At 42.6% G+C, this 576,716-nt stretch overlaps 5 protein-coding genes and 1 long non-coding RNA gene across 31 annotated transcripts in view; 3 read left to right on the top strand and 3 right to left on the bottom strand.

Annotated features, from left to right (window-relative positions):
• Positions 1 to 57,305, top strand: part of Rpgrip1l (RPGRIP1 like) — a 100,457-nt gene extending 43,152 nt beyond the window's left edge. For all 5 annotated transcript variants that reach the window (XM_028871507.2, XM_028871506.2, XM_028871508.2 and 2 more), the window contains 12 exons: positions 112 to 564; positions 6,787 to 6,938; positions 9,632 to 10,010; positions 17,177 to 17,367; positions 17,506 to 17,589; positions 17,941 to 18,057; positions 18,998 to 19,151; positions 21,518 to 21,588; positions 38,543 to 38,726; positions 48,218 to 48,302; positions 52,003 to 52,136; positions 53,956 to 57,305. In XM_028871507.2, coding sequence (XP_028727340.1) covers positions 112 to 564; positions 6,787 to 6,938; positions 9,632 to 10,010; positions 17,177 to 17,367; positions 17,506 to 17,589; positions 17,941 to 18,057; positions 18,998 to 19,151; positions 21,518 to 21,588; positions 38,543 to 38,726; positions 48,218 to 48,302; positions 52,003 to 52,136; positions 53,956 to 54,068 — 2,117 coding nt within the window. In that variant the 3' untranslated portion in view covers positions 54,069 to 57,305. The remainder of the gene's footprint in view (positions 1 to 111; positions 565 to 6,786; positions 6,939 to 9,631; positions 10,011 to 17,176; positions 17,368 to 17,505; positions 17,590 to 17,940; positions 18,058 to 18,997; positions 19,152 to 21,517; positions 21,589 to 38,542; positions 38,727 to 48,217; positions 48,303 to 52,002; positions 52,137 to 53,955) is intronic.
• Positions 57,306 to 134,592: 77,287 nt separating this feature from the next.
• Positions 134,593 to 160,076, top strand: LOC114694543 (AKT interacting protein). 4 transcript variants are annotated; one of them, XM_028871520.1, is made up of 10 exons: positions 134,827 to 134,954; positions 138,352 to 138,459; positions 139,738 to 139,943; positions 142,473 to 142,537; positions 142,621 to 142,721; positions 143,091 to 143,179; positions 143,256 to 143,354; positions 143,447 to 143,554; positions 144,459 to 144,519; positions 144,683 to 145,813. In XM_028871520.1, the coding sequence occupies exons 2-10, from the start codon at positions 138,418 to 138,420 to the stop codon at positions 144,788 to 144,790; spliced, it is 879 nt and encodes a 292-aa protein (XP_028727353.1). In that variant the 5' UTR covers positions 134,827 to 134,954; positions 138,352 to 138,417; the 3' UTR covers positions 144,791 to 145,813. The 4 variants fall into 4 exon arrangements, with proteins under 4 accessions (XP_028727351.1, XP_028727350.1, XP_028727353.1 ...); XM_028871519.1 differs by having other exon boundaries at positions 138,348 to 138,459; XM_028871518.2 differs by lacking the exons at positions 138,352 to 138,459; positions 144,683 to 145,813 and adding an exon at positions 156,016 to 160,076 and having other exon boundaries at positions 134,593 to 134,954.
• On the bottom strand, positions 145,489 to 198,110 carry Rbl2 (RB transcriptional corepressor like 2). 3 transcript variants are annotated; one of them, XM_028871514.2, is made up of 22 exons: positions 197,771 to 198,110; positions 196,954 to 197,084; positions 194,694 to 194,894; positions 191,068 to 191,132; positions 187,063 to 187,191; positions 184,102 to 184,262; positions 183,956 to 184,020; positions 182,827 to 183,013; positions 179,012 to 179,178; positions 174,185 to 174,288; positions 171,795 to 171,898; positions 168,296 to 168,433; positions 166,894 to 167,058; positions 166,345 to 166,456; positions 162,992 to 163,258; positions 162,558 to 162,829; positions 162,294 to 162,470; positions 156,057 to 156,128; positions 154,727 to 154,832; positions 153,570 to 153,772; positions 152,830 to 152,994; positions 145,489 to 147,122 (listed from the first exon to the last, which is right to left on the bottom strand). In XM_028871514.2, exons 1-22 carry the CDS (start codon positions 198,002 to 198,004, stop codon positions 146,952 to 146,954), a joined length of 3,396 nt encoding a protein of 1,131 aa, XP_028727347.1. In that variant the 5' UTR covers positions 198,005 to 198,110; the 3' UTR covers positions 145,489 to 146,951. The 3 variants fall into 3 exon arrangements, with proteins under 3 accessions (XP_028727347.1, XP_037061976.1, XP_028727348.1); XM_037206081.1 differs by lacking the exon at positions 168,296 to 168,433; XM_028871515.2 differs by lacking the exons at positions 191,068 to 191,132; positions 194,694 to 194,894; positions 196,954 to 197,084; positions 197,771 to 198,110 and adding an exon at positions 188,104 to 188,267.
• A 14,627-nt stretch (positions 198,111 to 212,737) lies between these two features.
• On the bottom strand, positions 212,738 to 442,210 carry Chd9 (chromodomain helicase DNA binding protein 9). 17 transcript variants are annotated; one of them, XM_037206078.1, is made up of 41 exons: positions 442,118 to 442,210; positions 422,447 to 422,572; positions 361,569 to 361,701; positions 342,579 to 344,198; positions 316,280 to 316,611; positions 300,937 to 301,048; positions 296,810 to 296,956; positions 296,057 to 296,125; positions 295,923 to 295,978; positions 294,646 to 294,763; positions 290,532 to 290,618; positions 289,541 to 289,678; positions 287,790 to 287,911; positions 283,709 to 283,952; positions 279,115 to 279,291; positions 275,831 to 275,974; positions 275,461 to 275,716; positions 274,460 to 274,670; positions 272,382 to 272,577; positions 268,432 to 268,599; positions 267,646 to 267,825; positions 265,039 to 265,149; positions 263,285 to 263,481; positions 262,681 to 262,880; positions 258,578 to 258,737; positions 257,960 to 258,049; positions 251,459 to 251,562; positions 250,405 to 250,522; positions 249,532 to 249,589; positions 247,595 to 247,637; positions 244,675 to 244,894; positions 240,498 to 240,700; positions 235,463 to 236,359; positions 234,580 to 234,740; positions 232,194 to 232,466; positions 231,201 to 231,369; positions 227,898 to 228,037; positions 227,116 to 227,310; positions 225,997 to 226,125; positions 218,662 to 218,766; positions 212,738 to 216,409 (listed from the first exon to the last, which is right to left on the bottom strand). In XM_037206078.1, exons 4-41 carry the CDS (start codon positions 344,034 to 344,036, stop codon positions 215,540 to 215,542), a joined length of 8,658 nt encoding a protein of 2,885 aa, XP_037061973.1. In that variant the 5' UTR covers positions 344,037 to 344,198; positions 361,569 to 361,701; positions 422,447 to 422,572; positions 442,118 to 442,210; the 3' UTR covers positions 212,738 to 215,539. The 17 variants fall into 17 exon arrangements, with proteins under 17 accessions (XP_037061973.1, XP_028727361.1, XP_028727368.1 ...); XM_028871528.2 differs by having other exon boundaries at positions 234,580 to 234,737; positions 442,118 to 442,209; XM_037206079.1 differs by lacking the exon at positions 442,118 to 442,210 and adding an exon at positions 439,984 to 440,612 and having other exon boundaries at positions 215,306 to 216,409.
• Positions 423,230 to 448,531, bottom strand: LOC119088116. Its single transcript, XM_037206471.1, is given in 5 exon segments — positions 423,230 to 423,908; positions 423,910 to 424,208; positions 442,118 to 442,365; positions 448,134 to 448,219; positions 448,448 to 448,531. Coding segments are annotated over 5 exon segments (1,134 nt in total). The 3' UTR covers positions 423,230 to 423,491.
• Positions 448,532 to 456,944: 8,413 nt separating this feature from the next.
• LOC119087960 lies at positions 456,945 to 458,109 on the top strand. The gene is made up of 2 exons (XR_005091507.1): positions 456,945 to 457,286; positions 457,406 to 458,109. It is a non-coding gene; the product is annotated as an uncharacterized LOC119087960 (long non-coding RNA).
• Positions 458,110 to 576,716: the final 118,607 nt, after the last annotated feature.

Below are 576,716 nucleotides of genomic sequence, written 5' to 3'. Positions count from 1 at the left end.
TGAAGATGGAGACTATCACTGAAAGCCGCAGACATCCGGCCACTTCAGAAGCTAGTTTGCATCTGCATATGTCAGCCTGTTAACATCTCTAAACTGTATCTTCCCTTGCAGCCCAGTTAAAGGATATTGCCTATGGCACTAAGCAGTACAAATTTAAACCAGAAATCATGCCAGACGACTCTGTTGATGAATTTGATGCAACCATTCACCTGGAACGAGGAGAAAACCTATTTGAAATCCACATCAACAAAGTCACCTTTTCTTCTGAAGTCCTGCAGGCATCTGGTGACAAAGAGCCTGTCACTTTCTGTACCTATGCTTTCTATGACTTTGAACTGCAGACAACTCCCATAGTTCGAGGCCTTCATCCAGAATATAACTTCACTTCTCAGTATCTTGTCCATGTAAATGACTTATTTTTGCAGTATATTCAGAAGAACACTGTCACTCTGGAGCTTCACCAAGCCTACAGCACAGATTATGAAACAATTGCAGCATGTCAGTTGAGATTCCATGAGATTCTAGAAAAAAGCGGCCGAATATTTTGCACAGCAAGTTTAGTTGGTAAGTAGCTTAGGATCTTCGGATGTTTGCATCACTAGGTTGGCTTATGTGGTCACTGGCATTCTATATTTGTATCTTTGTTTTTAAAGATTTATTTTATTTTATGTATGGGCATTTTGTGTGCGTGCGTGTGTGTGTGTGTGTGTGTGTGTGTGTGTGTGTGTGTGTGTGTACCACATGCATGCTTGGTGCCATGGATCCCCTGGAACTGGAGTTACAGACAGTTTGAGCTGCCATGTGGGTTCTGGGATTTGAACCTGGGTTCTCTAGAGGAGCACCCAGGGCTCCTAACTACTGAGCTATTTCTCCAGCCCCTATAATTGTATCTTATCTTACACATCAAGGGCATTTTGGGTAGGGACAGTGATCTTTGCTTACAGGTGACTGAACTGTCTTCAATGTCATGAATAATGGTGCAAAATAACTATTAATATTTATGACCATTATAAATAGCCATTAAACTTACAAAGTCAAATGTTTATTTTGATATTGATAATCTTGCTTAATTAAAATGTTCATTGTACTATATTCTTCATATGCTTCTGAAGACATGTCAACACTGAGTTCTAAGAATACTAGTTAGTGGTAAATAAGGCAGACAAAGCCTATGCCTTCAGGGGAAGATAAGCACACACACATATACGTGTGTGTGTGTGTGTGTGTGTATGTGTATATGTGTGTGTGTGTGTCTGTGTGTGTGTGTGTGTGTGTGTGTGTGTGTAGTAAAGGCAGGAGAGTCTGCCCAGCCCACCAGCTGTCAAGCTCAATGTAGCCAGCCTGTGCTATGTGAAAAAGAGAAGCAACTAAAGTGAAAAAAGTTTGGCCGACATCAGACACTTGTCCAGTACAGATTCACCACCAGCGCAAATCACAGGAAAGGTCAGAGTCCAGTTCAACTGAACCCACACACACACATCTGTGCACATAACTGAAATTATCTCCAATTGTCAGAAACCCCAAAGAAGTCAATCTAACACTTCATCTTGTTTGTTCTTCTTTTTTTTTTTTTTTTTAATTTCTTGGCCTGGAGGTGGCGCACGCCTTTAATCTCAGCACTCAGGAAACAGAGACAAGGGATCTCTGTGAGTTTGAGGCCAGCCTGGTCCAGAGAGTAAGTTCCAGGAGAGCCAGGGCTGCACAGAAACAAACTATCTGGAAAAAGAAACAAATGAAAAAAATCTCCCCTTGTACTTCCTATGTTTTTCTTTTTAATACACTTGTAGTGGTAATGTTTTCACTCCATAATATTGAAAAAGTGTGGTTTTCTTTACTTCACTTTGTATATTCATCTAATTTTGCTTACACATAATTTTCACTGCTGGGCAATCTATTTTATTTTCAATTTTTTAAAATTCTTTTTTACCTTTATGTTTCCACTTCCCTCCTCTTCCCAAATATTTTTTAATGAATTTATTGTTTTTAATTTAACTATCGGTTATATCCTTATGAATGGATTTATCCACAATGTCTGTTCACTCCCCCCCCCACTCCCTCCTGCTCGTACTGACACTCTTCTTCCCTACTCATCCTCCTACTTTGCTGTCTCTTCCCACTATGTTTAGTTAGGTTTGCTTGGTTGAGCATGGGGGTGGAGTCATTTACTGGATTGTGAACAGTTTACTAATCTCTACACTACTGAGGAAATGATACCTCTTCCCCTGGTAACCATTAACTAGCAATAGCTCCTCAGGAGGGAAGGGGCCTCATGAGCCAAACCCACTCCCACCCACCCCAACATCCATGAGGAACTGTTGTTCAGGTCTTGTGCAAGGTACCCACAGCTGCTGAGTGTTCACCATTACAGTGGCCATGCCCTATCCACAAGTACTTTATGCGTTCTCCCCATCATGGTCTCTCTGCCCCTTTCCTGCAGTGTCTCATGGGCCTTGAGAGGCCGTTATAGGGTCCAGTTTAAGGCTGAACTCTCAATAATCACCATGCCTAGCACTTTGGCCTATTAGGAATCTGCATTAACTACTGCAGAAGGAGCTTCTCTGCCAAAAGCTGAGAACAGCACTGGTCTGTGGGTATAAACATAGCATATTTAGAAGACAGTTGTCTGCTCATTAGCAAAACAATTAGAGACCCCCACCCAAGACCTATATGACCTCACCAACCATATGCTTTTGACCATGTTTATAGTACCAAGCATATATTCCCTCCCATAGAGCAGTCCCCAAATCCACTCAGAAAGCTGTTGGTTACCCCCAAACCATCATGTTACTGGTTATACCAGTAGACATTTCTTGTCTGGTTGGTTAGTATTATAGCATGTAAGGCCCATGGCTATGTATGACAAGTAATGATTTTCATCTCCTAGCAGCCATAGTGCTTTCTGGCATTATGAAAGCTAGCCACCAGAGGGAAGATTCCGTTTAGTTCCAGGTTTGTTTTCCTGTTACCTGTATCCAAAGTGAGTGGTGACTTCACCACTAGGGCCTTCCCATGGAAGTTCTGGTGGGCAAGAGCAATGACAATTGCCTATGTTGTTTTCAGAGCGTCTGAGGCTTACCTAGACAACAACTCATAGAGATATATTCTGCAACTGGCACTGGAACTTTGGTGTTTAAAAACAAAACACAAGGAAGCATAGCTTCTGGGAGTAGCATTTAGGGCACTTCTATTCAAAGCCTTTTTCATTTTTTTTTTTTTTTGTTACATGTTTTAGTTACCTTATAACGTAGTAGGCTTTTAGATGACTTTCTCATTGACCCCTAATTTTGTTTAGCCCTCTCCCCCCACTGTGATTTTAGTAGAATTTTTACTCTATCTTCCTGGTTTTTATATTAGTCTTATTCTTCTATTTCTCTAATGTTTTCACACTTTCATGTTTGGAGGGGAATCTCTATTGTGTTGACTTTGGTCATTTCTAATCTCGCTACCACCGTGTTCTTCCCAGCCTCTTCTTTTTCCTTTCATTTACCTCCAGTCTCCTTTGTTTACCCTTTCTCTACCTCCCTCCTTTATCTAATTCATTAATTGTTCCTATTTTCACATTTACCCTAAATAGTGTGTAACTTGGGCTGGAGAGATGGCTGAGCAGTTAAAACCACTGATTGCTCTTCCAGAGGACCTGGGTTCAATTCCCAACACACACATAGCAACTCACAACTGTCTGTAACTCCAGGAGCCAACACCCTCACACAGACATACATGAAGGAAAAACACAAATGCACATAAAATTACAATAAATTTTAAAAAATAATTTTAATTTGAAAGCACACTACACAGTAGTTTTCCATCTGCCATGGTCACTGGTGTTGTGTTATTGGACTGTGACTAATTTAAGTGTATCTCTGTACCATGCATGCATAGTTTGGTGGCTGTTATTTGCTTTTTCTCTCAGGTACTAGAGAATAGGCCCTCAAGTGTCAGGATCTCAATAAGGAAATCCTCAAATAAAACTAGGACCAATATCCAAGCAAATAGAAGCACAAATCACAACACAAGAAACATGAAAAAGCAAAAAACATGACTCCTTAGCTGCTGAACTCTAACATACTGAAGTAGTTAAAAGGGCAGGTGAAGGCATCACCAATAAAAATTACCAATGGCCTTAAAGAAGATACACAGACAAGAAAATGAACTCTATTTTGAACCTGGAGAAAGTCAGCAACACTAGGGAAAAGTCAGCAAAATGGATTTTAAAAATCCTGCAAGGAAATTAAGATGGGGGGGGTTGTTAATGTGAAAACTTCAGTGAATCAAATTTTTAAAAACTCAAGTGTCACTAACAGGCTAGACTCAGATAATCAAGAGAGAATTTCAGGGGTAAGGATAAGGACAGGGAAATACTACACTTAAATATGAATAAAGGAAAGTAATAAGCGTGTATGACCACTGTGCCCAAGAACTCTGATACATTCAAGAATCCCCAGGATGGAAGGAGCTTCCTTCATTAGTGCTTACTGCTGCACTGTTCACAACAGACAAGATTTGGAGCCAGCCTCAGAAGCGATAAGGAAACATAGACATACACAATGGAAGCCATTCAGTTGTAAAGGTAAAATCACTGTAATATAGGAAAATTGATGGAGCTGGAGACCACTATGCTAAGAGAAATAAGCCAAATTAGAAAGACAAATCCTGTGGTTTTTCCTGCATGAGAAAACACTTGATGTTTAAGTGTGTACATGTGTATATGTACATGTTTCTATGGCATGAGAGTCGAAGAGGGGATGTGGAGATAGAAGAGGATAATGGAATATATGAGCATGAAAGAAAGCCAAGTGGGGAGCTTGGGGGAGGAGACTAGGGTTGGGGAGAAACAAGGGGAGTCACAATGAAACCCAATTACTTTGTGTGCTCACTAAAACAAAATTAATTCGATAACATTTTAAATCATAATTTGACCTTTTTTTAGCAGGTAGGGCAAGGGTGGTAAGAAAAGTAGCCATATATGTGTTAGCTTCAACCAGTCCATTAGTCCTTCCATCAAGATTCGCTGGGCTGAGGACGTAGCTCAGTTGGCAGAGTGCTTGCACAGCATGCACAAAACCTAGGTCTGATTCCAGGCATATGGTGCAGGTCCATAACCCCAGTACTTGGGAGGTAGAGGTAGGAGGATCAGAAGTTCAAGGCCATAGTGAGTTTGAGGTCAGCTCCAGCTAGACACCCTGTCTGGGGGTCAAGGGGGGTTGCTGATCTGTTGAAGGTGGTTCAATGAGGGAAATAAAGGAAGCAAATTCTCTGGCAAGAACAACTAGGAGAATGGCCATGCAACTCACAGGAGAAGCCCAAATAGGAACAACACAAAGAAGAAAATGCAAGGTTCTGTTAGACGAGACGGACCTGCCTATTAAGCATCTGACTGAGGTATCAGCTAGACAGTTGGGTAAATTGTCTGAAGGCCGGGGATGAAGATGTAGAAATGAGAACCATTAGCTTATAGATACACTTTATTCTGTGGACCCAGATAATACCACATTGAAATGAATCCAGATAAGGAAGAGAAGGTGACAGGTGCCTGAACATTGGGAATCTCCAGAATGTGAGGTTCAGGAAGAGGAAGAAGGAACAGCCAAGAAAACAGTGGCCTGTGTGCAGCAGGAAGACTTGAGTGTGTGGTCCTCCAGAAGCCAGGGGCATGTGAAGGAGGAGAAGGAGGAAGGGCAACTTAGTGTCTAATTGAGTGACTCACTGCTTAGCTGATAGAGTCCTGGCTCAGAAAGAAAGTATTTAAGTGCCTTTTCCCTCCTGTCATCAGCAGCCCTGGTCTCTCCCAAAGACTACAAGTTCATCCAAAGATACTTTATGTATATACAAATAAAGGTATCTGTAGTGATACTCTTCTTTGGGGGTTTTTGAATTAATGGCAGATAGTAAAACTTTTTCAATATTGATGGTAATGGCCCATTTGTAAGAAAAAATTGACTAAATAAGCATAATATACTTAATACTATGATAACATTCAGAAAAAGTTCCAGAACTTTCTTTTTGACAAGTATTTAGAAGCCATGTGTACCATCCCTTGGGAAGAAATATTTTGAAGGCAGCTGCAGTCCTTGCCCTTAAGAAACCTATGTGGTGTACGTACTTCACAGTTGTGAACAGACAAACTGTAGTGGTCAGTGCAGCAATAAGGATATAAGCTCTACACCGGAAGGTTAGGGCTGTCAAGTCTTCCAGAAAGCCACGGAGCAAAGTCATGGTAGAGATAGAGAAGCTGCCTGAGTGGAGCGTACACAGCGAGTACCATACAAGGGCACATTGACAGTGCTGTTATTTGGCATATCAATGACCTCTTCCACATGCTGTGGTCCAGCAAAGAAGTGGAAAGATGCCAAAGATCCCTTAAAAGTTGAATCAAAATATGGAATGTCATATTTATAAGTTTGAGGTCGTATATTGTAAATGTCAGGCTAGATTGAGTCCAACTTGTTTAAAGAAAAGTGCCACAGTATCCAGAAGAATCTGTGGAGTATCTGATTCACTGTTTGGATTTTTCTTTACATGCAAGATTGAAATGATAGCAATTGAAATAGCTCAATCATAGTTTGTCATGGCTCTTTAATATTTAACATGTAGTGAAACTCATACTCCAGATGTAACTTTCCTTCATGTCTGTTATTTGCCAATCAAACATTATTTGTGCAAGTCATATTATTTTACTCTGTATAAAGTTTATGCCTTTAATATATAATACCATTGGTGTATTTTACTTGTATATAGTCTCATTTCTGGGACTATTTTAACTGTGGATCATGCAATGATTATGTGTAGGAACTAAAAGAGACACCCCAGATTTTGGCACAGTAGAATACTGGTTCCGATTAAGAGTTCCCATGGACCAAGCAATCCGACTTTATCGAGAGCGGGCGAAGGCATTAGGATACATAACATCCAATTTTAAGAAGCCAGAGAAAATGCAGTTGGTAAGCTTGTTTGACTGTAAGATGCTTTTATAGCACAGCATCTATGCTATCTCCTTATATCCTATGCTTTAGACTGAAACTGTTTTCTTTTATGGGTATCAAGTGGCTAATTTAACCATTTATTTAAGAATAATCACACTCCCAGGAAGTAGCAAGAATGGTAGAGAGTTGGCCTTTGGATACTTTGCCACTTACTCCCAATTGTAACATCTTACACAGTTAATAGCCTAATCTGGAAAGGTGGAAATCAAGCTGGGAATGGGGGTGCATGACTGGTATCTCAGTTCTTCATGAGACTGAGGCACAAGGATGACAGATTCAAGACCAGCCGGGGCAACTTCACAAGACCCTGAATCAAAACACAAAATTTTTTAAAGGGCTAAGGATGTAGTTTGATGGTAGAGTGCTTGCCTAGCATGTACATTGCTAGGCTCTTGGTTCACTCCCTCATGCTGAAAAGCAAAACCAAGCATGAAATTGACCTGTGTAGTGTTATTAATTGAGCTCCATACCATAATCAGATTTCATCAGTATTTGCTCACAGTCATTTGTGTTCATTCTGTGAAGTTTTTATGCTTGTGGATACTCACTAAACCTCTACCCCAAGACACAGAACTGTTCCCTTGATACAAAGGATTTCCCCTGTGCTTGACACTTTTAGAAAATAGTAGTGTTATCACACATCAAGAGACCTTCATTAATGATTTCTGCTGTTAAAGAAATAACTATTATATTACTCTCTATGCTTCTTTCAAACGGGTTCCTACCATTAGATTTTTGGAATGCAAAGTAGAATACAAAATTAATGCTTTCTTGCTGAATACCAGGAGTTTAAATGCAGCTCTCTATTCCCCTAACTATATTTCGAGTCTTAACAGCCACATTTTCAAATTAGTTCCATGAGCCAATAAATGCACTGATCAAGTGAAATAGAAGTCTGGGGTTGATGACCTCTTTTATATAGCATGAATATCAAAAGAAAACAAAGTATGTGAGTGTCAGGGAGAGAATATGGCAGAAACATCTTGAAGTGTGTGTGCAGTCATAATTGTCTTTCTTCTTTTCCTGGAGTCTATGGTTCTGGGCCCCATAAACCAGTGGCCAGGTTGATGGTAGGTGATCCCATTTCTGATCCAGTAGTCCACCCAATTATGATTAAGGAATATCCCCTTGGCCTCTGTTGAACCAGGCAGATTTTGCTTTCCAAAAGCAAGGAAAAGTAATCTTCAGGCCTCTAACATTTGAAATTTGGAGCTGTTGACAGCAAATTTCCACCATGTTAGGTAGCAAAATGAAATGAGTCTGAAGAGAGAATAAGGAGCCAGTACTCAGAAATCGAGACCAGAAAAAGTAAAATCTGGTGTTTTCCAAAACATATGAGCTTCTAGGGACCAACCATGTTTCTGTTGTGCAGATCCATGAAATATCCCTGTAATGCTATGTGAAATTGTCTTCTTTCTTACTTTCCCTGGATGTATTGCTTCTTTGAATTAACTTAAAGGACCATGACAATGTAAATGTAGATTCTCAAACCAAAGAAGACATGACACCTGCTTCCCGGAGATCACCTTACTATAGCATTCTACACAACACACCTTGAAAAAATCTGGTACAAAGATGAGAATTAGTGTTTTCTTCTATAATGGATTGAGTGGGGGTGGGGAAAGGGGGAGGAGTACTTTAAAAATCATTCCACTGAGCTTTCCTTGGTTGAGCGTGCCCTTGGTTGAGCGCAAGCTCACCTGGGTAAGCAGAGTTATACTCGCTCAGGTTTCCCACTGTACACCAGCAGAGGTCTCCACTGGAGGCACTGAGACCAGCATTTCTTACTCAAGCCAGATTCAGTACTGCAGAAGGGTCCCTCTGGGCAAGACTGGAAGTTCTCCAATGCTGAACTAAACAAGGCCCTAGAATACTGATGTTTTCTTTGTCTCAGATCATCTCCTCTATAAAGGATTTACTACTTACTGCAAGGGATTTCTAATATCTGGTATGCTTACCAGTGTTCCCAAGAGGGACATAGAATAGTTTCCAGTTCTGCCCAGGGCCTTTGCTCATCTCTTGTGGAATGCCCTCCCAATCCAGCGTTTTAGCCTTTCAGGCTTATCTCAAACCACACTTTGGGTGAGCAGATGAGTATCCTTTGGTTAGGACGGTCTTCAGACCCACCACTGACTTGGCTCTTCAGTTATTAAGCAGAATTAAGAACATCACATTGCTGGGCGGTGGTGGCGCACGCCTTTAATCCCAGCACTCGGGAGGCAGAGCCAGGCGGATCTCTGTGAGTTCGAGGCCAGCCTGGGCTACCAAGTGAGTTCCAGGAAAGGCGCAAAGCTACACAGAGAAACCCTGTCTCAAAAAACCAAAAAAAAAAAAAAAAAAAAAAAAAAAAGAACATCACATTAACTTTTTGCCTTGGGTTTATTTGATATTAGGACTAATTTCTACAAATGTCCTTGGTCACCCATCTTTGCTGCCAGTAGCACAGGATTGTGTATTCTCACATGTGCTGGGTTTTTCATTGTATGATTCTGAAGCATGTTAGTTTGGGATAAGAATCTTTTTTGCTGAGAAAAGTAACTTTAACAAAAAAATATGTAGTTTTGTTCATTTACAAAATTTTGTTTGGAGGTTGGCAGCTGACATCTTTTAATTGTATTTTTTTCTACACTATAAATATGTATGTCTTCCAGTTGAGTCAGCAAGCACCCACAACTGCGCAGCTCAGTTCAACAGATCCCACAGATGGCAGCTTAAATGAACTTCACATTACAGTAAGATCTTGCAGCAACCTGCAGTCCCGAGTGAACCACCTACAGCCACACGCATATGTTGTGTACAAGTTTTTTGATTTTCCAGACCATGACACAGCCATCATTCCCAGTAGCAATGATCCGCAGTTTGATGACCACATGTGTTTCCCAGTGCCAATGAATATGGATTTGGATCGATACCTTAAGTCAGAGTCTCTGGGTTTTTATGTGTTTGATGATAGTGATACCCAGGAGAATATTTACATAGGGAAAGTCAATGTGCCTCTGATCTCGCTGGCACATGACAGGTATATCTCAGGTAAGAGTGTGTTCTTGATTCTATGAAACTGTAAAAGCAAACTTAAAGTATACCTTAGTATTATGTCTATGATTTATTAGTAACGAATTTTCCTAACCTTAGGCAATATTTGTACTTCAGGTCTATAATACTGTTTATATCTTTAGTTATTTCCTTGGTTGGAATTACAGCACTTTCAGTGTCTGAGGGATTATAATATACACCATTTAGTCTATTTAAAAATAATAGTAACTTCATTACATTAAGATATAAAAAGTCTAATGTAATTCCTTTCTCTCTTCCCTCCTTTGTGTTGTTACTGCCATGTATATGTACATAGTATGCTGGTAATTTGACGCTTTTATCGGTGTATATTAATTACACAAAACAATGGGTTTTGACATTTTCATACATGTACATAATATGTGATCATATTCACCACTCTTCCCCATTACCGTCTTTCCTCCCTCCCCCACCCCTTTGCCCATATACAGAAAAACAACAATGAAGTGTTCTAATTGCTTTATGTAGTACTTTACTCCTGTAATAAAATTAAGAGAATGAAAACTAATTATAGAGATCTTGATCTTTACCTGTATATTTACTATTTGGGTATTTATTTGTCCTATAGATCAACTTCCTTTCTCACTCTGATTTATGTCCTTACCATTGGGTCATTTCCTTGCTCCATGCAGCTCTGCCTCAGTCCTTTATGATGTATGTTATCTTGTGTGTTATGAACCAAATAATATAATTTTATAATTACTAGTTTATATAATTATCTTTTAAACCAGTTAAGAGGAGAGAAGAAAAGGTAGTTGCCTGGTCCCTTATGATTACATATGCAGTTACCCTTTTGGTCACTATCAGATGTATGGATTTGAGTTACCATCATGTGTCTTTTTCTTTCAACCTGAAGAAAACTTACTTAATATGTGCTGGAAGTCAGGTCTGCTGCTAGCAAGTGGATTCACTCGTTGTTATCTTGGAATATTTTTACTTTTCCTTTGAATTTTTTGAAGGCTAGTCTTGCTAGCTAGTAGTTTGGTTGTTGGGTTTTGGCGTGGTTTTGTTATCCTTCTAGCACATTTAGTACATCAAACCACTGGCTATGGGTAGCCATTGTTTCTAAGAAGCCACCTATTAACCTTATTGTGAGTCATATATGCATGGAGCTGTTTTTAAGGCTGTATTTGAGGTTGGAATAGTTTGTGCCTACATGTGTTTCCTCTGTGTTTCTTCTGCTTGCGGTTTGTTGAGCTTCTTGTGTGTGTAATATAATGTTACGCACCCAATTTGAATAGTCTGTCAGTTCTTCTTTAGGTATCTTCCCCGCCTCCTTCTCCTCTTCTGGTACATAGTTGGTATGTTTAGTGGCACCCATAGGTCTCTCTGACGTGGTTCTTCCTTCCCATTCTTTTCATTTGATAGTTTTACTGTTCCTTCTTTCAGTAGACTGAATTAGTTCCTGTGCCACTCACCTCTCCTGTTGAGCCCACTGTTGGATATATTCCCTTGCATTAGTGTTTTCAGCTCCATAATTTCTATTACTTCTTTTTAGTTTCTTCTTCACCATCCTCCACTTCCACTCCCAATGCTGGCTGGGTCTCCAGAGGCTCACTTCCAACACAATTTTGGATGGATGGATGGATGGATGGATGGATGGATGGATGGATGGATGGATGGATGGACAGGTGATAGATAGATAGATAGATAGATAGATAGATAGATAGATAGATAGATAAGAGAAAGAGAGAGAGACATGGAAGATAGGTGTACTTTACTGTGTCTATTTGATAGGTCATTGTCATATAATTTAATTTTCCTCATAAATTTTTATTGAAAAAATTTCCATATAATATATTCTGATCGTAGTTTCCTCTCTATTGACTCCTCCAAGATCCTCCCACCTCCCTACCCACTCAATTCCATGCCCTTACTTTCCCTCTCTCTTTAGAAAACAAACAGGCAGAAAGAAAGGAAGGAAGAAAGAGAGAAAAAGAAGGAAAGAAAGAACCAAACAAAGACAGACACACAGACAGACAAACAAAACCCATAAAACCATAATAAACAAAAGACCAATAAGACAAAAAAAATGCCAAAACAAAGCAATTTAAGACAAAAAGTCTACAAAAATCACATGGGGTTTGTTTTGTGTTGGCCTGCCCTTAACTGTGATTAATATGCCCAGTGAGACTCCACTGGGGAAATCTAACTTGTCCTTTACAAGCGGGTATCAACTGCATATGACACCTGGGTTAGGAGTGGGAGTGTGTGTCCACTTTCCCCTTTCAGCACTGGGACCACATCCACCTTGAACCTATGTAGGTTGTAGAGAGCTACCAATAACCTTGTCAATAGCCTAGGATATTTGGGGGGTTTCCATGGGGACCTCTTGGCCAACTAGTCAACTAGATATAACCCATTTCTGGAACTAGATGTTTTGCTTGGTGGTGAAAGATGTCTAGTTGGGGCATAGTCTCCACCTTTATTTGGTGACTCCATTTGTATTTCTTTCAAACATGTATATATTTTAGGAAGCTTCTAGAGGAGTAGGTTTCCATATGACCCTTCACATAGCCATTAGGGTTACTTTTCCCTCCCCATATTCCTTTCTCATCCATCCCCCTCCCCATGTAATCCTCCCACTCAAGTCTCCTCCCTGCCTCTCCAGTACTCTACTTCCCTTTCCTTAAGAGATCCTCCCTTCCGCCCAAGTCCCTTACTTATATGTAACCTCTGTGGTTGTACAGGTTATAGCATGCCTACTAAAGGCTTAGAAACTAGTATGCAAATAGAGTTAAAACATACGAAATTTGTTTTGGGGGGTCTGGGTTACCTTACTTGGGATTTTTTTTTAGCTCCATTCATTTACCTACAAATTCCATAATTTTGGTTTCTTTAACAGCTGAGTAGTATTCCATTGTGTAAATATGCCACATTTTCGTTATCCATTTATCATTTGATGGACATCTAGTCTATTCCCAATTTCTGGCTATGATGAATAGAGCAGCAATGAACATGGATGAGCAAGTCTGTCTGTGGTAAGATGTAGAATCCTTTGGGTATGTGCCCAAGAGTGATATACCTAGATTTTGAGGTAGATCTATCCCTAGCCTCTTGAGGAACTGTCACACTGATTTACATTGCAGTTGTACAAGTTTGCACTCTCATGAGCAAGGAATAAGTGTTCCCTTTCCCAACGTCCTTGACAGCATGAGCTGTCATTTGCTTTATTGCTCTTGGTGATTTCCACTGGCATAAGATGGAATCTCAAAGTAGTTTGGATTTGCATTTCCCTGGTGACTGAGGATATTGACATTTCTTTTAAGTGTTTCTTGGCCATTTGTCTCTGATTCTTTGAGAACTCTCCATTTTAGCTATATATCCCATTCTTTAATTGGGTTGTTTTCTTGATGTCCAGGCTTTTTATTTCTTTATATATTTTAGATATAAACCCTCTATCAGATGTGAAATTGGTTTTAAAAATTGCCCTTCTGTAGCCTGCCACTTTATACTAATGATGGTATCCTTTGCCATACAGAAGTTTCTTGGTTTCATGAGGTCATCCCATTTATTAATTTTTTGTTCTTTTTTTTCTTTATTCTTATCTAATACAATACATCTGGACCACAGCTCCCACTCCCTCCCTTTCTCCTAACCCCAACAGTTCCTCTCTCCCCCAGATCCACTGCTCCTCCATTTCCCTTCAGAAAAGAGCAGGCTTCCCAGGGATATCAGCCAAACAAAGGATAACAAGATAGAGTAAGACTAAGCATAAACTGTCTAGCATGGCTGGATGAGGCAACCCAGTAGAAGAAAAAAGGTCCCATGAGTAGGCAAAGAGTCAGAGACACCTCCACACCACTGTTAGGAGTCCCACAAACCCCTGAGCTAAACAACCACAGCATATATGTGGAGGGCCTAGTGTAGACCCATGCAGGCTTCTTGGTTGTGCCTCAGTCTCTGTGATCTTCTATGAGCTCTGCTTAGTTCATTCTGTATCCTCGATCCCTCTAGCTCCTATAATCGCTGCCCCCCTTCTTTGGAGTTCCCTGAGCTCCACCTAATGTCTGGCTCTGGGTCTTTGTATCCGCTCCCATTAGCTGCTGAAAGAAAGCCTCTCTGATGGTGATCGGGCTAAGCACCAATCTAGAGTACAGCAAAATATCAGGAAACATTTCACTGATTTTATTTACTTATTTGTTTATTTGTTTATTATTTGTTTGTTTGTTTTGCAGTCATTTCTGATTCTACCCCAAGTCTCTGAACCATCCAGCTTCCAGATCCTGGCCATCCAAACAGTGTCCAGCATGGGCTGCCTCTCATGGCTTGGGCCTCAAGTTAGACTAGTCATTGGCTGGCCACTCCCACAAGCTCTGAGCCACCATTGCCCCAGCTCATCTTGCAGGCAGGACAGGTTGTGGGTTGTAGGTTTTGAGGCTGGGTTGGTATCCCAGTCCCAGCACTGAGAGCCTAGTCTGGTTACAGAAGATGGCCTGTTCAGGCTCCATATCCTACATTCCTTGGAGTCCTCACTAGGGTCACCCTCCTAGGTTCCAGGAAGTTTCCACTGCACTAGGTTTCCATATCACCCCCTAAATGCCCGCCTATTCCAGTTGTCTCTCCCTGTACTCTCTCCCTCCGCCCTCTCCCTCACCCACTTGTTCCTATCCCCATCCACCCCCAGTCCACCCATAAAATCTATTCTATTTTCCCTTCCCAGAGAGATCCATATGTGTGTACCCAGACCTCTCCTCTTTATCTAACTTCTCTGGGTCTGTGGATTATAATATGATTATACTGTACTCAACAGCTAGTACCCACTTATAAGAGAGTACATATCATGTTTACCTTTCTGGATCTGGGTTGCTTTGCTCAGGATTATTTTTTCTAATTCCATCCATTTGCCTGCAAATTTCATGATGTCATTTTTTTCTAACAGCTGAGTAGTAGTCCATTGTGTATATATACCACATTTTCTTTATCCATTCTTCAGTTGAGGGGCATCTAGTTCTTAGTGCCTGTGCTATCAGTGTTTTGTTCAGAAATCTTTCCCTGTGCCAATGAATTTAAGACTATTCCCCAGTTTCCATTCTGTCAGATTCAGAGTATCTGGTCTTATGTTGAGGACCTTGATCCCTTTGGAGCTGAGTTTTATGTAGAATGATAAATGTGGATTAATTTTCCTTATTCAAAATGCAGACATCCAGTTTGACCAGTACCATTTGCTTAAGATGCTGCCTTTTTCCCAGTATGTTTTTGGTTTGGGGTTTTTGGTTTGTTGTTGTTGTTGTTGTTTTGATTCTTTATCAAAAATCAGCTGTCCACTGGTGTATGGACTTACTATGTCTGGGTCTTCAATTCAATTCCATTGATTGACGTGTCTGTTTTGTGCCAATACAATGCTGTTTTTATTACTCTGGCTCTGCAGTACAACTTGAAATCTGGGATGGTGATACCTCCAGCAGTCCTTTTATCATTCCAGATTGTTTTAGCTATCCTGGGCTTTTGTGTTGTGTGCCTTTCCATATGAAGCTAAAAATTGTTTTTCAATTTCTGTGAAGAATTGTATTGAAATTTTGATGGGGATTGCATTGAATCTATAGATTGCTTTTGGTAGGATGGCCGTTTATACTTTCTAAATCCATGAGTGTGGGAGATCTTTCTGTCTTCTGGTATCTTCTTCAATTTCTTTCTTCTGTATCTTAAAGTTTTCATTACACAAGTTTTTCACTTACTTGGTTAGTGTTACCCCAAGGTATTTTATATTATTTGAGGCTATTGTGAAAGGTGTTATTCCCTGGTTTCTCTCTCAGTCCATTTGCCACTTGTATATAGAAGGATTAGTGATTTTGTGTGTGTGTGTGTGTGTGTGTGTGTGTGTGTGTGTGTGTGTGAGTTAATTTTGTATCCAGCTACTTTGCCGTAGTGTTTATCAGCTGTAGGAGTTCCCAGTAGAATTGTTAGGATCACTTGTGTACACTGTCATACCATCTGCAGAAACTTTGACTTCTTTCCAATTTGTATCCCCTTAATCGCCTTCAGTTATCTTATTGCTATAGCTAGAACTTCAATATACAGTGAATAGGTATGGAGGGAGTGAACAACTTGGTCTTGTTTCTGATATTAGTGGAATTACTTTGAATTTCTGTCCATTTGAGTTGATATTAGCTGTGGGCTTGCTGTAAATTGCCTTTGTTGTGTTGAGGTATGTCCTTTCTCTCCTTGGTACTGGATTTTATTATGTTGGGGTGTGGGACTTTTGTCAAAGGCTTTTTCTGTTTACTATGATATGATCATGGTGGGGAGGTTGTTGTTTTGTTTTGTCTTTCAGTTTGTTTATATGGTGGATTGCATTTATCCATTCAAATATGTTGAACCATCTCTGCATCTCTAGGATGAAGCTTACTTGATCATGGTGGATGATCTTTTTGATGTGTTCTTGGATTTGGTTTGCAAGTATTTTATTGAGAATTTTTGCATGTATGTTCAAAAGGAAAATTTGTCTGTATTTCTTTTTCTTTATTGGTTCTTTATATGGTTTGGGTATCAGGGTAACTGTGGCCTCATAAAACAAATTGGTCAATGTTCCTTCGGTTTATGTTTTATGGAATAATTTGGACAGTATTACCATTGACACTTCTTTTGAAAATCTGGAAAAATTCTGTGCTAACACCATCTGTCCCTGGGCTTGTTTTGGTTGGGAGACTTTGAATTCCTCCTTCTCCTTTACTTCATACTGTATATGGGGGCAGGGAAGGGGAAAGGCTACAGCAAGTGTTCTAGTGCAGAGCTGGAGATGCAGAAGGGGCTTGGATCTGGAGAGAGGAAGGAGAAGGAAGATCTGCAGTTAGCCTGCCGCTCTATCCATGGCCTGTGAGCCAGGCATCCGAGGCTGGGATCATGGGATGAGGCAGGGGAAGGAAGGTTGGAAGGAAAGGTCTACGTGATCATTGGTAATGGGTCAGAAAGGAAGGGAAGACCACAGTAGATGTTCTGCCACAGAGCTAGGGATAAGACTTGGGGATTAGATTTGGAGGATTGTTGGGAGAAGAGAAGATCCACAGTTAGCCTGACTGCTTCCCTAGTTTGAGTGGCCTACAGGTTCCCAGGCCTCTGCTGTAATTTTTAGAATGACAAGGTTTCACTCTGTCATTGGTCAAAGTGATTTTCATAATTTGCAGGGATATTTGAGTTAATGGATAATGAAAAGCATTCTGCAGGAACCATCCAAGTTATATTGAAATGGAAATTCACCTACCTTCCACCAAGTGGATCAATAACTACTGAAGACCTGGGAAAGTTCATATGCAGAGAAGAGCCAGAGGTTGTTCAGAAACTACCTCCAACATCTTCGGGTGTTACATCAGTTGTGGTGAGTAACAGTGGCTTTCAGTTTCAATTATAATGCTTTGAATATAAAGTTAATAGCCAAGTAATTCCACCAAAAACTAGCTGAAGCCTCCTCTAAAATGCAATGATCATTATACTGTGATGTGTCATTTTATCTTAGGCACCAAAACCTAAACCAAGACAACGTTTAACACATGTGGACAAAAAGGTCTCTTTTGTGGATACCATGCCGCACCTGAATCCTGTGAGTAATAAATACTCCAAATACCAGTTCCCTTTCTTGCAGCAAATACTTGACAGTATAGACTGCACTGTACCTTTCCGACATAATAAGAGACAGTAGACCCAGCACATCTTTACTGTGGCACCAGTTTCTGCTCTTAATCGGCCCCTCCATGACCCTATAGTCCTTTCCAGCTTCCAGATGAGTCTTCTGCTCCCATTTATAAAAGAGTCTTCGAAGAAGTTGTATAAATTCTGTCTCCCTTCCCTCATATTGTTTCTTGATCTTACACAGTCAAGCATGTACCTGCCTAAAACTATTCTTATAATGAATACAAAATAACATACATGGTTTTCTTTCCATTAATTCAAGGAGACTTCTCCTCCTCCTCCTCCTCCTCCTTCTAAGGATATAAAGGATAATTCCCCAGAAATGGAACACACACCAGAAACAGAAAAATGTATACCAACTGTTCCATATACTTCCAAGGTATGCCTTTGTATTAAAATTATTTTTGAAAGGTTTATTTTGGGACTTAAAAGGCTATATTTTGTGTGTTAGACATGATTCAGGAAATCATAGCATTTTTCCTAGTTTTGAATATGACTTCCTCATAATAGAAAGATTTTTAAAATGATAACTATAGTAGATAACAGTCGTCCACACAATGGCAGAAAATCTATAAATATGTAAACTAAATTCAATGTAAAAGTCATTTTGAGATTAATACATCCTTCATTATTTTGTTTAGTTTTGTTAAGAGAAGATTTTATGTGTGCCAGGCTGATCTGAAACTCACTGTGTAGCTGTGGATAACCTTGGGTTCCATATCCTCCTGCCTCCACCTCCACGTGATGATATTACAGACATGCACTACCACACTAGGCAAACTTACATCCTTAATTCTTAATGTGTATCTGGATCTTTATTGACCTGTGTGTTTTAATCTGTTTCTACAATCTAAGTGACTGTTTTCTAATGAGTCTTTAATAGCTATGTTGTGTATCTCTATGTGTTGTGTTGTTTGACTGATGGAGGTCATTACAGAGGTAGAGTTGGGGGGTGGGAGTGGTGGAGGAGGAAAAGGAATTGGAGGTGGTGGGGGGAGGAAGAAGAGGAGGAGGTGATGGTGGTGATGGTGGAGGAGGTAATGGTGGTGAAGGAGGAGGTGGTGGTGTGCTTTAGAGACATAAGCTCACTTATAGCTCAGGCTGGCTTAGAACTCACTTCTCCTTATACAGTTTATGCTGGCCTCAAATTCCTTGTGCCAGGGTTCTGGGCATGAGACTCTATGCCCAGCTATCTATCTGTGTACTCAAGTCTCAGATGTACATGTTTTATTATTCCAGTGCTTCAACAAGAATGACATAAAATGTAACCCAAGCAATAATAAATACAGCAATGTGCGTCTCTTCTACATGTTTCACAGGAAAGCAGTGTGACTGAGGTAGAAAAAAACCTAGAGAAAATGCAACAAGGAAAAGAAGATGACATCTCTTTCCTCTCTGAGGGTCAGCTTGCATCACAAAGTGTGGCTTCCTCCGAAGATGAAACAGAAATAACAGAAGACCTGGAGCCAGATGGTGAGCTTGTGTTTAAACTGTTGTTGTCTACCTGGCTCAGCTTTGCTTTCTCTGCGAGGGCATGCGTGTCTTCCTCAACACATCATTCAGCAGTGAAAGCCACCTCATGACGCCCACCTCTTGGCAGAAGTGCTGGGTGAGCAGCGTTCCGTCAGGCTGTCATCTCTTCTCCTCGGTCAGCTTGGGGCTTCCTATAGAATGCAGGTGTCATTGCTGGGCTTGTCACCAGTTTATGTCTTAGACATCTTACATTTCTTTGGGTTTGGTATTATCAATTGGATGATTCTTTAGCTTTGACTTTGTTAGATTAAAATCAAGAATTGTGACATAAAAAAGAGAATATACTGTCTCATTTCATTAATATAAAGTGTAATAAAATTGAACTAATTCTGAATAGACAGGAAGTAGGGAAGTAGCATGTGGAAGCCTGGGTGGGTAGGGAGAAGCAAGGGAGGAAGAGTCAGAGGAAATGGGTGTTGGTTAGGTACACTGCCCTTTTAAAAACATGTATTTATTTTGCATATGCTACACACATATTTGGAAGTCAAAGAACAGCTTTTGGGGGTTGGTTCTCTTCTTCCATGGAGGTTCCAGGTATCAAACTCAGGTCACCAGGCTTGGTGACAGGCACCTTTACCCACTGAGCCATCTTGCCAGCCAACATTTGCTATTTTAATTAGGAAGATAGAGGTAGTTTCACAGAATTAAATGTCAAATAGCAAATTTTGTAGTTTAAATATGTATAGTTTATTATATGTATATTTTTACCTCAATAGAGCTGTCATTTTTAAAATTCTTTAAAAGTGAGGATAACATTGATTTTTTTTACACACTATTTTGTGTAAGCCATTGGAAAATATCTGCTGTAGGATGGCAGGTGTGGGCTCGGCTGTTGTGGAAGCTCTGGTGCCATGTTGGAGCTGAGACTAAGCATCATTCTCCACTTACCACCCCCACAGCCTTTGTGCATCGCTTGCCCAGACACTCTAGCGGGCACCCAGTGCCTCTCAGACTTAATTACTAAGTCATGAAAATTCATATGGCAGCTTAAAAGAACGCGTGGGAGAGGAATGGAAGAAAGATGTTCTTTCTATAATTGATGAGCCAAATGTAGGACTGCAGAGGCTAGTTGGGTCTGGCTGTGGTAGACAGCTTATGTCTCATGCTCAATTGCATGAGTAGAAAAGGGCTGCCTCTCACTGTGTAGCTACAGCTGCATGTGGCCTAGTAACAGTTTCATCAGCTTCCTGCTGAGGTGAAAGAGACAAAGGCTTGTGGACGGTGCCATCAAGTACTGTAGAGAAAGACTTCATCAGAGTATAGGCTCGTTACAGAAGCAGAGTGCCACTGCTGCTGCAGAGTCCTGCAAGATGGCTGCGTGGCATGAGGGGTGACCTCATACCTGGGCACAGATGTGCATATATCATCTTTCAAACACACAGTGACAGAGGAAGGAAGGAAGGAAGAAGTGGACATTTAGGACATTTGACTTCTGTTGGTGGTGTTCACAATGCCATTGATACTTTTTCAACCGTGGTTAACTAGGTTCAGAGTTTTACTAACTTTCTAAGCTGACATACAAAGTAATGGATTTCTCCATTGCATTTCATACCTATGTGTCATTATGCCTCGCTTTCTTTCAGTCTCCTCCTCTGGCCCCACCCCAGCTGCCTCCCTTTCTTCTCCCAGTTAATCCACTTCTTCTTTTCTGTCACATGTGTGGTATTACCACGCCTTTAATTGCTGTGTAAACTGATATGTCCAGAAGATGGGAAGATGGCTAGTCCTCTCACCTGTATTTTGTGACTGTCCTGTAAGTATATATGGAAATTTGTAAAACTGCTTCTAGTAAGCAGAATATAGCAAGTTTGTTTAAATAATCTGAGGAATTATGAAGCATAATAAAGTCCAGAAATGAAGAGAAAAAAGACTGAACTGGAGAGATGGCTTGGTTGGAAAAGGTACTTGCCACCAACCCTGAAAACCTGAGTTTGATTCCCTACACCCACATAAGAGAAGGGGAGAACCGACTTCCACACGTCATACCCTGACCTCCACACTTGTAGTGGCCCATGAACCACACACCCACAAATAGATAACTAAATGTAAAATTGTAAGAGGAAAAAAAGTAATATTTATTACCTTATACATTATTTTCACTAATTTTATAATATAATAATAATTATTTTTAATTCTTTTGTGTTTACCAAAATTAAACATGGGAGTTTTTCAGGTTGTTTTTCCTTTCCTAAAATACACATGCAAAAGGGATAAGCCTGGTTGTCATGTTGTCCTTTTATGTTGTCTTGTGGCATGTGCAGTGAATGTCGGCTAACTGGGTACATGTTGGTTGTGTTTCCTGACAGATGAGGACAGGTCAGCTTCTGACAGCGATGACTGTATCATCTCAGGTTCTGTCTCCGAGGATAACAGACAGGTGAGTCGCTCTGTGCCAGGACACTGTTCTAAACTAAGGCTGGCTGTCATTCTCAGCGTATCAGACTTCAGAAATGGAAATTTAAGGCAAAAAATATTTGTGGAAAAATTTTACTTATCTACCACAGGACAGTTTTACTGATAAAGTTTTTCTCTGTATGTTTATGTATGTGTGCACATGTTTATATGAAGGTACATGTGTATGCATGTGTGTGGAGGCCAGAGATCAACACCAGGGGTCTTGCTCAGTAACTCTGTCTCTTATTTTTTGAGACAGAGTCTCTTCTAAACCTGCCCATCTGGCCAGAGAGTGACCCCAGGACCTCACTGTCTCTATCTCCCTAGTGCTGGGATTATAGACTCACACTGCTGTACCCAGCTTTTGCTCTTTTTATGGGTGTTTCGGGAATCAAACTCAGATTCTCATGCTTGCATGGGAAACACTTAACCAACTGGACCACCGCCTTGGCTCCTGCTTATCCTTGTATTAGGACATGGACTACAACACGTAAGCATTGCTTTTGCACAGAGTACCTGACACGGGCAGCGAGATCCACCTCTTGCTAGTCAGCCGACCTCCCTACTTCCCTTTCAATGCCTGTGCACAAAGATGCAGTAAAGCAGATCCGCATCTCAGAGAGCACATCTGCAAGGCTGTGCTGAAATGGTAAAAGCTTACCTGCAAAGCTTCAGAGAGTGTTCAGATCTACATGTGTCTACTGCCAAACTCTCAAAATGACTTCACTTCTGACAGAAAAACTAAACCTGTTCAGAAAAATGATTAGACATGTCCAGGAATTCTTTGTTTTGTATCACATCACTGAAATATAAGTATATAAAATGAAATATTGAAAAGAAAATTCTATTTCAAAATATACATGGGAGGTTTCCTGCCTTTAAGAGCATATTTTTATCATAGAGGGAAAGATTTTATAAATTCCATGTAAATAGCACCAGGCAGGTCACACATGCCTAAGTTCTCAGTACTAAGAAGAATGAGTCGTGAGAAGTACAAGTTCAAGCCCCGCTAGCTTACACAAGGAGCAGGGCTGGCGGCTGTCCAGTGGGTGGAAGGACTTGTCTCCAGGCCTGAGGACCTGTGTTCACCCCCTGGGTCCCCCGAGGTGGAAGGAGAAAGCAGACTCTGGAGTCATCCTCTCCATGAACAGATCATGTCATGGCACATGTGCACTCACATACATACACACACGATAAATACATATGTAATGGTCTTTTTTTCAGAAGAGAGAGACAAGATGGTGGGTGTGGCTCAGTGGTAGAGCGCTTGCCTAACCTTCAAGACCTTGATGCCCATCACTAGAGTGGAAGCAAGGGAAGCAAGGATGGAGGGACACGGGGAAGGGAGTATAAATACAGCGGAAAGGCTTAGTGCTCTCTCTTGCTCTCTAGGAACTCCCAGGGAGGTTTCTGTTGTTGGTTTTTAGAATTTTGCCTTTACTGAAAAATTCAATACTTCTTTTAACTCCTCTTTTACATAGTCTAAGCTTAATATCTCTGTAAAACAAAACCATGAGCTAACATGTTTGTTACAGTGCCTCCATGAAACAAAGGTATACATCTGTGTCTCTGTGTGTGTGTGTGTGTGTGTGTGTGCATGTGCATGTAGAGATCAAAGGCTGACACTAATGTCTTCCTCCACACTTTCCACCATAGTTCTTAACATGGTCTCTCACTGAACCTGGAGCTCACTGATGGTCTAGACTGTTTGGCAAGTGAACTCCAAGAATCTATCTGCCTGTGTCCATCTCCTCAGTTCTGGGGTTACAGGCACCTGCTGTTGCAATAAGCTTTTCACGTGGCTACTGGGGATCTGAATTCAGATCCTCATGATTACACAGCCCAAGATATCTATTTTTTATGTGCTTGTATTACCATAATTAGTATATAATTACCACTTATATTAATATTCTCTAACCTGTGGTAACCTGGTATGTGGAATGTTCTTTGCTTAAGATTGATAAATCAAGCCAGGCAGTGGTGGTGCACACCTTTAATCCCAGCACTCGGGAGGCAGAGCCAGGAGGATCTCTGTGAGTTCGAGGCCAGCCAGTCTACAAAGCGAGATCCAGGGCAGGCACCAAAACTACACAGAGAAACCCTATCTCAAAAAAAACAAAAAAAAAAAAATGATAAATCAAAGAAGGAATTTTATACACGCTTATCTGAACAGTTTTAATTATGGTACTCAGTTAAATTAAATTTAATATTTTTGCTTAATCAAATGCTAAATTGTTAAATAATTTATCAAACCAACGAATGGAAATTCTGAGCCTCCTATTAGAGCTGGTAATAATATCAATAAGAAAATAAGCTTTCTGTGTGAGGTTCAGTTTTATAGTCATAAGAACTGACAGTAGATAGTGGAAGAATGGATGGATGGATAGAGAGAGAGAGAGAGAGAGAGAGAGAGAGAGAGAGAGAGAGAGAGAGAGAGAGAGAGAGAGAGATTTACTAAAAGAATTGGCTGCTATAATAGAGATCTTCAGTGAGCAAGCTAGTGATGCAGGAGAACAGATTGTGTATTGCCAAGTTGAGTCCAAAGGCCTGAGAAGTAGGACATTTATTGGCAATGCTTTCTAATCTGAAAACCAGCAGGCTCAAGAACCAAGATTCTGCCTCAGGCCAAGTTTGAAGGTGTGTCCCCATTGATATAACCCTGGCACAAGAGTTCCTTCTTTGTCTGTGTGAGTGGTGATTTTTGAGGTAAGGTTTCACTGTGTAGTTCTGGCTCTCCTGTAGACCAGGCTGCCTTGAGCTCATAGAAACCTGCCTGGCTCTGCCTTGTGAGTGCTGAGATTAAAGGTGTGTTCCACCATGCCCAGCAAGGAGCTCCCGCTTATTCAGCCTTTTAGTGCCATTATCCCTTCAACTGACTGGACAGAGCCCATCCACCCTAGGGAGACCAATGTGCTTTTTTGAATCTATCTAGATTTTAAGCTATCCAGAAGCACAGTTGTCAAGTCAGGAATGATTTCACAACCATTATGAATTGACCAAATGTCTGGGTATCACATGGCTTAATCAAGTTGGCAAATAAAATTAGCCATCACACCATTTCACTAAGAACCTTCCATTTATCATGTCTGCATGTGTGATTTTTCTCTCTTTTTATCAGTAGTTTATTCTGTAAGACAGTGATTACTTAAGCTGGCTTTTTGGGCACATAAATGATTTAGTCTTTAAACATAAGAATATAAGAAATGAAATATTGAATCATTGCTGGGTCTGTGAAGACAGTAATACAAGAATATATGTATCTTGTCAGTTTATAAACAATACTCACTCCTCCTGCTGTAAGCTAGGAGTTCACTGCCTACTGTGATAGCAAACACAGTATCCTGCCCCTGCTGTTAGCGAACTCTGTACTGATTGGAGAGATAAGATCAAGAGCTGAGTCAGTCAACACTAGAATTCTTTAGTTAATTCCTGACCCCCTTCTTATTCTCCAAATGAGTAACCTAAGATCTTGAAAGGAAGAGGCTGCCCACAGCCATTTCCCTAGTTAAGGATGTTGAAAGGAAGGATCAATTTGGGGTAATTTTAAAAATAGAAATACTAAAGGATATGTATGCTCTCATCTGGTATACCCAGCTCCTTCCCTTACAATCATTTGGCTAACTTCATCTGCTTCTTTTGCTTATTGCCCAAAGATAGTCACAAAAAAATGCCCATCCCCAGCCGGGCGGTGGGGGCGCACGCCTTTAATCCCAGCACTCGGGAGGCAGAGCCAGGCAGATCTCTGTGAGTTCGAGGCCAGCCTGGGCTACCAAGTGAGATTCAGGAAAGGCGCAAAGCTACACAGAGAAACCCTGTCTCGAAAAACCAAAAAAAAAAAAAAAAATGCCCATCCCCAAGGAAAGAGACCTGATTAGTCATATCTAACCTCTGGACTGGGCCCATGATCCGTATCACCCCGAATCACATGGTAAAGAGAGTCCTGCTACAGCTGTGATATCTCAAAGACAAAAAGAAAATTATATGCACATCTAGTGTAGGAAGGGATGCAAGAATGCACCACCTGCAACCTTTCTGTAAGAAGGAGGCCTTGTTTACAATAACAAGGAGGAACAGAGACTTTGGATGTTGGCCTGAAGTAGACATCAGGGGCAGTGTAGCAGTTAATCTTATTTTCAAAACACTATTCATCATCTTTAATTAACTTTGAATGCAGAGAAAAGGGTTTTCTAAATTTTATTAGGCAGTGTTTGAAAACATTGCTTACTGTCACATTAAGAGGAACTGCTCTTGGCATCTCATGGGCAGAGGTCAAGGCTAAAGTAAACATGCTGCAGTGTTCAAGACCCACAACAAAGAGCTCTCCAACCTAATGGGCCAATACAATTTTAATTTGCTGTCCAAAATACAATTCGTGGAGAAGTATTGAAGCTTCACCCCCAAGGCAGCAGTGTTAAGAGCTGAGGCCTGGAGGAGGTTGGCTGGGTCATGAGGATTCCAAGATCATGAATAGAATTAGCACTCATATGAAAAGGCAGAATGAAAGGGAGCACTCCTGCTCTCCTGCCACAAGAGAACATAATGTTCCTCCTCTCTGGAGGACACAGCATCAAGTCCCGTCAGAGACAGAGCAGACACCAGACCTGCTGGCACCTTGACCCTGAGCTCTTCACCCTTTGGAACTGTACGTATGAGTTCAGTAATTATAAGTTTCCCCGTCTGTAAAATTTGTACAAATGGACTAAGATAGTGACATGCACATTTCCTATTGATTATGAAAGAAAAAAGAAACAAGAAAGAGAAAAAAGAAAAGAAAAGAAAAAAATGGTTTCAGTGACCCCCTACCCAGCAGCCCTTCTGGGGATGAGATTCTAAGCCTAGTTATTACTCTTTAGCTGGTTTATGACTGGCAGACATGGAAGCCGTGTCCTTCTGAGACGGGTCCTATTGGCTCTCCCTTGCCATCCTTCACACTACAAAATAATGAGTTGTGCCACCATTTGTGAGTGACCTCACCACTCATTTGTGTAAGCCCATATTTCTGTCATTTTTTTTCTTTGAACTAGTTATTGCGGATTCAACTGTGTCCCCTGCCTAAAGAGCTATGTTGAAAGTACATCCTAATCACCAGTGCCTGTGGGTGGGAGCTTGTTTGGAAATGGAGTCTTTGCAGATGAATGAGTTGCACCATTGGGAAGCCCTCGGACCTGTACAACAGTGTCCTTAGAGAAAGAGGAAGTCTGGGAACAGAGACAGACATGCACAGAGAAAGAATCCCATGTGGACAGGAAGTCAGGACACTGGAAGCAAAAAAAAAATCGTAGCTTATTAATTCACCAGATGTCTTTAGGAGCTACCTGGTGTAAAAACCTCAGGACAGTGATGTGTAGTCTTTGTAGACAGGTGGACATGTCAGTCAGATTGTCACTGCTTGTAGAAACCCTGCGATAACCATCCTTTGAAGAGTCTCAAAATAAGCCAAACCAATTCAAACTAAACCAAACCAAACCCTAATCAAATCAAACCACTAAACCAAAACCAAACTAAACCAAACCCTATGCTACCCCAAACCAATCTAAACCAAACCAAACCATCACTAAACCCAACCCCAGCTAATCAGACCAACCCTATTAGGCCTCAAAACTCTGAACTCACCCTTTCAGCTGACTGACTTGGTGCTCCTCGAGTGTTCTGCAATTACCTTGCTCCATCCAAAAATTGTTTCGAGCCTCAACATTTCTTGCTCCATGTTTTAAATTCTCATGCTTTTCTCACTGGCCTCTAAATCCTTCCCTGCTTTTCCCTAGCTCCTAATTATCTGTAACACTTGCTAACTCTATGAAGTCATCCTTCATCGTGGCCCCTTAAACAAGACACCTCTTAAAGCATTCTTACCACACCCTGCACACTCCACTCCCCTTGCACTAATCGCCTGTTTTATTAGTCACTACTTCATAACTTTCACATTGGCTCTAGGCTACCCTTCTTGGATCACAATCCCACAATAGAAGCAAGCCAGGCATGGTACGTACTCATGGAATCCCAGCACTCAGGAGAATGAGGGAGCTGCTCTACAGAGAGAGAGACAGACAGACAGAGACAGAGACAGAGACCCTTAAAAGCATTTACAGATAACCTAAACATATGTTCTCACATAGTTAATCATCTCTGAATAGCACATAGTACCCATATAATGAATGCTATCCAAACAGATGTATTTTCTAAGGAATCCTGATGAGGAGGACACAATTCAAAAACTATTTTTGAGTGAGGCTGGTGATGGAAGCCTGGCAGATGGCGGTGAGCCCTTGAAGTACAGGGACTGTTTCTTTTATAGCTGTCTGATTCCAATGGGTGCTATGAAAAGGAGAATCCCAGGCATGCTTAGCACAGAAAACACTTAGTAACCTGTTTGCTGCAGTCCAGGTCTGCCGTGTCCCCCAAAGGCCCACGTGTTACATGCTGGTCTCGGCACTGTTGGTAAGTGGAGTCTCAAAGGAGGAAGTTAAACTTTGAGGTGCCCTCAGAAGGAGGTCCTGAGACAGCAGCACCCTCTTGTCTCATCCCTGGCTGTGAGGTGGGCAGTCCTCCTCTTCCCTGTGCCTGCATGGTGTGCCTTCTGACACAGACCAGAAGCAACAGGGCCAGGCGCTGCAGACCAAACTTGTGACGTGTTAGCCTGGACTAGAGGCCTGTTATGTTGCGGTGGTGTTAGAGTCCTGTTACGTTGCCGAGGCTAATGTCAGACTCCTAGACTCAGAGCAATCCTCCAGCCTCAGCTTCCTGAGTAAGTAGGTCTACAGATAAACACTACTACACCTAAGAATTTTGAAGAATGGAAGAGCAATGGATTCATTCATAAAGCAGACAAGTGATGCTTACTCTAGAGACTGGGAATAAAGCAGTCTAAGAAATGGGCTCCTATTGTTTTTAGACGTATTTTTCTTTTATGTGTATTAATGTTTCGCCTGCGTGTGTGTCTGCACTACACAGAGGCCAGAAAAGGGAGTCCAGTCCCCTGAACTGGAGTTACAGACAGTTGTGAGTTGCCATGTGGTTGCTGAGAATTGAACCTGAGTCCTCAGAAAGAGCAACAAGAAAACCACTGAGCCATCTAGGCTCCTATTCTTAAGGAATCTGTGTTCTTGGGATGTATTTTAAAAGGTAGATTTGGTGTAAAGAATAGTTAGAGGTAAAGTAGTTTAAAAGTTATTAGATAACCCACCCTATATTATCCCTTCTTCACAGACTTTTAGAACTGCTTCATTTTATAATATTGCAGTTAGGACTAGAAATAGTGTCCTAGATAAATCTCACAGATGCCAGTTACACTGTGGACTGGAATCCTCTAGTATCACTGTGTAAGCAGTTTAAGATCACTTAGTTTCTTTTCTGTGTTAACAGATCCTGACAGCTCATAGCTATCTCTTAGAATGTTGATCCTTAAAAGGAATCTAACAGATTTCCCAGGACTTGGACATATTTCTTGGTTCCTTCCCTTTCCTTTGTGTCTGTGATCTATAATTAATCATAGATTACTTCATTTTGTTTCATTTCATTTACAACATTTATGAGCTTCACTTTGTCAGTATGAAATGCCTGTCCCCTCCTTTCCTTTCCAAAGTGGTATAATTAGTGTTAGCATCTTTTTTAACAGGCTACATAAAGTTTAGTGGCGGGATTAAATCAAGTCATTAACATAATGTGCTACCCAATTGGCCCCTATCTCTCTTCGTTTCCCGGACATCAAAGTGGCACAGAGCGCGGGTGTAATTGGGCCTTGCTGGCCTGTCAGATCCCGTCAGCCTGATGACTGCTGCTTTTGCTAAAAAGCTTCTAGGCATGATAATTAATGGGGGTTGGGAATGGAAGTCTGGGAAATGTAAAACTTGGGACATTTCTCTATGAATATTTTATTAATTTGAATAATCATAAGTTAACAGTATCAATTTGATGTATAATACATCGATTAGAAGCCTTGTTTCACAGCCTCAAAATAGACGTCAAAACTGAGAACCTGCACTTGCCATGGCATTGAAAAATTAATCCTTTTGCATCATTGTCAAGTTTATCCCTTAAAGAGTGTGTCCACTTTCCACAACAAAATATATGCCGTCAGCTCATGGGTGTCGTATGGCTATTCTTAGTTGTCAACTTGACTACATCTGGAATTAACTAAAACCCAAGTAGCTGGGTTCACCTGTGAGGGATTTGAAGTAGGAAGACCCACTTTCAATATAGATCTTTTGAGGTAAGAAGGTATACCTTCTATCTGGGCCACACCTTCTGGTGGCCATCTATAGTCTCAGTTGCAGCTACTGGATTCTTGGACCTTCCATTAGTAGAGATCCATTGTTGGACTAGCTGGACCACAGCCTGTAAGACACTCTAATAAATCCCCTTTCTATAGATAGATAGATAGATTCATTCTATTGGTTCTGTTCCTCTAAAGAACCCTGACTAATGCAGGTGTGTTAAAGGTGTTTGCAGGTAAGAACTGCAGATTGCAGGGAGAGAGAGTGGGCTTTAGTGTGCAGGATACCTCAACACCCCCACTCGGTTTCCCTTAATGGCGGTTGTGTAAAAGCAACCTTGGTCATCTGGACTGCCATCCAGTCCACTGGAACGTCATCACTGAACAACACGCTGACATTCCCAGCTGCTGCAGAGATGATATCAGCAAATACATTTTAAAACTTCAAAGATCAAGATGCAAAAAAAAACAATGCCGTAGTTTTAGAATTCACCTATTAAAAAATCATCAAATGACTTAAGGATCTTGCCGGGTGGTGGTGGCGCACTCCTTTAATCCCAGCACTCAGGAGGCAGAGTCAGGCGGATCTCTGTGAGTTCGAGGCCAGCCTGGGCTACCAAGTGAGTTCCAGGAAAGGCACAAAGCTACACAGAGAAACCCTGTCTCGAAAAACAAAAAAAAAAAAAAAAAAAAAACAAAAAAAAACCTGTTTTATGTTTTCTAACCTAATCTTTAGTGTGCTGTGAGCAGCTTAGCTACACTGCTCACCAGTTTATTGTCTGTGTCATCTACAGGGGGAGACTGAGTGGTTTCACAGAGACCATGTAATATGAAGTGCCAAAAGTACTTGCTGTCTGATCCTTACAGAAAAATTGTCAACTCCTAATTTATTGGATGGGATGTGCTTAGTAAATTTCCGTAGGAGACCATAGATTAGACTAAGCATCTGCGCTGGGCAGAGAAGACTAAACTAGTGTAGACCAAATCACAGCAACTGAGTTTTGTTTAGTCCTGAAAGGCCACATAGCCAATTACTCAAACGATCACAGGTAGTCAAACAGTAACCAATTGGCTGATAAGAGAGGTAGGAGCCAGTTAAGTTAGTTAGTTTCTGGGTTTCACATGGGTTCTGGTGACTGGCGTCTGATCATGTGACTGGCTGGTGTTCTCAGAATGTGCTCAGTGTACAGATCAGCTGGCTCTTGTTTGTTCAGGTAAGTTCTACTGTATTTAGTGTCCAAGGAACTTTACCTTTAGAGGATTAAACAGAAGCTGTTATTTGTTTATAATTTATATTCGACCAGTGGCTCTTAATCTGTGGGTCGTGACTCTTGTGGAGGTTGAATGAGCCTTTTACAGGGGTCACATATCAAATATTTACATTACAGTTCATAACCGTAGCAAAATTACAGCTATGAAGTAGCAATGAAAATAATTTTATGGTTTGGGGTCAGCACAATATGAGGAACTGTGTTAAAGGGTCCCAGCATTAGGAACATTGAGAACCACTGTGTTAGACTGTTCCTAATGATGACACAGATTGCCTCTGCAAAAGAAATTAAATTATTTTAAGTTATTTATTACTAATCCTGTACTGAAATTTCACATGACTAAAGAACAGTTTACTGCGGACACTCTGGAATTTCTCTGTAAGTAGCAGAGAAGGATCAGTGAACACAAGATGAACGCATAGTGACCGGGTCAGCCTCAAACCAGCAGTGGCCATATCATCTGACAGTTTGTGAGAGAGGCAAACACTTGAGCCCTACCAAACCAGGGGGATCAGAGGTTTTAAGAAGGGCCCCCAAACCTCTGTTGTAGCATATAATTCTGGGGCACTAGTGGGTTAGGACAACTGTAAGGAAAGCAGTACTCTCCACCCTTGGGTGCCATGAAAATCATCTGGGGGCATTTTGCCGGGACCCAGCCTCTCCCCATGTCAGTGCAACCAGCACAGCACTTGGAGCTCCCCAGGGAGTCTAACAAGCAGCCCTGACTGAGAGCCACTGTGCACACCTGCTCTAGGTGCTGGTCCAGGTGCATCAGCAGATCAGTCACTGGAGCCGGGCGAGGGGCTTTTTAAAACCTCTCCTTCCTTCACACACCACCATAGTAAACCATGTGGATGATAGACATCCTTGTTCGACATGAAAAATCTTACGAGCCATGTATTAGAAGTGGTAATAAGCCTCTCTAATTTGCTGACCCTTACAGACACACTAGTTTTCACGGAGTAGAGGGACATAAGAACATTTTAAAGTAAGCACTCTCAGCTACCCCTAGTATCACTGTAACCCATCGCTGACGTTTTTAGTGTTTAGGTTTGTTCAGTGTGGTGTATGTTAACAGAACTTGTTAGTAAAGAAAGGTTATCCACTAATGAAAACTGGCTTGACTTTGTTCGTTAACAGCATTACCTTGGCACTGAGTTCTGGAGACACACCATCTTCCTATATCTTCTTATTTCTCCCAAATAATTACCATTTTCAAAAAGCAAAACTTTTCAAAGCCCATATGAAGATGAGTTTGGGGAGAAGAGGGAGCGGTCCTAGGAATCGAACCCAGAGCCATGTACTGTGCACCAACACTGAGCAACATCCTTCGCATTTGATTTTATTGAAGCAGCATCTAATTAGGTAGCCCAGACTGGCTGAAGTTCACAGTCTTCCTCTCAGCCTCCCATGATGGGATTAAAGCCTGTACCACCATTCCTCTCAAAAGAGGATATTAGTCCTGCTACACAGAAGCCTTGGGGCTGGTATAAAGTCAGGAGGCCTTCTTTGAATCTTCAGAATGGCTTTTCCCATGCCCAGCCTGAAGGAAGGCAGTAGAAGACTCCTCTAGTCATTTTGCATTCCTTACACAGCCTCTGCCACCATCAGTAGTGAGTGTGATTGTTTGAATCTCTCTTTTGTACTTAGCACCCTAGTTAAAACTAACTCTTCAATGGTACAACGTAGATCATCACCTTTTATTTCTGTTTTGTTTCTACTGCTTTGTTACAAAGAAGCAAGTCCCACATATTAAGTCTCCTACAGACAGACATTGTGGTATTTTGCACACTCAGTATATTAGTTTGTGTTCCTGTTGCTGTGATAAAATATCATGAGCAAAAGCACATTGGAGAGAACGGGGTTTATTTTGCTTATGTTACAGTCCATCATTAAGGGAGGCCAAGGCTCCAGGAGCTTGAAGCAAATCCCACAGAGGAGTGCTGCTTCCATGGCTTGTTTTGCTGCCTTCCATATACAGCCCAGACCCATCCATCTAGGGATAGCACTGTTCACAGTGAGCTGGGACCTCCTGTGTCAGCAATCAAGAAAATGGCCCACAGGCCAGACTGATATAGGCAATAAACCAGATATGTCTAGGTTTGTGTCAACCTGACAAAAAACAGCACACATACAAAAAAAAAAATCATCATTCCATTATCGTATATGTAATATAAGTGAACAAGGGTTAGAATGATTTGACTAAGATAAGTAAATCTCAAAAACATAACATTGGATGACAAAATTAATTATGAAATGACTAATAGTGTATGCTGCCACCAATGGAAAACCTAAGAATAGAAAAGAATGCCATATGCTGGTTATGGACACAACAGACAGAAAATATGACTGTGTGCTTTGGGATGATACGCCAATGTCAGAACAGAGATCCTCTGGAAAGTAGGAAAGACAGGAGAATGTGGCATTTGGGGGATTTACCTTTATTAATATTACTGTTAATATTCATTTCTTTAGCAAAAGGACTGACTTGTACATAGCAAAACATGGCATTTTTGTAAGACAGTGGGTACTTAAAAAGCCAAATTATTTTCTGTACTTTTCTCAGATTGTCATGTTTAATAATTAAAAAATTAAATGTGAAGTCAGCAAGATGGCGTAGTGGATAAAGGTGCCATTGCCAAGCCTGACTACCTGAGTTCAGTCCTCAGGACCCACGAGGTAGAAGAGAATGCCTCCCTCACATTGTCCTCTGGCCACAAACTCACTGTGGCATTTGAGTACTGTCACACACACACACACACACACACACACACACACACACACACACAAATGTAGTTTTAAAAATTAAATACATAGAAAATTGAATACCATCTCATTACAGAAATTGAGACTAAAATTAAACACATCTATAACCTCACCGTTGTTAGATGCAATCTGACTGGCTGAGACAAGTTGTAAAGCATTATCACGAGTCATTCTCACAGAAAGCCGTGATACTGTGTGTAGGGCTGTCAGGCTAGAGCACTTTTCTAAAAACAGTCAAGTGACAGAGTGCCCATTTGGCATATACAAGGTCCTAGGTTCAATCCCTAGCACTGGAGAAAACAGCCAGCCAATCCCACTGTGTCACTGGAGTGTCTAAACTCAGATGAAGAATTGGGAAGGATGCTGTGAGATCAAACATGGAAATTTTCAGCTTGCTAATAACAACCTCAATAGCAATATAGAGAACTGTGGCTGGATGTAAAGTAGCATCAGTCAGGGCAGTAGTGGAACGGAGCCAAAATCATTTTTCTCAGAGTAATACAAGCTGTCATCACGTTTCCAGATCATTCAGTCACATAATGTGTAGTGTCCATCTATACTGACACTAAAAATAAGTCGTGTGCAGTTCTTATTTGAGTCACTTCTGTTACTTCTGCTCACCACGGTCACAATTTATAAATGTTCTTCTGACATGCTGATGTTGACATCCTCTAACTACGGGAGTTGATGGGGCAACTGGTGAGCACGACAGTGATGGAATGCATCAACTTACCTGTACCAAAGGTCCACACCAATAAAGAGGAAACAGCAGCAAAAGCTCGAGCCTGTACCATCTGGCTACTGCATCTTGTGGATGCTAATGATGTGCAGGGCTGTCACATGTCCTTTACTTTTGTTATACTAAACAGACCTTAGAAGGCTTCTACTAAAAGGGACTGCCCCCTTTGTGTGCATGAGAGAGAGAGAGAGAGAGAGAGTAGGTGTGTAGGTGTGTAGGTGTGTATGTTAGAGACAGAATCTCACTTATGTGCCCAGGCTAGCCTCAGACTCATGTTGATCCTCCTGCCTTAGCTCCTAAGTGCTGAGACCATTCCCAGCTTCATCCCCTGTCTTCTCAATCATTACATTATTACTCCTAGTTCTCTTGGTTAAAATGTCTTTATTGTGACAAATTTCAAACATACAGAAGAGTTAAAGTAATACTTTAATCTGCCACCCAGATTCAGTGTATTAATCTTTCAGATAGTCTTCCCCAATTAAAATCTAGAATAATAAGCATTTTTTGCAGTAGTTAAAAAAAAACCCTTTTCCCAAAATGTATCACACAAACATTTTTCAAATGAGAAAGTCCTAGAAATAGCAGCTTCAATAGTTCTGACAATATAAAAGATATTCTGACTATAGAGCATATATTCATTCTCCTGTTTCCCACTAAATGTTTATTGTGAGCCTACTGTGTGCAGATATTGGTAAGGATGTTAAACCACAGACAGGTAAGCTTGTGTCTCCCTACCTGGGCTCACAGTCTATAGAGAAGCAGCTAGGTGAGGACTCCATGCAGCTCCATACAGCGGGTCCAAGAAACAGTGAGAGCTGTGGGAGAAAGCAGCCAGCAGCCACACATAGGTGAGCACAAAGTGTGTGGTCACAGTGACTGGATTTTGTCCTCTGAAAAAGATTATTTCAGACAGAATAAACTACAGAGGCAAAAACAACAATATACCCAGCACACCGTGACTTGAGGGGATGGCTAGAGTATAGGACAATAGAAAGGTTTTCAAGCAAAGTAAAAGGTGATATGGTTGGGACTAAAGGCAAGAGATAAGAGAGGTCAGGCTGCCTCATGTCTTACAAGTGTCTTTCGTCATCATGAGAGTAATCTACCTCCTGGGTGTGCACAATAGTGGTCCCCGCTGTCTGCTGAACTTTCTTACAGTCCGTTTCCTGTTGCCAACAATTATCTGTTATATCAGTCCTGTCCAGTTTCTCCCTCACTCTGTCAGTTTCTACTTTTTAATAACTAAAATTCCATTGTATTAAAAGGATCTAAAAACATTTCTCAAATACTAAATGAGGAAAGGGGCCAGTGGCTGCTGCACACTGTGTGAAAAATCAGATGCTTTCGACAGTTCAGCCAAGCACCGCAGTAGGAAGGGACATGAACAGAAATGCTCATCTATACGGTGTAGTTGAGGCGAGAGATGCAACGGCAAGAAGACTCAGACCTTCCAGCTGTAGATAACAGCAGTCAAAAGACGATGCTGTTGGCTGAGGTAGGAACGCCAGAGCACAGATGGAACAGGGGAGGAGAGAGAAAATGCAGTCACGTGGCTGCCGGCCTCTTCATCTCCAGATCTTCCTACATGAACCAGTTAAACTGTTGACTTGAACATAGCAGAATCAATCAAGTGTTTGAATAAATTACCTAGTACCATTACTGACAATTATAATGCTTGAAAAATGTCTTCTTCAGAGCTTGCTTTCTGAGCATAGATGATTTGCCATTCACCCTTTTAGAACTCTAACAACATCAAATGAACAAAGTCACCATGGCTTGCACTCATAGGACTGAGCAGAAAATTAGATATTGGGTGGGAGAAGCTGCCAAAATAGCAAAACAGGAGCAGAACGAAAAATAGACAAATAGGTTTAAATGTTTCTTGTTTTTTTTTTTTTTTTTTTTTTTTTTTTTTTTTGATAATTCAGTGTATTTTCCTTTTGTTGTTACCTTTGGAGAATTCCTCACAGTCCTGACAACCCAAATTAGCTCTTAAAATCATGCAAGTTTCTGCTTGGGAATCATATAGTTAATATAGCGTTGATAAAATATAAAATAATGTCTTAAATATATTAGGGTCTTGTGCTATTTTAAAATTCATTTGTGTCATCATGCATCGTAAAGAGTTTTGAATTCTTGTCTCCACAAGCTGGAATGAGTGTATGCTTCTTCTTTACAGCTATTTCCTCACCTACCTTTGTGCAGAAGCATAAACATTTTCTAAGGGTCTACTGCTACGTAATTCTCAGCTGCCTCTATTCCCGTTCCCGTTTGCACTGTGCTTTTACTCATGCCTGCATTATAAAATATATGTGTGCACTTCTTATAACCATGGTACATTTTAAGGAAAAAACAGTGTCGTTTAAGATATTTTTTTTACCATGTAGTCTTCGCCAGTCAGAGGGCTTTTCAGAGCTGAGCTTAGACAATAGCACCAACTTCATTTTTTATGCACGTGAACAGAGAGGGCTTGAGGTTATTAGTTGAAACCGAGTAACCTTTCCAGGCTTTCATCTCTTTCTTTTCAAATTTGAATATGAAAAGCATATTCAAGTCAAAGACCATCACTTTAATGACATTTGGCAGTCATTTGATTTATTAGGTTTTAGAAAAAATTTTCCTTTAAATATTTCATCATACTATGCTAATCCTAGTAATATTGCCAGCTGCAGCCTTGTACCTGTATTAGTGGAGACAGAATGGTGTGGAATTTTCTCTGTCATCCTAGTAAAATTTCCATGAATCTACTGAATAATAAAATAACCTTATTGAAATATTCAGATTTCAGTTTTTAGTTAAAGTGTCTTAGAATGCATAATAAAAGAAAATGTCTTTTGAAAGAAGGAGGTAAAATTACTTCATCAAATATTGAGGGGTTTGACAGCAATGGAGTGGTTCTTTGTGGAGGCATACTTTCAATAGGATATTGAAATTTTCTTTAATTTGCTTAATTACATCCTGTAAAATGTCCACATCGTCACTATGGTGGGTTTACATGCTGGTATACACTTAACAGTGAATTTTTACAACCTGGTCACAAAACAAATGTTATTTTCATGTTTTTCTAATTATTACTTTAAATTTATATGATTGACAGTATCGTGGCTTTGATAGTAAAGAATAATTTTTAAATAACAAATTTTAAATTGTGAGAAACAAATTCAACTGAGGAAATATTGTAGTGTGATCAAATATTGAAGTCATAGTTGTCAATTGAAGTCATTCCTCAAAGAACATTTCCAAATCTCATGTTAATGTCTGTGGAGTCTAGGAGAATATCAAACAAATGTCATTTTAATTCTTCATTCAATAAATGTGAAATGGAAAATAAATTGCAAGAAATAATATGTAAACTTAGATATAAGATTTTGTTTCTTTTGTTTGAAAATGTGTTACTTACTGAATGAAATAAATTATGGCAGAAATGTGAAAATGAGCTGTAGCTTCTGCCCCCGTTGCTATAGATTGATATAGCTATATATATTAGCATAATAGTGCGAAAGTGTTCAACAGGCTTTGATCACTACATAATTGAGTGTTCCCAGGTACTGCAGATGAAATAAAGCAGTGATAAACATGTACCTCATTACCTAGTTTGAAACAAGGCCAACTGATACTTGTCATTCTGAAAGCCATCGGAGATGAAGACCTCATAATCTTCACTCCTCATAGACTACCAGTGGGGTATTTATAGCCTCAAATGTAAATCAGGAGACGATTGCCATGACACTGTTAACTTCAAACCCTGGGGCATTAGAATCTCATTCTCTCTGTGTGTCATGAATAATCTATCATGTGGAATGTACAGTAGTGTACACTGCATTCCAGAAAAGAAACCCGAAACCCATTGGCTGCAACGTTTTATTTTAAACTAATAGTGGAATAGAATAAAGGACTTTTTTATTTGATTATTTTGCTTTTGTTGTTTTTGGTTTTACTCTTTAAACAGCCATCAGAGGAAATTCGGATTGAGATAATAGCTCTGAGCCTTAATGATTCTCGAATAACCAGGGATGACACTATCCAACGACTGTTCATTGAGTGTCGGTTCTACAGCCTTCCCGCTGAAGAGACACCTGTGTCACTTCCAAAACCCAAGCATGGGCAGTGGGTCTACTATAACTATACCAATGGTATGTATGATTTATTTGTAATATAGACTTTTATGTGGGTTTTTCTTTCGTGAAGTAAGCTAAGGTAATATGCACAGAGTTATATTTTCTGATGTGCACATGTAGAGAAGTCTTGTCAGACTAGATTAATAAAAGCCAACACTGTAGCATATCAATTCAGAAAAGTACTTTGAAGCCATTGTAAAACTATGAGAAAACACAGACAATTAGAAAGTGGTATCTGGCTGTACCTACTATATTATGGTATCTACAAGAAATGCCACCCACCTAAGTCTACCGTTGAATTTTAATTTAAAAACCTGACATTTTAACGGGGGGCGGGGTGATGTGCTAGGCTTTTGCTTGGTTACAGCATTCAGATTGTATAGTGCCCTGATTATGGGCTGCCTTTTTGGTCAGTGCCTTCCCATCAATGTTTCTGCACTGCCTAATACAGTGATGTATAATCTCTTAACCATTGCAGCAAGCAGATTTCCATTCTAGGGCTTGCTCTACCTACCAGTTAACATATAAGTCTTTTGGACCAACACAGACCCAATAAGCACCTTGAGAATGCTCAGATCAATCATTTCTTAGGAGTTTTTCATATTACATGATCAACAATGTAGAATCAGAGGAAAAACAAAGGTCAGATCAAGCTACCTTCATCAAGAGTCAAAACAACTTAGAACATTCTCTGGAGTCTGTGAAAGCATGAAGATGTGACTGCCTAGCTTTTATTGAAGCAGGCCATCTCATTCAGGTTGGACACTGTCTTAGTTATTTCTCCGTTGCTGTGAAGAGACACCATGATGAAGGCAACTTATAGAAAAAAGAGTTTGTTAGGGGCTTATAGCTTCAGAGGGCAGTCCATGACCATCAGAGTAGGGACAGTGGCAGCACATGGGCATGGCGAAGAGATACATACTGAGACAGCAAACATGAAGCAGACAAGGAGCCAGCTGGACTGCCATGGGCCTTTGAAACCTCAAGCTTCCTCCCAATGGCACACTCCCTCCAACAAGGCCACACTCCTAGTCCTTCCCAAACACCAACTGTGAGCCAAGCATTGAAACCTGAGCATGTGAGGGCCATTCTCATTCAAACCACCACAAGAACCATGATGACAATGATGATGATGATAATGATGATGATGATGATGATTGTTGTTTTGAGGTAGTCTCTCTCTGTATAGCCCTAGCTGTCCTGGGGCTGGCTATATAGGCCAGACTGACTGGCTTTGAACTCTCATAGATCCACCTGCCTCTGCTTCACAAGTGCTGGGATTAAAAACATGACCCACCAAACCAACTACTAAGATTTTTTTTTTTTTGCCAGTCTTAGAAACTGCATTGTAAGAAACACATATAGTCTTGCTGTTGTGGCAGCAGATTTACAGATGATCATGCCTACTCAAAACACTGACCTTTTTAGAAATATGTTCATAGTTTGAGGCAGTAATCTTGAGGACCCAGAGATCTGCTCTAATCTTATCTATATGTGCAATTCTCACTAAGTGTGAACTTGGTCAAGATACGTTGATCCCCTGGTTCCTTCATTTCTTATTTAAAGACAAAGTGATTTTTGAGATCCCTTCCAGCTCAAACTCCACAAGTGATGGCTTGAAAAATTGTCTGAGAAGTAAGTGGTGTGGTCAGGACTCTGGGTGCACTCTTTCACTCATTTGCTGTCAAAGAACATTCCCAAAAGTATTTTCTCAAGTTTCCTCAGGATATTCAATTGCACAGTACCAGAAAAATAAACCATATCAAAATAGTAGTAGTAGTAAAAAGAGATGTTCAGTTAATTTTAATGAGGATACCCCAAGGAAAGAGATAGACTTTGACTTTTATTGTTCTATAAAGGTCACCAGCACAGTGTTCAGCTAGACTGGCAACAGATTCTTCTTGAGAAGTTGCCTGTACACTGAGAAATGTGGCCAGGTAGCAGAGCAGATGTTTCCATTTGCCTAGAAAGCATACCCAATCCTTCTTCAGATCAAACCTATGATACATGCTGACGCCTCCAAGGTTTTGTGTACATGAGTTGTAGAGGTCTGGTTGGGATCTTGCTGCCAGGTCACTTTATTTCTCCCCTTTATTGCAAGGCCTCTACTATCTGATTGGTGATTTAAGAGTTGCTTATGTTTCTAAGGAATTAACCATTTGATTGGGGGGGGGACTCTCTTTTAGAATAAAAATGAATTCAGTAGCAATATTTATTATACTTAAGTTTCTGTTCTTGTCTATTGAGTTTTTACTAATTGACTGTTTGTGAGCATCTTTGTGAATAGGGAAAGAAATACACTCGGCTCTTAAAACTGATGTTGTTTCGTATGAAAAACTGCAGTCCCGGGTCATCAGAAAAATTGAGAAATAGTAACCTTGTTAGCATCTTTTTTTTCATTTAGGTAGGAGAGTAGGAATATTCATTCTTTAATCATTATACCTGTATCACCGTTGCAGAGAGACTTCCTTGAATCATTGGTTAATAAATATTGTAATGTAACTAATTATTGTACTATTTACTATTCACTTGTTACTTAGAGAAAGTTGATATAATACAGCCTTACATCTTCCAAATTTCATTGAAAGTTAATGAAAGTCATTTTATTTCCAAATCAGCTTTTGAAATCCAATGGAAGATTTAGGGCACAATTAAGACATACTCTCTTGTATGAACACTCTACCCACAGAGAGGTTCACTGAACCCAGCTCTGATTTGACTCTTTGTTGTGATCTGAATCACACAAAAGGAACTTGAATGCCAAGGCCTAAATTAGGTACATAAGATGACTGGAATAAACTAGCAATCCCCAGGATTATTCATAATCAAATTCAGTCTTTATGAAGAGGTGTTAATGTCAGCTCCATGTGCATACAAGAATATTTTCTTAGGGCTACTATTACTGAAAAAACTGAAGTTCAATTCACTTGATAGACGTTAGTAGCAAGAATAAAACATTTGCATTTTATTGGGCTTGGAAATATACTCTGAGAATGCTGAGTAAAGAAAATAGTTTTTTGGGGGGAAAGATTAATGGTAGGCCTGAAGAAGGTTGTCTGGGCTGAATAAAGCTTTCTGGGGAATTGACAGTAGAAAGAAGAAAGATTAATGAAATCGGCTGAGGTTTTTATGAGACTTGTGCAGATCTGGACCCCTAGTCTCTGAGGATTGAGCAGTCTATCTTTTGGAACAATTAAAGTTTAATTCAGAAAATGAAAAGGATGTAGAACATCAGATTTTGTTACTAATAGGAAGAGAAATTTGGCAAAGATAAAGATTACAGGGGTGATAATAGTTTAATATAAAAGTTATCAAAGGTTCAAGGTTAACAGCCTCCTCCAGTCAAACACTCTCCATCTCTCTTGCATTTGATATTGATGGAGAATGTGCAGATTTCTTCAGTCTACCAGACCGAGGGATTTTTTACTGTATTTAATCGACACAATAATTATAAATGTTGGAGTGCAGATATAGTCAGTGCTAGGGTACTTGTCTAACAAGCACTCCGGCCCTGAGTTCAAACCCTGAACCCTAGTAAAAATAAAGCTATACTTCTTTACAGGGCACCACATGATGTTTCCTTACATATACACAGCACTCCGTGTTCATCTCAGACTAAGCCTGTCTGCTTTTGCTAATGTTTAGTCCTTTGTGATAAAAGTATTCATAATCCTTTGCTCTTTGAAATAGTCATTCTGTACAGTGTACACCAGAACTTCCTTCTCCTGTCTAATATGACCTGGGACACACTGATCAACCTTTTTTTCCCTCCCATCTTCTCCCCAAGCTTCTGGAATCCATTATTCTGTTCTTAACCTCTCTGTGATCAACTTCTCTAGATTCCACATGTATTAGATACCACAGCTTATTGGACTGGACATAATGCTCTCCAACGTCCCCCAATCCCATTTGTGTTGTCACAACTAACAGAATTTTACCCTTTATGTTACTGAAAGTTATTAAATTGGGTGGTAATTGGAGATTAGCTTGAGTTTAGACTATCATATTTTTTTGCACTTGTTTTTTGGGGTGGGTCAGGATTTCTTTTGGTTTTTGTTTCTTTGTTTTGTTTTTTTATTAAGGAATTTTTTATTCATTTCATATACCAATCACAGATCGCCCTCTCCTCCCTACACCCACCCCTCCTGCCTCCCTCCCCCAACCCACACCCCATTCCTTCCTCCAACAAGGCAAGGTCTCCCATGGGGAGTCTACATAGCCTGGTACATTTAGGAGAGGCAAGTCCAAGCCCCTCCCCTTGCATCAAGGCTGTACGAGGTGTCCCACCATAGGTAGTGGGCTCCAGAAAGCCAGCTCATGCACCAGGGGTGGATCCTAATCCTACTACCAGGGGGCCCCTTAAGCAGATCAAGCTACACAACTGTCTCGCTTATGCAGAGGGCCTAGTCCAGTCCCATAGAGGCTCCACAGCTGTTGGTCTAAAGTTCATGAGTTCCCACTAGTTTGGTTTAGTTGTCTCTGTAGGTTTCCCCATCATGATCTTGATGCCCCTTGCTCATAGAATCCCTTTTTTCTCTCTTTGACTGGACTCCTGGAGCTCGGTCTGATGCTTGTTTATGGGTCTTTGCATCTGCTTCCATCAGTTACTGGATGAGGCTCTATGATGACAGTTAGGGTACTCACTGATCTGATTACTAGGGTAAGCCAGTTCAGGCACCCTCTCCACTACTGCTGGTAGTCTAAGCTGGAGCCATTCTTGTGGATTCTTGGGAACCTCCCCAGCACCTGACCTCTCCCCATCCCCATGACTTCTCTCTCCATCATGAACTATCATATTTTTTAAGTATGTGCTTTTGTGAAGTTTATGTCAAGACTTAGCAAGTGCTAGACAAATGTGACTTCTCATAGAAATGTGAGTTAAACACTATAACTGTTTGAGAGAGTCAATTACTTTTAGTATCTACCATAATTATATTTTAAAGAGTGTATTTAAAATTTAAATTTATTTTTTAAATGTCCATCTATTATTTCAGAATCCCACATGAATCTTGGTGTTCACAGCATCATGGGGCCATGTGCCATAATCATAGGTGGTCAAAGTATCCTTCTTTCCCACAGCATTCAACACAGAGTATTTAGTACTTCTTGATCCCATTTAAAAATTGGGTGAAGGAATGTTGGTCTGAGATGGTTCTTGGTGTATGGTACCCTGACCAGCATCGATAGCAGCAAAAAGAAGGATGTTCGAATGGCAAATTCTTGGGCTATGCCGCAGATGCCGTGAATCAGAAATGAAACTCTGAGGTTCAGCACAGTAATCCACATTTTACCAAGCCATCCAAGTTGCTGGAACGTGTGTTAAATACCAAGAACCACTAAGCTAAACTCAGAAGCCCAATCTAGGCTATGTTTGTTCAAATAGGCACAATTCCAAGTTGGTATTCTTTTATAAAACTAAATTTATTGGTTAGGAACTAGAATTTTATTTTCAAAAATGAATTTTTAAGAGTCAACCAAAATATTTAAGTCAACTTGATGGATCTAATCCGTATTCCTTTATGGAACAATGAGAAGGCAGGTGGGTGGCCCAGCTCAGCTACAGACCTCTCCCCATTGCAGCCTTGGACCAACAACATGCCCAGTTAAAACGCCAGGAGAAGCTTAGCTGCATGGCAGTGACAGAGCCACAGACACTGGAGAGCTCTCGCTGCGCTCCAACAAGGCTCTGGCCTTCTCCGGTCTGCTTCGCCATCTGTAAAACACAGATCAGCCTTGCTCTGAACCGGTTGAGTGTGGTACCTAGTGCAAAAACATCACTCAGTAAATGCACAACCGGGGTGGTGCAGAAACATAGTTGGGGAGTTGTTTTATTGTTGAAGGTTAAACATGGAACCACCGTGTGTCTCAGCAGTTCTACCTCTGTGTAAATAGCAGAAAGAATCAAAATCAAGACACAAGAACATAATGAACCATGTGTTCACTGCTCCTGACAGCTAGAGGAAGAAGCAACCCACAAGTCTATCACAGGATAATTGGGAAAACAAAATGTCTTGTGTGCATAGAGTGGAATATAATTCAGCATTACATATGATACATGCTGCAGCAGAGATGAGCCTTGAAAACATTACTGCTAAGAGAATAAGCCAGAGATAAAAGACATATATGTGATTCCACTTAGAGGAGGTAGATCGAGACAGAAAGGGAATGAAAAGTCACTGATTAGTAGGTAGATTTTCAGCTGGAGATGAGGGAAGGATTCTAGAAAGGAAAAGTAGTGACAGTGTTTGCCGTGTCTACATTCAATGTCAATGAACGTATGCTATAAAGTGGTTAAAATGCTACATTTTAAGTTATATGTATGTTACCACAAAAATTGAAATTCATCAAAACTAATCTAAATTTAATTGAAGGACCTTTTTATTTGAGTTTGAATGATGGAGTTGGAAATTCAGAGGCTTTAATATAAAGAAAATATTTTTATTTATGTATCAAAGACTTTAGAAGTTGTTTGAAAAAAAATTTGTTATTGGTAAGTGTAGCTGGAGTTATCTCCAGTCCCGCCTGGGCCCACAGCCAAATAAACACACAGACGCTTATATTATTTAAACTGTTTGGCCTAATGGCTCAGGCTTCTTGCTATCTAGTTCTTATATCTTAAATTAACCCATTCTATAAATCTATACCTTGCCACATTGCTCGTGGCTTACTGGTATCGTACATCATGCTTCTCATGGTAGCAGCTGGCAGCATCTCCTGCCTCAGCCTTCCAGTTCCCAGAATTCTCCTCTCTCTTTGTCCTGCCTATACTTCCTGCCTGGCTACTGGCCAATCAGCATTTTATTTATCAATCAATCAGAGCACCACATTTACAGCATACAGAAAGACATCCCCAGCAGATAAGGGTAACAGAGTTCATGTCATGATACATGTCAGTCTGAAAAGCTATAGGGATTTGTCACTGTTTCTGCCTTAGGTTTGTTTTTTGTTTTTTTTTTTAACTTACTAAGTATGAGTGAGAAAGAGAGTGTGGGCATACATGTGCACACCCTACCTCAATTTTTCTTCTAAATTACTTTCATTATTCTGGCCCTCAAATGTTATAAACCAATATAACTTACAAGCTTTGAAGTAGAAGAATACACGATAAGCCAGATATTGAATTAGAAGAAAAAAAAATCCTGGTAAGTTTGATATACTGACAGCCTCTAAAACTAAGGTACTAACCCACCATACTAGTAAAATTTATCTACTAAGGTAACTTTCTGCAGTGGTTAGAAAAACACTCAGAATCATTTGTGTTGGTCTCTGCAAATTTCAGTAGCTATAATGAACTCCACACAGTAGGGCCAACTGTAAGGACAGAGGCCTTAGTTCTCCAGAGCTGGGTGACTTGCCTACTATTCCTCCATTGATTTCTACTTCTCCTGAGCCACTAAGTTACCTCTTTACAGGCAGCTTGTCTCCCACTCCATGTGCCTAACTCCCAAGGGCACCTTTGAATTTTGGTTAATATTGTTCAGGGAGTCGATAGCATGATCACTTGGCGCTGAACTGAAACTGTCCTTGGAAACATTGTTGGTGAAATGTGTGTGCCCACTGGAACCTGAGGGAGCACGAGCTCCAGAGTCATCTCAGCACTGTCCCTGAGTGCACTTGCAGTCATACGAGAGCCCTAAACCCAGACTGGCATGTAGAAGAGGAAAGTCTTCTGCTAAAAAAGCAGGGCGCCAGGTGTGCACTGTGTGTACAGTCTGTCCACACTGCCATCCTCCAGGTGTGCACTGTGTGTACAGTCTGTCCACACTGCCATCCTCCAGGTGCACACTGTGTGTACAGTCTGTCCACACTGCCATCCTCCAGGTGCGCACTGTGTGTACAGTCTGTCCACACTGCCATCCTCCAGGTGGTGCTGTGTGTACAGTCTGTCCACACTGCCATCCTCCAGGTGGTGCTGTGTGTACAGTCTGTCCACACTGCCATCCCCCAGGTGGTGCTGTGTGTACAGCCTGTCCACACTGCCATCCTCCAGGTGCGCACTGTGTGTACCTGCCATCCTCCAGGTGCGCACTGTGTGTACAGTCTGTCCACACTGCCATCCTCCAGGTGGTGCTGTGTGTACAGTCTGTCCACACTGCCATCCTCCAGGTGGTGCTGTGTGTACAGTCTGTCCACACTGCCATCCTCCAGGTGCGCACTGTGTGTACAGTCTGTCCACACTGCCATCCTCCAGGTGGTGCTGTGTGTACAGTCTGTCCACACTGCCATCCTCCAGGTGGTGCTGTGTGTACAGTCTGTCCACACTGCCATCCTCCAGGTGGTGCTGTGTGTACAGTCTGTCCACACTGCCATCCCCAGGTGTGCTGTGTGTACAGCCCGTCTACACTGCCATCCTCCAGGTGCACACTGTGTGTACAGCCCGTCCACACTGCCATCCTCCAGGTGCACACTGTGTGTACAGCCCGTCCACACTGCCATCCTCCAGGTGCACACTGTGTGTACAGCCCGTCTACACTGCCATCCTCCAGGTGCACACTGTGTGTACAGCCCGTCCACACTGCCATCCTCCAGGTGCACACTGTGTGTACAGCCCGTCTACACTGCCATCCTCCAGGTGCACACTGTGTGTACAGCCCGTCCACACTGCCATCCTCCAGGTGCGCACTGTGTGTACAGTCTGTCCACACTGCCATCCTCCAGGTGCACACTGTGTGTACAGCCCGTCCACACTGCCATCCTCCAGGTGCGCACTGTGTGTACAGCCCGTCCACACTGCCATCCTCCAGGTGGCACTTTGGACAGTTATTTCATCTGTTTCAACCACATTCCTGAATGCCAAGACCAAAACAGTCTTCACACACCAAAAGCCCCTCTCCTTGCTCCACCATGCACAGCCATGTCAGCCTTGAATTTCTTCACCTGCACACTAGATGCTTCTTTTATTGCATGTGGTGGCAGGAGAGGAGGCTGAATTACTGGGCTGTCAGGAAGGATAAGCATGCTGCCATACAGGATCATTATCACTTGCTTCTCAGGGGAAAGAAAACACTGTTAATCCCTCAAATACAAAGCCGTGAAGACCCCAGTTTTTCTGTCAGGTCTGCCAGAGCCATTAGCAGGCAGTGGTGGTGATGAGGGTCTCGGATGTTGTGTGTATCCTTTCTAACAGTGTGCACATCAGCCTGCCAGGAGCATGACACTGGATCGCATTCAGGTTGGATTCTCATTTCTCAGACACACAGCAAGGTGGCATGGCGTGTGTCTTTAAAAACAGTATTTGTGTGGCCGGGTGGTGGCGGCGGCGTTGGCGGCGCACGCCTTTAATCCCAGCACTCGGGAGGCAGAGGCAGGTGGATCTCTGTGAGTTCGAGGCCAGCCTGGTCTACAAAGCGAGTTCCAGGAAAGGCGCAAAGCTACACAAAGAAACCCTGTCTCGAAAAACCAAAAAAAAAAAAAAAAAAAAACAGTATTTGTGGGGTACAGGGTGATGCCAATGGAGTGGGTCTGAGTGACTTCCTTGTATGGACCTGTTCTTTCTTTTGCTATAGTGATCTACCTGGATAGAGAAAACAACCCAGCGGAGAGAGACATGTTAAAAGCCATACTGCAAAGGCAAGAACTGCCTCACAGAAGGTACTTACAGCAAGTTCACATAAAGCAATCTCTGTGTCCTTTCTTTCTGGAATGTTGCAATTCCTCCTTGCAGTTTTGTTATCAACAAAGAAGTTTGAAAATGAAGACATGTATGGGGGGGGGGCATAGCTCAGTAGTAGAGTACTTGCTTAGAATGAGTGAGGTACTAAGTTTAGTTCCAGGCACCACAGAAAATGAGAAAAGGCCACAGTAACCACAGTAACTCCTACACCCCAACATTGTTCCTTCAAAAATGGCTAACTGTCCCTCACAGACACAGTGTTCCTGTCATTTTCTCGGGAGAGCCAAGTGTGGACCACAGAGGGAAATGCTTACCTAGTGAGTGCTGGGTACTACTCACCTCCCCGTGCTGAAGAAAGGGATGGCCTGCCCCTTCCCACAGGGGACACTAAGGAATGCTCTCTCCTGTTGTTAATACTCAGAGGTGGTTCTCTAGTGTGAGAATTTTCTTTCTCTGGTGAAAGCCCTGATCAATACTGGTGCTAACTTACCAGCCTCGGCTCGGGGGTCACCATTCTTCCTTGGCATGGCAAACGTAGTAGACAACCACAGTGACCGCTCATGGTGCCTTTGCATGCTGTCCCGTCTGCATTTGGAAGTGTACAATTGTCTGAAACAGTGATACATTGAAATAAAACTTGAAAAATCATTAACTCGGTGGTGAAGAGCACTGGCTGTTCTTCCAGAGGGTTTGGATTCGGTTACCTGCACCACCATGTGGTTCATAACCATCTACTCCAGTCCCAGGGGATCTGACACCCTCTTCTGGCCTCCATGGTACTGCATGCACATGGAGCACAGACAGACAGACAGACATTCAGGCAAACACTTGTATATATAAAATGAAAATAAATAAAATACCAAAAAATGTTTTTTTTCCATTATTAATTTTAGGTAGAGTTTCGATTCAAGTTCCCTTTTGGTTTCTTTTTCTTGACCAAAAGTTCTACTGAGAAAAATCTACCAATGAGGAAGATAAACTGTGGTGACAAGTAAATGAATAAATTAATTACATGCTGTGATGATTAGTAATAAAAATTGAATACAGGGTATGGTGGCACTCACCTTTAATCCCAGCACTTGGCAGGCAGAAGCAGGTGGATCTCTGTTCAAGGCCAGTCCAGTCTACATAACAAGTTACAGGCTAGCCAGAGCTACATAGTGAGGACCCTTAAAAAAATAAAGAGGAAAGAAGAAGACTGAACAAGTTAAATGCTAAAAGAGAAGATAAAAATGAAAGCCAATCTGAGAAGGTGACATTTAGCCTGATTTATGAAGGTTGAAGGGATTCAGTCGAGATACAAGAGCCTGGGACATGTGGTTCCAGGCTGAGGGAATGCCGGGCAGGAAGGATAATGCAGAGGCATTCTGGGATAGATGGGAGGGCTAGTGACGCTGGCCCAGAATTAGAGTTGCAGGAAGACACAGCTGGAGAGCACTTGATGTTTGCACCCCCAGATGTGCGTCTGGGCCCTCAGGCAGGCCAGGAGCCCTTATGAGGCATGCACCCAGGCCCCATTCCTTCTGACTGGCCAAAAGTAGGTCAGGAGGTAGGCTTGGCTGCATGAATTTGTGGAGACATGTTAGGTTTAAATTCATCTAGGGAGCTTTCTTCCCTTTTCAGTTTAACTTTCTAGTTCTTTCATTGGTTTTGTTTATTTGTTTTTTAATGCTGAGAATGGAAGCCAAGTTCTTGCCAAGGTCCATGTGAGGCAAGAGTTTTAACGCTGATCTGCGCCCTAGATCTGTGAATTTTATTTGACCTCTCATTTAGCCTCTCTAGAATTTAAAGCCAGAAATATTGCATTTCCACATCCCTAGTCCTTTTTATAGAACTTAGAAGGTTTTTTAATTTTGTCTCAGAATTCATGTACACTCAGTGGAGGTAATAGCCCTCCTTTATAAGATGATGCAGGTCTGAGCTCAGAATCTGAGATTGAAATGCATTGGGTGTCAAGTACCTAAAGTAGCCCGTTACTCTACCCCCTGGAAAGCCGTTCTTCTCTGTGTCCCATCCCGTAGGGTGCTCTCTGCTAGCGCTCTTAGAATGGTGTGTCATGTCACTCACCGTGCAACAGTGGCCTCTGTTTTCATTTCTCCTTTTCACACTATATTCATGCTAGGACAGCTTGGTGGTTGCTGTTCATGCGTGTTTGGCGTGCATGTCTATATATGCATCATGTGTATGCTGTGACTACAGAGGCCAAAAGAGGGCATTGGGTCCCCTGGAACTGAAGCTATAGATATTTGTGAGCAGCCATGTGGGTGCTGGGACTGAATCCCAAGTCCTCTATAAGAGCAGCCAGTGCACCACCTTGGGCTCTATTAACAGTCATTTTGTTTAATTGAGTAGGTAACTTGACAATCTGTTGAAATAGCCTTCCTTCACTTACTCAGCCCGCTGTGTTCTAGGCTCTGGTTACTTGTGTTGTCCCATCTGATCCTCACAGGAGCTCTCCCTGTTCATAGCTCTAATTGTCCTCATTGCACAGAGAAGAAAACTGAAATCAGGGAGACTTGTCTGATTTCTCCAGCATCACACAGCTATCTATGTATGGCAGTAGAATGTAAACTAAGGATGAATATCCTAACCACTCATCTGAATCCCCATATCCTGTACATCATGTAAAATACTTAGACCACTTGACAGTCTGGATCCATGTTCTGTGATTTCTGTGTAAACGGGTGTTAACTTTCATTTTGACTTAAGAGATTTCTATTTTCTAATCTCTTCCAATTCTTTTCCTAGCCAAAAACAGGGCTTGTAAAGGAATGAAATGCTGAATGTTGTCTTCAGCAAGTTGGTTAGAGACATTGTCGTGTTTACCTATCAGCATTTGGAAAGGATTTCATTTGTGTTTTTCAAGGTCTGATTTCTCAGGGGCTTCGATTTTTCTGTTTCTTGTTTTGTTTCTGATTTGGGATAGATATGTTTCACAGAATTTAAAATGGTAAGGTTTATAAGCATCCATGGTTTAAGCTATGCTGCCAAGACATATCAAAAGAGTACTTAACTGTAAATTCCTGTCATTTGGTCAATCCAAGTGTGTTTGGCCTCAGCACAAGCCACTAATTCAAATCAGTTCCATCAGAGCCCTGCAATTATGTGTCTAAAAGTAAAGTAGAACTTGGATGCTGTGGTTGTATGTTAAAAGGTTGCTAAAGCAATACGAATATCTGATACAGCCGTTGGGCAGAGCTTAGCCTTTCTCTGTGGGCATTCAGACCGCTCCCCAGGCGGTGCAACCTCTGCATTTTGTAGGACAACACAGACAGTTGGTAGATTGCTTGCTACCAACCCCAGAGTTGTACAACGGGGGATGGGGAGGAGAAGCATTTGTTTCTATCAAAAATGCTGACTGTGTAACCTACCATGGCCTTTATGAGCTTCATCCCTTTAGTCTTAAAAGAGGTATCAAAATATCAGATTTGGTGTAATGACATGAACATTGGGTCCTTCCCTTTGCTTGGTTATTTTCTTTGATTCTGGAGATAATTACCAGGCTTAAAAAGGAGATTGGTGCTCGTTGGAAAGCTGGGTAAGCTCTGAGCTTCTAATAGTTCAGTTAAGATATCTGCCTAAGGAATTCCCTTTCTACTGGTGTCATTGAAAACATCACCGTTTCACACATAGTTGTGTGTGTGTGTCTGTGACCTTTTCTGTCCTGTGCCTTCTTAGTTTGCGCTTCACCGTGGTCAGTGACCCTCCTGAGGACGAACAGGACCTAGAGTGTGAGGACATCGGCACTGCTCATGTTGACCTCATTGATGTGTTCCAGAAAGGGAGAGACATCACCCAGCAGGACATTGATGGTATGAATGCAAGCATGGCTCTGTCTGCACAGCCACCAGCTGCCAAAGGGTCAGGCTCTGGATTCAGACTTCTTTCTGCTCCCTGGGAGGGTCTGTCACACCTCAGCAGAAGGCTGTGCAGCTCAAGCTAACAATGGCTGTAGCTGGGAGCCTGTCACTGCACCCTCCCCCTCCCCAGCCTTCAATGGCTGATAGAAATGTGTAAATAATTGAGCTTCACAGGAATAACGAACGCATTTCTTAGTGTTGGGGCTAAGACATATAGCCTTAATCTTGTTGTTTGAAACCATGCCAGCCTCTTCTCAAGGCTCCTCTAGTTCAGGGCGGTAGCCAAAGGGTGTGTCCCCTCTGCTAACTCTGGGATTCTAGCAGTTAGGGTGTTCCTCACAAAACTGTATCCTAGATTTTTACCTTGCTAGGTACCAGTCCCAGATGTGCCTCGTTTCTCCTTTTCTTACATCACACAATTATACTTTATAAACCATAACCAAGGAAGGCCCTGGCCACTCACAATCAGTTGAGAAACTCATTGCTTCTGCTTCGAGCTGGCTAAATTAACAGCCCTCTCTAGGATGATGTGCTGGGTTTGTTGATTTACCTGTTGAGGCCACAATCAAATCACTTTGTGAGCACTTCCTAAGACCCAGGATGGCAGCAATGTGGGGCTACTTGCCCCAGCCACATGACAGGTTCTCAGAAGTCCAGATTGAACCAAATGATTGCCCAAATTAAACCAAATAAATATGTGGGAGCATGTTTGGAAGCATCCATAAAGTATGCACGTCTAGCTTGGTGGCAGCTAGTTACATTTTGTTTGACACGGAGCAAAAGATGAGAGAATTCAAATGCTCATATAACCTTAGTAAACTCTCTGGGACCAAGAGTCTAACAGAAATCACCAAAGTCAATCTCTTACAGTCAGCTCTGCCTAGTGACCCACCTTCTCCTGTCACACACTGCTGACACCCAGATGTTAGGTCCATGTTTCAGAAGCCAGTCCAATGACCAGGCACTGTTCCTAGTAGCATTTTAATACCTTGTTCTGTATCATATGCAAGTGAGTGGTCTCCAAGAAAGATAAAAGCTCAGGAGAATAAGCGGGGTAGCAGTGGACCACTGCACATCCAGTGGACCCTTCTCCACCTACATGCCTACCAAGTTTTCTTTGAAGGTTTCCTCACAACAGTTCTTGGAAGTAACACAGACATTACTAGGAGCAGTGGTTGTAGTTCATCTATTCAGGAGGCTGAGGCTAGAAGAACATTTGATCCATCCCATCATTAAAGTTCAAAGAAATAAGAAGAAACCTCAAAACCCATAAGCACTGTCAAACATACAAACTCCAGCATTCTGGCCTTAGATCCCTGGGAAATGTCTCCCCCGCTGATAGGGTCCAGGGACTGACCTGGCATACACCAGGCTGTATTTAGAGAGGCCTCAGGACTTAAGTAGTTTGCCTTTGGGGCATCACTGATAGCTCTCCTAAGGAAATTCCACATTCACTCAAAAAGTGAACCTCAGACCCTCAGAGCCAATTCACAGATGTATTAAGGTTCGTGGGTCCAACAGTTTGCTTTTTCTAATGCTGATTGCATAATACCTTTGCAGTAGTTTGGAGGTCTGAAGTTGGTTATTCACACAGTGTGTTAGAAGAAATTTTGACCATGTGTGAATAGCTATAGCCTTTCACTTGGTAAGCTTCAAGATTACACGTAAAATGTGTGTCTTCACACATGTAGTACTCACACAACTGTGTTCATCTCAAAGCTGTGTGAACTAGCCTAGCATGTCTTTGACCTTGCTGCTGTCTTCTCCTCAGTTGTTGATGCCCGAGCAGATGGAGGGAGCATCGGCAAGCTGAAGGTGACCGTGAAGGCACTCCGTGCCCTACGCTCTGTCTACGAGCAATACAGAGAGGACTTGGAGGCTTGAAAGAAGGCAGCCTACTTCTGAGAACATGCCACATGAAAGCTCCAGGATGAGATTTTGAGTAATCACTCTGCTGTATGTAATCTATAATTCATGGGAGCTGAGGGGGAGTGCCTAGGCTTGAATGTTCAAGTTTTGTTTAGTTTTTGTGTTTGTTTGTTTGTTTTTCTATCCCTTCTTCCCCATGACTGCCACCCCTTAGGACTTGAGTGCTCCTCAGTGGGCTACCTTCTCAATAATTTATATCAACATGATAGAATGAAATATCTATTTACATTTGCAATGCTTTCTTACAAAGAACTGGGAGTAGTTCCCATTTTTATTTTTCATACGGAAAAGCTAAATCTTAGGAAACCGATGAAAAAGAATACTTTTTATGTTATTCCTAATCATCCCACTAAATGGAAAGCCACTGATTAGCCTCATTAAGACTTTTATACTGTGAAGATTTTATTAGAAGCAATATATGAAAATTACTTGGATTAATGTGTTAATCTTCTTCTTTAAAATGCTAATATCCACTTTATGCACATTAAAGCTCAGTATGCATTTTCTTTGATGCATGCAGTTTCTATCAATTAAATATAAAGGAGGACACTTGGCACCAACTTAGTAAATTACTCCCAGTTTTTGTTGTTTTTCATAAACATGGTAGTCATTCCAGGTTCTATGGTACCAGTGTGTTTGTGATGCTGAGATGGGACCCAAGACTGTACTCACTTAAACAGACAGAGACAGAGACAGAGAGAGAGAAGAGAGAGAGAGAGAGAGAGAGATATGGGACCCAAGACTGTACTCACTTAAAGATAGATAGATAGATAGATAGATAGATAGATAGATAGATAGATAGACAGACAGACAGACAGACAGGAAACTCATACTTTACAAACTAAAGTTATTACATAGAAAAAATTAAAGTATGACTCAAATTCTAAAATGTTTAGTTAGACATGAAAGGAGACCCTTTTTATCATTTTTTAAACTTACATCAAGCTTATACAATGCTAGGATGTATCTGGATATGCAGACCCTCAAAAAGCAGCTCCAAAAGTTAATTTCTAGCTTTTACACAGTCTTGCTGAAGGGTTTAATTGATATTTTTAATGGAGCTGTGAATCAGTGCTGCAAAGGAATTGTCTCTGGGGGTCTGAGATATAATGCATTTCATTTTTTAATTTACTTTTTTATTTGTCGTTTTCTTCAAAGGATTTTTATAGGCTGTGGGTTTTCACTGTTTGCAAACAGACTATTCCTTCTTAAGCATATGTAAAGTATTCAGGGAGATAAGTAATTTATTAAAATCTACCTAATTTGCCGTGCTATATTAAATCTCTGCTTCAGTGATCACAGACCATTTCATTTAGAGAATTAGGCATTCCCTCTTTGTGTGATTAGAGCCCTGGAAAATGAGTTCTTTGCTCCTATTTGTGAACATTCAAAGCCTGCTAATGGCAGGAAGATGGGATAGATTATGAGACAATTCATTACAGTTCAACAGGGGGAAAAGCAGCTATAATGCAAAAATGCAAGTCTGAATATCAGTGTATAGTTGAACCATCTGCTCTCACGGCTTCAGTGATGGCTCCTCCTTGGGAGCCTTTGAAATGACATCCATACGATATTAATTTGTTGGCATACTTTGTAGGACCAGTAGAGTATGATCTGACCACAGAATTCTATAAATTCTGTCTGTACCATCGGGCATCTCTGTCCTCAGCCCTGCCATCTCCAAGAGGACTCTTGCTCTCGTCAAACTCTGCAAATCTTCATAATAACTCATTCCTCTGGAACCTTCTAGTGACCACAAACATCTGCAGACAAAACCTCTCCAATCCTAGTAAACAACCACATGTTTTTTGTCACTTTAGCTGGCTCTGAGCTCATCTTTTTGGCCTCCCTTCCTAGCTTTCTTTGGCTTTGTGCAGCTGCAGTGTCATTAAGGCCCATACTATTCCCTGCAGTAATTTAAAACAGTCAGATTATACCCTGGGATTAGCTGAGTGGTTTTTGAGACATTTATTGTGGTATTCTCCCAGGAGGCATGCATTATTGTTTTAAAATGTTATAGCCCAAACTAAATAATGCTTTCTGCAGGGAGGAAAATGGGATGGTGCTGACTTCGTAGCATCCCTACGTAGAAACAAGGAAGTGTTACTCAGAAAACTTGAACAAATGAGTCAGCTCTATAGAGGCTATACCTCAGGTACAGTATAGAATCTGTACCTCAGGTACAGTTAGGGAGGTAGCCAGGCTTCTCCTCCATTTGTGTTTACTAGCTTTCAAATTCTCAGCCTCAGATGTTGCAGATGTTCCCAACACGCCCTTGACATGCATGGTTACTAAAGGGTTCTGAAGGGGAAGTAGGGAGTGCCCTCACGTGGAGTCCGTGGCATCTTTGTCTAATCATGTGTTGGCCAGGCTTCATTGAAAAGTTCACCTCCGTGAGCCAGGCTTGCTGTAAAGGATGGCTAGGGTGTGGGGATGCCAGGCACAGACACAGCCCGGAGGAGAACTTGCAGTTCTTGGTAACTGTACAGTACACTCAGCACTCTGGGAGCTGTAATGCTTTTACTTTGGAAATATGAATAGAGATGTGATGTGGCGTGTGGGAGAGTGTATTGTACATGGTTTTTGCCTACTGTGGTAGAAATGTCAAATTCCCAGCCACTGTCATGAGAAGCAGTTGACAAAAATAAGTTTTATGGTTTACAGTGTGGTTTACGTAGAGAACATTTCTCTTCACTCTCGGTTTCAACATGTTTTCTGAATTATCATGGTTTGTTGCCATTTAACTTAAATTAGTTTTTTTAAGAATAAATAGAGACTATGTTTAATCAAATAAAGAACGGCCACATTGAAATTCTGCTGTTCCTGCCATTCATTTGTTACCACAAAACACAAATAATTTCTATGTGTCAGGAAGAAGTGTGGGCTGAGACATGGTCATGTGATTTGGGAGGCTCTGCATGCACCAATGTTCCCACAACAAAACATAAATTATTTTAGTAATCTGACATCAAGAGCTGGGACAATGAAAACCAGTTCTTACACATGTTCTAACAAGAATCTGATTAGCATTTTTGTGGATATGGAAAATAACTTTTTTTTAACTCAAGCTGGCACTGTCGCTGTGTTTAGAATGATTTCCTTATGTACAAAACAGCAGAATGTGAATCATGTCTGTGAACAAATATGAAAATAAAGTACGATCTTTGTGTAACACAAACAACCAAGGAAGAAGCTTTGCGTTGTAACGTGATCAAGTGATTGACACTGTTGGGATGATAACTCGTCCCAGAGGTAAGAATGCATTCTAGTAAGTGACCCGTGCCCAAAGGCCTCTGAGTACCTTAACAAAGAGAAACCAAAACCATGATTTATTAGAGATTGGGCACCACGCCTAATTAAATCCATGAGTGGGAGCAAACACACTTTTACGTCCCTTTTGTTCCAAACAAAAACAGCCTCTAGGTCAACCAGAAAATATCAAAGCAGTAGAAACAAACATTTTAAAGCTAAAAATGCAGAATTAGAAAACATCCTCTTTCATATTGCAAGGTAGAATTTTTCACTTCCATCTCGAAATGTTACCACCAGTGGATAGCACCTCCCAGTTCAGCTCCTGGAAGCCGAGCCCACACTCTGTATACAGCTCTCTTTTGTCCTGGCCTCTCTCTTTTCTTTTATCTGTCTTTTCTTTAAAACAAAAACCAGAATCTTACTATGTAGCCTTGGCTGGCCTGGGAATTGCTATAGAGAGCAGGCTGGCCTTAAACTCATGGAGAGCTGCCTACCTTCGCCTCCTGAGTGCTGGGATTAAAGGCAAAGGCAGGCATGCACCGTCAAGCCTGGCACCCCTTTGTTTTCCAAATAACATTCAGATATGGCCTGTGCTCTGGAGCAAAGTCTAGCACTTGTCAAGCAGAATGTGGCTTCCCCTCTGAGATAGATGCCTCTTTTTGTCTCTTCATGCTCTCCAGAGAATCACATCCTCATTACTGTAATAGTGCCATTTCCCTGTTCACTAAACACCATTTGTTTTTGTTTGATTTAAAACCTTATTTTTAATTATGTGTGTGTGTGTTTGTCATTATGGGGGTAAGTGTATGTGAGCAGGGGTGTCTGCAGAGGCCAGAAGTTGTGAGATCTGCTGGAGCTGGAGTTAAGGGAAGTTGTGAGCTGTCATGTGGGTGCTGGGAACCAAAGTCAGGTTATCTGGAAGAACAGCCAGTCTTTTAACTACTGAACCTTCTCCCTAGCCTCCATTGTCTTTTTTTAAATTAGTACCTTAATTCTTATCTTTGCGTTATCTGTTCTGCTCATACCCCTGTTCAAGCAGACACCCCCATGTCTGTCTGCCTGATGAATCAGCTGGCAGCTTGGCTGTGGTTTTTTGTTTGTTTGTTTGTTTCCAAGACAGGGTTTCTCTGTGTAGCTTTGCGCCTTTCCTGGAACTCACTTTGTAGATCAGACTGGCCTCGAACTCACAGAGATCTGCCTGCCTCTGCTTCCCAGTTCTGGGATTAAAGGCGTGCACCACCACCCAGCCTTGACCTTAGTTTTCTAGACCATCTCACTGTGCAGCTCACACTGGCCTGGAACTCACTTGATTAGCCCAGCTTTCTTGAATCTTCTAGCCTCCTGCCCCATGTGCCTATTTTGAAAGTGAAGGCACCTCTTTCGCTTCTCCTCTCTTGCTTTGCTTGGCATTCCCCATGCTTTAGGCACCAGCATCCATGGCAGTTCAGGGGCAGCTCCAAATGCTCCATCGAATGTCTCTCTCTTTTGAGATGGCCATGGGGTGGGGCCTGCTACCTGGCCCAATCTGGCATTCCTGGCTTAAACTCAAAGCCTTCCTGCCTCAACTTCCCAAGTAGCTGGATGGCAGTACATGCCAGCATACGTGACACACGTTTGTCTTCATGCACATGACAGGGCACCATGGCCCTTCTGGAACTGGTTTGTGCCTGAGCTTCAGGTCACAGAGGCAGGCACTCGGGCGGCGCATGGGCAGCCCTGGTCAGGAAGCAAAAGAGAAGTTTTATAAACGTCTAAGGAAACGTTTGACAAAAAGCAAGCTGTCTTTGGTACAGATGTGCTTTGGCACAGGTTCACATGTTACCCACAGCAAGGAAATAAGAGAAAACTGGAAGAAAACTTAAGATACTATTCGTACAACCAAGATATTAGGTAGACTTCTCCCAAAGACAAGACAGACATCCTACTGAATCTGTGAACATTAGGGCAGCTTAACTGTTTTCCTATCAGGCTGTGAGTGTTCCCAATGGAAACAATAGACAAAGGCTTTGTACTGTTAGAGGGAACAGTGGGCCACGGATGTGTGCACTCCAGCAGGCATGCACCAAGGAATTAGCCTCAAAGGACTCGCAGCAGCCAGTGGGCTGGAGGATGCTACAGCTGCAGTAATTTTAGACATAGGTTTTAACCCACAGGCAGGGCAGATCAGAGATGTAGAAAAAGTCTAGATTTGTTTAGCATGATCACCAAGCTCAGACACAGATAGAACACACATGGAACATTCAAAGGAAAATCAACAGCACACTCAACCACAAAGGAAATCTGTTTCCCAAGGCCTCAGATCTTCTAGACTACACTACTCTAAGCAAAAGGCAATGAAATTAGAAGCAGATAGCAAAAAAGATAGCTGAGACACAATCCTTTCTAAACGTTCAAATGCATGTATTCATTTTTCAGTTGAAAAAACAGCATTTTTTGGTTTGGAATTCTAAGGGACAAGAAATACCCCTTTCCTGCAACAGTAAAGAGGAAGAAAATCCTACAAATAGGTTTTTATGCATAAGTGAGGGAGATATGTAAATGTCAGCTCAGAACCCCACTTCTGGCCAGGCACGGGTTGCACATAACAGAGTCTGACAGGATTCATGTGTGGGAGAACACGCCAGCAGAGGAGAGGGACCAGCCAACCCGAGGGGCAGAGTGCTGGAGCTGGTGGTGAGGCCTGGTATTTTCGGTTAGAGTCTAGAATGTCCCCTAGAGGCTCATGTCTTGAAAGTGTGGTCATCCAGCCTGGTTGCTATTGGAAGAGGATGGAGCCTGGTAAGAAGAAGTTGGATCCTTGGGGATATGCTCCTGCCAGAGACATGAGGCCCTGGCCCTTCCCACTCTCTGCTTCCTCAACGTCCGATCTGTCTGCCACATACTCTTTATCAGGATGTTCTCCCTGTCACATGCCCAGCTATAGGGCCAAGTGATCACAGGCTGAAAACATGGAGCTATGAGTCAAAATTAATTTTACTTCAAGATATTTTTCCGTAGCAGCAGTAAGCTGACAAACACTTGGCAAAGTCAGATCATTAGCTCTTGGAGAAAAGGAAGCAACGTGGGATAGGCCGGGACAGACTCAGCAGGGAGGAGGCCATTTTGGAAGAGGGAGAGATTCCTTGGAGACATGGAGTGAAATAAAAGAGAAACAACTGGCTCCCCAAGAAACACGGTAAATAAAATCTATCAATAAAAAGTGAACATTTCATAAAGAAACTAAACAGTGCTGTAGCAACAGAAGAGGGCAATGTTGAGCTAAGAAACTGGAGATCACCCAAACCCTTCTCCATCAGTAATTGTCTCAGCCCATCCAAGAAAATCCAAACAGAAAGGGAATCCTGCATCCAACCTCAAGAAGAATACAAAATGGGGGTGAAACGGTCTCAGCAGCTGTCAGCTGAGCATCACTAAGCCGGAGAGGACAAAGGAAGCAGTGACTGCCTGTCATCCCACCTCCCAAAAGTAGTCATCCACATCAGGGCATGTTTGTTTCCTTTATTTTTTAATGAATAAAAATTTTAAAATAGCACAAGTACCACATGCCCATCTGTGCATTAGAAATCAGAATACAGATGGTTAAAGTCTCTTGCTACATACCACCCGTAATCCAGACCTGCTTCCCACAGCCAGTTCACCATTTGTATGTAAACACATACGTTTGCCCACAGAGTATGTATAGAATTGTTTTGCTTTTTATTTACATAAGTGTCAGACTGCAGACATTGTTTATACAGCTTGTGTTTTTCCACATAATTTTCAAAACCATGTTTTTGAAGTCCCCCCCCCCACCTTGTTTCTAACATTTCAGTGCCAAAAATAGAGAGGAGTCTGTGGTTTTAGTGTGAACCCTCTTCAGCAGGATGGTGTTCTACCCGGTGTGAGTAAACCACCTTCTGTTGAAAAAAGTAGATATAATTTGAAAATGTCAAAATGCCATCTGGCTACCTGGGCTGTCATACTACATGGTCCAGCCTGAGGAAAGCCTGGAGGACAAGCCTATAACTGGGGCTGGTCTTCCTCAGAGGCACCTGCTAGTCTGAACATGATGAGAGCCACACAGAACCTTCATAGACTTCTGGGTCTTGAAGGGAGAAAGTTAGTACTGGACTTGAGACCCAAGTAAGTCCTCTACAATTTGAGTTGGGACTCTGAAAAACTAAATCATCAGGACAACAGAGACTAGGAAGCAGACTGTCCAGTCTGAAGCTCTGTTTTCATTCTCCCATCTCTTAATGGAGTAAGGGTTCTCAAATTGCTAGAACCACTGCCTGTCACTGTTAAAAGCAAAACTCTAGAAGTTACCCTCTACATCCTCAAATTATTACTAATAATGATAGAAGGAGAAAACAACCTCTGCAAATTGTCTTCTGGCACACACACACACACACACACACACACACACACAAAAAAAAAAAAAAACACAACACACAACACACACACACCACCACCACACACACACATACACCACACCGCATACCACACCACACCACACACAACATGCATAATCCCCCACACACAAACACAAATAACTACGTTTTACTGTTTTTTTTAATTATTTAATCCTGTATGTCCAGGATTCTTAAACACATAAATATGTTTATGATAATTGTAGAAAAATTGAAATACCAAAGGAAAAAGAAAATCCTAAAAGGAGGTAGAGATAAAAGCCACCTGCTCAGAGGGACAGCACTAAGACTGAAGAGACAACTTCCCAGTTAGTTCACCAGAAGGGATACAAACAGCTGGGAGGGCTTCTTTTGTTCTAGATGATAGAAACCACAGACACGCAAAGGGGCAGGCCCCTTACTGTTGATGGCCCTGAGTTCCAGAGGTTCAAAGGCTGAGCCTCCAAATCCAGAGGCTTATGGTTCTAAGCCCTGCGAACCAGAAGCTTCCAAAGGAAAAGGGTTATTTGTGCTTGGTTCTCAAGTAAGGCTCACTGTATAGGGTTTAAAGTGCTAACAACAGGCAAAGTTTCAGCTCTTTGGTTCTCAGGACCACCAGTTCTCTTCCCTTGGCATTCTGGAACTCCTCTAATGGACCAGCACTGGTGTCCCGTGGAGTCTGAGCTCTCACCTTCAGCTCTCTGCAGTCTCTCTGTTTCTCTACCACCTCTCACCATCCCAATACTTCGAACATCCATAGCTTTTTGTAGATTCTGCCCTCAGTTGCTCCTGGAATTCTGATGGCTCCCTGCAAGAGCTTCAGGGATGGGGCTCTTAGGAGCTCAGTTACCTCAATGTTACAGCTCTGACCATTGCGTACTGGGACCCTCAGCTCCTGGTGCCTCTAATGGACTCTTCAACAACCTCCCTACTTGCTGCTGATGCCAGGCTAAAAGCCCCAGATGTTTGTCTACTATTCTTGCAACTAGTTCAGCCCACCTTCCTAGTCATAAAAACCACAAATAGACAGTAGGCGAAAGACCTATCAGGAGAAGGTTTTATTGGAGCCAACACTGGAAGGGGGGGGGCTTAACCAGTGCACAGAAAAGAAGCCTCCTGACTAGCAGAAGACTGAAAACAGTGTGCTGAGCTAGCTAGCAACAGGTGTGCCATGCTCGTGCTCAGAGTAGGATCCAGCCAGTCACGCCATAGCTTCTAGTTCCACCAGTCATGAGCCCCACATAAGAACCAATCAAAACTTACTGACTAGTGTTCATGGCACCAGAAGGTACTCAGCACACTACCAGAAGAGAAAGGTAACCACTAACCCAGCTACAAACCCTGGGATCTAGAATGGTGACCTGCCTGCATGATACACTGATGCAGTAGTGGTACAGACATTTTGGGAATAACCAACCACTCTAGTTGCATTTAAGGCCCACTCAATTAGATGGAACCCATGCCTGACACTGCTCAGATGGCCAAGACCTGAGACTAGATATGCCCTCAGCCTAGGGAAAAACCAAATACTGTTGCTCTTCTAAAGGAGCATAGCAATAAAATTATGCCTGACACCATTCTCCTGTAACTATAGATTGGTGTCTTAGCCATCATCGGAGTAGCTTCTTCATGCAGTAAAGGGGAGCTAACAAAAAGACCCACAGTTGGACAATGTGCAGAGAGTGAGAGACTTTGGAGCACTCAGTTCTAAATAGGATATTTTCATCAAGCCCCTCCCCTCAGAGCTCAGGTAGCTGTGCTGAAGAGGAGATGGAAAATTGCTTCCAAACAGTCAGCTTTGAAACCCTGAGCAGTTGTCCAAGTAAAACTGCTCAAAATTACAGCAAAAGACAACAGGTCTCCAGCCTTCCAGGCAGGAGAGGAAGCCTTCACAAAGTGAAAATGAGATCAGCATTAGAGTTCTCTAGAGCAAGATGCCAAGTAATGAAGTAATGAAGCTTGTCACAAAGCTCAGGAACATGACAAAGGGTCCAACTCCACCAGTCTCCAATAGAGACGGTCTAGGGAAATGACTTGCATTGCAGTGAAATCCACATGACATAAAAATCAACTATGTAGAAGTGAACAGTTTGGTGGCATTGGTTCATTCACAATGACAACCACCTCTTCCTACTTTGCAAACACCTTTCCATCACTCTACAATGGAATAATCATTTACTCCCCAGTACCCACTTCCAGTTTTGGGCCAACCTGCTTTTTGTTTCTATGAATGTACCTATTCTGGATATTTTACACAAATGGATCTTATATACCTGATTTCTTAAGTGTTTTCAGGGTTCATCCATGTTGTAGCATGTATCAGTACTTTATTATTTTTATGGCTTAGTAATATGCCATTGTGTGAATATGCTAATGTTTTCTGTCCATCAGTTGATAGACATCTGGGTTGTCTCTGCCTTTGGGATACTGATAGTACTACTATGAACATTTGGGTAGAAGAATCCATTTACTTCTTTTCAACTCTTTTGGGGTATATATCTAGAAGTGGAATTGCTGGGCCATGTGATGGTTTTAGGCCTACCTTAGTCTATTTTCCACAGCCTTTGAGCCTTTTTATAGTACATTACCAGCACAGTGTGTAAGAGTTCTGACCTCTCCACCGTGAGTGTGAAGTGGTGTCTCCTGTGGTCATATTTGTGCTTCTCTGCTAACTAATGGTACTGAGCGTCTCTTCATGTGCTTCTTTATAGAACAATTTAAACATGAAAAATGGGGGAGTGTTAGACTAATGACACCCTTTCTGAGAATTTACTGGAAGACAGTCTTCAGCTAAATAACCTTGAGGGACTGGTCATGAGCATTTACTATACAACCAAAGACGTTAAGCAAACCGTAGATGGAGGTAAGAGTAAGAGGAAAATGGCAATTGTTTTGTGTTCTGAAAAAGTAGAAAAAACTTTTTTTTAGTGACAGAAAAAGGAAGAAGAAGAAAGTAGAATATATTTATTAATTTGACCATAGATTATGAATGATCCAGAGGTATCATTTGAAGTAGGGAGAGCACCTGGGTGGGAGAGGGAAGAAAGGAAGAGCATATGAACACCTTCAGTTAGTGGGAAACAGCACCAAACCAAACAGGAAGATATTCTGATCACCAGAAATTATTTTAACAGATGCAGAAGCAGAGACGAGAGAGTGGAAAGTGATCAGTGGAATCTGCCCAGGAAATATATGCAAATGACAGGACCGAGACCAAGCTTTAATTGATAGCAATAATCTTAAATCGTCTCAGCACACTTAAGAAACAAATTTTCAGCTTGACTCACCCTGCAGAATTCAGCTCTTCACTGGGAAGAGGCACTTCTAAAAGACAATGACTGAATCAAAAGGATGGCAGAAATATCAGGCAGATGCTCACGAGGAAGTACTTGATAGAGAGCTCACAGGACAAACTCCAGGGATATTCCTATCCATAGGCGCCTAGCAGATCTCTGATTCTATCTGATTCATAGTAAAGACCACAGCAGCAGCCTTCATGAAGCATAAATACGAGGCTGAGAGGAAAAACACAGGGACACACATTAATTAGAGGGGGTGGTCAGGTCCTGTTCAAGATAGGGCATGTAGGAAGGAACAGGGGAGGGGAAGAGAGGACACTCCATAAACGTTATAATGCATAAGCAGACCTTATAAATACATACTGAACTCTTCAGTCGTATAAAAGAGAAAGTGGTTTTGTTTTGTTTTGTTTTTTAAATACTTGGGAGCATTCATGTTAATTAGCCATATGTGCGGTATCTAGAAAAGTTTAATAAGTTTTACCAAGAACTAATGAAATCAACAATCCTGTCTTACCACAGTTCAATAAAACTGGAAATACATTTTTAAAGGTAAGAGTGTTTTTCCACCTAAACATTTTAAAATTATTGAACAGCTCATGGAAATAAAAGTGACCCAAAATAGCCAAAGCAGTCCTAAGCAGCAAGAGCAAGCTGACCCTGTACTACCTGATCTCAAGTTATACTACAGAGCTATAGTAACAAAAACAGCATGGCACCAGTACAAAAAAGACACATGAACCAATAGAATAGAATAGAGAACAGAAATAAACCCACACAGCTATTGCCACATAATTTTAACAACTTCTTTTTTATAAACAAACTGAGGGAAAGGTAGCATCTTCCACAAATGATGCTGGGAAACTGGATTTCCACAAAAGAAAGAAGACAGATCCCTTTCTATCCCGAGCAAAAGTTAAGGTATAAGAGCAGGAACTGCAAAGGTGCTGAAGAAAACCAGACAAAAACCTTGAAGATATAGGCAAGGACTTTCTATTAACGCCAGTCACGTAGGAAATAATCCTGAGAATTGACAAAAGAATTGTATGAAATTAAAAGGTGAAAGGCTTCTCTGTAGTAGCAAAGGAAGCACTCAGCAGAAAGAAGCAACAGCCTACAGAATAGAAAAAATACTTCTTGATCATATATCTGACAGGGGACTCATATCTAGGACATGTAAAGAATGCCAAGCATTAAAATTTCAAAAGAAGAAATCATCTGATCAGTAAACAGGCAAACAAATTAAACATATAGTTAGTTCTCAGAAATAAAAATAAAAAAGGAAGAAATACAAAAGGCAATAAATATTTAGATGGTCTCAACATTCCTAGTGACCAAGAAAACGCAAATTAAAGCTTAGTTGAGATTTCACACGTCCAGGTTGAAATGGCCATCGTCAAGAAAAGAAAAAAAAAAAGCTACAAAAAATGTGGAGAAAGGAGTCCTCTACAAACCTGGGGGTATGTAAACTGGTTCAGCCATCCCAGAAATGAGTGGAAGAGTCCCTCACAAAACAAGAAATGTAACTATCATATTACCCACTGCATAGACCTCAGGTATAGACCCAGAAGACTCTAAGACAACACACCAGAGAGATAGTTGCATATCCATGTTTATTGCTGCACTGTTCACAACAGCCAAGAAATGGAACTAGCCTAAACACCTCTCCACAGATGACTGAATAAAGAAAATGTGGTAGAGCTAGAGAAACAGCTCATTGGTTAAGAGCACTAACTGCTCTCCCAAAGGATCAAGTGAGGTTTGATTCCCAGCACCCACATGGCAACTCACAACTTTAACTCCAGTTTCAAAGGATCTGAGAGGCACCAGGCAAGTACACAGTACACAGACGTGTGCAGGCTGCCTTACGATGACTGTTGCTGTGATGAAACACCATGACCAAGAGCAACTTGTGGAGGAAGGGGCTCATTTGGTTTACATAGCCTGAGCCACAGTCCATTGAGGGAAACAGAGCAGGAACTCTAACAGGGCAGGAACCTGAAGGCAGGAGATGATGCACAATCACTAATTTAGAAAATGTCCTCCCTACAGGACAATCAGAACCTCAAATGAGCTTCCTTCCTCTCAAATGACTCTAGCTTGTGTCAAGTTGACATAAAACTAGCCAGCACACAGGTACAACGGTGTGTGAGTGGAATGTAACATGTACATTGGAGGACAACTGCTTGGGAGGAGGAAGGAGATCAGCAATTGGGTAATGGAGCCGAGAGTTGGGGAGAGGGAATATGAACAGGGTACATGATACATGTGTGTGAAATGTCATAATGCAACCCATTATTTGTATGCTAACTAGAAGAATAAAAGATGCAGGACATGCAGGACAGTGTTTGCATGCTGCACGTCTTTGTTGTTACTGCCCTCTTCGTTGTTATGCACCGAACCTTCGTTTGCCCTCCTCTAGGGACCCAGTCGCGCCGCTAGTGTGCCAGTTGAACTGGCAAGCCTTTGTAGGTGTTTGACTTTTAATAAAGCAGCATCATTTTATTGGGGATTCTAAAGAAGCCTTCAAAATCAAGAGAATTTCAGTGTGATTTGAGGTCCAGAAAAAGAAGGAAGACCCTGATAGCTGCTGAGTGAAGCAAACCAACCCTAGAATTGTAAGCCCAACGAGATGGTTAATATTGGTGGCCATCTTGACAGGACTGGACTCAGCCTCCAGGACACCTGTGAGGAACTGAGTCAGGTTAGCTTCTGGCCATCGATGTCCGTGAGGGATTGCCTGGATGTGGAAGACCCAGCTAGAATAGGTCACCACTCCATGGTCTGAGGGTCCAGGCTGAATGCAAAGAGAAAAGCAAAGTTGAGCACAAGTGGTCATCACTCTGCTTCCTGACTACACACGCAGTGTGTGTAACAAGGAAGCCCCTGCCACGTGACTTCTCTGACATGATAGATTAGATCCTCAGACTATGAGCCAAAAAAGCCCTTCCACCCCTAAGTTACTTCTTCACCCGGTATTTTTTCACAAGAAAAGTAACAAGCATGCACAGGAAGTACTGTACACACATATATAAAAGATCTGCCATATAATCTCATATATGAATATTGACCCGAAAATCCTAAGTAAAATAGTGGCAAACAAAGCTGAATACCACAGGGGCTGGAAGAATGGCTTAACAGTTAAAAACAGGGAAACAGCGGGCCCTTCCTCAGGCCCAAGTTTGAATGCCAGCACCCATGTTAAGCAGTTCACAGCTACTTGGAACTCCAGCTTCAGGGGGATCTGATGCTTCTGTCCTCTTCAGGCACCTGCACTCATACACACACACACACACACATACACACACACACACTACATATATATGTGTATATAATTACAACAATAAAATAAAATAAACACCATGTTAAAACATAACATTATGCTTAAATGGTGTTTGTTTGAAGATTGTAAATATTGTGATTCAGGTCTAGAAATTTCATACATACCAGGAGCTGGTACACCAAAAGTGACATGCCAAATTTATGGAGAAAAATAGACTACTCAATAACGGTGTTGAGCATACTGAAAAAGCATTAGAAAAATATGAATAGGATCCTTCACATGTTGAAGAAAATAAAGATAGAAACCTTGGAAGAAACAAGCATCTATCTGGAGGAAATGGTCTGAGCAGGACAGCCGTGCAAATGGTATACATGTGACTATGTGAAAAAGTTTCTTTGTGGAAAAATTAATAAAAATAAAATTCAGAAAAGTAGTTGTTAAAAGCAGGAAAAACAGCTTATTTTCCTAATGCATAAAGTGCTCCTAGAGAAAACAATAAAAAGGAAGACCAACCCACAGAAAAATGGGTAAAAGATAATGAAAAACACAGAAAAGCACATTTAAGTGACAAGAAAATACAATGTTATTGACTAAGGTAGGACCAAACATAAAGATTCTTAGCAGAATTAAAATACAAAGCAAAGGGACAAAGACACACAGACTTTAGTCACATAATTGACAAGGTCAGAAATTTTATTGGGGGCTGGAGAGATGGCTCAGTGGTTAAAAGCACTGGCTGCTCTTCCAGAGGACCTGGGTTCTATTCCCAGGACCCACGAGGCAGGTCACAACCATCTGTGACTCCAGTTCCAGGAGACCCATGCCCCTCTTCTGGCCTTCACAAGTACTGCATGCACATGGTACACAGACATACATGAAGGCAAAATATCCATTCACATGAAATAATTTGTTTTGTTTTATAGCACATGGTATTTGAGAGGAGTGGGGAATTATCCTCTTTGGAAGTAGAGTTCCCTTATAGACACTGTGCAGATGAACTTGGAAAAAATACACTTTTTTCTGTGCTGGGAATTGAACCAGGGCCTTATGCATGTTAGGGATGCAGTCTACCACTGCGCTACACCCCAGCCCCTGCCTATCTTTTAATCCACTTCCAAGATATTATCCTACAGGTAACAGATATGAACGCTGTCACAGCAGTGTTTGTGAAAAATCAAAAATGAAAACACTACATATCCAACCGGGCTGTCACTCACAGAAAACACATGTCGGGAAAGAGAATAGTATACAGCTGTGTAAAACAAAGTGGTGCCTTAAACGCACCAATGTGTAATCATGACCAAAGACCCACGCAGGGAAGCTGGCTTCATGCTTAAAAAGGAATTTATTCTCGCATGGTCCTAAAGGCTAGAAGTACTAAAAGTGTCAGCAGGACTGTCACCCCTGGGGTGCTGGAGCAAGAGCTGCCCCTCACCCCTGTACTGGCTCCTGTGCTGTTGGTCCAGCACTCCAGTCTGCCACTGTCCTCATCAGGCTTTCTCCTCTGTGTGTGCTTCCAAGACACACTTTAAGGAGAACCTGAAAGGGAAAGGATAGTGTGGGGCATGTGGAATAAGTATTTAAGAGGGGGTTGAGCTCCGGCTGCAGTGGAAACACGGTATCTCCGGAAACACCAAGATAGGAGCAGCAGGTTCTGGTGGAAGGACCGAGACAGCTGGTGACGGGAGTCCACGAGGACCTGACTCTACGTGCAGCTGTGTGTTATGGTGTGTTGAAACATACCTCACATAAAAGATTCATCCATTCAGAGAGTCCAGTGCGTTGATTTTTAATATAATCCAACTCAGAGTAAAAGCACTTGCCATTCAAGCCTGACAACTTGAGTCCCATCCCTGACCCCTGTGAAGAGCTGGATGCCGTGGCACACAGCTGTGATCCCAGCACTTACCGCAAGGTGGGAGACAGAGACAGGAGGATGGTCTGAAAGCTCACAGGCCATTACACGGCTCAGATGCAGGAACAATAAGAAATATCCTGCCTCGAAATATGTGGAAGGAGAGAGGCAGCGGGCCCACCTCACACACACACACTGTACACACACACACACACACACACACACACACACTACAACTAAACAGAAACCTAAACAAGGATCTACCAAAGAAGACATACAGGGGACAAAGTATGGATTCAAACAAGAGAGACTGTGGTGTGGCTCAGTGGCAGAGCCTGGCATACTCAGGACCTGGGTTCCATCCCATTATCACAAAACAACAAACACACAAAAGTGCCTTTGAGCCAGCGGAGAAACAGGTGGTGAGGATGCCCAGTGGGATGCAGAATGGCACCACCAACCTGGAAGATAGCTTGGCGGCTTCTTGCCAGACTGCACAGTCTTGCCCTGAATTCAGAAACTGAATCATCTGATACCTATCCAAAGAGGCTGAGGACAGGGCCGCACAAAAAGCTGTGAGGTCGTTCACAGCAGCTCAATCAAGACAGTCTTTAGCAGGCAATATAGAAATGATGCCGAGTGGGAGCACTAAAATCACGCACTGTCAAGCCATGAAATGACACGGCAGAGCCTTATGCACCTCGTAGTGAGAAAAAGCCTACTATGTGAAAGGTGGCATACTGTGTGATGCTAGCTGCATGACACTCCATGGAGGGAAAACTCGGAAGGACAGCAAAGGAGAAGTGCTTACAGGAGTTGGAGGGAGTGAACAGCAAGCTGCTCACAGAGGGACCTGAAGGCAGCGAGACTGCAGCAAGTGAAGGGAGCTGAGTGCCAGAGCCCCTGCCTGTAATCCCAGCACTCAGGAGGCTGAGGCAGGAGGATCTCAAGTTTGAGGCCAGTCTGGGCTACCCTGTATCAAAGAAAAAGAAAAGGAAGGAAGGAAGGAAGGGAGGGAGGGAGGAAGGAAGGAAGGAAGGAAGGAAGGAAGGAAGGAAGGAAGGAAGGAAGGAAGGAAGGAGAAAGAAAAGAAAGAAGGAAGGAAGGAAGATAGAGAAAGAAAGAAAGAAAGAAAGAAGGAAGGAAGGAAGGAAAGAAAGAAAGAAAGGATAAAGAAAAGATGGGGAAAGGAAATGAGGAAAAAGACTAGAGTGTGCATATTCATCAGGAGGATAGAAATATATATTCCAAAATAGCAGGACTAGCTACTTGGGATTATGAGTTAATCCTTTATCTTCATCTTCTGATTTTAATGTGAGTGCATAGTATTTGTGGAACAAAGGTTTTTAAACTGAAACAAACAAGTGGCAATGTTATGAGAATTCCTCTCCTGGAGAAATGTAAACAATGTCCACTCCACCCTTATATGGTCCATTCAATGACCAACCAAAGTAAGATTCCACCCTAGAGACCAGTGAGTTTGGGGGCTTATTTATTGAGTATGGGGGAGGGTTTACTGGCAGGAGTGTGGGAGATCCTTCACACAGCCCAGATGACTGCTTCCCCACAGACACACATTAACCTCTTCCAGCCTACGCCAGCACCTCCAAGCCTGGCCAATTAGGGCAGAATTGCATACAGATGGCTAGGAAGAGTGGCTGAAATCTCAGATGAAGATCTGACCATGCCCTCCACCCCTCCGTCTGAGGGAATGTCAGCCGTCAACAGGCCCCTTGTCTTGGGAGCAGGCTGATCTAATGAGGATGGAGGTTGACTGGCTTCCAGGACTGTGCTCTACAGACAACATGAAAAGGTGAGAAGGTCTCCGCAGGCAGAGCCAGGGCTGTGCTGCATCATGGGTGGGACTGAAGGCTATGCTCTGAGGTGGGAGCAATCTGTATAAATGCAGACTGGGCTGTTTCTCACCCCTTTGGCTGCTTTAGCAGGAAAGGCATGCGTGTTACACCAGAAGAGACACTCGCTGGGCATGCAATTTTCTATATTTATGATGGTCGTGTCAACATTTTTGGAACTGTCATGTGACTGCAGACAGAAGGATCGTCTGCACTCTTCTCTCACCTTGAAACCAACCACAGGTCGATTTTATCTGTGGTTAGGGTTCTTGTTGGGGCAGAACCCTCCTAGCCCTCTGCATGAAGTTGAGGTATTGAAAACACATGCAACATGAAGGTTAGTGAGGCAGCCTTGGAGGGAAACAAGCCTGGGATTGTTATTATTATAAACAAGCCTTGATTATTTTGAGTGATTGTGGTGGCTCTTGTACCATATGCAGTGACAGCTAATGAAATTACCCTTTTATGCAGCACTTAAGAGAAAAAGAAGTGTCCAGGTTTTGAGTGATGATCAGTACTGTTTGTCAACTTGACACCTAGGAGGCAGGCCTCTGGGCACGCCTGTAAGGAACTGTCTAGATTAAGGTTAGCCTCTGGGAATATCTGTGAGGGATAATCTTGACTAATGCAGTTGTTGTGAGAGGGGATGGGCAAGATGGAGGATGGGCAAGACCACTCCTGGGCGGAGAGCCTAAGCTGTTAAATGCAGAGGGGAAACAGGGCCTAGAGTGCATGCATGACCCATTGCTCTCCGCTTCTGACTGTGGCTGTGAACAGCTGCTTCAGGCTCGTCCGCCTCGACTCCTCTGCCATGATGGGGTGTAACCCGGAAGGTGCAAACCCCTTCCCTTACATTGCCTTCTGTCCTGGGATTTTTCTCACAGCCACAGAAACGAAACTAAGATAGTCATCCTACAAAACATCGCTTATAAAAATGATCCATTTCCAGCAGCAGCCAACCATCTGATCCAAGACTACGATCCTCTTTTCTTCACAGCTTTGTTTTCTTGAGGGTAGAATGGAGCATACACAGTTCCGAGGTCAGAATGCTTTAAACCAGTCAGCCTCTAGACCGCAGCCCTCTCCAGGATGTTATGTACCTTTCACTCAAGACTGTGACCTAAGCCTCAAATCCTGGTCTAGTTAGGAGTTCGTTGTCTTGAGAAAATGATGGCTTGACATGAGCTTTAATAAGTAGAAAGTAGGAGAAGCTGGTGTTGACTAGGATACTAAACAAAACTCATTTACAGACCAAGCCAGTCCTGTTTAGAGAGGCAATCAGTACTTCCTGCTGAGGCTCCCTTGAAGCCTTGCTCTCCATTTTTCTCACTGGCAGTAAATAGGAACCATTGATTACATGTGTAACAACTTAGTGTTTTTCCTCTAAACTTTTATCCACTGTTCAGCAAGGGATCCCATATTCCTTCCACCTGTCCTGATTGTCACTGATGTTAGTAAAGGAGAAGAAAGAAAACCTTTCCACTTGGGTTTATGCAGAGAGTTAACATCTGATTTTACATGGAACTCTTTAAAAGGAAAACAACAACGAGGCCTGAAGCACTCCTGGCAGAGGGCGGGGAAGCATTTGATGTCCTAGGGTCTGTGCAGAAAGGAATGTTGTTTTTGAAATGTGCAGTGAAGTCCGGGAAAGATCCAAAGAAAGTTCCCATTAAGACCAAATCAAATCAACTCACCACCTCAAATGGACCAGTGGGCCCCTTGGCTCTGTGCCCAGCATCTGCATCCAGAGTCCCTTGAAGCCTGGGTGCATGCAGTGATGTGTGAACATGTGCCTTGTCCCAGGGCTGAGGCTCTAAGGGGACACTTTTTTTTTTTTCCTCATAGTAGTCAAGAGGTCTCAGGAAGTATCCCAGGGGTACCTGGAACTTTCCAACCAACCTCTAAACCTTTAGAGCAATGGCTCTCAACCTTCCTAAAGGTATGACCCTTTAATACAGTTCCTCATGTTGTGGTGAAACCCCCCAACCATAAAATTATTTTATTGCTCCTTCATAGCTGTAATTTTGCTACTGTTATGAATCATAATGTAAATATCTGATATGCAGGATATGTGATCTGCAACCCTCCCCCCCAAAAGGGTTTGTGACCCACAGGTTGAGAACTACTGCTTTAGTGTCTGAACATTCCAGAATAAAATCTAAAAATGTATTCTTATTGGACATACAGGAGACCACGTGTATAAAATGCAGGGAGAGATGCTGTGGATTAGAAATTGTTTAAGTGTACTCTGTAAAGCATGGTCCCTGCTGTGGCAATTGGGAAGCTCGGTTGTTAGGTCATGGAGGGCATGGCCTTGGAAGGAATTAATGTCATTCTCCTGGGAACTTGGTCGGTTCTGAAAGGGTTGTTATAAAAGAGCAAGCCTGTTTTTTTTCCTGGTCGCTCTCAGTTTCCTGTCGCTGTGTGGCCTCTCCTGCCTGATGCCACCCACTCTGGCATCCTCACCAGCACAGGGCTGGTATGGGAAGTGTGCCCTAGAACCTCCAACTGTGTGTCTCTTTCCTTTATGAAGTACTCAGAATCTGATGTTTTATTGTACGTTATAACAGATAAGGGGCTCATACACAGGATCTGAGGGCTGCAGCTTAAATGCCCCTTTAGGGGAGCAGGAAGTGGGGGCCATAGGCAATTTTAGAGGAGGAGGAGTAAATGATCTTCAGGGACAGACAGCCGTCTCTGATAGATGTCTCCTGGGCTCTGAAAGTAGAGTTCAACTTTCAGTCTCTTTGACCTTCTTGGTCAAGGCAGGGTCCAGGGAAGGGCTTCATTGCAATCAGTAGTAACATTGTTCTGGGGGAATTTTCCCTAGCCAGGCAAGGAATGCCTCAGGGAAAGTCTGCCTTTTGCTCCTGGAGAGGAGGAGTATCCAGAGGCAAGGCCCAGGGTGGGTGGGGGGTGGGGTGGGGGGGTGTCTGTGGCGGTTCACATGAGAAATGTTCCCGTAGACTCAGGTGGTTGAACACTTGGTCCCCAATGGGAGGCGCTGTTTGCAGAGGTAGCACAGCCTTGCAGAAGAGCATGCAACGCAGGGTGGGCCTTGCCTCACTTGCAGTTCATCCTCCTCTGCCTTGCATTTGCATTTGAAGATGTGAACCCTCAGCTGCCTCCTCAGGCCACCTACTGCCAGGATGCCACTGTTCTGGATGCTCCCTTTGGAGCCGTAAGCCCCAAATAAACACTTCTTTCTGCTCTGGGTCATGGTCACGGCAGTGGAGAAGAAACGGATACAAGGGTGGCACCATCTTTGGCTCAGCATTCTTCACCCAAAGTGCCACATTTGGGGTCGTGTTTTCTGAGCACAACAGTATGCTGCAGGAGCGTCACCCAGGTGTCTGCCCTTCCCTACGAACCCACTTCAGCATGGGGTTCCTCCTCTGCCACTCCTCTCCTCTCCCCCTTTCTCCCTTTCTTTCTTTTTTTCTTTTTTTTTTTTTGTTAAGTGAGCTTTGCTATGTGGCACAGGCTGGCCTGGAACTCTACTTCTCTCTCTCTCTCTCTCTCTCTCTCTCTCTCTCTCTCTCTCTCTCTCTCTTTCTCTCCCCCCTCTCTCTCAAACTTTTTAATAAAGATATGTTCTATGACACAGCATTATTCAGCTATATTTGAACCTAAGGCAAAAGTCAGTCATGATAATTCTGTCTTTATTTAAATTTTTGTTATTTTATTCCTTGTGGATTTTGTATTAGATTTATGTACTTTTCAAATATTGCATTAGACTATGATCTGTCTTGATTCTCACAAGGGAGTGTCCCACTTGCTGGCTCTTGTCCCAACCCAGCACGGCCATGAGATCTAAGCGCCCATCTTCACCCCACCCTCTCCAGGCTGGTGGAGGGGAGCAGTTGTTTCTGGCCTGTGGTGGGCACGGGCACTACAGCCTCTTCCCCCACTGCCATGCATGTTCTAGCCAGCTCTCCCAGTCGCCACCTTCACAGACCATCCCATGGCATGTGGACTGTGTTTGGTTTAGGTCATGCGGTTAGGGCTCGAGCAGCACCAGGGTGTTTAAGTCAGTTACCACGTTGGTTGGGCGCTTCATGTTCCCTGAGTTGCCAGCTGGGACCTTCCTCAGACCTTGCACAGACCTGAGCACTGTAAGACAGTACAGGGGTTGGAGAGGGGAGCGTCACCCCCATCTCTCTTCCAGGACCTTGAACTTCCTCCCAAGACCTTCCGGATAACTCCAAAAGTCCTCTGAAGACCCTCCAGCCTCTTTTCCTCTAGGACATGGTCTTGGGACAGTGCCTCTAGGACATGTCCCTGGAACATTCCTTAGGCTAGCAGACCCACAGGAAAGAATTGGGTCACTAAGTCAACCAGGTCACCAGCAGCCCATGCTCACTCCCAGTGATTTAACTGAACCACCTGTGCACAGGTCTTGGAGTCACAGTGTAAGGACGATGACATCTCCATCTCTGTGCTCAGCCTCAAGAGCTGGTTCAGGATGCAGCGGAGGGGCTGGCCTTTAGTGGAGTGGACACATGCACAGCCATCAGGCACCTTGTCCTGTGTTATTTGCTTCCAGAACCTTAAGTGCTGTCCAGGAAGAACCTAGTCCAGTCCTCTTCCAGAATGTGCTCCTGCCTCATCCACATACCAAGACTCCTCCCAGGAGGTCCTTAGCTTCCCGTTCAGCAGCACAGACCCATGCCCCTGAGTTTGCCCAGCTGGGGAGGGAAAAGAGCCTTGGTAGAGTTCTCATTCCATTGCCTCCCACCCTGTTTCCCTCTCTGCAGATAGAATGCCAAGCTCATTTCTTGATTAAAAAAAAACAGAAAACATTCTGTAACCCCATGGGGATGGGTGGCGCTCACATCCCCTTCTCTTCTGTCACACTTCTGTAGCCCACATGTGTATCAGCAGTTACCACCGTGAGGGGATAGGATAAGATGCTAAGCACTTAAAAGACAAAGTGGCTTGGTGTACATCCTACAGTTATCAGCCGTTCTTATTCCTTCATGGCCTGTGGGGACTTTGTCTTTTAGGGGAAGAGAGGCAGGCAGAGCAGCTGGTCACCAAAAAAGAAAAAGAAAAGAAAGGAAGGAAGAGAGAGAGAGAAGAAAGAAAGAAGGGAAGAAAGAAAGGAAGGAAGAAGGGAAGAAAGAGAGAGAGAGAGAGAGAGAGAGAGAGAGAGAAAGTGAAGGAAAGAAACGTGGATGCCTGAAGCACCAGTCACTCCTAGTTACCCCAAGCATTAGAAAATGGAGTTCCTTGGAAAATATCTCATTGCTCCTTCAGCTCAGATGAAAATGACCCTGAAGGCCTGGTGAGTGGGCATCAGGTATCTTAAGAACCCCTCCCTGTAATGGATCCCCGCTTCAGATAAACCCTCCCGGCTCCGGCTCACACAAGCCAGGAGCTGGTGTGCTGAAGTGACGGTAATGTAAAGAGACAGGAAGCTGCCTCCTTCAGTGTGTGCATCAAGCTTGGGCTGGAGAGCCTTCTCTGCCAGCAGAGAAGCCGGCCTTGTGGACACTGGGTCACAGAAGTCTTCCCAACTGTAAAGGCAGCTGTAACATGCCAGATGGCCCGCGCCCCTCGGGTTTGCACAGAGGTCTCTCAGCAGGAGGACAAAGTGCACCGCTGTCTGCTTCCAGGTCAGCAAGGAGTTTTTTCCCACCGGAAATGATGGCCAGCTGAAGCCCTTGGGACTGGCTTTGGCTGTGAGATCTGCTCTGCAGTCTTCCCTTCCTGTCCCCCATCTCCACTGCCTTGAGAAGGCCAGAGCCTGCACACGTGCCCCCAGAAGGACTGTCGGGCCCCTCCAGCAACATATTCTCATCACCCAGGCAGCAGCCGGCCCCTGAGATGCAAGCTGACCGAAGCTTCTCAAAGCTCACAAGCCAACTGGCTTCACAACCTCACGGCCCAATGCCAGGAGGACCACGGGGCTGGGGACTTGATGACAGGTGCTTTTACCCCTCATTGCTCTGGCCCAGCTCTTCCCCGTCGGTTGCCCAGAACAGCCCATCTCAGCACAGCAGACATCTAGGCAGGCAGCCCTCCTTCTGGGAAACCTGCTCCAGATTTAGTGGGTGCCGGTGGAGGACGTGTACCAGGAAAACACTGGCTGGTTCTGGGTTCAAATGTGAAGAGATGGAGGAGAGGCTGCCATCCTGAGACCCTTGCTCAAATGGAAGGCAGGACCTCTCTTCCAACCCAAGGTCAAGTTCATTTCCTAACAAAACTCCACAGCACCCTGCAGATGCACTGTGCTTTCTCCCCCTCTCGTGACTTCTGTGACCCAGTGTATCTGATGGTCCCAGTCTGGAGTGTGTACAGCAGCAGCAACAGGGCCAGATCTCAACGGTCTCCAGAGCATCCCCCAGCACAGTGTGCAAGGTCACTCCTCTGTCTTGTCCCTCCCACTTCTGCCCTGTCCCCAGGCTCCAGCCTCGCTCCCCCAGTGCTCAGAACCCCTTTGCCTCTTTTGCCTGAGAAGAGCATGTACTCTGTGGAACACGTTGGCTCTCTCCGTCCAGGGAAGAAGCTTGCCCTGGAAATTTTCCTCCTGCGCTAAGCCTAGTCGCCCACCACATTCTCAGCTCCAGCCCTACTTAGTCCCTTTTTCAGAATCAAGCATGTTTTCTGTGGATGGAATAGTCCCCTCTGGAATCTTAATGAAGGCCAATCATTTCTTCGCCGTTAACACTCTGTACCCAAGTAACTTTCATTTGTGTTTGTGGGGAAAACTTGCTCTACCTAGGAAGGCTTTTCTGCACTAACTCAGGTAGACAAAAGAAAGCAAGCTCATGGTGCTCACTAGTTTTATGTCAACTTGACACAAGCTGGAGTCATTTGGGAAGAGGGACTCTCAATAGAGAAAATGCCTCCATAAGATTTACCTGTATGCAGAGGACCTAATGCAGACCCGTACAGGGTGGTCTGTGTTTGGCGCTTCAGTCTCTGTGAGTCTCTATGAGCCCTGCTTAGTTGATTCTGTGGGCTGTGTTCTCATGGTGTCCTCAACCTCTCTGGCTCATACCATCCTTCCTCTCCCACCATCTTCTGTGTGGTTCTCTTGGTGTTCTTGTGAGACACGCAACAATGGGAGCGGGAGCTGTCTCTGGCTCTTTTGCCTGCTCTTGGGACTCTTCTTCTCCTACTAGGCTGCCTCATCCAGCCTTGATATGTGGGATGGATTGTGCCCAGTCATATTGTATCTTGTTAGGCCATGTTCAGTGGCTATCCCTGGGAGACCTGCTCTTTGTTTTTTTTTTTTTGTTTTTTTTTTTTTTTTTTTTTTTTTTTTTTTTTTTTTTTTTTTTTTTTTAAGGGAAACAGAGGAGGAGTTGATCTGGGGGAGAGGGGAGGTGAGGGGAGGAACTGGGAGGAGTAGAGGGAGGGAAACTGTAATGGAGGTGTAGTATATGAGAGAAGAATAAAAGTTTTTTTTTGTTTTTTTTTTTTTAAATTAGCCTATAGGCAAGTCTATTGTGAATTTTCTTCATTGGTAATCCAGAGGGCCCAGCCCATTCTGGGGGGTGGTGTCCCTGGGTAGTGGTCCTGGGATATAAGAAAGCAGGCTGAGCTAGCAATAAGTAACATTCCTCCTTGGCCTCTGCATCAGCTCCTGCCTCTAGGTTCCTGTGCTGTTTGAGCTGCTACCCTGACTTCCTCAGGGAGGGACTGTGAGAGGGAAGTGTAAGCCAGAGTAAACTCTTCCCTCCCCAAGCTGCTTTTGGTCATAGTGTTTTATCACAGGAATAGAAATACTAATTAAGGACTGGAGAGATGGCTCAGAGGTTAAGAGCACTGGCTGTTCTTCCAGAGGTCCTGAGTTCAATTCCCAGCAACAACATGGTGGCTCACAACCCCATCTGTAATGAGGTCTGGTGCCCTCTTCTGGCCTGAAGGGACACATGCAAGCAGAACACTGTATACATAATAAATAAATAAATTTAAAAAAAAAAACATAGCTAAAAAAGAAAAGAAAAGAAAAAAAAAAAAAGAAATCCTAATTAAACTAAGGCCAGTCCCCACACTGGATGTCTTTCCATCAAGGAAAGTAAAGAGAAGACTAGGTCCTCTTCACCCTGCCCCCTTACACCCCAAGCTTGAAGTGCAGGTTTGGGACCCAAGACTCAGCTCTGCACTCAGCAAAGCCCAGAACTCAGTCAAGGTCAGGAAGCCCAGGCCAGTGCAGGGCAAGGCACTAACCGTGCTCAAACACCCAGTGAGTTCCTGAAGGCCTTTCCTGGTCTGAAGTGATCCCCTGGAAGCCCTTCAGGTGTGGGCAGAAGGGAGCCTTCCCCAGCACCCACTAATGCCCTCCCAAGCCCACCAAACCGTCTCTGTTGTATCAAAACAGAAAAGCCTGGTAATGGGGCCTGGCCTGGCCATCACAGACTTTGACCCAAATGAACAGTAGAAAAGCCCACACCCGATATTAGGTGAGACAGAACGACCAGCAGGGCCAGGCAGGCAGAAATGTGAGGCCAAAAGACCTGTAATGAGCGCATCTTATGCTGAGCAGGGACACTGCACACCCAGAGGAATTCCAGAACTTTCTTTCCATGGTTTGCTGTGTGGGAGCACACTGGTGAAGTCCTGGGAGATCATTCAGAATCATTTTCTCAGTACTTCGTAAGGGATTTGGTGCATGGGGTACAGAAAGGTTGGAGAGAAAATGAAGGATGTCACCACCAGGGCTGGCACTGTGCCCTGCATGGAGCAGCTGGCCACACAGCCTCTCCTTTCCCCCAGCTTCTCTCCAGATATGTGAATTCCACTTTTCCTTTAAAGATCTTTCTCCTTTTCCCATTTTCTCCTCTCTCTCTCTCTCTCTCTCTCTCTCTCTCTCTCTCTCTCTCTGTATTGGAGACTGAACTCAGGACCTTGAAATGTGCTAAACATATACCCTATCACTAAGCCACACCCAACCAAAGTTTTTTTTTGTTTTAACATGTAAAATAATGAGTTTCATTATAACGTTTGTATACACACATGTCATCGTAGTGTGTGCAGTTACATCTAGGCCCAGCATGAAAAGAAACATTTGATAATTGTCTCCATTACCTTCTCTTCCCCTCCTTGTAGACCCTTTCCTCCCTAAGAAAGCAGGGTGTATGTTGCTCCCAGTGTCTGCCGCCCAGACCAGCGCTGCTGGAGCATGGGGGTCCCTAGAACTGTAGCCTGCCTGCATGAGCCAGGCAACCCCCAGCAACCAGAGAAAGCCCTGGATGGAGATACCCAGATACTAGCAGCTTGGGTGGGTATAAGGCCTGCTAACAAGGAGAAGGCTCAACCCAGGGCTGTGAGGTTAGGCGCCCTGCCGTCTCCGCTGCCAAGCCAGACTCGGTGCCCCAGAAACCTTCATTACCTCAGGCTTAAAAAGTCTACAGGACTCTCAGGCCTTTTCTCCCCAGCCTAGAGGAGTCTGCCGAGGTCAAGTAGGAGCTGACGGGGGGGGGGGGGGGGGGGGGGGCTAGTGCCCTAATGCCACCCCCACCCCCCCAATCTCCCCTCCGGCCCTGTAAGCTGCACAGAACACAGAAATGTCCGAGTTTTCTGGTTGTTCACACTCAGAAAGTACAGCCAGAGAAGTGCCAAAGATCTGCCTTTTACAGCCCAGCACCCCCAGCGTGTGCACTGGGATGGCCTTTTGTAATGCTATAGCTCCATCTACAGCCAGGAGCGAGCATCCACGCTGCGGTTCTCTAGGAGCAGCTTAGGGGCGGAGCAGAGGCTCACTGCAATTAACACTAATACAGCGTTTTCCTCTAGCTGCACTGTTTATTCAACGCAGACACAGACTATGCTGGAAGTTATTTATTTTAGACTGTGTCTACAGCAACAGCTGTTCAGAATATACTAGAACCCTTTTAGCCAAAATTGGCTTGGAATCTCTACTTTAAACCACTGTTTGTTATGAATTGAGTTAAATAGCCTTTTACCACTTTATTTTTCTATTGTAACGACGGAACACATACAAGTCTTTAAAATGCCAAGATTGCATGTTCTTTCGTTCACTCAACAAACATTTAATTAGCACCTACTGTGACGCTGGTACCGGGTTGAGTCTGAATCCACCCCAATCATCATCAGAGAGGGCTCCTCTTACTGGGTGAAACATTTCCATATGGATGGAGACAGACAGAAAAAGACTCAAACCATGAGAGAATCCCAAACAGAGACAGTGTAGAGATTGCAGACATGGATCCTTTGGTTCATATACACAAGGGAAGGTGGAAGTCAGCCACCTTGTATATCAGCAAGATGTTCCTCTTCTTCAGTCATTTTTTTTCCCTCAAAAGTCTAGTTAGGCTGGGCATGGTGTCACTCACCTGGAGCGGCTGGGGGAGCGGGAGGCATGGGGCATGGGTTCAAGGCTAGCCTGGGCTCAATAGCAAGTTTGAGGCCAGCCTGTATCCAAAAATAAAATGCTAGTTAGCTTTTTCCCAAATAAGTAACAAGATGAAAAGAAACTTGTGAAAATCCTACCAAAGCTAAATTGTGCCTTTATAATAAACATGGTGTGGCCTTTCACTGGCCTGGGGAGAGAAGTTTCCTCCCGTCTGCCTGCTCCAGGTGAGGTTGAGTGACTATGGAGCATGTGTGAACACACCATCACTTAAGCTGTAGGTGGCCACTGGGCCTTTCACAGTGGCAGGCTTTGTATAGGTATTGCCGACATTCCCAAACAGATCTACAGATCAGATCGAGAGTTTCCAGCCCTCTGTCATACGTCCCTCTGCCAGCAAGGCTCAACCTCTTGGACTTCCACATCCTGTCTGAACCAAAGTCTACCCTCAGGAGCCCTGAGTGCCCAGTCCCAGAGAGGCCTGGCTGGTGGCAAGTGGTGTTCCTTGGGATGGGGAGGGGCATTGGTAACATCACAGCAGAGGCTGGCTGGAGCAGCCCAGACTGGTGATGTCTCTGGGGAGACAGGGGATGCGGCATGCTTTTGACCTGGTAAGCACTGAGTCAGTGGACAGTTAGCTGGGGTTCAGGAAATTACAGAAGACAAGATTGTTTTTAACCTGTCTTCAGCAGCCCCACCTCACCCCCACTTGTGGTAATTAATGTCTTCCCCATTTTGCTTTTCCTTCTCCCATGTCTTCCTCCCACATCCTGCTCCAGGGCAGCTACAGTTGTTCCTCAGTATCTATGGTGACTGGTTCCAAGACCTTAATCCAAGGTCACTCATGTCTCTTACAGAAACCCTGAGGGTTTCCCTAGAACCCCTCTCTAAGCCACCCCTGGACTTCATAGAATACTCAGAACAATGTCAGGGATATGCAAATGCTTTGTTTTACTCTACATTTAGTGGATAATTACAAGGGGAAAAACACAGTAAATATTCACTTCAGACACAATTTAATTCAAATTCATCTCTGGTTGGTTGAATCTGAAGGTGCAGAGGCTTTGGATGTGCAGGGCAGGTTCCTCTGGTCTTTGAAAGGACCCAGGCTGTTCTCAGTTTGAGGCGAGATCTCAGGGACCTGGGATGAACTTTCTTTGGAATGGAAGCCTTTTCCATGTTGCCTCCTTCAGTCACTGGGTTCCTGTGAGTTGAAAAAAAACATCTCAAGGTTTAGTGAAAGGCAGATCTTACAAGGATGGGACCACAGCAAAACCAAAACCAAAACAACAAAGACCAGGAAGGTCTCAGCAGAGACTCCCAGGAAACTGAAACCAAACATCCTTCATGAGTAGAAACTGAGGCAGGGCTGTCCCAGGCCAAGGCTAGAGTAAGAAAACACAAGGCTCTCGATTACTGATCCAGGAATTCCTTCAAAGAAGGTGATTTGCCCTTAGACACGCACATCAGGTCCTGGGCAGGACCAGGAGAGTTATCAGGAGGCTGGAATCTTAGAAGAAACTACCTGCTGTCTGGTTTTCTCCGGCACACTGGACCAGGGAGACCCAACCTCATTCTTCTCTCCCATTCATGCTGCTGCTGGTAAACACCACTTAGGCGGAAGATGAATGGTCGCCCTCAAACACTCCATCCCAGCCCTAGCCGTAATGCAGGGAGGTGGCACAGTTCCAGGCCTGTCATGGTGACATCCTTAGTTCCCCCACAATGTGAACGTGACATGTTGAGTATGTACGTGACTACATTGGGGTTCAACTCTTCTATCTGAGCCTCATCTCCCATGGGTTCCTGGGTGCCTGGGCTGTAGGAAAGGGGCGCAAAGGATCTGAGTGAGCAAGGGTACTGTTCTTCAGGACACCCTTCCTCTATCCTTTGTGCTCCTGGAGGATGGAGCTATCAGGATCTCATCGCTCTGATTCTCCCACCCCAGTGGAAAAACTGAAACTGTCTTAAGACAGGGTGGGAGGGAAAGCCCAAGGTGGAGCCTAATTGCACCACGTGGGCCATTGAGCACAAACAGCAAGGCTCTAACAAGGCTGGAGGTGAATATCTCTTCGGCACACCTCTAAACCGGCTGACCACTTATTTTTTAATGTGTAGGGGTGTTTACCTGCATGTATGTTTATGTACCATGTGAGTGTCTGGTGCCCTCTGAGGCTGGAAGAGGTCCTCAGATCCCCTGGAGTAACAGATGGTGAGCCACCATATGGGTGCTGGGAATTGAACCTAGGTCCTCTGGAAGAGCAGACAGGAGAGGCAACTGCTCAGCCATCTCTCCAGCTTGAACTTGAGGCTATTTGCTTATTATGGGGGGAACTTTTTTAATTCTTAAAAGATTTATTTTTTATGTGTATAAGTACTTTTCTAGAAAAGAGCATTAGACCCCCTGGAACTGGAGTTACAGATGGTTGTGAGTTGTCATGTGGGCTCTGGGACTGGAACCCGTGCCCTGTGTAAGAACAGCCAGTGCTCTTAACCATGGAGCCATCTCTCCAGCCCATAATAGAATCTGAGACTGGTGTTTCAGTAGATCCCAGGTCCTCTATGACTACTGACTGTTTTCCTGGGCCTTGATTACCCCAGCTAGAAATGAAGGTGAGGAATTGCTCCTGACCTCCCACAGCTGTCCTGGCCTCTCTCCGATGGGTTTTCCAGGTTTATTCAATGCCAAGCCTCACCTGGAAACATGGCCACATATAGAACACATGTTAGGCTCCCTGAGACAAGAACTGTAGGAGGGGCCTAAGCATCCTTGTGCTGAGGTTCCCAGCTGATCCTTGATCCAGTGATCTGAAAGATGTGGAAAATGTTGAGTTAATTATGGAGAAGACACTAAATAGCACACTCTCAGGAATGCCGATTATCATTATGACAGCCACTTGGCAAATAAAAACACAGAATGTTTATTTAAATTTGAGCTTCAGACAAACAAGGAATTATTTAAGTCTATGCTGTGTGATTTGGAGGACATACTTATATTAAAAATCGCCTTCTACCTAGCCAGCCTGGCAGATGCTCTGAGCCTCGTGTTATGGCCAAGCAAGACCATCTCCCTGTGTTGCTTAGACTGGTCTCAAACTTCTGGGCTCATATGATGCTCCCTTCCAAGACCCTCGGGTAGCTAAAACCACACCTGGTGTCAAATGTCTAATTTTGGAGGAAAACACACAGCAGTACCAGCCTCTTGGCTCAGCACTTTCGTGCTCATGGTTCCCCAGGGTCTCGTGACACTTAGGATAGCCTCCAACTCAGTATGTAGCCAAGGATGACCTTGAATTCTTGGCCCACCTGTGTCCATCTTCCAAGTGCACAGAATAGCCATGCACCACCATGCCCAAGGTACCCTACTTGTGTGGTTAACTCTCACCTGTCTGCCTGGAAGAGCAAGCCCCAGCCTGCACTCTTCCTCCCCGTCACAGAAATAAAACTTAAAAAAAAAAGCTACTGTTACTGAAAAAAAGACAAAGAAGACGTATTCCTTGGGATACCGAAGTTTAAAACACACCTCGGCTTTTCAATGAGGCCGTGAGGCGGATTTGAGCATCAGTGCCATTGACTTCCCGGTGTGTTTATTACTGTCCAAATGATTTCTTTCTAAGCCATATGCATTTTTTCCATGACAAAAGTTTTCCAAGCTCCTCAGCCCTTCAGTGTGTACAGCTGTGTGTGAGTGACGACACCTGACACCAGGCTGAGGGGCCTCCCGACACAGACAGGGATGGACCAGTCTCTGCTGCTGAGTTGGGAAATAGCAAGAATTTGGAAATCTCATAGTCAATTATAAAGCAGACCTCCCTTGAGGTGAGAGAGAGAAAATTCAGAGACGAATATGAAATTCCATAGCACTGTATGGTCTCAGAATGAAATGTTTTCTAAATCAAATTAAGCTACATGGTGGAAATCGAGGCGAAAGTCCTTAAGGTGACTTTTAAATGAAAATGAAGTGTCGGTTAGTAAGTTACAGGGCTACGGTGGTACCGTGTGGCAGGCTGGTATCTCATTAATTTCAAACATAGATTTTTATGTGAGCCTATTTGATTATAATTTGATTATCTGACCCTGTAATTAAAGTTTATTGCCAATTTGGAGGCATACATGTAAAATGAGCTGGTTTTCTTCAAAGCAATATACAACCTTTTGGACTCATTGACTTCTGCTTTTGCATTTAAATGGAAAAGTCAGTTCTAACGTGACAAACAGGCTGGGGTTTTGATCATTAATCCTGCTAAAGCAATATTCATAAATTCAATTCTGAATCAGTTGGAATACTTTTCTTTTATTAGTTTCTATGTTATTAAATGAGATTGTTTCTGACTAATATATTTCTGGACTCAAACTGTAGCTCCAAGCTGTTATTCAAATCAAATAACATGCCCCTTACTTGTGCCTCGCACTAATAAATGCCAACTTGTGATACATTTGCAAGAAGCTGTCAGCAATATTAAAGGAGGCAATAATGCCGAGGAGGTCTCAAAGTGAGCTGATGTTTCTAAAGACTGATCTTCCTCGTTTTTCTTCACATACACATAGATATGCAAACCTTTTGTCTTAAGGTTAAAAAAACATGCTTTGGGTCACAGAATTATTGCCAGCACTTTCTTGGCCAAGAGATTGGCTTAGAAAACTCTGAACTTGAAGACCCTGAGCATGAGAAGTGGGAAGTGGACTTCAGGGTAGTTATCTTCAGGAAACCAATTGGAGAAGAGGTGGGGGTTTCTTCTAATACACAAGAGCAAAAAAGAGGCTGCATCATTTCTGAAATTAGAAAACATCTTTACAAGTCACCACTGGGTCCCAGCGCAGAGCGGGATCTCAGACCCTCTTTCTCCATTCTATTTTACAGTAAGGGAACTGAGCTTGATCCATCAGCAAACAGGGCAAATCCCAATGGAACCCACTCTTGATCATCCTGTCAATTTCCAGTGCTTTCTTTACCAATCAGCCTTATAATTACTTTTAGAAACTGCACAGGGGCAGAATTCAGATGGCCAGCGCTGCCCTTCAGTCTTTTGGAGCACCAAAAGATGATAGCCTGAACCCCAGAGCAGCAGTCACTCATTACTGTTCATACCGGTCCTTTCTCCCATTAATAAGACCCTACTACAAAGTTCAAGAGGCAAACAGCCTAGACTTGCTGATCTTTAAAACACAACATCCTTCCTGGATAATTATAATGGCAATGAGGTTAACACTGCTCTGGAAATTTTCCTGAGCACCCATAGTTGGACCTCATAAAAGATCTTCCAGACACTTTCTGTAGCTCCAGATCCTTCCAGGCTTCCTTCTTGTCTCACCATCACTATGGGCAGGAATTGTCTCTCTTGCCCCAGACAGAAAAGATTTCAGAGTCTTTGGTAAAATTCAAGTCTCCATATTGTCAGAAGCCTTGGAGTCCATCACCTGCTCTCTAGACCAGGCCACCCACAAATAATGCCACCTGGAGCTCAGCCACCCAGCCTGCACACAGCAAGGGCCTGGCCTGCCCTCACCTTGGATCCATGACTTGGGTGACTGAGTCATCCAGAGAAGCAGTTCATCCCAGGGGCTGTCTGTTGTTCTCACCGTGAAGTGGGCACATTGCCAAGCACTCCTCCTGATCCCCTAGTACTCTGCTGGGCCATTTGCAGCAGGAACAGGGAGACACTAAGGCCTGGAGAGCTGGTTTCTGAGAAGCAGGCTTCCTCTATCCCCTTCGCCTTGCTGGCAGCTGTGCCCCAAGGCTGTAGGTGGCACAGCTCAGGCAGGAGGTGGCTGGTGCCAGCTCTTTGGGTTTTTGTCATCAGAAGTGGGTCGCCTGTCCTGCATGGTTCCTGCTGGCAGGCAGTGTTGCCCCCTCTGCGATGGCTAGTGTTCAGGCTACGATGATGTCCGGTAGGGAAGAGACCCCAGCCTCCGGCTGACCATGCTCCAGGATGTGGCCTCTGGGGCAGGTGCCTCGGCAGCAGGTTGTCGTGGGTGTTGCTGGAGGACAGCTCTAAAGTGAGGGCTTCGCATGGCACGGAGCAGAGGTAACTAGATGTGATGGTTAATCTTGGTCGTCAACTTGACACACTTAGGAAGAGAGAACTTCATTTGAAAAATTTCCTCCATCAGATTGGCCTGTGGGAGCATCCGGGGACATTTTCTTGATTGATAATTGATGGAAGAGAGGCCCACCCCACTGTGGGCTTTGCCACCCCTGGGGCAAGTAAGCATGGATTGTGTAAGAAAGCTAGCTGTGTGGAAGCTGAGTTAGTCAATGAAGAACTTCCCCCAGGGTCCTGCCTCTGCTTCTGCTTGAGTTCCTGCCCTTACTTCCCTCAGATAAACTGTTACCTAAGGGTGTGAGACACAATAAACCCTTTCTTCCCCAAGTTGCCATTGGTCCTGGTGTTTATAGCATCAACCAAAAGCAAACCAGAACACCAGACTCGTGGGTCTCACCCCCAGTTGCTCACTGCATGCACTGGCAGCTCCTGCAGACCGTTGCCTGCAGGCTATTTCAGACGGGCAAGGGAGAAACTCTTTCCCCAGCTGTGGTGAAAAAGAGGCCTGAGTGTGGAAGACTTTGCTGCCTACCAAACACACAGGCCCTGCATTTGGCTGTGTGTTTACAGTGTGAGCACTTCCTGTGACTCTATACCCTGTCTTTGTGTAAAGCTGTGAGTCATGTACCACAAACTCCACCATCTAATGTAGAGCATTCAGAAGCAGTGAGGCCACCCTCTCTGATCCCTGAACATTTCATCGCTACCAAAATACACCCTGCCTTCTGAGCGGTGATCAGAGTCGAGGTGGACCGTGACTGTGGGCATGGGTGCTGATGAAAAGTGGTACCATAGTGATTATGTGCACTCTGTGGCCATGAGTGGTGATGAACAGTGGTACCATAGTGATTATGTGCACTCTGTGGGCATGGGTGGTGATAAACAGTGGTACCATAGTAACTATATGCACTTTGTGGGCATGGGTGGTGATAAACAGTGGTACCACAGTGACTATATGCACTCTGTGGTCATGGGTGGTGATAAACAGTGGTACCACAGTGATTATGTGCACTCTGTGGTCATGATGGTGATAAACAGTGGTACCACAGTGATTATTGTGCACTCTGTAGGCATAGGTGGTGATAAACAGTGGTATCATGGTGATTATTGTCACTTACTACCAGCCAGCTGCTGTGCTAAGTGAGTGCATGGGGGCACACATTTATGAAATGTGCATACATATTCTGTGCAATCAACTCCACAACCCAAATAGGTGGATGATATTGTTACATGCTTGGGATCGTGTTCCAGATGGTGTGTTTTTCCTCTCCACTGTCTATTAGATCTGGCTGTGTGAATTTAGGGGAAATCTCTCTGCAAGTGACATGCCCACTCTACCTACTTTTTTTGTTTGTCTGTTTGTTTGGAGGCAGAGTTTCTTTGTGTAGTCTTGGCTGTTCTAGAACCAGCCCTGTAGACCAGGCTGGCCTCGAACTCACAGAGATCTATCTGCTTCTGTCTCCTGAGTGCTGGGATTAAAGGAACATGCCCTCACTGCCCAGTTTACCTAATTCCCTTTTAACAATTCCTTAAATATTTTTAAGACAAGGTCTCACTATGTAGCCTTAACAGGCCTAGAACTCACTATGTAGCCAGGCTGGCATCAAACTCACAGAGATCCACCTGCCTCTGACCTTGTGTGCTGGGATTAAAAGTGTGCACCACCGTGCTCAGCCATATTAATATTTTATTATAATAAAATATGCATAACTTATCACCATTTTTATCATTTGAAGTGTGCACTTTGGTGACATTGAGGACAATTACAGTGTCATACATCCACACCATTACCCATTTCAGCATCCTAAATGAAAACTTGGGGGCTGGAGAGGTGATCGGTGATTGAGAATAGATACCGTTCATACCAAGGACCTGAAGAATTACTTCCATACTCACATTGGGTGGCTCACAACTGCCTGTAACTCCAGCTCTAGGGGAATTCGAAGGCTATGACCCTCACTGGTGCACACTCACATACATAAACTCACACACACACATATACACACTCAATCACACTCACACTCTCATACACACTCTCAGACATACACATACACACACTTATGGACACACATACACACTTACACTCACGCTCACATACTTATATACACATACTCACAGACACACACATACATATACACACATACATACACACATTCACCTATACACACATTCACAGACACACACAATCACATATACACACTGACACATACACACTCACACACACACACACAATTAAAAAATAAGAAGAAATTCTGCACTCCTCAAACACTGAGTCTCTTCCTCCCTCCTCCAGCCCTTGATTTGGATCTAATTTGTCCCCTAAAGATTTGTGTGATGGAAATTTGACCGCAGGGTGACAAGTGTTGAGAGGTGGTGTGGCACCTCCTGGTGGCACTGCCCTTGGGAAGGCTTGTACAGCCCCAGCCTCTCCGGCCTCCTGGTCCACTCTGTGCCCTCTTACCCCCTTCCTCTGAGAGCTGCCAGCCATGAGTGCCTGCCAAGAGAAGCCCTCGTCGGAGTCAGGGCTGCATGGCACTTTGTAACATCCAGCCTTCTTATGAGGCATTTCATTTCAGGGATGAGAAGCAGGCTGATACAGTGACTCATTAAGCTTCCTTTAAGAAGTTCTTATTCTCGTTACCTCCTCCTCCTCCTCCTCCTCCTCGGTGGAACCATCCAGGAGCCACCCTTTTGTACTTAGCCAGCTTCGCTTAGCAGGACATTTTCAAGGTTCACCCATCGTGTAGTTTGTATGAGAACGCCATTCTCTTTATGGCATGCATACGCCATGCTTTGGGGTTCTTCCCACCACCCATGTCCCCACTGTGTCTGTAACCTGTGGCATGCCATCAGCAGTACACTTTCCCTGCGTCCCTGTCAACATTATTTTGTGATCACAGCTGTTCCTATGCCTAACTTGTGTTCAAAGTTCATAAAATGGAGATGATCTGTGTGTTTGTGTCGGGGGTGGTGAGGTGTTATCAGTGCTGAGATTACAGACCCATGCTACTATGTACAACCAAGTTTCTCTTTATTTGGGAGTTCTGCATCCCAGTGCTCACCATTATCCCTGTCTGTCAGAATCCCTGGGGAAATTTTGTTTTTTAAGATTTATTTATTTGTACTTTATGTGTATGGATGTTTTGCCTGTGTGTATTTCTGTGCACCATGTGCGCTCAGTGTCCATGGAGGCCAGAAGAGGGCTATGACCCCTGGAACTGGAGTTACAGATTGAGCCGCCACGTGAACTCTGGCCATCTGTGAAATCAACCAGTGCTCTTAACTGCTGAGTTATTTCTCTAGCCCCTGCCAGGGGAAACTGTTAAAACTGTGGAGGCTGGCAACGCCAGAACTTCTGCTGTAAAAAGTCTAGGTGGGCTCAGATGGGGACTCTGAAGCCACCCCACCATGGTTCTTACATGCAGCCAGGGCCACAAGCACTGCTCTGTGCAAACATCATCAGGATGTGTCACCCGCCACCTGCTCCCCAGGCTTAAGCCCAGCTGATTCACAAAGCTGTTTAGTTTTTTTTGTAACAACTTTGCTAATTCAACCCCCCATGTAATTTACCCACTAAGTACACCAGTCAACAGAAGACCCTATTGTTGAAGACATCACACACCTTAGAGTTGCAGGCCATATAGAAATTAATCTGGAACTGACTGGAAACTTCCTCCCTGCTTGCTGGTGGAAGGAGTTATGCAGAACCACTAGGGCAGAAAAATCGGTAGTGTTTTCTTGGGAGCCAGACCGGCCCAAGACTGTCTCAGAAGCACTGATGAAATGATACAGAGAACTTCAGTTTTCTATCTTTGCTCAGGAGTGGACTTGGCAAGGCCAGTGTGAGGCTGGAGCCAGTGTCTCAAAGGAGTCAAGGCTGTGGTTTCTGGGGACCCGACTCTTCCCCCGGGCTGTGGTTGTCAGTCCTACAGCAGCAGTGTCTGAGGTATCCTGTGTTCCCTTTGTCAACACTGTCTGACTTAGCTCTCTGCTGACTTTGGCCATTTCCCCCCCACCCCTGCTAATAATATATAGAATACTGTACTTCTTAATAAACTTGCTTGGCGCAAGTCATCAGCTTATGCAAGACCTCCTGGTCCCAGTTAGAGCTTTTGTCTCTTTATTCCCAATGCTCAGTCTTCCCACTCAACACCTCCCCATTGGGGACCCTTGTTCTGTGACTTTGGGTCAGTATTACCCACGTTTGGACCCTGCATGCTATAATACCCATTTTCCAGGCAAGGTATGCTCACTGGTATGAATCGTGGCCTGACTGTTAAAAGGGTAGCCAACAACTTTCTGGTTGGCTTTGAGGCCTGCTCCACTGGAGGGAGTTCATGCGTGGCACTGTGAGTTTGGCAAAAGCCGGTGACTGAGCAGTCGCAGGCTTCTGGGGGGGAAACGGATATTGTTGTTTCACTAGATTCCCATGTTGTCAAATTGCATATGTAAGCATATACCCACAGACTAGTGACCACAGCCTCGGTCAAAGGGACTAATTTTTACAATGAAGAGCAGTCAATGCAGAGCCTCAAAGCTGGTGGAGGAGCTGAAAATAAGTGACTATTGAGTGCTCAGCCTACATGGGACATCTATATCAACTCCTCCCCTCAAGGCTCGGGGAATATTGTGGAAGAAGGGAAAGGAAGCATGTAAGGGCTGAAGGATGGGACAAGTGCTATGATTTGCTGTCCTCTGGACATGCCATGGCCCTGCACTCATGTGGCTGTCTGTATAAGACCTGCATATATCAAGCCAATCAACATTCCACTTTTGGGGGGAGGAGCTCTTAAGGCCCCATTCCTAGCTGAGGAGTTATTGGTGGTTGATGGCTGCTGGGCAACTTTTTTTTTTAAGGCTGTGGCCCCTTGTAGGTTGTCCCTGATCCAGTGATTCATTCCACACATATGTACATGTAGGCAACACCAACTGAACTCAGTGAGTTATTTTAAAAAAGAGTTCATGGGACAAGGATGTATTGAGAAGGATCTAGGGGAAGGAGATGATAATGGTTAGATATGATCAAGATACATTGTATACGTGTGTGAAATTAATAAGGCTGGAGAGATGGCTCCGGCCACGGCCTCAGAGGGAGAGTTGTTAAGAACATGTACTCCTCTGTCAGAGGACCTGAGTTCAGTTCCCAGTACCCACCACCTAAGGGGTAACACCCTCCTCTAGCCTTGGTGGTCATTTGTATTCATGTGCACATACCTACATACACACAATATTCAAATAAACATTTGAATATGTTTGCTTACATTTGAATGTGTTTATATATTTAAATATATATATGTATATGTCAGTGGCTTTTAATATATTCAGAGTTTTCGAACCATCATCACAATCAGTGTTAAAACACTTCCCTGGAAGGAGAGAAACAACTCCCACAAGTTGTCTCTGACCTCCCCTTAGGTGCCATAGTATGCTTTCCTCCATGCGCCCCCCAACCACATACAAAATAAATAAATGTGCTTTTTGATATTTTTTAAATTTTGAAATTAATATATACATCATTTTCCCTCTTCTTTTTCCTCCCTCCAGCCCTTCCCATTGTTGATGTGTGTGTGTGTGTGTGCGCGCGCGCGTGCGCGTGCATGCATGTGCGTGAGTGCGCGTGTATGAATTTTGTATGTAAGTATGTATTCATCATCTCTAAAGGAGATCCTCTGGCCACCACCCCCAATCCCATCCTCCCCAGACAGACAGCCGCACCTTGGACCAACACCGAAGGCCAGCTGGCCAAGCAGTCAATTCTCTCTGCTCTTGACCCTGAGGCTTAACAGGGCTAAACCCTCTGAGAGGAGGTCAGAGGAGACACCTGGTAGGAATGCAGAGACGATCAACCAAGGTCCACTGGTTACTCACTGGGAGCTCAGTGCAGGGAGCAAAAGAATAGATTCATAGATAAATACAAAACAAGCCAAAGTCAATGTGTCTGAGTGGGGATGGTTTATCAGCGACTGATGGGAAGTATTATTAGGAGGCACACAGACCAGGCATTGCGCCAAAGCAAGGGGGAAATACTTAAAGAAGTACTGTCCCAAGTTCAAGTCTGCCAGCCTGAGCCACTACCATGCTGTTGTGTTTATCATTCTTTTCCAGTTGGCCAGTGTTGCCGAGCACTCCCCCTCCCCCCATTTACTATTGTAATATAAAGTTTACTTCTTAAAATACGCACTTAACTTTTAAGTTTTAAAACCTGAGTTTACTTGAAAACGGCAATTCCTTCAACAGTAGAGTCGATCTGCCAGATGTTTCCCTAAGGACCTAGAAAGTAGCCATGGTGGGTTTCTGGGGCTGAGGATGGACCCAGCTTATCACACAGGAAACCACTTGCTATAAAACCACAGGCTGATGGCTAAGCATCTACAGTGTGGGGACATTAGCCATCAGGTCCCAGACACATTCTTTACTGGTAGGGGAGACTAAGGCCCTGAAATCCGGGATCCTCACCTTGTCCCCGAGGGAGCAGCCCCAGGCTCTGTGGCTGTGGACTCTGCAAGGCAGGCATTCTGGTCCCAGCGGCAGCCTGTGTGTCAGAGGGTGTTCCCCTCTTCCCAGCTGTCTCAATAAGCTAGCACATTTTGCTTCCAGTAATGTGAATAATGAGTACTGTGAATCCCTGGGCTCTGTCACTGCGGCTTCAGAAAGCTCCAAGGACGAGTCTCATTTGTGAGGAATCACAGAACTTTCCCGAAAGTAAGACAGCATCCTGCAGCTTCTACACGCTTTCCTTCCAGATGCTGGGTGGGAGTTTGCTTCCCAGCCCCTGCTGGCTTTAGACATCATTTTGGTGTGCAAGAATAGGCGACTGACAGAAACCTCACCTTTTCTTTTCCCTCTTCAGGTGCTGGGCATTGAACCCATGGCTTTGCATATGCCAAGCGACTGCCCCCCACCCACTGAGACACGCCCCTGCATCCAAAGTCTGTCTTTTGTCATTTAGCATAAAGTGTGTGGAATCCACCCACATGGCTGCAGAGCACCAGCTCTTTCTGTTGTTGGCTGGGGTGCCCTGCAATGCCAGGGGCGTGATTGTTTGCTGCTCTCCAGCTTGAAAATACTTCTGCTTTTTCTCTTCTAAAAGTTGTGTTAACTTCAAGTTTAACATGATGTTGATATTTCCTTCCGGTCCTTGAGGCCTGGTGTGAACTGGCCCCACTCATGCCTCTACCAGGATGCTCCCCTCTGCTGCTCGTCATTACGTCTGGGCATAGGCTGAGCAGCCCTCAGGGACCTCCTGATACCCATTTAAAGGCCCCTCCTCTTGGGCGCTCACTGGCCCCTTATCCTGTATTTCCCTTGTGACTCACTCTGCAATGTCTTGTTCACTTTTTTGTGTCTCCTTTCCAGGATGTACATCCTTGATAAAACTGTAGCAGTTAGCCGGGTGGTGGTGGCACACGCCTTTAATCCCAGCACTCGGGAGGCAAAGGCAGGCGGATCTTTGTGAACTGTAGCAGTTACATCGGTACTTAACGGGTATTTCTCTGATGGGATGAGTGAGTGCATGAATAAGATCTGGAAAGGGGCTTGGGGATGGGTATCTCCTTGGTCTCCAGGGCTGGGTTACAAGGTTTGACTCCATAGACAATGGGAAACAGAGCTTTCAAAGGTTCCTGGGGAAAATGGTCTATTATCTAAAATAAAGTTTTAGTTTCAGCAGGCCATAAAAGCAAGGATTAGTGGACACATATCTCATAGACATTGAGTATCTGACACTATGAGCCAGGGATGTGTCAGTTAGCATTTCAAATAGGTTAGACTGATTTTAACCCTTAAGATGTTATAGAACTTAGAGGCCTATTACCTCCAAATATCCAGCTTTATTTCTCCTTTAGACCAGTAGTCAGAATTAAATAAGGGTGGTAATGTCATTATGTATATTCTTGAATTGATGGGTTGTAACAAGTCTTTCTCCGTCCTGCCAGCCAGCTCCCAAAGACTTAGCTTAGGCTTGTCTCACTAGCTCTTGTAACTTAAATTCGCCTGCTTTTATTAATCTACGTTTTACTATGTGGCTTTTTACCTTTCTTACATTCTGCATGTCTGACTCCCTCCATGTCTCACTGGCGTCTCCCCTGCACCTCAGTTGTCTCCTCCTACTTCCTCTCTCTGCCTGGAAGTCCCCCTATACCTCCTGCCTAGCTATTGACTGTTCAGCTCTTTATTAAACCAATCACAGCAATATATCTTCGCATAGTGTACAAATATTCCACAACAATGGATAGAAAATATATTGGTACATGTATATTTCACTTTTACTAACAGTAACAGGATATATGTAAAGACATGATAAAGAACACACAATACATGTTGTATTGCATGATGAACTCTACATTCATTCTGATTTGTTTTGCTTTGATAAGACAGGGCCTGGCTATGTAGCCCAGGCTGTCCTCAAACTTACTTACCCACCTCCATGCCTCCAGAGCACTGGGATTAAGGTCTGCACCATCATGCTTGATTCTGTGAATTCATATTAATTGGTGGGCCCCTAAAATACTCATCCAGAACAATAACAAAAGTGGTGAAAATATTAATGGTTGACAGAGAAGCTTGGAGGCACTCAGTTTGTCTCTCAGTTTTCAGCCTGTTGGCAAATTCATAAAGGAATGCACAAATGGTATTTTGGATTTTTACTGATGTGACGAGTTGAGGCCCCAGTCTCAGAGACCGTCCCCAAAACCACTATAGAGACATTCAAGAGGTCCGCATTCATTCATTCTCAGCAACTTTGTCCAGTGCCTACCAAGTGGCCTTGGTTCTTTGAGATGTGGCAAGGGAGACAGACTCTCAGTCTTCCTACAGCTTAGTCTAAAGGAGGTAGATGGCAGACAACATCCTGGGGATGGCCCCAACCTTGTCCTGACAACAGGAACCTACCGATCATTTGCTCTAGTTATCTTCACAGCCTTGTGAACCTGTGTATTAAAGCATGGGTGGTGCTTGTAGGCATCGACACAGAGGATGGGACCCTACCTAGTGTGACTCTAAGTTGTTCCCAGGGGCTGTCACACACACTACAGGAGAGGCAGAGAGTTTCAGTACATCAGGTGTGGACAACAAAACACTCCCGAGAGCCTGCAGTAGAAGTCATTAGAAAAAAAAAAAAAAACATTAATTACCTTTTCTTTGCCTTTTAGAATATGATCTCTCCCTCATTAGCAGGAGGTGTTAGACTTCCTGGGGAGTGCGAAAGGGTCACAGTCGCTTACAGAAGAAACACAAGAGAAGAAATTATGCTCAGTTTGTGACGTTCAGAATTGGATTTTGCATGGCAAGCCAGGCTTCTCAGTATGGATATCTATCTATTCATCCATCCATCTATCTATTTCTCTCTCTCCCTCCCTTCCTCCCTCCCTCCCTCGCTCCTTCCCCCTTCATCAGATAAAGCACACAGCCTAGAGGCCTCGTTCTTTGGACATCTCCCACTGTGGAGAAGATGCTCTAGTGCCCTCCGGCATGTGGTATGCCACTCTGTGCTAGCCACGATCCTAGCTACTCCAGAGGCCGGGGCAGAAGGACATCAAGTCTTAGCCTGTTAGGGATACAGTGTGAGGCTGAAGCCAACCTGGGTGATTTAATGAGAACCTTGTGCAAAATACAAGTGAAAAGAGGGCTGAGGATATAGCTCGTGGGAAGGAATATTTGCTCCGGATGCTCAAAGTCCAACCCATGGTACATTAGTGGGGTGGGTGGGGCAAAAAAAATTTTAGAAAACAATTTCCTGTTTTTAAAATTTTATTTTGTGGGGTTGGGGTTACCCTCAAACAAGTGTGTGTGTGTGTGTGTGTGTGTGTACATGTGTGTGCACTGCACAGTCAAATGCTTTCCTCTATTGCTCTCTCTCTCTCTGTTTGTTTGTTTTGTTTTGTTTTTGAGACAGGGCCTCTCAACTCACCTGAAAACTCACTAATCTGGTTAGATTGGGCAGACAGCAGGCCCCCAATCTCCGTCTTTACTCCCCAGGGCTGGGATTACAGGCATAAAGCATCACACTTGGATCTCTACACAGGTGCCGAGACCAAGCTCAGGTCTTCATGTGTTCATGACAAGCCCTCCTAAGCCATCTCTGCAGGCCCTCTGTTTTATTTCTTATTGATGCAAGTCATGACCCATTGACTTCCTTACCTCCCCCAGGCCAGCCTCAGAGTTTGGGAAACACGTGGCCGTGTGGCAGTGAAGGCAGGTGAGGAGGCAGCTGGATGTGTCTCCTGGACCCTGGACTCTTAGTTGGCCCAGAGAAGGAACACTGTAACAGAAAGCAGTGTGTGAGGGCAGAGGAAAAGGCATTTCTGCTCAGCATCCCCTCAGAACGCAGATGGAAGTCCCTGGGTTAGTCCTCCTAAATTAGGCCACCATGAGGAGCGCTGTGGTTGTCCACTTGACAAGGGTGAGGCTGAGCCAGTCAGGGTGTGACCAGGTCTCAAGCCCACTGGGTAGATTGCCATAAAGGACCAGAGACACCGTTGCTGAGCAGAGGGAATACAGAAGCCAGAGCCGAGTTCCTCCCGCAATGGGCAGACAATATCCGAGATGCTTTGCAATGGTAATATTCAGCGGGACTTTGTCTAGCTCCCCTGTCCCCTTATTTTGTACCATATTGAAGTTCATGAAGACATATTGGTTCCAGACAAAATAGGCCACGTTCCCACGCCCTGTAGCGTAAGGGTGGGACTGCAGGGACACAGAGCCTCAGTGGAAGTCAGCCTTCTTTACCTGGCCCGTCACCCACGGGCCAGTGGGATGCTTTATAGTGTTTGCCAATTTCCCGTGGTGTAAATTCCTCTCACCGTGGTCAACTTTAAGCTACCAGCGAGTTCAGCAAAAGCAGAAAGACCAACGCTGAGACACCCACGGGCTGCGAGGTGACTGGGACCCACTGGGCTCTTGGCCCACCCTGCCTTTGCAGCCTAGACTTGTCGTTCCCTTGGGTGACCACGGACCACATAAACTTTCTAGCACTTAAAAGTTCCTTTCTCCAGAAGCGGGTGTTACCGCCTGCAGAAACGTCTCTCTGGCTCAGAGGAAAGCCCTTAAGAGGGGTGACCAGCCATCATCCCCAGTTCCCATTTTCTTCTCCAAGCTCTTCCAGGGCCATTTTCAGGTCCCACCCACCTACCTACCCAGGATACTTTTGAGCCAGCCCGCCTGACAGAATCAGAGCAAACCACCCCCTTGGGGGAAGCTCCAGAGGTCACCCCAGCTGGCCCCCTGCCTCCAGGCAGGTCTCTCCCTAAATCGTCCTAGACAGAGCCTTGCCTGGGCTGGGCCATTTGCTTGGAGCGCCCCGGTAGCCCGGTAAAGTTTTGTGCTGACGCCGTCTGGGAGGCACCGACGGCAGCAGCGAGCTCCACCTGCTCAGAAGGGAATCATTAGTGGAACGCAGGCATGCGAGGGCCCGAAGGCCTGTGGCAATTAATCACCTCGCCTCACCAGGCAGCCTGGGCTGTCTCACTGCAGCCAATCTCAAGGTAGCCCTTTAATTGTCCCTGGAGAGAGGGCAGGTGGGTGAGGGCTAGCTCAGCTGGTCTTAGCCAGCAATCCTCCCAAATAAAAAAAAAAATAAAATAATAAAATAAAAATAAAATAAATTTTTTTTAGATATTCAAATATTTCTCCCTTACTTCCCAGAGTCTGTTATTGGTATAAAGGTTGAAGCTCAGGCAGCTTAACTGTTATGTGGGATGACCTTTAGTTTTAATATTAATATATTATCGTAAAGTCTGTGTGAATCATGAATGCAATTTTGGTATTCATATAAAATGCCACACGCTGAAGCCAATGCAACTTTTCTCCCCTCCCGTCCTCCGGTGGGCCGCAAACGGGGTGAATTAATATGCGTTCTACTCCTCTCCCCTTTATTTGCCGAGCGAGGGTGGCCAGGCAACTTTATCAAGAGTAACATTATCAAGAGCTTTTCTGCAGGCTTCTTTATCATATTCACATCCGCGTCTGCTCGACACTTGTCAGTGTCAATCAAATCGCAATAATACGCAGATGATTTGCTCATTTGGTTTAATAAAATCTTTCTGCTTATTTGCGCTGCCTCCATTACACCACGTAATTGCCGAGCCGCGGAGGTGAAAGGCAGCCGGTTGCCTGGGGGATAAGAGGAGACGATTGCTATATGAAGGATTTGTTTCTTTCCTCTGACTCTCCCCAGTCACTCATATCCCTAAAATTAATATTGTATTTGAATCCAGCCCTGCTATTCTTATGCAGGCTAACATTGTTATTACTTATTATTTGGATGTGAAGTCATTTATTTTTAGTTTTATGTCCAAGCTGTCAAGCTAAATTTCATTGTGAACTGCCACATACAATTTTTAACTGCCATTTAAAACGAGATTCAAACTCTAAATTATGGAGTGAGCTTGTTCAAAGGGCCGGCCTGACAGGAAGTGCAGCGAGGAAGTCTCGATGGCCCTGGAAATCAAAGGGGCTCGGTGATTATTTTTTCAGGGACGCACGAGGCTTTAGCACTTTATCACTTCCTTAACTGTGCTTGGACGCCCGAGTGGGCGTTCAGAGGCGAGAGGTGTGCAGGTGGCCGAGGACCCCGAGGCTGCACTCAGAGCCCACTCAGCGCCCGTACTTGATTTTGCTTGATGCTCGGAAAGAGTTGAAAGTCTGGGAGGCTGATGGGGTCTCGTGCGCCCAGCCAGGGTAACTTCACAGAGGGATTTCGGTGGGCCACAGCTGGGAGCCCTAGGATGACGACGTGCAGAGCTGCTGTGGGCCCCTCTCAGGAGTCAGGAACCCGGCAGAGTATGGCTGGAGAGACCGCACAGTTGTTCACGGACAATTTGGTATTTCCAAAGATTTACTCTTCTTGGAACATAAACAGGTATCTGGAAGCAGGGCTTGTCGCCTGAGACGGTACCCTGCCTGCCTCACGAGAGCCTAGGCATGCGAACAAAGGAGCCCCAAGACCGCTCTGCTCAAGAATAGCTCGGTGGCACAAACTTACCATCCATGGCCATCTCACGGGTCCAGCCCAAAGTGGTGCAAAGGGCAAGGGTGTCACCAGCCATGGCTGTAAGGACGCCACAAGCAGCTTTGCAACCATATTCTTCCCACTAGGTCACCCCTGGTAGCTTTCTTTGCTCTCCCAAAAGGTCCAGGGTTCAAAGGAGCCAGGGTCAGACCAACTCCAAGGAGCATCCCTGTCAGCCACAGTCTGACATAACACTAGACCACTGGGTCCTACCCTTCCTAATGCTGCGACCCTTTAATTCAGTTCCCCATGTTGTGGTGACACCCCATTATTTTTGTTGCTGCTTCATAATTGTAATTTTTGCTTCTGTGAGTCCCAGCTCAGCCAGGGCTACATAGTGAGAGCCTGTCTAAAAGAGTACAGAAGCTACTGTACCTGGAATCTGGAAGGAGGAAGAGACTGTCTAAAATACTGGTTCTCAACCTGTGGGTCTTGACCCCTATGGGAGGGGGGTTTGAACAACCCTTTCCCAAAGGTCACCTAAGACCATCAGAAAACACAAATATTTACATTACGATTCGTGACAGAAGCAACAACTTATAGCTATGAAGCAGCAACAAAAATAATTTTATGGTTATGGGTCACCACAACATGAGGAACTATATTAAAGGGTTGCAGCATCAGGAAGGTTAGGAACCAGTAGTCTAGTGTTATGGGATGTATATAGGAAACACTGGGAGTTCCAGCAAACAAATCCAAGTTAGGTTTTAGCAAGATTCTGTTGACTGTGTTTGCAGAGCATACTGGTCTTGAACTCACAGAGCTCTGTGGGCCTCTGCCTCCCCAGTGATGGCATTAAAGGCAGGTACTACTCTTGCTTGCGTACTCAGAGACAGGACCTTTATGCTTGCTCTGCCCTCTGCCAGGAAACTCCTTTTTCCAGATTGCTATGAGACTCACCTCCTGACTCTCTTCAGACAGCACATGCAGAGGTCTTGGGACGCTCTGTCTGTACCCCAAGTCTTCGTTTGCTCTGCTCCCCTCCATCTCCACTCCCCTTGCCTCCTTTCTGGAAGTCCATCTCAGCTGTGGAGCAAAGCACACGTTCACTCACCTGCCTTGTATGTCACCTGCCTCCGGGACTGGAACGCCCTCTCCGTGAAGCCAGGAAGGCTTGTCTGTTGTCCACAGCGGGTCCTTGGATCTGTAACAACGCACACACTGGTTTAGAAGCTTATCATGCTTTAGTTCTTAACTGCCCTCCCAAGGCCCATATCTTGAAGACTTGGTCCCTAAGGGTGATGCTGTGGGGAGGTGGTGGCAATCTTAAGAAGTGAGGCCTAGTAAAATGAATAAAAACAATTCTTAAATTAAAAAAAAAAAGAAATCCATAAAGAATCAATAAAAGTTAAAGGAATGGGAAAAAAAGAAGAAGAAAAAGAAATGGGGCCTAGTTGGAAGAGGTAAGTCACTAGGAACATGATATTGAAGAGTGTCTTGTCCCTGGACCCTTTCTCTGTCTCCTGCTGCTGTGGGGTTAGCGTCTCTGTTCCAACACACACTCCTTCCACAATGCTCTGCCTCACTTTGGTCCAGGAACAATGGAACCAGGGACCATGGACTGAAAACTATGAGCAAAAATCACTTCTCCTTCCCGTAGGTTGACTTTCTAAAGTACTTCTGTGACAGAAGGCTGATTATCGCAAGGTCATAGCCACGATCCATGTGAGCAAGAAGAAAAGGGAAGATGAGGAGCAGGCTGGGTGGTGAGCGAGCTTGCATTCTGGATGTAGGTAGGGCTGACAATTAAATGTGGGGTGTGAGAGGTTAGACCTGCCCAGCTGGTAGAGTGGCATCTCCATGTACTATTCAGGGAGCCATAGAGATAACTGGTTCTGCTTGTTCTGAGATGACAACATCCAAGGGAAGATGTTGAATGGGCACTTGGTTATAAAAGTCAAGTTCTCGGGGGAGGCTTCAACTGAATACCCCAGCTGGAGCCCATCAGTGTACATACTGGCTAAGAACACCAAGCATGTTAACACGGACTAAAAAGAGGTCCCAGAATGAGCCTTCTACTCACCAAAACACACACAGGGCCTCTATCAGCTCTAAACCCACCCTGCCGACTGTCATGGAAAATCCACTTGTTTTCCACCATTTGTCTTCTCCCTGCCCCTCCCAGGAGATAGCCTTGGAGTCTGATCCCCAATAAACCTTTCTTTCTACCCATGGAGTGGTCCCAAAGTTTGGTGGTTCACTGCGCCCTCACTTAACAGTTCCCAGGGTTCTGTAACTCAGGTTGTCAGGCTTACCCCTCAGCTTTCCCCTCTGAGCAGGGTGTGTGTCTCTCAGCGTGTTTCTTAAGAGGGTTAAACTAAGGAGGGAAGACCCACCCTGAATGTGAGAGGCACCATCCCCCAGGCTGGGGGCCCAAAATGAAAGGGGAAAGGGGAAGTCGACATTTTCTCTCCCCTTGCTTCCTGTCCAGCAAGAGGTGGGTTTCTCCACCATGCTTCCTGCCATGATGGGCTGAACATTCCACAGCTAGGAGCCAGCGTGAATAATCCCTCCTTTTTGTTGCTCGGTCAGATATCTTGATGACAGATACATAAAATTAACATAGCCATTACATGACAATAATGGCATGCTCTTATGCAAGCTTAGATGCCTTTTGACATTGCAATATAAAATTATCATCTACAAGTGCGGTGGCTTTATTTATAGCCAACTCGATATGCACGTGGCCCGCAGACCGCAGGTGAGCCACACCAGACCACAGGTGAGCCACACCAGGAGAGCAGTCGCTCAGGTGTTCCCTGATGTAATCAAGGGGTGTGGTGAGTGAACTGGGAGGCTGCTGCTGACAACATGGTGGTGCTAGGTGTTTTACAGTGGACTTTTTGGGAAAAGTATAAACAGGTATACAGTCAGGTATGATGGCATACATCTGTAATGCCAGCACTCAAGACTGAAGCAAGATGATTGTGAGTTCAAGGCCAGCCTGGTCCATATAGTAAGTTCCAGGACAGCCTGGATTATACAGAGAGGCCCTGTCTTTTAAAAAGTAAGCAGCTGGGCAGTGGTGGCGCAAGCCTTTAATCCCAGCACTCTGGAGGCAGAGCCAGGAGGATCTCTGTGAGTTCGAGGCCAGCCTGGTCTCCAAAGTGAGTTCCAGGAAAGGCGCAAAGCTACACAGAGAAACCTTGTCTCGAAAAACCAAAAAAAAAAAAAAAAAAAAAAAAAAAAAAAAAAAAAAAAAAAAAAAAAAAAAGTAAGCAAATAAAAACAACAGCTGGGCATGGTGGGTGTGCACGCCTTTAATCCCAGCACTTGGAGGCAGAGGCAGGCAGATCTCTGTGAGTTCAAAGTCAGCCTGGTCTACATAGCAGTTTTCAGGGAGCCAGAGCTATAGAGTGAGACCTTTTCTTTCTGCTTCCTGACCACCAGAGGAGCAGTGTTCCTCCTCCATGCATGTGATAACGTTACTCTGCCTCACTACATGAGTCCACAAGCCACAGAGCTGAGCAACCATGAGTGAAGTCACGAGCCAAAGGAAACCTTTCTTCTCATTAAGCTGCTTGTTTCAGGCACCTTGTCATAGCGGTGACACAGCTTGACAGCCTCATTTGTACCCTTGCCTTCTCGGGCTTCGGGGGGAGGACAACGTTACTCTGTCTTTACTGAGCAGTTAGAATAGCATCATGTGAGTCCCAGCAACTCAAGAAACTGAGGCAGGGGGATCACTTGAGCCCCAGGGTTAGAACTCAGCCTGGGCAGCCCAGTCAGACCACAGGTCTGGAATAGAACATTCTGGACTTGTTTATGTTATATTCCTTCCCTGCCTACCTGTCTGCCTGCTGTGGATTAAACCTGGGACCTTATAAATTCTAAACTATAGCCCCACCCTGATGTGGACCCTCTTGGGTTCTTGAAACTCCGAGGTGTCTGTACCACTTTACCAGAGGGTTGACCCTGCCCCTTCCTCCCATGTCCTTCCCACAGCCTGCCTGCCTTTTTTGCAAAGGGGCCTAACACAGCCTTAAGTCTTACTTTTCTTTTAACAATGAACTTGGTCTGGAACTTTTTAGGGTTAATGTATTCCCTTTAACGTCTTGCATTGTTGCGTGGAGAACATCTAGAACACAGTAGGAAACCCCGTCTCCACACACTGCTGGCATTTCCCACTCACTGCCTGCCCGCTGCATGCCGACTCTGTCACCATGTGGGTAACTGTGTCCACTTCATTTTTGCTCCTTTAGTGACCTGCTCGTTGCCTCTGTGCCTGGAACACCATGCGTGGGAACGGAGGCGCTGGCTCTGTGTCGTTTCCATTCTCTGATGTCTTGCCAGCCTTAAAGTGTTGAGATGATTTTGGTCTTTGTTGGTCAACAAACAAGTGAGTTTTCACTTGGAGAAATGTCGCTTTTAACGCCTTTTGTTCTGGCCTGGCCCCATCCCACAGCTCAGTTACTAAGGTAACTATCCTCAGTGAGGAGCCACCGGAAGCTGTAGATCAGAAATTGTTTGTTAGAGTGGCCAGCATCGATTTCTGCAAGCCACCTGACAACAGCAGATCGCACGTGACCTTCTCAAATCTTCTCGCACAAATTGATTTTTTCAGAATGTTTCTAATACAGGTTTGTCTACCTGGCTAATCCATTTATCCTCAGATCCACCTGTGAAGTCTAGAAAATTCTGGAGTGATATTTAAGTGATCTCCTCCACCGTTAGCCCTTTCCTTTGCACACACACGTGTACACACTCCCTACTCAGCAGACAGCTTCCTTTAGGTATAACTAATTACCAGTGCATGGTCCAAACCTCCCTCTCCTTCTACAGATTCAGAGAACTTTCTTTGAAGTCCTTTCTAACTTGAGATGTTGTTTGTCTATGAAGGGACCTACCCAGGTAGCCCACAATGGCCTCAAAATCACAATCCTCCTGCCTCAGCTTCTCAAGAGCTGAGATTTTAGGTCTAAAACACCATATCTGGTTCTAATTCGGCATCTTTAGAACCAAAGATGATTGAGTATAAGGGATAAAGGAATCCAGACACTCCCAGTTCACTCCCCACAGTGAGAAACCGGAGCTCTTCCTACGAATGGGGTGACTCACTCGTGGCTCACAAGTGGCAATCACGGCAGAACAGCACTGTGACCCCATTTCTCAACTGGGTCTCCCCTTCCTTCACCTATGATTGTTTTCTCACATGTTTCTCAAGAGCAGAAAGAGCTTAACTCACAGAAACAGAGACCTCTCCCTGGGATCTCCCGCAAGCCGGTCCACTGACAGTCTCAGCAATGGCTGCCGGGACAATGGGTTGGCTAGCGAGACATCGAATGAGGAAAAAACGTCTTTTCCAACTATTTAAATCACATATGGAGGATGCAAGCAGCTGTGTGAAGAAACTGAAGTAGAACGCCACTCTCCTAGACCACTCCAATCATGGGTGTGTGAAGTAACTACTAGAAACCGAGAACGTGGCCTCCATGGCTCCCACAGTGCACAGTCAGCCTGAGGGTCTAGGTGGATCCGTGATCAGATACAGCCAATCTGTGTCTAGCCTCCCAGCCCTTCTTTGGGTCTAAGCTACCAAGTTAGCAACCCATGGACCTGGCCCACCCAGGAAGTTGACCGGTCCAGCTCCTTCAGAAATGGCTGCTGATTGCCTGCTTGTGCCAGGAGCCAAAAGACGTCATCTCTCACGGTCTCACTTCCAACAGGTTGTCCCTGCGAGCGGGTGTCTGAGGCCTCTTCCACTACTGGGTGACTTTCCTGGGGGAGTGATTTGCAGGAGGGCGGGGACAAGCAGAGGGATGCGCAGCACTGGAGACTTTTCACTGTCCCCGGTCTGTCACAGAGGAGCTTATTGTTGCGGAGGCTGCTGTGTGCTGACATTCATCTTCTTCAGCTCCTTTTAGCGAGTTGCAGGTGGCTTTCCCAGGGAGACAGAGCTGAGAGCTGTGACCTATGCAGGCAGAAAAGCACCCTGCGGTCTGGGGCCTCCCCAAGGCTCCTCGAAGTTTTTACAAAGCCACCACAGCCTCCCATTAAGACCCTGTTAATTGAGAAGTTCCCCTGAATCAGGTCTAGGTGGCAGAGCCGCGACAGGCTGGATGCACAGAAGGCCACAGCTGATTGACAGGCCCTTTTATTCTTCAGCGCACTGTTCTCTCATTTTTTTGTAAGTTGTGTTTTAAATGCCAACAGTGGCGCTTTGCCCATGGGTTTGTTTTCATAGTGCAAATTAACAGTCAAATCTGGCCCTGCTCCTGAATGACAGAGAGAGAGGTCACAAATGCCTTTGGGGGGGGGGGGGGAGGTAGGGGCGGGTCACACAGTCAAACCAAGAGAATTATGGGGCAGAGAGCTTTGAAGACTAACAGATGCCTCTCTTCCCTGACATGTCCTTCCCACCTGGGCAAGACCAACACACCAAATTAAAAGTGTGGCCCGTGTAGCCCAACCTGGGCCCATCCCTGGAGGGGCAGCTGTGGTAACTGCTCTCCTCTCTCTCTCTGTCTATGTCTCTCGCTCTATGACTCAGACCACAAACAAGGTTCTAAAGAAGGCAAATGCTGTGCCCACCCCTCCCCTGCATTGAAAGGGCGATGAGTTGGTAAAGGAATGAGTGATACTATTTTCCCTTTTCTGGTCACAGCTGTGTGTCAGCCCAGAATTTATGCTTACACCACATTGAACGTTTTCTTACTTCATCCAGAGCTAAGAGATTGGTCGATTGGCTGACTGACTGGTTGGTTGGTTTATATTTTATTTGTGTAGGTATTTCACCTGCATGTATGTCTGCACCATTTACATACCTTGTACCCCCCGAATCTAGAACAGGGCATCAGATCCCCCGGAAGTGGAGTTGCAGAGCACTGTGAGCCACCACGTGGGTGCTGAGAACTGAACCCAGGCCTGCAAGGGCAGCAAGGGCTCTTAATCACTGAGCCATCTCTCCAGCCCCCTAGTTTTTTGTTTTCCTTTTTATTGTTTGTTCTTTGGCTTGCTTGTTTTTAGTTTGTTGAGACAAAGCCTAACTTTGTAGCCCAAGGTGGCCCTGAACCTAATCCTCCTGCCTCAGCTTCCTGAGTGCTGGGACTGAAGATAAGACTCACATGCCCAGCTGGCCTGTGTTAGTTAAGAGGTGGTGTTCTTACATGGCCTGGCTCACTCCTGGCTGGATTCACACATTCACATTACAGGGGGCTCCTGTGGGCAGGTGTGCCTTTGCCTGCCACTTGGATATCAGCAGAGACCATGAGGAGAATCAGCATGGATGTTAGGGCCCAGCTGTGGCGACCAAGTTTTACTCTCTGAGAGGTGACCGTCTTGACTGTCATTGTATCATTTTGGGGTTTTGTAGCATCAGCCTTGGTTACTTAGTTACTTTTCTGTTGCTGTGAGAATGCACCATGACCGTGGCAACTCATAAAAAGGAAGTGTTTGATTTGAAGCTTATGGTTTCAGAGGGTTAGAGTCCAGGGTGGCAGAGTAAAAGCACAGTGCAGGAACATGTGCAGAGCTCACATCTTGATCTGCAGGTTGAAGACACAGGGAGACACAATGGGGATGGTTCAAGTCTTTTGAAACCTCAAATGCCCGCCCCCAGTGACCCACTTCCTCCAACAAGGCCACACCTCCTAAGCCTTCCCAAACAGTTCCACCAACTGGGGACCAAGAATTCAAACATATGAGCCTATGGGGGCCATTCTCATTCAAATCACCATAGGCTGTATGTGTGCCACCCTATCCTCACTTTGTTATGGGCAGTGGGGGATAATGGGAGCCCCTTGCATGGGGTACAGCCTTTAGATTCTCCTTCCCAGAACTGGTACTGCCAGCCTGAAGATGGTCCAGTCTGTTGAATGGAGGCCCTTTACTTTACATGGGAGAGATTGTGGCAGGTGGAGGGGGCTTTTCTGCTGCATTCTGCTGCAGAGGGTTTTGGAACCTTGGCTCCTTGGCAGCGGTGGAGCGGGGTAGGGGTGGGAGCAGTAAGGAGGGGACATCGTAAGGAGGGGGGGCAGCAATGGGTGGAGCCCCCTAGGACCACCAGGGACACAGGCATTTAGCCCTACAGTAATGAGTGTGTAGGCCTAGACAGAGACGAATGTTGCTGCCCCTGGGCCACCACGGCGGTAGCTGAGGTGTCTGCCACTGCCGTTGCTGACATCACTGTGACTGTCCTCTCCACCACTCTGCTGTGCTCTGGCTGCTGTCACTGCTTCTCTGCTGTCTCTCTTGCCAGCCCCATCTCTGCCCTACCAAGGCCACCAGCAGCCCTGTAGTTCTACCTCGACTGCCGTCTTGGCTCGCGACTCCCATGGCACCACCTCTGCGGCCATCGAGGTCACTAGCCAGTCCCAGAATTTCTGCACCTGTCAAAGATGCCAACTCTAGCTCTGCTGCTTCGGTAGCTCTCCAGCCAGATGTTCTGCTGTTACTCCAGCATCTGCACCACCACCCCTGCTTCTGTCCGTTTACCAGATCCCCCCAGCCCACTACTGATGGCCATCAAAAGTAGAGAAGAAAGGCCCACTTGAGAGGATCAGTCTGTTGGGTGGAGTGTCACAACACCAGGAGTCAGCACAGAAGAGTGCCACACTGCAGATGGTCCCCGGCATACAAGAGTTGAAGTTAAAAACCCTCAGCTGCTGCTTCTCTGGCTTGGCCACCAGATCATTCTGTCTCGGTTGCCTTTCGCCTGTTACTTCACATCACCAGCTCAGCCTAGTCTACTGCTGATGGCTAGCAAGAGAAGACAATGCAGGGCTGGAGAGATGGCTCTCTGGTTAGAGGGCTTGCTGCTCTTCTGGAGGACCTGGGTTCAGTTCCCAGCACTCACATGTGGTTTACCACTGTCTATAACTCCAGTTCCAGGAGATCTGATGCCTTCTTCTGGCCTCTGCTGGTACTGCATGGGCATTGGTTGGGTTTTTTATTTATTTTATTTTTTATTTTACATCTTGATGCAGCCTCCCTTCCCTCCTACCCTCCCACTCCCTGTCTTCTGCCCCCTCAATCCACCGCTCCTCCATATTCACTCAGAAAGGGGCATGTAGGCAGAGTTTTCCTGTGCCAGCAGCTACTCTTGAATAATTACTCAAAGTCTTAATATTAATTGTAAATGCTTGGCTGATAGCTCAGGCTTATTACTAACAAGCTCTTACAACTACATTCTGCCACATGGCTCATGGCTTTACTTGTCCTTCAGCATGTCCTGCTCCCTCTGTGGCTCCTGGCAACTCCAGACTCCACCCTTCTTCTGCCCAGCATTCTCCTAGTCTGGCTCTCCTGCCTAACCTTATTCTGTGCAGCTATTGGTCCTATTGGTCAGTCAGCTTCTTTATTAAACCAATCACAGTGACATATATTCATGCAGTGTAAAGGAATATTCCACAGCAGGAGCAGGCCTTCCATGGGCATCAGCAAAGCATGGCATACCATGCTGCCATAAGACTAAGCACCTCCCCCTGCATTCAGGCTGGGCAAGGCAATCCAGCATGAGGAATAGGTTCCTAAGAGCCAGCAGCCAAAAAACCAGGGACAGCCTCTGCTTCCACTACCAGGAGTTCCACAAATCCACCAAGCTACACAATTGTCACATATATGCAGAGGGTGTAGGTCAGTCCCACGCAAGCTCCCTGGTTGTCAGTTCAAACTCTGTGAGTTCCCATGAGCCAGGCTAGCTATTTCTGTGGGTTTTTCTACAATGTCCCTGATCCACCTGGCTCCTACAATCCCTCCTCCCTTGTGGAGGCCCACAAAGGTTTCCTAGTGAGATCTGAGCTTGCTTTACCCAGCAGAGCTGCATTAGAGGATCGCTTGATCGTGTGCATGGTTTCTAGGTGATTGGAAGGGTCTACACTTGGCTGAGCTAGAGGGAGGTCTTTTGCTCCACCCCTTGGCATTCCTATAAATAGCCCTTTACAAGAGACAGGAGGGGCTGGTGGATAAGGATCCAGGCCCTCCCAAGGCTATCCTGTGTTTCTGTTTCTCTTCCCTCTGTCTTTCTAAGTCTCTTATCCCTCTCTCCTCAAGAGTACCCTGGAGTAAAATGTAGGAGCCCGCCTCCCAGCTGGCCTCCCACACTCCCTCTCCTCAGCAGGACTACCTGAGCTCAGACCAATGTTTGGCCCTGGGTCTCTGAATCTGCTTCTATCAATCACTGGATGAAGGCTCTTCAATGACAACTGGGGTAGTCACCAATCCAATCACAGGGGATGGCCAGTTCAGACTACTTATCCACTGCTGCCAGGAGTCCTAGCTGGGGCCATCCTTGTAGATTTGTATAGGTTTTCTTTGCATCAGGTTTCACCTGACCCTGTAAGCACCCCCCCTTCCAGTCATCTCTCTCTCAGCACTCTCCCCTATCGTGCCCACCCCCCAAGCCAACCCCTCAAGTTCCCATGCCCACCCACCCCCAGTCTACCCAGGAGATCTCCTCTATTTCCCTTTCCCAAGGATATCTATGTGTCCCCGCTTGGGTCCTCCTTGTTACCTGGCCTCTCTGGGTCTGTGGATTGTAGGTTGGTTGTCCTTTACTTTACAGTTAATATCCACATATAAGTGGGTACATACCATGTTTGTCTTTCTAGGTCTGGGTTACCTCATCAGGATGATTTTTTTCTAGTTCTGTCCATTTACCTTCAAATTTCCTGATGTCCTTGTTTTTAACAGCTGGGTAATACTCCATTGTGTAAATGTAGCACATTTTCTTTTTCCATTTGTTAGTTGAGGGGCATCTAGGTTGTTTCCAGGTTCTGGCTATTACAAATAAAGCTGTTATGAACATAGTTGAGTGTCCTTGTGGTGTGATTGAGTATCCTTTGGATATATGCCCAAGGACAATATAGCTAGGTCTTGAGGTAGATTGATTGCCAATTTTCTGAGAAACTGCCATATTGATTTCCAAAGTGGCTATACACGTTTGCACTCTGACCAGCAATGGAGGAGTGTTCCCCTTGCTCCACATCCTCTCCAGCATCCTCTCCACAAAAAACTTGTGGTTTTTGATTTTAGCCATTCTGACAGATATAAGATGGAATCTCAGAGTCATTTTGAATTGCATTTCCCTGATGTCTAAGAATGATGAACAATTCTTTAAATGTTTCTCTGCCATTTGAGATTCTTCTATTGAGAATCCTTTGTTTAGGTCTGTATCTCATTTTTCAAATTGGATTATTTGTTTTTGATGTCTAGTTTCTTAGAGATCAGCTCTCTGTCAGATGTGGGGTTAGTGAAGATTTTTTCCCATTCTGTAGGCTGTCGTTTTGTCCTATTGACAGTGTTCTTTGCCTTACAGAAGCTTTTTCGGTTTCAGGAGGTCCCATTTATTAAGCATTGATCTCAGTGTCTGTGCTATTGCTGTCCCCTCCAGGAAGTGATCTCCTGCGCCAGTGTGCTCAAGGCTATTCCCACTTTCTCTTCTATCAGGTTCAGTGTAACAGGATTTATGTTGAGGTCTTTGATCCACGTGGACTTGAGTTTTGTGCAAGTGTTTTGTTCAGTTTCCATGAGATTATAGGCTTTCTGTAGTTTGTGTTGTTGAACTCCAATTTTAATCCATGGTGATCTGATAAGATACAGGGGGTTATTCCAATTTTTTTGTGTCTGTTAAGACTTGCTTTGTAACTGAGAATGTCGTCGGTTTTGGAGAAGGTTCCATGAGGTGCTGAGAAGAAAGGATATTGTTTGGTGTTTGGATGAAACATTTTGTAGATATCTGTTAGGTCCATTATTTTTCTGTTTAGTTTCTGTCTGAATAACCTTTCCATTGGTGGGATGTTGGAATCTCCCACAATTAATGTGTGAGGTTCAATACGTGATTTTAGCTTTAGTAATATTTCTTTTACAAATGTGGGTACCCTTGTATTTGGGGCATAGATGTTCAGAATTGAGACATCATCTTGGTGAATTTTTCCTTTGATGAAATATGAAATGTCCTTCTCCATCCCTTTTGATTAATTTTGGTTTGAAATCTATTTTGTTAGCTATTAGGATAGTTACATCAGCTTGCTTCTTCAGTCTGTTTGATTGGAAAATCTTTTTCCAACCCTTTACTCTGAGGTAATGCCTGTCTTTGATGTTGAGGTGTGTTTCTTGTATGCAGCCGCAGGATGGATCCTGTTTTCAGATGCATCCTGTTACCCTGTGTTGTTACAGTTCCACTGCAATGTGGGTCACTCATCAGTTCTGGCTTGTGTGGCCTGGGCCTGCTTGGGGGAAGTCTTCTGGGTTGGGAGGAGGGCTCAGCTGTGGGGCTGGGAACTAGCTTGGGCAGCATGGCCTTGGGGAATCCGGCAGGCACATTGTACAAAGCCGAACATACAGGCAAAAAATCCAGAAACATGAAATGAAAATAAATGAATAAAAACTTCTAAAAGAAGGCAGTACAAAAACAAAACACTGCCAGGTGGTGGCAGCACATGCTTTAATCCCAGCACTTGGGAGGCAGAGACAGGCAGATCTCTGTGAGTTCAAGGCCAGCCTGGTCTACAGAGTGAGTTCCAGGATAGCCAGGAATACATAGAGAAACCCTGTCTCAAAAAAAAAAAGGAAGGAAGGAAGGAAGGAAGGAAGGAAGAAGGAAGGAGGAAGGAAGGAAGGAAGGAAGGAAAGAAGAAAAAAGAAAAGAGGAAAAAAGAAAAAGATGAATTTTGATTTTGTATCTCTTCTAGGGCATCTTAGTTTGTTTTTCTCTTGTGATCAAACACTGAACAAAACCAACTAGGGGAGGCAAGGGATTATTTTAGCTCACACTCCCATGTCACAGTCCATCCTCCAGGGAAGCCAAGGCAGAAGCTGAAGCAGACCCTGGAGGAACACTGCTTGCTTCCCTGGCTGGCTCAACTACCTTTTTGTTTGTTGGTTGGTTGGTTGGTTGGTTTTTCAAGACAGGGTTTCTCTGTGTAGCTTTGGAGCCTTTCCTGGATCTCACTTTGTAGCCCAGGCTGGCCTTGAACTCACAGAGATTCGCCTGCCTCTGCCTCCTGAGTGCTGGGATTAAAGGTGTGTGCCATCATTGCCCAGCTCAACTACCTTTCTTATACTACCCAGGCCTGCCTGCCCATGGATGCCATGATGGTCTGGACCTTCTCATATCAATTGGCAGTCAAGAAAATGCTCACAGACATGCTCATGGGCCCACTTGATGGTTGTGTCAACCTGACGGAAGCTATGGCACAGGGCTAGTGATAGGTAGTCCAGTCTGCCCTCTCACTGCTGGGTGGTGGCAGCTGCTGCAGTGGGCTGTGTTGCCAGATGGATGTTCAATAAGTTATATGTAAGGAATTCATTGTGTACTTCTACTTCCAACTTACAGTGGGTTGACCAGGATAAGCATGTATTAGTGTTTTGTTGCTATGACAAAATACTTGACATTAATAACTTGGAGTTATTTCAGCTCATGAGCTCAGAGGTGTCAGTCCACAGTCACTTACGACCTGCAGGGACACAGAACATAACAAAAGGATCAGATCTGCTCATTTCATGGCAGCCAGGAATCAAAGAGTGAGAAGGAAGGACCATATTGGGGATGTCCCCAGTAACCTACTCCCTCCAATTGGGCCCCCTTTCTAATAGCCCATTTGCTAATGAACTCATCAATGAGTTAATCCACGGTGAATTTAGCACCCCCACAAACCAGTCACCTTTCAATAGTGCTACCAGTTGGGAACCAAGGCTTCAACTCTGAAGGCTATAGTCATCATAAGTCATAGGGTATGACAATCCTTGAGCCAATGAGGGGTTGGGAAGAAGGTGGATGGAATATACAACTGATTGGTCAGTTCTTGTTTGTGTAGGACCAGAGCTGAGAGTGGGATGGAATCCATGAGCATGGTGGTACCTGTAATCTAGTACTCTGGGGGTGGAGGCAGGAAGACAGAAGCATAAGGTCATCCTCAACTACATAGCGAGTTTTAAGAGAGCCTGAGCTACATGATGTCCCTGTCTCAAATGAAGAGCAGAGCTGGAGAGATGTATCAGGGCCAAGAGCATTGATTACTCTCACAGAGGACCTGGGTTCAATTTCCAGCACTCATATGGTGGCTCACAACATCTGAACTCCAATGCTGAGATATCTGGCGCTCTCTTTTGGCCTCCAAGGGCACAGCATGCATGCATATGGTGCACAGACACACATGCAGGCAAACACCCGTATGCCTAGCGTCAATCAATCAAACAAAAAGCCGCAAGCTAGGCAGCATGGCTCTCCAGGGGAGGCCAGAGGGGTGTGATCTGGAGGAGGAGGAGCAGGAGCAGATGAGAGGGGAAATAAAAAGAAATGATTCGCTTTCTGCTTCCACTTATAGTCAGCTGCCTCCTTCCTTGAGCCGTTTTTCCTTTTACACACAGATGAATCCCAGCAACTGAGATGATACATAGTTCAACCTGTGTGTGTCAGCTATGACCGCTGGTGGTGTTGCAGCCACCAAGACAGTGACCATTATGGGTCCTCTGACTCTTGAGTACAGTCAGAATTATCATACACAAAGCTAACTCCACCGACCCTGTGGGCCGGTGGTATTGTCATTCTGAGACCCTCCAACATGTTTGCCCTACACTGTGTACAGAGTGTGCGGAGAAACATCTGCATTTCAAACCAGCTTTTCCTGGCGAGAAGGCTACCCAGGGGGTACCCTACCCAGTGGGTACCCTTCTTCCTACAGAAAGCAAACCACAAGGCTGGTCCACTGTAGGGAATGAGTGAAGTCCCGAGTGAACGTGTATTTTTAACATAGGCATAGCAGTGTCGAGGACGTCAGATCCATGGGAGTGACAATCCTTCCCTGGTAAGGCTTAGAGGGAGGGCAAAACCTCTGGTCTGAATGTCAATGTTGATGGTGTGAGCAGAGAATGCCCGTCTAGCTCTCTCCCTCAGATGTTTACAGCCTGCGGACTGCTCCCCTGCAGAGACGGCCCCTACTGAGATCATGGAAGCATGCCTCCATGTTCAGTTGTATAGAGTAAACGTGCTGAGCTTCCAGGGTGCTGCTGCCTCTCCATCCGTCGCCCAGTCCACCCCAGCCCAGCTTTCCTATGTCTGTGGTCTGTCCTTTCTTCATTCTCTCGCTGCCCCAGTGAGGTCAATCCCCGGAGCCATGCAAAGCCGCGGCAGACCACAGCGGCCAAGGAAATCACTGTTTCTGATCTCCCAAAGGCAGCCGTTGGCTACCAAGTATAAACAGGGGGTGTGACTCCCTTAGTTAGGGTTGCTGTTGCTGCAATTAAGCACCATGACCCAAATTGGGGAGGGAAGGGTTTATTTGGCTTCCATTTCCACAGCACTGTTCATTTTTGAAGGAAGTCAGGAAAGGAACTCAAACAGGGCAGGAACCTGGAGGCAGGAGCTGCTGCGGAGACCACTGAGGAGCACTTGCTGGCTTGCTCCTTATGGCCAACACAGCCCGCTTTCTTATAGAACCCTGTCTCAAAAACAAACAAACAAACAAACAAAAAAACAAACAAGAAAATGCTCTACAGCCTCATCTTATGGAGGCAGGTGAGGTTCCCTCCTCTCAGGTGACTCGTGCCAAGCTGACATAAAACTAGCCATCACAATGACTTTGCTGACTTCCTCTCACATGGGTGTCCTCCTATGGGAACAGCCTGATGCCACTTAGTACTCAGGTATTTTTTTCTAACAAGGACATCAGTCAATACAGACTAGGCCTACCCTCTTGACCCTGATGTAACCTTAACTGCCCGTATAAAGCCTTGTCTCCAGACATAGTCATACTCTGAGGAACCAGGGACTAGGCTTCACATGTGAACTTGGAGGGCAGGGTCAGAGTTCAACCAAAAATGTGTACCTTGCTCCATGATTGTTATGTGTTCCTTGAATGAATGTTAAAACTAGATAGGGCAGGTCTGAGGAGGCTGAGGCAGGAGGATTGCAAGTTACAGGCCAGTCAGAGCTGGAACTGAGACCCTGTCTCAGAAAGTCAAAACAGATAAGCAAAAAAAAAAAAAAAAAAAAAAAAAAAAAGCCAAACTAGACAGGTCCCCACTGCTTCCTCTGGAAGCGGTTTCTGTACTGGGTGATAACAGAGAACAACATTATATATAGACAGAAGCGCAGTAGAGATTGAAGAAGTGTCCAAAACAAAGGGAAAGGCCAACATTCAAACCCGAATCCTTTGCCTTTTCATGCTTTGTGGATGAGGAAGATAGACCATAAACTACTCCGTGTGCTCCAGGATGATAAATGCTGCAGAGAGAAATAAAGCGCGTATTGGAGAGGGGCCGGGACGGCTCTTCTTAGTCAAGGGATCAGGAAATCTGAACGTGCTTTGGGACAGAGGGGATGGTACGTACACAGGCCTGGGGCAGGAGTATGTCTGGCACGAAGCAGTAACAGCAGAGGCTATGGGCTGGAAGAAAGATGTGCTAGAGGATGAGCTGAGATGGAGCAATGGACACATGGCAGGTGAGGGAGGGATGGATTTCCGGGACCTCATAGGTCTTTGGTCCACTTGGGATAGGAAATCACTGGCTGTTTTGAGTGGTGACCAAGGTATGTGGATGGGATCATTCTGCCTGCCTCATTGAGGACTGAGAAAAGCTAGGCAGCTACAGATAGAATCCAGGGAGAAGGCAGAGGTCAGATGCCTTGGTGGCAGAAGTCAGTGACTGGGACTTTTCCTGAGTTGACTCTTGTTCCTCCCAGAATTCATTTCTGTCTGGCCTTGTACTTTGGCATTTCTGGTCAGGAAGCACATACCATCTTATCAGGCCACATTTACGGAAGGGCGGGTCCTGGCTCAGTTGGCTCAGGGTTAAATGACTATGGTCCTTCCAGAAGGTTGCAGAAGCTAATTGGGGCCTTGTGCCGCATCCTGCCCTGTGATTTACGGTAGAAAGGCCCAGTAACTCTGGCAGCCATCCTGAAGCTGTGGGTGGAAGGTGGCCTGGGGGTGAGGACTCTTCTTAGGCCCTCATGGGAGCTGAGCTATGACAGCTGTCCGTATCTGGGCTGATCAGCTCTATTTAGCCAGTGATTAAAGCAGCCATTTGTCCTAAGAAGCTGGGTCACATGACCCACATGCCTATCGCATGGTAGTCAGAGCCACCATGCCAGCTTACAAACCTCTTCCTCACTCTGGTAGACAGGGCCAGGGCCAGCGTCACCCTAGGTGACACCAGTACACTCCCACAAAGTTCAGTGTGGGAGCCAGAGAAGAGGGTAGTCACCTCGCCCCCTTTATTCCTCCCACCCACATCTCTCCAGGGTAGAACCCTGTTCTGCTATGGGTGACCCATCATTAACACTACTCCGTCCCTTTGATTAGTGGCTTGGGGCCCCGGTGTGTGTTGACTAGTGAACTCTGTTGTTATTTGTATCTAAGGGAATGAAAATTGTTAGTCATCTGCTTTTGGTGATTAAAGAAAAAAAGTGGGGATGGGAAGGTGGATTGGAGGGAGCTAAAAAGCCATGAACCTCCTTAGGCAGTTGTGGGGACTGAGTTTTGAGATAGGCTGTTTAGAGTGGCTTAGGAGACAGGCTTGGTAAAGAAGTCCCTCGAATCCACCTTGTACCTCTGGTCCTGGAACAAACACCCCATAGAGGAGCTGCCCTGCTTAGGACTTTTTTTTTTTTTCCCCGACAGGGTTTCTCTGTATAGCTTTGGAACTCCTGGAACTCACTCTGTAGACCAGGCTGGCCTCGAACTCAGAGATCCATCTGGCTCTGTCTCCCGAGTGCCGGGATTAAAGGTGTGCACCACCACCACCCAGCCTGCTTAGGACCCTTAAACACCTTGCTCTTAACGAAAATTCAAAGCATGAATTTTCAGGAACTCTATGTTTTATTTATTTATTTTACTTAATTTTTATTCCATGTGCATTGGTGTTTTGTTGGCATGTGGTGTCAGATCCCCTGGAATTAGAGTTACAGACAGGTGTGAGCCACTATGTAAGTGCTGGGAATTGAACCCAGGTCTTCTGAAACAGCAGCCAGTGCTCTTAACCACTGAACTAGCTATCCAGCCCTTCGGGATTTTTTTTTAAAGCATTTTTTGTTTTGTTTTTTGAGACAGGCTCTCGCCCAATAATTCAGGCTTGCCTTCAGCTTGTAATTCTTTTACCTCGACCTCCCCAAGTGCTGAGATGTTTCCGCTGCCATTCTCTGCACACAGATTTAAGATTTTCTATGAGAAATACTGAATACATTGATTTTTGCTTCTCTGCTTGCATTCTTCCCGACGCCCACCAGAGGGCACTCGACTATTCAGGAAAGCGGCTGTCAGCAGCTCTTTGTCTATGGAGACTCACCCAGGGTTTTTTGCAGACCCAGTTAGACAAGTAGGGGAAGCATTACCTGTTACTATCAGCTGGAAGGGGAGGGGCTGTATAAACAGCTGCGGCCATCGCTGGGAAAACACAGATTACATTCCGAGGGCCTCTCTCCCAGAGCAAAGAGCCAGAGTCTGGTGGTACCGGCATGTCAAGAAATATCCATCTCCTTTTTCTGAACACACTGTCACATCAGAGAGATAAACAACAGCAACGGGCATTCTTTAGACAGTTCACAGTGTGCCAATTATCAGGGACCAGCGGGATCAGCTCAGTTACATACGGGGGCGTGTGGTAAATGTTTGAGTTCAGAATGCGTGACCCCGCCCCTTGCGTGCTGGGGTTTCCTGTTCACAGATGTTAATACTGCAACTCGTGACAACTGTTTTTAAACTGGATGCAACTTGACTGGCGTCAAGTACCGAGCAGTGGCGGTGGGAACAAGTCTGATTTGTGGGCTCACTGATATTTGCAAGAACAAACTAATTGGAAGTAAATCAGCCATTAGAGTGGGGGTAGAAATACCCACAGTTTCCAATGGGAGGCTTCAAATTTACTAATCTGTACAGTCCTGGGTAGTGAAGTAACTTCTGTTAGCACAGAGTGTGCCCAAGAGGCAGATCTGTTCAAAGAAAGTGTTAGGGACTGATGAAGGTAGGTGGCTGTTCTAGAACACAGAGTAAAGTGAGATAACAGTTAATCAATGGCCCAATCTTGGCTGGATCCTGATTTAGAAAACTAGACTATTCCAAGCCTATTTGGGATCAATAACGAAATACTATACAGTCAGCTCTCGGGAGAGGGACTGCGGCCTGGAAACTAGGTCAGGTGGTAAAGTGCTGGCTGAGCAAGCCTGAGGACCAGAGTTCAATTCCCAGCCCCCACAAAACTGCTGGGCACAGTGGGGTATGCCTAGAGTTCCAGCTCTGGGGAAGTGGAAGCAGGAGGATGCCTGTGGCTTGTGGATGACCAGCCGCAGCCCAATCAGTAAGCTCCAGGTCCTGGTGGAAGGCCCTGTCTCAAAAACAAAGTAGACAACTCCTGAGGAATGATAACTGGGGTTGATGCCCACGTGTGTACATGCATGTCCACACACATACTCAAGAATAGAACTTCCTCACAGTTTGGAGACTGAGAAGTTTAAGTTCCCGAGTGTGGGGTGTCTACTTGTTCATTCATAGCCAGCTGCCTTCTCCTTGCGTCTTTACGTAGTAAATTGACTGGGTAGAGAACATTTCAAGCTAGCAAAGCGTTCAAACTGTGGCATAGTTGTTCGCTCTTCTTAGCCCAGTTTACAGAGAGAAAGAGGGAGATGGGAGGGAGAAAGTGGGGGGCTTTAATAAGGCTGCCTAGAGTTCTCAACCTCCCTAACACTGCGACCCTTTAATATAGTTCCCCATGTTGTGGGGGCCCCAACCATAAGATTATTTTTTTGCTACTTCATAAGTGTAATTTTGTTACTGTTATGAATTGTAATGTACGTATCTGATATTTACAGGCTATCTGATATGCGACCCCTGTGGAACGGTCATTCGATCCCCCTAAGGGGTTGTGACCCACAGGTTGGGAACTTCTGGCCTAGAGAAATGTTTGCCCTGTTCAGCCACATAGGTGGTGCTCAGAGGCTGCTGTAATCTAGTCCCAAGTGAGCTGTGTAACACCTTGAGCTGGCAGGAGATTTGAGGCAGTGGCCACATGGTGCTCTTTGGCAGGTATGCAGGATGAAGAATTACAGGGTCCTGAAAGCTTGCTTTTGAGGTGAAACAATGTGTATCGGGGTCAGTGTGAATGCATGGAGCTCTTGAGTGGGCCATGCCTGAAACTGTGACATCTAGATTGCCATGGAGACCCCGGGATACCAGAGATGCAGGGATGTGGGACACCTGCCAAAGGCGATTCAGGCATTTATGGACAACTCAAGAAAGAGTCAACCTGTGCTGCAGGTAGCAGCGTTGGGAAGGACAGGGCAACCAAAGACATTCAAGCCAGATAATCCCATCGCGAGACTCAGATGCCAGGTGTGGAGTTGTAGGGTAGAACGTCTGCCCTGCTCAGCATTTTGTCTTTGTTGAGTTCTGGTCTTGAGTCTGCTCTCCTCCTGCACTTCCTATTTGGAACAGCAGTGGTTACCCTGCACTATTATATATTGGAATGTGTGACTTGGGTTTTTTTTTATTTTAATTTTTTAAATTTAATTTTTATTGTTTTTATAATTTTTTAAAACAGGGCTCGCAGTTAAAAAGCAACTGTGTGTGTCAGAAGACACTAGAGTTTTGAACACTATTTGAAGATGTCTTAAAAGCATTTCGCATTATGAAATGCCCATGACCCAAAGGGGACCAGAGTACGTTTGGATATAGAATGTCCCTGAGTGGCTCATGGGTTTGAACTCCGGGCCCTCGGCTGGCAAGATCTCTAGAAGATGGGGTCTAGGAAGTGGGTTCCTGGGAGACGGCACTAAGGGCTATGGCCTGGTTCAACTTCGGTCCAAGCTGCTTCCTGACCCACCAAGATGTGAGCGAGCAACCTCACGCCTCTGCCTCTGTGGACAGAGGCGGGCCCTGCGGCCATACTTTCCATACTGTGATGGATTACATCCCCTTCAAACTGTGAACCAAGTTAAAGCCCTCTTTCCTTGAGCTCTTTCTTTTGAGTAATGAGAAGAGCAAAAAATTGAGGCACTAACCTCATGACCAGCTCACCTCCCTAAGTCCCCATCCCTATACCCATTATATGGATGATTAAAATTTCAATGAGGGATATAAATATTCACCCCATACCAATAACTATAAGCACTAATTCCTTGGCATATAACAATAAAAATTTGTCTGCTCTTCAACTGTCCAGATGTGCTGAACAAATGTTGTCAGGTGTGGCTGTGGGGAATGCCCTTGTTGTCAGGTGATCCACACCGGAAGAGTGTCTAGAGCTGAGGCTCATGATGACTATAGTGTATTTTTAAATAACCAAGAGGAAAAATATCAGATGAGAAATAAGTCCTATTTTTGGTAGGACTCAAGATTTCCCCACTAAAATGTCGCTGTTGTGTCATCCCCATTAGTTGGTGACTTTCAAAATCAGGTGATGACCCTAATGCAAGAAATAGAAGTTTCTGGACTATGCTGGGAACAGTCCTTCTCACGTAGGCTTTTTATCCATGAGTGAATGTTTTCTGTAGTTGGATTTTTGTTGTTGTTGTTGTTGTTGCTGTTGTTTTACTCTTTGGGGGCCCACCACCCAGCTCCCACATAAATACATGAGACTTATTCTTTCTTATGAATGGCTGGCCTTAACTTGGCTTGTTTCTAGCCAGCTTGTCTAGCTTAAATTATCTTGTTTCTCTTTAACTACATTTTGCCTCTGGACTTTTTACTTTTCTTTATTCTATATGTCTTTCTTTCCTTCTTACTCCATGGATGGCTGTGTAGTTGTGTGGCTGACCCCTGGCATCCTCCTTTCCTTCTCCTTTTCTCTCTCCTCTTCTCTCAAGCCTAGATTTCTCCTCCTATTTACTCTCTCTGCCTGACAGCCTAGTCTATCCCTCTCCTGCCTAGCTATTGGCCATCCAGCTCTTTATTAGACCAATAGGGTGTTTTAGACAGGCAAAGTAACACAGCTTTACAGCATTAAACAAAGGCAACATAAAACAATGCAACACATCTTTGCATCATTAAACAAATATTCCACAGCATAAATAAATGTAACACATCTTAAACTAAGAGTCCACAACTGTTCTCTCTCCTTATCCCCCTTATCCCCATTCATTTGTTTGCTTGTTTTGAGACAGGGTCTTACTCTGGCCCAGGCTGGCCTTGAACAGCAATGATTCTCCTACTTCAACCTCCCAAGGGCAGGGATTACAGGCATGAGCCACCACGCCCAGTTTTCTATTTCTTACTCTGCAGGTCTGGTTATATGCACACTAAGCATTTAACATTTTAAAAGCTCTAAACCACAGATGGAGGTGGTTTCCACAAAATAAAGTCAACCAGCAGATTGCTCCTGTGGTTAGTGATACAGCTGTCAGCATTGAAAGAGAGGGTGGTTATTTGCAAGCATTATGCTGTGGGATGTTCTGTATGGCAAATATGTTAGTAAATAAAACACTGATTGGCCAGTAGCCAGACAGGAAGTATAGGCGGGACTATCAGAGAGGAGAATTAAGGGAACAGGAAGGGAAGGAGGAGACTGCCTGCAGCCCCCACCAGGACAAGGAAGATGTAAGGTACCAATAAGCCAGAAGCCATGTGGCAAAGTATAGATTAATAGGAATGGGCTAACTATAAGAGTAAGAGCTAGATAATGATAGGCCTAAGCTAATGGCCAAGCAGTTTAAATAATATAAGCGTCTGTGTGTTTATTTTATAAGTGGGCTAAGGGACTGCCGGGGCTTGGCGGGACCAGGAGAAAAAACTCCAGCTACACATTATGTCATGTTCAAGATGCTGTTTGATTACAAAAGAAAATTGATTCTCTTCCAGCCTAGTTGAACATCAGTATTGTATGTGGATTGCTTTTCTTTAAACCACAAATATTCAATCGTCCATAAGCTATTCTAACTTTTTTTTAAAAAATGCTGTTGTCAGTAAATTTGTTTTTTCAACTATCCATTCAGCAATCCACCTACTCACTCAAACCTGGGGGTTGTGGGGACTAATGTAGTGACATAGAATAATCATGGCACCATCTCCTCATAGCAGTGCTTCCCAGGTCTGTGGTCTCTGATGCATATGAAGACCATTACTGTTGGCTTCTGAATTGCTCTAGAAAAATACCTGACATAAAGTGACCTAAGGATCTTAGGGTTTCTATTGCTGTGAAGAGACACCATGACCATGACAACTCTTATAAAGGAAAACATTGAACTGGGGCTTGCTTACAGTTTTAGAGGTTTAGTCAATTATTATCATGGTAAGAGGCAAGACAGCATGCAGGCAGACACAGTGCTGGAGAAGGAACTGAGAGAGAGTTCTACATCTTGATCCACAGGCAACAGGAAGTGAACTGTCAAACTGGGCATGACTTGAGTATAGGAGACCTCAAAGCCCATCTCCATAGTGACACACTTCCTCCAACAAGGCCACACCTACTCTAACAAAGCCACACCTAATAGTTCCACACCCTATGGGCCAAGCATGCAAACACATGAGTCTATAAGGGCCATACCTATTCAAACCACCAGGAGAAGGAAGAATTTGTTTTGCTTATGAATTCGGTTTATCATGGTGTGATGGTTTGAATGAGAATGGCCCCCATAGGTTCATATGTTTGAATGCTTGATCCCCAGTTAGTGGAACTGTTTAGGAAGGATAAGAAGGTGTGACCCTGTTGAAGGAGATGTGTCATTGGGGATAGGCTTTGATAGTTCCAAAGCCTGTGCTAGGCTCAACCTCACTCTTTCTGCCTACAACTTATGGATCAGATGTAAGCCTTCAGCTACTGTTCCAGTGCCACGTCTGACTGCTTGCTACCATGCTTCCTGCCACGATGGTCATGGACTAATCCTCAGAAACTGTAAATACATCTCCAGTTAAATGCTTTGTTTTATAAGTTGCTTTGGTCATGGTGTTTTATCTGAGAGATAGAACAGTAACTAAGACACATGACAAAGAGGGTCCAATGGAACATAGCTGTTTAACCTATGTTTGCTAGAAATCAGGAATGAGCTCCAGCAGGGAAGGCTCAGAGCCAACTGTAAACCTCAACACAACTCCAGCAAGGGACTTCTTCCACCCAGACCACACCTCCTGTTTCAGTCAATGTTGGGATTTTTACATTTCTATTTATTTACTCTCTCTCTCTCTCTCTCTCTCTGTATGTGCGTGCGTGTGTGTGTGTGTGTGTGTGTGTGTGTGTGTGTGTATGTGCGTGCATGTGCATGCACATCTGTGCATGCATCCATGCCATGGCACACCTGTAGAGGTCAGAAGACAACTCACAGGAGCCAGTTCTCTCCTGCTACTCTGTGGGTTCTGGAGCTCTAACTCCAGGTCCTCAGGCTTGGCAGCAGGCACCCTCAGCCACTGAACCATCTCCACAGCCCAGCTCTAGGTATTTCTTAATCCAACTAACTTGTCAGTCAAAACTGGCCATCACAATTATTAACAAGAGATTCATTGCTTTTTTTAATATCCTCCTATAAATCCATTCAGTTAAAAAAAGAAAAGCTAAATGCCTACTTTGATCTCACTATCCATAAAGTCTTTGATGTCTTAATTTTATTTTTTGCAAGCTGTTAACTAATTGTCTGGCATGTACTAAACAAATGTGTAATTAGCAGTACAGACATAGGGCTCCGCACTTCATGGAGAGCTAGGGGCAAATGGCCCCAGGGAGAAAACCAGCTCATCATTTCCCTTCTTCTTTCTGTTAAGATCGTTGATAGGAAATGAGAGATTAAAATTATTTGTACAATTAACTTCTGGTGACCCGAGTTCCAACCCCAGGACCCACAGTGAAAGGAGAGAACCTACTTCACCCATTCCCACATAAATGAATGTAAAAAGGGTTTCCTAAGAGAATTTCTTTTTAAATAGGTGTCTTGGTTGCTTGTCCTGTGCTGTGATAAAATACCGAGGAATAGCAACTTCAGGGAGAGTTTGTTCTGTCTCGATCCTCCATGGCAGGGGAGTGAAGCCAGCAGAAGCTTGAAGCAGCTGGTCCTGCTCTATGAACAATGAATGCTTGCTTCTGCTCAGCCCCTTCCCCCATTTCTATTGTCTAGGATTCCAGTCAGGGAATGGGGCCAGCTAAAGTGGCCAGGCAAGCTCACCTCAGTTAATATAATCAAGATAATCCCACACAGGCATACCTAGAGGGCTGTCTCCCAGGTGATTCTAGCCTGGTCAAGGTAATGATTAGCTCTAATTGGCACAACAGGCAAAGTCTAGGATGGATTGTTTTCTGAGCTCAACATTTTATGATGACTTAATGTTCTTTGAGACTGCCTCCTCATTTGACGCTCGTTAAATAAGCCATCCTGGTTTTTGTTTTGTTTTGTTTTTGAGACAATACATAGCACAGGCTGACCCCAAACTCTTGATCCATTTGTCCAGATGACAGTCATGCACATCTGTACCCACTGTCCTTTCTTAGTAACCTCTGTCTTAGTTTGTTTTCTGTTACTGTAATACAATACCTGAGACTGGGTGATTTGTAAAGGGTAGAAGATTATTTTCCTCGTGGTTCCTTAGGCTGAAATCCGAGAGTGTGGTGTTGGCATCTGGTGAGAGCTGGTGCTGCTTCGTTTCATGGCAGAAAGCACAAAGGCAATCAGGAAAGTATAGAAAAAAAGACATGCGGCCACACTTTGTAACAATACATCATTGTGGTGGCTGTAAAGGAACAGAACTGATAGGGTGAGCATACACACACACACACACACACACACACACACACACACACAGATATTTATGATACCCCATATCTCTCTATATAGCACACACACTAATATATGTTTATGATACCCCACATCTCTATATAACACACACGCATATGTGTGTGTGTGTGTGTGTGTGTGTGTGTGTGTGTGTTACTCCATAGCTAAGGTATATATTTACCTTGCAGTTTGGATCATCCGACAATGGCTGTCTCGCACTGGAGAGGCTAAGAACCCAGTGGTTGTTCAGCCCACAGGCTGTGTGTCTCAGCAGACCAGATCTGGATCTGTGGTACTGGAGGAAAGCAAGGCTGGCTTGCCATCAAGAGTGAGGAAGAGCATGCAAGAGAACAGTTTCCTCCTTCCCCGTCCTTTTATCTGAGCTGCCACAAGAAAATGTGGCCCAGATTTAGGGTGGGTCTTCCTGTTTCAAATGATCTGACAGAGGGAAGCGGGCCCCCAGCTTGTGGTTTTAGTGGACTGCAGATGTAGCCATGCTGACAAGAGTCCATCATGGAGTGACTAATGGAGTCCCACAGGAACTGTACCCCTCTGAACGGTGCCTCCCCTCTAGACACAGTCCCTTTGGGAATCAATTTCCTGCAGAATTTCAGAAGGACAAACCATTTCCACCCATTTTTGGCTCAGCGAAGAGTGCACAAACATACTTCAGGTGGCTGTTCCTTTGCGGTTTTTGTGTCCCTACTCCATCCTGGCATGAGGCTGGATGCGGGAAAGCAATGGAGAGCCCAACAGTCATGGTCCTCCCTCACAGAGCTTTCTGATGAGAGTGAGAGATGGACACTTGTCATGGCAGCTCCCAAAGAAACAGCATTGCACTGCCCTGCCACAGACTGTTTGAGCTGAGAGAGTAGGAAGACCATAGTACAACTGCCCCTCCTGTGGAGAGCAGCACATCTCCAGGCATTGGAGGAGGGGAGAGCTGCGCCAGACACAGCCAGCATGAGAAGTCTAGTCTCTTCCTATTAGGAAACCAATGGAAAATCTCAGAAGGGCTTGCACTCAACAAAAGCAAAGCTGTGTTAGCAACAAAGGAGGAGGGAATGATATGTAAACAGATGTTTCCTGCCCCGTCCACCTTGTCCCAAATAAATACACTGAGGCTTAATATTACTTATAAATGCTCGGCTGATAGCTCAGGCTTGATACTAGCTAACTCTTACACTTAAATTAACCCATATTTCTATTTTTGCTTTGCCACATGGCTCGTGGTTTGTTAACTCTTTTTTTTCCCTTCGGTTTTTCAAGACAGGGTTTCTCTGTGTAGTTTTGGTGCCTGTTCTGGATCTTGCTCTGTAGACCAGTCTGGCCTTGAACTCACAAAGATCTGCTTGGCTCTGCCTCCCAAGTGCTGGGATTAAAGGCGTGTGCCACCACCATCTGGCATGTTGTTACCTCATTTTTTTTTTTTTACACATCCTGCTTGCTTGGCAGCTGGCTGGCATCCCCTCCCTCCCCTGACTCTGCCCTTCTTCCTCTCATCATTCTCTATCTATCAGGCTGTCTCGCTCAATCTCTTCTTGCCCCACTATCAGTCAATCAGTTTTTTATTAACAGTGGGCATAATCCACAGCAATGATAACCACTCATTTCTTTCCCACCCCCACCAAACCCCTCAACCCCCAACCAAACCCCACACTCCCCCCACCAACCCTGTTCCACTGCTCATTTCACAGAGCGGTCTGACCAGCCAGTAACTTATCCAAACATCTACATCAGCGGTTCTCACCCTTCCTAATGCTGTACCCCTTTAACACAGTTCCTCATGTGGTGATGACCCCCAACCATAAAATTATTTTTGTTTCTACTTCATAATTGTAATTTTGCTACTGTTGTGAATTATACTATAAGTATCTGTGTTTCCCGGTGGTCTTAGGTGACTCCTATGAAAAGGTCATTCAACCCTCCAAGGGGGTCTTGACCCACAGGTGAGAACCACTGATCTAGATCATCGTCCCTTAAAGCCCCCTTTCATAGCTCTGCATCTAATCCATGGCTTACTTTTCTCCACTCTAGCTCTTAAATACTTGGGAACTGATTCAGTTCTCCAGCTCTGTCATTAAACTCATGTGCTTGTCTCCTGCTGGCCTCAGGTTGCCCCTACATCTGCTCTCCACAGAAAGTGACATGTTCTGAACTCTGGTGGCATTGTGTGTCTCTTTTCCCTGAATTCCAGGGATCCAAGGTAAAATGACTCTGCCTCTAATTGTGGCAGCTTAGTCCCTGGCTTTTGACTCCTTTGGGCTGTATTCAGAAACCCAGTGACTCCCGTCTGGTCACTGAGACATTCTGGCATATCTTCTGATGAAAGGTATTCATGCCCATCAAAAGAGACCCCTGGAAGACATATTTACTTTGTATTTGCTAGACCTTGGAATTCTCCTGGCTGCAGCCATTTTACTAAGAGCCACACACCATGAGAAGTGTAGTGCCTTTTTTAGAGCCTGCCCATCTCACAACAGAAGGAGCTCTCTTGCTATGTAAAGTCGCTGGAGTTGGTGGCTGTTTGGCATAGTCAGGAATAAGCACTCTGGCACTGGAATGATGTGTCTGGGCATCCAATGTGAGATGGGCAGGTGGATGCATGCAAGAAAAAACCTCAGCGGAGAGATCTGCACTGAGGAATGTTTGTGAGTCGACTCTCAGTGAACAGTGAATTGGGAAAGCTGGAAACCCGAGATAGTCTCAGACAAGGATGGCGCCCTGGGAAAAACTGGGCTAAAGAGATTCCAAAGGAGATTTTCTGTGGCCAGGGAATGCAGCTCTCCTTCCTTTTAAGACCAGTACTAACAGGACCAGAACATTCTTAAATGTATCCAAACTGATGAGAGGAAGCCGCTCAGGGCTGTTTTCAGCTGGGGGAGGAAGTTGGATAGCTGAACCGATCTTTGGGATTGCCATCAGAGTTTGGCTTCCTGCCACTTAGTAAATCATTTACCAGAATCTCAGTGGCAACCGAAATGGAAGAAGTAAGCTACTCAGTGGAAGGTACCCAGTGAGGCCACAGAAGAGCCCCAAGTGTTGTGTCTAAAAAAAGGGGGTGGGTGAGGTAGAGCGTGGCCAGGATTGTTCAGTACTGTGTGATGATGGATTAGAGGGCTTGGAGGCATAAAAGCCAATGGCAGCCTTCACAGAATTGGAGAGACCAGAGGGAGGCCCGAAGAGGGTGGCTCAGGGGTGTGTGGTGTGCGTTTGTGTGTGTGTGTGTGTGTGTGTGTGTGTTACTCCGTAGCTAAGGTATATATTTACCTTGCAGTTTGGATTGCCCAACAATGGCTGTCTCGCACTGGAGAGGCTAAGAACCCAGTGGTTGTTCAGCCCACAGGCTGTGTGTCTCAGCAGACCAGATCTGGATCTGTGGTACTGGAGGAAAGCAAGGCTGGCTTGCCATCAAGAGTGAGGAAGAGCAGCAAGAAACAGTTTCCTCCTTCCCCGTCCTTTTATCTGAGCTGCCACAAGAAAATGTGGCCAGATTTAGGGTGGGTCTTCCTGTTTCAAATGATCTGACAGAGGGAAGCGGGCCCCCAGCTTGTGGTTTTAGTGGACTGCAGATGTAGCCATGCTGACAAGAGTCCATCATGGAGTGACTAATGGAGTCCACAGGAACTGTACCCCTCTGAACGGTGCCTCCCCTCTAGACACAGTCCCTTTGGAATCAATTTCCTGCAGAATTTCAGAAGGACAAACCATTTCCACCCATTTTTGGCTCAGCGAAGAAGTGCACAAACATACTTCAGGTGGCTGTTCCTTTGCGGTTTTGTGTTCCCTACTCTCATCCTGGCATGAGGCTGGATGCGGGAAAGCAATGGAGAGCCCAACATTCATGGTCCTCCTCACAGAGCTTTCTGATTAGAGTGAGAGATGGACACTTGTCATAGCAGCTCCCAAAGAAACAGCATTGCACTGCCCTGCCACAGACTGTTTGAGCTGAGAGAGTAGGAAGACCATAGTACAACTGCCCCTCCTGTGGAGAGCAGCACATCTCCAGGCATTGGAGGAGGGGAGAGCTGCGCCAGACACAGCCAGCATGAGAAAGTCTAGTCTCTTCCTATTAGGAAACCAATGGAAAATCTCAGAAGGGCTTGAACTCAACAAAAGCAAAGCTATGTTAGCAACAAAGGAGGAAGGAATGATATGTAAACAGATGTTTCCTGCCTCGTCCACCTTGTCCCAAATAAATACACTGAGGCTTAATATTACTTATAAATGCTCGGCTGATAGCTCAGCTTGATACTAGCTAACTCTTACACTTAAATTAACCCATATTTCTATTTTTGCTTTGCCATATGGCTCGTGGTTTGTTAACTCTTTTTTTTCCCTTTGGTTTTTCGAGACAGGGTTTCTCTGTGTAGTTTTGGTGCCTGTTCTGGATCTTGCTCTGTAGACCAGTCTGCCTTGAACTCACAAAGATCTGCTTGACTCTGCCTCCCAAGTGCTGGGATTAAAGGCGTGTGCCACACCATCTGGCATGTTGTTACCTCATTTTTTTTTTTTACACATCCTGCTTGCTTGGCAGCTGGCTGCATCCCCTCCCTCCCCTGACTCTGCCCTTCTTCCTCTCATCATTCTCTATCTATCAGGCTGTCTCGCTCAATCTCTTCTTGCCCACTATCAGTCAATCAGTTTTTTATTAACAGTGGGCATAATCCACAGCAATGATAACCACTCATTTCTTTCCCACCCCCACCAAACCCTCAACCCCCAACCAAACCCCACATTCCCCCACCAACCCTGTTCCACTGCTCATTTCACAGAGCGTCTGACCAGCCAGTAACTTATCCAAACATCTACATCAGCGGTTCTCACCCTTCCTAATGCTGCACCCCTTTAACACAGTTCCTCATGTGGTGATGACCCCCAACCATAAAATTATTTTTGTTTCTACTTCATAATTGTAATTTTGCTACTGTTCGTGAATTATACTATAAGTATCTGTGTTTCCCGGTGTCTTAGGTGACTCCTATGAAAAGGTCATTCAACCCTCCAAGGGGTCTTGACCCACAGGTGAGAACCACTGATCTAGATCATCGTCCCTTAAAGCCCCCTTTCATAGCTCTGCATCTAATCCATGGCTTACTTTTCTCCACTCTAGCTCTTAAATACTTGGGAACTGATTTCAGTTCTCCAGCTCTGTCATTAAACTCATGTGCTTGTCTCCTGCTGGCCTCAGGTTTGCCCCTACATCTGCTCTCCACAGAAAGTGACATGTTCTGAACTCTGGTGGCATTGTGTGTCTCTTTTCCCTGAATTCCAGGGATCCAAGGTAAATGACTCTGCCCCTAATTGTGGCAGCTTAGTCCCTGCTTTTGACTCCTTTGGGCTGTATTCAGAAACCCAGTGACTCCCGTCTGGTCACTGAGACATTCGGCATTTCTTCTGATGAAAGGTATTCATGCCCATCAAAAGAGACCCTGGAAGACATATTTACTTTGTATTTGCTAGACCTTGGAATTCTCCTGGCTGCAGCCATTTTACTAAGAGCCACACACCATGAGAAGTGTAGTGCCTTTTTTAGAGCCTGCCATCTCACAACAGAAGGAGCTCTCTTGCTATGTAAAGTAGCTGGAGTTGGTGGCTGTTTGGCATAGTCAGGAATAAGCACTCTGGCACTGGAATGATGTGTCTGGGCATCCAATGTGAGATGGGCAGGTGGATGCATGCAAGAAAAAACCTCAGCGGAGAGATCTGCACTGAGGAATGTTTGTGAGTCGACTCTCAGTGACAGTGAATTGGGAAAGCTGGAAACCAGAGATAGTCTCAGACAAGGATGGCCCTGGAAAAACTGGGCTAAAGATTCCAAAGGAGATTTTCTGTGCCAGGGAATGCAGCTCTCCTTCCTTTTAAGACCAGTACTAACAGACCAGACATTCTTAAATGTATCCAAACTGATGAGAGGAAGCCGCTCAGGGCTGTTTTCAGCTGGGGAGAAGTTGGATAGCTGAAACGATCTTTGGGATTGCCATCAGAGTTTGGCTTCCTGCCACTTAGTAAATCATTTACCAGAATCTCAGTGGCAACCGAAATGGAAGAAGTAAACTACTCAGTGGAAGGTACCCAGTGAGGCCACAGAAAAGCCCCAAGTGTTGTGTCTAAAAAAAGGGGGTGGGTGAGGTAGAGCGTGGCCAGGATTGTTCAGTACTGTGTGATGATGGATTAGAGGGCTGGGAGGCATAAAAGCCAATGGCAGCCTTCACAGAATTGGAGAGACCAGAGGGAGGCCCGAAGAGGGTGGCTTGAAAGCCAGGGGAGTTTGGGGCTTTTACTGAGCTTGAAATCTGCCCAGTAGGAGGGCATTTGAGCAGGAAAAGTCACAAGTGTTTCAGGTCAAAGTGAGAGCCACATGCAGAAGCTAAGCAGGAGTGGGCTACGCATCGCCATGGAGACCTCTGACACTGTTGCCTGGTTCTCCAGGTGCCCCAACAGGTCAGTGGAGGGGCTCCTGCAGGGGCCTGGAACCACCAGCTCCCCTGCCCCACCTGCCAGAGATGGGTGTGCCTCCGGAAGCAGAAAAATATGCCCTCCAGTGAGAACTGACTCTATACACTCAGGAAAAACACAGAAAAGCGGTTTCATAATAGAGTGCTTCTGGCCCTGGCTAATGCTCAAAGAGAAACTTGCCTCCAACAGAAAATTTTACTAACTTCTGTAGGCCTCAGGCTTATACATTTCGTTTATGCTGTCATCCTTAAATCTCTTTCAGGTCCTGGCCCTAGGTTACATTTTAAACAATTTAAACATTGACTATAGGCTACAAGTCCGGCCACTTGGCTAGATAGGAGATTTACACAGCGAAATATTGCCAGAATTTTTTTTTCCTTCCTTCCTTTCCTTTTTCCTTTCCTTTTTCCTTCCCTTCCCTTTCCCTTCTTCCCCCTTCCCTTCTTTCCCTTTCCCTTCCCTTCTTTTTTTTTCTGCCTCCCGAGTGCTGGGATTCAAGGCGTGCACCACCACCACCCATAGTTGTTACCCAGGGCCATCTTGTCCACCTGGCAGAGTTATGCTTCTCCAGAAGAGAAACCCGGCTTTATTTCAGGCCAGTCCTTAAGGTCGTTTGTCCCTCTGCCCTACCTCCCTTGAACTGCCTGTTAGAGGCGTGTTCTCTGAAAGGGCAATGGGATTAATGGCTGGTTGTAAATCAGAGTTGTCTCTTTGGGTTATGGGCAATCCCCGGGAACAAACATTGATAGAATTACTTCTAACAAGCCTGGTTAGTATAGAACTGCTCTTGGAGTTAGTTTATTAATAAATCCAGTATAGCGTCAATTTTACTACTTCCAGTTTCTCCTACATCACTCCCACCAGGGAGCTACCAGCCCTCCCGCTCCAGCCACTGGCTCAGATTCCCCGACGTGGAGGCCCAGCCCCTTCCAGGGTACCAGGCAGCGCCCCGCAGAGCCAGGAGCTAGCTGCAATCACTGCCAGGGAATGGCGCCAGTGGCTGCCGCATAAACCTCTGGGCGGGTCTCCATGGTGACTGGCACACGCCGTGTCCAATGGTGGCCGGGTGCCTGTTTGTTTCCCACCTCCACTCCCCCACCTCCCCAGGGATGGAAGCTTCTTTGATTGACAGCTTGCCTTGAGCGCTGTTACGTAAGGGGAGGGACGAGCGCGGCCCCACCCGAGCGGCGCTGATTTGATTGGCAGGACGGAGCACCGACCCCCCGCGCCTTCCGGAAGCACGTCCTTGATGGACAGCGAGAGAGCCACTCGGCATGGGTGTCCGAGCGGAAGGTCCCAGGCTGGGGGCGTGTCCAGGGCGTGTCCCGCCGAGGGCAGGGCGGGGCGGGGCGCTGCGGGAGAGGAGCGGCAGGGGCCGGCCTGCGCTGCGGCCGGAGATGCTGTCGGGTCGCGGTGGCGCTCGGCCGCCGGAGCTCCGCAACGAGGGCGTCCAGGTGAGAGTCCTGCCTCTTGGCTGGTGGCTGCTGAGCCGTCCAGGCTGCGGGCCGATGTTCGCGGCCCGGCGTTCGGTTCCCTGGGAGCGCTAGGGACTCGGGCGACGGCGGCCGCGCGGGGACACGGGGGCGGGGCCGCACCTGTGCGCTCCAGGCACCTGCTGCGCGGCCTCGGCAGACGGCCGTGGAAGAAAAGGGAGGCGAGCTCGGTGGCTGTCCCGTCGGGCCTCCCGGCCCGCTCTGTGTCCCGTCGCCCCGCCGAGGGGCTGCCGCGAAGCCCCAGGCCCTTGGCCTCGGCTGCAGACTCGCGGGCCCGGCCGGCCTCCAGCCAGCTGAGAGGCTAGGGCCGGGCACCAGCCTTGCATCACCTCGGGACAGGTTTGTCCAGATTCTCTGCGTGCTCCGGGACGGGTTTGTGCCCCAGGCGAAGGTGCCCGGCCCAGCTAGCTGCCCGGCCGGACTGTCCGAGGCCGGGGCTGTTTACTTTTCCTTGGTTCCGCCTGGTGGTCTCTTAACGTTCGATTTCGTAAACCCTGTTTTGCGGTGATACATTAGTTAGTGCCCATGTAAGCTCTGTGTCACAGAGGAGGAACGACGGTAGCCAGGTCTCCTTTGCCCTCTGCGGTATACCTTCGTCGCACAGGTGAAGATGCCAACTTCGCTCAGCTGTACGCTGTGAAGCCACGCAAATAATTTTTTATTCTTAGAGCCAAAAGAGCAGAAAGTCTGATGGTGTTTTCTGAGAACAAGGATGGAGCTTGTTTTCCGTACATCTGTCGTTACTATTGGACGATGTCATGCTATGACTACGGTAGATTGCTCATCTAGCGAGCGGTGTAGTTTCTGAAAAGTTGACTACAGTTCCCTGTGCTTATGTTGCTACTGGAACCATTTAGTTAAAAATATCGCTGCAATGGATGGCACAATGGTACCCCTTGGAGGAACAGAGGACAATGTACCGAAGTTTTAAAGGCAAAAGATACAGACTTGAAAGGTACCTGCTGCCTGTATATTTACAAGTAGGAAATGCCAAGTCGTAAAGGACCCTGCCAAAACAGGTGTACCTAAACAGTGGAGTGCTGGTCCTGAAAATCCAATGTGGTTTTCATTTGAGCCAAACAGGAACATACCCCCTCCCCCAATTTTGATATACTGTTGTGTCAGCCACCTTTAAAAGCAGGTTTGCAAAGTCTATTAACTAGCTGCAAGTCAGCAGGTTAGTGGGGGAAATGGGATCCCTGTCCTCTGATTTAATTATTGGGTGACATTGTCTCCTGGAAAGCACAACAGCAGTTACAGGCACTGGCTGGGATGTAGAGCTAGTACCCACCCATGGGTGCCGTAGGCACACCGGAGAAAATAAATCACTGCTGATTAGAGAGATTAGGTACAGCATTGCCTCCTAGGAATTTGAGGAAATGTTGCTAAGTTTTGACCCTTTTCACTGATAAACATAATTCAGATAAGGAGCCATACTTTAAAACACAGCAGAGTCTCAGGGAGACAGTTTACACCTGGGCTGGCTACGTCTTCCTGTGAGTCTTTGTATGTTTAGTACGTGACCCACTGACCCTGTGATCTTTGAAACCTGCCTTCTTATCCACTACCTGACGCTTCAAGCATCAGGTTTGCGAAATGTCTCACTTGAACCCTCCCTGAATTTATACATTCACAATTTCTCAAGTGCCTAATCCTATAGAATTCCATATTTTTAGTACTTTAAACAAGCCTCCTCTTGCTGTGAACCTTTGCCTGTAACCTGTACTCCTAGCACTTTAAGGCAGAGGCAGGGCGATTGGGAGTTTGAGGCCAGTCTGAGCTGTATAGTGAATTCCTGACCAACCTGGACCACATAATGAGCCCGTTTCTTTTTGTTTTTGTTTTGTTGTTGTTGTTAAAGGCACTTTCTTGGGGTAATAGGGACAGGATTCAACCCCCTTTCCTGATGTAGGTATATTTGGTCTCCCATGTTTCTTCTTACCTCGTTGGCTATTAGTTTTGTACTGGACACAACTCATTCAGGAGGTTCTAGTCACCACCTTGACCCTGGGGACAGTGACACGCTTTCGTGTAGGTGGTCAGTGCATCCTGAATACAGCCTTCCCATCAGTCAGGTGCCTGGATACAGTGCTAGCTCCTGAATACAGCCTTCCCATCAGTCAGGACCCTGGATACAGTGCTAGCTCCTGAATACAGCCTTCCCATCAGTCAGGTGCCTGGATACAGTGCTAGCTCTTGAATATAGCCTTCCCATCAGTCAGGAGCCTGGATACAGTGCATCCTGAATACAGCCTTCCCATCAGTCAGGAGCCTGGATACAATGCTAGCTCCTGAATACAGCCTTCCCATCAGTCAGGACCCTGGATACAGTGCTAGCTCCTGAATACAGCCTTCCCATCAGTCAGGAGCCTGGATACAGTGCCAGCTCCTGAATACAGCCTTCCCATCAGTCAGGTGCCTGGATACAGTGCATCCTGAATACAGCCTTCCCATCAGTCAGGAGCCTGGATACAGTGCATCCTGAATACAGACTTCCCATCAGTCAGGAGCCTGGATACAGTGCATCCTGAATACAGCCTTCCCATCAGTCAGGTGCCTGGATACAGTGCTAGCTCTTGAATACAGCCTTCCCATCAGTCAGGAGCCTGGATACAATGCTAGCTCCTGAATACAGCCTTCCCATCAGTCAGGAGCCTGGATACAGTGCATCCTGAATACAGACTTCCCATCGTCAGGTGCCTGGATACAGTGCATCCTGAATACAGCCTTCCCATCAGCCAGGTGCCTGGATACAGTGCATCCTGAATACAGCCTTCCCATCAGTCAGGAGCCTGGATACAGTGCATCCTGAATACAGACTTCCCATCGGTCAGGTGCCTGGATACAGTGCATCCTGAATACAGCCTTCCCATCCATCAGTTAGGTGCCTGGATACAGTGCATCCTGAATACAGCCTTCCCATCCATCGGTCAGGTGCCTGGATACAGTGCTAGCAGTGATGGCTGTGTGCTAAAGCAAAGCTGAATCTTGTTCTTGACTATTCTAAATGCTGGTCAGGAACCTGGTACACAGGGGATGTTTTCGTTTGCATCAGCGGGTACCACTGTGTAATCCAACCTGGCCTCAAACTCTGGATCCTCCTGCCTCAGCCTCCCAAGTACTGGGCTTGGCATACTTGGCTATGGTGCCCACTTTTATAATAGCTGTATGGTAGTGTGAGAGGACCTGGAGCCTGTGGTGGAAAGGTGTGGAGAGGGTTGTTATTCATCGAGTTCTCAGATGCCATTCCCAGGCCTCTCCAGCTGTGGACTGTTGGCATGATGTGTGTCCAGGGTGCTAGGCTCTGTCTTAACTGTTGGTGTTGGTGTGTTGTATTCTTTCCATTTGTTCAAGGCAGCGTGAATGCTAAGGACAGAAGAGTTGGATGCCCCAGCGCTGAAGTTCTTTGTTTGGAGTACACGTTATGAACCCTTTGTGGAGCATGTCTGCAGGCTCTGTGCGCAAAGTAGGTACAGTCAATAAAAGCAATCTGATAGAAAGGAAGGCTAACAGTCTCTATCAAGGTCGCCTGTAACCTTTAGCAAAAGTTACCAGGTTTTATTTCTGAGAAATTACTTTGTCCATTAAAATCAGTTTCTCAGGCTGAGTTCACATCAGCAGCAGTTCTGATGAATCACTATGCTAAGATTAGTTCATTTAACTTGTATACTTGATGAAATTTGTGACATATTCTAATGTTTTTCTGTTGAAGTTTCAGGATTTGGTTTTTAGAGAAGCTTCAGTCAAGTCACCTAAGAGTTGGGCATTAAATAAGTGACCTAAATAAAAGGTCTTTATTTTTCAGAGAAGTCTTACTGTATAGCCCAGAATAGCCTGGTATTCTGTAGCCTAGGTGGCCTCAAAACAGCAGTCTTCTTGCCTTAGCCTACTGAGTGCTGGGATTATAAGTGTGAGCTATCATGCACAGTTTTATTATATATTATATATATCATAATTATATAAATTATATATATATGGTCTGGCTCAGTGGATAAAGGCACTTGTTGCCAAATCTGAGTTTGTTCTCTGACCTATATATGTGTGCCATGGCACACATGCATCCCAAATAAATAATGTAATAAAAAAAAATCTTTAAAAAAATATTTTCCTCTTATGAAAGATTAAAATATACAAGCAGTAATTTAAAAGCTCAATTCCACCTATAGATCAACATCATTATCACCATTTTTCCTATGCACATAGGAGTTTTTGTACAACAAATTAAATAGCTTCTGTTGTATTGGAGGTTAGGAAGGAGCAGTGAGATGCTAGTGTTCTGGTCATTCTGAGTTCACTGACTGAGGATAGCAGTGTGTGCTAGTGATGCAAGTGTGGACACGGCAGGATCATGAGACCTAAGCAAGTGAGATGACAGCTTCGTTTCCTTGTTCCTCGCCTGTGCTCACATCAGGGAGCACCTCATTTCAGTCACCTACACTGCTTACTTTGAACTCCGTTTCTACAGTGTCTGCATGTACATGAGGCCTCTCTACTCTTGTTAATGGCTTTCCTGCTTCAGTTGCTTGGGAAAGCCTTGACTACATCGTTCTAATGGGATTCTTCCTGCTTTAGTCATGCTTCAGTCTCATCTGCTCCTTCTCTGACCTGTCTTCTCAAGGGATTTGAAGGCATCTTGATCATGGTGTGAGAATTCCTATGTAAAGAGTAACGCTAGCTAGGAGGGAGTCTCAGTGTGCTGCTTTCAGAGTTGCCATAAATGCTCTCACAATTTCATTCCGAACAGCGAGCTGAAGGCGAAGAGAAGACATTAGCAGGGGATGTGAAAACCAGTCCTCCACGAACTGCACCCAAAAAGCAGCTGCCATCTATTCCCAAAAATGCTCTGCCCATAACGAAGCCTACATCTCCGGCCCCAGCAGCACAGTCAACAAATGGCACCCATGCTTCTTATGGACCCTTCTACCTGGAATATTCGCTTCTTGCAGAATTGTGAGTCCTTCATGGATGATTGGTCAGTTATGAATGGTTCCCTAAAAGTTAAGAACGAAATCATGTCTCCTGATAGACTTGTGAATTAATCAGAGTTGTCTCTAGCTTGCCACTTTGGAGAATAGGAAGGAAGGCAGGATTTTTGAGAACATACAGTGGATTAGGAACTTGGTAGATTAATTTCAGTCTTCCTTTCTGAGGCATCTCACTGGAAGAGTGTATCAAGTGGGCAGAAGCTGGGTGGCATTCTCTTGAGTCACACACATTGGGAAGTTTAGGCTCCATTTGGCCCTCGTGTTTTAGGAAGCATTCTGACGGGACTAAATGCAGCAGGAAAGGGTCAGGAAGTCACAGTCAGTAGATGGAGGAACTACAGACATTGACTTGGAAGAAGAAACTCAAAAGAGTGCTTACAACTTTAAATTACATTTTGTTTATTATGTATGTGTTGGGGTTAGAGATCAGAGGACATCTTGTAGTCATTTCTCTTCTTATACCACGTGGGTCCCAGGGAATGAACTCAGATCATCATGCTTGGTGGCGGATGCCTTTACCGACTGAGCCATCTTGCCAGCCCTCAGGAAAGTAATCAGAACGTTGTTTGGTATGTTGGAAGGTCTGTTATTAGAAGACTTACTTGGTACAGCTCTCAAAGATCCATATGAGGAGAGGAAGGGTAGGCTGCACAACTTGTCACAAGCCACCCTCGCACTGAAGGTGTGCCTGTCTGAGGAGAGCAGGGCTGAGCACTGTGCCATGCCACTAGTGACGGACGACACATGCGGCACATAGAGGAGGAGTCCAGGTACCGTAGAGTGTGGATCGTTTGTTAGAGGGACACAGTCTGGAGAACTCTTCACTTCCATAACCTTGAAGTTTCTCTATAGTTCAGTTCTTTTCAAGGCATCCTGACCACTCCTCCCAGGGTACCGATGCTGTAATGGTCAGAGGGAATGAGGCCCAGTGTAGTGAAGCCATGGTCTGTCTCTTCAGCTCTATAATGGATGCCTTGTGTTTTGTGGCTGAGCAGTGAGGTGGACAGGCTCCTCCTATGGTGACTGAAAGTTGCTGTGTGTTAACACAGAACTGCCTTCTCTGACCAACGACTCTGTGGGTAGCACTGTCTGCTAGCCATGTATCTGTAGACCTGCTAAGTCTCGGGGACTTGAAAAGGTAATGGACCTACCTGGTACGGTTGCAGTAAGATCTGTCGTGCATTCAAGGTCAGTCTGGAGTACATAAGTAATTTAGGAAATGTTTGTAAGTAAATGTGAGGTAGTTAGGGAGTAAACAAGGCCCCACGGGCTAGAGAGATGGCTTAGCACCTAAGAGCATTTGACACTTTTGCAGATAACACTTCAGTTCCCAGCACCCACATGGTAGTTCACAACCATTTGTTTCTACAGTTCCAGAGGATCTGATGCCCCTTTCTGGCCTTTGTGGGGACCAGGGACTCGCACGGTGCATTTACATACATGGCAGGCAAAATGCTCACACATGTAAAAATCAATCTTTAAATAAGCCCCATAAACTATTTCTCTGTCCATTTCAGGGTTTGCAGGTGACTGTGTTTAGAGTACTTTGGTCAACACTGTTCTTTTCAGTGTCAAATCATAGCTCATAGCTGCAGCTTCAGGGAATCAAGCAAAATGGCTCCAAGTGTGTAACTGGGTCCCAGAAAAAAAAAAAAAAAAAAAAAAAAAAAAAAAAACCACAAAACAGTAGCATCTTTCTGCCACGATCTTGTGTCTTGCTTTGTGTCAGCATGCACCTTCCCTAGCAAGGCCCAAAGAGTCTGAGTTGAGGGTGTTTGGGAGCTTAGAATGATGTCTGCTTCCACAAGCAACACTAGACACCCAAAAGCTTGCCCTCTCACTGACCCAGTGAGGCAGACTCAAAAGGACTGACTGCCAAGTGATGGCAACTCTGGACTCTCATTTAGTACCTGTGATTGCAACTGAAAACAGTTTGCTCTTCACTTAGTAGTACAAATGTCGGATGCTGAAGCCCAAAAGGAAAACACCACATTTTTTAATAGTGAAAAATAATTTCTGAATGTGTGAACTCTTAATTTATAATGATAAAAGCAATAATTTTACAAATACCTACATTTACCTAAATTTTCTTGTGGGGTTTTGTTTGTTTGAGACAAGGTCTCACTATGTAGAAACTTGACTCATAAAGATCCACCACTCTCTACCCCCAAGTGCTGGGACTAAATGTGGGGGCTTACCACATCAGCTCATTTACCTCAATTTAATGTTCAAAATTGTCTGTTTCTGAGAGTAAAACTCAATTCCCTGTTTGGCTTTCTGAGTCTGAGACCCTGTGTTGACTCGAGTTTCTCTGGGCTGGTTTGGAAGTAAGCGGGTGGGTGGTGATCTAGGAGACTCGGGCGTAAGACTGGAATGACTCTGCTTATATAGTTTGAGCGCCAGCTGCTACTTGTCTCAGACAATGTGGGATGCTTTGACTTTTGTGTGTCACTGGCGTCTGTACAGTCTAATTAGTCCCTGGCTCTCGTTTTAGTACATTGGTAGTGAAGCAGAAGCTCCCAGGCGTCTATGTCCAGCCATCGTATCGCTCCGCATTGGGTAAGATGTGGATTCAATCTTCAGTTTGGGTGTGGGGTCTTCTGACACTGATGAGACTTGAGCGTGTGTGTTTTCTCCTGCAGTGTGGTTTGGAGTAATATTCATACGACACGGGCTGTATCAGGATGGCGTATTCAAGTTTACGGTGTATATTCCTGATAACTATCCAGATGGCGACTGTCCAGTAAGTGGAACTGCAGTTGAGGCCGTGCAGAGCTTCAGTCACTTTGGGGAAATCAAGGCTTACACACTTCTTGATTCTCCTCCTGACCTTACATGTTAGGATGAATCAGTTTGCTCAGGGGTCTGTCTCCCACAGCCAACAGGGGTGGTGCTTTGTTCCCTGGGGTCATGCTGCCCTGCCTGCAGCTCCATCCTTTCTCCGCTGGGGGCTGTGGGTGAGGTTGGGGGCTGTGCTGCACCATTCACTGCGTGCCTGGTGATGCCATGCTGCAGGAGGAGAGCAGTATCTCCCCCGTTGCCAAACTGTTGCTGGGCCTGATCTGACTAGGGGCACGACATCCCTCGCACTGAAGTGTCTCTCTCCACACAGCGCCTGCTGTTCGATATCCCCGTCTTTCACCCGCTGGTTGACTCCACCTCAGGTGAACTGGATGTGAAGAGGGCATTTGCAAAGTGGAGGTTAGTGTATCCAAGTCTCGTGGAGTAGCACAGCCATCAGGAACAGGGAAAGTAACCGCGCCTGGTTTCCTTGCAGGCGGAACCATAATCATATATGGCAGGTCTTAATGTACGCAAGGAGAGTCTTCTACAAGATCGACACGACAAGCCCTCTAAACCCAGAGGCTGCAGTACTGTATGTGGTTTGTACTTTGTTACTTAGGATAAATAAGCTTATTGTTTACTGGTATTTAAGATAAATTGGTAAATTTTTTAAACTTTTCACAGGTATGAAAAAGACATTCAGCTTTTTAAAAGTAAAGTGGTTGACAGTGTTAACATATGTACTGCTCGTTTATTTGACCAGCCGAAAATAGAAGACCCCTATGCAATCAGGTAAGTGGTATGTCACCTGGTCCTTTACACGTCCGCTTTAGAGGAACATACGTAATGTTAGCCTGGAGCTTTTCACTTTCTGTCACCTCAACTCCTAATGCCACTTGGGCTCTTGGCCTTACAGCAAAGGCTTTGTGTGTCAGACCCGGGTCTTTAGTGACTCTGTCAGGTGCTCATTCATTTTTCCGTATGAGGACTTTTCAGAAGGCAGTGGGAGCTGCTCTCTACACCCTTCTTCCTGGCCTAACATGCGTGCACCCCAGGCCACCGACTTCAGACTGTTACATAGTGCTCATCTCTCTCTGCTTTGTTAGTTTAAGGAAACACAACTCACCTCTAACATATTCAGAAACAGACGTCTCAAGGCGCCTAGTAGTTTGGAGTACTGAACCAGATCCAGCCTGACTCCTCAGCATTTAGATTTGGTGGAGAGAACATGTTAGACTAGAGTGGAGGGTCCTAAGTCGTATGGACGTGGGTGTGCTGGGAAGCACGCTGCAGTGCCTTTATGGGCTCAGCTGATGGACTGCTTGGATGACTCTGCTTTGTTTTCTTCATCTTTAACATTTCAGGGTGCTATGAGGTTTGCAGGGCTAAGTGTTTATAAGAGGTAATTATGATAGGAAAAACTTTAAAGATTGTTCTTTAGCCAGGGTGGAGAGGGTGAGTGGTGGGGTGGTGCACACCTTAAATCCCAGCAGTCGGGAGGAAGAGGCAGGTGGATCCGAGTTTGAGGACAGCCTGGGCTACAGAGTGAGTTCCAGGACAGACAGGGCTACACAGAGAAACCTTAAAAAAAATTCTTCCTTCTTAAGTTTTATTAGAATTGTCTTTATTGTTGAAAAATCAGTGCTGTACATGTTTTAAAGCTGTGAACTCTTTTTAATATTTTCTGCCCTTCAAGTTTTTCTCCATGGAACCCTTCTGTCCATGATGAGGCCAGAGAGAAGATGCTGACTCAGAAAGTAAGTACATACCCGTTTTTGAAATGGCTATCCCGGTTTCTCAACGGTCTGCCTTTGAGGCCACTGGTTACATATAGCTTATCTTGGGGAAACTAGTCAGTATGATTCTGAACTTGCTCATCAGTCCTTTTTTTTTTAAATGTCTGTTTTTGATTGTGCCTAGAAGCCTGACGAACAGCACAATAAAAGTGTTCATGTTGCTGGCCTGTCATGGGTAAAGCCTGGCTCAGTACAACCTTTCAGTAAAGAAGAGAAAACAGTAGCAACCTAAGAGATGGTGGACCCGGTGCACCATGCACTTTCCTGCTGGACTCTGGCCTAGTTAAAGCTGACTAATGGCAAAGGACTGCCTGAAGAGTAAACGGCGTGAACAGTGACTGCCTCAGTGTTGTGTGTGCGTAGGCTCTAACAGCAGGTTGTGGAGACCTCTCGTTAAGTAATGCCTTACTTCTGTCAGAAGTGTCAGGGTGGGTCTAGTTCAGTACTGCAAATGACTGGGGACCTTGAGGCTTAAGTATTTTTCTGAACATGTTAGAGGTAAGTTGTGTGCACTTTCCCAGAGAGAAAGGAGCACTGTGTAGTAGTGGAAGTTGGTGGTTTCAGCTGTCCTGTACATATGTTAGGCCATGAAGGAGGTGTAGAGAAGACATTTCCAGAGGGCAGCGCTGTCAAGGAGAAGACTGGCTTCCCAGCCTCAGCCTGCTGACTTGCTGTACACGTCTATCTCAGAAGCATTAGGAAAGTAGGCAGAACCAGGATGCTTGTTCATTTTGTTTTTGTTTTTTTAAAGCAAATTACTGTATTTTTATGGCAGGAAGAAGAGAAAAGTGTTCCAACGGTTTCTAATGAAGTCAGGTATTTAAATGGTGAATGACCGATGTGTTAGTAGAGATGAAATAAACCAATAAATGATTGATTGTCATTTATGCAGGAAACACATGCTCTTTTTCAATATAACTAGACAGAGACTAACTTATAAGTGCTTTATTGAAAAATACACATATTTTCATATAAAATTACAGTAGCGATACCAAGGGGTTTTGTAAGTACTTTGCACAGCACTACTCTAGTGGACAGTGCAAGGTCTATTTAGAGCAGTATGAAGTTACCTGGTAACTTTGCTTATAACGATCCAATTTACAATTGAATTTTCTCCTTAGGATTATTAATCCAACTTAAAAACGACTGGAACAATAATGAATAATAAAGATATATGTAGGTAATCAATAGCTGTTAAATAATTTTCTAATTTGTATAAATGGTACTATGTACTAATAAAACCTAAATTTTCCAACCTATTTTAACTTCCAGGAATATCCTTAAAGATAACTCTCCTTTGGATGACTACCTCCAAAAGGAAGTGGTCATAATTTTTCAGATTCTCAATTCAACTTGATTCAAAAATCTTTACTTAGTCAGATGATCCCTATGTTTATGCCACTACCACAAATTGGAGCATTTTATACAGGGCCAGAACGTGTGGCCACATCAAGTCCTTTAAGAAAACATTGGCTTTTTAGCCTAGAAGTCTTGTATCTACTAAAGTCCACACTATAGAAAGTGCCATCATAAATATACAGCAAACTCTGGGTTCCAGCGCCATGCATTTTACAGCCCTAAAGTGCCACCAGTTACACAGGTTCATTCAGACATTGCACAACTTTTGCACTGTACCATATCTACTGGGGAAGGGATAGTGCGCAAAGGGAACAGGAGCCTTAGGCAAGTGCCTGGAGACTTCCAGGTCTGGGCCATCCCCTCTGTTCTGTTTCATGAATGTAAATGTCTCGGGTGTTTTCATCCTAAAACATATGGTTGGACCTAACCATATGCAAGTGGGAATGAAAGAGACAGGGTTTCTCTGTGAAACAGCCCTGGCTGTCCTGGAACTCACTCTGTAGACCAGGCTGGCCTCGAACTCACAGAAATCTGCCTGCCTCTGCCTCCCGAGTGCTGGGGTTAAAGGCGTGCGCCACCACCCAGCTAGGAATGAATTTAAATACAGTTCCTCTGCTGGGGTATACCTACACAGGCCTTTTACTAAAGATTTGTTTTCTGTGGTACTTGTAAAAGCTTACAAGAGTTAAAAATCCAGATTTGGATTCTGGGCAGTGTTGAAGGTAGGCATTAAATACTAGGGGAGAAGCAATTAGGGTGAATAAAACTATCCCACAGTAGTCTAATTTCTCATCAGAATGTCCTTACTTTTTTTTGCTTTTGAGTCAGGGTTACATATAGCCCAAGTTGGCCTCAAACTCCTGGTCCTCTTGGGTGCTAAAATAACAGGTATATACTGCTACACCCAGTCAGAGAGCTTCCCTTTTCTACCAGGCTCTAATAAGTGCTGGATTAAGGAGCAAGGTTCCATAATCCTGCATGCATTAACTGCTAAGCAGTTCCTGTGAAGACAGTTTCCATAATGGAGACTAACCTCAGTGTGCCCCTCGGTCATTAGCTACATCTTGGAGACGACGTAACAGAGCAGAATGGTTTTCTGGGCAGATTCTCTTTGCCGGTGACTCACTGCCATCATCTAGGAGAATCCCTCTCTTTTTAGTTGGAGTCTCTCCTGTCCGTATCATACTGTTGATTTCTCTCAGTTTCTGTGGGGAGGAAGAAATAGATACAAAAACTTTAAAATGCTAAAAGCACATTGCTCAGTATTAAGTTAAAGAGTCTCAAGTGAATTCAGCAGTTTAAGCATTTGAACACCTTTGCAGAAAGAAAACCTAAGCAGATCCCGCCAGGACATTGATGAATCCAGGTCCAGCAGAGCATTTCTATTTTTAACCAACTTCCTCGGTGATTGTGATAGCTACATTACACATGCTCAACAACTTGTGATTGATAGTTCTAGAGTATCATAGTTATGCCATGTTTAGTCACACATCCACTTTGAGATTTGTGTGTGTGCATGTGCACGGATACGTGGAGATCAGAGGACAACTGTAGAGTTTTTTCCTTCTACCTTTATGTGGGGCTCCAACCACAGGCATCTCGACAGCCTCACATACACTCTAAAAGAACAGCATGACTTGAAAGTTCACAGTGGCTCACTCCTGTGATCTCACCATGTGGAAGGCAGAAGCAAGAGGACTGCTGTAGGTTCAGAGTCAACCTAGCCTACACATTGAGGACAAGGTCAGCTGGAGTTATACAGGAAGACCTTGTCTCAAACTCCACCCACCTCTTTTCTTGTTTTGAGACAGGTACCACTACAGGCCAGGCCATCTTGTTATATACTTTGTAGCCTAAGCTGGCCTCAAATTCACATCATCCCTCCTGCATCAGCCTCATGCATGCTAGAATTAAAAGTGTGAGCCACTATGCCAAGTTTCTTTTTCATTTGGAGACTAGCTTTGAACTCTCAGGACTTGACCTTGTGATTTCTCTGCCTCCGTGTCCCCAGTAGCTGGGATAATACGCCTGAGCCACTTGTTTTCTAGCAGTCCTTCTCAACCACAGTGTCACTAGAACATATCCTTAGTTCCTGAAGGCATTCCTTACAGGTAATGCATCAGCAGCCTCTGGGGGCACAGGTTCTTCTATGAACTGTAGATAGTTATTAAAATTATTTCTCATGTTCAGTGGCTTCAGTGAGCAGTCCAGTGAAGAAAGGCATTGCCAGAATATGCCATCAACATTGTTTCTCAGGCCTCAAAGTCTGCTCAGAAACTATTTTCTTCTGCTAACTGTTGGCTAGAATTCTGTTTATGTTTCTAATTTAAAAGGGATATTGAGAATGTTAGTATACACATGGTTTAAGGAATTTCAGAGTAGTGAATGAATAGTGAATCCTCACACCACCCTGCTTGGACAATTCGGGTCACTTCTCATTCCTCAGATTGTAAATGCATATCCTAGGGCTAAGGCTGTAGCTCAATTGATAGCATGCTTTACCCTAGCATGAAAAAAAGACCTGTGTTCAATTCCCAATGCTGCGTAAATGGCATGGCAATACCAGCACTCCCAAGATGGAGGCAGAAGGATCAGAAGTTCAAGGCCATTCTCAACTACACAGCAAAGTTGAGGCCAGCCTGGGCTACATGATACCTAAAGTCAAAAGAATAGTATATCCTAGACATAATCCACTTACCTTTTGTTTGTTTTTCCCCTGTTTGTGGTTCTGGGGATTAAACCCAGGGCCTAATGCATTCCAGATAAACATCCTACCACTGAACTATACTCTAGCCCATCATTTTAATTCTTTACTCTGAAATAAACTGAAATTTTAAACTAAATCAGTGTTTTTGTCAGCATATGTATTTCCAAAACTTTAAGTATCGTAAACAAAGCTTCCTTTGATCCTTTCTCTTCACCCTTTGCCTTCCTAAAAGAAGTCTAGTCTGCATTTGCTGTCTCTGTGGGTCTCCAATGTACCTCAGTATTCCTTACATTGCTCACTGACTACATCACTTGATTAAATGGTACATAAATTATAAAGTTACTCTTCATTGTACAGTTAAATACCTTAATACAGAGCACATTTATAAAGTATAGTTTTGTAAGTAATTCTATTATGTACATACAGTACGTGGTCTTGGGTACATAATTCATTACATGATATTTTTTCACAGTTCAAACATTAAAATTTTAACATTTTTTTGGTGGGGAAGGGGTACCAAGTTGTACATGTGGGATCAGAGGGAAACTTTCATACTTTAGTGGTTTTTCTATAAATGATGCATAATGGCTTCTTTATCTTGCCGTATTACAATGACAGAATCTATAGGCAGAGATGAATAGCAGTGAGAATGGACACTGGAAGGGAGGCATTCCGGCTCTCACCATTCCCTAATGGTGTGGTGTGTCAGCAAATTTACACCAAATCACTTCCTCCGAAGTTTTTTTTTTTTTTTTTTTTTTTTGTTTTTTTTTTTTGTTTTTTTCAAGACAGTGTTTCTCTGTGTAGCTTCGCACCTTTCCTGAAACTCATGCTATAGCCCAGGTTGGCCTTGAACTCACAGAGCTCCACCTGGCTCTGCCTCCCGAGTGCTGGGATTGATTAAAGGAGTGCGCGCCACCACCACCCGGCAACAAATCCATGTGGATGCTGGGAATTGAACTCTGGTCCTCTGAAAGAGCAGTCAGTGTTCTTAACTGCTGAGCCCTCTCTCCAGTCCCAAGATGTTTTTTATTGAACTACAAAATGATCTATCTTTACATTTTTTGAAGAGTTTATATAGAACTGGCATTATTTCTTCCTTTAATGTCTTACAGAATTCACCAATACAGCTGCCTGCAGCTACAGGTTTTTTTTTTTTTTTTTTTTTTAAATGTTTTTAAACTAGAAATTTAAGACTGGTATGGTAGCTCTGCTTGTTATCCCTCCACTTAGGAGGCAGAGGCAGGAAGATTGGCAGGAGTTTGAGGTCAGCTTGGACTAGTGGGTGAGATCCTGTTTCAAAAACGAGTGGGCTGGAGGGATGGCTCAGAGTTTATCTTGCAGAGGACCTCGGTTGATTCCCAGCACCCACATGGTGACTCATAACCATCTTTAACTCCAATTCTAGGGGATCTGATGCCCACTTCAGACTTCCCCAGGCACCAGGCACACAAATGGTATACATATACAAATATAGGCAAAATATTCATACACATCTAAAAGCAAACAAATTTAAAATCTAAAATCTAAAAGCAAACAAATCTAATCAATGCCGGGCTCCTAAGGCTGCTGCTTCTTAGTGTAGTTACATCACAGAGTCTGTCCATTTCTTCTGTGCCTCCACATTATAGGCATGAAAGTTCCTCCTTAACCCTCAAGCTACTTTTAGTGTATTGCAGTGTGTCATTTAGAAATGCTGAGTGATATAACATTTACCTGTTAGCACTATTTCAGCTATAACCTACTGTGGTGGTTTGAATGAGAATGGCCCCCATAGGCTCATAGATTTGAAAGCTTGGTCACCAGTGAATGGCTTTATTTGAAAGGATTAGGAGGTGTGACCTTGTTGGAGGAATTGTATCACTGGAGGTGAGCTTTGAGTTTCAAAAGCCTATGTCAAGTCATGCCACGCCCCTCCTCCCCCCCAGCCTATGGCTCATGATGTAGAACTCTTAGATACTTATTTCTCCAGCACCATGTCTGCCTGTGTACTGCCATGCTCTCTTCATGATGAGAATGGACTAACCTGTGAACCCCAAATTAAATGCTTTCCTTTATAAGAATTGCCTTGGTCATGGTGTCCCATCACAGCAATAGAACAGTGACACATACACTTTTAATATTGTAGATTCTCATTAATATAAAATGCTTTCAATTTTTCTTGTGATCTCTTCTTTGACCCACAGAAATCTGATGTTTAGCTTCCAAAACTTTAGAGGTTTTCAGATAGCATTCTTGTTAATAATTTCTGATTCATTGCCATCATGGCCAGAAAAAAAATGTATTATTTGAAACCTTTAATTTACTAAGAATTTGGGGATGTAATTCAGTGGTAGAGCACCTGCCTACCATGGCCAAGTCACTAGGTTGGTCCTCAGCACTGTATTAAGACCTGTCTTTATAGTCTAGAGTGTGGTCTACGTTGGCAAAAATGTTCCACATGCAACTGATGCTGTTGGATTATGTTCCCATCTTTTTTTATATTTATTAATTTTCTTTCCTTATTTATCCTATCAGTTAGGTTGAATTCTCAACTATGAATGTATTTTTCTCTCCTCTCACATCTCCCCTCTCATCTCAAATCTCTCGTAATTGAACATAGAGTTTTGTACATGCTAGGCCAATGCTTTAGCACTGAGCAATATTCCCAACCCAGGAAATGGATCTCTTGGACATATACTCATTGCTTTGAAGTCCAGTTTTCCTGTTACATAGCTACTCTGGTTGTCTTTTTCCTTGGTGTTAGTATGGTGTTTTAAACATTTTCTTTAAAACAGCCTTACTGAGTTATAATTTACATAGCATCTAGTTCACCCATTTGAAGTGTGTGACCCCAGTGATGTCTGCACAGTACAACCGTCTCCACGTTCAACCTTGTTGCTCCCAGAGAAACCTTTCCCACTAGGAGAAATGCTTCCTTTTCTCCTAGGCAATAACTAATCTACTTTCAGCCTCTGCAAATGTGTACCTAAGCAGACTCATATGTAGTCTTATATAACTAATCTCACTCACTGTCATGTTTTTAAGGCTCACCCATACTGAATCATGTACTAGTACTTCCTCTTTGGGGGGGGCACATTTTATTCATCAACTACTAGACATTTGGATTGCCATCTTAGCACTTGCTCTGTAGACTAGGCTGGCCTCAAACTCAGAGATCTGCCAGACTCTGCCTCCTGAGTGCTGGGATTAAAGGTGTGCACCATCACCGCCAGGCAGGATTGCCATCCTTTAAACTGTTTGTCTTTACATTTGAAGCAATTGCATTAAGTGTTTACATCTAACTTCAGGTTGTCTTAGTGGGGTTATTTGTGAAACCTACAAACAGATTGGTAGCAGTTGATCCCAAAAGCAATTGCAGTGGGATGAGCTTTCGATATTGGGACAGTATTTCCTATAAAACTGGACTTGCAATTTTAACCAAATACATTCCCAAGTGGGTTATGGGGGGAAATGAATAAAATAGGTAAAAGGGCTAGGGAGACGGCTCAGTCAGCAGAGCTGTAACAAGCCAAATTCAGTGTGTGACCTCCAGTGTCATCAATGTAGGCACCACACCCTGCCCTGTGTAGTAGCCTGATTCCCCAGCACATCCCAGTCAAGAGGGCACATCTGCATTTGGCTTGCCATAGCTCTTCAGTCCCCAGCTGAGCCTGTCTACATTACTACCAATGAGACAGCCTTTGCCTTAAGAATATCACTTTCTTCCTCTCTGCTTGTTGGATTGCACCTCTATATCTCAGGAAATGTGTAATTCTTCACCGTCAAGCCTCAAGCTTCCCAGCTCTCAGACTGAGGCACATGCTACCACATGTGTCTAACAATGAGCTCTCCATTTTTTCCTCAAACAGAGTCCAAAAGACAGACACTCTATTGCAGAAACAGAACTTGGTAACCAGTTTAGGGGTCCAATGTTTCTATTCTGAACAGAAACAGAAAAATAAAATCTTACAAATAAAACAAAACTCCAAAATAGGAATAGGAAAGGGATCCAGAAAAATGGAGTTAGTTCCCCTACTTTATTTCTAACCCTGATGTCCTCAAAAATCAAGCCAGTTCACCCTGGGTTTTGTCCCTTGTGACTTGCTACCCTCTGTTGCCTGGCAGTTGCTATTGCTCTAGGAAGTACCCACACTTAGCAAAAACTCTATTCCCAGCCTCCTAGTACATTTGAGAGTTAGTGAAAGCCGTTCATGGAGTCTTACCTTTGATGGGCTGTCGCTGAAGTAGTAAAAAATCTTCTCTCCAGGAGAAAGCATTGCTTCGTTTTTATGTGGGGAAATGTAGATAGGATGATTTTGAGATAACTGTACTCGGCGAGGGGAGCCTGTTCTTACAAATGGATAGGGAGAGAGGGGAGGAGTGTCCATCTGTTGAAAATAAAATAAAAATTCTGAGGAGAAAAAAAACTTCTCTAGCCAAGTTGTATTAAAAGTCATCTATTTTATTGAGTGGAAAAGCAAAATAAAGCAGAAGCTTTTCAATGCTGACTAGCAATGGATCAGCAACAATCAAAGAATACTAATAGCTAACACCTGTAGGGGCTTGGTTTCTGCCAGTTCCTCTGTTGAGTATTTTTATACATCATTTAAGCCTTACAACAACCAGATAAACCATTAACTACTATTCTCTTAATATATGAGGTGACAGAAAGCATAGAGTTTAGTAATTTGCAAGGCCATCGCTGTTAAATACTGCACAATCTAAGCCCATGTGGTTGCTGTCTCCTGTTCCACTGGATATAGAGAATTCTACACAGTCTTATTCATACTGCTGAGCATCGGCAGAAATTATGTTGATAAAGGCAAAGTACTTGGGTTGGAGACTTCCTTAGTTTTATTTAATGAAAGCATTATTTGTTTATAGTTTGTGATGGAAAAGGTCAAACGAATGATCCCTCCCCATCAGAAGTAAAGCAGCATCCAATGATCCCTGATGCACTTACGTTTGCCTGCGAGTACTTCATGGCAAATGTTTGGATTTGTTTTATGTAGATGTTGTTGTAGAACTGAATGAGGTCTCCTCTTTCCTCCTCCTCCATGTCACTGTTGGCACCTGTGAGTCGAGTTGGTGTAGGAGGGGCACTGCTGGGCTGTGGAACTGGTAAGGTGCTATTTGACCTCATAACTGGACTGGAGTCTCTACTGGCTGCAGCCAAGAAAACAAAGGATGTTGGTCTGGATTGTTTGAAAAGATACTTCACTAGGAAAAGGGGGAAAGAGCTCTATGTGTGCATTAGTCATCAATGGCAATAAGCAGGCACTCTGGGTTTAGGGGTTTGGTGTGTGTCATTCATGTGTATGCAGGAGCACATATGTGTGGAGGCCACAGGCCAACCTTGGGTACCATACCTTGGGAGCTGTCTACCTTCTGTTTTTTGAGCCAAGGTCTCTCAGTGGGACCTGGGGCTCACCAACTGCACTAGCTGGCTAACCAGCCTCTCAAGAACTAGGATTACAGTGCCTGCTATCATGCTGGTTCTTATGTGGGGGGGCTAGGGACCAAATGGGTCCACATCCTTGTGCAGCACATAATTTACTGACTGGGCTATCTCCTCAGCCCTTGGCTGTATCTTCATCATCATCCAATGAGAGAAGGTCTCACTTTATAGTCCAGGCAGGTCAGGAGCCTACAGTCCTCCTGCCTTAGACTTAGTAGAGATGAGATTACAGGCATGGGCCACCACTCCTGGACCTTGAGCTCTGTTCTTCATATCAAGAAGCAAAGCTCAAAATACTAACAACTTTATTCCCTTATCATAACCACACCACAGGTTGACTGAGTAGTTTATATTAATAAGTTACACAGAGGTTTCTGGAACCTGAGCCATATACTAACAAGTTTAGGTCAACAACTAGGAACAGTATTTCTATATCACAGGTCTAACCAACAGGCAAGCTCTTTCTGGAATTCAGGCTAGAAATTCCTATCTGAAACATGTTCTCTGAGTGCCTCAAAGCACTGGAATAAAGGACAAACGACCACTAAGTTTATTCCAACAAATTATTTGAGAATAAGATACTTCTATACATATTTTTATTTTATAATTATTAGTCTTCTTGGCCTAAATATTAAATGTTCATAAATATCTGTCTTGTTTACCTCTGTCTTTATTTAGTTCTGTTGGAGAATTCTGGTGGCTTCTGCTGTCACTGCTGCCAGAATTTCTTCTTTTCCTTTTTCCTTTGATCAGAACACTTCTGTATACCTTTAAAGAGATAGTGAGAAGAGGACAAAAGCTAGCATTTATTGACTCTATACTAGATGGTAGGACCTTAACATATGATACTTCTCACGAAAATATACTTAGTGATGGCTGTCTTCGGGGAATGTTAGAACTGCAGCCAACTTAGGCGTTGTGCATGTCTGTCATGCCAGCACTCAAAAGGCTAAGGGACAACTGTTGCAAGTTCAAGGCCAATTTGGGCTACTATCTCAAAAAGGATAGAATAACAAAACCTTTGATCTAGCCAGATGTGGGTAATATGTGCATACACACACTACTTGCTAAAAGCAATAAATACTCTGATACTCTAGGATTTGGTGTGTGTACATCCTTTAATATCAACACTTGGGAGGATGAGGCAGGCAAAGCCCTGTGGATTCAAGGCCAGCCTGATCTACACAGTGAGTTCAGGCCAGCCAGGGCTACATAGCCTGTCTCAATAACTAACAAAACTTTGTGATCTGGGTCACAGAAGCTATTCACTAACAGTTGGCACTTCTATTGGAGCCTGTCTCACTTCAAATTCCAAGACACTACAGAGCAGTGCTAATACTGACTATAAATTCAAGTCATTTTAAGAAACAAAGATCTAACCCAAAGATTCTTGGGTAAGTGACAAATCAGCCATGTTCAAGATAAAATGTTTTTTTTTTTTTTAATTTTCAGTCATTGTTTTAGTTTTATTACTGTGCTTTCACTAAACCAGACGAAAGGTGACATAAAAATCTATTAACTTCTAAATTTGTATCTAGTTTATGATTCTCTGAATTAAGAAATATGTCACAGGCTAGAGAGATAGCTCATTGGTTAAGTGAACTGGCTGCTCTTCTAGGGGACCCAGGTTCGATTCTCAAAAAACCCACATGATGGCTGACAAGAGTCTAACTCCAGTTCCAGGGGATGCAATGTCCTCTTCTGGCCTTTAAGAGCACCAAGCACCCATGTGAGATACACATGCAGGCAAAACACCCATATACATAAGAGTAAATATTTCCCATCATTGCCTTTGGAGGAAGAGGACTTTAAATAACTGCATGAAATTGTATGCCAGTGATGTGAAAAATGAAAATAGCCAATCCTCTTAGATTCTTAGTTATAAATCCTGGCAGGGGAGAAAGGCACAAAACTAACTATAGCTAATTTTTTTTTTTTTAATTCATCACAGACTTAAGCTTTACTTTCAGCCCTGAGAGAAAACATGGCTACCTGGCTCCGGGCCTGTGGCTGAGTCCTGTAACAACGCATGATATTCTGGAAGGATTTGTCTTCTTTTGTGACCTGCAAACAGTGAGAATACTTAGAGAGATCCACATCAGGCATGACAGATGCCACTATATTCAGAGACTCTGTAGAGCAAATGAACAGCCATCCATTCATGGAAACCTGAAGTTTAGTGTGGAGCCTGGTATGGAACCACAGCTTGGTATAGAAAAATACAGTAACTAAAATGAAAAGTTGACTAGACGTGGAAGTTGGTAGATCGAACTGGAAAAGAAAAAAAAAAATCAACAAACTTGCCTAAGAAGATAAAAAAAGATACACAGCCCCAGAAAACTGTTGGACATGAGGAAGCACATCAGCTTTCATGGAACAAGAGTGTCAGAAGAAGATAGAGGCAGAGAAGCAAGAAAAGATGTTCAAAGAAATAAAGACTAAGCTAAGCATCATGATAGGCAGGGGCAGGAGGATCCAGAGTTTCAGGCTAGCCTGGGCTACATAGCAAGACACTGGGGTAAAGAAAGAATGATAGCACCCAAGTTTACATGAAAACGTTAATGTATACATTCAGGAAGCTCATCAAACAGCAGACTGAATAAGAGATCCACACCAGGTTTATCAGAGTAAAAATGTGTAAAGCTATAGAAAGCATCGAGAAAACCATTTTTCCTTTACAGGGAAAGTCAAATAAGGTAGGAGCTGACTTCTCATCAGAAACTATATAAGTGGAACAACAGATTCAGAAAGGTCAAAAAGAAAAGCCTCCTGTATAGTGCAGAGCATTCTTTCAGAAGTGAGTAAACACATAGTAAATCCTCATAGAAAGGCCATAGAAACAAGGAATACAAATACACATGAAAAGGGCACTTGTAAAGCATTACCATATTGCAAAGACAGGGTAAATGCATATTCTTAATTAAAAACAGCAATTACATAAAATAAAATGTGTATGATGTGTTGTTGTAGTTGTAACAGAAATATACATTTACCAAAAATGTATAAAGGAGGTGGGTAGGGTATTACACAAGGGACTGCAGATGCCACTTAAACCCACAGGAACCAATAAACAGAACTGTAAATAAGGTTAATATGGCAGTAGCTATAAATACACACATGCCTTTTCCTGGCTCCTTGAAAAGTCATACCATTTAATCAAGGTAATAGTGGATTTGCAGCACTTCCAATGGAATATATATATAAATACATAAACAAGACCTTCACAAAAGTTAAATGGGGAAGAGAACACTAATGCATATATACCTTGCTGACATGAATTTGAAGCTAAGTTCTAAGAAGTTAAAGAGTGTGTGTGTGTGTGTGAGAGAGAGAGACAGAGATAGAATATATATAGCAAAAAGTAGATAATACCTAATTCAAAAGAAAGCAAAAGGAGAAATAAAGGAAGAGACATACAAAAACCAGAATGCATGAATATAAAACACCTAGAAAACAAGTATACAGGTGTGGTGCACACCTTTAATCCCAGCACTCAGGAGGCAGAGGCAGGTGGATCTCTGTGAGTTCGAGGTCAGTCAGGTCTACAGAGCAAGTTTCAGGACAGCCAGGGAGAGCTGTTACATGAAGAACCCTGTTCTGAAACACCAGAAAAGAAAAAGAAAAGGCCAGAAAACACCAGAAAAGGAAAAAAAAAAAAAAAAGGCCAGTAAAATGGACAAATGTAGTAGAGTCAATAACAAGAAAAGCAAATGGATTAAACACAAGTTGTAAGACTGGGAATAAATATCAATCTATAATGTTTTGGGAGACACTTTACTTTAAAAATGCAAACATGTTTGACAGTAAATAACACATGTTCACTATACAGTAGTCAAAAGAGCTGAGTAGCTATAAGCTATTAAACTGTAAAACAGGTTTTAGAAACACAAATATTACTGAAGAGTTAGTTCACTTCATAATTAAGGATCAATCCATCAAGAAGCTGTAAGTAATAAACATAAGTGTATCTACTAATACAGCACCGAATACATGAACCCCATGACAGAAAAAAAAGGTAAAACAGACAACCTAACAATATAAAGATTTCAATACAGAAATTTCAACAATAAAAGATCTAGGTAAAACATCAAAGAGACCACTTTAACAAGTCTATTAAACAACTTGACCCAACAGACATTTAAAAAACACTATTTTCCTGATGGCAATAAAAGAACTGCTTTTGTTAAATGTGGAAGGCTAGAGACACTGCTCAGTTGGTACAGTGCTTGCCTGTCACACACAAGCCTGGGTTCAATCTCCAGCATTGGGTAAAATGGCATGGCTGTGCACTCCTGTACTCTAGCACTTAGGATGGAGGAAGTTCAAGCCCCCTTTGGGCTATATGAGACCCTGTCATCAAGCAAACAGAAACTCTGGATACATTTAAAAGGACTGAAATATGTAAAATGTTCTTCAGACACAGTGAAATGAAACTAGAAATCAACAGAAGTCTGGGAAACTCACAAAACTGGAAGTCACATGGCCCTGCAGATTAGATAGATTTAAAATACAAATTAAATAGAAGTCATATAAAAATCAAATGTAATTTGAGATAAACATACATACCAAGTTAGGAGATGCAGCTAATAAAATGCCCACTTTTGCAGTTAGTGCCCATACTTACAAAGGATACTGAGATACTGTTTTTTAAAGACACTGAAAAAAATATAGCATTAATCAGTTACCTAACCATCATTAGATGCATTAGGAAAAAAACAAAAACAAAAAATCCAAGATCCTCTGAGATGACCCAATGGGTAAAGATGCTAGATTCAGACCTAATGACCTAAAGGAAGAGATAACCACCTCCTGGAAATTGTTCTTTGACCCTGTGCACATGCACACAATCACATACACAACAACAAGTAAGTGCAATTTTAAAAAAGGCCAAAGTTAACTGAAGGAAGAAAATAATGCTAGGGTATGTGTTAATAGAGAAAATAGATGAAACCAAATAGTCTTAGAAATTATCAAAATTTACAACTGTTAGTTAGATGGACCAAGAAAAATAAATTCTACAATCAGAAATGAAAGAGGCCCTTACTCTAGACCTTAAAGGACAAAAAGGATTACACATCATTAACTCAGGAGAGACAGACAATGTCTTTGAAAGATGCACACTGCCAAAACTGACTCTAGAAAAGACAAGTGACCTGAATGGACCTATGAGAAAAATGAGGCTGAATTCATCAATAAATTACCCACAAAGGAAAGACCAGGCTCTAGGGGCTTCTTTGCTAATCTAAGCTTCACAGAGAATAAGATGAAACATTTCTTTTTCTAAAAGACCAGATTTGCCCCAGGAACAAAACCAGACAAAGCCATGCAATAAAATTCCAGACAACAGCCTGTGAAAACATAATTCTTCAACAAACTAACAAACCATACATGAAAGCTAAAATTAGCTCCACAATAAAAAAAGATTTGTAAAGAGAATGCAAATGATCTACCATGAAACCCAACCAATGTAATATACAATATCATTGGAGTATCAAGACCCACAATGAACATTGAAAAAGGTCTTTAATAGCATCCAACACCTTTTAATGAAACAACATTCAATAAGCTAGGAAGATAAGTAACTTCTTCACAGGATGAAAGCAGTCTACCTGAGGATACAGGTGAGGTGGGGGGATATACTTAATACCATATTCCAATAGTGAAAGACTAGTAATTTTCTCCCTAAGACCAGGGACTATATAAAGATTCTGCTTTTAACATTACACTGGATGTCTTAGCCATGGTAATTAGGAAGGAAAAGTAATTTTGGACAAGCAGTAGTACAATTATTAAAACTGCATAATCTGCACATAAAAAAGTCAACACAGAACAGGATTAAAATCCACTTGACTAAGAGGTTCAAGACGGGGTGATTCAGCTCAGTGTAGAGTGCTTATCTAGCATTCTAATGGTCCTAGGTTCAATCCCTGCACACACACACACACACACACACACACACACACACACACACACACAAAGCCAATAAGCTTATCAGAGTTGCTGAATACTAAGTCAAGATCGAGAAACCCAACTGTTCATTTGCTTGCAATGAATATATCAAAATTGAAACAGTTGTATTTACAATACCATCAAAAACATGCAAGAAAATTAACAAGGGCAAGAGTTACACTCTGAAAAGCACAAATCATTGTTAAAAAATTGAAGATCTAAATAAACGTGAAAACATGCCATATTCATGAATGAAGACTGAAATTAAGATGATTAAACTCTCCAAACTGAAGATTTTCATACAGATTTTCAAGTGACTCTTCTATGACAGTGACAAACTAATTCTAAACTCTGATGGAATTCCAAGGGACTCAGAATAGCTAAAAATCATTGAAAGGATTATAAAGTTAGGATTCACATTTCCCAATTTCAAAATTGTCAAATAAGCAAGAGTCATCAAGAGTGTGGAGTACTATGTATGATAGACACAGATCAACACAATAAAATTGACAGTCTTGACATGACCCACATGTCCATAACAACATATTCCACGGAGCATTCATTCAGCGGGGACTTGTTTCTTAAATAATGGTGTGGCAGCCAGAAAGCAACACAAAAAGAGGGAGACTGGACTTGACTCTCAGGATAAGTCAGAAACTAGAAAATTCAGAAGACAGTGAGTGTAAAGCTTCACAATTCCGGATCTCAAATTTGGCAATGAAAAAATCCCTACCCCCTCCAAACATTAATAAATCATTTTTTAAAGTATTAATGAGAAACTAGAGGAAATACGACCTTCATATGTATGTAGGAATATAAAATGGAACCATACTTTGAAAAGTAGACTGGTAGTTCCTCAGTGTTTCTACAACAGTTCCCATATGACCCACAACTAGGCATTCACTCTGAAGGAAATAGAAGCCTGCAGCTACATCAGTCCCATCCACAATGCCCTCCACAGGTTATTCAGAGAGAAACAACCCATTAATAGGTGGGTAAAAATACTGCCCAATATCTATCAAATGGATTATTCTAAAACTAAGTATGTGATGACTGCATATACTTGGGAATGTAAGTCTCAATGAATAGCTATTAAAAAATATTCTGGATTATCATGAGTGAGGTAATCTAGATTGAGAAAGACAAACATGGTATGTATTCACTCATAGGTAGATATTAGCTGTAAAATAAAGGATAATTTATTCTACAGTTATCCTTTGATATGCTACAATCCACAGACCCAGAGAGGCTAGGCAATAAGGAGGGCTCATGGGGGGATGCCCAAATCTTCCTGAGAAAGGCAAATAGCAGAGATTTCATGAGTGGATTAAGGGCAGGTGGGGATGGGAACATGAGCAATCAGGTTGTGGGGTGGGCAGAGAGTGAGAGTACTGAAAGAGACTACTGGAAGTGGGGTGGGGGGGCGCACTTCAGGGTCAGGTAAAAACCTGGCAGAAGAGAATCTCCCAGGAATCTATAAGGACGACCCCAGCTAAGACTCCTAGCAATAGCAGATATGTAGCCTGAACTTGGCCATCTCCTGTGACCAGATTGGTGCCTAGCCCAATTGTCATCAGAGAGGCCTCATCCAGCAACTGATGGAAGCAGATGCAGAGACGCACAGCCAAACATTAGGCCGAGTTCGGGGAATCCTGCAGAAAAGTAGGGGAAAGGATTGTAGAAACCAGAGGTTCAAGGACACCACAAGAAAGCTCTCAGAATCAACTAACCTGGGCTCATAGAGACAACCAGGGAGCCTGAATGGGACTGACCTAGGTCCTCTGCTTTGTGTTAGTGTTGTGGAGCTTGTTCCTCTTATGGACTCTAACAGTGGGGCAGGACTGTCTCTGACTCTTTTACTGGCTTTTGGGACCCTATTCCTCACACTGGGTTACCCATGTATTAAGCCCAGCCTTAATACTACATGGCAAGGTGCTTAGTCTCACTGTAACTTGATACACCATGTTCTGTTGCTGTCCATGGGAGGCCTGCCCTTTTCTGACTAGAAATGGAAGAGGAGTGAAGTGATGGGGAGTGGGGGGCAAAAGAAAGGTGGGGAGACTAAGGGGAGAGGAGGGAGGGGGAACTTGGCCAGGATGTAAAATAAATAATTAATTTAAAAAAAATGTTCTGGAGCCAAAAGCAGGGCTTTGGGGCTAGAAGTTACTCCTTTGGCCTGTGAGCCTAGTGGTTATTCATCACAATAAAGCCTCCTGTCTTGTGGGGAGATACTGCGAGGACCAACAGCCCCTCTGCCTCTCTAGTTGTGTCTGCACTCACCTTTGCCATCACATAAATGGCACACATTAACAACTGGTCCAGATGTCTGTCCATCATCAGTTCAGGACACTGGATTAGAGAGAATTCAAAACAGGTCCAAATCTTTTTCCTCAGTTCATCTGAAATATCTAGTTTTGCACAAAGATCCCGAAGGCGGACACCTGCTAAGTGATAAACCTAACAGAGAAATAAGAATATTTCAAACCTTATTTCATAGTTATACTCCCCAAGCTTGTAGTCCAGGAAGGGTATGTGAAAAATTACCTTTCTAAAGAAAAGTGATAACGAGCTCGTCTTCCGGGTTCTAATGCTGCTGGTTAAAGGCTGGCCTTGTTTCTGCTGTTGTCCACCAATCTGTTGAACAGCCACCTGACCAGGGACTTGCAAAGTTGTTCCTGTCACCTGTTGGGAACTCAGGCTTCCAGCCAGGGCTTGAGCACTGAGGGGCTGGAGAGAGCCAGTCACCGCTTGGGCCTGGCCCCCAACATTGACTTGGACCGGGAAGAACGTTATCCCTCCGTTCTCATTGGCAATACCTAGTTTATTACAAAAAAGGAAAAGAACTGTTCACGAGGCTACCCTTTCTTTCCTCTCCGTCTTCCATCCTTGCAATTTTTTTCTGACATTCTTTCAAAATCTTAAGTGACTTTCTGACATAAAATGCCAGAGAATTCAATACCTAACTCTGCCTTCCTTACCTTGTACAGGAATGGTCACTGTTTGTCCATTATTGGCTGTGACAGTAGCTGTTGCCATGGTGACCAAGGTCTGTCCAGGAACTGGTGTGACAGAAACAGCCTCCCCAGATACATTCTGCACAGGAACAGCATTGACTAGGGGTTGGGGGGGGATGCGCCCAGATGTGCCTCCTTCAGAGGGGCTATCATTCTCAAATAGTCGCCTTCTGGTAGTACTGACTGTTGGGGAACTGTACCTCTCAAATAATGTGGTTGGGGATGTTATACCTACAATCAAAAGAAACAGACTATTTAACACAGAAACAGATCTGACTTCCATTTAAGCTCTTGTTCAAAAGGAAATATAGTGTTTTAAATACTTCATAATTTTTAAAGCAAATAAAATGTACAGAAGTCATTGTATACCCATAATTTACTCCAGTGAAAATTCAAGAGAAAGCATTTCACAAAGCACATGTCCTCTGTCTGGTAGTATTCTCTTGGTCTTCCTTCCCACAAATCAAACTGGACCTGGTTTTTCCACCACCTTGTCCTCGACCACCTCATCCCCCATCACCTCGTTCCCCACCACTTCATCCTCTACCATACTTTTTTTTTCTTGGCTTTTTCAAGACAGGGTTTCTCTATGTAGCTTTGGCACTTTTCCTGGAACTCACTTTGTAGCCCAGGCTGGCCTCGAACTTACAGAGATCTGCCTACCTCTGCCTCCCGAGTGCTGGGATTAAAGGTGTGCGCCACCACTGCCCGGCTCCTCTACCATACTTTGATGTAGAGGTAATTTAAGGAATTATTTAATTTCCCCCCATACTCAAATTTTAACAAAGACATTACCTGACCAGGAGACATGATGACATGTCATCCAGCAGTATTCTCCCTCAGCTCCTATGAATATTCCTCTGTCTTTTCCACATAGGGAAGATTACCAACATTTCATATTCTTTAGTAAGGTAGACATGTATGGTTTAGATTTAATAAACTTAGTTTTAAATAGCTTTATTGAGATATGATTCATGTGCCATACATTTCATCCACTTAAGTTATATAATTCAGTGGCTTATATATTAAATAATTTTTAAATTGTTGCAAAATGTACTATCAGCATTGGCCATTTTAAATACATATATACAGTATTGTTTAACTATTAACACTTTCTTAAATGTTCGTTTTTTTTTTGTTTTTTTTTTGTTTTTTTGAGACAAGGTCTATGTAGCTTTAGGTGTCCTAGAACTCACTCTTTAGTACAGGCTGGCCTCGAACTCACAGAGGCCCCTGCCTCCCAAGTTCAAGGATTAAAGAAATGCACTGCCGTGCTCAGAACAACTTTTTTTTCTTTTCTTAGTCACTCTAAACAAGAACTATTATGGCTTAGTTTATTTTTAAGTATTCTTACTAATGTGTGCATTTTTGAAATGTAAGTATTCTTTTCTCCCGGGTCCACCTATAAGACCTGCATAATAGTAGCTCTTTCAAATTTAAAAATAAAAGTAGGGATATCATAACAGACACCAACGAGAGTGAATCCTGAAAGCTGTGTCTTAACATTCCCTGCGTTACAAGACATAAAGACTAGGACAGAGTGTGGACCCAACCACGTAGATTCATAAAGAGAGAAGTAGCAAGTGCAAGAAACAGAAGTTTAATGTCAAATTTTAATTCACAGACTTGGGAAGTGAAAACTACAAAAAAGGGTCTGAGAAAGACCAGCTTATCAGATCTGAAACCAGCTGTGTGTGACTGAAAGCAGTTCTTTGAGGAATGAGAAAGGGCCAGAGATGGCTCAGCACTTTAGAGCACTTGCTGTTGCTGAGGGCCTGGATTTGGTTCTCAGCACCCACATGGTGGCTCACAACCATCCATAACTCCAGTTACAGAGGATCCAATACTGTCTGACCTCTGCAGGCACCAGGAACATACATGGTGCATAGACATTCATGCAGTTGAAACACTCATAAATCTAAAAACAATTTTTAAATGAGAAAATTTCATAAAGCATTTAATTAGTGAGTTAGTTTGGTTCTGTTATTGTTTTGAGTCAGAGTCTCCTTATGTAGCTAAAGCAGACTGGCCTTAAAGTTAGGATCCTCCTACTTAGCCTTCCAAGTGCTGAGGGTACAGGAGTGTACACCACACCTGTATCATCTGTTTCCTGAGGAGGCACTGAGAGTAAACGACTTCACAACTGATCCTTTTATAGCGAGTACTTATCAAGTACATTATAAAACTGACGCAGTAACAGCAGGGTTCCAGTGGATTCAGAGCACTCTGGAATTGCTATGTAACTGTTCTCTGAAAACAGCTGTGGGGCTGGACATGCACTCAATAGCAGGATGTGTGCTTTGCATTTGGGAGGCCCTGGCTTCCATCTCCAGCACCGAAGTGGAAAACAGAAAAGAATCTCAAAGAAAACAGACCCCCATACATAAATACAAACCTTGCACCTAGGCAGTCATCTAAGGTGCCAGCTAAACCCTAGGCTGTATTTTCTGTACTTCTTGGGCCAGCAGGGACGTCACATTTACCTAAGTAGCACAGCTCCAGTGACAAAGCTGAACATGGTCCAGCCATGGAGTCACCCTGTCTCAATGGCTTATCTGGACCTAACTGGATCTCATAGCTCCATGTTTAAGAGTCAGGTGTGCTGGTACACACCTGTATTCCCAGCTGTGCCAAGCCTTGAGCCTGAAAGACCAAGGATTGGAAATCAGCCTGGCCAACAGAGTGAGACTCCTATCTCTAATACACAAAACAAAACCATAAAAAGGAAGAGATATTTGAAAGAATGAGAGAATTCACTGAGAATTCTATAGTTAGCAATGTAAGTTTTTCCCATTTCTGCCCTTTTGTGTGTTTTCAGATGAAAATTCACTTACAAATGAAGACCAAATTAAATGTAAAGTGTTCTAAAAAGATACCTGTAAGCATGGCACGGTGATGCACTCCTGTAATCCTTGTATCGGGGATGTGGAGGCAGGAGGATCTAGAATTCAAGGTCAGCCTGGTCTATATAACCAAACCCTCTCTCAAAAAAATTTTTATGTTCTTAATAGTCCTTAAAAGCATATTTAAGGTAGGTGTACTGGTACACACCTGGAATCCAGCATTTGGAAAGTGAACAGTCAGGAGTTCAGGGTCATCACTGGTCACATAGCAAGTTCAAGGCCAGCCTGGACTACACCAGACCTTGTCCTAACCCTCTTGCCCAGAAAGAAGCATTGTTAAGTGATCAGTATGTCCCTAAAAGACTGACTGTTCTTTGCTCTGCATGGCCTATTAACTTTACTTACAGGCTTAGATGAATTTTAAGTATCTAGATTCAAGACTCAAAAACATTCCTCTTAGTATTTTAAACTTACTTCTTCCAAGTCCTCCAGCATCAGCGCGTACTTCACTCACCCTTCTTGGGGTTAAGGGAGAGCCAGAAATACAAATTTCATCTGTTCTTTCTAGGTTTTGAGGTGGCATGACCTATAAAGAATTGTTTGCACAAAATCTTATAGTCAAAAAACATTTCACTAGAAATACAGTAATAGTCTAAGGCAAAAGAAAACAATTTTTTCTGATTAGTTATTTCTTAATAAAATTACTAAAACTAAAATCCTCAGTCTTAAAAGATTCAAACCAGATACTAAATACTATATCTGAACCAGTGTTCCTTACTGATTTGAAAGGTCAGAATAGCAGCCTCAATTTTTACTGTCATGGAAATCTTGAGTGCATTTACAGGTTCCTCGAGGAACTGGATTCTGTTTCCTCTTTGATACAGGAAAAAACCATTAGCCACACTGCAAACCCCTGTCCCCCAAAGGGCAGACCCCAGCTCAAACTGCTCTCTGTAGCATGGGGACTGTAAACAATATTGATGTGCTTCTCTTACAAACAGATGTTAAGATACTGTCACAAACCTCTTCACACGTAGGGACTCTGTTTTCATTATCTCTAATTCTGTCCCACAGTGGGGACTCTGTTTTCCATGCCAAATGATCTAAAATTTGTTCTTCAATCTGATTGAGGTGTTTGACCACTTCTCTGCAAAGACCATCTTCTGCTCTAATAAATATTTCTATTACCTGAAATAAAGAAAATTCCCTGTTTAACTGAGTAATAATTGCTATGATCTTATGAGTATAAAATTAAAATGAAATGTCTAAATGCTTTTTAAAATAGTCACAAAATTTATCAGAAATGACAAGTTTAATAATGCAATACCACATGTAGCAAGCTGATCTTCCTTTTATAATCTCTGTAAATAATCTACACATATGAATATAAAATATTTTGTACAATTGTATATTTCAAAATTTATAGACCAAAAATACACTTCATACATTAAGCCTGAAAACAGTACTCTTAAATTTTTATATTAAAATTTGGATATATAATTCAGAGGCAGAGTATGTGCTTGTAGGCTGAAGGCCATGGGCTCACTTTCCAGTATCAATAATACAAAAATAGTATTAAAAATCTCTGAACACAAGCCGAGTGTGGGGGCTCTTGCCTGTAATCCTAGTACTCAGGAAGTAGAGGCAAAAGAATCAAAAGTTTCAAGTTATCCTTGAGTTTGATGCCAGCCTGGGCTAGATGATACCCTCTTTCAAGAGTAAATAAGTAGGATTATACAGAACTAAATTTTTTCTGAAGCTATCTTCAATACTAATCTTTCACAAATAAGAAAGACTGATGAACAAGATACACAAATTAGTGACGTGAATGCTGCTCTTTTAGAAAGATTGATTTTTAAGTCACATGCGTGTCTTTATGCCCTGTGTATGGATGGGAAGGAAGCCAGAAGAGGGTCTCAGGTCCTCTGAGCCTGGAGTTGACATGGGTGCTGGAAACTGAACGAAGGTCCTCTGAAAGAGCAGGAAGTGTTCTTCACTGCTGAGCTGTCTCTCCAGTCCCAGGACCCCCTCTTCTTACCCTCCCCCTTGCCTCTCTTCTGCCCTTCCTTTCTGAGACAACCCTTGCTATGTAGCCCAGATCAAGCTTGCAATTCTCCTACCTAAGCTTTCCGAGTACTGGCTTATAGGTGTAACCCACTACATCTAGCCCCCTTTTAGCTCTTCAATCACAGTATTCTGCAGCCCTTTGGCAGATGGTAGAAATCAGATGAATGTTTCAGCCAAAAGGGATCTGCCACACTATTGTATATTACAAGAATTTATATAGGTCTTATGACTGTTTCTCCTTTGTTCCCTACATAGAGATTATTAAATATTTAATAGGATGGATTTATAAGTTTAATGTAAACAAGGTGTTAGCAAGAGGTTGGTCTCCTTCATAATCATCAGTATAATTTTCAAATACCTTATAAAAATGATAATGTGGTACATCAAATATTTCAGCAATAAATGGAAAATTCCCAGGAGGCTTATAGGAAAAAGTGACAACCTCAAGGCAGCAGGCCAAGAGTGACCTATGGAATGCATCTTGTTCCAGAACACCCTATAAAACAAAGTAACATTTAGAAACAGTAGCCGACACTAAAAACACATTTCATATCATTAGTTTAAATGCATTTATCTTTTTATTAAAATATAGATTAAAGGAATATATAAGAATTTCTAAAAACTTATGCTATGAAATACTTTTTAAAAGGTATTTAAAAATGATAAGCAAGTCTTTTGAATATGAGAAAACTGCAACCCTATGTATTGCTGGTGGGAACATAAAACATAAAATGCTGCTATGGAGAACAATATGATGGCTCTAGGAAGTTAAACATAAAATTACTATATGAGGTTAGGGATGTAGCTCTGTGGCAGAACACTTGCCTCATCTAAGTGAGATTCTGGGTCCAGTCTCCAGAACTATGGTATGTTACACCAATTCTAATTCTAGTAATAAAGAACCCTAAAGGACCAAAGGCAAGCACTCCAGACAGACGCCTACAAACCAGCATTCATAGCAGCATTGTTCACAACAGCCAAAGGCAGAATGATCCCAGTGTCTATCAACAAATAAGTCACACAAAAGGTTTAAACACAAGGAAAGACGCTGTAAAACTTGCTAGAACATAGCTAAACAGTGAGAGCAAACTTAAGTCAAACACAAAAGGACAAATATGATTCCAACTATGTGAGGAACCCAGAAGAGGTAAACCTAAAAAGCTGGAAGACAGTACACAGAGGGCCAGGGAGAAGGCTGAATGGAAAATTCGTGTTTAATGGGTGGAAGGAAGATGGTGGGGATAATGGCTACAAACCACTGTTAATGTAGATGGATTGTAACCTTCAAGATGATTAAAAATGCTTTAAGTATCTTTCACCATAATAAAAACATTTAAAAAAATTATTTAGATGAACATAAAGGTACCTACTTAATATTAGTCCCCAAATTGTAGCCATGGCTTATATGCTATTCAGTGTGTGTGTTTCACACAGAAAGTTAAGTTATAAAGCGGCCCCTTAGTGCATACAGCCATGTAATATACATCAAGAGCACTTGTTAGTGTTGCAGAGACCTGGGTTCAGTGGCCAGCACCCACATGGTGGCTCACAACCATCTGTAACTCCACTTTCAGAGATTCCAACACCCTTTCTGATCTTTGAGGGTAGCAGGCATACACATGGTGCATATACATAAGCATGCAGGCAAAACACTCATACACATAAAATAAAAGCCAAAAAAAAAGTTAAAAACAAACCAAAAAAGAAATATAAGTCAAGCATAGTAATATGCCACTGTAATCTCAGCAATTGGGAAACTGGGGCAGGAAGATTAGAAATTTAAGGCCAGTGTGGGTTATACTAAGTTCAAGGTCTACATGGACTACATAGTAAGACCTTGTCTCAAATTTTAACAAAAGAAAAAAGGGCTAAATGTAAACAGTTACAAGGAATTCAAACTAATTACTGGCCAATTTTATAACTTGAAAAATGTCATTTTAAAAATTAGCTCTTTTTAAAAATTGTATTTTTTTTTTTTTTTTGTCTGAGTGTTTCACCTACATGTTTTCTGTGTTCCACTCTCTGGCACTCTAGTGCCTGTGGAGGGCATGAGATATCCTGGGACTAGAGTTAAACAGTGGTTGGCATGTGGGTGCTAGGAATTGAACCCACGTCCTCTGCAAAAGCAGCCAATGCTTTTAGCTGCTGAGTCATCTCTTTTTTCTTTCTTTCTTTCTTTTTTTTTTTTTTTTTTTTTTTGTTTTCCGAGACAGGGTTTCTCTGTGTAGCTTTGCGCCTTTCCTGGAACTCACTCTGTAGCCCAGGCTGGCCCCGAACTCACAAAGATCCACCTGCCTCTGCTTCCCGGTTGCTGGGATTTAAGGAATAAGCCACCACCGCCCAGTTTACTCTTTTTTTTCTTTCTCTTTTTTGTTGTTGTTGGAGACAGGGTTCCTCTGTGTAGCCCCTGCTTTCCTCAAACTTAATCTGTACACCAGACTGGCCTCAAACTCAGAGATCTGCCTGCTTCTGCCTCCCAAGTGCTAGAATTACAGGTGTATGCCAGCACCACCCAGCACAAAATTAGCACTCTTAATTGTAAAGATTTTTTAAATCAATGTGAATTAAATGTAGACAACCATGAAAGTACTATAGTATTTTTACATTTCTCACATTTCATGTTCCTAGCCTTAATTTTTCAAACTGAACAGTTCTAGTTTTCCCTAGCTTTATCTTTGTAAGAGATTATTTTTAATTGCCACATAAATATTATGTACAATTGTAAGACACTTGCATTTACAAGGCATTGTATTGGTTTATTAAAGATCATTTTGGAAAAAAATTTTTTTAAAAATGATAGTCCCCAAGACCTTGCAATGCTAAGCAGTCACAATGAAATGAAATTCATCCCCAGCCCTTCTTTGGGGTTTTGTTGTCTAATTTTAATTTTAGGCATGGCCTCACAAAGTTGCACAGGATGCCCTCAAACTTGTTATGAAGCCCAGGCAAGACCTGAAATTGTGATTCTCCTGCTTCAGCCTCCAAATCAGGTAGGATTAAAGGAGTAGGCCATGATGTCTAGCTATTTACATTTCTTCCTTAGAAAATATAAGAAAAATCACCATCTTAGCCAAAGAAGAATGGTTGAATACTTATGTTGAAGTCCCATCTAGTTGACAATCAATGTTTTCTTCTATCAGGCTTGTATATATCTATACTATGTTTTCTTCTATCAGGCTTGTATAAAAACTCCATGTTATTAAACAACCCTGCTAAGGTCAAATCTGAGTATTTTAATACTTGACTACTGTGGTAGGTATGAATGAGAATGTCACTCATCCACTCTGTGGTTGGAATACTTGGTCTCTATTTGGTGGTACTGATTGGGAAAGATTTAGGAAGTGTGGCCTCATTGAACCAAGTATGTCACTGAAGGCGGGCCTGACAGTTTCAAAGCTTCACACCGATCCCAGTTTGCTCTCTCTGCCTTGTGCTTGCTGTTGAAGAGGTGAGCCTTCAGCTTCCTGTTCCTGTCAGTATGCCTTCACTCAGCCATCTTGGAACTAGCCCTCTCGAACTGTTAGCCCAAATAAACTCTTTCTTCTATAAGTTGCTTTGGTTGTTGTATTTTATCTCAACAATAAAGAAGCAATTACTAAATCTATAGAGTCCTCCTAGTCTAAAATCAGTGTTATAATGCATGACCTGCTGCAATGAGAATCCCTCCTTTATTCCACTCCACATACCTTCCATTGTTAGGACAGGGTCAGAGGGCTCCACATACAAGTTTCCTTAGGTGCTAATCTTATTCCCTAAAGAACACATCATTTCTTTATAATGGCCTTTTGTTGGGGGCAGCAGGGTAGGGACGAAGCTATGTCTTACTGTGGTGATCAATATATTACTATTGTACTCACAGATAAATCCATGTCTCCCAATCTTTTTTGTTCCTGCTCAATAACAGACTCTAATACTTTATAGTAAAGCATTTCTGCGAAACGAAAATATTTGTTGGCAATTTCTGTCAAAATAAAAAAAATCACAAAAATTAAATACAAATTAAGTAAATATCATGGAAAAGACTCATCCTTCCCTTCTCTAGCCACTAAATAAAATCTAAAAACCAAATCCATACTTTCTTTTATTTTAATTAATTTTACTTATTTAATGTATATGGATGTTTTGCTTGCATGTATGTCTGTGTGCCATATGTGTGCCTGGTTGCCCAAGAGGCAAGAAAAGGGCAGCAGATCCCCTGGGACTGGAGTTACAGATGTTTGTGAGCCACTGTGTGGGTGCTAGGGATTAAACCTAGGTCTTCTGGAAGAACAGCCAGTACTCTTAACTGCTAAGCCAGTGGTTCTCAACCTTCCGAATGCTGTGACCCTTTAATACAGTTCATGTTGTGGTGAGGAAAATCATTTTTGTTGCTACTTCTTAACTGTAATTTCACTACTGTTGCGAATCATAATGTAAATATCTGATATGCAACCCCTACAAAAAGGTCACCTGAATCCCAAAGGGGCTCAACCCGCAGGTTCAGAATCTCTCTTGCCCAAATCCATATTTTCTATAGTTGATGTTTCAATTATCCCTAAAAATTTCTCAGTATCCCTTTTCCCTGCATTGGGGCTCACTCTGTAGCCCAGGATGGCCTTAACTCTAATCACTAGTCCTGCCACAGCCTCCCAAGTACTGGGATTATAAATGTGAACTCGGGGCTGGAGAGATGGCTCAGCAGTTAAGAGCACTAGCTACTTTTCCAGAGGTCCTGAGTTCAATTCCCAGCAACCACATGGTAGCTCACAACCATCTTTAATGAGATCTGGCGCCCTCTTCTGGCATGCAGACCGAACACTGTATACATAATAAATAAATCTTTAGAAAAAAAATAAATAAAAATAAAAAATAAATGTGAACTCCCCAGTTGGCATCTTTAATATCTTTCATGTTAACATTTTCATATTTTCTAAAACTAACAGGAAAGCAGCACATAAAGAACTTAGTATCTCCGCATCAGACGCACACACTTTATCACCGTCTCTACATTAGATGCCCACACTTTATCATTTTGAACACAACAGTTCTATGCTGCTATGGCTTAGGGTTGGAAGTTCTTCAAAGACCTACATGTTTAAGATTTGGTACCCACAGTGACACTGTTGGAAGGTAGTGGGACCTTTAAGAGGTGGGGCCTCAAGAGAGGTTCTTTTTTTCTTTTTTCTTTTCTGCTTTCTTTCTTTCTTTGTTTGTTTTTCAAGACAGGGTTTCTCTGTGTAGCTTTGCACCTTTCCTGGAACTCACTCTGTAGCCCAGGCTGGCCTTGAACTCACAAAGATCTACTTGGCTTTGCCTCCCAAGTGCTGGGATTAAAGGCATGCGCCACCACTGCCCAGCATCAAGAGAGGTTCTTAAGTCACCAGAGGCATGACCTCTAAAGGGATTGTAGGTTCCTTGTATTGTTCTTGCTTCTGGACGCTTGATGAGTGGGTACCACCTCATTGTCCCTGCCATGACAATTCACCTCACAGAGGTCAAAACAACTGGACTACTCAGTCATAAGCTGAAACTTGCAAACCAGGAGCTGAATAAACTTTTTGTTTTAGAATTATCTTAGGTCTTTACAGGAACAAGAGCTAACTAATTCATTCTATATTAACTGGTATACAACTGGTTTATTATTCTAGTATACTTGGTTCTGATTCATGACATGAAGAAATTCCCAGGCCAGCTTTAGGCCTGTTCCAGCTATAGACTGAGAACTGCCAAAGCAAAAATCCAAAATCTGAAACCTTTTGAAAATCAGCATCATGCCACAAGATGTGCCAGTCAGATATAAGTGCACTAAAAAGGTGATATAAAAGGATTAGACTATATACAGTATACATGAAACATAAACTACTTTTGTCTTTAGATTTGAGTTCCATGTCCAAAATATTTTGTCTTGTATATGTAACGATCTAAAGCTGAAAATCACCAAAATACTTGTGGTCCCATGTACTTCAGAGAAGGGAGACTCAAGCTATGCAGTTTCAGGGTTTGTTTCTCCTATGTTGAAGAATCCAGATATTTATATTTTATTTCCAGCTTACAAATGAAAACTTAAAAATCAAAAAGTACTAAAAGTCCAGCATAATAAAGAAGTTAGACTAAACTTTCTGTTTCTGAAAAGGGCCCAGAAATCACTTTCCTGACAGACAAGATGGACAGTTGCACCATAGCCTTCAGCTTATAAATAAATTGTCTTTCTGACTCCTCGTCATCAGATGTCTAGGTTAGGTGTAGTCTGGAAAATAGTAAATCTTACCTTTAGCACTAAAATCCTCATCTGGCTGGGAATGCTGAGAATATATTTCATACATTTCTTTCAGTCTGTTAGCAATAGCCTGAGTTGGATCTCGGGAACATGTCCTAAAAAGTAATATAAGATTATCTAATCTAACATGTTTTCATCACAAAGAGTTACAATGTCTAAAACATAAATTTCATTAACATATAGATAGAAAATGCTTTGAACAGACACTCTATACTTTGCGGATGAATGAAGGAAACCCATACTTTCTTCTCAAAGATGGCGGTATTACTATTTCAAGTGGCAGAAGTATTTGCTGTATGGAGCTGTACACTTGATTGCACTAAGTTCAGTGGACTTGATCTGGGGCTCATTTGGTGCTGTGACTGACCCCGTAACCTTATATTTCCCACCATTAACAGCAACCAAACGGCCCTCAAGTGACTGTCTAATGGGCAGTAAAACTTCCAGGAAGAACTCCTGGGGAAAAAATTTAGAATAAAGGGGTACAGAAGCTATACTAGAAACACATATAAGCCAATGTTAACATTTTTTTTATTTCCCCAAATGAAGTTTATTTATTGACTTTTAAATCTTTTTTGTTTGTGGAGTGTTTGTATGTGTGTATGTTCAAATTATTTATGGGCACACATGTGTGTGGGGACCTGTGTAAGTGTGTGCTTATGTGTGTGGAAGCCAGGGATCAACCTCAGAAGTTGTCCCTCAGCAGATATATACCTATTGTTAAAACATGGTCTCTCACTGGAACCTGGAGATCACAATTAAGCTAGGATGGCTGGCCAGCAGCCTCCGGTGACAGCATCCACCTGTCACCAGCTTAGTACTGAGGTAACAAGCCCGTGACACCACACTGTCACAGGAGCTAGGAATAAAAATCAGGTTCTCATACAAAGCAAGCTCTTTACCAGTTGAACCATCTCCCTCACCCTCTTGTTCATTGATTTCTTTTTTATTAGCAATATATATTCAATGCAGAAGTGTCATATAAATCATTACCTTTGGGGCTTTATAATAATTGCTTTAATCTGATCACAACTATTTAATTTGATCACACACATATATATAAATGATCAAATTTTAACAACTATGCTGTGGGTTATCTTTCTGTATGCTGTGAATGTGTGTTGCTATGATTGGTTAATAAATAAGCTGCTCTAGCCTATGGTGAGTCAGGATATAGCTAGTCAAGAAATCCAAGAGAGAGACAAGAAGAAGAAAGCAGAGGCAGAGGACATGCCATCCCACCATCCAGGGAGCAGCATGTAATGGCACACAGGGTGACATATAGATTAATAGAAACGGGCTGAGTTTAGTTATAGGAGCTAGCTAGCAAGAAAATTGAGCCATTGGCCATGGCCATGCAATTCATAATTGATATAAGCCTCTGTGTGTTTACTTGGGTCTGAGTGGCTGCAGGACCAGGTGGGACACAGGAAAACTTCCAGCTACATAACTATATATTTAAACAGCTATGTTTTAACTTGATCATATACATGTATATAATTAAATATATATGTTCAAATATACACATAGCAAAACACATAGCCAGTTTATAAAATTACAAAGAAAAGTTCCATATTTGTGAGACATAACTGGAGATAACTATATAATATACTAGAGTATAATAGAATTTTTATTTATGAACATATGCCTATACCTTAAAGTTTGCCCCCAAAAAAGGTTAGCTTTACCTAGCATCTACTGGTAATATATAATTCCATTAGTAATATCTATGATTAAAGCTGTCATGACTAGAGATTATAAAAAGATTTGAAAGATATAGCTACAATATAGGCTTTTATAACATACATATAAAATGCTTCTCTTAACTACTCTAGAAGCTGAGGCAGGACAATAATGAGTTTAAGGCCAACCTGGGCTACATGGTAAGTTCAAGTCCAAGTCCAGCTTTGGCAACACAGAGTCCATTTCTAACATAGCCTCACTCTGTAACTCAGGCTAGTCTTAATTTGTGATCCTCCTGTCTCAGCTCCAAGTGCTAGGATCATGGCCATGTGTCTGGCCAAGACCCTGTTTCAAAAATGTAAATAAATAATTACTCCTTTGAAGCAACATCCAGACTGGTATTTAGCAAAACTAGGTACTATAACCTAGCCAAACTAATACATAAAATTAGCTACCATACCATATACAATTCATAAAGTCCTATCTAAGTATTAGATTCTACAGACCAATTTTCTTATTGTTTTTCATATGAGGAAGCAGATGAGAAAGGAAATGCACTCAGACTATGCATGGGTTCACAGGACCGTGTGCACACCCAAATTCCCAGAATGCTTTGTAAATTGCTCACTACCAAATAAATTGGAAAAACAAAAATAAAATGCTTCTAAATTCAAGGCATATAAAGGCCATCTGAAAAGTATGACTTTGGAAGAAGCCACAGAAATGTGGACTGTTCAGTGTTAATAATAATCAAGTTTAAGAATAAAGTGGACCGTGAAATATAATGGAAAAGTAATCATCCTTGAACTTCAGTGAACCTAGCTAGCTATTGGTGGAAATTGTTGAGGTGTATAGATACTGTCTTCTTTATTCTATATTGCCAGAATAAGCTGGTATCGCAGAAGATCTATAAAATCAAACCATAAAGTCTTAGGAACTCTGGAATCTGTTTTCTCAAATCAACTTGCCAAAGATATACACAGAAGTACATTCTGAGCTAGAGATGTCTCCCAGCTGGTGCCCATGCAGGAATGCCCCCATCATCACTGACACTCCACCCCCTCCTTAAACTTTTAAAACAGTTGGGAATGGGACAGTGTGAGGTATTTATAGCCACCACTGTACCACCACCACTCTCTTATAGCAATGCCACTTGTAGCTTGCCAAGTTCCAGCAGGAGGAGTAAATGAGAAGTCTCTATCTTGTGGTTCATACAAAGCAAACTGTCCACAGATCCACTAGTGGGAAATCACAGGCAACAACTGGTTACAAGAACCACTCACAAACTGTGGCCTCTACTGGAAGGCTAAAGAGATCTTACCGTTGGTACTGTGGGTCTTGGTGAGCTATCAGAAGTTCACTGAACCTCTGACTCACAAACTCCCCTCTCTCCAAGTATGAGAAATTGGTCAAGACTTCAAAATAAATTTGTGCTTCCAGAGCAGAGCTATTAGTATTTTGCAAGAGGCAAAGTGAACTCATCTGATTGATCTATTTGAAGGTAACAACCTGTGTGTGCTGTCCATGTCTAATATACAATTATGCCCCAAAATACCCAGCTAGCACAGTGCAGATGTGGGCCATGTGCTTTTGAATCCACCATGAGACAAAAGTTTATGCCTATACTCCTAACACGTGGGAGTGGAGGCAGGAACATCACGAGTTCAACATCATCCGTGACTACTTAGAAGGTTGAGGTCGGTTTCAGCTACATGAGACCCTGACATACAGACATTTTTTCCTATTCTTCCTTCATCAATAGTTCCAAATGGGGTCAAAAGTACATTAGCATATGGTTGTGAGCGGTAAAATGGGGCAGAAACAAAGTATTGGCTGTTTCTTTCACTTTCATGTATATGTGAATTTTTAATATAATGTAGAGATAGATGTAAAGTACTGATGCAAGTCAAAATGTTATCATGATCAAGTTCCAGCAGCTAAATCTCATAACAATTACAAAAAGTACTTCTAGTTAGGAAAAATAGTTAGCCTGGTTTGGTGTCATATATGTTCATAATCACAGTTCTCAAGAAGCAAAGGCAGGACCATAAGTTTAAGCCCAGTCTGGTCTATATAGTGAATTCCAGACCAGCCAGGACTGCATAAAAAAGGACCTGTCCCAAACAAACAAAACAAACATTAAACAAACAAACAAACAACCTCAAAGTTTGCAGAACAAAATTTAAAAACCAGATTTATAACAATTAGAATAATAAACCTGCTTTTTTCTGGATAATGTCAGAATTTTAATTTTCTTAAGTATGTAAATTTCCTTACTGACAGTAACTACATATAGTTTTTGTGTTTTTATTATACAGTAGATTCCATCCATAAACTGTATTTTTCTGAGTTATCCTACATGTAAGCACGTGTTTTTTTGCTTGGTTGTTTGGTTTTGTTTTGTTTGAAGGGGTTTCATGTAGTCTAGGCTGGCCTCCAACTCTCGTGGTGGAGGTTGACCTTGAGTTCCTGATCTTCCTGCTTTCACTCCCAGTCCTAAGATGGAGGTATGTGCTGGCTCAAGCACATTTTTAACGTTGTCAGTCTTCCATGCTATTCCTTTACATCTGTTGTTAACAAACATGAAACTATTTTTTTAAAGGCCACCACATTAAATAAATCCAAGCAAAGGAGACTGTCTACTTACATATCTTCTTTTAAATTGCTTATTTAGGGGCTGGAGAGATGGCCCAGGGGTTTAGAGCACTGACTGTTCTTCCAGAGGACCCAGGTTCAACTCCCAGCACCCACATGGCAGCTCACAACTGTCTGTAACTCCAGTTTCAGGGGACCCAACACCCTTAAACAGGCAAAACAACAATGCACAATAAATAAATAACTTTTTTTTTAAATTGCTTATTTATTTATGAGGCAAGGTCTCACTCTGTAGCCTAGGCTAGCCTCACATCTGCCTGTCTCAGCCTCCTGAGTCATGGAATTACAAGCAAGTACCAATATGTATGCCTACTAATACATTTTATATTGCTATATCATTTACTGCCTAATAAGACTAAACTATGTAATTAACGTAAAAGTGTGAAAGGGCAACTTAAGCACTGATACTGAAAACTTAAGGTAAGAAATAGAAAATGGTCAACAACTAACTCTTGAAAGGCAGACAACATTAAAACCAACCTGAGCATCTGCTCCAGCTTCTCACTGGGTGCATTCCTGAGGCCACTCAGCATTGCGTGGAGGCGACTTAAGCTATATGCAGCTGTGGAGACGGGGGTCACACATGGGCTGTTCTCCTGAACGTACCTCACGCCAGTCAGTGGTGTGCAGATTCTAAGTGCTTTAGACTAGAGGAGAAAAATTACGTTTCTTTAAATTACACCACAAATAGGAATTCAAAACAATGAGACTTTCTGTCGCTTATTTTAGTATCTCAAACATTGCCATTTTGGGAGTTTAGACATAATTCCACTCAGAGCTTCCATTAACTAAAGATGTTCTTCCAAAGAAGAATAATACACACTCCAGGCAACTAACAGTTCTCGTTAAGTAAATCTAAAAGATGAGGTCTATGCCTTGTAGGGCTGAGTGCAATGGCAGTGTACACTTACACATACACCTTCTAGCTCTCCAGTAGCTCTCCTTCAGAGCTCATGCCCAGGGCAAAGGGGAATCACACTGGAAAACATTAAGAGCATCATGCTCATTGCTGAGAAACCTGATTTCACAGCTTTAACCCACTGCTGTGACTAACACTCAGAGATGGACACATGAAATCAATGACTTGAATCGGACCTAAATAAAAATCAATGTATCAAACTTACTTCAGAAGGTAAACATTTCAAAAACCAAATAAAAAATAAAAATCTAAGTCCTCATCAGTCATCCCGACTTTAATTCCTAGAACCCATGACAGTTTTTCCCGAGCAGACCGACCTTCAGAGGAGCCAGTTAGCCAACATTCTTGAACATACACATGAAAGATATGTGACCAAGAATTTAAGCATGAGTACATATGCTAGCAAATCAGCTTTTCTAACTTCCCAAAGAAACTCTGAAAGTTTGCTAGCTTAAAGCGTTTTTAATATTCAAAATTCAGTATTTCCCCAAGTATTGAATATATTCATCCTAGACTTTTAAAAATGCCTAGCAAAGCTTTTACTTAGAAACAGAACGAACTATTCAATTCTCAGGACACAGAAGAACCCAAAAGATTCACTACCTAGAAATAAATATGTGTTCTATATGACTTAACCGTAGAGCTGAGACTTTCGTTTTGTTTCAAGGAAATTCATATTATTGTTTAAAGGCAATAAAATGGTCTGGGTGGATTAGGTGCATCAGGGGGCTATCTTTGGTTTTCTTGCACTGCCCACATCCCTGCACATGAACCACTACCTGCCTGTACTGTGATATAAAAATGTCCTGGATGCATATGAAGAAGTCACAGCAGCCAGCAACACATAAAACAGTCTCACTCACAAGCAGCATTGGTTTCATAGAAACTAGGTGTCATCAACCACAGCCTCCTTCCCAAAGTCCTCAAGGTCAACATGGGGCTTCCCGTGTTGTAGCACTGCTAAGGGGCTTAGCTTTACCGTTTCCTGTGCATTCTCACTTAGAGGGTACTTTCCTTTAACTCAGGTCTGAATACAGAGATGATACAAGAAAATACTAGGCCAGGTATGGTGGTGCACACCTTTAATCCCAGCACTCAGGAGGCAGAGGCAGGCAGATCTCTGTGAGTTCGAGGCCAGCCTGGTCTACAGAGAGTTCCAGGACAGACAGGGGTACATAGAAAAACCCTGTCTTAATAAACCCAAACTACAACAGCAACAACTAAGATAGATCTTCTTCTGGTGGGGACAGGGTTTGGTGTGCTCCAGAACTCTGCCTCCTTTAGATCTTTCTTCTCCAACAACTCACTGATGGGAATGTTCATTTTGTGATCTTAACAATTCACACCCAGCTGACTCCAGAACATACAACCACAACTCCAACCTCTCTGGGAAGCGCCAGTAATACATTTCTAAACTGCCCACTCAGTGAGTCAACTAGCATCCCTAATGACATCTCAAATGCAATGTGCTAATAATCCTCACTTTAAATCCAGCCCAGACTCGCTCTTTCTTCTTGATAATATCCAGAGTGAACTGTAAGGATAACTACTACATGGCAAGCACTGTATACGGCACCAGTTGCAGCCCTCCTGAAGCTTGTAGTCTCACGCAGAAAGACAGGACAGACAGTTCAGTTACCTACTTATGTGCTGTCAGGGGCCATGACACCAAGAGCACCAACAGCAGAGTAGGAGAAGTCTCGAAGGTGGGGGCGTGTTGGGCTATTATTTTACAGAAATCAACTTATCAGAAAACAGAAAAAAATGAGGAAGTAAGCCACATGGTACCTTGAAGAAACATGTTTAGGCAGAGACAGCTGGGACAATAGTAAGGGCAAAGGCGCTGAGCTGGCATGCTTGGCATATCTGAAGGACAAAAACAGTGGCAGGGCCAGGTCGCTTAGGACCTCACAGGCCTGGATGAGGACTTACACTTACATCATTCACCCAATGATCGTCATTTTTTTATCTCTCTGATACCATAATCCAAATATCAGTCAGTCCTGTAGTCCAAATACAAATGTTTCTATAAACCAAGCCACCATGAAGAGTTGCTCAAATAGCCTCTTAACATCCTCTTGCCATGACCCCACCTCTCCCAGGATCTTTAAGAATGTTCATTACATCACACAGGGGTCATCTTTTCAAATACTCTCTTGAGAGCTTTCATCTCAATTACAGCCAAAGTCCTTGCAATGGCCTCCAAAGACTAAACGACCTCCTGTCTCCTACTCCTTGACCTCATCTTGAGACTCTTCCCTTAGGAACTATGTTCTTAATACACTACACAGACCTTCTCACCGTGCCTCCCACATCAGACAGATTCCTACCTCACACCTTTGCAGTTGCTAGTCTCCTGGCTTCAAATCAGTTTCTGTCTATACCCAAGGCTTGCTTCCTCAATTATCTCAGGAATCTGTTAATGCTGGCCTCTCAGAGACATTTCCAGCCAGCATGTCTACAGTGGGCCCCAAGGTCCATCCATTCCGCCCCACTCACAATACTGCTTTATCAACTTTGTCTTCAGGTACCATCATGTTATACATTCAACTATTCGGCTAGCTACTGCCTGTCTTCCCCAACTAAAATGGAAGTTTCTTTAGGACAGGCTGTTTGTTGCTGTTTTGTCCACTGCTGTATTTCCCAGAGTCTGGAACATAACCTAGCATATAAAACCATTCAAGTATTATCAAATGGTGGATCATATCTATAATCTCAGTGCCTAGGCAGCTGAGGCATGATCACTATGAATTTGAAGTTAACCTGGGATGTGTTGTGAGATCTGTCTCAACACCAACAAAAGAAAAGGGGGGGGGGAGAGAGAGAGAGAGAGAGAGAGAGAGAGAGAGAGAGAGAGAGAGAGAGAGAGAGAGAGATTGAGATTGAGAGAAATTGAGAACAAACACAAGCAGACCAGTGTCAAGTCGGATGCTTGTCAGTTACAGGGAAGGGGAAATTAGAGTCACCAGTTTTCATCATCCTAAACTTTGGTTTCAGTTCAACAGAATTTTCTTAAAGACTGACCACAGATCCACAGGCCCCAGTCAGGGTTAATTAGTATTTCCTAAATGCCTCCCATGTCCACTGTGCAGAGTATATACCACAGTCCATCCTTCGAGAAGCAAAGATGGCCAGCAGGACATATCTGTTCAGATTAACAGTCAGCTCCCCTCTCAACTAAACCCAACTAAAACCTTTACTAAACAAATTAAATAAATAAATCAGTAAGATACCTTGAATTGTCTTTTCCTTACCACAGATTTCGAACACACACACACACAGCCTTATGAAAAGAGGACAGCGGGCTGACTTCCCCTTGTCCCAGCCCCCCCCCCCCAAGACCTTGAACTATGCTCTGACATCACACAGGGCTCACCTTGTCAAGATGCTGCTGCAAGATGTCTTTCACCTGCGTTCGGTCAGCACTCTCTGTACCCGAGGCAGCACTCAGATACCGTGAGAGAGTCCCAACTTCCTCCTCAGCATCCTCGCCAAGAAATATCCGTTCATCCAGATTCCCAGCGGCTAGCACGTATTCTTCATAAGCCTTATTAACAGCTTTACTATGGGGAAACAGGGCCACCATTTCAGCTCATGTTCCACACCACTTACTTCAATTTTTACTATAAAATCTGGTAAGTTTCTCAAAGTCATATTTCAATAGAATAATTGCTCATTACAAAAACTGAAGAGAAGATGTAGCTTACTTTACTCTATGTATCCAGCACATCCTGAGCATAGTTTTTCAATAGTGTATCAAGGTAGGGACTCTGAACCAATCTGCATTCAATAAGCTAATAATAACAATATCAAGTAATAGTAAGCATTCAATACACTTAATTACACTAAACTGAGTGTAAAAACAGTAAGCCTGGGCTATCAATATATAACTGGTATATGATCATGTAGGAACACTTCCTCAGCTGTCCTTGGCACCTCTGAAGACCTGAAGACATTTTGTCACCTCTATAGTTCCAAAAACCTGTCTTCTGTTCCCTTTTCTTAACTTTTTTTTCCTTTTAAACAAAGCAGCCTCAAACTTAGTCTTTTTACCTCAGGTCCCGAGTCCTGGGATGTCAGTCGTGTACCTGATGGCTAGTACAAAAGCGTTTCTTTTTTCTCTTTTGTTTTTGTTTTTTGAGACAGGGTTTCTATGTGTGGCTCTGGCTGTCCTAGAACTAGCTGTGTGGACCAAGATAGCCTTGAATTTTGATCCACCTGCCTCTGCCTCCTGAGTGCTGGGACTAAAGGCGAGTGCCACCACACCCAGCACAAAAACATTCAATTTCAAAATTTATAACCTAAAATCTTGGCTAATAAAACTTTAAACAGAACAAAAACAAGTTTCACTGGGCTTAAAGACATGAACTTATAGTAGAGGTTTCCAGAAGTGTTGTGTTTTCTGAGTTCTACCATAAAGCACTGTGTAAACAGTCCAAAGGCTGAGCACTGAGGTCTCCTCACAGATAACTTAGTATCACTGCAGTCGGCAGCACGGTACTCACAAACTCTCCCCAAAGTTGCCGGGCTCCAGGAAGCCAGTAAGATTTTCTTCCTTCCCCTTGAGGAGCTATGATGAAAAGAGGGGTCCTTATATTACATGCAACCAAGTCTTTTTCCAGAAAGCATTCTTATGTCATTGCTTACCAACCTTTTTTTCAAAAAGTTTCCTAATATAGGGTTTCCAGAAATGCTCCTTTATTCCCTTTGCCTCCAACACTAGACCATCATGTAAGGAACAGAGCTTCTCAATGACACAAGGTGGATCAGAGGGAGGTTTAGCATCCTTAGGGTGACAGTCCTCTGATAGGCCTAGGATGTATAAAATCGCAAAACAGAGACGCTGGTCAGCACCAATCAGCTGAGACATAACTATTAGTGAGTCTGGTCATGATGTGATTGACATGAGTAACTAATTTATATATACCTCAAAACTGAAGAAAAATCTGAATATGTGGCATCCTCAGTACAAGCAAAAAAGGACACTTTAGCCCAGACACATTGCCTCACACCTATAATCCAGTGCTCTGGACTGTCATGAATTGGAAGGACAGCCTGAGCTATAACATCCTGTCTCACATAAAGAAATGACTACATACATTATAAATTAAGTACTTTTTTGTTTGTTTTTTGAGACAGGGTTTTTCTATGTAACAGTTCTGGGCATCCTGGACCTCACTCTGTAGACCAGGCTGGCCTCGAACTCAGATCCTTCTGCCTCTGCCACCCAAGTGCTGGGATTAAAAGTGTGAGCCACATTGCTCGGCTAAGTACTTTTTAAAATGGAGATGAAGATAAAGTTTATCATTACTCAGAAGATTTGTTATGTGACTAGAGATTGCTAGAAAACTTAAAAAAAAAAGCTGTTGCAGGAATATCCAAAAACATAAGAATTGTATTCTGCAAATAAGCCTTACATTCAAATGAAAAAAAAAAAAAAAAACACTTAAAAAATTACATACCCTGTCCAAAACAAACAACAAACAAACAAAAAATTACACAGTTCTGCCAGGTGTGGTGGTGTATGCCTTTGATCCCAGCACTAAGGAAGCAGAAGCAGGTGGATCTCTGAGTTTAAGGCCAACTTGGTCTACACAGAGAGTTCCACAACAGCCAGAGCTTCAGAGACCTTGTCTCAAAATAAACAAATTAATAAAAACAGATCATTATAATATAACATTAATAATATATTAATAATTAACATTAAGAATGCATTGTTATTGTTATTGTTATTATTATTATTATTATTATTATTATTATTATTATTATTATTATTATTTTAAATTACCCAATTCAGGCTGGTGAGATGGCGCACACATCAGGTAAAGCCCTGCTTCCAAGCCTGACACCCTGAGTTTGGTCTCTATGACAACTGATTCCCTCAAGTTGGCCTCTAACCTGTACATGTGTACTGTGGCATGTGTAAATGTGTACTCACATGTACATGTGTACTGTGGCATGTACATACCTCCTGCCCGCCCCCAACTAAAATGTAACAATTTTTTAATCACATAGCTCAAAGATTACCCACTTTGACTTGATCATATCAGATGTCCTTATACTCATTTATAAAGTACTTTCATAAGAACACAACATTTTCAAAGAAAATTAAAGGAGGTAAAACCAGAAGAACACCATAAAAACTACCACATGGAAGCACAAGATGTATCACAGGACTAGGGCGCCCTGGTTCAGTTCCCAGTAAAAATAAAGGGAAAGAGTAAAATGACATGAAGAGGGAAAGGAGGACAGAAAGGGTCAAGGTCAAGTGTCCCTTGTCCAAAACGCTTGACCAGAAGATTTGGAGTGCAGCCTTTTGAATTTTGGAACGTCTGCATCATTTATTAGATGGACATACATAATCAAAAGAATCTCAAATGGAATCTAGAATTTGATTTTTGTTTTGTTTTTCTACTTTTTTGTCTGTTCTATAGTACCAAAGATCAAACTCAGGGCCAGGCAAGCAATCTGTCAGGGAACTCTAGCTGCAGCCCTATGTCTCAAACCTTTTGAGTGGCAGGTAATTGTAGCAACTAATGCCACTAATTTTGAAATCAACCCTGATAGGGAAGTTAAAATTCTAATTGAAACCATGCCCAAAGTGACAATCCGATTTTTTTCATGGTGTTCTTCCAACAGAATTGGCAGTACAGGTTAAACTGCACACTCTGAGTATTGACATGTACGGCTCATAGAAATTACATCATTTAAAGCCTAGAATATGCATTGCCAAAATGACTGTGATTCTCATGCTTATCACTAGAGAGTAAAGATCTTGTTATTTTAGAATTCTATTTTCCTGTAGCAAAAGAGTTGAAATGATATTGTCTCAGTAAATTCTTTTTGCTACCTGGAGTGCACAAAACTTGCTAACAGTGAAAAATACTACCATGACTTTAGAGTTATCTTTCATACTCTGAATTTCTAAGTTCTTCACTTTTTCAATATATTTTTCAAAAACTTCTAAAGTTCTCATTTAAGACTAAATTATATTTTACTGGTGATACTTTCTTTTGTTTTAAAAAGGGGGGTAACTTAGGGGCTGGAGAGATAGTTCAGCAGTTAAGAGCACTGGCTACTCTTCCAGAGGACCCAGGTTCAACTCCCAGCGCCCATGGTTTACAGCCATCTCTAAGCCCAGTTCCACAGGATTTGGCACTCTCCTTCTGGCCTCTGAGAACACCAGGCATGCACGTGGTACACAAGCACGCGTGCAGACAAAACACCCATAAAACAAACCTTTAAGAAAATGTAGATATGCTGACTCTTCAGTGTAAGTACTCTGTATGACTGATGGTGGAAATGTTCCCATACTCACATTCTCTGAGGCTAGCAAACCTGGATTTGGGGATGCAATTCCCAAGACCAAAAATCTTATATAAGCTTGGGCTGTCAAAAATGTTTCACATAGCCGGGCGGTGGTGGCGCATGCCTTTAATCCCAGCATTAGGGAGGCAGAGCCAGGCGGATCTCTGTGAGTTCGAGGCCAGCCTGGGCTACCAAGTGAGTCCCAGGAAAGGCGCAAAGCTACACAGAGAAACCCTGTCTCAAAAAAACCAAAAAAAAAAAAAAAAAAAAAAAAAAAAAAAAAATGTTTCACATAGACACTTACCTTTGAAATTAGGGTTCACAAGTTCTTTACGATTAGAACACTGCAGGGCATTTCCATACACTAGATCTAATGCACACAGCAGGAGATGATAGGAGTTCACCAGGTCATCACTGATCATGGGGAAGTTGCCTGTGGGGTCACATAAAGTCACAGCGTTAACTCAGCATCCACTTCACAAGATTTTAAAGAACGGCTTCCTCCCATTCTAATGACACCATATACCATCGTACCACGTTGGTTCAAGAGTGATAAAGTGTTTTGGCAAATTTATATTTTGAAGACTGATATTTTAATGTATGTCTAAGAATTTAATGAAAACTAAAACTTTACTTAAGTTAAAGTACATTTAATAGGCATCTATTAAGTAGCTAGTAACTAAAACTTTATTACTGGTCTAGTCTTTGGAATTCTGAACACACAAAAAATTTACCAACTCTCTTAATAAATTTACCAACTCTCTGTAATAAATTATTTCACATAAAAAAGTTTTTCTGCAAGTGAAAATTACTAGAAATATTTAGAGGTAAACCACCAGAAAATGATTCATATATGATTTTTCTCATATATATATATACTCTAAAGAGAAGAGAGCCTTTCTTCAGAGCCCTAATGGTAACTATTTAAAATACTTTTCTTTATAATAATCAAAGTTCATGCACATTAATTCAACAGAACACAAATACAGAGATTTGACTTCAAAAGCTACTATCCCAAGGATAACTGCCAATGCTTGTAACAAAAAAATAAACATAAGCCCAGGCCTGCAGATGTGCAGTGCTGGGTCCAGAGAGCACTGAACAACTCCAGGGACACTGCTAACGAGTATGTCTGAAGAGCTGTTGCTGCGCCTCATTTTCACACACAGTGCAGACCCAAAGGCACGCCCCACACTTTTACAGTGCCCACCCAAAGGCACGCCCCCCCATTTTTACACATAGTGCCCACCTGAATGCATGCATTACACACGCTTGGTTTTTCTCTCATTCGGGTCTGTCTTAGACTTTCCCCCTTTGCTTCCTTCCAGAGAAAGTTACCACCTACCTTAGGTCTTAGGATATATGATGCTTTTTCTTTGAGGGATAAGTTAAAGCAAAAAAATAAATAAGTAAAAGCCCGCTGCTGCCAGAAAGGCAGATGGTTACTAAGAGACTAAATTCTGCATCGATAGCAGCCAGCTAACTTGCTTGCCTCTACTATAAAAGGTCAAATATTAAAAACCTGCTCCTATTCTTGTACATAAAACAGGAAGCCACACCTACTGGTTATAAGCTACAAAGGCACCCCCAGCGGCAAGTCTGAACTTGTCCCTGTGTGTACTTGCAGCAGAGGGAGAAAGTGCCAGCACTGTGACTCCTAACCAAAGGCTGAAACGCTCCCAAAGAGTGCATTCTAATTGAAATTCCAGGACGGTCCCAAATCCTGACCTCACAAATGGACCTTCCTCACAGGCTATTTTATTGTTTAATTAAGAGATAACAGAAAAATGGAAAGACTTGACCTCTAGATTTGGCTTACTTGTTCAAGAATGTGATTTTATAAAAACAGGAAGTGGTCTTCCGCTCAAAAAGCCCTTCATGTGACAGTTGCCAAACCAAATCAACAAACATACAAATCATAGCTTATTATTGGGAATGAGACGATCTAAAATGTCCACATGCTGTAGGCACAGTCTATCTTCCCCACAAATAAACCAAGCACTGAATGAAAGCAACTAAGCTACCCATGAGAACCGACCGGAGCATACCGCAGAAGCCACACTGAGCTGTGCTGTGCACCTGAACTCAATACTTGGAAGTTTAAGCCAGCCTGGGCAACAGAGAGACAGACTCCCATCTCAAAAAACAAAGCTAAGTGTGGTTGGTGTCTCCTGCCTAAGTGAGACTCTGCCGTCATTTTGATAGTCTATACACTAGCAAATACACTCTCTCCTAGGCACACAAATAGATCCCAGTAGTCACACAGCTATCCAATGCAATCACAAGATTACTATCCTATGTAATACCAGTCACACAAGCTAATGTGGGAGCCTCCACAGAAAGTTTATGTATGCGTAAGCTTTTATTTTATATCATTGATTTAGCCACGCTTATTTCATTTTGTTTTATATTTGTGGTGCTTAGGATCAACTCCAGGGTCTTGTACACACTAAGCAGGCACCCCACCCCTGGGCCACATCTATCACTGCTGACTGTACTAAAGAATGCTGCCAGCATTGTTGTTATGGAAAGCATGATTAAGAAGCTCACAAAGACTCTCCCTTCAGCTAGGGCACACAGCTCAGATGAGGATGGAGGACTCCTGAGCTAGAGAGGACCAGCTGCAATCACATCACACCTGGAGACCACACCTTCACGTTTAACATCGAACCCAGAGACAAGAGATCTGGATTCAGATCCTAACATTATGGAGTTGACACAGTTGATCTGATAGAGGGAATCTCTTACACAGTAATTTTCCTTTACTCATGGTTTTATTTTTATAATTTCAGTTACTTTTGATCAACAAACCAAAAGTATCAAATGGAAAATTTAAGAAATCATTCTCAGCTAGGCAGGGACATCTGTAATCTAAGACTAGGGAGATCAGGGCAGGAGGGTCACAGGTTCCAGGTCAGCCTGGCCTGCATAGTAAGCCTCAGACAAATAAAACCTAAGTTTAAAATTGCATGTTTTTCTGCTCTGCCCAGCTCTGTGCCTCCTAGGACACGAATCACCCCTGTGTTCTGCATATCCAGGCTGAATATGCTGTGCACCCATCAGCCTTTTGCTTTCATGGTTATTTGCTCCACTGTCTCCATACAGCAGTGATGTTATTCGAGTAATCTGTATTTTACTTAACAATGCCCTAAAGTAATGCAGCACTTGCCAAAGAAAAGCCAAACAGTGGAAGTGTTTCCAGTAAGTGAAAAAATGAGTGTCCTTAATTTAAATAAAAAAATAATAAGTTTTTACAAGGGCTAGAGAGATTGCTCAGTGGTTAAGAGCACTGGCTGCTTTTCCAGATGCCTCGGGGTTTGGCTCCCAGCACCCACATGGAGGCTCACAACAATCTCTATCTCCAGGTTCAGGCTATCCAGTGCCCCCTTTTGACCTCCTCTGGTACTGCATGCACATGATGCACAGACATACATGCAGGCAAAATATCCATACATATAAAACAAAAATAAATCCTTAAAAGAATCATATGTTGATGCTGCTAAGATTTAAAGTAAATAAGGTAATTGGTAGAGACATTTATATAATCTCTACTATACCAACATAACAGCTCTGTTCTTATTATAACTAATGTCATTTATCCCTTATTGTGCCTAATATGTAAATTAAACTTTATGTAAGTATGTATAGTAAGAATCATAGTATACAGGGGTTGGAACTGTCTTTGGCTTCAGGTCTTAGAATGTATCCTGAATACATAAAGGTGGGACTATGGTATGCAGGAAGCTCCTTCCAGTTCTGACAATGTGCATCTTATTGAACTATCTCAGTGGCAGCCATACGCCAGTCTATAGATAAAAAGCTAATGAATATAACTGTACCGTCTCTGTAGATTGTTAAGAATTATCCCTATATAGAGCATACCAAATAGAGATGTACTTCAGTGCATGCAAACCTTGGATAGAGTAATGGAAGGAAGAGAGGAGAGAAAAAGATTCTAAGTATCTGGTTAAGTTTAGACACAATTTCCTGTGGAAAGGCATCAGAACTACTCTGAGGACTTCAGTCTCACTCAGTGACTCAGACAGGTCTTAGGAAGAGCAGAGCCCTAGACACAGCTGATACAGAGTGGGGTGGTTCCACTCACAATTCCAAAGAATAGCTCCGCATCCAAGAGATGGGGAACAAGAAGAAAATGAAAGGGCATGTCATTTAAGTTCAGGAAATGTGGATACTGTAGAGATGGTCTAAAGATCCTCTTATGAAAAGTGAGGCTTTCTTCCTGATACATAATACAGCACTTAAAAATGTAGGTTAGCGAATTCCTATCCAAATATTACTCTTCTCTTACCTTTTGCATATATAAAAAGCACCCAACAGAAGTGGAAAATTTCAGACGTGGTACAGGGCTGTCGCCTGGAGGGGGAAAAACAAAGTCACAAGGTAAATACAAGACTTACAAAGAGACACCCCAAATGACTCAAATCTGGTGTGAAGGAAGCCCACAGGCGGAGAGAGAAACCAGACAAGAAGCTCCGCCTCAACCAAACCCTGAGAGCAAACAGCTGGGAGGCAGAAAAGGCAGCTCAGAGGAGGGGAAAACTTTCTAAGGTTTTGGGGTCAAGATACATAACAAAAGAAAAGCAGCCATTCTTGTGATGACAGTACTACTAATCCTGCTTCCAAGTGGCAGGCAGAGTTACAACTGCAGCCTCTCCATAAGATACTCCACCCTATCGACGTAAAATCACAAAAGGCCACTTTGGAGGCATTCTATCCCCACACTTACTATGCCTTACTCCATCTATGAAGAGACCTGTTCTATTTGACCAAGCTGTCTGCTAATGGGAGTTTTGGACCTGCGTTGGCTTGGCTTTCCTGCCAACATCTCTACCAGTGCTTACACCAGACCTCTATGGTGTCACATCACAAGAACATCAACTTTTGTTTTTGTTTTCTGAGACAGGCTCTCCATAACCCAGGCTGACCTTGAACACCTGACTCTGCCAAGTGCTAGAGTCATCATGCCCAGCTTTGCAGAACCTATTTTAATAAGGATCAAGAAAAGCAGGATGCCCCGGGGAAGAGCAGGAGACTCGGTTTAGTTCTGGTGCTAACATGAGCAGGCACTTGTTTCTCTCGGCCTTTGTTCTTCACTCATCAAAGTCCCTGTATTTAGGAGTAATACTGGACTTAATCTACTAGGCCACGGTCATAGTGAATAGTCAGAGATGTGCTTCTAAAGGCAGCTTCTTGCAGCACTCAGGCAGTGCAAGCAGAAGAATCTGTAGTTCACAGTCATGCTTGGATGCTTAACATGTTCAAGGATACCTGGGCTACATGACATCCTGTCTGGGGGGGGGAGGATACGGTCTTTCTGCCATAGTACACGATAACTACTTATGACTTTGATTGACCTCAAATATAAAAATTAGGCTTTTTTGCTTGTAATACATAGGGTACTCTAAACTCGCTTCCTCCTTCTGCGCCCATTGCTATTTCCTCTGTACTGAAGGCCCCACCTCGATCTCAAAAGTCATCTGCCCAAATCCTACTCATTTCTGCTTACTCCATGGAATGCCATCAACCTGGCTCATTAGATCTACTTTTGCTCAGAAATCCCATTTTCCTGTATCTACTGCACTCACATGGTCTGTACATTACTCCCTTTGCTTCACTTGAATGTCAGCCCTCAGAAGAGAGACCATGGGTTCTGTTTGGCTCCCATCCCCCGCATGGTATCTAAACAATTATTTCTTGTTGCTGTGTTTAACACACAGTGGCAAACTTTCATACCACAGCTGTACATCACAGTCATACTCCAGAGGCAGTACATGGTGAAGCATATGGATTCTGCAGTGAGTCGACCACTCAGCAGGTGCACCAATCACCCTTTATTTTCCTGCACCTAACAAGTCGAAGACCCACAAGGTTGTCATATTACATGTTCACATCTGAGAAGAGTGCTTTTCTCATAACACACATAGGTAAGTGCCATACATCACTAGTTCGACTATTAGCAAAAAGTGATTGAAAATACCAAGAGCCGATAGAGTAAGCTGTGTGTGGCAGAACATTCCTGTAATCTTGGCACTTGGAAGGCTGATACAGGAGAATAGCAAGTTGGACACCAGCCTGGACTACATAGAAGACCCTAGCTCAAAAAAGCAAAAACAATCCAAAAATAAATATAAAATAGTATACACACACACACACACACACACACACACATATATATGTGCGTGCGTGTCTAGCATCCATGAAACCTTGGACTGAGTTTCCAGCACTCACCGCAAGTACAGAATAGTATAAATGTAAAATTCTTTTTTAAATAATTTATTTTTATGTGCATTGCTGTTTTTCCTGCATGTATGTCTGTGTGAGGATGTCAGATCCCTAGAACTGGAGTTACACACACTTGTGAGCTGTCATGTAGGTGCTAGGAATTGAACCTGGGTCCTCTGGAAGAGCATCTCTCTAGCCCCCATAAATGTAAAATTCTTAAAGAAATATTACAAGCCTCTTAATTAGAACCAGGTGATACACACACACACACACACACACACACACACACACACACACCCCAAACAAGTATGATTTGAAGTTATTTTTAGACACTCTAAAGAAAAAAAACAGCTATTTTGTATTTTTCTATAAATGATCATGGTAGCCTTACTGAGACTCAAAGAAAGCTTGTATCCAGAGTTCAAAACATATCGCCACAAGGCTGGGGACTGTGGTGTCAAGGAGAGCTCCACTCAGGAGACTGAGATAGGACAGAACAAGCTTGAGGCGAGCCTGGGCTACCTAGTGAGTTGAAAGCTAGCCTGTCTACACAATGCTATTCCTTCCCTGTTTTAGGGGCTTTTGATTTTGTTTTGTTTCTCTTTTTGGCTTTCTGAGACAGGATCTCTCTTATACAGTCCAGGTGATCCTCCTGCCTCAGCCTCCTTAAGGCTGGAATTACAGTTGTGTGTAATTATACCTAGCCTCTTTTACATTTCTTTTTCTTTTTTCTTTTCTTTTTTGGTTTTTCGACACAGGGTTTCACTGTGTAGCCCTGGCTATCCTTGAACTCACTTTGTAGACCAGTCTGGCCTCAAACTCAGAGATCTGTCTGCGCCTGCCTCTGCCTCCCAAGTGCTGGAACTAAAGGCATGCACCACCACACCTGGCCCGCTTGTACGTTTCTTATGAATATTATTTTAAGAGGAAATTTCTTGACATACTTTAAAAGCAAAATTTCCCTCTCTGTTTTAAACGAACTCGGATGTTAAAGGACAGTTTTTATCTTGTAATTGCCCATAGTTGTAAAGACAGAAAACACTAAACCAGAGAAAGCTGGTTTTGTAGACCTTGACCAGAAAACAAGTTCACAGAAGTTGAGTTCCCCTCGTCTCACCCGACCTAATTTCTCTGATGTTGATTGGCTATTTCCAGGGACTATTCTTCAGTTTGACAGAAAGGTCAAATAATAGAAATAGAAAATAACAGGATCTGACTTATACCCAGAAAGACACCCGGAGAAAGTACTTAAGGTCTGATTTGTCAATCTGTATTCTTGGCTGCTTAAATAAAAAGGGAAAATTTATATCAATATAAAACCCAAACATTTTGCATTATAAAAGAAGCCAGACAACTTCTAACATATAGCAAAGAACAACAACAAATTATCATTTAACAAAACAAAACAAACAAACAAAAAATGTTTTAAACCAGGCGTGGTAGCATACATCTTTGATCCCAGGACTGAGAGGCAGAGGCAGGCAGATCTCTATGAGCTGGAGGCCAACCTGGTCTACAGAGTGAATTCCATGCCCCCCAAAGTTACATAGTGAGACCCTGTCTCAAAACAAACAAACAAAAAAAAAACCCAACTTCTTAGGAAAAAGTAATTTCTGAAATCATGTTTCTTTCTAATGAGTGTTGACCTGTACTCCAGAGAAAGGCTGTTCCCAAACACACAGAGAAGCATACCTCTGCTTTCGTCCTCTTTGCTGGCGAGGTTGTTCTTCTTGGGGATATTTAAAAATGTCTTGAAAAATGGGTTCGTATTTCTTAAAAATCACAGCAGAAACAGTGAAGTTTCTTTCTAATCTTTCAGTACGTTCTCTGAACTGGGGGGGTAGATTTGCCATGTCTTCCCACTTCTTCATCTTGTTAAAAAATTCAATTAAGCTGATATTAAAAATAAAAAGAGGAACTTTAATAACACAAAGGTGATGTTATGCCAATACAACAGTAAACCAAAATCATTCATCAAATTATATTTTGACAATGACAGATCTCAAACGTGTGCCTTTGACCAGCTCTATCTCCCACCTTTTGTCTTATTACTCTAACCCTCCTCCTCTACTTTGTTCAGACTATGATAGGCTTGGTTTCTTGGTGTGTATGTGTACACATGTTCATGTAGACGATGTGTGGACACGCACAGGAAGCCAGAAATTGATGCTGCATGCCTTCCTCAACCACTGTCCACCTTACCACTTACATTCTTCTGCTGGGTGTGGCAGGAGTTTTTACCCATGGCGTCATCTCTCTGGCCCTGGCTCAGATCTTTTTTTTTTTTTTTAAAGATTTATTTATTTATTTATTTATATATATAGCATATGTGACTGCAGGCCAGAAGAGGACACCAGATCTCATTACAACATGTGGTTGCTGGGAATTGAACTCAGGACCTCTGGAAGAGCAGTCAGTGCTCTTAACCTCTGAGCCATCTCTCCAGCCCTTGCTCAGATCTTTTAAATACTAAATCTATGGTGCTGGAGAGATGGCTCAGCAGTTAGAGTATTTGCTCTTCTTGTAGAGGACCTCACTTAAATCCCCAGCACCCACAAGTGGCTTATGACCATCTTTCACTATAGTCCCAGGAGACCTGCTGTCCTTTTCTGACCTGCTTGGGTGCTAAACATGCACACTGTGCACATACATGCATGTAGGCAAAATACTTATACACGTAAAATAAAATGAACCTTAATTTAAAAAAAAAAAAAAAAAAACAAAAAAAACAAAAAAAACAAGACACTAGGGGCGCTGGAGAGATGGCTCAGAGGTTAAGAATACCGACTGCTCTTCCAGAGGTCCTGAGTTCAATTCCCAGCACCCACATGGTGGCTCACAACCATCTGTAATGAGATCTGACACCCTCTTCCGTATACATAATAAATAAATAAATCTTTAAAAAAAAAAAAGACACCAAAGTTATCATAGAAACAGTCAAAATTTCAATTTATAAATCTTCCTAATCTCATTCTTCACTCCTCCTATTATAATCCCCATTGTGAAGTTAATTTTCCATATATATTTTCTTAAAAAATAAGTAGTATCTTTTGTTTGCTTTTATGTTTTATGTAAAATGTATCATATTATAAGTAGCATTCTGCAACTTAATTTTCATTTAATGTTTCTGAGATTCATTAATTTAATTACTAACTTATTTAATCACTAAAACCATCCTTCCTAAGAACATACAATAATTTTCTGCATTCACTCAAGCAAGAGAAATTCAGGTTACTAATAATTTTCTTGAAAACAAACAAAAAAAAAAAACCAAAAAAAACAAAGACTGGTGTAGGGCTGGAGAGGTGTGCGTGGTTCAGAGCACTTGTTGCTCTTGCAAAGGACCCAGGTCTGTTCCAGCACCCATACGGCTACTCACAACCACCTGTAACTCCAATTCCAGGGAATCCTGGGCTTTCTTCTGGCCTCCACAGACACCAGGAACACATGTGGTACACATACATACATGCAGACAAACACTCATACACATATAAAAACCATGAGTTTTTAAATGGTGCAATAAATATATTAGTATGTATGTAGGAATTTCTCTAGGGTCAGAGAAGTGCAGCTTCAATTCTACACAAAATGTACAATAAAACACAAATTTCATACATATGTATCTAAGTATAATGCCACATAATTGATATTTCATTTACCTTTTTGATCCATAGTATCTTCAAAAGCTCCTCAATATCTTTATTTAAATTTATATTAACATTATACAATGAGTCATAACTTTTAATGCATTAAAATGCAAATATATTTAAGTTAGTAAAACATGATCCTGACTCTGAAATAGTAAAGGAAAACCTTGACTCAGTTTCTGAATTCAGCTATCTACATGTTAGATGCTCAGAAAATAGTAAGCAAAGAGAATTTTCATTATCAGTCTGATTTGTAAGTTTTATATTTTAGCTACATTCTAATTTTCAAGCTCTAATATAGTTACCTCTGCTCCGAACACCGAAGGATTCTAGTTAAAGACACATAGTTTCCTTCAACAGTCCCTTTGCTTACAGTTGGAACAGATTTTCTGCAAGCCACATATAAGGCACATGCTAACCAATGAAGATCGTTTCCCTGAAAAAGAAAATAGTGCTTAAAAACTTGTCCAGAGTCACTCAGATCTTTAAGGTCTGAAGCCGTCGCATTTCATTGTTATCAATGGAGGGGGGGGGGGGGATTCGATGTGTGAACTGATTAAAAAATATATATATCAAAATACACCGACTCAGCAGAACGACACAGACACAACCACCATATTATGGTTAAATAACACCTTGCTTAACCATCAAGTCGTGGGCCTCTTTACCCTGCTCCTTCCATAAGCTATATATAAAATAAAAGGGCCATATGCACAGGCAGCTGATAAACAATCCGGACTTCCGTGTCACTTCCTATTGGCCCATGCAGAGGAGGTGCCTGCAGAGTTGACAGGCACTGGCCCGAATGGCCATTTTTGTCAACCTCAAGCCCCGTCCCGAGAACGGGACACAACAAACCTATAGCTGGGTGACAGCCAAAAAGAGAGCCCGAGCTCAGCAACAAACGTTGCGTGTCTACACCGGTTTTCAACTGCCGGGGGTGGGAGTGGGGGGGTGGGAGGGTCACAAGTCGTAAGCCGTTCTCACACGTAAGCAAGCCCGAAACTTAACTCCTCTGACGGCTGCAAAGCCCGGGCAGGGGCAGTGGTGCGGTGCACACGACCAAGCAACCCCAGAGCCACTCCGAGTCCCCCGACCGCCCCGGATGGTCTGCGTGCGCACCTCCAGCGTGTAGCTCTCGCTCATGCTGCGGTAGCTGCCCCAGGCCTCGGCGCGCGCCGCCTCGTCCATGTTGAGGCGACTGCACAGCTCCTCGAACCGCTGCTGGATCTGAGAGCCCGGGGACCCCGCGGGCTGTGAGCCGTCGGCGGCGTCGCCATCCTCCTCCTCCTCCTCCGAGCTGGCTGCGGCCGGAGGAGGCGGTGGCGGTGGCGACTGGTCGCCTCCAGACGGCATGGTGCACCCCAGGCCGCGGCTCTTCAGACGCGCTGAAGGCCGGGGCCGGCAGCCATTCAAACCGCGAAGCGCCCGCCCGTCCGTCTGCCCGTCAGCAGCTTGCAACACGACTGTGCCGCCCCTAGAGCCCCTCGGGCCCCATGCGGGCACCCGTAAGTCTGAGCACAGCCTTCTGGGAAATGTAGTCTCGGCCGGGATCTCAGGGGGACCAAAAGGCGTGGAGGAAGAAAGAGCAAAACAAGCTGCGCTTCATCTAGGAGCGAATGAACGCGACCTCCGTTTTTAAAAAGTATCTCTCAACGGTGAGACCATTCAGAAGGCTCTTTTGAAGAGAAAAGGACCGAAAAATATCGACAGGAGAAGTTTTAGTATCCAAGCTTTTAACCCAAACACCTCCTCCTCACTCAGAGGTCCTTCGATAAAAGTTCAGCCGCTTGTTCTAGTTGCTCTGTTACTGAGATGAACACTGAAACCAACTCGGGGAGGAAAGGGCTTCTTTCATCTTAGACTTTACAGTCCACCATTGAGGGAGGCTAACGCAGGACGCTGCTTACTGGCTAGCTCCCCCTTGCTTGCTCAGCTACTTTTCTAATACAGCCTTCCCCGCTCCGAGACCCACACACACACACACACACCACACACACACACCTGCCTAGAGATGGCCCACAGGCCAATCCAACAGAGAGGATGCCTCAAGTGAGGCTCCCGTGTCAATGCTAACTATGGCAAAGGTATCGATCTCACTAACCAAACAAAAACCCAAAAACTCTCAAATAATTATGAATGTTTTTTCAAAAATAAAGACATCATACTTGCAGAATTGACATCTTGATGACACCTCTAATTTCCAGGCTTTTCCCGTTTAATGTTGTGTGAGTCAGGCCAGGCAACGGGAAATACACTAAATATGGTGGCAGTGCAGACTGAGCACGCCCAGAGCCTGGGCCCGGGGAAGCTGATCCTTTGACATCTACAAAGGAAAAGTATGTGGGGACCGGTGACAAGGAAACACAATTATCCAGGTCACCGATTAAAGTCAAGACTTGAGACTCCACTAAGCCTGCTAGGAGAGGAATGCACCGAGTGGCTCAGCAGTTATCCCTGTGCTTAGGGGTGTTAAAGCGACCGATTCCCTGAGCTTGGACATGAGGGGAAGGATGTGCTGATAGATGTATTTTTCTTATCCAAAGACTGTGCTCTTAGAAAAGAAACCTTGAAGGCACACTGCCTGGGCTTGCAGGTGGAGAAGAGAATCTAGTAGAAAAAAACACATTGACGAGGGGTGGGAAGGTTCTCAGTGGGCAAAAACACTCACCTGAGTTCAACCCTGACGACTCACGTTTTTTTTTTTTTGGGGGAGGGCACTAAAAATCCAGGAGTGGTGGGTTGGCTTCTAATCTCAGCAGTGGGGAGACATAAGCTGGCCCATGAGAGAGAGACATGACCTGAAATAGACAGCGGCCTGAGGAGTAACCCTCGAGGCTGTTCTGTAGCCTCCAGACCCATGTGCATCCATCCACTCTCACATGTACACACACACGTGCACAAACTTGAACATGCACACAAATGCACTCAAACACATGCACACATGCACACACAATGCTGACCAAAGGGATACTTACTTCTACATAGGTCACAAGGACATTGGATTTAAGACATCATCCATTAGGCATTTCAACAGACTTGTGGATGGCTCAGTGGTTAAGAGCACTCGCTGCTCTTCCAAAGGATCTGAGTTCAAATCCATGCCAGGATCACAACCACCTGGTGCAGGGGAGCTGACACACTTTTCTGGATGCTATGACACCTGCACTCATGTACACATACCACACACGCATGTACACACACACACACACACACACACACACACCACACACAATTTAAAAAAATAAATGAATAAATGAAATCTCAAAATCAGTTCTCATTTGTGATGTTTCTTTGTAAGGGGAGCTCGGTTCGTTCTCAGGTGGCCTGGTTTGTTATGTCTAAATATCTGAGTGTCAGCCTGAAATAAACTGAAGTCAGACCAGGAGAGTAAAGAGGCTCTTACCCCTTCCCATGTCCCCTCTCTGTCATAATTAGCTATCCTACCTCAAGCCTTTCAAATAATTCCTAGGTCTTGGAGTTTTGTATTGACATATATTAATTACACTTAATGAGTGTGCCACTTCCACGCACACATATATTTTGATCATGTTCACTCTCCAGTTACTCCTTTGTCTAGCACTCCTGTTGATCCCTTTCCATTTCCCATCCAGCCCCCTTTTACCTCCATGCCTTTATTTGTTAATTTCACGACCCAGTGAGTTTAATTACAGCTTCTCATGGTGTGGGGGGGGGGGCGCTATTTACAGGAGCATGAGGAACTTACTCGGGGCTCCCCCAGAAAGGGAGAAAAAGGGTGGAGTCTTGTGAGCCCCTCACTCCAGCTACCATTAACTAAATGACGGACTCTCCCACATGCTGCTTCTGACAGCCCTTCTCTGTATCCGCAGACCTCTGACTAGGACAGCTCCTAGGTAGACTTTCTGGGTGTGCTTGGGCTGTCTTCGCTCCACGGCCCTCCTCTTGCTCTCTCTTGCCTTCTCTCTTTGGTCCCTGCTCAACTCTGACCTACTGGTGTGGTTGATGTATTCTAGATTACAGGTCATTAAGCTCCAGGTGGTAGTTTTTTCAGAGCTAATGACCATTGCAATCTATCTATGCTGACATCTTTCTTCCATACCGAGGACCTCTTAATCTGCAAGCAATGTCACAGTCCAACAGTCAACCTCCTGTGATCACCCCTGCCTTCTCCAGGTACATCTCCAAATACAACCCACAGCTCTGAGGACAGTTCCGCAATGCCGACCAGCTCCTCCCCGTCTCTGCTCTGAAGCACTTTCAGGAGAAAGGAGGTTTTAACCCCTTTGCCAATGGTTTGACCTGGATGCTCTGTTGTGTGTGGGGGTCAGGGGGTGGGGAGAGCAGGGGAACGGAGACAAAAAAGCCCAGAAATAACAGGAGCAAAAATAAAAGTCAAAATTCCCCACTCTTTACTAGTTGGATTATAACAACTCGGAGTCCGACCCAGGGACTTGTGAGGCCTCCACAAACAATTAGAGTCTACCTCCTGAGGACACTTGGTGCCACACCCCCGGTGGCCAGTCTCAGGGACGATGAGTGAGTAAAGAAAACTTACTGCATCGAGACAGTGAGCTGACTTCTTTGGAAATAAATTTTATCAATTAATTTAGTTTATGTGTATAGGTGTTTTGCCTGCATGTATGTCTGTAATCCGTATGTGTGTCAGGTACCCAGGGAGATCAGAAGGGGGTGACAGAACCCCTGGACCTGGAGTCAGAGAAGCTACCCCTTCTTTCTTCTTCTTTTTAAAGATTAATTTTTAATTGAAGTGTGTGTGTGTGTGTGTGTGTGTGTGTGTGTGTGTGTGTGTGTGTGTGTCTGTGTCTGTGTCTGTCTGTAGGTATGTGCTGGTGAGTGTGTATGCCTACAGAGGCCAGAGCGGGTCAGTACATCCCCTGGAGCTGGTTATGGATGGTTGTCAGCTGTGGGATGTGGGTGCTAGGAACTGAACTCAGATCCTCTTCAATAAAACACATAAATTAAAAAGATGTCTCTATAGTTATAAACTTTCATGTCTCCTTCACACATTTAATTGTTCCTTTCTGTCTTTCTTTTTTTTTTTTTTTTGGTTTTTCGAGACAAGGTTTCTCTGTGTAGCTTTGCGCCTTTTCCTGGAACTCACTTGGTAGCCCAGGCTGGCCTCGAATTCACAGAGATCCGCCTGGCTCTGCCTCCCAAGTACTGGGATTAAAGGCGTGCACCACCACTGCCCGGCCCTTTCTGTCTTTCTTAATTACAATATCTTATTCAGCAAAAATGATATTCTAATATATAGTGAAAGCAAACAAGTTTCTCAGTGTTTTTAAATTCCTGGCATATTACTCTTTGAGATCCAGGGACAATGAATCAGCATTCCTTGGAATTTTCAAATTTCAAAATTATGATTATTTTTAAACATGTCTCTAATAATCTTCTCACTTTATTATTCAGATATCTTAAATTCATGTTTAAAGAATTTAATTCTGCCTAGCCTTTTAAAATAAAATTCCTGATGTAATATTAGGCTTTTATTTTAAAGCCATAAAAGCTTAGACATATGCCGGGCAGTGGTGGCACACTCGGGAGGCAGAGGCAGGCAGATCTCTGTGAGTTTGAGGCCAGCCTGGCTACTGAGTGAGTTCCAGGAAAGGCGCAAAGTTACACAGAGAAACCCTGTCTCGAAAAAACAAAAACAAGACAACAACAAAAAAACTTAGACATATGCCACACCTGATCTTTTTTTGTTTTATAAAGTAATAAATAGCTGAAGAATACTAAAGTTTAAATTGTTATTTCTAACATTCACTTTCAATTTTTCATATAATGCCAACTTCACCCCCCACACATAAATTTAAAATAACTAATTTCTTACACTTGTTTACATTTTATGAATTAGAATGAATTTGGACTTAGATTGTGTGTATTCTTGTTTACTTACAAGCCATCTTGAATAAAACCATTTGGGGGAACTTTACCATAAAAACATGTCTAAACATTTGTCTAAAGGTGGTATTCTATTTTGTTCTCTATTGCTATGATAAACACTATGACCAAAAGCAACTTGGCAGGACAGGGTTTATTTGGCTTACATATCCCTAGTCACAGTTCATTGAGGGAAGCCAAGGCAAGAATTCACGACTGACCTGAACCCACAGGAACAAGGGTCCCCAATGGGGAGGTGTTGAGTGGGAGGACTAAGCATTGGGGAATAAAGAGACAAAAGCACTAACTGGGACCAGGAGGTCTTGCATAAGCTGATGACTTACACCAAGCAAGTTTATTAAGAAATATGGCATTCTATATACTATTAGCAGGGGGGGAAAATGGCCAAGGTCTGTTGTGGAATAATTCTTTGCTACACTGTGAATATGTATTACTCTCATTGGTTAACAGAAAGCTGACAGGCCGGTATCTGGGCAGGAAGTTAGGTGGCAAAGCCAAACTGAGAATGATGGGAAGAAGGATGGCAGAGTCAAGACAGTTGCCAGTGAGCCACAGAGGGAGCAGGACATGCTGGAGGACAGGTAAAGCCATGAGCCACATGGCCGAATGTAGATGAATAGAAATGGGTTAACTTAAAATGTAAGAGCTAGTTAGTAATAAGCCTGAGCTATTGGCTGAGCATTTATAATTAATTCAAGCCTCAGTGTGATTATTTGAGAACAGCTGCAGGACAGGAAAAAACTACAAAGGTCAGCTGAGAGCTAAGTCAGACAGTGTTCACAAAGGGAACACAGGATACCTCAGACTCTGCTGCCCTAGGACTGACAACCACAGCCCAGGGGGAAGAGTTGGGGCCCCAGAAACCACAGCCTTGACTTCTTTGAGACACTGGCTCCAGCCTCACACTAGCCTTGCCAAGTCCACTCCTGAGCAAAGATAGAAAACTAAAATTCCCTTTATCATTTCATCAGTGCTTCTGAGAAAGTCTTGGGCCGGTCTGGCTCCCCACACAGGACAGGAACCTGGAGGCAGGAACTGAAGTGGAGGTCACAGAGCACAGAGGAATGCTATTAACTGGCTTTCTCTGTTTTCTTATACAACACAGGACCATCTTTCTAGGGGTGACATATTTTTCGTTAAGTTCAGTAGCTGCCCCTTAAGTAACCGCTGTTCTAATTGGCAAGTGCAACTCCACAGCTACCAGCAGCCGTTCGGCCACACTGGTCATAGCCAGGTGGGAATTCTGTTCCATTAGGCACTGGCTGTAAAGAAAATTTTACTTAGATCTCAATCCCTCTACAGAACTCAGGATTCAGAGGTTGAGGTTAAATTCTGCTCATGCAGAGGGGCTGAGTAGCAAGTAACTAATCTCTCCTAGCTCTCATCTCCCCCCAAACAGGGCGTCCTTCTGCTCCGCACCTACGAAAGAACCCTAACTACACATGATTCCTCCCTACCACTTCCTGTCAACTAGTTGCTGACTCAGCTTCCTGACCCCTGGTTAATTTTATTTAATCAAACAAATGTAGCATGTCTTTGCATCATTAAACAAATGTTCCACAGCATAAATGAATATAACATATCTTAAATATTCCACAGCAGTGGTACCTCCCACAGTAGACTGGGTCCTCCCACATCAGTCCATAATCAAGAAAATACCACAAAGACTTACCTCCAGTACAAGCTGATGGAGACAATTCCTCAAATGAGATCCCTTTTTCCCAGATATATTGAGATTTGTGTCAAGTTGACAAAAACCAGCCAGCACTGACTGATATGTAGCAAAAATACATCAAGTCATAGATACAGACTGGTTGCTGGGCAGCAGACAAAATGAAACACAAAGCTCCACGAAAACAGTCACAAAGCACTGTAACAAACATGGCTACATTTATGCCAAGCAAGTTTATTAAGAAGTACAGCATCCTGTATACTATTAGCAGGGGGAAATGGGCAAGGTCAGCAGAGAACTGTCTATTTCCTTCATAGATACTCTATTTCCTTAGAAACAAGGTAGAAATTTTAAATCTCAAAGTTGTAGAAGCTAACCTATGCATCGGGAGGACACCACTTTTAAAAATTTCTTGGCTTCTCTATACAAAACTCTCAAGTAAGTCCATAGAGGAGAGGATGTCTCTGGTCAAAGTTGTTGTTATTTACTCTTTTTTGGGGGGGCCCACCACCCAGCTTCCAAATAAATCACACATGGAAGCTTATTCTTACTTATGCATGCCCAGCCTTAGATTGGCTTATTTCCTTAACTTTAAATTAGCCCCATATACCTTTTGTCTCTGGGCTTTTCCCATTCTCTTACTCTGGAAATCTTGCTCTTACTGCTGCTGGCTGTATAACTGAGTGACTGACCCCTAGAACCCTTCTCCTTCTCCCAGATTTCTCCCTCTCTCTGCCTGCCAGCCCCACCTAGCCTTTCTCCTGCCTTGCTATTGGCCAGTTCTTTATTAGACCATCAGGTGTTTTAGACAGGCAGAGTAACACAGCTTCACAGAGTTAAACAAATGCAACATAAACAAAAGTAACACACCTTGAAATAATCCCCCAAAGGTCAAGGTTGGGGGATCTCTGGAAAGCACTCTACAGGTGGGAGGAAGGCTCTGGTCTGTGAGCACAAAGGATGTGTAGGCAAGGGTGCTCCCTGAAGCTGAGTTTGGGGAATGAGGCAGTGGACGAGAGGCACATACAACTTATGATGGCCATGAAGGAATCTCTGAGCTCTTTGAATTATGATGCTAGAGGACTGAGTATAGGGATACAATCATGGCCTAATGTGTGATTGGGTGACCAACCTTCTTAGTCCAAAAGCAGGTATGGAGACTGTCCTATTTTACTTTTTCCCCCCCAAGACAGGATTTCTCTGTATAGTTTTGGTCCGTGTCCTGGATCTCATTCTGTAGACCAGGCTGGCCTCGTACTCACGGAGATCCACCCGGCTCTGCCTCCCAAGTGCTGGGATTAAAGGTGTGTGACACCACTGCCCAGCCCTAATTTACTTTTTAAAAAAATTTGTTTCATGTGTTTAGGTGTTTTGCCTGCCTGCATGTCTATGCACTGTGTGCATGTCTGGTGCCCGTGGAAACCAGAAGAGCTCATTGGATTCCCTGGGACTGGAGTTTCAGATGGTTGTGAGTCACCCTGTGGGTGCTGGGAATTTAACCCAGGTCCTCTGGAAGAGCAGCCAGTGCTCTTGACCACTGAACCCCCAGTTGGCTGTCTATTGCTGTAACAAAGATCCCGTGACCAAAACCAACTCGGGGAGGACAGAGTTTATTTGGCTTGTATATTCCAATCACAGAACATCATCAAGAGAAACCAAGGCAGGAACTGAAACAGAGGAAATGGAGGAATGCTGCTTATTGGCTTGCTCTTCAAGGATTGTTCTATTTGCTTTCTTACACAACCCAGAACCACCTATCCAGGGATGGCACTGCCCACAGTGGGCTGGGCCTTTCTGTATTAATCACTAATCAAGAAAATGCTTTCATGGACTTGCCTACAGGCTAATATGATGGAGGTATCTTTTCAATTGAGGCTACTTCTTCACAGATGACCCTAGTTTGTGTCAAGTTAATTCCGGGTAGGGTATGATGTCTTAGGATCTGGTCCAGGAGTGATTGGTCAATACCTTTGTTCTAGAACCACGTGAACCTTCATTACTTGATTTTTGGAAGAAGAAAAAAGTGAAGAAGGCAGGGACTGAAAATGTGGAGCAGAATAAGAAATCCCACCAGAGTGGAAAAGTTCTCATTAGAGAAGAAAGCAGAAAGGCAAGAACATGTTGAGTGGAGGACAGAAGATCAGGAGTTTTAGCTTTTCTGAAAGCCCCTACGAGGCAGGGGAGAATCAACAGAAGATGGGTTTAGGTATGATCAATTAGTATGTCTCAGTTGCCTTGTGATGTCTTGGGGGTGGTCCTCCAGAGCTCAAGAATTGCAGAACAATGAAAATTATGTCCTTTAAAATTATGGTGGGGCACAGGCACTGTAGACTGAGCGGGAGGATGACTATGACACACACACTTACCATGAACTATTTTCTCAGCACAAATAGAGGAGACACTAAACACAGAATTGTATCTTTACTTACTGAGAGCTAGATAAATCAGTTTTGATGAAAGAATAGAGCATTTAAAAATATTTTATGTGTATTTGTGTCTAAGCATATGTATGTGCACTGTATGATGTATTCAGTATCCAAGGAAGTCAGAAGAGGGTGCTGGGTCCTCTAGAATCAGAATTCAAAGCAGTTGTAAGCCACCACGTGGGTGCTGGGAACCAAACTCGGATCCTCCGCAAGAGCAGCAAGTGCTCTTAACTGCTGAGACATCTATGTGGCCCGAGAGCATCTGGAAGATTTCTTCTTCCTGGCTTTCAAGAAAGGATTTCCATGATGGGACACAGGTAAGGGTGAACGTAAGTTAACGTGTGGGTCCATAGATTCACCCACCTGAGCTTGGTTGTGTTACTGTTCCAACAAGGCTCTCTCTTCGTCTTACCTTGAGTGCTTCCTGGAACACTGCTTTATCTTTGACAGGTGAACACACTTAAGTAATTTCCTGGAGTCTCACAGTTGTTGAAGCACTTTTAATAAGACGTGGTCAATGCCAGCTGGTGGTGGCAAACGTCTTTAATCCTAGCACTTGGGAGGCAGAGGCCAGTCTGGTATACAGAGCGAGTTCTAGGACAGGCTCCAAAGCTACACAGAGAAACCCTGTCTTGAAAACAAAAAACAAAACAAAAAACCCTCTACCTTTTCTTAAAGCATTGTCCATTTCTTCTCCTTTTGTTGTGCTGGATTCATTCGGGTTCAGGTACGTTTTAGTTTTGCAGTGTTGTTAGTAGTGAGTTATAATTATAATACATATATGTCTTAAATGATTCATAATGTGTGAAAGAATTGTGATCAATTCAAGAGCAAGCAAAGGCATGAGGCCCTGCATCAAGTAAACCAAAAGCTCCGTGGAAGCTGAGGCAGCTGAGTTCCAGACCAGTATGTACCAGACGCCCTATTTAAAAAAAGGGCCAAAACATTGGGATGGCTCCGTCAGTCACGTGCTTGTCATGAAAGCATGAGGACTTGAGTTCAAATTTCTAGCACCCGTGTAGAAAGCTGGGCCCATGGGGCTCACCTACAATCCTGTGCAAGCATGAACTTGGCTTCCCAGTGGCCATCAAAGTGAGGCATAGTTATGTGCATCCGTGACCCCAGTGCAGTGAGGGCTGAGAGAGGCAGCTCCCGAGCACTTGCTGTACGGTCAGTAAGTACCACATTCAGTAGGAGACCCTGCCTCAAAAGATAAGGTGCAGAGGGATCACGGAAGACAGCCAGTGTTGACCTCTGACCTTCACGTGCACACGTGTGAACATTCATGAGCTCACAGGCGCGCACACGGGGCGGGGGAGGGAAGAGAGAGAGAGAGAGAGACAGACAGACAGACAGACAGACAGACAGACACATGGTGGAGTGTAGCTAGAGTTTTCCTGCCTTGCCCACAGTCAGGGCAAATCTTTGTCACCCACCAGTCCCACAGCCGCTCAGACCCAACCAAGTAAACACAGAAACTTATATTGCTTACAAACTGTATGGCCGTGGCAGGCTTCTTGCTAACTGTTCTTACAGCTTAAATGAATCCATTTCCATAAATCTCTACCTTGCCATGTGGCTCGTGGCTTACCAGCATCTTCACATGCTGCTTGTCATGGCGGTGGCTGGCAGTGACTCCCTCTGTCTTCCTGTTCCCTCCTTTCTCCTCTCTGTTTGTCCCGCCTGTACTTCCTGGCTGGCCACTGGCCAATCAGTGTTTTATTTATTGACCAATCAGAGCATTTGACATACAGACCATCCCCCCAGCAGTGGAGGATGATTAGGAACAGCTCACACTGAACTCCAGCCTCCACAGGCACTTGCCCCACGCCTCCACCCCCAACAGGAATGTGTACATATACACATACCTCAGCTTCCACAGAGCTTTTGGTTTACTTGATGCAAGGCCTCATGCTTTTGTCCACTCTTGAATTATTCACAGTTAATTCACGCATTATGAATCATTTAAGGCATATATACGCCACACCCACAAAACAAAATGCCTAACAGCTGCAGAGGGTGGCGGCACAGGACTTTACAGCCCATTACTTAGCAGCATGGGCTACCTAGTGAAGCTGTTTCAAGAGCCTCCAGAACCAACAGAAAATGAATAAAATAGCTGCACATTGAACATACAGAGGCTGGGAACACGAGGGATCGGGTTGGGCCGTTTGGAGGAAGGACAGAGGGGGAGAGTAGTGAAAGAGATGTCTTGATGGGGGGGCTTTTCGGGGTCAGGGAGAAACCTGGTGGCAGGGGAACTCCAGGAATCTACAAGGATGACCCCAGCTAAGACTCCTAGCAAATGGAGAGGGTGCCTGAACTGGCCATCTGCTGTGATCAGACTGGTGATACCCTAATTTTCATCAGAGAGCCTTCATCCAGTAACTGATAGAAACAGATGCAGAGATCCAAAAGCAAGCAGTGGGTGGAGCTCTGGGAGCCCTACCACCATAAAAACAAAACACCCACAAATCAAAACCAAAAAGCACAAGAGAGAAACAAATACTTAAATACTTAAATACTGAACTACTGACACATTATGTTTAGCCCAACACTGAAAACTCATCTTAAATGTTCAATAAGTAGGCATTAGATGAATGTGATACCGTAAAGGAAGTAAGCAGGTTGCAGGGAGATGTGGTTCAATTGGTAGAATGCCCCCCTGGCATGCAAGAACATCCCTGTGTTCGGTTCAGAATCTGATAATAGCAGTTGTAGTGTCACATTCTATAATTCTAGCACTTGGTAGATGGGGGTAGGAGGGTCAGAAGTTCAAGTTCATCCCTGGCAGTGTAGTAAGTTCCAGACTAGCTTGGGCTACACGAGACCTTGCCTTTAAAGGGCAGAAATAAGCAGGTTGCAAAACAGTTTGTACAGTTTACCTGCCTTCTCTTCTCCACAGAGGTTTCCTAGTGAGATCTGAGCTTGCTTTACCCAGCAGGGCTGCATTAGAGGATAGCTTGACCATGTGCATGGTTACCAGGTGATTGGAAGGGTCTGCACTGTACTAGAGGAAGGCTTCCCCTTGGCATTCTTATAAAAAGCCCCTTTGAAGAGACAGAAGGGGCCGGTTATCCTGTGTTTCTGTTTCTCTCCCCTCTTTCTATCTAAATATTTCTCCCTCCCCAAGAGTACCCTGGGGAAAAAAATAGGAGTGGGCCTCCCACAGAGAAATGGGTAGGCCTCCCAGATCCCTCCACAACAAGGTGGGACCTCATTTTGGCCCTGGGATTATAGGCATGAGCTACCACACCTAGCTCTACCAATCAACCCCACTCTAATTCCCATATAAATGTACAGAGAAAGTGAAGGCTAGCAGTCACCCTGAATATGAAGGTCATTCAGGACTGGGCATCTTTGCGAGTGGGAGCACTCTGGGTGATTACTTTGTGCTCTGTCTCTCCCTCCAGGTTTTCTAATATGCAATAAAAATATTGATTTTTACCTATGAATTAGGCAGTTTGTTAACAAAAACACTACAGTTTTGTTAAGGAACTAAGGTAAATGGATATTTCTAATGACAGTAAAAATTATGAGTGATACTTTCTCTATGGACTTGGCAACATAAACTAAGATTCTTAAATACACAGGAAGCAAAAAGTATGCTCAGTCTAGCTCAGTGGCAGAGTGCTTGCCTAGAATGTGTAAGGCCCTGGGTTCAACCCTCAGCCCCTCAAGTAACAGAAAAAGGAAGCACATTCAGCACTAGAAACTAAGCAAAGTATTGGGGATGAGTGCACACAAGCACAGAAAGCTAATGCTCATTTCGAGTGCACGGGCTTCATTTCTATACTGCAAGGTTCCTGACAGAGATCTGTACTTGATGAACAGAACACTAATGTTATGTACTAGAATTTAGTATGAGAGTGTATGCTTTTTCTCTAATGCCACAAAGTAGAAGTCTTTTTTTCATATTTTTTTATTAAGAGATTTTTCTATTCATTTTGCATACCAATCAGATTCCCCTGTCCTCCCTCCTCCCGCCCTCAGGCTCCCCCCCCCCCCCCATTCCCACCTCCTCCAAGGCAAAGTCTCCCATGGGGAATCAGCAGAGCCTGGTATATTCAGTTGAGGCAGGGCCAAGCCCCTCCTCCCTGTACCAAGGCTGCGCAAAGTGTCTCACCATAGGCACTAGGCTCCAAAAAGCTAGCTCAAGCACTAGGGACAGGTCCCGGTCCCACTGCCTGGGGGCCTCTCAAACAGTTCAAGCTAAACAACTGTCTCACTAGTTGTCTTTGTACTTTTTCCAAGCATGGTCTTGATATCTCTTGCTCAGAGAATCTCTCCTCTTTCATCAATTGGACTCCTGGAGCACTGCCTGGGATGACCCTGCCATGGATCTCTGCATCTGCTTCCATCAGTCACTGGAAGTAAGTAAGCCAGCTCAGACACCCTCTCCACTATTGCCAGGAGTCTATAGTGGAGTCATCCTTGTGGATTCCTGGGAACCTCCCTAGCACTCTGCTTCTCCCTATTCCCGTGGAGTCTTTATTTATCATGGTATCTCTTTCCTTGCCCTCCAACTCTATTCCTGTTCCAGCTCGAACCTCCCACTCCCCTAAGCTCTCGTCCCCCTCCCTTGCCCTCCAATACCCCTCCTCTCCCCCAGTTTGCTCATGAAGATCTCATCCATTTCTCCATCATCCTTCCTGTGGAGCAAGGGGAACACTCCTACACTGTTGGTGGGAATGGAAATTTGTACAGCCACTTTGGAAATCAGTATGGCAGTTTCTCAGAAAATTGGGAATCAATCTTCCTCAAGACCCAGCTATACTTCTCTTGGGCATATACCCAAGGAATGCTCAATTGTACCACAAGGACACATGCTCAATTATGTTCACAGCAGCATTATTTCTAGTAGCCAGAACCTGGAAACAACCTAGATGCCCCTCAACTGAAGAATGGATAAAGAAAATGTGGTACATATACATAATGGAGTACTACTCAGCAGAGAAAAACAATGACATCATGAGGTTTGCAGGCAAATGGATGGAACTAGAAAATATCATCCTGAGGTAACCCAGAAGGACAAACATGGTATGTACTCACTCGTAAGTGGATACTAGATGTAAAGCAAAGGATAACCAGACTGCAACCCACAGCACCATGGAGGCTAACTAGTAACAAAGTGGAAGTCTTAAGAGAAATTCACTCTTCACGGTTGAGGCTGGAAGCAAAATCGCCTCAAGGTGCTGGGATGTGTCCTAACTGCTCCTCACCTCTTCTGGCTCCTAGCTGTGGTCCCAGTGCCCACTGGCTAGTTCTTTGGCTAGCAGTTGCTAAACCACCCCACCACTCCCTCTTAGAGGGGCATCTTCCATGGCTGCCTTTGCTATGTCCTCTCCTCAAGAGGACATCCTAAACCAGCATGACTACCATCTAATCACAATTACCTTTCCTTCACAAAACCTGAAACATGTCACTTCATATACATATACACACAATGTGTGTTTTCTTAAAAACACCCATCACAGCCACAACTCTGCCTGCAGCCTTGGAGCAGTGACTGCTCCCTCTGGGTGAAAACTAAATGAAGTGGCTGGCTTATGTGTTCTGTGCTATGTAATACATAGTACAGCTCCAGGTGTTCAGGGTAATGAAGGCACAAGACCCTCCACAATGAGAGAAGCTGTTTGTTAAATGTTTCCAAAACACACTGCCAAAAATGGCATGGAGTCAGAAAACATTCTTATGTCCAAGGGCTAATTATTGATTTCCAAAATGAACTCCTTTAAGAGGCCAGGTTAGTAGGTTGGTGGTGGCACACACCTTTAATCCCAGCACTTGGGAGACAGAGGCAGGTAGATCTCTGTGAGTTCCAGGGCAGCCTGGTTTACAGAGTGAGTTCCAGGACAGCTACACAGAGAAACCCTGGGGGTGGGTGGAGAAAGAGATGAGGTTTGTCTTTCTAGTCCTTTTGGAAGTTTTAGGGGTACAAGGGGAAAAAAAGAAAACACAAGTTTGGCATAGGGTGGATGTTGCTATCTAGACATGGGTTTTGACACTTAAGGCTCCTAAAGAGCTATTTTCTTTTTACGTAGACATCAATATCAATGAACAAACAATGAACTGAAAATGAAAATATGACATTTAAGATGCTATTATAAATACAAATATAGAAAATTCCAAATCCGTGTACAACACTGAACCCTAAGTTTGAGACCAGCCTGGGTGACAAAAGCCTAATAAAAACATACAAATCAAAAGCATTTCTTCTGAAGTACACATTGTTTCTAAAGTATTTTTGAAGATTTATAACATGGTTTCGTTTATAACTAGAGTGAGATAAATTATATATAGAACTCAAGTGAAAAATTACTGTCATGTATAGAGGCTGACATCATGGGTAGTCAAAGAATATGTTTAATAAAAAATAATTAAACTTCCATTTGCTCTATAGAACATCATAGAAAGTAATTTAATAAATTACAAATGACTTTTTAAGACGTTTGCTCAACTACAGAAAGCAAATTTAGACTACACAAAACACAACTGGTAAATATTGCAAATGTCCAAAAGAAAAATTGGACTAAGACTTGAATCATGAAACCTGAAACAAGGGCTAAAATACAAGGCAACACCAGCTATAATTCTTTCAGTAACTACCAACACATACTGGGATATCCTTTCAACTGCAGCGTTAGTATTAATGGAATTCCATCAACTCTTTTCTTAGAACCCTTAACTTTCCATTTCCATATCTGCATGTTTGTCTTAGCTGGCACCTGGACAACTTTCCCCCAATCAATCTACAAAGAAACATCTTGAAACCCAAGAGAATGTTAACATTAGCCTTAATGCTTTGAAAACTGTAACTGCCTTATTACATATAGAAAGAGAATCACTAGGATGTTACCCAAACTTATTAGACCATAATTAGGAAAATACTTTATCTCATAGATTTTGCTATAAATTAGATTTCAATGAAAGATCTAAGTTTTTTAACCCCATTTTTTCTTTGAATTGGGAAAGACAGGAATAAAGATCATATGGGTAGACCTAGCGGAAGGAGGGGAGATGGGTGGCGTTGAAACACTCCACTGGCAAACCAAGGTAACTGTCTGAAAAACTTTGGCTATCTCACAGGTGTGTTCTAGTTAAACAAAAGTGCAATACTGCAAAAGGAACACACTAAATATGTACTATATCATTTTCATGATGAATAATTACTACCCACTGCTCCTGGATGGGCATTACAGTGACTATTGCTAAAACATTGCATAAAGAACTATCAATTCAAAGGACTATTTTGAGAAAATACAAAATTAATAATACAATCCCAATGGAACTTATATAATTTGGTAAATACATATAACATTGTCTAATAGTGGGTTACATTTTTACATACAGAAACATAATTTACTGGTAAAGGTCTTGGGAAACCCAGTACAATCACTTAGTCCATGACAAACAATAGCTCTATTAAAACATACTGGAAGTTAGTTTTCCTATGAGAGAACTGGGGTACTCCTCTGAAATTTACCACCTTGCAAACTTTACCATGATTTACTTAGACACCAGGAAAATGCTAATATTTATCTCTCCTTAGAATGTCTAAGTCCATTCTAATTGTTTCTGATTTGTATAAAGGTAAACCTTGGACCTCTACCATGTCAGAATGATAGCAGCTTTAGCAGGAGAAATGATATCACAAATCAAATACCAGACAAATTGTACATGATAAAGGATTGTAAGAAACAGAACAGAAGACTTGGACTTCATAGGTATAGTTTGTACATCTTTTTGAGATTAGTCAAAGTGCATTTTCAAAGTGGGCAGCTCAGCATTTATTATAAACTGATAGCCCAACACTGATTCTGGGTAACATGCTGTCTTCTTACTCCTAGAAACTCAATTAATTCAAACTATCTGCATATTACTTGACTACTATTACCTGTTATTTTGGAATATTTCCAGGACATAAGACACAAACAGAAACCTATACGAATAAAGCAAACAAACACTTTCTTGTACATGAAGGGCGCTCTATTGAAAGTTCTCAGTGGTGTTTCATGAGTTTGCCTTTCTGAACCCTGGAAACAAGACATTATTCATCTGAGACATAATTATTTGTAATAGGAGGCCAAACTTCGAAAAGTTTTAATGTATGTGTACAGGGTGCCAAAGCCATATGACACAAGATTATTTTATGACTTCATTTTTACCGAATTCTGAGTTAAGCACAGTAAAATGAAAGTCATATTCCTTGCCAGATTGACATGATATATAGGATGTGTTAAAAAACCCTGAAAACAAGTACAGAATTAGAAACGAATGTAAACTTCCTAAACTAACTCAGCTGAGGTAACAGGTAGCCAGATAAATTGGCTGACTGGGAAACTTATTTCTTCTTTAAAACATACTTGTACCTGAATTGGAAACATCAGCAGTGCATCACGACACTAGAGCATTTTCATGTAATTAAAGCAATGGATGGTGATGGAGAGTCTACAGCTTTCAAGACATTCATTAGCTGCCCAAATTATTGCTGAGTTTTCATCTGTAAATTATAGGTGTCAAGGAGGCTGTAAAACTATATTCAAATTAAATCAGTAATATGCATAAAGTATTCTGTGTTCACTGCAAATATATTAAATATACAACTCTTATTGAGCATCATTTTCATAAAATTAAGCCCCAACAAAATTATAATGCCTTTTGTTGTAATTTTATACGTGTATGTATCTGATAGTACATCCGAGTTCAGAAACTTATGGATCTTAAGAAACAGGACATGCAAAACGTCTCTGAAAGCAGTTTGCACTTCTAAACAAACAACTGAAATGTTCTGTCAGTGAGTTATTGATGCACTCAACACCGGGATATTTACAGTTAGTAATTAAAGAAAAGGTAAAATCAGTTTAGGATGAAGTGCAGAGTCCCCAATCAATCTTCATTGCTTGAGTCTGAATCCTCAGATGATGATGATGTGCTATCAGACCCGGAAGAAGCTTTCTCTGAACCCTCATCTGTGCTGTTTTCATTGAGAGGACTGGGCTCAGTTTCCCCTTTCTCTTCCTGATCTCTAGCTCTGGAGTCTTCTTCCTTTATTTCTACCGACTTTGAGGAACCTAAGTCACTGGTTTTGCTTTTCTGTATATCAAAAGTATTGGACTGAGACAAGGTTGGAATATGAAGATTAAGGCCTGGAGTGAGCAGCATCCCTGGGTAAAGTATGTTGGACAGCAATAGTGGGTTAAGAGCTATGGGCTTGGCAGCTGCAGCTGGACTCAATGCAGCTGTGGAGGAAGTTGAAGGAGAACCTGACACACAGCTTTCTCCTCCATTCTCTGAACTTTGGCTCTCTGTCCTTTCTTTTTTTCCTTCTAGCTCCTTAGAGTCATTTCCTTTTTTTTCTTCAGCCCCAGATTCTGCAGTCTTTGACAGGAGTCCTCCCATGCCCAGCAGATTTGGTAATCCAGCCATTCCTGACAGCAGCATGGGGAACATAGCAGCCATGTTTTTAGTTTCTCCTCCGGAAGACAGACCAGCAGGCATGCCCATTAAGCCTGCAGTCACCTGCAGCGACTGCAGGCTCTGCAGATTTTGTTGTAAGGCCTGGAGAGCTGTGAGGTCCACACCCGGAAGTAATCCATTGGCCGACAAAGGATTGCCTGGCACATTGCTGGCCGAGGCAGGGGCTGCTGCTGGAGCCTTGGCAATTCCACTTTTAGGCCTTCTCCCCCGCCTGCTGACTTCCTCCCTCACAACAGGACCAGTGAGGATACGGTCATACATACTTTCTGGAAGAAACCCCTAGAGAAAATACATAATCATTAATAAAAGCTACATGAAGATAAAACCAGCTTATCAAATAGCATATTAAGAGGTAGTATTAATAAACTTATTCTGTATTGATATGAAATAATTATGAAAGACACAACTTTAAGTTGCAGCTTCAACCAGCTATCCCCTGGCCCCATTTTGTAAATCATTAGAAAGAGGCATTTACTTTTCTTTATACAGTCAAGCTTAAGTTTGTAGGACAGAAAACTTAAGAACCAAAGAAATGTTATCAAGCATATTTTCATAACCCTTTCTTGGTGCACATCAGCACCTGTTCAGTTCCTTCAGATCTGTGAAAGCAATACAGGAAGGACAGGGGAAATAAGCAAAAGGTTGAGGTTAAATTGAGAAGCTTCAAACCAATCTTGACGGTCACTTGGGATTAAGGTAAACACAGCTAAGACACAAAAGGTAGCTCAAAAGGGAAAAGGCATTATTATTGACTATTGTCTGGATACTATGGGGGCTTCAATGACTGTGCATACATCTATCACTTGTAAATGTTTGATAGGCAGGAGGCACCATGAATTTATATTAGATTCAAAAGAGCTTGTTCTATATTTGATGTATAACCACATATTGGTGATGAGCAGTTAAAAAAAAAAAGGAAGAAAGATGAGGGTTAACACCTGGCTGGGAACAGTAGTGGCACCTGCTGGAAGACAGTGACCAAGCACAGGACAAATGGCCATCTGTGTTGCTTTCATGTAATTATCCTACGGTTTTCTAGGGTACAAAACTCTTCAAAGTTTTATTTTATAACCTCTGCAACAGCACTGTCCAACAGAAATGCAATGCAAGTCACATAGGTAGTTAAATTTTCTAGTGGCCAAATAAATTTTCATAATGTAGGCTAATGAAATAAAACATGATATAAATATTTTTACTTCATTATATAATGTATAAAAATTGAGATATGTTATATTTTTTCTAAACTAAGCTTCCAAGTTCCCCCAAAGTGTGTATTTTAAACCAAGCACACTTTGAGCCATGTGCTTAGTGGTCAATCTGTGGGGGTGCAGATGTAGGCAGTAGTTTAAAGAGAAATCTAATGGGACTACTTTTTGTTTGGTTTTAATTGGTCAACTTCGTTTGATCTTTAAAAGCATTATGGCTCACTGCAGAACATACAATAATAAATACAAAGAGAACAAAACCATGTTTCTCCCACCACACAGCCACAGTGTTGCTAACACTGAGAGTGTACAATGCACCATCCATTTGCTTTCAGACTTAGGACTCTCCCTACCCCTTTCCAAACCAAAAACATAGTTACACTGAATTTAGTTTCATAGCTTACTTTTCTACTTGAACATCTATAGAAATAACACAGTTAGGCTTTAATAGCCCAAGTCTTAACTATTAAGACACTTAGTATATTGTTAATATTTCAATATTTTCTCTCTTGGCACCAGACATTTTTTAAGATATTTTTGAGCCAGGGTTTTTCTGTATAGCCTTGGCTGTCCTGGAACTCACTCTGTAGCCCAGGCTGCCTGAACTCATGGAGATCCACCTGCATTTGGCCCTGCCTCCAGAGCACTGGGATTAAAGGCCTTCACCACCACCTCCCAGCTCAGACATTCTTCTAAATCACAATTTTTAAGTAGTTGTATAGAATTCTAATATATAGACAGTCCATTGGTTTATTATCCATTTTGTTTGTTTTCGAGACAGGGTTTCTCTGTGTAGCTTTGGAGCCTGTCCTGGAACTCACTCTGTAGACCAGGCTGGCCTCGAATTCACAGAGATCCATCTGTCCCTGCCTCCTGAGTCTGGGATTGAAGGCATGCCCAACCATCACCCAGGCTTATCCATTGTTTTACAGTTATACCATAATGAACCCAGGATGTTGCACATATCTGTAATCCTGGTACTCAGAAAGCTTAGGCAGAACTGTAGTTCAAAGCCAGTCTGGATTATCTACAGAGATCCTGTCCATGATGAGTATTATTACATACATTTCTTTGCATACCTACTTGATTATTCTTTGTGGCACCATCCAAATAATGTTTGCAATAAAAAAAAAAAAAGTGTGTATGGGGGGATCTCTGGTTCGGCATTCTATCCTATCATCAATTACACATTTTGAAAAATGAAAACTGTGAACTGAAAGCTATTACCACATGTTCATGAAATTCTTATTCTGAAAAGGATGTTTAACCCAAGACATAATCAAGTGGCTCTAATCTCTAAAATGGTGTAATTTGTAAGATACTCACAGACTGCTTAACAACATCTCCCCATTCAGGAGCTACTCCATATTCTGTATTTTCTTTCAAGAATCTACATAAATCTTTCAAAGGGGGAGCAAATGCACCTCCAACCTGTAAACAAACAGAGATTAACAGTTTAGACGGTTAACACTATTAAGTATGAAGTTATTTATTTGATTTCTGATATAGAATTTCTTTAAAATATGTATTTTTGAACACCCTTCAACAATCTGCAGAATTACATAAGAAAGGATCGCTTCAATCTACACAGACTACTGAAATACTATAGAAACACATTAGCTTTTGTCCTCTGGTTATCTTTAACTATCAACTTGGCAGACACAACCTAGAACTCCTGACAAAGAAAATGTCTACTGAAGAATTGCCTAGATCAGACTGGCTTATGGGCATGTCCATGGAGGATTGTCTTGATTGCTAATTAACGGAGGAGGATCCAGCCCACTATCTGTGGCACCATTCCCTGGGCAGGTGGTCCAGAACTGTAAAAAGCTAGCTGAGCATGAGCCTTCATGTAAGTTAGCAAGCAGGGACTGACGTGTCAGGAAGCATTCCTCAGGTTCCTGCTGGAGCTTGGGTGAGTGCCTTGGTCAGGGATGACTCTGGGGACTAGCAAGCAGCCCTGCCTTTGTGTTCTTGCTCGAGTTTCTGTCACAACTTCGCTTGATGATAAACCTATGGAAATCAAATGCTTCCTTCCCTCAGTTGCCTGTGGTCACAGTATCTATCACAGTGACAGGAATAAACTGAAATAGAAATAATGTAAATCTTAAATGTTTTAAGTGGAATAACTAGACTAGAAAATGAAGAACTACTATCATGGTGCACTTAAAAGGCAAGACAAGCAGTCTAGCCTACTTTCAAGTATACCCTTTGGAGTCAGATTTCCCAGCTATGGAAACTCAGGTAAATCAGTGAAACTCTTTTGTGATCTATAAAATGGGGTGACAATAATATTTCCTTCCAAGTGATTGATGAAGATAAAATGAGACTATCCAAGTAGTATACAATATCTGGCTTAATACTATGCCAGGTACTGGGCTAAGATCATTGCATTTACTTGAGTTCTCGGACATCTTTTTGAGATAGTATTTCTACTTTCAAAATGAAGGACCTAAGCATCAGGGCAGTTATAGTTAACTTTATAAAGCCATCTAATAATGTCAAGAGTTAGGAGTCAGTTGGGGATTTAGCTCAGCGGTAGAGCGCTTGCCTAGCATGCACAAGGTCCTGGGTTTGGTCCTCAACTCTGGGGGGTGGGTGGGGGGGAGGGAAGAGTTAGGAGTCAAGCCTAGGTCTCAGAATTCCATGCTTTTATTTATTCATTATGTATGTTAACTAAATATATGCTATTAAATTATAAATATCTTTTGTATATGATAAATTCAAGATTCAAATTAGTAATATTTAGATAAATGATTTTGACCTCCCAATTTAATGTCTCTTTGCCATCTAAAAGCCGTTTGAGCAGTTCCTTCTTCCACACCCCACTGAAAACATATGCATTATATCTTTCTATCTTGAGTCATGTTGGGGACTGAATTAGGGCCTGTGAAAGCTATATAAGCATTCTATCACTGGCTACATCCCCAAATGATAAATATATATTATATCTTGGCAGGATGTACATTCATTTATTATAGTCAGTGTATCACCCATACCTATAAGCATTCTCATTTAATATTTCTTATATTCTTTAGTCTCTGTGATTTCTGCTGCATTCTGCTCGTTATTAAGTTTTAGGTTAAAGTAGATTTACAACCTGTAATTCAATCTCCAGAAGGCTAATACAGAAAGAATTCACTGAGTTTGAGGCCAGTCCAGACTACACAGTGAATTCCAGGTTAGCCTGAGCTACGGTGTGAGACCCTGTTTTTTTTTTTTTTTTTTTTTTTATTTTTTTTTTTTTTTTGGGGGGGGGGGGTTCGAGACAGGGTTGTGTAGCCTTTGCACCTTTCCTGGAACTCACTCCATAGCCTGTTTTAAACAAAACAAAAAATAGCACAGCATAACATAACCTCCACCCCTAAAACTAAGTGGATCTATTAGGAAGATTCTTTTTCTTAGTAATTCATCAACCTAACCCTCATCTTAGAGACAAGAGAGAACCCAAAAATCAAGGGAAATAAACAGGATTCCAGAAAATTTACAACACGAACATTTAGAATATTTATTGCCAGAGACATGGCCCAACAAAAAAAGGTACTTGCTGCCCAGTCTGACCCAACTTCAATCCCAAGGACTTACACAGGAAGGAAAGAACTGACATGTGCATGTTGTCCTTTGACCTTTGTACACACAAGTATTTGGTATTAAACTTAACAAATTAAAAACAAAAACAAAAAGCATTCCTTCTCCTTAAAACTGGCTAAGAAGCTGCCAGAGGTATGGTGACACACACCTGTCACCTCAGGACTTGGGAAGCAGAGGCAAAATGATCATAATATCAAGGGTATCTTCAATTACATGGTGAGTTTTGAGGCCAACCTGGGAAACATGAGACCCTGTCTCAAAAGACAAAATAATCAACAACAACAATCCCCCTCAAAGAAAATCAAACAAATAAGCAAAACCTCTAAATTGGCTGAGGCAAATTAAAATATTCAGTAATGTGAAATTTTGTTCATTGAGAGTCTCATTATAGTATAGCCCAGGTGTATTGGTGAGGGTTATCTAGAAGAACAGAACTGACAGAATGAATCTAAACAAACACACACACACACACACACACACACACACACACACACACACACACACATTATTAGAATGTGGCTGTGGTCCAGCTAGTCCAACAATGGCTGTCTACCAATAGAAAGTCCAAGAATCCAATAATTGCTCAGTCTACGAGGCTAGATGTCTTAGTGTTCAATTTAAACTGGAATCCTGCAGAAGTAGACTCTAACACCAGTGAAAGAATGGACTTACCAGTGAAAGTTGAGGGCAAGCAGGCAAAGAGAGAGAGCTTCCTTCTTCCATGTCCTATATATATGCTACCAGCAGAAGGTGTGGCCAATATTAAAGGTGAACCTTCCCACCTCAAAAGATCCAGATTAAAAGTGGGCCTTCCCACTTCAAATGATTTAATTAAGAAAAAAATCTCTCACACATGTACCCAGCTGCTTGGGTTTTAGTTAATTCCAGATGTGGTCAAGTTGACAATCAAGAATAGCCATCACACCACGCAAACCTCAAACTTTCTGCGTAACTCAGATTGGCCTAAACTCATGACTCTCCTGCCCAGAGCTTTCTAAATGCTAGATTACAGGCTTATACTATCATGCCTTATTCAGTAATATGAATTTTTGGTGTAAATGTAACAAAACACATCTTTTTGTCTTTTGCAAGCAGAAAATACATGAAATTGAACTGCAACATTTCCTTATTCTTTCTCTAAGACATCTATGTTTTCACTCTACAATACTGCTTATGCTGGTTAATATCAACCAGATACAAGCCAATGTCATTTGGAAGAGTGACCTCAACTGAGAAAATGCCTCCAACAGCTTGGCCTAGTGGGCATGTCTGTAGCGCATTTTCATGATCAATGATTGATATGGGAGGACCCAGCCCACTGTGGACAGTGCCAACCCTGGGCAGGTGGTCCTAGGTTGTATAAGAAAGCAGGAAGAGCAGACCATGAGAAGCAAGCCAGTGAGCAGTGTTCCTCCATGGTCTCTGCTTTGGTTCCTGCCCAAATTCCTTCAGTAATGAACTGTTACTTGGAAATCTAAGATGAAATAAATCGTTTTCTCCCCAAGTTGCTTTTGGTCAATGTTTTATCACCATACAGTAAACCAATGCACCACCACAGGTGAATAAAGTGCATCTAGCAGACTGGGGTAATCAGTAGTGCTTGTATAAATAATAACATCAAAGCAACTGTTACTTTTTAAATGCTTTGTTTTAATGTGGAATTTTGTATGAGAAAATGTTTTTATGTATTGTTATCTTAACAGTGAGGCCATTTAACAGAAACTGAAACATAAAATGTCCAAGGTGAAGTAATTGATTATGAGCAAAGTCTTATTCTGACATCATGTTTTCTCCCCTATGCTACTGCTTGGTTATCATAATAAACCCCAACATATTACAGCTATACGTACAAAGGATATCACAACTCACCTATCATTTACATTATAAGGAAAAAGAGACAAATCAATGTAGAAAAAGATTTTTTTTTTTTAAAGTTTCTTGAGACAGGGTTTCTCTGTGTGACCACTGTGGTTGTCCTGGAACTCTTTCTGTAGACCAGGCTGGCCTCAAACTCATAGAGATTCACCTGCCTCTGCCTCCCCAGTGCTGGGATTAAAGGCGAGCGCCACCACCGCCTGGTTAGAAAATGAATTTTACTAAGTCCTATCTGGTTCAGAAATAAGCTTTAGAAAAACCTTAACTTGGGGGCTGGGTCAGTGGTTAAGCATGGTTGTTGCTCTTCTGAAGAACTTGAGTTTGGTTCTCAGCACCCATATCAGGAGGCTCACAACTGCCTCTAACTCTGGCTCCAGAAGATCCAACACCTTTGTTTGTCCTCTGCAGGTACAGTCACATCCCACCATGCACATATAAATAAAAATAAATATTTAAAAAAACCAAAACTTCATAGGATTAGAAGCAGCCACTGTAAGATGGCAAGGTTGAGGAAAGTCAGGGAAGCAGAGGTTGGACTCTTCCCAAGAGACAAGGAGGAGAGCATCAGAAGGTACACCAGAGATCACTAACAGCTGGGAGACCTAGAACAACCGCAAAGCTAAGCAGGGTAAAAGAGGAACGATTCCACACGACTCCCCAGTGGAAAGAACCAAAGAATCTCCCAGAAGGTAATCTAGTCTGTCCTAGTTTAAAAAAAGATTGGCAGTCAGTTCTAACCACAGAATGAGTTTTCACATCTTTAAACCCTGTTGGGGAATTTGGCAGGACTCCTGCATGACAAATCAACGTGGGAGAAGTTAACTTTGGATTCAGTAAATCACAGAGGGCTACACCCCTATGCCATTGTGGGACTGAGCTACTCAGGGGGCTTGCAAATTAGGTAAGATTAGGAGTTTGAGTGCCTGGAGACAGCCAGCCACAGCACATGAGGAAGTTTGTGACAGACTAGGGCTGGCCCAAGACACGCTGAGAAGCTAAGATCATAGAAGGCCCAGGAAAACAAAAGTCTCTAACTTCACCAAAGCTCCCACCCAGCGTGGATGCCAGAGGATGGACAGAGGCTGTTCCAATACACTGTTCTGAGGTTGCTGCCACCCACCCATGCTCTCATCCTACACCTTTACTATTATTTTCAATCTAGGGTTGTTGTTTTTTAAATAATTATTTTATGTGGACGAGTGTTTTGCCTGTGTGTATCTGTGCAGCACATGTGTGTCTGGTCCCTGCATAAAGACCAGGGGTCAGATTCCTTGGCACTGGAGTTTCAGATGGTTGTTAGCTACTATGTAAGTGCTGAGAACGAAGCCAAGTTCTGCAAAAGAAGCCAATGCACCTTGTTGTGAACCATCTCTCTAGGCCCCTCATTTTAGTTTTAAAAGCAGGCTTATTGATTTTGATTCCTCTTGTTAAAGCTTCCCTATGGTTTTGTTGATAATACCTTACCTTTACTATGTAGTTCTTTTTTTTTTTCCGATATCTTATTTTTTCTTCTTCCTAATCATTCTTCTCTTATTTTCTGCTTGTTTTGCCTTTTATTTAATAGATTCTTCTTTCCTTCCACTTTTCTCTACTTCCTCTAGTCTATTCAACTCATTCTATTAGCATTGTTATAATTTTTAACTTCATAAGTTCTTCTGTGTAATTCTGACATTTGCTTTTCTATGGTTATTTGCTATAGTAGTTAGCTTTAGTTGATTTTAAAAACATTTCTGTGTTTGTGTATGCATGTCTGTGGAGATCAGAGGTCAGCCTCAGATGTCTTTCTCAATAATTTTCCAGTTTATTTTTTGAGACAAGTTTTCTCAGTGAACCTGGAATTTACCAATTCAGCTAGACTGGATAGCGATCCCTGGGGTCCTCCTGGGCTTACAAGGACACATTGATATACTTGACTTTGAAGTGGGTGCTACTCATATCCTCATACTTAGCCAGCAACCAACTGAATCATCTCCCTAGCCTGTCTTGCCTGCCCCCCTTTTTTCTTCTCTTTCTTCTCCTCTCCTCCCCTCCCCACCTCCCTCCCCACCTCCCCTCCCCACCTCCCCCTCCCCTCCCTCCCCTCATCTCATCTCATCTCTTTCTCTTCTCTTCTCTCTCTCTCTCTCTCTCTCTCTCTCTCTCTCTCTCTCTCTCTCTCTCAGACAGGGTTTCACTGTGTAGCCCTGGCTATCTTGGAACTTGTTCTATAGACCAAGCTGGCCTTGAACTCATAGAAATCCACCTGCCTCTGCCTCCCAGGTGTTAGGATTAAAAGGCTTACACCATCAGCACCTGGCTCGCCCTCACTTTCTTGAGATAGTACTTCATGTAGCAGAAGGGGACTATTTAGGGATAGGAAGTAGACCAATGGGGTTGGGGGTACACTGAACAAGGAAGGGTAATACAGAGGTGAATGAGCACAGTACAATGATATACACGTGTGAAAATGTCACTAGAAATAGTTATTTGGTAGTCTTACCAAAGTTAATATTAACAACATCTGAACAAGAAAAAAGAATGCTCAACTATTAATAATTTGTGAATAGTTAGCATAAACTAAGCACAGAAGTTCCACTCACCTATAAAGTAAATTTTGAAACATTTTATTTCCATGTATCAGGAAATTATATAAAATGCCTACTTGAGAGAACAAGATTAACTTGAGCTATCAGGCAAATAAAACTACACAGATAAAAATACAGTAAATTTATTATGATAATGTAAAGGGTGCCACCTTAGAGTAAGGTTTCTCAACTTTTGGCCCAAGACCTGTAGGTTGGCACCTCAGTTCTTCCTTGTAGAGGAAAGCAGCCTTCTTTCCCTTCTCACCCCTTCTCCACCATGCTGAGTGTGGCTACCAAACCTCTGTCCAGACAGCAACCAATGTCCCCTGAGGGAATAAAATTATGGCCTGAAAAGAACCACTGCCTGAGATGAAGTGTCCTTGTATACTGCACAGCCACAAGCAATTAACACCGCTTGGCCAGATCTGTAGAACGGCTTGCTTATTTCACTTTCTGGCTTCATCAATAATGTGGGATTTGATATTAGACTACATCAAATTATCATGCATGTCTTTCCCTACAAATGTGTTATGTTCAACCCATTCTCTAGTCTGTTAGAAAATAATGCATATTGCAATCGGTTTCTTTCAATGTGGACTCAGTGTGAAGGGGTAACAAGAGAAATAGATACCTTTCTTGCATTCCTTCTGTTAATCAGCTGCACACGTTCCTCTCCAGTGAGACTGTTGACATCCAGTTTGTTTGGGTTGCGGCATCGATGTCTTTTCTGTTTGGGTCTTCCTTCATGAAGCTGCACTCTCTAAAACACACCAAGAAGCACCCTGAAGCTGTGGCTCTCTTCAACACTATTCAGAATGGTGAGTGGTAGCTCTGCATGAAGTAAGAGCTTTTACTCTCTAGTTAGTCAGCTGAAAATTTTCAATTTTAAATATTTTAATGAAGTTTTACATTTTTTCCAAAATTTTGTATTTGAAAATGACACAAGGCCACTATGCTGATCACTATTATGGTCCTATATGAAAGTATGACTCTTGGAGTGAGTCTCTGCCAGCTCGTCCTTAAAGGCTACAGAAAATCTCCAGAGTGACACCTGACACATGGAGGGGTCACTGGTGCTAATGGAACAGTTTCCTCTGAAATAGCTTGCTATTTTCCATCAACTACATTTCATTTGATAAGTTTCTCATCTAGTAAATTCCAGGAGAAGCTCCTCAGACTCCCTCTGTGCTATGACCATTTGTTTATCTATTTGTTTTTGAGGCAGGGTCTCATGTAGCCCAGGCTGGCTCTGATCTCATTCTGAACCAAGGGTGTGCTTGAATGGGTGACCCTCTTGCCTCTCACTCCTACATTCTGAGATTACAGGTGTATGCCACCAAGACTTGTTTCAACAATTCATAATTAGGTTAGACGTTTTATACCACTTTAGCCTTTACTGGATGTGATAAAGCCCTTAACATCAGAAGTTTTTTGTTTTTTTTGTTTTTTTTTTTTTTTTTAAACAAGAGCAGATTTGAACTTAAAATTCTTTTTGAGCACTGGTACTACAGGTGTGTTCCACCATCTCTGGCCTGAAATCATTTTTATAATTAAATATTTATTGAATGCAGAAAGGAAAGCAACACAGAATTATATTTTGGGAAAGATGGTAATTATTTCTTTCTGGTAATTTTCCTAATTATTAAGCAGAACACTTGTTTAGCACAAATGGATGAGAATTTGTACTTAATCATTATAGCTTTGATGAATCAAAGGGACAGACTATACCAGGATTTTAAAATGGACTTACTGGGATAAAAGCTCCCAAGTCTTCCACATAACCCGGGTGCTCCTTAAGCCATCTGTCCAGGTCCTTTCTCTTTGGAGCATCATCTCCTGCAAGCCTGGTCCCATCTTTGAGATTAATAACTGGAACTGGACTTTCTGTATCAGGAATTCTCTGAGGCTGAGTATAGGAGAGTGCTGGATTTATCCCTGTGGAAATCTGTGAGGTGGTTAAGTATAAAGTAAACTGCAGAAAAACATCAAATAACATTTTTATTTCTATGCTTTATTGATTATTCTACTTTTGGTTCAACAGAATAATTGTCACACACAGGCACACAGACACAGACACAGACACAGACACACAGACAGACAGACACACACACACACACACACACACACACACACACACACACACACACACACACACACACCAGGCCTTCTTATGCATTGCTGACTGCCCTGGACCTCACCTTGTATACACCAGGATGGACTGAAACTGGCAGAGATCCTCTTACCTCTGCATACTGATTACTGGGGTCACACAATACTCTACCATGCCCAGATTCAACAGAGTCATTCCTTTTTTTTGAAGAAAGCAGTGCCTAAAGTTCTGCCAAGTCTTTTAAACTTAAATTTTTTATGGCTATTTGTCAACATTAAATTCTATTAAGATTCAATTTAAAAGTTTGGAAGACTAATTTCCTTATTATTTATCTTATTAAAAATATGAAATAGCAATTGTATACTTATTAGAACTGAATTTCAGACTTAAGGATCCATAATTTTTTAAACAGTTTTACTTACATGATTAGGTGGCTTATTTCTGTTTAAAAAGAGGATGTCAACACCTTCTACATTCTTTCTCCTTCCTCGTCTTTTCTTCACGATAGGCTGGTTGTCTAAGACCATTCCATTGGCACTAAGGGTTGATGGAATGGAAGTACCTAATCAAAGTAAAAATGCAAAACTGTGACTCAAAACTTAAATGGGACATTACAACTTTTCTAAATGTATATGAAATTAGTTCTTTTATACCCCAAACTAAGAAGTTCTTGGATTTATAATGTGTTAATTTCTCAATTTAAAAACTTGGAGATTTGTAATCTAGGTCTCTCCCTCAGTAGCTCACACTAGCCTCCCAATCCCATTCCCCCTGCCACCTACATTCTGGGATTATGGGCATGTATCACCTTACCTGACTTGTAGAAACTCTTTACTGGACACTTGTATGTTGTTTTACTCAATTTACCACAAAATGTGACATCTCTTTCTCCTCCCACTTCATTTTACAGACAACGAGAAGGCTCAAAAAATGTTAATGTTAACTGATTTCCAAAAAGTCCAGGAAGGACGATAGATCCAGACTTCACATTTTCAATTATTCAAATGTATTATATAAAATACTGCAATAACTACATAGTATTAAGAATAATAATTGAGATTTTTAACATGGTTTTATACAGTTTTAAAATTAGTGTGATCACTACTCATATATTATATATTTCATTATTATATTCTTTTTAAAAAATATTTATTTATTTATTATGTTGTTTATTTATTATGTTTACAGTGTTCTGCTTGCATGTATTCTTGCAAGTCAGGAGAGGGCATCAGATCTCATTACAGATGGTTGTGAGCCACCATGTGGTTGCTGGGAACTGAACTCAGGAACTCTGGAAGAACAGTCAGTGCTCTTAACCTCTGAGCCATCTCTCCAGCCCTCATTATATTCTTTAAAATTTTACTAATTTTATGTGTGTGTGTGTCTGTGTGTATGGATGTGTACACATAAGTCCAGGTGCCTGAGGAGTTCAGAAGTGGACAGTGAAGCCCCCGGAGCTGGAGTTAAGGCATTTGTGAGTGCTAGAAACAGATCCTCTACAAGAGCCGTATGCACTCTTAACCACTGAGCCATCCCTTCAGGCTGTATATTTATATTGCAAATATGAAAAGTACTGATACAATACAAAAAGAAACATAATAGTAATAACTACATAAACTATATTTGCTCTATAATATATAATATTTTATATATAACGACTATGCATGCTGTATAGTATTATTCATCAAAGAATTACTCATAGGATAAAAGCTAGACAATTGTTAGCAGCAATGCCGCTAAAACCTTCACATGATCTAAGTACTGACTGTATCTCATAGAGGAGCTTTCAGGTTAAGAGTGGGAACAGTAAACCCACTTACTGCAGGCAAGAGAGCTCACAGCTGATCTCCATTTGTCCTCATGTTTTATTGGGGGAAAAAAAGAGCTACTTAACTACAAAACTATCACTGTAAAGCATACTTGGGAAACTTACACTTCATGAAACAGAAACATTCACCTTGAATGTTCTTGCAGGGGTGAGCAGAACATGAGTATGTATGTGGTAGATCGGGATGCACATGTGTGCAGGTATGTGTGTGTGTAGGCCAGAGATTGTCATTGGATGTTTTCCTCAATTGCTCCCCACTTTATTTCATGAGTCCAAGTCTCTCATTGGGTCCAGAGCTCAGTGATTTGGCTAGTCTAGCTAGTCACCTTGCTCCCAGGATCCCCTGTTGCTGGTGAACAAGCACTGGGATTACAGGTGGGCAACCACAATTGCCTAGCTTTTATGAGGTGCAAAGGATCCTCAGGCTGATCTCCAGCTTACATGGCAAATGCTTTATCCACTAAGTTATAGCCTCAGCCCTTCAAGTGCAAGCCTGACATGTGTGACACCTAGAAGATGATCTCGAATGGTTAACGGATCCACAGGAGATCAAACTGATGCCAAGGAAGCTAAACTAGTCTACAGTTTAAAAGGTGGAAATAGCATCAACTGAAAACAGCAGTCAATTCCCCAACTGTAGGAGTCCCACACACTACACTCATGCACAGTAACAGTTTTGATATGCTTCCAAGTATTATGTGGCAACCAGACTTAGTTCCTACTAAAGTAGAGTCCTTGGCCTTCTGAAATAAAGAAAATTCAACTCATTTATTTTCTTTAATTAAAACTAGTATTTCTGGGGGTAAGTATAGGTGATGAACAATCTTGAAACTCAACTGATCTTAAACATCATTCATAATTGTTGACAACTTGAGAACACAGTAGAAGCAGGCTAAACAAGACAAAAACAGTGTTGAGTGCATTTAATACATTTTTAGTCATTCATTTTCATTTTAGGGTATGTTGCTTCTCCTGTACGTATGTGTGTGAACTATTTGCATGTCAGAAGAGGGTGCAGAAACAGATGGCTGTGAGCCAAGTCCTCTGCAAGAACAAGTACTCTTAACTACTGAACCGTCTCTCCAGCCTGTCCAATGCATTTTTCACTGTTCTCAGAGCATGCAACACATGGCATAAGTGATGTATTCAGTAAATGTGCTGATTAAAGTTGCCACAAGGTTAGAAGGGTTAGGGTTAGGGATGCTAATTGTTTTCAAAATGCTATGATTTGCCATGCAGACATAGTCTTCTACCAACAACATTACCATGTGACTTAGATCATTGTTTGAAGCACAAATATACTGTCTTACCAAAATGCTACTCTTTTTTTCTGTTTTTCGAGACAAGGTTTCTCTGTGTAGCTTTGTACCTGTCCTGGATCTCACTTTGTAGCCCAGGCTGGCCTCGAACTCACAGAGATCCACCTGCCTCTGCCTCCCGAGTGCTGGGATTAAAGGTGTGTGCCACCATTGCCCAGCTGCTACTCTTAAATTTTATCTGTTTAAAATCTACTTGAAAAAAATGGTATCTCCATCCAAATACTGAAACTTCTCAAACCAAACTGCTGATTCAAAATGCCATGTTCAAGTTCCAGCTGGGCTGGTGGTGAAGTTCAGTGGTGAAGTGACTAAGCATACATGAAGCCCCAAGTTTGAACTCCAGTGTGCACGCATGCATGTATGCACATGCATGTGTGTGTACACACACACATCTATCATATATGCATGTTCTAGGAATTAATAAGATTCAATGTTATGCTGACTACTTTATAAATATTAAAAGAGGTCTCCAACACTAAAGAAAGAAAAATGAATTTTTATTTCAAAAGTCTATAAAAGAAGATTTGGAAATGGAAAGGAATATTTCATTAATAAAAAGTTACTATTTGCATATTTACCTGATGCTGGCATAGATTTTGGAAAATTAACAAGGCTCGTCTCTGAAGCACTCTGGAGCTCTCTAAGTCGAGTAAGGTACTGCTGCTGGCCCAGGGCACCATCTTCACCATCAAATGGTCTTTTCTGGGCAAGCCCCTGCTTCTGAAATGTCAACTTCAAACCACTTTCCTATTAGAACAAACAAACAAACCAAAACCATTATTAAGACAAGAAATGTTAAAGAAAACCTTACTGTAGGATATCAAGAAAAATATTTTACTTAGAAAGAGTGAAGGCAAAATCCCTGATACACTACTGAGGTTTTCCTCTTTATAAATCAATACAAGAAAAACACATTACTCATTTCTATAATGAATACAAACCAAAGTTTTTCATGTGAGAAGTACATGATAACTATAACATTTCCAGCTTCAGACAGACATCTCTAGGTGTACTATCATGACATTATTAGAGGACATCACCACACATACACATAGATACGCATATGCATTTTTTTTCTGTATGAATTATGGTCTTACTGTGTGCCCTCAAGTTGCCCTCAATTTCTCCTTGATCCTTACTCAGACTTTAAGGTGCTAGGGTTACATGTGTAACCTCCAAATTAAATCTCACCCATATTTTAGATACCAAATAACTGTTTCAAAGATCATATTAAATTTATCATTACTAATAATGGGGCATACTAAATGTTTAAGAGAGGAAGTACACTGATACACCACATAAATATTATAGAAAAAGACCAGAATGGAAATTGTCACATTTTTTAAGAAACATCTTGCTCAGCAGAACTATAGTCAGGAGAGAAACATATTTAATGATTAGCCCTTTAATGGGATATTCAGCTTGAACAACCTAGATATCAGAAGAGAAACAATCCAGATACCAGGAACAAGGTGAAGGAAGGAAGAGTAAGAGCAGGCAGCCATCTGCAGGAAAAGCATGCTGCACACCGCAATCGCAACCAGGCCCTAGGGCAATAAAAATACACATACGTCTTTGATTGTCACTGTAAACTCCTTTTCGCGTACATGCTTCTTCACCTTTGACATCTGTGTTGACTGTTCATGGTCTTCTTTGACAGCAGCAGCTGGGGGAGTAGGGACACTGGGCTCACTATATTCTGGAGCTGCTCCCGGGCTATCCAGCAGTTTTGTGGTATAGAAAGACGCCACCGTGTTAGCATCATAACTTCTTCTAGCTGAAGGCCACTTCCCTTTCAGAACTGTTTGACAAATACTGTCCAAGCGGTTGATCATTACCCGATCCTAGAAAAGCAAGTAACATAAAGGCATTCTTTTAGTAATTAGGCCAGATCTTTGGAGATCAAATAATCTAAGAGCTTTGATGACTTAAACCAGGTATAACACTGTGTGTAGTATGCATCTATATTCCATATGTATTATAATTCTGTAAATTATTCAAGCACAAATTCCTTTGGGTTGAAGCTCAAGAGCGTTATTCCACAAAGACATTTTTATTATTATAATCTTTTTTTTCTTGTAAAAAGGTATCTGTTTGGATTTTTAATATAAAATGACTCAAACACAGCAAGAAAAATATCATACAAGCCAGTTATGCAATTTAAAATAAAGCAGAAAACAAATCCAACTAACAAATTTCAAATGATGTGGCCTGTCTCCAGCATAGGGTAAAAAACAGGAGACTTCAAATCCAATGTTTGTCCCTCTGAAGACATCTTATTTTTGTAAAAAGAAACCAATCCCTGAAATCTGGCAGGTGGTACCAGAGGCCACAGCTGTCCTGTAAATGGGGTACAAGTGGTTGCTGGAGTATGGCCATCACCTCCAGATGACCGTTATTATTATAATGTTTTATTCCTACAACAAAGTCTGGCCTTGAACACACTAAATAGCCCAAGGATGACCCTGAACTTCTGACCCTCTTATCTCCACCCCATAATTACTAGAATTATAGAGATGTAATATAGACGTATGCCACGGTGCCCAGTTAAACCTGAGGTTCTGTGCATGTTAGGTACACACTCCATCAGTGGAGCTACATCTGTAGCCCTCTGCTGTGGGATGGTCTTTCTGTATGCTGTGAATATGTGTTGCTACCATTGGTTAATAAAGAAGCTGCTCTGGCCTATGGCAAGAGAGGTTATAGCCAGGTGGGAAATCCAAGCAGAGAGACTGGGAGAAGGAGAGCAGAGTCAGGGGAGTTTGACATTTTACGTAATAGCTTGCATTCTTGTGATTGTCTTAAAATTTACTGTTTTCCCCATAAGAAGTTTATTAATGAACACATTAAGGATGTTTATAGCAACTACCAGCAATCTTAGATTAAATGGACAAACAAGAGTAGCATAGTCTGGCACATGCCATTAATCCCAGTGCTTGGGAGGCAGAGGCAGGCGGATCTCTGTGAATTCGAGGCCAACCTGATCTAAAGAGCGAGATCCAGGACAGGCACCAAAGCTACACAGAGAAACCCTGTCTTGAAAACAACAACAACAACAAAAGAATAAATAAATAAAATAGAAAGAGAACACACTCCTCCATTTCTCACTTCCCAACCTCATTCCTAAAGATATCCTGTACTAGTCTTTAGGAATTATGCTCATCCAGTCGTAGCTGCTTTTACTACTGAGTGTACCTATTTTAAAACAAACCTTTTGGTAGGCTACAACTACAAAAGGCATTCACTGCCCATTATTTTAAACATTCTAAAGTTACACTGAGAAGTATATACATGCAAGTAAAACTCATTTAATAGGCAGTAATAATTTATACTTTTTGATGCAAAAAATGATCATAAAATTAAATTTTTTCATATAAAAGTATCTGCCATTAGGCAAGATGAGGTGGTGCACACATTTAATTCCAAGACTTGGGAGGCAGAGGCAAACATAGGCATATGTCTGGGAGTATGAGGCTAGTCTGTCAGCCAGGGCCATATAGCCAGACCTGGACTAAAAAAAAAAAAAAAAACAGGACTGGGCGGTGGTGGCGCATGCCTTTAATCCCAGCACTCGGGAGGCAGAGGCAGGTGGATCTCTGTGAGTTCGAGGCCAGCCTGGTCTCCAAAGCGAGTTCCAGGAAAGGCGCAAAGCTACACAAAGAAACCCTGTCTCGAAAAACCAAAAAAAAAATAAAAAAGAAAAGACAAAACAAAAGAATGTATGTGTGTGTATATATGTATAAATATATATATACATATATATAATTGAATGAATACTGTGAATATAATCTATGAATACCACAAATGTGATTAATATCATGAGTGTAAGTAATGAATATGATGAGTGTAATTTAAAAAATAAATTAAAAAAAAAAAAAACCAAAAGAATGTCTACCATCAAAGCTAGTCAGAAGAATTAAAAATTACCTATGTCAAAAGTAACTTTTTTTTTTTTACCTTTGGCCAATATGAGGCTGCCAGCATATATCCACCTTGTAATAGGTAGGCAGACTCTGGTGTTCCATTGTTTGCCTGGAAACTATCCTGGGTCTCATCCTGGGTAGTGCTCAGTGATGCAACACTTTCTTCATCATAGGCTTTCACATGAGGGGTACCTTCTAATGAGAACAATTACAATCACCTTTTAAAATCCACATAAAACAATTTTATGCATACTTTCACAAGTTTATGTGATCTCTTAAATACTCCACAATTCTCATTCAATTCTATTCAAGGTAACTCTTAGACATGAACATGCTCCTTGTGACAACCCTGAAAGTTATGCCTAAAGAACTGGGACAAGGGACTCTGGCTCAAGTAGAAGATGAGGCTCTTTAAGTCAGAGAGGTTCCTGAAAAAGATTGATGCTGACTCATTTCCCTGTACCTGATCTGTTGGCTTGCTGCAAAGATACCCAAAGAAAAGGACCAGCCGGCACTACTCTCCTGAGAGTGCATCCTTCCACTGACTGTAGGTGCCAAGGACAGACTATGCTACTCTTGTTTGTCCATTTAATCTAAGATTGCTGGTAGTTGCTATAAACATCCTTAATGTATTCATTAATAAACTTCTTCTGGGGAAAACAGTAAATTTTAAGACAATCACAAAGAATGCAAGCTATTACGTAAAATGTCAAACTCCCCTGTCTATTTAGCAATGCCTTGAATACTGAAAAGGGATTATGTAACTAACTCTAGTTTCCTTAATCATGCTTTTCTAAGAAAATTTATAAGCATAAAAATTTGAGCTTACAACTTGAAGCATGCTTCAGTTATTTAAATCAAGCTCCACACATTTTCATTTGAAAAGCTGACATAAAATAACAAAATTATGCATGTACCTCGCTTTTGGACTTCTTCTTCACTGTCACTTTCTTCAGATGATGATGAAGATGAAGAAGAGGAGGAGGAAGAGGAGGAGGAAGAAGATGCTGAAGAACAAGATGAGGATGAAGAAGAACTACAGCCTGATCGAGAGTGTGAGCAAGAGGAGGAAGAGGAGGAGGAGGAGGACCTGGACGAACATGATGAGCGCTCAGAATCAGAGTCAGAGTCAGAGCTGGATTCTGACCCTCTTTTGTGGACTCTCTGTTTCTTAGAAGCTGGGTTTGGAGTTAAGGGTTCTGTTCTGGCTGCAACCATGCGTCTGTCTGTCTCGCTTTTCCCACCAGACTTCTGGTCTCCAGCAGCCTGTGGTAACACACCGTTCTTTGGACTTCCAGGCTCAGACTGAACTCGTGTCCTTGCTTCCACAGAAGACATAGACTCTTCTTCAGAAGACTGGGGCTCTTCCTTAAGGTTTTCATTTTTAACTTTCATATCCTCTACAAGAGGGCCTTTAGCATCTAGCAGCCTAGGCCAAGAGGTAAGAGGAGAAGCAGAAACTGCTACTTGGTATTGCGGCAGAAGTGGGGTAGAAGTCCTTGAATGAGCCACCTTACTCTGACTGTAGTTCCTTTGAGCTGCCATGAAGGAGAGTTCAGGATCGCGCAGAATGTGATAGTCTGTCCGGCTTACTCCGTGTTTGGCAGCACCAATAAGCAAATCCCTATCATGAGGGCCGCATTCCCACCAGACAGGTAAGTCTGGGTTTGGATGACAAAGCTTCAAGCGTTCAAACAACTGTGGGTGTCGAAGGGCTTGTTCCCGCACTTTTCTGAGAAGTTCAATGCGATATAAAGTCCTAGAAGCACGCTCTTCTGTGATTGGTTGGATAAAAATATTTGGATCCACCAATTCTATATTGAAACAAAGACCAAAATATTAATTAAAAAAGCTTTATGGGAGATTTAACATAAGGTAAATTTAAAAATATACCTCTATACAGTATCATTATAATTTCCAGAATTGCAAATTGTTTTAAAAATGTAAAATGTTTTTAAAATTACTAAACTCATGAAACATAAAATATTTATATTTTTAAATGACCAATATATGATTGTTTCAGAAGTATAGTACCATAAAGAAAAATTTACTTTAAAAAAATTCTTGCCTGGCGATGGTGGCACATGTCTTTAATCCCCTGGAGGCAGAGGCAGGCAGGTCTCTGTGACTTCAAGGCCAGCCTGTTCTACAAAGTGAGTTCCAGGACAGCCAGGGCTACACAGAGAACCACTGTTTTGAAAAGCTACCAAAAAAAAAAAAAAGAAAGAAAGAAAGAAAGAATGAAAGAAAGAAAGAAAGAAAGAAAGAAAGAAAGAAAGAAAGAGAGAAAGGAAAAGAAAAATTCTCTAAGCTTACTTATAAACACAACTTCAACGGTTTAGTGATATCCAATAAACAAATGTAAACTGGCATATCTCATAGTGTGTAAGGTAACTTAGGTTACAAAGAAATTTTGTTTGTTTTTCTGAGACAAGGTCTCTCTACATAGCCCCGGCTGTCCTGGAACTCACTATGTAGACTAAGCTAGCCTCAAACTCAAACTCCACCTGCCTCTGCCTCCTGTGTGTGCCACCATGCCCAGCAACAATAGGATTTTTTAAAGTTTGAGGGAAACATCATCTATCATTCAAACATCACACAAGATACCGGGGACAGGGAGTTCAGCTTCAGCATTAGCTCACAGTATATTTGTTTTGATGAAGTCCTATCTTTGTGAATCTGGTTAATGGCTCTTGGAAATCATTTTTAATAATTTTTTACTATAATAATGCAGGAATCAACCTATAGGGCTATGCAGAGAGACCCTGTCTTGAGAAACCAAAAGCAAACAAACAAATAAATAAAGTAAATAAATTTGAGCAAAATTGTTGGGTTTATAAAATAATAAAGCATTAGGTTTATAGTTTATAGGTTATATCCTATACATGAGTCCAGATGAAGAAGCCTTCTTCCTTGCAGTGGGGCTACACGAAAAGCTATTGCACACAAGACTACATATACAGCAGGCACTAAAACCAATGGATTCATGGTTTTGGTTATTTATTTTTATTTTATGTGTGTGGATTTTTTTTTTTTTTTTTTTTTTGCCTGCATTCACATGTATGCAACCATGTGCGTTCTTATTGCCATAGGCTGAAGAGGTAGATTTTCTGAAACTGGAGTTACTGACAATTGTTGGCTGTGATGTGGGTGCTGGACATCAAAGCCAAGTCCTCTGCAAGAGCAGCTGGTGCTCTCAACCAGAGTCATCTCTCCCACCCCCCAATAGATTTCTTCAAGTCTGAGCAGAAACAAGTTATTTGTTACTCACATGGGAAAAGATAAAGTAGAAAAAAATACATCAGAAATGACCTGGACCAAATGATTCAAATGAGTACTGTTCTGACAGCACAAACCTCATGACACTATTAACACATTATACAAAAGACGCGACAAAGTGGGAGTGGTGACACACAGCTTTAATCCCAGCACTGGGGAGGCAGAAGCAGGAGGATCTCTGTGAGATGGAGGCTGGCACGGTCTATAAATTGAAATTTGCTTCAAAAAAAGCAAAAAAAAAAAAAAAAAAAAAAAAAAAAAAAAAAAAAAAAAAAAAAAGAGAGAGAGAGAGAGTGACACAACATTGTTTTGTGGTACTCTTGCCAAAATGAACACACTCAATCCAATCATATGAAAACTCAAAATGACAGATGATACTTTCAAAGATATTAAGGTCTATATTATGAGGAGGAACAAAGGGAACACTCAGGTACCAAATAGGTGTCCTAGAAAACAAACGGACATCTATAGAGGCCAAGTGTGGTAGTGATGTCTATAATCCTGGCCCTGGGAGAAGAGGTAGGAGGATGAATCAAGAAAAGTCTGGACTGCATGTTGGTTCAAGGCCAACCAGGCTACATAGTAAGACCCTGTCTCAAAACAACCATCAAACCCCTAAAATGTACATGTGTTTAAAAAAAAAACCAAAAAACAAAAAACCTGGTAAAATTCAATTAGTCTGTATCCAAGGACTCAGCTAGCAAATCTAGGAGGTTAAACTATATCTGTGCTGAATATGTGCAATTTGTTTTCCTTGTCATTATTCCTGAACAACACAGAATAATAACTATTTATTTAGTACTAACACTGTGTTAGCCATAGAAGTAAAGAAGACCAAAACTACCCTGAATTTCCTGACACTGGGTAATCAAGAGATTTGCTATATTTTTTGCCAAATTGACAATAAATCTGTTAGGAAATAAAAGTAAAAACAGAAACCCATGTGGAATTTCAGGAGTTTTAGTAAGCTACTTATGATTTTACTGTGAAATAAATAAATGACTATTGGATTTAGCAGTTAGCAACCATAATCAATAAAGAATGGAGGGCTGAGCCAGGCGGTGATGGCACATGCCTTTAATCCCAGCACTTGGGAGGCAGAGGCAAGATGATCTCTGTGAGTTCAAGGCCAGCCTGGTCTACAGAGCAAGTTCCAGGACAGTCAAGACAGTTACACAGAGAAACTATGTCTAAAAAAAACAAAAAAGAATGGCCAGCGGGGTAGGGTGGATACATGCCTTCAATCCCTGGGCCTGGGAGGCAGAGGCAAAGGGTCTCCAGGAGTTCAAGCTCTATAAAGTAAGTTCCAGGCCATCCATGGCTACACAGTGAGAGCCTGTCTCAAAATAAAACAAAACACACACACCACACATACACCATCACACACACACACACACACACACACACACACACACACACACACACACACACACCACACACACACACAGAGTGATGACGACAATAAGTTAGGGGTTGGCAAGATAGCTCAGTGGTAAGAGTGCTTGTTGACAAGCCTGATAACACGAGCTTAATCCCGACGAACATACTTGGTGGAAGAAGAAAAACAACTCCCACACATACTGGGCTCCTATGAACACAGCAAACAAATGAAAGCACAGGAGGCCTGCACACAGCACAGTTCCTGCTGAAAGGACTTGCTCACACAATGGCAACAGGTGCTTTCTCTGGGCTTCCCAGAAGACATCATCCCAGAATAGCATCTTATCTGCAGTCACTTAGCTCACTTGTCATCTTTTCTGACATCCTACCAAAATTCTTTAACGTGTTTTAAAAATAGGGACCTCATTCTCTGCAAATTATTAGGTAAATAATCTCTTTCACAGTTTTTATGAGGGACTCAAAATATTTCTGTTTTCTGTTATTTCTGTTTACAAAATCCTTTAACTTTCCCCTTCTCCTTATCATAAAGCTATTGTTAAACATATGTTATTTTCCCATTTTTATTCATTTTGAGAATTTCATACAATGTGTTATGATCATATTCACTCAAAACTCTCCCAAATCTACACTTGCTTCCATACCCATTCAATTTTGTGTTCTATTTTTTCTAAAGCCCATCAAATACAGTTTGTACTGCCCTTATGCTCTTAGATATGTGCCCAGTCACTGGCACATGGAAGACCTATCAGGGGCTATATCCTTAAAGAAAACTCTAAATTGTCCAAAGCTTTTTAGCTAGGGATGGGACAGCCTGCCCATTTCCCCTCTCCATGTTGGGGTTTGGCCTTGAGATTGCATAGGTCTTATGTGCTATTACAACTGAGAGGAACTGGAAAGATGGTAAGAGCCAGAGGTAGTGGATGACTACAAGGAAACAGTGTTTTCCTGACACAGCACAAGTTATTATTCATTTATTTTTGTTTTTGTTTGAGACAGGACCTTTCTATATAGGCCTGGCTGGCCTGGAACTTACTGTGTAGGCCATGTTGGCCTTGAACTCAGAGATCCACCTGCCTCTGCCTATCTAGTGCTAGGATTAAACAAGTTATTTTCTTAGAATTTGGTGTGTATCTTTAGTCTCTTTATCTCATTATAGTAACAGGTTTAGGGAACAAGGGTCGTTCAGCATAATTTACAGTTCTAAAAACTTAGAAATTTCTAAATATTAATAATTTTGCTTCTTTGATTATACAGGGAAAGCTCCATACATACCTTCTTTGGAAGGAAGACGACACACCCTCCGACACATGGACATGAACGCATACAAATACTTCTCCAAACTGTTATCAGTTTTCTTGTGGAGCCTAGCCATAGCTCTGAATTTTGTCCAATCAAATTGGCCTCTGTCAGGGTCAAAAACTACTCCAAATGTAGACACAACTCTATAAAAGTCAGCTTCTTCTCTCCTTGTCCATCTATATTGAACCAGATTAAGAAAAAAATATACACACATCACTAAAATATTTATTAATGGTGAAAATAACTACTGTAACACAGACTTAAAACATCTGTAGTACTTAATACTTTACAGGGTTAAATCCAGATTTTAGCCTTGAAAATAATTTTAAAATTCGAGTTGACTTATCCATTCATAACTCAATTGATATATACTGCTCTGCTCCTTCAGACATTGCTTTTACATATTTACCAAATGAGAAAGCATACATGGAAGACAAATTATATGACCCTGTTCTTAAATAAAATGACGAAGTATTTTTAGACACATCTGCAGTATGAAATACTATTTATTATTGCATGAGTTATAAAGAAAGAATTTCAGGAGGGAAGAGAAGATAGAAGTGTCCATTGAGACTTGAGTGATGATCAAGAAAAACATCAATGTGCCAGCAAGATGGATCAGTGGACAAAACAGTGCTTGCTGCTAAGTATGCTGACCTGAGTTTGATCCCTTGGACACAGATGGTAGAAAGTAAGAAGAGACTCTTGCAAACTGTTCTCTGATGCCTACACACGAGTATGTACACACATAAACATATGCATACCACCACCACCACCACCACCACCACCCACAAAGTAATGTAAAAAGAACCATAAATGCATCACAGGTGAGTGGCACACTGGAGAGTAAGATGAGACAAGGCTACAGTTTGGGTGGAGGGAGAGGCACAGTTTAAGCAAAAGAAAGAGCATTCTGCACTTTGGGGCAGGGCGGGGTGGGGGGGTGGTGATGGCTGATAAGTATTCCAAATTGACGATACAACTTATATTGAGAATAGAGCAAAAAAGAGATGAGGTTTAATTATAAAAGTTCAGGTAAGTGCTTCTGATACTGAGAGAAGGTATGTTTTCATTGTAGTCACAGATCTCCATACTATAATATCTATCCATTTACACAATAGTGTCCTTGCTTTGCTCACTGAATCATTGTGTACAAGAAAAACACTGGAAAAGCTTAATTCATTGTAAAATGTTAATGGCTCATTTTTATCACAGTCATACATACTTTATGTTCTCCTGGCTAACCTGGAACTCATTGTATAGACCAGGCTGGCCTCAAACTCACCGAGATCCACCTACTCTGCCTCCCAAGTGCAGGGATTAAAGGAGAGTGTCACCACAGTAGGCCAAAATTGAACATTTTGATAAATGCTTTTATAACTTGGAGAATTGCTGGGGAGTAATTTTGAGTAAAGAAGACAGAAAATTTGAAATACGATGAGAACTCAACTTTGATCATTTCCAAGACACATGTTCTTTCTACACCACAATTTCACCTTCCTCAAACACAAGTGTTTCATTCTCTTTGGGGTAAGAAAGCTTGAATCAAGTGTAATTGCACATTCATGATGAAACAAAAGATCATACGTCCCCTAATGGGGGTGCATTTGATTTCATGAAAGCAGGCTAAGAGAAGTAATATGACCAAATGTGAACAATAATTATGTATTTGTGTTTCTTTAGTTTTCTGTATTTTATAACCATTTAAAAAATTTTAAATTATTACTTATTTGTATGTGTGTGTGCTTACAAGGAGGAGGAGGAGGTTAGAACGTATCAGATCACTTGGAGCTAGAGTGACAGACAACTCATGGCTCACAAAGCTCTTAACCATTGAGCAATCTCTCCAGCCCAATGTTCTGTATTTTTAAGAAACATCTATAATGAACTTCTATTTTTTTAAATCATTTAAAAATTACAGAAGATGATGATGAAGAAAACAACAACAATAATAATAATGTGCAGCATCAGCCTTAGCCACTTGGAATGTGAGCTCTAAGCTGACACCAGCTGCCAGCCACACGAGCAAGGCTACTTTTGATTCCCCACCAATTTTAGAGTCCAAGCAACAGCTCACAAAGAAGAAGAACTACCTAATCAGAATTGTAAGAGTAAAAAAATCCTAAAACCCGACCCTGTTTTCAGACACTGTAGGGCTGATTGCTGCGCAACACCTGCTGGCTACAAGGAGCTGTTGACAGAAGTCGCAGGATTCTGTCATTTTAACATGGACAGCTAACATACTGGGTTCCACATCAATGAAATTCTCAGATGAATGTGCTGCAAATTCAACAAAATAACAGACCTTAACAGAGAAAATTCAAGACCCAGATTTAACAAAAAGCCCCATTACTGATAGACTCTGTTCTTTTCCATTTATTTTTATCATATTTAAGATGTTAAAGCTTTTGGGGCTCGTGAGATAGATCAGCAAATAAAGTGCTTAGCTTACAAGCACAGGGCCTGCGTTTGATCCCTAGAACCCATGTTAAAAAAACCTTGGTGAAGTGGTGCAGGCTCACAATACTTGCATTAGAAAGACAGGAATGGAGATGGCTCAGTGGTTAAGAGCACATTACTGTACTTCCTGAGGACCTGAGTTGATTCCCAGAACCCAAATCAGGTGACTTACACTGCCTGCAACCCCAGCTCCAGTGGAATCTGACACCTCTGTCCTCTGTGGGCACTTGCATTCATGTATGTATACCCAACCCCACATACATATACATAATTAAAATAACAAAAACAAGAAAAACAAAAAAAGAAAGACAGGGATGTGTGGATGTCTGGGGCTTCCTGGCTAGAGCTAGACTCAAAACAAGGTAGAAAGTGTCCTGAGGAACAGGAGCCTAGGTTGACCCCAGTCTCCACATGAGCACACACATGTACACAAATATTTATTTATTTATTTTCCAAATGTCATGGGGCTGCAGTGATGGCTCAGCAGTTTGGAGAATGGCTCCCTGCATCCATATGAAAGCTTACAACCATTTGTAATCCTAGATCCAGGGCATCCAAGTCTTCCTTCTGACCTCCTCAGGCACCAGGCACACACACATACGTACATGTAGGCAAACTACTCATACAGATAAAAATAAATGAATAATAAATCTTGAAAACATATTTTAAGAAAAGAAGTTAGAACTTGTGGTTGAGACTCTTCCCTGTCTTGTTTTGTTTTGTTTGGAGACAGGGTCTCTCTACATAGCCCTAGATATCCTGGAACTCCCTCGAATTCACAGAGATCCACTTGCCTCAGCCTCCAGAGTGCTGGAATTAAAGGCCTGTGCCTCCACAGCAAGCTCCCCTGCCTTAACATAACATGTCTTACAATGTTTTCTCCTCAACAACAATAGTTCCAATACTTTGCCCTTTTATAAAGTAGAGGTAGATTTGCTTTCTATCCATTTTTAAATAGATTTAAAAAAAAGATTTATTTATTTATTATTTATACAGTGTTCTGGCATGTAGAGGGCACCAAATCTCATTACAGATGGTTGTAAGCCACCATGTGGTTGCTAGGAATTGAACTCAGGATCTCTGGAAGATCAGCCAGTGCTCTTAAACTCTGAGTCAATTCTCCAGCTCCCATTCTTAAATTTTATAAATGTTTTAATGTAAAATAAAATAGACAGGGGCTGGAGAGATGGCTCAGAGGTTAAGAGCACTGACTGCTCTTCCAGAGGACCTGAGTTCAATTCCCAGCAACCACATGGTGGCTCACAACCATCTGTAATGAAATCCAGTGCCCTCTTCTGGTCATACATGCTATATACAAAATAAATAAATAAATCTTAAAAAAAATAAATAAATAAAATAGACAAAGCTCTATTTAATATAGTTTAATCTGTGGATCTATTGATAATTTAAAATTCTAAGAATAAATTTTATCTATGCCTTCATTTCTTAAATTTTTCTATGTTAGTAAAAATGAAAAGACTAATATGAACTATGTGCTATACATATAAGACAAGAATCTGTGCTAGTTTTTTCATAATTCTGCATATACAAATGTATGAGTATATACATATATGTATGTAAGTCTTTTGCTTTGGCAAATCAGAATGATAATCCAACAACTTCATAATCTTCAGAATGAACAAACTTGTAGACACTGAATATTAAAACTTAGTGCCCTTGTCTTACTTACCTCTGCTGTCTTTCTATCTTGGCGGCCATCTTAGGGTTAAGAGTGGCTTCTTCATAAACAGGCTGCATTACACTGGCAGGCACTGAGAAACTTGGCTGTATTTGCTGGATGTGTCTGTTTTTATTAGTTCGCTGGTATGCAGTGATGAGCCGTCGCAACCGTGTAGTCAGAGCCGATGGAGTTGGCCAATACACTTTATCCCCTTCCATCAACTGACCATCTATAGTTAAAGAAACTAGTATCAATAACAATAAAACCTAAGCAGATATTGGACAAAACTCACAAAAGTTGAAAACTTTATACTTATAATTTTTCCTTTAATCTGATTAAGTGAAGTAAACCAACCAAATCTTACATCATTTAAAAAAAAAAAAAAGGTGCTGGGCACCTTTAATCCCAGCACTCAGGAGGCAGAGACAGATCCCTGAATTTGAGGTCAGCCTGGTCTACAGAGTGAGTTTCAGGACATCCAGGGTCACAAAGTGTGACCCTGAATCAAAAGAAAAAAATGTTTATAGTTTTAAAAAGCATTACAGCTGAGTGGTGGTGATGGTGGTGGTGGTGGTGGTGGTAGTGGTGGTGGTGGTGCACACCTTTAATCCCAGCACTTGGGAGGCAGAGCCAGGCGGATCTCTGTGAGTTCAAGGCCAGCCTGGTCTACAGAGTGAGATCCAGAACAGGCAGCAAAACTATACAGAGAAACCCTGTCTCAAAAACAAAACAAAACAAAACAACAACAACAACAAAGCATTACAATAAACTTTAAGAATTGCTCAAAGAAAGAAGAATATGACAGAAGTGGAGCCATGATGTTACCTGTTTGAATTATTTCTGCACAGAAAATACAACTCTTGGGATTCCAGGTCTATAAGTCATACTGTCTTGCAAATATTCAATGACTTAAATAAATTAAAAGCCAAACAGTGGGGCAGTGGTAGTACATGCCTTTAATCCCAGCATTTGGGAGGCAGAGGCAGGGGGATCTCTGTGAGTTAGAGGCCAGCCTGGTCTATAAAGTGAGTTCCAGGGAAGCCAGAGAAACTCAACACAGAGAAACCCTGTCTCAAAAAACCCCCAAAACCAAATAAACAAACAATGGAGGCTGGAAAGATGGCTCAGTGGTGAAGAGCACTTGCTGTTCTTCCAGAGGACCTGGGTTCAATTTCCAGCACCCACATGGCAGCTCAAGACTGTGTGTAACTCCAGTCCAGGGGTTCCAACACCCTCACACAGACACACAGGCAGGCAAAACACCAATGAACATAAAATAAAAATAAATAAATTTTAAAAAGAAAAGGAAAAAAGCCAAACAGAAATCAATTGGATGCTGAACATTGTAAGCCAAGTGAATGAGGATTTTTTTTTTATTGAATTTATATCAATTTATAATCAAAGCAGTTTTAAAGTCATTAGGTAGAAAAACACTATATTTAAATATACATTTGAAATATTCATTATGAAGACTTAGAATGTAGCTCAGCTAGAAGGTAGCTTGCCTAGTGTTGTGGGATATTTGTACATCATGTGAAGATGGATTGCTCTGATTGGTGTAATAAAAAGCTGAACAGCCAATAGCTAAGCAGGAGAGTATAGGTGGGACTTCCAGACAGAGAGAAAACCCTGGGAAGAACAAAGGCCCTGTCGCCAGCCAGCTGCAGAAGCAGGATGGGCAGTACGAAGATGAGGTAATGAGCCACGTGGGAGAACGTAGATGAAAAAGTATGGGTTATTAAGTTTTAATAACTGTTAGAAACAAGGCTAAGCTAAGGCCAAGCTTTCATAATTATTAAGTCTCTGAGTCATTATTCGTGGGCTGGCGGTCCTGGTGAAATAGTACTACTACAGCCTAAAATGCATAATGCTCTGGGTTCTATCCCCAGCACTGTATGAAACTAGGAGTGATGAAATGTATGTGCAATCCCAGCACCTGGGAAGATTAGATACTCAGTATCTTCTTTAGTTACATAGTAAGTTCAAAGTCAGCCTGTGCTATCAGAGATCTTGTCTATCCCCTAACCAACTCCCTCAATGTCCCAAACAAAACCATTGAAAAAAAAATCACCATGACAATGATACAGTTTTTAAATTTTAATTCATTCAAGACCTAGAGCTGATCATGTAGCTCAGTGGTAGATCACTTACAGCATCCCTAGTGTAAGGCTTGGGATTTGATCCCTAGCACTAACAAAAACAAAACAAAACAAAGTGCAAAATCTATTTCTAAGGTGTGGTACTATATGTATCATAAGCTATGCCCATGCACACTAGACAGCTTCCCTAGCCTAGCTGTACTATTCAGAGGGTAAGGCACACTGTTCCTCTGGGTACCAGATGGGGAAGAGTAGACTTCAGCAACAATGTGTTTCTTGTTTTAGTATCAGAAACTGGTAAAAAGAATGTTGGGCCTGGTGTCACACACCTATAATCCTACCTGGAAGATGAGGAGAGTTCAAGGTCAGTCTTGGCTACATGAGACCTTCTCTAAGAACTCAAATAAATACCACCCCCAAAAAACCAAACCCAAAAACCTATCGAAACACCAAAACCAAAACAAAATAACAGTGAAAGCAGACCTTGCTCAGCTAGCTTTGTAGAGACTGAATAATAAGGCTTTTCCCTAATGTACACATGACACTAATAAGTTAAATACATTATTATTATATTAATATTTAATGATTTAATCTCACATATAAGTTTAATAACCATGCCACAGTCAAAATGTCTTGTCTAAGGATTCAGAGCTAAGGATTTGCAAAAACTAACAGTACTATTAAATTCCCAATCAACTAACAGTTTCTATAACAAGCACAACAGTATTCAATACTACTCACACAAATTAGAAATTCAAAACTGTGATTTGTTGATCTCATTGTTCATGAGGATGTGAAATTATACTGCTAAGTGAAAAAGTGCAACCTACCTCCATCTGCTATGACGAGATCTCCAGGTGAGGAAACATCATCCTTTAAAAAAGCAGACATTTGTCACAAAGTAACTGAATCAAGATTAAAAAAAAGGGCAAACTTCTTTATAATAGAGACCTTGCTTTCAACACATTGTTTTTTTTTTTTTTGTTTTTTTTTTTACAACCTGAGCTATGATTTAACCCAGAACTTACTGAGCTAATACTATACCCTCAGCCCACAAAAGAATTTGTAACAATCCACTTAGCAAAAACAAAACACAACTTGGCTTCTTGGCTTAGTTCTCACAATTACCATTCCTGTTTCCTCTGACACTTTAAAATCAGTCACTACTTACTAAAATGACTTCCTTTTCTATGAAGCCTTCAGAATGAGTTTCTCCTCCTCTGACCTCCTTTGGTCCTGAGCTGCCTGGGGTTTACTGGTGAGGTGCTTTACACATTCTGTGCATCATCTCAAAGATACACATATTCACTGTCCTAGTTGCCAAACTGCAAATCTCTTCTTTAGCTTGGACTATTTGTATGTAGATTCAACTTTTCATTTCAACTGGGCATCCCAGCGCTGTCTTGGATTGGGGCTTCTGCAGTTGATTCCAAAAATCACTCATTTTCACTGTGTGGAACAGGCTGCATGCAGTTAGAGAAGCATGGCAACTCCTCACTGCAGGTAAGCCTTTTCTGCTCTGGTTGCCTTTACCTTGACTTTACCTTGAAGCGTCTACAGTTTCATCAGGATATAGATTTCACTTTACTAATCCCAAGGATTCATGTCTTTTCAACTGACATCTGCTTCAGACAGTGCTCCTTCTGTATGATAGCCATTCGTTCCATTTGGAATGTCTGCTAGGCAGATGGAAGGTACTAGCATGCTATCCTGTCTCAGCTTGTCTTTTTCCTCTGATGGTCAATATGATGTTAATGTTTGTCAGCAGAATGAACTAGACAGATACTGTAGGAAAAAAGGCAGACCTTTTACTTCCTCCTACTGGGGAAGTCCTCTACTGCACAGCTCCACCACAGGCTCTTTCAGAGCCCAGCTCCTGCTATATAAGCTGCATTTCCTTTCAACTTCCTCCCTAGAAAGGCTTTCTTAAAGAATGTCTATAGTAAGACTTTTCTTGGGAAAAGTATCCTTGGCATCTGAAGAAAGCATATGTCTAGCACTTCCAGGGAGATTTCTAGTACTCCTGTGGGGGAGCACAGTAACTCATTGGCCAGCTAATCAGCAATGGCCATGTATAGTCTGGATTTTAGTCCACACTGGGATGAGAATCTTCCTTGGGGACTCTGAGTACTATGAATGGTAGATTCCCTCTCTTAATTTTTTTACATTTACTTATGTATTATCTTATTTATTAGTGTGTGCACACATGGGTGCATGCCAACTATGGTGTACATGTGCAGGCCACAGGGAAATTTGAGGGAGGTTGTTCTCTCTGACCACCATTGAGGTCTCAGTCATTCAAGTTGGTAGTAAGTACCACTCATGCTGAGCCATCTCACTGGCCCTATATCCTCCTCTGATCTGCTGCTCACATCTTCATTTCCCTCTTTATAAGCCAATCTCTCATTACTGAAATTCCACTGTTAGCAGTAATTCTTGACACTAACTAGGATCCCGGTAGGCTGTATCCTGTACTGTAGTCCTTTTCATGGAGGGATAATTTCTATTTCTTGCTATTTACCTTAGTATTGACTTTTACTCAGTTTTCTGTTTTTTTTCCCAAGATGCTGTACTTCTTAGTTCTAAGAAGTATAAAATATGGGCAAACTGCATTATATATACATGTCCAAGCCAGTCTTATTCTTGGCTAGAAGGGGATATCAGGCAATCTTAAATGATTATCTGTGATGTATATCAACTTAAGTTGATCACTTATTTACAAGGAATACTTAATATTGAGGTTTTTTAAATGTGATCCAAAACATACCTCTATATCATCTTTAAAGATGGCTGGGGCAGGTTTGTACTCTGGGTCTTCCACATCCCTGTTAGAATAACAAGTGTTCTAATTATTGTAATGGACTGAAGATTTCTTGGTTTGTCTTAAAGGTCAAATTTGATCCCGAGCACCACAGAAAAAGCCAGGTGTGGTGGTACACACCTGTGATGCCAATGATAGGGAGGCACAGATGGGGGGATGGGGTCTGCTTGCTTACTAGCTTAGTCTAACCAGTGAGGCCCTAGTGAGGGATCTCTCTCAAATAACAAGGTAAACACATCCTGAAAAATAACACCTGAAGTTGACCCATGTCCTCTACGCACATGGTCATGATCTTACACACACACACACACACACACCTTGGGTTGGAAAGTTAGCTCAGTGGTTTAGAGCACTTGTTGCTCCAGCGGAGGACCCAGGTTCAATTCCTGTCATTCACAACAGTGATTCTCAACTGTTGATCCAGTCTCAGGAGATCCAAAGCCTTCTTCTGACTTTTGAGGAAATAGATGCTTCCTTATCCCCACCAGGAAATCACGCACATTCATGGCAGTGTGGTCACAGAAACCAATTTTCTACTCTGAAATAAGCAGTCAACTGACTGTTCCAAAATAGTGTTCTCAACCTTCCTAATGCTGCAACACTTTTTAATACAGTTCCTCATGTTGTGGTGATCCCCAACCATAAAATTATTTTCACTGCTACTTCATAACTAATTTTACTATGGTTATAAACCATAACGTTATACATACATACATGCAAACAAAATACATAAAATAATAAATCTAAAGAAAAATGATAAACATCAATAAGAATGGAAACAAAACATACAGTGAGAATTTGTGTCTAAAATGCACATACCCATCCATGTAATCATTTGCTCTCTGTTCAGCAGCAACAGCTTTGTCATCAGGCTTTCCTACTCTTTCCAAGAAGCACAATGCTGGGTCTGCTCGGATGGTGTTATATTTTTCATAACCTGGAAGCACCACCAATTATGAAGGTACAGAGGACAGAAAGAAGTTGTATAAATATAAGTATTCCTTATATGTAGAGTGCATGATATTTTGGGGTTAAAGGAACATCTTATTTAAGTAATATGGGTTAAAATATGCTGTTTTGAAATCATCACAAATATTATATAGTTTAATAATACTTATAAAAATTTTAAAGTATCTGTTACAGAGGGATGGCCCAGTGGTCAAAAGTGTTCCTGTTTGAGAGAATCCAAGTTCAGTTCCCAACACCCATATTAGGCTGATAACAGCCTTTAATTTCAGCTCCAGGGGATCCAACATTCTTTTTTGGACTACTTGGATATTACATGCACACACACACACACACACACACACACACACACACACACAAAGTAAAATCTTAAAAACCAAACCAACAACAATAGTAATAACAGAGCTGGAAAGATGGTTTAACAATTAAAAGCACTGTTATTCTTGAAGACCCAGGTTTGGTTCCCAGCACCCATCCGCATGGTGGCTCACAAGCATCATTAGCTCTGGTTCCAGGTGATCCAGTGCCATCTTCTGGCATCTGAAGGTACCTGGCATGCACACAGAGCACATACATAGATGGAGACAAAACACTCATATGTATAAAATAAAAACATCTTAACAAAAACCACATATTAAAAAAAAAGTAGAATAAGCTGATCATAAGTTCATGTAACTCTCCCGAAGGAAGGAGATTGTGTAACTAATAGCCCAGAGGGCAAGTCACATGGTACCTCCTCCTGAGGAAATGATGTGAATGCAAACTTAATTTGACCTTCTATGGTTTTAATGATTATATGTATGCGTGTGTTACTAGAGTAAAACTGCACGTGGAAACCAATAAACTAAGCAACAGTGGGATTCCATTGTCCATAAGAGCTCTCTCTCCCCGCTCACTCTTTACTTACCATGCTTAAAAACCCCAATAAGAAGTGACTTGTCAGCGTCAAAGTCCCACCACACAGCAGGAACCTCTGAGTGGTCTGGCTCTGGTACCCAAACATCAATGTCACTTAAAAACAGCACAAGATTATGAATTTTATAAATATATATAAAGGAGGCAAAGGGTATAAATGATGCAACACCAGCTAACATTATGCTCCACTAAAAAAATACACTTTAACAGCAGTTCCTGCCTGGTCTCAGGCAAAGTGTCCTCACCCATACACACACCAAATGCTTCACTGGAATGTTATGGCAGCACACAGCTGGGTAAAAAATCATCTGGTTGAAATATTTTGTATATGAGAAAACTGGGTTCTAAAAGGGCAAAGGAAGTGCTTTGTGTTTCAAAAAAAGGTTATGTCTTTTTTTTTTTAATCAGTTTTGTTGAGGAGGTTACACTTTATTTATCATGTACACAGTGTTCTTTCTGCATGTATGCCTGCATGACAGAAGAGGGCATCAGATCCCATTACAGATGGTCATGAGCCACCACGTGGTTGCTGGGAATTGAACTCAGGACCTTGGGAAGAGCAGCCAGTGCTTTTAACCTCTGAGCCATCTCTCCAGCTCCTGAGGTTACACTTTAAAGGTTAGGTTTTCGATTAATAATTTAATTAAACCATACAAAGCACTACTTTGTGTTTATATAAGCAGTATTCTGATATAAAATGACAATGTCAGATTATTTCAAACTCTGATAAAAAACCATAATGCTTTGGCAAGTTGGTTGTTTTCATGAATAAGAAAGGGCTGGTGACAGCTCAAGGATACCTCCTCTACCATGTAAGACTATTCTCCCTGAAACTTTCTCCAAATAACACAGGTCACACCCCAAAGTGATGCCACTTGTAGGTATGTTCATTTCTTTGTCAGTGTAGGCTGAAAGATGCATTCCTGATGTTTGATTATTAGCATGTATCAGTGTGTGTGTGTGTGTGTGTGTGTGTGTGTGTGTGTGTGTGTTTGTGTTGTGCATGTGTTCATGCCTGTGTGGGAATGTGTATGTGTGTGTGTGTGTGTGTGTCTGTTTGCACGCTTGTGCCTGTGTATGTATGTGTGCATGCGCATGTGTGTCCTGATATTCAATAGTCAAAGGGGAGAAACTGAATGGAGTATGCTGCAGAAAATAAAATAGACTGAGAATTTTGCTATTTGATTTCACGAAACTATCATTTTTTAAGAATTCAGAGAAATAATATAATACAAAGTAATGCCATCTCACCTTATCACTATAATTTCCTAACTTAATTAACAAAGACCCTTTAGGTTTAACGTGCTAAACTTTCTGACAATTAAAGTCTATGACAAAAGTTCTTTTTTAATTTGGCTATCATATAAAAACAAGCTGATAAATGGTCCATGTGCTCCTGGACAAGGCAAACAACCCTTCATATATGACTAGCCATAGTCTTGAAAGAGAAGACATGGACAGTGAAAAAAGTTTTCCAAGTGCTTAGTAATAAAGGATGAGCAGCTCACTTCTGTTGTTCACACTTGTTTTCACAAGTCTTTAGTCCACGGTGATAACGTGGGTGAAATGACCTCTGTAATCTGTCAGCACTTTTAGCAAATACTTTGCTATGAAATAAACCAAAACTGAAAATGTTTTAGCTGAATAGGGAAAAAGAGAGACAACGATTTTACTGCTATTTGTCAAAAACTGAGAAAGAGACAAAGAACATAGCTAATGGAAATCTTTATTTTTGATGGTGTTTCTGACTCAATGACCCTCTGGATCCCAGAAGGGAAAACTGCAGCAGTCTCCCCTGTACCCCACCAGGTGGCGCTCAAAGTCCAGACCGTTGTGGTAGAATCAGTTTGACAAATGGTCCTGCTTGTGAAACCATGGTTCAAATTTGAGGGCCACAAGGTCATGAAGTATTTGTAAACTGTTAGCAAAAGGGATAGAAGACTGGCTCACACTGTTGTTGTTTTTGGTGACCCTTTGTTCTTCTGTTTTGTTTTGTTTTTAAACACAATACCTTGCTATGTAGGCCAGGCTGACTAGATTTCACTATGTAGATCAGGCTGACCTGAAACTTGCTTCAGCCTCCCAAGTGATTGATTTCTGTCTTTAAAAATCATGCGATGTTTCCTGCATAAAGGCTTCTTAAACTTCCTCAGGTTAAATCCTTCATTAGAAATACATTTAGAACCAATAACTGAAATGAATTAGAACATCTTTGTGAAGAGGTACCTGTACCCGACCAATGGCATGATGTGTTACTACTAGAGTATGTGCCTCAACAAGACTTGGAGAGATAGAAAGACAAACAGTCCACATCAACTAATGAAAAGGAGGGGCCAAATGGAAAAATGAGAGAAAGAGAATGTTCTAAGCAAGAGTAAGTTTTAAGTAAAGCATGAGATACAAATCTGAACACATTAGCATAGAAATAAAATCTTAAGCCACTAAGATGAAACCCTCAAATAATTAAAGCTACCTGGTAAATAATGTGTGATAGTTAATCTCAAATATCAAGTTGATGCACTCTGGAATGACCCAGAGAGGAGCCTGTGGGGGATTATTTTGGTTGGGGAAGACCTACTCACAGTTAGTGACACCATTCTCTGTGCTTGAACCCGAAATTGTACAGAAGAAGGTGAGTTGAACATGGAGGTTCAATACTTTGTTTCCTGGCTGAGAATGTAACATGGTCAGCTCCTTCAAGTTCCTGCTGCCCTGTCCTCCCTGACATGATGAATACACTTTTTTAAAAGAAGTTAGTCTAAGCTGGGTGGTGATGGTGCACACCTTTAATCCCTACACTCGGAAGGCAGAGGCAGGTGGATCTCAGTGAGTTTGAGGCCACCCTGGTCTACAAAACGAGTTGCAAGAAAGCCAAGACTATATAGAGAAATCCTGTGTAGAAAAAAATAAAAGTCTATGCAATTGAAGCGAGCACTAATATAGTAGAAGAGATACTGGGTTCAAAATGATGCATTTGGTGTACAAATTTATATTTAAGATGAGAGAGATGTAAACTTGATAAAATCCAAAGAGAAGTAGATTTATTTATTTATTTATTTTTAAAGATTTATTTATTTATTATGTATACAGCATGTATAACTGCACACCAGAAGAGGGCGCCAGATCTCATTACAGATGGTTGTGAGCCACCATGTGGTTGCTGGGAATTGAACTCAGGTCCTCTGGAAGAACATTCAGTGCTCTTAACCTCTGAGCCATCTCTCCAGCTCCCTAGATTTATTTATTTTTTTTTAAAGATTTATTTATTTATTATGTATACAGCATGTATGTCTGCAGGCCAGAAGAGGGCACCAGATCTCATTACAGATGGTTGTGAATCCACCATGTGGTTGCTGGGAATTGAACTCAGGACCTCTGGAAGAGCAGTCAGTGCTCTTAACCTCTGAACCATCTCTCCAGCCCCCTAGATTTATTTTTAAATGGGAAAGTAAAGGAATAATCCACACAACAGTGGCTAAGAAAACAAAAGTAGTTCAGTCTTAAGCCAAAGGAAAACAGGCAATTAGTTAATAAATATTTATTGAGTACTCAATGTTTTAAGATAACCAGTTCCATTTGGGGAAGGGGAATGCTGGGAATTGAATCTAGGGTCTCATGTAGGCAAGCGATCTACAGCAAACACCAGCCACAGATGATAATGGACGAGAATGTAATGATCAATAAGACAGAAACGTAAACTGCAATGGAAGAAAAAGTTTTGAATAGTGAAGGAATCAAGAGGAATTAAAATAAAGTAGTGGTGAATGACTGGAGGGGTACTTTGGATGGTATGGACAGGAAGGCCTACTTGAGAGTGTAACAGTTGAGCTGAAATCTCAATTATATGAATGGATAGTTTTCTTCTTTTAATTTTATGTATGGGTGCTTTGCCTGCATGTATGTCTATGTACCACTTGTGTATTCTTGGTAGCCAGGAAAAGGTGTCTGATCCTTTGGAACTGGAGTTACAGAGTGTTGTGAGCGGCTCTGCAAGGGCTAGAATCTAACCTTAGGTCTTCTAGAAGAACAGACAGTGCACCTAACTGCCGAGCAAACTCTCCAGCCACGTGAACGGACAGTTCTTAGGGTGATCTGGAGAAAGTATATTTGGAGCAGAACAATACAGCATGAGCTTGACTTGTTGGATGAACAGAAACAACAGAGTGGTTGGACCACTGTAGGTAAGGGACAGAGCGAAGGAAGTCCAAAAATTTTAGGTTATCTAGAATCCAGATTCTGTTTAAGAGGACATTTTGAAAAAATGTGCCATGGCTTTGAGAAAAATCATTCTAACTGCTTTCTCTCTCTCTCCCTCTCCCTCTCCTCTCTCTCTCTCTCTGTCTCTTTCTTTTCCAGAGCTGAGAACTGAACCCAGGGCCTTGCAAAGCGCTCAACCACTGAGCTAAATCCACAACCCTCTAACTGCCTTTTGAAGGACATAGTGTAGAGAGTTTTGTGGAGGCAAGAATATTATTAAGTCTCAGCAGAAGTTTAAAAAGAGAACTGAGGCTAGAATAGAAATTTAGTAGAAGAGAATGAAGGTACTCATATTTGGCACATTTTTCATGGAGCCAATGGGTTCTCCTTCATGAAAATAGGGGAAGAAGACTGAAGAATCCTACCAGAGCAGTATGTGGTACATTCTGCATGATGGAATAGTTTTACATATGGGAATGGAAGGAAAGAATTGGTGGATATAGGAAGCAGCATGGATACCTATGGAAGATAATATTTAGAAGCAAATAAAAAAAAAGAATTGATGCCTGTGGTCACTGGCAATGCTAAGAAACATTTTTGTGCCATCATGGAAAGATTCATTAGAGCAGGCTGATGAAAAAGTGCAAAGAAAGAAGTAGAAAGAGAAAACACAGGAGTCTGTTGAGAGGGGAACATTAAAGTGGGGCAGAGAGATGCAGAGTATGGAAATGATTATCCTTTTGATGGTAAGTAAGTAATATGGGCACGTGTGTGCAGGAGGGAGAAAGGAAGATGGGGAAAGAGGAAGGAAATGGCTCAGGAGAGGAAGATTACTATAGAAGTAAGAGTCTTAAATGAAGAGAAGAGCTGTGACGCAAGGCAATGAACTGGCAAAGGAGAGGCATTTCTACTGCTGCCTGAGGGGGCAAGTAGGCAGACATGGACGCCAGGGGCTCTTGCTTGATTGTTTGTTTTTCTATGAATTATGTCACAAAGTTATTATTAGACATTGTTGGTGAGTTGGAAGGGTGGTTTGGGGAAACAGGGACAAACAATCCTCTTAAAAAGGAATTTACTAGCCACAGTGCTTAAATAGTCTATACTTATTTCATTTGATGTTGAATACTCATGGATGTGAAGTCAATCCATTCCCCTATTACATGGTTTTTGTTTTTTTCTAGCCATGTTCAGCTGCTTAGAAGAAGGCAAAAAGTAGGTTAAACTGAAGTTACAATGGGTATATGATACAGAAGGACAGGCAAACAATGGGATTAAGGAATTTAAAGTCCTGAAGAATAAAACTGAATAATGAGGGGAAAAGAGGAGGGGCCTGACAAGGTAATGTCTAGTGAATGAGTGGTAAGAAGATGCTGTGATGAGGTTCACATTATAATGACAAGTACCCAAGTGTCGGTGAGTTGGAAAGGAAGGAGCAATGGTCAAAAGTCACACTGAGTGGGATAGCAGGAGCAAGGCTGCAAGTGGACATGTGACAGAGAGAAAGATAACTGAGCCCAGGAGCCCGGGTGTTGTCAGGGTCTCACATGGCTGCTGTAATTAGAAGAAACAAGACAAGAGTGAGTTTAGGAAAGTTAAGTTTCCTGTGTTGGCAGAAAGCTGAGGTTACTTCTACTTGATGGCTTGCTTACAATTAGTTCCTGAGAATAAGGGTGGTTAAGGTATGTAGAAGTACAAGTTTAAAACAGATGCTGCAGAGAAGAGAAGAGAAACAGAAACACATGTAATCAAGAGGCAAGATGAAACGAGAAATGGAAAATCCCTACTGGCATCTTATCCATGCAGCAAAGCACAGTCTCACTTCTGTTCACTGATACCATAAACTGCTTAAGGATGAATAGTAATTTTGTCTTTTTATCTTCACTGTTTCACATCGCCTGAGCGTACTCAAAATTGGTCCTGGACTCACAGAGGTATAGATGGGTGGTAAAGCACTTGCCTAGCATGCACAAGCACCCTAGGTTTGTTGATCCCAACAACACAAACAAAACAAAATAACCCAGACCTATTTCTGAAGAAATGAATTAATCACTTATTTCATGCATGTCTACCTGAATGGCACCTTGGCTACATGCAATTCTTCAAATTACTACTCCCACTCCTGGTACTGCATTTTACTCAGTCAAGGACGAGAGTAACAGAAGAAAGGCAAGGGTCAGTTCTCTGTGGCTAGGGATTTCCCTCCATGAATGAAAGAGTCACCTACTGTGCAATTTTCTGTCATTGTATGGATTTTGCTTTACTGTGTTACTGAAAAGTCAACAAATATTTTTGTTACCTTGCATCAACTCCATCAAATACTTTTTGACACTCATTTCCAATGACTTCTTGCTTTAGATAGTACAGCATCCTTACACGAAGCAAAACTCTAAAAAAAAAAATAAAATAAACCAAAGGGGACAAAGATATTAATCACTAAGGAAAATATGGGGGGATATCTATAGATGTTTATTAATTTTTTGTTTTGTATTGTTGTTTGTTTGAGAGAATTCGTATGTAGCTTGGGCTGATCTGGAACTCGCTGAGTAGAACATGCTTGCCTTGGACTCACAGATGAAGTCTCCTGAATTGCTTTCCAAGCACCAGAGTACAGGCATGTGTATACCCTTGTTTATATAGTCTTTCACTAATAGAGTAATGATTATATATGATCAAATGACCCTCATTACTGATGACACACAAAGGATACTGCAAAATCTTCACAATGGTCACTATCTAGTACCTGGGAAGAGAGGAGTTTATCTGGAGAGTAAATTTATTTAATGATAAAAATACGTAAAATGAAGATAGCATCTGAAGTTAAAATCTTAGAGCATACTATCACTAGGTTTTAAGGTCAATGCATTCAGGAAGAGTGAATGTTTCAAGAGCTGTTTCTAGAACACCCACTACCTACTTGTTGCAATGGTGCTTCACATGTTTCTTGTAGCCTTCGTCTTGAAGGAGCTGCTCAGGATTGTATTTCCGAAGCCACTCTGCTTTCTGTATATCAAAGGAACTTGTCTGAGTCTTTACTTTCTTCCCCTTTCGGCCCCTAGGCACAGGAGCTGAGAGGCCTGTTAAGACGAAAAGTACACATGAAATCAGAGATAACTTGTATAAAAAGCTATGATTTGAAAGATTTTTTCCAATGCAAGAAATTACTGGAGACTTTTTGGGTCTCTGAAGGTCACACAGAGGTCTTTAGCACATTAATGGCAGTAGAACTGACACAATCACAAGTCAGACACAACTCAAGACGGTTTTATAAAAATTAAGTCAAATGTCACCAGTGAGACAATACTTTACTTCAAATTCATTGTGGTTTCCTTTGGCTCTGTAACCCGGTCGCCTCTTTTACTGTTGATTCACTAATTATCAGAAATGCATGTCCTTTTGCTCTTCAGAATTTGCTTTATTAACAACATGGGATGGTCTAGCCTTGAGACAGCTAACATCATTTTTATGCTCTTGAGAGTTTTACTATTAATTTCTTTAAAGAATAAAACATCATCACTGTTTAAGTTGATCACATGTGCCACATCTGCTCAGTTTTCCAGGACAGGAAATCAACCACAGCTGAACTCTCCACAGTCTTCTCTGTCTAATCTACTCATCTATCCCAGAAACCAGCAACACATGAATTGATCCTTAGTTGTTGTTTATTACCAACCACTACATATGCTTATGAAATAGTTGGCATTTGTTTCTAGATCTTATGTACTCATAGAATCTGTAGGATGTATTCATGCTAACTTATGAGGCTTTAGTTCAGCATCTTTAACCATGGCGTAGTAACTGACAGTGAACAGAGAGCTCATATTTATTAATCTCCAGGATGTTTGACTTGTTTTACTCTTAATTCTTGACAATTACTAATGATGCAATTTTGACTACATTATCTGATTTTTACCTCATTGGTAAATAGAACCAGTAAATCAGAATAAAGTTTTTCCTTTTTCATTTCTTAAAAATTACTTTTTAGGGGGCTGGAGAGATGGCTCAGAGGTTAAGAGCACCGACTGCTCTTCCAGAGGTCCTGAGTTCAATTCCCAGCAACCACATGGTGGCTCACAACCATCTGTAATGAGATCTAGTGCCCTCTTCTGTATACATAATAAATAAATAAATCTTTAAAAAAATTACTTTTTAGCATTCAAAATTATGCACTTTATCATGACAGAATGGCCAGAGCTTGTGACTATAGGATCAAAGGAGGTTAATTTGCTGGGAGTTTTTGCAGCCGTTCCTTATGTTTAGCTTTGCACCTGCTCTTTAGTTTTCTCCCCTGAGGATTGCCCTAGCCACTGCAAACACTTATGACCTTCCCACCTCACACCTGGTGATCTTTTACTCTCTCCAGAGAAAAGCATAATCCGGTTAGAATCCAGCTGTAAGGTAAAACACTGATTGGCCAGTGGCCAGGCAGGAAGTAGGTGGGACAAGGAGAGAGGAGAATACTGGGAAGCAGAAGGCTGAGGCAGAGACACTGCCAGCTGCCGCCATGACCAGCAGCATGTGAAGACACCAGTAAGCCACCAGCCACGTGGCAAGGTATAGATTTATGGAAATGGATTAATTTAAGCTATAAGAACAGTTAGCAAGAAGCCTGCCATGGCCATACAGTTTGTATGCAATATAAGTCTCTGTGTTTACTTGGTTGGGTCTGAGCAGCTGTGGGACTGGAGGGTGACAAAGATTTGTCCTGACTGTGGGCAAGGCAGGAAAACTCTAGCTACAGTAAGGGCTCAGAGTATTAGGGATATGGCCTCATTCAAGTAGCTTTAACTGCGGCCCTTATCTTTTCATGTCCACTTTTAGAGGTACCTGCCACCACAAATTATTGAAATTTTTAGGAAATATGAAGAGCATCAGAGTTATTTGTTTTCAACTGGTGAGCCAAGATTTAACTCCTTCAAGGTTAATAAAATTGTGAGCACCAATCTATTTGTTTCCAAATTCCAAAATTTTATTGCTATTTTCCCCCTCATTCTTCCTATTTTTGAGGGTTTATGCCTATTTTCTAAGTGTGGACTATAAGCATACACAAAAGTAGATGGAACAGTATGATGGATCCCATCTTCTATTATTATCCATTTCAATAACCATTACTGCATGATCAATTTGTTTAATCTACAATCTTTTCTCTAACTCCTCATACGGTGTGGACATAAATCTAAGATAGCTATCATTTAATTCATGAATTTGTTAGTTACCTCTGGCTAAAAGGTAAGGTGCTAGTAAATGTCTAAAACATGGAATAATAAAGTTTCATAATACTGAGTAGTCTAATGTACAATCATTTAGAAAAGAAAATATATTTGCCCTAGATTGTTTGTCTCAGTCATGATATAAATTAAGGCCCTAAAATGCAACAGTTTGTTAAGACACATCTCTTTTAAGTTACAGTGGGTTTTTTTCTCAGCTCTACTAAATTTTTGTTTGTTTTTGTTTTTTCAAGACAGGGGTTCTCTGTGTAACAGTTCTTGATGTCCTAGAACTTGCTTTGGAGACCAAGCTTGCCTTGAACTCAGAGAAATCAGCCTTCCTCTGCCTCCCAGAGTACTGGGATTAAAGGCATGCAGCACCATGCCTACACACACACACACACACACATACACACACACACACACACACACACACACACACACACACACACACACACCAACTAAGCTCTACTAATATCTGAGGATGGATAATTCTTCACTGGGAGGGACTGTTTGTGCTTATCTAGAATCTACCCATTAGATACCAGGAACGTGCTCAAAGTTGAGATATGTTATACGGGGAGAGGGCAGCAGTCGGGACACAGGATCATCTCCAGTTGAGAACCATTCCCTCAGAATCATTCCCAGTCCTACAATCGATTTGTTGAAAAAGTCAAGTATTTTGTTCTATGGAGTTGAGCAAGCTTAATGCTTTATATTTCCTCCTTTATGTGTGGTTTTAGGGAAGAACATAATCATATTTGTGTGATTCTTTCACTTTTACCAAAAGGTTAGTTCTTCAAATTAATTAATTTGTCTCCATTACTGACTACCTCATCCAAAACAAATGCTTGCTGCTGTGCTATTTTGGAAGTGTATAATGGTTACAGCATTACTTCACAGTGTTTATTACAACATGTAGCTGTTTAATTAATTTATCTATATTCTATGTCAGTCTACCTAGCTAGAATGTAAGGTGGAGTTCAGCGATCTTCTCTATTTTTTATACCATGTGTACACCGTATAAGCAGTCGATAAATATTTTGTGATTCAGAAGAACAAAACTATAACATAACTTTAAAAGCACAGTAATTTTTCATTTTTGTAGAAAATGTAATTGTTTTATGGTCAAAATTTATTTTATACTGAAATGAGCATTCTGTTAGTAAGGCTGGGGAAAGAAATTCTTGCATATACCAATGACAATACTGCAAACCCGTCACTCTGGACAGCAAACTGCTGAAGTGTCGCATACTTCAACAGACATACCAACTGCTGGGGATTCTGTTAAAAACTAGACTATGATTCCGTAAGTCTGAGGCTTTCAATTCCGTGCTCACAAGATATGATATGATCTACCCCAAGACCATATTTAAGGTCCTAAAGATGCAAGTACCCTCAATAGAGGCAGATTTACCCACATGCATGAGAAGGAGTGTCCAGTGCTCCTTACTGACACTGAAGTTCAACTGTGTCAAATTGGAACTAGAATGCCCATCATTAAAAGAGAAGCAAGTCAAATAAACACCCGTACCATGGAATACTAAGAAAAAGCTGGGAAATGAGACACAACAACATGGGTATTTTGCGACATACTGTGAGGCCAACAGTTTGTAAATTGATACAAATTTAACAGTAATTTGAAGAAAAAAAAACCCCAAATCCATAATACTGGCATTTTTTGAAGATAGATTTTTTTAGTATAAAGGTTAACTTCTTTAATATAATCTGTATTACATTAAAATTTTACACAAAAGCACATTAAGTATTATTCATGAAATAAGATTTTTTTATACAAAAGAAATATACTTACCTAAATGATTTTGTAGTTCACGTGTCTGGCCATCTTCAGTGGGAGTGATGAGATCCCATATAAAGCCTTTAATTTTCTCATCACCTCGATAATGAACAAGGCAATAGGCCAAAAGAGCTCGGCAAATGATTTCTACATCGTGTTCATTCAGCTGCCGTTTAAAACGCCCATGTGACAGAATCTCTCTCCATCGGCCCCACCTGGTTAAAAAAGGGACAGTCACAGTAATACTGACTTAAGTCTGAGCAAAAACCATAACTCTTGCATAAAAGTCAGGAGAAAGAAAAATTTTGTCATTATAAAGTTTTACTAAAGCTTTCTCTTGTGTATAGTGCAGAGACAAAGAACAGTAACTTCTAGTATATCTTACTCAGTGACAGACAGTGACAATATCTGCTTCAAATTCTGAATGTGCATATTTCAGAACAAGGAGCTTGACATTAGTGAGTCACTCAAAAACTGTAAATACAGAAAGTTAATACATGCTAAACACAGAAATTTAGGATAAAAATAGATGTTACTGATTCTAGTAAGATTGAAAATAGTATGTATTTATGTTTATATATAATTGCTTATGATAAATGCTAAACATAACATTTTTTACCCATAAACCAGCAGGTTTTTCTCAACTCTGAAGCATTCAGTTCTTCCGTAGCCACTGGACCGGTCACAGGGTCTCCGGAGCTTGGGTTTTTCCTCTCCTTCACTTTCGGGTTCAGATAATTCAGCCAGTTCATCTTTTGTAGCACTAAAGGGTCTGGTTTGCTTCCTAATTCTTGGGGTGTCGATAACTAAACTGTTCTGTAAAATTTAATGGTAAATTTAAGGAAAGTACATTAACAATTTTAGATGAAATAAAATTTTTTATTTTCACCTTTTAAATTATAGAAACACAAATAGTAGTAGAAAAAATAAGTAACAGATCTATTACACTATCAAGTTAACTGAAGATATTTTCTTTTAAAACTGTTATGATACATATATAATTTTATGGCATTATATTCACAGACTTAAAAAAATTGGTATTTTCTGTGATCAGTAAAAAAAAATTACTGTGCTTCTACAATAACCATAATATATTTTAGACTCAATTTCAACTTCACCATTTGTTTACCAAAAATTGATTAATAATTTAATTTGGATTGCTTTCACCTTTAGAATAAATAATGCTGAAGTGGCTCTTTTTGACCTTAGTTTATCTTAAAGACAAAAGGAAAATCAAATGACAGGAAGTGAAATACTGGTCAATTGTTGTGAATACTTTACAGAACTAGAAACATGTTTAGTTCTGTACAGAATAATTATATGAAGGCAAGGCAGTGTCTCAATCCCACATGAATAATTCAGTATAACTCATTCAATGCAATTCATGTGTCTGCTTCTCTAATATAGGTACTACTGATACAAAGATCATTAATATAGTTTCTGCTTAAAAGGAATCCAAAAACTTGTCAGTCAGATAAATGTATTACAAATAAATAGTACTCAGGATGTAGTGTTTTAAAATACAAGAGAGTACAAAAAAGCTGGCTGGGAGTTAAGGTAGAAAGAATTGTTAAAGAACTGGAAATTTGCAAGGTAGAAAAGAAAGGAAACAAGGGGTGGAAAAATAACATCAGATACTTGGGAAAGCCTTGAAGCAGAAAAGGATACATAGTAGCAGAGGAAGCCAGGATCAGAAAAGAAAAGTCCTGGTGTATTTTATGTTGTACTTAAAAGAATACATGCATGATGTGGGTATCTCTGGTTACAAACACCATCTTTGCTAACTTTCTCTGGTATAAAGCTAATAGTATTGCTAGCCTAATTAACATATTTCAGAGAGTGTATATATGCTGTTTGTTTTTAAAGATTTATTTACATATTTTATGTATATAAGTGTTCTTTCTGCATGTGCTCCTGCATGCCCAGAAGAAGGAATCTAATCCCATTGTAGATGGTTGTGAGCCACCATGTGATTGCTGGGAATGAACTCATGACCTTTGGAAGACCTGAGCCATCTTTCCAGCTCAGTCATCTCTCTAGCTCATTTTTTTCTTAACCAACTATTTTAAGATTAAAGGTTTTACCTGCTATAATAGTATCATAATGGATTAGGGGTGATTTCACATTTCCCTCATTTCTTCTAGATTTATTAGTTGGAATTTTTGTAAAGAAGAATTGTCCATTTTCCTTTTCCCAAGTTTTTTTCTTTTTCTTTCTTTAAAAAATGATTTGTCTTTGAATAATGTTTCGGATGTATTTTACTCATAATCTTTTAAGAACTTGATGAATTTCTATACAACAGAAATATTAACTTTCATACATATATCTGCTACAAACAGTAACCAGTCTGATGGCACTTTCCTAAATACTTACCCTGCCACTGATAGCTTCTATATCTATTTCTGCTTTTTTAGCCCATTTTTGCCAGAAGTTGGGATCATCTAAGGAAATATCTGTCCGGTTTCCAGATGCTACAAAACTCGCCTGAAATATATAATAGCAAGTTGTTAAAACACTTAGACATTGAAAAGAAAAACAAAAACCTTTGAAAATAAGCCATTATCTCTTTGCATTTCCTGTGCACAAAATTTGAATGTAGCATATATACAAATACTCAAGACATGTTCCAATACAGTGACCTTAAATATAACAGCATTTGTTTAAGGCAAATGTTTTTAATGCCAACATAGACTAGAGTTTAGGAGCAAAAGTAAGTTACTATTGTGCGTTAACTTGAAAGATTTCAATAAACAAGGATGTTTTCTTTTTGGTAAGAAATGACATAAGACAGAGGCATACTTTCTAAAATATCTCAGGAGAATTAAGAAATTATGGTAGAATTATCCAGGTGTGGTTGCACACACCTTTAATTGCAGGACTCGGGAGGCAGAGGCAGCTATCTCTGTAAGGTTTAGGCCAGCCTGGTCTACATAGTGAGTTCCAGGACAGCCAGGGCTATGTAGAGAGACCTGTCTCAAAGAAACACACACACACACACACACACACACACACACACACACACACACACACACAAAAGAAAGAAAGAGAGGGAGAGAGAGAGAGAGAGAGAGAGAGAGAGAGAAGAAGAAAGAAGGAAGATGAAGAAGAAAAGGAAGAAGGAGAAGGAGATGGAGACGACAAAGAAGAAATTATGATAGAATTTAAGTAATGGGCTGGCAAGACAGTACTTTGCTCTTTCCCCTTTCGCAAATAAATAATTAAAAATTTAAATTACATATCTGTGTTTGTGTGCTATGCATACATAGCATGTGTGTTAGTGGGCTGCAGGGTATACATATGCGGAGGCCAGAGGTCACTCTTTACCTTCTATTTATTTTTTAATTTTTTTAAAATTTATTTTTAAGTTATGTGCATTGGTGCTTTGCCTGCAAGTATGTCTGGGTGAAGGTGGCAGGTCCCCTGGAACAGGAGTTAAGGATAGCTGTGAGCTGCCATGTGGATGCTGAGAATTGAACTCAGGTCCTCTGTAAGAGCAGCCAGTGCTGCTTAGCTCTAAGCCATCTCTCCAGCCCCCTCTGTTTATTTTGAGACAGGAGCTCTTCTTTTACCCAGAGTTCACTGATTAGCTAGGCAGGCTGACCAGCTAGTGTCAGGGCTCATATTTGCTAAGGGTGCAGATGGGAGCCTTTTGCCCTGAGTTGTTGTTTGCTTTTAACATAGTAGATGGAGACCTGAACTCAGGTCTAACAGGCACTCTAACTACTGATCAATCTCTCAGACTGTCTTTATGTATTAAAATCAATGTAGTGATTAACTCTTCAACATCATTACGCATACACACATACACAAAATATTTAAATTTTATATGTGTGTTCATGTATGCATGTGGGTATGCATATGTATATGAGGGTACACATGTGTGGAGGCCAGAGGACAACTTCACATGAAATCCTCAGAAACACCACTAACTTCCTTTGAGTCATGGTCTCTTCTAGCCTGAAGCTAACCAAATAGTCTCAAGTGGCTTGCCTGTGAACCTTAAGGATCTGTTCTCACCTGTTTCCACCTACCAATGCCAGGCTGACAAGCATGTCTGTGTGGTCTGAAGATCAAACTTAGGTCCTTGTGCTTACAAGGTGAGCACTATAATGATCGGGCCATCCCTCTAGCCAACTTTCTATTTTGTTCTATCTTTATTACACATAATCTTTACTTTCTAAACTCCTTTTATTTCAAATGTTTTTCCTTATCTAGTGGGTACAACTATTTGTAGTTATTACATGCATTCCATTTTACTGGGATAAGAGTACATGTAAACCTTGATATAAGATAACAAATGGAGGAAGACTATTATAATTGGTAGAGTGCTTGCCTAGCATGCACAAAGCCCTGGGTTCAATTCCTAGCATATCATAAAACTGGCTGTTGGTAGTGGCATAACAACTGTGATCATAGTACTCTATGAGGCAAGGTAGCAAAATCAGATGCTCAGTGTTATGCTTGGCTATACTGCAAGTTTGATGCCAGCCTGGGCCAGACAGCCTGTCTCGGAACAAAGTAAACAAAACAAGAATCCACAAGTGGTTACTGAAGCTAACCTAGCATGTTCAAAGATGAAAAACAAAAGATACAAATATTTTCAGAAAGTAGTATGTGAATATCACTACTACATTTATAAATTGGGACCCTGGGATGGCTGTTCCTGGGTGTCAACTTGACCACATCTGGAATTAACCAAAACCCAAAAGGCAAGCCACCCACCACACTCGGGTAAACCAGCCAACGGGAACAAGGTAAGTTCCTAGGAACGCCCCCATCCTTGAATCCTGATTTTGGCACAGACGTGTGGTTTTCAGACTTAAAAGCGCTGTACCATGCTGCCAGGGTTCTCAGTTCAGCTCCCGAGTCTGTTCTGCAGCACTGATTGGTCAGTAGCAACCTGATTACAATAAATGTTTGTTTTCTGTACTGACTTGGTGTGTGAGATGTATTATCTCCAAGCAGACCCCATAACATTACCTTAGCAAATGTTGACCCACGTCCTTCTGACTCAATTGTAATAGTTTTTGTTCGACGGAGTAAAATCTGGTCAATATCTTCTTCACAGAACTTAGAGCCTTCATCTTCCTCCTCCATAATGGCTCCATATGCACCTCTTCGAAGCAGGTCTTCTATTTCCTTTTTGGACAGCTGCTGAATCTTAATAGAAAAAAGGAAATTCTAGGAGTTATAGTATTTTAAAGGTCACAAAATATGGGGAAAAAAATCCCTACAGAATGCTAAAACATGGGATTTCTTATTTGGGGCTTAGGCCACATGTGAGAAAAAACACACTAAAATAATATATTGAAGTTATTGACTATTTTTTATTGCTTTAAAAATATGAATTACCACTTAACTAAAGTGGTTTCAATTAAACCAATGACAAACGGCCAAGTAATCTCCATTTTACTACTAAGATTCTATATTAAGAAAATACTTAAGACAAAACAGCAACAAAAACAAACAAACCCACAACCCATAATTTATAACAAGACAAAACAAATGTTAGAAGTTGGTAATTTTTAAAAATTGAAAACCTTCCTGAATTCTAGTAAGGGAAGCATGATACAGATGTCCTCAGAAGACAGTAAACATGTCTATCTTGGAAAGATTCTTAAGTTCCACCAGTTCTGAAGCTACATATACAGAAGAAAAGGCACTCCAAAGCACTAGCTAAACATGCCTCCATTCTGAAGATGCCCTTGTGCACAAGCTGTGCCTGAGACAGTAACAGTAAAGCAAGTAAAGCAGAAGTGTACATACACCACTGACGGTGCCGTCTCTTCCGCTCATGCTCTGTAACACAGCTTTATCCAGGCCCAGTTTCAAGCTGGCTCGGTCAAACATCTCTCTCTCATAGGAGTTACGAGTTACTAATCGGTAGACTTTAACTGCTTTGTTCTGACCAATTCTGTGACAACGAGCTTGGGCCTACAGAAAATGAAAAGTTATAGATTATCTTTCACAAAATGAATGTGACAGTAAGTTATATACACAGAACAAGAAAATATATGAGAAGTTTTTGATATGATGAGAAATAACCCCACAATTCAAAGTAAATTAGGTTTTAAGATTGCACTTACAAATCACTTAAGGGTTATTATGTTTTTAAATTAAATTAAATCAATCAACATATTTATTTGTCTGTGTATATGTATGTGGGCAAGTGTGTGCCAAGGCACAAGTATAGAGGTCAGAGGACAACTTTTGGGAGTTGGTTCTCTTCTACTGTGTGGGTCCTGGGGATTAAATCAGACCCTTGCCAAGGGTCTTTATTTACTGAGCCATCTTGCTTATTAGATTATTGTATTTTAATACGGATGTCGTTTTCAACCCTTATCAGAAATCTAAAAAACTAGCTGAATGTGGTACTTCACATCTGTAATTTCTGCATTTGGGAGGTCAGTCTGGGCTACACAGTGAGTTATAGGTCAGTCTCACCACAATATGAGCAATACCAGTCTCATCCCACCCACACCACTGGCAAACGGGAAAAAAAATACCCAAATAAACAAATCCAAAATAAACAAGAAATCATGCTGGGTGTGGTGGCATGTGCCTTTGATCCCAGCACTTGGGAAGCAGAAGCAGGTGGACTGCTGTAAGTTTTAAGGTCAGCCTGGTCTAAATAGTGAGTTCCAGGCCAACCAGGGACAAATAATAAAACTTTGTGACTCAAAGTAAAATAGCATAAAATATTAAAAAATAATGACAATTAATAAAAAATCATAATAAATTAAAAAAAACAAATCTGAAATTTTCTGAGTAAATATGACATGGTAAATGAGAGAGACATTATGTAGCCTATAAGTGAAAAATATTGTGTCCTCTTATGCAATAATCTTTTGGTATTTGGGAAGATGTGTCTTTGCCAAGGTGCCTTCTGATTAGTTTTAAAAAATGGATAAATGGCCAATAGCTAGGCAGGACTTGTGGACAAAAAGAGAGCCCGGGGAATAAGGAAGGCAGAGTCTCCAACCAGAAGCAGAAGAAGCAGGAGATGAACATTCTGTGATAAAAAAAAAAAAAAATGTACTGCCATGTGGTAGAATGTAGATAAGAAATATGGGAGCCAGACGTTGGTGGAGCACGCCTTTAATCCCAGCACTCAGGAGGCAGAGGCAGGCAGATCTCTGGGCTACAGAGTAAGTTCCAGGAAAGGCACAAAGCTACAGAGAAAAATCCTGTCTCAAAAAAAAAGAAAAAAAAAGAAAGAAAGAAAAAAGAAGTATGAGTTAATTTAAGTTGAAAGAGCTAGTTAGTAACAAGCCTAAGCTATCAGCCGAGCATTTATAATTAATAAGTCTTTGTGTGGTTATTTGGAAGCTGACTGGTAAGACAGAAAACCCTGCCTACAGTGTCATTCAATATGAAGAGACTGATTTAATCTATGCATTGGTTTTGGATAAACTTTTGATATTTTGAACTATATTACACAAAATGAAAGCAATTTAAAACGGTATCTTGGTGCTGAAGAGATAGCTCTGTGGTTAAGACCACTTGTTGCTGCTATAAGGTCCCATGATAATTCACAACCATCCCTAACTCCAGTTCCATAGGATCCCACACACTCTTCTGAAGGCACAGGCACCCACTTGGCAAACCTACATACACAGAGACAAAATATTCACACATAAAATATAGTATAAATAAATCAAAGGAAGTCATCTTTTATTAAGCTTGGTATATTCTAAGTAATTTATTGTATTTCACAGCTATTCAAAGTATTACTACAATTACAGTATAATTAAGACTATTATGAATAATAAACAAATTTCACTTATAATTTGTTCTTATTCCTCATTTTGATGGGGGAATGTCTTTCTGTATTCTGTGAATATGTGTTACTCTGATTGGCCTTGCAGTTATAATTAATATAAGCCTCTATGTGTTGTTCACTTGGGTCTAAGCGGCTGTGGGACTGGAGGGTGAGAGAGATTTGTCCCAACTGCCGGCTGGCCAGGACAAAAAAAAACTTCAGCTACATCATCCCTTCCTAAATATGTATCTTCTGCAAATTTTGAGCCTCTCTGATCAGTTTTTTTTTTTTTTTTTTTTTGAGATGGTGTTTTCTACATAGCCCTGGCTGTTTTCAAACTTGTGTAGACCAGACTAGTCTTTCACTCCCCGAGTTCTGCCTGCCTTTGCCTCATAGTCCTGGGATAAAAAGCATGTGCCACCACACCCAGCCTCTGAACACTCTTAATATTGTTTATTTTATGTGTATGTTTTTGCTTTCATGTATATATGTGCACCATGTATATGCCTGGTACTCTCAGAGGCCAGAAAAGAGTATCAGTTCCCCTGGACTGTTACAGATAGCTGTAAGCTGCCATGTGGCTGATAGAAATTAAATACAGGTCCTCTGGGAAAACAGCCAGTGATCTTACCTACTAAGCCATCCTATTATCCCCAGTCAACCCTAACATTTCAGTTCTATAAAGTCCACAGAAAACGTAACTTTCAATCCTTCATTATCTATAGTATTTGAACATGGGTATATTATGGGTCAATTTTATATATACTATATTATGCTTAGATTATATTAGGACAAACATGTACTTATGTAAAGAGAAATGAAATTCTGACATTTTAATTTTATTGTAAGTTATTGCTAGAAGTAGAGTTGAGCGGGGCGGGGGGGGGGGGTGGGGGGGTGGGGGGGGGGGTGGTGGGGGGTGGGGGGGTGGCGGCGGCGGCGGCGGCGGCGGCGGCGGCGCACGCCTTTAATCCCAGCACTCGGGAGGCAGAGGCAGGCGGATCTCTGTGAGTTCGAGGCCAGCCTGATCTCCAAAGCGAGTTCCAGGAAAGGTGCAAAGCTACACAGAGAAACCCTGTCTCGAAGAAAGAAAAAAAAAAGAAGTAGAGTTGAACTCTCTTATGTTTATATGATGATTTTGGGAAGCAGTGATACAACTCAAGCCTAGGATATCACCTTGTATAGGGAATCATTCTTCCACTGAGAGGTGACCACACTCACATTTTATTTTTGCTCCACATATTATTTTATTGTTTTTTGTTTTGTTTTAAGTTTTTTAAGACTGGGTTTCTCTGTGTAGCCTTGGCTGCCCTGGAATTCACTCTCTATACCAGGCTGACCTCAAACTCAGAGATCTGCCCTCCTCTGCCTCCTGAGTGCTAGGATCAAAGGTGTGCACCACCACCGCCAAGCAAATGGGCTTGCCTACCACCACTGCCAGGCTTGCCCACCACCACCTGGTTTTGTTTTGTTATTTGAGGCAATTCTCACTACATAGAATTGGCTGGCCCAGAGCTGGCTACACAGACCAAGGTGGCCTCAAATTCAGAGATCTGCCTGTTTTGGCCTCAGAAGTACTAGTATTGAAAGACATGCACAATCATGTCTGGCCAACCCCCATATTTGAAAGAACACAAATATTATATTCCCATATTCATATATTTTCATATGTTAGTAAGAAACACTAGAAAGTATATTTTACTATATTTTATTATTAAGTGATAATTAAAATAGTTTCATGATGCACAGGTGTTTCTCAGAGAAACATACATTAATCTGTCTGTATAAAAATAAAAGATGAGGATCACCAAAAAAAGCAGCATGAATTTTTTTTCTTTTTTTGGTTTTTTGAGACAGGGTTTCTCTGTGTAGTTTTGGTGCCTATTCTGGATCTCACTCTGTAGACATGAATTTTTAAAAGATTACATTCCTTGTTAGTCAAGAAATTTATTACCTGAAGATCATTTTGAGGATTCCAATCAGAATCAAAAATTATGCATGTATCAGCTGCAGTTAAGTTGATGCCCAGACCACCAGCTCGGGTACATAGGAGAAAAACGAATCGATCTGAATCAGGTTTACTAAATCGATCTATAGCTGCTTGTCGAAGATTTCCTCTGACTCTCCCATCAATCCGCTCATATAAATATCTATTCAAATGAAAAGCAGAAAGTATAAATATTGAATGTAGTGAAAATGAAGATATGGCCTATGAATGGCAAAGTCAGCGTCCCTGTACCACACTATATCTATAAAATTAAGACACAGCACCATAAGTAGTATTTTCTACATTTGAAACACAAGGTAACATAAAGATACAAATGTCCGCATTCCTAGATACACACATAACTTTGACAAGACTACACAAGAAGCTGTAAGTGTTCCCCCCACCCCCAAGACAACCTCTCAAGAGATACAGCACATCTGTAGAGGACAAGCTGGAACGCTGTACAAATCTTTGTCATTACACAAAGCAATAATTTTTAACTTCTGTTATCCTTCCCCATTTAACATTTAATTTTTTTAACAATTTATTTTTATTTTATGTGCATTGGTGTTTTGCTTGCATGTACTCAGATCTTGGAGTTACAGACAGTTGCAAGCCGCTATGTGGGTGCTGGGAATCAAACACAGGTCCTCTAGGAGAACAGCCAGTGCTCACAACCACTGAGCCATCTCTCCGGCTCCTAACATTCAAATTTTTAATTGCAAGACATCAAATATTTCTCATTTCAGAAACTATTACAGGAATTTAAATAGTATTCATTTGCCATACTTCTTTTGGTTCTTTCTAAATATTTCTTAGTGTTTCAGTATAAAACAGAACATGATTTGTAATGTTACTTGTAGTTTCAAAAACAAAAACAAAACTGCAGGATTTTCCATGAAATTCATTACTTGCAATATTTGAAAGCTGTTTGCACAGATTTATGTCCTCATAAATTCTTTATATAAGGCAATAGAGAAAATATATAAGGGGCTAGAGAGATGGCCCCTACAGTTAAGAGCTCTTGCTGCTCTTTGAGAAGACTCAGGTTCGATTCTCAGCAGTCACATCTACATCAGGTGGCTCACAACTGCCTCTAACTACCAGTGCCAGGGTATCTGACCACCTTGGGCAACTGCACACATGTAGTGCACATAAATGTACACAGACACAGATGTATACACATGAATAATAAATAAATATTCAAAAAAAGAAAATGTAAGAATTTTTAGGAGCAATATTGTGATGCAATGATCTTATATGGTATAAAATTAAGAGAGCAATACACATTTTAGTATGAGTTCACAGAAGTGGAAATACTGCTCAGAAATGCAAGGCCTAAGGTTCAAACCACAGTAATGCAAAGGAGAAAAGAAAGTCATAAGAGAGCTTGGAAGATTTTCTCAGTTGGAAAAGTACTTGCTATGCACATAATAGGACCTAACTTTTGATCCTCAGTATGCAAGTCAAAGTGCTATCTAGGAATAGTGGCGTGTACCTGTGATCAGGCTAGGAGGAGAAGAGAGAAGGATTACTGGGCTCACAAGCCAGGCATTCTAGACAATCAGTGAGCTCCAGGTATCACCATACACACATACATCACATACATAATATACATACATACCATAGGAACTAGCAATACAAATGAACTACATAATCGTATAACATGAATGAATATGAAACTTTACTAAGGTAAAGTGATGGAAATCTTTCATATTAAAATCAACAGTTAAAATTTCTGATTTCCTATTATGTTGATAAGAGACTGAATCTCTAATAGTCTCATAAAATATCCTATGTGTGTTTTATTTACTTAAATAAATATATTAAGCTAATGAGATATTATTTTATTGTCATGAATTAGAAACTAAAATGGAATAACAAACCCATATTAAACAAATCAGAAAAGATAAAAATATAAACAAATTAGATAGAGCATATAAGAACAATTTACAAGTTCTAATTATAGCAACAAAATAAAACAAAAATAAAAACATTATACCAAAGTTTATGAATCAGGTAAAAGACACAGTATGCTTTCATACCTTTTATGGATAAGATAGTCTTCCAGGATGTCAAGGCAGCGCACCATCTGAGAGAAGATAAGCACTTTATGGCCTCCTGCTTTCATTTTGGGAAGTAACTTATCGATAAGGACCAATTTACCAGCAGACTGGATCATTGCTTGCAGATGAAAATCAGAAGCAGATGGATTGTATGTATCTCTAAATTCTCCAAGTATTTTCTCCTCAGCACCTATCAGAGAAAGATGACAAAATCAGGCAATTTCCAGCTGCTTTACTTTAAATCAGAGTTGGTGCTCTTCTATACTTCTGTAATATACAACTACTGGCTATTATTAGAATTATTTCAGTTTGTGTCTATTCCCCCACCAACATGACATTGTTAATTTCACTGAACGTACAATATCTTACAAGTCTTTTAAAATCTTTATATAGATTTTTGTTTAGTAAATAGTAAATACATGCTTCTAGGAAAGAATGAACAAAACTATGGGCCTGCAGGGTACGGTGACTCATGGGAAGCTGAAGCAGGAAGACTACTTGTGCGTTTGTCCCAGCCAGGCACTACTGAGCGAGACCTTACCACCTACCCCACCCCAAGTCACCCCCAAACCAAAATTAAACAAAGCAATCAAGAAAATCCAACAAAATCAAAATAAAGAAGAACTGTGGTCCTATCCCAAGGGGAAAATGCATACACTTTTAAACATGCACATATATAAACACACACACACTTTTCTGCTTTTATTTTGTTTGAAACAGGGTTTCTCTGCATAGTCTTGGCTGTCCTGGAACCCAAAGGAATTCTCTAAGACAGACACAATCTGTCACAGTTTAATCTTGTGACTTGGTATGCTCAAAGTAGACTACAGCAAAAGTCACATGACACTGAGACACTTGTAGGCCCTCAGAACAGCATGAGAAAATAATAACACTGGCACAGCTGCAAAAGGGGTGCTTTGCATACTTATTGAGTACTGTATGTGGAAAGAAAGATGTCTGTTGCAACTCCCCTTAGCTACCTTTGATAAGATACGGATGATTACAGCATTTCCTGAGCTCCATCATGGTATTGACCAAGTTAGGTACATTAGTTTGTCCAGCTCCTTTGGATAAAAATGAGAAGTTCTTCTCTAAAATAGCCCTATAGTATTTCTTTTGAATGTTAGTAAGCTCTACTTCAATAATAGTCTCTTCCTTAGGTGCCAATTTCTTTTCCACATCTTCTTTCAATCGTCGCAGCATCATTGGTTTAAGGATAGCCTGAAGTTTTTGTACCTGAATAAAAAAAAAAATAACAGAAATATATGAAATACCAGTACACATTCAACCACAGAAAGTAACTATAACAAAAGATTTGATGTGCTTATTTAAAAAAAAAAAATTGAATACCTGTTCCTCTGTTTTCAGATCTCCAAATTCTTGCATAAATGTTGATTCAGAGGGAAACCTTAAGGGTTCAAGAAAGTGAAGAAGACTGAACAGTTCTTCAACTGTATTTTGGAGAGGAGTTCCAGTCAAGAGCACCTTGTGTTCCTACAGAAAACAAGAAAATAAATGGAAGCTGATATAGGTTATCACATGTTCACTGTATTACAAGCAAGTAGTTTCTGACTATAATATTCACAAATTGATTAAAATGCAACAATATCCCCAAGATATTCAGCATTGTATTACCCAATTAAACTCTTTACCAATCTTGCAATTTATTACTTTCTATATTATTTTCACCTATTCATGCCTGGAAAAGTTCTTTTTTTTTTTTTATTTAAAAAAACATTTGGAGAAACATAATTTAGGTGTTTTTAAAAACAAAAAGTCTATTTGTCTCTTTGTACTCGGTCATTAATTAAGCAAATGGTTGACAGTAATATGCTTCTAACTATAGAATGTAATCAAATTTTAAGAGAAAAGGAGAATATTTTAATAACATTTAAAATTTGATTTGATAATAATTTTAAATTCACGATATTCATATTTCCACATAAATATCTGATAAGAACTGGTCTCAAAAGACAGACAAATGTAAATATTGGGGTACAGAATTGAAATGGGTGTCCACACACATAAGTGAAAAAACGGGCACTTTAATTTTTATTGTATGTGGTTCTCACTTATTTGTTCAAGTATTGAAACACTAATTATGTGACAGTAACTAAAAATAAAAATATTTCAAACATTTGCATTTAAAAGAAGCAAACATCAAACAATAATATGTGCTTAAGAACCTCTATTATCGGGGCTGGAGAGATGGCTCAGCGGTTAAGAGCACTGACTGCTCTTCCAGAGGTCCTGAGTTCAATTCCCAGCAACCACATGGTGGCTCACAACCATCTGTAATGAGATCTGGTGCCCTCTTCTGGCCTGCTGTCATATATGCTGTATACATAATAAAAAAATAAAATCTAAAAAAAAAAAAAGAACCTTTATTATCATTATAGTCAATACCATGAACATATAAGGGTGGTTTGGCAGTTGATAAGAGGGCTCAGAAGGTAAAGGACTTTGCAGCCAAGCTTGTTGACCTGAGTTTGATCCCCAGATCCACATGGTGGAAGAACTGACTTCTCCAGGTTGTCCTCTGACTTACACATGTACCATGGAGAAAAACAGGCTTGGGTTTTTCTATCATAACTGATATGAAAACTTTGGCGAAATGGCTTCTTTTTAAATTCTTTCTTATAATTATACCATTTCTCCATTCCCTCTCCTCTTCTCAAAACCTACGATATGCCCTCCATGCTCTTTTTGAAATTCATGGCCTCTTTTTCATTATGCATAAGTATAACTTGCTCCGTCTGTACAATGTTGCTTGTGTGCATGTTTCCAGAGCTGACCAGTTGGCGCTGGATAACTAATTGCTGTGTTCTTCCCTGGAGGAGACTATTTCTTCCACCTGAGCATTCCTTAGTTGCCTCTACTTCTTTGTAGAGGCTGAGGCCTAGGATCCTTCCCCATCCACTTGTTCAGCACATGTTTAGGTAGTCATATTGGTATGGCTTCATCAGTGTGACTCTGACATTACTAGGAGATACTGTCTTACAGCAAACTCCCTGTTCCTCTGGCTCTTAGAATTTTCCCAACCCCTCTTCCACAATGATGCCAGAGTCTCAAATTCAGGAGTTCTATTGTAGACTTATCTCTTTGGGGACTTGGCTCCATAACTCTGCATTTTGATTTGTTATGGTTTTCTATAAAGGTTACTATCTCTTGCAAAGGGAAGTTTACTTGATGTGGAGTGAGAAAAAGCTTCTTAATTAAGGAATTTGAGGTTTGAAATTTTGTGGCCTTATTTTCTTTTCACTAGTACATAGCTACAGGTTTATTCTTTTCATTTTATTGTATGTGTGCATGTTTTACATGAATGTATGTGTATCACATGCAGGCCTGGTGTTACAGAGGCTAGAATAGGATGCAGGATGCCCTAGAAGTAGAGGTACTGATGGTTGTGAGCCATGTTAACTGGTGCTGTTAACTGAACCTAGGTCCTCCATAAGAAAAACTGTGGTGATATATTGTGTACCCCAGTAAAGCCTACCTAGAGATCAGAGGACAGAGCCAGCCACTAAATAAGACATAGCGATCAGGCAGTGGTGGCAAATACCTCTAATCCCAGGAAGTAATATGGCAAGACACAAAAAGGTATAGAAGGTGTGAGGAAAGAGAAACTCACTCTCTTTAGGCTGAGGATTTCCTAGAGGTAAGAACTAGTGACTGGCTGCTCTGCTCCTCTGGTCTTTCAGCTTTCACCCTGATACCTGACTCTGGATGTTTTGTTAAAAGACCATCTAAGATTCAAACAAAATCTGGCATCCAACTTGGGGCAGCAATAAGTCCTCTTAACTATTGAGCCATCTCTCGAGGCCCTCATCTTTTAATTTTATACATAATTAAATCTGGTCTTAGAAAGTGGTATGGTGGGGCTAGAGAGATGGCTCAGCGGTTAAGAGCACTGATTGCTCTTCCAGAAGATCTAGGTTCCCAGCATTCACACGGCAGCTCACACCAGTCTGTAATTCCAAGATCTAACACCCTCACACAGACATACAGGCAGGCAAAACACCAATACAAATAAAATAAAAATAAATAAGTTACTAGGGGATGGAGAGATGGCTCAGTGTTTAAGAGCACTTGCTGCTCTTCCAGAGGTCCTGAGTTCAATTCCCAGCAATCACATGGTGGTTCACAATCATCTACAGTGGGATCTGATGCCCTCTTCAGGCAAAAATTCAATAGAGCACTCATATACATAAAATAAATAAATGAATCTTTTTAAAAAAGTGATATAGTTTTATAACATATGCTAATTAAGGCTAATAAACAAAATACCTCAATTAGTAAGATAGAATTAAAAACACTAATTCCATGCCAGATGGTCGTGGCACACACCTTTAATTCTAGCACTTGGGAAGCAGAGGCAGGTGGATCTCTGAGTTTGAGGCCAGCCTGGTCTACACAATGAGTTCTAGGACAGCCAGGGCTACACAGAGAAACCCTCTTTTGAAAACCAAAAATGAAAAAAAAAAAAAAAAAAAAAAAAACCTAAACAAGCAAACAAAAAAACCCCACAATTCTATAAAATTTGAAAATGATGTTTCAGCACTAGTTTTGAATCTTCTTGATCCTTGACTATCTAGTTAGGAAACTAAGTAAAAATGATACATTAAGTTACTTACCAGATTCATGAGTTTCAGACCCTCCAGAAGTTTACAATTTTTATTTTTTAACCTGTGCGCCTCATCAATTATCACACACCGCCATTCAATTGCATTAAGTTCTCCACAGCCGCCAAGAATCATTTCAAAGGTAGTGATGATGGCTTGGAATCGGTAAGCTCCTCGAATGATGCGCCCCTAGAAATTACCAAATACAATACACTGGTAGAATGTCTTATTTTCACTTTTTATTCCTATTAAATGGCATAAAATGTATTAATAAAATTTGTTATAAACCATTTCTTTTCATTAACAGTTTTACATATGCAGACACTTAAAAAGAGTTTCATTATTTGAAATATATTAGATAGCGGTTCAACGACACTATCAAAAAAGCTGGCTAGCTCTGCAAGCTTGAGAACCGCAGTTCAATTCCTAGCACCTATATAAAAAGCCTACTCAGTCTGCTTAGTGTTGTTTCACCAGGCAAGAGTAGTCAGGAGGAGGCCTGGGGAGAGAAGCCCAAGGAATCTAGCTGAGTTGAGCTCCAGGACAAAGAGAAACCCTATCTCCATAAGAAGATAGAGTTCCTGGGGATGACAACACCCACAGTTGTGCTCCAGCTTTCACATGCCATGTACATGTACACACACACACACACACACACACACACACACACACACACACACACATTGTGGGATAATCTTTTTGTACACTGTGAAGATGTGTCTATTTTACCTCACCTGCCTAAGGCACCTTCTGATTGGTTTAGCAAAGAGTGGCTAATAGCTAGGCAGGAGAGGATAGACAAGACTTCCAGGGAGAGAGAGAAACTCAGGAGAAGAATCAGACAGACAGAGATTCACCAGCAAGATGGGGAGGAATTTGGATATACCATATGGAGGAGAGGTAACGAGCCATATGACAGAACATAGATTAATATAAATGGTTTAATTTAAGTTATAACAGCTAATTGGGAACAAGCCTACATCAAGGTCAAGATTTCATAATTAATAATACATTTCCATGTCACTATTTGAGAGCTGGCAGTCCAAAAAAGACCTGTGTTACACACACACACACACACACACACACACACACACACACACACACAGAGCATGTCTGCACATGTGTATTATTTAAACATACATCCAAGTAAGTATATCCTAGTAAAATGTCTCAAGAAAAGAATTGAGGCCAAAAGCCAGGTGGTGGCAGTGCATGCCTCTGATCTCAGCACTCAGGAGGCAGAAGCAGGCAGATCTCTGAGTTGGAGGCCAGTCTGGTCTACAAAGCAAGTTCAAAGACAGCCAGGGCTACACAAAGAAACCCTATCTTGAAAAAAACAAAACAAAACAAAAACCAACAAAAAAGAATTTGAGGCCAGGTGTGGTAGCATACATCTTTAATCTGAGCACAGAGAAGGTAAAGGCAGGTAGATCTCTATGGGTTAAAAGCCAGCCGGGTCTACCTAATGAGTCCCAGATCATCCAAGGCTCCATAGTAACACTGTTTCAGGTGTAGGGAGGGGTGAGGGGAGATTAGGCCAATTTAAAAACTGATCATTATAAAACTGATCATCTGGCCAAAGCATCTAGAAACTGACAGGAAGGTTTTATTCACAACAAGAAGCTAGCAAGGGGATTTGATAAGATTACGAATTTGTGGCTGCTGAAGTGAAATGGTCTAAAGATGCCCAGCCAAGGACAGGATCACAGGAACCATTAAAACTGTTGTCAGAAGTGGCCAGGTCTGATATATCTTGAAGGAAGAGGCAACAGGTCTCTTAAGTTACAGGTGTGGAATGAGACATGGAGAAAACTCAAAACTTTACTTTAGAGCAGTGGTCTCAAACCATAGGCCATGACCCCACAGGGGTCATATATCTGATATCCTGCATACCAGATGGTTATATTATGATTCATAATAGTAACAAAATCAAGCTATGAAGTAGCAGCAAAATAATTTTATGGTTGGGGTCACCACACCACGAGGAACTGTATTAAACGGTCACAGTAATAGGAAGGTTGTGACCCACTCATCTAGAGCTTTGGCTTGAACAGTCAGATTGTACAGCTATTGTTCACTAACGTCAGGAAGCTAATGATTATAATCCTGTACATGTTAAGTTTGAGATATGCATTAGCTATGTGCAAATGGAGATGGTAACTAGGGTGCTGTAAAAAAGGACCAAGTCTAAGAATCTAATAATTCTGAGTGCAAGTGAGACACGAACTCTTATGTATTAAAAGGAGAAGTTAAGAATTGTGTCTTCTTTTTTAGTTTTACTGTCAGTTTGTTTGTAGTTTAGCTCATACTGTTCTAACACACTGTCACTAAGTTAGACAGCAGCTCCAGTGGAGTATTACTATCATAGGTACAAAGTACAAATTCATGGCATTTATAAGGCCCTGAAAACAGGATACATATTATAACGAGGGCTCTTGGGGGGGTCTGATTAATAACAGTTGTGCTATGTTCTTTTACTGCAATCCACATAATTTCTTTATGACTCATTTCACTTAAGTATAAAGCTGATTTATTAAAATCTATTTTACAAGGTTACAATTATAAAGATTAAGTAAAGGAGAATATGTAAATTGTTTAAAAGAATGCTTGACACACAGTAAATAATTATTCATAGATATTATTTCCAAATGCTACTCTTTCCTGAGTAAAATATTTAGCAAGGCTTTGTGACTACTATAACTCTTAGGCTATTCGAAAAAACTAAAAACAGAAGGAAATATCCAACTAATTTATTAAAATATATTCATGAGTCTTAACTCTAAAAGTTGTACCTGTATTTATTTTATAGTACAGATCTATTTCGTTCATTATGAGTCATTTTGAAATTAAAAATCTCCTGATAAAGACGTGAGGGGCTTGGTCCTGCCTCGACTGAATGTACTGGACATAGCAGCCCCCCCCATGGGAGAACTTACCCTGTTGGAAGAGGTGATAAGAGAGGGATCTATGGTTGGTGTGTAAAATAAATCAACAAAATTTAAAAAAAATCTCTTCAGCTAATATTTTAGAAACTTTAACATTAATCATAATATATAATATTTGATATATGGCACTCACTTTATTATACATCAAGAATCTCTTGGCTTTAGGCTATATACTAAACTATGATATTTGTATTAAAGTTACAGCTTAGATAAAATAAACCTCTAATGTCTCACAATTTTAGTTGTGTTTTCTCAAAAAGTGAATCCAGAAGCTAGGCATGGGAGCATATGCCTTTAATTCCAGTACTTGGAAGCTTCAAGTGGAAAGACTCCCATGAGTTTAAGGACAGCCTGGGTTATACAGCAAGGCTCCTATATTAAAAAAAAAAAAAAAAGGCACCAGGTAGTGGTGGCACATGCCAGGTGATCTCTGTGAGTTCGAGGCCAGCCTGGTCTATAGAGTGAGATCCAGGACAGGAACCAAAAACTATACAGAGAAACCTTGTCTGGGGGGGGGGGGTTGGAGAGGGAGGAGTTATACATTTTTTTTTTTTAATGAAACATAGAGCTTTATAATACTACACTTGTTTGATAAAGGATAATAGACTATATAAAGGAATCAAACTAGAATCCAAGATGCCACAGAGTATAAAAGTGCAAAAGGATCAGTTTTTGATATAGCTAAGAAATAAAAAATGGTACATATGCTCAAGTTCACACACATGCAATAGTTTCAACTTTGTAAGCGGGAGGAACAGTGATGCCATACAAACAAATGTGGCTATGTCATTCATTCATTCATTCATTCTCAGCAGGAAATCTAACAGAAAATCAGCTACAAGTGGAAGCAAAGGCACAAGGCTATGCACACTCTCATGTTTTGACTTCTACTGCCATCATATGGCCATAGTGCAGAGTAATTATTTTAGGACAAAGGGATAAATGAGAGGAAAGATATTAGGTGCTACTTAGGTAGCCAGCCAAACCTGTTCCAATTAAAAGGTGTAATTTTGTTTACTGATTTTTCTTTTTACTTCTGAATGAAGTTTTTTTTTATCAGAAAAAATTCATATTAACATTGAAGACCACAACTTGGAAGTCTAAGTCTTCCAGTTTGTCCTGTCTGTCTGTGTCTCCCGTGTTCAGAGGGAATCATACAAGCTAAACAGGTATGTTGCTGTGTAGATCCCCTGCTAGCCTACAAACCAAATTAAACAAAAACTCTACAATCAAACTATACTGAATCTTAAGTCTCACTTCAATGTGCATTTAATGTCATCCTAGTCACCAAAGAGTAAGCACTTAAGAAAGAGTAGTAGAGGAACAAGAGGGTGCTTGAAGACAGTTATATCAAGAAATAACGTATATTTAAGTGGAATTAGAAAAATAAATTATTATGGCTAAAAATTATAGACAACAATCAATTTATACATTTATAGTGTATAAATTTATACAATGCTATAGTGAACTAGAAATAGTAAACTGGCTTTACAAATTCCTTTTGAGCTACTACATCTATCACAATATAAATACGAATGAGCTTAACATAAGAGTTAAGTATGCAATTAAAATCTGTTTCAAATTGTAAATTGCTAACATGCTAATACATTCTTATTTAGCTGTGATCTTTTAAAAAATAAACAAAATCAGTAATAACACACCTGTGAATCCCTGAAGTACATCTCATATTGCTGTATCATCTGTCTGCTAATCAAGCTCCCGTGATAAACCACAACATTGATATCAGTCCACGTACGGAATTCTCTTTCCCAGTTTGCAATCGTAGAAAGTGGTGCAATAATCAGGAAAGGTCCTCTAATACCAGTCAGAAGGATTTCATAGAGAAATGTAATTGACTGAATGGTTTTGCCAAGACCCATTTCATCTGCTAAAATGCAGTTTCGTCTGAAATAAATAAATATATTATCCATGCATACTTTTCACAAAGCATCAGGCTTTTCTGAATACTATTAGTTTTAAAGATAAATATACAAAAAGAAGCAAAGATCCAATGAAAGTACATGCATTTATAGAAACACAAAGAGTTGCTAAAGCAGAGTAAGCTCAAGATTACAATTTTTTTTATAATCCTGTAAGGGAACACTAAAGATTTTTATGGCATCAAAAAAAGATATTGCCCAGTAAGTGTTTGATTTTAAGAGTGAGAAGGTAAAAGTAAGGCATGTCAAATATTCAGGAAGCATTTATTAAATACCTTCTATTATCTCAAGATAGTATTAGAGATGCAAATACATAAATAGTCGTGCAATGTGCTATTTTAGAAGAACAAATTCAGCCCTGGCTACCATCTGTGGCTTTGTGTTAAAAGAGCCTACATAGCAGGGGCTGGGGATTTAGCTCAGTGGTAGAGTGCTTGCCTAGCAAGCACAAGGCCCTGGGTTTGATCCTCAGCTCTGAAAAAAAAAAGAAAAAGATTTATAAGGGCCGGAGAGATGACTCAGAGGTTAAGAGCACTGGCTGCTCTTCCAGAGGTCTTGAGTTCAATTCCCAGCAACCACATGGTGGCTCACAACCATCTGCAATAAGATCTGGTGTTCACTTCTGTATACATAATAAATAAATAAATCTTAAAAAAAAAAAAAAGTTTAAAAGAGCCCACATAGTTTGCAAAACAAGCAGACAAACAAACAAAAAAAAAAATCAAATACCCAGATAACTAGGTCTTTCCTCTATATATTCTGATTCAGGGTGTATGGAATAAGATCTAAGCAGTTGCAGTTTCTAAAATAAATTCCACAGATGGTTTTGATATGTGGCCAGTGAAGAATAAACAGCAAATGTTTTAATGGAAATTCAGAGGGATATGACAATAAATAATAAACTGGCTAGAACGAAGGAGAAAGCTTCAGGTCAGTTTTCGATAAGATTTTTCAAAGGGCAAAGCAAAGGATCAGACATACAAAAAAAAAGTTCCAACTAGGAGACCAACAGTTGCTTAACATGATCAACATGGGGAAGGAGAAGGGAGGAGAGGTTAGTAAAGCCATGAATAGAAGAGATTAGACAGCACTATGTTACATAAATCAGGCACTAACAATTTTTTAAAAATACAATAGAATTAAGTTTGTAATTATTGTAAGCTATTTACTCTCCTGCTATGGTAGATAGCAGAGAGTAAAGTACTAGAAATTTGGGCCTAATTGACAAGGTACTATAATAATACAGGGAAGAAAGTTCAGGCACAGGGACTAAAGTAGTAGTTAAGGCAGAACATGCCAAAATTATGATGACTTGGCCTTATTCACCAACTACATGTATGGGGTAATACCCAGACTTGAGTTTAAGTGAGTAAATGAAATGTATCATTATTAATCATGTAGGAAATATGGGAAAGAACAAGTCTGATATGTAGAAAATAGAAAGTAAGATCAATTTCAAATCAGTTACATATCAAAAGAAACTGTTGTATCACATATTCAGGTAGCTAAAGACAAAAAATATGGGATCATAATTCAAGGCCTTAGGGATAAAGTTATAGAGCCATTAAAATATTGGCTAGTCTAAATGGGGGAAGGGGTAGCAAGTTGAGATGGCTAAGGGAGAAAAAGTATGGAATCGGGGAAATGAATTAAAGATAAAAATCTCGGGCATGGGGGAAAAAGTAACAGATAAAATATAGAAGAGGAACCAGCAAACTGCTGAAAGTAAGAATCACAGAGATGCTAAAGATCTTGGAGTCACACTGTAGAAGGTGTTGAAAATAAGAATGGGAAGAAAGTTTAAAGGAAGAAATGGCAATTTGTATATATTTAACACAGGAGAGGGGAATTGGAGGTTAAGAATATTCCATTAATTAGGAAATTTCAGAGAAACAACTGAAACAAAGTCCAAAGCTGGATATAGAGAAACATGCCTGTAAACCTGATGGGACTAATACAGAGGGACTATCATGAATTTGAGGCTAGCCTGGTCTACACAGTGAATTTTAGACCAACATAGTCTATCAAGTAAACAAACAAACAATAGAAATCTATACTGTAACAGATTGAAAAGAAAACTGGGGATGAGGAAGTGAACAGGGAGCTCTAGTTTAGCACAGAACACACAAAGGGGCCTAGAGGTAATTAGTAGGAAAAGCAGTTTTCTATTTCAGTTTTATAAATAAATGCCCAAATAGATAGATTTAGGTAGAAACGTCTTCCAGCATAGCCTGAAGATATTCAAGAGGACACCTTACTGAAGACTGGACTACAAGACAGCCTGAAGAGTTGTGACACATGAGGTCAGAGCTATGAATGGCTAAATTTGAGAAGTGCTAGAAGAATTGGACATGAAAGCAGGCAAGAATTTGAGAATTTGAAGCTTATTGTCTCTGGTTTCTTTATGAAGCAGTCACATACAGAGAGGGACCAGAACAAAGTATGATAAGGAGTCAGAGGAAAATTGTGAAAGTTTAAACCAGGCAATATAAAAATGTATTATTATTTTACTTGAATGATTCTCTAGAAGGAAATAATGATCAATATTTAGAAAGCATAAATCAGAGAAGAGAACACTGCATGGGCTAGCAGGTCATTCTCATACTACCTAACTGAACCACATAACTCAACACAACTAAGTGTAACAACTCAGAACAAAGGGATGAGAATTAAAACAGGGAAAATGGATTTTTCAAATAATAACCATTACATTTTTGCTATCATGTCTAGTAGCAACTTTATTTGATAGTCTGTACATAGTACTATACTTAAACTTCTTTCTTACTTATGGTACTACCTTTTAACTCCTTTGAAATTTTTTTTTACTTCAATAAATTACTTGAGATATGTTCTAAAAAGTATTTTGAACAATTCATTGTTATGTTCCCATAATTTTATGTTCACTCATTAATTGCTCACAGTCTATGTCATTTGAAATTTTAATATTACAGTTCTATATAATTTCTACATGCATTTATATACAGCTCACTTTACAGCTGCAATTGTTGACATAAATTGTATGTTGAAAAGCTAAAATTCAGTGGATAGTTTGAGACTATAGGAAAGTTATTTCAAATTTAATTATTAATCAAACAAACCCTTGGGGGACCCACCACCCAGCTCCCAAATAAATACACACATGGAGACTTATTATTACTTAGGAATGCCTAACCATCTTTTCTTAAATTAGCTCGTCTATCTTTTGCCTCTTGGCTTTTACCTTTCTTAATTCTATATACCTTTTCTTTACTTCTTACTCCGTGTCTGGCTGTATGACTGTGTGACTGTATGGCTGTATGGCTGGGTGGCTGGCCCAAGGTGTCTTCCTCCCCTTCTCCCCTTTCTTGTTCCTTGATCTTCCTCTCTCCAGATTTCTCCTTCTATATGTTCTCTCTGGCTGCCAGCCCCACCTATCTTTTCTCCTGCCTTGCTATTGACTGTTCAGCTCTTTATTAGACCATCAGGTGTTTTAGACAGGCACAGTAACACAGCTTCACAGAGTTAAATAAATGCAACATAGACGGATGCAACACACCTTTATGTCATTAAAAAAATGTTCCAAACCATAAACAAATGTAACCTACCTTAAAATAATATTCCACAACAAGCATGTGCGTGATATATACTTAAAGGAAGCAATGTTAAAACTGGCATCATAACATTTTTTGAGGTATCTTCATTTTAAATAATAAAAACTTCCTGACACAAACAGTACATCAACATAAGTACCTATTTAAATTACATATTTTGGTATATACATAAAAATGAATACACTGACATCATCTTACAATATACTACATACCTATTATACCAATTGAACAAAAGCCAGTTGAGTCCTTCTAGTTGATATTCCCTGAGTTGATTACCATTTTTATAGTCCCTGGATTGATCTATTTTCTTCCAAATATTAGAGGGAGGTCGATCCTTTGTGAACAAAAATAAAATGAATGATGCATTTCAGATGTTTACCTTCCACACAACTTACTCATGGCAAGAAACCTTGCCTTTAAAAGAACCTAGAAGCCAAAGCATACAGTATATGACAAAACTTTACCTAGTATTTAAGTGTCCAGTCAATGCTACTTAAGACGCCTTCAGAAAATAGAACAAGGCTCACATTGTATTTCATTCTGTGAAGCCGTGATGCTAAAATCAGGTGATATCACATGAAAAGGAACTACACATCAATATTTTTCATGAACAGATATTTAAATTTTCTTAACAGAATTTTCACTAAATGGACAGTTTTAAAAGGGCAATACATTAAACTAGGGTTTTTACAAGGAATAGCCAATTAGGTTTAAAGTTTTAAATCAATCAGATTAAGAAAACAAAAGAAATAAAGGGAAGTTTAGTAGATACAGAAAAAGGCATCACAAAAAGGTAAATGTTCTTTTGTAACAAAAACTACTATCAACACTGTATTGTAGGCTCAAATAAGAAATAATTAAGCAAGGAAAGGAAAAATGTCATCAAGATGGGAATTATAGAATGTTGACTAGTTGGCTTACAGACTGCTGTCAAAGCTTAGCAAAGTAGGTAAGGGCTCCCACACAATGTTTCACTGCCAATCTGCCTCAGCTACCAAGTATGTGAGCAGAGGGTGAGGAAGAACGAAGATTGCCAGAGAATAATGTGTAAAGCTCCAGGGTAGTATTATCGTTTAGCAATAATGGTAATATAAGCAATATTCCAGCTCCAGTTTCACCATTTATAATACAGAAATAATACAGTTAATCCAACTAACCCATGCAATGAAAACATTTTAGGTTCTTAAAAGGAAATAAAGTTAGTATGGAAACAGATGAGTTGTATAGTTATGATTAATAATTGGCTTAGAGAAAATAATGAAAAAGTAGGCTTGATTTGAATTTTTTGTTTGATGGAGAATTAAGAATGTTAAGAGATAGAATTTAGACAGTAAAATTTATATGAATGATCTGAGAAAGTCGATAAGAAACTTAAATTCAGAGACAGGGAGAACTATGTGGGATTTTTTATATTGCTTTGTTTTGATTTTAGAGACAGGTTTGTCTGTATAGCCCTGGTTGTCATGGAACTCACTATGTAGACCAGCCCTGCTTCTACATTTGTAGGATTAAAGATGTGCACCACCACCACCCAGCCAGGGAGACTGTTAACTGGAACATTTTGGTGGAAATGGAATTTATAAAGAGATACTTAGTGAAATCCTAAATGTATATTTATTCAAACAAATTAATTTCTAATCTCTCAAAATCTATGTAAGGGCTTAATATTCAATGAAGCATTATTTATAATAGCAAAAACAAAAACAAACCCTAGCATTATCTATCAATGGAGAAGAGCTAAATTAGTTGCATGGGATACTATGTAGCAATTTAGAAGAATATTGTATCGATTGTACACCAAGGACTGTATTAACTGAAAGTTAGGGCTATGGATCTAAGAAAGTAGATGCTTAGATGCAAAAAGCTTTGGTTGTGAATCCACATACCAAAACTGAAGATAACCTTAAACCCGCTAAACAGAAAGGGCTAAGACCTTAAAAAGCTACCTAAGAAAGGCTCTCACCAAATGTCTTGTGTCAGGCCTTAAAGCCTGCAGTTGTTCAAACTCTTCAATTTTTGCAATATCCACATCTTCTTTTAATTCCCAGGTGCTATCTTCATATGGCAATGAGCACCACTTTACCAGGTAGTAAATAACAGCCTAAAAAAGGAATTGTTTTTCATTTTACCACTTGTAAAGAAGTAAATAGTTTAATTAGGAAATATTTCTAAAACAACTTAAATATATACTAACACGCATCAAAAAAAAACAAAGTAACTATTTTTTTTAATTATGTGTATGTCTGGGCATCTCCATGTATGTATGTGTACCATGAGCATGCCAGGTGTCTCCAGGGATCAATAGAGGGTATCAGAGCCTCTGACACTGGATTTAGGCAGTGTTAAGGCACCATGTGTGTGCTGGCAACTGAACTTGGGTCCTCTAAAATGTGGTTTACGTGTTAGATTTATTTTCACAAGTGTAGTAGGTTTGAATATTTAGAAACTAAGTTATTTCTTAGAAAAGAATTTTTTAGATTTATTTATTTTTATTTCATGTACATGAGTGTTTGAGTGCATATATGTATGTGTTCTAAGTGTACAACTAGTACGCATGGAAGCCAGAAGATGGCACTGGATTCCCCGTAACTTGAATTATATAGGTGGTGTGAACTACCATGTGGGTTCTGGGAACTGAACCAGGGTCCTCTACAGGAGCAGCCAGTGCTCTTAACTACCAGCCTTATCTTCTTCTCTCTTAGATTTTCTTCCAATTTTATTTATTTTAATGTATATCTTTATCTTCACATATGTTGTATACCATATATATACCTGGTGCCCTTGAATGCCAGAAGAGGGTGTTGGATCCCCTGAAACTGGAGTTAAAGACAGTGGTAGCCATAATAACCATGTGGGTGCTGGGAATTGAAATGGATCCTCTAGACTAGCAACCAGTGCTCTTAACTGCTGAACCATCTCTCAACCCCTAGAAACTATTTTAACGGAATAATTACCTCACCGGTATCCTTATCTTCACAAAAAGAAACTTCCAATATTCTGTCTACTTCAACATAGTCTGGGTTAAAGGGTTCTTCTTCCATCTAAAATTAAAAAGTAAATTTAATGATGTCTGAGGAAAAAGTAGAAAGACATAAATAAAAACATGTTGTAAGTAATACAAGTAAACTAATAGGACTAAAAAATAATGTATTCCAGGTAAGTATCCTATTCTAGCAGATATGTTCAAAGCTCTAAAAGTAGCCTGTGCACCTTTCCTTTGCAACTTTGCTTTAGTAGTAAGACGTGAAGACCAATGACTCCACATTCTGCCTCACATTGCAGCTGTCACTTTATCATACTCCTCACCTTTATGTATGGTCTTTTCTTCAAATACACCTATATAACTGAACACCAACTAGGTATGTGGCTACATAAACATCAAATTGAACTGGTAAGTGGAAACACAGCTCTCTCTGCTCCACATTCACAGTTGCCAAAATGGAGAAGTGATGCTAGATTTCTTTTCCCTCCTTTACCCTATGATACCTAATAAAGCATAAAACCGCAATTTGTAGCTGGGGATGGTAGTGCGTGCCTATTATCCCAGTACTTGGGAGGCAGATGTAGGAGTATCTTGGAGTTCAAGGCCAGCTTGGTCTAGTGAGAGAGTTTCAGGACAGCCTGGACTACATAAAGAAACCCTGTTCCAAAAATCCAAAATAAATAAATCAACAAATTGGTGATGTGCACATTCTATCTGTGTGTATGAGCATGCATGCATATGCACACATACATGTGTGTGCTTGTGTAAAACTGGGTTTTGCTATATTGTCCAAATTCAGTTCAAACTCATGATCCTCTTAAATTAAGTGGTATTACTGTCATTTGCTAATGTGTTGGTTTTTGTATAGATTCTGTGTATGTGTATACGGTGCTCGAGATCAAACGCAGGGTCTTGGTCATGTAGTACTTGTACTCTACCACTGCAACATATATATTGACCTCAGTCTCTCCTTTCGGGTCTTTACTTTTTGGGTTTTTGAGACAGGGTTTTTCTGTGTAACTTTGGCTGTCCTGGAGCTTACTCTGCATACCAAGCTCACTTGAAACTCAGAGATCCACCAGCCTCTGCCTCTCAAGTATGCACCACCACCACCCAGCTACAGTCTCTCCTTTAAAACTAACTCAAATTGGGATCTTCTTTCTTATCCTCACGGTGTCACTTCTCCCACGAATCTTTTAAACTTTTAAATTCATTTATTTTTGTGTGTCTATGTTTTGCCTTCATGTATGTATATGTACTATGTGCATGCCTGGAGCCTGCAGATAACAGAAAGGGGAAGTTAGACCCTGGGAACTGGATTTAAGGATAGTTGTGAAATCATGTGGGTTCCAGGAACCAAACCAGGGCCCTCTGTAAGAGCAACAAGTCCTCTTGATGAATGACCCACCTCCCTATCCCCTAATGTAGAATTTTACAGTCCCTTCTAAGGAGTCTCTGAGCTTCTGCCTCGACTTCTCAAATAAATTTTTTATTATCCCTAGTGTACACAATCTTTCTCAAACACAAATTGCATATATTGCCTCCCTTGCTTAAAACCCTTCACTGATTCTTCCTATTTGAGGCTAAGGTCCACATTCATTTAAAAAAAAAAAAAGGAGGAGGAAGGAAGGAAGGAAGGAAAGAAGGAAGGGAAGAAGGAACGAGGAAAGAAGGAAAGACGAGGTCCACATTCATTCCTGAAGAATAAACAGGATCTTTCCTTTTCCTGAAGCACCACTTCCTAAACTTAACAGAACGTTAACCCAGATTTCCTGCTACAGAAGTACAATACAATGTTTTCCCAAACCACAAAGCACTCCATATTCTGTCACAGCCATCTGATTTTGCCCTCAGCTTCCTCTCTGCTGACTACACTGCTGCTGTGTCTTTCATCTGCTCAAGCAATTCCTACACATCTTTGAAAGCCTATTTTCCACAGCCCGCTCGGCTTGAATTGCCTCTCAGCTGCTTAAATGCAAATGCACAAGCAGAGGGCTCTATGCTGGGCCTTAAGATCAAACCACTCCTGATACTGGATTTACCTGATAACAATGTGCATAACCCAACACAAAAATGGTATTTTCAGAATGGAAAAAAGGAGAAGAGAAAGTGGTAACTATTTTTCTATGATGGATATACCCATTTGTCTGAGGTGATTATTTCATGATGTTCCATAAAGCTAAACATTCAATTGTGGACATTAAAAACATGCAATTTTTGTTAAATATAGTTCAATAATAAAAAGAAATTTCAAATGCTGAAAAGAAAAAAAATCATATAGGTCTTACTTATTATGCACCTGAGTCAGCTGAAAAGAAAAATTATCTTCGTGAAAAATTCAATGATATTTAAGTACTTGTAAGATTACTAATTATTAAAATTTCCAGACTGAAAGTCAAAGATTCTGGAGGAATAGAAAAACTCCCAACATGCATAAAATGTTACATGTCTTCAGGGTAACCAAATTTTTAGAGACTTTTAATGATTGCAAAGAAAGAGCTGGGTATAATGCCTAACACTAACTTCAGCATTCTGGAGGGAGAGGTAAATGCAGGTGGGTCTTAGAGTTCTAGGCCTGACTGATCTAAAAAGCAAGCTCCAGGCTATCCAAGGCTACACAGGACAAATCTAGCAGGTACTATCTTCAATCAATGATCAAGCTACACCCTGGCCAGGTATAACATCTGAAACAAATAACTACCATGGACTATGTAACAGGATCCATGAAGAAGGAAAATGAACTATTCCCATGTTTTGTTTTGTTTTTTTCAAATAAAGAATAAAGAATAAGAACAAAATAGACTCTTCAAAAATGTCCAAGAATGAGCTGGGTATGGTGGTGCACACCTTTAATCCCAGTACTCGGGGGCAGACCCAGGTGGATCTCTGTGAGTTCAAGGCCAACCTGGTCTACAGAGCGAGGTCCAGAACAGGCACCAAAACTACACAGAGAAACCCTGTCTCAAAAAGCCAAAAAAGGAGTCCTGGTACAATAAATAATTAGTGAAATGTAAATAAGGCCTATTGATGAAATAATAACTGCACTATGTTTATATAAGAGAATAAATACTATAAATATGTTCAAATGTGAAAGGAAAAAATTTACGTGTATGATAGGAAAATGTTGAGACAATAACTGAAATTAAAGTGAATATGAAAAAAATAGAGGTAAAATGCATGTGAGAATTTGTTGTGCTGGTTTAGTAACTATCTTTTTCAAGCTAGAGTTTAAAGTCTAACAAACCTTAAAAAAGAACCCACAAAGCTGGGAGTGGTGTACACAGAGACAGGATGACCACGGCAAGTTGAGGACCATCCTGATCTACTCATAACTGAATGTACACACAGTGAGCTCCAGGCTACCTGGAGCAACATAGGAGATCTGACCAAAAAATAAAGATATCAAAGAAATAGAAAAAAATTCGAGAAGGGCATCAGGCCATTCAGCAAGGCCTAGAAGTAAACACACCCTTTTCACTGATGCCATACATATTTACACCCAAGTTCATGATAAATATGCAATGTTTCACATAATAAAAAGTATGCTTCCCACTTATTTGCTGCATCATTACTTCCATTACATAAAGAACACACTGAAAAATGCCTTGTGATATTAACATATCCACATTCAACTCTAATCAACAAAACACATGCTAGTTTAAAAATACAAGCATTAACTGCCACTGAACATCAGTGCTTTTCTATTATTTTTTAAAAGACAGGCACTCACTCGGTAGCCCTGGCTACCTAAAACTGCTATGGAGACCACGCTGGCCACACACTAACAGAGATCTGTTCCTGACTCCTAAGATAAAAGACATGCATCACTATGCTTACCTATTACAGCTCTGATTTTGTAAATTTTCAGCTAATTTTGGGAAGAGAAAAATACTACAGGTAGATAACATTTATGACCAACTATTAACACTGGAATTGTAAATAAGCAATGCTTTGTTTTACAGTTCTGAAAATTGAATTCAGGGTTTTGGGTAGGCTACACAAATATTCTACCACTGAATTGCAGTGCTAGCTCCATCCTCAAAATTTTGATAAATAATACCAAATTCAGGAAAGCTTTTCCTTACGTCTGCCAAAAAATGTGCCCTCTGCGCTTGTCTTAGCTTGAATCGTTTGATTTTCTGCTGGATCCTTTTATCTTTCAGAAGTTGCTGTTCTGTGGCCCATTCACAGTGGAGATAAGAGCTAAAAGTTTTATAAAAACAACATATTAGAATATACAGAAGAGTTTCTTCATATGTATATTTAATTATAAATTCCGATGCAAAAATATTATCAATTTTAATAGATTCCACAAGACTGTTAAAACATGCATTTTGATCCATAAATGCTACAGAAATTGTAGTCAAGGAGTTACAGTTTGTCATATGGAAAGAGTGATCAACTGACCAAAAACTGTTTCTAAAATATGACTTATTATTTTATGATATTGATTTTGTCATGATCAAAAAGCTATATGCGCCGGGCGGTGGTAGCGCATGCCTTTAATCCCAGCACTCGGGAGACAGAGGCAGGTGGATCTCTGTGAGTTCGAGGCCAGCCTGGGCTACAGAGGTAGTCCAGGACAGACTCCAAAGCTACAGAGAAACCCTGTCTCCAAAAAAAAAGCTATATGCATTAAAACCAACATAATTTTTATGAAAGATTTAATCAAAGTATGGAGAAAAATTGGAAACTATACAAAAGGAATACATTTCTTATAACTGCTGACTCCATTGATTTAATTCACCTATGACCAATACAGAAATTTAAAACCTTAAAGTGAAGTCATCAGTGTACAAATTTCATGTAGCAACCTAAAGATCAATTGTTGTGCATAAAAATAATAAACCTGAAAAGCTCAAAATAGAAAAGGGATAAATACCTATGGTATTTATAAAATTATTATAAATCATTATATTATTATTAATGGTATTAAAATTAATGGTATTATAAAATCATATTTTATAAAGATTCTTACATTTTGATATAATTTCAAAAAATTCAATCTTAACATTCTTTTTTTGTTTGTTGTTTTTTTGTTTTTTGTTTTCAGAAACAGGATTTCTCTGTGTAGCCTTGGCTATCCTGGAACTAGCTCTATAGATGAGGCTGGCCTTGAACTCAGATATCTTGACTCCCAAGTGCTTGGATTAAAAGGTATGTGCTACCACACCTGGCCATAAAAGGTTATCAAATACAGCCTTTTTACTTTTTAATGATTGTGTTCTTATAAGAAATGAACATTTTCATTAAAATGTAGATAAAATGAAAATATATTAATTATAACTCAATATATTTACAAATTAAATAATTCATATTTAAAGTTAAACACCATTTCATAATTTTTAATTCAAATACTTACTAGTTTTTGTATTTCACAAAAAATTCTTCTATATCAAGCATAACTCCAGACGATATCTAAAAATTAAAATTAATAACTGTGATTCAAACAGGACATAAAATATAAAGTGTAAAGTATATTGTACCATTACTTACTTCCTTTTTTACAATTCTAGAAGATAGTATTTTGTCTACAATTGCAGCATCTTCTTCACTTGGATTTTCCTATAAGGAGAAAAAAAAATATGATGGAATATATTCTCAAAAAAAATAAGCATCATTCAACAAATATCAATGTAGTACTAAGACTGAGCACTATGGGGAATACTAAGAATGAACGAAAGAAAAAAAGAAAAAGAAAGAAAGAAAGAAAGAAAGAAAGAAAGAAAGAAAGAAAGAAAGAAAAAGAAAGAAAGAAAGAAAGAAAGAAAGAAAGAAAGAAAAGAAAGAAAGAAAGAAAGAGAAGAGAGAGAAGGAGAGGAGGAGGGAGGGAGGAGGAAGGAAGGAGAGGAAGGAAGGAAGGAAGGAAGGAAGGAAGGAAGGAAGGAAGGAAGGAAGGAAGGAAGGAAGGAAGGAAGGAAGTCTTATTACTGCCTTTGTTGCCCTTGTCATCATCTGACATTTTAGGGAATCACTACCCTTTTAGGAACCACACTGTGCTTCTTCATCTCCAATCCCTCCACCATCACCATTTCCACTGTACAAATTAGGAAATTCAGGTGTACGCAAGATAAATACCTGCCCAAGGTTTCAACTCAAACAGGTAGTGGCTAAATGTTTGGCTCATGATGCACACAAGAAAAATAAAAAAAATAGAAATATAGACCTTATGGTAATAATTTAGACATGGAAATGAAGAAGACAGGGTAGCATGAATTCCTGGTGTGATGGTTTAAATAGCAGTCTTACCACGAATAACTGCAAAGGTTGTTCAGCAGGCAGAGGAGCTGAATTCTTCTTTGTTTTCATAGCGCCTTTGATCTCCTCTTCAGATTGTTTTCCTTCTGCATCTTCTGCATATTTTTTCCTCTTAATTTGTCGATTTGATCTTCTTTTCTGTAATGAACCATAAGGATCTGATTTATATAAATTATTTTTAAAATCTTTAGCAGAGATTTAAAGAATATTACTCTTTATGTTGGTGATTTCTTAGAAAAAATTCAAAAATATATGCAACATTCATCTCTTTGTCTTTTTCTGACTAAAGGCTATATATAACATGCCCATGGCCATGAGTTCACACTCTTCCCAAAGCTTTACCTCCCATAATTTCAAATATGAAAATATAGTGACCCCCCCTTGTTTGTTTTTCTTTAAAAGTTAAGAATACAAAGACCTGGTTTTGTTTTCAACTAGTTCACAGCTTGGAAAGGCAGTGTTCTATCAGTAATATCTTTATTACTGGATTAGTTTTCTTTATGAACAATTACGAAAATAAAAGGTTATCTTATTGAATTATTAATTTACTCCTTAGACAATACATATTTTAAACTATCAATAATTTAATACATTTGCCCCAAACCTAAAAGTTAGATCAAATGATTATTTGTTAAATATTTGGGGCATAAACACAGAATAAATTAAGTATTCTCTAAAGCATACAAAAATATTTACAATAAAAAATAAAATGTTTTAGATTAAACATATAAAAATGATCATGTATAATTAAATTTAGTTTTTCACTAGCTTTACTAGTTTTTTTAACATTTAAAAAAGGGCGGGGTTGGGGATTTAGCTCAGTGGAAGAGCGCAAGGCCCTGGGTTTAGTCCTCAGATGGGGGGGGCATTAAAAAAAAAAAAGGGCACAATCATACAACAGAAACCTTTTAAAGGTAGTACTTGCAGTAATAGGTCTTTTTAATAGTCTAATTTTGAATTAGAACCAACTCCCTAATTATCTAATACCTGTTTTGACAGTTTATAATTCAAGGAGAATTTTTCAAAACAAAATTATACCAATTTTTATGTTTTCACTAAAAACAAACAAACAAACAAACCCCAAACTTAAAACTCAGGTTGGTTTCAGAATAAAAAATGACTTTTTTAAGTGTTCTTGTACTTCCATGAACCTTTTGGGTGGAGGAGTCTCAGCCAACTAGTCTACTGGGCAGCAGCAGTGTACTGGGTGAATCCAATCCTTCTTGCTTTTCCTGCACCATTTCCTTTTATGCAGAGTAATTTTCCTGACATTCCTCAAAAGTTGAATCAGAAAATAGCCCATATATTTATTCTACCAATGGTTTCTGCAATATTATCTGTGTGGGAGCTTTTTCATTATTTTCACAACCATAACAAAACCAGCTGTAACAGAACCAGCTGAATCTGTGTAGCAGAGAGGCACCAAGTTGTTATTGTACTAAGTTTGCCATGCTTGTGGCTTTGTAAGATCATGCCTCTTTGTCTTCCGAGATGAGCAATACTGCAAGAAAGGTAGTATGTGGGTATCCAAATTCCATGCCTTTTTGTTAGAATGGGTCACCATCTGCTTAAACTTTCTGCTGGTGAGGAAAAAGGTCTACTGGGAATCAAGTTGATGCTAGGCAAGTACTCTATGACTGAACAACTAACTCCCAGCCTTTCTGTTGGACATAAACACATTTGTGTTTTTTGTTTGTTTGTTTTTAGAGACAGGGTTTCTCTTGTAGCCCTGGTTCCCTTGGAACTCACTCTGTAGACCAGGCTGGTCTCAGAGATCCTCCTGCCTCTGCCTCCCAAGTGCTGGGATTAAAATTGTGCACTACCATGCCCGGCCTCACATTTACATTTTCTAACATCAAAGCAATACTTTGTTAATGGAAGCGATAGGAAGGTAATATATAACCATAATAAAAAGACTACAAGAAATCTACTTTTTTCACATACTAATTTGAAAAACGCTTGAAATATTTATTGTTCCCTAGAGGGAAATTTCTATGAACATACTTAGACTAAATGTTATGTTTAGAATTCTATTACAACTATCATATAGATCTTAATGTTCAAAACAGTTTAAATTAGTACTCAACTTGACATTTACTACATTAAAACATGTATGAATTATCAAGGTTTTACTACACATGATTTCTAAATAATTAAGTTTGAGAGTCATTCAATATATTTTTGTATGATTCTATGACATAGTTTCCACTATCTTACAGTTTCCTTTCTGGTTACTTGGCTAATTATCGGTATTCTGAAATGTCCACAGTTCTCTAGTAAAAAGTAAATGCATGGTGTGAAAATTTCCTTTACATTCACAAAAAATGTACACTCAGGCAACTTCACAGGATAAAATGAAGACAATTTAATATAAACTGCTCTTTCATCCTATGATGAGTTAGTTTATCAGCCTAATTAACTGATTTGATAGAAGACTGCAGATGATCTCACCCTAAAGTGTCTTAGGTGAAGCATACGGCAGGCAGCACATGTCAAGTGAAGTCGAAGACTGGGCCACTTTCTCCAGTTACCTTTCTCGATCATACAATATTTCTAATGGGTTTTCAAATGTGGAAACTTATTGAATATTGGCATGACTGGTAAGTGTGCCTTTCTGGCTTTCTCCATGTTTTGAAAACACTAACATGCTGTCTCTTCTGTGTATTTGTAGCTTTTACCCTCCTCTATGAAAATAAAAGGCTTTGGCAGACTTGATCACTGCACTATGAATAAAGAGAGCACAGGATTTATGTTTTTAAGTGGCTAATACTTTGTTATGTTAAAACTAGGTTCCTATAAATATTTACCATAATTTGCTGCAGGGGCATTTATAAAAACATATAGGTCTCTAAATTTAGTCTAACTACAAAAGTACTCTTTATCAAGATTAAAGAGAATTAAACATTACATTCACAATTCTAAATTTCGCTGACTCTAAAACTTAATTCAACTTTAAAAATCCATCTAGACAATCCACTGTTGTCACTGAAAGCTATATGGACCTTCCCCTCATTTGTAAAATGACACAATCAAATATATCATAATAAGGATTTATACTTATTAGAAAGTATACATTTGCTTTTTGTTTTGTTAAAGCAGCACACTTGTCAAAGCAACCTAACACTATAGTAAAAAATGTAAGGTATGTTTACAAAGAACTATACTATTGTTTCACTGTGGTAAATTACAAAATGGAAAGATGGCCAGCATTATTCTAGTAAAAATTAAACTAAAAATTCTGATACTGAGTAAGTTAAGTAGAAGTTTACCTAAGTTAAGGATAGCATATGAAGAAAAGGCCAGGCCATATGGTATTAGGAGCTTCAATCACTGCCCTTACCTCAACTCTTGCAGCAGCCCAGGAGCCTTGAGCCACTACTCTCCCATTGGATAAGAAGCTGCATAAGGAAGAAGAAAGGCCATTCAGGGGCTTTCTGGCCCCATAATTCAACAGTTGCCACCACCCCTACGGCCTACAGTTGTATTTTAAGGATTAGAAAGCAGAGGGTGGCCTGAATTATTATGACCTTCACTATAGATGTGTGTATATATATATATCTCGATCTATCTATCTATATATATATATCCCCATAGGATTATTTTGATATCTACTTATTTTTTTTAAAGGCAAAATGCACAATATTTATGTCTGTCAGGATTTTTAGTATCATAGGTTATCTTTTCTTCAACACAAGCAGACAAAAAGTATTAACTCTAGTAATGAGTCAATCCATTTGTTCTGTGATTTGTGATTATTTTTAAAATTAATATCTATACCATTAATTTCATTTAAAGCACTCTGTAAGTCCAAGATACCACTGGATACTGCTTTACATTAAAAGTCATCCAGGACTTTATTGTTATTTAATCTCTCAGAGTTTCAGTTCCAATACTGAAAAATGAGGGGTTAAAGGAAGGCAGATAAATTTCCTCCCATGTCTAATATTATATGGTAATATTCTAGAAGTATATTGAAATCATGCTATCCTACAGGATTTACTATATAATAAATTGTATTTTTATCACTCAACTAGAGTGTAACTATCCAAGAGGCAATATTATGCTCCCTAAATAACTCTAACAATGTTCCATTTCTCAGAATAAACGTGAGTACTCACTTGAGAGTGCTGGTCTTTGAATGTGTGCTGTGACATCTGCTCAGCATCAGACGGCTCATCTGAAGATTCATTCTTTCTTTTTTGTTTCTTACCCAATGAAATAATGAGTTTGCTGTTTCAGAAGAAAGAAATTAACATTCAGAACTCTGCAGCTTCCATTTTTTGTGAATAGAGTAGCCATGACAAACATAATTTTATATTGTACATGTCTAACCAAATATGTTAATTAAACTGAAATCCATATAGATATTTTCAAAACAAACTCTTCTAATGCACTGAATACAGCCTATAATACAGGCAAGAAGTCAAGTCCTAACATTGCTTCTTGGACTCTGAATGAATTTTTCATGGGAAAATGTTCAAGTCACACAACTCTTTAACAATAAAAAGAACTTATTACTGTACCAATTCAGAAACAGGGACTTTTTTCTACTTCCTGCCTACAGAGATGCTGCTCACTGCACTTGAACACCCTCCTCCACGCAAAAGCCTCTGATTCTTCTACCCTGCAATAATGTTTCCTGTACTGCTGACAATCTAATGACCAGCTATTTGTTAACATTTTAATTGTATGTCAGAGCTTATCAAATCTATACCATATGTACCTAGGAATAAGAAATACTACTTATATAATTCTTATAGTATGTGTCAGTGTAACTTTCTGGTTTTGCATTTAATATTACACACATATCAAATACATATCTCTAAACTAAAAATCTGTTTTCTTGAGAGATAAGAACTGGTATTCTAGATTTCATTATCAACAACACCATTACTAAAGTGCCATGTTAATCATAAACCATGTTATTAACAAGCAAAATTCTCTTTTAGATATCTCTATTTCCAAAACCAAAAACTCCTCCAATATTTTCGTATATGGTACATCAAATAGATCCAAATCTTTAACAATTATTTAACAATTTTGGAAGTTATAAGCATGATAAGATCACTGATTCAGCAATTTGGACCCTCAACATTGAGCAAACTGCCTGATCTCTTGGTCTTACTTCTCTGCCTACAAGACAGAGAAAGTATAACATGATGTCCGGATCCTTCACTGGTCCACAACAACAGGCAGTGCCTATGGACTAAAATCTCAGAAACCATGAGATAAAACTAATCTATCATTCAAGAGGTTGTTTATATCAGATGCTTTGTCCCAGCAATGTGAAGTTAACATATTATTAGCTCATAACATAATCTTAACAGATAGTAATAGTAAGTAAATACAAACTACAAAGTATATCAGTTACAAAATGACAGTTTAACCTCACAGCATCATAGTGAGGCAAGGGCATAACAAAAATGCTAAAATGGAGGTTAGCACAGAATTCAGTGTGACTATTTTTTTTTTGTTGTTGTTGTTGTTGTTTGATGTTGCAATATATTAACTTTTATGAAAGTAAGATACACTGAATACTATATATTCAGGAATATATCATTTTGTTGATTTCCTTAAAAGCACACATTCCCACAGAAAAAAATAATCCCTGGGATTGCTCCATGAGACAAACAAAGTAGGTTAGCACAAGCCTAACCCTACCCTAATCTGGGCTAATTGTACTACCAGCTTTATATCATACCTCAGAAGAAAAGCACTTTAGCTCTTCAATGTTCTGAAACCTTCCAATGACTATCCATGTGGTAATACATTTTACAGGCCAACAAGTTATGCCTTTTACTTTGTTCTCTACTATAAAGAGTAAAAGCATAATGCCAATAACCAACATCAGGTCCAAATGAAACCAGGACCATGCTTTAGGATTGCTCAATATCTCTTGCTATATGAACTACTGCTGTGGGATGGTCTGTATATCAAATCTGTTGCTCTGATTAGTCAATAAATAAAACACTGATTGGCCAGTGGCCAGGCAGGAGGAAGTATAGGCAGGACAAGGAGGAGAAGAATTCTGGGAAGTGGAAGGCTGAGTCAGAGAAACTGCCAGCTGCCACCATGACAAGCCGCATGTGAAGACACCGGTAAGCCACAAGCCACATGGCAAGGTATAGATTTATGGAAATGGATTAATTTAAGCTATACGAACAGTTAGCAAGAAGCCTGCCATGGCCATACAGTTTGTAAGCAAGATAAGTCTCTGTGTTTATTTGGTTGGGTCTGAGCGGCTGTGGAACTGGCGGGTGACAGAGATTTGTCCTGACTGTGGGCAAGGCAGGAAAACTCTAGCTACAAACCACAAACCAGTCTTTGCCTGGTCATGACTTCTAAATATGTGTGCTGCAGTTAGATCACTTAGCAGTGTGACTATTTTGTAAGTGTTCATGTTCATGGAAGATTAGAGAAGGCATTACAGAAAAAGTAGAAGAATCTGAGGTGTCGCCTGAATGAGGAAATGATGAGTTTAGCAGACAGTGAAAAGGCTATGGTACATCCCCAGCAGAAGGATGCATAGGAAAGCAAGGCAAATGTGCAGCAGGAATAATGAATAAAACACACACCAAGAGGAAGGGAGGGCTGGAGACCTATGCAATAAGGATCACAGAAGGCCTTGGAATGACATGCAAAGATGAACATTTTTAAATTTCAAGTCAGCTCTTATGTTCCACAGGATAGGCACCACCTAATGACTAAGTCTTCAAATATATTTGAGTGAATTTTTTAAAAAAAGAAACAATATTAAGGGATAAAAATTTTTAAAGAAGGGCGTAGTATCACTAGAAAGAGGTGAAGTGCAAGCCAGAGAAACTATTGAAAAGGTAAAGGACAATTCATGTAAAGAAGACAATAATCTAGATGAAGAAAGTATGATCTTCTACTATGGATGTAAAACTGATAAGATATTCTCAGTCAAAGATGCGACATAACAAAAAGTTGTAGATGATTTTTTCCCCTCTAATTAGACATGTTCAACAAGATAATGTTAATTCTTACTTGTCTTCTAACTTGCAATCTTGTGAATATGTGGGTAGTGGTAAGTAAGAGAAAAAGTAGAGTTATTTTTTGGAGCCAGGAAAGCAAAGGGATAAAAATAATCTGAAACAAACTGAAGGAAGCAGCCATCGTTATAGTCCTTTTGTCTTTCCACTTCCATCACTTCCTTCCTTCCTCATTCAGGCATTTTTCTTCCTGTTTTCCCTCCTAAAATACAAATCTGCCCGAAAGCCATACTCACTGTTGTGACGTGCTCTGGTTCTCCCTCCTCATCTATACAGTTTCAATGTATTTCATTTTCATTTCCCAATCCAAACTAACCTCAATTCTTAGAACTAAGGTTTATCTTCACAACTTCCACTTACTCGGGGCTGTGGGTTAGCTTCTTTGCTAACTTTAAATGCTCTCTTTTATTTGATGTTCAAGTGCACAGGCAAGGAGTATTACTATAAAGAGACCAAAATGAACCTAGAAAAGGTAAATAATTTGCTCAAAATACTGTAGATTAAGAAGAGAGAATTTGGGGGGGCGGGGAAGGCTACAGCAATAGCTCAGTGGTTAGAAGCCCTGGAATCGATTTCCAGCACCCACCATGGCAGCTCACAACTGTCTATAAATCCAGTCCCAGGAAAACTGATAAATCCTTTTCTGCACATGGTATACCCACATGCACCCTATTATACATAAAATAAAAATAAAGGAAAGAAACAGAGATGGGCTGGCAACATGGTTCAGTGAGGAAGGCTTCTTGCTGCCAACCCTGACAGCTTGAGTTCAACCCATGAGACCACGTGGTGGAAGGAAGAAACAATTCCCAAATTGTCCTATGAAATTCACATGTACACCATGCCATTCTTGTATTCCTCACCCAAATAAGTAAAATTTTAAAAACTTAAATAATAGACCGAAATTAAATATTACCCACTCTAAAGCCTGAAGTACTACAATTTGAAGCAGGAAGGGACCTTTAAGTTATAAGAGCCAGCTGGGTCATGGTGGTGAACTCCTTTAATACCAGCACTTAGAAGGCAAAGGCAAGTGGATGATCAGTGGTAAGAGCACTTGTTTTTACAGAGGATCTGGGTTCGATTTCTAGCATCCACATGACAGTTCACAACCACCCAAAACTCTAGTTCCAGGATGTACATGGTACACAGACATACATGGCAAGCAAAACACTCACACACATAAAATGAAATAAATCTGGAAAAAAAAAAAAAAAACTTCAGAAGGGGGGTGGGGGTGGAGCACACACCCTTAATCTCAGCACTCGGAAGCAGAGCCAGGCGTATCTCTGAGTTCAAGGCCAGCCTGGTCTACAGAGCAACAGCTCCAGAACAGGCACCAAAACTACACAGAGAAACCCTGTCTCGACCAAAACAAAACAAAACAACAACAAAAAAAAAAAACAAAAAAACCCTCTTATACCTCTTCTTCCCCTTTAAATATTGGTTTTCAGGGAGATTTGGTCTCTATCAACTCTTCTCTGCCAGTCCTGGAAGCTTTCGTCTTTCTCAAACTGTTGTTAAACCTAAATTGATCTAGTCACAAACCATGTAACATTATAGAGGAGCTGAAGCATTCCTGCTGCGTACTGACGTAAAGGGTCTTTGCAGTGATATTGTGGACTGGTGTAAACAAGCTACTGTACTACAGTGCTCTGTGATCATACACAAAATATAATTCTCTGTGACAGTAGTAAAAAAATGTATTGGTTCATGCACTTATGATGCCTTTTATCATTAAGTATACTTCTACTTATTTGAAAGGTAATGTGGGGTGGCAAGATGGTGTAGCTGAAGTTTTCTCCAGTCCTGCCTGGCCCACAGTCAGGACAAATCTCTCTCAACCGCTAGTCCCACAGCCGCTCAGACCCAACTGAGTAAACAGAGACTTATATTGCTTACAAACTGTATGGCCGTGGCAGGCTTCTTGTTATCTAGTTCTTCTATCTTAAATTAACTCATTTCTATAAATGTATACCTTGCCACATGGCTCGTGGCTTACCAGTATCTTACATGTTGGTACTCATGGTGGCAGCTGGCAGCATCTCCTGACTAAGCCTTCCTGTTCACAGAATTCTCTTCTCTGCTTATCCTGCCTATACTTCCTGCCTGGCTACTGACCAATCAGCATTTTATTTATACAGAGCGATATCCACAGCAAGATGACTCAGTGGATGAAGGCCACTTGCTGACAGGTCTAACCACCTGGGAGCCACACAGTGGAACTGAACTGAATCTCTCAAACTGTTCTCTGACCACCACACATGCTGTGACACACATGCACTCACACACATACATACGTACACACAATAAATGACCAAACATATTTAAAGAACATTATTTGCTACAAAATAATACACATATTAGCAACAGCCTCTTCCATACCCCACCCCCACCCCCAGAGCTGAGGACCAAACCCAGGGCCTTACCACTGAGCTAAATCCCCAACCCCTACAGCAGCCTCTTACACCTCCTATTTCCTGACTCTCTAGAAACCATAGTGAGCTATATATGGTGATGCACACCTTTAATCTCAGCACTTGGGAGGCAAAGGGCAAAAAGATTTCTGTAAGTGTGAGTCCAGCCTGGTCTATATGGTCAGTTTCAGACCAGTCAGGGCTACATGTGAGATCCTGTCTCAAACAAGCAAGCAAACAAACAAATACACATACACCTTGGACAAAGACACACAGTCATTTAATCGTTTTTTAAAATATAAATGACTATGAACTGGTTGTACTATTCATTTCTAAAAGAGATTAAAAGAAGATTCTCAAAATACTAGGCTGTTTAAAAATAATTTTTACAGACAAATATTATCTAAACAATAATTACTATGCACTATCAACTCCATCTTAATACAAACTGTTTTTGGTATGAAAACAAACAAACAAAAGTATACCTAACAAAGATTTACAAAAGCATTTCTTGTCAGGCAGTGGTGGCACACACTTTTAATGCCAGCACTAGGGAGGCAGAGGCAGTCGTGAGTTTGAGGCCAGCCTGGTCTATAGAGAGAGTTCCAGGACAGTCAGGGCTACACAGAGAAACTCTGTCTCAAAACAACAACAAATATATTTTAAATTTACATAAGGGGATTGAAGAGATGGTTCAGAGGTTAGGATCACTAGCTGCTCTTCCAGAGGTCCTAAGTTCAATTCCCAACACCCACATAGCAGCTCACAATCTGATGTCATCATCTGGCCTGCAAGCATACATGCAGACAAAGCATCTGTATACATAAAAAATAAATCTTAAAAAAAAAAATGACAAGGAATTGGAGAGATGGCTCCTGCCTCAGCCTCCTAGGTGCTGGGTGCTGGGTTCTGAGAGCTATACCACCACATTCCACTTGGAAGACTAACTCTTGAGAGCAGTAGAGCTCAATGGAAGACTGTTGTCTAACATGTGCAAGGCCCTAGGTTCGGTCTCAGGCATCACAAAGCAAAATAAAACCCTAATGTGGCCACATGGTAGTAGTGGCCCATGCCTTTAATCTCTGAGTTGAAGGCCAGTCTGGTTTACAGATCGAGTTCAGCCAGGGCTACACAGAGAAACACTGGAGGGGATAGGGGAGATGGAGACAAAACCCTAATGTGGCAGCAGATATTTCAGATATAGTAGTTTACTAAGTTTAAGTCTAAAATATTACATATCGCTTCTGTTTACAAATGACACAGTTTCATGATTAAAAAAATGTTATTCTGATATTTGACATAATTTTTGACTGTCTTAATTCTTGGTTGGGGGTAGAAGCACATAAAAATTTGAAGATTTAAAACCATGGTAACTTACATGGAATACTTATTTGAAAGTATGAAATTGTATTATTAGATTATTTTCTGTTGTGAAAGGGCATCTACACACTACTAAGGGGAATAATAACTTGGTATTAGATTAGGACGGGCTAGGCTTTAATAGGTAAGCAGTCTATTTAAAATGCAGATGCCTCATGAGAAGTAGCAGAGACTATAAAAATGAAAGTCTAGAAAGGACTGACCAGTAGCTGTCACAGTGCAAACATCATCTGTGATCCCAGTGTGAGGAAGGTAGAGGCAGGGTGATTGAAAATTTGAAGCAAGTTTGGCTACATAGCAAGACCTTGTCTAGAGTGGCTGTTAAAAAGGAGGCAAAAAGAAAAACAATATTGGAAATGAAGCCAGTGGATTAGTTAACAAGATTACAAATGGTTATTTCCTAGTTTCCGATCCTTGTGCTACAGTTACATAAAATGTCAACATTTGAGGAAGTTGAAAGAAAAGCCTAAAAGAACTCTAACCAAGTTTTGCAAGTCTGAAATTACTTCAAATTAAAAAGTAAAAATCTAAACCAAAACAAATGTATAAAACAAACAAGGAAAAGAAACATTAGATTTGTGGATTCCAACCCTAAGGATTCAAATCTAGGAATTATGAGAGCAATATCCTGGGACTGACCCCCAGGTTCCGCACATGTAAACAAGCACTTCGACTAAGTCACATTCGCAGCCCTTTCAAAGTTGTTATTTTGAAACAGAATCTCTCTAAATTGCCTGGGCTGGCCTCCAACGACCAAGCTTCACCTCTCAGGTCCAGGAGGGAGAGCGAACCCAGCCCCAGCACAGTGGACTCAGGTTTAAAGTAATCCTCTCCAAGGAGTCTGTCCTCCCAGCAGACTGGGAATGAATTAAGACAACTGTCTTTTTGTTGTTTTGTTTTGTGTTGTGTTGTGTTGTGTTGTGTTGTGTTGTGTTGTTTTGTTTTGTTTTGTTTTGTTTTGTTTTGTTTTGTTTTGTTTTGTTTTGTTTTTTGTTGAGACAGGGTTTCTCTGTGTAGCCCTGACTGTCCTGGATGGAACTCACTCTGTAGACCAATCTGGCCTCGAACTCCATCAGCCTCTCCCTCCTGAGTGCTTAGATTAAAGCTGTGCACCACCATGCCCAGGTTCAAGACACCTTTCAAACTTCTTTTTATTTATACTACACTGAAATTTTAAAGTTCATTTGCCTAAACTATTTATTAATTCTGAGAAAACTCTAAGATAATCAGAGCAGGGACCTGTCTCAGCTGACAGGGAGAGTTCATTACCAAATAATAAAACAAAACTGTCAAAGTCAGAAATCTAGTAAAAGGCAAAACAACAACAACAAAACAAACACAACAGCAAAGGTTGTTACCAGGTTAATATGAGACCTCTTATTCAGACAGTCAATAAATATTTAACATGAATAAAGTTTGATGAACAGAGAAATCTGAAATGCTATTATCAGTAAATTTTTTACCTTAAAGTCTGTATGGCTTTTGAGCAACCAGAGGTCTTTATTGGCTATACAATGACAACAGATAGCTATAAATGGTATCTGAAGGAACTCGGATGAATTAATAGAAAAACAAGAGAAAGCCGGGTAAGCAAATACCCAAATATTGTAGAACATCCTGAACTATTAATTCTACATTTAAAATTAATTATAAATAAAAAATTTTCACTGTAAACACATTCGTCAAATACAATGATCTTATAATTCAAGGAGAAATATTCACAAAATAAAGCAACATAGTATAAAACAACTTAATAATACATTCTTAATGAAACTTTGGTTTTAAAAAACTTTTAAAGGAGCCAAGTGCCCTTATCCCAGTACTCAGGAGGCAGAGGCAGGTGGATCTCTGTGAGTGTGAGGCCAGCCGGGGTTACAGAGTGAGTTCCAGGCCAGCCAGCCATATGGTCTCAAAAACAATATTAAAAGGATCTGTTATTAATACCAACAAACTAGCAACAGATATTCAGGTAAAACCAACCAAACACCCCTAAATGTCCAGTTTCCGACAGAAAAGAGCAATTTGAAACTATGGTATAAAATTTGAGCTCTTAATTGACTTGTTAAATATAGTGTCTATACCTGAGGTACCTACATTTGATTTTGAGAGTAATTTATGCACTCATCTACATCCAGCCCGTTCACTATAAGTAGATTCTGTTAACAGGCTAAACTCGACACTGTGTCAAGCTGTAATTGCCCCCTGTTGATTCTCTCATTGCAATAATTGGACAATAAATCTTACTCAATTAGTCCATATGCTGTGATTAATACACCCATCATATTTGGTGCAAATGATTCGCAATTGTGATCCTTACATGTAGGAGGATGAGGCAGAAGGGCTATGAGTTCAAAGTCAGCCTGAATTATACAGCAAGACCCTATCTCAATCAACCCAAACCAAAACAAGAACTACCCACATAATTGTATGCATAGAAAACAGGCAAAAATACATTAGTTTATTTTTATTTTTGCCAGGTAATTAAAAAGAAATGAGGTCATTTTCAAAGGCATCAAAAAAATATATTTTTCTAGACAAGCATGGTGGGTACACCTTTAATCCTTTTGAAGGCAAAAACAGTCAGGTCTCTAAATTCAAGGTCAGCCTGGTCTACAGAGCAAGTTCCACTGACAGGCAGTAATCCTTAAATATATGAAAGGTTATTATATGGTCAGATTTTGGTAACTTTAATTTTTCAGTATTTCCTATCCAGAATTTAATGTTGCTTTTCTTTTCAAGAGTGTGTCATATAAGTAACTATTAAGAATCTACACAATCATTCAACATATTTGTGTACAGTTTGTTTTTATTTTTTGAGACAAGGTCTCTCTATGTAGCACTGGCCATCCTGAAACTAACTATATAAAAGAGGCTGGTCTCAAACTCAGAGATCTGCCTACCTCTTTCTCCTAAGTGCTGGGATTAAACCGTGCACCATCATGACTGACAGCACAGCTGAATTTTAATTCTTAAAAAAATACATGTAAAAATCAAACAAAATAAATAAACAAATAAAAAACCACGTGTAATACTTCTGCAACCAGGATTCTTTTAGTACTTTGCCATAGCTTTAATTGGCAACACTTTTCTTTCTGACACACAAAAATGACAGTGCCTCATGATCCAACAGCATTTTATATTCAATGAAGGACACCTCTTTCTGCGAATGACAAAACCTGAATAGTCTCGTAAAGGCATCATTCTGAACAATGGAGAAGTAAACTATAACTGAGATTCCTAAGTATCATGTATACCTACTCATTCTGCAGATTACTGATTCACATTATGAGTTTCATAATTTAGGTTCAAACAAGAAAATTAGAAGAGCATTTTGACTGCTTGGCTTTACACAGACTATTAAAGATACACTAGGAATATATAATAAGTTTACATCATATACTTTTATAGCTATTTAGTTACCATATGCCAAACAATTATATATTTGAAGCTGATGTCATTTCAAAATTCCTATTATTTTAAAAAAAAAACAAACTTAAGTTACAGTTCACATGTCACTTCATTATCATGTCTTCAGACAGGATCTCTCTCTATGTAGCCCAAGTTGATCTCAAATTCTCTCTGTCTCTCTGTCTCTCTCTCTCTCTCCCCTGGTGTTTTGGAACAGGCTTTCTCTGTGTAGTCTTGGCCACCTTGGAACTCACACTATAGACCAGGCTGGCCTTGAACTCACAAAGATCTGCCTGTCTCTGCCATCCATGTGCTGGGATTAAAGGTATGTACCACCACTGCTGGGCTGGTCTCAAACTTTTCAAAGTCTAAAAGAGGCTGGGCATAGAACTTAGTGGTGGAACCCCTGCCTAGCACAAAAGAAGACCCTGTGTTTGAACCCCTAGAACCAAAACCAAAGCATTGAGATTTAATGCCTTATTGCTTTCTTTCATAATGTCTCAAATTTAACTTATATTTGAGCTTGATAAATATCTCAAAATTTAAGTATTTTTTGCTATAACTAAACAGAAAACTACTTCAAATATTTAATAAATCATTTTCCTATAGAGAATAGACTTACTATGAACAATACAAAACCAAAGAGTTGATCATCAAGGGCTGTAACTGATGAAATTTATACATCTATGAGACCATGTCAAGGTCAAAAGTACTCTGTTTATGTCATTCAGATACTCCGTAAGAAAGGAAGTCAGGATTAAGAAAGACCTTAGAAAGTAGCAACAGTTGGACCCACAGTACAGCTCAGTGAGAGTGCCTCCTACCACAAATCTACGTGTGAGATCCTAGGGTCAACCAAGAGTCCCACAAAAGAAAAGCACAAACAACAAAACAAAATAGTAACTAAGTTTTGTTGCTGTTATTTCTTCATATTTTTTTCTGATTGGTTTTTAAGCTGATCACTTAGGAACAAAGCCTTAAGAAAGAAAGATAGCCTAGACAGTGAATCAGAATAACATTTAGGAAGATGTGTAGCTCTTGGCCTTGACTTCTTTGCTAAATAGCTATACGTTATTTGTGGACTCAGAATATAATAATAGCTTACATCCATTGATCGCTACATATAGTCTACATATTGTTTTAAATGTTAACCCATTTCCTCCTCAAAATGATACCAGGAGACAAATAATATGATTATCCCTCTTCTAAAGATGGCAGGTAAGTAACTGTACAGGCATACACTGCTTGTATAAGAGACATGTCAACAGTTGAGAAAGCTACTCATGCAGAAGACCTGGATTTGGTTCCAAGTACCCTCATCACATGGCTCCCAGCTGCCTATAACTTGAGTTCTAGAGGATCTGATTTTTTTCAAAAGGAAATATTCACATATCATAAAATGCTAGTTAAAACAATACAAACTGATCTCTAATGGAATAACTCCTCACATAACAATTAAAAAACTAGGGCTGTGGGCTGGAGAGATGGCTCAGTGGTTAAGAGCACTGTCTGCTCTTCCAGAGGTCCTGAGTTCAGTTCCCAGCATCTACATGGTGGTTCACAACCATCCGTAATTCGATCCAGTGCCCTCTTCTGTCCTGTAAGCATTCATGTAGACAGAATACTGTATATATAATTAATAAATAAATAAAAAATTAAAAAAAAAAAAAAAAAAAAAAAACCTAGGGCTGTAGGAGGCATGGTACTGCAACCAAACATTTGAAAGGCAGAGGTGGCTAGTTTCTATGAGTTTCAAGCCAAAGGAACTACATAGTGAGACGCTGTCTCAAATAAAACCCAAAAAACAAAACTTACCCCTCTAAACAACAACAAACAAACAAAATAAGCAAAAGGCCAACAACAAAATGAGGTTTGGGAATACAGTCTAGTGGGAGAGTGCTTGCCTAACATGTAGAGGATCTGGGCTTGAAGTCCTCCAACCCTGCAACAAATAACTAAGTAAAGAACTCAGCAATCAAAACAATAAAGCATACTGCCTTGTTAGAATACGTAATAATGAAATATGAATATATTTTATCCTGCATTGATGAGATGATTCAGTGGATAAAGTACTTGCTACCAAGCATGAATGACCTGAGTTTGATCCCTAGGATCCATATGTTGTCCTCCAACTTCTTTGTACACATGAATACATGTGTGCACACACACACACATACACACACACAAATGTAATTTAAGATGTTTTATTGTTTTTCCTGATGTACAACAGTATTTTTTTAATTTCTTGATGATAAATATAATCAAGATTATTTATTTGCTGCAATAACTTCATAATAAGCAGGTAAAACACAATTTTACTCACTTGTCTATAACTTATCATCTCCTCTATCAAAAGGGTCTATGGGTAAAGATGTAGTTTAGTGGTAGAGTGCTTGCCTACCATAGGCAGTGTCTTGGGTTCATGTTCAGCCTGACAATAAACTGTCACAAAGCCTGGACATTCTCAAGTTTCTCTCTGTGGTGACTACTTAGTATCTTGACATGCATTTAACCAAGACAGAAAGAAAACCAAAATTTAAAAAAAAGTACAATTTTTTTCTGCTTACTAGAAATCGGTAGACTTGAGGATTGGGGGGAGAAATTTGTGGGGGAAAAAGCATTAAAGCAATTGGTGATGAAGTATTATGTTGTATTTTAAATAATCTACTTACTTTTAACAAAAATATAACTCTTAAGAAAATAAGCCAAATGCTGGGCGGTGGTGGCACACACTTTTAATGCCAGCACTCGAGAGGCAGAGACAGGTGGATCTCTGTGAGTTCAAGGCCAACCTGGTCTATAGGGTGAGAGCTCCAGGACCAACAGGGCTAGACAGAGGATACCCTGACTCAAAAAAAAAAAAAAAAAAAAAAAAAAAAAAAGCCAAAGCCAGGGACTAATCCTAGAATTAAGGAGGCAAGGCAGAAAGACTACACTAGTTTGAGACCAGTCTGATCTACATAACGGGTTCCAGGCCAGTCTCGAAAAAATAAAATAAAAGTGAAAAAGAAATAACAAATTCACTTTCCTTCCAAACAGCCCATGGCAATGTTACTATTTCCAACAATATTAACTCACATTTTTAAAAATCCATGTTTCTCTTTGATTTAATTATTTCTATCTTTACTTTCTGTACCTCAATTTTTTTTCTTAAATCAGACTCAAGTCTGGAATTATTTGTCTCTAGGTGCTTGGGTCTCTCCTTCATTCTCAGAGTTAAAGTAAGTAACAGTTATTATAGCTTTTAAAGCTTATCTACTAATTTCAATGTCACTGTTTTCAAAGTATTATCTTTCTAAATACTACATTTCTCCACCCATATCTCTGAACAAGTTAACATTAGAAAAATCTTAACAGCCGGGTGATGGTGGCAGATGCCTTTAATCCCAGCACTCAAAGGCAGAGGCAGGCAGATGGAGCTCTGTGAGTTCAAGGCCTACCTGGTCTACAGAGCGAGATCCAGGATGGACAGAACTGTTACACAGAGAAACCCTGTCTCAAAACACCCTCTCCTCTCCTTTTAAAAAACAAAAAAACACCACAACAACAACAACAAAATCTTAACAATAACTTAATCTTAACTTAGTATAGTGAAAGGTGAAATGTAGTTAAAAATTGACATAATATTGGAAAAATAGATACTTTCACTAAGAACAAATGAACAAAAACTTTTTTTTCTTTTCTTTTCTTTTACAATACCATTCAGTTCTACATATCAGCCACGGGTTCCCCTATTCTCCCCCCTCCCACTGCCTCCCCTTACCCCCAGCCTACCCCCCATTTCCACCTCCTCCAGGGCAAATCCTCCCTCGAGGACTGCGATCAACCTGATAGACTCAGTCCAGGCAGGTCCAGTCCCTTCCTCCCAGACTGAGCCAAGTGTCCCTGCATATGCTCCAGGAAAACTTTTTAAAAAATGAATGAGTAGGGACTGGAGAGATGGATCAATGGTTAAGAGTACTCATTTCTATTATAGAGGACCTACGTTCAGTTCCCAGAATCTACATGGAGGCCTATGACCTACTATACATGTATACACTCAGGCATACACAGAAAATAAATAAACCTAAAAACAGAAATCTCAGCACAATTTATGCTGGCTATGAAGACTGCTAACATAGAGACAATATTTTAAAAAATGAGAAGAAATTTAACTTTGAATTTCATGTTGGTTGTAAGCAAATAATGTACAATCAATAATAATATTACTTATTGATACATTATACCGAGAACAGAGTGCATTTATTTGCCTGCATCAGAATGAAAGTAAAGAATTCAATTTGTTGGTAACCCCTATCACAATAATGTAAACAAATGACAGAAGTCTCATAACAGGAATTTTCTTTACTATGTTCTCTGTGTATGTGCATATGTGAACAACAAAAATTTACATTGCACTTTATGTAAAATTCTATATAAAACTTCAAAAATAACTAACTAGTCCTTCAAGAACAATTCCATTCTATGATGGTCTTACATTATGCTTAGCTTTACATACAAAAAATACATTTATTTTTTGAAGACATATAAACAATCAAATTAAAATATATAGAATTGGCACTGGGAATGAAGGTGAGTTGCAGGGTGCTTTCTAGCATTTTTTTTCTTTTTTCTTTTTTTGTTTAGCATAAAATTTAAGACGTTGGTTTTGACTTTTGAAACAAAAAACAAAGACAGGTTTTCATCCCTAATAGCACCACAAAAAAAAATAAATAAATAAATAAATAAATAAAATTAAATAGATAAATAGGATTGGTGAATACTTCTTTGCTCTTAGGATTCTCTTGAAGCATTAACACCTGGCTTCTTTATTATATAAAACAAATCAGTAAATGTCTATTGTAATTGCAGAATGACAGTCCAGAGTTTTTGTGTGGTTGGGTTTTCTGAGAAAATACTTTATGTTATGCTTTTAAACTATCAGGTACCCTGTGAGGTACAATGCCACTAAAGAACGTTACTTTGGAACTGTCACAAAAATATAGATTTTTATTCTCCTCCCTTGCATTTGTATTAATACAAATACACGAAATACTATGTTGACAGAAAAGTAATATTTGTGCGACCCTAGTATTACATAACTCATTGAAAATAAAAACAAAGTGTATCTGGTATCTAGCAATGTCAAACTCTCCTAATGGAGTCCATACATCACACGCAAATCAAAAGCAGAAAAACAGGTCACACAGCTTAGACTTCAGCAAAAACTGCAAAAGATTACATTTAACTAACAATCAACTTACCCAATTTTTGTCTTCTCTTTCAACTTAGAACAGGTTTTTGGCTTTTTGTTGTCTCTGTCTTTTGGCTTAGATTTCATCCTTCGACCTCTCTTTTCTTCTTTCCCTTCAACTGAAGCACTAGGGAAGTTCTCAGGGCTCATTACTCGTGGAATATTACGTTCCCCACGTTCCTTTGCTCTTGCTATGGCCTCTGATATTATACGATTAGCCTTTTCTTGCTTGCTTTCTGATTCCATCTTTTTTCTTGGCTTTTTCTCAGACATGCCCCTCACCTGGGTATTCTGCAACTTAGTATATGTCCCAGAACCATCACTCTTCTTGGAAGATGGGGGCTAGAGAAACAAACAAACAAACACACACACACATTTAAAAAAAAAATAACACCAAAGTATATAAAAAAAACTGACATAAATATCTGAAAATTTTAAATTAACCAGAGCATTAAAATTACATAAGCAAATACACGGGTCCTGCAAACCAATGTCCACGTAAGGCATTCTGCTTACCTGGACACTAGTGCATAGTAAACAGCTCAGCTACTGACTTGGAAATAAAGGTTAAGGAAAGACATTGATTTGTTGATATTTCTACAGCACTCCTTAGTGATTCAGATTTTGTCCTATAAATATAGTTATTTCTAATTTTGTCCTGTAATTATTATTTGCATTTAGGAGGAAAGTCTTTTCTTTCATCTTTCCTCCAAAACTCAAGTAAATTCAGAAATAGCTATTGTAACTTAGAACCACTTATCCTTATATTCATTTTTAGAAAAATGAAGACCCTGTTTTAAGACTAGGAAGAGAACACAAAATCATTTTAATGTAGGAATGTAGCTAGCTAGTTAGTAAACAGACATTCTCATACCTAAAAATTAAAGAAAGTTTTTATTTTCCCATGAAAGAGTTAAATGTGGATTTCTGTCTTTTTCTTTATCGTAATTTCACTCAAGCACTTTGGGAAAGAAACAAGTTTTACAGTTTTATATTACAATTACTAATATTTTAGCAATCCCACAGGAAGCACACCAAGAGCATTTCCAAAGAATTTCCTCTCCAAACAAGCATTCATCCATCTAGGCTTAGATCACAGTTTTGTCATGTTCTTACCCGTAAACATGCCTCTGACTACAGCAGAGAAAAAAAACAGGAATTTCCAAACACATTTTCATGCCGATTCCAGTGTTTTCTACTGAGTGTCCTTTCTATCCCTGCCTCATCAAGGTTTTAGAGCAGTGCTACAGCACTGGGAAAGGAAGGAAGGCTTAGACACGACCACTAAAATGCCACCTTAAGGCCTAGAGGCTACAACAAATAACCAAGACTGAGAAAACAGCACCAAGCTCAAGATGGCGATGCAGTGCGACTCCCGCAGCAGCAGCCAGTAACGAGGAGGGTTATTCAATCCCATTAGCCTTTTAGCCCAAAGAACCCCTCCTCCTCCCACTCATTCAGGCTTTCACTTACCCTTCCTCTTGGCCTCTTCACTGAAGACATTTTTGGCGTCAGACAAAGGCTTGCCCTCTGCTTTTTCACCACCCCAGGCAGTGCTCAAGAAAAAAGCATTGAAAGAAGATTCCTAAATGGCCTATTTAGCAAGCTGCAACCAAGAGATGCACAACCGTCCACAAATACACATTTTGATTTATCAACACATTCCTGCCTTGGCAAGTTTATATCCACCGTTCATCCTCTTGAGCTCTGATAAAGGCTGCAAGCCCTCCTAAAAGCTGTTTCCTCAATAGCTGTAAGCAGATAGCCAGATTCCAACAAAGCAGAGAAAGAAATGAATGCACAAAGCATCAAAATGCATCAGCATGAATATTAGAGATGTCGTTAAAAATACTGACTCCTTCTGCGGAAGTAGGCCAGCAGATGGTGCTACCAGTTATTATTCCATTAGACTGCAGTTTAACCCCCGACGGACTGCTCTTCCCTCCGGAACACATTAACTCTCAACTTGCCACTTTCTACAGTCAGGTTTTTAAAAATACACATAAAAGGAAGAGTTTTTAAAAAATCATCTGGGAACTAAAATGGTAGAGAAATGGCTTCATGTGGCTCAGTATTTTTTTAATCCAGTGCAGTTTTTACCAGAGAAAAATACTTTTCTTCACAAAATTCTAATAAAATATTTAGACTACTAAAAAGTAGCTGCCGATAAACAACAGGTTAAAGAGCAGGTCATGCAAATGAACACTAACCAAGTGACTTATCAGAAATTAAGTATCTTTACGTGTCATCTAAAGGCAGCAAGAACAAAGAAAAAAAAACCCTGTTATTTCCTAAGTTAAGAAATGAAACTAAGGGACTGGAGAGTTGGCTCAGTGGTTAAGAGCACTGGCTGTTCTTCCAGAGGACCCGGTTCAATTCCCAGCACCCACATGGCCACCCACAGCTGTCTGTAACTCCAGTTACAGGGGATTAACACTCACACAGACACATGCAGGCAAAAACACCAATGCACATGAAATAAATAAATCTTAAAGAAAGAAAGAAAGAAAGAAAGAAGGAAGGAAGGAAGGAAGGAAGGAAGGAAGGAAGGAGGAGAGAGAGAGAGAGAGAGAGAGAGAGAGAGAGAGAGAGAGAGAAGAGAGAGAGAAAGAAAGAAAGAAAGAAAGAAAGAAAGAAAGAAAGAAAGAAAGAAAGAAAGAAAGAAAGAAAGAAAGAAAGAAAGAAAAGAAAGAAGGAAAGAAAGAAAGAAAGAGCTGGGCGGTGGCAGCACATGCTTTTAATCCCAGGACTTGGGAGGCAGAGCCAGGCAGATCTCTGTGAGTTTGAGTCCATCCTGGTCTACAGAGTGAGATCCAGGACAGGCACCAAAACTACACAGAGAAACCCTGTCTCGAAAAAATAAAAATAAATAAATAAAAAGAAAAAAAAGAAATGAAACTATTTTCATTATCTCCATGGGCACACTGGTTTCTCAACAAAAATCTTAATCATTTTGGTCTTTATTAAAGACTCTTCGTACAGTGCTAACTGAACCTATGAGTCAGATAAAATTTAAGTTTAATATCTTCTTAAAAATAAATAGGTTGATTTGAATTCGTTTTTCTGTTTGTTTGAGACAAAGTCAGCTTCTGTTGTCCTGGAACTCACAGAGATCCACCTGCTTCTGCCTTGGAGTGCTAGAGTTAAAGGCAAATGCCAGAATACTTGACTCTTGAATTTGATCACTGATAAAGCTTTCCTTTCTATACATAAAAAAAAAAAAGACTATTTTAGCAAGCAGTAAAACTTTAAATAGTTAAAACTTCACTGCTTCAAAATTCAGATTCATCTCTGTATTAATGCCCCCTTTCCAGCTGTTCTTCACAAGGCAGCTGATAGCAGTATGAAAACAGTGTTTTGTCACTGTTCCTTTTGGGAAAACCAAAGGTTAGAGGAGAAATTCAACACTCTCTGAACAGTCAGTCCTACAAGGATCGATCAAGCTGGACAGCATGTAAAAGGAGTGTCAAGGCATTGGAGCCTTGATCTCAAGGAAAGGATCACAGTGACAGAGTAATTTGCTAATGCAAAAATTTATAAAGAGCTAATATGTACTTAGTAATTAGTTAGTACCAGGCACTGTCCTAAGTATTTACGGTTATTAGCTAATTTAATCCTGAATGAGAAACAGGTAATAACATTAACAAAGAGACGGAGGACAGCAAACAGAAGAGAACAGACACTCTTGTAGCTCTTGTTACAGAATGACAGAAGGGACATGAGAGCAAAGAACTACAAAAATATTGACATAGAGATAAAACACTGCTTATTTGGCATCAAGTACTATTCTCACAAATCCTTATAGATTGTATACATCATTCTAGTTAACATTCAAGACAGATCTGTTTTAGTTCTGTACTGCTCCTAATTCTTAATTTGCAGTAAGGACACTTGTATAAAAGAAGTGACCTGCTTAAGGTCCCACTGAAGGGAGCCAGAGACATGGTTCAGCATTTAAAAGCAATAGCACTCTGGATAATCTTCAAAGGACCCCAGTTCAGTTCCCAGCACTTCACCACAGCCTGAAACTCCAGTTCCAAGAAAATGATACACTCTTCTGGCCTCTGTGGGCACTAGTAACATACATGGTACAAGCTCTTAATAAAACATACATTTTAAAAGATCTCATTGCTACTGGATAGGGGAATATGGATTATAAGACAAAATAACCTCCTTAAAGAGAAGATGCTTTATAGCTATCTCTTATGGCATATTAATGCAATCATAGTAATTTATAGGGATTAACAAATATAAATAAAAGTGAGCAGCTTTCTCAAAATGTCAGGTTGTTAATAATAAAGATAGTATTTTTTTTAACTCTTTCTAGCACCTACTTAAAGATGCAAAGACTAGTAAAGTATGGATGGAATATGGTTGAGTTACAAGAAGAGTCAACAGTTGGTTCTAGACAAAGTTCCGGTATACGAAAAGATAAAATAGGAAGCCTAGTTGAGAAAGTGTATGTGTATGTAATTCTTTTCATCTTGAGTTTCAAATAGTGAGCACTAACATTTGAAAATTGGAGCTAGATCCTTAAACAAAGAACAGTCTGGGTTGAAAGGTAAGATGTGGGTCCTGGGGATACGGCTCAGACATGAACTAGTATGTGCAAAGCCATATTTAATTCCCTGCTGTTCTGCTTCCTCCCCTTATTCTCCTGAGTGCTCAAGTCACAGAGCAGGAGCAATCCCCAAACCACCTCCCTTTCTTACAAAGCTTCTCAGCAGCTTCCACTACCTTACTCAAACATTGTAACTGCTTAACAATTAATCTTAACAGAATAATAATCAAGCAGTTCTTCTGCTACTAGAATTCAGGGTTTTAAACTATATCCCCATGAGGAGAAAGTTATTTTCCAAATTATGTAATATAAAAATACAAACACAATGCTATCATTTTATCTACTTTCTCCTCCTAAATGTTAATCAAGTTCTGTCAAAACTTACTAATTATAGTTTGTTTTCCTCCTCCTCTCTAAAGCCTCCGTTATATTAATTTCTCATTTACCACATTGGGATTATGTAGGAAAATATCCTTATTTGTAGGAAATATTTATTAAAGTATTAGGGGATATGGAACATCAGATCTGCAACCTTTGTTCAAATGAGGTAAAGTACAAGAACTTCTTTTAATCCACTGCAACTTTTCTGTAGGTTTGTGATACGGCACTTGCTTAGCATGCTTGATGCACTAGGTTCAACCCCAGTGCCAAAATATCAATGAATAAACAAATGAGTGAATTTCTCCAGTCACAAAAGGTAAGTATATAAAGCAAATATCCCATAATAACTTGAAATCACAATTCATAAGAAGTTTTCATTGTCAATAGTAAGCTGATGTCATAGTTTTCATTTTTAGTCAATGCTGGCCTTAACTAGGGGCCCTAGATATCTTCAGAGCTGGAATTATAGGTGTGTGCCACACTACCACACCCAGCTAAGAGTTGCTTTTAGAGAGGAAAAAAATTACACTTAAGTCAAATATATTCCTGAGTTTTGTCAATTTATTTTCAGAGTTTTTAAGCTAAAGTGGAGAGATCATTTTGCTTCATTCTCCTCATATCTGTGAACTGTAATATTTATAAATTAAAATGCTAAATTTTCATTTTGTGATTGGATTATCCAGCTTTCCTTAGTAGTTAATGATGACATTGCTCTTTTTCTTGTTAGGTTAAAACTTTCAGTTTACAGTGATATGGTAATGCTTTTTAAGTAGTGTCTGTATTTTAATCACCAACAGACAGCTCAAGCAAATAGATAGTCTTAAAAGCTGTGTTTAAAAATAACAGTGCCTGGGCAGTGGTGGCGCATGTCTTTAATCCCAGTACTTGGGTAGAGGCAGGCAGATCACTGTGAATTCAAGGCCAGCCTGATCTACAGAGTGAGTTCCAGGACAGCCAGGGTTACAAAGAGAAACTCTATCTTGAAAGAAAAAAAAAAACAAAAAAAAAAAAAAAAAAAAAAACAAATAAATGAATGAATGAATAATTTGCAGGGTTTTTTTCCCCCAACTTACAAGAAAAACCAAGGAGAAAAGAATATAATAGATTCAACAGTAAAAATCCAGAGGCAATCAATAAATTCCAGAATTTGGAAAAACTATTCAAGGTAAGGGACTGCTTCTTTCACAAAGTAAGGGAGGGAGGAAGGGAGAAAGGGAAGAAGGGAGGGAGGGAGGGGATCATAGGCCCAAAGAATATGAAGGATAAAACTTAAAATGAGAGAAACTTAAAAGAGTTATCCACCAAATGCAAAGCATGAACACTATGTATTGATCTGAACAAGTCAAACTTGAGTATGCACTTTAAACAACTGGGAAAATTTAAAGTCTGACAAGATATGACTATAAGACAACATTGAAAAACTGGCTGCTAAAGCTGGGTTGATCTTTGACTTTTGTGTATACTTGAAATGTCAGCATAATTAAAGTTGAAGTTATATTCTAAAATAACAAGTAGTTCATCATGACAAGAAAACCAAATGCATGTGGAAGAATGATAAACACTGTTAAATCAAGTGATGTGTTATGCTAAATATATTTAGACCTTATGCAGAGGGAATCAAAGAATCAATAAATGATTACAGAATAACAGGAACCACAGATGCTAGCACACACCCACAATCTCAACACTTGGTGGCACAGGTAGAAAAATCACAGGTTTGTAGCCAGCCTGGTCTATACAATAAGCCCCTGCCAACTGTTATATAGCAAGGCCTATCTTTAAGAATAAATGTCTGAGTGCTCAGAGGCTGAGACAAAAGGATCGTAGGAAGGGAAAAGCAGGGGAGGGAGGAAGGAAGGAAGGGAGGGAAGGAGAGGAAAGAGATATGTAGGTAAAGAATGATATATAGGGTTGCTAAAATACCAGAATACTGATAACTTTTAATTCACAATAAAGCCATACATATTTAAAAAAAACAATATATATCTTACTCTCTATATCTTACCATATATACCTCATATACAGGTTGTGTCATTTTTTCAGTGTATCCAAGGAAAAGTATGCATTTAACAATTCAAATCACAAAACCTTATCAAGTTCATTACTTGCTGAAAACAATAAACATTCTGAATTACTTAACACAAGAAGTTATTCTCAGTATAATAATACTGAGTTAGGGGCTTGAGAGATGGCTCAATGTTAAGAGTGCTTGTTGCTTTTGTGTAAGTCCTAGGTTTGGTTCCCAGCACCTTCATGATGGCTCACAACTGCCTATAACTCCAGTTACAGGAGACCCAACACCCTCTTCTGACTTCATGGGTACCATGCACACAAACAGTACACATATACACATTCGGACACTCACACAAATGCTTAAGTTTAAGTTGGGTATAGAGGTGCACACCTTTAATTCCGGCACTCAAGAGGCAGAAGCACATGGACCTCTGTGAGTTCAAGGCCAGCCTGGTGGTGGTTTTTCAAGAAAGGGTTTCTCTGTGTAGCCCTGGCTGTCCTATAATCCACTCTGTAGATCAGACTAACCTTGAACTCAAGAGATTTGCCTGCCTCTGCCTCCCAACTGCTAGGATTATCTACTTTCCATCATGGGCCATCATCACTCTCCATGGCTTGCCTGTGTAAGACTGTTTTTTTGCTTGTTCATTTGTTTTTAAGCTATGAGACATTGTTTCACTATGGGTTTTCAGTTTAAGACAGTAAAACTCTTTATGAATGAAATGGATTAGTGTTTTGTCAGACATTGGTGGGGCCTTTTTATGTGTGCATGAATGTGTTTGTGGAAGCTAAAGGAAGATGTCTGGTGCCCCTATCATTCTGTGCCCTTTTCCCTTAAAATATAACTTGTAGCTCAGCATTTATCAGTGAAGCTGGTAGCTAACAAGCCCCATCAAACTTGTTTCTGTTGGGGTTACAGGTAAGAATACTCATACTAAGCTTTAAAAAGACAACATGGGTGAGTGCTGGGGATCTGAACTCAGCTCTCATTTGCACAGCAAGCATTCTTATCTACTGATGAAATCCTCAACCCCTGATGAAATCCTGCCGTGTCTCTCTCTCTCTCTCTCTCTCTCTCTCTCGGCCTTTCATATATATTCATAAGTATCTATGGACACCTATATATTGAGTCCTAGTCAAAAAAATTTCAAAACATTATTCTAAGAAGTTACTGAATGCTTTCATTTCATTTAGTGGTGTGCTGGCTAGTTTTATGTCAACCTGACACAAAGAAGTCATCTGAGAGAAGGCAACCACAATTGAAAAAATGACGCCATAAGACTGTGGGCAAGCATGTAGAACATTTTCTTAACTAGTGATTGAGGTGGGAGGGCCCAGCCTTTTGCATGTGGTGCCAACCCTGGGGTGGTGGTCCTGTATTCTTAAGGAAGTAGGCTGAGCAAGTCATGGGGAGCAAGCCAGTAAGCAGCATCCCTCCATGACCTCTGCATTAGCTCTTGCCTCCAGATTCCTGCTTGAATTCTGGTCCCAGACTTCCTTTGACGATGTACAGTGAAGTGGATATAGAAACCAATTTCCTAAGTTGCTTTTGGTCACAGTGTTTTATCACAGCAATAGTAACATGAACTAGGAGATGTAGGAAGGCTGTACTGCAATTCAATGAAGGTTATTTTGTTCTATATTATTTTGTAAGTCTGGCTGGAAGATAACTATAGAATCAAAGGAGAAAAACTTAAAAGTTACACCACGGAAGTAAGCTTTTGGAAAACAAGACTGTGTTCTGGAGCAACACATGTCCACTGAATGCAAAATATCTGATAAAATAATAAGTGGATGAGACTAAATCAAGTTACCAAAGGCTAGAGTTTGTCTAACAGTTAAATGTATTAGTCAAGTAAGGAATTCAGCCTTGTTGGCTGAGTTGGGCTACAGTCCAAGCAATTGGGAAGTGGAAGAGGATCAGGGCTCAAGAACAGTCCAGTTACTGTGGGCTGTCTCAATACAATCAGTTTGGCTCTCTGTCCTTGACTTTCAGGAGAAATTTACACTTTACTTAGTAGGAATGCCTCTCTGCAGATCAGGGGTGAGACCCCTTGGAATTTTAGGTAGGGTTGGCCATCAGAAAAATAGATTATGTGATTTAGGTTGGAGGATGTGAGTTACCTAGAGTTCACCAATCTGAAGATCAGGTAAGTAAGCAATCAACCAAACAGTTATGTATTAGTGCTCTGAGGACAATTATTCATCAAGAGTCTTCATGAGCTTCCCTGAGGAGCACTACTCCATGTATGTTGTCATGTCTCAGAGCGGAGACACGAATCCTCAGGAGAGGAAAACACAAACTTTGTGTATGAAATCCCCAGTCTGCTCTTCCTCTTTATTGAAAGAGTTTTTAAATTTTGTTTGTTTGTTTTTCAAACAGGTTTCTCTGTGTAGTTTTGGCACCTGTCCTGGATCTTGCTCTGTAGACCAGGCTGGTCTCGAATCACAGAGGTCTGCCTGGCTCTGCTTCCCAAGTGCTGGGATTAAAAGCGTGCGCCACCACTGCCCGGCTAGAATTATTTTTAACACAGAGTAAAGGCCATATGGTGGCTATTACAAACACATGAGTCAGTTATGTCTCACCTCCTCCAACAATATAATAAAGTACCAATACAAAATTACTTTCTAGGTATTTTAAGTGGGCTGAGGTCTTCTGGAAGGTTACATTTTCAACTGAAACCTCAATAAACCACGACTAGGCTGATCATATAAATACCAATTTCTTTATGTACTGTTGAACAAAGAATGTTACTCAACTACTACTAACTACAATTATCAACATGATTTAGAAATGAAAGCTAACATTTGTGCTAATACAGGATTTCAATCTGTATTACCTTATTTAATTCATCCATCCCAGAAAACAGTTTTGTGACAGAAGTTATTATTCCCACTATAAAATAGAAAAAACCAGCCTGGCCGTGGTGGCACACACCTTTAATCCTAGCACTCAGGAGGCAGAGGCAGGCAGATCTCTGTGAGTTCGAGGCAAGCCTGGTCTCAGAATTCTAGGGCCACGCAGATAAACCCTGTCTCAAAATCAAAAATAAAATAAAAGAAGAAAGAGTCTTAGGTAAAACCCACATTCTTATTAAATTTATGCCAGCCCACCAATGTCTTTTAGTCTTTTCTTTTCTACCTCCTTTTTTTTTTTTTCCATAGAAACAATATATTCATCATAAAAGCAACCTCAACATATATTAGGTCTATGTTGGGGGTGACAGAGCAGCACACACTTATTTGGTGAATTTTCTGTGAGACTCTGATAGCAGAAGGGCACCCTTTCTGTTTGTCTGCCATTAAGAAACACTATATTGCCATTTTCTACACTAAAAGTCAATTAGAATATCATAACATTTATATTCAAGAAAACTGGAAGACAAATCTATGAGCAAAAACTAAAACTTGGGCTGAAGAGATGGCCCAGTGGCTAAGAGTGAGAGGTTCCCTAGACCCACATTGGTGGCTCAAAACAGAGAGAGAGAGAGAGAGAGAGAGAGAGAGAGAGACAGACAGACAGACAGACAGACAGACAAGCAAACCAATTTTTAAAATATCCCAAAATAAAGAGGAGAGGAAAAAAGACAAGACACATGCCCGAAGGAAACAATGAGATAATAAATGTGTTGTTTTAAACCACTAAATCAAGCGCAATCTGGTATCACACAGAATTAGAATGAATATATTTGAGCTGGACATGGTGGCACATGCCTTTAACCCTAGCACTCGAAGCAGGCAGATCTCTGAGTTCAAGGCCAGCCTGGTCTACACAGTAAGTTCTAGGACAGCCAAGGCTACATAGAGAAACCTTGTCTCAAAAAAAAGGGTGTGTGCTTGGGGGTGGTGGTGGTGGAAATAATCCCTCAAATTACATCCATGGTATTAGGAAAATGATTGAACCATGAAGGCTCTGCCTTCATAAATATCCATTCATGGATTCATGAGTATCAGAAAAGTGGCCATGTTATAGAAGCAAGCTCTCTTTGGCAAAGTCCTTCTGTTTCACCCTGGATGTCTTCTGTCGTGTTATAATGCAATCCAACTGTCCACAAAGCAGATGTCAACACCATGTTCTTGGTTTTCTCTCAGCTTCTAGAAAGTGAGCCAAATAAACCGCTCTTCTAAATTACTCTGTCTCTAGTGTTTTGCTATTGCAACAACAAAAATGACTAAAACAGTACCCTGAAACTGAATGATAGCCAGACAAAGACAGGCGCGCACACACACACACACACACACACACACACACACACACACACACACGCACGAACAAACACACACACTGATATTCTTATCATAGACGTAGAATGCATAGCATGTGCAAGATAAAAGAAAGGGTAAATAAGAAACTACCACGTATTTGTGAGAAACAAGTCAATATGAACAAAAGAAGATTGTCCTCTTAAGGAATAAAGTGAAGAGAGGGCAAGACACTTTCCAAGGAAGGAAGACAATCATATATATATGGTGATATTTTATTTGTACTGAAATGTAATTTTAATTTTATGTTAATAAATAAAGTTGCCCTGGGGTCAGAGCTATTAGAGCCATAGCAAGAGCATGGTGGTTAGAAGAGCTAGGTAGATTTCTGTGTGTTCAGGGATACAGCCAGTATTGGAGACATATGCCTTTAAGACCTGGAGGGCGGTACTTACAGACAGTGATGAGGCAGTCATGTGGTTGGGTTTACAACCAATGAGAAGGCAGAACAGACTATTTAAAGACAGACAAACAGGAAGAAGGTCTCTCGGGGAAGTTAGGAGCACTGCAGGAGGTAAGATTTTATCTCTGAGCTCTGACCTCTCAGCTTTCTCTTTTACATTGGCTCTGTGTTTCTTATTTTAATAAGACGATTAGTTACATCTACATATATAACAAGTAACAAAGAGTTCTTTTGAGTAGACTTGAAACTGTGAGATATTAAAACGCGCACTCACAGGATGCTGAGGCACTATAGTCCTTCCCCCTCTCAACATCAGGACAAATACTGCTCAATCTCAAAAATCTAAATGCACTAGACAAGTAGTGGAAAAGTCGAATACAAGGACTGGATGAGGCACAAGTTTGAGAAACCTTTGATTCAGACTATAGACAAATCCTATGCTTTGTCAATTTTAAATCATTTTGGTTAGTGTGTTAGTTGGTTGCTGGTGGTTTGTTTTCTGTTTTGTTGTTATTTTAACAGACAAAATTTTTTTAAAAATTGAGAAAGAAATTGTATTTTCCCCTGCCAGGTAAAAAGTTACATTGTAAACTATAATAACTGACAACAGAGGGTCTCAATCAGCAATCTATCCTTCAATTGATAAGACCTTAAGAATGACTATGAGAGGGTTAGAGAGATGGCTCAGTGGTTAATTTAAGAGTGAGTTCTATTCTTTCTAGAGGGCCTGATTTCCAATGCTCATCAGATGGCTACAACCACCTGTAACTCCAGCTCAGGAGATCCAATAGGTGTGGTCTTGAGGGCACTCAATTCAAGTGCATACACATACACATAATTGAAAATAAATTTTAAAAAAATGAGTTCAGTAAGCTGGGTGGTGGGACATGCCTTTAATCACAGCATTTGGGAGACAAAGGCAGGCAAATCTCTGGGAGTTCTGAGGGCATTTTTGGTCTACAAAGGAGTTCTAGAACAGCCAGGCCACAGAGAGTTAACCCCATGTAAAAATAAAAAATATCTCTCTCTCTCTCTCTCTCTCTCTCTCTCTCACACACACACACACACACACACACACACACACACAGAGTTTGGGGAACCATTGTGGACAACATTCATTGGTTCTGTTGTAATTTATAATTCAGAAAGTGGGAAAGGGGAAAGAACATTGTTCACTATGGCACTTTTAGAATACACAGTATTTCAATTTTTTTTTTTTTTTTTTTTTCGAGACAGGGTTTCTCTGTGTAGCTTTGCGCCTTTCCTGGAGCTCACTTGGTAGCCCAGGCTGGCCTCGAACTCACAGAGATCCGCCTGGCTCTGCCTCTCGAGTGCTGGGATTAAAGGCGTGTGACACCAACGCCCGACCTTCAAATAACAAATTTAATAAAAGTAAAATGCAAACATAAAAACACTCCACTGAAGACAGGTTATGAAAATAATGTCAATATTAATTTTTAACCTACTTTGTTGATCTTACTTATTAAAAACAAAATATATTTGTTTCCTTTGCTGTAAGATATGAGAAGTCTACAAATGCACTAATTTCTGGCCAGAGATTAAAAAAAAATTTCTAATTAATTACATTGTTTACTAATACAATCATCTAGATAGCCTATTAAAACCAAAGAAAAAGTAAACAGTTACAATTAATGAATTAAAATTATAGCTAAAAACAAAGTAAAACAAACTAAAGACTAAAGTTGACTGTAGACAAAAATAACTCTTAACCATAAAATAACCACTAATAGAAGGAAAGAAAGGAAAGGGCAGGGAAAGAGAGAAAGAGACTGAGTACGTCAATATATTTTAGGAATACAAGCCTAATTCCCTCCTCCTCAAACCCTCCTTTTCTTTCTTAAGGGAAAGGACAGGTTTTTCCCCTTTTAAAAAAGAGCTTTGTTTATTTTGTTTTGGTTTTATTTTATAAATTTATTGATTTATTTTATAAATATAGGTGTTTTGTTTGCATACATACCTGTACATGTCTGAGCAAAAGAGAGGGTTGGATACCCTGGGGCTAGAGTTAAGGAGGGCTTTGAGCCACATTGTGGATGCTGGGAATTGAACCTGGGTCCTCTGAAAAAGCAGTCAGTGCTCTTAACCACTAAGTCATCTCTCCAGCCTGCAAGCCTAATTTAATATCTAAAAAATCAATTCATGTAGTATAGCTTGTCAAGAGCCTAATAAAATCTTCACATCCTATTAAATGATGAAGAAAAAGATTACCCAAATTCAGTATCCTTTCATGATGAAACTACTCGTGATGTGGCAATTAAGAATAGAAGGGACTAGCCAACAATTTGCTAAGTAGGACATCTATGTAAAGCCCACAACAAGCATCAAGTTTCATGGTGAAATACAGCATGTGTGTCTTAAGACCACATGGTCACCACAATGTCTCTGTGGTGGGGTCCTGTGAGTGTATGTCCAGGAGAAGTAGAGCTGTGTCATTTGACAGCTCTAACTAGTTCTTTTGAGATTGACTACACCGGTTCACACTCCTACCAAGTGCTACACCAGTTCACACTCTTACCAAGAGCAATAAAGGTCTTTCTCCACGTGCTCTCCCAACATTTCCTGTCACGTGCTTTCTTAATAACCACTCTGGCTCAGGTGAGATGGAATGTCAAGGAAGTTTTACTTGCTTTCCTGTATTTAGAGTCACAGATTTGCACTGCTCACAGAGAAACTGTACTGCTGATTTCTTTTATTTTTTTCCTTTTATTTTTTGAGACAGGGTCTATGTAGCTTCGACTTTCCTGAAACTCTCTACAGAGACCAGACTGGCCTCGAACTCAAAGTATTCCTCCTGCCCTACTTCCGAGTGCCAGAATTAAAGGTGTCTGCCACCATGCCTGGCTCAGCAATGCTTACTACAGTTGATAGCAGTTAATGCAGACTCAACTGTTCAAACAAGCATCTGTGAGCAATTAGTATCAATTCTACAAGTATGGAAGGTTTTTCAATCATTGGTATGGTCTTCAATTTCTCTCTCTCTCTCTCTCTCTCTGTGTGTCTGTGTGTGTGTGTGTGTGTGTGTGTATGTGTGTGTATGTGTGTGTCCTGAAGTTATCCTCATAGATATATTTCATCTTAGTTGCATTTATTACCAGATTTCTTGTTTTACTATTGTAAATGGGGTATTTTCCTTGATTTCTTTCTCAGCAAGTCTGTCAATATAGAAAATAATTTTACATGGTTGGTGCCAATACCAATCCCACTTTATGGGGAAATACACTGAGTTCGGAAAAATAAATCTGCTCAAGGCTATATGGCTACTAAACAAAAGAAAAGAATTTCAATATTTTAAAAATATTTTATTAGAGGCTGGAGAGATGGCTCAGAGGTTCAGAGCACTGGCTGCTCTTCCAGAGGTCCTGAGTTCAATTCCTAGCAATCACAACCATCTATAATAAGATCTGGTGTGCCCTCTTCTGGTATGCAGGCATACATGCAGACAGAATACTGTATACATAATAGATAAATAAATCTTTAAATATTTTATTATTTTTATGTGTCATTGTTTGTGTATAGGTGTGTGCACATTAGTACAGGTACCCACAAAGACCAGAGATGTCTGATCTGGAGCTGGAGTTACAAGCAATTATTGATCTTGTTGGGAAATTCAAATTACACACAATAAATTTTGATGAAAGACATAATTTTTTAAACTTTTTTTTGGTGTGTGTGTGTGTGTGTGTGTGTGTGTGTGTGTGTGTGTGTGTGTGTGTGTGTGTGTGAGAGAGAGAGAGAGAGAGAGAGAGAGAGAGAGAGAGAGAGAGAGAGAGAGAGAGAGAATGAGAGAGTGAGTTTGTGTAGAGGTCAGAGGACAACCCATGGGAGTTTCCTTTCATCCTAAGGGTTTTAGGAAAGCAAACTCCGGCTAGTAAGTAGGATGGTAAGTGCCCTTACCTGCTTGTGTACTGCTCGCGCAGGCAGTGGTGGTGGTGGTGGTGGTGGTGGTGGTGGTGGTGGTGGTGGTGGTGGTGGTGGTGGTGCACACCTTTAATCCCAGCACTCGGGAGGGAGACCCAAGTGGATCTCTGTGAGTTCGAGGCCAGCCTGGTCTCCAAAGCAAGTTCCAGGAAAGGCGCGAAGGTACACAGAGAAACCCTGTCTCGAAAAACAAACAAACAAACAAACAAACAAAAAAAAAAGAGTGTACTGCTCAGGGGTTGGGAGTTTAGCTCAGTGGTAGAGCACTTGCCTAGCAAGTGCAAGGCCCTGGGTTCGGTCCTCAGCTCCAGGGGTAAAAATAAAAATTAAAAAAAAAAAAAAAAAGTTTACTGCTCTTGTAGAGGACTAGAGTTTGGTTCCCAGCACCCACATCATGCAGCTCACAACCACCTACACCTAACTCCAGCTCCAGTGGGATCTGATACCTCTGGCCTCTCAGAGTGGACACACACAAACAAATAAATAAATGAGCAAATAAATAAATAAATAAATTGGGGTGGGGGATGTAAGAACAAATAACTTGTTAAGGATAGAGGATGCTGGGCGTGGTGACACACAGCTTTAGTCACAGCACCCTGGAGGCAGAGATAGGTAGATCTCTGTGAGTTCAAAGGCCAGCCTGGTCTACAGAGCTGGGTTCCAGGACAGCCAGGGCTATTACACAGAGAAACCACCACCACCAACAACAACAAAAAGGATAGAGGAAATTATTTATTCCTCTCCTTCACAAATATCAAGGCTGATGACCAATTTAACTACCTAATCTTTAAGGCCCAATCCTTGCATGAAAGAAAAAACAAAATAAAACAAAACAAAAAACCAAACACAGTGGTATGAGTAAAATCAAAGTGTATGGAAAGCACAAGATATAGTAGAACTTTTCCCCCCAATCTACAGAATTCCAATATACCAAATCCGTAGCTATTTTAGCCCCTTATACTTAAACAATAGTATAAATATTGGAGTCAGTAAATTATAACTGTTCTCTGTGATACAGTGTTCTAAATAAAACATGTCATAGAGGGTATTTCATTTCTGGTCACGTGTAAAAATACTATAGATTTTTACTTATGAAAGGAAACTGTAACAATAAGTAAGTCTAACCCACTTTGCTTTTAGTATATGAGACTATAGAAAGATCTTGTCTAGTGCTAAAATCCATGACCGTGGAAAAGTCAGTTTTGAGATATACAAATACATATTCAAGTGGGGGAAATTATCTGTTCAAATACTGTACATTTTCCATAATTTGTAATGTACTCTCTGTGTGGTAAATGTGTAAGATACTGTCTACACAGTTAAGTACAATGCACTTAACTGAAAGCTATAATACATGCTTTCTGACTACACACTTGACATCTCCTCCTATAGCAATACCAACACACCATAGTAAAATATTTCTTTGATTTATAATAGTTTCAGATTAATGACTCAAATAGAGAAAACTAGTCAGTCATATTTCACTATATAAAACAGCTATGTGCTCCTGTCAAAAATCTTGATTGTCTGAGTAAGCCAAAGCACAAAATAGAAATTATCTGGGAATTTACCTACAGTTAGAAGATTAATGCTTGATTTTGATACTTCTGTCAAATCTTCTAGATTAAAATGTCCTACTTTAACTAAAAAATTAGAATATTATAAGCACTGCTAAGAGGCTAAACAAACTATAAATGATATAATCTCTAAGATGTCCTAAAATTACAGTTACAGAATTTTGAATTGAAATAACCTGTCAAGTTAGTCCAATTCCACCTATTCCAGAGATCCTATTTGAAAATTCTGGGCTATTATTCTACTTCCCCGCTTTCAGTGAAAGAACTTTATTGGAAACTTCTTCCATACTTGGCACACATCATCTCATTTCTGCTTGCTGGGCCTCATTGTGGCCTCAACAGTCCTTCAAATATCTGAAGATAATTACTGTGTTTACCTTTGGGACATTTGGTGTTATCTTACATGTAATCTTTTCAGGTTTTTTGTTTGTTTATTTTGCCTTAGGATTTTTCACTCTCTGCTAATAGATAATCTATTACCAACACTGCCTAAAGAAATCCATGGTCTAAAATTGAGGGTTCTCAACAGAATGGGGGGGGGGGGGAGATGGATGTGCGCAAGTACATGCAGAATATAATATGACAAATAACAATATAATTTGTAGGTGATTGTGAGTGCATTTGTGCACACAGGTAGGTACACACACACACACACACACACACACACACACACACACATACACACGTGCGCGCGCCTACACGCTGGTAGAGGCTGAGGCACACTGGATTACCTATTCTATCACTCCCTACCTTATTTCCTCAAGACAGTGTTTCACTGAATTTGGAGCTCAGCATCTTTGGCTGGACTGGCTGGCCATCAATCCTTCCATCTCTGCCCCTCACAGTGGAGGAGTTAGTGCAACAGCACCCCTGGCTTACTGGGGGCTGAGGATCTGAACTCGGGTCCTCATGCTTGCACATCGAGTGCTCTTACCCACTGAATCATCTCCCCAGCACTAGCAATGCTGACGTTCAAATAGGAAAGGGAGGGGAAAAATTAGTATAGTATTGTTGTACAGTATAACGAATTAACATACTTAAGTAATAATAGAGTCAAATTAGGTGGAGCTGATTTAACCATGACTGCTTACTATGTACTTTGATGTTTGTTACCTTCTCTGTAACTCAGTTTCCTCCCATGTAAATTAGAGCAAATAATCAAATCCAAATACAACGTTCATTGTGATGACCCAATGTATTAATGGATGTCAAATATTTTATACATAGCACTTTTTGCCAAGTACTGCTCTGTTGGCTACTACATTTTCTTAGCAAGATTCCTGGGTGCTTCCCTGTTGGGGAGGCAGAGGCAGAAGCAGAGAAAGACCATCCAGGTCTGCACAGTTCCAGGCCAATAAGCACGACATAGGAGTACTGTCTCACTGGATAATATGTAACAAAGTGTCAACAGAGAGGCCTGTATTCTAACTTTGTTTCCTAAAATTGCAAAATTGTCCCTATAACAGACCTCACTGGATACTTAGATAACGAAGTGTCAAGAGTGGTTATCTTTCTTAACAAACTCACAAGTACTTATTTCAATGCTTTTCCTCCCCTTTCCTTCTCCTCTTTTTTCGTTTTTGAAACAGAGTGTCATTAAGTAGTCCAAGTTTGCCCAGAACTCCCAATCTTCTGGCCTCAATCTCTGGAATGTAAGGAATCATAGCCATATTCCATATCTACTCCATACCACTCTTGGCAATATTTTTACATATTTGTCTTCTGTTTAATCAAACTGCTTATAATGACCTTGTATTAAATTTATCAGGAAGCTGAGTGTAGTGGCCACATGCCTTTAATCCCAATATTAGGGAGACAGGCCTCTGTGAGTTCAAGGCCAGCCTGGTCAAAAAATCAGGTCCCAGAACAGCCAGGCTATAGAGCTATCACACAGAGAAACGTTGTCTAAAATATATATATATGTATATATATGTATATATATTACATATTACATATAATATATAATATACATATTATATATAATATATTATATATATATATATCTTAAAAATGTGCCTTGCATAGGCTACCCAACCTGTTAATAACTTTTTTTTTGTTGTTTTTGTTTTTCAAGACAGGGTTTCTCTGTGTAGCTTTGCGCCTTTCCTGGAACTCGCTTTGGTGACCAGGCTGGCCTCAAACTCTCAAAGATCCATCTTCCTCTGCCTCCCAGGTGCTCGGATTAAAGGCGTGGGCCACCACCGCCTGGCTAACTTTTTAAAAGTTAACCAGTAAGTATCTCTGTAGCTTAGGAGTGGAGGAAAAAAATCAAGGAATTAAGCAAAGTTAAGAACTTATCAGAATACAAAGTTAAAAGAGAATTATATATAAACACATCCAAAACAGTGTTTCTTGTTCTGAGTGGCAGTTAAGCCACTCAACGTCTCATTGCTATAGAACTTGTACACTGAATTTAACTTACAAACACTGAGCTTACACATTTTCACTCTGCAAAGACAAAAAACTAAAGAGATAAAATAGCACAAAATATTTATCATAAAAGAGTTTTTTAAAAAAAAGTTTTAGAGTCTCTCAAATTCTTCTCTCCAAAAACAAAAGGTGGTGGTAAGTCAGTATTTTATCTGCTTCCAAAGTTGCAAATAATCACTTGCAAACACTTGCTGTGGCTTCTCCTGCCCCTTCTCCCCGCTGACCTATACTGGACCTCTACCTTTGCTCTTTTTCTCCGTTTCAAATGGCAAACAAGCACATGGGCACACAAGTCTTTAATCCCAGCACTCGGGAGGCAGAGGCAGGTCTCGCTATAAATTTGAAATCAGCCACATAGAGTCCCAGGCCAGCCAAGATACATAGTGAGACCTTGTTACAATGACAAAAAAGTAAATAAAATCCTAGAGTCCAATACAGCCATCTTCGCTGTTTCTAACACTGCATACAAACCTCAAAGTGTGCTAAGCTATCTGACAGTTGTCTACATGACTGCTCTTGAGAGAAAAACAAAGGCAAAGCTTAGAAATGTTCTTTAAACATTTAAATATCTTCTCAGCCAGGCATTGGAGGTGTACAGATTTTAGTCCCAGCACTCCAGAGGCAGAGGCAGGTGGATCTCTGAGTTCAAGACCAGCCTGGTCTACAAACAGGACAGCCAGGGGTACATAGAGAAAACATTGTCTCAAAAAATAAAAAGATTCAATGTTCTCATCGAAGTTTCATAAATTTGAATGAAATGTCACTGACTTTTCAGAAAGTAGATCAAAGAATATCTTGTCTAGGATACATGATTTATTTCAGAATGTATTTTGTTTATTGGTACATATGCACAGCTGTGTACTATAGGGCATATATGCAGAACAACTCTGGGAAGTCTGTTTCAAACTCAGGAGGATGTGCAGCAAGTGCTTTTCCCTTCTACACCATCTCACCAGGACTACCTCAGAATTAGTTATGATAAACTGAAAAAATAAAGCACACCACCCTATTTTTTAATGTAATACTGCTTGCTAGTTTAGTCCAAAACAAAATTATTGCAAGAGATAGAACTAAAGAAACCTGATTTAAGCTGGGTGGTGATGGTACATATCTTTTAATTCCAGGGCATGGGAATCAGAGGCAGGCGAATCTCTGAGTTTGAGGTCAGCCTGGTCTACAAAGTGAGTTCCAGGACAGCCAGGGCTAAACAGAGAAATACTGTCTCAAAAAAACAAAACAACAATAACAAAAAACCAAAAATAAACAAGCAAACAAAACAGAACCCTGGAGCTGCTGAGATGGTTCAGTGGATTAAGAGCACTAGTTACTCTTCCAGAGGACTTAGGTTTGGTTCCCAGAACCCACACAGGGGCTCACAACCATCTGCAACTCCAGTTCCAAGGGATTTGATGCCCAACTCTGGTTTCCTTAGGCACCAGGTACACAAACAGTACACAGACATATATGCAGGTACAACACCCATACACATAAATTTTGAAAAATAAAAACAAATTGATTGCCTATCAATTTGATCCCAAATTGATTGCCCTTTGTAAATTTTTGAACATTGTTTTCATAGAGAAAAAAAAAAGGTTAGTAGCTTTTAAATTTCATTAGTTTATCAGTATAGAACAAGATGATGTTTCTAAAAAATTTTTTCGGGGTTGGGTATTTAGTTCAGTGGTAGAGCGCTTGCCTAGCAAGCACAAGGCCCGAGTTTGGTCCTCAGCTCTGAAAAAAAGAATTGGTTTTCATTAGCTGGGAGGTGATGGATCCTTGCACTTGGGAGGCAGAGGCAGGTGGATCTCTGTGAGTTCCAGGCCAGCCTATTCTACAGAGTTCCAGGACAGCTAGGCCTACACAAGAAATTCTGTCTTGAAAAAACCAAAAAAGAAATGTTTATTATTATTTATTTATGTGTATGTGTATATATCTGCATGAGTGTAGAGAACAGAAGGGTGTTAGATCCCCTGGAGCTGGAGTTACAGGGAGCTGTGAGCTGTCTGATATGGGGGCAGGTAATAGAACTTGGGTCCTGTGCAAGAACAATATGTGCTCTTAACCACTGAGCCATCTCTCTAGGCCCTAAGATGATTTACAAATGGAGTTTTAAAAGAATTTCTCTTGCCTGGTGGTAGTGCATGCCTTTAATCCCCGCACTAGGGAGGCAGAGGCAGGTGGATTTCTGTGAGTTCAAGGCCAGCCTGGTCTACAAAGCAATTTCCAGGACAGCCAGGGTTACACAGTGAAACCCTGTCTCAAAAAAACAAACAAAAACAACAAGAAAGAATTTCTCTTCAGTGTCTATATGTTTATATGCTAGCAATGGAGGCTACATCACTTATCTATATGACCTTGCAAGACTATATGAAAGAAAATAAATAAAATCTAAATAAAAGAAATTCCTTACTACTTTCAAAACTGGAAACATCTTTAGAAAAACATGAATTGGAAAACAAAAAACAACATGTTAGCTCTTAGAAAACAAAACCAAGCACCACTTTGCCGGGTGGTGGTGGCACATGCCTTTAATCCAAGCACTTGGGAGGCAGAGTCAGGCGAATCTCTCTGATTTCAAGGCCAGCCTGGGCTACAGAGTGAGTTCCAGGAAAGGCATAAAGCTACACAGAGAAACCCTTTCTCAAAAAAAAAAAAAAAAAGTAAATAAACTTAATGGTTCATAATTTAATTATACATTGGACAAAGCAATTAGTCAAAGCCAGTAAAAGACTACACACAAATTGAACAGATGAACCTAAATTTGGTCATTGGAGAGTTTCTCCAGGGTCCTTCTGACTAACATGCTTGACCCTCCCTCCAGTAGAGGGAGCAAAATCCTAACACTCAATAAGTAGAATGGAAGATAAGTTTGTGCCTTTTAAATATACTTTAGTATATTTTTGGTATGTCCACCTTAGACATTTCAAAAACTGTGTTGGCGCTCTGGTTGCAGAACATAGAAACATCAAGCCAGACTTGCTCTGGAAGCGTCTTCCCTGAAAAGTATCCCTCATCATCGTGGAAAGTGCGATGCAGACTGCTGGGAGAGAACTGTCGTCAACAATTCTTATCCAGCTGTGTGCTATACTGTTATTGGCCAAGCAAGCTGTGCCACTGGTACAGCAGTGTCAAGTCTGTTATGCGGATGGATGACCAACCACTGTCTCACTGGATTTGAGATGCCCCACATCTGGTACTGTAAACCTTGTCAAGAGCCTATACAGCTGGGAAGGTCGGAGGCCCAATGGGGAAGCGCCTGCTGCTGTTTTGCTAATTGGATATGATATGCCTACCAAATTGCCTTCTAAGCGATCATGTTTATGCCACTAGATTACAACTGCTGTCAGCTTTAAGTCAAAGAAGCATTATTTTCAAGGACAGAAATTAACTACCAGTCAAAGTGCTGACAATAAATTGACTGTTCTGCCCTAACTGGGACATCTGTATAGCCCCTTCCAAGGCTCAGAGAACATTTCACAAGAGGAAGCACAAAGACTGTCACAATGAAGGAATGGGGAGTGTTGTGGAATGTTGTCTACTGGGCCCGATATGTCTATTGCAGCTGTGGTTACCTCCGTAAATCCTGCATATGATTGGATCCATCACCAACATCCAGTTATGGAAGTTGGAGAGGCTCACAAGTTCTGCCCTATAGGTAGTTGCTAGGGGAGGGAGAGACATTTCATCACAGTTATGCCTACTGGCAAGGTGTCCAGTCTCATAAATAGCCTCTCACCCATACTTCTTCAAGCAACTCTAATGAAAATCACTAGGTCACACAACAAAGGAAAGCAAAAAGCAGACTAGTTGGAAAGAGGAAAGGGAATAGTAAGAGACAAGGAAAGTTAATACAGTGTGTGTTAATATGATCAAAATATAATAAGAAAAAATATATAATATGTGTATATACATTATATGCAAGAAAAGGTCACAACAAAGTTTCCTAATATTTAAAATTAATATATGCTAATAAAATTTTTAAAATCAGTGTGTTGAAATGTTTTTTGAAATAAAACAAAGCTGGGCTTGGAGGGACAGACTTGTAATTGGAGATACTTGGGAGGTTGAGGCAGAAGAATTGTAAATTTGCAGGCTGCCTGGCCTACAAAGTTAGTTCAAAGCCAACCTAAGCATCTCAGTAAGATCTGTCTTGAGCCAGGTGTAGTGACTCACTCTAGTCTTAGCACTTGAGAGGCAGTGGCAGTCAGATCTCTGACTTCTGGGTTACAGGCCAGTCAAGATGACACAGAGAGACCCTGTCTCAAACAAACAAAAATCTGTCTTGAAATGAAAACTAAAAAGAGGGCTGAGGGTATAACACTGTGGTAGAGTGCATGCCTATCATGCACAATGCCCTGTGTTGATCCCCTAAGCATTAACCAGATACATTAGTCAGTATAATAACCAGGCCATATTAACCAGGTATGATGCTACAGTTCTGTAATTCTAGCACTCAAGAGATAGAGGCAGGAAGATCAGAAGTATAAGGTCAGTTTGAGGTTTAGGCCAGCCTGTGAAACATAAGATGTGGTATAAAAACAAAACAAAACAAAAAACCATGGGATTTCATTGTATACTCATTCTGACAGGTAAAAATATTGGAACATTCAACTTGGCATAAGCAGGCAGATATATGTGAGTTCAAAGTCAACATGGTCTACATAGTCAGTTCCAGGTTAGCCAGGACTATAATAGCCCTTGTCTCAAAAAAAAAAAAAAAAAAAAAAAAGAAACATTTATAAATAATTTAGTAGGATTTCATAAAGTATCATATTTAATATGTTTTGTCAGAAAAGTGATACTCTCACATGACAAAAATTACAGAATACAGGTGAAAAAAGTACAAATGTATTACCCTTAAAACAATCTATTTCCTGCTGGGCAAGGATCAGGAAATAGGCTGGAGAGAAAGCTCAGGGGTTAAGAGCACTTGCTGCTCTATCAAAGGACCCAAGTTCGTATCTCACCACCCATGTCAGGTGGCTCTCAAATGCCTATAATACCAAGTACTCATGTGACTCCCCTCTGGCCTCTGAGGGCACACACTCACATAAGTAAAATAAATCTCTTTTTGTTCTTATTTTGTTTTGTTTTTCAAGACAAGGGTTTCTTAGTATAGTCCTGGCTGTCCTGGAACTTGCTCTGGAGATCATGCTGGGCTCAAACTCAAAGATCTGCCTGCCTTTGCCTCCCAAATGTTGGGATTAAAAGTGTGCACCACCATGCCTGGTTATAAATGATAGGTCTATATAAAAAAAGAGAAAGCAGAGAAAAACAAAAATATGTAACTAGCTTAAAGTCACACATGTGAAGTATGAAGAGCTAAGAGTCTCATCCAGAGTCTGGTACCAGTAATTGTACTCTGAACTATTTTTTTTTCCAGAGCTGAGGACCGAACCCAGAGCCTTGCACTTGCTAGGCAAGTGCTCTACCACTGAGCTAAATCCCCAACCCCCACTCTGAACTATTTTACTATGATCATAATTTGGAGTTATATCTTATTCCTGGGGCATCATTAACATTCTCAGAGCTAGTCTTCAAGGCTTTTTTTAATGTTAATAGTAATCCATTAAATTTGTATGTGATAATAAGCTGTGATGTTTCCAGTTCCCTGGTATAAACATAAAATATCTTCGGGGGCTGGAGAGATTGCTCAGCAGTTAAAGGCACTGGCTGCTCTTCCAGATGACTCTGCTCAATTCTCAGAACCCACATGACAGCTCACAACCATCTGTAACTCCAGCCCAAGAGGATCCAACAATTTCTTCTGGCCTCTGTGGGCACTACACATATATATGATACAAAGACATGTATGTGGGCAAAACACACACATAAAATAATAAATTTTAAAAATATATTTTGGATATATTATTTTGCCATGTAAAAATGTTTTTCAAAAGATTCTATCAGTTAATAAAGCCATGAACATTATTAATTTCCCACAAATATGCCAGCATTAAGCATGAACATTAGGACTGGTGAGATGGCTCAGTAGGTAAGGGTGCTTGCTGATAAGCCTGGAGGTACAGAGTACCAACTTCTACATGCACCTCAGCATGCATGCTTCCACATACATTTACACACAGAATGAATAAATAAATATAAAAGGCATTTTTTGAAAGCATGAATATTCAAAAATGTTCTATATTTTATCATTTTTTTCAACACAGTGAATTTTTACTGAAGTTCCACATTACCTTGGCTTTACTATTTTGATTTCCTGGGTTTTTGATGTGTGTTTTGTTTCTCCACAGCTTTTCTAAAGTACCCAAACTGGCCTAAACTTGCAGCCCTGCCTTAGCCAGCTTCAGCTAAGATGACAGAGGTGAAATCCACAGTGCCTGTTTTCTAAGTTTCTTCCTCTGTGCTTTACTCAGTGATGAGACAGATGTTAGGTTTGCTGGTTACTAGTAGATATCTATATGAGCTTGTATAGGAATATCAGTACTATGTCTATCATATTCATACTAAAACATCTCCAGACTATTGTTTCCTATTTAAGATCATGGTTATAACCTTCTGTTAAAAATAAACACAAAAGCAACAACACATATCAAAACTTACAGCTCCAAAATACAAAGAATTGCTTCTAATATGATTTCAATAGCAAGATAAACCTGTCAAAATATGCACTCAATAGAATTCCAATTTTAAGAAATCTTGAATAGGTCTCATTTAAAATTAACTGAGTAGAAGCCTACTCACCTTCAAATTGCCAAAATAAAAACAGAGAACTACATACCTGTCGCTGTAAACATTGATGACTTCTGTTGTGTAAATGCTGATGATTAGACAAGGAGGAAGGCCAGCTCCGAGCCTGATATTGCAACTGAGTTTGAGCCATGTCAGAAGGCCGTGCTACAAGATGTGAAGTAAACTGCCGATCAAGATCATGATCTAAAACATGATTTGAATTATCTTGTCCAAAGGTTGATTCATCAAATTGGGGGAGGAGACCCTCTTGAAGGAGGTCCTCTGGGTCAAGTCCTGAAAATGGTTCTGTATGAGATTCTACTTGATGAAGTAAATTCTCTTCTAAAGATGAAAAACCATTAGTTTCCACATGATCATTGAAATGACCCATTTGAGGTCCTGAGTCAACAGGATCTGGGAAGTTCATGTGCACAGGAGATAATTTTGAATTGCTATAATTACCCTGAGGATGTGACGAATGCAAAATTTGAAAATTATTTGAATTCAATGATGGAGTGGGGTTTAGGTGAATATGCTGAGCAGATTCTTGCTTAATTCCCCTATGAGGTGAAAAGGAGTTACTTCCAGCAAAATCAGATAAAGCTTGATTTGTATGACTGGGTGGAAGAACTGTAGATGACTGGAGGAGACTGCTTGGTGACACATGACCACTGGAGAAAGAGTAATGTGCAGGAAACTGCTGTGAGTTACTGACAGAACAGGAAGTCATACTTGGAGAAGGTCTGTTAAAGTTTCCTTCCTGATGACTGCTACACTTGAGGAAGTGTACTGGAGGATTTGCTGCTTGAGAAAACTGCACTGAGAGAGACTGGGGTGAAGAGGATGCATTAGTTATGTGTGGCGGGTGGTTAGCATTAACTCTGTGGGGACCAGAAACATTAACGTCTATAAAATTTTTAGTCTGGCCAAGAGAATTTTGCCCTGGGTTAAGATTACTTCTGTTTTGTTGTGAGCGAAGTGAAGTACACTGTGTTTGATGTTCACTGGCCTGAAATAAGGCAAAATCATGGTGCACCACAAAATTTTTATTTTGATGAAGAGAGTGTGAATGTCCTTGTTGATGAAAAGGAGATCCATTTTGATTCGAAAGGCCAGTAGCTGTCTGATGACCCCACATTGGACTACCATCTGCTACATCTTGAAACAAGCCATTGGCTTGGTTTTGGGGATGGATTGGAGAGCAATTATATTGAGAGTGTGGAGACAATACATGTTCAGCTGGGCTGCCAAAAGACTGATTAACTTGATGAAATTTCATTGAGTCAAACTGATTTAACTGTTCAAAATCCGTCATCTTCTGATGCGTAGGAGTACCTTGAACGTGGTTTAGTGAATCTATGTGCAAAGGCTCAAACTCTGCACCCAAGTTCAATTCATCCACTAGTGAAACAGGTCCTGGCTGGACAAACGCATCATCTGACAAACCTTCTAGGGTCTCACCAAAAAGATTAGTATCATCAAAAAAATCCATCATTGGGTCTGTCATTTTGAAACTTCAGTGACAATTTGGGTGTTCACTCCAAACAGCTATGTTCAGCTTCTCTGTGGTAGACAGTACTGTATCATTTCTTAGGGTCATCAACTAATCCGAAACAGGCCAGTGTTTATTATTGCTCTACATAATGACATGTCATGAAGTGTCAGAATCCTAGAAAAATAAGAACAAAAATAATTTAAATTTAGTAGTAGGTATTCACGAAACATATAAATAAAACAAACAGTATTTTGTGTGTGCTAATTCATTGCAAATAGGTCATTAATATTCTATACAGAAGAAAACGGGCTCCTGTGGGGGACATAACTATTTAAAAGTAAAAATGCATATTACTTTATTCTGAAGTACATATATTATGACAAAGGAATGTAAAGTAACCCCTAAGAACAACAATGTGTCACACTACAGCATAAAACATCTACAACTTCCAGCACTTCCACCAATGATTAGAATAATGAGGTACTACCCTTCAAAATGTTATATGTTTAAGAGAGCTAGTGTCAGATGTCCTCAGTAAGTAGATTATGATCACCAGCTCTAGGTCCCCTAGGGTGTATGCAGAAATACCGGAAGCTCAATTTTCAAGATACTATGAGGTGACCCAGAATGAAATAAATTTGGTTTCATTACTGATGTCACTAACACAAATAAGCTGCAAAGTATGCTGGGACATATGGTCATATAGTTCTCATGGTGCTTTTGCTTATCTACCATGGAAGACCAACCTAACAGCCAAAGGACTTAGGTATCAGTATTTTCCTTAATTACTTGTATTCATTATTCTACTTCTAGAGAAACTGCTAAATCATTAGGCATATATACATGTTTCCTATTTTATTTATCAAATTGTGCAAATGTTGAAATTCAAAAGCTAAATAGAAAACAAACAAGAGCCAGGCGGTGGTGGCACATGCCTTTAATCCCAGCACTTGGGAGGCAGAGCAAGGCGAATCTCTCTGAGTTAGAGGCCAGCCTGGGCTACAGAGTGAGTTCTAGGAAAGGCGCAAAGCTATACAGAGAAACCCTGTCTCAAAACACCAAAAAAGAAAAAAAAAGAGAGAGAGAGAGAGAGAGAAAGAAAGAAGGAAGGAAGGAAGGAAGGAAGGAAGGAAGGAAGGAAGGAAGGAAGGAAGGAAGGAAGAAGAAGAAAGAAAGAAAGAAAGAAAGAAAGAAAGAAAGAAAGAAAGAAAGAAAGAAAGAAAGAAAGAAAGAAAGAAAGAAAACAAACAGGAGCCTGGGCTAAGTAAATGATAAACTGGTCCTGTGACAAGTTGTAAATAAATAAATAAATAAATAAATAAATAAATAAATAGCTGGTCCTATGACAATTGTGCACAAATAAATAAATAAATGGATAAATGGGTAGATAGATAGATAGATACATACATACATACATACATACATACATAAAGGTTTGAGCCAGTCAGGCTTATGCCTTTAATCCCAGCACTTGGGAGGCAGAGGCAGGTGAATTCTCTGTGAATTCAAGGCCGGCCTGGTCTACAAATCAAGTTCCAGGATAGCCAGGGTTACACAGAGAAACCCTGTCCCAAAAAACCAAATAAATAAATAAGTAAAAGTTTATACGTATGTATATAAGGCTAATCAAGCTTATGCATATGCAGTTGTCTCTGGGTATATGAGGGAGAATGATTCTAAAACTCCCACAGAATCAAGATCATGGATGTTATATCAATGATCTATTTTTTATATAACCTTAACACATATTTCTGTTTATAACTCATGATGTTATATATCATGTCTAGACAACTTAAAATGTCAGCTACAATACAAATGCTATATAAATTGGTATTACACTATATTGTTTAGGGAATAAAAGTAAGAATGAACTAGTAGGTGTAATTTATTTCTTCAAAATGTTTTTAATAAGCATGTGGTGGTTCCTTTAATGCAGAACCTTAGGATACAGATGGCCAAGCATTCATGAACACATACACACATGTATATACCAGTGAGATGTAAAAGTGATCTACTGACTGGTTACTTTCTAATACTAAATAGGTAACCATTATTGTTCCATGCTTGAATCATTTCCAAAATTTTTAAAAGTAATATGGATCTAATGTTCCTATTTTACACACACAAAATCACAAATGAAGGTACCTATTTCTATATATATTAGTTTATTTAAAAATTACCAAAGTGTTAACAAACTTTCTCAGAAATTCTATTTTGAGGGATAAGTATTAAAAATAAATTTTCTAAGTAAAATCTCTACTAACTATTCAACTGTATAAATTGTATTTTTTTTAATTCTGAGAAGTAACAACTACCAAATTTGGATAAATTATACCTAGATATTGATGTATTACCAATCACAACAGTATCATATGCTTTAATAAATAAACAACATGCAGCCATATCTAGTAGTGTAGCACTTGGATGGCTAAGGCAGGAAGATCCAGTTCAGACAGTCTAGACCACAGGATGAGTTTCCAAGGACAGCCTGGGCTGCAGTATAAAACCCTGCCTCAAAGCAAAACAAAAACAAGCTTGGAATAAAATACTTCACGATAATCTTAATTAACTGTTGAAAACTATCCTGTAAAAATGGGATGAAATGAAGTTCAGTGAAGTAAAAGGTTTAGGTGGTAAAAACCTAGTTAGCAAAGTTGTCCCTTTAATTGCAGAATAGAAGATTATTCACTCAGCACAAATTATAAGGGGGAAAATGGAAATAATAGCTAACAACAATTTATTCACCCTTAACTTGATTTTAGGAAAAGCAGACATAATAAAACAACTAGAAAGAACGTGTAATTGTGTAGTTTTAGGATTTCATTGTATTATACATTATAATATACTCTAATACTTGCCACAAAATACTCCTACAGTACTAGTCAGATGAAAACCTAGTTTTTACTTCAGCAAAATGAAAAGTTTTGATATGAAAAGTTTATAGGCTACAACATTAAAATTAAAAGCCCACTGTTATGGGACACACCTGTAATCCCAGTATTCAGGAGGCAGAAGCAGGAGGATCTTGGTGAGTTCAAGACATGCCTGGTCTGTATAGTGAGTTCCAGGACAGCCACAGTTACATGGTGAGATTCTGTCTCAAAAAAACTAAAACAAAACCCCACAAACAAGCAGTGTGGTGCGGAAAAACACAGCCCATCTACTGACTTACTGAGATAGGAGGATTATGAGTGACCTGGTGAGAGACTGCCTCAAAGTAAGTAAAAACGCTTGTGCTTCAAAGGATACCATAAAGAGCTGCCAGACTAGCTTCTAAAGGCCACATTCTTACCAATGAGTAAAGCCCAACCTCTCAGGACCCTGACTCTCAGCTGTGTTCCAGAAGGAAAGGAAACCACCAGTGGCATACTCAAGGGATACCCAGGCTTGTGGGCACATGCCTGTAGTAACAGCACTTCAGAGGTGAGGGCAGGCAGATGAGTTCAAGCCTAGCCTGGGTACATAAAACCCTGTTTCAAAACTAGAAGGAAATGAAGGAGGGGACAGTGAAGGGAAGACAGCAGAGGAGAAGGAAGAGAGGGTTAGGGAGGAGAGGGAGGAGTGGGGAGAGAGAGAAGAGAAGCAAGTGTTGGGGGTGGGGGCACCTGCCCTGCAATCCTAGCACTTGGGAGAAGGAGGCAGGTGGATCAGGAATTCAAAGCCATTCTTAGCCACATAGCTAACTGGAGGCCAACCTAAGCTACATGAAACCTTGTCAAACAAAACACAGGAAGTATGCAAGCAGACAAAACCACCCACAGGAAAAAAAAAATAAAATCTTTGGTAATCATGTATATAATAAAGAACTTATATCTAGCCCAGCAGTGGTGGTGGTGGCGGTGGTGGCGGCGGCGGCGGCGGCGGCGGCGGCAGGTGGCGGCGGCAGGACACACCTTTAATCTCAGCACTCGGAAAGCAGAGGTAGGCAGATCTCTGTGAGTTCAAGGCCAGCCTGATCTACAGAGTGAGTTCCAGGATAGCCAGAGCTACACAGAGAAACTCTGTCTCAAAAAACAACAAAAAAAAGCCATCTTATATCTAGAACATATAAGAACTTATATCTAAAACACAAAACATTTTAACAAGTTACTGGAAAAAAATCTGGATACTTCTCCAAAGGTATATAAACCTCTAGTAAAGATGTGAAAAAAAAGTCCAACCTCATAATTGCCACAGAACTATAAACCAAAACCATAACAGAAAGATCACTTCTTACCCATTAGGGTGAAAGAGTAAAAACACAAAGAAAACAATTGAATGCAAGAGTGGTTGAGAAAAAAAGAGAGGGAGAGGAAGTAGTTGAATTTACACATTACTGATGGGAATGTAGCTTCTGTAGAAAAGTTCAGCAGGTCCTCAAAACTTTAAAAATACAATTCCCGTATAGTTTAGTAGTTCCGCTTCTAGAAAAATACTCAATGGAATTGAAAGCAGGAATTAAACACAAACTTGCATGTCCAATGCCCAGTGCAGTGTTTATTCACAATACCAAAAGGAGAAAATCACCAACTAACAACTGATAAGTAAGACAAACAAAGCATGGCATACTAGTGTAATGGAGTTACCCAATAATAATGAAAAGTGAGCTGAACGTTAAAATCACAGCTACTTATACACTGAAGCTGGAAAGTCACAGATTGAGTTCAAAGCAGCATGTGTGACTTGCTGTGACCCTGTCTCAAAATAAAAATAGGCTGTGGTAGAATTCTTTTATAGCATGTATGAGGACCTGGGTTCAACTCCCAGTATTGCAAAACTAAAAATCTTACAAAAATGAAACAGTGACTCATAACTCATAACTTAATTGTGAAAACCTTATACTAAGTGAAGGACTACAATTACAGAGGTGTACTCCCCGCCCCCATTTTTTCTGAGACAGAGTCTCAATATTTATCCCAGGCTGGCAACCAATAGTACATTAGTGGTTAGAAAGTTGAAGGCAGGGTGGATGTGTGGCATGACTGGTGACCAATGAGTATTGGTCATAGGTTATGGGGCTTCTTTTTGAGGCGACAAAAATGTTTTAAGCTACTTTCAGTGATATTTAAGCAACTCTGTGCATGCCAGGCAGTGGTGGTGTATGCCTTTAATCCCAGCACTCGGCAAGTGGAGGCATGTGGATTTCTGTGAGTTAGAAGCCAGCCTAGTCTGCAGAGCAAGTTCCAGGACAGGCTCCAAAGCTACACAGAGAAACCCTGTCTCATAAGTGGATACTAGAAGTAAAGCAAAGGGTAACCAGACAACAACCACAACTCTAGAGAAACTAGCTAACAAGGAAGACCCAAAGAGGGATGCATGGATCACCCTGGGAAGGGGAAATAGATGAGATTTCCATTAGTGAACAGGAGGTGAGGGGTGGGCAATGGAGGGTAGGAGATGGGGGATGAGAACATAAGGGAATAGGATGGTCGAGCTGGAACAGGGATGGAGTGGGAAAGCAATCGGAGAGATAACATGATGGAGGGAGGTATCATGGGGATAGAGAAAAACCCAGTGCTAGGGAAGTTGTGAGGAATCCCCAAGGATGACCCCAGCTTGGACTATTAGAAATAGTGGAGAGGGTGCCTTGACTGAACTGGTTTGCCCCAGTGATCAGATTGGTGAATACCCTAACTGTCATCACAGAACTTTTCTCCAATGACTGATGGAGGCAGATGCAGAGATCCACAGCCAAACACCAGGCAGAGCTCCAGGAGGCCAGTCAAAGAGAGAGAAGAGGGATTCTATGAGCAAGTACATCAGGATCATGATGGGGAGACCTGCAGAGATGACCAAACCAAACTAGTGGGGGCTCATAAAAGCTCAGTGGCTGTGGAGACTGCATGGGACTGGACTAGGCCCTCTGCGTAGCCAGACAATTGTGTAGCTTGATCTGCTTGGAAGGCCCCCTGGAGGTAGAATCAGAATCCATCTCTGGTGCATAAGGGGGCTTTTTGGAGCCCACTACCTATGACGGGACACCTCCTGCAGCCTTGAGGCAGGGGGAAGGGCTTAGACTTGCCTCTACTGGATGTGCCTCCCCAGGGGAGGCCTTGCATCTTCTTGTGGAGGGGAGTGGAGGGGCTGGGTTGGGGTGGGGGAGGCTTGGCAGGCGGGAAGAGGGAAGAGGGGAATATTTGATTGGTGGGTAAAATGAATGAAAAAAATTTTCTTAATAAGAAAAAAAAAAAAAAAAGAAAAACCAAACCAAACCAAACAAAACAAAACAAAAAAACAACTCTGTGATTACTTGAAACCACACTAGGTGTAGTGATGCATGGCTGTAACTCTAGAGAATCACAGTTGGAAGTTGCCTAAAGAGAAAGACTCTGCCATCAGATCAGAGGAAGAAAGTCAGAAGAAATGCTTGGCACCTGAGAGTGCTCAACCCTTCTCCAGGACCTGCATTTGGGTTCCAGAAACCATACTGGAAGACTCACAACAGTCACAACAGCCTATAACTCCAGCTCCAGAGAATGACCTGACACCCTCCGTTGGGCTCCATGGGCACAAAGACACATGTGACATACACTCATAGATACATACACAGAATAAAAATAAATCTCTAAAATTAAAAAATAAAAAAGAGGGGAAAGAATGAGACCAGTGAGATGTCTCAGCAGATAAAACTGCTTGCTGTTTAGTATGGCACATGTGCGACCACACACACACACACACACACACACACACACGCACACGCACACGCACACACTCATTTATATACACGTGTACAGACAGACACACACATAAGCAATAAAATTTTTAAAAGGGGGATGAAAAAGCCAGTGAATTATACACTTAAATAGATTAAATTATATAGTATGTGAAGTACATCAATGAAATTATTTTAAATAGGCAGGTGGTGGTGACTAGCGCCTTTAATCCCAGAATATGGGAGGCAGAGGCAGGCAGATCTCTGTGAGTTCAAGGCCAGCCTGGTCTACAGAGTGGAGATCCAGGACAGGTAGTGGTAAGAGTGAGCTATTGTGATCATTTCACTCAATCCAAGTTTTAAACTTCAAAAACTAGCTATCCAGGTAGCTCACACCTATAATTCCTGCTCTTGGGGAGCCTGAGGGAAGAGGACTGCTGACTGGGTTACAGACTGAAATTCTGTCTCAGAAAACCAGGAGAAAAAAAGAAAACAAAACAAAATTTCCCTGTGTTGCTAGCCAATTTTTCTTTTCTCCATTCCCCTAGTGGTCTTCCTTAATTTCCTTTCCTGGGATTTGACTCAAGTACACCCTGCATGATTACTATGCACACTAAGAATGCCTTGTTTATGACAAGATGGTGAGTTTCTGTGGGAAAATAAAAAGATGCCAGACAGAGCAGAGCCAGGCTGGGCCAAACCGACTTACCGTCTTACCCAGTTCCTTACTGTCTTCCCATTTCATTACCTTCCTCTAGCAAAGTAAATTTCCTGCCCATCAATACCATGACTGTTTACAATTCCTTGTTTCTCAGTCCCTTCACTAAGATCAAGGGCATAATTTACACAACACACACACACACACACACACACACACACACACACACAGTAGTAAGGCATGATCTTAGTGAAGGGACTCCAACCTGAGGGCAGTCTAATAGTCTTTCATTTCTGTTTATACCAACTTTCAAGGTAATTTTAAGTAGTCTCACAGTGTTAAATGTCACATATGTTGGTAACTTCAAATTTAAATCTATTCCTTCTCTGCCTCAACTTCAAACCCATAAATACCTAACAAATATTTGGCTTCTCCTCCTGTCTAATGGATATGAAACTAGCCCCGATACTAGGCCATATTTCAAACCAGTAAGCAGCAGGTATGACCTTCTCCCTGTTGTCTCAGGTCACCTCATGCACAACCCTCTAGTGACTCTGTATTGCACCCATAAAAAAAGCAGCACTCCTCATTCTGACTCTATTATAGCCCTCCACTCCCACCTGAACAGCTCTCTGCCCACAGCTCCTGATCTCCTCTCTTCATCACTCCCTTGTTTAGATGCAAAGGCAGGAGAGTGATGTCAGCAAAATAGCCCAGTAGGCAGCTTCAAACACCCTTCTCGCCAATGTTTCTCAATTGAGAATCAACGAAACCAACTTCAGCAGGAACCTGGGAAACAGCCAAAGTTTTACAACTAAGAGAATGAAGAGAAAAGTAACAAAAAGCAAATCCCTATCATTAAAGAAATCTGTATTAAAATACTGGCAGGGCAGTGAGAATGTATCTAAGGTGAAGGAAGAAAGCCTGGACTCAGTTCCAGCACCAAAAGAGAAATAATGGAAAATGGAGTCTGAATGCAAGCAAAAGATGAGACTTCAATGACCACCTAGAAGAAAGAGAAAATTCTGGAGCAAAACTTAAAATAACCTTATTTACAGATTTGCAGTATCAAATGCTGAATATGTCTTTTTTCTGTTTTTTTCAGAGCTGAGGACCGAACCCAGGGCCTTGCACTTGTTAGGGAAGCACTCTACCACTGAGCTAAATCCCCAACCCGAATATGTCTGTTTTACACACACACACACACACACACACACACACACACACACATTTTTATATTAAAAATAAAAACAAATAGCAAAGGGGCATGAAGATCTTGTCCCTAAGAAAGTTACTGAATTTAGTAGACAAAGAATTTGATAAACTTTGCTAAATATGCTCAGAGAGCTAATGGAAGTCATGGCTCAAGGATGAAAGCAACTAGGAAAATAACATAAACCAAATAAAAATACTAATACTTAAGGAGAACTTACTAAAAAGACCAATCAGGAATTCTGGAACTGAAAAGAACAACAACAAATTTGGAATTCATGCAGGGAGGTTTAATCAAACAAAGAAAAACAGAGAACATGGCCACTGAAACCATCCAGTCTGGGAAAAAATACAAAGCAAAATGAATGAGGAAAAGTGGACAGACTGAGACTTGTGATGGCGACAAGCCACAGTGACAGATCCTGGAGCAGAGGGAAGGGGACAGTGGAGATAGCTGAAATCTCCCCAAATCAGAGGAAAGACATGAACTTTTTAAACTATTTTAAGTGTGTATGTATACATGTCTGTGCATCCATATGCACATTCGAGTGCACAAGGAGGCAGAACCAGACATTGGATCTCCTGAAGCAGTAGTAAACTGCATGATGTGAGTGCTGGGAACTGAACTTGGGTCCTCTGGAAGCACAATACATGGTCTTAACTCGAGTTCTGTTCCCAGCATCTGCACGGTGGTTCACAACCATCTATAACTCCAGTTCCAGGGGATCCAATGTCCTATGCATACATGTATATGCAGGCAAAAAATGTCCCCTACATTAAAATTAAAGGAAAGAGAAAGATGGAATCATGAATTTAGCTCCATGATAAAGGACAAGTGTTAGGCCCTGGGTGAGATTTCTTTTCTCTTCAAAACATAATTCATAATGTTCTAGAACTACATAACTGCTCTATGTATCCTTGACATGTTGATGATAATCTCCACTAATTATAATTTCAAATCTTTAATTCAAACATAGTCCTAAAAGACGGCTCATCAAGAGATGCTCATCAAAGGGCACTTGCCACCAAGCCTGTAGACTGGAGTTCAATCCCAGATCCCACCTAACGGACGGGGAGAATAGACCTCTGAAAACTGTCCTCTGACCTCCTCACCAGTACAGTGTGGCACCAATGTAACCACACTCACACACACATATCATGAAAATATAAAATAAATAATAAAGTAAAAATAAAAAATAATAGCTGTTGTTAGTTGTTTTTGCTCTTTTGGGGGGCCTGTCACCCAGCTCCCAAATAAATCAAGCACAAAGGCTTATTATTACTTTTAAATGCCCAACCTTAGCTTGGTTTGTTTCTAGCTAGCTTTTCTTTAGATTATCCCATTTATCTTAATCTCTGGGCTTTTCTCTTTCTCTATTTCTGTATACCTTCCTTTACTATTACTCCATGGCTGACTGGGTGGCTGGGTGGCTAGGCCCTAGCATGCTCCTCTCCTTGTTCTCTTGCTCTTTCTTCTCCTCCTCCCAGATGTCTCCTTCTATTTATTCCCTCTGCCTGCCAGCCCCACCTATCCTTTCTCCTGCCTCACTATAGGCCGTTCAGCTCTTTATTAGACCATCAGGTGTTTTAGACAGGCACAGTAACACAGCTTCACAGAGTTAGACAAATACAACATAAACAAAAGTAACACATCTTAAAATAATATTCTATTACAAATACCAATAATAGCCGGGTGGTGGTGGCACACACCTTTAATCCCAGCACTCAGGAGGAAGAGCCAGGTGGATCTCTGTGAGTTCAAGGCCAGCCTGGTCTACAGAGCAAGATCTAGGACAGCCTCCAAAGCTACACAGAGAAACCCTGTCTTGAAAAAACAACAACAACAACAAAAAAAACAAAAACAAAACAACAACAACAAAAACAAACAGCAATAATAAATTAGTACTTGGGAGGGGAAGAGGGCAGCAAGTAGCCAGCCAGTCTGAGCTAACTAGTGAAAATGTCTCCAAAACCACATATAGCTAGCAAACAAACGAATGAATTAACGTCAAATTTAAGATTCACTCAGGGTCACAGTGATGGCTCAGTGGTTAAGAGTTCTTCCTACTTTTCCAGAGAACTCAAGTTTGGTTCTTAACACCGTGCCAGGGTGGCTCCAAATTCCTCCATGGAACCTGACACCCTCTTCTGGCCTTCTCAGGCACACATAAAAAGATACATACACATAAATTAAAAAGTAAAATAAAATCTCTTTATAAAAAAATTAGATTTGTGGGGCGGTGATGACACACACATTTAATCCCAGCACTCAGAAGGCAGAGGCAGGCAGATCTCTAAGTTCCAGGCCAGCCTGGTCTATATAGTGAGTTCCAGGATAGTCAGAGCTACATTGTGAGAGAGATCCTGTCTCAAAACAACAACATATTTCACTGAAAAATCAGAAAATATGTCTGGTAAATACAAGTCAGTCACTGCATAGTTAAAAGAGGGACAGCTTTAAATCCTTACTACCAAGCCCTGTATCTGCTGGTTCTTAAAATGTCTCAGTCTTTTTCTTCACTTCACCATCTAAGTCACAAGTGACAGAATTTAGAAAGAACACATGCAAAGTCCTAAAACACAGTAACTCAGTAATTATAGACTCTCATTGGCCTGTAGAACTAGATGCATAAATCAAAATTTTCTGGTGAGCTCCTGAAATAGTATCATGACTGCACTGTACTTATTGTCCAACTAATTTGTTTAAGTTATTCTTAGGTGTTTGGGTGTTCTGCTGGCATGTATGTCTGATCACCACTCACAGTCTGGTGTTTCAACTATCTTTGAGACTGATTTCAGGTACTACATTTTGCAAGGTTTTACACACACACACACACACACACACACACACACACACACACACACACAGTTGGCCGGGCGGTGGTGGTGGTGGTGGTGGTGGTGGTGGTGGTGGTGGTGGTGGTGCATGCCTTTAATCCCAGCACTTAGGAGGCAGAGCCAGGCAGATCTCTGTGAGTTTGAGGCCAGCCTGGTCTCCAAAGCGAGTTCCAGGAAAGGCGCAAAGCTACACAGAGAAACCCTGTCTCGAAAAAACAAAAAACAAAAAACAAACAAAAAAAAAAAAAACAGAGAGAGAGTTGTTATGCACTGACTTTATATATTCTGCATCTTACATAATGAATTGTCATTTTTGGTGTGCTAGTGTGTTTTCTCTACTAAACAGGATAAGCAGACCTTTTAATTCCCAATATCTACTATAAATAGTTGGCCTATAGTAAGTACATACTTTCAGAAATTCAATAATGCCAAAGCAGAAAACAAAATTTCTTTGTCGTTAGCAATTATTTCAAAAGCTGAGATGCAGTCAGGCGGAAGTAGCCCATGCCTTTAATCCCAGCACTCGGGAGGCAGAGGCAGGTGGATATCTGTGAGTTCGAGGCCAGCCTGCAAAGGTTACACAGAGAAACCCTGTCTCAAAAAAAAGCTGAGATGGAAAAGCATTTGTTTGAACAACACATCACTCTCCTGGCTTTATAGGGCCCCCACTGATATGTACATTTAAAAATTGTTACTGTGCACTACAAAACCAGCTGTGGTAATCCTAGCACTTGGGAAGTGGAGGGAGAAGGATCAAAAATTCAAGTGAGGCCACCTACAATTACATGAGATTCCCCCGTCTTTTTTTTTTTTTTTTTTTTTTGTTTTGTTTTTCGAGCCAGGGTTTTTGTGTAGTTTTGGTGCCTGTCCTAGATCTCTGTCTGTAGACCAGGCTGGCCTCAAACTCACAGAGAACCGCCTGGCTCTGCCTCCCAAGTGCTGGGATTAAAGGTGTGCGCCACCACCGCCCAGCTTTTTTTTTTTAATTTATAGGCTGCAGAAATGACTCAGTGGTTAGAGCACTGGTTGCTCTTACAAAGGACCCAGGTTCAGTTCCCAGCACCCATGTGATAGCTCATAACTGTTGTTAATCCCAAAGATGGGAGAAGAGAGACCACTGACCCAGATCATCATGGCGAAGTTAAGCAATTCATTCATTCATTCATTCATTCATTCATTCATTCATTCATTTATTTTGGCTTCTCGAGACAGGGTTTCTCTAAAATCCAAAAATGGAGGTCATAACTGTGAGGGAATTTTGCTTAATTTGAAGTAGGTAGATCCATTTCTAATCCAGATCCTGAAGCAGGAAGATACACTTTAATCTGGGCTACACATTCTGATAGCAGCCTAATAAAAGGACATGGAAGAAGGAAGCTTTTGCTCTTTGCCTACTTGCCCTCACCTTAGAGCCTACTTCTTCAGGATTCCAGCATATACAGAAATTTAGCTGAAACATCCAGCCCCATGGACTGAGCAACTATTGGATTTTTGGACTTTCTGTTCATAGCCAGGCACTGTTGGATTAGCTGGACCTCAGCCTGTAAGTCATTCTAATAAATCCCCTTTATATATATGGTCATTCTTTAAATGCTGTTACTCTAGAAAAACCTAATACAGATGGCAAACACAATTAAGGATATTTTACCACATTTGATAGAAATAGCCCAGCGATCCTATTTAAATTCACAAACATCCCTTATTGAAAGAACACTTTCAACTGACAGTTCTACACAAGACCCTGTGCCGCAGCAGTCTTTTCAGTTTTGTTTTGTTTTGGCTTTTTATGACAGAGTCTGTGTAGAAACTCACTATGCAGCCCAGGTTCCAACTAGGGACAATCATCCTGCCTTCATCTCCCAGGTGCTGGGATTACAGACATATGCCACTTTGCTGTTGCATACTAACTGTATGTGTTCTGAGAACTGGCTAGCATGGTTAGAATCTTAGCTTCATCATTTATTAGCTATGTAATTCTAGGAAAATCATTGTGAAGCTGTTTCTTATCTGTAAAATGGGGAAGGACTTCATAGAAAAGACTGTAAAATAATCCCAGTAAGGCATTATGTAAACTCCTGATGTTTTCCAAGGAAGCCGGCAATCTGTAGCCACTGAAAGGAGGAAACAGCATTAGGCTTCCCCTTCTTCCTCCCTTTATCCCTACCTGAGTTCACCTTCCATATGTTTTTATTTTACAGATTTTGCTCAAGTAAAATTTTGGACACACACCTTTAATCCAAGCACTCAGGAAGCAGAAGCAGGTGGATCTCTTGAGTTCCAGGACAGCCTGGTCTACTACAGAGAAAGTTTCAGGACAGCCAGGGTTACACAGAGAAACCCTGTCACAAAAAAGGCAGAAAAAAAATAAAGTAAAGCTAGACATGGTGGCACATATCTTTAAAAGGAGAGACATGAGCTGGAACGATGGCTCAGTGGTTAAGAGCACCAACTGCTCTTCCAGAGGACTTGGGTTCAATTCCGAGCACCCACATGGCAGTTCACACCTGTCTGTAACTCCCGTGCCAGGGAATCAGACACCTTGACACCAATGCACATACATATATACATACATACATAAATAGTTAAAAAGAAAAGAAAAGAGAGAAAGAGAGAGAGAGAGAGAGAGAGAGAGAGAGAGAGAGAGAGAGAGAGAGAGAGAGATGGTCTATGTGGTTCTGGTTGGTTTGAAACTCACTAAGGAGATCAAGTTAGCCTCCAGCTCACTGAGATCTGCCTTTCTCCACCTCCCACATACTGGGACTAAAGATATACACCACCAAGTCTGGACAATATTATCTTTTTAATATATTTTATCATCCTATCCTAGATTCTCTCCTTTTCTCCCTTTCCTCTTCCCATTATTTTTCTTTTCCTTTGTTTTGGGATTGGAGAGCAGAAATAGCTATTCTGAGCTATTGCTTACTTAACAGTTTTTCAAGGTTTTTTTGAGACAAACTCTCCCATAGCCCAGGCTAACATCTACCTTGCCTCATTTTTAAACTAAAATAATCTTTATGTTTGTTAGTTTATATTTCCTTTCACTTAGGTAAAAATAGCTATTTATCATCAATATTTATCTCTGAAGATAATGAAGACTTACCAAATACATTAGTAGGTTAATAAAACCACATAACTGAGTTAATAACTAGTATTTTATGCATTCTTAAAATATGTGTGAATTGGAACAAATTTACAAAACAAGAAAGCATTACTGACAGTTGAACATGCACATATCTATAACCAAATTTTCTACTCCTAGAAAATGCATCCATAGCCGGGCAGTGGTGGTGGTGCACGCCTATAATCCCAGCACTCGGGAGGCAGAGGCAGGCGGATCTTTGTGAGTTCAAGGCCAGCCTGGTCTACAGAGCTAGTCCAGGACAGGCTCCAAAGCTACAGAGAAACCCTGTCTCAAAAAACAAAAAAAAAGAAAAAAGAAAAAGAAAGAAAAACATACATCCATTTGTGTACACTGATCAAGACATCATGAATGCTCATATCTGTATTACAAATTATAGTCAAAAACTAAAACTGTGTCTATCAGAATAAACACAATGAGAATAATAGAGTACTGTTCCTTAAATGGACATACTTGACTCACAGAAATACTAAGCAAAGAATATATAGTCTCATTCCACTTAATAAAGTTCAAAACCTGGCAAAACTATAGTTACAGAAGTCGGGATAATGGGCCCCTCTGGAAAGACAGAAAGGGAGTGGTAATTAGAAAGGCCTATGAGGGGAGTTTCCGGACTGCTAATGATAATGTTCTATTTTTTTTTTTAACCTGGGTGGTAGTTTCAGAGATGTGTTTACTTTGTAATAAATCACAGACTTGTATACATGTGATTTATATGCTTTTCTGCACATGTCATAATTTAACAAAAATAGTTTTTAAAACCTAACTAAGCTAGGCAGAGTGTCTCATGCCTGTAATTGTAGCACGTGGGTAACTGAGATAGGAAGAAGGCCATGAGTTTGAGGTCAAGTTAGTTTACAAAGTGAGTTCTAGGTCAATCTGGGATAGGGAGGGAAACCCAGTCTCAAAAAGCAAAACAACAACAACAAATTACTACAGTCAAGTATAAGGGAATATTTATAAATAACAGAATTAGATGTCACTCAACAAAAAAGAGCAAATGCTTGGTCTACAAAAGGCCTTCCTAATGTCTGTATACTAAGGATTTAAAGATACTTTCACCAAAGTAAAATCAGTTAGTATATTGTTACATACTTAGATAAGTAGTGAATTCATTAAATTGTGGAATCTCTCAAAGTCTTCCCTAATATCTGGACCTCAAGAGATTTAATATTTCTGTACCTTAATTGGTATAATCCTGTAAAAATAAACAGGAATGTCAAATCTAGTCTTAAGTCCCTTTGGGTTGGCAAGAATGCATGTAAAGGTGTAAAAAGGGCATTAACTCCACAAAGTTGTGCTCTGATCTCCAAATGCACACCATGGCACACACACACATACAAATAACAAATTTTTAAGGACTATTTTAAACATTCCTATATTAGCTTTATTTATCATTTATGTATGTGTGTGTATGTTCGTATGTGTGTATGGAGGCTAGAGGTCCAAGTCAGAATATCCCTCTATTGCTCACCACTTTACGTTTTAACTGTATTTATTTATGTTGGAGGGTACATATGGAGAGGAGAAGACAACTTGCAAATGGCTCTCTCTTTCACCATATGTATCCTGGGGACTGAACTTAAGCAGTCAGGTTGGTGGTGAGTGCCTTTACCCACTATGTCCTCAAAACTTCATATCCAGTATAATCTTTTCTATTTTTATTTTTTAATTTTATGTGTTTGACCTATATGTATGTCTGTGTGAGGGTGTGGGATCCCCTGAAACTGGAGTTACACAGTTGTGAGCTGCAATGTGGAGGCTGAGAATTGAACCTGGGTCCTCTAGAAGAGCAGTCAGTGCTACTAACCACTCAGCCATCTCTCCAGCCATCAGTATAATTACATAATTTGAAATTTATAAGAATTTTCAGCTAGGTGGTGGTAGCACACACCTTTAATCCCAGCATTTGAGAGGCAAAAGCAGGTGGATCTCTGAATTCTAAGACAGCCTGGTCTTCAGAGTGAGTTCCAGGACAGTCAGGGCTACACAGAGAAACCCTGTCTCAGAAAACCAAAAGAGGGCTAGAAAGATGGTCCAGCGGTTAAGAACACTAACTAGCCGGGCAGTGGTGGTGCACGCCTTTAATCCCAGCACTTGGGAGGCAGAGGCAGGTAGATCTTTGTGAGTTCGAGGCCAGCCTGGTCTACAGCTCAAGATCCAGGAAAGGCGCAAAGCTACACAGAGAAAACCTGTCTCCGGGAAAAAAATTGTTTTATGGTTGGGGATTTAGCTCAGTGGTGGAGTGCTTGCCTAGCAAGTGCAATACCCTGGGTTCGGTCCTCAGCTCTGCAAAAAATAAAAAAAATAAAAAGGGCACTAACTACTCTTCCACAGGACTCGGGTTCAATTCCCAGCACCCACATGGCAGCTCACAACTGTCTGTAACTCCAGTTCCAGGGGACCTGACACCCTCACACAGACATACACACAAGCAAAACACCCATATACATAAAATAAAAAATTTTTAAAAAGAAAAGAAAAACCAAAAGAAAAAGAATTTTCAAAAATTAAAGTATATTACTATTAAGAAATCCCCTTTGTTATGATTTTTTAAAAAGCTTTTAAGTTTTATTTAACTTTGTGTGTATGTGTCTGCATATGTGTATAGACAGGTGCCCATGGAGCTCAGAAGTGGGCATAGGTTCCTTTGGCACTGGAGCTGCAGGCATCTGTGAGCTGCCTGATATAAGTTCTGGGATCCAAACTCTGATAGAGTACTAAGTGCTCTCAACTGCTAAGCCATGTCCCCAGCCCCTAGTTATCAGTTCTAAATATAAATATGAAACTTGCTGCTTCTTTTTATGAACATATACTCTCTGAAAAAGCCAGGTGCGGTGGGGCAAGCCTGTAGCTTCCACATTCAAGAATCTAAAACAGCAAGACTGCAATGAGGTCAAGGTGAGTCTGGGCAGTCGGTCGGTCTACACCAGGAGTTTCAGACCAGTCAGGTAAGACTCTTCAAACAAACAAAACAAAATTTAAAAACAAGCAACAGAGAAAAATACATTATGAATATATCTTACTACAGTCTCACATACATTAAACCTGTCCCGAGGCACCTACCATCCACATAAAGGCAGACTCAACCTTCTGAAGCACTGGTCTGGGGATGATGTTCAAAACTTGATTTCTGGCCAGACCCTTTCTTCCACTCATCATCTTCATTTCAGCAAATCACACACCATCCATCTTGTTCCTTAAGCCAGAAATCATCAATGAAAGAATTGTTGACACCTTTCCTAACATTCAATCCATCAAGAAGCTGTCAACTGCTTCCACCCCATTCTATCTCCAAGTACATCAGCTGTTCAGGTTCTCTCAAATGTATATATCAGTAAAGGATATCTATAAAACATTCAGAAGGTGTGGAACATATAATCTTTTACTTTCCTTTACAGTTTTATCTTTACAGCTGCTACCCTAGTACCAGCTCCCTAGACAACTACAGTATCCTTACCTAGACAACTTTAGTTGCTCTACCTAGACAACTACCATAGCCCTACCTAGACAACTACAGTCGTCTTACCTAGACAGTTACAGTCGCCTTACCTAGACAGTTACAGTCGCCTAACCTAAACAACTGGAGTTCTATAGTGTCACTGCTGTCACTCTTAACGAAGCTCCAATCCATCTTCACAGCTTTCTGAGACAAGGTCTCATGTATGTATCCCAGGCTGGTCTCAAACTTACTATGGAGTCAAGACTGGCCTTGAATTCTTCATCTTCCTGCCCCCACCTCTGAGGTTCTGGGACTACAGGGATATGCTACCACACCTGGCTCCAAAACACTATTTTCTTTTTTTTTTTTTTTTTTTTGCTTTTTTCGACACAGGGTTTCTCTATGTAATTTTGCGCCTTTCCTGGAACTCGCTTTGTAGACCAGGCTGGCCTTGAACTCACAAAGATCCACCTGCCTCTGCCTCCCGAGTGCTGGGATTAAAGGCGTGCGCCACCACCGCCCGGCTCCAAAACACTATTTTCTTTTAAAAAATAAATGTTCTTTCCTCATAGTCTTCAAATAATATATTTTTCTTTCTCACAGAGAATTCCCTTCTTTTATCCATCTGATTTTTTTTGTGTGTCGGGGAGGGTGTTTTTTTTCAAGAGAGGGTTTCTCTGTGTAGCCTTGGCTGTCCTGGAACCTGTTCTATAGACCAGGCTGCAACTGCCTGGTAACTCCTTATTCTTTAATGTCTTAACTTAAATGCCAGACTTAAACACAGACTCTAAAATCCCTTACAGCTGTGTCTCACAACAATGTACTTTTTCTTCATTGGATTCATCAAAAATTGTCATTTTAAAATTATTACTTGTTCTGTGTTCACAATTGGACTGTAAATTTCATGAAGGCAAGAATCATTTTGCATATTATCACTTAATGTGCTATATGTAATAAAGTAAATTAAGGGAGTACAATAAATCTACTTAGGTTGGGTGGTGGTGGCACAAGCCGTTAATCCCAGCACTCGGGAGGCAGAGGCAGGCGGATCTCTGTGAGTTCAAGGCCAGCCTGGGCTACCAAGTGAGTTCCAGGAAAGGCGCAAAGCTACACAGAGAAACTTTGCCACAAAAAACAAAAAAATCAAAACAACAACACCAACAAATCTACTTAGAGTAAATGGACACAGATCCACTGGCATCTAAAGAATGAATTACAGCTAAAAGTGACTGCTTCCCCCTTTCTCCCAGTGCCATTTGGTCCGCTTTCCACTTGTTTCTAAAAGGGAGGAACAGAAATGTTCCTGAAAACTCAAAGGTAATGCAAAGTCAAGAGGTCATGGGCAGTATGTCAAATGAGTGAGACAAATGTGAAATGGGAAGGAGAAATCTCGATGGTCACAATAACAAGAAATGATTTCACATATAGATCCAAACCTGAGGACTCAAGAGCGGTAAAGTTCCAAGAGGTGGAAAGCTATAGCACAAACCCTCAAAACAGAAGTAAACAGAGGTATCAAGTTCTCAAAAACATTTATAAGGCTGGTTAATGGGCAACTCTCAATGGCAAAGTAAATGTAAAAATGCTACTCATATAAGAAATCTATGTCCCATGTCGAGACTACAATTACAAAGCTTTAAAAGGTTAAAAGTAAAATCTTTCTGTGAAATGTTCATAAATTCCTTCTCCAATTTTTGGCTTTTAAACCTTTTCAAACACTTATCAACATACTTTTCACTCTGAGCGACTGCATCAGTCGTCTATACCTATACCCTTTACTTACTACACCATTATCTGATAAAATCCCCCACTAGATCAGTTACTTCATCCACTTGTTTTTCATTTTTAAAAAATGTCTTCGGACTGGGGAGATGGCTCAGCAGTTAACAGCACTTGCTGCTCTTCCAGAGGACCTGAATTCAGTTCCCAGCACCCACAGGGCAGCTCATAGTCCCAGGGGATATAACTCCCTCTCCTGGCCTCCTATGGTACCATGTCCATACAGTGCACCAACATACATACATGCAGGCAAAATCCTCATATACAAAAATTTTTTAAAAAATCTTCTAAAAGGGCTGGAGAAATGTCTCTGCAGTTAGATCACTTGCTTCCCCTACAGAGAAGCTGGATTCAGTTCCCAGACCCACATAGTGGTTCAGAATAATCCATAACCCCAGTTCTAAGGGAGCCAATGCTTTCTGACCTCCACAGGCACCAACCAGGCCTATGGTACACATCTATACATGTAGGCAAAACACTTGTACACATAAAACAAAACTTATAAATTAAACATACACACAATGGGCATGATTTCACATGCCTTTAATCCCAGCACTTGGGAGGCAGAGGGAGGAGCTCTTAACATAAAATGAGTGAGTGAGTGTGTGTGTGTGTGTGTGTGTGTGTGTGTGTGTGTGTTTCAGATGATGGATCTCATGAGATACTTATAATCCTAAAAATATAAAGCTGGAGAAAATGGCTTTTTCTTTGCTTTTGATACAGGGTTTCATCATGCAGTCCTCACTGACCTGGAACTCCTATGTAGACCAAGCTCGCCTCAACTCAGATCCACCTGCCTCTGCTTCCCAAGTGCTGGGATTAAAGGTGTGCACCACCACTTATGGCATCCAAGAAACTAGATCAAACAGAAATATAAGGCTGGGGCTGGAGATATGGCTCAGTGGTTAAGAACACTGGCTGTTCTTTGAGGTCCTGAGTTCAATTCTCAGCACCCACAGGGCAGCTTACAACTGTAGTTTCATGAATTCCAATGATCCCTTCTGGTGTGCAGATGTACACACAGACCAAAGTACCTATATACAAAAATAAATCTTTGTCATTAAGACCCAGTCTTGACTCATTCTCTCTACCAAGTACTCCAAGAAGGGGGTTTTAATGTTACACCAGCACCCTGTTATTTTCTAATGGTATTTCTGTACCATTAAAACATCATCGGAAGCCGGGCGGTGGTGGCGCACGACTTTAATCCCAGCACCCAGGAGGCAGAGGCAGGTGGATCTCTGTGAGTTTGAAGCCAGCCTGGTCTACAAAGCGAGTTCCAGGAAAGGCGCAAAGCTACACAGAGAAACCCTGTCTCGGGGAAAAAAAAAAAAAAAAAAAAAAACATCATCGGGGCTGGAGAGATGGCACAGAGGGACTAGAGAGATGGCACAGTGGGTAAGAGCACTGGCTGCTATTCCAGAGGACCCAGGTTCAATTCCCAGCATCCACATGGCAGCTTACAGCTGTCTGCAACTCCAGTTCCAGGAGATCTGACACCCTCACACCAATGCACATAAAATAAAGTTAAATAAATTATTTTTTAAAAAAAAATCATCAATCAATCACAAGCTAGTATGTGTAAGTGGGGTTTGTTTTTGTCTTTTTACTACAATATCCATTTCCCTGGATATTTATGAGTCAAGGATGATAAAGTTACTCTATCCAACTTTGAATGACTAGTTTGTTCCCCAGTGCATTTCATGTCCCTATTATGTAGTCTGTAGTTCAGAAACTGTAAGGACTGACACATGCCAGTTGTACTTAATATGAATACTTTGTTGTATTTAATGTGACTTTTTGTCTTGTTTGTTTTCATTTTTTTTGGAGACAAGGTTTCTCTGTACAACCCTGGCAGTCCTGGAATTCACTCTGTAGACCAGACTAGCCTTGAACTCAAGAGATCTGCCTGCCTCTGCCTCCCAAGTACTGGGATTAAAGGCATGTGCCACCAAGTTTGTTCTTGAGACAGGATCTTACTATGTAGCCCTAGTTAGGTTGGAACCTACTTCATTTGCAGGGATCCTCCTGCCTCTGCTTTCCAGTACTAGGATTACAGTCCTATGCCACCACTCTCAAACCAGTGAATTATTAAAGCCAGGGAGAAAAAGAAAAGTGTGAATTGTGAAAGGCACATTAGACAGAAGTCTTCCTGAACATATAACACAGGTTAACTTGCTCAGAGCAACAGATAAATTTCATGTAACATTTATCCAACATCCAGCATAAGGCTCTGTGGTGCCTGCTGTTAGCAAAAAGGGTCATCTGAATTCAAGTTTTGTAAATTCAAGAGAAACTCTATGATCATTCTTTATGCTGAAAACATCTTCCCCACCCCCAAAATGTGAAATCCTAAGTTTGTATTCTGTGTATGCATTGCATGTGTTTGTAGACCTAGTGGTTTTTTCAAAATGACTGTATAATTATACAGTTTAGGTAGAGTAACATTACATAAAATAAGCCCTATTTTCTGTTCAAATCTTAAATCGAAGAACTAGAGAACTGAAAGTCAGAAAAAGCCGCAACAAAACTGGGAAAATAAATTTCGATAGTAATTCTTAAGATTTTAAAATTTTTATTTATGTGTGTGTGTGCATGAACGTGCGTGCGCAGGTGCCCACAAAAGTCAGCTTGGGGCTTGAGTTACATATGTCTGTGAGCTGCTTGATGTAGGTGCTGGGATCTGAACTCTGGTACTGACAGAACAGTACACACTCTTAACTACTGAGCCCTCTCTCCAACCTTGTGTGGTGGTGGTTTTCATTAATAAACTTTATTGCATAGGGCAAGTTCAAGAAAATGGATAAAAGTCACAGTGTCAGGACCAAGCTCCCAGGAATGGCAGTACAGCACTGCTAATACCTCGACTGTGTCACAACTTTAATTCGTGGCTACTTTGTCCTGAAAAGTTTTCGCTTTCCCCTTTTAACAGGCAAAACAAAACCAAAAAAGGAACAAGCAAATCACTCTGTGAGCTGGCAGCTGTGACAGGCCAGGAAGGCACACACGCTTTCCGGGTCTGTGCTTGGCTTGGGGATGGATGTCCGTGAGGAGAGCCTTGGAACCACCCAACACGTCCCACACCCTGACAGACACCAAGAAAGCAGCAGCACCGGCTGCCTGGCGGGGACCCACTGCAGCCGCCCAGAGGCCCTAGATGTGGCCCCTGGGCGTGGGGAAGGCGGTGTCGGGAACCCAGAGGCACAGCTTGGGGGAGTGCAGGGGGCCACGCCGTGCTCCGGGGCACCCCACTGTTCGCGCGCGGAGCCCTGTCACGAGTCACTGAGGCGAGACAGCCAGTGGGGGGGGGGGGGGGGGGAAACCCGGCTGCGGGACGAGGGAAGCCCGAGCCTAGGCGGGGACCGGTCCCGGGGAAGGCCATGAGCAGCGCCCGCCCAGCGCCCGGCCCAACCGGGGTTCACCTCCGGCCCACGCAACAGGCGCGGCGCCGGGTCCCGACCCCGGGTCCCCGATCAGGGGCGAGGGCAGCGCCGCAGCCATGACAGGCGGGCGGGCCCCGGTGCGCCCCGCCGCACGTGCGGGCAGCGCCCCCTCCCCGGCGCCCAGCCCCGGGCCGGCCGCCCCTCAGCGTGGGAAGCCCGGGCTCCAGGCGGGAGGGCGGCGGGCGCACGTACTCACCGCCGCAGCTAAGGCTCCCCGCCGCCCCCCGCCTCGCCCCGCTAGACTGACACCCGCGCGGCCAGCCGGGCGGGGGGCGGCCTCCGGCGACCACCGGGGTAACAGACCCTCCCCCGCCAGTCTCCACCAGTTGAGCGGTGTTCCCTGTCCCGGGGCGCCCCGGGTGTCCTCCCCACGCCGGAGGCGGAGGGCGGCAGCGGCGAGCGGCGGCACTTACCGGCTGCGCGGCCAGGCCCCCCTGTCAGCGCCCGGCCGGGAGCGAAGGAGGGAGGCGAGCAGGGGCGCCGCCCCCCCCCGCCCCCCCGCGCGCCACGCACCCGCCTGATTGGCCCGGTTCACTCCCCTAGCGCGACCCCACCAGCCCCTGCGAGCGGCACTCCCGCAGCAACCGGCGTCTCATTTGCATATCTGTGCCCGCGCCGCTGATTGGCCCGGGCGCGCAGGGGCGGCCGTGACCGGCGCAGCTCGGGTCGTCGCTCGGGCCAGCTAGGGCGACCCAGAAGGGAGGGATACCCACGCAGCTCCGCTCCGCTCCCCTCCGCCTGGCCCGACCCCGGACTAAGGGCGGCGGGAGGCGGGGTAGCTGCTCGGCTCCAGGGCGGCCCCCGCGCGGTTCCTCCACGCCGCCCCGGGCGGCCTCGGGGCGGGGAAGGGCTGTGGCCGGGCGCCCTCTGGCCGGAGCGTGGGGCAGTGCAGAGCCGGCTCTCCCCCGCCGCCACGTCAGGCCCCGCCACGTCAGGCCCCGCGGGCACGCCCCGGCTGCCGGCGGCCCGCGGGGTCGGCGCCGAGGTCACTCACACCGGCTCGGGAAGCCCTTGTGAGCCGCGTGGGCTCCGACCCACCACGTCCTCGGTGCACGCCAAGCCCCCTTCCCCCCCGGGACACGCGTGTGCTATAAAATCGGGAACCCTGTGAAGGCCGCCGCCACCGATGATGCAGCGGTGAAAGCCAGGTGTGGAGCACCTGCCGCGAAAAGGGCACCGGGACCGAGTCCCAATCCACGCGACAGCGTGCCTCCAGTGAGAGGGCTGCCCCGGGTTCAGGACTCACGTTGCAGAAAGGGGAAGGAAAACGAAAGAGGGGTTGCATCAATAAATGATAGGCGTGCCGCTCTGGTTGAGGAATTGAGCATGCACTTGAAAACCACTGTCTTCGGAAGGCGCTGGGACACAGGAGTTCCTTCTGTCACTAATTAACTGAGTGACCTACATTGTCTCAATATGTCTCAGGGCCTTGGTTTTCTCTTCTGTAAAACGAAGAGGCTAGACATGTCTTCTAAAAGCCCTCCAGCTCTAAAATTCTATCAGTCTCTACCTTCAGACCCAGAGCTGACCTTATAACCTAATTAATTTTTTTTCAGTCCATATTTAGGTTTAAGACAGATAAAATAACTGAATGTTTGGACTTTGGCAAACCTATCTGTTTGTTCAAAACTGCTTGCTGTTTTCAAATACAGTGTGGGTGGGACTTAACAGGCACCCAAAATCTCCTGAACGTGAGGCTCCACAGGAAACAGTGTTCCTGGTTTGTGCCTGGTTTGTGCTGCGGTATACATGATGAATTTTTTAATTAAAAATTTTTATACATTTATTTATGGGAGAGGGGGCATCTGATGGCCAGAGGACAACTTGGCAGGAGTCCGTGCTGTCCTTCCACCACGTGGATTCTGGTGGCCAAACTAGGGTCATCAGACTTGGCAGCAAGCACTCTTGCCAGCTGAGTCATCCCTGAAGCCAAGTTTTTAAGGGCTTTCCACATGCTAATCAGCACTCTACAGGGTGCTACATCTTCTGCCTAAGTCATCTCATTCTTTAGATGAGGGAATACTCAGGATTGCCGGAGTAGATCCTCCCCACTGAGATACTGACAGCTGGGAGGAAAAGGTGCCAGAAAGAAAGGTTACAATTTCAGCTGTGCTTCCCTTAAAGGATACTTTATAACAACAAGAGTCATACTGAAGGAAAATACCATGGGCAGTCAGACTCTCAGAACTTTGACCTCCCTACACTGCTTATTTGTACAGTGTTCTATTTTGCAAACATAATTTGAGTCGAATTTAAGGCCAGTACCATTTGTCTGGCATTGCAGAAATTATTCCATATAGATTTTGGAATACTTTAAAGAACTTTCCACCCCATCTCCGATGGAAAACTCATGGTCTCTTGAACACAGCTTTCTGGAAATTATGTATAGTGATTACACAGCATCAACAATTATCAACATTGCTTTACTCCATTACAATCTGTGAGTGCCCTCAAATATGTGTAGAATTTATCCCTATAATAAAAGCCTCCACAATACTGTTTATTTTAACCTATTTTTTATGTCTCGATCACTGCTAATTTATCAATGCTTTAACCAAATAACTTACTTCTTTTTTAATTTATTTTTTTTAACTTTTTTGGCGTTTTTATAACACTCAAAATTAAAGTTCAAATTATAAAAATTTTCAAAATTCATTACACATATTTATTGTATGAGTGCATGGGCTTGCCACAGCATGTGTGTAGCAAAACAGGACAGTTCAAGGGAGTCAGTTCTCTCCTACCATATGGGTTCTGGGGATCAAAATCATCCAATTGGACTTTCAAGATATTGTGTTTACCTAACTGAATCATCTTGCTGGCCCTAAACTATCAAGATTTCAGGAATTTGTTTATTTGGGGTATGGCTCATCTTCCCCACAACGTTTCCAATGTATTCTCACGATGCTAATTTTGGCTATACAGTTACTGGTTTTCACTGTGTTGCTGTTGTTGTGTTTTGTTGAGACAGGGTTTTACTATGTAGCCTAGGCTAGCCTCGAATGTGTGGTCTTCCCCATCTTTATCTCCCAATTGCTGAGATCACAAGTGAGGCCATCTATCTATTAAATCCTAGTGGTACTCTCAGTGATATTTCTTGATACATGGATTCCCAAAAAGTTATAGCAGAGGATGATTCTGAAGCAACGTGGTCCATGTTAACACTCTGTAATTGAAATCAGCAAGGAGCCATATCATGAACAGCATCAAAGCCTAGTAACACTACCGGCTGGTGGTGGTAGCCCAGGCCTTTAATCCCAGCACTCGGGAGGCAGAAGCAGGTGGATCTCTATGAGTTTGAGGCCAGCCTGGTCAACAGAGAGAGTTCCAGGACAGCAAGGGCTACACAGAGAAATCCTGTCTCAGAAAAACAAACAAAGAAAAAAACAAACCTACTAACAGTAGCTGACTGTTCTTATCAGGTCATGGGATGTCCAAAGCCAAGTGGTGGCCACAATGGACCTGGGCAGGGACCCCTTCCCACACCAATGAAAAAAACAGATCCATTCCTACACAGTGTATCTCGAAGCAAGGCCACAATGATCCAGATCACCAGAAAGCCGTCGGAGTGACACAGCTACTTCCCCTCCCTGAATGAAGCATCCGACAGTAGATGACAATTACTGAAATGTAGCCATACGCAGGCACTGTGCTGTTGATAGTTGTTATTTCATTCTACCTTGACTTTTTTAGACAATCCTTTACAGCTGCTCAGCGAGGAAAGGATTTCCCCCCACTTGATACACAAAACAGATTCAGAATTTTGCCCTAGTTACAGTCACTGACTGGCAGAAATGTTTAAACACAGAACTATCTGGTTTCAACGCCTATAGTTCTTAACCATTATACTGTATCCAGCCTTCAGCTTGAGCTTCCAATTCCATGTTTATAAAAACTTTCATTTTGAAGGGGTGAGTAAGTAAGTAACTTGACACCTTAGAAGGGAGAATTCCCTGCAAAGACATTTCAATTTAGGTCACCAAAAGAATATCCCACAAAGCAAATTGGTAAACTATTTCTGCACATTTGAAAAATGGTAATTCTCCAGACGCACCTCCATACCTGAGTACTGGTTTCTTGTAATTGACACCACAGGTGTAAGTGACAAAACAAACAAACAAATAAATAACTGATTTTATTAGTACCTCCTTTCAGTCCCTGTTTGGGAGTAAACTGATACACTCAAGCGTGAAACTACAAAACTCAGGATTAGAACTTATTTCTGTAAACCCTGAATAGTGATGTCCATATATTCCCAATGCCTCAACGTCAGAGTACCAAGACAGGTCCCATTCTGCCATGGTATGGAAGAATGAGAGTCACACAGACCTTGCATTGTAGAGTAAAATTGATTGGGATATTTGCTTACAGAAGCAAGACAGCTGGATCCCCACAATTTTCTCTTTTTTTTTTTTTTTTTTTGGCTTTAAATTCACTATATAACAGAGAATGACTGAATTCCTGGCCCTCCTGCCTCTTTTTCCTAAATACTAGGATTGCAGGTATGAGCCACTGTACCTATCCCTCACAATGTTCTAGACGTGACTTCATCTTGGCTAGAATGCACCTGGTTTATCTTAATACAATATCCCTGGAATCAGAGCTGCTGGTGGAAGTTCCATGTCTGACTCTAATGGTCTTACCTATTACAGTTTGCTGGGACACCGTGCAGGAAAACTGGACTAGAAGCAACTGTGTCTCAAGACAGGTAAGCTGAATCCATATACACTGGGACAGTCGGAGAATCCATATTTCCAATTACAAAACTTTCTTTAAAGCCATACTAATTAAGAGCACAGTGTGGTAGTAAGGGAAGGACAAAACACATAGATCAATAACAGAACAAGAAGTCCAGAAATAAACTCTTCCATGTATGGTTCACAGAAGGAGGAGGCATTTCAACCGGAAAGCACAGTCCTTTAAACAAATAGATACTTGGGCCCACTCATTCTAGAGAATAAAGTTGATCCCACCTCAAACTACACAAAGAAACCAAAGAGATCATACTACACAGAAGCAATATGATTTTAACTAGGAAGAAGCACACAAGAGTGAGGAGAAAGGTCTTAGGGACCTTGGATTAGGCAATGGCTTCTCACACACATCATCCAAAACAAACTAACAAAAGAGAATCCAATTTTGTTGTACTTGGAAAACTGAGCCCCAAACTCAAGAGCAGATAAACTGAACTTTATCAAAATAGAAAAACTTTTGTGTTTCCAAAGAAACCAATAAGAAAGTGAAAAGAGGACCCAAGAGATGGCTCAGCAGGTAAGGTACTTTGGGCAAGCTTGACAACCTGAGTCTGATCCTGGAACTCATGATAGAAAGACAGCACTAACTCCCTCTGACCTCTGACCTCCCCATCCCAATAAATAAAGATAATTTCTAAAACATTTCCTTAAAAAAAAAAAAAAAAAAAAAAAGCCGGGAGGTGGTGGCGCACGGCTTTAATCCCAGCACTCGGGAGGCAGAGCCAGGCGGATCTCTATGGTCTACAGAGTGAGATCAAGGACAGGCACCAAGGCTACAGAGAGAAACCCTGTCTCAAAAAAACCCAAAAAAAAGGAAAGAAAGAAAAAAAAGTGAAAGGAGGACTGGAGATATAGTTCCATTGGTAGAGTTCTTGTCCATCATGTACAAAGCCCAAGGGGCCAGCCTGGACAACATGAGGTCCTGTCTGAAGAGAGCAAGGTGAGGGCAAACTGGAGAAGTAGCTCAGTGGTTGAGAGCACTGACTGCTCTTCCACAGCACCTACACAGCAGTTCACAGCTGTCTCTAACTCTAGTTCCAGGGGATCTGATTATCTTTTCTTTGGGTACCAGGTACATCCATACACATAAAATTAAAAAAAGAAATAATAATAATAAATGTAAAGAATCAGGCAGTGGTGGCACATACCTTTAATCCCAGCATTTAGGAGGCAGAGGCTGGCCAATCTCTGTGAGTTTGAGGCCAGCCTGGTCTACAGAACTAGCTCCAGAACAGTCAGGGCTGTTTCACTGAGAGACCCTGTCTTGGAAAACAAATCAACCCAAAAGAACAAGCTTGGTGGCTCTCGAAAGCAACCCCAGTACAAAGGAGCCTAAGACAGAAAGGCTGCTGCAAATCCAAGGCCATCCTAGACTACATAGATAAGGAGTTCCAGGCTAGCCTGAGCTACAGAGTAAGCCTCTGGAGGCAGAGAAAGAAGTAGAGACTGGGAGAGGAAGAGAAGGAAGGAGAAGAAATACAGATAAGAGAAAACCATATACTTAATATATAGTATAGTATCCAGGATAAAGAAAGGGCTCTTACAAACCAACAATAAATTTCTGAGAATGCACACCTGAAATTCCAATACTTGGGAGGCCAGAGGCAGGAGGATCTCAGTGAGATGACGCCAGCCTCATCTATATAGCAAGTTCCAGGACAGCCAGGACTAAATAGAGAGACCCTGTAACAAACATCCCCACCAAGAACATAAAATAAAATTTGACACTATAATTTTAAAAAGAGGGAAAGGAAACCATGTAGGACTATGAGATGGTCTTTGTTAGAGAAAAGGATTTGGTTTTGGTTTTTGCACCTATGAGAACTGAGGCCAAGCCCATGTGCATGCTAGGCAAGTACTGTCCCACTTAGCTACATCCCCAGCCCAGGCATGTTTTATTATTAGCAAATATGGATGCATTTTGGAAGTTCTTCCTAAACCCCTCGTAGTGGAATGGAATTTAGCTAGTGATTCCATGGAAAAATGGTGACCGAACTATCAAGACCAAAAAAAAAAAAAAAAAAAAAAAAAGTCAGGAAGGATCTCCAGGTCTTTCTGTAAACATAGTGAGTTTGGGGCCACACTGAATGCATGAGACAGTCTCAAAACAAACAAGTAAGAAACTCAATTTGAAAGTGGCCAAAGCAACTAGATACACATTTCTCCAAAAGTACATACAAATAGCCAATATGCACATGGAAATATGCTCAACACATTAGCTGTTAGAAAAATGCAAATCCAAACCGCTTTCCATCCACTAGGATGGATATAATCATAAAGGGAATAGAGCAAGAAGAGCTGGAGAAACTAGGAGCCCTCACATTGCTGCTAGAAATGTAAAACGATACAGCTATTCAACAAAACATCTTTCCAAAGCCAAACACAGTTACCACATGACACAGCAACACAGAAGGAATTAAAATTATCCTCATAAAAACCTGTTCACAAATGTTCACAGCAGACTTATTCTCATAATCTCAAAGTAGAACTAATCCAACTGACCATTACCTGGTGAATGGACAAACAGTGGTAGAATTAAGTACTGATAGATGGTCTAAGGATGAGCTTTGGAAATATGGTGCTCACTAACAGCAGCTTGTAACCCCAGCCCTCAGGAGGCTGGGGCAGGAAGACTGCAGTTAGTTTGAGTCTAGACTAGATTACAGAGAGAAATCCTGTCTCAGAAGAACTAACAATGGGCTGGAGAGATGGCTCCACAGTTGAGAGCACTTGTGGCTCTTCCAACAAGGACCAAGGTTCGATTCTCATACTCATGAAGTGGCTCACAACCATTCACAACTCCAGTTCCAGGGTATCTGACACTCTCTTCTGACCTCCACAGGTACCAAAAGCACCCATACACATAAAATAAATTTTTTAAAAAAGTTGTTCTTTTACAGATCAATAATATGTACTTATTAATGCTAAAAGTATGCTTCTTAAATATTTTATACATTGTATGTAAGTTCCTAACTTGAATATATTACTCCATTATACTGTAGAAAACAACATTGTGTCTATCTTGCTGTTACACTAAAGGTAGCTTGAGCAACTCACATACTCTGCTCCAGAGAAAGAACGGGAAAAGGGGTCTGGTTGATTCATCAGTGAGTAGATGTTCATTTCCCAGTAGCTCCCTGGGAGTTGTGAAATTGCCTTGATTCAGGGAAGAACATGTGGCTTTTCTTAGATAGAAGTGAAGGCTATCCCCACAAAGCTCTTTACGTTTCTTTTCCAGGCTCTCTAGCAGAGGGCAGACAAACGTTTTTAGCTGTGGATGAAGCACACTGCCCAGCATTTCCGAGCATGCTTAGTTAGCACTGTTTTCCAATCTAGTGTTGGCAGAGAAGGACAGCAGCCAAGGGGCTCCTCCAGCCAGGAAGATGCTTTTCGGGTTCTTACTCCTAGGCCCATTTGATTGGGGCAGATCTTAGAATGCTCAGGCTTTATCTAGTTTATCCCCTTCTCGTATCCAGGAAGATACTTCAAAGCCTCGTCCTGCTTGACAGTTCAAATCTCATGCAGTGAGCTTTTATATAAAGCTGCTTGTGCCAGCCTTATATCTTCAGGGAAAAGAAGTTTGGATGCTATCCCTGAGTATCCAATTCCGTCTATGCATTTGCTTCTTCTACTGGGGCCATATACACTCTCCTGTATGATATGTCCCATTGAGGAAAGCTGGGTCTGTGTCTAGCTTGGAAGGAATTCAGAATCATTAAAATCTGGCTGAAATTTGAAAAAATGAATGCATCCAACACACCTGTTGGTAAGTCAGACACGGGAATATTCATTGCCAGGAATATAACAATGAACATGACAGACACCATCCTCTGACCTCATGGCAAATTATTTTATGAGCAGGCAAATATCAGCTCATGAACTCCTGATAATTAATTTTGGTAACAGTCATCACTTACAGGTACTGTGGTTGTTGTACTCTAAAAGCATGTGTGACCCCTACCACTCAGCCTTAAAACTGATGGAGCTGGGTATGGTGGCACACGCTTTTAACCCCAACACTTGGGAAACTGAGGCAGCAGGAACTCTGTGAGTTTGAGGCCAGCTTGGTTTACATAATAAGTTCTGGGCAGGCCAGCTAGAGCTACATAATGAGATATTGTCTAAAACAAACAAACAAACAAAACAAAAGTCTGATGGAAACCATAATATTGTATTTTTTAATATATTTATTTTTACTTTATGTGCATTGGTATTTTGCCTGCATGTACATCTGTATGAAGGTGTCAGATCTTGGAGTTACAGACAGTTGTGACCTGCCATGTGAGTGCTGAGAAGTGAACCCAGGTTCTGGAAGAGCTCTTAACCACTCAGCCATCTCTCCAGCCCAATAATGTATTTTTCTAGTCAGTTGCCTAGTACTTGTCTAGTATGTACAAGGCCTTGGCTTAGATTCTCATGGGTGTGAAAACAAAAAAACAAATCCTTTCCTCTAACAATGACCACATCATAGTCCTGCATGCTTTCCTTTCCCTCTTTTTTCAGATTATAGGGTCAATATTTTTTGGTTGGGGTTAAGAAAGAGTTTCTCTATTTAGTCCTGACTGTCCAGAAACTTGCTATGTAGACTGAGCTGGCCTCTAACTCACAGAGATCCTCCTGCCTCTGCCTCCCAGGCGCTGGGATTAAAGGCATGCACCACCACACCTGGCCTCAATCTTTTTCTTGCCTTATAATTACTAATTTTTCTTTTATTCTTGTATATTTGCAAAGTTAATAAAAATAACTTAAAAATTATATTCATTTTCCCTCCAACTTTATTTACATATAGGCAGTATGTAAAAAATGCACACAGTTAGTGGCTATTACCCTGGGGATTGGAATGTACATGTATCCTCAAGTCACCATCACAACCCGGGTAATGTGACTACCATATAATTATCACTTTTGAACTTCGGGGACCTGGGTGCCTACTGTAATCCTGGCATTCAGGGGGATTTCTTTGTGACTTTGAGGCCAGTGTAGCCTACAGGCTGTCTCTCAAAAACAGAAAAAGAAAGAAAGGAAAGAAGGAAGGAAAGACAGGAAGGACAAGAAGAAAAGAAAAGTTCTTTTGGGGGCTGGAGAGATGGCTCAGAGGTTCAGAGCACAGGCTGCTCTTCCAGAGGACTCAGGTTCAATTCCCAGCACCCACATGGTGGCTCACAACTGCCTGTGACTCCAGTCCCACTGGATCCAATGCTCTCTTCTGTCTCTGTGGGCACCAGGCACACAAGCAGGCAAGACATACATAAAGTAAAACTTAAACTTTTTAAGAAAACAAGAAAAAGCCCTACTGGTGTCCTTTCAGGATTTTTCTAGAATGGGGCAAATTAAAAGGGGCTACGTTGGCTAAGACATAGTAGGAAATGGTGGTGCACAGTTGTAACCTCAGCACTTAGGAGGCAGAGGTAAGAGGACCAGCAGTTCAAAGTCAGCCTTAATAACATAGCAAGTTAAGGGCCAGCCTGAGCTACATCGACATGAGACCCTATGCTTGAGAACCTGGTGGTAGTATCTATCACCACTACTACCACCACCACTTTCACCAGAGAGATGGAGACAGAGAAAGACAGAGAGGGAGTTAACCAGAGGGGCTGGTGCTGTAGCTCGGATAGTAGATCTTTTGCCTAGCATTCATGAAGCCCTGGGTTAGGTTCCCCAGCATTAATAAACTGGGCATAATGACATATGCCTACTATAAACCTAACACTTGGAAATCTGGGGCAGGTTCATAAATCCAAAGTAATCCTTGCCTACATAAGGAGTATGGACCAGCCTAGGATATAGGAGAACACACACATACACACACACACACACACACACACACACACACAGAGAGAGAGAGAGAGAGAGAGAGAGAGAGAGAGAGAGAGAGAATATATGTGTATCAGAGAACCAAATGTAAATGTCTAGGTCCAGTTTGCCTCATTGACAATCTGGATTCTACTTTATTCTCCCCCCCCCCTTTCTTCAGTGCTGACAATTGAATCCAGGGTCTTGTATCTGTTCTACCACTGAGCTATACCCCCCAAACTTGATAGCATGTACTCCATATTCCTGCACACTAACAGCCTATTTTCAAGCGATGGTTGGCAAGAGGATAAAAGACTAAGGGATTAGACAAAATCCTCTGACTATCAAATGTGTAATGCATCTTTTCCTTTAGTCTAATGTCAAAACTTTTGTCATCAGCAGCAATTTGAGGCTAGTAAAGTGACAGCGTCATTGTCTGATGCACATCACCCTGGTTCCTGAGGGATGTTTCTCTGTGTGGTTCCTTTGCAGAGTGTGTATTATTTGGCAAGGACATACTGAGTCATTTGTGTAAATGATAAGAAAGGTCGGCTGCCACTTCTCACTACCTGCTAATCCCTTTCTAGATAACTGAGAGCAGCGTGAGTCTTTTCTCTCCTTAAGTACACAGCCTTCCTTGTCTGGGCCTCTTCATCTATTTACAGAAGCTTTAGACGCCCCTCCTCCACCCCCAGGTCTTGAGAGGAACTTGGTACCTCCTGTTAGCCTTCCTTTGCCCCGGTTCCCTTTTTGCCACTTACCCCATCCTGATTACCTATTTACTATTTGTCTCCATCTACTAGAAAGAAAATAGCTTGAGGCATAAACAGTTTCAGTATTCCCAGTAGCCAGCTGCTCCATAAATGTGTATTTTACACAGAATGAGTCGTTCCTTAAGGTACATCGAATATTCTAGCAGAGACAACTGTTGCTGCCATGGGGCTGGTGAGATACCTGGGTGGTGCAGCACTTGCCTAACATGCTTGATGCTCTGGGCTCAGAAATGGGAAAAACAAAACACCTGCCCTTTAACAAGCTTTGGACACTGGACACCGCTATCAACAGTTTTCAACTCCAGGGGCTAGAGAGGTGGCTCACTGCTTAAGAACATTTGGTTGCTCTGGGGAAGGACCCAGGTTTGGTAGTCAGCACCCCACATGGTGTCTCACAGCCATTTGCAACTACAGTCCTGCAGAATCCAATGCCCTCTTTTGACCTCTGCTGGTATCAGGCACAAATGTGGTGCACAGACATTCGTGAAAGCAGAACACTAACACATAAAAATCAAATAATTTTTTCTTTTCTTTTACTTTTTAAGACAGGGTTTCTCTGTGTACCTCTGGCTGTCCTAGAACTCACTGTGTAGACTACACAGAGATTCACCTTCCTCTGCCTCCTAAGTACTGGGATTAAAGGCATGTGCCACCAAGTCCTACAAAATAAAAAAATTTAAGAATTTCTCAAACCTTATTTTATGAGTCAAACATGCTGTCTCCAATCTATAACCTCAGCATGTATGAGGCAGGAGGATCACAAGTTTGAGATCAGACTCAGCTAACATAATAAGTTCAAAGCCAGTCTGGGCTGTGTAGTGAGACCAAAAACGATAAAATAAGTAAATAAATTAAATTAAAAAATTTAAAAGCCTTGCTGTGTGCTACGGTTTGAGTATGTCCCTCAAAGTTTCACAGGGTAGAAATAAAATCTTCAATTCCATATGCTGATGGCATTAGGAGAGAGGGCCTTTAAAACTAGGATTAGATGGGGTCATTGGGGGTGAGGGCCTCCACGATGGTGTTGATGGCTTTATAAGACAGATGCGGACCAATTTATTTGCTCGATCTCACCATGTGATGTCTACTGCCACATCATGATGTTGTAAGAGGACCTTCACTAGACAAGAAAGCAGCCCCAAGTGCTATGCCTTTGGCCTCCTGAACCACGAGCCACATAACTTCCTAATCTACCCAGGATCAGATATTTGGTCACAGCAACAGAAAAGGGACGAAGACACTGCCCAAGAGTATCTTCAGAGAGACTTGAAAATTGTCTCTACTCATGCCCTACCTACCCACACCTAGAGGCGATGGGTGTTGGCATCGAGATGTTAAAACTCTTCACACGGTGACTTGTGCAGACAAGAGAGGAAAACACCACTGTAGGCTGCTTTAGGGGTGTTGCTGAGTGGCGGCACCCTTGTCCCACGTGTTTGACAAGATGAAGCATGTCTATAATTCTAGCACTCAAGAAATAGGAGGGTTGAGATTTCTAGGCCAGCCTGGGCTACAAAATAAGATCCTGTTTCTAAAGGGCAAAAGGGAGGGGGAGGAGAAAGGGAGAGGAGGAGGGAGGAAATGGCTTTCAGTGGAAAGAAAGTAGAAGCCATTCTCCTTTTCCAATTAGTAAGGTCAAATGATAAGCCGGCTGTGGTACCTCTCAGCTCCTGGCTTGGGAGGCTGAGGAGGAAGATCATGGGCCTCAGGCTAGCCTTAGCCAAAGAGTGTGAGTTCAGAGGCCAGGCAGGCCTATGTGTTTCCACAGTGGGACCCTGACTCAAAACAACAATACACAAACTCGCATACATCAAAAGGCCAGAGGATTATAATAAAACGCAAAGGCTAAGGATGAGAAGAGAATGATCTGACTGCACTGCAAGCTGTCGCTGACTAACGGATCAGCAAATTTTCTCACCTGTGGAGTGAGATGAACACCTAAGCTGCCTGCCTTCAGGTCGTTCCTTCTAAACGGGCTCATAAGCATTCTCTGTAAGTCGTAGAGTGTGCAAGTGAAAATTACTAGTCTTCTGTCTTGGAGGCAAATTTAAAGGAAAAAAATCAGTGCTGACTGTTAGGTGGGAAAGAAAACTGGGCTGGAACTCAGGTTTGTTAGACAGGTGCTAAGGCCTGCTTCAGGTTCATCGAGTCATCTGAAAACACTGTCCACTCACGGTGGAAGAAGCTAGACTATAGTGGAGATCCAAACCTCAGCCAGCAGGGCAAAGGAAATCCCTTAAATTTACAGACTTGTGGGGGATGGTGTCTCAGATAGGAGTGATGGCTCGCATCTTCATCCTAGTACTCGGGAGACAGAGGCAAATGGAGCTCTGTAAGTTGGAGGCCAGACTGGTCTACACAGAGTTCCAGATCAGCCAGGGCTACATAGTGAGACCCTGTCTCTGTGTTTAGCATATTAGTTAAAATACTAGGTGGAGCCTGGGGATGGTGGTACACTCCTTTAGTACCAGCACTTGGAAGGCAGAGGCAGGCATATCTCTTTTGAGTTCGAGGCCAGCCTGGTCTACCGAGTGAGTTCCAGGAAGCAAGGGCTACACAAAGAAACCTTGTCTCAAAAAAAAAAAAAAAAAAAAGATACTAGATGGAATAGAAGGCCATAATTTAGGAAGCTAATTGTATTGCCCCACCCTACCTGCGGCTGCTACATGCTAGGAGATTAGCAGCTAAGGAAGGATACAGGATAGGATCCCTTGTGCCCAGCAAAGTGCTACGTTTAAAAAAAAAGTCTTGCAATCAATAATTTTGTGACTTTATGACATCTTCTCCACATATACTCACCACTAGGGACCCTGAAACCCTTAAACTAGGTGTGGAAAAACAGGTTCCTTTGCATCATGGGAAACCCAGCAGGAATAATGGATTCCACCCCAGATCTAAAGTTCTTTCATTTCCACCGAAGAAATCCAGGTCATTGGAGGGGGTAATTTAAATGCACAGATCCTCTGATCGGTCAAGATTAAGGCAGTGAACAAAAACAGTTGTGTGTTAGCACCTTCTATTCAAGGCATTTTTAGTAGCTAAGAAGATATAGAAAGCTAAAGTTGAAAGCAGTTTGCTAGAGAATCTGAAGATAGCTTCAAACAAGAGTCTTCCTGCCACCCGACTTCTCAAAGTTACCAGCAACCTTAGAGGGAGCCTAGGGAAAACATGCTGGACAGGTATGCATTACAGTCTTGGTGGTCCAGGCAAGCCTGGGCCTCATCTAGCCTTAGTTTCTCTATTATCACAACAAAGACAAAAATATATATCTTTTTTACATAGTTAATATTCTGAGCCTTATACATAGTCACCATAAATTATTATCAACAATTTATAGCTCTGTGTGTGTGTGTTTAGTCTAGATGAGCGTTGGACTTCTGATGCTCTGTTGTGGGCCTCTAAAGTACAGGGATTGCAGGGATTATAGGCTTCAGACCACTACACCCAGCTGTCCAGATAACTTTTTTTTTTAATTATCTATGTAGTGGTGGATGACCTTGAACTTTTTTTTATAATTTATTTTATTTTATGCACATTGGTGTGAAGGCGTCAGATCTGCTGGAACTGGAGTTACAGACACTTGTGAGCTGCCATGTGGGTGCTGGGAATTGAACCCGGGTCCTTTGGAAGAGCAGCCAGTGCTCCTAACCCCTGAGCCATCTCTCCAGCCCCCAGATAACATTTTCGAGTGATTAGTAGTATTGTTTAAGTTGAGCAAAGTGACTGAAGGTTGGAAATCTCTGAGAAATGTTGATCTGTTTTATCAAAGCACATGTTTCCACAAGGCTCTGTTGCTAGTGGATCTATTTCTCTTTTATTGATGGTGGTTCCTTATGTTTTTATTTGTTTTGACAGGGTTTTTCTATTTCCCAAGCTGGCCTCAAATTCCTGAATCTAAGTCCAATCTCAGCCTCTCAAGTAACAGGGACTACAAACAGACACATTACCATACAGACACACCACCATACAGACACATCACCATACAGATGATATACCACCATACAGATACACCACCATACAGATAATACACCACCATGTATGGCCAGAAAAGCTTTTCAGTAGCAAATATGATTATGCTGTTTCTAAGGAGCATAATACTAGAAATAAGAACATATCTGTTGATGGTGATTTTGTGTTCCCCAATATATTGAGAACACTAATAAATGTATCTGGGCTTAGAGAACAGAACAGCCACTCGATATAGAGGCCAGAAAATGGTGGCACACACACCTTTAATCCTAGCATTCTGAAGGCAGAGATCCGTCTGAATCTCTGTGAGTTCAAAGTCACACTGGAAACAGCCAGGCATGGTGACTCACGCCTTTAATCCCAGGAAGTGACAGCAGGAAGCAGAAAGGTATATAAGGCGTGAGGACCAGGAACTAGAGCCTGATTAAGCTTTTAGGCTTTTGAGCAGCAGTTCAGCTGAGATCCATTTGGATGAGGACACAAGCTTTCAGTTTGAGGAAATGAGATCAGATGAGGAATTGGTGAGGTGAGGCTAGATGTGGCTTGCTCTGTTTCTCTGATCTTTCAGCATTCACCCCAATACCTGGCTCCTGGGTTGTTTTTATTAAAAAGACCTTCTAACAATTCGTGTTACATCTGCTTGTCAATTAAAAAGCAAAATAAATAAATAAATAAATAAATAAATAAATAAATAAATAAAATCTGGATGTGGTGGTGCATGTCTTTAATCCCAGCACTGGAGAGACAGAGGCAGGTGGATCTCTGTGAGTTCAAAGCCAACCTGATATACATAGGAAGTTCTAGGACAGCCAGAGCTACTTACTGAGACCACCTCAAAAAAAAAAAAATATATATATATATATAAAAAATCTATTGAACTACATTTCAGAATCTTCTTATAATTCTGTGTGTGTGTGTGTGTGTGTGTGTGTGTGTGCGCGCGCGCACGCTCGTGCGTGCATATATGTTTATGTTTGTGCATTGGTATATGAGCATGTGTGTGAGGTGTGTATAGTGCATGCATATGTGCTCTTGCACACATGCATGTGTGGGTAAACAAACTGACTTGGTCCTTGCTCCACCACTGAGCTGCACCCCCTAAAGCATTTGAGAGTGACTTGTTCATTTGTGCCTGGGGATAGACCTAGTGACACCTGGAAGCAGACAGCAGCATTGGACAAATGAAGAAAAGCTAATAACACCTTACAGCAGAGCTGAGCCTCTAATCCAGATTTTCAAACTTTAGAAAAACAGGGAAACTCTTCAGAAAGATTTTATTTTTAAACTTTTGGCAGAGTTCCAAGATACAAAACTGAAAAAGCAAACCGTGAAGAGAAAATAGAAGAAAGGCTGAGCTGAGGTTCTGAAAAGCCTCCGGGGTACCCCACCATTCCCCAGCTGGGGGGGGGGGCATCCCTGAAGACTTGCTGGGCTTAGGTGGACATATACTGAAAACCCTTGACTCCAGCCACTCTGTAGAAGAGGAAATTAGAGTTCTCACTGGAGGGGCTTACCCTCAGTGGCACATCTTTCCCACTCTACTAGAATGACTCAGATGTTGCTACTTTCTCCAAAATAACCTGGGATCTGAGCAGATGGGACAGAACCCTGGCAACGGGTCAACTCCCTAATACATTTACATTCCCCAGCTATCAGTTTGATCAAATTTCTGTCTTTTGCCTGCCCGCCTCTTCTTCCTTGCTTTGTGAGTTATGGTTTCCCTTTGTAGCCCAGGCTGCCCTTAAGCCTAAGACTCTTTTGCATTGGCCTCCCAGGAGCTACAGAAGCATATGCTGCCATGCCTGGCACTTGCCTGCCTTTTTTTTTTTTTTTTAAATAATGGTCCTGGTTTATGCAAAACTTATTTGTTTATGTCAAAGATCATAAACTCATCTGCACACCTCAATTGCCAACATTTAAAAATCAGAATGTTTTATCTAAAAGCTCAGACTTGAAGCTTTTTAGAAATCTAGTGACCTTGAGCTCTTCTGCCATGCTCAGTACCATCCTCAGACTGAGCAGAAGTACACACTCCATAACTGGCACCTGTCTCTACTGCGTTACACTCGCTTGTGCCCATTCTGGTCTGTTCCCTGTGAACATTTATGTTTGTTGCTATGGTCTAAACCTTACAGCCACAGAAGCTTTTGGAAGAAGTGAATTTTTAGCAACAAAGATAAATCAAGGGTACAGAGGGAACTATCAGATCTCCAAGATGGAGTAAATGCTGCCAGAAATAATGCTGTTTTTCTGTACAGTTGACACAGGCCTGTGATTCTAACACATGGAAAACTGAGGCAGAAAGATTATTGCAAGTTTAAAGCCAAGCCAGGCATAGTGGCACATGACTTAATCCCAGCACTCAGGAGGCAGAAGCAGGAGGATCTCTGTGAGTTTCAGGCCAGCCTGGTCTACAGAGTGAGTTCCAGGAAAGCCAGAGCTACATAGTGAGACTCTGTCTTGAACTACCACCACCCAAAAACAAAACAAAACAAAACAAATCAAAACAAAACAACCAACCAAATAAGCAAGTTCAAGGCCAGTCTGAGCTACCTAGTGAGTTCCAGGCCAACATGCATATTTATTTTTATATATCTGGGAGTTTTGCCTGGGTGGATGTCTGTGCACCATGTGCATGCAGGGCCAGTGGAGGCCAGAAGAAACTGTTGGATCCCTTGGAACCAGGATCATAGAAGGCTAGCCACCAGGTGGGGGCTGGGAATTGAACCCAGGCCCCCTGGAAGGCAGTCAGTGCTTCTGTTTTTAACCACTAAGCCAGCTCTTAAAAACAAATCAAACAATCATAAAAAGCCAAATAAACAAACAAAAAAAAAAAAAAAAAAAAAGAAGGAAGGAAAGAAGAAGAGGACGAACTCTCAGGCTTCCCACCTTGTTTGCTTTTCTGAGACTGTTGATTCTGTTTTCTGTGTATGTCCCCATTGACAGGCAACAGCACAACTCCTAACAGGCCCAACTCCTCCTCCTCCCTTTCCTCCTCCTCTCTTTCCTCCTTCTCCTCCTCCCCCCCCCCCCCCCCCCCCTCCTCCTCCCTTTCCTCCTCCTCCTCTTCCCTCCTTCTCTTCTCCTCCCCCTTCTCTTCTCCTCCCCCTTCTCTTCCTCCTCCCCCTCCTCCTCCCAGGTACATCATTAAACCATACAACAGAGCTGGAGCGTGGCTCAGGGCTGCCGCCTTACCCAGCCTGTCCAAGCTGCAGTGTTTGATCTCCAGTGAAAGCCAGCGCCCCAGCAGCCCATCTCCTGCAGGCAGCACACCATTCTCAGTGCTGCCGTGAGAACAGGCTCCATTCCGGGATTGTCCTTTTATTGTCCTCTCCCTCCTCTGCTCCAGGGCATAAAATTTTCTATTTGTTCACTGCCATCTTCCCAGTGCTGTGACAGTACCCAGACTCACAGTGCGTACTCCATAAATGTTTGTTAAACAAATGAACTTGTCCTACCCAAGCCCACATAACAAAGTGACCATTATTTCAAAAGTTTGGGTAGTTTCTGATTGGTGGTGGTGAGTACATGTGTGTGACATTTTATTTATTTATTTTGGGGGGTGTGCAAGTGTGCATACACTCTTATTATGTATGGTGGGAGTGGTGGTCAGAGGATCATTTGCAGGAATTGGTTCTTCTCTTTCCATTACATAGGTTCCGCGGATGGAACTCAGGTTGTCAGGCTTGGTGGCAAGCACCTTCACCCCCTGACCGTTTCATGGCCCTACCCAGACCTCTTCCTACTTCTTTGTTTGTGTGATTCGAGATAGGGTTTCTCTGTGTAACAGCTCTGACTATCCTGGAACTTGCTCTGTAGACTAGGCTGGCCTCGAACTCATAGAGATCCACCTGCCTCTGCCTCCCAGGTACTGGGATTAAAGGCCTGCACCATCACTACCTTGCCTCTTCCTACAGAATCTCAGTAAATTGCCCAGGCTGGCCAAATCATGCTCTATCCCACTCAGGCTTCCAGCTCTTGCCTCAGCCTTCCAAACAGCTTGGTTCACAGGCCTGTATCCCTAGGTTCAGCCCTGCATGTATCTTTGCTAGGAATGCACACCGCCCCTTTCATATCTTTAAGAATCAGAACCAAAGGAGCAGAGAGTTTATAGAACCCATACCAGGCTCCAGCTGAGGACTTCTTGGCTTGGCCTTTCTCCTCCACCACAACTGTGGCTAGCTTCTTCAAAATAACCTACTGGCTAAATATATAATACAGAAGCAGAACAGAGAAGCAATTTGGCAGGGATCAGCGCCCTGAAAATGGGCCTCTTCTTCCTTCTCTTTAAGAGTCTAGAAGAGATGTAAGCTAGTCTAGGACGCTGAATGTGATGGTTTCCTTCCTTCCTTCCCAAAATGCAGTACTAAAGCTCTAGCACTGGAGGTAGGGGTGGGGGGAAGGGTGGCACCCTACATGTACACTGAGGCTTATATCCTCATCAGGGACATCTTTCCCCAGACTGTGGTCCTTTCTTCCTTTCCTCTGAGCAAACATGGATGTGGGGTGGCTGTCTAGTGAGATCCTGTCTCGGAACTGAGACCACACTCACAGAAGCTGCAGAGGATGTTCCTAACTACTTTATAACACTGCCTCCAGCCATCCCTTGGGAACCAGCTGTTTACTGTGGTATTCTGTTGGTGTTTATGCCTTTTTACTATGCTTGAGCTCTCTCAGAGTCACACTTGGAGAACTCTGCTTCATTTCCCAAACACAAATCTCATAAAGCTAGAACCTCCAGTTCTAGTGTCCTGACCCAGCATAGCATGAAGGTCAGATGCAGGCGACTGAAGACTCCTCAGGCCAGTGTGGATGAATGTGTGACATGCTGACAGTAAGGAGCAGGGAGAGCACTTCCCCTAATGAAAGCACCCTATTCAAACAGCCCTGATCACCGCTGAGACCACAGACAGACACTGCCGGCTGAAACTTAAAACCCAGGACCTAACACATCAAAAGACATTAGAACACAAGAAATGACCTTGCTTTGAAATACTTGCACGTAGGAAATTTTCTGCATAGTTTGTTGTTGCTAGGGTTCAAACTCAGGCCTAGTGCAGGCTCAACAGGCCCTCTTTCACTGAACTAACTTAGGCGCCTTCTGCTAGAGGTTGAGGAAAGCCCTCCAGTCCCTTGGGACACCGCTGCTAGCAGACCCTCAAAGCTAGTCTTTTTTATAAGTTGCAAACTAAACCAGCTGTGGTAGACCATGCCTAGAATCCTAGCACCTGAGAGAGCTGAAGCCAGCTTGGGATACATAGCAAGTTCTAGGCCACTCTGGACTATGAGGTCGAAAAGCACATACACACAAAGTAGCAAGGCATGGTGCTGCACACCTTTAATCCTAACACTCACGAGGCAGAGGCACACAGATCTCTATGAGTCCAAGGCCAGTCCGGTAGAGTTCTGGGACAGCCAGGACTACATAGAGAGACTCTATCTCAAATAAAATTAAATAAAACAAAGCAAAACACAACCAAAAAAGTTGCAAGCTACCCTATAGAATCACATTCACACAAGGCTTCATTACAGTGTAAGTATCAGCTAAGGCTGAGAAATATGCTCAATACTACGTTAGGGGACTGTTTAACCTAACTATGGAATATTCAAACAACAGAATGCAACCAAATCATTAAATAAAGCAAGAACACTCTACAAAATGAACCAGAATGGGTTTCAAATAAGAAAAGCAAGTTGCAGGTTAACAGAGAAAGGGATAAGGCACAGATTAAGAATACACAGTTTCCGGCTCTAGAGGAATGGCTCAGAGGAAAGAATGATTGCTGTGCAAGCCTGAGGACCTGAGTTGGAGTCCTCAGCTCCCACATAAAAGAGCGGGGTATGAGCATGCACATCTGCAACCCCAGTGCTGAGACATGGAGGCTGCTGCATCCTGTGAGCTCACTGAACAGTCAGCAGCCTAGCCAAAAAAAGAACCTGGTTCAGTGAGAGACACTGCCTCAAGGGAATAGAGTGATAGAGCAGGACACACCTGGTGTCCTACTTTGTCTTCCATAAGAGTGTATAACCCTACACATTCACGCACCACACACACTCACACACCACACACATTCACACACCACACACACTCACACACCACACACACTCACACACCACACACACTCACACACCACACACACTCATGCACCACACACATTCACACACCACACACATTCACACCCACACACACTCACACACCACACACACACACACTCACACACCACACACACTCACACACCACACACACTCACACCACACACACACACCCACACACACTCACACCACACACCACACACACACCACACACATTCACACAGCACACACACTCATGCACCACACACACTCACGGACCACACACATTCACACACCACACACACTCACCACTCATACACCACACACACTCATGCACCACACACACTCACGTACCACACACATTCACACACCACACACACTCATACACCACACACACTCATGTACCACACACATGCACACACCACACACACTCACCACTCACACATCACACATACTCATGCACCACACACACTCATGCACCACACACACTCACACATCACATACATTCATACACCACACACACCAAAAACTTAAGTTTGTAGCTTCTTTTTTCTTTCTTCCGTTTCTTGTTTTTCACACAGGAACTCAGTATGTAGCCTTAGTTGTCCTAGAACTAGCTATGTAGATCAGGATACATAGAGATCTGCTTGCCTCTGCCTCCCGAGTGCTGGGATTAAAGGCATGCACCATGACACCTAGCTGTATTTTCTTTTTTAATATTTATTTTAATTTGAAGCATATGTGTGTGTGTACCTGGCTGTACTTATGGGCTCATGTGTGCAGGAATCCATGGAAGTGAGGAGAAAGGTCAGATCCCCTAGAACTGGAGATACAGATCATTGTGAGCTGCCATGTGGGTGCTGGCAACTGAACCCAGGTCCTCTGAAAGAACAGCAGGTGCTCTTAACCACTGAACCATCTATCTAGACCCCATTATTTGCTTATACGTCACACACACAAACACACACACACACACACACACACACACACACGTAACTAAAGAAGAAGAAGCCACAAATGTGAAACAGGGGCATAGGAAGGGTTGGACAGATGATGAAGGTGAATGGTGTTTTATTTGAATTTTTTTTTTTGTTTTGTTTTGTTTTTCGAGACAGGGTTTCTCTGTGTAGTTTGACTTTCCTGACTCACTTGTAAGTGTCGATCACAGAATCTGCTTGCTCCGATGCTATTAAAGTCAACATGTTATTTAATTTTTAAAAATGTAAAACAAAATAAAACAAAACAAATGATTGGCTGCTTGTAGAAAGAACCACTAGATGATTGGGGTGGGCTGAGGGGATGCCTCCCAGTCATCCCTTTGAATTTTAAAGCAAGAAAATATAATTCCTATTCAAAATAAAGAAAAATTAACTGTATTGCTGTTTGTTTGTTTGTTTATTTATTTATTTATGTGTTTTTTGAGAAAGGGTCTCTCTACATAGCCCTGGCTCTCCTGGAACTCACTATGTAGACCAGGCTAGCTTTGAACTCATAGAGATCTACAGAGGATTAAAGTGCTGGGCCACCACACCTGGCTTGAAAAATCAACTCTTTAAAGAAAATAGTCTTGACACGCTTAATACACTCAGCAAGCAGGATCTTTGTATTCAACCATGGCAAAGTGATTCAGAAGAAAGCTACACAGAGAACCGTCTGAAAAAAAAAAAAAAGAGAGAGAAAATAACATTAAATAACTCAGGCACAGTGGTGCCCACACCGATAGCCCCTGCACTCAAGAAGGTGAGACAAGACAATCCTGGGCTACACATCCCTAGGGCCCGTCTCAAAATTCCAAGGGCTGGACCAGCAATTTGACCGAGCAGACACATGCTTGCCATGCAAGCCTTACAGACTTGAGTCCAGTCCCTGGAACCCAGTGAGAAACAAACAAAAACCAAAAGTGATTTGCTGGCACACTTGAGTAATCCCAGCACTCTTACATCCAGATTGGAGAAGACAGAAAGGTGGGTTGCCTAGAATTGGTGAGCCAGTGAGGCTGGAGAACGTGATTGGAAAGAAAAGAGAGAACAAGCTACAAGGAAAAAAAAAAACTTCCGAAAGTGTGCGTGTGCATGTGTGTGTGTGCATGTGTGTGTGTGTGTGTGGTGTGTGTGTGTGTGTGTGTGTGTGTGTAAGAGAGAGAGAGAGAGAGAGAGAGAGAGAGAGAGAGAGAGAGAGAGAGAGAGAGAGAGAGAAAAGAAAAAACAAAACAACAACAACACATCTGGGGACACGTAGCTCAGCAGTGGGGAGCTTGTCTGACATGCACACGGCCCTGAGTTCCTCTCCCAGTATTAAAACAAAACAAAAAGATGAAGTTCTTCTTAATTCAGGAGATGAGGAGAATTCCTAGAGTTTAGCCAGGCTCACTCCCGTCATCCCAGCCCTCAGGAGGCAGAGGCAAGAGGAACACAGATTCCAGGTCAACCAGACCATCTCATAAACAGAACAAGTCAATAAGAACGAACTTTCAAGGCGCCTTTCCTCTCCTGGCGGTCTAGAGCTCTGGCATACAGAAGGGGACGGCCGATTCAGAGGTGTGCTTACTTCGGTCCAAGAGCCATTGACAGACACCACAGCTTTCTTAGCTACCATCATGAAACAGGCTTGTCATGCTGGCAGCGCAAGGTCTGATTTTACCATCAGGGAGGAGGCGCTCAAGGAAAAAAAAAAAACACCTTTGTTTTGTTTTTGTTGTTGTTTTTGGTTTCTGTATGGACGAGTGTGAAGGCCACGGGTCAGTATCCTGTGTTCTCTCCGATTGCCTTCCACTGTATATTCTGAAACTTGGCCTCTCCCTGAACCTGGAGCCTGCTAACTCAGCTGGACTGGCAGACCAGCCAGCTCCACCAACCCTCCTAACTCTCTGCTTACCCAGCTCTGGGATTACAGGCATGTGATACTACACCAGGCTTTTACATTGTGCTGGTGTTACAAGCTGAGGTCAAGAACTTTGCCAACTGAACCATCTCCCCAGCTCCCTTTATTTATTTGGTTGGTTGGTTGGTTGTTCGTTCATTTTGGTTTTTAGAGACAGGGTTTCTCTGTGTAGCCCTGGACATCTTGGACCTCACTCTGTAGACCAGGCTGGCCTCTAACTCACAGAGATATGCCTGCCTCTGCTTCCCGAGTGCTGGGTTAAAGACATGCAATGCCACCACCCAGCTTATTGTTATTTTTGGAAGACAAGGGCTCACCACATAGGTGAGCATGGGCTTCATTCAGACTTACAATAATCCTCCCATGTTAGCCTCCTGGTGCTATGATTATAACCATAAGCCACTATACCCTGTGCAAAAATATCTTTTGATAACCATTTGTGATCAGAAGTGCACATACCGTCCTTAGGATCAAACAGATGAGAACTCTCTAGTCCCGTCTCCTCATCTGCTGGGTAACTGAGCAGGTGCTCTAGCTTCTCTGAGCCTCGGTTGTCTGACTAGAAAACAATGAGGTTAACGCTAGCTACAAGATGCTTTTAGAATGAAGTAAGGACAGCCACACAAAGTGTTGTGCACAGAGCGAACTCACAAGCAGGCATTCCCCTTCCCTGAGCTTTGAGTCATCTTGCTTTCCACGAGGGACACTTCACTGATGAGCTCACTCACCACACTCCCTGTCCTGTCTGCTCTTCTTCGCCTTCTTTTCATGCTGGGTTGCTCACGCTGGCCAAGCACTTCCCCAAGGTACATCCTTATCCCGTAGGACACTGGAGCTCCTCTCCCTGCAGCCCAGGCTGGCATCAGGCTTGCGAGCCTCCAGCCTTGGTTTCCAAATCCTAGCACTGCAGGCATGTACCACTGCCCAGTTTTCAATGGAACTGCTTTACTGTCACATGTGGTCATGCACACAGGTAATCTCAATTCTCAGGAAGCTGAGACCATCAAAGGGACATGACCAAGGTAGGCTTCCGCAGTGAGGTGGGGTTTCAAACAAGAGAAACTGTCTTAAGCCAGGTGTGATGGCACTCACATTTAATCTTAGCACCGGGGAGGCAAAGGCAAGCGGATCTCTGTGAGTTTGAGGCTAGCCTGGTCTACAGAGCAAGCTCTAGGGCAGCCAGGGCTACAGAAAATCTCTGTCTTCAAACATCAAAATAAAAAATAAATAATAAATAATAATTAAAAATAAATAAAATAAAAAGGCCAAGTGTGGTGGGTAACACAGGCCTTTAATCCCCAAACTCAGGAGTCAGAGGCAGGAGGATCTCTAGGAGTTTCATGGCAGCCTGTTCTAACTATGGAATTCCAGGACAGCCAGGGTAACACAGAGAGATCCTTTCTAAAGATGAAACAAAAATATAATAATAGTGTAAACTACAGCAATTGTTATCATCTGAGATGGGGGAGTCAAAATGAGAACCCCCTGGTAAACAGAGTGGATTTGGTCCCTTCCTTCATCAAACTTAAGAAACAGGCCTAAAATCATATACCATTTATCCTAAATGCAGACAAACTAAGTCCTAAGTAAATTAAATGAAGGACTAGGAAGGCAGCTACTGGCGTGCTGCATTTACATCATGTGGGAGGCTGGACAAAACGGATGTAAAAGGCGACACGAAAGGCCAAAACTATGCCCAGTATCAATGAAGACCAGTCAGGGTGAGTGACAGCTTCAGATTAGAGACCAGAGCTTCTCCATGATTCTGTAACCAGCATCAGCCAGATCTAGACCTTCTGAAAACTTCAGAGCCCTGTAGTATCAGAGTACATGCTAAAAGTACACTGACATTAGCCCAGTAATTCCTTATATTCTCTCTCGAACCCCACCATCTCCAAGTTTTCATTCTTTATGATGTCCTTGCCTGGCCTACACATGGATCGCTCAGCAAATGTCACATCTGGAAGGCAGGATGGAGTTAATAAGAAAATGTCATGTCTCCTAAGCCACTAGCATGTGCATTACTGCTTATAAATCTTAAACAAGGCCAGGGTGTCTTGGTGGGGTGTGAAGTATAGACTAACCTGGGGATTGGCTTTAGAATAGATTCTTTAGAATATAAAGAATTGTGTAACAAGCAGGGCTCAAAGCTGAGTGGAGTGTCCCATACCTAAATCCCAGGACCTGGGAGGCTGAGGCAACTGGGTTTCATGGTGAGTACCAGCAGCCAGGATTATATGGGCAAGATTCTATATTCAAGAACATACAAATTTAGGGTGGTTCAGTAATAGAACAGTTACTTACCTACATTCCCCTGAAATTTCTCATTTAATTTTAAAATTGCATTTATCGGCTATTTATTTTGTGTATGTGGTGGGGGTAGGGGCCAGAGGACTACTTCGGGGAGTCAATTGTCTCCTCCCACCACCTGGGTCCCAGGAATCAAACTCAGGTCATCAGCGTTGGCAGCAAGCCACTATACCCACTGTGCTGGCTCGTTTTTATGTCAACTTGACACGGGCGACCGTCATTCAAGAAGAAGGAATGTCCCTGACAGATTGGCCTGTGGACAAGCCTATGGGGCATTTTCTTAATTGATGTGGGAGGGCCCGTTCCCAGGGTCTGGATGCTATAAAAAAGCAGCTGCAAACCGCTCAGCAACACTTTTCCAGGGCCTCTGCTTCAGCTCCTGCCTCAAGGTTCCTGCCTTGGGCTCCTGTCCTGACTGCCTTCTGTGACGGACTGTGATGTGGAAGTATGAGATGAAATAAACCCTTTCATCTCCAAACTGCTTTTGGTATCAGAGCAATGGAATCCTGACCCTTTAAGACACTCAGTGAGCCATCTCACCAGCCCAGTAATTTTTTTAAAATAAAAAAAGTCTGTGACTTTAGAAAGAAGGCATGTAACTGAAGGGCCCTGAACTTCAGGTATAGTGTCCTGATAAATCTATGGTTGTTGTGGTTGTTTGAATGTCATTGGCCTCCATAATCTCACAGGGAGTGGCACTATTAGGGCATGGCTTTGTTGGGGTGGGTATGGCCTTGTTAGAAGACGTGTGTCACTGTGGGGATGGGCTTTGAGGTTTGCTATGCTCAGGATACCGCCCAATGTCTCAGTCAACTTCCTGTTGCCTGCAAGATGTAGGACTCTGAGCTACTTTACTTCTCCAGCACCATGTCTGCCTGCACACTGCCATGCTCCCCACCATGATGATAATGGACTGAACCTTCTGGACTGTAAGCCAGCCACCTCAATTAAATGTTTTCCTTTTTAAGAGTTGCTACGGTCAAGGTGTGTCTCTTCCCAGCAACAGAAACCCTAACTAAGACAGCTGTCTAATTTCTTTCCTTCATCATCCTTTCAATCCAGATAACCAGTTCCTGCCCTACCATCTAGCATCCATTTACATTTGAGGCATTAACTTCCTAAATTCACATCCATACTTAAGACCTGGGGGCTGGAGAGATGCCTTAGTTGTTAAAGAGTACTTGTTGCTATTACATAAGACCAGGGTTCAAGTTGCAGGATCTACATGGTGGTTCACAACCATCTGTAACTCCAGTTCCATGGGATCTGATGCCTCTTTCTGACCTCCCCAGGCACCAAGCATGCACATGGTGCACATACATATATACATGCATACAGGCAAAACATTCACACATTAAAAGAAAAATGAATATATTAACAAAGAGTTTGGGCTGGGGATATAGCTTAGTCGGTAAGAGAGCTAGCCTAGCGCGCAGGAAGCCCTGGGGCTGATCCCAAACATAGCATAAACCAGATATTGTGGTGCACGCCTGTAATCCCAGCAATGAAGAAGTGGAGGTAGGAAGAACAGATGTGCACGGTCATCCTCACTGTGAGTTCAAGCTCAGTCTCAGTGACATGAAACCTTGTCTCAAAATAAATGAAAACTGTGCTTGGGCTGAGGGCATGACTTGGTAGAGCTTGCCTAGCATGAGACCCTGGCTTTGAGGGGGAAATAAACAAAAACAAAATAATAAATTGTGCTTTATCTGAAGATTTTTACCTAAACTGTGATTAACATGCAGCATTTTTTATATAAGGTAATAAAACAATGTATGACTAACTTGTGAGGCTATCTGCTTGATATGGTAGATGACCCTATAGTCAGAGGTGACACAGTTTCTCTTGTCCTCTTTTTGAGACTGTTTCATGAAGCCCAGGCTGGCCTCGGATTCTCTATGCAGCTGAGGAATGCTATGAACTTCTGATCACCCCTCTACACACTCTAACTCCCAGGTACTGGGATTACAGGTATAAACCACCAAACCTGGAGCTCAGCTCTTGTTTTTTATTACTTGTTTATCTATTTTTGTTTTTATGTGTATGGATGTTTTGCCTACATGTATGTCTCTGTATCATGCATGTGCCTGGAGGCCTGAAGAAGGCCCTTTGGAACTGGAGTCACAGACAGTTGTGAGCCACCATTCGGGTACTGGGAATTGAATCCAGGTCCCCTGGAAGAGCAGCCAGTGCCTACCCTCTGAACCATCTCTCCAGCTCTTCTTCATTTTATTTATTTATTTATTTATTTATTTATTTATTTATTTTGCTTACTTACTTTTTATTTTTGAAACAGGGTCTCACTAAATTACCCAGGCCGACTTTGAACTTCTGATCACCCTGCCTCAGCCTTCCAGTTACCTGGGTTTTCAGGCCTGCACTACCAAGTGTTGGCTCTGGAAGGTATCATTATACATAATGAATAAACCTTACAGGAATTAGCTGATTTAATGTGGACACTGTGACTCTTTGGAGGGGTTCTACTAAAATCCCCACCCTACTGATGAAGGACAGCCAGAAGGACCTAACTCCGCAAGGTCACGGTCCTGCTGGCTGTAAAGGCTGGTTTTAAAGAATGCCTCTGAATTCAGAGCTCTCTCCAATTCAAAAGGGACTGTGATCTTTGGCTGATGGTCACCTTTTTCAGGCACTATGCCCAGGGACAGGGCTTCAAGTTTGACTCTGAACGCTTCTCTCTTAGTCCCTTTTCCCACAGCACCCCCATCACTCTCCCATTCAGAGGACACAAAGACTGCACAGGACTGCACAAAGAACCCATACACAAGATAAGTACAGGCCATTCTGTGGGTAAAGTGGGGATGGGAACTAGTCTCTCTGTGGGGTGGAGGGGTAGTTTTCCTGAGCCGATTGACCGGATGAGTCATCAAGGTTGACCCCATTCTCTGCAACAATCCTCACTTCTCCCCTTTGGGTGGGTGGTAATGTCACCAGTCACAATGGCATCTGTCCCGCACCACTTTACCTCCTCACAGCAGGGCCTGCCCTTGAGCTGGAAGCACCCAGAGACGGAGGGGAGGGAGGAAGCCCGCATGCGGCTCCCCGTGGCTGGCTGTCAGCTTTCCCAGCTGACTCAGCTCGCCACCACCCTCCTGGGCCACCCGCCCGCACGCAGCCTCTTAACTTTCCATTTCCAGGCCTCTCGCTGCTGGCTCCCGGGGAAGGAGCGCCCCTCCCGCTGCCCGGGGCGCCTGTCTGCAGCCCCGGCTGCCAGGGCACCATGCCCATTGCCTGGCGGGCTGGTCTCGGGACAATTACAATCTACTGTCACCGAGTTCGGAATATAGGTCAAGGTGCTCTCGGAAGGGCCCAGGGGAGGATCACCTGACCCGGAGGTGTGGTGACTCAGCGGGAAGGATGGGGAAGGAGGGGCGGCTCTGGAATCTCCCTGCTGGCGGGGCCTGCAGGAGAAAGAGGAGGTCAAGTTGCCTGTCTGGCTGATTATCAGCAGAGGAGGAAGACGCTGCCGGAGACCAAAGGGAGGATAAGATGACCTGTGGTGACCTGTCTGAGGTGGCATCCAAATCCTCTTCAGAGCAGCTGTCATCCCACGAGCAGCTAAAACCACCCGCCTCCCACTGTCTCTGCGGCTGTGAACACCTCATTAGCCACCTCCCTGCCAAAGTGAGAAACCAAATTAACATCCTGGATCAATCCAGACTCCATCCACCCAGACCTCCAGAGAAACCAAGGCCACCGGCATATCACACAGAAGCAGCCACCCCTATCAGAGGCAATTCTGATTATGCTCCCCTCTGTCCGATTTTGAATATGAAAATCACTAACCCATTTTATTGTAGGTGTCCACATGGCAGGAGGCTTCTTTCCGGGGAGAGGCAGCAGCTGCTCGCTCTGTCCCAGACTCACTTCCTCTGGCTCCAGCTGCTGGTTCCTACCCGCCAAGCAGGGAGTTTCCTCATTCTTGGGGTTCTGGCTAGCTGAGCTAGCCACCCTCACCTCCCTCCCCCAGCCGCTCACCACCCTCTTCGGAGAGTGCTGCCGGGACTCCCGGGTTCCATGAGTCACAGCCAGGCTGGAGACAGACAGCAAGCTTCCTTTATTAAATCAGCCTTCTGCCCTGCTCACCACAGAGGGAAGCTATAATTACTTGTTTGGCCCAGCTCTGAGAACTGAGCGAGCCACAGATCATCCTTCCCTGGGAGGGAAGTTCCTGATTTCTGCATCTATCTAGTGCACCGCCTCCCATTTTGGTCATAAGCATAACTGCCAGGGGTTAAGGACCTACCTGTTAACACAAATATCAGATGTTTTGCGTATGCAATGGGGTACCTTGGGTCGGGACACCCAAGGCTGATATGGCCAGCTACGCGCAAGCTGCTGGGAGTTTTCTGTTGTTTTGTTTAGAATAAATACAAAGGCATTCTGCTTCTTTACCAGAGGCTATACTTGATGAGGCAGGCTGCTCATTGTTGCTTTATAAGAGATAAAGAAAAAGACGGTGAGACATCGCTCTGGGTGTCCAGGTTATGGAGGTTTTATCTTTTAGGCACAAGAAACACAAAATCTCAGACTTCTCAGCTTCTTTACCAATGTAGACAGATGTTTGACATATGAAAAACTAGCTGGCTACAAAAATCTTTAAAAAAAAAAAAAAGCACAAAATCTATTCTGACTAAAGTCAGTCTTCATGAACTACTCTGTTTCCTATTTACTCATTCACTCATTCATTCGTCATTCATTCACTCATTCTTGCATGTCAGTCATCCCAGTAACATTTTTGGGGTGGGCTATGTGCCAGGTATCACGAATACATGAGTGCTAAGTCAACACGGTATAGACAGAGTTATGCATGTCAGTAAAAGATACAATAGTAAGTGACTTAGATAGTACACTAGAGGTATAAAGTGTGGTTAGTAACAGAAAAATAGTAACAGGGTATGAGATTTTTGTTTTGGTTTGGTTTTTCGAGACAGGGTTTCTCTGTGTAGTTTTGTGTCTGTCCTGAATCTCATTCTGTAGACCGGGTTGGCCTTGAACTCACAGAGATCTGCCTGGCTCTGCCTCCCGAATGCAAGTGCTGAGATTAAAGGCGTGTGCCTGGCGAGAATTTTTTTTTTAATAAGGAATTTGTGAACACTTCTTGACATTTGAGAACAACCTGTAGATTGGGTCTGTCTCACAGTGAGCATTCAAGTCTGCCTGATGACCATTGAGAAATCATAACTAATTATGACTAGATGAGTTATATTTGAAATTTTAAAAATCCTTTAAGCTTTGTTTATAAGCAAAATTGTGAGTACATTTAAGTCCTATTTGGTAAGTGAAAAATGTAAAAAGAGCCAAAGGCATTTGCCCCTTTCTATGGTTATGGACAGAAAATACTTCATTAAAGAATTTACTGGTGCTGGAGAGATGGCTCAGCAGTTCAGAGTGATTGCTGCTCTTGCAGAGAACTTGAATTCAATTCCCAGCACCCACCTCTAACTCCATCTACACGTCCTTTATCGGCGGCGGCGACATGATGCTGTGAAGCTTAGAACCGTCACCTGGTGTCAGGGGTAGAGTGAGTTTTACTGAAATGGGGTCAGAAAACCCTTAGCCTAATCATGCTCAGGACACTGCTCTGCTCTTCTCTGCTCTGCTCTGCTCTTCTCTTCTCTTCTCTTCTCTTCTCTTCTCTTCTCTTCTCTTCTCTTCTCTTCTCTCTCTCCCTTCTCTGTTTCTTTCTTTTCTCCCCCGCCCCCTTTGGTTTTTCAAGACAGGGTTTCTCTGTGTAGCCCTGGCTGTCCTAGAACTCACTCTGTAGACCAGGCTGGCCTCAAACTCAGAGATCCACCTGTGTCTGCCTCCCCAGTGCTGGGATTAAATGTGAATGCTGACCCTGGCCTTTGCCAGACTTGCCCCTGCCACTTCCCCTGGGCAGGACTTTCACTTCCTCTAAGTGATACTCTGAGCTAGCACTGGTCTGTCCTGCCAGGGCACTGCCAGGAGGATGCTGGTGTGGGCAGTGGAGCGGCTTCCAGCTGGAGCTGTGAAGATCATGCAGCAGAGACTGCAGAGCCTGTGGCCCTAGTCTTCTCTCTCGCTCTGGTCAGCCCAGGGGGCAGAGTTCTCAGGGAGCCAGCTGCCTGCTCTCATGACACCCCTGGTTCTCTATCCTCACAGGAAAAGGTTCTCCAGACCCACACATTTAGCACCAGCCACAGGAAACACATTGTCAGTTCTTGCTGACGTACATGCTTCACGGGCTGGGACTCTGATAGGCCGACAAAGGACAATCTTTGGGGTCTGCTGGGCTCTGGCTCTCATGGCTCTGGGAGCTGCTTTTGTACTCCTCTGTACCCCAAAACAATCCTCGGTGCCTGTCTTGAGAGTGCTGGAGCCAGGAAGACTCCTGGTCAGCGTCTCGATGTTTCCACTGGCTTAACCGTGTAAACCTCTGCTTTCTATTTATAATAACAGCCACAACCATATTGCCCTTTCTTAAGTAAAAAGCATTAATGAGGACCATGTGATACAAGAGGAAACAAACAAACAAACAAAATGCTTAGAGCAGAAGCCTTTTGAAGTCCGTATCTGACTCCTTTCCTTTACCCTCAGGACCAAGGACAGTGCCTAGAACATAGTAGGTGCCCAATAAATAGGTAAGAACGCTGACGGCAGCACTTGTGAGGCAGAGGCAGGCAGATCTCAGTGAGTTCAAGGCCAGCCTGGACTACCGAGTGAGTTCCAAGACAGCCAGGACTGTTACACAGAAAAACCCTGTCTCGAAAAACTGAAAATAAATAAATAAAAAGAATGATGATGGTGATGATGATGATGATGATGATGATGCTAACATTAACTGCATCTTGCCAAGGGCTGTGATTAGACCCTATATGGATAATCCCAATTAAATTTGACAACTCAGTGAAGGAGATTCTATAGTTATTAGTCCCATTCTGCAATTCAGAGATGTCAATAATTTTCCCAAGGTCACACAGCCAAGTAAAGAAATTATTACCCAAGTTTTGTGAATTGGCAAATCACAGTTCCAGAACCTAAAAGTAGAACACATGTGGGCCTGGTGCCCAAGACAGCCACAAGAAGCACAATGGATTGCTATCCTCTTCACACTAAGACAACAGAATTAAAGGGCACATGCCTTGGGAAACTAATTTCAATCTGTATGCGGGAAGTAATCTGAATGGCCTCTTTGCTTCCTAAGAATTAGCCAGTAGGCCTTTTTTTTCTTTTTTCTTTTTTTTTTCTTCTTGGCTTTTTTCAAATAATGAGATTCATAGTATGGTGGGGGGAGTGGAGGTGGGGGGGATGCCTGGTTGGGTAGGTGTGGGATACACCTGGCAGACACAGACACTGCAGAAGGGAGCTGAGGTGATATACAAGATGAATACTGATAGTCTTGCTGAGAACTGTGCGTATACATACATACACATATATATGTATATATGTATATATATGGAGGGGTGCATCTGTGTGGAGGTCGGAGGACAGCTTGTGGGAATTGGTTTTCTTCCATTATGTGGGTTCTGGTAATCAAAATCAGGCTTCAAGCCTTGACAGCAAGCACCTTTACCCAATGAGCCACCTTACCAGCCTAATTTTTGTGATAAGAACATGCTCTTTCAGGCTGGAGAGATGGTTCAGGGGTTAAGCATACTGATTGCTCTTGCAGAAAACCTGGGTTCAGTTCCCAGAACCTACACAGCAGCTAATACCTTTCTGTAACTCCAGTTCCAGGGGATCCAACAATTTCTTCTGGCTTCCTTGGGCACCGCATGAACTTGGTGCACAGACATACAGGCATGAATACACGGAAAATAAAATTTTGAAAAAGGAAAATATGTTCTCACCAGTACTAAAACAACAATAAAAAGAATGCATTGTATATTAGTTATACCACTGAAATACATATTTAAGCGACTGGAGAAATGGTTCAGTGGTTAAAAATGTCCACTGATGCTCCAGATCACCATTTGTTCCCAGCAACCACACTGTGTGGCTCATAATCACCGGTGACTTCAGCTCCAGAAAATCAAACTGGCCTCCACAGGCACCTGCACTCACGCACATACCCCTACACAGACACACGAATGCACATAATTGAAAAAGGTAAACATTTTTAAAATGTATAAATAAAGATGCACACATGTCATCCCAGCATCCAAGAGATGAGACAGCAGGAACCTAAGTTCAAGATGAGCTTGTGCTGGAAAACAAGACCCCTTCTGGAATGAATGAATGAATGAATGAATGAATGAAAAACTATGTGAAGTGGGGGTGGAGGAAGGCTGAGAAAAGGTCATGGGCTGGACTCTCTTCAGCAACACAGCATCCAAGACTACAGCCTGAGCCCGGCTGCAGCTCTCCGCAGCTTGGCTGGTTTACTGGAGATGAACGGCAGCCCCCCAACCTTCCCAGGGCATGACAGCCAATGAGCCTGATTCGCAGCTGGGGGCAAGTGTTTGCCGTGGCAGTTGGCAGCTCCGCCTGCCTCCCAGCCTTCCTCAGCAGAGAATCATTGTGCAGTTTCCTCACATGCCCTATGCATTTTAATGAATGAGCCAGGGGACAGACTCAATTTGAAAGAGGAATCGCTGCTCTCCGAGCTGGGTGAAGAGCTCTCAAGGGATGGTCTAGCAGCTTGGCTGTTACAAGAAAAGGAAAGAAGGATGCAATCTCCATTTAGCAAAGTGAGAGAGAAAGAGGTCTGGGAAAAGACGGTGAAAAGGAAATAAGGGAGGGAAGAAGAGATCAAGTGAGGGAAGGGAGGACCGGAGGGAGGGAGGGTGGAGAGGCAGAAATAACCACCTAGAGCTCAGGAAACCGTCCTGGAACACACTGCCAGCCAGACTCCTCTGATCCTTCACCCTCTGCTTACTTGCTCCAAGCATTTGGCACCCTCGAAGCACCAGCACACTAGGCAAGGGACCTCTAAGAGGAGAGAAGCAAGACTCCTTGTATAGGACTGAATCTTGGTCAGGTTAGAAACACTATGGTAGCGGGCTGGAGAGCTCAGCGGTGGAGAGCACATACTGCTCTTCCAGAGGACCAGGGTTCAATTCCCAGCACCCACATGGCAGCAGTTACATGTCTGTAACTCCAGTTCCAGGGGATCCAACACCCTCACACACATATATATGAAGGCAAAACACCAATGCACATAAAATGAAAAAGAAAATAAAAGAGAGAGAGAAAAAGGGAGAAGGAGAGAGAGAGAAGAAAGAAGAAAGAAAGAAAGAGAGAGAGAGGAGAGGAGGGAGGGAGGGAGGGAGGGAGGGAGGAAGGAAGGAAGGAAGGAAGGAAGGAAGGAAGGAAGGAAGGAAGGAGGAAGGAAGAAAGAAAGAAAGGAAGAAAGAAAAGGATCACGATGGTGGGTCTGGGAAGGGTGAGGGACAGAGGAGGTCCTGGTCACTCTCTTTCCTGTGACCACACCCCTGGAAGGCAGGAGTTGCTCCCTGAAGAACAAGAGTACCAGTTCTCCAGCACTTCCTACTGGCCAGATGCAGGGCAGTACGGGCCGGTTAGTATCTCGTCAAATTCCCATGACTGTCCCAGGAGGCGGGTCTTGTTACTGTCACATTTTTCAGAGATGAGGAAACTGAAGTGGAGGGAAGCAGCTTGTCCAAGGTCACCCAGGGATTTGAACTCGGCCCTGTCTGACTCCAGGGCTCCTGGCAGCTCTGCTCTCTGCTGTCAGCCAACCCCTGGCCAGAAAACGCTGGGGAAGGCCTTTCCCTTCCCAGGCTTCCTTCCAAGAACACTCTGAACCCCCAGGAGGAAGGGGTTGGTGTGAATCCAGATGCAGTCAACGCCAAGTGGCCTAGGAGTGGATCTGAAACCTGCCCAGCACAGAGCTGTGTGTGAGACCCAGAGCCCAGGGGCAGCAGAGAAAGGAAGGAAGCGCGGCCCCACTGCGGTCGGCTGGGGTGGCTAAGCCTGTTCCCAGGCTGTACACCACAAAACACAGGGCAACAGATGCTCGGCAAATGCCTGTGTGGGAGTGCGACTTACCCCTTATGCGGCAGGCAGGCAGGCAGTGTCCCTGAATTACTCAACAGAACCATCTCAGCTTTGAACTTTGAGCCAGGCTCTGCAGGAACGGGGCATGGGGGTTGGGATGGGGTGGCACTCACCACCATGAGAAGGATGTCAGCCATTCCCCTTGCCCCCCAAGTGGGAGAACACAGACTGGGAAGCAGCCAAGAAGCCAGAAAGCCGCTCTACACCCACATTCTCCCGAATTTTTACAGCTGGAGGGAAGGGCAACACACAAGCACAGCAGCACTCTGGAGCCCTGGGCTTCATGCCTGGAGAAGAGCAAGGCCACCTGCTATGAACTGATCTGGACACAGGAACAGTCAGCCCTTTTCTGAGCCTTGCCTGCCTTCCCTGCCTCCTGGATTCCAGACACAGGATCATGCTCGTACCCCTACCACCTTCCCTGACAGGGAGAGGCTATTCCTGTCCCCATCTTAATGAACTGATGGGCAGAAAGATTAATAACAGACTACAGTCACTTGTGTTCATTGCCTCTGGCTCATACAATGAGGGGTTTTCCCCAAACACACTTTCCATCTTAACCCCACGTGTATGCCAATGGAATGGCTTCTCCTGATTGGAGAGCATGGGAAGCCTCTGGAATGATCTTCTCAGCTCCATCCTTCTTTCAGGCTCAATCAAGAAACTGATTCTGCTCTCACAATATGCTCCCGTCTCCATGCTAGTTTAGTGGGAGTTAAGGTGTATTTGGCTCACTGCCATGCCTTTGTCTTTGTCCTTTTTTTTTTTTTTTTTTTTTTTTTTTTTAAGATTTATTTATTTATCATGTACACAGTGTTCCGCCTGCTTGTATGCCTGCAAGACAGAAGATGGCACCAGATCTCATTATAAATGGTTGTGAGTCACCATGTGGTTGCTGGGAATTGAACTCAGGACCTCTGGACTGATGGGCAGTCAGTGCTCTTAACCTCTGAGTCATCTCTCCAGCCCACCTTTGTCATCTTTATGTGTACAGAACCTGGATACAGAAGAGGGACACTGGTTTTTCTGAACGATTCTTAGGAGATTCAAACATGCTTACGAGGCTGGTTAAGCTCTGTGCAAACCACCTCCAGCTGACCTCCCACCTTCTCACTGGATCCTGGTAAGGGATGCTCCTCCTTCAGGACCAAGTTCTCTTGGGAGAAGGCAGAAGGCAACATTGCCTCCTCCGGCTCTTCTTTTAGACAGACTCTCCTTATAAACTCACGATCCTCCCGCTCTCCCCTCAAGAGCACTCCTAGGCCTACTGGTGTGCACCACCACACCCCAGCCTGTTTGTTTGTTTTGTTTGGCATGTCCTTCCCCAACCCCACAAGGAAAACCAAGTTTTGTACTGACTACTTGGAATAAAAGGAACTAGTCATGAGAGGGTGTTTCTGGAGTGACAGTGTCCTGCCTATCACCAGCTCTTTCCCTTGCCACCTACCAGGGCATCGACAATGGGTCCTTGACATGACCGACTTACCAGCCCAGACTGTTTACTCAGGAAACACACCCTGGCAGCTAACCTAAACCCAATGTCAGACTCTGTGTATCCCATCAGATCTGCAGAGAACTCTGAAGCAGCTATAGCTCTGGGTGAGTGCTGGCAAAGTCCACACTGTCCTCTGTGTGGCAGCTCTGTGCTTTGAGTTCCTCCCTGCAAAATGGAAAGACAGGCCTGGCTGGTGGGATGGTGCAGAGGGTCAGAGCACTCCATGACTGTGATGATTAATTTTCAATGTCAACTGGCCTGAAGAGAGGAATGCCTGAGAGACTAACGAAGCTCAGCTCCAGGTCTGTATGAGGGTATTTCCAGGGGCAACAGGATCACAATGAATGTTTGTAATCAACTGTCTAATCCACTGATGGATTCGAACAGACTTGATGGTCAGTGGAAAAAAGAAGAAAAAAGTAGCCTACAGGTGTGCACCACTACACCCGAGCCTGTTCGCTTGTTGTGTCTGGCATGCCTCTCCCCAACTCCACAGAAATACCTTGATGCAGTGAGGCTGTGGAACTGTGGGAGGTGGTGCTACCTGGAGGAAGAAGTCACAGGGACTGAGCCTTTGAAAGTTCTATCTTGGCCTGGGCCCCTTCCTGTCTGTCTGTCTATCTGCTTTCTGGTCTCCATGAAGTGAGCAGTCTCCTTTATCATGCTACTGAGGCCCATAGCAATGGAGCCAGCTGACAATGAACTATAACTTATGACACTATGGACAAAATAAATGTTTCCTGAACTCGGGGTGGATCTCAATGGTAGAGTTCTTACCTAGCATGTGTGAAGCCCTAGGGTCAATCCTCAGGACCCAAAGACAAAAGCAAATGATAAAAGTACCAATCTTAGCCGGGCGGTGGTGGCGCATGCCTTTAGTTCCAGCACTCGGGAGGCAGAGCCAGGCTGATCTCTGAGTTTGAGGCCAGCCTGGGCTACCAAGTGAGCTCCAGGAAAGGCACAAAGCTACGCAGAGAAACCCTGTCTCCAAAAACAAAACAAAACAAAAAAAGTACCAATCTTTTCTGCTGTTTTGGCAAGGTATTTTGTTACAGCAATACAAATGTGACTAACCCCAAGCTGAGCTCCATGGCACACCTCTAAATCCCACCAATGGAGAAGCCGAGGATAGGAGAATGAGTACCAGCCAACCAGGGGGCATAGCTTTGAAAAACAAAGAACGTGAAATAGTGACTAGCCTAAAGAGGAGTGAAGAGAAGTAGTGTTTCATGAGGTGCTACTAGGCATTTGCAGTAGCATCTCCAGGTTGGGTGACTATACCCATCCACCACAGTAACAGAGTGCCATATAGTAGGTGATTTATAAACAACAGGATTACTTACCTGTTTGTCTGTTTGGCTAATGGTTCTGCAGGATGAAAAGTCTAAGAATAAGAATAAGGCTCTGAGAAGGGCCTCTGTGCTGTTGAAAGGTCACTTGTGGGCAAGTAAAAGCCAGTTAAACTCACCCTCTTTCCTTTCTTTCTCCCTTCCTTCTTTCCTTCCTTCTTTCATTTCTTTCTTATTTTTGAGACAGGGTCTCAGTGTATAGCCCTGGCTGGCCTGCTGCTTGCTAAATATGCTATATAGACATGATGGGTGGCCTTGAATTTACAGAGATCCACCCATCTTTGCCTCCTGAGTACTAAAATTAAAGGTATCATCATGTCCAGGCCCTACTCCTCCATAACTAACCCACCCCCTTGATAACCTCTTAGGAGGGCAGAGCCCTCATGACCTAATCACCTCTTAAAAGTCCTACCTCCCAAAACTGTTACAGTGGCAATTCAATTTCTGGGTCCATAGCTCAGTGACAATGAACTTGCTCACCACCAGAGAAGCCCTATGCTTCGTTCCTAGCGCGCGCACACACACACACACACACACACACACACATTAAACAAGAGTTTTAAACATTCAAACCATAACATATCCATACACCCACCTCTCCTGTATGAACCACTCCCCACAGTCTCTCAGTCCAGGAAGATTCAGTAATCCCAGCCAACACACATTAAGGGGGTTTCATTTTTGTTGGCCACCAGGAAGGTCATGGGACCCAGGCATGGTCAATGAGCCTTTTTCTAGGTCTCTTGGGGAAGAAAACCCCTTTGTATCTGAAACCTGAAAGAACACATGGGCTAGAACTGATGCTGCCATCTTGTTACAGTTGCCCAATATTAAAATTAATAAACAAAATTAGAAGAATTCAAGTTCTGATTTGAACCCTGAGTCCATCCATGGAGAGTTTTATTTTGTTTTGAATAGAATCCAGTATCTCACAAATACCAAGTAAGTAGTTTACCAATATGTCTTTGGTTCCTTTTTTTTTTTTTTATTTTTATTTTATTTATTTATTTATTTATTTTTTGGTTTTTCGAGACAGGGTTTCTCTGTGTAACTTTGCGCCTTTCCTGGAGCTCACTTGGTAGCCCAGGCTGGCCTCGAACTCACAGAGATCCGCTGCTCTGCCTCCTGAGTGCTGGGATTAAAGGCGTGCGCCCACCACGCCCGGCCCCTTTTTTTTTTTTTTAAAAAAAAAAGGTTCTTTCTATGTAGTGCTAGCTGTCCTCGAACTGACCATGTAGGCCAAGCTGGCCTGATCTGCCTGTCTCTGCCTCTTGAGTGCTGGGATTAAAGTTGTAGCCACCATGCCCGTCTCTAGGCCCTGCTTATGATGAGCTCCTGAAGCCTGGCAGTAGTGGCACATGCCTTTAATCCCAGCACTCAGGAGGCAGCGGCAGTGAGGTCTCTGTGACTTTCAGGCCAGCCTGGTCTACAGAGGGTGTTCCAGGACAGCCAAGGCTATTACACAGAGAAACTCTGCAAAAAAAAAAAAAGAAAGAAAGAGAGAGAGAGAGAGAGAGAGAGAGAGAGAGAGAGAGAGAGAAAGAGAGAAAGAAAGAAAGAAAGAAAGAAAGAAAGAAAGAAAGAGAAAAGAAAGAAAGAAAGCTCCTGAAATGATGTTTTGCTTAGTTACCACATTAGTCCTTTATTTTTTATTATATTTTTGCAAGTTCAAGGACAATTTATTAGCGTTAAAACCCTGAGGGCAGGCCAGTCATGGGCCTCAGCAGCTGCCCAGAGGAGGAGGATGGAAAGCCATGCCACGGAGTTGAGACACAGGCAGACAAGCGCACACATGTTGGGGATGGAGAAAGAGTAAGGAGGCCCAAAATGCTAGGAGAACCCTAAGTGTTCAGGAAAATATACTTTTCAGAAATGCAGACAGACTTATACAGCAGTAGTTGTGGCCTGGTGAGCTACCGCGGCTTCATATTTTAAATAAGGAAGGGGTGAGAGGGCAGAGGAAGGGCAGCAAACACTAAAGGCCTTTTGAAAGCCATATGGAAACCTACTGCTGTAGAAGCTTCCTAAAACATACACACGTATGAAAGTATTTCAATGGAGTCACCGTATACTGCTTGAGAGAACGCCCCAACTAGACAACTCACGCTACCAGGTAAAACCTTCAGTGCCAGGACTGGGGTGACATTTTGTTGAAGTCATTGGCCAAAGGGATCCCATAAACTCCCTACTCACACATTACAGCTTATTGATGAGGCTATGGGTCACTCTTCATAATCTGATGGTAAGGCTCTGTTCACTACCATTCATGGTGCCAGGAGGAGGGAAAAAGTAATCAGTATCACCCAGCTACAAGCCCCGTGACCTTTAACAGCAGCCTGCCTGCAAGGCATACAGCTGCAACAGTGGTACAAATGTTACGGAAGGAACCAACCACTTTTTGATTGGATTTAAGGCCTACTCCCTGTCATGGAACCCCTACCTGACCCTGCTAAAGTGGCCAAGAACCTGAGACTACACAGGTCATGGGATCTGGGGGAAACTTACTACTAATAGTCTGCTAGAGAAACATAGCACAAAGGCAGGCGATGGTGGCACACGCCTTTAATCCCAGCACTCAGGAGGCAGAGGCAAGCGGATCTTTGTGAGTTCGAGGCCAGCCTGGTCTACAGAGCAAGATCCAGGAAAGGCGCAAAGCTACACCCTTTCTCAAAAAAAAAAAAAAAAAAAAAAGAAAAAGAAAGAAAGAAAGAAAAGAAACATAGCAATGACTCCTAGTTGCACATTGCTATACCCACAGATCAGATCACCACTCAATCCTCATGAGAGATAATTTATTTTTGAAACAAGGTCTCATGTAGCTCAGGCTGGCCTCAAACTTGCTATATAGCCGAGGCTAGCCTTCCTGTTGGTACATTTCTTTCAGGGAGACACTTCAGTGTCTGCCTGTCAGAGCATCACTTCTTTCTTAGAAGCTAAGGAAGCCTGATAAGATACAAACACTACTCAGGCCTCTCAGGGCTGACATCCTGGGCCACTGTGGGTCAGGACAGTCTTGTAGCAAGAAGTTGGGGTACCAGGTACATGGTAGGGACAGGAGATATGCTATTGTGTAAGAAGGGAATGATACAAAATGGATACCCAAGAACTGGGTGGGTTTTAACTGGTTGAGGACGCAACTCAGCCACGTAACTTTGAAATTGAGATAAAATACCAGGCAGTGGTGGACACACACCTTTAATCCCAACACTCAGGAGGCAGCAGGAGATAGTTCTCTGGGTTCTAGGCCAGCCTGGTCTATAGAGTGAGTTCCAGGACAGCCAGAGCTACTTGGCGAAACCCTATCTCAAACAACCACCACCACAACAAAAACCAATAGAATATTAGGGAGTTGCTTCAAAATAACCAGAGACAAATAAAGTAGGGGAGACTTTCTTTGAAATAGAACTGGACATGGCTAATGATTGCTGAAGCTACATTATGGGTGCAGCCTACTTGAGCATGTTCGATAACCTATGGTAATGAAATCTTTTTAATATTTACTTATTTATTTGGGGTGTATGTGTGTATGTGAAGATCAGAGGACAACTTTTAGAAATTTGTTCCATCTTGTAGGTTCTGTGGATTGAACTCAGGCAGTCAGGTTTGGTGGCAAGGGTGTTAGTATTCTGATCTACTCCTTGGAGACCCACCCAATGTCCTCACATAAAGTCCCCTTTAAAACAGAAAACTGTTCTCTCTCTCTCTCTCTCTCTCTCTCTCTCTCTCTCTCTCTCTCTCTCTCTCTCTCTCTCTCTCTCTCTCTTTCCCAGGAGGTGTGCACCCTTGACCCCTCCTCCCTCTCTTTCTTTCTATCTTTCTATCAAATAAACTCTCTCCACGTGGGTGAAATGCCCAGGGTGTAAGTGACTGGCTGTTCATGTGGCGCAGCCCACCTCTGCATCTGCCCGGCACGTTTCCCTCACGAGTGGGACACCCTGGTCCTGGTCGGGGCAGCCTGCGCCTCCCCCGTGCAGTATCATCCATAATAAAGGGCCTTTTGTCATCTGCGCCATCTCACGGGCGCTATAGCAAAATTTAAAGTGTACCAAATAATTTAATTTTGTTTTTGTTTTTCAAGACAGGGTTTCCCTGTGCAGCTCTGGCTGTGCTGGAACTCACTCAGTAGACCAGGCTGAGCTCAAATGTGGGCGCCTGCCTCTGCCTCCCGAGTGCTGGGGTTAAAGGCGTGCGCCACCACCACCCTGCCCAAATCATTTAATTTTTAAAAAATATATTTACTTATGTGTTTAGGTGTTTTGTTTACATGTATCTCTGTGTACCACATGAATGCCAGCGGAGGCCAGAAGAGGGTGTCAGATTCCCTGGAAATGGGATTATCGACAGTTGTGAGAAATACAGTTTAAGAAAATACAGTCTAGCCCAGCAGGCTCTGGACCCTTTCACGGGCATCATGAGAGCTGCTGCCTGACCATGTGGGCGTGCACTAGGAATCAAACCGGAGTCCTCTGGAAGAGTGAGTAACCAGTGCTCATAATCTCTGAGCCATCTCTTCAGCTTGATTTAATTTTTGAGATGGAACCTCACTTTGTTGCCCAAGCCCAGACTTGCCTCAAATTCCTGGGCTCAGTGATTCCCCTACCTCAGTCTCCCAAAAACTTGCAACTATGGGCTCATGTCACCATAAGCTGATGAATATTTTTAATACCATGTTTTGGGCTTTATTTATTGTAAAGAGCCTCTTTCACACATGTCTTGAACACACCTCATAAGTGATACAGATACACACACACACACACACACACACACACACACACTTACTTTAAAGACAGCAAAACTGAAGGCCAGAGAGGCCAAGCCATTGATGCAACACAGCACTAAGCTGAACCTTGGGTTTCCAACTCCTGCATTCTAAGATCCGTTGGAGGCAAGAGGCAAACAACTGAGGCAGCTTCAGCAGCTTGCAGTTGTGAGGGACTGTGTCATTACCCGGGGAGCCTTGTCCTACCCACTTCTAAGCCCTGCTCCTAGGCAGCCAGGCCTCTGCATAATTGGTATGGCACAGACCCCAGGGGGACCCCAGGGAGTCATTGAGTGCACGCCCAGCCACCGATTTCACGTGCTTCTTGGTAGTTAAGAAAATACAGTCTAGCCCAGCAGGCTCTGGACCCTTTCACAGGCATCATGAGAGCTGCGGCCTGAACATCTGGGTCTGATAAAGGGAGACCCACGTGGGCTTCCCTGCCCCCTTTCCCATAACTATTTCCTTAAAGCTCTGTGCGTGTGGCTGCTCCTTTCTTTCTTTCCCAAACATATGGATTCCCAGCTCCTATTTCAAACTCCAGCGCTGGGCTGCTGTAAACCTCCCCAAAGCTCTCCATTTCCTTTTTCCATTGCTCATTCTTTCCCGAAGTGCACGAAAAAGCCTCTTCTAGCCCTGTTCCAGCTTCCTTGTTTGTGAAAGAAGGGCAAGGAGAGCAGTTTTCAATCACCAAGGTGACTCTCAGGAGAGCATACCTCAAGAGCCTGCACGGGGACCCTGAGGTACTCAGCACAGGAAAGCCTTGACTCCCCCAAATCATTCATGCTGCAGGAGGCCCTAAGCCCAGCCATCTGCTCCCTCTGGCTGGCTGAAACTTCCCCTTTGAAAATCACTAATGGAAGGGGGTGGGGGTGGGGGAGCAAGGCATGGGCAGGGTTCCCAGAGGGTTACTGCTGAAGTGGGTGTGCCATTTGGGCAGCGAGGGGCAAGTCCCTGACTGCTTCTTACCCTGTGGCCTTCTGCATCTTCATCTAATGGTAACTTTCCCCTCAGAGAAGACAGAGCCAGCTCTCTGCACTGCAGCGCCAGACAATCAGCAGTGAGGGGGATGGAGACAGGATGTACAAGCACCAGGGGCCCAGGGGACAGAAGGTACTCCTCCCAGACAGAGGTCAGGAGGCCTCGGATGCCCTCAGGGATCCAGCAGGCCATATAAATGTCTGGGGGTGGGGTGGAATAACAGATATAAAAGACAGAGGTCTGGGGCAGGGACCAGGGATAAAGTGCTTTTGGCAAAGGGCAATCAGTGTGTTGGTTGGTTTTTGTCAACTGGACAAGACATATCTAAGAAGGGAATTTTAATAAATTGATTGATTTTGTTTTTAAGTCAGGTTCTTAGTATGTAGCCTTGGCTAGTCTAGAAATCCTATATAGACCAGGCTGACCTCATGTAGAATGCCTGCTTCTGGCTCCCGAGCTCTGGGACTAAAAGTGTGCAATATGCCCTGCTGAAGAGGAAATACTTCCATCAGACTGCCTGAAAGCAAGTGTGTAGGGCAGGGCATTTTCTTGATTAATGATTGATGTGGGAGGGACTAGCTCACTGGATACGGTGCCATCCCTGGGCACGTGGTCCTGGATGGGACGAGAAAGCAGGCTGAGCAAGCTGTGAGAAGCAAGCCAGTAAACAGTGTTCCTCCTTAGTCTCTGTTCCTGCCTCTAGGTTCTTACCTTGGGTTCCTGCCCTGACTTCCCTCAGTGATGGATCATGATCTCAGAGTTGTCAGGTAAAATAAACCCTTTCCTCCCCAAGTTGCCTTTGGTCATGGTGTCTATCACAGCAACAGAAACTTCACACAGGCAGTGACTTCTGAGCCAAGAGCTGACTGTTACTATGGAAGAGTGGGAGCACTATGCTGCCAGGTCCCCCATCTCCTCCAAACGCAGTGCAGGACTGCACATGACATCTCCCAACTGGGGGACAGATCTGAAGGAAAGAGATCCCAAAGGCTGGCAGGATGAGCCAAACCAAACCAAACTATAGAGCAGTCTGCAAGCTCTGGAATCCCCCACCATTTGGAAGCTGACCTAGGTGCCCAGTCTGCAGGACTCCGGCGAGTCAGAGAGGAGAGAAGAAGCCAGGAGGAAGTCAGATGAAGCACACTGCTGTGTGAGGGAGGGCCTCAGCAGCAAGCTCAGAAGGCTGGGCTCCTCACTGGCCCCAGCATGAAACACTTTCACACTTCTGTGATTTTTATCACATGGCATCTTTGCCAGTGGGTGCTAACCAATGACACCCCCACTCATCAAAATGCTCTTCCTCTCCCAAGTCAAGTCAGAACACTTCCTTTCAGCAAGAGCAGCAGGTGTCGCCAACCTCGGACCACACTGGAGTCCGTTAAGATCTGTCCGCATGCGCATCTAAGTGACACCTTCTTTCCTTTCCCACTCTAAGAAGTGACCAATAACTGCATATTTAAAGAGATGTTTTTCTGTTTCGCGTTTGTTTTTCTTGAGACAGGGTCTTGCTATGCAACCCAGGCTGGCTTTAAACTTGAGATCCTCTAGCCTCGGCTTCCCCAAGTACTGGGATTACAGGTGTGCACCACAACAGGACTTGGGCTATTTTTAAAAAGAAAAGGAATATATTTAAAAACAAAACAAAAAACAGTTTCCCATATCTGAGAGAATAAAGAAGGAAACCAAAGCGCCGGGCGTTGGTGGCGCATGCCTTTAATCCCAGCACTCGGGAGCAGAGGCAGGTGGATCTCTGTGAGTTCGAGGCCAGTCTGGCTACAAGTGAGCTCAGAGAGGCGCAAAGCTACACAGAGAAACCTGTCTCGAAAAACAAAAAAAAAAAAAAAAAAAAAAAAGAAGGAAACCAAAGCAAAGGGTTTGGAGAATCACATATTAAACTGTTTGCTGCTGCTGCTGCTCTTCCTCCTCCCCCACCCCCCTTTATGGTGTTTAGAATCAAACTCAGGACTTCATACATGCTAGCTACACTCCTAGCCCCAATACTCAATTTTTTTTTTTTTAAGTTCAGGTATCCTCATGAACTAAACATCATAAAATAAGGTGTTTTTTGTTTTGTTTTGTTTTGTTTTGTTTTGTTTTGTTTTGTTTTGTTTTGTTTCTGAGACAGGGTCTCACCATGTAACTCTGGCTGGCCTGGAACTCACTATATAGACAGGCTGGCCGCAAACTCTCAGAGACCTTCCTGCCTCTGCCTCCCTTCCTGAGTGCTGTTATTAAAGGTGTGAGCCACCATGCACATATAGAATAAGTTTTTGTTTTGTTTTTACAATGGAATGGTGCTGGAATGTAAAGTGCAGAGGAGGAAGAGAGAGAGAGAGAGTAGGAATGAGGACAGGGATGAAGGCAGTGGTACACACAGTGGAAGGAGGGCAGGTGGACCCAAGGCGGGGCCAGCCTGGGTGATAAAGTGAGTTCCTGGCAGCCTGGGTTACATAGGGAGACCATAATTTAAAAAAAAAATGTGTAGGATTGGATGGGGTCTTCCATGCCTTTAATCCCAGCAATGAGGAGGCAGAGGCAGGTCTCTGAGTTCTAGGCTAGCCTGGTCTGGTCTACATAGTGAGTTCAAAGCCAAGCCAGCCAGAGTAACATAGTGAGGCCTTGTTGTCCCCCAAAATGAGGCAAAATGAATAGGCAAAAGCGTAGGCAAGAAGGCCAGGGCGAGTTACTTCTTTATTGGCACTACTGATGGCCTTTTTGCTGCCAGGTAGATAGTTTTAGCTTCGCAATTCTCTGTATGTTAAAGAATGAGAAAGATGAGTGGGAGGAGATGACAAGAAGTGAAATTTCAGAGCAAGGGAGAGTGTGCTGCCCAAGTGTTTGCCTTCAGCAGGGAACATGCAGGCATGTCTGGGTGTGGACATGCAGGTTCTACTGTCCTGGTTTGTATGCAGGCCACTTTGGTAGAAGGGCTGCTTCTCATATTTCAGGAAATGCCACCTCCATGACTCTAGCCACCCACTGTCCACTTCCCAACGCAATGCTGTGCACACTGAACATGTGTTTGGGGTAATAACACAGTGTTCTTACCAAGCACTATGATCTACAGTGGAACTTGATGCAATTCCAGAGCCAACGGTACATTTGCCTAGCATGCACAAGAACCGAGTTTGACCCCTAGGACTGCCAAAACTAAAAAGCGAGGCCTGATGGTTTACAGATATAGTTCCAGCCACCTGAGAGGCTAAAGGCTAGAGGATCACAGGTTCATGGCCAGCCTGGGCAACTTCGTGAGACCCTGTCTCAAAGTAAGAAAAGGAAGTGGGCCTGCAGACACGGCTACAAAGGTAGAGTGCTCGCCTAACACAAGCAGGGCCCTAAACTCCATCTCCAGCACAGTGGGAGGGGAAGGAATAAGCTTGTCCTCGGGACCCGCAGGTTCCACAGAGGGCTGACAAGTGATGGGCAGAGCCATTCAGGAGAGCGAGCACTCTGAAAGAGGACTCCAGGGAAGCTGCATCTAAAAGGCGGGCGGGAAGAGCTGGGGTTATACCCTGGAGGAAGTCATCTCAGCTGATGTCTGAAAGATGAACTGGGATAGGACAGGTACAAAGGAAGGGGAGCTGGTCAAGGAGGGAGTCAGCACCGACAAAGACCTGGAGGTTGGGTGACCCCACACTTGAGCAAATTCTATTGCTGCAGCTAAAACAAGCTCGGCCTGGGAAGGATTTGGGGGAGTTCTGGGGCCAAGTATGGAGCCAGCAAGGTAGCAGCTATCAGCCAGGGCTGAGGACATTCTCAGATTAACAAAAACTCAGCTAAAAGCGTTAAGAAAAATCTCTCCTGAATCAAGCATAGTGGCATACCGTCACCACTGTCACTCCAGCACTCAGGAGGCAAGGGCAGGATTGTGAGATCTGCCCGAAAGAAAGAGCCACGGACACATTACCCCCCCCCCACACACACACACACCATAGAGGCAAGGGGCAAAAAACCTCTAATCCCAGCACTTGGAAAATAAAGACAGGAGAGGCAGGAGGTCAAAGTCATTCTTTTCATTTAGTAAGGTCAGGCCAGCAGAGGATGCAGGAAACCTTGATGCAACCAAACAAAAGATCAAAAGTGAAGTGTCTAAGATACGCTGACTATTACATTCCCATTTTTAAAGGACAAAGGATATTCATGCATTTTACTCCACCACTGCACTCCACTAGCACACACAGATGATGATGGCCGGAACTCCTGATCTTCCTGTCTTTACTTCCTTAGGTTTGTCAACATCTGTCACGAGCCACATGCCACACCAACATCACATTGTTATTGAGATAGGGTCTCAGTAGGCCCAGGCTGGCCTCCAACTGATGACCTTGGACTTCTAATGCTCTTGCTTCACTGCCAGTGACTAGGATTATGGCATATATCACCACTTCCAATTTTATACATATACATACATACATATACATACATACATACATTAGGGGAAACTGAGGCCCAAAGAAGAAACATATCCAGGGTTATTAGCTTTCATTCCTTCTGCACTCCCAGACACAGCCACCTGCCTGGGCAGGCTTGAACTAGGTGCAGTGGTTCCACCATGGAGGAAAACAAACATTTCCTATTCAGAGGAGTCAGCCTTCAATCAATTGAAATTCTGATTCCAAGCACCCTTCCCAGCACCCAAACCTGCAGGATGGCTTTGTCATTTCCCGGGGCTTGGTGGGGGGTGCCTTCTTGCTCTACCACCCCCACAGCATACCATCCAAAAAGCAGAGTCATTGTTATGCAAATGCGTTGTCAAGACAAGGTACCTTGCATACCTCTGCACTATGGAGATTCTGCACGTATCAGGTTAGCTCCCACCTGGGTGCCATTCAAGGCCACTGGGAGCTTTTTGCAGTCCACCTTCACTCCCTGTGAATGCTTTTACGATCTCACCTTTGGCTAGTGCCCCCTAAGTACCAGTGCATGGAAGTAGAAATCAGATAAAGGTTGTTTCAAAGCCAAAGGAGGAAGGGAAAGACGAGGAGGGGCCTCAACTAGAGAAAGGACACTGAACCCCACTTCCACCTTCCACACAACCTTGCTATGAGCCAGCCCTAGCCAAGATCAGGGATGCCTGGCACACCCCACCCTAACAGATATCCCGGAAAGCTGCCTGGGAGTGGCTGGTGCTTGTCCCCAGAGCCTGGGCAATGTTATTTCCTGGGCAACTACAAGTCACACAGGATGAAAGCTATGACTGAATGTCTGGGGCAGGGTGGGAGGCCTTGCCAGGAGGTGGGGGCGGAGCAGGCGCACGGGAGGAGGGGTGGAGCCTTGGCTGGTTTTGCACAGACAAATCTCTTCATTTTTCCAGACTGGAAAAAGCTGTTTGGGCTGTGCACATTTGCAGAAAGTCACGGTATTTACTACGCTTCCTGAATCCACAGATTTCTTTTTGTCATTCAGTCAAACCCAGCTTGTATTTTTCATGAAGAGAGCTGAACAGACTGTGGGGGTTCTTCCCCCATGTTGTGTTCAAAAGCACATCACAAGTGACTTAAAAAGCCCCCACTCACTTGGACAGCAGGGGTGGCTGGGGTGGCATGCTGTAGAGACAAAGCCACAAGTTTAGACAAACATTGTTTCTCCCTTGGAGGTGCACATGCACTCTGTTTTCCCATCTCTCACACACACACACACTTTCTCTTTTTTTTTAAGAAAAACAGTGTTACACCAGTGACTGGTTCCAGTACTTTACACGTCTTTTTCTTATCTCCATTGTTAAGGGCAAAAATAATGAGATAGTTAATTTTCTGAAATGTTTTCTTGCCAAAATGTGCCTCCCAAAATGTTTCTACCCAGGGAACCCTAATAGCAAATGTGTGTATGTGCATTTCCCATGCCAACCAATTCTCCAACACTAGCTGGTGCCGACAGTGTAATTCAATTCTAATGCTGACTACCTAGAGTTGGCATAAGAGCCCAAAGGTCAAAGGCTCAGTCCCAAAGACCACCTATACTTCAGAAACTTCTTACATGCCCTGGACCTTGCAGTCCCCAGAGAACTGTGTCCCAGGCCAAGTCCACAGCAAGATATTGTCTCAAGAAAACAAAGAGAGGGTTGGAGGACCCGAGTTCAATTCCCAGTACCCACATGATGGCTTGCCACCATCTGTAACTCCAGTCCCAGGGGATCCCAAGCCATCTTCTGTGGCACCAGGTTCACACGTGATGTACATACATACAGGCAGGCAAAACACTCATATACATAAATAATAAGTCTAAAGATTTTTTTTTGGAGGAAAAAGAAAACAGAGAAATAGATGCACTCCAAGTGCCCACCTAGAAATGAATAGGTAAGCAAATTATACATAGTACCTCGAACATGGAGCAGGGCTGGCATGATGTCTAGCACTTAGGAAGCAGACAGGATCAATGCAAGCTTGAGGCTAGCCTGGTCCATGTAGCAATCCTGTATCTAAATAGAAAAATAATGGCAGGTGTGGTGCTGCACGCCTTTAATCCCAGTACTTGTGAGGCAGAGTCAGGCCAATCTCTGTGAGTTCGAGGCCAGCCTGGTCTACAGAGTGAGTTCCAGGACAGCCTGGGCTACACAAAGAAACCCTGTGATGAACTAGCCCGTCTCCATATTAGGCTTGAAAGCCAATTTATAGTGAAGACAAACTAGGTTCAATCCTGTTTATGATTGGGCTGTGCCCCACCTGTAACCTTAACTAAAATGGTCCTCTACTGCCTATTCCAGGAAACAGCAATCATGTTTTTGTTTCAAAAAGTTATGACCATCTTGCAACCCAACTTTTGTTTCAAAAGGTTGTGTTATAACCGCCTGTTGTTAGCACTGTCTCGTTATGATGTTCTGAGTCTGTAAGACTGCCTATTTGCCTGCCAACCCCCCATTTGGAGACCCTTCTCTACCCCTGAGCTATAAAAACTTTATCTTCCCCACATCCAGTGCTGACCTCTTAAACCCCACTTTAGGGGGAGACAATCATGTACACAATAAAAAAAACTTGCTTTAATTAATTTTGTCATGATTATTTGGGTTGGTTAACACCTGTCTGGGGGGTGGGGCATGGGAGGGGCAGGGAACCAAACCAACCAACCAAACAGACAGACAAAATAAAATTTCAGGGGGTTCCCAAGATCCCTTCAAATTCAAGTTGGCTGTTTGGCTAAGCAGACTCCTGGAACACAGGGAAACACTTGACTTGTGTTTGCCAATTTGTTTATAAAGGATTCAAGTCAGCAACAGCCAAATGAGAGAGATGCACCAGGCGTGGGCAGTGCAGAGAGCCTGGCCTTCCTGAGAGCCAGCCAGCTGCCCAGCACCCTGCTTAGTTCACCCCCATGTTCTCTAATTCTCCTCCTTGCAGACTGTCCACAGGGCCAAATGCTCCAGAAATTTCTAAGCCTTAAACCGTTCAGTTCTTTAGTGACTGGCCGGCCTGGCAGGGAACCATAAAGGAGCTTCACTTTAAGAATATTAGCATAATGAGAGGTATGATTGAAGGGACTCATTAGCATAACAAATGCCAATCATTCAGGAAATTCCAAGGCTTTAAGTGCTCCAGTGTTAGGAAGCAAGACAAAGGCCAGATGCCCATCTCATAATAGCAGTTCCAGATGCCAGGAGAGGAAATCATCTGAGGGAACATTTTATACAAGTACATGAATTAAAGCCGGATGGCGGTGGCCCACACTTTTAATCCCAGCCCTTGGGAGGCAGAGGCAGGAGGATCTCTGTGAGTACCAAACCAGCTTGATCTACAGATCAAATTCCAGGACAGACAAAGCTATACAGAGAAACCCTGTCTTGAAAAAACCAAAAATGAAAAACCAACAACAAAAGCCAAATGCATGAATTAAATACACAAGATACTAACTGAACACTTACTGTGTTCTCTAAGGGTGGAGGTGAACACAGTTCACCACAAACTTTATTTATTTTTTTAGTACTAGAGAGTACTCGGGGCCTCACACATGCTAGGCAGGTGCTCCCAATTCTGCATTGTGCATTTTTTTTCCACTGAAAAATAGTTTTGATGTATTTATTTTATTTTCTGTGTGTGTTTTGCTTGCATGAAAGTATGTACACCACATGTATACCTATTACCTGGAGAGGTCAAGAGGGTGTCTAGTCTCCTAAAACTAGAGATAATGATGGTTATGAATGACCATGTAGGTGCTGGAAACTGAACCTGGATCCTCTACAGGAGCAACAAGTGCTCTTAACCACTGGACCATCTCTCCATGCCCCATTTTTTTTTGTTTTTGATTAAAAATAAAAGTATCTAGAACCTGGCATAGTGGTGCACACACCTTTAACCTCAGCACTTGGGAGGCAGAAGCAGTGAGTTCAAGGCCAGTCTGACCTACATAGTAAGTTTCAGGGTTGTGTAGAGAGACCCTGTCTCAAAACACAAACTGACAGCCCAGCGGTGGTGGCGCACGCCTTTAATCCCAGCACTTAGGAGGCAGAGGCAGGAGGATCTCTGTGAGTTCGAGGCCAGCCTGGGCTACAGAGTGAGTTCCAGGAAAGGCACAAAGCTACACAGAGAAACCCTGTCTTGAAAAACCAGAAAACAAACAAACAAACAAAAAACCAAATAAACAAAAAACCAAACAGACAAGTATTTAGTGTGTGCATGTGTCTCTATGTGTGCACACATATGCATGACGCACATGCATGTGCACAGGGCGCATACCATTGTGTGTATGTGACTGGAAGAGGACAGCTTTGGGGCCTGCACTTGACACTCTTACCAGGCAACAGAATGCAAGTCCAATGACAATGCATAGAATTGTGTTAACCAGAGGGTTCAGTGAGTAAAGGCACTTGCTGCTAAGCCTGATGACCTGAGTTCGATCCTCAAGACCCACGTGGTAGAAGAAAAGAACCAACTCCTGTAAATTGTCCTCTGATTCCCACATGTGTACCGTGGCACTTGAGTGTATGCTTGTGGACAAATGTAATAAAAAAAAAACTTCAGACACCGAGGATGTGCCTGGGGAAAGCTTCCCCGGCCTTTCACACCATACACCAAGGTTCTGTGAGTTTAATGCAAGTCAAAGTGCTGAAATCTATTTAATACCAGGAGTGAACACCTAACTAATCTTGCTAAAACAACCTAAGAGTCCTGCTTTACTGGGGGGAGGGGGAGGGCTCATTTTCAGAGATGATACAGTGGTAGATCCAGGCAACCTCTGACCTCTCCAGACAAGAAGGTAAATAAACAGGCACCCCAGTGAGGCGAGTTAGCACCATCAGAGCTCTATGGCAAAAAGCCCTCACCTTCCCTAGGTTGGCAAAAAACAAAGCTGTCCTTCACAGATTTAAAAGCTGAAAGAACTGCAGGAGGTAGTGGTAGGCAGACAGATCTCTGTGAGCTCAAGGCCAGCCAGGTCTCCACGGTGAATTTCAGGTCAGCCAGAGCTACACAGTGAGACCCTGTATACAAAAGAAAGGTGCTTGGGATCAAACTCGGGGCTTTGTGCATGTTAGGTAAGCAAGCATCCTACCACCTGTGCCGCTCCAGCCCAGAAATTACAGATGTTTGGGGAGAGGTGTTCACAGCTGCATTATCTACAAGTCAGAGGGTAGCGCTAGCCGGACTGCCATGCATTTGGGCCCAGACTGGGCTATACAAAAAGACCCTGACTCGACACAAGAAGAAACAAAAGTTGAAGTAGTATGCCTTTAATCCCAGCCCTAAGGAGGCAGAGGCAGGTGGATCTCTTAGTTCAAGGCCAGCCTGGTCTACAGAGTGTGTTCAAGGACAGCCAGGGCTACACAGAGAAACCCTGTCTCAAAACAACAACAGATGAAGTAAAAAGCCAGCCACAGTGGCTCATAACTGCAATAATCCTGGCAGCCTGCAAACCAGGTAGGAGGAATGCCACCAATCTGAGGCCAACCTGGTCCACACAGTGGGTGCTAGGCCAGCCAAAGAAAACAGCAGGAAAGAAAGAGAGGGAGCAGGAGGAGAGTGAACAGGAGACACATCACAGCTTTCCTCTAGGAGGTAGAAAGGCAGGGATGGGAAATGTGTTTCGGTTGCCATGGAAATGGGAATGGGAGTTGGCTGGGGCTGGCAGTAGCTGCAGCTGGGGTGGAACAAGCAGCCTGGAAGCTGGCCCTGTGGCAGAGAGGGCTTCCAGCTGGGGCTAAGACAACAGGCTTACCTGGAAGGAAGAGGTAGGGAAGGAGACAGACACTGTCTCAGACTCAGGAGCCCGTGAATTCTGCAGTCACTGGGAGTGGCACAGAACAGGCTGTGTGCGTCTGTGCTGCATAAGCGTCCCACAGGCCTGAAAAACAAGAAGCAAAATAAACCCAAGGCCTGGAAAAGAACTGAAAGTGTGTCTGTTGTCAAGAAGCCTCAGACTGGAGATGACAAGAGGCACAGGACTGGCGGCACGCTGTCCCTCGACTCTATCCCCAGCACGCCTTTCAAACAGAGCTGTGGTAGAGGGGACCTGACTTGCTCCTTCCTCTCTGCTCTCTGCTGTTCCTGTGGTGGGTGGGAGGGCTCTGTGATCCTGGGGTATTAGGGGCTTCTAGAGGACTTACAGATCTGACTGCTCTCAGGGGCATGTGCTGGGGAGACGTCTTAGGCCTACAGCAGTAATGGTCCTCTCCAATCCCTCTGCTGCGTCTATCTGAGGCAATAGTATGCTATCCATTCCTATCCCAGGAAGAGAAACTCCCGAGCTGTTTCTTAAAATCGGAGCTGGGTGCGTGGCCGGGATGACTGCAGAAAATAAGGGACTCAAGCTTGGGATCTTTGTCTTTTTCTGAGGTAGGAAGGGGGCAATTGAGAAGGCTCCGGAAACACAGATTTGCTGCCAAGCCTGAGTGAGGACGTGAGTTCAATCCCCAGGCCCATGTGCTGGAAGGAGAGAACAGACCGCTGCAGATTGTCCTCTGTCTCCCCCCTCACACACACACAACACCTCCACCACACACAAATGAATAAAGGTTTTTAAAGAGAGAAAAAGAGTAGCTGGGTGGTTGGAAGTGTGACTAAATGGAAGAACACTTGCCTAGCATTCCTAAGGCCCAGGATTCCATCCCCAGCACTGGGGGGAGAAAGGAGAGAATGAGGAAAGAGAGACAGAGACAGAATGAATATAAATGAGAATTGATTTACTATGTAGGCAGGCTGGTCCTGAACTGATGGCTCAAAAGGTCCTAGTCCCTTAAGTAGCTGGGTGCCACATGTTGGATTTACTTGACCAGTTTTTTCCCCCTTTCTTCCTTCCCTCCCTCCCTTCCTTCTCTTCTTCCTCTTCTTTTCTTCTTCGACTCTCTCTGGGGAGTGGGGGGAGGTCTCTGGGTCTTGAAGAAAGCGTTGAGCCTCTTGGTGGCGAAGCACGGCTTGTGCTGGAGCTGCAACCCCAGGCGAGGCCACAGGAACTTGATCTTGGAGTTGCGGAACTGCTTGATGGCCAGTGGGCAGGACTTGCCTTCTTCAGTCTCTTCCACCTTCATGATCTGGAGGGAGCGCACATGGGCACAGTGCCGGCCCCCCATGTCTTGGTGACACTGTGAGATGTCGCCAGCCACAGTCAGGTACGGATACTCTCGGTACAGGTTGTGTGTGCAACCGCGGGAGCCATGGCGTAGCCAGATGCTGAAGTTCTTCCGCCCGGAGCAGCAACTTCTCAAACACCTGCCTGCAGTCTACTGTCTCCCCTGATGACTCCTTCATCTTCAGTGGCGACGGGAAACGCCAGAAGCGGAACTTGGCTACCACATGGTTGGGTGCGAAGACGCACATTTGGTACAGGGGTGGTGTGTGGCACTTAGCTGGCAAACAGCACCCCACCACCTTGTACTCCGGAAGTGTGTCTGAAGTCTTCAGGGAGCTCCGTCTGCGTTCGCCGCCACCCACAAAGGAAGGGATCCAGTTTTTCAAACTGAGTGATAGAGCAGGACACCTGACTTCTTCTCTTCTCTTAGCTTCTGTGTACATATAGACACACACACCTGCATACTCAGATGTGGGTATACCACACACATGTACCACCCCAAATTAGAAAGAAATGGAAAAACCCCCATGTCCCAGACATTGAAGACTTCATATTGAGATACTAATAGGACTCAAAGTGTGGATCTACAGACTGAGCCTCATAAAGATTCCAAGCATACTGTTTTGTGCTGATTTGCAGTTCTAAGGATCCAAACCAGGGCCTTGCACCTGCTGGGCAAGTGCTGAGCTCTACATCGATGCCTTTTCATTTTCATTTTGAGACAGAATCTTGCTTCCACGCTGGCCTCAAGCTCCAATCTTCCAGGCTTAGCCTCCTGAGTACTGGGGTGAGTTGTACCAGCCCAGCAGTGTCTAGCAAAAACAGAAACTGTACCACGGAGCCACAGCACTCAAGACTATGTGCTCGTATTGGAGAGGAAGCTATCTAGGCCAGTACAGCAGAAGAGCAACCCTAGAAACCAATCCTTGCAGGTCTGATCAGATGATTTCAGCATGGCATCAGAACTCCTAAGAAAGGATAGTCTCTTCAACAAATGACTGGGAAGCTGGACATCCATATACCAAAAGCTGACTCTGGACACTGACTGCCAGTCACACACAGAAAGGAGCTCACATATGTCAAAGGTCTGAATCTAAAACCCTCGGAGGAGAATATGAGGAGAGGCTTTATGGCATGATACTGGTGATAGTTTCCTAGACAACATTGAAAGTACAGAAGAGTGAACTGAAGCTTATCAAAACTTAAACACACCTTTAATCGTAGCACTCAGGAAGCAGAGACAGGCAGATCTTTGGGTTCGAGGCCAGTCTGGTCTACAGAGGGAGATCCAGGAGAGCCAGGGTTACACAGAGAAACCCTGTCTCTGAAAAAAAAAAAAACAAAAATCAAACTTCTGAGGTGTCTGTGGTGGCACCCGCTTGTAATTTCAGCACCTGGGAAGCTGAGGGAGGAAGACGGCTGAAAGTTTGAGGCTGGCCTAGGCTACACAGTGTGTTCCAGGCAGGCCATCAATGGCTACAGAATAAGACAATCTCAAAATAAATAAAAACAATCAAACACAACACATAACAAATTGTATATTTCAAATAACAGGAAGAATTGAAACAGCAACTCTAAGACGTGGGTTCATCTAACCCACAAGGAACTGATAATCCAGAATTATGACAGAATTACAAATCACAGCAAACCCCCAGCCTGATTAAGATACAGGCAAGTGAAGCTAAGGAGGTGGCTCCTTTGATTAAGTGCCTGCTCTGGTCACAGGAGGACTTGGCTTCAGTTTGGAGTCCCAGGACCCATGTCAAAGGCAGGGCTGGCACTTACCCAACCTACCCAGCTCTGGGGAGGTGGAGACAGGAGGACCCCTGGGACTCACTAGCCAGCCAAGCCAGCTGACTGGCGACTGGTGATCTCCAGGGCCAGTGAGAGACGCTGTCTCAAAAACTAAGGTGGGAGGGCTGTAAAGCTGCTCAGCAGTTAAGAATATGGCTTGTTGCTCTTGCAGAGGACCCAGGTTTCATTCCCAACATCTCTAACTCTAGTTCTGGGGAACCTGATCCCCTTTTCACCTCTGTGGGAACCAGGCATGAATGTGGTACACATATACACACGCAGGCACAATACTCATACACATAAAATAAATAAATCAAAGGGGGAAAAAAAAAGAAATAATAAAGAAAAAAAGTTGAGGGCTGGAGAAAACACTGAAGTCCACCTCTAGCCTCCATATGCATACACCCACCACGCACATACACACACACACATACACCATATGCACACATACATACACACATGTGCATGCACCTAACACACACACACAAATATGTACACACACATACCATGAAACAGGAGCAAAGGATTTGAACAGCTATGTCTTCAAAGAAGCCATTCAAATGGGAAATCAGTACATGAAAAAAAAATGCTCAGTGCCAGAAGTTGGGTGTGGTGGTACACACCTGTAATCACAGCTCTGAGAGAAGACCCTCTCTCAAAACACTGAAAGAAAAAAGATGCTCAATGTCACTAACTGTTAATTAGAAAAACATTAAAACTGCAAACAGGCAGGAGCAGAGCTCTGACATAGAACACATACCTAGTCCAGATGACTCCCTAGGTTCAGGCCCAGTAACCACCTCAACAGAACTAAAATGGTAAATTTTGTGACCTGTATATTTTAACCACCAGAAAATTCACAGCTATACAGAGGAAGTGATACAGGGTCTCTGTCTCATCAAAGCTCACCAGAGGTGCCAAGCCCAAACCTGTACCAGGAGGTCAGTGAGGCACACAGGAGAGAGGAGTCTTGTTTGTTGGGGGGGGGGCGGGTTGGCAGCCCTAGCTGTCGCAGGCTCTGAGGTGCTAAGTGCCGTAAAGCAGGAGTGTGTCTGTGGCTCTGGCTGTTCCAAGGAAGAAAGGGGACTTGCTGCTTGGCTCTGGAGCAGTGTCACAGCAGAAGTGGTGGTTCTGGTGGGTTTGAGGGGACGAGGATGAGCAAACCTGTGAATTAGTGGTGGTGGGCACACTGAGAAGGCAATTTGTTTGTTAGATTGTGATGTGATGAGAGGCAGAAGGTGGGTGAGAGTACTGGGTGGGAAGGAAGAGGAGGTGACCAGAGAGGTGCTGACTCACTGCCACGAGAGCCTTGTGACCTTAGAAGGAAATCTAGAAGGAATCTGCAGGCCAGACTAACACCAGTAACAAGTGATGCTTCCATGGGCCATGCTATGGGCATGCGTGGCACTCAGCAGTGGCAGGTGGCAACACTGATTCTGTTCTTTAGCTCAGAAAACTGAGGCTCAAGAGATAAAGCAACTTGTTCAGAAGAACAACCAGGCAGCAAGAGCTGGATCTGGGGTATGAACCAGCCCTTATAGGGGTCTTGAACATCAACACATTTTAAGAAATCTTTGCAAGGGTAGTGAGCACTTGCCTAGCATGCATACGACCTGGGTTCAGTCCCCAGAACCACAACAAGCAAGTCAGTATTGGGGCTTGGGGCTAGCTAGGATGCTTGTTGAAACCCAGCACCATCACCATCACCACAAAAGTATGAATATGGTTTGTTACAAATATACTGAAGAGGATGTCACTGTCGGATAACTGTAAGAATGTACCTTAGTAAATGTAAGACAGTGAAATAGGGGAACTCTGGGGTTATATGCTAACTCTGGATACTGGATCAATCATGGACATTTTGACTATTTTAAAAACGTAAATTCTGGGCCAGAGAGATGGCTCAGTGAGTAAAGGATTTGCTGCCAAGCCTGGTAGCAGGAGCTCCATACTTGGACCCACACGGCAGAAGGAACCAGAGAATCAACTCCATAAAGGTATCTTCTAGGGCCTGGAGAGATGGCTCAGTGGTTAAGAACTGTTATTGCCCTTGCAGAGGACCCAGGTTCGTTTGCCAGCACCCACATGGTAGCTTACAACCAGTTCCAAGGGATCAGACGCTTTCTTCTGGCCTCTGAGGGCTTTTGCATGAATGTAGTCCACATAAACTCATATAAGAACAATCAATCAATCAATCAATCAATCAATCTTTAAAAAGGTAACAATGCCAGGCATGGTGGTGCACACCTTTAATCCCAATACTTAGGAAGCAGAGGCAGGCAGATCTCTGTGAGTTTGAGGCCAGCCTGGTCCATACAGTGAGTTCCAGGGCAGCCGGAGCAAGGAGACCCTGTCTCCACAAAAAGGATAATAAAGTAGTGTGTGTGTGTGTGTGTGTGTGTGTGTGTGTGTGTGTGTGTATGTGTGTGTGTGTGTGTGTGTGTTATTAAAAACAAGCAAATGTGGGGATGAAGAGATGGTTCTGTGGTTCAGAGCACGTGCTGCTCTCCCAGAGTTTGGCTCCCAGCATGTACCCGTACCAGGAAGTTCACAACTATGGGTAACTCCAGCTTCAGGGGATCTGATTCTTCTGGACCCACACCTCCACTCACATGCATGCACCCACAGGGAGACACAGACACACCTACACATAAGTAAAAATGAAAATTAAGCTTTGAAACAGACAAAGTAAATTCAAAAGCTAAAATCCCAGCACAAGTACGGAGGAGCTGGGCTGACATGTCCCTACCTTGCCTGCTGACTGGCAGAGGGCCACAGACACACCAAGGAGAGTGTGTGTTCCACTTTATCAGATTCCCTGAGGTCAGGAACAGTGCCTCTTCCATTGGACGGGCAGTCTTCCCAGGCTGAGAAGCAAGCTTCCCTTGTTAGACTGGACTGCCCTGTAGGCCAAGGGGCCACCTTTCTTCTCAGAGGGCTCAAGGAGGCTTGGAAGCCCCCAGAACATCACATGCCCAGCTTGTCCACACGCTTTTTCTTCTCCTTTGGGTCAGGCAGAGGTTCTCTATGTAAGCAGAGAGGAGCTGTGGCAGCGTGGGATTTTTATGAGGGTCTAGGGGTGGAAGGCAGGGCCTCAAGCATGCTAGGCAAGTGCTCTTACAGGGTGCTGCATCCCCAGCCCTGAACACCCCCTAAGGTGGGCCAAGGGTCTTCTTGCTTCAAAATCATAGGAATTTGGATTCTGTTATTTATGTCTGTCTGGTTCTTTATTTTGATACAGAGTCTTGCCCTATACCTAGACAGAACGGCAATGAACTCAAGATCCTCAGGCCCCAGCACCCCAAGGACTGGGACTATAAGAGAAGACCACCACTCATGGCTAAGAATGCTAGCTCTTTTGTGAGGCAAAAGCAATATTCAAGGGGCTGGAGAGATGGCTCAGAGGTTAAGAGCACCGACTGCTCTTCCAGAGGTCCTGAGTTCAATTCCCAGCAAACACATGGTGGTGGCTCATAATCATCTGTAATGAGATCTGGCAGCCCTCTTCTGTATACATAATAAATAAATCTTTAAAAAAAAAAAAAAAGCAATATTCAAAAGCAGCAGCAACCTTAGGAAGTGTGAGGCCTGGGGTTCTATCCTTAGCACTGAAAAGAAAAAAAAAGCAGACTCGGCGATTTGTCAGTTGAGTATCTAAGTGTCCTCTCTCCTGTCTGCGTCAGTGAAGCCCTCACACACTGCTCCTAGGTCATAGCTGAACGGTAGCAGCCATTACCAGTTTAAAACTGCCATGCGGGGAGATGCTTCGGTGAAAGTGCTGGCCATGCCAAGTCTGAAGAGTATGAGTCCCAGAACGAGAACCAAAAGGTGTCTCACATCTGAAATCCCAGTCCTGCCAGGAGGTGGAAGGTGGAGACAGGAAACAGCCCAGAGTCCATACCACAGCAAGAGAAACAAGAGGGACCCTGTATCAACAAGGTGGACGAGAAGAAGCAGCTCTGCAAAGTAATGCTCTGATCACACACACAATGTGCCCTGCACATGCCTGCACACACACGCACATGCTTACTTGCTCACAAAGAAATAAACTGAAAATCAAACAACAGCAACAAATCCTCCCCAACCCCCCTACAATGCTGCCCTTTCTATAGAAGAAAAAAAGCACACATCATGTTAAACTGTTGCTGCTTTTCTTTTTGGAGACAGGGTCTTACGCGGTCAGGCTGGCCTGCACTCACTGTAGCCAAGGAGGACCCTGAATTTGTGATCTTCCCACCTCCACTTCCCAAGATCTGGAATTACAGACCCAGTTCTAGGCAGTGCTGGGGATGGAACCCAGGGTTTTGTGCATGCTGGGCAGGCACTGTAACAATTGAGCTACATCAAAGAGCTTCCTGACTGCCAGGAGTTGCTGCTCGGAGTTATACATTTGGTTAAAATGTGTAACTTTCCAGTGGAAGCCACACATACAACATCCACAGTTATTGATCTGCCAGAGTCCTTAAGGACGGGACAGGATGTGTCTCGGGACAATGCTGGCCAAGCAAGGCCTGGAAATCAAATCAAGACTTAACAATGAGCATGGAGAAGGCAAGCAGGCAGACTGCATTAACGAAAGCTGTGGAAATAATAGGCAGACAGAAATAATATGGTAGAAGCTCAAAAGCAGCGCCAAGGGACGCCTCTGAGGGCCTGTGTTGTCTCACGTTGTCCACGCTAATGGCAGCTCTGGAAACTTCGTTAAGCAACACAGGCAACTCTGAGGTCTGGCCAGGGCTTCCAGGAAGTCTCTCTTTCTCCTTACGAACCCCCTTACTTTTCTTCCCCTTTGTGTTGAAGGCAAATGTTCATGTATGTACACATATGTACAGGAATGCTTGTCTGTGCATGTGCCTGTGGAGGCCGGAAGTCCACCTTGGTTCTCTTCTTCCTCCATTGTTCTCCACCTTATTTTTTAATCTTAAAAAAGATTGCTATTTTGACTACTATCACTATGTGGGGATGCATGCCATGGCACCATGTAGAGGGTAGAGGACAGCCTTGTGGAGTCAGTTCTCTCCTTCCCCACTTTGCGTGGGTTCCGGGGATTGAATTTAGGTCATCAGGCTTGGATTGGCCAGATGCCTTCACCTGCTGAGTCATTCCAGTCCCTCCCCACTTTATTTGTTGAGACAGTGTCTTCACTGAACTTGGAGCTTGAAGCAAACTGCAGAGATCTGCCCATTTCCAGATACCCCCAGGGCTGGAGTCACACACACCACACACACACACACACACACACACACACACACACACACACACACACGTCTGGCTCTTTATGTGGGTGTGGGTACCCGAGCTCTGATCTCCATCCCTGCCCTGCAGAGACTTCACTCACTGAACCACCTACCTCACTAGCCCCTTCAGGATATGCTTTTGTTAAGGCTCCTCAGGCTGGTGCTCAGAGTCACAGGAAGGAAATAGGTCGGCAATTGACCAGCCATGTTTGCCACAGGCACAGGGATGGGGAATTACACCTGGCGAGTTGCAATTCCGGGCTCCTCTTAGAGGACACAGACATCTTAGGCTATCCTGGCTATGAAATCATTTATCTTGCTCACCTTGGTTTAATTCCATGAATCCCAAACTTCTAACTAGAACGCGCCTCTTCATCCGCCACCCTCCCCCCTCCCCACCACCGCTGCCGCCACAGCCAGGGAAGGAATGTGCTGACACATTCACCGTCCACCGTTCACCAAGGGGTTCAGGCTGCTTTGCAGTCTCTCTCCCATTGTGATTTAATGGTCCTGGTCTGGCTTCTTCACCAGCCTCTGGTGAGTTTGATTGGTCGTTCCTTTCTGTCTGGTTATCTCTGAGTACACAGGAGACTCTCCACTCCTGGTTTGCAAAGCTTCCGGACCACCAACCTCCAGTCCTGTGTGGCATGGACCAGGAGGGATTTGCCCCTCTCCTTTTTAAAGAGGAGTAGTGTGCTAGAGACTGAGGCCAGGGCCTCGCACATGACAGGCAGGTGTTCTACCATGCCTGCTCCCTGGCCTTCCCTCCCTTTCGAGCTGACTAAGCAGAGAGCCTTCAATACATCTAACCGCTGGCCATAGTCGCCTGCTCTGACCCGGGATGAGTTGTGGGACAGCTGGAAGAAAGAACAAACCAGTAACAAAACCAACAAGGCAAGTTTAAGAGAAAAGCAATAAGGAAGGAGGAGGCCCTGTGCTTGGGGGAAGTGCCGAGGACAGGGAACAGAACACACAGAAGGAAATGGCAATGTCCAAGCCGCAGCAGCAAAGATCCAGGAGAACCCCGTGTCCCATCACCAAGTGGACACCAGGGCTGGTGTGAAGGAAAATGGAGAGGTTATCCTTGGAAGCTCCAGGAGAAAGCACAGCAGCCACGTGGTAGCAGACACAGAGGGACAGAAAATTAGCTAGGGACCTCACCTGCCTGGGGGCACACACGTGCAATCCTAGTAGGGAGACAGAGGCAGGATGGTTATGTCAAGTTCAAAGCCAGAGTCTGGACCCCACGGTGAGTTCCCGGCTTAAGAAGAAGAAAAGGGGGCAGCACACAGCTCAACCTCTGGCCTCAGCGCCCTCCAAGCAAACCCAGCAACCTGAGTTTGAGCCTCTGAAGGATGACAGGCTGGAAGGAGAGAGCCGACTGTCCCCTGACCATTTCCTATACCTGCCACCACCACCACCACCACACACACACAATGACGATAGAAATCAAAGAAAATAAGCCAGTGGTGGTGCTGCACACCTTTAATCCCAGCACTCAGGCGGATCTCTGTGAGTTCGAGACCAGCCTGGTCTACAAAGCTAATTCTAGGACAGCCAAGGCCACACAAAGAAACCCTGTCTCAGAAACTAACTAACTAAATAACTAAATAAATAAAATAAAATAAAATAAAGATAAAAGTTTATAGCCAGGTATGGTGGTGCAACCCTTTAAACAGATCTCTGTGAGTTTGAGGCCAGCTTGGTCTACATAGCCAGTTCCAGGCCACCCCTGTCTACATAGTGAGTTCCAGACCAGTCAGGGTTACATAGTGAGACATTGTTTCAAAAACAAAACTTAATTTAGTTTTTTTTTTTTTTTTTTTTTTTTTTTAAGGAGTAACTCTTTTCTTTTTCAGTTGCAAGAGAGGAGGGGAAGTGAAGGGGGAGGTAGAGGTGAGCCAGGCCTCCCCCGTGGCCAGGCTCCCAGAGGGTCAGGAGGAGAGAAAGGAGCCTTTTTGAAAATCACATTTTACTTCAGTTATTCAACTATCATTTCCCCCTTTCCTCTGTTTTTGTGACTCTGTGAGGAGCAGCGTGCAGCACACACACACACACACACACACATGCACGCACGCACGCACGCACACGAGAATAAAAACAAGAGAGAAAATGTGGTATATATATATATTCAATAGAATATTATTCAGCCACACACACACCAAAAAACAACAACAACAAAATCTTGCTTTTTGCCGGGTGTGGTGAGATATGTCTGTAATTTCTGCTCTTGGGAGGACCTGGGCTATAATAAAGTCAAGGCCCATCTGGGCTACAGGAGACCCTGTTGAAACTAATTAATTTACTATTTATGATAATGTGGATGAGCCTGGAGGATATTATGTTAAGTGAAATGAGTCATATACTGAGAGACAAATATTACATGTTCTCACTCATTTATGGAAGCTAAAAAACCATAAAATGTTAGTCTTATAGAAGCAGGGTATAAAACAGTAGTTACCAGAGATCGGTGACAGGGGCAGGCTAGACAAAGGTAGAGAGGAGCTTGAGTGGGTACAGGAACACAGTTGTACAGGAGACACCCTTTTTGTTTGTTATGAGTTTAATTTTATTATTTTAATTACGTATATGTGAGTTCAAGTGCCTGTTGGCAGGAAGCGGCCAGTCCCCTTGGAGGTAGAATCAGAGGCAGTTGTGAGAAGCCCTAATGGCGTGGGTGCTGGGAACACAACTCCGGTGATCTGAAAGAATGTTAAGTGCTTTTAAACAGTGGACCATGCCGGGCAGTGGTGGCGCATGCCTTTAATCCCAGCACTCGGGAGGCAGAGCCAGGCGGATCTCTGTGAGTTCAAGGCCAGCCTGGGCTACCAAGCGAGTTCCAGGAAAGGCGCAAAGCTACACAGAGAAACCCTGTCTTGAAAAACCAAAAAACAAAAAACAAAAAAACAGTGGACCATTTCTCAAGCTATTTTTCAGACAGGGTCTCACTGTGTAACCCAGACTGACCTGGCTGGAACTTATGATGTAGATCACAAAGAAATGGTAAGTACTTACAGAGAGATTTAATTTAATCATCATATACTATAAAAGAGCATTGAGATGGTAGACCACATCCCATAAACACACTCAATCACTATGTGACAATTAAACAGCCATGTGAGGTGACACACACCTATGGTCCCAGCAGGAGAAGGAAGAGGCAGGAAGACACAGTTTGAGGTCAGTCTGGGCTTACACAGCGGGACCTTGTCACAAACAAACAAACAAACAAACGAGACAAACACTGGACTGGGTCTGGTGTGGTGGCACAGGTCTTTAATCCCAGTGTTCAGGAGGCAGAGGCAGGTAGATAGACCTCTGTGCCTTTGAGGCCGGCCTGGTCTACAGAGTGAGACTTTGCCTCGAAACAGAAAACGATGATGACGAAGAAGAGGAGGAAGAAAACAGACAGGATCTGGGAAGAGGGCTTCTGGGAGAGCACTTACTTAGTACGCTGCATAAGGCCCAGGGTTCCATCCCCAGCACCTTACACAAATAAATAAAATGAAATGTTTTACAGTTTTAAACAGCACTGAACACAGGGCAAGTACTCCATAGACAGCACCTTTATTAGCTTCTTCTTTTTATTATTATTACTATCACTATTATTTTTTTTAAAGATTTATTTATTTATTATGTATACAGTGTTCTGCCTGCATGTCAGACTCATTACAGATGGCTGTGAGCCACCATGTGGTTGCTGGGAATTGAACTCAGGACCTCTGGAAGAGCAGCGAGTGCTCTTAACTGCTAAGCCATCTCTCCAGCCCTACTATCACTATTATTATTATTTGAGTTTTTCAAGTTTTTACGTGTAACAGCCTTGGCTGTCCTAGAACTCGATTGGTAGACCAGGCTGGCCTTGAACTCTCAGAGGTCTGCCTGCGTCTGCCTCCCCAGTGCAGAAAGTACACACCACCATGGCCTGGCACCTGGCAAATTCTTATACCACCTATCTTTTAAATGTTTAAAAAATTATTTATTTTATTCATCTGAGCATGTTTCCTTGCATGTATGTACAAGCACCATGTGCTTGTCTGGTGCTTACAGATGTTACAAGAGGGTACCAGATCCCCTGGAACTGGTGTTACAGAGAGTTCTGAGCTGCCATTCCGGTGCTGGGAACTGAACCTGAGTCCTCAGCAGGAGCAGCCAGTGCTCTTAACTGCTGAACCATCTCTCTAGACTCTACAACCGCTATCTTACCATTTAATCCGTTTCCTTAATTGGCACATGATTTCTATCAGTTAATTTAGTTTATGCTCTTGCTGCTCTTTTTAAATTTTTTGGGGGGTGGGTTCAAGACAGGGTTTCTCTGTGCAGCCCTGGCTGTCCTGGATATTACTCTGTAGACCAGACTGTTCTCACAGAGATCTGCCTGCCTCTGCCTCCTGAGTGCTGGGATTAAAAGCGTGCTCCACTACCACTCCGCTGCTATTTTTTTTCATTTTTATTTATTATATGTGTATTGGTATTTTGTCTACATTTGTATCTACCTACATGTGCGGGTCTGGTGCCCTTGGGTCCTCTGGAACAGGAGTTATAGATGGTTGTGGGTGCTGGGAATCAATCCTGAGTTCTCTGGAAGAGAAGACAGTGTTCTTTTGTTTTGTTTTGTTTTGTTTTCCGAGACAGGGCTTCTCTGTGTAGCTTTGTGCCTTTCCTGGAACTCACTCTGTAGACCAGGCTGGCCTAGAACTCACAGAGATCCGCCTGGCTCTGCCTCCTGAGTGCTGGGATTAAAGGCGTGTGCCACCACTGCCCGGCTGAAGACAGTGTTCTAAATTGCAAACTCATCTCTCTAGCCCCTCTTCCTGCCCCTCCTTTTTTTTCCAGTGTGTGTGTGTGTGTGTGTGTGTGTGTGTGTGTGTGTGTGTGTGTGTGTGTGTGTGTGTAGGGAAGGGAGGCAGGGTGTGGCTGTCTTGATGCAGCCTGAATGGTTTTGAACTCACTGTCCTGTTTCTGCCTCTTTGGTATGGGGATTACAGGCATAGGCACCATTCCTCGATTCCAGTTGATTAATTCATGAATTGGGTCTCTCTCTCTCTCTCTCTCTCTCTCTCTCTCTCTCTCTCTCTGTGTGTGTGTGTGTGTGTGTGTGTGTGTGTGTGTGGTGACAGTTTCTCTGTAGTCTTGGTTGTCCTGGTACTCACTCTGTAGATCAGGCTGACCTCAAACTCATGGAGATTCACCTGCCTCTGCCTCCCGAGTGCTGGAATTAAAGGTTTGTGCCACCACTGCCCCACATTAACTGGGTTTTTCATGTGTATGTGTATATGCATGCTCACATATGAATGTACACCTGTGTGCAGGCTCCCATTCATGTGCACGCCCAAGCTGACCTCAAGTGTCCTTCTGGCTCACTCCCAGTTATATTTGTTGAGGTGAAATCTCTTGCTGAAACAGGAGTTGGCTGACTCCAGCTGGGCAGCCTGTCCTGGTAGCCAAGTCTTTGCCTCCAGAATTTGGGATTACACAAGGCCACTAGACCTACCCTGCTTTTTTGTTTTGTTTTAAGACTGGGTTTCAGTAGGTAGCCTTGGCTGGCCAGGAACTGGCTATGCAGACCAGGCTGGCCTCAACTCCTGCCTCTGCCTCCTGAGTGCTGGAACTAAAGGTTCACTGCTGGGACCTTTGCCTCTGCTGGACTCCCAAGTAGTTCTGAGCATCCAACTCCAGTCTTCAGGACAGAGTTTACCCATAGTCATTTATTTCAGAGGAAACTTTGTATTGTTTCTACACTTACAAATCAGTATGAATGGTAAGTATAAAGATAAACATGAAACAATGTTTTTAAATGGTTGCTCTCGAGGTCCAATTGTTACTGTTACTGTTATTCTTGAAACAGTCTCCACATCTAGCCCTGCCTGGCGGCACACTGGGATCCTCTTGTCTGAATCTCTGGCATCCTGGGTTGGAAAAGAAGGATACTACCTTGGTTACTTTTGTTTTGTTTTGCTTAGGTGCTGGCGATTGTACAAAATTGTAATGACTTTAGCAATGTTATTAAATAATCACACTTACTCTGGCCTGGTAAACACTGAACTGGAAGAGTATTGTCCAATTAAAAGGGGGAGAAGCCAAGTGTCACAGAGGCATTCTAGAGGGCTGGGAGTGTAAGCTCTTGCTTAACACCTGCGAGACCCTGGAACATTCTAGCACTTCCCCGAGCCTTCTACTAATTGACTGTAGTCAGAAAGAAAAATCTGGTGAGTCAAGGAAGTGAAAGGCCTGTGTGGTGGAGCACCCTGTTCCCCTAAGAAAGGTGGCCTGAGAGTGACGAGGCAGGCAGGACTGGAGGGAGACTGTAGACTGGGAAAGCACTTTCTATCCCCGATCGCCATCCAAATCATCTTACAAGATACCCAGCCAATGAGAAGCACCCCTAGGGGGCAAGGTCAGACACCTTGTGTGGCAGATGCCATGACTGCCTTGTTCCTTCTCCCCAGAGCACCAAGAGGCTCCGGTGCCTCCCACTTCCTTCTGCTGTAGGTCATTTTCTGGCCACAAAGTATGCCTAGCAGCTGCTCAGCCAGATGTGTCTGAGAGGATGAATTCTCAGCAACCCAGAGCCAATGGCAGACTCCAGGGGAAATACCCTAGGCTATCTTGCCTCTTCATGGGCCACTTCCCTCTGGCCTTCAGGTCCTACAATTCCGGATCAAGAGCCTATGAAACAACCCTGGCTCCTATCTGAACACTGCCATCCTTGTGCAGCCCGTGAGCTAAGAAGTTTTACCTTTGCAAATGATTAAAAGGGTAACACTTTAAGATACATTAAAAACTCCATGAAGCCAACCAGGTGGGTGGCACATGATTACAGTTCTTGCTCCTTAGGAAACTGAGACAGGAAGATCACCTGACCCCAGGAATTTGGGCCAACTTGGATAACACAGGGATACTCTACCTGGTGATGGTGGGATGGGAGTGGGAGACTGTGGGGGAGGGGTAAGTTTGGGGACATTAGTAGCTCAGTGGTAGAGGGCTTGTTTAGCACAGGAAAGGCCCTGATTTTGTTCTTTTTGTTAGTTAGTTAGTTAGTTAGTTAGTTAGTTAGTTAGTTAGTTTTGAGACAGGGTTTCTCTGTGTAGCCCTGACTGTCTTGGAACTCACTCTGTAGACCAGACTGGCCTGGAATTCACAGAGATCTGCATGGCTCTGCCTCCTGAGTGCAGGGGGGATTAAAGGCGTGCACCACCAACGCCCAACCTGAATTTGTTCTTAACACTACAAAAAAATTTTTTTTAATTTGTTTACTTTTGAGTTCAAGCCCAGGTTGGCCTTGAACTTGTAGGATCCTCTAGCTCTGGCCTCCTGGGTGCAAAGATTATAAGGATGAGCCACCATGCCCAGACTCCCAATTTTTTTTTTTTTTTAAGTCTTCTTTTCAATTATACAAACTCCCAAATTCAGTGACTTCGAAGCTTTCCTGGAACACAGACTCATTTCTTCAAGCATCCTCTGTGGCTACATTCACTCTCCAGTGGCAGATAAACTACAACTAAAGTCATATGGTCCACCAAGGTCAAGACCTTCACAGAAAAGGTTGGTAGATCCCTGGTTCATAATCAGGGACGAGAGGCAGGCTCAGGCCTGGCTACTCATGGATGGAGCTTCTGAATGCCGAGCCCAGCCAATTCAGGGACACTCAAATCCTAGATTCTCCTTTCCTGCTTGTACATCTGTGTGCGGTGTTTGGTGTCTGAGGTGTCCCGTGTCCGAGGCAGCCATCCCAGAGTCTTGCACTGAGGCACTGATGTCTTTATAGTCTATAGGAATACTTTTATTTAAAAAAAATACATGTGTTTCCTGCCGTGGTCCTGCTGGTCTATTCATGCTTCGTGGTTCTGCTACCACTTAGTCATTGATGCCTCCCCTAATCAAACCAAACCTCCAGCAGTACCCTGAGATCTGACCCCAAAGTCTGCTGAATACTATATAAGACAGGAGGCAGCGTGGGGGTGAGCCACTGATGCATGCTGGGGGGAGACGAGGTACTGGGGAGGGGTTGCTACTTACCAGCAGAGTCTCTTTTTAGAAACTGACATTGTCTCACTCTATATCTAGGCTTGCCCGAAACTCCCTGAGTAGTTCAGGCTGTGCTTGAACTTACGATCTTCTTGCCTTTGCTTCCCAAGGCTAAGGATAAATCCTAACCCCAGGCATCCCAGCTATGCTATTTTTGAGCACTTCTATTATTTATTTGTTTTATTTTATATTTTATTTTTTAAATGAGACTCTCTCTATGTAGTCCCAGCTACCCTGGAATTCAATATATAGACTAGGCTGGCCTCAAATTCACAGAGATCCACCTGCTTCTGCCTCCTAAGTGCTGGGATTAAAGGCACATGCCATCACACTCAGTGAGTAATTCTCTTAATAACACAGGGCATTGATTCTGTCATCTGTCATCATCTGTCAAAGGTGGAAATGGTCCTGACCAGCCTAGGATTACTGTACTAATCAGATGAAATAAGATCTGGCCATCAAACACAATGCCACGTGGCCCAGGCTCCCTCCAGCATATTTCTATTTGGGCGTAGCTCTGCTCCCGCTAACTACCACACTCTTTGCCACTTGCTTGGGTCAGCAGAAGTCTCCAACCATACCCTGACCTTGGCCACTTCCAGACCGTTACACATTTATGCTTCCTATCTAGGGTACCCTATCTCTCGCTTTACCCCCACTGGAGATCAATACACGACCTAGCTTTATGTTTATCTGTTTGAAGAACTGTGTGTATGTAGGACTGTAGCTGGAACCCAGGCCCTTGTACACACTAGGTAGACTCGACCTGTAGGTTACTTTCCCAGCTCTAAAGAGATTGTATTTAATATATGGTACTTCCTTAGCACTGGCCTCTGCCAACAGCCCTGCAATCCTTGTCTGAAGAAGATTTTCTACCATGAATTCTCTCACAAAACATAACTGACTTCTTGTACTTTAGGACATCAGTCAGCACTCTAACACAAAGATTAGAGACCATTGTAATCAGCCAAGTCACCAAGAACAAGTACAAACACACACACACACAAAATTGTGGCACCCTACAGACGGTATACACAAATAACCTCTACTTGTGATGGACCTCAATATCCACAAACCAATTAGAAGCTGGAAACATTGTAGGTCAGAGGTACGTTGCATGCACCCAACCTATTGAACATGCTCGCTCGCTCAGCAACAGGGCACGTTGGAGCAGGTAGGTGTTTCCCCTTCTGATCACATGACTGCCCAAGAGATGCAGCTCACTGCTGCTGCCCTGAATAACAAGAAAGGAACCTTCTGCAAACTGCTGGTCCAAGGAAAGACCAAGATTGAAACTGAAGTAAAGTTCACATTGCACAAAACACATGTGGCTCTTGTATACCCAGAGTAAAGCCAGAGACCCAGAAGCTGAGCCATCATAAGCCAGCGCTTGTCTGCAGATCATGAGCTGAAATGAGACGACAAACCTCCTTGCTGGACCTCAGCTCGGGACAGGAGTGTTGGGTGACAACATCTTTGATTCTCTGAAAAGTTCATATATGACTATGAAAGTACCAGGAATATTGCTAATATTAATCCAATTTAGCTAGCCTTCAAGCTTGTTAAAATAATGCACACCTAGTGAGCGTCTAGCTTTTCTTGTCGTTGGGTGTGAGTTCACCGAGGGCTGGTCTACCCATCGTACCCACATTTTACCGTTAGTGTCAGGAAACCTGCCTGGCACACAGGAAGTGCTGGACAATGATTTCACTCCATTGAGGGACTGAGAAAATCCCTTGGAAGGGCTTTGCTCACGTCCATGGGAATAAGAGCTATGGAGAAACACCATAGTCCACTCCTGGTCTAGGTATTTGTCCTCACAATTCTCAGCACAGGACTTCCTTTTATACATGGGCTAGAGTCAGGCTGCCCAGGGCACAAATATGGGATCTGCTTTTTGTGGGTGTATGTGTGTGTGCCCCATGTATGCTTGGCAAGTCCTCCAGCAACCATGGCTAGCCTCCAAATTCCTAGCCCCAAATCTGCCTCTGATCGTGTTGATAACCTTCAACAAGTTCTTTGGCCTCTCTGAGCACCAGCATTTTGGACACCAAAGTGGGGTATCTATGGTAGTACTCCAGCTACCAGATGGGGTACTTCTCTGTGCAGTACCCGCTACCCTGTGGGTTATGGTGGGGGTTCAGGATGGCAGTGAGCAAGTGCAGTTCCTGGTACAGAAGCCTTTGTAAACAGACTTTCACTCTTAATAGTCCTCACACCAGCTCTAAGACTTTTATTCTGCTGTACCCATTTTATAGATGTGGAAACTGAAGGTGGGGGTGGTTCAGTGAGTTATCTAAGGTCATTAATAAGGGCGGGCTGGCTTTGGAGACTCCAGACTCTTGCTGGTAACACTTGGCTGTTACATAAGACACGAGAGGCCATTTTTACTAGATAGAAAGGTTCTTCCTGGCCGGCTTGGCTCCATTTCTCAGAATAAGGGCAGTCTGGATCAGCTCCTGCATTTATCTGGAATCAAGAGTCGGGGAGAACCCCTCTCTCCTCCTACCAACTTGGGGAGCCCTTTCACACAGTACACGATTGGCTTTCTTTTCCTTGGCACTTCTGAGTTCCACCCTTTGGGGTGGGGTGTTGGCTTGTCACATCGAGTTTGACAGCCCAAAGGCAGAAGTAATTGCTGGCTGAAAAGGCGAGAGGGAGGAGAGGGAAGAGGGAAGAGGAGAAGCCTTCCGGGCGTGTAGAAGACACCCTCGGTTCTTCTCTAACTCTTTCGGTCAAAGGGCCCTCAAATCTGGCTGCAAGCTGGAATTCCCTGGGAAGTTCTTAATATTCGGATCTCCACGTCCAACTCAAACCAATTACATCTGGGGTTCGGGGTGGGGTGGGAGTGGGGGTGGGGTATGGACCCCAGACAGCAGCCTGTCTTACTGTTCCTTAGCCGACAGCCAATGCATGCCCAAGTTTGAGAAGTACTGGCACTCTGCTCACCCCTCAGCTCAAGCTACAGGCACCTTAGGACAGCAGCACCTCCTTTCTGTGTTGGGGACTTGCTGTGTGGGGGCTGGGCATGCCTTCCAGAGGCCCAGGCTCGTGGAGGATGTCTGGGTGCTAGCCAGAGACCTGGGGCTCTGTTTAGCTTAGGCCCAGCTCTTGGACTGTGGGGCTCCAGGTCCTCTTGAAGCAACAGCACATGTGGCCGCTCTGTCCTCGCTGGTCATCAATGCAGACCGCAAACGGAGCTCCGCGGCTGCCAGCCCACCCCAGCCTCAGACATTCTAGGGACACGCCCGAGGAATCCTACCTTGGCTGCCGGCGCTGTCTTCCAGTCCCCGGAACCCTACGACTCTGGTTCCATCTGTCTCCCTCGCCGGCTCCAGACAGGCGCCCACTAGAGCGCAGGCGCCACCTAGTGGCTGTGGAGCGGTAGCGCGAGCAGGGGCTGGGAGGTGCGAGCGCAGTGCAGGGCGGAAATGCAGCTGGGCCTTCCCACGTGGGCGGCTTCCAACTCGGCGGAGCTCGGGGGCGCAGATCCGGCCTGGGCCGGACCACCTTCACCCCTTGGGGAGCGTGGGGAACGGAATTTGCCGTACTTTTTCTTGGAGGCGTGGAGGCGTTATCAGGCCTGGGTCTCTGACCTGGGATCTACCTTGGGATTTTCCTGGCAGGGCTCGTGGATCTTTCCTTTCCACCGTCAGCTTTCAGTACAGCCTAGCGTGGCACGGCTTCTCCATAGAACGCGCTGCGAGCATCCGAAGGTGCCCAGGACTGGGTTTATTTCAAGTCCCGGGAAGCTGGTTTCTATCAGCAACCCTTCCTGTCACCTCCCACCCTTTCCCTTGTTTCTCGATCCTTCCATTACCCTAGGCTGACCTGTAAGAAACACCCAGTCTGTGCCAGTACGGGGGTGGAGTCCGCGAGACACAATTAGAACCCTGGGGAGTTGGCCACCCAGGTGGTGTTTCTCCCGGAGCCTCATTAGCATGTCTTTGGCTGGTCCTGGAGGTCACGTAGCATCCCCGACTCCTTAGCTTTACAAGCCAGCAGCCACCCCCTTCATCACTGTGACGCCAAGAGCACCCCTTCAGATTTCTAAATGTCTCCCTGGTTGGAGAGAGAACAGCTCCAGGCTGAGAACTAATTAGCCGATAATTAAGATCAGATGACACTAAATGGATTCCACTGTCCACGGAAGTCCTATTACCACGCTTTGCAGAGCTGAGGGCATCTTCAGGCCCATCTTTTTTTCCAGCGTTTTTCAGTATTTTCCTAATGAAGACATGGTTAACAAAAAGAGGATTTAGCAAAAACAAAACAACAACAAGAACAAAGAATTACGGGGTAGAGGGTTGGTTGTACTCTTGAGGCAGAAGCAGGCAGACCTCTGAGTTCCCTGCCTGCCTAGTTTACCCAATGATCTCCAGGCCAGCCTCAGAAATGGTTCAGCTGGTATAGGTACTTGCCACACACAGTAAATAAATATATACTTTTTAAATGGTGGATTATTTAATGCACTTATGTCTCACTTCTTCTTTAAATGAATATTATTAACTGAGCAGGTATACACCAGACACTTGAGCAAAGGAGGGATCCACTCAAGAACAACACAAAAATCTCTGCCTTCTGGTTGCACATGGGAATGAACGGCATGCACCCGACAGCGAGCAAGCACAGACCAAGCATGAGTGGGAAGTCCAGCATGGAGTGAGTGGGAAGTCCAGCATGGAGTGAGTGGGAAGTCCAGCATGGAGTGAGTGGGAAGTCCAGCATGGTGTGGGGAGTCCAGCATGGAGTGGGGAGTCCAGCATGGTGTGGGGAGTCCAGCATGGAGTGGGGAGTCCAGCATGGAGTGGGGAGTCCAGCATGGAGTGGGGAGTCCAGCATGGTGTGGGGAGTCCAGCATGGAGTGGGGAGTCCAGCATGGAGTGGGGAGTCCAGCATGGTGTGGGGAGTCCAGCATGGAGTGGGGAGTCCAGCATGGAGTGGGGAGTCCAGCATGGTGTGGGAAGTCCAGCATGGTGTGGGAAGTCCAGCATGGAGTGGGGAGTCCAGCATGGAGTGGGGAGTCCAGCTGGTGTGGGAAGGTGGGCACGAAGCTCCACACCTAGCTGAGCAGCTACTGGCATTTGATAGCCACTGGGAGAAGGAAGGTTAGTTTTCTTTAAATGGTTTGACCTCATGGTAATCAACCATACCCTAGTGCTGGCTTCACACCCAAGAATTAGCAAGTCTACACAACTGGGGGTGGGGGTGGGGGGTCGGGAGAGAGGGAGAACCAACAGGAAGTCGTATGAGAAGGACCTGGGAGGAGTTGAGTGGTGAATATGATCAAAATACATTGTTGGAAATTCTCCAGCAAATACACACACACACACACACACACACACACACACACACACACACACACATTTCTTTCTTTTTTGAGACAAGGTCTCGCTATGTAGCCCTTGGTTGACCTTAAATTTATTATGAAGACCAGGCTGGTCTTGAACTTGAGTCCCAAGAGTAAGGGTGTGCACCACTATGCCCAGCTTTAGAGAATTTATGAAAACATTATTACAAAAAAAAGTCTCTGCCTTTTTCCAACTTATATTTAATGTAATATCTATAATAGGTTTTTGTTTCTTTGCTTGTTTTTTGTTGTTGTGTTTTTTATTTTATTTTATTTTTTGTATCCTGGGTAATAGGTTTCTCTGCTGACATGGTAAGCCAAACTGAGCCTAATTAAAAAGTAAAGGACCAGGTTCAACCTGACAAAGCACTTCCAGGTGACTTGGGGTGGGGGGAGGCAGGAGCAAGAGAGATATCCTATGGGCTAGGTCCAGGGACTTAAATACCCTGTAGGTGTGGTCTTTCTTGAGCTTCTGGGGAGGAGCCTGGACTTTTGGGAGTCTTTCTGAGGGGGCAGTGTTTGGAGAAGGAGGAGTGGGTTGAGCTGCAGGCCCAGGGCAATGACGGGGTCCTCCACAAACTGGGTGGCTATTTCTCTGAGAGGGCGGAGTCTGGGGAGGCAGGAATGGGGCTTTCTCAGCTGGGCGAGCTGTTCCACGAGATCAATCTAAATGATTTGCTGTGGTGGGAACACCAGTAAAGTATGCTAATGTGGGGCAAGTATGTAACTCCGGGGTAGAGTACTTGCCTAGCATGCTTGAGGCCCTGGTGTACACACAAATACACACACACACACACACACACACACACACACACACAGTATGATACAATTGAGTTCTTCAATGTCGAGTACAATGCTTATAAAATAATACCTATTTACAGGACCCCAGAGGCAGAAGAGGTGGATGGTAGATACACGAGCAGCTAAATGATATGGAAAGCTTCCTTTAATCCTGGCAGTTATTCCTGTGACATTTGGTAATAGTGTCACTAGTGAAACTCTGAGGCAATTTTCAAAAAAATAAAGTCTAGGCCTGTCACCCACTCTGTGGTCATCTCAGTCACGTGTGTGTGTGTGTGTGTGTGTGTGTGTGTGTGTGTGTGTGTGCCTCCTTCATCTGTGGACTCGGCGCTGGTGCAGTCTGGTCAAAGTGTGCATCAAAGGCAGAGGTAGGCGGGAGGAAAGCCTCGTGGATAATGCCTAGAAGGGCAAGGGGCAGGGTGGACAGGTGGTATAGGTGGGTCATAGGGGGCCAGCCCCAGCTTGCTCATTGCAGGGGAGAGCCGTGGTGAAGGTGAACAAGTCAGAGGTGTGCTGACAGGCAGTGCTGAGGACCAGCTGGCAGGGAAATCCCTATTCTTTCCCTTTCAAATGCCTGAGTCACTTCCACTGCCCTAGTTGGTCCCGACAACAGCTCTCTCCTCTCTGCCGTGTCCCAGTGCGTGCCTGGGCAAAGTCCTAGATCACAGTTTCACTCTGGGAGAGAGTCTGGTGCCTGGCATGAGCTACGGAGGTCGGAGCACCTAGGACTTTCCCCTGGAAGGTCTTTTCCTAGTCTATTAACCATGCTGTTTTGGAAACTGTAGCTATCAACAAATGTGTTTCCCCTTAGGTTGTGGTTTCTTTGGGGGATGGCACAGTTTGATAGGTAGAATTCATGTCAACAATAGTAAGAATAGAGCTGGGCATGATGCCTCATGCCTCTAATCCCAGCAGGAAGGGAGGTGGATGCCGGGAGAGGAGGAAGTAGGTACAAGAGACCTTGTCACCAAATGGAAATCCCACAAACACCAGACAGTAATAATAACTCTTAAAAAGATTGATTTTCATTTATGTGTGTGTGTCACACATGAACAAAACTAGAGTAATTCAGCAAGGCAGTTTCTTTTTGTAAAAAGGATGGTTGTATCGGGTCCCAAACCCAGCCAGTGAGCACAATCAGGCAAGATGGCCTCCTGTCTTCTGTTCCTGGTGGAGGCAGTGGCTGCCAGTTATCCCATTGGCCACACCTCTGCAATCTGATGAGATTGGCTAAGGAGGCAGGTGGAAGGGGGAGGCCCAGAAACTACACACACACTTGCCAGTTAGGCTTACTACCTTACCTTTGTAGAAAAAACCTTTTGCACATGTATGTTTATGTGAATGTATCCTACCCACATACTTGTATGGGTCCCCTTAGAGGCCAGAAGAGGGCTGTTGATCCCTCAGAGCTGGAGTTAATTGTAGGAGGCTGTGGACCACGTGCCGTGGGTGTTGGGAATAAAACTTGGGTCCTCTGGAAGAGCAGCAAATGCTCCTAACTGCTGAGCCATCTCTCCAGCCCCAATATCTTTATAATATATCGGACACTGAGGGCTTTAGATTTAATTTAACCCTCGCAATGATTCTACACGTTAGGCACTACTATTTTTTGTCATATCAGCAGAGAAGAAACTAGGATTTGTATTGTTGACATAACTGCGCACCTCAGGCTTGACCCTGGAGCACCTGCACAGATCAGCTCCTGGAGTGCACAGCAGACCTTGATCGAGGGACTAGGTACTTTCATTCTCAGTTTCTTGTTCTGCTCATCATTTCCTGTGGATACTTTTGTTACCTTTGTTTACACAAGTTCATTATGTTCTGAGATGTTACCCAGTTTCTATGTAAAAAAAACCATGCGTTCATTTTGTAAACTGATGATATACAGGAAGAGGGGGAAACCCTCTTGTATCCCAAGTGGACAGATGTAGAAATAGGGGCCCCGTAGGCACAGGCAGGATGGCAATAGGACCTGGTAGAAGGAAGTTTAGAAAAGGTAGGGATGCCAAGGAGACCAAGGAGGCAAGGGATTGGGTGCCCATCCCAGGATGGGTGCTTAGCTCTTGTGAGACAGGCCCCGTGTGCTGGATGACAAGTTGACTTTTGGAGTCACAGTGTATTTATAAATGGCTGGAACATGACTGGATACCTTATGGTCTGGGGTGGTGATACTTAATATTGTCATCTCGACAGGACCTAGAATGACATAGGAGACAAGCTATGAATGAATGATGGCCAGGATTAGGTTGAAGAGAGAAGACCCATCTTAACTGTGGGCAGCACCATCACGTGGGCTGAGGTTCTGGAGTGAATGAAAAGGAGAAAGTGAGCTGAGTACCAGCATTCATCTCTGTCCTTCTGGACTGTGGATGCGACCAGCTGCCTCACCCTCCTGCCGTCTTGCATTCCCTGCCATGATGGATTGTACCCTCAATTTGTGAGTCAAAACACACCCTCCCTTTCTTAAATTGCTTTAGTCATAGAAACAAGACAAGGAACTAATTAATACAAAGGCTACACCTGCAAATAACTTCACATTTAACATTTGTTATAGCCACATTTGTTTTGTGTGTGTGTGTGTGTGTGTGTGTGTGTGTGTGTGTGTGTGTGTGTGTGTGCGCACATGCACACCATAGTGGGTATGTGGAAATCAGGGAACAACTTATGGGAGTTCTCCTACTATGTGGGTCGCAGGAACCAAACTCGGGTCATCAGGCTTGGCTGAGCCGTATCGTAAGCTGTACTCCCTTTTAAAATGCTTTTCCTTTCATAAGGTCCAAGAGCAGGCTGTCACAGACATTGCCACATCAATTCATCCCTAAAGTCCCAGGAAACAGTTATTATTAGCACATTCTACTGATGAGAAAACTGAGATGTTAAGCAAAGGCTGAAGACATGCAGAAGGCGCAGCTTAGACCCGGCCTTTAGGCTGGACTCTAGGCTGGGCATTTCTCCTCCTCCTTCCCCCTCCCTTCCCTCTCTCCCTTCCTCCCTTCCCCTTCTTTTTCTGTTGTTCTGGGGTCAGTTAGTTACTTTTCATGCTGGTGTGACAAAATATACATGAAAAAGCTTAGGGGCAGGTTAACTTGTTTTGTGGCTTAAGGTGTTTCTGCCCCAGGAAACTGACGGAGGGAAGCTGCCACGTTTAACACCAGACACGGAGCGGAGGATCAGGAAGTTTATTACGTCGATGGTTTCTGTGGAGTTGTCTCTCTAATTGTACAGAGGTTCCCGGCATTTATGGGCTTTTCAGCATTATTTCACATGATTACATCATCAGTGGGCTTAAGTTTCTATCAGCCTTAGAGGATCCCAAGACTGAGATCAAAGGAGACATTCCTTTCTTGTGGCCAGGCCTGTTTCCAGAAGCAAGTAAAGGATGTGGAAGTTGGGCTATTTGTCCTTTCTGTGAAACAGGATAATTGCTGACCACTGTTTTACCCGACAACCCGAGTAGCCATTTTCTCCAGATGGTCTCTGCACATCTGTTTCCTCCCTTTGTTCTGACTTCATTTCCTTTTTCATCAGGGCGGAGAGGGCATGGTACCAGGAGTGAGAGGTGACTGGTCACATTGTATCCACAGTCAGGAAGCAGAGAGTGATGAACGCTGGTGCTCAGCTGGCTGCTTTCTTTTCCCCTTTGTGTTCAGTCTAGGATCCCTGCTCTTAGGATTGTACTATCCACATTCAGGGTCGGCCTTCCTCTCCTCAATTAATCCTGTCTGGATACACTCTTACAGACACGCCCAGACAGCCAGAGGGATTACAAACCCAGGGAAGCTGATGGTAAAGACAAACCAGAATTTGGAGGTTGGACCCAAGGCCTCACATGCACTAGGCAAGAAACCACCACTGAATTGAGAGTCTCTCTCTCTCTCTCTCTCTCTCTCTCTCTCTCTCTCTCTCTCTCTCTCTCTCTCTCACACACACACACACACACACACACACACCCATATGTATATATGAAATAGGAATAGAAACCCTAACACAACACAGAAATACAAATAAATACTGTCTTAATTAGGGTTTCTGTTGCTGGGAAGAGACACACCTTGACCGTAGCAACTCTTAAAAAGGAAAACATTTAATTGAGGTGGCTGGATTACAGTCTAGAAGGTTCAGTCCATTATCATCATGGTGGGGAGCATGGCAGTGTGCAGGCAGACATGGTGCTGGAGAAGTAAAGTAGCTCAGAGTCCTACATCTTGCAGGCAACAGGAAGTCGACTGAGACATTGGGCGGTATCCTGAGCATAGCAAACCTCAAAGCCCATCCCCACAGTGACACACGTCTTCTAACAAGGCCATATCCCCTCCAACAAGTCCACACCTCCTAATAGTGCCACTCCCTATGAGATTATGGGGGCCAATTACATTCAATCTACCATAGGTTTGTAGGTATAACATAATGCAAAAGGCATTTGGTCTAACATCAAAAGTCAGTCTCAACAATGTTTAAAAGTCCAAAGTCTCTTCTGAGAATCATGTAATCTCTTAACTGTAATCCTCTATAAAATCAAAATTAAAGAAAAAAGATCACATATTATCAATGGCACAAGATATACATAACCATTTCAAAAGGTAGGGAAGGGAGCAGCATAGTGAGGAAATACTGGACCAAACCAAACTAAAAACCAGCTGGGAAAACTCCAAATTCTGCATCTCCATGTCTGATATTAGAATGCTCTTCAGATCTCCAACTCCTTTCAGCTTTGTTGACTGCAACACATTTTTTTTTCCTCGTGGGCTGGTTCTACTCCCTGTTGGCAGCTTTTCTTGGCAGGTATCCCATGACTCTGGCATCTCCAAAATCTTGGGTTCTCCAAGGCAATCCAGGCTTCAGCTTCACAGCTTCACACAATGGCCTCTCTGGGCCTCCATGCAGGGACACCCCTGACACACGTCTGGCCTCAGTGGCTTTCTTGAGTTGCAGAGGGAGATTCCATAACTTCTTTCTTGTGTCATTGACTCTAAAGCCAGAACCATGTGGCCAAAGCTGTTGCTTGCTGGGGCTGGAACATGACTCCTTGTTCAATTACATCTTCACTAGCTTTCTCTCTCTGTGTGTGTGTGTGTGTGTGTGTGTGTGTTTAATTTTATGTGCATTGGTGTTTTGCTTGCATGTATGTCTGCATAAGCATAAGCATGTCAGATCTTGGTGTTACAGACAGTTGTAAGCTTCCATATGGGTCTGGGAATTGAACCTGTGACCTCTGGAAGAGCAGATAGTGCTCTTAACTGCTGAGCCATCTCTCTAGCCCCAGTTTTTTTTTTTTTGTTTTTTTTTTTTTTTTTTTTTTTTTTTTTTTTTTTTTTTTTTTTTTTTTTTTTTTTTTTTTTTTTTTTTTTTGGTTTTTCGAGACAGGGTTTTTCTGTGTAGCTTTGTGCCTTTCCTGGGACTCACTTGGTAGCCCAGGCTGGCCTCGAACTCACAGAGATCTGCCTGGCTCTGCCTCCCGAGTGCTGGGATTAAAGGTGTGCACCACCACCGCCCGGCATTGGTTTGGGTTTTTAAACTTTTTTTAAAATTTATTCTTTGTGTTTTTCACATCATGTCACCTGATTCCCTCCCCCCACATACACATACAATAAAATAAAATTTAAGAGAAAAAAGGGAAAAAAGAAGGGGGAGATTTCATCCTAGAAGCTGCAGTGTGGCACAGGTGAGTCACACAGTAAACCCCTTTATCCATACATTTTTATATGCAGGCATTTGTCAAAAAGAGTCACTGGTCTGGCTCGAGGCCCCTGGTCTATATGCTGGGTCCTCACTGGTACTCTTTTGGACATCCTGTTGCCGCCCTGTGTAATGGAGACCCTGCTGCAGCCCTGAGTCTGAAGAACAACCCCCCCCCCCCACACACACACACTCAACCCCATGTTCCAGCAGATCACAGATGGAGTGGACATTGGGGTGTGCCGACACATAGCCCTGGTTTTGGGCCTGGGAAGTTACAGGGTTGGTCAGCCTGCTAACTCTCCCCTGTCTTTGCGGGGGGGGGGGGGGGGGGGGCTCTCCATCATTGCCCTGGCTATTTCACCCCTTGTAGTGATGAACAAGGGGCCTGGCCAGTTCTCCTGTTTTCACATCCTCAGGGTTGGTTCTCCCACATCTACACCTTCAGGGCCAGTTCTGCTATGTTGCCCAGGTGAGATGTAGAGGCCACTCTCCTGATCCTGAGGGCTGCAGCTGATGAGGGGCAGGGACAGCTCTCCTGCACTTATGGCCTCAGGGTCAACTTTTCCACCTGCCTCAGGTGTTGATGGGCTGGGGAACAAGCATCTCTTCTTCACCCATGCTGCCACCTGACAGATGAGTATTGGGGACAGCTCTCCCATGCTCACAACTTCAGGGCTGGCTCATCCAACAGAGCAAGCCCTGTACCTGGGCAGCACAATAGAGCCAACCCTGTTGGTGGAAGTATGGGTGAGCCAGCCTCAAAAGTGGTGAGCATGGAAGAGCTGTCTCTATTGTGAATTTGTCTTGTGGTGGCATGGGTGAGAGATGTCCTTCTCTCCCCCCAGTACCCAGCAACAACACTTGAGGGAGGTGGGAGAGGTGGCCCTGAGGTCATAAGTGCAGGAGAGCTACCCCTGCCACTCATCACCTGCAGCACTCAGGATCAGGAGAGTGGCCTGGACTTAAGCTTTTCTTTAATTCCTTTTCATAAATTGGAAGCTTACCTGGGTGGGGTCTTGCCCTGAGGGCACCACTCCCTTTATTCCATTTAACATCTGGCTCTTCTTTAAATCTTTTTGTCTTGTTGAACACAGGACTTAGCTCCATTCCATTTCCTGGTGCCCATTTTCTCCTTAATCTGTATATTTTGTACTTTTCCTTGCTCAGCTTGCTCCTTTTCAGTATAAATCTTCATTAGAGTTACCATGAATAACCACATGGCAGAGTCTATACTAGGCTGTTTTGATATTTCCTCTGCCAATGGAATTAATCCAAATCTCCTCACTTTAGCCTCTGAGGCAGACTCCTCAGACAAGGGCAAAAAGCAACCACATTCTTTACCAAAATATCGCAAGAATGATCTCTAGGCAATGTACTAAAATTCTTCTCTGAAACTTCTTTAGTCAGGCCCCCCATGGTTCAAATCACCCTCCACACTACTGTCTTCTATGCTCCTACTAGTATGGCCCATTAGGTAGTGCCTAAAGCATTCCATTACTTTCCTAATCCCAAGTCCCCAAAACATAGTCTGGTCTATCACAGCAATACCCTAGTCCCTGGTACTGACTTCTGTCATAGTTAGGGTTTCTATTGCTGTGAAAAAACACCATTGTTATGGAATATTAGTTTAAGATGTGTTACATTTGTTTATGCTGTGGAATATAATGATGCAAAGATGTGTTCCATTCTTTTATGTTGCATTTGTTTAACTCTGTAAAGCTATGCTACTTTGCCTGCCTAAAACATCTGATTGGTCTAATAAAGAGTGGAATGGCCAATAGCTAGGCAGGAGAGGGACAGGTGGGGCTTCCAGGCTAAGAGAATAAATAGGAGGAGAAATCTAGGCTTGAGAGGAGCAAGAAGTGAGAAGAGGAGAAGGAAGGAGAATGCCAGGGGCCAGCCACCCAGCCACACAGCCAGCCAGGGAGTAAGAAGTAAAGAAAGAAGTAAGAAGGAGTAAGAAGGAAAGAAAGATATATAGAATAAAGAAAGGTAAAAAGCCCAGAGGCAAAACATAGTTAAAGTGAAATGGGTTAATTTAAGTTAGAAAAGATGGCTAGAAACAAAGCAAGCTAATGCTGGGCATTCACAAGTAAGAATAAGTCTCCTTGTATTTATTTGGGAGCTGGGTGGTAGGCCCCCAAAGAGTAAAAAACAACTAATTACACACCATGATCATGGCAATTCTTATAAACACTAAGTAAATAAAAAGAAAGTTGAGCTCCTGGGAGTGGAAGCACATGCCTAGAATCCTAGTTTTCAGAGAGGAGTTCAAGGCTCCCACTGAGATCCTTATAATCCCATAATTCATAAGATCCCAGGGCTGCAGAGGCAGAGGCAGAAGCAGGAGGATCCTCACAACTTTGAGATGAGCTTGGGTCCACATAGTGTTCCAAGACAGCCAGGACTACACATATAGAAGATGCCCTGTCACTTTCAGAGAGCATGGGAATATTTAAGGATGGAGAGCACATGAGGATGGAGAAGAGGTGTTTATAAATGTAGAAAAAGATCTCTCATCATAAACCAGAGGTTCTGGCACTGGGATCATGTCCCTCACCTTTCAGAACCATGAGAAGGTCAATGTATGTTACATAAGTTCCTCTCGGCAGCACTTTGTGATGGCCAGCCAGCCAGCAATACAGATAAATATCCTGTGGTTAATGTGTGTTTATAAGCAGCTGCTCATTGGGTTCCCAAGTGCCTTAGCACTTTGGGTTACTAGCAGTATAGGACTGGTTACATCTACAGCGTTATTTCAATATGATATTTTTGGTAAATTTTCTAATCAATCAATCAATCTCTCTCTCTCTCTCTCTGTGTGTGTGTCTCTGTGTGTGTATGTGTGTGTGTGTGTGTGTGTGTGAGCATGTTGAAGGTATTGATAAAAGGCATTCTGAGATGTCTTAAATTTATTACAAAGGCGGGAGGGGGAGGGGAAGAGATAAGGGGAGTTAATCAGTTAACAGCTGCTGTGGATAAAGCCAACAAAGAGACTGTTTATGTGGAAACCTTGATTTAAAAGCCATCACACCCAACCACCAGGGCCACTGCACCCTGTTTATGTATCTAACCTTTCCTGACTGTTAACCTCAACTACTCCAGAAACCATCATCTCTTCTTCCTCTTCCTCCACCTCTTCATCACTGATGATAAAACCCAGAGTCTTACAAATACTGGGCAAGAGAACATGGTACCACTGAGCTACAAGCCTGGCCCTTGGATTTTCAAGATAAGAGTCTTTCTATGTGGCCCAGTCTGGTCTGGAACTCAAAATCTTTCTACCTTAGCTTCCTGAATACCGGGATTAGGGGCATGTACCATTCCTGGCTAGGAAAGCCGGTTAAGGCTGAAAGTATTTTAAATGTGTCCTGCTCATATCCCACCCACCTTTGGCTTGGCTAACTCAACTTTTGGCAATATCTCCAGGGTCAAGCCAGCCAACACACTGGCAAATGACAGTCTCCATCAAAGGCAAATCTACATCTGGAAGTTGAAGAAGAGGTTTGATGTGGCACATGATGTGAGCCTTCTCCCTCATTTAAAGTACTACTGTCTTGAATTTCTCAAGAACTTTTGAATGAAAGCTAATTTAGTACTTGACCTCATTGATGATGTAAATGGTCCCAAGTAACCAGAGAAGTGATGATTTCTTATGCTGTTTACTTGGCCAAGGTCCCTCTGTCTGCTCATCCCTGCCATGCATCTACACACACAATGCTCTGAGTGGGGGCTTTTTGCCTGCCTCTTGGGATTACCCGTGATCAGTATAATTAATCTGGATAGGTTTATTGGCCTGAGATCCTAATTTCCAAATGAGAGTTTACCTTAACGGAGTTCCCTCCTCCACCCTGGCACTCCTGAAGTCTATTTTGGCATGTATATGGCAGATGTACACAGAAGGTATCACAATGTCTTTCTGTTACTCTGCCAAGCTGCCAAGAAGTTGACTCAAAGCAAAGTGACTTACAGGGGAGCTTTGCCGTATTCGTTTAGACCAGTGAATGCCCGGGCCCAGAGAGGGGGAACTGACTGCAGAGGCAGAAGGGCAGAGGGGCCTGGGTGGGGAGGGAGGTCATAGGCTTTGGAGGCAGCAAGTCTTGAGTTTGGACTTGAACTTGATGCTCAAGTTCATGATCTCAAACGTGGAGCTACTGACCTGACTGGATTTTGACTCTAGAAGATTAGCAGCTCGTTCTCAAAGGACTGTGGGGCTGTGAGGAGTACTGGGAGGATTTCTGTAAGCTATCCAACGGGACCATATTCCTGCCTTCCGTAATGCACTGGAGCTGAAGTCCCCTTGATGGCCGCGCAGGGAGTCAGCAAAGGATCACAGCAGCTTTGTGCTTCTCTCGAAAGCCACGTCATAGATTTCCTCCATGTTCCTTCCAGCTCCCTGGAGTTGGGTCAGAACTATGAAGCCCTGAGGCTGGAGAAGTGTCTCTGTGGTGAAGAGTGAGTTCGGTTCCCAGCACCCTCCCTGTGGCTCACAACCATACATAACTCTAGTTCCAGGATGCAGGTGGTATATGTAGGCCAAACTCATACACATAAAATAAAAATAAACAAATCTAGCCAGGAGGTGGTGGTTCAGGCCTTTAATTTCAGCACTTGGAAGGCAGAGGCAGGTGGATCTCTGAGTTTGAGGCCAGCCTGGTCTACAGAGTGAGTTCCAGGACAGTCAGGGCTACACAGAGAAACCCTGTCTCAAAAAACAAAAGAGAACAGAAACACCGCAAACAAACAAAAATCTAAAAAAGAAATAAAAGTAATAAGAGAAAAGAATCACGACGCCCTCGTTAGATTAGGAAGGGAAAGTGAGGTGATTAGAAACTAAGAGAACTAGAGACTGTAGAGCACCAGAGTCTGAACTGTCAGGACCTGGGGCTTCCTTCAGGAAATGCCTGCATGCAAGCTCATCCATGGTCTTGAAAACCTCTACCTATCTATGTCAGCCACTCTCCTTGTTCCCGTGACAAACTATTGTGAGTAGTAACAGACAGAAGGAAGGAATTCTTTTGTCTCAGTTTCAGTGCTTTAAAGCGGGGAAGTCATGGGGTTCATGAAGGAAGAGGTGTTTGGTGGAGGTCCCTCTTATCTTGTGTGGATCAAGCACTAGAGGGCAGAAATGGGAGAAGGGCTGGCTCCAACCCTGAGGCCTGCCCCTACTGGCCTATGTTTTCCAGGTACACCTTGTACCCCATAACCTCCCAAAACAGCGTCATCAGCTGGGACTGGGTATCTAAACACAGGAGCCAGTTTAGGACAGTTCACATTTAATCAATAATGCTGCATGCACACCCCAGATGAAAAGTGTGACTGCATCTCAGATTAAAAGCGTAATGACAAGCGGCAGTTGTTGCTCAGTGTGAGTTTTACCTAGCCGTGCGAGAGGGTGAGGGGTCCACCCTCAGAACCACAAGACATAAAACAGGCAAACCAACAAACAAACTATTCAACCACAGCCTCCTCAGCCCAAAACATCTGTGACTGTGTGTGAAAACGGCCTGATAGCGACTTTATACATGTATACCTCAAATCGATGAAGAGAGGGGGCCATGGCCTGTGCTGGTGCTCACCTGTCATTCAGCCCTGGGGAGGCTGAGCTGTGAGGATTGTGAGTTTGTGGTCAGCCCGGCCTGCATATGGAGGCTCTGCTTTAAAATAAAAAGCCAGCCAGATGACATGGGTTTAACTCCCAGGTCGGTTAGTTTGTGGTCATCAGTAACTACCTCAGGTAGACGGTTCCATCTTTCTTTGCCTCTGTGTTTCCATCTGTTAAATGATACTTGAATAACTGAATAATAGAAACTACATGTCGGGGCTGTAAACCAGGTAAGGAATGTGAACTCCACTTGGCCCCAGCCCCACCCAGTGCCTTTTAGTTCTTTCAATTACATGTTTGGGTAACCCTGGGAGTCCATGGTGCAGACGGTCTAGGATAGTTTCACTGCCTCCAGGCAGGGGGTCTGTGAGGCCCAGGAGTGGATGTGCCCCTGGGACCAGGAGGGAGGCACAGCTTGTTGCGTGGTAACTGCTTTCTCTGTCTGTGAAGGTGTAGGCTGGTATTTACCTGTAACTAGGTGGTGGTGGAGGTGGTGGGAGATCTGCAAAGAAATTAAAGAGAATGGAAAGGGAGTGGTTTATTATAGAGCCTGAATTAACCAGGTTAGCTGCAAGGGCAGGGTTCCAAGTCCTGCCTACCTCACAGTGGTGGCCAGGGGGTGTCTCCTTGTGGCCATGGAAACCATGCCAGCTCTCTGCAACAGTGTTCTGGCCAAGGGTTATTTAGCTCTGGCTTCTGAGGCTCCCTCCAATACATGAACCTTGCCGCTTTCTATAGGTCCAAGAGCACCAGATCCTCTGGGTCCCTGCGAGATGGGATGCCATTCCAGCAAGATCTCTGAGGTGGTCGTGGAGTCCCAGAAACCCAGAGGTCACCCTGAGGGAGGAGAGCCAAAGGTGGAGCCTGGCACTGAGGCATCGGATGCTACGGACACCTCAATGAAGCAAGGCGCCCCTGCGTTGAAGTGCTGACCCTCTTTCTCGAGCGGACCCTCACCTCTTCCCTGGAATTGCCTTTGACCTGTGAGGTCCCACTGTGAGGAGCTATCCTTGGAGGGTGGAGAGACCCCTGGTTAGGATATGACCTTCAGCAGGGCTTGCTCTCTGGCCTTGGGCAGATGAGGGTGAGGCTTTGATACAATTCTATTTCTCTAGCATCCAGCAAAGAGGACAAAAGATTGCTTCATTCTTCTTGGGCCTTTCCCACAGTTTCTGCAAAGAGAAAAACATGTGGATTGACTCTTCTGGTCCAGACGATATGCTTCTGGCTGTGACTGTCAGTCACAGGTCTGCCTCCCTTTCCCAGAACTCTGGAGGCTCCATAGCCACAACATCGATGGGGACTCCGGATCTTGGTTTGGTCTCAATCTCTTTTCCTTTTTTTCAACAGCCGACTGAACAGCCAGCATCCCTGACAGGAAGCTTTTGCATCTGGCTCTCTTCATGTTGTTTACATGAATAATTTAATATTTAACTTGCAGTATCATTAATGAATTATGGGAATGATCGGGATTGGACAGGAATTCCATGAATGGACAGCGACAGGGCCTTGGGCTCACAGCAAGTAGAGTGCTGAGCGCCGGTGGGAGGGGAGGAGAGATTCAAGTTTCCAGTTATTAAGTCCCCGGAAATGCTCTCCTGCTAGCCTGGCTTCTGCTATCAAAAGTCTGTCATTTCGAACCCTCTAGCATCTAAACTGTCTGCATCTAGCCTTCAAAAATATTTTGCTGTTTACTAACAATGAGTCTGCCAGCTTTTCTTTTTTCCCCCTGAATGCGTTTTGTTTTTCATGCAAACCCCAAAGCGTTTTCATTTGAAATCAAACAGACATGTTTGCAAATAAATGACGACACAACACATTTTAAAGGCAATACTGGGGCTGTGTGATGGCAGGATTGTCAGGGGAGGGTGGGGGCCCTTCTGTGGAGCAGGAGTGAGTCTTCCCTTTGTGCCAGGCTTCACACTGAGCGCTCTACAGGAATCTAGTCATCTAACCAGCATTCCCACCCCTATTTCATAGGTGAGAAAATTTAGGAACTTGTCTGAGTATGGCTAAGCAGGGTGTGTGTGTGTGTGTGTGTGTGCAAGCACACACATGCATATGCATTCTGGAACTTGCCCTCTTTCTGAGTGTTGGAGTGACAGACATGTGCCACCATGCCCATCTGCAGAGACTAGACCTGAACCCCAGCTGTGTGACCTCAGCTCACACAGAATCCTAATAATGACTACATACCTATGGTCTTTCTTGTGAATGAACTAAGGAAACTGAAATCTAACATCTAAATCAGTTTTTTCCCCATTTTCATGAATGTGTGTGTTGTGTGCATGCATGCTTTTGCTGTTTGCACGTGTTTGGGTGAGCGCAAATGTGTCTGTCCATGTGCAGGTGGCAGCCGGAGGCTGATGTTGGGATTCATCCCGATCACTCTTCTACCCTATTCACTGAGGCAGGGTCTCTCAATCAAAGCCAGAGCTTGCTAATATGGCTAGTCTCATTACCAGCTTGCTCTGGGATCCCCATGTTTGCGATTTCCAAGGCTGGAATGACAGGCAGGCTGCCTGGTCCACCTAGGCAAGCACTGGCTCTAGAGATCTGATGTTTTGTGCCAACCCCTCATTCCAAATTTTTACTGGGACCATTCAGACTTACTGGCCTAGGAAAAGTGGGATGCTAACCCATTGGACTGGAGGGCCCATTTTCACTCTGGTGGGACAGGAGATGAGGTGGGAGGGAGAAAGGAAGGGGAGACCTAGGTAGAAGCAGGAGAGAGCAGGAGGAAGAGGGGGAGAGAGGACAAAAAAAACCCAAAACACTACTGGAAAACTACATTTTTTTTTTTTTCCCGAGACAGGGTTTCTCTGTGTAGCTTTGCATCTTTCCTGGAACTAGCTTTGTAGACCAGGCTGGCCTCACAGAGATTCACCTGCCTCTGCCTCCTGAGTGCTGGGATTAAAGACATGCGCCACCACCACCTGGCATCTGGAAAACTACTTTTGATCACAAAACCCTGACAAATTGACAGAATCTTTTGCTTTGCTGTAAATTATATATATACACACTATATAAATATATACTATACGTGCATATATACACATTATATATAAATATATACTATACGTGCATATATACACTATATATAAATATATACTATACGTGCATATATACATTATATAAATATATACTATACGTGTATATATACATTATATATAAATATATACTATACGTGCATATATACACACTATATAAATATATACTATACGTGCATATATACACACTATATAAATATATACTATACGTGTATATATACACACTATATAAATATATACTATACGTGCATATATACACTATATAAATATATACTATACGTGCATATATACACACTATATAAATATATACTATACGTGATATATACACACTATATAAATATATACTATACGTGATATATACACAATATATAAATATATACTATACGTGTATATATACACTATATATAAATATATACTATACGTGTTATATACACTATATATAAATATATACTATACGTGCATATATACACTATATATAAATATATACTATACGTGTATATATACACTATATAAATATATACTATACGTGTATATATACACTATATATAAATATATACTATACGTGTATATATACACTATATATAAATATATACTATACGTGTATATATACATTATATATAAATATATACTATACGTGTATATATACATTATATATAAATATATATAAATATATACACACATATCTTACAACAAAGCAAAAATTCTATCACATTCTATTTTATTTATTATGTATTTATTGCTTATATATGTAATATATATTAAATTTATATGTAACATAACATAATATAATTATTCTAGTACATGCATTACATACACATATATTAAAGACATGGTCTTGCTATGTAGCCCGAGCTGCCCTCAAACTCATGGTCTTCCAAGTGCTGGGACCAGAGGCCTAAGCCACTATGTACAACTTCAATTCGATGCTTTTAGGGAGAAGGAAAACCAGAAGTAAAGCAGTTCAGCCTACAAATTAACCTTCACGATTCATTTTGATTCAAGAGAGTCTGGCCGCTTCCAAGCATGAAGACAGTAAGAGTGTTGGGACTGGTCTGCTCGGAGCCCTGCGCAGATGCAGAGCTAGCTGTGGGCCAGGAAACAGGCATGGGCTTGCAACTTGGGATCAGGAGAGTTAGGGCCTTTCTACAGCTTCCTGGGGACAGGCCAACCCCAGGGAACTGCTTTCAACTTTATTAAATGCGTGTTGACTTCTCTCCTCCCTCCTAATGGAAATTTCACTGCGCAAGCAGGACCGGGTCAGGTAGGAAGCACGCTCAAAGGCCTTGCTCAGGCCTGGGAGGGAAGAGTTCCCGGCTGGTGGTGAGGCAGGGCGGGGCTTCTTTCTGTAGCTCCCAAAAGGGTTAGAGGGAGGAATCCGGCTCCAGGTCCTTAGGCGGTTTTTCTTCCTATTGGGATGGGTCAAAATGCTTCTTCCATTAAATGCAAAGTCTCAAGGCTTTGGGAACAGGATTCCTCACCCACCCCCAACTGTGGCAGGCATGCCGCAATTTGCTGGGAAGTTCATCTGTGGCAGGAAAGCACCTGGTTTCTTTTAAAGGACATTCTAGTTGTTCCCTAGGGGCCCGGTGTCACTCATCTCTCCCGCAGAGGATCAGAAATGCTTCAGATGCCAGGGGCAAGATTGGCACAGGCCGTCTCTGACCTGAAGTCATTGTTCTAGCTCATTCTGCAAACGGCTGGAAGAGGAGGGGCTGAACTTGCCTGTCCTGTTTAACTGCCCATCCTTCCACGTGTTCATTTCTTATTTAAGCTTAGCTTTTGGAGCTGGAGAGCTGGCTCCAGGGTCGATTCTCAGAACTCACGTGGTGGCTCACAACCATTTGTAGGTTTAGTTCCAGGGGATCCGATGCCCTCTTCTGGCCTACAACGGCATTGCATGGCCTACAAGGGCATTGCATGCATGCATGTGGTAGACTGATACACATACAGGCAAAACACCCATACACATAAAATAAAAACTAAAATAAAAGCTTTCAGTTCATTAAAAAAAAATCTTATCATGTGTATGAGTGTAGACGAATTTCTAAACAGTCTTATTAAATAAGAAACAGAGAGCCAAACACAGAGGTAATAGTCACAGAGATCAGAGAACTAGCGAAGAGCCACGACTACCTTATCTTACCACCTCGCCACCATTGCTTCCCCAGAGACAGCTTCTTCCTGTCTGACTTGTGGTTTTTTGTTTTTTTGTTTTGGTTTTTCGAGACAGGGTTTCTCTGTGTAGCTTTGGCACTGAAGGGTTCACAACACGCCCCCACGCTCCGGCGTGTTTGCATATGCCTCGCGGACACTTCCGCCTAGTCAGTTCCAGGTCAAGATAGCCATTTCCGGGTCAAGGCGACTCGCATGACCAGGATCCGTGATGTTTCATGGCAACGTAAGCGCGCAACGTGGCCATGTGATCTACGCACATGTGTGGAGTAGTGACGTGACCTGGGCATGCCCAGCCTTTAAAAAATGAGCGCCATGTTTCTGGTTCCTCCTCCTTCTCCACACACGTGTCTCTTCCACAGGCCTGCACACTCTCTGTCCCTTTATCTCTAATAAACTCTTATAAGCGGATTCTGTCGTGTTTCGTGACACTTCCTTGCAGGGTAAGAACACAACGTGGCCAATTAACTAACAGGCACCTTTCCTGGAACTCACTCTGTAGCCCAGGCTGGCCTCGAACTCACAGAGATCCGCCTACCTCTGCCTCCCAAGTGCTGGGATTAAAGGCATGCGCCACCACCGCCCGGCATGACTTGTGTTTTTATTGCCTTCCTGTTCTACCTTTTTATGGGCTCTAAGCCCAGCCACATGACTTCCTTGTCACTGCCTGTCTATATAGACCTCCAGGTCTCTATGGTTGGTACTAGGATTAAAGGCTCATATCACCACACTTGGCTGTGTCCTTGACCACACAGAGACTCTGCCACGTGATCGGATTAAGGGCGTGTGCTACCACCGCCTGACTTCTGTTAATGGCTATGTGACCTCGCTATGTGGCCTCTGATCTCCAGGCAAACTTTATTTGTTAACATACAAGTAAAATCACATTTCAGCACAATTAAAATATCACCACATATGAGTAGTTTTCCTACATGCATGTATATATACCATTATGTGCCAGGTGCCTGTGGAGGCCAAAAGAAGGCATCAGGTCCCCTGGTTGTGAGTTGCCTTGTGGGTTCTGGGAATCAAATCCCATCCTCTGGAAGAGCAGCCAATGCTCTTAACCACTGAAAGATCTCTCCAGCCCCTCATCATGTTTTCTTCAAGCATAATCTGTCTTTTTTTTTGGGGGGGGGGTTAAGATATAAGCCTGGAAGTCCTGGAACTCACTATGTAGCCCAGGCTGGCCTCAGATTCACAGAGATCTGCTTCTGCCTCCTGAGCTTTGGGGTTAAAGGTGTGTGCCTCAGTACCTGGCAAGTCCAAAAGGAACATGAATATTGGAGAGTTCCCAGAAAACAGGGTTTTCAAGTTAGAGGTGGGTGGAGACTTGCCCATTTAGAGATGCATATGAACCTCATTTGAGACTTTTTCAAGGAAGGCTGCTCCGTTCTTGGCTCTGGAGGAGTCTTAATGCCACGCTCCCCCACCCCCAACTCCTGACCCTAGGGCTGCCTCGGGATACTCACCACAAAGAACGTTGCTAGCCTGTAGGCCGGTCCTTTTGTTGCTAAGGACAGTCACCTACGCTGCTTGTACTGTTGGGATCACAATACCTGCTGGAAGCAACTTCAGGGAAGAAAGATTTGCCTGGGGTCTTGGTTTTGAAGGCTTTAGTCCATCATGGCAGGGAAGGCGTGGTAGCGTGGCTCCAACCACTGGTGTTCGTGTGAGCATGTGCTGGATGCTGTTCATGTCACAGCAGCCTAGGGACCAGGGCCACATACAACCGCCACAGGCCTAGCTCTAGGGTGTGGGTAGTGTTGATTGCTAACTTGACAGAATTTGGTATCATCTGGGAGATGGGCCTTTGGGCATGCCTATGAGGAATTATCTTGATTGTATTAATTTTGTTGGGAAGATCCTCCCACTGTGAGTGGCACCATTCCCTTGGCTGGGATCCTAGGCAAAAAAGTGAACAAGGGGCGCCAAGCACAGGACTATGCGTTCATTCCTCTGTTCTGTACTGTGGATGTGACATGAGCAACCGCTTCAAGCTCCTGTTGTCTTGACTTCTCCATCATGATGGACTGTGCCCTCGGTCTGTGAGACAGAGTAAACACTTTTCCCCTTAGGTTGCTTTCGCCGTGGTATTTCATCCCAGCGGCAGGAAAAGAACACCCGGCGACACACTTCCACCCGTAGGCCACACCTCCTAGTGAAACACTGTTATTATGTAGCGCAATGTTAAGTGGTGCTGTTTACCGTTCGAGAAAAGCCACAAGACACAACAAAACCTACTATAAGAGTTTATTAAGAGAAGGAGCAGAGGGGAGTGCTTAGACCTATGGGAGATTGTGCTGGGAGAGAGAGGGGGGAGGAGTATGTGGCTCACTTTTTTTAAAATTTTATTTATTATGCATGCAGTGTTCTGCCTGCATATTATGCCTACAGGCCAGAAGAGGGCACCAGATCTCATTACAGATGGTTGTAAATCACCATGTGGTTGCTCGGAATTGAACTCAGGATCTCTGGAAGAGAACTCAGGATCACTGAGCCATCTCTCCAGCCCCGTGGCTCACTCATTTTTTATAGGTTCCCCTCGCACATGAGCATATGGGCTTACATAGCTACACCATGCATGCACATAGATTGCATGATCATGCTGCATGCAAATTACATAGGACATAAGGCCCTGGAATGACAAAGCGTCTTGCCAGCACATGCACAGTCATAAGCGTGTGTCATGAGGGAGTCATGAGGGAGTCATGAGGGAGTGGCCAGGAATTCCAACACACACTTCTGCCTATAGGCTGCACCTCCTAAAGGTCTCTCCCCATGTCCTTTACTGTCTTACAGCCTCTGAACACCATCACTAAACAGGGGACACATTGAAACAGGAGCCTGTGGACAACATTGCAGATTCAAACCGTAACAGAAACATGTGAGAAAGCAGTCCAAATCCGTGAGGTATTCTGACTTGATTTCAGGTGCCCCGGAATAAATCTTGCTCATTAGAATTCTACTTAGTGGCAATCTTTTCAGCCCGTTCATTTAGCACAAAATGTATGACCTTGAACTGAGCATAGTCAGAAATGTGGCTTCCTATTTCTATATGAAGGTGTATAATTTGCCCCAACATAAGCTTTTTGCTTTCTTATTTGGACAGGTGTCACTTTGAGAATTATTTCCAGCATGTTCCTTACTTGCTGTAAACAGTAACCTTTTCTTTTATCCCCCTGTTGTGCTGACTGGCTTTGCACTAGCTAAGGGACCAGTTCATTGTATTCAGTTTCATGGTGCCACTTTCATGCATTCATCCCATCTTGAGGCCGTCATCCTTATGGAGAAATACAGGCCAGTGTATAATTCAACCCTGTGTGTAAGGTGTGGGGGTGTGGTTGTGTTGAGGAGGGATGGAGAATAATGAGGGCAGGCTCTTTTAGGAGTGCCTTCCTTTATGCCCATTGTGGGCTCTGGCCAACTCTTTCCTGTCCATCCTGTCCCACACCTGACACATAGTGTGTGAGTGAAAAAGGACACTCTTTCCCACTATATCCATCTGAGGTCTGGGACTTGGAAAATTTGATGGACAAAGGACAGGTTAGCATGAGAAGCATCATGGAAGCTTAGCGCAGTGCATGTGCTATGCATCCACAGGGGCATGTGCTCACGGATGGATAGCTCCAGGGGTGGGGAGGATTGGGGTTGATGCACCACCTTAGCAAAATAATTACTAATAAATTTCAGGGCAATGAGAAGACAAAAGGACCCAAAAATATTTGAAAGCAGAGTTCCCCTGGGTGGCTTAGTCTGCTCTTGAAACTAATGTTCCTCTGGCCTCATGCTCTGACTTTACAGGTGTGCACCACTATGCTTAGATCAGAGATTTTGAATTTGTAGAACGGTGATTCTCAACCTGTGGGTCATGACCCCTTTCACAGGGGTCACCAAGACCATCAGAAAACACAGATAGTTACATTCATAACAGTAGTAAAATTACAGTTATGAAGTAGCAACAAAATAACTTTATGGTTGGGGTCACCACAACATGAGGAACTGTATTAAAGGGTTGCAGCATTAGGAAGGTTGAGAACCACTGACTGACTTAACAACAAACTGTGAGAAAGTGAATGTATGGGGGAGGTTAATGGAAGGGGAGAGCCAGTCAGCAGGTGTGTTAGTTACCCTCCGTCACTAAGATCAACATATCTAACATCAATTTAAGGAACACAGGGTTTATTTGGGTTCACAGTTTGAGAGGCTGAGTCCCTCATCCCAAAATAAATTTGCCAGATGGACAAATTGTCTGCTGTGCGAGTAACTTGCCACTGTTCCGAACCCACATGGCATGTCTCACCCGCTGTGGGGCACCTTGGCTCAACCTGCCAAGGCCTCCCAGGAGCTGTATCCTTACAAGAGGCTCAGTGTGTATTTATCAGCACTGGCAAGGCCTAGGCTCATCCCTAGTACCACATAAAGGAATATGGGAATTTTGGTGACCATACTGTCATATTGTAGCATGAAGGTGGTTTTTTTTTTTTTAATGTTCCAATACCCATTACAGTATATTCAGGATTTGCCAACAGAGGATGTTCTAAGCAACTGTAATGCACTTAAATTCCACAGCCTCAGAAATAGTACCTAGAATTTCCACAAAATAGAAAAAACTTTAAGTCATTTCTGTCTGGTATGGACATATTAAACAGGATCCATTTCAATTCTGGGCTTCCCAACACGTCAAAATTCCTTCCTGGGATTGGTGGTGTAGCTCAGTGGTAGAGTGCTTACCTGAATGTAGTTGTGGATTTATTTCTCAGGAACACACACACACCATACACACATACACACACACACACACACACCATACACACACACACACCCACACACACCATACACACACACACACACACCATACACACACACACCACACACACCACACACACACACACACACACACACCATACACACACACACACACGCACACGCACACACACACACACACACACACACACACACCATACACACACACACACACACACACACACACACACACACACACACCATACACACACCACACACATGCACACGCACACGCACACACACATTTTGGTCCTCTCTAGTTTTTTTCACACCCAGTGCTGCCGAGATCATCTTATCAAATCCTCTCATACTTTTTTTTTTTTTTTGAGATAAGGTCTGGAATTCCCTGTGTAGACCATTTGGCCTTGAACTCATAGAGATCCACTTGCCTCTGCCTTCTGAGTGCTAGGATTACAGGTGTGCGCCACCACACCCAGCTCATGTTTTCTTTTTTAACCTCTAGCCCCTGTGGCCTTTCCATTCCCCCGCCCCCACTCCTGATTCTTTATTAATTAGAATTCTTACCTTGCCATTAAAAATGTTTGTTTGGCTCAGTACGTAGTTTTCGTAACAGAAAGTTTATTTATACACCCATCAAGTAAGACTCTAATCTTTCTTCTGTTTTGCAGGATCATTTGCATGACTCTGTTATTTTATTTTATTGACCCTCTTATCTTAAAAACAAAACAAAACACAGAAAACCAACCAGCCAACAAAACAATAAAAACTGGGACCAGACTAGCAAAGGAAGAACTCCCCGACTCTGGCCCGCCCGCCTCCCTGAGTCCTGGGGTGTTCAGACATTGAAACCCTTTTTCCTCTAACACAATTATACCGTTATTTTTGGTCCAAGATTTCTTTTTCTTTTCCACTTTATTCACAGGCCTGAATCACTAGGTCTAGTTTAATTGTTCTTTCCTTAATTTGTTTTTCTTATTATTTTTGAGACAGGGTCTCAGTATGTAGCCCTGGCAGTCCTGGAATTCTCTATGTAGACCAGGCTGGCCTTGGACTCATAGAGATCTACCCATCTCTGCCTCCCAAGGGATGGGATTAAAGGTTTGGGTCACCATGCCCAGCTTACAATAAACACACACACACACACACACACACACACACACACACATACACACACAAATATTTTTATTTTGTGTATATGTATGTTTGCCTGCATGTATGTATGTGTACCACTGTGTGCCTGGTGCCCATGGAAGCAGAAGAGGGCATCAGATTCCTCCCTGAACCTGGAATTACAGATGGTTGTGAGTTACTGACATGTGGGTTCTGGGAATCAAATTTGAGTCCTCTGTAAAGGTACCCAGCACTCTAAATAGCTGAGGCACCTTCCCAGACCCCTAACATACAAAATTTAAAAAAATGTTTATTATTAGTGTGTGTCTGTGTATGTGTGTGGGCACAGGCATTCTATAATATTCATGTGGCAGTTGGAAGACAACCTTCAGGAGTTGGTTCTTCCCTCCCACCATGAGTTTGAGCTGGGGATCAAACTCAGGTCTGTCAGGCTTGTATGACAAGGGCTTTTATGCCCTTTTACCCACCGAGCCATCTTGTTGACCCCCAAAATATGTTTAATTGACACTGAGCAATTGCACATATTTATTGGTTTCAGTGTGATATTTCTACACGTTGTGTTAATTTTTCCAGGGAAGACATGAACAAATGTCTATGCATTCCAGACAGGGCAACAGTTACGGAACAGACAAACTGTTCCCTGAAGTTTCAGTCGGTGAGCCAATGAGTTGAACTGGGATTACCTATAGAAGCATGGGCAAATTACTCGTGGCTTTACCACTGAAGAAAATTGCTCCTTCCCAGAGCAGTCATTAACCAGTAAGTCTTTGGAGAGAGACAGGACTTCATGTGTCCATTGTTGCTTCACAGACAGCTTGCAAGTCACCTAGTGGGCCTCTTGTGACTTGCCTAGTGATCCCTTCCTTCCCTGTTTGAGGGAATGTTAATGGGTTCAATCTTGTGAGGGTCTCATGTAGGCAATTACAGTGGCCGCAGTTTCAGGATGCCACATCAGAGTTCAACAATACTCCACCCCTTCTTCCAGCTCTTACATTCTGTCTACCCCTCCTGTAATGTCCCCTGAACCTTAGAAGGGGTTGTATAAGTATCCTGTTTATGTCTGAGAATTCGACAGTCATTTATTCTCAGCATTTTGAGTAGTTGTGAATCTCTGCAGTAACCATCACTCACTGTGAAAAGAAGCTTCCTTGGTCCAGGCTGACAAATATTTAGAAGGCAATTTGCCAGGCATATCATATCTATTTAGCAAAATAGAACAGGAGTAGCTTCCTCACTAGGATCTATGACCTTCCTGGCCTTGGGCTTTTTACTAGACTTATGGTACTAGACATGAACTTCTTCCTGTTGGGCAGGCTTTAAATGCAGTCAGAAAGTAACTAGTTGTACCTATACCAGGCATGCCACTATTACACCAGCAGGTATGTCTTTCTGGTTTGATGATAGTGTAGCACCGAAAGTCTACATCCAAGCTGGACTATTAACAAAAATTCTCATTCTAGAGTCTAAAATGCCTTCCAGTAATACAAAAACTAGCCAACAGTGAGGAGCTTTCATGTCAGTCAAGACTTGATTTCTCCATATCCTGAAATCAAAGCATGGTGTCTCCAGCGATTGAGTCAAGTTCAAGCAGACGATAAACAGCAGTGGCAATAGTCTGTATTATTTTGGGAACATCAGGGACCTTCCTGGCCAACAACTCAGAAGAGAGGTAGCCCACCCATAGCATTGGGATTCTCTGGCATCTTTTGTCATCCCAATTCCAGTTGCATCTGTGTGTCTTTATGTCCTAATTCTTCCCTTCTGTGGACAGATTCTTTGTCGTTCTGGGCAGAGAGCTCACCTTTAGTTGTATGCCTTATCTCTAGGGCAAGGGTTGTGAACTGATACCTCAGGAGCTTATGATCTCATTCTGTACACACTACTTCCAGGGACTTGAACATATTTCTGGTCTGTCAGCTATTTGGTAGACCCCATTTATCAGGGAGGCTTGGCACTCTATGCCAGCCATTCTGGAAGTCTCTACATGGAATTCCTTCAGCGTTAGTTGCACATTTTTTTTTGTCCATATCAGGTAGAGTGTGACTGTTCCTGCAGCAAGAGGTCATGACAATCCATACTACATGGGGAAAGATGGTCATTACAGCAGAGATGATGTAAGCTTTCCTCACAAACTCAACTTTGGTTCCGTTGGTCCCTGTATGGGTGCCAGATATCACAGTAACGTGACCTGGGGAGACAAAGGTAATATTTATTCACCCTAGACAGGATACCAATGGTAAACTAGAGGGAAAGATTCCACCAATTAGTTTAATTGGGGTTCCTTATGGAATCATGACTCTGATGGCTAGTTTTAGCTGTCACCTTGATGCACATGGGGTGAGAGAGACTCAGCTGAGGAATTGCTTAGAGCAGATTGATCTGTGACATCTGTGAGGGCATTTCCTTGGTTGCTAATAGTTGCCCATTGTGGGCAGTACCACCCTCAGGTAGTACTATCCTTAGACAGGTAGGCATGTGCTGTACAGGACCGGGTAGGTCACTGACAGCAAGCCAGTAAGTAGCATTTCTTTGTTGATCTTGGCTTTGAAGCTGCTTCCTTGATCTCCTGCCTCAAGGAACTCAAATTCTGTCTTGGCTTCCCTTAATGATGGAGTTACAACCCATAAAATGAACTGAGTTCTATTACAGCAACAGAACGTGACTAGAACATTGGGTAATGGAGCATGGTTAACTTATAGGTGACGTTGCCACCAAAGAAAAATCATTCCCTCAATACCATTAACTCCTGATATGCCTTGGGAGGGGCAGGGTGCAGCTTCCGAGCTGCCCAATGAGCTCCCTGCTCCCCTCCACAAGGGAATGTTAACGGGCTGAATCTTGTCAGAGTCTTCTGCAGGTACTTAAAACTCCTGTGATTTCAAGTTCTGGCCATGTCACTTCTGGAGAACAGAGTTCCTTAACACATGCATTCAGTGTATGATGACCAGATTAAGTTCATTTTCATATCTATCCTAAGATTTCTTCCTGTCTTCTAAACAATTGCAATTGAAAGCAATGCACATGTATGTGCGCATGCACACACTCCCCCCTCCCCGCATAGTCCATCTGTGGTGGTTTAAATGAGAATGTCTCCTATAGTCTGAGGCGTTTGAGCACTTTGTCCCCAGTTGGTGGCGCTGTTTGAGGAGGTTAGGCGGTGTGGCCTTGCTGGAGAAAGGACTTCACTAGGGGTGGGCTTTGAGAGTTCATAACCTCCCCAAGCTTCCAGTTCACTCTTTGTGCGTGCTGCTAATGATGTGCTCTCTCAGTTTCCTGATGCCCGCTGACACACTGTCCTCATAATGACACACTCACAGGGCTGGAGAGAGGGCTCAGTGGTGAAGACCGCTTTCTGCTCTTGGACAGCATGGCAACTCACAACCATCCCTAACTTCAGTACCAGGGCATCTGACATCCGTTTCTGGCTTCTGTGGGCACCAGGCATACATGTGGTACATATACATACACACACACAGGTAAAACACTCATATACCTAAAATGCAAATACATATATCTTTAAAGCAATACATCTCCCCCGTCACACACAAAAGGATGGACTCTGATCCCTCTGGAAACATAAGCCCCCCTCAAAACTCTTGTTCCATAAGCCGTAATTAAAGGGACCTGTGTACTTCGGGGTTGCTCCCTCTGGACCATGGATTAGGCACAGACCACACCCAAAGCCCAATTTCCAAGCACAAGCCAAACACAAAGGGATCCTTTATTAAGCAAGGCAAAGAGACAAGGTGGCTGAATTGGGCAGAAACAGCAGCAAATAGCTTTGCAAGTATCAATTTTAGGAGGGAAAGGGGGTTAGAATGAGCCAGGACATGTTGGTAAGTACTGATTAGGTATTTTAATTAGGGTAGTCAAAATAATGAATTTTGATTGCTTGACTTCGATGTTCTGATAGTTGGAGCTTGGTGGTCAGTCTCAGGAATGAGTCAGTGGCCAAATAAGAGACTGGACCTTGCTGGGACGGTGGTGGCGCACGCCTTTAATCCCAGCACTTGGGAGGCAGAGGCAGGCGGATCTCTGTGAGTTCAAGGCCAGCCTGGTCTACAAAGCGAGTTCCAGGAAAGGCGCAAAGCTACACAGAGAAACCATGTCTCGAAAAACTAAAAAGAGAGAGAGAGAGAGAGAGAGAGAGAGAGAGAGAGAGAGAGAGAGAGAGAGAGGGGACCTTGGTGACTAGCTTTAGGAATGTAATCTAATGGTTTAGCAGAGGAGAAAAGATAAAAAGCAAAGCCTGTTGGCAACATGTTTGCCATGCTTGGGCCTGTTAGAGCCCTTCATTGACCATGATGTTTTAATCACAACAACCAAAAAGTAACCAATATAGTCATACATCACATATATTTTCTCTCAAGCTTTCTCTCTAACCCTCCCTTCAATGATAAAAAATAAAAATCCAAAACCCAAACCAAAAATCTGTTATTGTGGAAATGAAGGAAATTTCTATGACATTGTAATTAGAGACAATATTTAGAGGACCCGGATGTATACTGATTACAGCCCGTTTCAAAAACACTAATTATAATTTGGTTATCTGTTTGAAAGTAGACAAAATAATTGTTTTCAAATATTTGAATCATACCCCTATAGAAATACATTAGGCTTAATGTATAATATCTCTGAGTTGAAACCCAAAATAATGAGTAGTAAAGTAGATACAGAAAGGCAAATTTCAATTAAATATGAAGAACTTTCTAAATATTGAAAGATATTTAATACTGAAAACTGTTTTGAGAAACAGTGAGTTTCTTATTTTGAGTATATTTAAATATTTGAGAGTGCATGAGGGCTTTTCTTTTTCTTTTCTTTTCTTTTTTTTTGGCCAGGGTAGTGTGGATTTGGCTAGATTGGAAGTTGGGTACACTAATGCATAAGAACCTGTATTCAGCCTGGAGGTGGTGGCACATGCCTTTAATCTCAGTATTCAGGAGGCCAAGGCAGGTGGATCCCTGTGAGTTTGAGGACAGACTGGTCCACAGAGCGAGTTCCAGGACAGCCAGGGCTGCACAGAGGAACCTTGTCTCAAAAAACCAAAACTAGGGGCTGGAGAGATGGCTCAGCAGTTAAGAACACTTGCTGGTCTTCCAGAGGTCCTGAGTTCAATTCCCAGAAGCCACATGGTTGCTCACACCATCTGTAATGAGATCTGGTGCCCTCTTCTGGCCTGCAGGAATACACGCAGACAAAACACTGTATACATAATAAATAAATAAATAAATCTTTACCAAAACAAAACAAAACAAAAAATAACCTGTATTCAAACCATGGCTTGCCTCTTTGTAGAGGAGGATACAAGAATTTGTGTCTATTCTCCATGGTTCTTAGTGGGGGATTCTCTGTTACAAAAGACAGATCAACAAAGAAAAGCAAATAAGCTTATTAACAGTATCCCTCCCGCACGCATGGAAGGACACTCAAGGAAGTCTTAAAGAGTAAAATCATACGGTAAATATCAAAGGGATAGTGTAAACTTCAAGGCTGAGCACCTTTGTTTGCTGGAGCAGAGGAAGGGTGTGGAGAAAGGCTGGTAATGGAAGGTAACAGGAAAAGAGGGCAGATAGAGCAGTTTGCTGGGTGGATTTAAGCCAAGTGTTCGTTATTGCTGAGTCTCGGCTGAACAGCCCTCCCTTCTTCCTCATGCAGAAATGAAGACCCCTCACCCAGGCAGGCTTCCGCTGTGCGGCAGTCTATCAACGTCTCTCACAGCAGGGGGACTTCTGCCCTTGTTTTCAGAGCTGTCTGCTGTGGCCCCAGAGAACGCTTATGTCAAACAGGTGTATTTGGAGTAGCACACTGTGGTCTCCTACTTTCGTACTTCAGGGTGCTTGATCACTACTTAGCATCCCTATTGCTTTGGAGGACGTATTTGATATTGAGGTTCCTTTTATCATTTTATTAAAAAATAAAACTCAGGGATAAATATTAGGGGATAAACCTGAGAGATCCACAGGGTGACCAAGACACAATCCTTCCCCTCGCCACTTCCCTGATCAAAAAGACTACACAACCCGTCAACCCCTCATCTTCCTTCTCTGTATGTCCTTTTATCTCCTGCTGGAAAACTCTTTCACCCTAGCCAGCCAAATGTGGGCTCTGCTCTCCAAATCAAGGTCGGACTTTATTTATTGGTGGGTCTTGAAACAATCAACACAAACAGATCTCCCCCAACATTTCCCCCATTTTGTCTAAATAAAAAGAAAGGGTTTTAACTTTAACAAAGTAAAACTATATACAATAAGAACAATTATCAGTCATTGAAAAAATGGAAATATGTTAACTTTAACAAATGAAACTATGTACAATAAGAATAATTATCAAGTAAGAATTACATTGACAATGTCCAGTCCATTTGAATTTGGCAAAATCAGAGAAAATACTCTATTATTTATTCTTTTTTGATGAGTTCAAAGTTTTGTACTTAATTTACTTTCTACCATGACTAAGGAAAACTCTAACTGTAACTATCTAGTCATCAACCCCATCAAAGACCTGAGAGGGATATAATATTACCTGGGTAAGCAGGAAGTGTAGAGCAAGAAACTTTCAAAACTATGAGAAATGACAGACACAGCCTCAACAGTAACCCAAAGTTTCTCTGTAACATTGGGACATCCATCTTTGGCTTATGGGTCTAGAATATCTGACAGGCTTTTCTGTTAAGCATGAATTTTGAAGGACTGTCCCATCTTGTCTTGGCAAAATCTGGCAGTTGCCTTCTTTTGTGTTCTGCTTGTCCAGTTTAGATAGCATGCTATCAGCAATTGAGGCAATGGTGGTTTCTTGTTCAGTGGCTACCTTTGCCACAAAGAAAAGAAACTCCATATGGAGATTTCTTGATGCCTGTCATTCTCTTTTGTAGTAAATTGGTGCTGACAGGAACAGATGTGTCTGTCTTACAGTCATGAAAAGTCCTGTGTTAGTAAAACATCTTAAATGTCATATTCTGTAGGTCTCTGAAGTGTTTGAAGATCATCTATCTTCATTTAAACTATGCCTCTGATTGACCTTGAAAATATACTTAACATGACTATAAGTTTGATTGTTATAGATGATTAACTACTAATCTATATTTCTTTATTTTCCTAAATAGCTTTCAAGGACTAGAACTGTACATTACATTTTTAAATGAGTTGCATAGGTACAATACCTTAAACAAGAAATAAAAACATATAATACAGTATAACAAAGTTAATCTTAAATTTGTATCAACATACAAAAGTAGCTTAAACAAGAGTAGAAACATGGGCTGGAGAGATGACTCAGAGGTTAGGAGCACTGGCTGCTCTTCCAGAGGTCTTGAGTTCAGTTCCCAGCAACCACATGGTGGCTCACAACCATCTATAATGAGATCTGGTGCCCTCTTCTGACCTGCAGGGATGCATGCAGACAGAACACTGAATACATAATAAATAAATCTTAAAAAAAAAAAGAGTAGAGACACATGTATACTATAACAAAAATAACCCTAAATTTGTATCAATATATAAAATTATCTTAAATAAGAATAGAAACATTTATAGAGTATGATGTAACAAAAATAACCTTAAATTTGTATCAATATACAAAAATCCATACCAATGTAAAATATTTGAGATTTAGTTACTTCTTAGTTTAAAGTAGACTCAATAATCTGCCCTTTTATCTTATCATTCTTACACCCCCCATTTTTTTCTTTTCAAAAAGGATCCTGAATCTAACCTAACTTGCTTAGTTTCCTCCCTGACCATGACCAGTAACAACTTGTAACTGATCCCCTTAAATGATGATAAACATCCATAAACCCATCTACTGACCCAAAACCATCCATCCCACCTCTTGGGAATGTGGGCATTGTGTTCTTAAAATTACTTCCTGTTGTCTGGGGACAAAGGCTTCTTTAGGAGATTCTAAGAAAATTAAGGTAATGGTCAAGTCCTGAGGGGGGGGGGCTGGTTGTTGTCCAGTCTCAGTGTGATGGGATAATGCAAGACTTATGTGAAGTTTTGGCTGGAGTAGTCTATGAGGCTGGACCATCTTAGCTAACCATCTTGAAATTGTCCTGATAAGTTTGTAGTCCAAAGCTAATCTTTGGATGGTGTTTGTCAGCTTAGTGGCATTACCACAGTCCAGGTGTAATTGTCATTGTGGAGCTCCCTCATCTTTTGGGAGACTTCAAAGGTCATTGTTAGGAATGTTCATGGTTCAATGCAGAAAACTTAAACATTTTAAATGTCATATGCAGCAGATCTCAGAGGGGTTAAAGGACCATAATCTATTAAACACACCTGGGATATACAGGCTTAATTTCTAATTACCTGCTTCAGTCTCAAGCTTGAAATCACATACAGGAAGCTAGATGAAGCCTAAATCTAAAATTTGTTAGTATTCTGTATGGCCATTGGTACCACAACAGAAAATCTTATACATTTTGAGATAATATTTATACCTTAAGATTTTTTCCCCTAAGACAGGGTTTCTCTGTGTAGCTTTGCACCTTTCCTGGAACTCGCTTTGTAGACCAGTCTAGCCTCTAACTCACAGAGATCTGCTTGCCTCTGTCTCCCAAGTGCTGGGATTAAAGGCATGCGCCACCACCGCCCAGCCCTTAAGAGTTTTAAAGAGTCAAAATAAGTCCAAGAGATTATGAAATTAGTGACAATAGAACAGTCCTTTAATTTTGGTTTTCTTCTGTCCCATGCCAGGTGGCTTTTCTTACATGAGACAGAGATTTTTGGATTTTCCTTTAACAAACATGCTTGGGTTTACAAAAGGAGAGAGCCACACTTCAACTCCAAAGCCAGCTTTAATTTTTAATTGAATTGGGTCTACAAAAAACCATTTATTTGCCTTATATGTCTGTGGAGAACAGTAGGAACAAATACTTGGGAATATCTATAAAATTTTATCCTGTTGGAATGTGCTATACTATTAGGTCAGTTTACTCTTTTTCTTGAGACATTTTCTCTGGATGATTCATCCTTTTTCTTCAGCTGTCTCATTTGTCCAGTCATCTTCAGATTTCTTAGCTGAATGCCTTCATTTTCCTGGAAAGACGAAAACAAAACCCTGCCCCAATTGTAACTTTGGGGAGTTTCCCTTTTTGGCAGGTTATATCTGATCAAATGAAAGGCATTTGTTAGTCTTATAAGTTAGTTTAGATTGAGTGGCCATGCTGTTTAATGAACTATTGCCTCTTCTAATTAAGAGGTCTCTCCAGTTTGAATCTAATCTTTATCAATTTTGATGGTATTCATAGCTTTTCTTCTCCTGTGGAAACAAAAGCAAAACCTCTTCTCCAATGTAACACATATCCTGGTTTCCATTCTGAGGTCAAAAGGCTGATTTAATTCTGTAGTTTTTCCTACTATCCAATGTCTCTCTGCAGCTGTTATTCCTTTCTCATTAGCATTTAAAAAAATTAAAGTTAATTAAAACATTGTGTAATCTATCTCTGGGGGGGTCTTTATTACTCCTTTCTGTTTATTAAGCATATCTTTTAAAGTGTGATTAGACATTTCTATAACTGCTTGTACTATAGGATTGGGTGGTATACCTGTAATATGCTTTATGTTGTAATATGTAAAAAACTGTTCCATTTTACTAGAGCCATATGCTGGAGCATTGTCATTCTTAATTTGTACAGGTATTCCCATAATGGCCACAACTTCTAATAAATGTGTAATTACAAAATCAGCCTTTTCAGAACTCAAAGCAATTGCCCATTGGAATCTTAAATATGTCTCTACGGTATGGTGTATATACTTTAATTTTCCAAACTCCACAAAATGAAACATATACATTTGCTAAATTTCATTCATTTGAGTACTCTTTGGGTTACTTCCTGCAGATAGTTGTGGAGGCCCAGCTGGGAGACCGGGTCCCACATTTTATGATAGTTTACTCTTGAGGAGTAAGGGATAAGAGATATTAGATAGAAGGATAGAGGGGAGAGAGAGACAGATAGAAACACAGGATAGCCTTGGGAGGACCTGGATCATTACCCGCTGGCCCCTTCTGTCTCTTCTAAAAGGCTTTTTTATAGGAACACCAAGGGGTAGAACAAAAGACTTCTCCTGAGTACAGCCAAGTGCAGACCCTTTCCAATCACCTGTTAACTACACACGTGATCAAGCAATCCTCTAATGCAGCCTTGCTGGGTAAAGCAAGCTCAGATCTCACTAGGAAACCTTTGTGGGCCTCCACAGGTAGTGGAGTTTGGTTATACAAAGAACAAGTAGGATAGTTCCTTATAATTTCCTTGGCTTGTTGTCAAATGATAGAAAGATCTTTCTTCAAACCTTTGCTATTAACATGGTGTTTCTTATGAAATTATGAGGCTTCTAGCACATTTCCTACCAATAGCTGATCAATTTCATCATTACTTTGTGCTATAGGGCCTGGTAGACCTGTATGGGATCTGATATGTGTGATATACAAGGGACAATCTTTATTTCTGATTATTTTTCATAATTGAATAAATAACAAAGTTAATTCTGAATCATCTGGAATAAGTTCAGTGGTTTCAATATTTAAAACAACTCTTTCTGCATATTGAGAGGCAGTAACCATATTAACAGGTTCTAGAAAATCTAATAATGTGAGAATAGCATATAATTCTGACTTTTGAACAGAATCATAAGGGCTTTGAGCCATCTCACTTAAATTTCATGACTTATAATCTGCCTTTCCTGATTTATTTGCATCAGTATATAATGTAGGGGCTCCAGAAATTGTTGTTCCCCATACAATGTGAGGAAAAATCCAATTCATTCTTTTTATAAACTGATGTCTTTTGCTTTTGGGATGTTTGTTGCTAATCTCTCCCCAAAAATTACTACAAGCTCTTTGCCAGTGTTCCTTTTCTGTTCATAATGAGGCAATTTCAGCATTAGTAAAAGGACTACAATTTAAGCTGGGTCTATTTCTGCTAATTGACAAAGTTTTAATTTTCCTTTCATAACCAATTCAGAAACTGTTTCTATATAGGTCTTTGATTTTTTTACTCTGTCATGTGTTAAAAATATCCATTCTAACCGGGCGGTGGTGGTGCACGCCTTTAATCCCAGCACTCGGGAGGCAGAGCCAGGCGGATCTCTGTGAGTTCGAGGCCAGCCTGGCTACCAATTGAGCTCCAGGAAAGGCACAAAGCTACACAGAGAAACCCTGTCTCGAAAAACCAAAAAAAAAAAAAAAATATCCATTCTAAGATATTATTCTCTCTCTGCATAAGAATTCTTGTGGAAGAATGTGCAGAAGGTAAAATAACCCAAATACAATCAAGCTCTGGATCCAGGCAATCCACATGTGCATCCTGTAATTTCCTTCTTACTAAAGTCAATTTTTTCTCAGTCTCAGCTGATCATTTTCTTGGATTATTTAAGTCCTTATCACCTTGTAAGGTTTGAAATAAATTACTTAGTTCCTAAGTAGTTAATCTAGTTGTGGGCCATAGCCAATTAATATCTTCCAGCAATTTTTGAAAATTATTAAGTTCATAATAATCTCTCCTAATTTGTACTTTCTGTGATTGATTTCTTTTGTAAACATATCTTATATCCTAGGTAATTAATAGAATCTCCTTTTTGTATTTTTTCAGGAGTAATTTGTAACCTCCAAGAAGGCAACATTTTCTTTACCTCTTCAAACATTTTTTCTAAGGTATCAGTCTGAATCAGCTAGTAAGGTATCATCTATATAATGATAAATTAAAGATTGAGGAAACTGTTTATGAATTATTTCCAATGGCTGTTGTACAAAATATTGACACAAGGTGGGGCTGTTTAACATCCCTTGTGGAAGAATTTTCCACTGACACCTTTTATCTGGCTGGGAGTTATTATAAGTAGGCAATGTGAAGGCAAAATTTTCTTTTTTCTTTTATTTTACAATACCATTCAGTTCTACATATCAGCCATGGGTTCCCCTATTCTCCCCCCTCCCACCCCCTCCCCTTACCCCAGCCTACCCCCCTTTCCCACCTCCTCCAGGGCAAGTCCTCCCCGAGGACTGTGATCAACCTGGTAGACTCAGTCCAGGCAGGTCCAGTCCCTTCCTCCCAGACTGAGCCAAGTGTCCCTGCATAAGTTCCAGGTTTCAAACAGCCAACTCATGCAATGAGCACAGGACATTGGTGTTTTTGATCGTAGCCATTCTGACAGGTGTAATGTGGTATCTCAGAGTCGTTTTGATTTGCATTTCTCTGATAATTAAGGATGCTGAGCATTTCTTTAAATGTCTTTCAGCCATTTGTAGTTCTTGTTTTGTGAATTCTCTGTTTAGCTCTTTAGCCCATTTTTTAATTGGACTGTTCAGTATTTTGATGTCTAGTTTCTTGAGTTCTTTATATACTGTGGAGATCAATCTTCTGTCAGATGTGGGGTTGGTGAAAATCTTTTCCCATTCTGTTGGCTGTCTTTTTGTCTTATTGACTGTGTCTTTTGCCCTGCAAAAGCTTCTCAATTTCGAGAGGTCCCATTTATTAATTGTTGTGCTCAGGGTCTGTGCTGTTGTGTTTTATTTAGGAAATGGTCTCCGGTGCCAATGCGTTCAAGAGTGCTTCCTACTTTCTTTTCTATTAAGTTTAGTGTAACTGGATTTATGTTCAGGTCTTTGATCCACTTGGACTTGAGTTTTGTGCATGGTGACAGATATGGATCTATTTGTAATCTTTTACATATTGAGATCCAGTTATGCCAGCACCATTTGTTGAAGATACTTTCTTTTTTCCATTGTATAGTTTTGGCTCCTTTATCAAAAACCAGGTGTTCATATATGCATGGATTAATGTCAGGATCTTCAATTCGATTCCATTGGTCCATATGTCGGTTTTTATACCAGTACCAAGCTGTTTTTATTACTATAGCTCTATAGTAGAGTCAGGGGATGGTGATGCCTCCAAAGGTTGCTTTATCGTATAGGATTCTTTTAGCTATCCTGGGTCTTTTGTTTTTCCATATGAAGTTGAGTATTTTTCTTTCCCAGTCTGTGAAGAATTGTGTTGGGATTTTGATGGGGATTGCATTGAATCTGTAGATTGCTTTTGGTAAGATTGCCATTTTTACTATGTTAATCCTACCTATCCATGAGCATGGGAGATCCTTCCATTTTCTGATATCTTCTTCAATTTCTTTCTTTAGAGATTTAAAGTTCTTATCAAAAAGGTCCTTCACTTGTTTAGTTAGTGTTATCCCAAGGTATTTTATATTATTTGTGGCTATTGTAAAGGGTGATGTTTCTCTGACTTCTTTCTCAGCCCTTTTATCATTTGTGTATAGGAGGGCTACTGATTTTTTTGAGTTGATCTTGTATCCTGCCACTTTACTGAAGGAGTTTATCAGCTGTAGGAGTTCCCTGGTAGAGTTTTTGGGGTCACTTATGTATACTATCATATCATCTGCAAATAGTGAAAGTTTGACTTCTTCCTTGCCAATTTGTATCGATTTGATCTCCTTTTGTTGTCTTATTGCTCTAGCTAGAACTTCTAGTACTATATTGAATAAATATGGGGAGAGTGGACAGCCTTGTCTTGTTCCTGAATTTAGTGGTATCGCTTTGAGTTTCTCTCCATTTAATTTGATGTTTGCTGTTGGCTTGCTATAAATTGCTTTTATTATGTTTAGAAATGTTCCTTGTATTCCTGATCTTTCTAAGATCTTTATCACGAAGGGGTGTTGGATTTTGTCAAAGGCTTTTTCAGCATCTAAGGAGATGATCATGTGTTTTTTCTTTCAGTTTGTTTATATGGTATATTACATTGACTGATTTTCATATGTTGAACCATCCTTGCATCCCTGGGATGAATCCTACTTGGTCGTGATGGATGATTGTTTTGATGTATTCTTGGATTTGGTTTGCCAATATTTTGTTGAGTATTTTTGCATCAGTGTTCATGAGGAAGATTGGTCTGTAGTTCTCTTTCTTTGTTGCATCTTTGTGTGGTTTGGGTATCAGGGTAATTGTAGCCTCATAAAAAGAGTTTGGTAATGTTCCTTCTGTTTCTATTGTGTGGAACACTTTGAAGAGTATTGGTATTAATTCTTCTTTGAAAGTCTGGTAGGATTCTGCACTGAAACCATCTGGTCCTGGGCTTTTTTTGGTTGGGAGAGTTTTGATGACTGTTTCTATTTCTTTAGGGGTTATTGGTCTATTTAAATGGTTTATCTGGTCTTGATTTAATTTTGGTATGTGGTATTTATCCAGAAAATTGTCCATTTCTTCCTGGTTTTCCATTTTTGTGGAGTACGGGTTTTTGAAGTATGATCTGATGATTCTCTGGATTTCCTCGTTGTCTGTTGTTATGTCTCCCTTTTCATTTCTAATTTTGTGAATTTGGGTGTTCTCTCTTTGCCTTTTGGTTAATTTGGCTAGGGGTTTGTCTATCTTGTTGATTTTTTCAAAGAACCAACTCTTTGTTTTATTGATTTTTTGTATTGTACTCTTGTTTTCTATTTCGTTGATTTCAGCCCTCAATTTGATTATTTCCTGGCGTCTATTTCTCCTGGGTGAGTTTGTTTCTTTTTGTTCTAGAGCTTTCAGTTGTGCTGTTAATTCATTGGTATGGGATTGCTCCATCTTCTTTATGTGTGCATTTAGAGCTATGAATTCTCCTCTTAGCACTGCTTTCATAGTGTCCCATAAGTTTGGGTAAGTTGTACTTTCATTTTCATTGAATTCTAGGAAATCTTTAATTTCTTTCTTTATTTCTTCCTTGACCCATTGATGTTTCAGGTGGGCATTATTCAGTTTCCATGAGTTTGTGGGTTTTCTATAATTTTTGTTGTTGTTGAGGTCTAACTTTAAGGCATGGTGGTCTGATAAGATACAGGCGGTTACTCCAATTTTTTTGTATCTGTTGAGATTTGTTTTGTGGCCAAGCATGTGGTCAATTTTTGAGAAGGTTCCATGGGGTGCTGAGAAGAAGGTATATTCTTTTGTGTTAGGATAGAATGTTCTGTAGATATCTATTAGGTCCATTTAAGTCATAACATCTGTTAGGTCCTTTATTTCTTTGCTAAGTTTCAGTCTGGTTAATCTGTCTTTTGGTGAGAGTGGTGTGTTAAAATCTCCCACTACTAATGTGTGGGGTTTGATGTGCGTTTTAAACTTTAGTAGTGTTTCTTTTATGAATGTGGGTGCTTTTGTATTTGGAGCATAAATGTTTAGAATCGAGACTTCATCTTGGTGGATTTTTCCCGTGATAAATATGTAATGTCCATCCTGATCTCTTTTGATTGATTTTAGTTTGAAGTCTATTTTATTAGATATTAGGATAGCTACACCAGCTTGTTTCTTAGGTCCATTTGCTTGGAAAGCCTTTTCACAGCCCTTTACTCGGAGGTAGTATCTGTCTTTGAAGTTAAGGTGTGTTTTTTTTTTGTATGCAGCAGATGGATGGGTCCTGTTTTCTTATCCACTCTATTAGCCTATGTCTTTTTATAGGTGAGTTGAGACCATTGATATTGATGGATATTAATGACCAGTGATTGTTAATTCCTGTTATTTTTTGTGGTTGTGTTGTGTTGTCCTTCTGTGGTGTATGTTGGTGTGGGATTATCTATTGCTTGATTTTTCATGGATGTGTTTAGCTTCTTTGGGTTGGATTTTCCCTTCTAGTGCTTTCTGTAGGGCTGGGTTTGTGGACAGTATTGATTAAATCTGGTTTTATCCTGGAATATTTTGTTTACTCCGCCTATGGTGATTGAGAGTTTTGCTGGGTATAATAATAGTCTGGGTTGGCATCTGTGGTCTCTTAGTGTCTGCATGAGATTTGTCCATGATCTTCTAGCTTTCATAGTCTCTATTGAGTAGTCTGGTGTTATTCTGATGGGTTTGCCTTTATATGTTACTTGGTGTTTTTTCCTTTGCGGCTCTTAATATTTTTTCTTTGTTCTGTGTGTTTAGTGTTTTGATTATTATGTGGCGAGGGGACTTTTTTTTGGATCCAGCCTATTCAGTGTTCTGTAAGCTTCTTGTATCTTCATAGGTATTTCTTTCTTTAGGTTAGGAAAAGTTTTCTTCTATGATTTTGTTGAATATATTTTCTGTGCCTTTGAGTTGGTATTCTTCTCCTTCTTCTATCCCTATTATTCTTATCCTATTGGTCTTTTCATGGTGTCCCAAATTTCCTGGACGTTTTGTGTTACGACTTTTTTGTCTTTAGTGTTTTCTTTGACTGATGAATCTAATTTCTCTATTGTGTCTTCAGTGTCAGAGATTCTCTGTTCCATCTCTTGCAATCGGTTGGTTATGATTGTTTATGTAGTTCCCGTTTGTTTAGTCAGGATTTCTATTTCCAGCATTCCCTCAGCATGTGTTTTCTTTATTGTCTCAAATTCATTTTTCAGATCTTGGAATGTTTCTTTCATCTGTTTAATTGCTTTTTCTTGGCTTTCTTTGATTTCTTCCCATTTTTTGTTCATTTTTTCTTCCATTTCTTTAAGGGAGTTTTTTATTTCCTCTTTAATGGAGTTTTTCATTTCCTCTTTAAGGGAAGTTTTTATTTCCTCTTTAAGAGAGTTTTTCATTTCCTCTTTAAGGAAAGTTTTTATTTCCTCTTTGAGGGAATGTTTTATTTCTTCTTTAAGGGCCTCTATCATCTTCTTAAAGTCATTTTTTAGGGTTGATTTCTTCTGTGTTGGTATGTTCAGGTCTTGAAGGTATAGAATCACTACATTCTGATGTTGCCATATAGGTCTTTATGTTGTTGCCTGTATTTTTGCACTGGCATCTACTCATCTCTTCCTCTGTGCAGTGCAGGTGGTGTCTGTGTCTGAGAGTGCCTCTCTTGTTCTATTTTTTAGTCTTGGTTTAGTAGGGGTTCTTGGTTAAATTGGTGCTATTGGGCTATTTCTTCAGGGGCAGCTGATTTCAATCGGTGAAGTATATACTTATGATTCTGGTGATCTGGTTTGGTGGCTGGGTAGCGCCTTCTTCTGTGTTCCCAGGTCACATTTTGTTCATTCGTCAACTCCTCAGCTGATCTTGTTTCTTCAGACTTCAAACTGTAGGCATCTGAATCCTCTCCCAGATGGGTTTCAGCTGAGCAGGGTAGTCTCACCAACACCTCCAAGTTGTTGGGTTTCGCAGGATCAGCAGCTGGGCCCTGGGTTGTCCTCAGATGGAGTGTTCAGATTCGTTCTGGTTCCGTCCCATGGAGATAACTTCTTCCCCAGGTGTTGGGGTTAGAGGCATCCCTGTTCCAAGCTGCGTCTGCTTGTCTCCATCGCCGGGTCTGTCTACCTCTGCAGTCCTCCGCCGGGCCTGTATGTCTCTGCCAGCTGCCGCCGGGCCTGTATGTCCCTGTTGGCCGCCGCCGGCCCGTCTATCTCTGCAGGCTGCTGTCACAGGCCTACCTGCGTCTGCTTGTCTCCGCCGCCGGGCCTGTCTGGTAAATTTTTCTTTATCCTGTTCTTGTAAAGGTATAGTAAAAAAAAGCACTTTTAAATCAATCACTACAATAGACCATCCTCTAGGTAATAGAGAAGGCAAGAATTCCAGACTTTATAAAGCTCATTGGTTGAATCACCTTTTTTATGGCTCTTAAATCTGTTAACATTCTCCATTTTCCTGTGTGTGTGTGTGTGTGTGTGTGTGTGTGTGTGTGGCAAATATAGGAGAATTCAAAGACTGGTCAATTCTATATGTTGAGCATTTAGCTGCTCCTGTACCAGCTGTTCTAATGCCTATAATTTTTTTTTTATGTCAAAGGCCACTGTTCCACACAGACAGATTTGTCAGTTAACCATTTTAAAGGTAGGGCTATTGGTACTTTTGAAAGATCAGCAGCTGTTGTGTCCTGCTTATGTACAACCTGAATGGTCAGTGATTACTCTTGATAATACCTTTTAATGTTTTTCTCAGAAGCATACATTAGTTTATGGTTTGTTTCTGCAATTGGAGGAATGTTAATCTGGGTTTTTCATTGCTGTAACAAATCATGTTTACATACATTCGTTGCTATGTTAGTCATATATGGCTTTAATTTTCCTATCTGTCTTTCTGGCCCTGTACACTTGATACACCTTGTACTTTATTTTATCTTTGATGAAGTTCCAATCCCTACAAGCAGAATATTTACCTCCTGAAGAGGCCAATCTGGGTGCCAAGATTTTGGTGAAATTATTGTTACATCCATGCCTATGTCTAGTAAACCTTCAATTCTTCAATTACAATGTCATTTATTTGTATTTTTAGGTTTGATTTTTCATCATTTATAGAAGTTTGCCAAAATATTTGTTTAATGGTCTCTCCTGAAAATTTTGTTTATCTACTAAAGCTGTTCTGCTATCCAGAGAAATATGGTTTTTCTTTTCTTTTTCTTTTTTTTCTTTTTTTTTGGTTTTTCGAGACAGAGTTTCTCTGTGTAGCTTTTCGCCTTTTCTGGAACTCGCTTTGGAGACCAGGCTGGCCTCAAACTCACAGAGATCTGTCTGCCTCTGTCTCCCGAGTGCTGGGATTAAAGGCGTGCGCCACCACCGCTCGGCCAGAGAAGTATGGTTTTTCACAACAGGCATTAAGTCTTTTAATTGGTCTGTGGAGTAGTTTCCCCAATGGTGACAGGAAATGATGGAACTAAATTTGACATGGAGGGGCCTGTGAGAGGACCCCTAAGGCATTACTTAATGGCAAAGTGTTTCCTTGCCTGTTTCATGTTGATCTACATTCATTAGTCTAATGCTAGTCTTTGCCACATCTTCTGCATATTCCAGCAGGCTGGGGTCTTCTATTTGGATTATCTTCAGAAAAAAACATTGTTTCTAGGAATGCCTTGCCTACAACTCCTTTTCAGATGACTTGGTTTACCAAAACTAAAATATCTAACCTTTTCATTTTTCTTAAAATTTTTAGAAATCACTTCTATCCAAGTATGAGCCAATATCAGCTATATTTCTAATCCATTCATCTATTGGTGCTGATCTTGCCTTTAAAGGCCTAACTGTCCTTTTGCATTCTGAATTAGCATTTTCAAAAACCAAGATTCCATTAATATTTGTTTAACTTCTAGATCTGGTATCATTCTATTTACAGCTGAAGTCAATTTTTTTTTCCTATTTCAAAATGCTTTATTTTCACTTGGTCCCAAGACTTGGGAGGGGCTCCAGAGTAGTTACAAAGCTGCCTAGAGGTTCAGGTGAAGGTCCTGAGGCTGGCTGGTGCAGAGCAGAGGAGGGAGCCCCTTGGAAGGTGAAGCCTCCTAGTCATGCTTGAGAGTGAGCCTCTCGAAGAGGTACTCACCCAGAGATGGTGGGGGCACACCAATCTGTGCTGGCTGTGGCCCAGCCACCCTGCGGAGGTTGGTCAGGTGGTTGCCCATCTTCTTGATGAGCTTCACCTCCTCATCCAGGAAGTGGTTTTCCAGGAAGTCACAGAGATTAGGATCTGTGCAAGCAAAAACCAGGGCATGAAGATCCAAGAGGGCCTGGTTCAGGTTCTTCTCCAAGCCAAGGCAGTTTCCATGGCCTCCTGGGGTTTACCCCACTCATGCTGAGATGGCTTCTGCGCATCCTGGAATAGTGCATTAGTTCTGTGTTTGTTCTGCACCTTGAGCAGCGCCCGTGCGCTTCTCCTCACCATTTTGCGAAGAAGTGGCCTACACCCTCCAGAGCCACGTCATCCCGGTCAAAATAGTTGCCCAAAGAGAGGTAGGTGTAGGAGGCCCGCAGTGAAAGTTGACCAGGCGGGTCACTGCAGCCTCCACTTCGGTGGAATAATTCTGACGGACCTGGGAGCTCATGGTTGATGCGCAGAATGGAGCTAACCGCGAAGAGATGGTGCTGGCTGGTCCTAGGAGCCAAAGGTTGCAAGGAGATGGTCCTAGAGACTGCGACTGGAGACACAGAGAGGCAGCTGGTACCTAATAAAGGGAGTCCCCGGGTCTGCTCCATCCAAACACTGTTGAAGCAAGACACAGTCATGGGATCTCTGGGCGCTGAAGTCAATTTTTTTAAAACAATTTATTTATCTTTATTTTATGTGCATTAGTGTTTTACCTGCATGTAGGTCTGTGTGAGGGTGTCAGGTCTTAGAGTTACAGACAGTTGTTAGCTGCCATGTGGGTGCTGGGAACTGAACCAGGGTCCTCGGGTAGAGCAGTTGATGCTCTTAACCACTGAGCCATCACTCCAGCCCCTCCTTTTCATTTTCATATTCAGAAACCAAAGATTCAATTAATATTTGTTTACCTTCTAGATCTGATATCATTCTATTTACAGCTGAAGTCAAGTTTTGTAAAAAAAAAAAAAAAATCAGTGAAGGCTTCTTTTGGGCCTTGTATAATTTTAGTAAATGACTCAGTCCTCTTTCCTGATTCTTCAGCCCTGTCCCAAATATTCAAAGTTGCTATATGGTATCGAGCCAAAGTGTGATTATCAAATGTAATCTGTCTTTGCAAATCAGTATACTGGCCTTGACTGAGAAACTGTTCTTGGGAAATTTCAATACCTCTAGCCCTAGCTTCCTCTTTCCACCTGTTTTCCACTGTAACTGAGGACCAGCTTCCAATATTGCTGTAGTTGAATCTTTCCAGTTTTGTAGAATAATTCTGTTTCAAGTTGCCCATGAATTTAGCATCTACTTCACAAAAGGTGAACACATACCATATGAAGCTACTGCTTCCTTAAACCTCTTCAAATCTAACATTTCTACAGGGTCCCAGTTAACTTCTGAATAGCCTTGAAGGTGCATATCATCTGGTGGTCATTCTTGAATGGTAAATGAATAAATTAAGTTTTTAAAAAATAACCTTGGGCTGCTCCTCATCAGTTTCATAATGCAATGGTGCAGTAGATTCTGCTCTAAATTCCTTTTCTGTGTGTGACTATTTTTCTTAGTTTCATTAGTAGGGCTTTCTAAGGATTCTATCTAATCACTTTTTTTTTGTATTTGGCATTAATATCAAACCACTTTTTAAAGGATAAAACATGAATTATCAAACTGATAATGATTACAATCTATATGTCAATCCCAGCTAAGTTGATTATCCCTTCATTTAATTTTTCCATTTTCAAGCCACCCATGGTGGAACCATACAGAGACCTAACTCCCTTCATTGTAATTTTATTTATTCCCCATTCTTTTTTTTTGACAGGGTCTCATATGGCCTCATACTCCCTATGTGGTTGAGGATGACCTTGAACTCCTGATTTTCCTGCCTCATCTCTCGAATTCTGCCACTGTGCCTGGCTTATAAATGTATATCTTTATTAGAATATATTCCCATGTTAAAAAGCAAAAGGTTAGATGGTCAAGTGAGTTTGGCCACATAGTTTCCATAGAATTTAAAGAAGTTCTTTCACAAGTTTTAGTTATTTAATGTCTCTGTATATATTTTGAAGTTCTAAGAGGTTCAACAAATCTTGGGTAGTTTTCCAGCCTTTTAAAAAATCCTAATATTAAACATTGCTTTATTTCTGTATTCTTTTTTTAAAAAGACTTAGTTATCTTTTTCATTATTTTTTAAAGATTTATTTATGTATATGAGTGCTCTATTTGCATAATATGTGTGCATGAGAGAAGAGGGCACCAGATCTCATTACAGATGGTTATGAGCCACCATGTCCTTGCTGGGAATTGAACTTAGGTCCTCTGGAAGAGCTCCCAGTGTTCTTAACGACCAAGCAATCTCTCCAGCCCCTGTTCCTGTATTCTTTAGGAAGCAGTGTTCCATGGAATTCACTCTGGGAAAGACTGGATAGATGGTTCCTACATCTAGATGGCCTGCTCTTTGCCATTTTGTTTCTTTGATTTTGCTGTTTAAGGACTCTGAATACTTTCTTGTTCAGTTACTCAAAGTGCTTTATTGTTTTCCTCCCTGTCTATTTTTTTAATTAATTTTTTTAAAAAGACAGTCTTATTCTATACCATAGGCTACCCTGGAACTTACCATCCTTCTGCCCCAGCTTCTAAAGTGCTGGGATCACAGCCCAGCATCATTCCTGTCTCAAAGCTCTTGAATGGTTATGTCTGGACTTGCAGGGAGGAAATGCTTCCTGTGGCTCAACTCTCCAATGAATGGATGAAACAACAGGACAAAGCACTTCCTGTCCTCTGACCTGAACAGTTTTACTGAGCTGTCCCAGGGGAGTGGGGATTCTAGGTCCCATTCTTTTGAAGGTCCCCAACAGGCATATGCAGTCTGTTTTGTGAGTAATGTCAGGGGACGGCTACTTTGGCAAGGCAACAAGAGCAGGTTAGAAATGGAATCCTCTGCCGAGTTTGGTAATGCATATCTATAATCCTACTACTTGGAAGACTTAAGGCTGGAGGATCATGAACTCCAGGCTAGAAAGACCCTGTCTCAAAAGCAAAGCAAAGCAAAACAAGAGAAACATATAGACTTCCTAGAGATCTGAAATCTTTAAGTCAAGGGGAACATTGAGTTCATTGCCTCTTGTGTGGCCAGCTCTCAGAATGATCTGGTTAAACCCTGGTTGGATTTTTGACTAGCAGGCAGAGGTAGACAGGGTCCTACCCAGAGCCTAGCGGATGAGCTACAATCTAAATTCTATAGAAAGAAGCCTGGCCAGGCAGCGGTGGCACATGCCTTTAATCCCAGCACTTGGGAAGCAGAGCCAGGTGGATCTCTGTGAGTTGGAGGCCAGCCTGGTCTACAGAGTGAGTTCCAGGACAGGTACCAAAATGACACAGAGAAACCCTCTCTTGAAAAAACAAAAAAGCAAACAAACAAACAAAAAAAAAAAAAAAAAGAAAGAAAAAGTAAAAAGAAAAGAAGCCTGACTTTGTGCCAGATGCCCACTAAGAGCTTAAGAGCTCAGTACATATGTATCTATGTGAGGATGAGTGTGTTTCTGGAGCAGGGTCTCTAGCTCAGAATTCCTTGTATATCCAAGGATGATCTTGAACTTCTGCTTTTCCTCCCTGTCTCCCAAGTGCAGGTATTCCAGTCACCTGCCATCATGTCTGGAATACTTATTGCATAAATGAGTACAGTGATCAGCCTTTCATTGCACATCATTCTGAGTTTGCTCATAATCACACTCCTACTTTCCTTATTTCCCACTCCCTGAAATATGTTCTGCTGTTCCCTGTCACAGCAACTGACTTGATCACCCATCTCTTTATTCAAACAAGACTCTAAAAACACACCTGGCTTCTCCCTCTCCTCTCCATGCTCCTGTGTGCAAGCCAACACCAAGCTCTCACTCTCCCCACGGCCTGACTCCATCTCCCCGTTTTTTCCTGCTACTGTCCTAGCGGTCAAGGACTCGCACCAGAACGTCATTAGGAATGGCTTCCATCTGATGTCCTCTGAGACGGTCCAGCTTCAGTCCATCTCCCACCTGCTGATAGTGGAACCTTTTCAAACTAGAAGTCTCATCTGAAAATACAGCAAAACAGAAACCCAGCGCTCTGCTCTTTGGCGCCACCTGGGGGACAGAATGGAACAGAGGCAAGTGATGGAAAGTTGGAAAGGAAGTGTGGGCGGGGATGGCCCTGGCTCCCACGAGGTGTGGGGTAGGAGAACAGGAAGGCTGTGGGATTTTTAGTTTCCTCTGGGCTGGTTATTGGGTTGTATACACATTTTCCTGCCCTCCATGTGGGATTTTGATGGCTGGAGTCTGAGGGGCTCCAGCACCCTGGGCACTCTGCTTCAGAACTGCTGCCCTCTGGTGGAGATGCAAGGTGGGCGAGCGCTCCTCCTTGGAGGTAGCATCTATCTGCCTGCAGGTTTGGATAGCCGACTTAGCAGCACAAGCCGTCACTAGAGGGAGGAAAAGACCAGCGAGCAATAATTCAAGCGTTAGGTCTCCAGAAGACTGCGCGAGGGCCGCCCTTCCCTGCCACTGGAATCACCTGGGGACCTAAAAGACAGAGATGCTGGCCCTAGCCCTAGAGATCCAGCTGGCTGAGGTTTTGACCAGTGAGCCCAATGGGCAGCCAAGATTTACAACTGGAAGGAAGGAATGAAGGAGGAAGAGAGGGAGGAGGGGAAGAAAGGATGAAGGAAGGGAGGGAGGCTAGGAAGGGAGAGAGGCCAGGAAGAAGAAAGGAAGAATGGTTCACCTTAATAAAGACTAAAATTCTAATGCGCTCGGCAGGACCACGTGAAGACCACGCTGTAGTCTGTCAGTCTGTACTGCCACCACCCGAGACTCCTGGGTTTGACATTCCAGCCCCACAGGCCTGTGCTCCCTTCTTCAAACCCACCTTACTCTCCATGGACACAGAGGGCTTGACTTGCTAACCCTTGTTAGCTTGTTGCCGTGATAACTCTTGTCCTGCATCCTCCAGACTCCCACCTCACTTCCCCAGGGATGCCTCTCAGTCCTCTCTAGGGCTCTCCCTGTATTCTTTGCATCATGCATTTGAGTATAACACTCACTGTCAGTCTCTCCAGCTGAGGTTTCATGAAGATAAAAGCTGTATTTTTCATTACTTAAAATGGAACAACACACACACACACACACACACACACACAAAACAAAAACAAAAAAAACAAAACAAAAACAACAAAAAACCCAGGTTCTCATATTATAGCCCAGGCTAGCCTGGAATAGACTATATAGACCAATCTAGCGTTGAACTTGTGATCTTTCTGAAGAAGGCCTATTTTGTGGGAAAAGGCATTTGATAAATATACGATAGATGAACGCACAGGTAAATTTATTATTATTGTGCTGGGGGAATCAAACCTAGGGTTTTGTGTATTGCTGGGCAAGTGCTCTACCACTAAACTATAAGGCCAGCATTAAGGTAGTGTAAATTTACATACAGAAATGGATGTATCATGTACATATAAAGCTAGATGAATCTCCACCAAGTATTGGATGTATTTGCAAGAAATTTCTTTCCAGGTTTTGGATTTTAAAACTCAGTAGCAAAACAGTGTCTAAAGATCGGCGTAGAAAGCGAGCACTAGAGGGCAGTAGAGGCACAGGAATGCAGGCCCGCCTGCCAGTCACCAGTCCGGAGCAGCAGAGTCTCAGAGGGAGACTATGGTGAGTTCCTGCAGAGTCTCAGAGGGAGATTATGGTGAGTTCCACAGCCACCCAGAAACTTCTAGAGTCCAGAGGCCAAAGATGTCTCCTTTGGAGTCCCTGGAATGCCGGGAGATGGCTCGTTATCACCTTCCTTAGCTGTGCTGAGCAGGCACAAATAGGACAGCACACACGGATCATTTTAGGAACACTCGGGGATGCCAAGGAGACAGTTACCCAAGAAGTTACATATTGAGTCTCAAGAGCAGGCCTAAGCAGAAGATTCAGAACTATATGTAGTCTGGCCATTTTGTGCCTGGAACTGGGGTCTACTACATCTTGCCTGAGTCTGTTGTGCCCAGTGTCTGGGCACTGGGGATCAAACCCAGGGTCTTGTGTGTGGTGGACAAGCACTCTGCCACTGAGCTACATCCTGGCCATTTAGTTTTTGAGACAGAGTCTTGCTATGTAGTCCAGGCTGGCCTGGACTTGCTTCAGCTCCCCAAATTTCGGCATTACTGGCAGGGTGCCCCACTGTGCTGAGCTCAATTTTCAGCATCCAATGTCTGCCTCTTGGATTCTGCTCCTCCCAGCCCTCCAGCCCCAGATGTGGAGAGCTTGCTGACGGTTTGTTCTGAGCCTGCTGACTGTATCGGGTGACGACCAAGCAATCACCCGCCACCTGTCAGGGAGTAAGTGGCCTCCTTAGAGGCAATTCGGGTCTGGATTTCAAGGGTCTGCCAAGAGGCTCATGAGTTCAAGTCTTTGTTGCCTTAGAAGAAGTGTCTCTGGGAAGTGACTGGATCTTGATGGATTTGTACTATGATGGCATTACTGGGAGGTGGTGGGAAATTGGAGATGGGACCTAGCTGGAGGAAGTGGGTCCCTGGGGATGTACTCTGGAAAGCATACCTTGTTCCTTGGCCCCTTCCTCTCTCTTTCTGCCACCTGTCCATCCTAAGATGGGTCACCATGCTTCACTCCACGGCTTTGCCTTGGTGTGCTGACTCATAACAAACCCAGAAGCAATGGAGCCGAGTAATCTTGGACCGAGTCCTCTGAAGCATGAGTGAGCCAAAGTAAACCTTTACTTCTTTAGTAGGTTGTGTCACAGTGACAAAAAACTGACGCACAGAGGTCCTGGGGTCATCTTGTGTCCTGTCTGCTACTGTCAGCAGTGTAGGCAGGGTAACAAGGCCACACCATACCAGCCATAGCAAGGCGATGATGGCGCTACCTCAGGAGAATGACCAGCTCTGGCTTGTTCTCCCAAAAGATTAAGATGATGGAGATAGAGAGATAGATAGAGAAATAGAGATAGAGATAGGTAAAGATAGAGATTGAGAGAGAGAGGGAGAGAGAGAGGGAGGGAGAGAAAGAGAGGGAGAGAGAGGAATTACTTCCCACTGTAGCACAAATCTTAACAGGTCTTATTAATAAAAACAAACCTGATTCCCCATCACCTCACCAATTCCTCAGCTGGTCCTGTTTCCTCAGACTGGAAGCCTCTGAGTCCTCATCCAGAATGAATCTCAGTTGAACTGCTGTTAAAAACCTAAAAGCTTAACCTAACCTACTTCCTGGTTTTCACGCCTTATATACCTTTCTGCTTTCTGCCATCACTTCCTGGGATTAAAGGCGTGAGTCATGGTGCCCGGCTGTTTCCAGTGTGGCTTTAAACTCACAGAGATCCGGATGGATCTCTGCCTCCCAAGTGATAGGATTAAAGGTGTGTGTGCCACCATTTTCTGGCCTCTATATCTAGTGGCTGTTCTGTTCTCTGACCCCAGATAAGTTTATTAGGGTGCACAATATTTTGGGGAACACAATACCACCACATCCTACAAATTACTTCCCTGCAAGTGCTGAGTTACGAATCTCTCTACAGGGCCTGGTGGTGCTATCACGTGACAAGACTTTTCCTGGGAAGACTAAACACACACATCTGTTCACCCCAGAGAGGGAGCCCAGGATAGACCAAAGAACGGATACCACCAAAGACCAGCCTGGTGAAACAGTGATTTTATTGGGTTGCTTACAGGAGTGTGGGTGAGGGGTTACTTTGAGGAGCAGAAACGACTCAAAGGCAGCTGTGTCACCAAAGCCCACCCCAGCATGAGTGACAGCTCACAAAAGCTAAACCTGGAGCACACTGCACAGCCTGAATAGCTCAGACTGGAAGTTTTTAGTGATGTTGGTCTAATTTTTACAGTTTCTTTTGTTTTTCTAGTTTTTAAGTTTTTGAATTGTTGTTGAATGATTCTGAGCAGCTATATTGCTTTATTTAGAGATACACCCTGAGCAGGGAGCGAGCGTGGAATGCAATGGCAGAGGAGGGGAAAACACCTGAGACCCAAGGTTCAAGTTCTGGGCATGCCTGTGAAGGCGCCACGTGCAGGGGACAGTCGAGCTGGTGATGGCAAGTTCTGGCTCTTTCTGTACTGGAGGGGAGGGGTCCCCAGAGCCCTGCCGACTTCTCCTTTCTAATGAGCTGGCTCAGAAAAACATGGTTTCTGCCCATGAAAACACAGATTACACAAAAATCAATTCCGATTTAGACGCATTTCCACCCTCTTCATATTACAGTTGTAGAGCTAATGGATCCTTATTATGACCTGCAACAGAGCAACAGCATCATTAGAGTGCTAGAAAGTGCTTCTGTGAAATGGATTTGTGCCACAAAAATATGGGTTCTTCTTTTAGTACGTTGTATGTAGCTGGGCTGGCTTGGAATTCACCAGGTGGTTCAAGCTGGCCTCTAACTTGAAGCAGTCCTCCTGCCTCTGACTCTTTTTTTCCCCGGAGGGGATATCGAGACAGGGTTTCTCTGTGTAGCTCTGGCTGTCCTGGAACTCACTCTGTAGCCCAGGGTGGCCTACAAACTCAGAGAGATCCACCTGCCCCTGCCTCCCGAGTGCTGGCATTAAAGGTGTGTGCCACAGTGCCTGGTTTACCTCTGACTCTTAAGGGCTGGGAATGTATCATCACTCCTGGCTAGAAGTAGATGTTTTGTTTATTTGAGGCAGAGTCTTGCTATGCAATCCTGGCCTAGGACTCACTATCTAGACCAGGGTGGCCTGGAACTCACAGGAATCCTCCTGCCTCCTGAGTTCTGGGATTACAGGCATGAGCCACCATGCCTGGTGGTTGAGGCAGACTTTTTAAAAGGGTATTTTTGAAAGAGAGAAGAACAAAGCCCTCAAATTTGCAAAAGAAGACACATCTATAGAGGCTAACAAATAGTGATTATAGGGGTCAGCAGCCTTGGGATTTCAATGATTTGTTCCTTCACCAGTTTTCATTCATTAATTTCTTCTGCTTGTTTTTGGGGAATATGTGTGCCCGTTATATAACACGATTAAGAAGATATATATATATATATATATATTATTTATATTTTATTTTTTATTTTATGAGTATGGGTGAGTGCCTGCCTGTATGTATGTGCACCACATGCATGCATGGTGCCCATGGAAGTCAGAAGAGGCTGTTGGATGCCCTGGAACTGGCATTACAACTGGCATTGTCAGCTGTCATGAGGTGCTGGGAATCAAATCCAGGCCTGCTTCCAGAGCCACCCAATGTTTTTAACTGCTGAGCCATTTCTCCAGCCCATATAGCAGGGTGTGTGTGTGTGTGTGTGTGTGTGTGTGTGTGTGTGTGTGAATCCCTTAGGGTCCAATGGTCCAGCAGGAGGAGACTCAGTGGTCATGGAATTATAGGTTGTCTGTATCCTAGTGCAGTGATCCAAAAGGTAACTGGAATTCCACTATGGTAAAGGCTTTCCCCCAGAGACAACAGCATAACCTGTTCTGAGGAAGGCCTTGTGTGAGCTGAGGTCTCAAGGATGGGAGGGGATTGGGGGGATTGGGTGGGCGTGGCACAGCATGTGCTTGGCACACACAAATCTCCAGTTCAATCTTTGGCAACAACCCCATCCCCAAATTCTTTAGGATGAGTAGGGATTAGTCAGGATGAGGAGTCAGCAAGTGACAAGGCCCTTGGGAACTCTGTGAGAGACCAGCATGGGTGTGGCATGAGGCTGGAGAAGTGGTCAGAGGTCTCGTGATGCTGAGGTTGACCATGATGCTCAATATGTAAGTGCTCTACCCTGGCTGCCATACTGACATTAGGAGGCTATGATTTTTTTTTTTTTAATTTTTTTTTTTTCCAAGACATGGTTTCTCTGTGTAGTTTTGGTTCCTGTCCTGGATCTTGCTCTGTAGACCAGGCTGGCCTCAAACTCACAGAGATCTACCTGGCTCTGCCTCCCGAGTGCTGGGATTAAAGGCGAGCGCCACCACTGCCTGGCTAGGCCATGGTTTTTAGCATGGAAGATGATGGCAATGAGGAATGAGTGTTCCGTCTACAATGAGGCAAGACTAGTTACAAGGGTACTGGGATCTCCCACCAGGTGCTTCAAGTTTCTGTTAACACAATGAAACACCCGGGATGATTATCTAGAGAAAGGCATATTAGGGCTTAGAGTTTTGAAGTTTCCAGTCTGGGATTGGGTGGATCCACTGTTTTGGGAGTCTGATGGAGGTGCCAGATTAATTACCACAGTGGGGACTGACATGGTTGACTACTCACTTTATGACCAGGAGACAGAGAAGAGTAAAGAGACACACACACACACACACACACACACACACACACACACACATACGGAGAGAGAGAGACCGATAGACAAACAGAGACAGACAGAGACACACACAGAGATAGAGAGAGACAGAGAGACCCACAGAGGGAGGCAGAGGGCAGAGACAGAGACAGAGGAGGTGTCAGATCTCATCCCCTCCAGGACATGTGTCCAGTGATATGAAACCTACCACCAGACTCCACCCCCTACAGGACCACAGTGCCTCTGGACACCGGAGACCAAGTTTTTAACACATGGAGCTTTGTGGCCGTTCAATAATACCCAACCGTAAGAGCAGAAGACAGGAACTTGAAGGCAGGCCAGATCCCTCTTTGGAGCTGGCCAGCTTCTCTCAAGAACAGGTGGTGTATGTGTCCTCTGGTGGTGGAGGCTATCCACACTGAACCAGGGCCACCCCTGATTTCATCACAAAAGCTCAGAGGCTGCCCAGCAAGATGCCACCAGCAGTCTTTTCCAAGGAAGAGGAGACAGCACCTTTCACAAAGTTACTTGCTTTTGTAGTTAAAAACATTCTTGTGGAATTCCCGAAGACTCCCTGGTGGGTGCGCAGAAAAGATTTGGATAACAGTTCTGAACACACAGACAGGCCAGAATAATCGAGAGGGTGCATCACCCCACAAAAGTATGCTGTTTACTTCTGAACACAACAGGCCAGAATAATCGAGAGGGGCATCACCCCACAAAAGTATGCTGTTTACTTATTCAGAATCATCTACTAGGGAATACTAGCTGAAAAATTAGGGAACGATGCAACTGATTGGATTTCAATATGTAATCCAGAGGATGCCTGTTGGGCCTACTAGGGAATGTTCGGGTACTGTGACACTTGGAGGGGAAATAGTATAGAATCCACTTTAATCATACCATATATATTTATCCATCTGTCTGTCCCTCTATTCATTAATCCACTCCTCAGCTAACCCTTATCTCCTGTGTGACTAACCAACATTCTTGGCTCTTGTTTTATTATTTAATATTTTTTGATTATTTCTTTTAACTTTTATGGGTTCTTTGTGGATTTCATATCATGCATCTGGATCCCACTCATCTCCCTGTCCCCTTGAATCTGCCCTCTGCCCATGCAACCTCCCCACGAAACAAAACAAAATTTAAAAGAAAAAACAAAAGCCAAACCAAACCAAACCAAACAAAAAAGGGAGAAGAACGGAAGAAGAAGAAGGTGGAAGCTGTAGTGCGGTCCATTGAGCCACACAGTTTACCCTTTAGTTCATTCATTCATCTGTACTTGCAGGTGTTCGGTGCCATGAGTCATTGATCTGGCTCCAGGCCTCTGGCTTCTGCTGCACCACTGGTACTGGGCTCTCCCTGGGGCTCCTCTTGGACAGCCTGTTGTTGTCCTGTGTCACGGAGATCCTGCTGTTTGGGATCTGTAAGTTCATCCCCCTCACATGCTCCAACAGCTCACAGATGAGGTGGATGTTGGGGTGGGCTAACTCACAGCCCTGGTTCTGGGCCTGGATGGTAGCTGGGTAGGTCAGCCCACCAGCTCTCCCTCATCATCAGCACTGCCTGGGCTAGCTCACCCAACGCAGCAGGCAGCAAGGAACAGGGCCAGTTCTCCTGCTCTCAGGTCCTCAGATCTGGGTCGTCCCCTCACTCATATCACCAGAGCCCGCTCTACATTTTGCCCAGATGAGGTGCAGGGCCCTCACTTCAATTGTTGTATATGGGGTGGGGGGGTCAGCTCTCCTGCTCTCACACACTCAGGGCTGGCTCACCTGCATCCCCAACAATAGGGTCAGCTCCAGCGTGCTGCCCAGGTGGGGTGCAGCTGGCTCTCCCTGTGCGGCAGCTGGTGAAGGGCAGGGCTAGTGCTCTCACTCTCGTGACCCAGGGGCCAGCTCTCTCACCTGCTGCAGGTAGCAAGGGGTATGGGGAGGAGGGCATCTCCTTCACCCATGCTAACACATGGCAGACAAGGGGGGAGGTAGAATCTGCTCCCCTGCCTTTACACCCTCAGGGTGGGCTTACCTGTGTCTCTGTGACTCTGTGACAACAGGGTCATCTCGAATGTGCTGCCCAGACGAGGTGCAGCTGGCTCTTCTTGTTTTAACCGTGTTTATCTTCAAATTTTTTTGAGATAAAAGACAAAGTTTTGTTTATGTAGTCCAGGCTGGCTTCAAATTCACAATTCTCTGCCTTTACCTCCAAAGTGCTGGGATTATAGCCACGGCCTGCCATACTGGATCCATGAGCTCCTCTCTCCCCGTCTCTCTGGCCTCCCCTAACAGCCCCTTCAAACAGGGTCTCAGGCAGCCCAGTCTGGTCTTGAACTTTCGACATAGCTGAGGATGACCTTGAACTCCTGATCCTACTAATGCCACTTCCTGTGCTGCAATGATAGATGTGGCCCACAGCACTGGGCTCTAGAACTCTCTCAAATCCTCCCTTCACCTGTTTGTAGGAATTCAGATGCCTCTGTGTGACAGAGAAGGGGAGCATCCATCATCTTCCGGCACCTGTCCTCTGATTTTCTCCTGAAAGTGCAGACTCTGCTTCCCGTGATGGCTGCTAAGTTATGGCTTAAGTACCACAGTAGTAAACTAAGGTGGATGCCACAGCCCTGCCACTTCTCACACGACCAGAATGCAGCTGATAGCAACAGGATTCTGTGAGCATCTCCAAGTAAGAATTTGCTGTTGGGGATAGAAAAAAAAACCAACAAAACAAACCCCTCCCCTCCCCACATCTGCCCTGCAGTACGGCTGATACAACAGAAATGGAAACAATTGGCAGAGGCGTGAGAGTCTGTGTCAGATGGAAACTCGTGAAACAGAAAAATGGATGTCTTGGGGGGAAATGCGACTTGCTTTGACAATACTGTTTTTATGAAAAGCATTCTGCAGATATTATGGTCATTAAAAGTAGCAAGGACTTTTTCATTTTGAGGGACGTGGAGGCTCTTGATGGCCTCTTCCCCCTGACCCGGGCAAACATTCCTCCCTTCAAATCCATATTAAAGTTAATCATCAATGGGAAGCCAGGGCTGATATTGGAAAATCATTCTTTTACAAACGGAAACTATTATAATTTAAATGGGCACAAATGAAACCGCACATTTTCAGAAGGGGATCAATGCAAACCACTTTATTAGAAAATATAAATCACTTTTTAATTTCAAACGCAACAAGAAAAGAACTCATTTTTTCTGTTTCATTGAAATTGATTGGTACACCTGCAGAGAAAAGCAGCTTTATCATCTCGTTATCAGCCAATTAATATGCAGGGCTAAATGTGAATACTATTCCAGTTAACTAGAGACGGATGATTTTATTGAAGTCTTAATAGACTAGGAAAAACTGCCTTCCACCCTGCTTAATGAGGTCAGCTGAGGAAAAAAATCAGAAGTGCAGAACTTGGAACGGGTACTGCCTAAAACTCTTTCTCTAAGTCTTTGGACCACAGACCACAGAGAAATGGAGGCACAGTGCCCTGTCTGGGAATGGAGCCACAGAGTGGCCACACGATGCAGGGAGGAAGAGTCAGGACGCTGAGCTTTCTTTTCACCAGAAAAGAGAATTATTTGGGTTTGATTTTGAAGTTGGACTCCCTTGTTGTTCAAAACACGACAGACTTTTGTCCTTGGCCATGTCTCTATTTTGATCACAAGTGAACAGAACTGTAAAGTAAATGATGTCTACTCACCCCTCTTCTGTTTCCTTCTGTGTTTATTTGTGCCCTTGAAAGTTCTCCCCAACACCCTGAAAAGCTAAGGAATGCTCTCATGTTCTCTGTAATTTTAACTAGTAAAGCAGCCAAGTGCCCTTGGGGTAAGCTAATTCACACCGCGGTGTAACTGACCGACAGGCTAAATGTGTTGCCATTTTCCATACTTGAAAAGAATATAACTAAAAGCCAAGGTCATGCCTGTAGTTCCAGCTACCTGGAAGGCTGAGGTATGAGAACTGCTGGAGCTCAGTGATGCTATACTGATCAGGTGTTTACACTAAGCACCAGCAATCCAATTATCCCTGTGAATAGTCTCTGCATGGCAATTTAGGCAATGCCTCTTAGGAAAACTAAAGGTAGACACGGGATAGGACAATACAGTGGAGTACAAGGCCCTCCTTTTCCCAGTGACCTTAGGAAGCTATTTGTCCATGAAAACGGGGATCAAGGCCATCACTTCATCCAAGTCTGTGCATGTTCCAGATCCTGCTCCCCTGTGCAGCTGCTGCTGCTGCCATTGTGGGCATGCCCACAAGACCTTGTGCCATGAGAGGCCTTGGTGTCATCCTGGTGTGAATGAGAACGACTCCCATAGGTTCCTATTTTTGAATGCTTAGTAACCAGGGGGTGGAATTATGTGGGAAGGAGTATAGGTGTGGCCTTGCTGGGGTAGGTGTGCCGCTAGGGGTGACTTTGAGGTTTCAAAAGCTCACTTTCGCTTGTCTGTGTGTGTGTGTGTGTGTGTGTGTGTGTGTGTGTGTGTGTGTGTGTGCCTGATGCCTGTGGATTAGGATGGATCAACTACTGCTCCAGCCTCATGCCTGCTTCCTACCGTGATGATCATGACTCGTCCTCTAAAACTGTAATCAAGGTCCCATTTAAATGATTTCTTTCAAAAGAGTTGCCTTGGTCATGATGTCTCTTCAGAGCAACAGAGCTGTAGCACAAATCTTAAAAGGTCTTATTAATAAAAACTAACCCAGAGCCAGGTATCGGGGTAAACGCTGAAAGATCAGAGAAACAGAACAAGCCACAGCCAACCTCCACTTCGCCAATTCCTCAGCTGATCCTGTTTCCTCAAAGTGAAAGCTTTTGAGTCCTCACCTGAATGGGTGCTCAAAAGCCTAAAAAATTAAAAAGCCTAAAAAGCCTATAGTTCCTGGTCCTCATACCTTATATACCTTTCTGCTTCTTGCCATCACTTCCTGGGATTAAAGGCATCTGTCTTTCCCAAGCAAGACATGAGATCTCAAGTGCTGGGATTAAAGGTGTGTGTCACCATGCCTGCTCTGTTTCCAGTATGGCTTTGAACTCACAGAGATCCGGATGGATCTCTGTTTCCAGAATGCTAGGATTAAAGGTGTGTGCTACCACTGCCTAATCTCTATGTTTAATATAATGGCTGTTCTGTTCTCTGATCCCCCATAAGTTTATTGGGGTGCACAATATATCAACCACAAAGAGGGAAAGGAGGAGAAGGAGGAGCTGCAGCAGATGCTGTATTTACTGGAATACATAAAGAAGCCATATTCTTCCTGCAAGGGATTCACTTAAGCTTTAGGGACATTCATATATGGACAGTGATCCAAAGGATAAGTATATTCAAATGAGAACAAAAAAGACAGCAGAGATACTTAGGCTGATTTCAGATAAAATAGACTTTAGCAAGTATAAAAAGAGACCAAGAAAGTCTGACAAAAGAGTAAAATCACCAAGGAGATATAACAACTGTGAATATATATGCAGCCAGTGTCGCGGTACCTAAATTTCTAAAGCAAATGTGAACCGATCTGAAGAGTGAAATAGACACTAATACAACAGCAGAGGACCCCAGTACTCCAGTTTCAACAACGGATAAATCATCTAGACAGGAAATCAATAAGGAAACACTCAACTTGAACTATACTTTAGACCAAGTGAAACTAACAGACATGTAGAGAATACTCTGTTTGCCAGCAGAGAATGCATGTTTTCCTCAAGTGTACACAGAACATTCTTCAGGATAGGTCACGCTGGGCTAGTTTTAACAGAGTTAAGGACATTGTAATCACAATGACATGAAATTAGAAATTGGTAATAGTAGGAAAATTGGAAAATTCAAAAGTCGTAGAAGTTAAACATCACATTCTCGAACAGATTCAAAGAAGAAATCAAAAGGTAAATTAATATCTTGAGACATATGAAAATAGGCATAATATGCCTAAACCATAGTTACAGCAAGAGCATTGGGGTCAGGAGTAGTAAACCTCTGCATGAAACAATAGATATGTGCTGAAGAAAGCAAAAATCACTTTTTTGTTGTTTTTGTTTTTTGAGACAGGGTTCTCTGTGTAGCTTTGGAGCCTTTCCTGGAACTCACTCTGTAGCCCAGACTGGCCTTGAGCTCACAGAGATCCACCTGCCTCTGCCTCCTGAGTGTTGGGATTAAAGGCGTGTGCCACCACCGCCTGGCAAAAATCACTTTTAAAAAAATTTATACTTGAATATAAGATATACAGACAAATATATATAATCTCTCTCTTTATGTCTATCTATAAATATATAATTTTTTTTTCTTTTGAGACTGGGTCTATTTAGGCCTGGCTGGCCTGGAACTTACTCTGTAGACCAGGTTGGCCTTGAACTCACAGTAATCCACTTGCCTCTGCCTCTTCAGTGCTTAGATAAAAGGTATGTGCTGTGCGTGATTTTTTTTTTAAATTTTATTTTATTTAAGATTTATTTTGTGTACACAAGTATTTGCCTGCATGGATGTTTTTGCACCACAGAGGATCCCCTGGAACTGGAGTGACAGATGGTTGTGAGCTGCCATGGGGTGCTCGGAACCAAACCTGGGTCCTCTGCAAGAGCAGCCAGTGTTCTTGACCCCCCCCCCCCCAGCCATTTCTCTGGATCCTCTATTTTATCTTCAAAGATTTATTTAGTTTGTTATTTATGTGTCTCTGTGTGTGAAGGGTTCACAACACGCCCCCACGGTCGCATATACCAGGCGGACACTTCCGCCTAGCCAATTCCATGTCAAGATAGCCATTTCCGGGTCAAGGCGTCTCACGTGACCAGGATCCGTGACGTTACATGGCCACATAAGCGCGCAACGTGACCATGTGATCTACGCACATGCGTGGAGTAGTGACGTGACCTGGCCATGCCCCCAGCCGGTTTTTAAAGCGGAGCGCCATATTCCCAGTTCTCTCTCTTCTCTCTCCTCTTCTCCACGCACGTGTCTCTTCCACAGGCCTGCGCACTCTCTGTCCCTTTATCTCTAATAAACTCTTATAAGCGGATTCTGTCGTGTTTCGTGACACTTCCTTGCAGGGTAAGAACACAACGCAGCTAATAACTAACAGTGTGTGTGTCTACGTGCATGTATGTACACATGAATGTGGATGCCTGTGGAGGCCAGCAGAGGGTGTTGCTCTGGGGCTGGAGTTGGGGCTGCTATGAGCCTCTTGACATGGATGCTCCGAGTCAAACTTCCTTCCTCTGAAAGGGCAGCAAGCTTTCTTAACCATGGAGCCATTTCTTCAGCCCCTATTTTTTTTAATTTTACTTGACTTTTTATTTTTAACTTTCAGTGTTTTGAGACAGGGTTGCACCCTAGAGCCCAGACCAGCTTCAAACTCATGGAAATCCTTCAGCCTCCACTTCCCAAGTGTTGGGATGACTGATGTGAACCATCATGCCCAGCTAAAATCAGCTTGACGAAACATCTGCGTTTCCATGTCCACTGAAACGTTATTCAAAATCGTCAAGATATGTTAATAACCCAGGTGTTGGCTGGAAATGAAGTGACAGTGTCAGCAGTGGAGAGGAGTCGGACAGAGGGGACGGGTGGGGCAGCTGGCTGTGGTGGAAGCTGGGGTCTTTACAGGCTGTAGGTAGGGGCATGCCTGGGGGGTGCTTTGGGCACCACAACAGCAGCCTGGAGGGCTGTGCCCAGGAGGGAACACCTAGCCCCACCTCTGTGAGAGGGACACTCAGGCTGCAATAGCAGCAGCAGCGGCAGCAGCATCAGATCAACCTGTGGCTTCGTGGGACACACCACAGGACTGGCCCTGCCCCTCCTGATCATTGCTTGACCTTTGCCTCCTCAGGGCTGTTGAACTCGAGGCTTATGAGGACAAAGACATGATTCGCCGTTCAAGCACAAATTACACTGTGGCTTGGAATAACTCCTTGGCTGCTTGTAGCAGGTGTTTACTGCTACAAGAGTATCTATCACCTTTTATCAGGAGAATGGGCCTGGGGCCATCTAGATTACAGAGTGAGTACTCGAGTCCATCCAGAACTGCACGGACTCTTAGAAAAACACAATAAACCAGGGAGTGGGGGAGCACTCCTTTAATCCCAGCACTTGGGAGGCAGAGCCTCTGTGAGTTTGAGTCCAGCATGGTCTATAGAGTGAGTTCCAGGACAGCCAGGGCTACACAGAGAAACCCTGTCTTGAACCCATCCCCCTCCAAAAAAAAAAATCCAATGAAAAACACAACAAAATGAAATAAAAAGCAAAACCCAAACAACGAAGTCAAACTCATAGAAACAGAGTGGAAAGGCAGTTACCAAGGAAACGATGGGATGCTGGCCTGAGGGCACAAGCTTGAGATTATAAGAGACTGCTTCTGGAGGCTTAATCCACAGCATGGCAACTGCAGTTCATAAGCGCATACTGTATACTTGAAAACTGCTAAGAGAAAATGTTTTAAGTGCTCTCAGCACATGAATGATAACTATGTCAAGTGATAGATAATGATATTTAGCTTGGTCATGGTAATCACTTTGTAATGTACCTGTAAATCAGAACAGCACATTTAACACACTGAATATGTTAAATTTTGGCTTGTCAACCATGATTCAATGTCCTCCCCAATAACAAGGGTGGGGGAATAAAGTAGTGGTCATTGATCATCTTTCTTTTTATTGTGTGTGTTTTTTGAGACAGGGTTTCTCTATGTATCCTTGGTTGTCCTGGAACATACTGTGTACAGCAGGCTGGCCTCAAGCTCACACAGATATGCCTGCCTCTGCCATAGTCGTTATATGTATTTATCATGTGTAGAATAAGAGTGCTAGGATTAAAGGCATGTACTACCATGCCTGGCTGTTGATAATTTCTTTCTTTCTTTTTCTCTTTTTTCTTTGAGACAGGGTTTCTCTGTGTAACAGTCCTGACTATTCTGGAACTCTCTCCAACCAGCTGGCCTTGAGCTCACAGAGATCCACCTGCCTCTGCCTCCCAAGTGTTGGCATTAAAGGTGTGCACCACCACTGCCTGGCTGGATCATTTCTTTGTAAGAGCATTTATAAAGTCGGGACGTATTTTTAGTCATGAATGAACTTGTCTTTGTATTTGGGCTCTGTACCAACCAATCACAGACAGAAAACATTTCAAAGAAAATGCTGTCTCTTTTTTTCTTGTTATTATTTTTGAACAACACAACATAATTGACATAGACTATTTATTGTATTGGGTCAGTGGTTCTCAACCTTCCTAATGCTGTATAATCCTTTAGTACTGTTGTGGTGACATTCAACCATAAAATTATTTTTGTTACTACTTCATAACTGTAATTTTGCTACTGTTATGAATCATAATGTAAATATCTGCATTTTCCAATGGTCTTAGGTGATCCCTGTGAAAGGGTTGTTCGACCCCCAAAGGGGTTGTGTGACCCACAGGTTGAGAAATCCTGCTTTAGTTGGTTCTAAACAGATGCCTTGTGATGCTGGTACTTGCTGTGGTATGAGGAAGGACTTGTTCAAGAATGAAAACCAGGTTTTGCTGCTGTTATGTGTACTCAGAATATCACATGTTTAAAATCATAAGGTCCATTTCTGCACTCAAAGCAGTTTTATAGGTCTGTGTGGATGTTGTATGTTATCTTCTGAGACAGTTACTGAAAGTTTTGACACTCCCAATTTATCGATATTATTCTGAAACTTTGGATGCGGAGAGACAGCCAGTCTCTCTGTTTTGCTCAGATGTGGGCTCAAGTGATCTTCCTTCTTCTGCCTCCTGGGACCTGAAACTATAGTCCTGTGTCACAAAACTGGCTTATTTTGATTTAAAACATTTCTGGAGCCTAAAGAATACTCTTTCAGAGCCATGTGTGGTGGTTGTCTTACGGTATTTTGTTGCGGTGAAGCGACACCATGACCATGGCAACTCCTATAAATAAATAAAAACATTAAATTGAGGTGGTGGCTAACAGTTCAGAGGGTCAGTCCATTATCATCAGGATGGGGAGCATGACGACATTCAGGCAGATGTGGTGCTGGAGCTCAAAGTTCTACATCTTGACTTAGAGGCAACAGGAAGTAGACTGATTGTCATACTGAGGGAAGCTTGAGCAAAAGAGACCTCAAAGCCCACCCCCACAGTGACACACTTCCTCCAACAAGGTCACATCTCCTAATAGGCCACTCCCTTTGGGGGCCATTTTCTTTCAAACTACCACAGTGGTACATGCCTATAACCCCAGTACCAAGAAGGCTGAGGAAGGAGGATTGCTTCAAGTTCATGGCTAACCTAGGTTATGTGGTGACTTCTAGGCTAGCCTCAGTTTTAGAGTGAGACCCTATCTAAAAATCAAAACCTAACAAACAAAAAGGGGTAGAAGGTAGAGGCAGGAGCATCTAGAGCTCAACAGCATGCTTAGCTGCAGAGTGTTTTTCCATGCCAGCTGGGCTACATGATCCTGTGTTCAAAAACAAAAACAAAAACCAAGCAAAAATAAAAGAATCTTCTTTTGAGGAGTTTCAAATTTGTAAACAAAAGGTATTATGTTATAGAACACCGAGACATGAAAATAACATATGTATGATCTTAATATCCCAACAACATATGCACACAAATCAGTTTGCCTAACAGGTGCTTGGAAAGCCATGTTGAATGAAAAAATATGTATTTGTTTGGAAAATTCAATGAGTGATATGTATTTATTCTCAGAGGATATGTTTAATTCTTGGAAATAACTAATAGTCCTCTTAAGTCATTTGGTTAGGGGCTTATCAATATGACTAGAACCCTATTTCTGAACATGAGTGAGGACTGTCAGTGAGAACCTGGGAGCAGCTGGGCTGGAAGGGAGGGGTTTGGATCCTAGGCTGAATTCTGATGTTAACATGCTTTGTAGCCATTCATCCGTCTGTCCACCCATCATGGCCAGCTAGGAATAATTGCTCTTCTTATTCCTAAGTTTACAGTCTAGTGAGAGAACAGACTGATCCTTCTGTGGGGTGGAGCAAGGCAGGTCAAGAACATTTCTCTAAAAAATGAAAGACGTCACTTCCTTATCTGTAAGCCAAGAGCCAACCAAGAGCTAGGTGGTTTTCAAAATCCTGTCCAATTCTGACACAGAATGATTGATTTTATTTTACTTTATTTAATTAGAATTTTTTAGAGTTATTTCTTTTCTGTATATGAGTGTTTACCATATGCTTGTCTGGTGCCTTTGAAAGTCAGAAGAGGGCATCAGATCCCCTAGAACTAGAATCACAGATGATTGTGAGCCACCATGTGGGTCCTTAGGAATCTAAACAGAGTTATCTATAAGAGTAACCATTACTCTTATTTGCTGAGCCATCTCTCCAGCCTCTATTTCTCTATTTTTATTCTATCTATCTATCTATCTATTTATCTATCTATCTATCTATCTATCTATCTATCTATCTATCTATTTTGAACTGAGGATCGAACCCAGGGCCTTGGGCCACCACTGAGCTAAAATCCCCAACTCTCTATTTTTATTTTTTGAGATAAAGTCTCATGTTGCTCAAGCTGTCCTGAAATGGGCTAACCTAGTTGAGGCTGCTCTTTACTTCCGGATCTGACTGCCTCTACCTCCCAAATGCTGAATGTACAAGTGTGTGGCACAATGTGGTTTCATAAGTCCTACCTGCTGGAGCTGTGAGAGTTTGGGCATGTTCCCTGTCTTTGGGTGACTCCATTTCCAAGTGTGCATGTTAAAGGTTGTTTTTTGTGATGATGTGAATTAAACCCAGGATCTTGTGTGCTCCAGACTGGCACTCTGCACTAAGCCACACCCTCAGATTAATGTCCCGGTTTTTTGTTTGTTAGCTTTTTGAGACAGAGTCTCATTCTATAGCCCTGGATGACCTGGAGTTTGCTATGTTTACAAGGCTGGCCTTGAATTCATATTCATTCACCTGCTTCCGTGTGTTGGGATTAACAGCATGTACCACCAAGCCCAACAATTTACATATATATATATATATTTCCATATATATATTTGGTTTTTTTTTTTTTTTCAAGACAGGATTCCTTTGTGCAGCCCTGGCTATCTTGGAACTTGCTCTGTAGACCAGGCTGTTTTTGAACTCAGGAGATCTGCCTGTCTCTGAGTACTGAGGTTAAAGGCCTGTGCTATGACACCTGGCTCGTATTTTTGATGAGAGGTTTCAATTAGGCCATCATAGGGTCTTCTTACATCACTAAAATTCTTTGATTCTAGAAGAGACCCTAATACCTTACTTCCTGCCTGCCTTCTTTCTTTCCTTCCTCATTTCCTTCTCTTCTTCCCCCTTATCTATCTATCTATCTATCTATCTATCTATCTATCTATCTATCTATCTATCCCAAACTTTTTTTTCTGGTACTGTACCAAATTTGTCCTAAAGCTTTCATAAAACATTTAAGTCTGACTGTACTCCCAACTTAGAGCTTTCTAAGCTTTTTTATGTATTAGATTTTTGACCTCCATGACTCTTGTGACTTGTACCCCCCCACCCCCCCAACCCAAAGCTGACAAAAAAGATCTTGAGTGGGAAGAAGTGAAGTTTAACTAATTACAAGTGATGAGATTTCAGTTTACTGGGGGCATTCTGTCCCACATTTCTATAGACCTCTGATGGGATGATTTAATGATCAAAGTATCAATCACACACGGAAGCATGCAGGGACGCAGGGAAGGTAACATTCTAGATGGGCAGATGTTAGTTCCTACTTGTATGCTTGAAGAAGCCACTAGGTCCTTCATGGAATGTCACGCTGAAGACCCTTTACACGCCCTGACTGAGAGACTTGGCCATACCCTGTTTTTTCCCATTTCAAAACGTTTCGGATTTCCTTTGCTCCGTGAAATGCATGAAAGCTGCTTCTGACCACAGAGACTAATGTGCTGTCCCCTTTACCACCAGAGTGAAGTCCTGATTGGTTCCAGGGAAAGCGATTTCCCCAAACTTGGCTGCCAGCTGTAATTGGCTTATATGTGACCCATCCATTTCAATGTGCTCGTTAGGCTGGATGCTGGGCTCTTCAGTTTCTGGCAGGCACCTTTCCCTGCTCCCACGTGCTGCTCCTGTGTCTTGGCTTTGACTCTGTCACATGTTTCCATTCCTGCTCCTCTGGTCACAGCTCTGACTCTCTTGCTTTCCTCTCACCACAGAAAGATCTTTGCAATTACACTGGACGCCCTTGGATAATCTAGGCTCATTTCTTCAAATCGAGATCCTTGCCATAGCCGGGCATGGTGGTACATGCCTGTCATACAAGCACTTTAGGAGTCTGAGGCAGGAGAATCCTAGGTTTGAGGCCAACCTAGATTGCACAAGTAAGAGAATGAAAGAATCTTGATTTGATCATGTATGCCACGATCTTTTTATTTATGTGTATTTCATGTGTGGGTGCCTGCAGAGGCCAGAGGAGTGTGTTGGGTCTCCTGGATCACAACAGGTGGTTGTGAGCTCCCCTGGAGGGTTCTGGGAACTGAACTCAGGCCAGGAGGAAGCCCTTTTAACTGCTGAGCAATGTTCTTTTTGTTATGCAGATGTGCCTCACTTTCGGATGGTTGGTGCTGTACCTCTACAGCCCCACCCGAAGGTCGAAACATCTTGAGTTGCGATTCCTAAGCTAGCAACCCCATTCCCCATAGAGCCTATAGGTTGTTTCTGCTGGTGATCACGTGGCGGATCGGCGCTGCCCCTCATGGCCGCAGCCCAGCATCACAACTGAAAACCCTGTTGTACACAGCTAGCCTGGGACTAGATAAAAATCCAGAATGCAAAGTGTCGTTTCTTTTGACTGCCTCGTGCTTTCACAGCACTGTAAAGGCAAATGGGACCACCATAACTAGGCGTGTCTGTATGTGGTAGCACATTCATAAATGTGGGCACAATCGTGAGGGAGAGGCCACTGTGTCGCTTGTCACCCGCTTCTCTTCCTTTTTAAAAACGACTAATTTAGAGATAGTGCTCCAGTATGTTTCCTAGCTGGCCTTGAACTTCTGGGCCCAAAGAATCCTCCTGCTTTCAGTCTCCAAAATAGCTAGGAATAGGCATGTGCAATTTATGCTCAGCCTTGTAAATTTTTTTCCTATTCTGGGGGAATGAATCAAGAGCCTTGCACACACTAAGCACGTGCTTCTCCACTCAGACACATGCCCATAGCCTCTTAAACACTAGAGGAGTAACAAAGGTTTTTCCCTGAAGAAGTCTCAAGCAGAATTCTGCAGTATTTCTGGCTCATTAGAGCAGAGATCAAACAGGTTAGAGTTTTAGACCTGCCTTCATTTCAACCAGGGCAGCTATTCTGTTGTTGGTTTTATGTGTTGATTCTGTGGTTAAAAAGTGTTTGAGAGCCGGGCGGTGGTGGTGCATGCCTTTAATCCCAACACTCGGGAGGCAGAGCCAGGTGGATCTCTGTGAGTTCAAGACCAGCCTGGTCTACAGAGCGAGACCCAGGACAGGCACCAAAACTACACAGGGAAACCCTGTCTCGAAAAAAAACAAAAAACAAAAAAACAAAAAAACAAACAAAAAAAACAAAAAAAAACAAAAACAACAACAAAAGTGTTTGAGTTGGCCATGGTGACGCTTTAATCTCAGCACTTGGGAGGCAGTGACAGGTGGATCTCGAAAAAGAAGAAAAGATAGTAAAAACAGCATTTGAAAGTGCTGGAGTAGGTGATCTCTGAGGTGCAGTGGGTTCTGAGATGTGTAATTCTTCAGCATTTCAGCAAATTCTGCAGCCTCAGGAAGAAGCCCCCCACTCTCCAGTTTCTGGATTTCTATTTAGCCAAAACTTCCTGTTACTAAGGAGTTTATCTGTAGCACAGGGCCCTTTGTTCACAACACAGTCCATGACCTTGGAAAGCATGAAGTCTGACTGGATCTCCTATTTTTTAAGGATTCTTCAGACCTAGGGTTAGTTCATCAACGGGATAAAAATGTAAACATAGTAGAACAAGCCACACACACACCCATTCACAAACATGTGTGTCATATGTAGTTAGCAACAGACTTTTTGTATTAGAAAGTCCCACAATTATGGTTCAACCAACTGTGAATCAAAACTAGCTAGAAAAATGGCATGCACCTACCATGTATAAATGGTGCCAGATAAGAACTCTAGACAGCATTTGCTGTGTATTGGAAGTTATAAGCAATCTAAAGAGATCTGGGGTAAATAAAAGGTTGTGCATAGGTTAGACGTAAATATCAGAAATCTTTAATGTAAGCATCCTCAATTTGCTATCCTTCGGGGCTCTTGGGACCAATCCTCTATAATACTAAAAATGATTATAGTTTAAATGCATGGTAATGGAAACTACCATCAGAAGAAAGTGAAGATGATCCATAATCCCTGATTGATCATTATTTGTATTTTAGAATTTCCTATCTATCTATCTATCTATCTATCTATCTATCTATCTATCTATCTATCTAATTTCTATATCTTTGTATATTTTTATTTATACAGTCTTACTATATAGCCCCATCTGGCTTAGAACTTGCTATGTAGACTAGGCTAGCTTCAGACTCTCAGAGATCTAGCTCCCTCTGCCTCCCAAGTGCTAGGACTAAAGGCATGTGATGCCATTACTGGTTCTGCCCAATATTTAAATACTACTGCTATGTCTGTATGCCTATAATCCCAGCACTTGAGAGGCAGGAGGATTACCATAAGTTCAAAATCAGCCTTTTCTACATAGTTCTAGGCCATCCAGAACTACACAGTGAGACCCTGTCTCAAAGTACAAAAAGTAAATACTAAAAAACAACATTCAAAATGTGTATAAAAAGTGTTAGTTCAAGAAGGGAATGTGATGTATTTTGAATCTTATGTGTTCAGTTTTTTTAATGTATTATTCCATGGACATTCTACTCATGTCTTTAATTAAAAATATGACTTTAATGACTATGGAAGACTCTATGTATAGATATAGTGTGGTCTCCTTACCAGTCTCCCATGTTGGGCATTTCAAACATTTCTAATTTGTCGTGATTATCAATAAGATTCTGAGAACCTGCCTGTAGAAAACCTTACATTCCTGCACATTTTTGAGGTACATTCAGAGGTGTCAGTTGCTGAATCAAGAGATAGGAATATTTTTGCAAAGCCTCTTGATGCATTTTTCAAAAGTATCTTCCAAATTTTCCGCTACTTTACATTTCCATCCCCTCTGCTGGAGTCATTATCAGTAGCCTCATTACACTTCTGTTAGCAGTTAGGTGAGATGTTCAGTGCCGTCTGCAATCGACTTTCATTCTGTAAAGAGCGAGAATATAGGTAGCTTTTTAAAGTAATAGAATATGCTATAAACACCCCCCCCCCCCCCGTTTCCCCGATACAGGGTTCTCTGTGTAGCTCTGGCTGTCCTGGAACTCACTTTGTAGACCAGGCTGGCCTCAAACTCACAGAAATCCATTTGCTTCTGTTTCCTGAGTGCTGGGATTAAAGGCGAGAGCCACCACGCCTGGCTGCTATCATCTGGAATAGAGATTTATTTTTCTGAAAAAAAAAAAAAAAAGATGTAGAAATGAGAACAGGGTTAAAATAAGACAGAATGTTTACATATAAAAAGGAAGAGGAGTTAAAAGAAGCCTTTCATTGGGCTGGAGAGGTGGCTCAGAGGTTAAGAGCACTGGTTGCTCTTCCAGAGGTCCAGCAACCACAACCTATGATGAGATCTGGCGCCCTCTTCTGGCATGCAGACGGAACACTGTATACATAATAAATAAATCTTTTTTTTTTTTTTTTTTAAAGGAAGCCTTTCAGTTTATATGTGACCTGATCTGAATGTCATCCTCCAATCGTGTGTTGAAACTTAACTGCCATTCCGGTAGTGTTAATAGATGGGGCCTTTATGAAGTGATAAAGTCATCATGGTGGACTCTCACAGGTGAGGATCATCATGGCAGACTCACAGGTGAGGATATGGTAGCAGGAATATGGTAGAGAAAGAATTTGCTCTCTTCTGTTGCCTAGCAATATGAGGGCACAGGCTTCTCCCCTCCAGAGGGTGGAACAGCAGGGGTCATCTTGGATGCAGGGGGCCAGGTCCTTGCTGGCCATTGTACCTACTGATACCTTCCTCCGAGTTTCCCAGCCTATAGAATCTAGAGGAAAAGCAAATATGTTTCCATTTCTTATCAGTTATCCAATGTGCAGTATTTTGTTATGGTAGCACAAATGGCTTGAGACATTTACTTTCCAATCACCTTTCTTTAACTTAATATGCAGCATAGGTTCAATGTTTGTGGCTAGGGTAGTGACAATATCAGGAGATGTATGGTTAGGGCTGTCCCCAAAGTGCCTGTGTCGAGAATACAGCCAGTGATGTGTCATCTGTTATTTCAAGGCTTTGGGAGCTGCTGAATCCATGAACTCAGGGCTCTTCCCCAAATCCTGTGGCAGGATAGTATCAATGTCATGTCTACTCAGTAGAAAGAGGTTTTCAGGTCCCCTTTCCACATTTATATCAGTTCTTGGATCCTAAAAAGGCTGCAGAGACACTTTTCTCTGCCATTATTAGTGACACCAGACTTCAAGAGTAGAGATGATTTTGGGGCTTCTGCTATCCGACTTGCTCTGCCCAGTATATACACATTTTTCCTCTGAGCATATTGCAATATCTATAACTTCTTTGGAAACACTTTATTGTTGTTCTTTTTTAAATGGTTGCTGCCTTTTAAACCCTGGCTGTCCGAATCAGCAACTCCAGCTCCCCAACTACCAGCAGCTGTTAGGAAAATATGTTCCCTCTGGCTCCAACTCTTGCAAAACTATGAAAGGAACTTAACTAAATCTCTGTCCCTCTAAAGAATTCAAGATTCAAAGGTTAAGGTGGAATTCTGCTCTTTAGAGAGGCTGAGTAGCAAGTAGCTCACCATCTTCCCTTGCTGGAGTCCTTCAAAAGCCTGCCCCCCCATGCTTCTCCTCGCCCTTATAAACCCTTTCTCATCTGGCTCCTCCTTACCACTTCCTGTCAGCTAGTTGCTGACGCAGCCTCCTGACTTCAGGTGAATTTTATTTAATCAAACACATCTTTGCATCATTGAGCAAACATTCTAGAGCATAAACAAAAGTAACACAGCTTAAAATAATATTCTACAACACTTTCTCATAACTAGTCATGGTGATGCATGCTTATAGTTCCAGTACTCAGGAGCCCGAGACAGTAGGCTATTGAGTCCAAGAAGAGCTTGAGCTAGAGAGCATGTTTCAAAGAGATGGCTCAGTGGTTGAAAGCACTTGCTACTCAAGCCTGATGACCTGAGTTTGCTCCTTGGGACACGTAGAAGAGCCAGATGTGGTGATGGGAATTTGTAATCCCGGGACTCCTACAGCAAGAGGGGAGGCAGACGCAGGAGAACTGACCGGCGTCTCACTGGCCAGCAAGCCTGGAGCTCAAAGTTAAGTGGTAAGAAACAAAGAGACCCTGCCTGAGAACAACAAAGTTGAAGGTGAGGTCAGACTTCTACAAAAGTGGTTCTCTGACCATGGCATACATGAACCATGGCACATGTGCATGCATGCATGCACAGGTGCAGGCTTGCGAGCACACACACACACACACACACACACACAATGAACAAATAAAAACAAGATGCACACACAACCACTAGGATTAGGGGAGGAGTGAGCATGTGCCAGTTCATCTCCTTGATGGCCACGTGACACAGGAGCAACATGCATCGTCTGGGGGCAGACATTTGCCATCTCATCACACGGACACCAGACTTCAGTCAGAGGCGGTGACTGCAAATCTGTCATCTGTCTGTCCTAGGTTATTGGCAGAAGATTTGCTAATCAGCACACTTGTATCAAAAATGGAATTTCTATTGATGAATCCAGTGAGTGTGAATTGGCTGGAGAATGTTCAAAATGAGCTTCAGCTGTGCAGATGCGACATTCTCTTCCCTCATCAGCCCAGCATGCCTTGCTTCTGGTATCTTCAGCTGTGGTGGCTGCCCTAGAACTATAGACCATTGGTTAATGCTGGGTCCAGCCATGATTTTTTTTTTTTTTTTAATTCCTCCATTCTAGTGGGGGGAGGGGGCAGGATCGAGCTCTAAGCTGCAGAGTGCCTGGTGTCTGCCTGACTAACTTCTATCTGATGTTGGGAGCTGGCACCGTTGGCAGTGCAGCTCCACAGGATGGAGCTTCTGCTTCTCTTCTGCTAAGTTGGAGGACGTAGAGGAGTCATTGTGGGGACTCCTGTGATTAGGCAACGCCCAGCTGCCTCTCTTTTCCCAAGCATGAACCTGGGCCAGATTGTTCCTGATTTGATTCAGGGAAACTCACCTGAGTTACAAGTAGGTAGCTCTGGCCCTTAAAACATTTAAAACAAAAAGAAAAAGAAAGAGGGCTGGAGAGATGGCTCAGAGGTTAAGAGTACTGGCTGCTCTTCCAGAGGTCCTGAATTGAATTCCCAGCAACCACATGGTGGCTCACAACCATCTGTAATGAGATCTGGTGCCCTCTTCCGGCCTGCAGGCAAAACATTGTACACATAGCGAAAATAAATAAATCTTAAAAAAAAAAAGAAAAGAAAAAAAGAAAAAGACAAGAGCCGAAAGGGAAAAGTATGGAAAGGCAGCCTTATGAGTTATGACTGTATTTTAGACATCCGTGTGCAATTTTAATTTTGATGATTCCTTTAGTGTCATACATCCAGAGTGGCTGTCACAGGGAGAGACAAATGAAGAGCTTGTCTGGACCTCAGAGGCACTTGTCCCTGGTGTGACCACGGCATTTTCCCGACAGACACACACTTCCAACACTGAGCTCCTCCTGGGCATTTATAGCTGTGACCTGGAGGGCTAGTCTGATGGGTGACCCTTAAATGGTGTCCCCATGACCTTTTCCTGCCACTGCCTCCTGAGAAGCTCTTAGGAGCGAAGTAAACTCTGTAAGTTGGTTGGCATGGAAGGCCAGGCTGGCCTAATCTGCTTGGAAAAGTCCACCTTGTTACCATATAGGTTCAGTTTCTGATGCATAGTGAGTGTTAGTACATGTTTAAATGAGTAAGCACAATTTGTTCTGAGGTTTAAGTTAATGGATCAAACCAAATTTTTGTCTGAATGTAAAATGTTTTCTCAAGTGATTGCATCTGACATCCCTATTTCTGTACCATTACTGATGGTTCGGGTACTGGTAACAGAGAATAGATAGTGAGTGTTGGCTGTGTCTTAACTTCCTTCTTTTCCCCTCCCTCCCTCCCTCCCTCCTCCCTCCCTCCCCCTCCCTCCCTTCCTCCCTCCCTTCCCTTTTCTCCATTTCACCTCTCCCTCCCTCTCTTCTTTCCCTTTCTCTTTTTCCTCCCTCTTCTTTCTCAAGGTAGTCTCACTCTGTAGTACAGTGTACTTACTGTACTAAGGAATAGTAACTACGCTGATTGAGACAATATATTTTTGTTAATTTTCACACCCAACTCTAAGAAAGAGTGTATTCATTATTTTTCTTTATAGATGGGGCAGTTGAGGCTCCCTTAATTTCTTTGTTCTTGTGGTTCTAGGATCAGACCTAGGGTCTGGCATGTGCTAAGCTCTACCATTGAGGCACACCCTCAGCCTTTCCCTAGACTGGCTGTTTTGTTTAAACCCAGGAAGTCTGTCTCTAGATCCCCATGTTTTAAAACCCAATGCAGGGGGCTGGAGAGATGGCTCATTGTTAAGAGCACTGACTGCTTTTCCAGAGGACCTGGGTTCAATTCTCAGCACCCACAACTATCTGTAACTCTGGCTCCAGGGTATCTGACACATACACACACGCAGGCAAAACACCAATACACATAAAATAAAAATAAATAAGACATTTAAAAATTTATTAAAAACCAACATTAATTCCAGTGCTTGGGAGGCAGAGGCAGATGGCTCTCTGTGAGTTTGAGGCCAGCCTGGTCTACAGAGTGAGTTCCAGACAGCCAGGGCTGCACAGAGAAATCCTGCCTCAAAAAACCAACCAACCAATTAAAAAAAAACCTCAAGCTGTACCAACTCTTTTTTTGGTATTATAAACATCTTTAAAATCTACTGATTTAAGGCACACTTTTGGGGGATATGCTATTTTGCAGTGTCGCCACTTAGAATTTAGTATTTGTAGTAGAAAACTCAGTCTATATGTTAATCTGAGCATCCTTGGAGAGTAAATCTGAGGCTATGTGATTAGGAGAAGAATAGTAATAACTATGTGGGGTAAGGAGATGCCCCAACAGTGAAGAGCACTGGGTACTCCTTCAGAGAACCCAAGTTCAGTTCCCAGCACCCACATGGTGGCTCACAACCATCTGTAACTTCAGTTTCCTGGGACCTGACACCCTCAGGCACCAGGCATGCATGTGCTATACACACATGCAGGCAAAAACACGGCTATATACATATGAGATAAAACTAAATAAACCTTTAAGATGTTTAAAAAGATAAAAAAGAATAGTAACTACACTGATTGAGACAATACATTTTTGCTAATTTTCACACCCAACTCTAAGAAACAGTGTATTCATTATTCTTCTTTATAGATGAGGCAGCTGAGGCTAAAAAAAAAAAAAATACATAAACTGTTTTATGCAAAGCTGGAATTTGAACACAGAACAGCAAGATGCCCAGATTTTGCCTGTTCTAAATGGTGCTCAGACCCATTTTTTTTAAAGTTATTATTTTGTGTGTATGAGAGTTTTGCCTGCACACATGTCCGTGCACCACATGCATGCAGCGCCCACAGAGGAGGGTGTTAGGTCCCCTGGAACTCAAGTTCCAGATGGTTGTGAACTGCCATGCAGTGCTGGGAATTGAACTCAGGTCTTGTGGAAGAGCAGCCAGTGCTCTTAATAACTGAGCCATCTCTTCAGCCCCCTCAGGGCCACTCTTGGTGATGCCTTAGCTGGCACAGCTTCCATTCAGGCTTCCTCTGAGAGACATTTCCATGGTGAGGTATTCTGTGGCATTTTTGGTTGAACCTGACAGGATCTTGCCTGACTGGAAGCAGGTCGGACACTTGCCATAAGCCTACTTTGGTTTTCTGTCAATCTTGACTTGCTGCATCTGTAATGACACAGCAAATCTCACTGGGCAGAGACCATGGCCCATCTTAGTCTCTGGGTAAGGCTGGGCAGATTCCAGCTATTTCACCCGGACTTGTGTTAGTACTCTTGCAGTAATAAAAAATTAATTTCAGCACTTGAGCTAATTGGGATAAAAAATGTGACACCCAAGCCAGAAATAAGCTTAATGAAACCCATTAAATAATTTAACGATTACTTAATTATGTTCATTTAAAATGCAGGAATTGATTACTCTCAAATTAATTTTACCATCTTGATACCTTTTTGAGCACATTTATTTTGAACAAAATGAAAGATCAGTTTTATTTCTGATGGGCACTCTGCTATTAATAATCATGCCTCATTGTAATGAGAAAATGTTGTGTTTTGAGTACATTCCTGTGACTCTATATTTCTAGATAACAGGCAGGCCTGCCTGTTCAGTGGAGAGAGTGAAGCCATTGAGAAAAATCTCCCTAATTTGAATCATAAAATCGTAAGTGGAGCATTGACGTGCCCGGTGAGCAGAAATCTAGATGGCAAAGCCCTGCTAATGAGGGGCTGGACCAGGGTGTTCTGGACAGTCCAGACTCACCGCTAAGCTAAGCAGGCTGGGATAAAAAGGGTAAAGGAGAAGCGTCTTGGCAGGCACACACTGGAGCTCTTCCAGAAACTTCCCCCCAACTTCTTAACTAATTTTTATCTGAGGCCAAACCTTTCTAATGACCAACCTTTCTAGGATCCACAGCATTATGGTCTATATGATTTTATCTCATTACCTCTTTGTTTCTAGGTTATTTAAACCCATTTTCATGAAGTAAATAATGTGCTTTGAGCATACCCCTCTCCACAAAGATTTGGATCTTAAAAAATGTCTATTTATTTTATGTGTGTCTTAGTTAGGGTTTCTATTGTTGTGAAGAGACACCATGACCACGGCAACTCTTACAAAGGAAACATTTAATTGGGGTGGCAGGTTACAGTTTCAGAGGTTCAGTCCATCATCATCATGCCGGGAGCATGATGGGATGCTGGCAGATGGGATGCTGGAGCTGAGAGTGCTTCATCTTGCGGGCAACAGGAAGTCAACTGAAAGTCATACTGAGCAAATCTTGAGCAAGAGAAAGCTCAAAGCCCGCCCCTACAGTGACACACTTCGTCCAACACGGCCACACCTCCTGCTAGTGCCACTCCCAAACAGGGGCCCTTTTCTTTCAAACCATCACAAGGTATATGGGAATTTTGCTTACATGTGTCTGTGTACCATGTGCATGCAGTACCCAGAGAGGCCAGAAGAGGGAGCAGGATCTCCTGGAATGGGAGTTACAGATGATTGTGAGACAGTACACTTTTGCTAATTTTCACGCCCAGCAGCTGTCTTGTGGATGCTGGGAATCGAACACAGATCCTTTGGAAGAACAGCTAGTTCTCTTCCTGGCTGAGTCATCTCTCTAACTCTGCAGTGGTTTTGATATTAATATTAAATGTCCTCCAAGGGCTTTAAGGATGGTCTCCAGCTGATCGTGCTACTGGGAAGGGGTGGGGGGCTTTAGGAAGTGGAGCCTGGTGGCAGTTTGCTCCCTCCGGGAGCACCTGAGGAAGGGTAACCCCTCCCTTCTTTTTGCCTCCTCAGTGTTAAGAGGTCAGTGGTTTCCTCCACTACTAGTATGTTTGACCATTGTGTTCTGCTTGCCACGGGGCCAAGCAACCGCGGACGGAAAAGTCTGAGGCTGGGAGCCCAGATAAATCTCGGGTAGTTTGTCACAGTGCAGGAAAGCTGACTGATGCAGGGGCATTGCACGTGATCCTGCAAGCCAACCAGCTATTTCATATTTCTGGCTGTAGTGATTAGTGAGGTGAGCATATGACCTTGGGCCAGCCAATCAAAACGAACCTCCTTACCCTTTCAGGGGCTTCTGGGAGAAGACTCTGTCTTCCTCTTTTGACTATGAATGAAAAAGCAATTTGACAGCTTTTTGTAACCCACCAGGGAATCCTGAACTATGAGGGTGGGGAGGGGTGGGGAACCAAAAACCAACCACCACCAAAAAACCCTCAAACACCACCACCACCGAATGGAAAGGCAGGCGAGAACCAGGTCTTGGTTATGGGGATCTTTATAAACTGGGAAGTTTGAAGACAGACACGTGTAGGGAAAAGGCGGTGTGAAGACACACAGGGAAGAGCTCTTTTGACTATGAACGATGTCATGGCTCTTTGCTATGACATCATGCAACATCATGCAAACCTGCAGTCTGTCTTCAGGTCTGTCTGATCCCAGCTGGGGTTCCTCTTCTTGTCATACTGATCCACAGCGTGTTAATGTGTTTATTTTTTTAAAATTCAGCAATCCAATTTTACTTACATTTTTATTTATTTTATTTATTTTGTGTGTGTGTCTGGGTTGTGCGCATGTATGGATGGCAGAAGACAGCTTGCAGGAGTCAGTTCTCTCCTTCCACCGAGTGGGTCTCAGGGATAGAACTCAGGTTGTATAAGGTGCCTTTACCTGCTGTGTTGTTTTTTTTTTTTTTTTACTCTTTTGGGGGGGCTGCCACCCAGCTTTCAAATAAATCACACACACAGAGGCTTATTCTTAATTATGAATGCCCGGCCTTAGCTTGACTTAGTTCCTAGCCAGCTTTTCTTAACTTCAAATTAACCCATCTATCTTTTGCCTCTGGGCTTTTCCTGTTCTCTTACTTCTGCAAATCTTACTCTTACCCAGCAGCTTGCTGTGTAGCTGGGTGGCTGGCCCCTGGAGACCTCCTCCTTCTCTGACTCCTAGCTTTCTCCCCCCCCCCCCCCCATTTTCTCCTTCTATATATACTCTCTGCCTGCCAGCCCCACCTATCCTTTCTCCTGCCTTGCTATTGGCCAGTTCTTAATTAGACCATCAGGTGTTTTACACAGGCACAGTAACACAGCTTCACAGAGTTAAACAAATGCAGCATAAACAAAAGTAACACATCTTAAAATAATGTTGTACTACGTTGCTGAGCCACTTCACTGGCTGCCCCCCCCCTTTATTTTTTCTTAAAGGTGTGTGTGTGTGTGTGTGTTGCTGGAGATGGAATCCAGTGCCTTGCTCACACGAGGCAAGTTTTTGACATTGAGTCACACTCGCAGTCACAGTCCCAGGTTTCAGAACTCAAGTGCGGTTCTGGACTGCCAAGTGCGTTCCGCTCCCCAGCCCACTCGAGGAAGAAGGAGAGCATTTGCTACAGGCAGCTGCACTTGAGCGACTCCAAACAAACACATAATCTTCCCACTGGGTAATTGCTGATGATAATTGAGAGAACATTTTAATTTGTTCCCGAGGATGGCAAGGGGGAGAGTTTGCTTTGCTTTCACAGATCACCAAAAGAATCTAAATAACGCCCCCATTCTTCGACACATTCTTGTCACAAACAGTGTACACCCCAAGATCTTTACTGACTCATTCTAACAGACACACATGGAGTTTCCCCCTGCTTTTGGTGCCAGATAGCAGCTTAAGCTGATAGAAATTCAGTGTGAGTCGTAAACGTGAATCACAGAGGCCATTTATTATCTATTTATTTTTTTGTTCTAGAATGGTTTTAGACTAGACTGAAACTCGCTGTTCCTCTTCCTGAAGTGCTGGGATTACAGATATCTGCCACTACGCCAAGTTCTCCAGGGCCTCTGGAATATTCTGATAAGGAGGCTGGAGAGAGGCTCGGTGGTTAGGAGTATTGGCTGCTCTTGCAGAGGAACTGGGTTTGATTTCCAGACTCACATGGCAGCTCACAACACATCTGTAACTCCAGTTACAGGGGATCCACTTCTGGCACCCTCTTCTGGCCTCCTTGGGAACAAGGCATGCATGCACATGGTGCACAGGCAAAATACCCACACACATGAACTATTCTAACAGGTACGTTAACACACAGAAGAAATAGGTAAAATGAACTGTAATGGTTTGTCTTGTAACCTAATCTATGAATATGTTTTCAGTTCAACATACAGTTCAGATATAAATTGTTTGTGATATTTTGCGTTCTTTGCTTCAGTACCTAGTGTGCATTTCATGTTGACAGTATGTCCCTATGTGGGCCACTGTGCCTCAGGTGTTGCCTCAGGTGTGGTCATGTGACAGAAGTGGCATCTGATTTCACAGTGCAGGCTTGAGGTTCACACTATAATGATCATAGTAGCAATAAGAAGAATCGTTGTGGTTTGCATAAACAGATACATTTAAAGCTGAAGTTTTGAATTCATTCATACGATTTAAGACAGAAACATGTAAAAAAAAAAACTGTATAGCAAAATGTCTTGACCCCAGGCACCAGCTCTCTGGTTGCCATCTCTTAATAACAAGAGCAGATGTAGTGGCACATGCCTGTGACAGGAGGCGCATGCTGAGGCAGGAGGATCCTGAATTGGAGGTCAACTTAGACTCAGAGACCCTGACTGAAAAAAACAACAAAACCAAATTGGAAGCTGAACCTGGTGATGCAAGCCTGTAATCCCAGCAAGTGAGAGTCAGAGATGGGAGGATTGTTGCAGGTTTGAGACTAGCCTGGGCTATGTAGTAAGGCCCTATCTTGTTCTTTAGACCAAGAAGAATGAACTCAGTTTTACAAGTTACTTCAAGCAAGTGTGAATCTATATTTTGATTTTTACCTTCTCTTTTAACCCCAGAGAATATGTCCTATTTCAACTTGCTGGTTTCACTGAACAACTTACTTATTTATGTGTGTTTTCTTTAAAAAATTTTTATGTGTGCGTGTGAGTGCCTGCATGCATGTGCCCCACATGGGTGCTAGCACTCACAGAGGCCAGAAGAGGGCATCAGATCTCCCAGAAACTGGAATTACAGGTGATTGTTCACTGCCTTGTGGGTGATGGGAACTAAATCTGGGTCCTGTGCAAGAACAACAAATGCCCATAACCACTGAGCCAACTCTCCAGCCCAGCCCACCCCATTTTTTTTGTGTTTTTTGAGATAGGGTCTTATGTAGGCCAGAATGATCTTGAAGATGCTATGTAGCTGAGGATGACTTCGAATCCTCATCCAGATCCTCTTGTCTCTACTTTTCTAGTGCTGGATTATAGGCATGTGACACCATGCCCAGCTAATGAATTATATTGAAGATTTTTTTAAAATAGTGGTACATGACCTGTTGTTTTTAATTCACAACTGCATTGAATGGAGGTAATTTAATCAGTTACCTATAGACTAACATTTTGGGATGTCTCCAGGATTTGCAATTTAAAGCCGTATATTACCGGAACACATTGTGTACATACGAGCACAGAAGGGTGATCTGGTTTTCCTCCAGGATGACGGTCTGAACGTCATTTTTGTTTGACGGTGGTGACTTCGCTCCCAGGGAGACTTGCTGTCTGTGGTGCCTGCTTGAGGTTGGTGTTATTGTCTGATGAACTCCACCTCTGGTCAGCCCATCGACAGTGGGCCTCTATCTTTGTGGTGTGGCAGTCTGGAGTACCTTCCTGCTAGCAGAGGACTTCCCTTTGACCAGGTGTCAGTGAGAGCAGAACGTCCACTTTTGAGTTTACAATCCATACTTTCACAGGCCACTGGCCGAGTGTATGTAACACCGGGTGGAGTTCCTGCCGTGGGCTCTGTGTGATTCAGCTCTTCATCCCACTGGAATCGTGGCCCTGTGTTTTGGGTCCCAATACTGAGTAGTAGGACCAAACCAGACAGGGTGGTGGGCATCCATCCTTTACCTTTCACGCAGTCTTTGACCTTGGGAGCAGGCTCTCATGGTTCCTGCTTGGCAGTAGGCAGCATGCTGGGATCCCAGAGGCAGTAACAGGAAGCTGGGACCAGCAGCTATCCATATTCTCTGGAGCCTCCTCTCCCAGGAGACAGCTCCTAGTAAGCAGCAGGAGGAGTCTGGGAGCCTTCCTTATAGGAAGATCTTCATGGGAGTGACTGTAATTCACATAAATATATTTCACTGAACCTAGGCTAGATGTGCCCTGAGATGACTGTCGCTTAGAATACAGGAGAATGTAGTGACAATTAGTGACACTTGTTTTGCTTTTCTGATTATAGCAAAACACACGGCTTTCTTGTTAGGGTTTCGTCAGCGGTGTGGTACATTCGGCTCTGCTTCCTTCCCTTCATTCATCCCATTCCATGCCCACCTGCCTGTTCTTCTCTTCAGCCACACCAGGCACAGACAGGCCTTTGCGTTTGCGGTTCCTGCTCCCTGGAACAGTTTCCCCACATATTCACACGTAGCTCAAGCTCTACTTTCTGTTGAAATGCCAGCTTCTCACCAGGCTATATGGAATAGCTTCCTGACAACCTAGTACCACCTTTTTGTACCTTGTTTTTTTTCTCAACAACACTATACTGATCCGGTATAAATCATTCATTTGCTTATCAGGCATCTTCCTTTTGTTAAAACATTAGCTCACAGTTGACTTTGTTGGTACAAGCCTATAATCCCAGCTCAGGCAGAAGGATCATGGATTTGAGGCCAGCCTTGTCTACGTAGTGAGTTCTAGGCTAGCCTGAGATACATAGCAAAACTCTGAAAACAAACAACAAACAAACAAACAAACACCTAAACCACTGCCAACAAAACTCTACAAACAAACAAACAAACAAACCCACAAAACAAACAAACAAACAACAAACCTAAGCTCACAAGAGTAGGGACTTTGTGTCTTTGCATTTTGGTGTCCCCCACATCAAGATCAGTGTTGCCCAGAGTAATTGTTCAATAAATATTTGTCGAATGAAAAGCAATGCAGTTGGGAACCACTGAGGAATTTTAAGCAGGAGAGAACACTGGGCTTTTCTGGGTCCTGCCAAAATAAATTAATCTCTCACTTATCTTTCTCCTGCAATATCTTCCTACAATTTCCCCTGAATTATAGCGGCCTGCCAGTCTAGTTTGCTCCACTGGATGGGAGAGGAGAGAGAGCACATCTCTCTCATGGCCTTACCCTACCACGCGGACTGCAGGAATGTATGTTGATGGAATGGAATTTACGGTGTCTTCGCTGATGAATTCCTGCAATGGCTGTTTCCACAGTGGACGAGATCAAAAGCTGTTTCCAAGCAGAGGAAATTTCCCATCATTTATGTAACTGAGCAACCAACGCATTGTACTTTTTCCAGAAGGCTTTGTCTCTGCATTTCTGTCCACAGAGTTTCTGTGATGTTGTAGTGTCCAGTTCTCTGTTATAACAGATTTCCAAAGAATTCGTGAGCCCACTAGGGTGCTTTGAACTTCTCCCACCCGAAGCAGCTTAAACAGGCAAGGCTTAGCACATCGAATGCCAAACATCCTGCGCTTTGTCCAAATCCCCTCACAAACTCTACAGTCCCAGTGTTCCTGTCTGTCCCTCCAGGGTCACAGATGGCTCCAGTGATCCTCAGTGCCATGTCCCACTCAGCAATGTCCCCAAGCAGGAGGAGAGCTGTTTCTTCTCAGACATTTCCATAGAAAGGATGGAAGGCTAAGTATGTGGTACATACCTGTAACCATAGCATTTGAAGATGGCTGTGAATTCCAGGCCAGCCTGGGCTGCATAGTGAGACCCTGTCTCAAAAGAGAGTGAGAATGAGAAAGAGAAAAGATGCGTGGGAAGGGAGCCTCCTCTCTTGAAACACATGCTCTCATTGTGGGAGTCTGTCGGAGTGCACCTCCGACCTGTCGAAGGGTTCTTGGGGGGAGGAGAGAGGAATGAAGAAATGTTAGGTAGGGAGATAGAAAGAGATGGTAAGAAAGACAGAGACACAGGATAGCTTTGGGAGGGCCCTAGGTCAATACCCACTCACTCAGGTTAATTCAAAAGGGCTTTTTATAAAATGCCAAGGAGAGAGGCAAAAGACCTCCTCCTTGAAAGATCAAAGCACACCATACAGCCAAGTGTAGACCCTTCCAAACACCTGGTAACCACGCCCATGGTCAAATCATCCCATTATGCAGCCCTGCTGGGTAAAGCAAGCCCAGATTCTCTGACCCTGAGTAAGGTCTCACTAGGAAGCCTCTGTGGGCCACCACATCTCATCTAAAACTTTGGTTAGGAAATTGACTAGCACATATTAATTGAGGTTTCCCTCTTGACAGAGGAGGGTCCTTGTCCTCGGCATGGACCACACGAAGGGTTGTTGCTTTTCCAGCCAAGGGAAGGAGTAGGAATGGATTTGGGCTCACACCAGCTCTGTGTGCTCCCCCTTTTACTTGCTTTCCTTCTGCTGTGGGCATGTCTGGATGCCATGTGTTCCCAAACTGTCCCTGTGTGAAAGCTTGGCTACCAGGGTGAAGGGGGTAAGAAGTGCTATGGACCTTTAAGAGGTGGAGCCTAGAGGGAGGTCTGTAGGTCTTTGGGAGTGTGCTTCTTTCCCTCTCTTTGCTGGTTTGAGATACGACTGTTTCGGTTAATTCTCGCCATACTGTTTATCATCCAGCATTCTCTCCTGATTCTGAACTTTGGACCTCTGTTGGGCCCTAACCCTCCTCCCACCTCTTGGGTAGCTGCTGCCTTGCTTGATGACCTTCATCAGATGTCCTCCCTATGTTGATTTCCTGCAGGTTCCTTGTTTTGTGTACCCCGCATAGTGGAGTCAACAGCGAGGGTGCAAGATAGTGAAACTTTTGTAGTGAACTTCTGCCCTTCCGGGTTCTCCCACTGTGCTGTTAGTCTGTATTTAAGGCCCCTGATTCCCTTCAATAAATGGCATTCTCCTGAGACTAATGATCCTCTGTCCTGTCTCTATTTAATCCTCAGCTCCTCGCTCGGACATGGTGAATGGGTTATAGCACGGGTGCTACAGACCTCCAAAGCAATTTGTCAAGTATTTCATATGTAACTGTTATCAGCTATTTTTTTTTTTTATAGTGACAGAAAGATGCCTAATATATCCTTCATTCTGGCCATTCAAAAGCCCTCCAAATTTTGAGGTCTTTCCCATCCAAAACACTGGGGTATGCTATTTTTCAGAGTTGATCTCCTTTGTGTGTGTGTGTGTGTGTGTGTGTGTGTGTGTGTGTGTGTGTGTGTGCTTGGAGAGATGGCTCAGCAGTTAAGAGCACCTGCTACTCTTTCAGAAGACCCAGGTTTGATTCCCATCACCTACGTGGCAGCTCACAACCATCTGTAACTCTACTTCCAAGGATCCAATGCTCAAACACTGAGAGAGAGAGAGAGAGAGAGAGAGAGAGAGAGAGAACGAGCGCTGAGCAGAGCATTGGGTATATGCTTATTTTCTCTGTCTTTGTTTCCTTGTCTATAAATGAGGACCACCACCACCACCACCACCGTCATCATATTTCACTTAGAGGGTTAATACAAAGCTTAAATAAATAATTGTTCAGTCAATGTTTAGGATTCATGTGTTCTGCTCTTGTGAAATTGCCCACTCACTGACATTTATCTGTAACCTCCAAGTCAATACCTGTGGTGATTCTGTGGTCAGGTATGGACGTCAGTTGGGTAGTAAAACGCCAAGTTGTCTGGGATGTGCTATGGGAGAAGTCGGGCAAACCGTAAGTGTTCTTTTAATGACCCAATGAATACCACGTGCTTTGAAAAATTTGCCCCTCTTGTTGTTTAAAGGTTTATTTATTTTTGTATATGAGTGCTTTATTTGCATGTATGCCTGCATGACAGAAGAGGGCATCAGATCCCATTATAGATGGTTGTGAGCCACCATGTGGTTTCTGGGAATTGAACTCAGGACCTCTGGAAGAGCAGCCAGTGCTCTTAACTACTAAGCCATCTCTCCAGCTCCCATTTTTGTTGTTTAAATAGTCTCCACTGTGCTGATGTACCAGAATTCTGGGATGTAACATAGGGAGAATATAGGTATACCAGCTGTAATTCCTTCAGGCATGAGTTAGAGTAGTGGTGGTGTTAGCTGTCAGTTCAGTGGGAGTGTCTACAGCCTGTCTTATGTAAAAAGACATCAAACCCACACAGATGTTAAGAGATCTTGTGGATCTTTCAGAGGACCAGAGTTCAGTTCCCAGTACCCTTTCAATTGCCTAGTAACTCCATCTCTGGGGCATTTGATGCCCTCTTCTGGCCTCCGTGGGTACCTGCACACAAGTGCATGTACACACACACACATACACACACACACACACACAAACACACACACACACACACAAATAAAATAAAATGGAACAGAAGTTTATCTATACCCATTGGTTGACAAGAGCACCGACTACAGCGTGCAGGAACCCATCATTTCCTCTAAGAGCAATGAGTCTGTGTTAATTTTATTTATTTATTACCTTTTTGAGACAGCATCTCATGTATCCCAGGTTGGCCTTGAACATCTATGTAGCCAATTTGACTTAAATTTTTGTTCCTTCTGCCTCTACATCTGGAGTGCTGGGATTACAGGCATGCATCACCACACCCGATTATGTGGAATTGGGGCTTGATCCTGTGGCCTCTCCTGTGCTAGCCAAACACTCTACTGACTGAGCTACGTCTCCACCTCTGGCTCAGCAGTTGTCACCGGCAACTTTATGGAGCCATAACTACTTAGAATACTGAGAGGTGACTATCTTTAAAGTGTTTAAGACACTACCGTAGCGTCAGAGGTATGTGACTATTGGTTATCATCTTGCCTGATATAATAACATTCTCTAAACTAGGAGTTCGGTAAAGTAAATACAAACCAAGCTATGGTTCACCCCACCTCATTGAAGTACTCCCCAAAGTAAAGAGCTACAAAAACCAGCAGGGCATTGTGATGCAGACCCACAACTGCAGCTGAGGTAGGAAGGTGGTGAACCCAGGACAGCTTTGGCTACAGAGCAGGAATATCTAAAAACAAACAAGCCAACAAAAGGCAAAACCTGAAGAAAACCACAGCCACCACCATCCACATAAGTGGTTTTACAATCCCAGGATTCAGCTGAACTCGACACAGACAAGCGTCACAGCTGCCAGAGCCACAAAGGAGGGGAGACGTTGGGAGACATGGCATCCTGACTCTAGGCATGACTACTGTGTTGGAGCAATAGGGCCGGGTCCACCGACAGGATCCCTTGGTTAGCCTCCCATCAGCCTGACATAGCGCCATTGGGAGAGAGGCTTGCCCGGCTCCAGTATCTCCTCATATAGGCTGAGTGGGGCTGTCTCTCTCATGCTGTGAGCAGCCTTTCCAGGCATTCACTGTCATTATCTCAGTCTCTTTCCTTCCCCTGCTAGGCTAAGGTTGGGGAATTAAAGATTCCCTTGTTTGAACTCTACCTTTAGGGAAGATGAAAAGAGCGCAAGAAATTCCAAGCTGGGCTCTGGGGAAAAGGAGTGGATGACTCCATTACTGAATCTCTTAGCTTTTAATCGCACTATGACACAACAGTTTCAAATCTATGTATAGATCAGCCTATTCAAAGCCATTTAGAATCTAGGATAACAATGCCAAAATAATTTCAATGCGAGTCTTTGATCTCCTCATTATAATGCCATTACCATACCATTATTAGCTAAGATTACAATGACAAATCAATTTTAATTGAAGTCTTTGGAGATGCCATTTATAATGCTATTATCATGTGAATTTGCAGTGGGAAAGTTACTTGAGCAAGCTTGTTGAAACAGAGCTGTATTGCCACTCTAATGGAAAATTTTGATGGTGAAATTATTCCAAGTCCCTAGGGACTGGTGATTATCATATAAAACCACCAGCCATGAAATCGATACCCAACCCCCCATAAATCATGTGATAGATAGTATCTACTGATCAAAGAGTATTTTTCCCAGAGGACAAGTTCACACAAATCATAGACTCCTAAAGCAGGTAAGAGTTCTTTTTTTTTTTTTTCCTTACTGGGGATTAAAACCAAGTTCTTATGCTTGCCAAGTGGGCACTCTACCTCTGAGCACGCCCACCTGATGGGTCTCCTTTTATAAATGAGGCACAGAGTGAGCAGATATTCCTAGGGCTGCATGGTGTAGCAGAGCCTTGACTCAACCCAAGGTCTCTCTCTTTGCTCTTGTGGTCTTTGACTCCTAGACAAGACTTCAGCATCTATGCATCCTTTGGTGCCCTTACAGAACAGAACTCCAGGAAAACTGAGAGATGGCAAGTTTAACACCAGGCTTCAGCCACAGGGAAACTTCCAGATTGTGGGATATTATCAGGTGCTCATTTTGGACTAGCAGATCCCTAGAGACCTCAGAACCTGCTGATTCCACCTCCCCACCCCCCACCCCTGTGCTGGAAAGTCGGCCTCGTAGAACTGGGGATTGTTTCTTGGCTCCGTAGCTTCCTAGCAGAGGGCCTTTCTTTCTTTCTTTCTTTCTTTCTTTCTTTCTTTCTTTCTTTCTTTCTTTCTTTCTTTCTTTCTTTCTTCCTTCCTTCCTTCCTTCTCTTTCTTTCTTTCTTTCTTCTTTCTTTCTTTCTTTCTTTTTCTTTCTCTCTTTCTTTTTTTAAATTTATTTATGTTCGTTGGTATTTTGCCTGCATGTATGTCTGTGTGAGGGTGTCAGACACCCTGGAACTGGAGTTGCAGACAGGTGTGAGCTAAGTGGGTGCGGGGAATTGAACTCGGGTCCTTGAGAAGAGCAGACAGTGCTCTTAACTGCTGAGCCATTTCTCCAACCCTGAGGATGTTTCTTTTGTGGAAGAAAATTTAAAGTCTTCTGACTTTGAGTTCATGAAGAGTCATGAGAGAAAATGATCACCTTGTACCGAGCAGTTGTTTAATTCAGGCAAATAGAGAGCTGGAAAAAACAATCAGAATATTGGTTTGGCTGAGAGATTGTTTGATTTGGTCATCATAGGGAAGCTGGTGCTTTAGTCTTGCTTCCTGGAGAGGACCTTTCTTATCCCACAGCCAGTCATGCTTAGGCTCTTCTTCTTTGTCTTGACTTGTCCCAAACCCAGCCTGTCTCCTCTTGCTTGAAGAAGCTCACTGTGTTCCTTGCTCACACCTTTCCTTTCCTTTTGCTCTGTTTTCTCTGGCCCACTCTCTTACGGAAAGGGAACGACTGTACAGGGTATGTGTTATTCCACACTTCTTGGACGATATATGTATGTTTTAATCACGAACCGGATGTTCTGAACTATTGGCTCCAGACTTAACAGCTACCATTTCTGGAAAGTGTGTCACATGTCAGGCACACTGTCACTGCATTTATTTAGCAAGTTCAGCCATAATGGTGACCACATGGGAACCCAGGCTGTAGTACAGTAACTTACACAAGGCTGTGTGTGTAGCTGGAGCATGGACATTGGCTTGTTGGGTTGGTTCTTAGTTACTTAATTTCTAAAGGTTGCTTAGAATGATAGCAGAGAGGCTAAGCCCATAGACTCTGGAGCCAAGTGACCTTGCTCACATGTTGGCTTTGACACTTCTGAGCAGGTAGGTCAAGCAAGTGGGTAGGAAATGACACTTTAAAAAATCTATTTTTATTATTTTTAAGTGTGTGTGTGTGTGTGTATGTAAATATATATGTATGTATATATGAATTTATTAAATCAAATCATCTTATTGGCTCTGTTCCTCTAGAGAGCCCTGACTAATATGCTCCCTTTTTTATTCATGGGATCAGTTCATCAGAGCTTGTGAATCTTGGGTGAGTGTGAGAAGAGACACTAGTCCACGCTAAATGTGGATGTCAACACTTGCCTTCAGGGCCCAGCAGAAGAGAGCACATGCCAGCAAATGTAGAGACAGGATTTAAGAGGATGGGCTCAGCTATTGCTTTATCCCAGCCCTCAACTACAGCAGGCATTCCCAGAGAACCCTACATGCCACTCAGGTCAGCGGAGCAGGAGGCCTGACCGGATCCTCACCTCTTCTGTTCTTCCAAGTTCAATTCCCCAGTCTTAGCCTCAGCTCTGTAGCAGACCACCTGCAGGCGCCTCTCCACTTCTCCTCTTCTTCTCTGCCCCCACCTCCAGCAGATCACACAGATCTTCTCCAGCCCTCCTCCCCACTCATCCTGCTATCCCTACCTCCAGCAGATCACACAGATCTTCTCCAGCCCTCCTCCCCACTCATCCTGCTATCCCCACCTCCAGCAGATCACACAGATCTTCTCCAGCCCTCCTCCCCACTCATCCTGCTATCCCCACCTCCAGCAGATCACACAGATCTTCTCCAGCCCTCCTCCCCACTCATCCTGCTATCCCTACCTCCAGCAGATCACACAGATCTTCTCCAGCCCTCCTCCCCACTCATCCTGCTATCCCCACCTCCAGCAGATCACACAGATCTTCTCCAGCCCTCCTCCCCACTCATCCTGCTATCCCCACCTCCAGCAGATCACACAGATCTTCTCCAGCCCTCCTCCCCACTCATCCTGCTATCCCCACCTCCAGCAGATCACACAGATCTTCTCCAGCCCTCCTCCCCACTCATCCTGCTATCCCCACCTCCAGCAGATCACACAGATCTTCTCCAGCCCTCCTCCCCACTCATCCTGCTATCCCCACCCTCACCTCCAGCAGATCACACAGATCTTCTCTAGCCCTCCTCCCCACTCACCTGTTATCCCCACCCCACCTCCAGCAGGCTTTCTCTGGGAACCCCCCAGCCAAGCCTGACAGAGAAGCAAGTAGGCTAGCAAAGCAGATAGACAAGCTTCAGATCTTCACTCTCCCTCTCTCCTCCAATCCAATCCCCCAGTCTCATCCCTAGCTCTGGAGCAGACTACCTGTTGTGGCCTCTCCCCACTCCCTGTCCCCATCCCCAGGGGACTGAGCAGATCCTGGTAGAACACCCTGCTTTCTTTCCTTCCTCCTGTGGACCCCCTCAGCCCTTACTCCTAGCCCATTCCCATTCTTAAGTGTCAGGTCCCAATACCTAGGAACTTTTACCTAGCCCCCTCAGTGGCCATAATTATCAGGATCCCAGAAGAGTGTCCTACTGGCCACCACACTTTCCTCAGAACCACAGAGGGCAACAGAGACCAAGGAACAAAACGCCCATCCAACAAAGACAGGACATCAGCACCTAGAAATAAAATAAACCCAGATGCCTAGATGCCAGTGTAAAAACACAATCAATACCAGTCAGGACAAAATGTTTCAACTAGAGCCCAGCAATGCTATCACAGTAGGCCCTGAGTATTGCAATCAATATACCTGAAACTCAGGACAAGGACCTTAAAATAGCCTTTATGACTATGATAGAGGTCTTTAAAAAGTAAATGAATAAATCCCTTTTTTAAAGAAATCTATGAAAGGTCTACTTTAGTGACCAGCCTAGCGAATAATCTAGCTGTCATCATAGAGCCTTTGTCCAGTGACTGATGGAGTCAGATACAGAGATCCACGGCCAGGCACCAGGCTGAGCTCCGGGAATCCAGTTGATGAGACAGAGGAGGGATAGTGCAGGCAAGGGACATCGAGATCATGATGGGAGGATGTGCAGAGATGACCGGCCACACTAGTGGAAGCCCATGAACTATGGACTGGTGGCTGTGGAGCCCCTATGGGACTGGACTAGGCCCTTTGGATATGGAAGATGGTTGTTTGGCTCGAACTGTTTGCAGGGCACCTAGGCAGGGGGATCAGGATCTGTCCCTGGTGTATGGGCAGGCTTCTGGAACCCGGTGCCTGTGGTGTGACACCTTGCACAGCCTTGGTGCAGTGGGAAGGGGCTTGGACCTGCCTAGGCTCGGTGTGCTGGGCTCTGCTGACTCACCATGGGAGACCTCGATTTGGGGGATGTGGGGATGTGGGGTGGCTTGGGAAAGAGGCTGGGGGTGGAGGAGGGAGGAGGGGGATCTGTGGGTAGTATATGGAGTGAGTAGAAAATTTCTTATATACATACTTTTTTTTTTTTGATTTTTCGAGACAGGGTTTCTCTGTGTAGCTTTGCGCCTTTCCTGGAACTCACTTGATAGCCCAGGCTGGCCTCGAACTCACAGAGATCCGCCTGGCTCTGCCTCCCGAGTGCTGGGATTAAAGGCGTGCGCCACCACCGCCCGGCTGAAAATTTCTTAATAAAGAAAAATGAAAGAAAAAAAAAAGGGAAATCTATGAAAATACTAAGAGCCTAGCAGTGGCGGCACATCTTTAATCCTAGCACTTGGATGGCAGAAACATGTGGCTCTCTGAGTTCAAGGCCAACCTGGTCTACAGAGTGAGTTCTAAGACAGCCATGGCTATGCAGAGAAACCCAGATTCAAAAATCCAAAACCAAACCAAACAAAAAACCAAACCAAACCAAAACTAAATAAAAAATAACCAACCCACAAACAAACGAACAAACAAACAATCCAGGAAATCTGGGCCAGTATGAAAAGGCTAAATCTAAGAATAATAGGAATAGAGGAAGGAAGAGAAACCCAGGTCAAAGGCCCAGAAACTATTTTTAACAAAATCATAGAAGAAAATTTCCCCATCCTAAAGAAGGAAATGCCTATTAAGGTACAAGAAGCATACAGAACACCAAATATACTGGACCAGAAAAGAAAGTCTGCATAGCACATAATAATCAAAACACTAAATGTACAGAACAAAAGAAAGAATATTAAAAGCTTCAAGGGAAAAAAGACCAAGTAAGATATAAGGGCAGACATATTAGAATAACATCTGACTTCTCAATGGAGACTCAAAACCGGAAGAGCCTGGACAGATGTGCTGCAGACTCTAAGAGAGCACAGATGCCAGCCAAGACTACTATACACAGCAAAATGCTCTGTCATAATAAATGGAGAAAATAAGACATTCCATGATAAAACCAAATTTAAGCAGTATCTGTCTATGAATCTATCCCTATAGAAGGTACTAGAAGGAAAACTGTAACCTAAAGAGGTTAATCACACTGAAGAAAACACAAGGAATAAATAATCTCAGACTAGCAAATCAAAAGAGGGGAACAGACAGACAGACAACACACACACACACACACACACACACACACACACACACACACACCCCAAGAGCTAAATAATAGGAATCAACAAGCGCTGCTCATTGATCTTTCTTAACATTAATGGTCTCAATCTCTCAATAAAAAGATACAGGCTAGATGTGAAAACAGGATCCATCCTTCTACTGAATCCACGAAGTACACCTTAACATCAAGGACAGATGTCACCACAGGGTAAAAGGATGAAAAAAGATATTCCAAACAAATGGACCTAAAATGCAAGCTGGTGCAGCCACTTTAGAATCTGACAAAATCGAATTCAAACCAAATCTAGTCAAAAAGAAATAGGGAAGGATACTACATGCTAATCAAAGGAAAAAAATCCACCAGGAGATCATTGCAATTCTTAACACCTATGCACCAAACACGAGGGCACCCAAGTTGGTAAAGAAACACCACTACAGCTTTAATCACTTACTGACCCCACACAGTGACAGTGGGAGATGTCAATATACCAGCCACTCTTGCTAACAGACAGGTCATCCAGACATCAACAAAACAGAGAAATGCTGGAGCTAACCGACATTATAAACCCAATGGACCCAACAAATACCTACAGAACATTTCACCCGAGCACAAAAGAATGTACCTTCTTCTCAGCACCTCATGGAACTTACTCCAAAATTAACCACACACTAGGTCACAAAGCAAGTCTCAACAGATACAAGAAAATTGAAATAACACACTTCATCCTATCGGACCACCACAGATTAAAACTGGATACCATTATCAACAACAGAAAGAACAGAAAGCTTACAAACTCGTGGAAATGGAACAACTTACTACTGAATGAAAAACTGGCTGACAGAAATTAAGATATTAAAGACTTTCTAGAATTGAATGAAAATGAAAACACAGCATACCCAAACTTATGGGACACAATGAAGGAAGTTCTAAGAGGCAAGTTCATAGCACTAAGTGCCTTTAAAAAAATGGAGAGATCTCATACTAGTAACTTAACAGCTCCAGAACAAAGGAAAGAAATCACACCCAAAAGGAGCAGACAGCAAGAAATAACCAAACTCAGGGCTGAAATGAATGAAATAGAAACACAGTACAAAGACTCAACAAAACAAAGCTCCTTTGAGAAAATCAGTAAGATTGACAAACCCTTATCCAAATCAACTAAAAGGCAGAGTACCAATACTAGCAAAGTTGAAACGAAAAGGGGGACATAACAATAGACATCAAGAAAATCCAGAGAACCATAAGGACATATTTTAAAAATCTGTACTCTATCAAATTGAAAAATCTAAAAAAAAATTAACTTTCTTGATACATACTACTTACCAAAGTTAAATCAAGATCAGATAAACAAGTTAAATAGGTCTATAGCCCTAGTGGATGCAGTCATTTAAAGTTTCCTAACAAAAAACCTAGGGCCAGACTGTTTTAGCATGGAATTCTATCAGGCTTTCAAAAAAGAGTTAATGCCAATACTCCTCAAATTATTCCACAAAATAGAAACAGAAGGAATGTTGCCCAATTTGTTTTATGAGGCCACAATTACCCTGATATTCAAACCAAGTAAAGACCCAACAGAGAAAGAGAATTATAGACCAATTTCCTTATGAACATAGATGCAAAAAGTCTCAATAAAATACTAGCAAACTGAACCCCCCAAAAACACATAAAAAAGACCATCCACCATGATCGAGTAGGTTTCACCCCAGAGATGCAGGGAGGATGGTTCAACAAATGTAAATTGATAAATGTAACCCACCACATAAACAAACTGAAAGAAAAAAAATTCACCTGATCATTTTATTAGATGCAGAAAAGACCTTTGACAAAATCCAACACTCCTTCATGATAAAAATCCTGGAGAGGTCAGGGATACAAGGGACATACCTAAACATAATAAAGACAGTTTACAGCAAGCCCATAGCCAAGGTCAACTTAAATGGAGAGGAACTCAAAGCAATTCCGCTAAAGTCAGGAACAAGACACAGTTGTCCACTCTCTCCATACATTGTGTCAGGGCTTCCCCGTCCTCTTTTTAAATTTTATCTTATTTTTTTTTTATTTTATTTTATTCATATTTTTCTTCTCTCTTTTTACCCAACTGGTCCTTTGTGTATATATTCTGGCTTCGAGTTTAGTGTTTTTATGGGATTTCTGAGTGTGCAAATGAGTGGGTCTCTGTTTCTTGTGCCTTCTCTTGCGTCCTTTTCTTTTGTCTGTTTTGTCCTATTTTAATGTTTTAGTTTTTGTTTTATTATATTATATTATCCATTAGAAGTCTGTTTGTTCTTTATTGAGAGACAGAAGGAGGTGTAACTGGATGGGAGGCGAGGTGGGGAGGAGCCGGGAGGAATGCAGGGAAGGGAAACCATAGTCAGGATACATTATGTGAGAAAAAAAATCCATTTTCAATAAAAGGAAAAAAATTACAAAAAAGCATAAAGAAATAAAAAGAGAATGGGCTCAGAGGCTCTCCAAAGTGGGATGAAAAATCACCTCCACAGTGTCAAGCATCAGTGATTCTACAGCCATGGGAAAATCAGTGTAACCAATTATCCTTGGAAGGACTGTGGTCAGTTAAGCTTCAGGAAATCTCAGTAAGATCTCTTAGGCCTGAGTCCAGCTGGCCCTCATGAAACAATGAGTTAGCAATGTCAGAATTCTAAATTCTCAAACGAGCCCGGCTACGGTGGTCCCTAACTCTCCCTTGCCTCCATTTCCCTGCCTGCCAAATGCCATTGGTCTCCCTGGGTGATTCTGAGGCATAACCAACAGAAAGGATTAGGGGCCCAACCACCATTCAAATGGCTAATAAATGTGGTATTTTGTAGTCAATTATTTGCATCTAAACCTTTTATATTCTTGCTTGGCATCCTACACCCCTGTCTGTCTTCTTGGGCTTTTCTGCCTGCTCCTTATGAAGGACCAGAGATACGATGTCAATATGGTGTCTTGAGTTACAATTACAGTCTGGAGGTAGAGAGAACTGGTCATGCTGTGAAATTTAAAGCAGTGGTGGTTCAGGGGAGAAACTCACCTAAGAGGCTTTGCTAGCAAACAAAGAAGCAGTTAGAAAAGAATGCCACAGCAGCCCTGAGTGTCACGACGCCATGTGGGCGTTGGTGTCTGTGCTCAGGTCAGACAGTGCCTGGACAAAATGTAACAGAGAGATTCCAAAGGCTGAGAAAAATAATATACTTGCCAGTGTGTTGGAAATTAAAGTGATTCCCCGAGCATAAATAATGAACATAACATTGATTGAAGTAAATGATGTACTGTGCTTTATAAATGTTATTTGAATAACTGATATTGTACTTTGCTGGGCTATGGTTTCACATGCATTCGGTTATGCATTTTAATGTCCCCCCCCCTCCAAACAGTCTTTCAAATCAGTATAAATTGCTGTGCCTAGCAGGCATGTCTTGATCTTTAGCTGCCATGACAACAGGATACAGAGAAATGCATTTTCATAACAATTGCTAGCGATGTTGAGAATCACTGTTACTTTGTGTCAGGGAACAGCTGGCTATGGGAAGAAAACAGCATTGTTTCCCTTAACTTGAAAGCTTTTGTTGTAATAATTGAAAAAATAGGTAGAAAAATTGTTGTTTAAGGATAAAGTGGGTAGGTGGGAACAAAGCCCTAGAATGCAGGAGGTGGCTGGAGGAGGGAGAGGGGAGAGGGAGGGGGAGAGAGATATGGGGGAGGGAAGAAGAGAGAAAGAGAGGAGGGAGGGAGAGTGGGAGGGGGCAGGGAGGGAGAGGGAAAGAGGAGGGGCCAGGGAGGAAGAGGGAGAGAGTTGTGAGAGAATGATCTTGGTGGTTTGCAGAAGCTGTTTCCTTAAGGTCTGTGGTTAGCTCGGTCCTTGGCTGGGGTTGCAGGTCTGTGGTAGAGAGCTTGCCCATGGTGAGCAGAGCCTTGGAGATGAACAAAGAAGCTCGTTCCCTAGTCTGTGGCACCACTGGCAATTGTGTGTGTGTAGGCCACTGGGTGTGAGCTTGAGAAGGGAACTTTAGGAGTCTGGTGGATTCTGTCCTTGTTTCCTAGCTTACCTGTTGTGTTACTTACCCGTTCCCGGACCCAAACCTCCGAACAGAGCCAAAGCATCCTCTGTCTCCCTCTTTTTATACACGTATGTTGTGTGTGTTGTTTGTGTGCATGTGTGCCTGTTTGTGTTGAGGCACAAGGTTGCTGCTGGGTGACTTTTTGATCTCTTTCCACCTTACATATTAAGGCAAGGTCTCTCATTGAATCCACACTGGTTGTGAGATTTTGGGATTCCCTGACTCTGCCTTTCTGAAGGCTGGGATTACAGGCAGCCATGATGCTCACCTGACTTTTATATGGCCCTGGGGATCCAAACTCTTGTCCTCAAATGTATGTATCTCCTAGCCATCTCCCCAGCCTACCTTTCTCTTTAGGAACTGATTCTCTCTGGAGTTTTGTTACAGTGGCAGGAGGCTGATTTACAGAGGTGAGAGATTACCCTGGGTTATCTGTGTGGGCCCTTGTACACGCATAAATGTCCCTAGAAGAGGACCAAAGAGAGATTTGATACAAGTGGAGAAGGTGGTATAGAGATGGAGCAGGAGCTTTGGAGGCATGGCCTCATGTGAGACAGGAAGGTGTGAGAAGGAACAGGAAACAGATTCCCCGGGAGTCTCCGGGAAATGCTCCGTTCTTTGATGTCAGCTGAGTAACAGTGATTTCAGACGTCTGCCTGCTAGAACTGTGTGAGGCTAAATTTCTGTCGTCTTAAACTGCCACGTGTGTGCTCGCCTGTTACCCAGTACTACAAGCATGTCGCCACAGGAAAACAAAGACACAGTTAATTGAAAGAGGCTAAATGTGAAATCCTAAGGGGCGGCGGCTGGCCAGAGGTTTGTAACAAGAGCAAAGGCTTGTGAAGGGTGTCTGAATGTCACTGGTCTTTTTCCTTTGTTTAATTTACATTACTTTTCTCATCTTTTCTTGCTGGTTCGTCCTGTAAGTCAATGACTCCCATTCCAGGCATACACCATTTTCTACCTCTTCTCTTTTACCTGGGCCACTCTGTCACCCTGGGTCCTTTTAGCCCTTGGTGCTTCTTTGGGTCCTGTCTTCTTGTGTCATATTCTCCTTGGATGATCCCTTCCACCCCCAGGACCTCAGCCAATCCCTCCATTGCTTCCAAAGTTCGTTATTTACACTTCCTCCCTCCTTTTATTCTAGGTTCGTGTCTGATTCTGTGCTTGTGTGTTAGCTTTCTGTGACTGTACCAAAATACTCGAGCTAATCAACTTAAAACAGAGAGCATCTTTTTTTTTTTTTTTTTTTTTTTTTTTTTTTTTTTTTTTTTTTTTTTTTGGCTTATACTTTTTGAAGTTCCAGTTCATGGTTATCAACCTCATTGCTTTTGGGCCTGCGGTGAGGCAGTACATCCTGTTGGGAGTGTGTGGCAGAGCAAACCATCCCTTCACGGCAGGTTCAGGAAGAAAGAAAGAATCGAACTATGTAAACAGGTACTTCCTCAGAACTCTACCCGAGACAGCTGAAACTGGGAGTGGGCCTGTAAAGCAGGCAACCAGACAGGGCCTGTAGACCGAATCGTTCGCCATCTGACCAGCAATAAGGGCTTCGTCACGGGTGGCTGGCAGAGCTCAGCTAAGCACAGCACGACGCGGGAGTCAAGCTGTTGAAACTCCTGTGGATGAGGAATTGGGACAGGGCAGAAGGAAAAGAGCGCATCACCTCGTGTCTCATTTCCGGTGTTTGTGGAGCACATAGGATGGTAGGAACACAAACCGGGGAGCCAGACGAACCCTGGCTTTTACCTGGCAGGTGTAATTACAGTGAAGAACAGGTTGCAGTGGAATTCTGGGACTGACCTTAAAGAGTCGGAGCCTGGGGGCCAGAAGAGATGTGCGGCAACCCAAGGACTCCCAAGAGAAGTCATGAGTGGATGGCCGGAATAGGAAACGATGATTTCTGGGGCTGGAGAGATGACCCGGCAGAGGAGCACCAACTGCCCTGGCCGAGGACTTGAGCTGGGTGCCCAGTACCCACATGGTGGCTTGCAACCATCTGTAACTCTAGTTTCCAGGGGATCCTGTGCCTTCTTTGGCTCTCCCCAGCACCAGGTTATTTTCTGGTTCCCCAGACATATGGTTGAAATTCTTGTTACTTGATAGCTGGGCTCCATTTCCCTTTAAAGATTTGTTTTCATGTGTGTGAGTGTTTTGCTCCTCCGTGTGTATGTGCACTACATACATGCAGTGCCTAGGATGCTGACAAGTGACCTCAGGACCTGCTAGAGCAGTGGTTCTCAACCTGTGGGTCACAACCCCTCTGAGGTCGAATGACCCTTTCACAAGGGTCACCAAAAACCATTGGAAAACACAAGTATTTAAAATATGATTCAGAACAGTAGCAAAATTACAGTTATGAGGTAGGGATGAAAATAATTTTATGGTTGGGGGTCACCACAACACGAGGAACTGTATTAAAGGGTCACAGCATTGGGAAGTTCCTGACTACTGAGCCATCTCTCCAGCCCCTAAAATATGCATTTCCGTGTCTTTTCTAGTATTCCATCCTGTCACGAAGGAGGAAGCCCTATGCCTGGCAAACTGTTCCTTTGGGTTCCGGAAGAAGCTTGCTCCACACTTGGGAATCCTGCTATAGTGAGAATCCCACCATAGCAGATGTCTGTGTAACAGGTTGTGTCAGGCAAGGCTGTCAGCTCTGAGTGGGTCACAGAACAGGACAGGGTTCTACAGCCAGTCCAGGCTGTGGCACAGGCAGCCCCAGGACTATAACGTCAGGAAATCCCTCTCAGCGGCAGGAGAAAACGATAGAAGCCTCATTGAACCATAGCACAGCTGCACTGAAACACTCGAGCCTCCTGTGATCCAGAGGCTGTGAGACAAATGGAGGAGCCACTTGACAGGAGCAATTGACCCTGACATTGACAGGAGTCAGGGCCACTCTTACAACAGTCGAGGAGAAACTCGGATGCCTCTTGGTCCATCCTTGATCAGCTATGACACTATGTGGGCAAGTGAAGACATGATCTTGATCTGAGACAGGCATGGTGACCGGAAGCACAGGATCCTCAGCAACAAGTTCCTGGTCAGCAAACGACCCGAGAGATCTGCGCAAGTGGTTGTTGAGGTTGAGTGTGTTGTGGAGGGCATTGTGGAGGAGGGGGCCGTGGGTGGTTGTTGTGGTCCCAAGGCCAACTACTGAGCGGTAGCTGTTGTTCACTAACCTTCCTTTTCAGATGTGGGTCTGGATGTGGTACAAGGCATGCGCTGTGGTGGGTGATAAGCACTGCCCCTCTGTCCTGGTTGGTTTGGTCAACTTGATACAAGCTGCAATTATCTCAGAAGAGAGAGCCACAATTGAGAAAATACCTTAAGACTGGCCTTTAGGCAAGTCTGTGGGGGCATTTCCATAATTAGTGATTGAAGTGGGAGTGCCTGGCCCACTGTGGGTGGTGCCAGTCCTGGGGAGGTGGTCCTGAGTGGAGATGAAAGGCTGAGCACACCATGGACAGCAAGCAAGGAGTCAGTACCAGTCCTCCATGGCCTCTGCTGCAGGTTTTGCCCTTAGGTTCCTGAGTTGAGTTCCTGCCTTGGCTGCCCTTTATTAACAAGCCAAACAAATCCTTTTCTCCCGAAGCTGCTCTTGGTTTTGTTATTTTTTGTCACAGCAGCAGAAGCCCTAAGGCACCCTCTGATTCTCCTCTGAGAAGGAAGCTGCCCGTAGATGGCAAAACACAAACACCCCCAAATCAAACACAACAAACTCCAATGCATCTCTCTCAGGGCTTTCTTTAGCTGCGAAGGCCACCTTGCCCTTCCAAGGGCAGCCTACATCATGACACAGCCGTGGCATTTTGTCCTACCCTGTAGGCCATTAGCATTCCAAAGCTCCTCATCACTTTGGTTGAGCTCTGATAAATGTGTGCTTTTTTTTTGTTTCCCCCACACCCTGCTCCCAGAGAGGGTCTCTCTGCAGAGCCCTGGCCATCCTGGAGCTCACTCTGTAGACCAGGCTGGCCTTGAACTCAGAGATCTGCTGGCCTCTGCCTCCCGAGTGCTGGGATTAAAGATGTGTGCCACCATGCCTGGCCCTGTGCTACTGTTTAATTCTTCTGTTTCTTTTTCCTTCCAAAAATGTTAACTCAGAGTGTTTGAAAGATATGAGAAGTTCTAGGAAACCCATAATTCCCATTTTTTTTTTTCTCTCCTCTGCTGGGGAAATGGTTCCTAATCCAAAGAAGAACTGGAGCGTCAAAGTAACCGGTGTTCAGCGAACAGTGTTGAGTTACCGCTACTCAGTGGTTGAACTTCATTCAAACAAGGTTTTCAGAAGGGGTGAGCTGATCAGGGTCAGCCTTGCAACCAGGCTTCCTTCCCAGTCAAACTGCGACACAGTGTCTACCTGTGAGCACACAGCTGGTTGGAGTGTGGGGGGGAGGGCAAACTGGGTTGTTTTCAAGTGAGTTCAAATCCTGACTCCTCCCCTAGCGGCCACGTAACTGAGTTATTTGAATTCTCTGCTCCATCCTCGTTGTAAGACGGAACAATAAACGGTCACTGAAGAGTTGCGGGCATTGGAATGAGTGTGTAAAGTCCTTGCACCAGCTCGTAAGGCATCAGCTCCCAGCTGGTACGTGTTTTAAAATGATATTTTTAGCTCCTTTCCATTTTTATGTGTCCAGTCTATCCTTTCAGGGAGGAAAGCAGTTCAATCAATACTCTCCCATTAAGGCGTCAGGGACTTAACGTGTTGGCTCTTCCCAGGGAAATGGCAGTTTTAAAAGGAAGAGCCATGGTGTCTGAATTAAGGAACAGCCTGCTGATGGATGGCTGATGGACAGCATTTGGAGGGGACAGGGGCCCCGAGATTAAGTCTTACGAAAGAAAATACTTCACCTTTGGGTGAAGCTGGCCTTCTTAGTTTTTGATGAAGAGGGAAGATGGAACTTTATATTCAAGGAGGCTGACCTCCTCACCTCCTCCCTCCTTCCCACCTCCTCCCTCCTTCCCACCTCCTCCCTTCTTCCCACCTCCTCCCACCTCCTCCCTCCTCCCACCTCCTCCCTCTTCCCCACCTCCTCCCTCCTCCACACCTCCTCCTTTTTTCCTTCTTCCTCCCACCTCCTCCCTCCTCCCACTTCCTCCCTCCTCCTTCTGGCCATGTTGAGCAGAGTTTGCCTACAGCTCCCCCCCCCCACCAGTGCGACAACTGAAATAACTTCTAGCTATTTGTTCCAGTAGTTCAATATAAATTCTTGGTTATATCAAATATTTGATATTTTAGGAAATCAGTCTTGTTAAATTAAAGTGCATAAGATGGCATTTTAAGGTCACCTTGGTATGATCAAACATGACGCTGACATTTACAATCCATTTCCATTGCTTCTCACATGTTTCCTTGCCAGACTTTTCAAGTTTAAAGGAGTTTAAAATCTAATGATACAATTATAAATACTGTACATAAATTTCTAATTGTCCACTAATTTTTCTGCAATTACAAACTCTTCCTATGTCCCATTCCAGTCATCTGAAAAACTGAAATTGTTGTTATAATATCACCTGCTTAATGTAAACCAGTACAAATATTGTACATATTCTTTCATTTTATAGAGTCTGCTCATGCTATATGAATTTATATTCTAAAAAAGGAAGCCACAGTGAGGATCTGTTATCGGCCCCCTACAGTACAGTGTGGGGTGTGGTGGGGGTGGGGGTGGGGGAGATGGGGACTCTGCCTCTACACCAGACAACCTGATTTCAATCTGCTGCTCCCAGAAGTCCCTCAGTGAAACCAAAGGCCTCCGTGAGTGGAAGGAGGAGCTATCAGGGCTCTTCCTCCACAGCTCAGGTCAGTCCCGCTGCCTGGGTCTTCATTTCTTGGTGACTTGCTAGCAAGTACCTTGGGTTGAAGGAGAGGTCAGAACCGACGTGGCCTGGGTCCAGTGAGAGCGACAGGCTTGACTCTGTCTAGTCTTACGGTAACCTTGTCCCCGTGCCCTCTAGTCCACTCCTCTGCAGGACGTGGAGACCTTTAAGTCTCCAGGGTTTAGAAGAACTTCAGACTCTGTCCACTGTCCTTTCATCCCTATTAAGTTGAATGATCTAGGACAGAGACAGACAGATGCCTCATAAAGACGGTTGGACAAGGACTTTTATTTTTACTACTAATTTCTAAAAGAAATTAGAAATAAAAATTTAAAGACTTGTTATTGACAATGTTAGTTGAAGCCAAAATGAAACAGAGCTTTGTGGAGACCAGATTACCACTTACAGAGTGGACTTGGTCCATGGTGTGAGGTCCCGTTGGTCTACAGGTCAGGAGTCCTTCATTTTATAATGGGCTGAGTGATGACTTAGACCCCATGCAGTGTGTCCCTATTCCAACTGATGAGGAAGCCTGCTTGCCACACTTCCACCACTCTGGCACAATGCCTAAGGACGTCATTTTAGAAGAAAGTAGGGCTTCTCTTGGCCCATAGTTCCCAAGGTTGGTTCCGTGGCTTTCCAGTCTGTGGTGAGGCTGATAGACAAGGAGTGCATCATGGAGCACAGCTCTTATCTTGGTGGCCAAGGAGCGGAGGGAGATTGAGAGGCAGGGTGCAGAGTCCCAATGTCCCCCTCAGAGACTTGCCCCCAGTGACCTAACAGATTCTCCTTAGACCCCTTCCCCGAATGTTTCCCCCACCTTCTGATAGTGGAAGGCTGACACAGGAGACTGGGGGGCCGGGAGCCCCACCGTTTGTCATGGTACCATTTGTCTTCACACTGGAAGCCTTTCATGAAGATGGAAGAAATTAAATTGGTTTTTATTTTTTCTTAGCTGCCCCAGATCAACACAGGAATAAAAACGATGTGAAGTACCCAAAGCACAACACACGAGGAGCTGGGAGATGGCTCAGTGGAGAAAGAGCTTGCCATGTAGGCACCGGGACCAGAGTTCAGACCTCCGGTGCAAATGCTGGGCGGGAGTGGCCACCTTCAGCTCTCCTGCTCAGCCCCTTTGCCCACAGCCTTGCTACGAGCCAGGACGACCTTAAACTCCACCCTCCCAAGTGCTGGGCGCACAGGGATGGGAAACAACACTTAGCTACTTTGTCTTTAAATTGAGTTGCTCGGTTTTTGAACTCTGGAGTTCTTCATACATTTTGGATACGAATCTCTTATCTGGTACATGATCTGCAAATATTTCCAGATGCTCTGTGAGCTGCTTTTGCACGCTTTTGATAATCCCGTTTGATACACAAAGCTTTTAATATCAATAAAGTCCAACTTTATTTCCTCTAGTGTGGGTGTCAAAGCTAAGAAAACTATTCCAAAGCCATGGCTAAGAAGCCCTCCCCCATGTTTCCTTCTATGAGTTCTGTAGTTTTAGCTCTTCTGCTTACATTCCTGATCCATTTTAGGAAGTTTTGTATAGTGTGAGGCCAGCTTGGGCTACCGAGCAAGAATCTGGAGGAGGAATGAGAGACAGAGGGAGAGAGTGAGGGGGAGAGGAAGGAAGGAAGGAAGGGACGGAGGAGGGGGAGCAGAGAGAGGAGGAGAGGAAGGAAGGACGAGACTTGAGGGGGAGAGACAAAAGAGAGGGAGCTGGCTTCCAGCTCAGTCCCTCAGCATCTGTTTCCCCAGGGCTGGGGGCGGGGCAGGCACGCACCACCACATTAAGTCTGAGCTTTCCTCTTTGGGATAGGACTTTAGCTTGTGTACAGATGGGTCACAGTGACGTTTGCGTATCTGTACCATTATACTTGGCTCTTGTGCTCTCTGCTGCCCTCCCGGGGCCCACCCTCTCCCTCTTGCTGATTCCTTTTCTCCCTCCAATCTTTCCCCTTCTGCTTTCCTGACATGGTCTGTGTATTCCATTAATGGTTAATAATTAACCCATCCCCCCTCATTCAAGTGTTTTTTTTTTTTTTTTTTTTTTTTTTTTTGAGACAAAGTCTCACTACCTTAGCTCAGGCTGTGCTGCAACTCACTATGTAGACCAGGCTGGCCTCAATAGCCCCCCCCACCTTTAAATTTCATACATATGTGGAATGTAGTTTTAAACATATAGGAGAAATGTGATCTTTATCTTGAGTCTGGTTATCTCCTTAACAGGAGTCTCTAGTTCTGTCCATTTTCATGACAATATTATGATTTCATTCTTTTTTCCATGTTAATTAGCATTTGTTAATTGCAGAAAAAGTAGTGGGTTTCATTATAACATTTCATACATACACACACACACACAGTAGTTGATAGTCCCACTCTCCCCCTAGACGGGGTTTTTCTGTGTAGTCCTGGATGTCCCTAGAACTTGCTCTGTAGACCAGACCAGGCTGGCCTTGAACTCCCAGATTTGCCTGCCTCTGCCTTCTGAGTGCTGGGATTATAGGTGTGTGCTGCCACCACCCGGCCTTGTTGACAGATCCCGCTCCTTTCCCGTTGTTGTCCCCTCCTCTGCCTCCAGCTCTTCTTCCACTTCCAGGCACGATCTATATTGGTTTATTTCTCTTTAATCACTACCGTTACATGTGCACATGCATACATACATACATACATACATACATACGTACATATGTACATACAACGAACCCCCTAATGAACAGAAGGTGTTATGTTCACCAACGCTGCCTCTTGGCTGAGCTGCCCACCTCTGTGTAGGTAGCCCTGCTGTTGGGATTCTGTCCTTGCCCCCTCACACTCTTGATCCACACGGTTTCTCTCTGCTATGGCAGATGGGGGTATTGAGGCTCTCTTAGCCTCTGCTGTTAAACCTGAAAATTGTAAGGAGAAAGACCAAATACACGATTGTCCAATTAAAGCAAGCTTTATTAAATATTGGCCAGGAAGATGGACACTGGCCAGGTCCGTACCTGGAGTTCCCAGAGAATGGTGCTGAATTAGGTCAACCTGGTGTTTATAAAGGCAAGACCCACAAGGTTGCGTACTTGCTGCTTTTGTCCATTGGGGGCAAGCACACATCCTGCCTACGTAGCTCCTGTTCCCGTGTGACCAAGCACATCCTGTGTAGTTGAGGCAACCAACCTTGTTTGCTGAAGTGAAAACACAGGACCTGTTGTCTTCCATGAACAACAGCTCTCAATATTCCGGGAAGTTATCTGTCCTGGGGTAAGTGGGTCAACTTCAGTCCTTACACAGCCTCCCTTCCCATCCTTCTGCGGCTGTCTCCACAGTGCAGCTTGGGGTCTGCTGCTCCCGGCAGAACGCTGTGCTATGTGGCATGCTCTGTCATAGTCTTCCTGGGGTCTCCATCCATTCATCGCTCCACGGGGCAAGAGTGGGTGTGTGTGGGATGGTGGTGGGGACGGATGCAGATTTCTTAACTAGAGGCACTCACATCCCTTCTCTGGAGCTGTGTTTATGAGTTGTTTACACCTCTGGTGACCGAGGCGTGGCACATGTGGTGGTGGTGGTGGTGGTGTGGTGGTGGGTGGATGGAAGGGTGGGGTAAGGCGATGTGGTGGGTAGGGGTGTGGTGGTGGGTGGGTGGGGATGGTGTGGGTTGGAAATCTCTGGATTTCTGATTCCCCCCACCCCTTTTATGGTATGTGTCTATGGTTTTCTGTGGTTCATGGTCCTGCCTGGCCAGCCAGTTCAGTGTCCAATTTGGTTTCTGCAGTTCCCTGTTTCTCTGTGGTTTTCACTGCACAGATGTTCCAAGTCCTTTGCAGCATTCCGGGCTAAGCTCCAGTGCACTGCCTGCTGCTTGCTGTGGCGGGGTGCACCTGCCGGGTTCTTTACGGAGAAGCCCCACCTTAGCCTCATTGCTGCTTTCTGCAGCTCCTTCTGTTATTGGTGGCTTTACAAATATTTACTATTACTATTATAATCATCATTATTACGTGTGGCATGCATGTGGAGGTCAGAGGGCAACTCTGTGAGTAAGTGCTCTCCTTCTCACTTTGTGTGGGCTCATGAGATTGGACTCAGGCTGTTAGTCTTGCTCAGTGTTTTACCTGCTGAGCCCTCTCACAGACCCCACACCAATGCTGTTTATCTGAACTTTCTTCCACACAAGCTTCCGGTCTCATAGTCACCCCTTCTGACGCCCTATTCCCCCAGAATCTTCTGGATTTTAATGGTGACGATAAGGTTCTGTATGAGAAAGATCTGGGTTGTGATAATGGCTGGGGTTTTAGGGGCGCAAATGAACCCTGAAGATCCTATGGGACTTGGGACCCTTAAAGAACACGGGGATTTTACCCCTGGAGTGAGGATGGCTATTCTCAATGGACCATGGACTAGGTAGAAAGCCGCTTGTTGGTCTCCGGTATTCACCAACCTGCCGTTTTGCCTGAAACAAATCTAACTGATGAAGCTCCCATCTCCCTTTGTTTTCTATTGAGGAATTAGTGGTGGCTTTTGTTGTCAAAACAAGAGATCATAAGACATACATCTATGAGTTGTTTTGATAATTCTGAGTTCCAGGGTCTTTCCACAAAAAGAGAAGACTATTTTGTAGAAAAGATACAAGCAAAACAAATCCTGCGTTGAGACAGCGGTTCAAGATACTGACTGAACAGGGCTCAGGAGGAGACACAAAGGGGCTTCCGGCTGCCTCTTCTAGGTCCTGGGCTCAAGGTATGAGGCTTGTGTGTGTGTGTGTGGGGGGGGTGGGGGTGGGGTGGGGGGTGGTGGGGTGGGAGGGTGGGGAGAGATTTTTCTTTTGACTGCTTCTGTATCCCCTGTCCTTACCTTTGCTAAAATGTTTCAAGTTCTGACCTAAACAGGAAGTCACAGCCCAGGGTCACTGGTTTCCAACGCCCCGCCACCAGGCTGGGATGTGACTGTCTGCAGTATTCTCCCCTGTGAAGTTTAAACGTGCACTTACCTATACCGAGCCAGCAGGCTGAGCTTTCTCTCTTAGGAGAAACCGGAGTTAAATTAACCTGAAGTGCCAGAAGGCTATGCAAGGCGTCTGTTTCTTCTGTGACACGTGAAAGTGAGCGTCTGTCCCTGGCCATAGCCCAACAGGTATTTACTGCATGCATTAAGAACTGGCTTCAGATGAACCGGATTGAGATGCAGTGATGTAAAAGACACAAAGAATAAATAAAAAGGAAGTTTAAAAGAAAAAAGCATGGGCTTCAGAGCAGAGTGGTCCATTAGATGTATGGAAAAGTAAAGCTACTCCAGCTTTAGAATAAAAAGAGGAGTTTTTGGTAAGCCTGGCTGTTAACTGAATCCAGACCTCAAAAAGACCTTAGGTCTCTCTCTGTTACTGGCAAGACCGGCCTACCTACCAACATAGCCAGGAGGAAGAAGTGTAAGCCAGTCAGAGACGAACAGCACTCTGGGGTTTGGCTAAGCATGTGTTGATCGTGGTAAAAGACCGAGCCTGAGTTTTAAAGCAATACAAAAAGTTATTTACCTAAGAAGTGACCAAAATTCTTGTCTAGTGAGAACATTTAGTCTGCTTTGTAGAATGAAGCGTTGTTGCCCAATTCCTTAAAATCTCCTAAATGATTCTAGTTTAAGTGATTCAAAAACAGGTAATGAAGTACCTGTTAGGATTATTTAGTCTAATTTTAAATGAGCACAGTACTATATGGGTTCTTCCACATACAAGAGCAGGATTTCCACTAATGTTTTAAAAAGTCAGTTATGTAGGGCTGGAAAGATGGCACAACAGTTAGGAGGCCCTGCTGCTCCGCAGAGGACCCGAGTACAGTGCCCAGCACTCATGCGGGGTGGCTTGCAGTCACCTGTAATATCCTCCAGGGAATCTGATGCTGTTTTCTGGCCTCTGAGATTACCTGTGCACACATCACACACATACACACATGCACGCACACACATCACACACACACATAGTTAAAAATAAATCTTAAAAGACCCAGTTATGGTCAGGCATAGTGGTGCACACATTTAATCCTAGCACCTGGGAGGCAGAGGCAGGTGGATCTCTGTGAATTCGAGGCCAACTTGGTCTACACAGCGAATTCCAGAATGGCCAGAGCTACATAGTGAGACCCTGTCTCAAACAAAACAAACAAATAAACAAGGCCTTTTTTCCCCTGGATATAAAACTCTGCTTTTCCTATTATGGATGAAGTAACTCTTTAACACACACTTATTTTTATTTTTATACTAGAGTTATGATAGTTATGATATACCTGTTTTTGAAAATTATCTTTTCAAGTATGTGATTCAGGTTTGTTATTGGAGGAAAAAATGAAACAATAATATTCTTTATCTACCTTAGCAAGGGAATGTCTCTTAAATTTTTATGAATATCCAAACATCAATCAATACAAATATTCTTAAAAACGAGATCATAGCGTATGCAGTTATAAGATGCTTTTTCTCACTGAAGGTTTTCTAAATTATTTCTATCTTGATAAACAGCCACCTGTATCATTGTTAGGATGCAATTGCCTCGATATTCCTCAGCAGCAATGGCTTTTCTCAAGCAGACACCACTTTCAGAAAGACAACTGTGCTTTTCCAATGAGGAGTGTGGTCCCTGTCAGTCATCGGTACATCCCTGTGCTGTGGGTTTCCTAAGTTCAGAATCAAAAGCACCCAAACTTCTCTTTGTGGCTAGTAGCCTCTCATTGCTTTAAAAATAATCAAATTTTTATTTATTGAAGAGTGGTGTGTGTGTGTGTGTGTGTGTGTGTGTGTGTGTGTGTGTGTGTGTTGGTGGTGGTGGCGGTGAGTGCAGGTGCATATGTGCACGCACCACAGAGAGCATGTGCTGTCAGAGGACAACTCTATGGAGTCCGTTCTCTTCCTCCGCCTTTATACTTGATCTGGGGATCGAACTCATGTCGTCAGACTTGTGGAGCAATTGATTTGCCCACAGAGTCCTCTTGCCAGCTTCTTTGCATTATTTTAATATCCCAAAACTGATTTGCAGGATACTTCATTGAAAATTTTAGGTCCCAGCTTAAGTAGGTTCCATCATATTTTCCTGTTAAACATTTCAGTTCCTTGAAAAGTATTACATTCATGTTTGGAAACATGCAGTCATGTTGACTCTGCTAAGCCAGGTGACATGGCTACCCACTGCCGAGGGGAAGCCACAGTGTTCGTGAGTCTGCTCATCAGGCTAGATTCTGCTTGGTCCTATTCCTAACCCTGTGTTTACTGAGTCAAGCTTTTTTCCTTCCCTTCTTCCTCCCATCTCCTTCCATTCCCTTTTCTTGATCTTTTATGTCTGCCTATCTTGATTTTTTTTTTAAGACAGAGTCTCACCATAGATCCCTGGCTAGAACTTGTAATGTAGACCAGGCTGACCTCAAACTCACACATCTGCTTCCCTCGTGTTGACAAAGCCTGGTTCCTCAATCTTTGAAACAAGCTTGAACTTGCAGTCCCCCTGACTCAGTATCCCGAGTTCCATGCATGCTGTGACAGATGAGAATTTGTGCCTGAGTGTTGGCAGCAGTAAGTTTGCTGCCTTAATTTTTAATGCCCTTTTTTGTCCTGTCCCAGTTAAGTTGTTTGTGTAAAAAATGTGCAATTGGGTTCTGGAGGGTGCTGGGGATCAGTTCCCCTGTGGTTTTTCCTGTTTGGAAAACAGTGTTTGGCTTGCCTACGGATACAGAGTAACCATTCCTTGACCCCTGCTGTTAGAGGGGTATATAAGTCCATGTTGGGAAGAATAAAGAGAGCTGCTTCCCTGACGAACTGAAACTGGGTGTCTAGAGTGCTGTTTAACCTCGGTGTCCCTCGCCAGATTTTGTGCTCCAGCTGTGCGGGCCACAGCACCTGAGTGTTGGGTTAAGCGGTGTGTACCACTGTCTGGGTCTCTGTCTGCTCCCAAGGCTTTCTAGCTCAGGAATTGGTTCTCAGCCAAGGTTTATATCAATAGTATTTGGGTTTGTATGTGTAGCTTAGTGGTAGAATTCTAGTGTAGCATGTGAGAAACTCTAGGTTTGAGTCCCAGTACTGCAGAAAGGAACACTGACCCACTTGATACTAGCCAAAAGGTCGAGAAAAGATTAGACGTTATCTCTAGACAGAGAAGAAAGGAATATAGCAATGATTTCCTAAGTACAGAGTTTCTGTTCTGTGTGATGGAAAAGCCCCACAAATGAACAGTAGTATCAGGACATAATATCATGAATGTAATAAATCAATATAATTAATGTAATTAATGAATATCATAAATATAGTTATTGAATGAATACTGCGAATGTAATCAATGAATACCACAAATGTAATTAATATCATGAGTGTAATTAATGAATATCATGAGTGTAATCTTCAAACACTTCAAAGACCTACAGAATATGGCATTTAAAATGTTTTAAAAATTTAGACTTTCTGGACAGTGAGACATGTCTGCTCCTGGCAGCACTGACTTACTTCAGAGAGGAGGATGGGCACTGAAGACACTCTATATGGAGTTTATCTTCTTCTTGGTAAAAATAGCCATTTGGGCAAGAAACTGTTCTTGCCTGGACTGCTTGATCGACTGGACGTGCAGGACCTATAGGAAGGTGATCACTGAACTTTGCTTGACAAAATGGTCCTTCAGGTTCCTGCTTCGCAGAGGAAACTGCCAGACATTCTACAGGACACAGAGAGAAGTGACTGAGAGACTCTAGGCCTGTGGGCTGAAGACAGATGCCCCAACTTTACAGAGAAACTGGATGACTGTCCAGGCTGCCAGCGGTCTCTGTCTACTCTCGCAAGACTCCCAAAAGTTGCTTGCATCCTTCTCCCATTTCTCAGCTAATATTATATCCTTCTGAGGTCTTTGATGTAGTTGAAGACTAGATAGTTATAATTTCCTTAATTATGATAAAAGATAAATTAGATATAAAACTTTAGACTCACAAATATAGGATAGATAGAATATTTTCTTTAATTTTGCCAACTACAAATAGACTAGATATTATAACTATAGTTCTTGCTTGATAGTTGTTTGTTATATGTAATTTTACTATCTTAATGTTAAAATCTTCCTTTTTGAAACAAAGAAAAGGGGAAGTCTTTCTGTATGCTGTGAATGTGTTGCTCTGATTGATTGATAAATAAAATGCTGATTGGCCAGTAGCCAGGCAGGAAGTATAGTATAGGCAGGATAAGCAGAGAGAAGAATTCTGGGAGTGGAAGTCTGAGTCAGAAGATGATGCCAGCTGCTGCCTTGAGAAGCAAGATGTAAAGTACCAGTAAGCCATAAGCCACGTGGCAACTTATAGATTAATAGAAATGGGTTAATTTAAGATATAAGAACTAGATAGCAAGAAGCCTACCACAGCCATACAGTTTGTAAGTGATATAAGTCTCTGTGTGTTTACTTGGGTCTGAGTGGCTGCAGGCTAGGGCAGGACTGGGGAAAACTCCAGCTACAATCTTGAATGTAATTCACGCCACTGAATTGTGAACTTAAAAATGGATATAATTGCAAATATTATGTTCATTAAAAAATAAGGTGGAATATAATCACTATACATTATATGTGTGTATGAAATTGAAGACAGCGATGTTTTAAAATAGAAAGTGTTGATGGTGTCATGGGCCTATGAGGATGCTGGACTAAAGTCTATCAAATTGTGCAAACAGGCAAATGTGTACTATGTGAATTATTTGTCAAAAAAGATTTTATGAAACGTAAAAAAAAAAAAAGATCACTGACCCATCACAACACCTACCCCTGCTCTGGAGCATCTCAACTGATCAACCAAGTCAAATCATTATAGAGGGAGTTGAACATCAATGTCAGTAAAAAATAAAACAAGGGGGACTGGAGAGATGGTTCAGTGGTTAAGAGCACTGGCTGCTCTTCCAAGGAACCCAGGTTCAATTCCCAGTACCCACATACCAACTCACAATTATCTATAATTCCAAGATCTGACACCCTCACACAGACACACATGCAGGCAAAACACCAAAGCACATAAAATAAAAATAAAGAATTAAAAAAATAAAACAAAACAAAATGAACAAACAACAATGGCACAACAACAAACAAGTTGGCAATCCCAATACTTGGGAGCTTGAGGCAGGAGGATTGCTGAGAGTTCAAGACTAACCTGGACTATACAGAATGAGATCCTGTCTTAAGCTAGAAAAAAACAAAACCAACACCAAAACAAAATAACAACAGCACAAAACCAAACAACAAACCCAAACTTTCCAGTTGGGTTCTATTGCATTTTATTTATTTTGTGTAAAGGGGGCATGGGCATTTGTCGTTGGGTCCCAGGGATCAAACTCAGGCTGTGAGGTTTGGTTGCAAGCACTTTTACCCACTGAGTAACCTCACAGGCTCTCCAGTTGACTTATAAACCCATTGACATGAAAGAAGCTTCTATCACTCCTCAATCAAACACCTTCTAGTAACATCACATCAGTGGATAACTCAAGAATAATTCAAGAATAATCCCACTGAAAGAGGAGTAGGCCAACAGAAGAGAGACCACAGGAGAACCTTAATATGATTTACAGACTTGCTTGATCCTTCTGTGTGAAGGTCCACTAATCAGATCTGGGGTACAGGGTATGTTATCGTGGAACGCAGGGTGAGCGCAGGCGGCTGCGTCCGTATGACACTAGTGCACCAGGTAACCATTGTATCAGCGTCGTGAGATCCTTATACAGAACTCCAATTTGTCTAAGTGTTTCTTTAAGGTAAACAGCTCGATGTGGATTTTTTCTGATCTCAATCTGTTGTTACTCTGCAAAATTCTGCAGACTTATTTCCCATCCCCTGTCCTAGCCCTGCATTCTGCCAACACTCCATGTTAGGCTTTTTCAGTTTGGATGCTCATGGAAACATCCGGGGTTGCTTTAATATTAATGTGACGGATTACTAATGAGACCTGTTCATTTCCATATCTTTCTGAGCTGCCTACTCACATATTTTGGCTATTTTTCTACCCAGTTTGTTCTTAATGATTTATTGACATCGATACAGGTTCATGACATTAATCATACATATTTTCTATTCAAACAAAGCTAAGTTAGCATGAAAATTAGTGGGTTTCATTGTGCTGTGTTCATACATTTTTAGGAGTGCTATTGACTTTATATTCACCTTGCCATCAAGTATCTCTATCTAAAATATCAAAGTTGCATTTATTCAGCATGTGTGTATGCTACAGCATGGGTGTGGAGGTCAGGGGACAACTTTCAGAGTCAGTTTCCTCCTTTTACTGTGTGGGTTGAGGGGATCCAATTCAGGTGCTCAGTCTTGGTGGCAAGTTCCTTTACCCACTGAGCCCTCTCACTGGTCCTGTATTAAGTATCATCATTAAGTTTTCTTAACAGTTTTAAGAAATAAATTAAGAATTCTCTTGGATTGCCTACATTGATAATTACATCACGACTAAATCTGTTATGTCATAGCTATGTTGAAGTGGATTTTATTTGTTGGAGTAGTTGACATTTGCACATTCCTTTGCTTCTACACTGCTTAGCTTCTGCCCTTGAGTGGTAATTTGTTACAGTAGATGAATTTACATTGATACATTATGGCACACTCTTTGCATGGCATATTTCTTTGGTTTGGCCAAACATGTGGTGACATGTATCACCCAGTGGTATCATACCGAGTAGTTTTAATGTCCTTGGAATCCTCTGGGTTCTGCCCCCTCCCCTTCCCCCACCCTCAGCATAGCTCTTCCCATTGTTCCCAATTCTGTCTTTTGCTAAATGTCGCCTAGTTGAGATTATATACCACACTACTGTATAGACTTTTCATATTGGTGTTGTCTTCACTTGCTGACGTCTATTCAAGGCTTCTCCATGCCTCTTTGTGGTTTGGTAGCCCATTTCTTTTCAGTCTTTTTTTTTTTTTTTTTTTTTGGTTTTCGAGACAGGGTTTCTCTGTGTAGCTTTGCGCCTTTCCTGGAACTCACTTGGTAGCCCAGGCTGGCCTCGAACTCACAGAGATCCTCCTGGCTCTGCCTCCCGAGTGCTGGGATTAAAGGCATGCGCCACCACCGCCCGGCTCTTTTCAGTCTTGACACCGTTCCTTTGCCGGACGTACTACAGCTTGTCCATCTGTCTGTACATTGACTGAGGGTTGTGTTGGTTGCTTCTAAGTTTGGGCAATAATAAACACAGACGAACATGCATGTGTAGGTTTCCTTGTGGAAATAAGTTTTCAGTCCATTGATGGCTGGATTATATGGTAAACATATGTGTGTTTTTTGAGAAATGACCAAACTCTTCCTCTAAGCGGATGGGCCAGTTTTCATTCTAATCAGTAATGACCGAGTGTTCCTAGCATACCTCTGCTAGCATTTGGGGTGATAATGTTTTGGAGTTTGACCATTTTAGTAGATGTGCAGTAGTGTCTCATTGGTTTAGTTTACAATGCTCTTGAGTCGTATTGTGCTGAACTAAGCATCTCTCTTTCCTTCTCTCTCTTCTTTGGATAACAGCCTTTTGTCATATGTTTTACAGCTATGAATGTACTACATGTCCAGTATTGTCTGATGCCAGAAGTTAAGCAGGGTCAGGCCTGGTTAGTACTTCGATGGCAGATACCTAGTTAGCAAATATTTTCTCCCACTTTAGGGCTTGCCTTCTTGTTCTCTTCTTTATGCTATGTCAAAAATTTGTTTCCATATTGTACTAGTAGAGTGTCTAATGAAATGTGAAGTATGAGGGAGTGATAGGCATCTTTTTCCCTCTTTAAAGTTGTTACATGTACATGGTGCCTTCATATGAATGTAATGGGTTTACACGTATGCAGTGCCATAACATGTACATAGTACCTTCATATGTATGCAGTGCCTTCACATGTATGTAATATCTTCACACACATGTAATGCCATCACATGCATGTAAAGCCTTCATATGTATATAACACCTTTATGTGAATGTATGTTACGCCTTTGCTTCCTGTGTGGTGTTTGTTATAGACTTTTGACAGGGAACCTTTACAATTTAAGGGAGTTTTCTTTCTATTCCAAGTTACTAAGCATTCTTTCTCCCCTGCATTTATCAACATGCTCATACAGTTGAGTCTATTAATGCATTGAATATTGTGCTGGTAGATTTTCAACAAAGCAACCTTGCGTTCCCGGGATAAGCCTTATTTGGTATAATGCTACATATTCTGTTTTTTTTCCCTGGCTTCTTGTAAGTGACTCTGGCACGTTGCCCCCTTGTTTGTAGTGGTCTGCTGCTCACATCGGTTGCACTAATCCTGTGAAGTGAGCTGGAGCGCTCTCTTCTCCTGTTCCTGCGCTTATTGCAATATTTCAGTACAGTTTCTAAATTTAGAAAATGGGATGCCAATCACATAGAGGTCTTTTGAGAATTAAAACAGTTAAAACAGCTAGAGCGATTAGGACAGCGCCCACAACACTGAGCCAGATTTCTGTCTTAGCCCGGGTTGCTGTATTCTGCTTTCCTGAAGTGTTTTTAAGAAATGGTGGATGTCCCTGAGGGCTGGGTGCCATTCCAATGTCTAGCAATATTTATTTTTTTCTTCTTCTTCCTCCTCTTCATCTTCTCCAGCCTTGATATCTGCCCTTTTAGGCAATCACGCTGCCGCTGTGCTACACAGACCCTGGTTTTCTGAGAGAGTCAGGCCGGCCTGCAAGCCCCAGGGATCCACCAATTTCCACTCCCTGCCACCGAGATTACAAAGATGTACCACGGATGCCTGGCATTTTTATGTAGGTTCTGGGGACTGAATGCAGGCCCTCATGTCTGCATACATGCATTTTACTGACTGAGTTATTTTTCTAACTACCCCATCTTGCAGGATTTCTATATAGCTCCTTTTGTCATGGAATTTTATTTTTTCTGAAACAGTGTCTAGCTATGTAGCTCAGGCTGGCTTTGAACTTGCGATTCTCCTGCCTTAGACCCCGAATGCTGAGATTACAGGTGTGTGCTACTCTTCTTGGCTTGAATTCTAGCTTCATTACACTGTCACGTGACTGTGATCTGTGTAATATCACTGTTTTAATGTCTGTAAGGCATTGATTTGTTTATTGTCGATGCTTTTTTACCAGAAGGTGATCCTCATAAAGACATTACCTTATGTCTCCAGTGTGTTCTGAGTGTTCGGGACAGTGGTTACCATGACATATACTGGTTTCATATTTGTTGAATGTCAGAATGATTGTCAGAGGCCAGGCACACACCTTTAATTCCAGCAGAGGGAGGCAGACCTCTGTGAGTGACCCTGTCTCTCCCATCCCCAAAAAGGAGATTTGTTAGAGATGTCAATCTTTTGTGGACAGAGTCCATTTCTTTGTGGTGGTTTTCTTTTTTTTTTTTTTTTTTTGAGATTTCTCTTTAGTTTGGCTTTCTGATCCTTGTAGGTGCTGAACTCACAGAATCGTGTTGCTGAGTGCTGGATTAGGTGCGAACCGGTGTTGTTTTCTTTAACCAGTTAGAAGAAGTTGCTAATTCCTACAAGTTCTAGATCATACCAGCAGAATTAGCTTCACATTCATATATGTGAAGTCATATGTATAATGTATCTGCAAACATCAAAATCTTCTGACCTCTAAGCAGATTGGAGAACTGTCCACTCCTAAATAAATTTGATTTTGATCTGCCCACTTTTAGCACCTCAGCATTAATGTGAACTCTCCTTAAGTCCATTTGTGATACTGTGGCAAATTACCACACAGCAAGAGATTTATAAATAATAGAAATCCATTTTTAGTTTTTACAGGTTGGAACTCTGAGATCAGGGTGTTAGCATGCTTGGGTCTTCTGGATTACATGTGCCTAACTTCTGTGTCTTCACATGGCATGTTTTTTTTTTTTTTTTTTCTTGTTTCTCATGAGGGTGCTAATCTTAGTCACGTGGGCTTTGCACTCATGACCTAATCACCCCCTAGAGGCTCCTCCCCTTGACATATCACACTGGGCATTAAGATATCAGCGTAAGAGTTTCTGGAGCACGTAGTCATTGAGGTCACAGCAGTGGCTACAACAAAGCTGGCCATCCTCATAAAATGGTTTTATTTCCTGTATTTAATGATTTCCACAGAACGGTATTCATGTATTCTGTGTCAAGCAGTTACAGGGTAGGGGCAGCTGGCCATCACTCAGCTTGCTGTATCAAATAGATATTTTTGAAAATATACAATCTTTGAAGATTTTTATTCTTCAGACAACTTGGGCTTTGAAAACTCTGTATATCTTAAAAGCAGTTTCACAATGTCAGTGGTTTCCTGTGATTGATAGTCCCAGCACACTGAGCTCACAGAGACATTAAAAATGCGGCATAGGAAAAGAAAAAAGGCTTTACGATATTGGGTCCTGTAGCAGTCAGTAATCTGCTCTTGGATTTTCTTTCTCTTTACTAAGGATTTTTTTCCCTTCCCTCCTGAAAGGTTTGTGCTTTATTGCATTCCAGAAATGGACATATGAATAAAAATACCTTTTTTCCCCTTGTGCTTGGCAGAATCTTATTTCCTAACATAGTCAGAATTATTGGATAAATATTATAATTCTATCTCTTTGGAATTTTGAAACCTCAAACTTAAAAAAAATCACAGAACATTGCTAATAATTAGGGATCTCAGGGAGGATATTGATGTCAGCATCGATGTCATTTACTTTCTCAAGGAAGAAGTGGTTTCATTTCAGACAGTGGCGGCAAGAAGAGAGGACTGTGTGATGTGGAGAAGCAATGAGGCGAAACTGGAATCGTTTTGGGAAGCAAAAGAGGTCGTTTTTTGTTGGTGTGAACAGAATTTATTTTTCCCTTACTGGGGGGTCTTGTGAATAAGTTATATTATGATAGCAGCTTTAACAAATACACCAAAGGATGTAAGAACACCCCATTGGAGGTTATTTATTTATTTTTTGCTCAGTAAATGCCTCGGGTGGGTATTCATATAGACAGGGTATCTATCCTTGACTGATTCTTCCAGGAACCCAGGCTCCTTCAATCTTGTGGCTCCAAGGTTTCCTAGAGCAGTGGTTATAACTGGGAGTAGGGGTGTATTAGAAAAATCAGTATTTTATTCTTAGTGGCTTATCTTGTCTCTGCCACAGGTACTTGATGTTGTCATTATACCATGAAAACAGCAGAGCCAACGTGTGAATTAAAAGTGTAGCTGCGTTCAAATAAAACTTTACTTACAAAGAGAAGTGGCAGGCTGGATTTGGCCCTTGGTGTTACTTACCTTAAAGACTGGTCATGCTCTTCTGTATTCTGCAGAGAAATAGATGGAACATGAAGATAGAGCTGTGGGCAGTGTTTAAGGGCTAGGTCTGGAAGTAAAAACATTTTGTTTCCTAAACAGCTGGAAATCAATCATGATGTGGTATTCAACTTCTATGGAAGCTGGGAAATGTAGTTTAGATGTGTACCTGGGGTGAAGGGAGCCATATTGGTGCACATCTATCAATCCTATTGTACTGAACACAATAAACATGAACAAATTCAAGATTCATCCTCAAACTATCCAACTATGTTCGAAAACACAGAGCTTAAAAATCATGACTTTTGCTGGGTGTGGCAGCACACACCTTTAATCCCAGCACTCAGGAAGTAGAGGCAGGTGGATCTCTCCGTTCAAGGTCAGCCACGGTCTACAGATTGAGTTCCAGGACAGCTAGGGCTACACAGAGAAACCCTGTCTCAAAGGACCCAAAGAAAACCAAAACAAAAAAACGGAACTTTGTAGACAGGCCAACCTGAGTGTTTGAATGCTAGCTGGCCACTTTCTAACTACATGTCCTTGGATAATTTGGTTAACTAATTCATGCTTCAATTTCTTCCTGGAAAATAAAGGTGGTTATGTTTCTCCTAGGGTTACTGTAAGTGCTAGATAGAGGAACATGGTTGTGAAGAGCATCTTCATAAACGTCTGATTAGTGGTAACTTATCATTTGGATAATTTCTTTCTTGATGTAACATATTGTAACACCCCACTGTTAAGTCCTTGCCCTACTCTGTGTGATGTTGGACAAGTTAGTTAACCTCTCTGTGCCTCAGTTTCTTCATTTATAAAATGATGATGATAATAAGTCTATCCTGGAGTACTTGTGATGGTTAGCTGATTCAACATGCATGGGACCAGAGGTGCTTCGTCTTGGTAACTCATAACTTAGGTCATTAAGTGGTGTCTATAATTATTATTTTGACACACTGATCCCTAGTGTCTAAGGCAGATGATAATTCAAGCTAATCTAATAGTGTCTGGACATTATAATTCACCAAATAGTGAGTGTCTAGAGAGCAAGTTCTGTGCTTGGCCTGAAGACTACAAGTAATGACAGAGTCTGGCAGTGACTTGGTCTTTATAGGCTTACACTATATTTGATAACAGAACATTTTTTTTTTTTTTTAGCAGTTACCAGACTGAGCCCTTTTCCCATGTTATTTAATTTTATTATTTGCAGAAACTCTGTGAATTGGATTTGATTGTCACTATTTTCCAGACAAAGTAACAGATTTAGAGAACTTAAGTAATTCGAGCAAGGTCACAGAACTGATAAATGGCCGAGATGATATTGGAAACTGTGTCCCTCAGACTCAGATGCCAGTGCTGCTAACAGCCGTGCTGGGATGTCAGATCTGACCACATAAAAAGATTTGCTAAGCAAAGTGTCTGCTGTTAAATGGGAATGGAGGTTGGAGACGGGGGAGGGAGGGGGCGGGATGGTGAGGGTGGCCTCTCGCCTCTTTGGGAATTCAGTTCCATCTCTGGACCATTTATGACAGCAAATGCCCTCTCTACTTGGATGACTTCAAACATCCCCCAGGATTAGAAACATGTAATCTTATCAAGCAGGTTTGCTTTCCATCTGCAGGAGAGCTGGGCTTTTCAATTTAACCACTGGCTTAAAAAAATGGGAAAAAAAATAACACAAAGAAATCTACTGTCTCTAGCCTTCTTTAAAATGATGAATGCTTTTTAAAGGCAAATCCATCATTGGTCACTTGAGGGAGGAAATGTCAAGGAAAGTTATGGTTTGTTAGCTTTTACTTCTTGACATTATACAAGAAAGTAATTGAAGTACAACAAATGCCATGTTGTTTTACCTCATCTATTTATATAGCCATCCGACAAGATGAATATATATGGAACTGTGGATTTGGAAAAAAGTGACAGAGACTCTGTGACTCATTCCATTGTCTTATCGGCACCGATCAAACGTGCTTCCCCTCAGCAGAACACATGCCAAGCACTGGTATTCTTTCCCGTAGATTCCTAGATATTGAACAATTGAACTCATTTTAAACTCCTCAGGCCCATTAGTCTCTTATCTCCAGTTCTTAAAGCTTGAACATGATGTATAATAAAGCATGCACAAATTCGATTCAGTAAACAATTATTTATCTAGCCCTCCCTATACATAAGATACTCTGCTAAAGAGGGACACAATTAACCCCAATCTGTAGTGACGCCAATGCGGTCCAGACTAAATGTTACTGTTATTTCATCTATGAAAAGGAAAACCAAGTGAGCCTGGTAAGCAAATCAGCAAATCTTTCTCTGTCTCGTGTTATGCTCCTGAAACTCTACATGTACATTAGATTTTAAATTCACAAAGCAAGTTCGCCATTCAAAGCATTTTATAATAGCATTTTTGGAATACATGTTACCCTTGACAAATAAGGATTTTTTTTTTTAAAGTTGGCTGTTTATAAGGTGAATGGCCACTTTATTGAAGGATATTATGTGGCTCACACTATGAAAAATCCTAAGGCTTGTTTCTATGACACCCACGATCTCTTTGTGGTTGGATAGTCTGGTTGTCAAGCAACTTAAATAGAAGAGACATGTGAAATTGTTATTTTTTTCCCCCTGAAAGGTGTGAGCTTCAAAACAAAGGCATCAAGCTGCTTATTGCTCACCTAAGATCTCTCCAGGTCTCAGCTTAGATCCCTGGGGAAAGAAAGCGACACAGCTGTATTTAATAGGGAGAGGCAGGGTGAGCTTTCCGTGTGCTTTAACCTTTTTATTTCCCTGAAATGACCTCAGAGATTCAGCTGGGACTTCAGGTGAGCTTGTCCAGGATATAATCTGAAGAATTGTGAGACAAAGTCTGTGGGAGACAGGGCGTGGCGTTCCTCTGTACTTGGTTACTGTTCTTTACAATCCTTTGTTGAAATGGGTCCCTTTGTATATGTTCTTTTCTACATATAAATGGGTTGACAGAGCTGATGCCAGAGAATCTGAATTATATGTCTACCATTTACATGTCAGTACTGGGTAGTAAAGAATTTGGCCTTGACGGAAGAGAAGCCTGGCTTTGCTTTTCTTCTGGGAGGTAATTTGTGTTAAACCAGATAGAAGTGTCTTTGTTTTAGGTGGCTGCTGGTCATGTTGAGTCTTAGGCTGGGGTCAAGAATGCTCAATAGACACATCAGAAAGGTCACCCATGATTGATTTTATAGCTTAAGTTTGGGTCATGTGGTATCAGTTGACATGAGGCTGAGTTCAACAACTTGGGCAATCAGTCAATCAGTCCATCATGCTTATGTAATAAGGCCGCAATGAACCATCGAGGCTTGAGTAGCAATCCTTTTTGCATATTGACTCCAGAGCAGAGGACAATGGAAACTCTGTACTCTCCGAGTCTCTGCCCTATGCATCTCGTCCTTTGGCTGATTTTATTTAGGATCCTTTCGTAACCAAAGCCAAAATAACATTTTTCAGTGAGTTCTGCATGTCCTTCTGGAGAATTATTGAAACATGTAGATTTGAGAATCTCCAAAAATTTGTAGCTAATGTCAGAAGTGAAAAAAAGCTCTGGGTCTACTCTTTCCTCTCTCTCTCTCTCTCTCTCTCTCTCTCTCTCTCTCTCTCTCTCTCTCTCTATTTATTATGTATATAGTGTTCTGTCTGCACACCAGAAGGGGGCAACAGATCTCATTAGGGATGGTTATGAGCCACCATGCAGCTGCTGGGAATTGAACTCAGGACCTCTTGAAGAGCAACCAGTTCTCTTAACCACTGAGCTATCTTTCCAGCCTGAGTCTACTATTTCAAATCATTGTAATTTGGCCACTTTTGTAGTGGGACCCAAAGGGGCCTATAGACATGCAGATGTGTCCAGTTAGTTATATACAGCAGTGACAGCAGACCTTGAAACTTTTGTACTAGAACCCAGAGGGGCCCTATAGACATGCAAATGTGTCCAGTTAGTTATACACAGCAGTGACAGCAGACCTGGAAACTCCAAGACAAAAAATTTCCCTTGGAGGTACTTGTAGAATGGTTCAATCTGATAACATCAAAAAAAGTCTTAGACCACTTTTTTTTTGAAATGTAATTTTGTATTGATTCTTTGGGAATTTCACACCATGCACCCCAATCCCATTCATTTTCTGGTCCCTCCATATCTGCCCTCCATTCTTGTAGTGTCCCCCTCCAAAGGAAAACTTAAAAAGAAATAATAAAAATAAAATAAAAAATGAAAAGATAAAAATACAAATAAGAATATTGACTAAAAACAATCAATCAAACAAAAAAAAAACCCCAAACAAACAACCCCCCACTTCACTCCCCCTTCTTTCCTGCCTCTTCATCTGTCTTAGCGGCACTGGGAGCTGCTGTGTGTCACACAGCAGACTCTTGTCCACACAACTTTACTTGCAAATGCTCATTGTGTAATGTGTTGTTGGTCAGGTTCAAGGGCTCTGGGTTCTGGTACACCATCAGTACTGGACCCTCACTCCTCTTGGATATCCTGCAGTTGCCCCAGGTCATGGAGATCCTGCTGCTGTGGTTCCTCAGGACCACTTTCTTTATGTCCTGCTGTGGATATCACTCTATATAAATAAAACACTGATGGCCAGTGACCAGGCAGGAAGTATAGGCGGGACAAGGAGAGAAGAGAATTGGGGAAACAGGAAGAAAGGGAGAGACACTGCAGCCACTGCAAGGACAAGCAGCATGTAAAGACGCCGGTAAGCCACCAGCCACGTGGCAGGGTATAGATTTATAGAAATGGGTTAATTTAAGATATAAGAACAGTTAGCAAGAAGCCTGCCATGGCCATACAGTTTATAAGTAATATAAGTGTCTGAGTGATTATTTTATACGTGGATTGTGGGACTGCGGGGTTTGGTGGAACCTGGAGAGACGCTCTCCAGCAACAATGTCCTTCAGCCGGTCATAGGTGGGGCAGATGCTGGGAAGTGTCAACTCAAATTCCTGGATGTGTGCCTGGTGGTAGCTGAGTCGGTCAGTCTTGGCCACTGGGACCACCTCCCTTGAGTGAGGGGTGAGGCCAGCTTTCTTATGAGGGGTGGGGCCGCTCTCCCATGCCAATAGTCATCAGGTCCATTATCGCAGTGCCAGAGAGAGGTGGGGTCAGACCTCCAGTGTGTGTGTGGAGGGGTAGTCTCCCTGGGCCAGTGAGGGTCAGGGCCAGCCCAGCACAGCCCTTGTACTTCAACATATAATTTGCATGGGCCCCTGTGGCAACATGGGCAATGGACATTGACGCAGACCATGGCTATGGTAGGGCCACTGACCTGGACATGGCCCTGGCAGCAGTGTGGTTCCAGGTGACACCATGGTCCTAGGTGGCAGCCCAAGCCATTCAGGTTGGCATGGCCTCAGCAGCAGCACATTCCTTGGACCCTAACATGGCCACAGGGCATCCTTGTGGCCTTTGGTGGCAACATGGGCCATATACATCAACATAAACCACAGGCCCAGATGTGGTTCTCGACAACAGCCTGGGCCCAGATGTCACTATGGTCCTGGGTGGCAACCCAAGACACTCAGATTGGCATTGCCCCAGCTGCAGGGTGGCCCTCAGACAACAACAGGGCCCCAGGTGGTGGCCCAGACCCTAGGCATCTACATGGCCTTCAATGGGAACAGGCACCGTGGATATCAGCACAGACCCTGACTGAGGTAGGACCATGGATCCAGAGATGACTCTAGGCTGCAGCTCTGGCCCAAACATTACGATGGTCCCAGGTGGCAGTGCAGAACACTCAGATCTGTATGGCCCTGGCGGCAGCATGACTCTTGGATGCCAACATGGCCTCAGGTCTTGGCCTGGACCCTGGGCATCTGCTTAACCTTTTGTAGTAACATGAACCACAGACATGGCTCTTAGTGGCAAGCAGGCCTTCCATATCAGCCCATTCCTTACTAACCTTACCTCTTCAGATTTGCCTCTTTCCACAGGACATGAACCATTCTGTCTCTCTTTCCCATACCTCATCATATATTTGCTCACCATAATGACACCCTCGGTACCCCCCAGGTCCATGGTTTTTCCTACCTGGCCAGGGCAAGTGGCCCCAGGCAGGTGTGTGGGTGAGATACACCACTTTTTAACACAACTCTTTGGATTAGGACATTCTGAATGATTTTGAATTTGCTCATGGGTTACACACACAAATGCATTAAGGGTCTTTAAAGGGAACTAAAGTAGTGAACCGGTAGGTAGGGCATATCGGCAAATCAAGGGACATATGCTGATATATAGGCATTAAGGGTTAATAAGAAGTATCTATCAGGAATTACCCAGAGGCTACTCATTGGCCTCCAGGCCATAGTTTGAGCTAAAGGCTCCTTCTGTAAATGACGACCTGGAAGTAAATGCTTAAGACTCTTCAACCTTCCAGCACAGCTCTTCTAATGCCACTTTTTGTTCAAATTTGTTCATTTTAATTGAATTTATTTCAAATTTGTTGGCATAAAATTATTCATAATGACCTGTTATGATGGTTTCAATGTAGGATCTGTAGTAATGCCTCTTTTAAAATTTCTGACTCATTTTTCATGCCTTTTCTGGACTTTCGTGGGAGCTTCATTTTGGATTTAATGCTATTTTTTTTTTAAAGTTTCTCCTAGCATTGATTTTTGTCTTTGTTTTCTTTGCTGAGGTTTGTTTTATATTTCATTCACTTCTGTCTGTATACACAATATCATGAGTCCTTAAAATTAAAAGTATGATTGTTATATGAGCTAGTCATCCCACTGCTGAGAACATTTCTAAAGGAAGCCCGAGCAGAGTGGTGGGGAGCTAGCTGATCCTTCATCTTGTAGCACTTGTCACAACGTATGACATCAACTCATATGGCCACTGGTACATTAACGGTTAAAGAAAGTGTGAGACGTACAGGATAAAATAATATTCAGCTTTAAAAAGGAGGAAATCTGGTCTCTCCCAGCATCATGGATGAATGTGAAGGACATTGTAAGTGATGAGCTAGTCAAGAAAGATGAGCACATGGCTGTACTTAGGTATGGAACCTAACAAAGTCACAGTTAGGAGCTGAGAGTAGAATGATGGGTACAGGAGCTTGTAGGGAGGACCACTGAGGAGCTACTGGCCAAAGAGTACAGAATTTTAGTGAGACATCAACAACCTGAGTATTACTGGTTTGTAGCTTATTTAGCAGTTTCCGAACAGCACATGTTTTAGGTGGGCATCCTGAATTCTCCTGTGGCAGGATCAACATGTACAGTGCTCTTTCTTCGTGCTTTGAGGAAGCCTGCTTAGGCTATGGGTGGCCTGAATGAAGACCATGTCACCAGTCTGCTTTTTCTCTTTAGGATGAGTTGTTTCCTTAGCATGGAGCCCAGTGCCCTCAGAATTACATCCTCACCTTCCAGCTCCAAACAGGAAGAGCTTCCCGTCTCCTGTGAATTCCTAAACCACAGTGGCCAGAATGGAGTCATGCCCTGAATCATTCCTACAAGGATGGAGAGGGATTCATTTAAGTACAGTTCAATCTTCATATTAGAGGCCAGCCCCACACAAAAGATATATCTGAGAGTGGGGGGAGGGGAATGCATCCTGGAAAGGCAAAGTCTTCAAATATTTACAAATTATTTTGTCACTTTTTTTTTCCTTTGAAACAAAGTCTCACTAAGTTGTCTGTGCTAGCCTGGAAATCATGTACTAGCTTAGACGGGAGTAAACTTCTCTCTTCCTACCTCAGCTTCCAGAGTGCTGTGATCATAAATGTATACCATCAGGCCCAGTCACAAGTTCTTTAAGGTTAGACCAGAACCAATGAAGGGTTCCCCAAAGGCTAATGCAGGGAATGCTTGGTCCCCTGCTGGTGATGCTGTTTTGGAAGGATCTGAGAGTGTTAGGAAGCAAACCGCTGAGGGGATGCTTGGAGATGCTGTATCTGTCTTTTCACTGTCTTACTCTCTATTTCCTGTCCACCCAGAAATAAGGGCCAGCCTCCAATGCACACACTTACCCCTGTGATGCTCTGCCCCACGGGCACTGACCCCTCTGAAACTGTGAGTCACGGCTATCTTCCTTTCTAAGGTGGTTCTCTCAGGTGCCTTGGCCACAGCGATGGGGAAAGTAACTTTCACTCTCAGCATGCTTTTCTGTAGTGGCAAGAGTAAGCATTCCAGGCTTTCCCCTAGACTTTCTGCAACTTCTAAAAAAATACAGAAATCTTTTTTGCTTACAGGGTGAAAGTTGGAACTGGTCCATGGGTCATAGACTGCTGTGCCCTGAATTTAAATTATTTCTTTTTTTCTGGTCTTAGTCTTAGTGTTATGTTTTATGTATAACACCCTCAGAATATTTTGGCAGACACAACTCTAATTTAGAATGAGAGCAGAGGCCACATGCTTCCTCTTTCCCCTTCCCTTTCCTTATCCTCCTTGTATTCCTCAGCTTCCCTTTCCTTCTTCTCTTTATGCGTACCATGATTTACCAGGTCCCCTCTGACCACTCTACATCCAACGAACCAGAACAAGGTCTGATTACTAAGTACTCAATAGGTGTATATTGCACAGACAGAAGCTATTTCTCAGAGCTTCAGCGACAACACTTGAATTTCCTTAGGTGTGGGAGAAAAAGAACTCCAGTCACTTCTGCATGGTTCCAGAGAGGGTGGTGGGAGAGCAAGGCTTAAATTTCTGTCTTGGCTTTGTCGTTACCTTGTGACTTTGGGCAAATGACATCTTCTTTGCAGTTTTTCTGTTTCCCCTTCTTAGGTTTGGAAATGGCAAACATTTTCTGCAGCTCAAGGTTACATGGTGGGAAGGACGCATCATGAGCCAGCCACAGGGACAGAGGTGAAGGGGGAGCTATGGGTCGCGTGGCTGGACTTTGGAAATGGACAGGAGTGCTGACAGGAAGTGGTCTCAGAAATCGAATGACCAAATCCAACTCCAAACCCAGTTCTAAGGGAAGGAGGGTTGGCCAGCTCGTTGTCACAAGTCACTTAAAGGGCTCTTCTCCTGAAGGCAGGGAGGAGATTCCTCGTTCTTTTCTTGTAGGATGGAATGTCACCATCTTTGTATTAAGAACTGTCTTTCAAGAAACACATGGCCGACATGTGCAAGGAGAGAAATTATCCTCTATGTAAACATTGTCCAGTAAATTAATCAAACTTCTACTGAGCATTTGCTAAATGTCAGGTGCGTAGTTATATGCCTCAAAGATGGAGAGCAGATGGCTCTCTCCCTCAGGGAGGTTTAATCTGGAGATTTGAATGGAGAATCATTTAAAACTAACGAGGAAAACAGAAACACCTCTGTTTAAAATGAAGGAATTTTAATGCAAGAAAAATATGGCTACACAGATGACAGCGTTGTCGAGAAGCTGAGAGGCGAAGATGAAGTCACCCAGGAGATGGTGTGGACTAATTACTTCGGTGACACTTTTATAGAAAGAGAAGGCCTGTAGTAGATGGTGGAAGTGTCGGAATTTACATGGAAAATGGTGGGAAGAGCATCAAAAGGCTCAGAGTAAGGCTGTGATTTGTGTCAGGTGGTTCTGTGCCGTGGTAGGATGTGGGAGGTGGTATTCATTTGTAAGGAAATAAACTCGCTGGTGAGAGGGACCGTGGTTTTACCGAAGAGTGTGGTCAGTGGTGACTGCTTCCTAGGCCAGGGCCAAGTCCCGCCAGTATCCTAACAGCTTCACCTGCAGAGATTGTCACGGTGACTGTGAAAACGACAATTCTGAAACAGAGGCCAACCAACAGACTGCCCAGTCTGTTCAGTCGAAAGACGTGAAAGGAGATAGGGTCATCAGGGAGACTGGCCGTGGCCAGCTGCCACAGAAGGGGACAATTCCTTGCCCAATGTCGCCAGAGGTGAGCACATTTTCAGACAGGAAGTGAAAACTGGTTTTACGTGGTTCCTGGGAGGGAATGGTCCTGTAGCATTAAAACAAACACACCAGTCGTGATTCCTTCAGGCTTAATTCGCAAGTCTTGTCAAGGAGCCTCATCCATTGACTGGAGTGGTAAAAGCTGAGTGGTGAGGGGGTGTCTAAACACTCCGGGGACTGTTGGACAGAGGATCTTAGCTGATAGTGTCATCATGATCCTCTGTTAGCGGGAGGGGAACCAGGTAATAAGTTAAGTCCTGGCCACAGTGAAACTCACATTGGCTTCATGATGTGTGTGTGGACCCATCCAGTGGTCATGTCTGATCCCCTTCTTTCCTTCCTTCCCTCCCTCCTTCCCTCCCTCCCTCCTTCCTTCCCTCCCTCCCTCCCTCCCTCCCTCCTTCCTTCTTTCCTTCCTTCCTTTCTTCCTTTCTTCCTTCCTTCTTCTTCCTTCCTCCCTCATTCTCTCTCCCCCCTCACCTCTCTCTTTGAGACAGTGTCTCCTGTGAGTTGCTATTGTAGCTATCATTGTCAATGTGACCTTGCTTTCCCTGCCTTGACTGTACAGCTAGAAGAAGTGACTTGTCACATCTCAGGTGGGAGGACAGAAATGTCTACTCTTGGAGTAATATTATTTTCCTTCTCAGGAAAAGTGGTTCATACTCATTAGTGAAAAATTGGAAACATTTAGAAGCAGAACTACAGAAAATCAATTATTTTCTCCATTGCAGATACATTGTTAATACTGTGATGTCTATTCCACCCCCACTCCCCCCTACCCCCACCACACACTTTGCTTTGAATTTCCTGGTGTAAAGCCTGGATCCTTTTCATGACATTAAATATGTTTGCCCAACACGATTTTCTTTGGGTAGAGATTTGGTGTGTTTCCTTTCTTTTTAAAAGCATTAAAAAAAAAAAATGGGGGCTGGAGAGATGGCTCAGAGGTTTAGAGCACTGCCTACTCTTCCAGAGGTCCTGAGTTCAATTCCCAGCAACCACATGGTGGCTCACTACCATCTGTAATGAGATCTGGCGCCCTCCTCTGTATACATAATAAATAAATAAATCTTTAAAAAAAAAGCATTTAATTTTTATCTTTTAAATTAACTCATAAATAACAGGTTCCATATAGGATTTCATACATATTTCTCTGTGGTCAACTCTGTCCCCCAACCCTTCTCCTCCCTTAGCTTCCCGCCCCCCTTTTTCTGCTGTCCCTTGTCACTGGCAGGCAGCATTCTCCTTCCCACTTTGTTCTATAGTTTTCCACACTCCCCTCCCTTAAAAAAATTGCTTTCTCAGCTGGGCAGTGGTGGCGCACGCCTTTGATCTCAGCACTCAGGAGGCAGAAGCAGACTTATCTCGGTGAGTTTGAGACCAGCCTGGTTTACAGAGCCAGTTCCAGGACAGCCAGGACTGTTATACAGAGAAACCCTGTCTTGAAAAAAAAAAAGCGTTCTGTCCTTCCCTCTTTCTTTCTTTCTCCTCCACCCTCCTCTCCTTTCTATTTGCCTCTCCCTCTTCATTCAAGTTTCCTGGCTTTTCCCATATCTACTCCCACCCAAGTGTACATATCTAAGAGTTTGAGGTCAGGAACCATATAAAGCAGAGAGCACAGGATATTTGCCCCTGACATCATTTTTAAAGAGCCATGCAATGCCCTTTATATGACAAGTGTCATGCTCAGATGTTATAAACAGTGGAACAAAGCATCTTGGGAGTATAGATCTTGAGACTATCAGACTACGAACACTTGCTTTTTTCCCCAGGGTCTTGTCCTGCTGGCCTTCTTCCTGGAGCAAGAGGGAGGGCTGTTTGACCTCTGGAGGACACTATGCTTCCAAGTTTATTTTGAGAAGAAATGGGGGCATCTTCTTTATAGCCTCCTTCCTCTGATTCATTCATTTTAGGCTGTTTTAGAGACTTTTTTTTTCTCTCAGACGCCTTTCAGCTTCTGATAATTGGTGCCCTGGTGCCAGTCAGAACAGAGTCTTGTGTTCTGGGACCACTTGACAGTGTCCCGTCTCTTCCCGACCTGTTTCTGAGTAGGATGCTTTTTAATTTCTCTAGTAGCTACCAGGAGTTATACTAGTAACTACCAGGAGATGGCGCTGTCAGCAAGTGCATCTGCTAGGTGTGACTTACACAACCCCCTGAAAACTTTAGATATTTATCCACAAAATTCAATAAAGCCGTTCATCAACTCTAATGCTTGGAATTTGGGCAGCCCATGAGAATATTACAATATCTTGCCGGAAGTTCCACAATCCTCTTCTGCACAGCCTGTTTGTGGATCAGACTCCTGTTTGTTTCTTGTCCGTTGGAAGGATTTCCTGAGACCAGGCCCAGGGACCTTTCTGCAAAATCTCTCTAGATACTGTAGGAGATCGAGAAGTTTTCAGGTTTAGATAGCAGGTCTGATCCTTTTCCATTTCTCCAGCATCCAGTAAGTGTTTGATAGAGGAGAACCACTCCATAAACAAATGAATTCAGTGTGTGTGTGTGTGTGTGTGTGTGTGTGTGTGTGTGTGTGTGTGTGCGCGCGCGCGCGCGCCCTGTCCAAAATGCCTCTTTGTTTCCCTTTAAGAGCGTCTGTGTGTCTTCTTCCTGGCTGGTGATGTTAGACAGACCATAGGCTTCTTCTGAGCCTCAGTTTTCCTTATCTGTAAATTGAAGAAATACACTCTCTCCCCATTAACTCAGAACTGCTGTGGATTTCAAAGGAGTGACATACATTAAGTCCCTTCTTTGCACATTATAAAGCACATCTTATCTACAACACGTCAATTGTCTTTAGTTCACAGGGACGCTCCTGGGCCTGGTGTGTTTGCTTGGATACTGTAACCAGCCAAGGCCGGAGTCCCACTAGGACTCACACTTGCTCCAACACAATCTTCAATAGCTCAGGTCACGAGCTCCGCAGTCATCCTAATTGCTTACAGCCCAGATCAAAACACTCTCTGGTTCCTTATTTTCTTCCATCCCCATGCAATCCCCCAGCAATGCTATCCATCCTGCACTCCAAGCTCAGCTCATGGCTGGCTCTCCATTCTCATTTCCCCTCCTTCTATCCTCAGCTGGCTGTGGCCACTGATGCCTGAGAGAGCCACGTGTGGCGGAATGCAGTTCTTTCTTGCTCCCTCTGTAGCACCCCTCTGTGCAGTGCTGGAGTGAACTCTCAGAGATGTACATCAGACAGAGCTGCTCCTGCTGAAAGCCCCTCTGGGGGCCTCCCACTTCCCTTGGTGTGAGAGCTGAGTCTTGCATACTGTGGTAGTTTGAATGTAACCAGACCCCATAAGATCACAGGGAGTGGCACTATTAGGAGGCATGGCTTTGTTGGAGTGGGTATGGCTTTGTTGGAGGAAGTGTGTCACTGTAGGAGTGGGCTTTGAGGTTTTCTATGCTCAGGATACTGCCAAGTGTCTCAGTCAACTTCCTGTTGTCTGCAAGATATAGGACTCTCAGCTTCTCCTGCAGCACCATGTCTGCCTGCATTCTGTCATGCTCCCTGCCTTGATGATAACGGACCAAACCTCTGAAAGTGTCAGTGAGCCACCCCAATTAAATGTTTTCCTTTATAAGAGTTGCCATGGTCATGGTGTCTCTTCACAGCAATGAAAACACTAACTAAGATGCTTACTTAGTTCCTCTAATACCTTATTACTTTGCACAGCACTGTCTTCTTGCTCAACATGTGGAGCCACCAGGCAAGTTCCTGACTGGGTCATTTAGCTCTCCCTTTCCCCTGTACCCATAGTTCTCTTTGCCAGGTATTATGTGTCTTCAAATCTCAGTCCAGATGCTATATCTCAAGGAGGTTTTGCTGTGCTCCTGGCATACTTTCTCTCCTATTATCATGTGATTTCCTCTTACATTGCTAGAGCTCTCTGAAATGATTGCTTTTGTTTCACTGTATTCACTGATTTTTGTAAATCAGTATGTTTCTACCATGAATGTAGAGTTGGTACTGTAAGGTCCCTATACTCTGTGATGATGCCTTGTGTATGCCAAGGTGTAGCCATGGTTTGCTGGTCACAGAGAAGGTCACCCTCTGGGTTTCGCATGGGGCTGTAGTCAAGATGCTGACCTGGCTCTGTCATTGGAGGGTTTGACTAGACCTGGAAGATGGCTTCCAAAGGGCTGATGTCCCTGGTTCCCAGAAGGAGGACACCTTAGTTCCTTGTCATCTTGGGTCTCTTTATAGAGGGTCTTACAACACTGAAGCTAACTTCATGTTACACACACACACACACACACACACACACACACACACAGAGAGAGAGAGAGAGAGAGAGAGAGAGAGAGAGAGAGAGAGAGAGAGAGAGAGAGAGAGAGAGAGAGAACAATTCGATCTTGAAGGGATGCAGGTTGCAGATTTGGTGGATATACTTTACAGCTACCAGGTCACCAGGCATGTTATGGTTTGAATATGAAATATCTACCATTGGCTTTTGTGCTATTCTTGGCTCCTAGTTGGTGGAACTGCTTTGGTAGGTTCTGGAAGCTGTAGGAGATGGACCCACCTACAGGAAATAGGTGAGTGCTGTATGACTTTAGCAGTTATATCTGATCTAAGATCCCGTCTCTCCAACACAAGTATGTCATAGAATGATCAGCTCCTCCTCCGCATACTCCGTCATGATGTTCTACCTCACGCGGCTGACCACAGATTGAAGCCTTTGAAAACACGCGTCCCAGGTACTGGCATTGCAGCGAGAGGTCGGAACAGCACGGGGTTCTGGGCTCAGTATTCTTGTTGGGCTGCAGCCATCAGGCTTCACCTCACCGTTTGTTAGTGGTGACATGGAGGCAAGAGGTGAAAATGGGGGTGACTACTCACGCCTTTACACCGAACAAGACTGAGCACAGCGATACAGGGTCCCCAAGTCTCCTCTCTGCTGGGGAAGGCGCACATCTTGGCGTCTGTGTT

Source organism: Peromyscus leucopus, chromosome 5, assembly GCF_004664715.2.
Source record: "Peromyscus leucopus breed LL Stock chromosome 5, UCI_PerLeu_2.1, whole genome shotgun sequence".
In the NCBI taxonomy this organism is placed as follows: Eukaryota; Metazoa; Chordata; class Mammalia; order Rodentia; family Cricetidae; genus Peromyscus; species Peromyscus leucopus.
This window is presented reverse-complemented; position numbering and strand designations above follow the sequence as displayed.

Bases quoted from the DNA above. Each gene is read 5' to 3' on its own strand.
- LOC114694543 (XM_028871517.2), top strand. From the start codon at position 134,775: ATGGGTGTCCGAGCGGAAGGTCCCAGGCTGGGGGCGTGTCCAGGGCGT. The intron at 134,955-139,737 runs GTGAGAGTCCTG...CATTCCGAACAG, and splicing joins TCCGCAACGAGGGCGTCCAG to CGAGCTGAAGGCGAAGAGAA. The intron at 142,722-143,090 runs GTAAGTGGAACT...CTCTCCACACAG, and splicing joins ATCCAGATGGCGACTGTCCA to CGCCTGCTGTTCGATATCCC.
- Rbl2 (XM_028871514.2), bottom strand. From the start codon at position 198,004: ATGCCGTCTGGAGGCGACCAGTCGCCACCGCCACCGCCTCCTCCGGCC. The intron at 194,895-196,953 runs GTAACTATATTA...TTTTAATATCAG, and splicing joins CTTCGGTGTTCGGAGCAGAG to CTTAATTGAATTTTTTAACA. The intron at 179,179-182,826 runs GTGAGCCCTGTG...TTTCTCCTCTAG, and splicing joins TGCAGCAGCATCTTGACAAG to TCTAAAGCACTTAGAATCTG.
- Chd9 (XM_037206078.1), bottom strand. From the start codon at position 344,036: ATGACAGACCCAATGATGGATTTTTTTGATGATACTAATCTTTTTGGT. The intron at 294,764-295,922 runs GTAAGTATTTGA...TAAAACTTTTAG, and splicing joins TTTGTGAAATACAAAAACTA to CTCTTATCTCCACTGTGAAT. The intron at 263,482-265,038 runs GTAAGTATTTAG...TAAATTTTACAG, and splicing joins TAGAAGCTATCAGTGGCAGG to AACAGTTTAGTTATCGACAC.